Here is a 574,139-nt window from a genome sequence, read left to right as displayed (position 1 = left end):
CTGGGAACTGAATCTGGAGCTTCTGCAGGAGCAGGTGCTCTTAAATGATGAGCTATTTCTTCAGCTCTGAGCATAAGGACTTAATTTTAAAAAATTTTAATTGTATGTTTGTGTGTGTGTTGTGTGGATGTGTGCATTATGTGTGCAGGTGCCCATGGAGGCCAGAGGAGTTGGATCCCTTAGAGCTGGTTTCTGCTCGGATGGAAGGATATCCTGGGACTCAGATGCCCAGGAACCACATAACTCTGAGGTGGGACAGTGTCCCACAGGAAGGGCATCCTGAGACACCAGAGCTTAGGAACCTCACAGCTCTGAGATCGCCTCCTCAGCAGAGGTGTTGCAGCTCCCAGGGGAGGGGATCCCCAGCTGAGCTCAGGAGCCTTAGCCCTGCTCCTTCTTTTCTTTGTTTCTTTTTTTTCTCAGCTCCCTCAGAAGCTGAGTGTCACTCCAGGCAGTAAATCTCATAAAGGAGGTTTATTGAAGGGAAGAGTTGAGGAGGAGGAAGAAGAGGAGAAAAAGGAGGAAGAGGAGGAGGAAGAGGAGGAGGAGGAAGAAAAGGAGGAAGAGGAGGAGGATGAGGAAGAAAAGGAGGAAGAGGAGGAGGAGGAGGAAGAAAAGGAGGAAGAGAAAGAGAAGGAGGAAGAAGAAGAGGAGGAGGAGGAGGAGGAGGAAGAGGAGGGAGAAATCCAGGGATGGCTGCCCTCTGCTCCAGGAGTGGACAGCAGAAACTAGACAAAGGGGCAGTGCTTATATAGGATTTCTGAGGTGGCAGACCGTCTCAGGGCAGAGATTTCCAGAGGATTGGTGGAATTTCAAGTCCTGAGCTTGGGGGAACTCAGGGCTTTTTTTTTTTTTTTTTTTTTTTTTTTTTTTTTTTTTTTTTTTTTTTTTTTTTTTGTGGGACGCTCAGGGATTAATGGCCTTTTTTTCCACCCCTTTTCCCCTGCATCAGGCCCAAGGGTTAGGGTGTGAAGTTTTTCCCGGCTGCAGCTAGCTTTTGCTGAGGTAGCATCTCTGTAGGGCTGTTGGTGGTGGTTGGGCTATAGAGAAGGTGCTGCCACTGTGGACTGTGGACAGCTCCTCTGGTACAGGAATTCCTGCAGTGGTGTTTCACAAAAGCTGTAGTCTGAGGCAGGAAAGGGACCGTGGACAGCTCCTGAAGCTCTGGTGACAGCTGTAGGCTGAGGAGATGCCGTAGAGCCACCATTTTGACAGGAGCCACCATTTTGGACAGCTCCTGTGGGACAATTTACTGCGGTGCCTGTGGGCTGGGGTGGGAAGCAGGGGCCTGCCACTACTTTGACAGCGTTTTTAGTGCAGCAGCTTGTGTGACGCACCACTCAGGGACAACAGCTGGAGTTACAGGGAAGCTGATGGGGATTGAACTCTGGTCCTCTGGAAGAGCAATATGCATTCTCATAATCACCGAACCATCTCTTCAGCCCCCTGCCTAAGATATTTATAGTTTTTTTTAAAACTTCAGTTATAATTTTCATTTTAGGAAAGTGATCTACTTCTGTGCTACACCCTCAGCCCACATTTTCTTTTTTCTTTTTTTTTCTTTTTTTCTTTTTTTGGTTTTTTGAGACAGGGTTTCTCTGTGTAGCCCTGGCTGTCCTGGAACTCACTCTGTAGATCAGGCTGGCCTCGAACTCAGAAATCCGCCTGCCTCTGCCTCCCAAGTGCTGAGATTAAAGGCATGCGCCACCACTGCCCGGCCAGCCCACATTTTCAATAGCTACATTAACCGGTGGTTACGGCAATGGATAGCATGTGCCTAGGGGGCCCTGAAGTTGATGGCCTGAGCACAGGGTTTCTTGTACAGACCTAGTCTAGTTCATGAGGATGTTCACCTGAGTTGCTCCAGATAAAGCTGCAGAGTCCCCCAGGGCAGTGAACCTTAGTATTCCTCCATGAACTGTGCTCTGTTCCACCCCTCAGATCTTTCATGAGATGTTACTTCATGTCCTTGACACTCAGTGTTCACCCAATAAATCTGAATAGGAACAACACCCTGAAGGGCAGGAGGTTCTAGTAACCAGTTCCTGGTGATAGGGGGAGGCCACAAGGGGAGAATCTTGGATCCATCATGGACATGAGGGCTGGTCACCCTTGTCAGACACCATCAGAGACTCAGTGTGGTGTGATGCCTTAGTTTGAGCTCCTGCCTGGGAAAGAACACGTCTATTAGTCACTTGCCTTGATGCTGTGACAAAGCGCTTAACAAAAGCAGCTTGAAGGAGGAAGCAAAGGAATGAAAGGAAGAAAGGAAGGAAGGGAGAAAGGGAGGGAGGAATGGAAAGAAGGATGGAAGAAGGGAGAGAGGGAGGGAGGCAGGCAGGAAGGTGGGCAGGAAGGTGGGTTTATTTTGACCCAGTTTGGAAGCAGTCCATCATGGCAGGAAAGTATGGCAGCAGGAGCTTGAAGCAAGCTGGTCACATTGCATCCATAGTCAGTGTAAGTAGTTACCTTTTTTTTTTTTTTTTTTTTTTTTTAATGATGTGATAAAACACTATGACTAAGGCAATTTATAACAAGAGGGTTTATCTGGGTGGTGGTGATGCACGTCTTTAATTCCAGCAGATCTCTGTGAGTTCGAGGCCAGCCTGCTCTACATAACAAGTTCCAGGCTAGTAAGGACTGCATAGTGAGATCCTTTTTCATAATACAAAAACCCGAAGCCAATCAATCAATCAATCAAACAAACAAAAATCCATTTCCAGCTGCTTATGATGATGTTTGTGACCTTAGCACAACCTTGGCTAGCATACATGAAGGCAGAGTTCAAGGCACTGGACACACACATACACATATGTGCCACATCCCCACCCATACAAAAGGCCTTCAGACAGTGGCAGCTCCCGTTACTATCGCTCTAGGCGAGTTGTATCATCCACCCACTGTGCTATGAGAAAGCTCAGGCAACCCTTGTAGAGAAACTGGAATTGATGGTTCTCAGCCTGAGCGCCCTGCTCCCATCAGTCTACCAGTTATCAGTGATTCTGAGACAGCCTGGTCTACAGAGTAAGTTCCAGGACAGCCAAGGCTACACAGAGAAATCTTATCTCAAAAAAATAAAACAAAAGTATCTTCAAAACCAAGGCTAGCTGGGAGCTGGAGAGATGGCTCAGAGGTTAAGAACACTGACTGCTCTTCCATAGGTCTTGAGTTCAATTCCCAGCAACCACATGGTGGCTTCACATATATTAAATAAATAAACAAAAAACAAACAAACAAAGAAATAAATAAAAACAAAAGTTGGCTATTTTGGTGGTTTGAATATGCTTGGCCCAGGGAGTAGTACTATTAGGAGGTGTGGCCTTGTGGAAGGGAGTGTGTCACTGTACGAGTGGGCTATAAGACCCTCATCCTAGCTACCTGGAAGCCAGTCTTCTCCTGTTTGCCTTCAGACAAGATGTTAAACTCTCAGTTCTTCCTGTACCATGCCTGCCATGTTCCTTCCTTGTTCATAGACTGAACCTCTGAACCTGTAAGCCAGCCTCAATTAAATGCTGTCCTTAAAAGAGTTGCCTTGGTCATGGTGTCTGTTCACAGCAGTAAAACCCTAACTAAGACAACTATGATTAGAACTTTGGTGATTTTAGTGCTGGGGACAAAAGCAAGCTACTGAAATAACCTAGGCAAGAGGGTAAAGCTACTGCAGTGTCAGTGGACGGTAGTGTGGGGATGTGCGTCTAACGGTATCAGAAGAGAGGTCTGGGATGTTTTGGAGGTAATAACTAAGATTTTCAGGGTGGAGTAGCATACACCTGTGATCCTGGCACCAGGGATACCAAGGCAAAGTGAAAACTAATCAAGACAGTGGCTCTTGACCTTAATATTGCTGTGACCCTTCAATACAGTTCTGCATATGTGGTGACCCCAAACTATATTTTTGCTGCTGAGGTGTGTCTGGTTCTCAGAGAGGAACTCTAAACTTAAAGTTTAGAGTGATACTAAGTAATCAGCCGTTGTATAGCTCTGACTTAGCACAGTAGCTCTCAACCCTCCTAATGCCATGACCTTTAATAATTCCTTATGTTGTGGTGACCCTCAAAATGAAATGATTTTTTCTGCTACTTCATAACTTTAATTTTGCTACTATTATGAATCATAATATATTTGATATACAGGATATCTGATTTATGGCCCACAAAGGGGTTGTGACCTACAGGTTGAGAATCACTGCACTAGGTGTTTGCTCTAGGAGTTCTGGGGTAGGTGTCATTTGTTCTCTGACCCAGCCCACCTGCAAGTTCTCAGACTGCTGAATTCTCACATGCATGTTGGTCCAAGAAGGAGAGGTAACAAGTTGGACTATGTAAATAGTAAACACCATCAATGGTAGTTTTAACCTAAAACTTTGTTAAGTATGGGTTACATGGAGCAAAGCCAGGACAGAGCTGAGTGACACTGATGGTTTCTGATGCTAACTCTAGTCTTGATCTAGATGGGCTGTGGTATGCTGCCATTGCTGTCTGACGGAATCCTTAACGGAAGTGACTGGATTCAGTTAAAGCTGCACCCTTCTTTCCCCCACAGGCACACGCTGTGGGCCACTCCTCTCTGCTGTCCCCAACCCCTGCCACCATCTCTATACTGACTTTTTCAGTGAAGAGAACTAAGGACTAGGCTGCTCCTAGCTACTTGGCTTCAGGTTGTCACGTTGTTTTTATACGGTTATTTCAGAACAGGAACTGATCTTATCAATAGGTTCTTTTGTAAACATGTTTTAACTCTTATAACAAATAAGCTGTCCAACTTAAGTTTTTTTTTTAAATAAAATAATGATTTCTTAAGATTAGATCTATTTCTTATACTATGAGTTACAAAATGATTGAGATAATTTCAAATGCTTTGTTCACATTCTTGTTTTATAATTAAAATTTATATTCATTGTGTTTGAGTTTTTCATTGTTGCTGATTTTTTTTTTCTTTTTTAAAATTTGAGCTTTTGCTGGGTGATGGTGGCACATGCCTTCAATCTCTGTTACAGGTGACTGTGAGCCACCCAATGTGAGTGCTAGGAACCCAAACTGAGTGAGACCTTTGGAAGAACAGGATATACTCTTAACTGCTGAACCATCTCTCCAACTCGCCCAAACCTCTTTTAAAGAATTGCTATAATGTAAGGTGGTAGTAAATGCCTTTAATCCCAGTACTCAGAGGGCAGAGGCAGAGGGATTTCTGAGTTGAAGACCAGCCTGATCTACAAAATGAGTTCCAGGATAGCCAAAGCTACACAGAGAAACCCTCCCTCAAAAAAAACAAACAAAAAATACTCGTGGAATGATGTTACTGTGCTCTGTGTAAAGCTTATATTTGTGTTATTCAAATGCTGACTTCTGTGCACCCCTATCTGGTTGCAAAACATCGCTCCCCAATTGTTCCCTGATTAGTCAATAAAGAAGTTGACCAGCCAGTGACTGAGCAGGGGAGAGAATGGGGTTGGACTTCCTCCTAGCCAGGGGAGGGGGAAGGAGAGGAAGTGGGGACTCACTTCGTGGAAAGGGTCCAGGAGACACCATGTGAAACACCTGGAGCCCAGAGAGCCACACCAATACTAAAATGCAAGTATCGCTGGGATTTTGACTGAGAGGTAGCCAGATTAGCTTAGAGGGTTAAAACAGAGCAATATTGCTCAGTTGTTAGTTGTTGTGCCCTTAAAGTTGTTAAATAAATATAATAGTCCAGATTTAATTATTTGGAACCTAGCTGGGTTAAGGAAAACCACAACAAACATTTATAAACAGTCAATAACAGTTACTATAAAAGCCAGGCATAGTGGCTCACAACTATAATCCCAGTACTCGAGAGTCAGGTGGATCTCTGTGAGTTCGAGGCCAGCCTACACAAAGAAACCCTGTCTCAAGAAACCAGTAAGTAAGTAAGTAAATAAATTGAATTCTATTTTGTTTTCACTGTTAATGTAAAAGTGTTGTTATTTGAAATTGTTTCTTGCTGAAATTATATATCTATATCTATATATATGATATATATATATATGTATATATATATCATAAAATACTTAAAAAACAAAACAAAAAACCAAAAACCCCACTTGCTCTGTTGCAGAGAACCCAGGTTCTGTTTACATCACCCTCATGATGGCTCACAACTGACTCCCTTTTCTGGCCTCCAAGGGCACTACATGGCGTATAGATATACATGCAGGTAAAACACCCATGTACATAAAAAAAAAAAAAAGGTATAAATCTTTAAAAAAAAAAACCTTAGCCAGGTGGTGGTGGTGTGAGTTTTTAATTCCAGCACTCAGGAGGCAGAGGCAGAACTGTGTCTTGAAACAAAACAAAATAAACAGTTGTAGAATTCATGCCGTCGGTATTATGTGCCGTTCTAAACACAAACTATTCCACAGTAACAACTGTGTCCAAATGGCTCCAAGCATGGGTAGTATCTGAGGACAGCAGGCAATGGCTGAGCAATGAGGAGCCCTAAAGTCGCATTTTGTATGTAAAATCATTTAATGTTCACTTTGTTAAAATACTCCAGATGCCATGGGTCAGGTGACCAAATTTTTCAGCATTTTCCACTGCCGACTAATTTCACACGTGTCATTCCTGACTCTGGTCACAGAACACTCCCTTCTCCATCTCTGAAAACCGAGTGTGATGCAAATGTACTCAGGATATAACAGTTACTTGATACTGCATGAGGTATCAACAGTACAGGCCCAAACGTTAAGATATATGTATAGTAACTTGGCCCTTTCCCAAAATAACTCTATTAGGGCACCAGTGACACCTTAAGTGAATACAGATTCAGTGCCAGCTCCTGTGAGGGGCAGTACATGCAGACAATGGGTTGGCTGTGAGGGCCAGCTTCAACAGGAACCTGCTGGGATTCCCAAGGTGCCTCTGACAGCACCAGCTCTGAGGCGTGCAGCCTGCGGATCCGGGCTCCAGCAGGCTTGGCATCCTCTGTCATTTCTAACAGGTCCCATGAGCATGCCTGGCAATGCTACTTTCTTACCGGTCACTTCTCCCAAGCTGAGAGGCCTGGAGCCGATCAAGGAAGTGGAGAGGTTTTTCTGACTTGAGCGATGAACAAGTTCCTTCAAGCTCTACTGTTCCTTAGCAGAAGGATTTTCTGTCTCCCTGTCACTAAAGAAAGCTCCTCACATGAATGGCAGCTTCTATTCCTGTGTGAGCCTCACTCCCATCAGTCTCCATTCGGTGGTCTCAAGCTGTGGGCCACACCACAGCAAGAACAGCCGCAGAAAAGAGCTTTCACTGCCAGGAAATCTCCCAAAAGATGTAGGCAAGAGAACAAAGCTTATTTTACCAATACACAGACAAAATATCTAAATTTTAAGCAAGGAATTAAGAGTTTAACATTATTCTAGATAGTGCCAAATTATCCTTCAACTGAAGCAAGGAAAGGAGATGAGTACTGTAGTCTACAGTAATAAATAAAACAGTGCCACCCGGCCATAAGAACAGACAATAGGTGTGACAGTTAACGCTGTTAGTGTTGCCTCTGGTTATCACCTCACAGATAACTCATCAGAGCCAGGAAATCCACACAACTAGTAAAGGTCCTCTAGGAGGGGCGTTACCCTGTCAGGCAAGTTTCCTGACAGTTCATTTTCTAGCAGAGGCTGGGGCTGGGAAAGGAAAGCTTTCATGTCAAGGAACTTTCCATGAGTTTGTTTCATTCAGGGGAAAATTGTATAATGTATGTTTTGAGACAGGGTTTCACTATGAACTTTCTATGTAGAGCAGGCTGGTCTTGAACTTACAGTATTCTGTCTGCCTCTGCATTCTGAGTGCTGAATTTAAAGCTATGTGCCACCATACCTGGCACATTTTACAAAATAAATTCACTCCTGATCATAAGTTAAAGAGATTCTCAAAAAATTGGGAAGATAAATCTGGGGATGTAGCTTGGTAGGCTGGCATGCATGAAGCCTTGGGTTCATTCTTCAGCACCACATAAACTAGGACTGATTCTGGCATTCAGGAGGCAGAGGCAGGAGGATCAGAAGTTCTAAGTCTCAGAAAGTGGTGGCACATCCCTTGAATCCAGATAATCAGTACTCAGGAGGCAGAGGCAGGAAGATCTGTGAGTTCAAGACCAGCCTGATTTACAAAGTGAGTTCCAGGACAACCCGGGCTACACAGAAAAACCCTGTTTCAAAAAACAAACAAACAAGGCCAGGCATGGTGGTGCACGCCTTTGATCCTAGCACTCAGGAAGCAGAGGCAGGCAGATCTCTGAGTTCAATGTTAGCCTGGTCTATAGCGTGAGTTCCAGGACAGCCAGTGCAACATTAAAAATAAAACAACCAACCAACCCCCAAACAAAACAAAACTGTCTTAGAACCACCCCCTCTCCTTAAAAAAAAAAAAAAAAAAAAAAAAAAAAGTTAAAGGTTTTTGACTGTGTATAAACTTTGGGGCCAGCCTGAGCTACATGAGACCCTACCTAAAAAGAAACAGAAAAGAAAAAAGGACACAGACTATAACCCAATTACCTGTTTCTCCTTTTAAATTCAGTCTCATGATAATCTGGGCAGCTCAGGAACTCTAGTCCGACTCCACCCTCCACAGGAAGGCCCAACCACACAGCCTAGGCAACTAATCACTTAGCTCTAGAAAGAGCTGCTTTTTCTGCCTCTAAAGGATTTGTATCAAGTGTCCTGCTTTTTAAAAATGTATGTGGGTGTTCTTCCTGCTTGTGTGTCCAGTGTATCTGTGCACCCGGTGCATGCAGTGCCTATAGAGGCCAGAGGAGAGTCAGGTCCTCTGGAACTGAAATTACAGAATGTTGGGAACTGCAATGTGGGTGTGGAATTGAACCTGAGTCCTCTGGAAGAGCAGCCAGCGCTCTTCTAACTGCTGAGCCATCTCTCCAGCCCTGGGCCTGCATCTAAAAGCCCAGCAGGGAAGCAGTCCTTGGGGGGACTCAGGACTGCCATGGGAAGGATGTGGAGGTGTCCTGAAGGAGGGGGAATCTCTGCTTTGCCAACCTGGCTAGAATCAGCGGAGGAATGGGATGATCTCTCACACATTGTGTTTCCTCACTGAGTCATATGACCTAGGCTGACCGCGACTGTTCATCCTCTATGGCCAAAGTTCTGATTCATAAAAGGACTAATGTGCCAGCCCCACAAATTGTTAGGAGGAATAAGTAAAAAAAATGCAACAGAACACCATGTGAGTGAAAGGGCTTGCTTTGTAGTAGGCACTCCATAAACATTGAACAGATGAAAGGTCACATCACTATCTCATACTAAAATGCGCAGGGCGCTCGGTTACACGAAATGGCTGCTGGCTAACATGAGCCCCTCAGGCCACAGCGACAGGCTCTTCCCTTTGTGTCTCTCTGCTTGAGCCACAGCCCGGCTGTCTTAGATTTCACCTTCTCCCTTAGCCCTGCTTCCTGCTGCTGAACTGTTCACTGAACTCTTTCACAGCTTTCACAGCTCAACAGGGTGCTTGTTTGCTTGTTTGTTTTTTTGAGGGTTATTTTTTTGAGGCAAGATCTCATTATGTAATTTTGGCTAGTCTGGACTCAATATGTAATCCAGGCTGGCCTTGAACTCAGAAAGAATGGCCTGCCTCTGCCTCCAGAGTGCTAAAATGAAAGATGTATGTCACCATACCCAGCCTGCTCAACAGGTTTTACTTCTTAGATATCTGACAGAGAAGACTAAGAAAATCAAGGAGCCTCAGTGGCTATGGTGGCTCACAGCTGAAATCCCAGCTCTGCAAGAGGCTGAGGCAGGAGAATCACTGCAGACTTAAGGCCAGCATGGACTATGTAGTGAGTTCCAGGCTAGTCTGGGCTTCAGAGTAAGCCAGCCCTTCTCTCAAAAAAGAAAGAAAAGAAACCTCAAATCAGGCAGCTTTGTTTACGCTCCTGACTCAACAGAGATTTGGATAACACTGAACTATTGGCTAAATCGTTCAATTTCTCTATACTGCCCTTAGGGTGTGGAAAGCTCAAAATCGGGAGATGTGAGTCTACAGAAGGAGAGGTATAACTCTCAGCAGACACCACCAATACTCTGAAGTGCACTGGCTATGCCTAGACATGCCTAGGTAGTAAGTGGGCTCTTGCTGCAGACAGGATGAAGGAAGAAACATGGGTGGTCTCTGGGATGCCCTGACCTACACTCACAGAGGAGCTGGGTCCAAACTTTACCATTCGTGTGACTAAGACAAACTGTTTCTGCCCTGGGAGCCAGGCCTGGGGAAGGACTGGAGGGAAACAAGTCTCCATCCGCTGCAGCTCTCTGTCCAACAAAGTTAGCAGATAGTAGAGTGCTCATATTTCCTAACTTGTATTATAAAATGGGATTTGCAATGTAATAGTAACGGGTAAGAACCCCCCCACCCCCAGAGGGTCACCGGCCCTCAGCCGGCCCTTCGAAGGCCGATGAGCTTGGAAAGTTTGGCGCAGTTTTCGAGTTTCAGTGACTCTGCTTTCTGCCGCAGTCGCTCATCTCTGTATAACCCCGCCAGATTGGTCAGCTCCGACTCTGAAAGACACAACAGGTGAGGGTCGTTAAGGCGGGGCGCTTGGTTCACTACAGCCTTTCTAGATTCCAACAACTTTATTCTATTCCATCGGGCAAGCATACCCTAGAGCACCGATTGGGCACTGCACCAGGTTCTGAGGGAGGGTTAAGGCTATCTGTGACCTGACAGCCCTGTGGTTTCTGTGCTATATAAAAGCACTAGGCTTAGTTCTTATCAACAAAACACTTGGCACAGGCTTAGGACGCTCGCACATGTGCAGAAAGAGGAGACTGCCACAGCCTGGCCACCAGTGGTGATCAGATGGCCGTTGGAGGGCCTGGAGCCCAACTGCCTATTCCTGTCATCTGAACAAAGACAGCTGCTGCATTCTTCCCTCAGCACTGCAGACTCCTAGGTGACACGTGGCACAGGCTGCTCTGGCAGGTGACCATCTATAGAAGGCCAGGCTGGCAGCTTTCTTCGTTCCCTCACCACATATGGAGGTTACAAACACAAATCGCTCTTCCAAAAGTCACCTGGCCCACTCGCCTCTTGTTTCCTTGACTAAATTTCATTTTCTCCTCATGATAGAGAAGGCCGTTCTATTTTTAACTGGAATATAATCTCTGCTGTGTTTCCCAACTCCATGGTGGTTGCTCTAAGTTTTGATTCTCCTGGAAGCCCCTCCTCCTTAGTGGGAGCTCTGGAAATGCACCTTCAGGGACGTGTCATATATGCCACATATTAATAGGATGGCATGCTTGCATGAGCTCTGTGGCTTCTTGAAGTCTCCAACAGCAGGCAGCTTTTAAAAAAACAGTGCTTCTGAAAATGCTATTTTAATCATTTTGAAATATGCCTTCCATTCTTATCACCTTGCTGACAGGTTTTGTTTTTCTTTGTGGAACAAGAGCACCTGTCTGATTAATCAATAAAGTACGAGGACACAGGAAATAGCACTCAGCCAGGAGGAACACTGGGCATGGACTACTGAGTAAGTTTCTATCAACACAAAACACTGCCTGGCATCTCTGCTCACAATGATTCTATTTACACCGAGGCAGGCCCAAAGTGCAGAGGAGTGCAGGACAATGAGACTACAGGGCCTGGACTCTGGCCAGCGGCCGTGGCTTGGCAGGCAGTGGGTCTCCCAGTCTGCAGAACAATGTGCTCTCACTCACCCTTGGTACAGGTGCCCACAGGGCCTCCTAGGCAGGGCCTGCCTTGGCACAGCCACCTTGCAGGTGATGGGGCTTTTCGGAGGACTGTGCTGCACTCAAGTGTTCTGTTTTTGGCCCCTGCGCCCCACTGGGAGTTCAGCACTCCTTTCTAGGGCTTCTCTGGCAGGTGGGAGGGTTCTGCAGGAGCCGTCCGTCTGTGGAATGTCTGCCCTTTGCTCCTTCAGAGTCACAGCTACACCAGTGCCCCTGAACAGACCGGCTCTCTTCACTAGAACAATCTCCTTCTGCTGGGTTTTGTCTTTTGTTTTTCAAAACAGGTTTCTCTGTGTGACCCGGGCTGTCCTGGAACTTAGACTGTAGACCAGGCTCACCTTAAAAGTCATCCTACACAAGTGCTGGGGACTGAACCAGAGTCCTCTGAAGAACAGCCAGTTCTCTTAACCACTGAGCCATCTCTCCAGTCCCAGTACTTAATAACTTATAAGTAAAATGAAAGAAAAAACTCTTTGGGAGGAGCAGGACCAAGAAATACCTTTTCCCCTGACAAAATGAAGAAATGTCTCCTTCAATTTTAACTAGCCAGGGCCCGATCCCATAGAACACAGCACTTCAGTCTACTGCCCGAGGCTGTTCAAGCTGGGGTCTCACCAGGAATTGGGCATTCACTGTGTGCCAGGCACTGTGCTGAGCTACAGCCATGTCATACAGCCTCCCCGGAGGGAACGAATACTCCCCCCACTTCAAAGCCTAGGATTCTGCCCACTCTGTTATCCTGCTCAAGGTCATGCAAAGTAGTGTTCACTCAAGGCAAAGATGGCCCAGCCTCAGCTCTGCTGGACCAGGCCAGGAGGCAGTTCTTGCCTGTTACTTGTATCCTGCCCAGTGCAGTGGCATGGCTACTTTCCCTGGCAGTTCATATAATGTGCAGACATAGCCATGACAGAGCAAACAGGCCAGTTCTTATCCACAGTAGAGGATTACTCATAGATGATCACCCATATCAGTCTTTCTAAGGAAAAGCAAATAAAAGGAATAATAAAGATTTTAAAAGACAATGGCTAGCCTTGATAAAGTTTCCATTTGGTATTTTGCCATGAGTGAACTTTGTTCTCAAGTGAGTTTATTTTTACAACCTCAAAGTGCTAAATTTAACCTTCCTGGCCGCACTTGCTGCTGGATTCAGAGGGCAGATGCTGCCTGCTCTCAAATGGCACTCAGGCGGTGTGGAGGCTCCAGAGAACCATTGTGTTTCAATGCCAGGAATAGGGTTTTACAGGGGGATGTGCTGACGACCTCCATTCAGAACTGGTGACTTGCACACATCAGGCTCATTGGATGGATTTGTGTTCTCTCTCTCTCTCTCTCTCTCTGTCTCTCTCTGTCTCTGGGGTGTGTGTGTTTGTGTGTGCGCGCGAGTGTGTTTGTTTTACCTGAAGACAGATCCTAGGACTTCACATATCCTAGGCATGAGTTATACCACTGAGCCATACCTTCAGTTCTTCTTCTTTTTTTTTTTTTTTTTAAACATTTTGATATAGGGCTTACTAAATTGCCCAGGCTAGCCTTGAACTCATTCTGTGGTGGGGGCATGCCCTGAATTTGTGATCTTCTTATCTTAGTTTCCCAAGAGATTTCAGGATAAGATTTACAGGCTTGTTCTACCAGGTCTAGCTCTCATGGAATTTTCACTTGTCCCTGAAGAAGGCCACAGTTGTGAACAAGGCTCATGTGGACGGAAATAAAAGCTCAGACGCCACTTCATCCTAACGCCAGAGTAGAATGTGGTCTGTGGGCATGCATGTAAGTGTGTGGTACGTGTATATATGTGCTTGTGTGTGTGAAACATGCAAAACACAGATTTTCATGTAGTTCTTGCAGAAAGCAATAGATTCAAATCATTCCAGTGCCCAGCACCAAGAGGACACTTAGGATATATTACTTTGCCTTTCCCCTAATTTAGATCCACAGATTCTTGCTCTTTCCCTGTACTGGGGAACACTTTTAAGCCAACACTTGGAGGCAGAGGCATCTTTGTGAGGTTGAGGCCAGCCTGGTCTATACACCAATTTCCTCTTTCTTTTTATTTCCTTTTGTTTTTTTTTTTTTTTTTTTTTTTTTTTTTTTTTTTTTTTTGAGGCAGGGTTTCTCTGTGTAGCCCTGGCTGCCCTGGAACTCACTCTGTAGACCAGGTTGGCCTCGAACTCAAGAGATCTGTCTCTGCCTCCCAAGTGCTGGGATTAAAGACAATGGACACCACTGCCTTGCTTTTTTTTTTTTTTTTTTTTTAATTCCCTGTGGTGTGTGTGTGTTCGAGTACCCTTTTGCATATACCATAGCATACATGTGGTGGTCAGAGAACAACTTTTAGGAGTGAGCTCTTTCTACTTCTAGATCCTGGATAGAACTTAGGTGTAAGCTGCCTTTACCCACTGATCCATCTGACCAGCCTGATTTTTCCCCCTAAGACAGAGTCTTACTATGTAGCTCAGTCAGACCTTAAACTCTAAATCTTCCTATCTGTGCCTCCCACTTACTGGAATTACAGGCCTATACCACCACACCCAGCTCTTCCCTAATTGTAAAAAGAAAAAACCTAATTTAAACAAGCCTGTTTCCATAGTGAGATCCAGGACAGCCAGAGCTACATAGTGAGACCCTGTCTCAAAACAAAACAAACTAATTTAACAATGAGGTAGGTAAAAGTAACAGCTTCCTGAGACAAGGTCCCTGAGGGAAAGGGACAGGACAGTAACACTCATCATCAGTTCACTGCTTTCCAGTACGAGACTCTTCTCTAATGACCCATGCTGAGCCACGGCTGCCCGCCCGCAGCCCAAGACACAGAGTTAGTAAGATACAGTCTGCTCGCAGTCCTGCCAAGGGAACTGATATGAGTCACGCACCACTAAAGTTTAGTACTTCGCTAGAGGCAAGAGTAAAGAGCCTGAGGAACACACCAGAGGGCCAGCTTAACTCGGTGCTGGTGTGGGGGTACATGAATGGTCAGCAAGGGGACAAGCACCTTGACCAAAGAACAAACTGCATCAGTAGACACTTAAGGACATCCAAAATAAAGTTTAAAAGATGAGTTATAGTTTGCTTTGAAAAAAAATCAACCAAGTTTTTTTTTTCAGTTTGCAAAGCCAAGATGCAGTTACTCTGTGTATGTGTGTGAGGGGGTGGGGGGCTGAGTGGGATTAAAAAATGAAGTTACTGGCTGGGACAGGACCACTAGTCCTCCCAGACTTCCTCAGTAACAACTGGAGCTGTAAGCCGAGTGGCAGACACTGTCACCCCACTGACCTCTGTCAGGGAAAAGGTAGATAGATATGTTCACATTCGTCCTACTGAAAAGCCAGACCCAGGAGGCCACGTTTCTTCAATGTACCCACAAACAACAAGAGATAAGGGGACAAGAGACCCCATGCCACAACTGCAGCAACTATTACTACTTTGCCTTTTCCTCTCCTTCTTGCTCTTTTTCTTCTTACCTTCTCCTCCTTCTCCTTCTTTGTTTTTTTAAGACAGATTTTCTCTGTGTAGCCCTGGATGTCCTAGAACTCACTCTGTAGACCAGGCTGGCCTCGAACTCAAGAGATCTACCTGCCTCTGCCTCCCAAGTGCTGGGATTTAAGGCATGCACCACAACTTCTATACTTCTGACTTGACTTAGAAAGCTAGGCTGGTTCAATCATATTCTTCTTAATTTATGAACTGTGAAGGAAATCAGATAGCACTGAGAACTTCAGGAGGAAGCTTGGGATGCAAAATAGGGTCATCAGTGGCTAGTGAGGCTGGGACCTCAAGGCAGTGACAAGAGCAACCATCATAACGCACAGTACCCCATGAGGCATCTCTGAGTGCCAGCCATACTCTGTGGCGTGTGCACACACTCTTGTAAAAATAAATAATTTTTTAAAAGAAAAAAAAGGCAGTAAGATGGGAAAGCTCATGTACACCTGTAATCTTAAATCCTCAGGAGGAACGGAAATTCAGACCTATAGAGCGGCAGCCTAGAGGCAGAGGCAGGCAGATCCAGCCTGGTCCATGCAGTGAGTTCTAAGTCAGCTAGGGCTATGTAGTAAGCCCCCAACCCCACACATCCCTACCCTGAGGGGAAAAGGGAAATACAATAGGTAAGTAGGTAAAGACAAAAACGCCTGGGTTTTTACGTTTTCCAATCCCAGTCACATGTCAATAACTTTTACGTCTTTGCTGTAGTATCTGAGTAGGTGCCTGTCCTCTGTCTCTGTTGACATAAATATGTGATCCAAACCAGTAGAATAGAGTGGTCAGGATGCTGGGGAGACCTCATGATATTAGGTCACAGCCACCGGTGAGGCCTGTGTGGCCTGACTTACTTTGCTGTTTCTCCTTCCAACAACTCGTCTGGATGTAATCAATATAATCTTTCTCTATTGTTTTCTCCAGGTCACGAAGAGAAGCCCCTCGGTAGGCCTTGTCAAAGTTTTTATCCACGAAGTAAGGCACCTGCAGGTTCTGTGTTTCTCTAGAAATGGTATAGCCCAAGGTTCTGAAACAGAAAGTATCTCACATCAGCTTGTAACAGCTGGCAATCTTACTCCTGTAACAGCTGGCAATCTTACTCCTGGCCCTGGCCTCTAAATACGACTGCCATCATCTCTATGTCCTTATGGGTAATAAATGTCGCTTCTTGCAATTTTTAAAAAATTAGTATTAATTTTCTGTGTCTTAGTATTTTGCCTACAAGTACATCTGTGAACCATTTGCATGCAGAGACCAGAAGAGGGTGATGGTTATGCCTCACCATGTGAGCGCTGGGAATCAAGCCCAGCCCTCTGCAAGGGCAGCCAGTGCTCTTGACCTTTGAGCTGTCTCTCCAGCTCCTCCTTGGAATTAAAACATATTTTAAGAGATCACTAGATCCCAGTGACTGTGGATTATTCCAGACCCATGAATCACAATCTGCCCTCCCTCCTTCCCTCTCCCCCTCTGCCCTCTCTCTTTTCTGTCTCTCTCTCTCACTGTAGCTCATGGCAATCTTTTGTCCCTGCCTCCTCAGTGCTGGACCAAAGGTATGAGCCCTCACTCCTGCCTCCACTGGGGTCCTCTCTAACTCCACCATGGTGAGAAAGAAAGATTAACTGTGAATCTCAAATTATGGCGCTGATCCTTCTAGACCAATTCTGATTGTTTTGCAGTTGACCAGAGGGTGTCGCTGTGTGACAGAATAGTCCCTCTCCTAAGGCAGAGGCAGCTGCTACCCAGCAGCCACATTGTTAGCGCTGGGCTGTTCCTTTCTATTTAGGTTAGTTGTTTTCAAGTAAGTAAATTTAGTATTTCTCACCTCCACAGAAAAGACTAGAGGAACTCTGGATGGCTATTCCCTGAAACATAAGGCCAGCATTTTCCACAGGAAGGTGAGATGAAATGTCAGCATGAATCAGCAAAACCTTAAGTCTTTTGTCTTTCAGACTGTTGCTAAGGGAAAATTAGAAACGTTGCACTTACGGTTTATAGAATAGACTATATGGGGGATTAGCAGCCAGCAGCTGAGTAATGACAGAAATAGTCACAATCACCAGGACTGGAAGCAGCTGAACAAATGCGGAATATGGAGTCTGTAAAAGAGCAGAGAAGTGCCTGAGAGGAGGAGACATCCCAAAGGAAATGCAGATTATTAACACACAGGGCAGGAATGTCCACAAAGCCAAGCATTGCCACAAAGGCTGCATCTCAGCTTAGAAGCAAACAAAATATTTTTTTCTCTGCTGATAGGCTAAAGAAAGCCCTTCCAATCTGCACTGTCAATAATCCCTCAGTCCCTTATGCCTCTAGGTAATTCTGCCAGATGGACTGGGCTCCAGGAGTGGCTATCGCTAAGCAACTGTTACTTGACCACGGCTGTCCAAAGTAGATGACTTTGTCATCTCTAACCCTGTCAGAGATGATCACATTCTTCCTTGACAATGTAGGGTCAAGGTTCATCCCTCTCCTTTATTAACTACAGTTCTGAGAAGGACACATTCTTTCAGATACTGTGAGCCAGCCAGAGGCGCGCGATCTGTCATTTTTAAATGTGTACATGAGTATGAGGCCACCAAGATAGCTCAGCAGTCGAGGTGCTTGCTGCCAGCCGTACAGCCTGGCTCAACCCTAGCAGTGCTTCCTGCCTTTGAGCTTCCTGAGGTACCTCTGGTTTCTCACTCTGTACCCTACTTTTAGCTCTAATTTTTTTTTTTTTTTTTTTTTTTTTTTTTTGGTTTTGGTTTTTGTTATGTTTTGTTTTAAGACAGGGCCTCTCTGTGTAGCCTTGGCTGTCCTGGAACTCACTGTTTAGACCAGGCTGGCTTCAAATTCAGAGATCCACCTGCCTCTGCCTCCAAAGTGCTAGGATCAAAGGTGTATGCCACCAGCCTGGCTAGTTCTGAGTATCTTTAAAGAGATTCTTATTTTATATAGTAAAATCTTATTTTATGTAGTTCAATCAGGACAGCTTCACAAGCTGGGCTTGGTGACTCACATGGTGGTCGCAGCACTTTGGAGGCAGAGGCAGGTGGATATCACTGAGTTCAAGGTCAGCCTGGTCTACACAGTGGGCTCTACGACAAGCAGAGTTACATAGAGAGAACCTGTCTCAAAATCAAAAAGTATTGGGGGGCGGGGAGGAGAGGGGGACAGAGAGGAGAGGGAAACTGGGATGATAGGATACACAGAAGGAACCAGAATGGAGGATTACCAACACCTACCCAGCTCATCTTACCAGCATTGCTCAGTTGTGAGTCTAGCACTGATTATACCACAGGAGCAGGCACAGAAGGCCCTGCAGGAGCAGTCTCCTCACCCGCACAGAAGCAGCTATGGGTATGATTGCCGCTCCCCACACACCTGAGATTTGTCTTCTTCTCTCTTATGTGTCTGTGTCCTCTCGTGGCGGTGCCGCCTGCGATAATAGTGACTGTCATCTGTCACATTTGAGAACATGTGAATATTTCCTGGAAAAGAGACATGATTAGAGAGAGGGTGGTGGGGCCAAGAATGGGAGAGAGAACATTCATGAGACAGCAATTCCTTTTCTGTCTGTTTCTTGTTCCAAACCAGGCTAAAGACAGAGCACCGCCTGTCTGACCCAGCAGAAAAACAATGTGAGCCAAGAGGCCAGCTGGACACGGGTGCACAAGACTCCCTGACTTCATGGAGACAGTCCTTTGCAAGGACTGTGAGAGGAAATTCCACAAGGCCAGAAGAGAGAAAACACTTTGGCCATAAATCCTACCTGACATACTTATGTTTGCTTCTGTGCCCAGTATTACTAAGTGGCATCTTTAATAGTCACTCATAAAAATCGTTTCTAGGCCTGAGGAGTAGCTCAGCACGGGGCGCACGCCTAGCATGTTGGAGGGTCAAGGCTGCATCCCTAGCAACACAAAAAATTCAAGTTGTTTTCTTGGCATTGAATTTTCTCAACTTCCAGATTTCTATGATACACTTTCTAGGTTTTTGTATTATTGCACATATTGATTGTTTAAAAAAAAAAAAAAGGGCAGGGGGCTCACTGTGATTTTTTTTAAAAAGAGTTATTTTTATGGGTATTTATTTGTGGTGTTTGAATGAGAATGGATCCCACAGGCTCACACATTTGAATAGTTGGGCTCCAGCTAGTGGAACTGTTTGAGGATTAGGCCGTGTGGCCTTGTGGAAGGATCTGTGGCCTTGTTGGAGGAAGTATATCAATGGGGGCGGGCTTTGAGATTTCAAAAGCCCACACTAGTATCAGTCTCTCTCCCTCTCTCTCTCTCTGCCTGCTGCTTGTACATCAGGATGTAAAGCTCTCCATTCTAGCACCATCCTTGACTCTCACCACTATGATGATGATAGACTAACCATCCAAAATTGTGAGCAAGCTCTAATTAAATGCTTTCTTTTATATGAGTTGCCTTGGTCTTTGTGTCTTTTTACAGCAATAGAACAGTAACTAAGACAGGATGATTTGCCTGCATTTTTGACTATATACTATATGCATGCAGTGCCCATGGCAGCCAGAAGAGGGCATCATCTCCACCTGGAAATGGAGTTTCAGATGGTGTGAGCAGCTGGAACTAGAACCCAGGTCTTCTACAAGAACAAGCACTCTTAACTGCTGAGCCATTTTTACGAGGTTTTATTTGTTCATTCAAACATCTATTTTATGTTGCTAGGTGTGTTTTTTACACACCTATAATCCCAGCACTCAAGGCAGATACAGGCAGATCTCTATGAGTTTGAGTTCCAGGACAGCCAGGCCTACATAGAGAGACCCTGTCTCAAAAAAACAACAAATATTTATTTACGTGTTTGAGTAGGGTTTTTTTTTTTTTTTTAAGATTTATTTATTTATTTGTTTAATGTATATGAGTGCTCTATCTGCATGCCAGAAGAGGACATCAGATCACATTACAGATAGTTACGAGCCACCACATGGTTGTTGGGAATTGAACTCAGGACTTCTGGAAGAGCAGGCAGTGCTCTTAACTGCTGAGCCATCTCTCCAATTTTTAAGTATTTGATCTACATGTATTTATGTCTACCAGAGGCATGCCTGCAAAGGTCAGTCCCTTGAAAGTGAAGCAGCAGATGTTTGTGAGTCACTGTGTGAGTACTGGAAATCCAGCCTGTATCTGAGGGAACAACACAAGCCCCAGCTCCCCTTTAAGTTCTGTTTTGTTTGAGACAGAGACTCAGGAAGTCCACTGGTCTCCAACTTGCTATGTATTTAAGGATGACCTTGAACTCCTGATGCTCTTGCTCCCCATCCCCCATCAAGTGATGGAATTATAAGTAGTTATATTCCCAGTGATTCATTGTGACATTTAAATTTTAATTAATTAATTTTATGTGTCTGGGTGTTTGCAAGTATGTATGTGCACCATGTGCATGCAATGCCCACAGAAGCCAGAAGATGGCGTGAGGTCTCCTGGGACCAGAGGTACAGATGGTTGTGACCCATGTGGGTGCTGGGAATTAAACCTTGGGTCTCTACAAGTACAGCCAGTGCTTCTTAACCACAGAGCCAACTCCCTAGCCCCTAAAAAACTTTTTAAAGTATTACATTTATTCATTTATTTATTATGTGTATGTGTTTGTGTATGTGTGTACATGCATGTGTGCACCTGTGTACAGGCATGCAAAGCACATGCATGGAGGTCAAAGGACAACTTTCAGGAATTGTTTCTCTCCTACCATGTGGGACCCATGACAGCAAATGCCAGACTGTCTTGGGCTACATAAGAGGCTAAAAACCAGCCAAAGCAGCTATTTAAACTGTCTTAGAATCTGCGAGCCCCGGGCTCAATATATAGTGCTGCAATAATATGGCATGTGATATAAATATAAAAGATATATATTTCAAGGCAACCCTGAAATATCAGTCCCATTTTGCAGGCAGGTGACTATGGTGAAAGACATGAATGACATGGCCGATGTCATGCACAGGTGGAGGCTAGAGACTTCCTCCAACTCCCTGCAGCCCACTCCAAATTCTTGCTGTTTCTCCAGCACCAATGTTCTTCTATTTAGATCTTCAAACTAGAGTCTGCTAAGATCCGTAAATAAATGATATAAAGAATCATAATTTTAAGATACTAACCTCAGGCTGGAGAAATGGCTCAGTAGCTAAGAGCACTGACTGCTTTTCCAGAGGACCCAGTACCCATTCACAGATGTAACTCCAGTTCCAGTACCTTCTTGTGACCTCCTCTGTCACCAGCCATGCATAAGGTACACAGACATACTTGCAGGCAAAACTTAAAAAAAAAAAAAAAAAATACCAACCTGAAGGGAAATGTCCTCCGAAGAACACATTAAATAGTTCTTCTGGAGAGATGTCAGCTTCAAAATCTCTGTAATAATGATAAGATCTGGCTCGAGGTACAGTGAAAGTCACCTGCTCATCTCCATATTCATCATAGCGGAGTCTCTTGTCTGGATTGCTCAGGACTGCAAAGGCATTTCCTATCGCTGCAACCAACAAGAAGCAACATCAACATGACCTTGGCTGTGGCCAAGGGTGACCGCAGTAGCAGCAGCAGCAGCAACAAGAAGCCCAGAGTTGGTGCTGGACAGCCTCACAGGGTTACAAACAGAGGTAACTTAGGCCTACAGAGTTCCCCCAAAGTACTTGCTCCAGAGATTGTTCATAGTTTTGATAAACCAAGAACAATACTAGAATCCAACAACTGGAAACTCTATTGAAGACAACATGAACCCATAAGAGTTCTTGAAACATCTCAGCTGTACTGAAGTCAGGACCCTGTCCCTAGTTCATGCTGCCAATAAATTCAGAAACGTTGGAGAAATGCCTTGTGTTCCTGTCATTCCAAAGTGACACTTGTGAGGCTGGAGAGATGGCTCAGAGGTTAAGAGCACTTACTGCTCTTATACAAAACCAAGGTTCAGTTCTTAACATCATAATTGGTGACACACAACTGCCTGTAACTCTAGTTTCTTGATACTCTGTTCTGGCCTCTCTGGACACCTGTACGTGCAGAGTATACACACAAACAAACAAGCACACACATAGGCATAAATTAAAAAGTGTTTCAAAGTATGTTTTAGGGGATGGAGCTGTAGCTCAGAGTTAAGGAGCATGCTTACCATATGAGCCTCAGGATCTGATAAACATGCACATGTACACACACACACACACACACACACACACGCATCGGTGTTCTTATTTCACTTAAGAGCAGCAGTTTATTGAAACAGTTCACAGTACTATTAAGCTGAAGTAAAAAACAATCTCCTAAATAAAATAATCTGCAAAACTCATCCTTCTTGGATAAGAACAAAGGGCTCTCATTGGTTTGTGAGAAGACTTCCATATGAATACAGAGAATGTGGAGGTTGGAAAGATGGCTCAGCCACTAAAGGCTGGGCTCATAACTGAAATGTGAGAAGGAGAAAGTGGGTTATCTACATGCTCCCTTAGTGATGCTGCGAGAACCAGATTCACAACAGAAAAGCTGTCCTCGGGATAAACAGGGACTTTTTTTTTTTTTTTTTTTTAAGATTTATTTTTAGCTAGGCATGATAGCATATACCTTAATCCCAGCAGTCAGGAGGCAGAGACATGCAGATCTCTGTGAATTAAAAGCCAGACTGGTTTATATAGTGAGTTCCAGGTCAGCCAGGGCTACACAGAGAGACATTTTCTCAAGCAAATAAAAACTGTATTTCCTTTTATGTGTATGGGCATTTTGCCTGAATATATATGTACCACATGTGTACAGTTCCCACAGAGGCTTGCAGAGGGTGTTGAATCTCCTGGAGCTGGAGTTAGAGACAATTGTGAGCCACTGTGTGAGTGCTGGGAATTGAACCTAGTCCTCTGCAAGAATAGCCAGTGCTCTTCACCACTGAGCTATCTCTCCAGCCTCAAGAATAACTTAAAAGTTTCTCAGGCACCTACAAGGTGACTCAGTGGGTAAAGGCACTTGCCACCTGGCCTGAAGACCTGAGCTCAATCCTGGGAACCCACATGGTAGGAGAAAACCAGTTCCTGCAAGTTGTTCTTTGGCCTTTCTATACCCCCCACTCCACACAAATAAATGGACAAGATTTTCAAGTCTTTTCATTTTCAAAATATCAAACATACATAAAGGTTTGTGAGTCTGTTTTGTTTTTTTTCTCTTTCTCCTTTCTTCTTCCTTCCTTCCTTCCTTCCTTTCTTTCTTCCTTAACAATAAAGATATATAAACTGGACCTGGTAGTACACAATTATAATCCTGGCATCCAGGAGACTGAGATGGGAGATTTTGGAACTCAGGGTAGCCTCGGATAGATAATTAGACATTATCTCAACAATCACAACCTAGGAATAGAGCCTGCTCAGCAATACAGAGCACTTTGGCTCCCCCGGAAGTAGAGTTACAGGGTATGGTAAGCAAAACTGGTTCTGGGCACCAAGCTGCCATCCTTTGCGAGAGCAGCAAGTCTATCAACCACTGAGCTCCAAGCCCTAGACATAATTTAAGATTTATTTATTTTATTACTTTATGTGTATGAATGTTTTGCCTGTGTGTAAGCATATGTGCCATGTGCTCATCTGACTCCTCTGAGACTAGAAGAGGGCATTGGATCCCCTTATGAACCACACTGTAGGTGCTAGGAATGGAACCCAGGTCCTCTGCGTGAGCAACAAATGCTCTCAATTGCTAAGATAACTCTCTAGCCCCCCAAATCAAAATGTTTTTATAAATAAAATACCCTTCCCCCCTTCCCCCCCAAAAAAGGATCAGGGCATGGTAGTACTTGCCCTTCATCCCACTACCCAGGAGGCAGAGGCAGGTGGATCTCTGAGTTCAAGGCCAGCATGATCTACAGAGTGAGTTCCAGGACAGTCAGGTGTTGAGGTTCTGTTGCTATGTATTGTAATGCTAAATTCTGTAACTGAAGATCTAAGCCTATGAGTGAATTATCATATTTACAAGCTTTTGTTGTATAAATCTTGTTCCTTAATTTTAAAACGATTGGGAGGGAACGGGAGGGCAGGGGAGCTGGACCGTGAGCACATGGCTAGGAGAAACAGCAAGTATTTGGGGGTACACTGCTGGAGAGGTAGCCAGGCATGCAGTTAGAAAAGTAGATTGGGGGTTACCTCTTAGTAATTGTCAAAGCCAAATAAAATAACCATAGTCTGAGTCTCATATATTTGTAAGCTAGTTGAGGATAAGCTTAAACTACATTTTGGCGCGCCTTATTGTTGAACATAGAACCAAAGTATCTGAGACAAGTTACCAGGTAGAGAGGCAAAGCTCTCCCCAAAACGCAGCTTTGAAGCTACCACACAACAAAATTCAGACACTGCTTGGGACCAGCTAACTGCAGCACTCTGGAATGTGCGGCTCTCCGGAAGGCTGCATCAGAGCCCCACACTACAAAGCTTCAGGGAGGCTCCTTCCCAGCACAAGGCACAAAGGTGTGCTGGGACAACCCAAATCACAGGGGCTGGATATCCAATACGCATTTCTTTCTTTTTTTTTTTTCCTAATATATGAGTGGTTTTATTAATATCAGAAAATATAAGAACGAAAGGTAATATGTCACCAGGAAAAATGGTGTAACTAATAGTTAAAATAAGTCATCAGGAAACATAAAAGTGTTAAATATGTATGAATCCAACATAAGCTGCAAAATGCATGAAGCAAAACTAATAGAAGCAAATAAATCCATCCTGATAGTTGAGGATTTAAAGACCACTGTCTCCTAATGGGTAGGAAACTTGGTAAAACCTGTAAGATAAAGATGCTATAGTTAACATTACTGTATATTGTGTATGAAGCGTCTTGCTTATTTTTTTCTTTTTTTTATTGGATATTTTATTTACATCTCAGATGCCATCCCCTTTCCCCATTTCCCCTTCCTAGAAAACCCCTATCCCATGCCTCCTTTTCCTTTTTGCTTTTATACAATTTTTTTAAAATGTTAATCAAAGGCTTTATAAGTTTCGTAATGCTCAATCAGAAGTGTAACCCAATACCCGACCTAGATATATAAACTATCTCTGACTGGTGGAGACACGTGAACATCTACCTTCATGCCCCCCCTCTCTTTCTCTTTCTCTCTCTCATCACCTAGCTTCTCTTCTCCATCATCTTCTCCTCTCCTTACTCCATCTCTTCCTCTCGGTACTCCTTCCCCCTTAGCTCCTCCTACATATCACCCTTCCTGTTAAAATAAAACTTTTCTCTCAAAATACAATTAAAGCATAATTATGCCTATTTGTACTAGTGAGGTACAAGATAGTCAGTCCTAATACCCAGTCCATCATTTTGTTGACTAACCAGAACCTCTGTCATCTCTCCTAACTAAAACACTTAGTTTTGAACCTGGCTTTTTTCTTGGCTTTAGAATGAATGTCAGCTGAAAACCATCCACTCAGATCTTTTCTCTCAAAGTAAATAGCCAGGATTGGCTCTGAGACTATAGGTCTTCAACCCCGTCAGAAATCCAGAATGACTGAGGTTAACTGAAATTATGGGAAGCACTAAGCATAGCTTCTAAAACTTAGCCAATTTATAAAGACCGCTGAACACCTGGACAGTCCCTATACTACCAAACGTTGGAGCATCAAATCTTCAGCCTTCTGGCCCAGAATCATCTGACAGACCTTAGTGATGCAGAATTATTAAGGGCTGATTACTCTGTCTAGGCAGATGTAATCAGTCGACTATTCTGCAAGTGTGTCCTTTTCTGTACAGTGATTTGTCTGTAGATGAAAAGAGGCAATTCTTGCCTAGTGGCTGTCTCACCAGAACTGGAGTAACTCCAAAGACGCTCAATTTCTTCTTAGAATCCAAGACAGGAAGCTGTCAGGAGCAGACAGGTCTCTAATCAAAATAAACATTAATATAGAAATGTTTGTAATGTCAATTCTATGGACTTCTGACGTTTTGAAAACCAACTATCCATGTAAGGCAATCTGGACTGTTGTCTGTTAACTCCTCTCAGCTATTTCTAAATAAAATATAGAAAACACCCTAACAATAAACTCAAAGCCATGAATTTGCTATAGTCCCTTAACTCACAGGCTAACCATCTCAAATCAGTTTAAAAAGTTAAAGAAGGACTGGGTCTAAGCCTTGTATTCCTAAATGTCCAACACGCATTTTTGTGATAGTCACCTGATACGAGCATCTCTCTAGCTCAGGCCTCTGGCTGTGTCAGGCAGGCCACTCGGTAGCCAAGCCTCACTCTCCCAGCCACGCCCACCAAGGCAGCTGAAGCCTAGAACTAGTACACAACCTGAGCCAGCCACACCAGGGACTCAGAGATGAACTCACACCATTTTTTCCAGCAAAAAAAGAGGCCAGAATAGGTTACAAATAGGAGACAGAGGACACCACCAGCTTGGAAGCACAAAAGCCACAGTTTTTTTTTTTTTCTATAATCAACCCCTCCCTATGAATAAAAAATAAAATAAAATAAAATAAAATAAAATAAAATAAAATAAACACTGTAGAGTCCTACACCAAAGGGAGACCAAGGCACAGAAAATTCCAGATCAGGTAATAAGGTTGGAAGCTGGTATTTGGGAAAAAAAAAATAAGACACATAAAGATGATACAAGAAAGATCTTTTGGACTTTAAGTAAGACTATTTTGAACAGGGAAACTGACACCTTGCCAGTTGTAATGACTGTGTTGTTAAACCTCACTCCTATCCTAATAAGCATTTCAGTTGCTATGTCTTTTCAAAAAACAGGGCCTTAGAAAAGGAATTAAAGGAGTTTATAAAACAAAATGAAAACAACGTCAAAGCATTAGAGGGGAGAATACTAAAAACTATAAATCTGACTGCGAGACTGTCATGACTGAGGGAAAGGAAAAGGACATACATGGAGGCAGATGTTAGGAAAAGTAGACACTTATGAACAAAACTGAGGAGGATGCTGAAATAATAAAGAGAAAAACAAACATTAGAGGAAAATTTAGAGAAACTTATAAGCAAAATTGAGGGGGAGATTAAGATAATAAAGATATAAAAAAAGGAAAATAATAAAAATTGGATAGAAGTCTTAGCAGAAAATTTACAAAAGATTATAGGTAAAATGGAAGTATGTACTGAGATAAGGTCAGAGGAAGGAAGGCCAGAACACAGCATCACCCTGTAATGAGACAACAAAATGGCCATCTATTTCTGTTAAAAACCTAAAATGATTTTCTCAGCCTTGATAAAGGAATTGAAAGGAAATGGAAGAAAATTCACATGATTATTGAGATTTCGAATGGCAATCCCATGGCACAGCATTTTAAAAGGCTTAAGGAGGCAATAAGCTATGGCTTACATTCACCATATGTCAATAACTGGGCCACAGGAATCACATAATTCCCAAAGACTGTCGAGATTTGATGACAGCCATCCTAGAGCCTGGCCCTCAGTTATGAGGGCTGATGGTAGAAAGATGAGGAACAAGGAAAGAGGAACAGAGGCATTGACATTGTCAAGGATCAGGTACTAGGCAAAGGCCCATATTCTGAATTAGGAGTACAGCTTGCTCTTGAAGATGTTGTCTAAGAATGATGTCACACAACAGCTCTAAAGGCTTGAGACAAGGCTGAACAACAGGGATGAACTGAATCATTTACAAAGATAACCACAGCTGTAAATACAGCAATATCAGATCCAAATGCCAGAGAAATCTCACTGGAATCTTTTGCTTTGAAAATGCTAACAATGGATGCAAAAAGGCAATTAGACCATCAGCAGTAAGATCTACACCTCTTTATGAATGGATTAAAATGACTGCAGACATAGAAGCAAATGCTCACAATCCAATTGAGGCTGGACAAAAAAATTACAGAAAAGAAAAACAAGATATACATTGCAGTGGCTGTCAAAGATCCAGTCATTCCCTAAGCGATGGTAACCAAACAGTTCTGCAGATAATTCCTTCTCTAATTCTGGGAGAATTTCCTGTGAGATGCAGACGATGTGGAAGGAACATGGCTCATGAATGTAGCTCATCCAGAGATAGACAAGGCGCTTTCTTAATTTTGGAAAACTAACTAAGGAGCTTCGCTCAAGGACTGACAAAAACCAACATGAGCCACTCGTTTCCTGTTCACTATGGAAAGATATTTCTGAAAAACAATGTAAAAATTCAAGGTCTGATAGGACAAACAGAGCTGCTTAAAACTCAATTAAGCCACTTAACAAAAATCAAGTGGCCCCTAAAGATAAAACAAGAGATTCAAAGGATACGGAAAAACATACTTTGGCAGACTACTCTAAATCATAAGAGACCATAGTTAAAATTACAGTTAGATGGAATTGAGACTGAAGGACTTGAGGAAACTGGTGCAGATGTAACCTTAACATCACAAGATGCCTGGAATCCAGCTTGGCCATTTAAAGGGTATCTTCTCAGCTCCTAGAGATTGGGACATTGTCTCAGGTACAACGAAGTCTTAAATGGATTAAATGTATAGGACCAGAAGGGTCAAATAGGAAGGTTAAGACTGCATGTGGCAGATATAGCCATGAATTTATGGGGACCAGATTTATGGCAACAATGGAGATTAGCATCCCTCCAAATTCAGAGACAGGCCATAAGGGAGGAGGTAAAAAATTAAAAGGATGTTATCAGGGACAGTTGCAGACAGTCTAGGCTACCCACAGACAGAGTACAGCCTTCAATCTTGGTTGAGGGAGCCCTGCTGATGAAACACCAACAGCCTTACCACTAAGGTGGTTGACTGGCCAACCTGTTTGGATTGAGCAATGGCCTAAGACAAAGGAAAAATTAGAACACACAGAAGAGTCCACCAGCCCTTGGAACTCTCCTGTATTTGTTATTTAAAAGAAATCTGACAAATGGAGGATATTGACAGATCTGAGAGCAATCAATAAAATTATTCAGCCAATGGGCTCTTTACAGCCTGGAATCCCATTACCTTCCTTGTTACCTAAGAAATGACCCATCATAGTGACTGATCTAAAGGACTGCTTCCACAACCCTTCTACAAGAACAACATAGGGAAAGATTTCCCTTCAGGTGCCCACATTTAACCACTCAATGCCAACAAAAGGTACCAATGGCAAGTCCTGCCACAAGGACTATGTCTCAAAAATAAAAAAAAAAAAAGGTCTCTGAACTGATTCTAAAAGGAAAATCGATACTTCATCAATTAGCTGAAATAGATCCATCTGAGATTGTGGTGCCTTTTCCTAATGTTGAGATTGCCTCATTATGGCAGAAAATAAATATTGGCAAAGACCTTGCAGTAATTTTTTGGGAGAAATTGGCAATAAATACCCCCAAAGCAAGCAACTTTTATAAAAACAACAAATTTATAAAAGTTGTTTATAAAAACAACTAATTGCATTCTTCTTTGTAAAAGGGGGAACAATTTCTGGAGCCCCTACATTTTTACTGATGCAAATAAATCAGGAAAGGCAGAATATAAGTTAGAAAACTTAAGTAAGTGAGAGTCCTTATAATTCAGTTAAAAAATCAGAGTTACATGCAATTCTTATTAGATTTTCAAGAATCTCTTACTATATTAACTGACTTTCAATATGCAGAAAGAGTAGTTTTGCACATAGAAACTATTGAACTTATTCAGGATGATTCTGAACTAAATTCACTGTTTATCCAACCACAACAAATGATCAGAAATAGAAATCATCCATTATATATACATATATCAGATTGCATATGGGTCTACCAGGCCCTCTAGCACAAGGTAATGATGAAATTGAACAGCTATTGATAGGAAGTGTGCTAGAGGCTTCATAAAAATTACCATGTTAACAACAAAGGTTTAAAAAAAATTTCTACCACTTACTTGGCAACAAGCCTAGGAAATTGTAAAGACATGCCCTACTTGTTCTGTATATAACCAAACTCCATTATCTACAGGGAGTAACCCTAAAGACATTCATGGAAATGGAATTTGGCAAATGGATATGTTTCATTTTACAGAGTCTGGTAAACTGAAATGTGTGCACCATACTATAGACACATATTCAGGATTTCAATGGGCAACTGCACTAACTTCTGAAAAGGCTGATTCTGTAATTACACATTTACTAGAAGTTATGTTCATTATGGGAATACATAGACAAATTATGACAATGGTCTAGCATATGTCTGTAATAAAATGATCTTCACATATTATGATGTAAAACGTATTACAGGTATACCACACAATCCTACAGGACCAACCAACAATCATATAGAGATCCAACTGTACTTAAACGAGATGCTTAACAAGCAAAAAGGAATAACCAAGACCCCCAGAGACAGACATACAAACCTCACAAGCAATATAGTTCTATAAAGACATTTGTATGGAATGTGCAGCATGCACAGATCAATTAAGAATGATTTCCTGCTCTTGTTTGAGCAGGTGAAAGACAACTGTCTTTCTTCAGAAGTTACTTTGATCATATAATCGAATCACAATAGAAATCTCCATTCATGTGATATGAAAGGCTGGTGTGTAATAATAAGTATGAGAATTTTGTAACCAACAAGGGCTTATTGGCCACATAAGTTGAAGTTCTGGCTGGAGACCTATCTATGTCCCACTCAGCTTTAGAGTAGTTTTAGCATTGTACATTACTGGTTTGTTTGATCCTTTGATTTTCTTCTTGTCTGTAGTTGAGATCTTCGGGAGGTCTTCCTCTGCCATGTCCGATTTTATCAATTTGGAAGGAACCCATACCTTTTCTTTTTTTGTGGAAATATAGGCATAATCTCTCCCCCAGCATAACACATTTCCCGTTTTCCATTCTGAGGTTAAGACATCTTTAAAATAAACAGGCTAGTTTAATTCAGCTGTTTCCCCCCCATATTCCAGCGTCTCTTAGCAGCTGTAGGTTTTTACTTGCTAGCATTCATAAAATTCAAAGTTAACAGAGCACTATGCAGTCTGTCTCTGGGGGTCTTGGTTACTCCCTTTTGCTTGTTAAGCATCTCGTTTAAGTACAGTTGGATCTCTATATGACTGTTGGTCCTGTAGGATTGTGTGGTATACCTGTAAGAGAAAGAGGGCAGTCTTGACAGAATTCATCCTTGAGGATGCTGAGTGATGCTCCCTGCTGGATCCTGCCTCAACTGCACAGAAGCTGTTTCCTGTAAAGACTTGCTCTTGAAACATTTTCAGAACAGCCAGCACACTTGGTCCAGCCTTTCAGACTGTTCCAATGGGGTCTTCATTTAAGCCTGCGTTTTCTCAGCTTAAAGAGAATGGACAACAAATGCTACTGCTAGCTTTATTAAGACTAACCATTTTTTAATTTTCTTGCCCCCCCCAAAGGAATTCTTTGCCCCAGTTCAGCAGGAAGAAATTATAATAAGGCTGTCATCATCCTAGCCCCTTAAGTTGTGGTGAATGGTTTTGGTTATTTTATGAATAGCATGTTGCCAATTTATACGACGATTATGAATAATTATAGTCTTGAGTGGGGAGGGAACAAAATAGGAAATGTAGATTTATAGATTTCTATTCTATTTCCTTTCCTTTTCTCTATCCTTCTTTCTTCCTGAAGTAAGAGAAAGGGGGTAGAAAAGAGAGGATATAGAAATATTATAAGAAATTAGACAATCAGAGGTAGATTATTAAATCTACTCTTAAAATACATTTTATAGCTATAATATTACATTGGTAGAGAATTTTGTATATTGATACAAAAAGGTTAAATTTTGCTCCATTGGTACAGATTTTGTATATTGAGACAGGTTTAAGGTTTTCATTGGTATAAATCTTTGTATGTTGACACAAAATTTAAGATTAATTTTGTTACATATATATATATATATATATATGTATATATATATATATATATATATACATATATATATATATATAATGTTTCAACTCTTAGACAGGCATTATACCTATGCAACTCATTGAAAAGTACAAGGTTTAGTCCCAGTTCTCTTAATAGCTGCTACTACAAACTGTTTAGGATAATTAAGTAATGCAAGTTAATAATCAATCAAATGCATGGTCTTGTCAGATACTAGTCTGGATTATTACAAAAATATACATCCTAGGTTGAACAGATAATAGGTAGCTGGAGACAGGCAATGTTAGCTTGTTCAGATATGCTATAAATATGCTATAAATAGATGGTCTTCAAAAATCTCAAAGACTCACAGAAAAAGATGTTAAAGATGTTTTTACTAATGTAAGGCTTTTATGACGTTGAGACACGTCGTCAGCTCCTGACAGCACCCCGTTCAACTGGGAAGAAGATGATGAGCATCAGTGACCTCCATACGGAGTTGCTTCAATTGTGGCTAGCTAGCCACGGACAAAGAAAACAACCTAACTTCATCTGCAGACAGAGTGCTGTCCAGAAAGGACAAACAGATGCATGCAAGCCAACTGCCAAGCTCTGTCAAGACAGGGTAAGTTAAGTCAGTCCTTCATAATTCCTGCTTCACAAAAGGTCTGCCAGCGTTATACAGAATATTAAGGACTGTCCAGGTGGTCTGCTGTCTCTGCCATTTCTATAATTTTTGGATGCTGCGTCCTTGTGCTTTCTGAACTCAGGTAATATTTCCTTCCCAGGTCTCTGATGGGGATGAATACTAAACGGTTATAGTCTTTCTATAGCTTTCGTTGTTTAGGATTTAAAAAGAAGGTAATTTTAGGATGGTAATTCAAGTAATAATAGAAATTGATTTAGGTACAAAACTCTAAACAAACCAGGATAGGATAGATAATAGAATACTTTCTCCTGAGTTGCCAGACATGAACAGACTGGATTTTTAAATCTAACTCTTACTTAATAATTTTCATAATAATTTCATAATTGTTCCTGCTGCATATTATTTATTATTATAAGAGAAAGAGCCTTTTATTTTAGATAAAAAGGGAATTGTTGGGGTGTGGTCTGTTGCTATGTATTGTAATGTTAAATTCTGTACCAGAAGGTCTAGGTCTATGAGTGAATCCTCATATTTACAGGCTTTTGTTGTGCAACCTTGTTCCTTAATTTAAAACCTATTGGTTAAATAAGATTGGCTATAGCCAATTACTGGAGGGATTAGAGGTAGGTGGGACCTAGTGGGGGCTGGAGGTATGAGAGAGAGAAAGAGAGAGACAGGCAGACAGACAGAGACAGAGAGAGAGAGACAGAGAGGGAGGGAGAAAGGGAGGGAAAGGGAAAGGGAAAAGGAGAGAGACCATGAAGAATGGAAGGAGGAAGAATGAGAGAAGAAAGCCACCATGAGGAGAGATGGATGAAGAGCACATGGCCAGGAGAAACAGCAAGTACCTGGGGTACACTGCTGGGGAGGTACCCAGGACAGCAATTAGAAAAGTAGATTAGGGGTTATCTCCCACTAATGATCAAGGCCAAATAAAACAACCATAGTCTGAGTTTCATTTATTTGTAAGTTAGTTGGGGATAAGTTTGAACTATAGCTAGAGCAATATAATGAGACCCTGTCTCAAAAGAAAGAGAGAGGTGGAGGGAGTCAGGAGTCATGCAAGCATGACCTGAGCCAGGCTCTTGGAGGCATACACTTATAACCCAGCCTGGTAATGCAGATGCTGTGGGGTTTGATGACCAGCCAAAACCTACTTGAAGGACAGTGAGAGACCCTGTCTCAAAACAAAGGTGGATGGCATCTGAGCGCCTGAGTCTATCTTCTGGCCTCTAAATACATGTGGACATGTTCATAAGCACAACACACACAAACACACACACACACACACACACACACACACGAGTGTTTAAAAATCTAGGCTTGGTGGTGCACATCTGTATTCCCATCATTTGAAAGGCAGAAGCAGGAGGATTGCCCAGACAGGGATACATAAATAGTAAGATTCTGTCTCAAACAAAACAAAGCAAAAATGTGTGTCAAGGAAAAATAACTTGCTTATGACCTGAGAAGCCATCTGCAGAGAAGACTAAAATCAGTGTGCTCCTGGGCTCAGAGGGTAGATGATGTTGGCTGTTAAGTCTGATGACCTTGAGCTTGAGTCCTGGGACCCACAGAGTAGAAGAAAACTGATTCTCAAAGGCTATTCTCTATGCATGTGCCCACTACTAAGATAAATAAATATAATTTTAAAAATTTGAAACAAATTTGCTACCACCAACATTACAAGGGCAGATGGGCATGGGTTCAAGGTCAAACCTTTGAAGGCGTCTGTTGCTCCAGGAGCACAATTCTTGTCAGGGTGAAACTTCAGGGCGAGCTTCTTGTATGCTTTCTTAAGCTCTTCATCGCTGGCATTGTGAGAAACACCCAGAATGTCATAGTAATTTCTGCACTTCTTGATTCTTAAAAGAAAAAAATTTTAATATGTATTTTTTTAAATACAGAGGCTCTATTTGTACAATTAACAGCCAGACAATATATCCATCCAACCTGAAAGCACCAAAGCAAATCCAAGAGGAATTAGTGAACCAATTATGAAACATTCAAATCTCCTCCCCAGACCTTAGGGCTTTGTACAGCTCCTCCTGGTGAACTCTTCTCTCCCTCCTATTTTCATAGAAGGGGGCAAAAAAAAAATCATGTTAACCTTGATGTCAAAGTTCAGGCTAAGATCCCGAAACTTAATTGAAAAACAGCAAAGCTAGAAGAACCAGTTAGCTATCTTACTTATTTTGTTTTCTTGTGACAGCATCTCAAGCAGCCTAGGCTAGTCTTGAGCTCACTATGTAGCTAAGGCTAGCCTTTAAGTCTTAATCCTCCCTTTCCCACAGGTTGATATTATGGGTTGCATGCTCTCAAGTCTGCCCTTATGGGTATCTTTCAAAGTTGTGTGTACAGTTTCTCTTTGGGGAAATGGGATGTGGAATGGTCCTATTCCCCAGTTGGCTCTTGATCTACCAATAAAGTCATAAGCCAATTGTTGGGCAGAAGATACAGGTGGGACTTCCTGGTCCCTGGAGAAGAAGGGATACACAAGGAAGGAGAGGGAGAATTTTGTCATGCTTTTGATGGAGAAGAGTTGATGAGCCATGTGAGATCTCAAAATGGAGTGGCCACACAGGTTGCTCCTACAGGTAGGTGGTCAGAGCCATCTAGCAGGGGCTAGATGGGACTAGCCACTAAAGTTTAGGGCAGGTGGGAGATTCAAAGCTAAGAGTAATGATAAGGGAATGTCTTTCCAGGTGGGCAATAGTAGTGCCCAGCAATTGTGCTAAGAAGGCAAGTTGAAAACAACTGTGTGTATGTGTCTTTTATACAGGGATTTAAGGGAAGCTGGGTAGGGGCTTGTACTGCAGCCCATTCCTGGAGCATAAGTGGGGCAGCAAAAAGCTACATGCAACCACAGGAAGGAGCTTTGTTTTGAAACAGGGTCTCTTTATGTATTTCTGGCTGTTTTGAAACTTTCTATGTAGACCAGTCTGGCCTCCAACTCACGAAGATCAGCCTACTTCTGTCTCCTTCCCAAATTCTGGGATTACAGGCATGTGCCACTATGCTTGGTCTTTTTTTTTTTTTTTTTAGATAGAATCTCATGTAGTCCAAGTTGGGTTCCAACTTTCCAAGTAGCAGAGAATGACTTCCTCTCTCTGTGTGTGTGTGTGTGTGTATGTCTGCATGTTTGTATATATATGTTTGTATGTATATATACATGCATGTATGTATATTTGTATGCATGTGTTTGTATGTATATATGTATTTTGTATGCATGCATGTATGTGTTCGTATGTATGTGTTTATATGTATATATGTTTGCATGTATGTATGCATGTATGTTTATATGTGCATGCATGTATGTTTGTATGTGTGTATACATGTTTGTATGTATATATTCATACATGTATGTGTGTATGTTTGTATGCATGTGTGTTATGTATATATGGATGTATGTATCAAGACTAGAGACCAACATCAGATGTTTTCCTCCCAGTCTTTTTTTTTTTTTTAATTACATTTTCTTTCTTTCTCTCACTTTTTTTATCTCTTTTTGAGCCCTAGCTGTCTTGGAACTCACAGAGATCCACCCACCCCTGCCTCCTGAGGGTTAGATAAGCATCACTCCCCACACTGCCTTGAGTGGATTGTGTATGTCCATGAGGTCCAGGTTTGTATGTCCAGGTTCATCCTTCTTCTGTGAGCATCCTGTTGTCTAGTCGACATTTGCAGGGGACTGCTCTTTCCTCCATTAAAATGTTTAGGCACTTCATCAACAATTAATGGACTAGGCCCAGGCTTGGTGGATCGTCCCACCTAGCACTGCTAGTGTTTGATAGGCAAGAGATCCACTGAGAGTTTGGAACTTACAGAATTAAACCTTGTCTAAAAACAACAACAAAACCCAAGGGTCCATAAACATAAGCGCTATTCCTCAGCCTAGTCCACTGACCTACAAGTCCATCTTTAAATTTGTCTGATAGTCTTCATTATTACGGTTTTGAACTCTAAGTTTAAAGTTTAAGCCAGGTGGTGGTGAAACACACCTTTAATCCCAGCACCCAGGAGGCAGAGGGATCTTTCTGAGTCCATCCTGATCTACAGAGCTACCCAGGATACCCAGGTTTACACAGAGAAAACATGTCTCAAAAAAAAAAAAAATTAAAGCACTACTTCTCTTTTAAAAACTGTTTGTGCCATTCTGGGTCCCTCCCATCTCCAGGTGATTTTCCTGTCTTCCATTTATTTATTTGTTTGCTTTTGGAACAGACATTCCCCAGGCATGGTGGTGTATACCTTTAATCCCAGCATACAGAATGACCCTGTCTCACCCACATCAGGTGGGTCACAGGTATCTATAACTCCATCTCCAGGGGATCTGACATCCTCTTCAAGTCTCTGTGGGCACCTGCACTCATGTGTTCACACCCACAGATACATAAAAATAAAATTAATAATGACAACAACAATAATAGAGTTGTGCCCTCCTCTCTTTTCAGCCCTGATTTTGCATAGGTCTGTGTGTTGAAAAGCACATAGACCTCACTGTATAGCTCTGGCTAACCTGGAAGTTGCTGATTCTCCCTGCTCCCGAGTGCTGGGATTACAGATTTTCACAACAAATGCCTTCATCACTGGAGTATATTTTTATTCTCTTGGGCAGTACAGTTAAAAGCTTATCAATTGTGTTATTGTTTTAAGGATTCAACTTACGATTGTATTGCTTTTTCTCTATGGTTTTCCTATCTTCTATTGCATTTATATGTACTCATGTTATTTCCTTTATCCTTCTTATATAAGGGTTTTTGTTGTTTGTTTTTTATCAAGGGTTTCAAATCTCAGATGTTCCTGCTTCAACTTAAGTTGAATATGCCACCATACCCACCTTCTAGTTTCTTTTTCTGTTTTCTTTTCCTGTTTTGGTTTTAGTGTTGGTTTTTCTAGACAGGGTTTCCTCTGTGTGCCCTTCCAAAGGACCCGGTTTGATTCCTAGCACCCAGATGAAGACTCAAAACTGCCTGCCTGTAACTAGTTTCAGTGTCCAAAGCCACCTCTCCCAGCCTCTGAGAGCACTGCACACACATGGTACACAGACACATACACACACAGGGAAAACATCCACACATAAAATAATAAATCAACCTAAAGAAAAATGGTGAAGACCCAGGTCAGTAGTTAGACAGCCCATCCTGAGGCAGACCTTCTTCTGAACACTTTATGTAAAATCCCTTATTTATCCTACTACGGCTTACCTTTGTACCCCACGTAGCTGTTCCTCTGTGTAAGTGGCGTTCCCCTCTCCCTGCCGAGTCTGATTCCACTCGTTCTCAGACTTTTTTTCCTTTTGAGCCTTCATGCAGTTACAGCAACCACAAGGATCATGGCTGTCAGGTTGCTTGTCTTCTGGGTATTTGTTTCTTCTAATTGCATCAATGTAAGCTGCAAAGCAATCCTCAAATCAACCTCCAGTTCAAATTAACTTTAGACTTTTGTTTGCTTGAGACAAAGCTCCACTATGTACCTTTGGCTGGCCTCAAATTCACGAACCTTCTGCCGCTGCTCCTCCAGTGTTGGAATTACAAGCATATGCACTCTCCACAGTTTTGCTATTTGCCCGAACTCTCTGGGAGGCAGCTTGTAGGTAAGAGCAAGGCTGTCTTTTGATGACTAAAGACATCATGGGGAACCTCAAAATCTCCACTCAAAATGCCACAAACATCTTCCCTGGGACACTATTCAGATAATATGGGATGTACCCAAGAAAAAAATTTAAATGCCAGAAACATAAAGCCCAAATTTTATTTTATCATACTTACAATGCCCATTCAACAAAGTCTCTTCACTTAAAGAAATGGGCCTTGTGAGGCGTCTCTACCCTTGAGTGCAGGCAGAGAGGCCCATTTCTTTGTGCTCCTTGGTCAGCCTCCTACTTTTAAATGTTAAAGCATAGACAGACCCTGTCTCAAAAGCCAAAAAGAATGGAGTCGTTCAGTTCTTTTAAAACTAGCATTTGGAGGGGCTGGAGAGATGGCTCAGCAGTTAAGTTGACTGACGGCTGCTCTTGTAAGAAGCTGAATTTGGTTTCCAGCACCCACATGGCAGCTCAAACCTCTTGTAACTCCAGCTTCAGGTGGATTTGATGCCTCTGGCCTCTGAAGGCACCTGAACTCACATACACACACAATTAAAGATAAAATAATTGTTTAATTAAATAAACCAACACATGTAGAACTATTATGAACCAAGAAAATGGGCAAGACATATCAGGCGCTGTACGGGTGAGACCAACTCCTGCCCCACAAAAGGTTTAACACAAGAGGAGTCAATAAGTCCTAATACCCACAGAATGGATGGAGCAAGCCATCGAGGACAGGACACTCCTGTCTCCTCAGAAGACCTGAAAAGACTTTAAGAACATCTTTCTCCCCTATTCAAGATCCTTCTGTGATACTCCCTCGACATCCTTCCTTAAGGCAGTCTGACTAACTCCAAGGCGTCCTTCATGGCTTTATGTGTAACGTTTTCTCCACGAAGCTTCTCTTGACACTCAGCCTGTGTGTGGATACCTTGTCGGTGTGCAACCCAAACCCCCAACCTTGCTGTGGTAACCCAGAACTTACTGGCCGTGTTTTGTAAAAGGCTGTTAACCGGTCAAACTCTCTCAGTGGACTGACAGTTCTGTGAGCTCAGGGACCCGCGTCTGTCAAATTCCCCCTGCAGAATCAGCATAATGCAGGACACATGATAGGTATTGTGATCAAAACTTTTTGCCTGACCGTAGGATGGAAAAGGACAGACAGCCTAATGACCCCGATGAGGCCTGGAGGGACAGGATCAAACCGGGACTGAGGGTCAGGTAGCTAACCTGAAGGAATCATCCATAAGGGGCAGGTAAGCTACAGAACTCAGCATCCTAAACGCCCTGGAGTCATTCACAGGAGGTCAACACTGGCCGAGCAGCCCCGGCCTCTGGACAGAGCAAGACCGAGACAGGGTTGGGGGTCCGGAGGCAACTAGTCGTAGCCGGTGACTGAGCTCAGGGGCACAGTCTCCGCTGGAGCTAGCGTTTCCCGGCCTCTACCCTGGGCCGTCCTCCACCGCTACGCGAACCCTATCCAGGCTTAGCATCTTCCCATAAGCCTCCATCTAGCCCAGGATCTCTGCCTTAAGCTCCGAGGAGCCGCATCCCTGATCTTTCCAGAACGCTGCTTTATCCCACCCTCCAGTCCGGGACCTAGTACCTTGGGTCCAGCGCTCTCCGCTGCCCAGAGTGGCCGCCATATCGGTTTTCTGACAGCAGGTCGGCCGAGCCTCTCAACTCCGGGAGGCTGAAAGAGAAGGGGCGCAGAGCGCGGGGCACCCTGGTCATTGTAGTTTAGTACGTGTGGGCTGCGCTTCTACGCGACTACAAGTCCCGGCGGGATGCGCGCGACACACTGTGAGCCGCCAATATGTGGAGAGGGTGGACCCCCAAAACGAGGATTTAGTTGGCTGATTTCTGCGCACCTACTGGCTCTGATTGAGACGCATCTGTAGCTGAGGATCGTGACTTCTTGTCCTGCCTGATCCTGAGAATATACAAAAGTCCTATGGGGCAACGGCTTGCACACTGTAGGACAACCGGTGACCGTTTACATCCACAAGAATGTCCCTCTTAAAAGTCCACTAGTGCCTATTCTGTGAAAACTCTATGCTAGGCCTTGAAGATAGAAAAATGGTCTGGGAAAAGCTTAACTCAACTCTGGGAAGTTTAATGGGGGGGGGGGGAGAGAGAGAGAGAGTGAGAGAGAGAGAGAGAGAGAGAGAGAACGAGAGAGAGAGAAAGAGGGGTGAATTTAATGTAGTTAGACAGTAGCTTGGGTATCCCCCCCCCCCCTTGAAGCTCCTCAGGCATCGGAGGAACCATAATGGGGAGAGTGGGAGGGCAAGTTTGGGAGCTACCATCGGAGCTTTGCCGTTCCTTGTTCTTAATTTATCCACATCTACTCATGAGCCTCTGAGGCATTTCTTTTTCTCAGCCCAGTCCTTTCTCTGGTCCGTTTTCTTTTCTAAGAATTTTGGAAAGAGGAAATGAAGGATTATTCCTACTGATCCTCACTCACACTGTTTTCCGTGGAGTCTAGCAAAGAATCAAAGCGACTCTTTCCCAGGATTCAAAGGGGAGCCATTGGCCTCCTCACACCCTCCTCATCGACAGAGGACCACCAAAATCCAATCTAACCACCAAGCTAAAGATCGGGTCTATAAAAGGGCAAAATGATCATGATTTCAGAAAATTATTTAGAGAAACAAAGTACCTGGAATTCACTTAGGTTTTATTCAAGAAAACCAAATCAATTATGCTGCCAAACACCACCTACTTAGACTGTTGGGAAACCAGGGTGAACACTAAACCCAAATAGAAGGGTAAGAGCCCCAGATGACAAGCGTGGCTGTAGCACTTCCCTAATACTGACTTCATGACTTCGTGGAATGCTAGGGGAACAAGGACTCTCAGTGGAAAAAGCTCAGAGTCAGATACAGACTTTAGTTGGGGGGGGGGGGTTGCCCCAAGCTACTCCTTTCTCCTGCTTTGATCTCAGTCTTCTATAAGCTGAGAAGGTTAGAGCTGGTTGGTAATTACTAAGTTGAAGTATCCTTAAGGCTCTGGGACTTTCTGTGAGGAGCTGGAAGGGGGAAGGGAGACACAGCAGGGATTTTCTAATCAAAACAGTTCTGTTTTATATTTATATTTTGTAACTTAAAAAAGCATGTATTTGAGGGCTGGAGAGATGGCTCAGCATTTAAGGGTACTGGCTGCTTTTCCAGAGGTCCTGAGTTCAATTCCAGGACACCACCTGGTGACTCACAACCACTTGTAATGGGATATGGGATCTGATTCCTGTTTCTGTTTGATGCCCTCTTCTGCCACACAGGCATACATGCAAATAGAGCACTCATATACATAAATATATAAATAAACAAATCTTTAAAAAAAATTTAAAAGGCTGGGCGGTGGTGGTGCATGCCTTTAATCCCAGCACTTGGGAGGCAGAGGCAGGCGGATTTCTGAGTTCGAGGCCAGCCTGGTCTACAGAGTGAGTTCCAGGACAGCCAGGGCTACACAGAGAAACCCTGTCTCGAAAAACCAAAAAAAAAAAAAAAAAAGTAAAAAACAAAAAAAATTAAAAAGCTGAGCTGTAGTGGTACGTACCCTTAATCCCAGGACTCAGGAGGCAGAGGCAGTTGGATTTCTGTGAGGCCAGCCTTGAACAAGAGAAATATGAGAGCAAGTTCCAGGACAGTCTTGGCTATTCAGAGAAACCATATCTACAAAACAAAGCAAAGCAAAACAAAAACTACCAAATCAACTGACCCTGAAAGGCTTGTGTCATTTGTAATATCAATTGCAAACAGAGCACCTAACAATGACATTGTGCCCTAAACCCTAATCTATAACTATAAAGAAGATGGCAAGTGCGTAGATATTTGATCATTGTCATCTGATTTAAGAGGGGAACAACATAATGGGTAAGAGATTAGCCTAGCATTGCTGACTTATAAAGTATTTAACACTTTGTCTGATATTAAACAAATACTAGCCAGCACTACAGACTATCATGGCAGAACAAAAGCTATTCTTTTGTGATGTGACATTGTAAATTAGTAGTAAATAGTCTGTATTAGGTATGTCATAAAGTCTTCAATATGTCTAACCAGATCTGCATGCCTGTATATTTAGCAATCATTATTACTACAAATAGTCGAAAAAGAATAACAAAATAAAAGAGATAGGAAGCTGATTTCCCCTTTGTCCCACATCTCCAGCTATTAAAACTAATGATCTTTCCCACTCCTGACTTCAGAAAGTTCAAAGGATAAAGCCAGGCATAGTGATATACGCCCGAATCTTAGTACTAGAGAGGAAATGGAAGAATCAGGAGCTCAAGGCAAGTCTGGTAGACAAGAGACCTTGCCTCAAAAATGAAAATAATACCAGATGTGGAGGTACTTATCAGTAGTACCAGAGGGGCTGGAGGATCCTAGTTTGAGGGTAGCCTGAAATATAGAATGAGACCTTTGTCTCAAAAGTGTATGGCAAAGTGAATTGGTGTGGGAAGGACTGTGCATCATGACTAGGTGGGTTATGTTATACTCTTAAACTTGAAAGACAAGCATCCAAACCATGAGATAAGCTGAAGACCAGCTCTGACCCTGGGCCTATGACCAGCTCATATAGTTCAGGTGACAGTGTGCTAATAAAAGACAGGATGTGGTCAGGAGAGATGGCTCAGTGGTTAGGAAGACAGAAGCATGGGTCCTGAAGGATCCGCTAGCGCTCTGTGGCCTCATCAGGAGCGTGCATTACATGCTTGTACAGAATAAAAGGTTTTCTGCGTGGGGATTGTAGAAACTAGCAACCTGAGATAAAGTACAGCCTTTGGTTCCCAGGGCAGGGGGTTGAAGTCTGCAGGTAGTCACAGATGTCTGAGCACCATCAACTCAGAAGTATCCGGCTGAGAGTGGCAGTGCTAGACAGAGAAGTACCGTGCATTATTCAATTACTGTGATCAGAGTCCAGGTTTGAGTGTGTTGGGCAAAACTGAAAAACTGAGGTTTCCCAAGGAGCAATCTCTCCCCATTCTCTGCAACCTTCCAGAAAAAGAAAAAAGTGGGCGGTGGTGGCATTGTACCCTTCTCAGGTAATTGCATGAAAATGTGCCCATTGGCTTCTTTATGCCCTCACTGACATTTCTGGATTTCTCTGCATCGCTTAGGCAAACTTAGGGTTCCAAACCCCAACACAGAACACTTCTGTGCCAGTTGCTCTTTATATGCACCAACTAACAGAAATCATTACTGTCCATCAACATCTGTGTTTGTGTGAAGTGGATGAGCCAAGGGAAAGCAAGCAGCAGCAAGGACAGAGGTTGTCCGGGAGGTGGGGCTGCAGAAGTGTCTCTGTACCCAAAAGCATGGACTGTCACTCCTATAGGGTCAGTTCCCAGAGCCATGTCAGATGGCTCACAACTACAGGCATCCCCACATCCTCTTCTGGGCTTCACAGGCACCTGCATTCACACACGCAACTGCTTACACACACATGCACATATCCATATAACTAAAAAATAAAAATAGCTGAACTTCTTGGAGGGAATACAGGAGGAGAATTGGGATCTCCAAGCCAGTTGTCAGGAAGGCAATGTGTGCAAAAGTTGCAGGAAAAGGACAGATCCACAAATCCAGGAAAAATTTCACACACACAAAAGGAAAAATACCCACAAATCCAGGTGACTGGCAATCAAAAGCACAAGGTTTTGGGCAGGTTTACATAGAATTTAGTGGGACTAGTCTGGCTTTGAGAAATTATGTGTCAGAGTTAAGAGCAAGGAAGCCTGCGGCCAGTATTTTATCAGTTTTATCCACGACAAAAATATTTGTTGGTGGAAATATTGATGTGAGGTTTGCTCCATCCGTGCCTGAAAAAAGAAAGATACTGGGTACATTTTCCTTGTTTTAGTTGGGGCCTGTGTACCTGAGCTAGTGCTGTGTTTCTTGCTTTCCCATAGGCTGAGCAAAGAAATATGAGGATATTCTATAACCACACACACACACACACGCATACACACACACACAGCCAACTTCCTGCTTTAGGACTGTGTAGTATTGTATAAGAAAAGGGAGGAAGTTGTCTTGCAAATGGTCACCATCCTGTTGTCTAGACTTCAAGGAAGAGATGCAGGCTCAGGGAAGCTCCAGAGCAGCAGAGAGCTGCACTCGGATTTCCTGACAGAGATGGACTCTTGTATTTACATACAAAGTAGGAACCTACCAAAGACCCCCCTCAACATAGTTTGCAGAGCACAGAGTCTAGCATTAAATGAGATCATCCTAGACCCATCCCCAGAGTATTGTTACTTAGCAATACTGATGTAATACTGCAGTGTCAGCAGCAGGATGGGAGAGAGCCTTGCTGTCTCAAAGATATTAATACCAGTTTGTTCCTCCACCTCCCATATATAAATACCTTATGACTAACAGCTCACATTTGCAGTACATTGTCCAGAGTCAGGGGAAAATGTGTGGCTTTGTGCTGAAGAAGTCATATGAGTTAACAAGAGTGAAATCCACCCATGTCCTTGACCTGATTAGTTCAGTACACTAAGCATCTGAACCAAGTTCCATGGCAGAACGATAACAATTCTCACAGAATTCAAGACTTCTAAACATTGTTATGTCACATGGAAAGTTCCATGCCAATGACAGCTTTTTGTACTGTAATGGATATAATAAATCATGCTTTTGGAAGTATGGTTTAAATAAAATATATCTAAAGTAGGAAAAATGCTGTCATACGGGGCATAGATGACTCAGTGGCTAAAAAGTACTTGCCACATAAGATTGAGGATGAATTTGGGGATCCCTTGCACCCATATAAAATCTGAGGAGGCTTGCCTGTGATCCCAGTGGAAGGAGATTGGTGTCTTCCTGGGGTGACCTGCATAGCTAAACTAATCAGACCAAGAAACTGGGTTCAAGTGAGAGACCATGCCTGAATGCATGGGGGGAGAGTGGTAAAGAAGACGTGGTCTGTCAATTTCTGGCCTCCACATGCAAATGCACACATGTGTGTTCCCACTTACCAACACATGTGTGCCCACACCCATGTAAATGCACATACACATGTATGAGAAAGAACAGCACTGTACATCAGGACTAGGAGCAGGAGTCATTTGGCCATATGTTTAACACACATGGATGCCTTCGTTTGATCCCCAGCACCGAATAAAACTGGGTGTGGTAGTAAAAATCTACACTTGAGAGGTGAAGGCAAGAAGATAAGAAGTTCAAGGTTATCTTGTCTACATTGTGAGTTTCAGGCTAGCCTGGGATAAAGGAGATCCTGTCGCAAAATTCAGTAAGCCTTAGAGTATTGCTGTATGGGCTGAATACTCCAGGAAATGGACCTGAGACGGAGATTGCATGCCAAGGATTATTATAACAAGTAAGGGAACACAATTATGAAGAAGACAACCATATGTAGAAGTCACCGCCACCAGCCAACCATTAGGCACCATGTGTCCTCAGTAGCCCACAGCTTGGGAACAAATGCGGTGACTCTGAGGGGAGGTCTGGGTGGTAGTGCCTCAAGTTGTCTGCTACAATGGCCGACTGCTCTCACTGCTCAAGTTCCTTCCCCTTCCTCCTGCCCAGTAGAGTGTGAGGTGAACAAGACGAGGTACGGCTCCTTCTCCGAATACACAAAGAGCAGGAAGTCTACAGAACACTCACAGGCCTGCAACTGCCTGCAGCTGCCGTTGGCTCCCACTCTTCCTTTAAACATAGAATTATTTTTAGACAGGATCTCGCTGTTCAGCCTGGCTGGGCAGAACTTGCTAACTTTGAACTTACACAGGCCCTTCTGACTCTGACTCTGACTCTGGAGTACTAGGATTAAAGATATATGCTGTCTTTAATTTTTTAAGATTAATTTTGTGTGGTATGTGTGGGTATGTACACACGTGTGTGCTCTCAGAGGTCAGAAGACGGGCAGATCCCTGGAGCTGGAGTTAGAGATGTTGTGACCTTTGTGCTGGAAATGTAACTCGAATCCTCTGGAAGAGCAACAATTCTTCTTAACTGATGAACCATTTCTTCTGCCCCTCTTTTCTTTTAGATATATCTTACAGTGTAGCTCCGGGCTAACCTCCATCTCAAAATTTTCCTGTCCAAGCCTCCTAGAGTACTAAGATTATGTGTGTAAACACCACACTTGATCTTCAGCCTCATCATCATCACCATCACCATCATCATCATCATCCATAAGGTCTCTAAGATATAGCCCCGGCTAGCCTTAAACTAGCTATGTAGAGCAAACTGGCCTTAAACTCAGAGATCTGCCTACCTCTGCTCCCAAAATCTGGGATGAAAAGCACCCAATCTCATCAAACTTTCGTTTTAATATAGTTTTGAGGAGGTGGGGGTGGAGAGCTGGCTCAGTGGCTAAAAGGACTGCTGCTCTTCCAGAGGATCCAGGTTTGAGTCCCAGCACACAACTGAAACTCTAGTTCCAGGGGATCTGACTCCCTCTTCTGGTCTCTGTGGACACTGCATATGGTGCAGACACACATGCAGACAGCACATCCATACAACTAAAAGAATATACTTTTAAAGCAAGGGTTTATTTCTTTTTTTTCTTTTCTCTTCCTTCCTTTCTTCCTTCCTTTCTTCCTTTCTTTCCTTTCTTTCAAGATTTTTTTGTTTTTTGTGTTTTTTTTTGTTTTTTTTTGAGACAGGGTTTCTCTGTGTAGCCCTGGCTGTCCTGGAACTCACTCTGTAGACCAGGCTGGCCTCGAACTCAGAAATCCGCCTGCCTCTGCCTCCCAAGTGCTGAGATTAAAGGCGTGTGCCACCACTGCCCGGCTTCTTTCAAGATTTATTTATTTTATGTATACAAGTGCTCTATCTGCATGTACACTTTCATGCCAGAAGAGGGCATCAGACAGAACTCATTACAGATGGTTATGAGCCACCATGTGGTTTCTGGGAATTGAACTCAGGACCTCTGGAAGAGCAGGTGGTGCTCTTAACTGCTGACTCATCTCTCCGGCCCCCTATAAATACATTTTTTTTAAAAGAGAAAAAATAATTTTCATTTGCTCTTCATGAGAAGGGAGGTGGGAATGAGATTTTTCCTTCTTCCTCTCTTTTCTCATCTTGTGAAGTTTAAACCAGAAGAAAATGGCATACTGTTTCTGCAGAGTTAGTAAGCAATATTCTCTCTGTGTTCTAAAAGCACTGCAGAAGCACACAACAGCTGTTTCCTCTACTGTTCCCAAACTAACATCTAGAAGCAAACACCTATTACTAAGAAAACAGTTCCTTTTTCTTTTTTTCTTTTCTTCTTTTTTTTTTTTTTTTTTTCAAGGTTTCTTTGTGCAGCCCTGTCTGTCCTGGAACTTGAGGCTGGCCTTGAACTCAGAGATCCACCGACTACTGTCTTCCAAGTGCTGGGATTAAAGGTGTGCACCATCATGCCCAGCTGAAGATTTCTTATTTTAGAGCTGAGGAAGTACAATACCAACAAATGTGCTAATGTGAAAGAGAGAGGGAGCCTCAGGAACCCCACCCCTACACAGAGAACTGCAAGCAGCTGAGGGATGCCACAAGTGGGAGAAACAACCTTCCCCAGGGATGAGCCTTCTAATTAGTGATCTGATACCCACTGGATATATCTTGCCCAGCCCTGCCTGGAATCATATACATACTAGCAACACTACATGGACTCAACAGGTTGTATTTACACAATAAGAATTTTTAGATATCGGCAATAACAATTAGAGAATAAAAAGCTGAGATTTTGTGCACGTGTACACTCATGTGCATGTGTGTATGTGTGTAGTTTATGGGGGAGACTGGAGGAAGGAAACAGAAGGGGAAATAATTATGTAATCACATTTAAATATTTATTTATTTATTTATTTATTTATTTATTTATTTATTTATTTTGGTTTTTAAGACAGGGCCTCAGACAGGTAGCTTTTGGTTTTTAAGACAGGGCCTCAGACAGGCTGACCTAGAACTAGCTTTGTAGGGCAGGCTGGCCTCAAACTCACAGAGATTCACCTGCCTCTATTTCTCAAGTGCTGAGATAAAGGCATGTGCCATCACACACAGCCTAAATTTTAATTTTTCTGTAATTTACTTTTATTTTGTGTACCTTAGTGTTTTGCCTGCATGTGTGTCTATGAGTCTATGCAAGGGTGTCAGATTCCCTGGAACTGGAGTTGCAGACAGTTGTGAGCTGCCATGTGGGTGCTAGGAATTGAACTCAGGACCTCTGGAAGAGCAGCCAGTGCTCTCAGCCACTGAGCCATCTCTCCAGCCCCTTAAATTCTAATTGTTTTTGAAAATAAACTCTTGCTTGTTTGTTTGGTGTGCCTATGTTTGTATGTGTGGGTACTTGTGGAAGGCAGAGAAAAGCCTGCAGGGGTTGGGTCTCTGCCTTGTGGAAATGCTGAGGTCATCAATCTTGATGCCAGGCTTCCCCACCCATGGAGCCATCTTGATAGCCTGATTGCATTTGTTATTGATGACAACTGGTCACCAATTACAGCCTGTTGCTTCTGTTGAGGTGGTTACTCACCCAATAAAGTGGTTACCTTACCTAATAAGACAAGCAAACCTGGGGCGCGGTTGCACAGGTTTGTAACCCTAGATACTTAAGAGGTTAAGGCAGGGGGATTGTTAAATTCAATGCCTACTAAACTGCAGAATAAGTTCAAGGCTAGTCTGGACAACTTAGTGAGAAGGTCTCAAAATAGAATGCTTACCTGAGATTTTTAAAAAATGTATATGAGTACACTGTTGCTGTCTTCAGACACACCAGAAGACACACCAGAAGAGGGCAACAGATCTCATTACTGATGGTTGTGAGCCACCATGTGGTTGCTGAGAATTGAACTCAGGACGTCTGAAAGAGCAGTCAGTGCTCTTAAGCTCTGAACCATCCATCTCTCCAGCCCACTAATCTGAGTTTTAATCCCCACTACCACTCACACAAGAAAATTATTAAATTATTAAACAAAAGACAGGCAACAGGCAAATCTAGCAAAAATTCCTCACCCACACAAGACTTCCTAGGTACCCACAGAGGTAGAAAGATGAAGGCATGTCTGTCTGGCCTAGAAAAGAAAACACCAAAGTTGCTAGAGTGCTACTAAGAGATGTATATAGGGGGTGAAGGAGAGGGAGAGAGAGAGAGAGAGAGAGAGAGAGAGAGAGAGAGAGAGAGAGAGTGTTCAGCAGTTAAGAGCTCTCAGAGAAGATCCAGGTTCAATTCCCACTACCTACAGAGCAGCTCACAACAATCCAATCTGTAACTCCAGTTGCAGGGGATCCATGCCCTCTGTGAGTTTCTGCATACACACAGACACAGTACACACACACACACACACACACACACACACACATTAAAGAAAGAAAGAAAGAAAGAAAGAAAGAAAGAAAGAAAGAAAGAAAGGAAGAGAGAAAGAAAGAAAGAAAGAGAGAGGTAGGTCAATAGATAGATGGGAACATAGACCTTAAAAGAAACTGGATTCCAGGCCAGAAAATAATTTTAATTTTAGAATGGACAGTCTACCTCATTATTTCCTTAAGTCTTGCTCTAGTGACTCCTCATTCCTGAGTTTCTGAGGAGGAGGAAGAGCAAGCCGAATGTCTAGCATGGTTTCCAAGTGAGAAGGAGTCTCTCAGGTGGTAGGTTGCTTCTGGATCTAGAGGAATTTCATATCCTTAAGAGCTGGGAGCAGGCATGAAATAAAATAACTTATGCGTGGTCTGCCGCCTTCACCAATCTTGTCTCCTCTCTTCTTCCTCATGGCCACTGGACAGCCACATCACACGTGGACCCATGGCGACTCAAGGTCACTTTTAAAGAATCTGAAATGCATATATGCAATGAGGAAGGGTGAACTTGGGAGGGGTCATGTTGGAAAGCAGGGGAGGAAGAGCCTGGGTCAGCAGCCATGACCTTAGCCTTTCTGGCTAAGGAACCAGACGGAGCCTGAAAATAAAACTGAGGGGTGGCAGGCGAGGTGAGGGGTGGAATGGGTAAATTTGGGGAAGGAAAGGAAATTTAAAGTGTACCTTTTCTGCTGAAGGGCAGCCTTTGCTGTTGTTCATGTTGATATTCTTCATGGAGATGAGCGTGATGCTTTCTTTCTCTCCGTTGGCCGTGGAGCAGCTGGGATGGGAAGAAGCCAGGGTTAGAGCGAGGTGTGGGTGGGGCACCGGGAAGTAAAGAGGCTGCAGGACACTGTGCCTTCAGTCTCCATGCCAGAAAACTCTACTTAGGGATGGATCATAAGAAAATGAGAATGTGCTTTGAAACCCATGAGATTTGTGTTTAAACCTAGTCTTTTTCTGTTCTTTTTCAAGCTGAGTTGGTTGTTAGTGTACATGTGTAACAGCACTTGGTAGGTAAGAGTTAGGAAAATGTCATGTTCCAGGTTCCAAAGCATGCTTCATGCTTCCAGAAAAAGAAAAAAAATACTGTAAGTATCTGAAATAATATCACAACTTGTATGTCATTGTGTATGGTACATAATAGGTTTCTGTTTTAATTTCCCAAGGCAGGGTTTCTCTGTGTAGTCCTGGCTGTCCTGGAACTGACTCTGTAGACCAGGCTGACCTTGAACTCAGAGATCCGACTGCCTCTGCCTCCTGAGTGCGGGGATTAAAAGCATGCATCACCACCATACCTGACTTCAGAGTAGGTTTTCAACAAGTTTCTTCAGCTTAGAGAGAATATATCTTATATCAGAATCTGCATTTTCATGAAGAGGCAACAGAAGCTGAGCCCTGGTGCTGAAGAACCTCACTTACCTCTGATGAGCCTGCCAGCCTGCCACAGCTTCAGTGAAGACTGCAGAATTGTGGGACACATGTCTTCAAGTGGTGGGAATATGTGTGGGGTGGGGAAGTGTGCATTTCTGTATTCTCTCTCTCTCTCTCTCTCTCTCTCTCTCTCTCTCTCTGTGTGTGTGTGTGTGTGTGTGTGTGTGTGTGTGTGTGTGTGTGTGTGTGTGTGTGTATGTGTGTGCGTGCACGTGCGTACAGAAGGCAGAGAGAGTTGTTTTCCTCTTGGAGTAAAGGGATTTGGAATCAGAAGATTCCTCTCATAAGCTTCTAAAATCTTACCTTTCAGATAGCCCTGAACTCCCTGGTTTCTGTGGATCTGTAAAATCCCAAGGGCACAGATTAGGGTCCTACACTGTAACTCAGATGTCCACTTCCCCTCAGAGCCCACCCAAACCCACCTCCCCAATTCATCAAATGCTGCTTCTGTACTATTCCTTCCCATGGCCCAGCTGCCATCAGCCTGAGCCCCCTGCTTAGGCTCCTGCAACACAAGGGTCAAGGGAGCCCAGGTCAAGACAATTACCTTCAGACTCCTTGTTCTTCCGACACTTAAACCTTAGACTGACCACACTAACCAGGATGATCACTACAACCACCAGGATGACAATGAAGCTGATGACACCTGAGCAGGGAAGAGATGGGAGCAGGAGAAAGAGGTGGGACAATAAGGATGAGTCTGGAGTTCCCTGCCCAGGTAGGGGTGTGTGTGTGTGTGTGTGTGTGTGTGTGTGTGTGTGTGTGTGTGTTTCTTTTGGAAAAATGAGTAATCTATTAGCTGGTACCCTTAACTATGGTGTACTATACTTGGCCCAGCTACATCATCTATAAGAACATGGAACCCAAGAGAGCCAAGACTTCTTTCCATCAGGGCCTTGCTTCTCAGCAAGTCCACCCCAGAATGAATGGGTGAGATTTGAACTTGTGTCTTAACCAGAGTCTATATCAGTCCTGAGGTGGAGTCCCCTCTCATGCCCCATCTTCTCTACCATCTCACCAAAGGCAGCCACAGTTAGCACTGACTCTGATGTGGGGGTAGGCAGGATGGTCACCTCTTCTGTCCGAAGGCTGGTGGTTACTGGACTGGGAGTAGCATCCAGAGACGCTTCTGAAACAGAGTGGGTGTTGGTGCATCAGTGAAGGGGACTGCCAAGACCTGGCAAAGAGAATCAGCTTCTCTCCTGGTGCCCTGAGGTAAGAGCCTGCAGAGAGCTAACAGCCCACAGAAAAGGACTCAGTCCAGCTACAGCCAGACCCCTGAAGACCAACAATGCAGACCTCACACCTCTACATGAGTAGCTGGCCAGTTGCTCACATTACTGTTTTTAGAAGATTCCAGAAAGATTAAGATGCTTCCCATCACCACATGGTGCCCAGAAGAAAGGATTTATGCTGCAGAAACAGGGAAGCCATACTGGGCAACGTGGAGCCATCTATGTTCTGCCAACAGTTGAAGATGGGAGGAAAGAAGACATTGGCCTAAAGGGCCAGGGTGAAAGGCAAGGGGCATAGGTTTCTGGCCCTCTTAAAATGATATTGGGCTAGCTAAATGGCTCAACAGGTCAAGGTGCTTGCCACCAAGGCTGGTGGCCTGAGTTCAATCCCTATGACCTACGTGTTTGAAGAATAGGACCAGTGTCACGTTTTTCTTCCCTTGCACAAGTCAAGTACCCTCAGACCTATTTTCTACCCTTATTTGTGCTGACTTCCTGAATAAGCCTGAGAGTGTACAATGTCTAAGGACCAAAAGATGATTTGAAAGAAAGGGTTATAGACATGTCTCACTGTTCTCTGCTGGGAACACACACTGGATATACCTCCTCTGCTGCCACCGCCGCCGCCGCTGCCGCTGCCGCTGCCGCTGCTGCTGCTGCTGCTGCTGCTGCTTTCTGGGGCCCCTGTGCCTGCACCGGAAGGAAATGGCCAAGATGGAGGGTCCCATCCCTCCCAACATACCCTGAGAAGCCCTTTCCCAACCTTTCCCATTTCCCTTCCTCATCCATTCTTTTCTCAATCCCAAATTCAGGCATGTTTAACCCTTACTGTGACCAGACCTGACTCCCTGTTTCTACTTCTTCCCAGTGCTTTCTTGTAATGTCCCAAACCAGGGCACCACTGGTGTAGTTTCTAGACTTAAGAGACTACACTCCCTCACTGAGAGCACCTGACTAAAGGAAGAAGGAACCCATCCAGACATACCCAGGGTCCATCACCTCCTGCCCGCCTGCCCTGGGTACTCACTAGGTCCCAGTGTGTGCTTCTGTAGCTGGAATGACTTCAAGTCAGGCAAGGAAAGGGAGTGTTTATCCATGGTGCTTGACTTTGGCGTCACAGGTTGACTGGATACCAAGGAGGCCTGAGATGACTTCTGTAGAATTTCTGTGGATGGGGGAGTACATATGGCCAGCTATAATATGCACAGAGAGGGTTCCTTAGTCCAAAATATCCTTTCCTTCTGATCCTTTTCTTGTGTGTGGTGCTGGTGATTGAACGCAAGATGTCTTTTATAATAGGCAAGCACTGTGCCCGGGAGCTACAGCCCCAGCCCTCCTTTGTCACCACCTTCAATTCCAGAAGGAGCTATTCTCTGGCTCATCTCTCTGAGCCTTGCTCTTTGCAGTCTGCTCTGCTTAGAAAGCATCTCCCCACCCCCCACCCCCGAACCAACCCCACAGTTTCCACTTTTTCATCTCATTCCTTTGCTGGCTCAGTTCTCCAGGCCACTGCCCATGGGAAGGACCCCAGAGCTGGAGTCTGCAGAGGCTGACATCTGGGTGGGTCCGGTGACACCCACTTCTGCTCCCTTGCTTTGGAAACACCAGTGTGAGGCCCTGTTTGCTTGTCCCTTCTGCCACAGGCTCTGCATCCTCCTGCAGAGCCCAAACTGTATCCTGCTCCACTGGGGCCTTCGCTGGCCACCATTTTCAGTCTCAATAGTCGAGTACCTGGGGTAATGGTGCTAAGCCGAAGCCCCAAGCTGCCAGGCTCTGAGGAAGATCGGTCCCCTGCAAGGACAGAAGCAGATGGAGAGAGCATATGGGGCAGAACTGCTGGCTCCATACCCCCTGCCCATCTGAACCCCTAGGCTCAAGTCGGTCTGAATGGCTGGGTGGGCATGGGAGGGAAGAGGTGAGCTTCTCCACAGCCACACGCATTCACTCACCTGAACTGACAGAAACTGGCTGGGGGCTCAGACTCCTGAAAATCCCTGAAACACAGCATTTGAGGGGTCTGCTACCTCTATCTTCCAACAGTTCTGTGCCCTTCTCTTTGTCTCTGAAGCTAGATTTGTTGTTGTTTGTATGTTTGTTTTCCTCTTTCCCTCCCCTCCTCTACCTCTGACTGTTCATCTCTTCCCTCTCCAGGCATGTTAGATTAGGCCAGTTGAATGAGCCCCCCGAGACCTTTGGCCCAAGCTCCCATCACCTGCTTTCAGTGAAAAAGAGAGACCTGAGCCCCGCTCCTGTAATACCTTCCTAAACTCTTAGGCACAAATGCTGGAGTAGGCCACAGATCTTACCCTGAGAGGTCTGAGCTGGTGTAGGCTGAGAGCTGTAGCCTGTGAGAGAAAGCAAAGATGCACAGACCGTGACTGGGCATGGTGGCGCATGCCTTCAATCCCAGAACTCAGGAGGCAGAGGTAGGCATGTCTCTTTGAGTTCAAGGCCAGCTTGGTCTACACATTGAGTTCCAGGACAGCCAGGGCTACATAGAGAGACCCTGTCTCAAAAAACCAAACCAAAACAAAATATAGACTGCTTCGGTAACTCTGCCAAGCAGAGCCCATGACAGAAACTAGGGCTTTCGGCTAGTTCTAACACCCATGCTAGAAGTCAGGCATGCTTGGCAGAGGATTAAAGGATAAGGGCTTGTCACCATCAGCTCTTGGTTCAGAGTCCTAGAGCCTTCTACTGTGTCTTCAGTCCTCAATAGTTATATCACCGCCCTGACACAAGTCTAGAGGACAGTTATTTAAACTAGCGACACATCTGGTCACACACACAGAACTCTGGATCTCTGCACTCCTGGCCTTCCTTGTTTCCTCCTGTGAAACCTGTCACTGTGGCTCCAGTCTAAAGGAAGGGGAGGGGAAGGTAAATGAAATTGGGTAACGTTTAGGGTTTATGCCTGCTCTCTCTCTCTCTCTCTCTCTCTCTCTCTCTCTCTCTCTCTCTCTCTCCTCCCTCCCTCCTCTCCCCTCCCCTCCCCTCCCCTCCCCTCCCCTTTCCTCCTCTCCCCAACCGGAGGTAATGGCCTGCCCAGGAAACAAGTTCTGAGGTATATCCCACAGGAGAGGAAGCGCTGGACGGAGGGACTGGTTCCCTCTCACAGGCAGAGGTGAGTTAAAACATGGTTGTTCTAGTCCAAACCCAGGGAGGAGGTTACCCGCAGTAGTAGTTGGAGCTCTTGTTAGCTATTCTGTTTGTACACACGTGTGTTTATAGTCCTCTGCGTTGATATGTGTATGCTTTTATGTGTGCGTGGAGGGGGGACCCAGAAGGCCAGGTTATGTTTGCTCACTTTCCACAATGAAATCATTCTTGAAACCTATGAACAATGTGCAAGAAAAACACAGGAACAGAACCGCCCATCTGGAGCCACGCCCTCCATGCAGGCTGGGATCGAGGTGGCCACTCTGCTCCTAGTGTTTCCTCGACTTTTCTTCATTAGGGAAGCATCAGACCCAGACCCCGGCAGAACTGAGGCAGCTGAATTCCAAGGACCCAACCCAGGCGGTAGCAGCCTGCTGGTCTGTTTATTTTCCTTAAGGCTTTACCAGTTCTTCCAAGGAGCCATCCACACTATCCACATGGAGCAACCCACGCTTAGATACTGTGGAATTGTTTGCAAACCAACGCTTATTTAGCCCTGAGATGTGTTTCTCCAGGTCAAGGTCTCTCACATCCCTGCTCCTTTGTGGGTAGAGGTTCCAGAAAGAAGTAAATATTACAAGAATCCCAGGCTAGGAAGAATCCTTTCCAGCGCGGGATGAGCCTGGGCTGACCCTTTCCATTCAAAACCTCTGAAGACAATTGCTTCCTGTTCAAGCGCTACATACATTTTATATTAGTTCTGGGAGGACTTGAAGTCCGAGTGCACCTGCCTTTCTAAATATATCTAGAAGATGATCTATAAGGTTTTAAGGAGTTCCCAGGGCACAAACATCAAGCCATAAAGGCCTGTACTCTGTCTCTTACCTGACTCCTCCCAACTTGTTATCTGTAAAAATTCTTGGGTGAGCAGAGGATGGACTTCAGAAATGTGTGCTTCTGTAGGCCTGGTGCCTCTGACCAGGGGACACACAGACACCCAAAGAGCTGTGGCCACAAGAATTCCTAACTTTCCTGACCTGCTTCCTGATCCCTACCTGCTTCATTTCCTTCCAGTCTAACCCTGCCCACACCCCTGTTTTCCTCAGCAGCATAGTTTAGTGCTGAAAAGCATTTGGGGGATGTACCTCAGTGGTGGAGCATTTACCTAGCATGTATGAGCTTGTGTGAGACCCTAGGATCAATCCCCAGCACCACAAGAGAGAAAAAAAGCAGGATATTTGAGTTCTGGCTTCACTCACTGCCTGCAAGCCTCTCTACCTAAGCCTTACTTGGATTCTCAGCATCACACCATAGGGATGGGGTTGGGGAGAGTCTCCTAAGCTGTTGAGGGGAAAAGAAAATACATATAAAGCACACAGCCCCTGATAACACTTGCTCAATCAGTGCTAGACATTTATATTTGTGCTCCATTCTCTTGATTTCTCCAAATCTAAAGACCAGCTGACTCTCTCTACAGTCCAGCCCCTGTGTTGGCTTGAATTTGCTCCAGAAAATTCCTCAGCCATCAAAATGATGCTGACAACTGCTGTGAGCTCCTGGATGAAGAGGTTGGACAAGCTGGGTACCAGTGGGTTAGACCAAGTCTAGGCTGACATTAGGAGATGCTGTGCATTTGGAAGGCCTGCAGAATCCCTCATAAGTCCCTCACATTACTTCTGACTCTCCCCTGTGGGAATTAATGGGCAAGAAAGGGTGTAAGTGTTGACCCCAGCCTGTCTTGCAGCATTTTCTGGAACACAGACCCTTTCTCCTAAGCACTCTGGCCCATTTTCCCATTGCTTGGTACACAGCCTCAGATGTCCTCCACAAAGAACCAGGGGTGGTGGCTGGGGCGGGGTGACAAAGGGAAGTTGCTGCCCTGTGAATCAGAGTGTCCTGGACTTCTTTCTCATGGTTCCCAGCAAAGGCTTCCTAACTAGAGGATCCTGCCTCAAGACCCCACTCATGACTGCCAACGACGTCTGAGAGGTGTTTCAGTCATCTCAACCAGCCCCTGTGCTGTGTGTGTATCTTCCTTGGCAAAGAGTTCTTTGTGTCTAACCAAAAACCCTCTTGATGTGACTTGAGATTAAAGTCAGCATTTGAAATTCAGAGCTTGTAGTTCTTCACAGGTAAGAACAAAAGAGAAGGCCACCGTGGAGCCCAAGGTGCAGACCATTTTGTCCTAGAACTTTCCATAGAGTGACCATGGTGCCTGTATCAGTAGAGTATTGACAGGGCAGCCACAAACTTCTGCTTGTATACTCCTTGGAAAGAACTTTCAGGTTCTGTCATTCATCAAGCCACCCACTCCCCACCTTTTGGGGGCCCAGACTCTATGAGGGAGCCCTAGAAAATATCATAACAGTCGAACAGAGTCTGTTTGACCAGAGTGGTAATTCCTATCCTCCAGGCCAGCCGATCCCCTTAATGGAAATGTTCTGGAATTTCCCTTCTACAAGCAGAGCTCTGGATGGGAACATGTGGGGAGGAGGAGTGAGGAGGAGGACGGGGAGGGGGAGGGGAGGCTTGGAGAAAAGTGGCAATCGCATCTTACCTTGGAGCAGGAGTAAACCTAGGATTGCCGAACCCAGCCTCATGGCTCCGTTGGTCCCCAGATCAGCTGGGTGTGTAGCAGGCTCCTCAGTGTATTCTCTGTCCATAGTAGAGAAGAGAGAGGGAGTGCTGGGGTATGATGGGGCGGGGGTGAGGGCGGGGGCGGGGGCTGGCTCTCCAGGAGCTTCCTGTCAAAGAATAGAAGGAAACAGATTGGGACTGGCTCCAGGGGCCCCAGTTCAACACACAGCCCAGATGAGGATGTGAGCCGGAGCAGAGGTTGTGAGGACTGCCTCTCTGGGTTCTGTGCATACTGACCAGTGGTGACAGTCCCCCAACACTACCTTCCTCTCAGAGGGATCCTTCCGGTCCTTCCCTGCAGCACCTGTGTTTCCCCCCAAGCCTACTGTTGCAGACACATTATCTCCAAGGACCCAGCTCTAAGGTCGACCTACCAGCTGCGCGTGCTCAGTAGACTATGAATTCTCCACATTCCTCTCCCCACTCAGGACTGTCAGTCCAGATGGGACTTCCAGCATGGTTCAGGGAGGCCTTACAAGCAAGCTTGTTCTTCCTAGTAGAAAAACAAGAGGTGGGCTGGTCAAAGAGCTCAGTGGGTAAAGAACTAGCCTCACAAGCGTGAGAACCTGAATTCTACCCAAACAGCCTCATAAAAAGTCAAGCAAAGTGTCTGACCTGTAATCCCATTACAGGGGGAGTCAGAGACAGGGGAATCCTGGGGCTCACTGGCCCTCTAGCCTAATTGGTGAGCTCCAGGTTCCTGTGAAAGACCCTGTCTCAAACAACAAACAGACAAGTAGACCACTCCTGAGGAACAATACTTGAGGATGACTTCTGGGCTTTTTACAGACACTTGCACTGGCACACGTGTACACACACACACACACATCACATGACAGGCATACCTCCTTGCCTCCCTAGTCCTCTCAGATTAGGTGTTTGTTCCCTGTCTTTACCCTCCATAGCACGCCCCAGGTTCTCACTTTCTTACTGCAGGTCAGTAGTGTTCTTACATAAAACTCACCATACAGAAAGGCCCCAGCACATACTAACTGAAGTAAATCTAAAACATTTAAGAGTATGAGAAAAAAATGAAGAACATAGCTATCTGAATATACTACTTCTGTTTGTTTGTTCATTTGTTTATGGTTTTCTAGCCCGGGTTTTTCTCTGTGTAGCCCTGACTGTCCTGGAACTCACTCTGTAGACCAAGATGAAATCTGCCTCCATTCAGATCCGCTGGCCTCTGCCTCCCTAGGATTAAAGGTTTTCAACATCATGCCCTCCTGACCTAGTGACTAATGGTTAGGCAGGGCCTGGTAGAATGCAGGCTTCTCTGTCACTCACTATGAACAAAACGAAGCCCATTAGTTCCTAACCCTCCTGTCTCCATTTCCCAAGCTGAGATTACATGTGTCGGTCACATTAATTTATGTATGTATTTATTTCATGATGTTGGATGTTTGGAGCCATGATCAACAGAGGCAAACACAGTTCCACTGAACTACATCCTAGATTTTGTTTGAGAGAATTTTCTTTTCTCTCTTTTCCTTTCTTTTCTTTTCCTTTTTTTCTTCCTTTTCTCTCTTTCTCTCTCTTTCTTTCTTTCTTTCTTTCTTTCTTTCTTTCTTTCTTTCTTTCTTTCTTTCTTTCAAGACAGGGTTTCCCTGTGTAGCCCTGGCTGTCCTGGAACTCACTCCATAGACCAGGCTGACCTTGAACTCAGTAATTAATACCACTGCCTCTGCCCTTCTGAGTTGCCCGGCTCTTAAGATTTTCTTTCTTTCTTTCTTTCTTTCTTTCTTTCTTTCTTTCTTTTTTTTGTTTTTTTTGTTTTTTTGTTTTTTTTTTTTTTTGTTTTTTTTTTTGTTTTTCGAGACAGGGTTTCTCTGTGTAGCCCTGACTGTCCTGGAACTAACTCTGTAGACCAGGCTGGCCTCGAACTCAGAAATCCGCCTGCCTCTGCCTCCCAAGTGCTGGGATTAAAGGCATGTGCCACCACCGCCCGGCCGAGATTTTCTATTTAGAGTTGTTTGTTTGTTTGTTTGTTTTGTTTTTGTTTTTGAGACAGGATTTCTGTATTATGCAACTTTAGCTGCCCTGGAACTTAGTATGTAGATCAAGCTGGCCTCAGACTTACAGGTACCCACTGGCTCTGCCTTCCGAGTGCTCTTTAGAGCCTGGAAAGATGACTCAATGGCTAAGAGCACTGATTTTTTTTTTTTTTTTCAGAAGGCCCAGATTCAATTCTCAGCATCCATGTGGCAGCTCACAACTATCTCTAACTCCAGTTCTGGGCATCCAATGCCCTCTTCTAGCCTTCTGGATACTAGTTATGCATACGATACAGAGATATACTAGCAGGCAAACACCCATCACATAAAATTAAATTTAAGGAGGTAAGTGGGATTGTGGTACATGATGCAAAATTCACAAAGAATCATTAAACAGTTTTTAAAAATTGAAATCAAATTTTAAAAAATAAAGATTTTTTTTTGTTTTTTTTTTTGTTGTTGTTGTTTTTTTGTTTGTTTGTTTGAGACAGGGTTTTTCTGTGTAGCCCTGGTTGTCCTAGAACTCTCTCTATAGACCAGGCTGGCCTCGAACTCAGAAATCCGCCTGCCTCTGCCTCCCAAGTGCTGGGATTAAAGGCGTGCACCACCACTGCCCGGCTAAGGTTTTATTTTTATTGATGTGTGTCTATGTAAGTGTATGCCACATGTATATGAGTGTCCATGGGGGCCAGTAAAAGGTGTCATCCTCCCTGGAGTTGGAGTCATAGGTAATTGAGAGCCACCTGATGTGAACCAAACTCGGATCCTCTGGAACGGCAGCAAGCGCTCTTGATGAATGAGCCTTCTCTCAAATCTCTGGGTTTTGTTCTGTTCGTTATTTAAATTTTACTTTTTTCCTCTTAAAAATGGATATGTACTTTTAATGTTAAAGGTGTTTTGCCTGAATGTATAGTCTGTGTACCACATGCATGCAGTGCACTCACAGGCCAGAAGAGGGTGTCAGAGGCTAGCTGGCATGTAGCTTCTGGGCATCGAACATGGATCCTTTGAAAGAGCAACAAGTGCTTTTAACTGCTGAGCCATCTTCCGAAAACTTGGGTTTTGGTTTGTTTGTTTGTTTGTTTGTTTGTTTGTTTTTGAGAATTTTATACATAAGTTTGTTTCCAACATTCCCATTCCTTCCTCTCCCTCTTAGCTTCTTCTGTGTTCCCCCCACTCCTCAAATTCATGACCTCTTTTCTAATTATTATTGTTAGTTTATATGCAGTTGTGGGTTTGTTGATTTTATTTTTATGGTTGTTTTGAGACAGACTCTTACCCTGTAGCCCAGGATGGCTTCAAACTCCCTGTCTGTTTACAATGTTAGGAACAGGTAGACTGGGAGATAGCTCAGGGGGGGACCTGGGTTTAAAACCCCAGAACCCATATAAAGCTGGGTGTGATTCTATAATCCTCATGCTCCTAGGTGAGATGGGAGGCAGAGACAGGAGCGTCCCTTGGAACTTTCAACCAACTAGCCTGGCATACGCAGCAGCTAACAACGGAGATGACCTCGAATAAAGTGGGAAGTGAAATGGACATCTGAGGTTGTCCTCTGTGGCCACACACATGCCATGTCACAGCATGCCCACACTCAAATGCATGAACATGTATATACACACATCATATGCATACAGATACACAAAGAAAAACAAATGTTAGTAACAGGTACTAATGCACTTTACAGAGCTTAAGGGAACATGGGGGCTATTCCAGTCTCAGGAGCTGAAGAGTACATTCCAGTAAGGGGTGACACTGAAACTAGTGAGTAACTAAGGGTCAGACAACAAAGAAGGGGGGCAGCTGTAATGCTGAGTGTGGACATGGGAAAGTGACAGAGAGGCCTGGGGCCACACTTTGGTTCCAGAAAGTTCTCGAAACTCTTGACTTGGAGAAGAGTCTGGATCTGCACTGGCTAAGATCTAAGATGACCAGAGTGGGAGGTGGTAGATAGCTAGAACCTTCCATTGCATGGTGAAATGATCAATAGGGGACTCCATGACCCACCAGCAAGAGGCCTCGGGTGATTCGAGGGTCAGGTCAATAGCCTTGGACTTCGTGGAAGTGACAAGGTACGAGCAGCTTGGCTAAACAAGAAGCTAAAAAGCTACTGATACTCATTTTTTCAATTCACTAGGAGAGGGGTCTTCTGGGAGTCCACCAGTCTCCACGTGAGTAAAGAGAGCTCAGTGTACATCCAGGGAAGGATGAGGAATGGCTGGTTATAGGCAACTAATTGAGACCAAAAGTTATCTTGGGAAAAATAGACCAGGAAGAGTAGTACAAACCTATAATTGCAGGACTCATGAGACTGAGGCAGGAGAATATTGAGTTTGAGGTTAACCTCAAGCTACATAAACACAGATAACTGGTCATGTGGTATATACCTACCATTCTACACTCAGAGGTTGGGAGCAGGCAGATTGGGAGGATAAGGTCATTCTTAGCCACATAGTGAGTTTAGGACCAACCTAATTTACATGAGACCCTATCTCAAAAACAAATCAGTTAAAGAACCCAAAGGGGAGTCAGATGTAGTGGCACACACCTGTAATCCCAGCACTTGGGAGGCAGAGGCAGTGTGACTTCTGAGTTCAAGGCCAGCCTTGGTCTACAGAGCAAGTTTCAGGACAGCCAGAGCCACGGCTACACAGAGAAACCCTGTCTCAAAACAAAAAAATCCCAAAACTAAACAACCAAGAAAGAAAATGATGCCTTGCATAGGGGTATAAATCAGAGTTCTATAGGTGAGGTAAGGAAGTGAGGATTTCATATGCATGTGTGTATATATATTACATATTTTAAAACTTATTTATTATGGGTGTATACTGGGAAGGGGTGTATTCTGCTGTGTGTAGATCCTGGAGACCAAACTCTGGTTATCAGCAAATGCCTTTACCAGATGAGCCACCTTGTCAGCCCAGGATTCCTACTTTCCTGGTAACATTTAGGTCCTTGTTCTCAGCACAGGGAAAGGATGAATCTTCACAGTGAAGTGTAGAAATTTTTTAGGATTTGTCTAGCAGGTTTTGTAGCTTATACCAGAAAAGCCCCCACCTAACCCAACTACCTCCACCCCCACTCTTACAAACAAACAAACAAAAGGCCTGAAGTGATAGTTATACTAACTACCCTCAGCTGATGTTTATACATCTGTACAGTGCATTAAAACATGACACTAGCTGGCCACAGTGGCTTCTACCTATAATCTCAGCTCTGTGGCAGCAGAGGCAGGAGGATCATGAGTTCCAGGCCAGCCAGATCTATGCAGCAAGACCCTATCTCAAAGGAGAAGGAGGGGGCAGCTACATTATGTCCCATATGTATATACAATGACTATGTGTCAGTTAAAAATAGGTGTTGGAGCCAGGGGGTGGGGGCACATGCCTTTAATGCCAGCACTTGGAAGGCAGAGGCAGGTGGATATCTGTGAGTTCAACGTCATCCTGGTCTATGAAGCAAGTTCCAGGACAGCCAGAGCTACACAGAGAAGCCCTGTCTGAAAAGCAAAAACAAACAATCAAACAAAGGATAGTGACTGGAGAGATGAATCAGTGGTTTAGAGCTGAGGACGTGAGTTCCATTCCCAGCACCCATGTGGTGGCTCACAACCACAACTCCAGTTCTGGGGACCTGGTGCTCCATGATCTCCTAAGGCACCAGACATGCATGTAGTTCACAGACATACATGCAGGTGAAAAACTTACATGCATAAAAATAAATACATCTAAATTAAATGAAACTCTATGCGATGCATTATGTGAAAATAAATAAATTAAATAAAAATAGATAGCTTTGTGGGTGATGGTGGCTCACGCCTTTAATCCCAGCACTAGGGAGGCTGAGGCAGATGGATGTCTGTGAGTTTGAGGCTAACTTGGTCTACAGAGCAAGTTCCAGGACAGCCAGAGCTACATAAATAAATCCTGTCAATAATAATAATAACAACATCAATAACAACAATATCAACAATAATAATGATACATAGATGTCTTAGCAAGTAAAGGTACTTACTGTCCTATGCAAGCCCGGGGACCTGAGTTTGATTCTCAGAATAAACATATAGTGGAAAGAAAGAACCAACTCCACAAGGTTGTCCACTGCCTTGACACAATGTCTTGACACAGTGCCTGCATACACATCTTCATATATACATACACACTTACACGATGAAAAATCAAATGTTTACATTTAAAATAAGAATAAATTTAGAAAACTAGTTTAGTTCTTAATATTTCAGAGATAAATGTGGTAAGGCAAAAATGGATGGACAGAGCTGTTGAGCTGTAGAGATTTAGAGAGATTGTATTCAATATATTCTGTAGAGTATGATCTATACTCTTGTGGTGCTTGAGCTATTACCTACAACAAGGAAAGAGTAAAGGACGTTAGCTTCAGGAAATGGGAGGGAGGAGGAGAGTGGGCACGTCCTAGGGAGGGGTAGGTGTCTAGAATCTGCAGGGAGAGGAAGTGGGCAGGGCAACCTGGGCTTCTAAGTAGCAGAGGTATCAAAGGAAGTGCCTGGAGGATCAAGGTGCTGTCAGAGTGGAAGGTTGGCCCAGGGTAGCCTAGATGTTCCCGGAACTACAGGTGCGGGAAAGTACAGCGAGGGTGTGTGCAGAGGGTGTGTGCCCAGGAACCCCACAGACGTGGCAGCTCTGGGTAGGGACTGAACTAGGGCAGTGAGCTCTCTTCCTTTGCTGGTATCCAGTCCCAAGAGAACTCTGCGCCAGCCCTGGACAATGCACCAGGTAGACTTTTTGCTCACCCCTTCCTGACTCACTATGGGGGCTCCATACCTTTCCCAAACTAAGCTTCCTTCTCTCTTTGTATACCCAGAGTTGCCCTCTGGCCCCATGGAAATCCCATGACAACCCCCACCCACCCACACAGCAGCTCAGCCCTGCATGGGAAGCAGTATTGAAATGGGATCTGGGCACACTATGTCTAATGGACTAGAGGGAAAGGTTTAGCCTTATCAGCCCCTCTTTGGCTCCCACTGCCTTCCACAGTGTGGGCCAAGCTGAGTGGTCAGAGTTAGAGAGGCCCCCAACTCCCAAGGTCCTCCAGAATAATGGCTGGAGGGAGGGAGGCCACCTCACTGTGAGCTTACCTTCCTTCACTGAGATCCCCTCATCCCTACTCAACATCTAGCAGGGCAGGGACATACTAATATCATGAGTTATGTCCTCAGCTTTCAGTAGAAAAATGCAGAAATCCTGGCAAGGGTAGACTGGTGCACAATCTCCTCAACCCATCCTGGGCATAGCCAGGAAGCTACACCAGACACCAGCCCTCCCTATCTAGAACTTGGCCCCAAGATCTGGGGGGAATGGGGAAAACTTACAGGATGAAGTATGGGCATACATACCAGCTCATACCAAGGTTCATGTCCCTCTTCCTAACCTTCCAAGTGTATCACCTTTCTGCTTTCCAGTGACTTAGAGTAGGGGAACCTCTGAGACCAGACAATGACCCCTTTTCCCAGAACACCTCAGAGCAGCTACTGCTTGCTGCCCACTGCCTAGCATGTGGGGCAGCAGCCCAGAGACTACTCCGATTTCCAATAGAACACAGGATTTATTTGTGACTCTTGCTGGAGACCTGGAAAGGGGGAGCGATGAGAAAAGACACTGGGGACAAATTGCTTTATTCCAGGCTACAATAAAGCTCCTCCCTTTGCCCTTCCTGAGTGATTTTTAACTCCTTATCTTCCAGGGGTTGGTTTGTATTTCTGTTAGTGTCTCCATCTTCATTTCTGTTTTTATTGCTCTTCCCTCCACCCCCACAGCTCCCCTGTCTTTGTCTTTCAGTTATATTTCACAAGTGTGTTTAACCTTCCTCTCTCTCTCTCCCCACTCTATTACTGTCTCTGGGGTTTTCTGTCTCTCAGATCTCTCCCTCTCCTTTGGGTTTTCTTTGTATGTTCCTGCCTACGTCAACTTTGTCTCTCATCTCACCTTTCCCCACAGGATGGCTACTACCTTCAGCCTTCTCCACTTGTGAATGGTTCGTTGGATCAGGAGCCTCAAAGGCAGCTCCCAGCTATGCCCCCTCGAGGTGGCGACGGGCTGCCACTGCTTGCTGCCATTATCTCAGCCTTTGTCCTGCTGGCGATCTGCATTGTGCTTGTAGTTCACTTTGGGCCTACGCTGCACCAGGGCCACGCTACCCTCCTCACAGAGCCTCCAGCCCTAAAGCCAGAGAACGGCATTTACCTCATTCGCTGGCGGCTGCTAAGCTTACAGGATAGTCACAGAGAAGGCCACCAGGGACTTCATATTCCTCATTCTGGCCCTGCCCTAGACAGGCACAGGCCCAGCATCGATGAAGTCACGTATCTGTAGGAGGGCGATGTGGACTTAGGCTGGCTGGTCTCAGAACAAGAAAGTGGACTAGAGGGTGAACTGGGAGCCAGGGTGTCAGAGCTATAGACTACCGCTGGACTCATCGGGAGCTGTCCTCGTATTTAACAAGAAAGCTTGTTGGTAACAAAGCCATTTGAGGATCTTGCCTAGTGACATGGTACCAAGGCCACCCTTACAAGATTTCCCCTCAGGGACCTCAGAACCCTCTCAGAGTGCCATTCCCTTCTTGCCCCTCTGATCTCCATCCCTCTTGAAGTAAAGTGAAGATTCCATCCCTGAGCAAGAATGTCAGAGGTCTACAGAGAAGGCCCTGCCTTCACACACTGCTGATCCGGGAGAGCTAAGGCAAGGAACCTGGGGCTCCTTCTCTGAGACACAGGGTGCTTGGGAAAGGAGGCAACTCTGCTGCCTTTCTGCCTTTGGAGGGCACCTTTGGCAGCTAGGCCTTGTTGATAACCTCCAGAGGCCCTGGAATCCCTAATCCCCACTTAGAGTTCCACAGTGGGCTGTGAATGTCCCCTAACCTTGTCTTGCCATCCTAGGATGTGAGGGGGGAATCTGGAGACTCTAATTACCTCATTTTCTGAGTGAGGGTGGGCCCGCTGGAAGAAGCCTAAAACTTAATACAAACCACTTCCACATCCAGAACTTTCCAGCTATTGGGTAAACAGGAAAAGAAAAAGATTGTTATGGAACTTGTTTGGGGAAGGAGGGAGCATGGAGGGGTCCATCCCTGTGGGGAAGCAGCATAGTTCAGCCTGTGGTCAGGAAAATACAGGCCAGGGCCAGGAGAGCAAAGCTGGGCCTCCTGGTGGCTCTCTGGAGAGGCACACCTTTCTCCGGTACCTCAGAAGTTCATCCATATGTAGTCAAGAAACCTACAGACATAAATTACTTATAAACTGGTACTATAAACAGCACAGTGGTATTGTCTTTTTTTTTTTTTTTTTTTGAGACAGGGTTTCTCTGTGTAGCCCGGGCTGTCCTAGAACTCACTCTGTAGACCAGGCTGGCCTCGAACTCAGAAATTTGCCTGCCTCTGCCTCCCAAGTGCTGGGATTAAAAGTGTGGGCCACCACAGCCCGGCATGGTACTGTGTTTTAATCTTAGCCCTTGAGAAATAAAGGCAGGAAAATCAGAAGTTCAGGGTTATCCTTGATGACACTGAAAGTTTGAGGGCCAGCCTAGACTACAAGACACCTGTTTATTAAGAAAAGGGGGAGGAGCCAGGCGGTGGTGGCAAACGCTTTTAATCCCAGCACTTGGGAGGCAGAGGCAGGCAGTTTTTTGAGTTCGAGGACAGCCTGGTCTACAAAGTGAATTCCAGGACAGCCAGGACTACACAGAGAAACCCTGTCTCGAAAAACAAAAACAAAAACAAAGAATGTCAATAAAAAAAAGAAAAAAAGAAAAAAAAAGAGAAAAAAAAAGAAAAAAGAAAGAAAGAAAGAAAGAAAAGAAAAGAAAAAGGGGAGGCCTCCCATGCCACTAGCTACCTGTGGCAGTCAAGAAAGCTGGGTAGAGGTCGTGAAATAACTCAGAAAAGCAAGCCCTGCACCTCACAGTAAGTAGAGTTGGTCTTGATTGAGAGTGAGCAGGTTAGCTGGCCCCATGGGCGTGATCTTAGGAGAGCTAGCCCCACCACTCATCTGCTGTGAGGTGGAGAGGGCCGCTGATGATGCCCTTACCCCTCCTCCCTCCCCACCTGCAGCTGCCCCTCCCATCCTCCCATCCTCCCATCCTCCCATCCTCCCATCCTCCCATCCTCCCATCCTCCCATCCTCCCATCCTCCCATCCTCCCATCCTCCCATCCTCCCATCCTCCCATCCTCCCATCCTCCCATCCTCCCATCCTCCCATCCTCCCATCCTCCCATCCTCCGATCCCTGTGATGAAAGAGAAGAAGTATCCCAGCCTCTCACTGGCTATAGCACTCTGGAAAGTAGGCCCTGCACCTGCTTCGGCAACACAGGGAAGCTGGCCCTGAGAATGAAGAGTCTGGTGCGCCAGCCCCGAGGGTGAGTGGATCCTGCGTCTTGATTGAACAGTAGAGCAAAGCTGGCACTGAAGGCGTGGGTGCGGGTGAGCCTGCACGAGGGAGGGCATGAGAGCGGAAGAGCTGACCCTGCTTCCTGCCGAGGGCAGCATTGGGTGGCTTAACCAGACCAGTGCTAGAGAGCGCACCTTAGTGGTATGAATAAGGAAGAGCTGGCAGGCTGACCCGCTCAGCTTCTACCCAGATCCAGGGCTTTGAGTTGGCCCACCCCAACACCTACATCATCTGTGAACTGTTGGGACACATGAAAGGGCCAGACCTGCTGTTCCAAAGCTACAGCATCTCCATGACACAGGGCAACAACAGGATAACCGGGAGGAGTCTCGGTGAGGATCCAGTATTGATGTTGTCACAGAAGCCAGAGATCTCAAACCAGACCAATGACTCATTGCCATAAACATTCGCAAGTGAAGATGTGTGGACAGAGGGGCACACTGTGGGACACACTACAGCTTCCACAACGGGATGTTTTCTATGCTTTGTTTGTTTGTTTGTTTGAGTGTTTATTATTTGGGGTAGGAAGTTGCAAGGGCAGAGGGCAAATACAAGGTGACAGAAAATACAAGGTGGTCTGGGGTACAAGATGTGGTACTCACAAAGAATCAATAAAAAGCTACAAAAGAAAAGAAGAAAGAGGGAGGGTTGGATATGCTGGTGCACACCTTTAACCCCAGCACTCAGGCAGAGGCAGAGGCAGAGGCAGAGGCAGAGGCAGAGGCAGAGGCAGAGGCAGAGGCAGAGGCAGAGGCAGAGGGGCAGAGGCAGAGGGGCAGAGGCAGAGGGGCAGAGGCAGAGGGGCAGAGGCAGAGGGGCAGAGGCAGAGGGGCAGAGGCAGAGGGGCAGAGGCAGAGGGGCAGAGGCAGAGGGGCAGAGGCAGAGGGGCAGAGGCAGAGGGGCAGAGGCAGAGAGGCAGAGGCAGAGAGGCAGAGAGGCAGAGGCAGAGGCAGAGGCAGAGGCATCTTTGAGTTCAAGGCCAATTGGTTTTTTTTTTTTTTTTTTTTTTTTTTTTTTTTTTTGTAGTGAGTTCTAGGCTAGCCTGGGCTACATAGTAAGGCTCTTTCTTTTCTCTCTCTCTCTCTCTCTCTCTCTCTCTCTCTCTCTCTCTCTCTCTTTTGTTTTTTTTTTTTTGTTTTTTTTTTTTTTTTTTTTTTCGAGACAGGGTTTCTCTGTATGGCCTTGGCTGTCCTGGAACTCACTCTGTAGACCAGGCTGGCCTCGAACACAGAAATCCTCCTGCCTCTGCCTCCCAAGTGCTGGGATTAAAGGCGTGCGCCACCACCGCCCGGCGGCTCTTTCTTTAAAAAAAAAAAAAAAAAAAAAATTTTATATTTGACTCTTGGGGAACTCCTAAGGATGAGTCATCCTTAAAGTCCTGGACTCCTGCAGAATGGGGTAAAAATGTGTGCAGAGAATGAACCCATCTCCTGTGACTGCTTAAGAGGCACCTGTGAGCCAGGCGATGGTGGTGCATGTTTTTAATCCCAGCATTTGAGAGGCAGGGGCAGGCAGATCTCTGTGAGTTCAAGACCAGCCTGGTCTACAGAGTGAGTTCCAGGACAGCTAGGGCTACACAGAGAAACCCTGTCTCGAAAACCAAAGCCAAAAAAACAAACAAAAACAAAAAAGGCATCAGCTGGAATTGCTCGATGCTGCTTCTTCTCAGCAGGCAGCTGTTCGCCTGTATGCGGGGACACTGGGCCTGTCAGCCTCATCCGCTCTTCACATGGCAGAGATGCCATGCAATCCCCACTTCACACTTTGAGCCTGAATTTCAGTAGCTGCCCAGCCTGGGAACCGTCCTGGGGACTGGTGGGTTGAACATAATCAACCTGGAGAGGCCCCTTATTCTAGGCTGGTTGCTGAAGGAGTGTTGGGCGTGAGAGAGGCTCCTCCGTGTTGTGGCAAGATGGCTGTGACAGTCAGAGAGAAAAGAGACTTTCCCACACTTGATTCCCACGGCTCTGCTATCCTTAGAATGACTGGCTTTCTCTGATCCAAGTGTGTGTGTGTGTGTGTGTGTGTGTGTTCTCCAAAGTGACATGTTGCGAGTAGTTTTGCTTGGCCGCGCTGCCAGCCCCCATCCAGCTTCCCTTTTGCTCTACCTGCCCTTGCTCCAGGAAGTGGGCAAACGCTACCAGCTCCCATCTGGCTTTTCTTGAATCCTCAGACAAAAGACACACAGAGAGTTTGTTCCTTTACAGTTTGCCTTCTTGACACAATTGCTGGGTGCTGATATCTCCTGCCTGGAAAAGCGTGTCCTTACCAATTTCTTATCTCTGCCTCTCCCACTTGCCCTAAACTTCAGTTGCTAAACTCCCCTGACCACATTCTACAGAAGCAGCCTGTGTGGTCACTCCATTTTGAGATCTCACATGGCTCTTAGTTCTTTTCTCTCCAAAACAAGGTGAGCCTGTTGTCCTCCAGGGACCCGGAAGTCTGTACATTCCACCCAGCAATTGGCCATGGCTTTCTTTACAGACAGATCAAGAACCAATTGGAGAACAGGACTTTAGCATCAGAACCTCCCCCTACAGTGACACCGTATTCAGAAACACATAATGAGAACTGGGGCCACAGCTCAGTGGTAGAATGTTTGCCTACGTGAACAAGACCATGAAATGGATCATCAGTACTGGAGAAGACACACACACATAAAACAAGGGGAAGTTCAAAGTGAAACACTGAGCCCTTGTAATGAGACACAGAGGTAGAGGGAGGACACATGTCAAGTCTGGGTAAAGCTGATAGGAACGACTGTCTGCCCTCCTAGCTGGGGGTGACAGTGCCACCACAATATTGTTACAAGGGCATAAGGTAGGCGTGGTGGCTGACTGTTCCCAAGGAATGTCCTGTCTCCTCACATATGCCTCCTTCCTGGTCCTTTCACAGATTGAGAGCATTTGTTCAGTGGCTCCTGCTTCTTTGAATGGTCCCTTCCCTGGACACAGCTATGTACCACTTATGGCATCTGTGTGCTACCTCCACTCATCCCCGGCTCCTGATCCTTCAGCCTGCCACTGGAGGCAGGGACACTGAAAGTAAGGTGGGGTGTGCCCTCAGCGTGAATGGTGGGCTCTGTCTGGATTGAATGGCACCCATTGCCCACGCCTTGTAGCAGAATGAGGAGTACAGGGAGTGCTGTATATGCCCTCAGACATGGGTGTCAGGGGTGATGTGTTCCAGTTCCTCATAGCTATCTCATCCTAGCAGAAAAAGATGTGTGCTCTTACTGGGTAATTTGAGGAGTGTCTTTAGAAGGACCATGTACAAGGACATGATAGGAAGAGACCAGGCAGTAAGTACACCAGTGTCACACAAATACCAGTGCTAGGGGCAAGAAGAAGAGGCCATTCTAGAAACCTGGGAATAAATATGTTTACTGAGAAGACAGCCTGGCAGGGCAGCCCACTGTAACTGCATACAGCTACAGAACAGATGTTCCTTTTCCCTCTCTCCATCTACTGAAGTTCCATTAAACATACATGACCAGAAGCTGGAGGGTTGGAGTCTGCTGGTACCATCCACACAGGTCAATGGAGAGCAAAGAATATCTGGAGCATCCATGGGAGATACTTGGCCTTTCTCTCAAGTTTACCAGGCATTGACACCAAACATCTACATGTATAATCTTCACAAACCCTATGAGTGGACAGGGAATGCAGTATGACCTCCTTCAATAGTGGGCTTCAATAGTATGACCTCCTTCAATAGTCGGCTGAGGCTCAAAGAGGTGAAATGGCTTGCCCGGGGATGTGGAACTCATCTGGAGATGTGACGTCTCCATGATGCACCCAGCCATTGAAGGAAGGCTCAGTCAGGAGGCTGAAGGATCAGCAGAGCCCAGGCAAGGCTGTCCCATGCCTCAGATGAGGTCAGTGCGGAGAGGGAGCGGCTGATCCATACCACTGATGAGGAGTCTCGGCTCTTGAGACAGTACGGAGGAACGAGGTGCCACTGAGGTCGGGGGAGCACTCATGGTAACCTCCTCCTTTTCTTCCTGACGAATGTGCCGGAGCACCTCCTGAGACAGCGAGAAACTGTTTCCCTCTGTGGGTTCTGGAACAAGGATGTAGGGTGGTGGGGTCAACAGGATGCATGCACCCTTAGGAGCTGCTGGGATGATCCTTGAACCTCCTTCCCCTCTTCCCACCTACACACAGCCTCTGAGAGGATCCCAGATACAGAAATAGTTATCAAGGTCACGGAAGTCCACCCTCCTGCTTTTGAGATGATGTTCAGAAAAGGGCAAAGACCTGCCTAAGGTCACACAGCCAAGGAGAGGCAGAATCAAGACTGGCCACATACTGGTGACAGGAAGGCATCTTTCAGTGGAGGAGAGGGCAGGGCATAAGCCCTCTGACCACTTAGGAAAGCCCAGAAAAGGCTGCTTCCTTGCTCTCTGGCTCCTCAGTGAGATGCTGGGATTCCTGATTCCTGCCCTCCAGCTGTATCAGTCTCTTACCTTGGTAGACAATGAGACGGCAGTTGTTTGGAGACTCAGGGACATCTGCCAGGATTTCCTCAAGTGTCCGGCAGAAGAGTTTGGCCTGCTCAAGCCGATCCTCCCGACTGAAGCCAGCTTTGCTATCCTGTGACATGGCAAATAGGGTCTGCAAAGGGGTGGCATACTCCAGGATACAGGTGCCTGCCTGGTGGGGGGAGAACAGGGTTAGACTGAGCCACAACCCTGACAGGTGAGTTGTGGACTCTGATGTCATGGGTGGAGGCCCTACTCCCTCGGTCTGCAGAAAGAGAGGCCTGGGATATGACTGCCCTGCTAGGGCCTCTGATGCCTGCTTCCTAACTGTAGCCCTGGGCTGGGCTAAATCCTTCAGAGATCCTTCTCCTGTGATCCAGGAGCATGGCATTCTGACTGGAAATGGAGTCTTGGGAGGGTTCTAGAATTTTGCATTGCTTGGGGCTTTTCAACACCCACACCAAATTCCTCAAGTGCTCTCAAAGCCTTCATTATCGTGTCCCTGAGTCTCACTTTTCTCCATTGTAGAATAGGGACCATGCCTGTCTCACAGATTGGTGGTAAGGTTTAATGAAGTGGCCTTATGGTATACATAGAATAGCTTCTGCTCCATAAATGTTACTCCTCAGTGTCGTTTGGAACTGAATCTTGCCTTGTCCTGGGACCAGCTGTGCAAACAGGCTCAGAGACAACATTAATTCTTGTCAGCCTGTGGCTAGAGATCCAGGGTTCTTGGGAGATGGGCCCTTTTCCCCAAGCCAAGCTCTGTACACTCACCGGCTGCCCATTCTCCAGAAGCTCATAGACACTGTTGGAATAAACACGATTCTTGATGCCAGCACGGTCTATGTTTGTCTGGGGCAACATATCTCGGAATCGAATGTTGGGGTCAGCCACACTCAGATCATCAGGCACCCCACAGTCCAACGGAAAAAGGATATACAGTCTTCGGCTCCCTGCACCCGAGAGCATGTTATTATGTAGCTGATTGAACTTTCGGATCCGGGCCTGGAGCCCTGCAATAGGGAAGCCCAAGGAATCATCTTATTACTTTCTCTCCTACTAAATCTAGAACTAACACCTAGCTCATTAGCCTCCTCAGGATGTGGCCACAAGAGACTTGGGTGGTCTGATGTCTCTCATTGTACAAGAAAGTGATTTGGGGGAAGGAGGAAATATTCAGGGATCTCCTCTTTCCACCCCTTATTCTGTTTTCGTGTGTGTGTGTGTGTGTGTGTGTGTGTGTGTGTGTGTGTGTGTGTATGTAGCCCTAGTTGTCCTAGAATTCCCTCTATTAGGCAAAGCAGAGCATGAACACACTGAGATCTGCCTTCCACTGCCACCCAAGTGATGGAATAAGCCACCATTCCATGCCACTGAGTTTCTGTGTTGGTCCCTACCACCACTACCACAGTAGTCGGCCCTGAGAAATTGTCAGAGCCCTGGTTAGTGACATTCTCATTCTCTGAGAGAGTTTCAGACAGACATCTAGCTCTAAAGCCTTCCCGGCATCCAAGAGATTCAGGAGAGCCACAGCCTGGGATTGAAAATCTGGGCAGCCCGGATTCCAAACCTATCTCCTCACTTACTCATGACTAGGTAGGTTGCTTCTCTCTCAGAGCCACAGTTTTCTTATCTAACATGACTGACAGGGGCTAGACAGACAGCACAGTGGGCAAGAGCACCTGCTGCTCTGCCAGAGGAACTGAGTTCAGTTCCCAGAAGCAACATCGGATGGCTCACAACCACCAGCTCCAGAGGAGCTGACACCCTCTTCTGGCTTCCATGTTCACCTGTACTCAGGCGTGCATATCTACAGACAGACAGACAGACAGACAAACAGACAGACATGCATACACATAAAGAAAAAATAAATCTTTGGTGGCGCATGCTTTCAGTCCCAGCACTCGGGAGGCAGAAATAAATGATTCTCTTGAGTTTGAGGTCAGCCTGATCTACATAGAGAGTTCTAGGTTAGTTAGGGTTACAGAACGAAACCCTGTCTCAAAAAGGGGTATGGGCTGGAGAGATGGCTCAGTGGTTAAGAGCACTGGCTGCTCTTCCAGAGGAGCTGGGTTCAATTTCCAACATCCATATGGTAGCCACCCATCTACAACTCTAGTTCCAAGGATTTGATGCCCTCTTCTGGCTTCCATGGTTACTAGGCACATGCAAGCTCAGATAAGCATGCAGTCAAAACACCCATATACATAAAAATAAAATTCAATAAAAGTAAAAATTATATTAAATACAAAAATCTTTTTAAAAATGAGATTAAAATAAACTATGAATGATAATGACTTCACATAGTCATATAAGTTTAAAAAGAAAGGGCACATTAGCAAGATCTAGCATATAATAAATATTTTTCAAGCCAGGTGGTAGTGGTGCATGCCTTTAGTCCCACTCAGGAGGCAGAGGCAAGCAGTTCTCTGTAAGTCTGAGACCAGCATGATCTACAGAGTGACAGGACAGCCAAGGCTACACAGAAAAAAACTTGTCTAAAACAAAAGACAAAAATAAATAAATACGTTTCAAAAGCACTTGTTGGGGCTGGAGAGATGGCTCAGCAGTTGAGAGCACCTGCTGCTTTTCTAGAGGACTTGGGTTCATGGTGGCTAATCTTCTGTTACTCCAGTTCCCAGGGGATCCAAAGCCTTTTCCTGGTCTCTGCAAGCACTAGGCACTCACAGGGTACACAGACATACATGCATGCATGCAAAACACCTATATAAGCAAATTAAAAAAAAAAAGAGAGAGATTCATGAAAAGCCAGGTGTGGTGGCACATTCTACAATTCCAGTCAGAAGAACCACAAATTCAAGGCCAGCCTGGCTAACATATGAATTCCATGTCAGCCAGGGCTGCCTAGTGAGTTCCTTTTTCAAAAGACAAAAGAGAATGGACAGGACTCATATGAGGAATGCAGAGACATACACCTGTAACCTAGCTTTTAGAAGACCAAGGCAAGTGGAGAATTAGGAGTCTGAGGACAAACACACAGCACACACAATTCACACAGGGGGACACTCACAGACTTCAGTTACAACAACCAGATAAATCTTTTTTAAAAAGAGGATAACCAGGATAACAGAGGATAACAGCTGACACTGTGAACTTGATTCTCAGAACCCATATAAAAGGCCTGAAAGCAGGGGGGTGCATCGTAATCCCAGCATTCCAATTCAGAGGTCCGAGGTGATAACAGGGAATTGGCTCTGCAGCAGCAGAAATAAGACCCTGCCTCAAAAAAGTGGAAGGAGAGAACTGACTCTGTGCACAGACCCACGCGCATACACACACACACACACAATAAAACCTGAAGGGAGAGGAGACAAAGGCAAGCATTCATAGATGAATCTTGGGCCAAGAACACCAGCCATCGTCCCATCTACCCACACCATCCGCCTCTTCTGTGTCATACCTGAAGGTCCAGGAGCATAGGGACTTTGAGAGGACCAGGAGGTCAAGTACCCAGCTGAGGTGCAGTTCAGTAGGATTTGAGAGGAACCGATAGACAGTAGGAACAGGGCCATACAGCTCTTACCACGGTTTTATTGTAAACCGAGTGTAATAGTCCTGTCCTTGAGCTGGTAAGGCAGCTCAGGTAGCTGGCTGCTTACTAGATGTGTGTAAGGCCCCAGAGTCAGTCCTCAAGACAACAAATGAGTTAATTACAAAACAACAACAATAACAAGACAAGTGTGGTGGTTCACACCTGAAATCTCAGGGCGTGTGAGGTAGATGAAAGAGGGTCAGAAATTCAAGGTCACCCTCAAATAAATAGGGTGATTTAATGCACCCTGGGTTTATGAGCTCCTGTCTCAAACATCACACTCAAACTCTCTAACACCCTTTACACTGACAGGGATGCTTTAGGAATTTAATTATATGGCCGTCATGGAAATACTTTGAAAAGCACAGCAAAAAAAAAAAAAAAAAAAAAAAAAGTATAGCAAAAGCTGTGTGTTTTGTTGTCCAGCAATGAACCTGCAGAGGTGGCCTACCTGGCAAGATCAGCCGCAGGTACCCAATGTAGTATGACCAGGCCAGCCCGTGGGCGACATTCAAGTTCTTTTTTTCACAGACCGCAGAGACTTCCGCTGGGGCCAAGCTCTGTAGACAGCAGAAGGGCCTGAGGGACTTTCCAGGGAGACCTCCAAAGCCCGTCTCTTGCAGAAAACTTTCCCAACCAGCTGTACACTTGCTCTCATCATTGCTATTAAGCCCACCATCCCAAGCCTTCATAGCTCCACACCCAGATCTCCCACCTTTTAAATTAGTCTCAGTCTCAGCACTGAACTCAGCACGTCAACATTAGCCATCGTCCCATCTACCCACTACCTATACCATCCACCTCTTCTGTGTCATACCTGAAGGTCCAGGAGCATGCATAGGGACTTTGAGAGGACCAGGAGGCCAAGTACCCAGCTGAGGTGCAGTTCAGTAGGATTTAAGGGGAAGCAGTAGAAATAAGACGACAGTAGGAACAAGGCCATACTGCGGTTGGGGCAGCCCAGGCAGGCGCGCATAGCCTTCCAGTAGCTGCCGTGGTACCTGCAGGGGACAATCTAGCCTCAGATCCCAGCTCAACTCAGCTGATGATGTTCAGGGAAGGCCAATGTTAGGAGTCAGGGGTATGATACTTGCTGGATATCTAGTCTCCATGGAGACCGAAGAAGGTTACCTGGACTGAACATGGCGCAGCTCTTCAGCCAGACAGCAGAGTTTTTTCAGCAGCAGTCCAAGTTGCTCCGAGGCTAGGTAATGTACTAGATGCTGCACAGTGTGAATTGGATCCCCTGCCACCCAAAGGAACATCAGGCTGGCCACCAGCAAGACCAAGGCTGCTTGTTTGGAGCGGTGACCTCTGGGCCGTGGGATGGCTGGATGCAGGTTGGAATACGGCATCTGTGGGCATCAAGAAATCCATAGCTATGCTCCTGGGTCTCTCCTGACTACTCATTTCCTTGGGTCTCCCATCCCAGCTCGTCCCAGGGGCTGCTCTTGGATACACCTCTCTAGGAGATGTCCTGGGCACAGAGCATCCTACAGCACCTGTCTAGGAGAGGTTCCTAGTAAACAGCGCATACATGTGAGCCCCCACTGAGCTCACTGGTGTGATAAAGAAGGAAGAAACTGAGTCCAAGACCTAGACCTTAGAGTGTTCTATGCTGACCTGCCAGCCCAGGGTTTCTCCCACCATGGAGTACCAGGACAATACTGCCCCGTTTCTAAGCCTACCTTCTGCTTCCTAGACGGAGGTGTTCCTGGAACAGGAGAGACAGCGAAGCAGTTCCGTAGCTACTAGCAAGTGGCCTCTCAATGGGTAGACTGAAAACGAAATGTTAAAAACTGCAGCTTCCTCAGGAAAACCACAGCACTGGCCCCTTGCCAGATCACAGTTTTCAGTGCTCTGGGAAGACGCTTGTTTTCTGCCAAAGCGCCCCCACCCCACCCTGCCAGGCTAAACGAGGTCTGAGTATAGCAGGGGGAAGTGAGGCTTGAGATAACCCCACCTCCCTAGCCCTTTCCTTACCACAAGCTGAAGGTGTTCAGAAAGTCACTCACCAGCAGCCACAGCCCCGCCACACTTTAGATTCCTCTAAAGGTCCCGGGATGTAACACACTCTAGTGGACACCCGGCAGGACTCCACACAAGGACCAAAAGAAGGGTCCCACAGAATTTCCGGATGCCTCAAAATCTTCTATTATCGATCCCCGGGACATCAGACGGGAGGCGGGGGATGGACAGGAGAGATTGAGAGGTTAAACAGCACACTTTACTTCCGTAAAGAATTTAGTAGAAAAAACTTAGGAGAGGAGGGGCGCCCTTTTCGGGGAAATGACGCCTCTCATTTAGCTAGCTCAGAATGGCTGAGTGGGAGGGTACTAGAACTAAGTAAAAGGTGCCAGGTGCAGATAGCCAAAGGCTTCTAACACTGAATCCTGTTTTGCTCAGTTCCGTTCTCCCAGCGCCCCTGTTTTTCTGGTTTTTTTTTTTTTTTTTTTTACAATTACAGTTGTTTGATTTTGGTTGGAGGAGGATGCGGGACAACTTATGAGTCATTCTCTCCTTTCACCCTGTGGGTACCAGGGATCCAAAACAGATCCTTAGGCTTAGCCACAAGCCATCTGGCCAGCTCTTTATCCTTCTTTTACACGAAGATGATCTGAGCCCAGAGAGGTACAGTAACTTTACCCAAGTCAGTGAGGTCGCGAAGCCTGAGGAGTCGCTCAGAAGTCAGTTGGCTCCATGCCTTGTTCTAGAAGCAGATGGAAGATGCCTGGCACAAGGAGAAGCTGGCTGCTGCGGCCCAGGACAGGAGCACTTCATCCCTTTTAGGCAAGAACCTGAACCCTCCCCATATCACAAGCAGAGACAGGAAAATCCCGACATTCAGAGACTCCCCTTAACTCCCGGGAGTATTCTGGCTTCCGGGAAAATCTCTGGATTTTTAAAAACAATTTAAAACAGCAGGGAACTCCCTATACTTTCTCTTCCTCATAGTTGCTTCACATAAAAGAGTTAACTGGGTAGATGGCAACATGAGAAAGGATGACTCCTTGCAGTAGGAATCTGGGCGATTTTTATTCCGTTTTCCCTTCCTTCACTACATGGAACAAAAATCATTTGTATGATGTATATGGTATACGGTAGAACAGAAGGATGGATAGGAGGACACATACCTGTAATTCGAGCACTGGGGAGGCTGAGGCAGGAGGAATGGGCTGAGTTTCAGGAAAACCTGATCTATATAGTGAGCAATAACAAAGTATTCAGAAAGGAGGGGATGGGAAAATGGATCAGAGGTTAAGAGCCTTGGCTGCCCTTCCAGGATCTAAGTTAGTTTCCCAGCACCTATATGGTTGTTCACAATCTAACTCCATCTTCAGGGCTCTGATGCTTCTTCTGGTCTCTTCCAGTACCAGGCATGCAAGTGGTACAGGCAAGACATTATATACACTAAATAAGTAAATAAGTTAATTAATTAATTAATTAATATGTTATTTATGAGAACATCCAGGAGAGACATCAATACTCTCCAAGGCTGCTATAATTAAGTGTCATAAAACAACATAAATGTATTCTCTCAGTCAGGTGGTGGTGGCTCATTCCTTTGATCCCAGCACTCAAGAGGCAGAAGCAGGTGGATCTCTAAGTTTGAGGCCAGCCTGGTCTAAAATGGGAGTTCCAGGACAGCCAGGGCTACACTGATAAACCCTCTCAAAAAAAAAAAAAAAAAAAAAAAGCAAAACAAATGAACAACACAATTTTATTCTCTCTAAAGCTTGGTAGCCAGGGACCAAGGTATCTGAAGGCTCGAAAAGAGTCTCCTTGCTTCCTTCACCGCTAGCAGGCCTTGGTTGGCAGGAGCTGAATGTCTGTCTCCGTTCTCACCTGTGGCGCTGCTGGGCATCTGTCTTTATCTGGCATTTCTTTTTCTATGGACTCAGTTAGATGGCAGTAGTGCTCCACCCAGTGAGCTTGCTTTGCCTCTGTTACATTCAAAGACGTCCAAAAAATGTCCCATGATCTGAATGTCACATCCATGGTCTGAATATGGTTTCCCTTTCCAGGGATGGGTACTTAGTCCCACCATGGTTCTCAAAGATGACGGGGGACTGGGGTTAAAGAAGGTCATTAGGGTGGAGCATCTGTTATCCAATACTGGCGGATTTGTAAGAAGAACAGAGCAGTGGAGATACACACTAATGCCTCAACCGTGAACAGTGGTTTGCTCCTGTACTTCCAGCACTTGGAAAGTGGAAGCAGAAGGTTCAAGGTCATTCGTGGATAAATAGTGAGTTCTAGAACAGCCCAGACTGAATAAGAACTTGTCTCAGAAATCATAAATAAATAAATAAATAAATAAATAAATAAATAAATGCATGTGTCTTGTCTTCGGCCACATGATGCCCTCCCTTGGTGTTTTGCCAGCAAGACAGTTAGAATGAGGTCCTTTGGCACCAGAATTACAAACTGAAATAAAGCTGCTTTCTTTGTAGCCCATCCAGGTTGTACTGTCCTTTTAGCAACAGAAGACAGACACAGACACAATACTAGAGGACAGGGCTTCAGCATATTGGGGATACGATCAAATCTCTGGTCAGTGACACAAGAGGTTTGAGGAGCTGACTAGAACCCTGAGGCCAGGCCTGGGAAAACCTGTGTAACAGAGCTTGCCTGAGACTGTCCTCCACCTATAGACAGACCAGCTTTACAGACAGGCAAGGAGTGTATTTGTCTGTGATCAACTCTCATCAGCCGAAGAGAAGACCAAAGGCCACAGAGGCAAGCTAGCTTCAAGTTGCTGTCTGGCATACAGACTGTTACTCTCACGTCCTTCTTGTAGTTGCTTCTTCTGTCCAGAAACTCACAAGTGCTAGTCTGAACAGGTTCTTATTTCTATTTCTAGGCCAGTTCTATCTTCTCCAGCACTCATCACTGATGCTTTTGGAAGATATCTCTTATTTACCCACTCAAAGGAAGCTTCATCCTGACAAAGCGTGAATGGGTCTGGTAGCCTCTGGCCCACACAATCTCATCATGACTAAATCCTAGTAGGAAATCAACATTGGGGAAGTTTTACTCTCAGTGACCTCAGTGGACCTGTGACTCAGTCTAACTTCTGTCTTTCTAGCAGTGTGACTTTTGCCAGGTGTAATTATGTATTCCATGACTGTAACATTTAGAAGGCCGAATACAGCAATACAGTGAGACTACTTTACAAAGCATAATCAAGTAGCAGAGATTATTCTTGATCTTAGCCACAAGACCAGGAAGTGAGCCACAGAATTGATGTGTGTGACTGAGCTGCCACCACTCTTCATAGCTGTTCCACCTCCCCAAACAGAAACCCTGCACCCTTTGAGCAACCGTCTCTGTCCCTTTCTCCTTACAGCTATGCTCTAACCTCTACCTTCCACCTTTTTCTAGAGTTTCTTTTTGAGACAATATAGAGTTTTGATTTTTTGAGTTACCATTCAAGATGTCTGGTTTTGTAACAGACCCCTAAACCTTAGCACAACTGACTTCATGACAGAAGGACCATTTAGACCATAAAACTCAAGGCGTAGATGGTACCACCAGCAAAATAAAAACAAAGACCAAACCCATCCATAGTCCATAGTTCTGGGAAAGTCTCTAAATATACTAGTCTTGTTTTCAGACTTCTGTAGTACCAATCCTGGCTAACTATTCTTGATGACTGAAGAACATCAGCTAAGGATAGAGTTGTGCTTGAAAGCTCTGTTGGGGGTTGGTCTGTTGCTATGAGTATAAATGCTGACCTTTGTGTACAGATCCTCAATTCCAAGATCTTGTTACCATCCAGATGAGTGCATTCTCATGTATACCAGCCTTTGTTGTATAAACCTTACTCCCCAATTTAAAGCTATTGGATACTAAAAGGTTAGAGCCTGTGAGTAGGCAGGAGAGAGAGGAAGGCGGGACCTGAGTGAGGGATCTCCGGAGAGACAGCAGAGAAGAAGGCAGAGGAAGAGAAAGCAGGAGGCTGTCATCAGAGGAGTTAGGTCATGATCATGTGGCCAAGAGAAGTGCATCTGGAGGCCAGGCTGGTGAAGCAGAAGCAGCCTGGGTGAGCCTCAAACAGCAACTAACAAGGGGCGTATGGTTTGGATACGGGTGAGAATAGCTTAGAACCTACCCAGTCTAAGCTTAGAGCTTGTAAATAAAATACCAGTTTCTGTGTCTGTTATACTGGCTCGCTAGATTAAGTAATTCATTGACAAAGCTCACCTGGGAAAGGTTTGAGGTGACACTGGGATCCCAAACATCCAGTGTAGTTGCCAGCTGGCTAATAGCGACTTTCTATTGGCTTAAACGTGTGTCTGCGTGGTCTCCTCCGGTACATGCCTCACATCAGGTTTCACGATGCAAACAAAGTGTGTTTAGCAGATTCTCTGCCTCCCTACCTCCCCCTCCCTCCCTCCTCCTGCCCTTTCCCGTAACTGCCCTGCACACTGGGCTACTTTCACTTCACACTTCACAAGACTCTTTTTGCCCTCCTCCTACCTCCTCAGCTCCTCTGCCCTCTCTTTGTCTCTTTGGTTTTTGTTTTTTTTTGTTTGTTTGTTTGGTTGGTTTTTTTTTTTTTTGTTTTGTTTTATAATGGTTTTACTCACATTTACATGAATTTATATAATGCATGTATACATTACAAGCCAGGATTAGAAGTTTAAGGTCATCCTTGCACTTCTTGGCTACTTGGCAAGTTTCAGAAAAGCCATGGACGAGAACGGGAGGCTCAGTGCTGGAGAAGGCAGAAAGAAGGCTTGGTACAGGACTAAGCCTGACAACCTGAGTCCTGAATTTGCTCCCAGATCCTACATGTTGGAAGGCAAGCACTGACCCACAAAAGCTATCCTTTGACCTCCACACCTGTGTGCATACACATACACTAATAAATAAATAAGTGTAATTGCTAAATTTAATTTTAAAAATCTCCAAGCAGGGAGGTGTTAGCACACACCTTTAATCCCAGCACTAGGGAAGCAGAGGCAGGCAGATCTCTGAGTTCAAGGGCAGCCTGGTCTACAGAGCAAGTTTCAGGATGGCCAGGGTCATACAGAAGAAACCTTCTATAAACAAACAAACAAACAATCTCCAAGAGGTAGAAAACAGCTAAGCATATATTCCAGGCACAGACCCATAATTCCAGCTACTTGGAAGGCTAAAGCAGGAGAATCTCAAGATCCAGGTCAGTCAGAACTACAGCTTGAGCAACATAGGGAGACTCTCTGAAAATCAGAAGTAAAAAAAAAAAAAAAAAAAAAAAAAAAGGCTGGGTACCTAGCTCAGTGGTAGTATTATTGGGTAATCGCCTCAGGTTATGAGGAACTGAGTCAGGGTATACTGGGCAATAGTCCCTAGCCATAAATCATGGCTTAACCCCAGCCTGACTGTTCGCTCCACCTGCACAAACATATGCCCGGTAGCAAAAACAACCCACCCTGCTTCTGGTGAAGCCACAAAAAAATAGCTGTAACTTCCTGGTAGCTACTCATGTATGCGTGTATGTATTTACACTGACCCTTAGCACCTCTACATGAGCTCGTTTTCATCTCTCAGGAATGTTGAGGCCCCTCACTGTTCCAATAAAGCAGACTGTTGAGATGGAGTGTGTCTGCCTCATTTTCTCAACAACAATAACAACAAACTTTCCATGATCTATTCACCGAGAGACCTCACTAAGAAGCTACCTCAGGCCTACATCTTAAGTGCTGGGATAACGGGCTTGTATCACCACACCCCACTCTCTCTCTCTCTCTCTCTCTCTCTCTCTCTCTCTCTCTCTCTCTGTGTGTGTGTGTGTGTGTGTGTGTGTGTGTGTTATATGTACATGTGAATAAGCCTGTGTATAAAGTCCAAACAAGGGCATCTGGTGTCCTCTATAATTCTCTGACTTATTCCTCCAAAGAAAGGTCTCTTCCTGAACTCACAGCTTGCGGTTTCAGTTAATCTGGCAGACAGAAAGCTCCCCCAGATTCTCCTGTCTTCATGCCCCAAGCATTGGTATTACAGGCATGTAAGAGACCATGCCTAACTAGTTATATGAGTGCTAATATTTAACCCAGGTTCTTGTGGTTGTACAACAATACTCTTAACAACTGGACATCTCTTCAACTCCCTTTTGGGGTTCTGTTCTGTTTCGATGTGGCTTTTGGTTTTGTTTTGAGATTTTACTGTTAAGTTCTGGCTGCCATTGAACTCACAAAGATCTCCCCATGTCTGCTGTTGTAATGCTAGGATTATGGGGCACTCTAGCCTATTTTGTTATTTTTAGACACTTTCCATGTAACCCAGGCTGGACTCAAATTCAGTATATAACCCAGTCAATTCCTTATTCTGCTGCCTCAGCCTCCTGTATTCTTGTATTACAGGTATGACCCATCAGACCAGGCTTGCTTGCTTGCTTGCTTTCTTTCTTTCTTTCTTTCTTTCTTTCTTTCTTTCTTTCTTTCTCTCTCTCTCTCTCTCTCTCTCTCTTTCTTTCTTTCTTTCTTTCTTTTTTGTTTGTGGTTTGTTTGTTTTGTTTTGTTCGGATCCAAGTTTATTGTGGCTTTTTTTTTTTAATACAAAGCAGTTCTATTTTTTGGGATATTATTAAAATATTGGATATTTTATTTACATTTCAGATGCCATCCCCTTTCCTCCTTTTTGCTTTTATACAAATTTTTTAAATGTTGATCAAAGGCTTTTTAAGTTTGGTAATGCTCAATAACAAGATGCCCATACAATCAGAAGTGTAACCCAATACCCAACCTAGATATATCAACTTTCTTTGACTGATGGAGACACGTGAACATCCTCTCTCTCTCTCTCTCTCTCTCTCTCTCTCTCTCTCTCTCTCTCTCTCTCTCTCTTACTCTCTCCTCTCCTGGCTCCTCCTTCTCTCCTTACTCCTCCTTTTCCTCTCCTTACTCCTCCCACCTTAGCTCCTCCTACATATCACCCTTCCTGTTAAAATAAAACTTTTCTCTCAAAATACAATTAGAGAATAACTATACCAATTTGTGTCAGTAAGGTACAAGATAGACCTAATACCCAGTCCATCATTTTGTTGACTAACCAGAACCTCTGTCATCTCTCCTAACTAAAACACTTAGTTCTGAACCTGGCTTTTTTCTTGGCTTTCGAATGAATGTCAACTGAAAACCATCCTCTCAAATCTTTTCTCTCAAAGTAAATAGCCAGGATTGGCTATGAGACTATAAGTCTTCAACCCCGTCAGAAATCCAGGATAACTGAGTTAACTGAAATTATGGGAAGCACAAAGCATAGCTTCTAAAATTTAGCCAATTTATAGAGATCATTGAACACCTGGACAGTCCCTATACTACAAAACATTGGAGCATGTGATCTTCAGCCTTCTGGCCCAGGATCATCTGACAGACTTAATGATGCAGAACTATTAAGGGCTGATTACTCTGTCTTGGCAGATACAGTCAGTTGACCATTCCACAAGTGTGTTCTTTTCTGGATAATAATTTGTCTGCAGATGAAAAGAGGCAATTCTTGCCTAGTGGCTGTCTCACCACAACTGGAGTAACTCCAAAGATGCTCAATTTCTTCTTAGAATCCAAGACAGGAAGCTGTCAGGAGCAGACAGGTCTCTAATCAAAATGAACATTACTACAGAAATGTTTGTATCGTCAATTCTGTGGACTTCTGAAGTTTTGAAAACCAACTATTCATGTAAGGCAATCTGGACTGTTGTCTGTTAACTCCTCTCAGCTATTTCTAAATAAAATATAGAAAACACCCTAACAATAAACTCAGAGCCATGAATTTGCTATAGTTCCTTAGCTCACAAGCTAACCATCTCAAATCAGTTAAAAAAGTTAAAGAAGAACTGGGTCTAAACCTTGTATTCTTAAATGTGTTATATAGGCACAATGCCTATGAGAGTAGCAATATTAATCTCACTTTTATATCAATAAGAAACATGTACCAATGAAACCTTAAAATTGAAATCAAAGTAAATTTTGTACTATTTGAGAAATTATAACTTCATCTTAATAATAATTATACAATTTTCTACCAATAGGTTATGGCTATGCAATAAATCTTAGCTATTCCTCCCTGTTTCAACAAAACCACTACTTTTCTCTAGAAAGACAGCCCAATATTAACCACCTCAGTCCCCAAGCCCAGGGAATAGGAGTACCGACTCTTCATTAACTTCTTCAAGCTGATTATGGGCATTGAGATATTAGAAGAGGGTCAGGGGGGAGAGTAAATTGATAAGCTTCTGATGCTGTGTCTTTACTGCATCCAGCTGGAATTCCAGGACATCAGAGGTTCGAGCAGGTCTGCTCAGCTTGCTCAATGAGTAGTTACACCAAGGCTGTGTATTCTGCAATATACAATTCTCAAAACAAATTTTGGTATCAAGATAAATTTTTGTTTGAATTCTGGAATCTAGTCTTCTGGCGGCCTGCCTCTGTCATGTCTAATCCATATAATTCTGGGAGTTTCTATGAGGGTGTGCTCCCACCATCCTCCCATTCCCGCCTCTCTGCTCTTGAATTTCCCAACACTAGGGAATCCAAACTTTCAGGCACCAAGGCCGCCCACTTCCACTGATGCCTGGCAAGACCACCCTCAACTACCTATACAGGTGGAGCCATTAGTCCCTCCCTTTGTGTTCTCTGGCTGGAGATTTTAGAATGGCTACTCCAGCTCGTTTCTTAGGACCATTTGCTTGAAAAATTGTTTTCCAGCCTTTTACTATAAGGTAGAGTCTGTCTTTGTCACTGAGGTGGGTTTCCTGTATGCAGCAAAATGCTGGGTCCTGCTATGTATCCAGTCCGTTAGCCTATGTCTTTTAATTGAGGAATTGAGTCCACTGATGTTAAGAGATATTAAGGAACAGTGATTGTTGCTTCCTGTTATTTTTGTTATTAGAGGTGGAATTATCTTTGTGTGGCTATCTTCTTTTGGATTTATTGGAAGAGGATTACTTTCTTGTTCTTTCTAGGGTATAATTTCCCTCCTTGTATTGAAGCTTTCCCGCTATTATCTTTTGTAATTTTGGGTTTGTGGAGAGATATTGTATAAATTTGGTTTTGTCGTGGAATATCTTGGTTTCTCCATCTATGGTAATTGAGAGTTTTGCTGGGTATAGTAGCCTAGGCTGGCATTTGTGTTCTCTTAGGGTCTGTATGACATCTGTCCAGTATCTTCTAGCTTTTATAATATCTGGTGAGAAGTCTGGTGTAATTCTGATAGGTCTGCCTTTATATGCTACTTGGCCTTTCTCCCTTACTGCATTTAATATTCTTTCTTTGTTTTGTGCACTTGGTGTTTTGATTATTATGTGACGGGAAGTATTTCTTTTCTGGTCTAGTCTATTTGGCGTTCTATAGGCTTCTTGTATGTTTATGGGCATCTCGTTCTTTAGGTTAGGGAAGTTTTCTTCTATAATTTTGTTGAAGATATTTATTAGCCCTTTAAGTTGGGAATCGTCACTCTCATCTATACCTATTATCCTTAGGTTTGGTCTCCTCATTGTGTGCTGGATTTCCTTGATATTTTGTGTTAAGAACTTTTTGCATTTTGTGTTTTCTTTGACAGTTGTGTCAATATTTTCTATGGTATTTCCCACACCTGAGATTCTCTCTTCTAGCTCTTGTATTCTGTTGGTGATGCTTGTGTCTATGACTCCTGATTTCTTTCCTAAGTTTTCTATCTCCAGGGTAGTCTGCCTTTGTGATTTCTTTATTGTTTCTACTTCCATTTTTATGTCCTGGATGGTTTTGTTCAATTCCTTCACCTGTTTGATTGTGGGGTTTTTTTTTTTTTTTAATTCTTTAAGGGATTTTTGTGTTTCCTCTTTAAGGGATTCTACCTGTTTACCTGCGTTCTCCTCAAATTCTTTGAGAGTATTATTTATGTCCTTCTTAAAGTCTTCTAACATCATCATTAGAAGTGATTTTAAATCTGAATCTTGCTTTCCTAGTGATATGGGGAATTTAGGACTTTCTTGTGTGGGAGAACTAGGTTCTAATGATGCCAAGAACCCTGGGTTGATGATGCTTATGTTCTTGCGCTTGCCTTTTGCCATCTGGATCTCCTTAGTGCTACCTGCCCTGTCTCTGACTGGAGCCTAGCTTTCCTATTATCTTGGTTGTATCAGAACCGTGTGGGGTGGGTGTTACTACTGGGGTTAGAGCTGGGGCCCAAGATCTGCTCAATGCTCAGGCACAGACCAGAAGTAAACAGTGCTCCTGGCCAAGAGTGAATTCCTGGGTTCTAGTGGGTCCCAGTTACTTCCTGTTTGGGGTGGGTGTTGCTGTCTCCTTACCTAAGATACTGTCTGGGTTAGAGCTCCTAGGAAGCCCACTTCCTCTAGGTTCTGTGAGATTGGGGGCAGAGCTGCTTGCCCAGAATCTGCTCAGTGCTCAGACTGAAAGGCTTGTTTGTATTTTTGAGACAAGGTTTCTATATATAGACTTGGCTGTCCTGGAACTTGCTCTGTAGACCAGGCTGGGTTGGAACTCAGAATTTCTTACCTCTCCCTCATGAGTGCTGGAATTAAAGATGTGCACCATCAAGGCCAGAACAGCAGACTTTTTTTTTTCAAGATTTATTTTTATTTTAAATTATGTGTAGATGTTTGTGGATATGTGCACATGAATGCAGGTGTCTGAGGAGGCCACAACACTGAATCATTTCTCCAGCCCCTGTTTGTTTGGTTTTAGGCAGGGTCTCACTAAGTAGCCCAGGATGGCATCAAATCTATTCTTCCAGCTTCAACCTCTTAAATGCTGAGATTACAAGTATAGCTCACCATGCCCACTGGCCATTGGCTTTTTGGATAGACTATAAGCCATAGGAGGACAGAACTTAACCTCGTTCAACCTCTTATGTGGCCCCAAGGCCAACACAAGTAAATCCAAAGGACCCAGCAATCTCTCCGGAGGTTGAAAGAGTAGCCAGGCTTCTCCTTTGACTATAGACAGCATATGTAAGAGAAGCTAAAGTGAGTGTCAACTTTGGTAATTAGGAAGTGCTTTCTACCTATGCTGCCTTCGGTGAGAGGGAAATGGGTTTGCAAAAAGCCTGGTGAGCTCTGGGAGGCACAAGCTACAGAAAGATTTCAAACTGACCCGAGGATCTGCATCCCCAAGTCCCAGGCTAGCTGGGCTGTTAAGGATGTCACAAAGATATCTTTGTAGTGTAGGGGTGGTTATTTTTCCACTGAAGGAACTTGCTTCGGATTCAGACTGGTGGAACAGAGCTGACGAGATTCAAATCACATTTCCTCTTAGCCTACCTCTTCTCGGCCTTGGGAGATGCCATGTGACTGGCTCTAGTGACACCTGGTGGCCAGTTAAACTAAAAGTCTATTAGGTTCAGGTTTGTTCCTCCGGGCCTAGTACAATGTCTGGCTTGGGAAAAACCTTCTCTTTTGAGAGGTAAAAGGATGACTGAGCACAGACTGTAGAGATGAAAAGGGGGATGCTATGTCTGCGGACAATTCACCTGCTCAGGCATGTGCACATAGGGGAGCTTCTGGTGGTTCTCCAGTCCCTCTCCTGTGCCTGTACTGTGTGCCAGGGACACCTGTGAGGCAGGCAAAGAGCTATTTGAAGAAAGGACAAGTTAATTAAAGCTGCACATGCACCTGGGCTCCATCGTGCTCAGGAGTTATGAATAGAGACCAGTGGGTTGCTGGTAGTGCCGGAGCAACACTCCTTTCAGAAAGAGGATTCTGGTATGGAGTTTGTAGTAGGGTATGCACTCAGACTGCATGGGCCCTCACCAAAGGAAGGGAGGGTATGAGGGAGAGAGAAGGGAGGAAGAGAGAAGGAACTTAACTTTCCACAGCCAGACTGCCTCAGACCTAGCACTCTCAATCCTAGCTCCTTGGGTCATAGCAGTTGACTCCCTAAGACAGAAACACAGACAAAAGGAGCCCAGAGGAAGAAGCAAGGCCCTTAGCCTGTCAGGTAGCTGTTACATCTACTCTGGACTCTGAAGCCTACCAATGCCCTCTAACCAAAACCCTATTGTCTGTTCTAAACTGAGTATGCATCCCCCAACTCAAGCCACGGACATCCCTTCCCCACCCATTCTGTTTTGTGCACACTCTCCAAGGGTGTGGACGGCCTTGCCCTCTGGGAATAAGAATTTTTGGAAATGTGAAAGAAACTAAATGCCAAGTGCATTTAGATCTAATATGATCTGCAAGCACCCAGAACTTGAAAAGCTGAGGTAAGAGAATTGTCATAAGCTCAAGGACAGCCTGGGCTATACAGTGAGCTCCAGGATGGCCTGGGCTGGGCTAGAGTGAGACCCTGTCTCAAAATATTCAAATGGGGGTGAGGAAGGCTGGGGAGTTATTGCAGCTGGTAGAGTTCTCTCCTAGCATGCATGAAGCCCTGGGTTCCATCATCAGGGTGTAGCAGTACAACACTGTAATACCAGAGCTTGAGAAGTAGAGATAGGAGGATCAGAAGTTCAAGATCACCCTTGGCTATATAGTAAAGTCAAGGCCAGCCTGGGCTACAGGAGACCTTTCATATAAAACATGAAAACCACCACCACTGGCATCGGCTATCTATGGCCCAATTCTAATCTTGCCCACAATCCTCCAGTGGCAAGATCTTTAAAGGCAGAGATGGAGGAAGGCTTAGGACATAGCCGTAGTCTGTGTTATCTTCACACTGCATCTACCAGCTTGTTTCTTTTGGCATCAGACCCATGGGCTGGACAGAGTCTGGCGCTTACCTACACCTGGCTTTTGGCTTTCATTCCTCCAGACTATAGAGTGAATATTTATCTGAACTAGGCTTGGTTTTAGTCTGATAGATCAACCAGAGACAAGGCACTGCTGGAGTACAAAGACACTATCTCCAGTTGCCCTGGCTGAAACGATGGGACTTAAAACCCCTAGCACAGGAGGATAAAGCCTTGATGCCATAGAGCAGAAGAAAGCTGAATTGTGGACCTGGGCTGTCCTATGCATCCTTGGAAGGAAGTGTGTCCCCAAACTAGACCTCTGTGAGGGATTCCACTACTCCAAATCTCTGGGATTGTGTTCCCCTCGCCCTTGATGCCAGGTCCTCATATGTATTGCCCTGAGCTTAAAATATGCCCAGACAGTCAATCATTCCATCCTCAACAAGTATTTACTGAATCCAATCTCTGCGGCAGGCACCTCACTATGTGAACAAGACCATCCTAGTACTGCCATTAGGAGCGTACATTTCAGTTAGGCGGAAAAGAAGCATGGATTCACAGCTGAGGGAAAGATAGGATGTAGGTTCCAAGGGCCTGGTGGTGAAAGGGTGGCAGGTCTAATGCAGAAGTTTAATCGATCACAGGAAAAGTCCCAGAGCGTTGTTCCTAAGAAGAAAAGAATTTTTAGGAGGATCTCTCCTCCAATTGCTGGACAAGAAATCGTGAAGAGGACCCGATGCTGGCTGGTGTAGCTGTTGGAATGAATTAGGAGAGGCAGGCAGAACAGAATAGTAACTAGGCATGGAGGAACAGGACACCTCCACCTCCAGTGTGATGGCCTTGAAATGTAAGGGCTGAGATGCAACACAAGAATAGCGTGGTGAGTGGGAGCTGTGTGCGGAGGGGAGAAGGGATCTGTTGTGGAATCTGAGGAGTCTGACCGAGATCCATCACAATGACCTGGGCAGTTGCCAGAGGACAGCGGACGATGAGGACACGGCAACGCTCTTGGTAATATCCTGTCTAGCGTCCAAGACCCCGATTCAGGATGCCCTATACTTGATGTGGTCCGAGTTCCCCAAAAAGCCAGATAAATGGAGTCCCCAAAGGTATTTATCCCTCCCTTTGCGCTTTGGTAAATCGTGATCATGGCTCGCCTTCCCGGCATGCCTCCTGGCAGTGACATCATCGGCTCGGTGCTAAGTCCTAGGCTTCGCTAGATGGCGCTGTTCTCAGCTGAGAGCCACGGCGGCAGTAGCTAATGAGCACCTGCCAGGCAGGTCCTGCCTGCCAGGGTCATCACACCACACCGCCTGGGCTGAGATCCCTGCTGATTGCTTCTGGCTCACGTCTCTACTTTTCCAGGTTTCCCTCAGGCCTCCAAGTCAGGAGCCTGCGCTTCCTTCATGCCGCATTCTTGGGAGCACTTATTCTCAAATGGACAAGCAGGCCGACAAAAATGTGGATTCTGTTGTCCCGTTTCACAATAGTCTTAGAAAAGACTGTCTTCCAATGCCTTAGTTTACCTTAAAATGAGATGGAAATAAAACTATCTTATAATATTCTTAACAGTGGTAGGTCGTGGGGCTGCCCCACACAACGGCCTGAGTTGTTCTCTCTCTGTCTCTCTCTTCTTCTGTGTGTGTGTGTGTGTGTGTGTATGTGAGAAAGGGGGAGGGGAGGGGAGAGGGAGGGGAGGGGGAGAGGGAGAGGGAGAGGGAGAGGGAGAGGGAGATGCTTGTGGGTGCACTGCTTACCTGTGTGTGCACATATAGAAGCCAGAGGTCAACTTCGGGTGTCTTCTAATAATCTTCATCTTACTTAGTATGTGCACATGGACATTCAGTGGTCTCCCTAAAGTTACAGTTACAATTCTGAGCCACCAACTTGGGTGCTGGGAAACAAACTCTGGCTCTTCGAAATAGCAACTTGTGTTCTTAACCACTGAACAATCCTCCAGCTTCTCACCTTAATAGAGATGAAGATGTCTCATTTCATCCAAAATTTGGCATTGCAGATGGCCTAGGGGGACATCCAGCCTTACTGGCATCTGCTTTTCTCTGCCCTGCTGCCCCAATGTTACTGGGTACTGAGGATCCAAACCCAGGTCCTCATGGTGGCTCAGCAAGCACTTTACCCCTGCCTGTCAATTCAGAGACCTCCACTCTAGGATGTTTGTTTCTTTTTGTTTGTTTGTTTGTTTTGTTTTGTGTTTTAAGAAAAAGAGTCTCACAGTATAACTCTGGGTCTCACTGGTTAACTCTGGCTGTTCTGAAACTCAGAGACATGCCTGATTCTGCCTCCCAAGTGTTAGGATTAAAGATGTGCTGCCCTTCCCCCCCCACTCCACCCGTGTGTGTGTGTGTGTGTGTGTGTGTGTGTGTGTGTGTGTGTGTACACCACCTGTGGCCAGGATCCTAAGTATCTCAAAAGGTATTGAACACTGTGGAGGCGGGCTCAGGCTTCAGTGAGCTGCATCATCTAAGTGCTGAGAACAAAACTTCAGTCCTCTGGGAAAGAAATAAATTCCACTGAGACACCATCTCAAGCCCCAGAAGCCAGAATTCCTTTTTGTTTTCTTTAAGGCTTATTTATTTTTATTTTGTATGTTTATGGGTGTTTTGCTTGTGCTTTTGTCTGTGTACCAGTTGAAATGCCTGGTACTCTTGGAGGCCAGAAGACAGCATTGGATCCCCTGGAACTGGAATTACAAATAGTTGTGAGTCCACCAAGTAGCTGCTGGAGACTCATGCATGCTGGGTGTGGTGGTTTGAATATGCTTGGCCCAGGGTGTGGCACTATTAGGAGGTGTGGCCTTGTTGGAGTAGGTGTGGCCTTGTTGGAGGAAGTGTGTCACTTTGGAAGTGGGCTTTGCAACCCTCCTCCTAGCTGCCTGGAAGTCAGTTTTCTCCTGTTTGCCTTTGGGACAAGATGTAGAACTCTGAGCTCCTCCAGAGCTATGCCTGCCTGGACACTGCCATGCTTCCTGCCATGATGATGATGGACTGAACCTCAGGACCTGTAAGCCAGCCCTAGTCACATGTTGTCCTTTATAAGAGTTGCCTTGGTCATGGTGTGTGTTCACAACAATGGAAACCCTAACTAAGATAGTAGTTAACCACTCTACCAACTGAGCTACAGCCCCACCTCCCAAGCTAGAATTCTTAACACCACTGCCAAAAAGAATTTCAGAATGAGCTACTATGAATTAGTAGTGCAATTTATTAAGAGAATTTTAATATACATGTAGGCGTGGCTTTAGTAGAAAGAGGAATGGCTGGGGAAAGAATAAAGTACCACCTGGATATGGCTTCTTGGGGGATAATTCTGTACATGTGGCTCACAGTGGCCTCTGCTCTGCCTCCTGAGTGCAGATTAAAAATGACCCAGTCTGAGGTCATTTTTGAGGATATTTGTAGTTGTTTCTTTTCTCCCTGGATACAGAAACCTCTGGTGTTATCTGCTAGCCAGTCAGATTCGGAGAAAGGGACAGGATTACATTTTCACCTGGCCCTTCACACCTAACCTTGCTTCCCTCCCCACTTCAGGAGCCAGGGGCTGGCTTTGTCTGGAAAGGGACCTTGCCTTGAGTGCCCTAGGGGGCCTATTTGGGGCTTAACAATCATCACAAAGGCCTCCTGGAGGTTTGTTCAAGGCTTCCTCCTCTCGGACCTTCTTTGATCCCTCCACTCGCACTGAGGCTGGGTTTAACAAAGGTTCATTCCGATTACATTTTAAGCACTTCCAGCTAACAATGGCTAACCCTAGCAGCTTGAGCAGGAAGATACAGTTAAAAGGAAAGCAGCCTGCAGGTCCTTAACTGCTTCAAGTAACCAAGCAGCACCGCAGCTCCTGTGAACTCTCCTTCCTACCTACACCTCCCCTGCTCCACGCACCCCAGTTCCCTCAGCCAGGGTTCTTCCTTTATCTCATCTACTGCTCAATACCTTTCGTGATCAACCGTTGTCCCTCTCATTATTCAGGACACCCCACCTGTTTTCTTATTCCCTCTCAGTGTGGCCAGCTCTCCGTCTTCTCGGGTACTTCTGTTAGCCAACTCCTGGAAGGTCAAAGGTCACTATTGCAGCGAACGGGCTCTAGCAACTCTTTCTTAGCCCTGGCCAGAGAATTGGCCTATTCTGAAGATTCAAGTCCGCTCTTGTTAAGTTCTCCCTTCCAGAATCCTCTGGTCTGGATCTGACGCAAACACCCCAGGCAAGTAGAGTTGGGGTGGGCACAAACGACAACTTCACAAGTACGGCTTGGGACCAAAAAGAGGTTGGTCCCACCTTTTGCAAGCTGTTTGACTAAGACAAAATCACTTGCCTGTCTTCTGTCTGTCTCCTCATCCATAGCTGGAAATAAAGAAAGTGCCTGTATCCTGTATCGATGCAGTCATGGGGAGAACAGAAGTTGGTAGTGGCGTCCATGCCTAAAGTCAGAGCCGGGAGGAAGAATGGAGACAGTGTGAACACCTCACTCCTTGGGGGAACATTTCTCTGTCCCACTGATGAATCCCCTGGGAGGCCTTCGGTGCCAGTGCCAGTCAGCGTTCAGGGAAACCTGGTTGCATGGCTGACTGACCCCATATTTATTTTCTAGTTCCCTATCCCCAGGCACCCTAGGAAGAAAGCTCAGGATGGCCAGTTCCTGCTCACCCACCTCTGCCTCCCGGGGGTTTTTTGTTTTGGTTTGGTTTTTTGGTTGGTTGGTTGCTTGCTTGCTTTTTCAAGACAGGGTTTCTCTTTGTCTTGGCTGTCCTGGAACTTGCTCTGTAGACCAGGTTGGTCTCTTAACTCACAGAGATCCCCCTGCCTCTGGCTCCCAAGTACTGGGATTAAAGGCATGCACCACCACTGCCCCTCTCCAACTGGTTTTATCTCCTCCCTAACACAAACTTTCTTTCTTTCTTTCTCTTTCTTTCTTTCTTTCTTTTTTTAAATGAGTACACCATTGCTCTCTTTGGACACACCAGAAGAGGGAATGAGACCCCATTACGGATAGTTGTGAGCCACCATGTGGCTGCTGGGAATTGAACTCAGGACCTCTGGAAGAACAGTCAGTGCTCTTAACTGCTGAGCCATCTCTCCAGCCCAACACAAACTTTCAAGAGGGCCATCTGTGTTTTCTTCTCCCAGCATTAAATTCCAGGGCAAATTCCAATATCCTGGGGACTATTGTTTCAATAATCTGATAGTCAAAGAAACACAAGTGTCTCTTTAGAATATCTTTAGTCCTCCCTGATGGGGACAATGTCACATCTTGTTCTCATGGTTTACTTATCCCCTCTGCTAGACTGTGAGGAAGAAAACCATGATATGTTCTATCTGGCCATCTGGGGGCATTGCTCTGCCCACGTCTGGCTGTGGCTCACATGTTGCTGAGTACTGAGGAGGGGCTGAGATATTGAGAAGGACTTGTACCTTCTGTGACCCTGGCCTCTCCTGATTTAGCCTGTCATTAGGGCCCTCCTAGGACAAAGGGAAGGTATCATGGTATCTGTGTGTGTTTGTGTAACTGTCAGACCATGTAACTCAGACCGCCCAATTAGAATGGATGTTACCAAGGAAGGGGGGGGGGGGCTACAGTGTAGAGGGTAAATACAAAGGTTACATGAGGCAATACACCCATGCACCCTATGATAGGGGATTAGCCTTTGGATGTGAATTTGCTAAGCTAATGTAGACATGAATAAACACTGCATCCTGGCAGAAAGCCTTGGTGTACCATTATTTCTCTGTAATGAGAATTTGAAAACAAGCCTAGGGGAGTGGAGACTTTGATGATCTGTAAGGACACTGGGTATGGATGGCATAGTAGATTACTTATAGGTAATTACTTATGGGGTCTTTGTTTGGTCCTTGTGGGATCCATCACATGCTCCATGAGCCTGCACTGCTTATATCTGCCTGGCCTGACATTAGTCTTCCTCTGGCTTCCAGGGCTCCAGATACTAGAAGACAGAGGACTCACTAGCACCCATTTCCACAACTGGACGTGCTTGTCAAGTGAGTTTGCAGCAGTTGCCTTACAGAGCCTCTAGATTAGTTTTCCCAGGATACAGACTCAGTCCCACCCGAACACCTTAGGGAAGTATGTGCTCCTTTTCTCCTTCATTCTTTCCCAATACCCAGATAACTCACCTCTCCAACCACCTTCCACTGACCCACCCTACCCAGAAGTAGGACTAACTTTAATCCCTAAAAGCTGCACCAGCTCCATGACACAGCACATACTTAGGATGTAATAGGTCCTGGGTTTACTCCCAATTACACATACGAACACAGAATGTAAAAATAGCAATGAACCATACTTGACCCTAAGTATATTTGGCCTTTTCCCTTCCCAACTATAAACCTTCAGGCTTTCTTTGTTTGTTTGGCATGGGGGATGGAGGTGGAGTGGGGGGTTGAGACAGATCTCTCCTGGAACCAGGTTGGTCTTGAACTTATAGAGATCCATTTGCCTCTGTCTCCTGAGTGTTGGGATTGAAGGTGTGTGCTACTACAGTTTTCTAAGACTCCCACAAGAAATCCCATTTATAGGAAATGACAGTTCTTAACCACTTGTGCAGCCCCTGTGACCCTTGGTTTTATCTTATCAGACTATAGCTCTGTCCAAGGCGTCAGCAAAGCCACCTATAATCTCACTTATTGAAAAAGCAGAAGATATTTATTGAAAAAGAAAGATTTTTAACAGTCCTTAAATTGTACATTTAAGTACAATTTAAGGTACTTAATATTAATATTTAAGTATGTGTGTTCAAGGCCAACCTGGTCTACATACTGAGTTCCAGGCCAGCCTTCATAAAGAGACCTTGCTTCAAACAAACAACAAACAACCAACCAAAAAACAAACAGTATAACAAAAGAAGACTCCCCTTCCCTACAGAAATGTATGAACTGATGCCCCACTGAGAGGAACGGAAATTGATTTGCAAGCAAGATGAGATTTACTTCCTCAACTGACAATGATCCAGGTGTGACTTGTACCAAGTCTCTGACTGGTCTTTTGTTGAAGTTCTATAAGAATAACATGAAGTATTATTCAACCAAAAAGAAGAAACAAATCATGTTTTTGGAAGAATAGTTGATGAAACTGGAGGTCACTGTGTTAAAGGAAATAAGCCAGACTCTGGAAGAGAAAAGAAGTTTCACCTTCTCTCAAATGTGGAGTCTCAGAAATCAGAAAACCTTGTTAAAGTAGAGAGGAGGCTGTCAGAGTCAGGGAAGGGCTCAGGCTGAGAAGTTAGTGGGGAGGTGACTATGGTCATGTGACACAGTACGCTGTATGTTTGCGCGGAAATTCAACAGAGCTGTGCATTGTTTTGTACAATATATGCTAATGAAACATGGGAAGAGGAAGAACAATAGCAACACAACTGTCCCCACCACTGTCACCACTGTCACCACAGCCACCACTGCCACCACTGTCACCACAGCCACCACTGCCCCCACTGTCACCACAGCCACCACTGTCACCACAGCCACCACTGTCACCACAGCCACCACTGTCACCACAGCCACCACTGCCACCACTGTCACCATAGCCACCACAGCCACCACTGCCACTACTGCCAGTGCTATCACCACTGTCACCACAGCCACCACTGTCACCACAGCCACCACTGCCACCACTGTCACCACAGCCACCACTGTCACCACAGGCACCACAATTACCACTGTCACCACAGCCACCACAGCCACCACTGTCACCACTGCCACCACTGTCACCACTGCCACTGCTATCATCACTGTCACCACATCCTCCACCAGCATCTCCACCAATGCCCTGTGTGGTAGAGCTCACCCATACTCACATCATTCTGGAAACTGGCACGAGAAGACCATGAATTGGAAGACCCACCTGGGCTACAGAAGGAATCTGAAACAGAGACTTCTGTTACACAGCAAGTTTTACCCTGACTACTCAAGGGGAAGGGGCTGACAGATAAGGTGGCAATCTCCCATAATTTTGGGAGGAGTGTCTGGAGTTTGAGGCAAGTCTGGACCACACGGTGGTGTTACAATTGAATTGGAGGCCCAAAAGGAGAGCTCTTTCCTCCTGTCAAAAAATGGAATTCTTGGCTTGCCTGGAGACCCAACATTCCAGTTAGGCTAAATAATCACTTGCCTAAGGGACTGCCCTTAGGAAGGTAGGTTTTCTCTAAGCCAGGCTAAAGAGATAGGAAGAATAATTATACCTTCAGGGAGGTAATGTACTTTTCCTTCCCAGAAAACACAGCCCTAATGAGGTCATTTGCAGAGCCACAGACGCGCAGGTGTCTCCTCTCTGAGCAGTCTTTCCCTATCAGTGGCTTTGCTGTTCTCCACAGCACCCCTCGCTCTGTGGCTGACTTCAGAGCTGCCTTAACCCATTGCCACAGACCTCCCTTTCTCTTTAGTCTTCCCTGGTATCTGCTGAAGTTTAATACCCTGCCTGCCCTGGGGATTTTGTTTCAAACTCTAATAAGATTGTTCTCAAACTTTCTTCTGAGTCCCTTATTAAATTAAATTAAATGAGACCGGAGAGATGGCTCAGTAGCCTAGAGCACTTGATGCTCTCACAGAGGACTGGGTTCAAGTCTCAGAGCAACTCACAACCGCCCATAACTGCATTTCCAGGGGATCTGATGTCCTCACACAGATAAAATAATTTTAAAAAGAAGAAATAATAATAAATAATTTTAAAATAAATAATTTTAAAAAGAAGAAAACCAGGGCTGCGGCCATCGTTCAGTGGGTAAGTGTACTTGCTGTAGAGTATGATGAGATTTGAGTTCAGAGCCTCACACGTGTGTAAAGGTTGGGCTTACGGCTGGAGAGATGGCTCAGTGATTAAGAGCACTTGTTGTTTTGGCAGAGAACTTTACAACTCTGTTCCCAGCACCCACATGGTGGCTCAAAACATTTGTAACTCCAGGTCTTGACACCCTCTTCTGGCCTCCAGGCATCAGGCACAGAAGTGGTGCACAAACATACATGCAAGGCAAAATACCAATACACCTAAAATAAAAAATAATAATAAAACTTTTAAAACGAGGCTTATAAAAGTTCGATATGAGCACTTTGGCCTGTAACTCCAGTACTGGTAGAGTGGGCAAGCCAGTCCCTTGGGCTTTGTCTAGCCAGTCAAAATATGGGGAGCAGCAGGTTCATTGAGAGGCCTTGTCACAACAAAGTAAGGTACATAGGGATTCCTGATGTTCTTCTCTGGCCTTTGTATACACACACACACCACACCACATATATATACACACACACACCACATATACACCTCACACACACCACATACTACCATACACATACACATCCCATATACAAACACACCACACACCACACACACACACACACACACACACACACACACACACACACAATTAAAGATAAAAATAAGCCAGGCATGGTAGCACAAGCTTTTATTCCCAGTACTTGGGTGGCAGAGGCAGTCAGATCTTGAGTTCGAGGCCACCCTAGTCTACAGAGCAATTCCAGGACAGCCAGGGTTATACAGAGAAACCCTGTCTTGAATAAATAAATAAATCTTTTTAAAAAAAAAGAAAAGAAAAGAAAAACAAAAAATAAGCAAAAACAAAACTTAAAAAAAAGAAAAGAAGAGTAGTTGGGTGTGGTGGCATATACTTTTAATTCCAGCATTCTGAGTTCAAGGCCAGCCTAGTCTTCATAGTCAGTTCCAGGTCATCCAGGGCTACAGAGTGAGATGATGTTTTGAGAATAAAAATCAATATGTAAGTAAAATAAGGTAGAGAAATGACTTCCTAGTTTAAAAAACTGGCTGTTCTTCCAGATGATTCAATCCAATTCCCAGAATCCACATGGCAACTGACAACCATCTGGAACTCCAATTCCAGGGGATTAGACACCCTATTCTGGCCTCCGTGGACATTAGGCATACTCATAGTACACAGATATACATTCAGGCAAAACATCCGTATCCATAAAATAAGATAAAATAATTTTTAAAAATTAACTGAGTGAAAAAATTAACTGGTTGTGGTGGCTTATGCTTTAATCCCAGCACTTGGAAACAGAAACAGGTGAATCTCTGGGAGTTTGAGGCCAGCCTGGTCTACATAGTGAGTACCAGGACAGCCAAGGCTATGTAGAGAGAGCCTGTCTCAAGTAACAACAATAAAAAATTAACTCAAATTAATTAATTATTTAAATTAGATAAGATACATGTACAACAGATATGTAATATGTTAAAAATTAAGTATAAAAAATCAAAATGGCTGGAAAAACCTAAAAAACAAAAACAAAAACAAAAAACCCTAAATCAAAATAGGCCAGAGGTAGAGTGGCAAGATGGCTGAGCAGAAAGAACACTTGCTGCAGGACAAGCCTGCTGCCCTGAGTTAAACTATGGGACCCTCGTGAAGGTGGAAGGAGATGATAATTTCTCTTCTGATAGCCACAGGTGCAGCACACACAAGCCACAGACATGAAACACAATAACATAGTGGGGGTGGGCAGGGCTCAGAGACATCTCAGCCCTGGGTTAATGCCCAGCTCTGTGAGAAACTGTGTTGGTGGGAGCTGGGCATGTCTGTCTTCCCCTCTTGGGAGTTAGAGGCAGGAGGAGCAAAAGTTCAAGGTCTTCCTGTACAGAGAGTTTGGCCTTCATTAAACCTTGTCTCAAAAGAAAGAAAGAAACAAAAAAAAAAAAAAAAAGAGTTCAAGGTCACCATCTCCAGGATCCAAACTGAATCCAAGGTCAGCCTGAGCCACAGAAGACCCTGTTTCAAAATAACCAAATCAAAAAATACATACATTTCTTTAACCTTTCCCTTTGGATAACATCAAGTAGTGATGACTAAATTGTCAGTAGCGACTAATATGATGAGAAACACACGCACAGCCTTTGCTGTCTGGCAGCTCCCAACTCCTCTTCAGCATACAGAGAAAGGGTGGAGCATTGTCCGTTTCCAACAAGAATCCTGAAGATTGTTGCTGCACGGAGTGCAGACTGAACCTGCAGGAAGAGATTCATCCACTTCTGATGTACTCTCATTGACACAACATTCATAAGGAAGAAAAGAACTGTCCACCCAGAGGAGAGGGCAAGGCCCTGAGGACCTGGAGACCCTCAGTTTCCCAGCACCTGGGCTTAAAGAGCTCCCTTGTCTGCAAGGCATTGCTTGGGATTACCCATTTACAATCCCACTCCTTTCCTTCCCATCTTCCCCTCTCCCTTGACTGAGACTTTCTCTCTGTGCTGAGAACCAAACTCAGACCCTGGGGTTGCAAGACAGCACTGTAGGGTCCCTGCTGTATCTCCAGTTTTTGGTGTTGGGGATGGGACTGAGGGTCTTGGGCATGCTAGACAGGCATTGTACCAATGGATGGGGCAACATTCTGGGGTCTAGTTTGTTTTAGAGACAAGCTATGGGTTTAAGCTTGTCAGGAATTATATAGCCCAGGCTTGCTCCTAACATCTAGTAATTCCTGCCTCAGCCTCTCATGTTGCAGTTACAGGTGTGAGCCACCACACACACACCTGTCCTAGACCAGGCTGGCTTTGAATTTACAAAGCATGAGCACTAACTCTTTCCTCAGACCAGAATTGTTATTTAACTTCACAATCCTATGAACATGCTGACATTATCAGTGTTTTAGTGATAAGTAAAACAACAACAATGACAATAATAAATAGGGGCTGGAAAGGTGGCTCAGTGGGTAAGAACACCTGAGTTTAGTTCCCAGCACCACCTGGTAGTTCACACATATGTGTTTCTTGTTTGTTTGTTTTGTTTTGTTTTGAGACAGGGTTTCTCTGTGTAGCCCTGGCTGTCTTGGAACTCACCCGGTAGACCAGGCTGGGCTTAGACTCAGAGATCTGCCTGCCTCTGCCTCCCAAGTGCTGGGATTAAAGGCCTGCACTGGCATGCCCAGGTTCACACAATATATATGTATGGTGTTTTGCCTGAATGTATGTCTACATACCACATGCATGCCTATTGCCCATGGAGGTCAGAAGAATGTGGAACTGGAGTTACAGATGGTTGGGAGCTGATGTGTGGGTGCTGGGACTTGAATCCAAATCCTCTGCAGGAATAAGTGCTTTTAAACCACAGAAGCATTTCTGCTGCCCCTCCTGGTCCCCTGGCTTCCTGCTCCACTAGTGTGTAAGGATTATAGGTGTGCACTATGCCTGGTCCCCTTTTCTCTTTGCATTCACTACCAACACCTGGCACTTAAAAAAAAAGAAAGAAAGAAAGAAAGAAAGAAAGAAAGAAAGAAAGAAAGAAAGAAAAAGAAAAGAAAGCCACATATAACCATCCTGACAGAAATGAAATGGTCCAAAGAGATATGTACTGAAACAATGCAAAGCACCTTTAATACCAGCGTTTGAGAGGCAGAGTCAGCCAGATCTCTGAGTGTTTAAGGCCAGCCTTAAAAGGTCCAGGCTAGCCAGAGATATATAGTGATATCCTGTCTCAAAGGAAGAAAGAAAGAAAGAAAGAAAGAAAGAAAGAAAGAAAGAAAGAAAGAAAGAAAGGAAGGAAGAAAGAGAGAGAGAAAAAAGAAACAATATGTTTTAAGTAATTGTAACTACTCCAGAAAATCTCCTGCTAGAAGGAAAAGGGACTTACTTATTTGTTCTACCCAGAAGCGAAATCCAATTCCTGGGAAGAGATTTCTCAGGTCTGACATACCTGTCAGACTGCTGTATAAGAGAGACTGGCATTGAGACAGCGATGGGTCAGTCGGTACTGGGTGGGAGGCATCTCTTGACTAGAACTGCTTAGTCATGCACACCTCTTGCCTTCTGTTTAAACCTAAATCTCAAGTCAAAACTCTGAAGATGATCTTAGGGGGAACAGTTACTGGACCACTTATTTGTTCCTTGAATAAATTTGATACCATGAATTACATCTCTTTCTGCTTTTCATTATTGTCTGTTTTGGCCTGTTGAGGACAGTCACTGAATCTAGTTTATTAGAATTCCCAGAGTCGCCGGGCGGTGGTGGCGCACGCCTTTAATCCCAGCACTCGGGAGGCAGAGGCAGGAGGATTTCTGAGTTCGAGGCCAGCCTGGTCTACAGAGTGAGTTCCAGGACAGCCAGGGCTACACAGAAAAACCAGGCTCAGACTCTTAAAAACCCTGGCAGTAGGAAGTCTCACCACATAGGTGTAATAGTCAGGGCATTTCTAATGCAACAGAATTAATAAGAATTATGTACATATATATCATATATTTTATTATTTATTAGAATGACTTAGCAGATTCTAGGATGTTGTCTGAGTAATCTAACAATAGCTGTCTTAGGACAGAAAGGCCAAGAATCTAAGAACCTGTCGTTCAGTTTTCAAGACTGGATGTCCCAGCATTCCTAGTGTGCTGCTGGAGTCTTGGGGGATTCCTAGAGAGCTTTAGTCTGCATTGGAATCTTGAAGAAGTAGGTTCTGATTACCAGCAAAGCAATGCCTCAGCAGCAGGATAGATAAACAGGCCAGTGAGAGTAAGGAGAAGCAGGCAAAAAGCAAAAGCTTCCTTTGTCCATGCCCTTTTATGTGGGCTGCCAGCAGTTAGTGTGGCCCAGGTTTAGGGTGAGTCTTCCTACTTCAAATGATCCAATCAAGAAAATCTCTTAAAGGCATGCCCAACTGCTTGAGTTTCAGTTGATTCCAGATGTAGTCTAATTGACAACCAAGATTACCATCACAACAACTCTCTGAGATCCTCTTGCTTCAGCATCCTGCCAAAGATTATAGGTGTATATCACACCTGACTTTCTTGGTGTCTCAGTTTAAGACAGCCTAGAACTGGCTGGGCTGGCCTAGAACTATAGATATTCCTGCATGTGCCTGTGGAGTGCTGGGATTATAACATACATGCACCACCATGCTTAGGTTTGCATACCTTTCTGATACAGCAACATCATGTCTAGTTTATGCTAAGGAAGCACTATTAGAGCTGTATGAGGATTAACTACCGACGACCTATTATGCCATTATTACGCCACTATCAATGCTTTTCCCCCCAGACATCCCATATATATATCTGGCTGGCTTTGAACTTACTATGTAGCCCAGGATGACCTGGAGCTTCTGAGTCTTCTGCCTCTACCTCCTGAGGACCAGAAGTAAAAATGTATGCGACCTTTCTTTCTTTCTTTCTTTCTTTCTTTCTTTCTTTCTTTCTTTCTTCCTTCCTTCCTTCCTTCCTTCCTTAAAAATATTTATTTATTTATTTATTTATTTATTTATTTATTTAATGTACACTGTAGCTGTCTTCAGACACACCAGAAGAGGGCATTGGATCCCATTACAGATGGTTGTGAGCCACCATGTGGTTGCTGGGAATTGAACTCAGGATCTCTAGAAAAGCAGTCAGTGCTCTTAACCGTTGAGCCATCTCTCCAGCCCAATATACCATCTTTCTTGTAGGTAGTGCTACCGATCATACCCAGGGTTTCATGCACGGTAGGAAGTATTCTACTAACTGAGTACATTCCCTATAGCAGCCATTACCATTTATTTATTTTAGGTTAACAGAAGCTTTCTTGGGAAAACAAAGAAAACATTCTATCTTTTACTTCCATATTAGCTACTTTTAAGGTTTTATTAGTTCTTTGAAAATTGTATACAATGTTTTTGTTTTGTTTTGAAAGAGGGTCTCCTTTTGTAGTTCTGGCTGTCCTGGAACTCTCTAGTAGATCAGGCCATCCTTAAACTCACAGAGATTTATCTACCAGCCTCTGCCTCTGGAGCGCTGGGTTTAAAGGGGCACACCACCATAACTACCACACCAGGCCAAGCAATGTGTTTAGAATATATTCCCACCTGCTCCCCAAAACTCTTCCCAGATGTACTCTCCTTTCACCTTTTATCCAATTTTCTGTCTTTTCTTTCCCCATCAAATCCAATTTGTACTGCCCAAATATCCTTGGGTGTATGACGTCATGTTCCACTGGAGAGCGGCTGCCTTACCAGTGGCTACTATCTCCTATCAGCTAACAATTGTCAATAGCTCCACACTAAGGGTGGAATTTAGTGGCCAATTCCTCTTTATGCTAAGATTTGATCTGTTTGGGCTTGCCCAGGTATTGCAAATGCTGTCGTAGACACTCTGAGATCATATGTGCAGCTCCTGTTGTATCCAGAAGACACTGTTTTCTTTGTAGTCATTTACTGCCTCTGCCTCTTACACTTTTCCTGCCTCCTCTTCTGTAATGAGCCCTGAGCCTGAGCCTTGGGAGGAGGGGATGGGGTATATATGTTTCATTTTGAGGTGAGCACTCCCAAGTCTCTTACTATCTGTACCTTGGCCAGTTGTGGGTCTCTGCATTAATTACCTTCTTCTGCAAATAGAAGCTTCTCTGACAGGAGTTGAGAGAGGCATTAATTTATGAGAATAACCTAACCCATTGGGAGTTAGATTAATACTGTGTCCTTAAGACAAAATGGGTATTTTGCTCCATAGTAGCAAAATAATAATAGTAGCTTCTCCCCTAGGGCCTAGACTAGGGTGTGAGACAAAGGGGATAGATCGCACATACCTGGAATCCCGCACACAGTTGGTAGAGCCAAGATAATAAAGAATTCAAGGGCACTCCCAGGTACATAGTTTGAAGCTAGATTGAGACCCTGATTAAATGTCAATAGCAATTTCCTAAGTTCATTAAGATCCAGAGAATTTTTTTAAGACACAGGGAATTCTAAAGGAAAGTGTTTTAAAGCCCAGAAAGCAGCCAGGTGTGGTGGTGCACACCTGTAATTCAGCACTCAGGAGGCAGACACAGGTAGATCTTTGTGAGTTTGAGGTCAGCCTAGTCCTAGAACTAGCAAGTTCTAGAACAGCCAGGGCTACACAGTGAGGCCCTGCCTTCAAACCAACCAACCAACCAACCAACCAAAAAACAACTTGGAGAGCAAACACCCCAGGAAGTTCCGGAAACTGACCAGATACACATGGCTGCCCCCACCCTAAGGTTACATAAGGACTTAGAAGACACAGACTAGCTGGAAGGGGAACACCAGCCAAGATACCAAAGAAGCAAACTAGTGAGCTTCCTAGGAGAAATTCTTACTTGTGAAGCTGCCTGCAAGTCATACAGTGAGCTTCAGGGCTCCAGAGCTTCTGCTTTCCAGAGCTGTCACCTGTGTTGGGATGGGCTTTCAGAAATGCAGCTGCCTCTGAGTCACCTCTGCTCCTGTAAGTGACCCAGTGACCCCCTTACCCATACCCTTGTAAGTAACCCCGAGGAAACGCATTGGTTCACCAAGTTGAACTTTGTCAAGTGTCCTTTCTTTGGTCTGTAGTCAGTTCCTTACCTAAAGTGAATCAAATGTCCATTAAATATCTCCTACCCACACACCCTTATTTTTAATAAGCTAGAAACAGCATACCCCTCCCCCCTTTTGTAACCAGCTTTTGAAAACAACTATTTTTGGGGGGTTTTTGTTTTTTTTTTCCGAGACAGGGTTTCTCTGTGTAGTCCTGGCTATCCTGGAACTCACTCTGTAGACCAGGCTGGCCTCGAACTCAGAAATCCGCCTGCCTCTGCCTCCCAAGTGCTGGGATTAAAGGCGTGTGCCACCACTGCCCAGCAACTATTTTATTTTTGTGTATGCATCTCTCTGGGTAAAGGGTGTGTGCGCATGCGTACAGGAGCCAAAGATATTGGATCCCCTAGAGCTGGAGTCACAGGTAATTGTGATTCTGAGGTGGGTGTTGGGAACCAAACTCTTGTCCTCTGCAAGAGCAATGTATACCATTAACCATTGGACAATCTCTCCAGCACCTAGAAACAGCTTTTTAAATGTTTCCCAAAATGAGATCAGTAAAATACTTTATTTTCTTTTTGGAAGTTCCATTTGTGTGGGTAAGTATGTGCCTGTGTGTATACCTGTGCTTGGGTGAGATAGTCACAGGATAACTTGGAATAGGTTCTCCCCTTTCCTCAAGTCCATCTCAGGGATTCAATTCGGGTCATCAGGCTTGGCAACAAGCCATCACCCACAGCTCCTACATTGCTTTTTAAGTATAAGAATGTTATCATTAAGACAAAATTAAAAATCTGACCTGAAGGCATTTTTGTGCCTTTTTCATCACATTTCAGAACCCGGACCTACAGACTGTTCCTCCTCATACAAGACCTCTAACGTACAGATTCTGTGTGACTGGCAAAGATTTTTGTCTTTGTCCTCTTTCTACAAGGAGTGATGATCAACTTTGTTATTTGCTGTGAAACCTTGCTAAAAATCCTTTCCGTATTTTCTCATTCTACACGGCAGATGTCCTAATGCTAACAAGCCAGTGGCTGCAGATAGAACACTCGAGTCTGAGGTCTTTGTTGGGTCGGGCAGTCTCCGGGCTCCCTGTGCATGCTCGCTCTAGGACCCTCTCTTTTGGGTGGTGGTGAGGCTGAAGAGTTGCGTGACCTTGGAAAAGTCCATTTCTTTTTCAGGAAAGTGACAGTCGGATTCGTTACTTCCGAGTCTGATGGTGATTAAAGAAAACCTGGGCCTTTAAGCGTTTATTGATCTTCGAAGGCGCAGGCACACAGGGTACCAGAGCCCGATTTCAGGCCTTGGCGGAGGAGCATCTAGAACCCGCGCCTAAACTCTCGCGAGACCTCCTCTCACTGCCTCGCGACGTCATCCCCTCTGCGGCTGTGCCTGCGCCGGCGCACGCCGGCGCGTAGGGTACTCGCAGGGGCGGCCCGTATCCCTCCGCCGCCGGCGCGGCCCGGCCCTCCCTCCCAGGCCCGCCAATCCCGGAGCCTCCCGACCTGCCCCTCGGCCTGGGCCCACCCCGCGCTCTGGCGGCCCCACCCCGGCGGCGCCGCCCGCCCGCGCGTCCCTTAGTCCACCTGCACCAGGCAGGAAAGCAGGCTTCCCCGGCTCCGCCACCGTAAGGCGCTCGGCGAGCCCGGAGCTTGGGGCTCTTCCTCCCAGGCGGAGGGATCCACGGTGGCCGAGGAGGCGGCGCTGAGCCTACGAGGAAGAGGCAGCTACGGCGGCGGCGGCTGTGGCAGCAGCGCATAAAGGGGCCGCCGCCGGGTGATGCGGTGACCGCTGCGGCAGGCCCATAAGCTGAGTGGGCCTCGGCCCTCAGCTCGTCGGATCCGCGCTCCGGAGCTCCCCGTCTTCTCCGGTCGACTCGCGACCGCCAGGGCGGTCTCAAGCCCCCTCGCCCCTTCCCCGTCCCTCCCCCGTCCCCGTCCCCGCCCCGGGGGCCGTCGCCACCGTTTCCCACCATGGCTCTGAAGAGAATCCACAAGGTAGGCGGCCAGGCGTTTGCTGTGGGAATGGGCCTGGGCGGGCCCGCTGAGTAGGCTGCGGCCTGCACTTCCCGCGGTCGCCTCCACTGGGCTCGCGGCGTCTGGTTCCTTCTGCCGGCGCCGGCCCCAGGGGGCGGCCTTCACACCCCACTCCCAGAGATGGCGCCCAGGAAGGCCCGGGCGCGGGGCCCTAGCTTAGGCCGAAGTTGCTCTTGTTTTCGCAGCCCTCATCCCCGACGCCTTTCCAGGCCTCCCTCCAGCCTGAGACTTGATGCTCTCTAGGGCTATTGTCCGGCCGAGAAAGGGACTTGGGGTGGCGTGGGGGGTGGGGTGGGGGTAGGGGTGGAGCGGCTGGTAGTTGGGCGGCCCTGTGATCTGAGGTCGATAGGGCTGCTCGCCCAGTCTGTCCCCCTACTCTGGCGCCCTTCACCGAGCTGCCTGAGATCGAGGACATAGGCCGACCAGAGGGCCCATTTGCTCGATCCACGACTGTTTTCCTGAGTTCACTTAACTCTGAGGCAGCTAGCTGCTCACCAAAGTCCACCTTGCTGGTATAGAAAGTGGAGTAGGAAGTCAGAGGTAAGAAAATGCCACTCCGGAGGGAGGAGGGAATTAAGTGGAGAAACGTTTCATTCCTTGGGGTTGGTGTATGTCATCAGAAACTAAACCTTAAGCTTTGCAGGATTGGATCTAGTGGAACAACTGGTAGAGAGTAGAAGCCATTCAGTTCAGAAAACCGAACGTTGAAAACCGTCGGAGAAATTCCTTTCAGAGACTTATTCCAAAATGATTTTAACGCTGAAATTAGATGTTATGTTCGTGAAAACTCCCAATTTAGAAGATATTTTACTCTTATTTTTTTGTTAGAAATAATTTAATTCTTTTAAATGAAAGGTTACCCGTTTATTTAATAAGATTTAACACTATGGAGAGCATTGGTTTCGATTAAAACTTAGCCCCCCACCGCCCAATATTGTTAACACTGATGAGTTTTGTTAGGTGTTTTATTTGGCTCCTCAGATGGTTTATATTAAATATTTATCGTATTAGTAAGTGGCTGTACCTGGGATTACCCATAAGGACTGATGGGATAGGAATACAGAAGAGTGGAAAATGAAGTCAGATGCAGAATGAAGGTTGGAGCACAGTTCAGCAATTGGCCCTCATTTATTCTTTATTCAAGACTTTGTGGAATTCTATTCCTTAACTGTGAATTAGCATCTTACCAGCTTTTGTTTTCTTCATTTCTTAGAACTCAAAGGATAGACTTTAGGTAGTAAATTTTGTACTAAAATGAAGCAGGGTCTTTGTTCAAAGAAGTTTAAACTTTAACAAAAGAAAAACAATGTAAGGGATAAGAACAAAGTAAGAGATAAACATCCAAGCAACATGTATATATATTTCTAAGACTGTAGGAGTCTTTATGGAGTCTAATGGAAAGTTATCAGTTTGAAATGATGTTTAGTTAGACCTGTAAAGATTTTCCCCAAAGCTGGGAAAGGGGAGTTTGGTTTGTGATAATTTGTAGAGATACTTCTTATTATTTTTTAAAGGTAGTCTCTTTAGTGTTTGTATTAATATCTGTGCTCTACAGACTTCTTCAGAGAGAGAGATGACACTGACTCAAAGCATACATTGAAATCTTAAGTATCATTTGCCCTCCCAGTATAGTTCCTGTGGCTGTGGGTTTTGTTTGTTTTGTTTTCTCTATGTAACAGCTTTGGCTGTGTGCTGGTCTTGAACTCTCAGATCTGCCTTTCCCGGTGCCAGGAGTAAATGTGTGTGCCACCACAGCCTGCTCCTTTTGCTGTTTTTCAGTTTGGCTGTCACTGCTGGTATTGATTCTGAGTGCTAGGGTTCAGGCATGTACCACCACACCTGTCTTCACTAAATCTTTTTATATATACTAGGGATTGGATCCAAGATCTTTGCATGAGAAGGCAAACACTCTACTACTGTACTACATTCTTTAGTTCTTATTAAATCTTTTTAAAAATCATGTTTAGAAATGATCATTTGACCTTAAAAGTCTGTGTGTGTTTCAACCACAGCCCTCATGGGTCCACTTGGGTTATCAGGTTTGCCTTTACCAACTGAGCCATCTATCTATCTGATCTAAGCTTTTAATAAAATCTTAGATTTATGCATTTCACTTGATGAATGTTTTGCCTTTATACGTGTATGTGCTCATTGTACATGCCTGCAGCTAGTGTTAGAGATGGTTGTGAGCCACCATATGGGAAGCTGGGAATCTAACCTGGGTCATCAGCAAGAGCAACAAATGTTCTTAACAGTCAGCTGCCTCTCTAGCTCCCAAACTGTTTTCCTGATACAGGGTTGTATGTATGCCAGACTGCCCTGAAGTATGGGCACATGACCTTGATCAGTGTTCCTTCAGCCCCTACCTCCTGAATACTAACTAGGGTTATAAGCATGTGCCACCCTGTCAGATATTAAGTGGCTCTGAGAATCAAACCAGGAGTTTCTTACTTATTAGGCAAGAACTCTGCCACCTGATCTGCATTCTTTTGTTTTTCAGGACCTGGTTTCTCTTTGTTCTGGATGTCCTGGAATTTACTCTGTAGACCAGGCTGGCCTCTAAACTCACAGTGCCTCATGGTGCCACCACCTGGCTAAACTGTGTTCTTAGCTCAGTAGCTTGAAATAGACTGTGTGTGTGTTTGTATTCCTACATCCCCATTTATTTATTTTTTTTAAAGATAAGATTTCTTTATGTAGCCCTGGCAATCCTAGAACTCGATCTGTAGACAAAACTGACCTCAAACTCAAAGAGATCCACCTACCTCTGCCTCCATGTGTTGGGATGGAAAGCATGTGCTACTGCTGCCTGGTCCTAGAACCTTTCTTGAGGTCAAATATGGCTTGATTTGTCTTAGACTGCCAGAGACTAGAAAAAACTCACTTTATTTTTGTCAAAATTATTGTGAAAATAAAAAGAGAAGTCAGTTTTTTTTTCAAACTTTGTATGGCATATAGTTTGCATTAAATAATAAGCTTAATGGATATAGATAAGACTATTCCTGTCTTATCCTCAATTCAGTGTATCTGCACTGGAATCCCTAGAGTTGCTTGGTCTATATAATCAGCCAGTCTTAGTCTTGAGCCTTTCCTATTGTCAATTCTCTGAAAAGAACAAAATTACTGGAATAACCCTTTAATTTCAGCTGTCATGAGAATTCATAAAATTTTACCGTATTTGACAGAAAGTATAATCTTCTTTGCTTTTATATATAGATTTGTGTTTTAGAAAACACATCCGGACTGCATGCCTGCCTTGCTGCTGGGCTGCTGGAGCACAGATGCTCAAGAGAGAAAGGACATTCCCGGACTGAAAGGTTCCCAGGGGCTCTGGCCTGGCCACTTGCCCCACATTTATTTACTACTTTATTTTTTTGAGACAGGATCTCTGTGTAGCCTTGACTGTCCTAGAACTAGCTCTGTTGATTGGGTTAGTCTCAAACTCACAGAAATTTGTCCGCCTCTGCCTCCTAAGTGCTGAGATTAAAGGTGTGCACCACCAAGTACCCATCGAAAAATACATTTTTTTTTTTTTTTTTAAGTTTTTTCAAGACGGGGGTTTCTCTGTGTAGCCCTGGCTGTCCTGGAACTCACTCTGTAGACCAGGCTGGCCTTGAACTCAGAAATCCGCCTGCCTCTGCCTCCCAAGTGCTGGGATTAAAGGCATGCGCCATCACTGCCTGGCAAAAAATACATTTTTTATTATTTGAATTTCATACATGCATAGTCTATCTTGGCCATGTTTATAGCATTTTAAAATTTTTATTCTTGAACATTGAACCAAAGACCTTGTATATTCTCAACAGAAACCCTACTACTGAGCTATAAGACCCCAAACCATGGAAAAATCTTTTAATGGGCATTATATGTATATCTTAAGAGATTCCTGAGCTGCACTTCAGGCAAAAGTTGTCAGAGACACATAAACAGTATAGTTCTGGCAGGGACTTTAATTCTGTGTGTGCGTGTCTGTCTGATTGTCTACACCAAACGACCTTGGTCTGCTATGTTTGAGGTTTTCTGCTGACTTTATAGGTCTTTTGCTTTGGTTTTGATGCTTTGAGTGTTTGCCTCTTCTAGCACCACCCCCAGCCCTTTTCCAGTTGGCTGCATCTCATCTGTTGTGGGCTAAGAAACCAGATCACGGAGCTTATTAAAATTGTGTCTAAAATAAGATCCAGTAGGCTCTGAGTGAAGAGGGCTTCGTGTGTTCTGTTAACTGTATGAGGCTTTTTGACTGATCAAAGACCTTTTTTACTTCCTGTTTTTCCTTTTACCTTTAGTTGTAAGGATGCAGGTGCCCTAGTTGAAATATAGGCTTAATCTCTCTGTTTTTGAGATAAGTAACAAGTTAAATGTCTTGATTCCTTGAGGAGTTCAAGATTGGCAAAAGATGATAGAGCTGGGTGTGAAGCTCAGTAGATAGAGTGCTTGACAGTGTGCAAAGTCCTGATTTGATCCCTAGCCTCTTGTAGGGTTCTTCTGTAATCCCAGGACTGAGAAGATGGAGACAGGATGAAGAAGTTCAAGGTCAACTACATATTAAATTTGAGACTAGCCTGGGATACATAAGATTCTTATTAAATAAATGAGCAAGCTGGGATACTTTTTAAAACCCCAATAATGCCTTGCATATCTTAGTTATGTCTTGCTGGTTATAGTTTAAGGTTTGTGTTCATAGCTTTGAAGCAAAATAATGTCACCATATATCTATATCTAAGGCAAGGTTCTAAGGAGCCAAAACAAAGTTTTCAGTTAAATAACAGTTTTGAACTAAAGGTCAGACAGGTAACTAAAGTGAGCAAGGAGAAGGCCACTTGCTACCTTTTTCCCTTTAAATGTTGCCTTTGTCAAGATCTGTGGATCTACCTGTTTGCAGATAATCGTGTGTGTTTGTGTATGTGGAGGGGTCTTGGAATATATCCTTTCTTGGTAGGGTCTTACTGTATATCTTTGGCTGGCTTGGAACTTAACAGAAATTTGCTTGCCTCTGCTGGGATTAAAGGTGTGGGTAGCACTAATATTACTAAATTTTAAAATAGTACTTAAAAATAATATTGTCTATAGAAGAATAATAGGAATAACTCAAGGTAAAATATTTGCCACTCTGCTTAATCATTTGCATCAGAAAATAAAAACAGTATTCTAGAAATGTGTGCTATGTGTTACATTAATGTTATTAGAGGTAAAGATTCAGTAATTTTTGTTAAAATGATGAAACAGATTAGCAATTTTTCCTGTGGAATACTGGATGCTAGCGTAAGTGGTTGGTTTCCTGCTTTAGAAAGCAGACATAGCTTATTCTGAAAGATAAACTTCATGATACAGTTTTCTACAGAGTCTCCTCCCCTCATAAAAATCAAGGATTTTTAGATGGGTGTAGGCACAGCTAAATTAAGAGATTGAGGCAGGAGGATTATTTGAGTTCAGGAGTCGAGGACCAGTGTGGGAAATATTACAAACATTAAAAGCCCATTCTTTAACTATATTAATAAGAAATAAGGAGTATTGGAAGAATACTTCTTTTACTAAAATGAATTCTGTGTGTGTTTGTCTGTCTGTCTGTGTGTCTCTGTGTCTGTGTGTCTTTGAGTGATAAGGGATAGTTTTGATAGCTTGCAATTCTGGATATTATAATCAAGAGATGGCTGATGAAATATGCTAGGTAGTTCCCAATACAGGAATTCCTAACAGATGCCTGCTGCTGACAGAACTATTATAGCTTTCATTTTGGAAATGAAAGTGTATACTTGTTTTTCTATAAAAAATAGTTTTGATGTTTATAATGTAAGGAAATAAAGCACCATTTCTTCTGTCTACAGAGTTAAGTGAGATACTGTATAATAGATTTTTTGTTTGTTTGTTTGTTTGTTTATAGACAGGGTTTCTCTGTGTAGCCCTGGCTGTCCTGGAACTCACTCTGTAGACCAGGCTGGCCTCGAACTCAGAATCCACCTGCCTTTGCCTCCCAAGTGCTGGGATTAAAGGCGTGCGCCACCACTGCCCAACCATCTTTCAAGGTTCTACTTGACAAGGCCATGTGACTTGATTAGTAAGCTGAGGGGCTGGAGAAATGACTGAGTTGAAAGCACTGACTTCCAGAAAACCAGGGTTCGATTCCCAGTAGCTTATATTATCTATTACTCCAGTCTCAGGCACATACATGGTTTCCTTTTTGATTTTTTTATTACTTTATATTAGTGTTTTGCCTGCACTTATGACTGTATAGTATACCACATACATATAGTACTTGTGGAAGCCAGAATGGTGTCTGATACCCTGTAACTAGTTACTTAGTGGGAATTAGGAATATAATCATAGAACAACAGCCAGTGAGTCCATTTGAATGCTGAGCCACCTCTCCAGCTCCCTGAAGATACTTTAAAATTTTCCTTTGAAACAGCAGTAGTGGTACATGACTTTAATCCCAGGATTTGGGAGGTAGAGGTAGGCTATCCTGGTCTACAGAGCAAGTTCCAGGACAGCCAGGGCTACACAGAAACTCCATCTTGGATAGATAAATAAATTAATTAATTTCTTTCGAATTGAATCAAATCTTTATTTTCCTTTTGGAAGGGTAATATCAGGAATTGAATCCAGGGTTTCAGGCATAGGAGGCATTCCCTTTGCCACTGACCTACAGCCCTGGCCCTGATAGTGAATTCTATATTTGCTTTTTTGTAGCTCAGTCTGGCCTTTAACTCTCAAGCTTCCTAAGTGCTAGGATATAGGCATGAGACATTATGCCTAGCTTACTTGAATTTTTTTTTTTTTTTTTTTTTTTTTTTTTTTTTTTTTTTTAGAGTTTAATTTTTGGGCTGGTTCTGGTGGTGTATGCCTTAATCCCAGTATTTGGGAGGGAGCAAGAGACAGGTGGATCTCTGAGTTTGAGGTCAGCTTGGTCTACATACTAAGTTCCAGGACAGCTGGGAGGACAACATAGAGCGACTCTGTCTCAGAAGAAATCCATCCTTCTTTCCCTTCTGTAACCATAGGTCTTTTTTTTTTTTTTAACATTTATTTTATTTACATGAGTCCACTATAGCTGTCTTCAGACACACCAGAAGAGGGAATTGGATTCCATTACAGATGGTTGTGAGCCACCATGTTGTTGCTGGGAATTAAACTCAGGACTCCTGGAAAAGTAGCCAGTGGTCTTAACTGCTGAGCCATCTCTCCAGCTCCCTTCCCCAGCTCTTAATAACAACACAGACATTCATTCATGCTTTTGGCTTTAAGCTAGGCTTGCTCTCAACTAGCTTGTAACTCAGTTAACTTGTTTATATTTTATGTCTTTCATGTGGCTGTTTAACTCTCAGTTTCATACATCTGACTTCCTCCAAGTCTCAGTGGCAAATCCCTGAGCCTGTTTCCCAGAGTCTTCTCTCTACTAGATGTCCCACCTTTCTAGTCTACCTTTTGCTATACATCTTTTATTTTAATCATTGAAAAAGTATCTTAGGCATGCAAGGAAGGGCACAGTCACATCATAGTTCATATAAACATTATACCCACTCACCCGCACACTTTTCTTTTTGTCTCTCTATGTAATAGTTCTGGCCTCAGACTCACAGAGATGATGTACTGTCCTCTGCTTCCTGAGTGCTGGGATTAAAGCCGTATGTCCCACTATGCCAACCTATCTATTTTAATATAGGGTTTCATGTAGCCCATATTGACTTCATATTCAACTATGTAGCCCAGAGTTCCTGGTTCTCCTGCTTCCAACTATGCTGGGCTTATTGGTCTGTACCACCACACTGACAACTTTACTAGTTTTTTTTTTTTTTTTTTAATATTATTTTTTCTTATCTTCTTGAGGATAAATGCCACACACACACAGTCCTTAAAGATTTTTTTTTTTAATTAAAAAGGTGGTTGTCTTAAAAAAAATTTTTTTTTAAAGATTTATTTATTTTATGTGTGCCTCTCTTTTCAGATACACCACAAGAGAGCATCAGATCCCATTATAGATGGTTGTGAGCCACCATGTTGTTGCTGGGAATTAAACTCAGGATCTCTGGAAGAGCAGTCAGTGCTCTTGACTGCTGATCCATCTCTCCAGCCCCATGTTTTGTTTGATGCAGGATCTCAGTATGCTGTTCAGGCTGGTCTAAGACTCCCTATGTAGACCAAGGGCCTGTGACAGCCATCTGCCCACCTCTGCCTCTTGAGTGCCAGAGCTAAAGGTGTGCATCTTGTGCATGTCTGGTGCCCCCAGAGGCTAGAAGAGGGCATCAGATCCCCTAAAATCTGGACTTAGAGTTGTGAGCCTCCATTTTGGTGCTGGAATCTAAATCCAGGTTCTCTGGAAAATCAGCTAGTGCTCTTAACTGCTGAGCCATCTCTCCAGCTCCTGTTTTTGTTACTATGTTTTGCTTTTTAGACAGTCTCACCATGTGGCCTTGGCCGACCTGGAACTTAGAGGTCTTTCTACTTTGGCCTCTTGAGTGCTGGTATTAAAGGTGTGGGCCATCATGCTGGCTTTATTTATTTTTTATTATTCTTAATTATGTGTTTGTGTCCATCTAGGTTTATGCATGTGAGTGCACGTGCCCAAGGAGGTCAGAGGTGTTGGAATCCCTGGAGCTGGAGTTACAGTCAGTTTTCTCACACCTAACATGGGTGCTGGGAACCAAATAGGGCCCAGTCTCTCCAGGCCCTCAGTAATACACCATTTAATATCCACAGTTTAATAAAGTAACTGCCTGGTCAGCCCTTGGACTTTTTCATTTGTTAAATTTTTATGAAAATTTAAAACAAACTCAGACCTACAAAAAATTGCAAATCTAGTACAAATAGTTTTTGTTTTGGGGGAGTTTGTTTATTTGTTCTGTTTCTAAGAAGTCTGCTTGGTTGATGCCCTGCCAATACCTAGTTTTTTTATTTTCTGAAGTAGGGTTTTATTACCTGCGCTGGAGTCTGGGCTTGGCTCTGTTGCAGAGGATGACCTCAAATTTGTGTCTATACCTTCTGAGTGCTGGAGTTAGAGGAGTGTGCATGTCTCCTTTAGTTTAGGCTTTTTAATGTTTTCATGTGTGAGGTTTAAATTGTTTGTCTTTGAAGTGTGTATCCCTGCACCTTATTAGGTGGTAGATGATTTGTAAAGTTGACTGCTTTTCAGTAAGAGTGCTTTCTCTTAAATGTAGGAGGTCCTGAGTTTAGTCACCATCTTCAGAAAAAAGTTATGCTAAAGCATTGATTTTTGTATGGACTTACTCATTTCTCTTGTTTACATACAAAGCAATGGACTCTTAATTGGACAGTTGTTTATAGTCCTGCCAGCTATTATGAGGGTTTTGGTGTCTACATTGTCACCATTGCTCATTATCAAAATGCAAATCACAATGACCATAGGATACACTTGATTTGTTAGTTGCATTTTATTTAGTAGATGCTACTTTTGTTAAACGTAGAGTGCTGGAAGAAGTAATTAGTAACTGTCTTTGAAGAATATATAATGTAGGAGCAGGGAAAATGGCTCAGTGGTTAAGAACAAGTACTGCTGCTACTCCAGTGGCCCTGGGTTTGTTTCATAGCACCAACATGGCAGCTCACAAATGTCTGTAACTCCAGTTCTAGAGGATCTGACATCCTCTTCCAACTACTACATGTAAAACACTCACAGATACAAATATATACATGTATATATACACACATAATGTAAATTGCTATCTTAATGTCTTATTTTTTGGTTACTTATGTGTCATAATTTATATGATGACACATAAGTATATTTTTTTATTTTTGTTATATATTTTTAAAAATTTTTGTTTTTTATCTTTTTATTTCTCTGTAGTACTGCCTGTCCTGAAACTCTGTTGACTGGCCTCAAACTCACAGAGATCCACTTGCCTCTGTTTCCTGAGTGCTAGGATTAAAGGCGTGCACCACTACTGCCCCGCTATTTAAAAAAAATTGGGGGCCAGTGTTTCGAAACTGAGGGGGGGGGGGACGGGGTTGTAGCCTTGGCTGTCCTGGAACTCTGTAGCCCAGGCTGGCCTTGAACTCACAGAGATCTGCTTGCCTCTGCCTACAATTGTTTAGAATTAGAGGCATGCACCACCAGCACCCAACTGTTTCACACTTCTGTTATACTACAGAACACCTCTGTTTGCGACCTTTTCTGCATTAATCCTAAACATACTTTCAGAATCCACAAATAGTGCTGTATGGTTTTTAAACATTCCTTGAAGGAAGTGTGTCACTGGTGGTGGACTTGGAGGTTTCAGAAGCCTATGCCAGTCTCAGCCTTGCTATTTTCTTTCTGCCTGTAGATAAGGATGTAGCCTTTAGCTGCATCTCCAGCACTATGCCTGACATGCCCCCTGCCATGATAATAATGGTCTGTGAAACCGTGAGCAAGCCATAAATTAAATGTTTTCTCTTGTAAGAGTTGCTGTGCTTATGGTGCTTCTCTATAGCAATTGAATAGTGTCTAAGACACTTGGTCAGACCTACTATAGTAACATTGCTGTACAGAATACATGAAGACATGCATGTGTTTATCCCTATTTGACTATGATCGCGTAAATTTGTAAAGATTTTTTAAAAATCTGTTTCATTTACTATTTCTCAGTTTAAATCTATGATGGGTACAATACCACATGGATGCAGTGTCCAATGGCCTTTGCAGGAATGTTGATTTGGAATTTGGAGTGAACCATGTCACTGTTTGCATAGGCCTGAGCAATCTAGTTTTGTTCAGTTTACCTCCAAGGGTCACTCATTGTTTTTTCCTTTATACACATGAGCACATTTCTTGCCTAGGTAGAATTCAGTTTCATCTTGGGCATAAATATCATAAAGATCTTCAATTTTAAGAAGAGCCAAATGTTCTCTTTGGTTCCAGAGATCTCACTTAGCCAGCAAAAATGGCCTTGAACCACAACCTTTTAGACATACTTGCTTTTCCTAGCAGATGTCCCCAGGTACCAAGATTGTGGAAGTTGATTTCTTTTAATAAGGTGTGTAAGTTTTACCTGCATGTATGTATGTGCATCTTGGTTTGTTGCCAGAGAAAGTACATTGGATTTCCTAGGACTGGGGTTTGGGAACTGCTATGTCTATGCTGGGAATTCAACCTAGGTTCTCTGCAAGAGCAGCTCTTAACCTGCTGAGCCAACTCTACATCCCTTGGAACTGGAGTTATAGATGGTTGTAAGCTGCCATGTGGGTACTTGGAATTAAACCAGGGTCTTCCACAAGAGCAGTAAGTACTCTTTTTTTTTTTTTAATTTATTTATTTATTATATGTATATGAGTACACTGTCACTATCTTCAGACACACCAGAAGAGGGCATCAGATCCCATTACAGATGGTTGTGAGCCACCATGTGGTTGCTGGGAATTGAACTCAGGACCTCTACAAGAGCCATCAGTGCTCTTAACCACTGAGCCATCTCTCCAGCCCGCAGTAAGTACTCTTAACTGCTGAGCCTCTCAACTATGTGTTGAACAGATATTTCCTGAGTGGTCCCCATCACTTTCAATGTGCAAAAAGCTAGAGGTCAGATTCCTTTCTAATTTTTACTGGTTTAAGAGAAATACTATATAACCACAGAGAAATTTGAACTATATTTAGAAAAGCAACTTGAGATTTTTCATAGTATTTAACCACAGATAAATGGAGAGTCAGGAGTTAGCTAAGGCAGCAGTTAAGTGAAACCTAAAGTTACATGGAGGAAGGATAAAAGGAGAGTGGGAATGGCAAGGCCATTCTAGGCAGCATTCCCAGAGGTCTAGATTGGTTGAGATTTAAAGCCAGGGGGTTTAAAAGTTCTGGAGCTGTTCATGATGCCACATACCTAAAATCTCAACACTTTAGAACCTGAGGCAGGAAGATCACAAATTTGTTGTCATCCTTGATACATAGAAAAAATTCTGTATGCTTTAGGTTACTACTGCTCAACCTTAAAAAGAAAATCCTATTATTTGAAATAATATATTTGTTTTCATATATTCTAGAAAAATATTCATATATTCTGGGAAACTTACTGTCTAGTTGCAGACAGACCATAATATGAACTCACTTGTATGTGGAACCTAAAATTTAAACTCATTTAAGTAGAGTAGAATGATAATTTCAAAGGGCTTGAGTGGGGAAAGAAGTTGGTCAAAGTTGTTTGTTGTTGATAAGCTCTTACAAAATTTATGTGTGAGTGTATGTCTGTGTACCATGTATGTGCAAGCATCCATGGAGGCCAGAAAAGAGATCTTTAGGAGCTAGCGTTACAAATGGTTGTAAGCTGCTGTGTGGGTGCTGGGAATCAAAACCCAAGTCCTAGAAAAGCAGCTAGTGATGTTAACCCGAGCCATCTGTCTAACCGCTGGCCAAAGTTTGTGTTAGATTGGAGGAATAAATACAATAAATCTGTTGAGAATGGTGGGTAAAAGGTGATTGTCATGCAAGTCTGGTGAGATGCAAGTTTGATCTCTGGAACCCATGAGAGAGTGGAAGGAGAGAATGGATTCCATGGAGTTCTCCACCTGTGTGTGGTTGCAGGTGCACCTGCCAGCCCACCTCATACTCCTACACATACATAGTAATAATAAATACTGTTTTTAAAAAGCACATACAACATGTTAACTATAGTTAATAATGTATTCTCATATTTTGTGGTATTTGGGAAATAAGTATGTAATATGTTATTGAAAATTGCTAGAGTAGATTTTAAGCGTTCGTGTTACAAAATACTAAATGTTACGTGATAAATTAACCAGTGAGCCACTTCACAATCTATATTTAAAGTCATCATGCTGTATCATTTACATCTATACATAACTTACATAAACACATGTGTTTGCGTGCACCATATACATCTATACATAACTTATATAACACATTTGCTTGTGTACTTTGCTATATCTCCAAGGTACAGTTCCAGTGCTGACAAAGTTATAAGGCTTTGCTTTTCTCTCACCTTTCTTTCTCCCCCCCCCGTTTACTTTCTCTCTTCTTCCTTCCCCCTCTTGCTCACTTACCTACATAGGGAGCTTCTTGTTCCCTATGAAGTAGGTGATCTTATATCTTGATCACAGTCTTTTGCTACTGTGTCTGGCTTATAAAATGCTAGGGATAGACTATGGCACAGCTTTGTCCATGATAGGTTAGCACCTTACCAACTGACACACATCCCAGCTCTTATGTTTCTTTGAAACAAGGTGTTTTGGTTTTGTGTATTTTGGGCTTTTTGTTTGGCTGGCTGGCTGGTTGGTTGGTTGGTTGGTTGGTTGGTTGGTTGGTTGGTTTTGAGACAGGATTTCTATGTAGTTCTGCGTATTCTGGAACTTGTTATGAACTCACAGAGATACCCCTGTGTCAGCTTCCTGGATGTTGATTTTACAGTTGTGAGTTACTGCACCCACCTATGAAGGATTTTTTGTTCCTAAATGAGGAACAAAGGAAAGCCTAGATTTTTATAGTTCTAGATATTTAGGAGGCTAATGTTAAAAAAGTATCAGTTGAAAACAGGAGCTATGGATGAGTCTAGCTGAGTGCGTAGTGGGATCTTAAAATAACAGACACAAAGTAATGAATATTTTCTTTACTTATGGCAGGACACCCATGAATGTTTCCTGCTGAAGTGCTTCTACAAATTCCTTGTCCTTAGTCAATCGTGGTGCCTGGGCTGCAGTATGAGATCCTGTCTAAAAAGCAAGCAAGAAATTCCTTATTCTCTAGTATTATATTGGCTTAGCCCAAAATACATTAGTTTCAGATATAGTAATTAAATCCTTTTTTATGTATTTTAGACAGAATCTTTACCCAGGAAGGTTCAAACTCCCGTGTATAGCTCAGGCTGGCCTTAAATTGGGGTTCTTCTGTCTTAGCTGCCTGAGTGCTGGGATTGCAAGTATGTGCCACTACTACTCTGGGCTATGTATATTTTGCTTACCACTGAAAATTGTCAACAATGTTACATACGTTTTTAAAGGATTTCCTAGATCCTAAGAAAATACTTGGGGGGGGGGGGGGGAAGAAGGCCCTGCCTTTGAAAAGTAATTTATTAATTGCATCTGAAAAGCTACTAAAGCAGGAGCTTTGTCTTGCTGTATAGTAGACATTCAGAGCTGGGCATGGTGCTACATAGTTGTGATCCCTGCACTAGGAATGCCAAAGCAGGAGCATTACCTCTGGCTCAAGGATAGCCTGTACTGGACAGAGAGATCCTGTCTAGAAAGGAAAAGGGGGGAAGAACAGAAATAAGTAAATGAATTAAATTAAAATAATTCCAAGTAGTTCATAATGTAGAACTGATAGTTGAGAAATGACTGCATGCTGAGTGGTGGTGGTTCACGCCTTTAATTGAAGCACTCTGGAGGCAGAGGCAGGTGGATCTCTGCATTCAAGGACAGCTAGGGCTACACAAAGGAAGCCAGGTTAGCACCTTACCAACTGACACACATCCCAGCTCTTATGTTTCTTTGAAACAAGGGGGGGGGGGCGGGTATTTTTTACGATTAAAAATGTTTTCTTGGTTCTTACAGCCTCACAGGCAGTAGATATATCTGTTATGTGTATGAGTGTTTTGCCTGTGTGTATGTATGTGTACCATGTGCATGCCTAGGGAAGTAAGATCTGCTGGAACTGGAGTTATTGATGCTGGGAATCAAATCTAGCCAGTTCCTTTGCAAAATTAAATGCTCTTAACAATTAAGCTCTTCTCTCCAGCCAAAACTTTTATTTTATGCAGGACTTCTTTAGAAAATTGATTATTCTAATATATATGAATGTAGAGTGGGCCAGCCAAATGGCTCAAGGAATTTAACCCCCCAAGCCTGATAAGCCAAGTTTTAGTTTTTTTTAATTTATTTATATTATATGTAAATATACTGTAGCTGTCTTCAGACACCCCATAAGAGGACATCATACCTCATTACGGATGGTTGTGAGTCACCATGTGGTTGCTGGGATTTGAACTCATGACCTCCTGAAGAGTAGTCAGTGCTCTTAGCCACTGAGCCATCTCTTCAGCCCGTAATTTTTATTTTTTTCAAGACAGGGTTTCTCTGTATAGGCCAATTTGTCTTGGAACTTGCTTTGTAGACAAGGCAGGCCTCTAACTCAGAGGTTTACCTTGCCTCTGCATCCTGAGTGCTGGTATTAAAGGCATGTACCACCACAACTAGCTGATCAGCTAATTTTTTTTTTTTTTTGAGACAGGATCTCTCTATGTATCCTTGGCTATCCTGGAACTCACAGAGGTCCTCCTACCCCTGGCTCTTGAGTGCTGGGATTAAAGGCGTGTACCACCATGCCTGACACATGACCCAAGTGATACTTGGGACCCACATGAAAAGAATGAAGCAACTCCAGTAAGTTGTCTTGACTCCATGTGTACTGGGCAGGTGTACACATGCACATACACAGAATACAATATGAAAACTGATCTCAAGAGGTCAAATAACTGATTGGTATAAAGTTTCTTAAGAGCATAATGGGGAGAACATCAATGAGTATGTGTTCAGAAAGCCTTCATTTTGCCTGTTGGCCTTCATACAATAGATTTTTAAAATTACACATTAAAGGCAAAGCATTTCTAATTAATTTTAAGGGTTACTTTGAGGGATATTGGAAAATGTTTATTATAATCTTGGGGCTTCAGTGGCCACCAGTCATTGGAGCACTTTGAGGGAGAACTTACCTAAGCCCATGGCCTTTTGAAGACTTTGGCCTAAATTTTAAGTATTTATTATTTATAAGTGTATATATATACATATTTATATGTGTGTATATGTATGAGCTTCTATATATACATATAGAGCAGTATATCATTTATTTTTTATATATAAGTAGTTAACACATACATGGTTTTTACTAAACCATCACAATAACAGTAAATAATCCCTGTCCATCAGGTAGAGGGCTCTGTAGTGGTTTATGTACAGAGTAGGAAAGTAGGCAGTAATAGGGAAAATAAAACATTGAAAATTACTTAAGCATTTTGAAGAGAAAAGTCAAAATAGAAGGATATAAGGTGGCAAATGCCTGTATCATTTGGAAGAAAGATCAAGATTTCAGTGTCAGCCTTGCTTACATAAGTTTGAGGCCAGACTAGGCTACTCGTGAGACCCTGCTCCAGTCTAAGTATGTTTTATTTTGTAAACATGTTAGATTTTGGGGCTGGAGAGATGGCTCAGCAGATAAGAGCATGGACTACTCTTCCAAAGCAAGCTTCTAATCCATAATCTGTATGGTGGTTTGTAATTATCTATAATGTCAGTTCCAGGGGTTCCTGACACTCTGTAATCTCAGCAGGCATTTATACATACATGGTACACATACATATATGCAGACAAAACTCACATAAAATAAAACCTTTTTAATGTTAGAATTTATTATTTCTACTGATGTACTTTTGAAGTGTGTCCTAAAACTAGCCCTTCCTAACAGTCTCTTGATCTCTAAAACTAAGCCAAAGGCTGTAGTTACAGTTGTACCACAGTTGCCTATCATGAGCCAGGCTGTGAGTTATTCTGCATCACTGTAAAAGAAAACAGAAAAATCAAGCTGAGGAGAAAGAAAATAGAGTGGTTTCCTTTGTCCAGTTTTTCAAGTATCATTATTCATTTCCAGGCTCCAGGTTTGTGTTAAAATAACTGAAGAGCTGATATTTGGTTGTGGAGCAGTACTGTAGGTAAATCAGCCTCTGAGTGCTTCAGTCAGCCTTTATAATATATCCTCTTTTGGGGAATTCTGGGGACTGAACCAGGACTAACATGATATTCAGTTACTCTATAATAGACTTATATCTCTAGCTCTTTGTTTGTTTGTTTCCTTAACTTTGACTAAATTACTCAGACCAGCCTTGAACTTTCTTGTGGTTCGGGCAGCCTGGATATTGCCCTTTTGTTCTGATATCCAGTAGCTGAGATTATATATTTGTACCATCTGACTGGAATGCACCATATTCTTTTAAAGGTTTTTTGTTTAGTACACTGGTGGTAAGACACAGCTGAAAACATAGCAACTTTTTATCAGATGGTCTAGTATAGTTTCAGAACCTTTTTATGATTTTAAGGGCTTGTTCTAATAACAACAATTTTATGATTTAAAATTGGCATTGGGATGGGCATGGTGGCATACAACTTTAATCTCAGCAGAGAGAGGAGGCGGAGTTAAGTGCCTCTCTGTGATTTCAAGGCCAGCCTGGTCTATAGAGTAAATTCTAGGCCATATTAAGACTACACAGACTGAAACAAAACAAAATTTGCATTGAGTCCTCCCCTTCACTCCTCTCAAATAATTGAGAGCCAGGCATGGTGGTATAAGTGGTTTGAACCAACCCAAGCTATTTCAGTGGGAGTGGGGAGCTGCGCCTAATGGTGCACACATGTAATTCCAACACTCTTTATTCTCAGTCAGGTAGATCACAAATTTGAAGCCAGGCCTGGGCTACAGAGTGAGAATTTTTCAAAAAGCTAAAGGGAGGAAGAAAGAAAGGATAAAAGAAAAATAATGGCTCCCCCCCCCCTTTTAAAATAGGTTAAGGGGTAGCATTCAGAGGCTGAAGCAAAAGGTTTGCCATAAAGTTCGTGGTGAAATTAAAAAAGAAAAACTTTGCAGCCATTTGTGTAAGAGTTTGTGTAAGACTTAAGACCAGGAGTCAGACTGAACAAGAGTCTATTAGACATGACTACTTGAGGAGGATAAAGCAGGAGTGGATGGGCAGCACAGTTAGCTTGTATTTAAAATTAGCTCCATGAGCTAAAGAAATGGCTGAGCCATTAAGAGCACTTGTTGCTCTTCCAGAGGACTAGAATTATGCTCTAACATCCATGTGGTGGCTCACAGCCATCCAAATGATCCAGTCTAGGGGAATCTAATAACTGATATCTTCTGATATACATACATACAGGCAAAAACACTTGTAAGAGACAATAAATACTTTTTAAAGAAAGAAAGGAAGAAAGAAAGGAAGAAAGAAAAACATAAAACTAGCTTTGCAGAATGTGATATAGTACATACTTTAATCCCAGCACTGGTGAGGCAGAGGCAGGTGTATCTCTCAAGGCCAGCCAGGTCTATATAGTGGGACCTTGTCATTGTCCCAAGTTCCCCTACCTCACCCCCAAAATATTCAATACCTCCAAGATTCACTATGTGCTCCTCTGAGTGGAGAATAATCCTAAAAGCTTCCCTAGTAAGGCAGAGAGAATGCTGTTAAGGTAAGTTTAGTAACTCTGTAAAGTTAATTTCTTTTTTGCTTTTTCTTAAGGAATTGAATGACCTGGCTCGAGATCCTCCAGCACAGTGTTCAGCAGGTCCTGTTGGAGATGATAGTAAGTATCTAAGTGGAGTTAAGAGTAAAGCAGCATAGCAGTGCTTTTGCTAGAGAGCTTGTATTTCTTGAGGTTATTTATTTTTTTTTTTTTTTAAGTGTGTGTATATTCTATTGGTCAAGTTTGGCAAAGTTATGATCTGCTAAGAGGTATTTGCTATAGGGAAAGGGGAGACAATGCTTAATTTCCTATGACAGAACCTGTTTTAAGTTCACCCAATCATCTTAGACTTTGAGATTCTTCTGTCAGCATTACTTTTGTGGTTGCTCTGGTCTCTTTCTACCTATCCTTTCTTTTGGCTGTTTTCCTGACGTAAAAGAACAGTTACTATACCTGGCTATTTTGCTCTTAAAGGATGACATGGTATAGGTGTGCTTGTATTTGACTATATTCTACTGGCTCATATGTAGGAAAGCAGGTATAATTATTTGTATTCACGGTACTGAGGGTTGAACCCAGTGCCTTGTGTATGCTAAGCAATCACTCTTACTACTGAGAAGCATCCCTAGCTAGACCAACTTAAAATTTATATTTGTTTGTATGTTTATTTTGTCTTAGGATTCCTCCTTCTAACATTTGAGTCCCAGGGATTTAACTTAGGCTGTCAGGCTTCAACAGGTGCCTTTATCTACTCACTGGCCCTACCAACATTTTAATACTAGTTTAATACTGCAATACTAAATTTAATATTAACAAAAAAGTCTCCTATAGTTCATGTAGTCCTTCTGTCCCAACTTCCCCAATGCTAGGATTGAAGTGGGAGCCATTAAGCCCAGGTGATTGGGAATTTTTGGTTTTTTTTTTCTTCCAATTTTGGGACACACTCCCCTGCTGCCACTTTCTTCTCCCATTGTGTCTTTCTGGCTACTCTGAACTCTGTGTGTAGACCAGCCTGCCTTGAGTTAGCAGAGATCTGTCTTAGCATCTGAGTGCTAAGATGAAAGGTGTGTGCAACCAGACCTGGTGAGAGGTTCGGTGTTTGTGTGTGTGTGTGTGTGTGTGTGTGTGTGTGTGTGTGTGTGTGTGTGTGTGTGTGTGTTGTTTTTTTCTTTTTTTTTTTTTCCTTAACAGGGTTTTTTCTTATGTAATAGCCTTTGCTGTTCTGGACTTGATTTGTACACCAGGTTGGCTTCAAATTCAGAGATCCTCCTGCCTCTGCCTTCTGAGTGCTGGGATTTAAGGCCACCATGCCTGGCCTTGGTGGGAAGTTTTAAGTGTGCCAGAACATTAATTTTTGCTTTACTGCTTGCTATTGCAGTGTGCATTGTTAAATTTTTTTCTTAGAGCAGAAATTGCTGTCCTGCAAAGTTAAGAACAAACTATCTTATTTATTGTTTTAGTTTTTCAAGGCAGGGTTTCTCAGTGTAGTCCTGGCTATCCTGAAAACTCACTCTGTAGACCAGGCTATCCTCGAACTGATTACCTGTCTCTTGCCTCCCAAGCACTGGGATTAAAGGTATTTGAGACCACTACCAAATATTTTTTAAATGTAGGTTACTTGGACTTCATTTAAAAAAAAAAAAAAAAAAAAACCAACTTAATTTACTACAAATGATAATACTGAGAAAAAAAAATATATCAAATATAGTGACAAATGTCTTTGACTCCAGAATCTTAGTAGGTTTAGACAGGAGAGTTATGAGTCCAAGATGAGTCTGTTCTATATAGTGGGACTCTCAAGAAACAAAACTATCATAAGATGCCACTAGAGGTTTTTTGGGTTTGTTTGTTTGTTTGTTTGTTTGTTTTTGTTTTAATGTTGAGAAAGGCTGGGGGATGGCTCTGCAGTTAAGGATGCTTGCTTCTTTATGAGAAGATATGCGTTCAGATCCAAGCACCCAGGAATAGCTCAAAACAACCTATAACTCCAGTTCCAGAGGTTTCAGCACCCTCTCCTGGCCTCCCTAAGCATCTGCACATACACATAAACTAAAAATCTTTTTTTTTTTTTTAAAGAAAAAAGCCAGCTGTCACAGTGCCCTCCTATAATCCCAGTAATTGAAAGGCAGAGGCTACGGGGACAGGTGGTTTTTTCATTTTTGAGACAAAGTTTCTCTGTGTAACAGCCCTGCTTGTCCTGTAGAGCAGACTAAGCTCTAAGAACTCGGAGGTCTGCCTATCTTTTTCTATCAAGTGCTGGGATTAAAGTTGAGATTTGAGAGAGAAGAAAATGGTAGAAGCTGGGTGTGGCAGCACAGATTTATAATCCTAGCACTTGAGAAGTTGAAATAAGAGGATCTCAGACAGCCTAGGCTAATTAATAATCAGAGCAACAAAATGAATAAGGTTGGGGCTGGAGACATGGCTCACTAGCAACATTTACTATGCAAACCTAAGGACCTGAGTTTGTTTGCATGCCAGCACCCATGTAATAAGTCAGATGTGGTCCCATCATTATGGAATGCTAAGACAAGATAGCTGGCGTTACTGGCTTCCCATTCTAGCTGAAAAACATAAGATACAGACTTAAGGAGAGAGGCTGCTTCAAAATAGAAAGCTATACAAAGGGAATTATCTGATACTGTCCTCTGGCCTGTGCAGTGGAACATACATACACAGAGAGAGGGTCAGGAGGAAGAAGAGAGAGATATGATGTAATCAGGAGTGTGGAGGTGGTCTCAGTATATAGCTCTGGATGGTCCCATCACTCACTGTCTAGACCTTTGTATAGAGTCCTTGAACTTGCAGAGATCACTTGTCTTTCTGTCTTCCCAGTGTTACAACCAAAGATAATGTGTCACTACATACAGTGCTTTTACTTTATTCAAATTTTAATGTTGTTCTATTTTTTCCCCTTTTCTGCAATGAGCTGATAAGGAGGAAAGAGGAGTACTTCCCCCTTGAAGTAAGCTGAAGATATTTAATCTACTTGATTTTGGTTTGAACTTGGTGAAATGATCCTTTTGGGATCTGTATGTTCAGACATACATCGATGGAGATTTAATTTCAATCTAACAAATATTCTTACTATCCCTTTTAACTTTAAGGCATCATCTGTAATTTGGTTTGACAACATCAAATCAAGTTGTAATAGTTATTTTTATTGTTCAAATTGCTTTCAGGGCTGAGTGTGGAGCTCAGTGATAGAGTGCTTATCTAGCATGCCGGAAGCCATGGCTCAGTACTTAGCCAGCACCACACAGCAGGGTGAAACCCATTTCAAACAACTTCTCAAAAGCTCCTTAACTATTTTTTGTAAAATGTGATATTTTATGCTTATGGAATGGGTTCATATTTTGATCAATAACTATTTCTAGAGTTCCTTTTACTTGAAGCCTCTAGGAATTTCTCAAACTGTTAAAAAGCCTTTGTCATTTGAATCAGGGTTAGATATTTACATCTCTGTTGTTTCTCTGTGTACCTAAAGAGAACAAGGAGTATAATAAGGCTCCAGAGGAAAACCTGTTAATGATTCCAGTAGGTATTCTTACTGCTGTTGGTAGGACCAGTAAGATGCTTACTGGGTAAAAGAAAGCACTTAACTAGCTTGATCTCTAAACCTGTGGTTTGTAGGTGTGAACTAACTCTGAAAGTTATACTCTGACCACCATTTTTCCATACACTTGGGCACATACACACTATACCCACATTTCAATTTTTTTTTTAATTTATTTTATTATATGAGTCTACTATACACCAGAAGAGGGCATTCGATCCCATTACAGATGGTTGCGAGCCACCATGTGAGTTACTGGGAATTGAACTCAGGACCTCTGAAAGAGCAGTCAGTGCTCTTGACTGCTGAGCCATCTCTCCAGCCCCACATTTTATAATTTTAAGTTCTCAAAAGTATAATCCTTCTCAGGTACAATACATTGTCTTTTTAGACAATGTCCCTTACTCTGTAGCCCAGGTTGGGCCTGAACTCTTGAGTAATCTTTCTGCTTCAGCTTCTCCCTCCTGCTGAAATCATTCTGATGGTGTGAACTGTTTTCTCTCCCCTTCTTCCTTCCTTCCCTTCCTTTTCTCCCTTCCTTTCTGTGTGTGCAATAGTAGAAATTGAGCCTATAACTTCACATCAGTCAAACCAGTGCTCTACCATTAAGCCACAGCATCATCCTCTTAATTTCTTCTTAAAATCTTCTTAATATTTTTAGCAAGAATAAGGAAGGATTGCTGTCAGAAGACTAGGAACAAAGAATTAGTACTTAGCTACTAGAAAATTTTATACTTAAAACATCAATATTTTGAAATTATTTAAGTGCCTTTTTATCTGAGTTTTAGAAAATTACATGAAGTACAATATACAGATTTAAATTACATAAAAGAATTAGGTTGAAGGGCAAGACTTAAAAGAGATCTAGTTGCCCATTTGATCATTACTACCCAGTAGAGGCTCTAGCCTTATTGGTATTGGAGTTTTGTTTGTTCCAATTTATTTGTTTGTTTGTTTATGTGTTTGTTTATCTAGGTTTTTGGTTTGAGGCAGGGTCTCAACTGTATGTGTAGATCAGGTTGGACTCCAGCTCACAGAACTCTCTCAACCTCTTCCTCTGTAGTGCTGAGAACAAAGGCATATACTACAATGGGCAGCTGACTCTTACTTTAACCAGGACTTTAAGAGTCTTTTATGGGACATGGGTGAGGATAGTAGGACCAGGACAAGTATATAGCTCAAAACGATTTTCTTAATCAGTTGAATAATTGATTGTTCAAAAATATGAAGAACTTAATTACAAGGAAGATACATTCAAAGGATAAATACTTCAACAAAACATGCCAGGAATTTGAAAACATTTGAGAAACTGGTAGGTTTTATTTTCATTTATTGAAACAAAATTAGCCGGGCGGTGGTGGTGCACGCCTTTAATCCCAGCACTTGGGAGGCAGAGGCAGGTGGATTTCTGAGTTCGAGGACAGCCAGGGCTACACAGAGAAACCCTGTCTCGAAAAACAAAAACAAACAGAAAAAGAAACAAAATTAAAAACAGTTTAATTCCTGGGCCAGCAAAATGGCTCTACAGGTGAGGTGCTGCCAACCCTGACTACTTGAGCTCAGTCCCTGGGACCCAGCCAACTTAACCACAGTTTCTTCTGACCTGAAATCACACACAAAATAATATAAATACTTAATTCATGTGTTGTATAAGAGTGGAGAAGGCTAACAACATACCCCTTGACAAGGATAGAAGAGACTACTAAACTTTACCTCATACCTAGAGGCATTTCTACTTACCTTGTGGTATCTAACCACTGTTTTTGTTTAATGCCTTTTAAAATGTGTTTGGTGACTCTGAACTCTAAATAGGTTTTTCTGATAAATGAGCTGCTAGTGGTGAGTTTGAGGCCTTATATAAGAAACAAACCATAGACAATTACATATTGAGGAAGTCTGAAGGACCTTTAGGATTTAGACATCCCAATGAATTTTGATGAGCTGCTTAGTCTTCAAGTTGTATCTTGTGTGAGAGGAGTTAGCTGGGTTGGGTGGTCTAGATAAAATCACATTGGCAATGTCTCTCTCAGATTCTAGTGTAGATATTAATGGTTAAGTATTCCTTACAAACTTTTTTGTTCTTTGTATTGAGTAAGTCCACTTTAGAAATGAGACAAGTATTATTTTCTGCTTTTATGGGAAGTTACCCTATTGACTACTTTGAAATTATCTCTATAGTTTATAATCAAACTTGTGCTTTGTGTCCTTGTATTTTAAAATAGGGTTGAGGATCCAGCCCAGAGTTATTGATGCTAGGCAGATGCTTCATGTCCTCCCAGCTCTGTATTGAAGAATATGCTGGAATCCCTTAAAAACCTACACGAGATTATATTTATTTTTATTACTTATTGGAGGCAGAGTTTCACTTTGCAGCCTCACTGTGTAGATCAGGCAGGCCTCAAAGTCAAGGAGATTCTCCCACTTAAGTACTAAGATTAGATGTAAATCCCACAGTGTCTTGCCTACCTGTTTGTTTGTTTTCCCTTTATTGTTAAAACCAATCTTTGGGGCTGGAAATGTAGCTCAGTTAGTAAAGTTCTTATTTTATGCACAAGCCCTTAAGTTTGAACTTCAATCAGTACTATATAAACTGGCTGTGGTGTCACATTGCCATCAGCTGAAATGAAAAGGTCATCTGTCCTTTGCTATACAACCATTTTTGAGCCAGTCTGCCATAAATGAGACCCTATCTAAAAACTTTAAATATCTTGGGGCTGGAGAAATGGTTTAGCAGTTAAGAGCACTGACTGCTCTTTCTGAAATTCATTCCCTTTTGTTGGCTCACAACTGTGTGGAACTCCAATTTCAGGGTATCTTGTCTTGCCTCCTGTCCTCTTATGCACTGCACACATGGATTGCACACAAATACATTGAAACAAAACACCATTGCCACATCTTTGCAGGGCTCCAGGGATTGAACTTGCCTGGGGTGCTGAATGAAGAAAATACAGACATGGACACAGAAAGGAAAGTCAAGATTGGGTGACTTGGGCTTTCTGGTAGTGAAACCATATCACCCAAGAAGCTCAGTGTGTTCATTGTATAGAGTTAAATAGAAAAATGGGGTTATTGCATATAGCCGAAGAAGGCGGCCAAATTATTAACATATAGACAAACAGGAAGGCAAGTTTAGCTAATTTCTGTAGGATCAGTTGTTGTAGGGGTGTAGTCTTTGAGCTGTAAACATCTAGGGGAGAAAGTTATGGTGGGTATTTTTCTGTTCACACTATAAGCTCTTGCACACTGAGCAGAAGTCTCTGCCCTTCCTCTGATCTTCATGCTTGAGGAGAGAAGGCTTTGCCACTTTACCATGTGGTTGAGGCTGTGGACTCAATGACATGGTTTTGCCTATGTCAACAAGACACATTGACTCAGAAAGTTGACTCATTCAGGACTTTCTCTGTTCTGCACTATAAAACAAAAGGAAAACCAAAAAGATATCAACTTTTCTGAGCTGAGAAGATGGCCCAGTAGGTAAAGTGTTTGCTATGGAAAATGTAAACAAACCTGGGTTAATATGCCAACATCAATAGAAAAAGGTAGGTGTGTGGCAGTGTACATGAAACCAGTTCTGGAAATACGGAAACAAGTGGATTGGGACTCAGTGGCCAGCCATTCATTGTAGCTAAAAAGGCCAGCTTCAAGTTCAGTGAGAAACCCTGTCTGTAGTGAAAGCAAAGTAGAGAATAATAAAGAAAATATTTAATTGGTATTAGTTTCAAAGGTTTAGTCCATTATCATCATAGGGGGAAGCATGGCAGCCTGCAGGGAGACATGGGAGCAAGAGCTGAGAATTCTACAACTTGATCCAAAGGCAGCAGAAGGAGACTGTATCTCGATGAGCATAGTTTGAACACAGTATAACCTCAAAGCCTGCCTCCACAGTGACATAATTTCACCAGCAAGGCTATACCTCCTAATGGTACCACACTCCCTTTGGGCCAAGCTTTCAAACACATGAGATGGGGGGGGGGGGGGCGCATTGCTGTTCAAACCACCATGATAGCCAGGGTCAACTTACTGTCTCTCTGTCTCTGTATTTCTCTGTCTCTGTATCTATCTCTCTCTCTCTCTCTCTCTCTCTCTCTCTCTCTCTCTCTCTCTGTGTGTGTGTGTGTGTGTGTGTGTGTGTGTGTGTGTATTCATACATACATGCATATGAACACATAAACACTCAAAAATAAATTATTCTTCAAGTATGTGGACCCTTTCTGCCATATGTCAGCATTATTATTAAGGAGTATATTTTATGCAATTGTATTAAGGAATGATTAAATCATGGAGGTATGCTGGCAGTGGTGCTAGACATCTTTTATCCCAGCACTCCAGAGGCAGATCTCTCAGAGTTTTGTGGGGGTGGGGGAGGAGGTTGTTTGTTGTTTTTTGTTTGTTTGTTTGTTTTTGTTTTTTGTTTTTAAGATTTATTTAATATATATGAGGGCTCCATCTGCATGAATGCCAACAAATCAGAAGAAGGAATCAAATTCCATCATATATGGTTGTGAAATGTCATGTAGTTACTGAGAATGGGACTTGGGACCTCAGAAAGAACAGCCAGTGCTTGTAACTATAAAACACCTGTCTAGTCTGGATCTCTGTGAGTTTAAGGCCAGCCTGGTCTACATTCTTGGAGGCAAAGAAATAATTTCTAGTAGTATTTAGGGCCTTCCTATGGGCTTTGTCAACAAATCCATCTCCCAGGCATGACTTTGAGACAAGTTTTTGTTGGTTAGTTAGTAGGCTGGTTTTGTGACAGAATCACTATGTAGCCATGGATCAGCTGAAACTCACTATGTAGACCAAGTTGACCTCACACCCTTTACTTAGCCAGAGAAAATTTAAATTTAGCATTGTGCCTCAGCTTTGTCAACATTGTTGTAGGCTTTCTATACCACCATGCTGAGTTCCAAATACTTTATATTTACTTTGTGTGTGTGTGTGCGTGCTCGCGAGCGCACGCATGGGTACATGCTATGAAACATGGTTGGAGGCCAGAGAACAGCTTGGGAGGTCAGCTTGGGAGGTGGTTTTCTTCTGTGTGAATCCTGGGAATCAAACATGTCAGGCTTGATAGCAAAGCTTTTCTTATCGAGACACCTTGTTGGCCTCAAGAAAAATGTCTTGGGTCTTTAGTTTTGTTGGTGGTTTTGGTGGTAGTGATGTGTATAACATGTGTAAGCACATGAGTTGGAATGTTTGGAGACCAGGAGAGGGCATCAGAGTCTCTGGAGCTAGAATTACAGGTGGTTACGAGCTACCTGCTTCAGGTGCTAGGAAATGAACTCTGGTCTGCAAGAAGAGTGTGCATGCTTAACTGCCAAGCTGTTGTTCTAGCCCCTCCAAATATATTAAGACCAACTGCCCTTTTTTTGTTTGTTTTGTATTTTTGGGTCTTTTTTGTTGTTGTTGTTGGGTTTTTTGTTTGTTTGTTTGTTTTGGTGTTGGTGGTTGTTTGGGGGCTTGAGGCTGGTTTTCTCTGTAACTAGAACTCTGGCTGCAGTTGAGAGATCTGCCTGCCTCTGCCTCCCTCCCGAGTGCTGGGATTAAAGGTAGGCACTGCCACACCCTGCTCACTTGTCTGTCTGTCTTTCTCTCTCTGTTTCCCTCCCTCCCTCCCTCCCTCCCTTCCTTAGTGGTTTGGACTCAATTGGCTTAGTCTTCATCTGGCCCATAGAAACTAGTCATTATCATATTATTTATAAATAAAAATTGATTAGGTACAGGGAATGATAGGTTTCTGCTTTGTAGGTGTAATGTGAATATTGCTAATTAACACGGTGACTTTTTTCTTTTCTTTTTTTTTTTCAGTGTTTCATTGGCAGGCTACAATAATGGGGCCAGTAAGTATTCACTATTATTCCTTAATAATTGTTTTATGTAATTTATTCATTTTTAATCTTGCTTTCTTATCATTAACAGAATGACAGCCCCTATCAGGGTGGAGTATTTTTCTTGACAATTCATTTCCCAACAGATTACCCCTTCAAACCGCCCAAGGTAATTGGTATATGATCATTGCTCTTAAGATGCTCTGTACAGTACTGGTAAACCAATCACAAAGATTTCTTTTTCTTTAGGTTGCATTTACAACAAGAATTTATCATCCAAATATTAACAGTAATGGCAGCATTTGTCTTGATATTCTACGGTCACAGTGGTCTCCAGCACTAACTATTTCAAAAGGTAATAGAATAGTTGTTTGATATCAAGGTGAAATAACTAATTTTTGTGTGGGGTGTGGAGGTGCGCACCTTTAATACCAGCACTGGGGAGGCAGAGGCCTATATAATGAGACCCTGTCTCAAAGGGAGAAAAGTAACTGCTTAATGTTACTGTTCTCTGTTGGTTTCTCTTTTTAAGATTATCTGTTTTTCAAATTAATTATTTTGTGTGTGAGTGTTTTGCCTGCATGTATGTCTTTGCACCATGTGTGTATCTGGTGCCCCCAGAGGCCAGAAGATAGAGTGAGCTTGCATGTAAGTACTGGAACTGAACGGGGGTCTTCTGAGCAGCCAATATAACTGCTTAACTTTCCAGTCCTGGCTGCTTTTTTTTTTTTTTTTTAATATATATATATATATATATATATATATATATATATATATATATATCTCCTGTTTTAAAAAATGACCAGTCTCCCTTAGTTTGTAATAGTATTTGCATTTGTTTTATTCAATGGAAAAGAGTTGAATTTTGAACAATTGATCCATAGTAGTAAGATGCCAGGTTTTTGATTGATAACTCAAGAGCAGGTAGAAAGCTGCTGTAGTGTATACACTGTAATCCTAATACTTGGAAAGTGGGAGGAGAATGACTAGTAGTTCAAAGTTATACTTCATTGTATAGGAGGTTTGAAGCTAGCATGATACAAGAGTTAGGTCCTGCCTTAAAGTGTAAGTAAACTAGCTTCCACCAAGAAAGTGAATGATGATGTGATTGTTTGATTTTATTTGTTTATTATTGTGCCTGTATGTTATCTCCTGCCTTACATGGGTTCCAGGAATCAAATTCAGCTTGGCTGACTGTTCAGCAAGTGTTTAACTTGCTGAGCCATTTCACTGGAGTCCTGTTTATTTTTGTTGATGGTCGGGGTTTTTTTGTTTGTTTGTTTGTTTGTATTTGTTTTAAGACAGGGTCTTATTCTGTAGTTAAGGCTGGCCTTAGCTTCTACAATGCTGGGATTACAGCTGTGAGCTACTGTACCTGATTAAATTTTATTTCATTTTTGAGACAGTCTCCTAGATTTCAGATTATCCTTGAAGTTTCTGTGTGATTTATTGTGTCAGACAACTACTCTTGCCTGTTGTTGGAAATTTGACAGTTGATGTTCTCTGAATGTAAGCTTCTAAAAATTGAGGTTCACTAGTACTGACAAGTATTCTCAATCTAGGATTTAGAAGAGCTGTTTTTGTTCTGCTAATAACTGAACTCAGAGCAGAACCTAATGGACATTATGCAAACTTTCCACCACTAAGCTGCGTGCATTCACAATTCTATGTTCTCAACATTGTTGGCATCTCAGGTTGGGTTTTTTATGGTGGTTTGTTTTTCCCTTGGAAACAGGTCTTACTGTGCTACTGTGGTTGGCCTTGAATTCAGAGATCCACCTTTCACCTACCTCTGCCTCCTGAGTGCTTCGATTAAAGACCATGTCCAGCCTCTGATGTTTAAGCCTTTTGCTTTGGTCTTCTACTAACCTACACTTTTTTTTTTTTTTTTTTTTTTTTTAAATATCCCAGTACTTTTGTCCATCTGTTCTCTGTTGTGTGATCCCAATCCAGATGATCCTTTAGTGCCTGAGATTGCTCGGATCTACAAAACAGATAGAGAAAAGTAAGTATCACCTCCAGATGGAAAACTGTCAGGCATGGGGTAGAGCTGCCTTACAACTTCTTACTTATAGAGTTGAATATACACCAAATGTTTAAGATAAACCTCTAAGAAGGGGTACATGAAACAGGTTTCTATACCAAATATTATAACCAGATGATATTAATCTTCTATATAATTGATGTAACTTCTACTAGAAACCTTTCTTACAGTACTTTGTGTCTTGTTTGGTTTAAGAATTATGAATCATTATGCATTTAGCTCCCATTTATTTATTTTACATATAGTTTGGTAAATTAATGGGAACTTTACTACCATTTGGCATAAAGGTGCCAAGTCTTTGGGTGGGGGTGGCGGGTGTTTTGGTTTGGTTTGTTTGGTTTGGTTTGCTTTTGGTTTTTTTGAGACAGGGTTTCTCTGTAGCCCTTGCTGTCCTAGAACTCACTCTGTATACCTCGAACTCAGAAATCCACCTGCCTTTGCCTCCCAGGTGCTGGGATTAAAGGCGTGCGCCACCACTGCCTGGTGCCAAATCTTTTAAAAACAAATTTTGATGCAGAATTAAGTATTTTAGGACTGTATGACTTATTCAAGAATGATCAGGGTATCCAAAGTGACTTAAAGAGTTCTACCCATTTTTGCTTCTGTGTCTTACTCAGTGAGATTAAGATAGGATGGGGGGGTGCCTTTTTTTTTTTTTTTTAAGATTTATTTACTTTATATGAGTACATTGTAGCTATTTTCAGAGATACCAGAAGAGGGCATTGGATCCTATTACAGATGGTTGTGAGCTACCATGTGGTTATTGGGAATTGAACTCAGGACCTCTGGAAGAGCAGTCAGAGCTCTTAACCAATGAGCCATCTCCAGCCCTGCTGTTTTGAGACAGCATTTCTTGTGTAGCCCAGGCTGGCCTGAAACTCAAAAGATCCTCCTGCCTCTGCCTCTCAGTGCTAGGATTAAAGGCACATGCTGGTGGTGGCACAGGCCTTTAATCTCAGCATTCAGGAGGAAGAAAGCAGATTCCTGAGTTCAAGGCTAGCCAGGGCTATGTGGAGGAACCCTGTCTTGAACACCTCCCACCCCCAAAAATGGGCACATGCCACTATACCTTTCCCACTACACGTAGCTAGCTTTTGAGTTAAAAACATAAAAGACTACCTTTGATCCCAGCTCTTGTGAAGCAGAGACAGATTAAGACCCTATCTCTCAATTAATTTAAAAAAAAAATGCTACACAAAATTACTTAAAATCTGTTGTATTATAGTCATAGATACAAGCTGGGCTGTTGTGGTGTACATCTTTATCTTTAATTCCAGTGTCTGGGAGGCAGAGGCAGGCAGATCTCGATGAGTTCAAGGCCAACCTGGTGTACAAAGTGAGGTCCGGGAAAGACAAGACTATATAGAAAAACCCTGTCTCAATGGGAAAGAAAAAGAAGAAAAAGTCATATATATGATGTGTGTGTGTGTGTGCATATGTGTGCATATGCATGCATGCAGAGTATTAAAGCAGGAGGAATGTGAATTTGAGATCACCTTGAACAACACAACAGAATGATACCTGTCTCAAAAGACCCAAAATCAGAAACAATAGAAAAGTTAAGTTCTGTTGTTGATGTTAGTGTTTAAAGAAGCTACACCAGTAATAGAGAATACTGGCACTAATTCTTAGCCTAGTTTTGTTTTGTTTATGTCTGAGTACCATTAATAATCATGTGTTTCTGGCTGAATTAAAATGTCTCTAATATTATGTGTTTTGTGTTTGCCTGCGTGTTTGTGCAGAGGGCACAGATTGCCTAGAGTTAGCTTTAGATGGACATGAAGTACCATGTTACTGCTGGGATTTGAACCAGAGTCCTCTAGAAGAGCAGCTGGTTCTCTTAACTGCTAACCATCTGTCTCTTATTTCTTCAGACCCTGAAGCTTTACTTAATTATTTACTTAAATTTATTGAGGCAGGGTTTTACTAAAAAGCCTTGCCTGGCCTAGAACTCACATAAATCTACCTGCCTCTGCCTCCCAAATATTAGGGTTAAAAGTATATGTTCCCAAACCTTAGCTGCATTTTTTTTGCTTAGTTATACATGACTGACTATTTTGATTAGAAACCATTTTGTCTAATATCTAGAACTGTGGCTATGAATGCTTCTCAGAAAGGTATCCTAAGTCATCATAGTACTAATGTTCAGCTGAATACTTATTTAAAAAAAAATAAAATAAAATTTATTGCCTGGAGGTACAGGCAGGCGGATCTCTTGATTTTGAGGCCAGTCTGGTCTACAAAGGGAGTTCCAGAACAGCCAGGGCTACACAGAGAAACCCTGTCTGATGGTGCATTCCTGCTTTTATTTTATTTTTATTTATTTTTATATCATGTACATTAATTCTTTGCCTGCATGTATGTCTGTATGGGAGTGTCAGATTCCCTGGAATAGGAGTTACAGATACTTGTGAGCTGCTATGTGGGTGCTGGGAATTGAACTAGGGTCCTCTGGGAAAGCAGCCAGTCCAAGTCATCTCCAGCCCACACTCCTGGTCATTGTTCTTTTTTTTTTTCTTTTTGGTTTGTTTTGAGATGGTCTTATGGTCTTATGTAGCTGAGGCTGGCCTCCTAATTCACTGTGTAACTTTGGGTGATCTTGAACCTCCTGTCTTACCCCTTAAATGCTGTGATTACAAGTGTGTTCTCCTAGACTTAGGACAGGTTTTCTCTGTTATTTGGTTACTGGAATGTTTTATAAATTAAACCCTACCAGAATGAGTTATTTTATTAATATAAAGGAGATATTGTGTCATTTTATTTCTTTGTAGGGTTTTGTTTGTTTTTTGTTCTGTTTGAAGACAGTATCTCACCATGTAGGCTTGCTGCAGCTGGATGTGTATACCAAACTCGCCTTCAATTCACAGATACCTACTTGCCTGTGCCTTCTAAGTGCTAGGACTAAAGAAGTGCACCACCATGTTCAACTAACTCCTTGTAGTTTTTTTATATTTATGTGTATGACTAGGTGAGAGTTCTGTTTATGTATATGTACCACATGGGTGCCTGGTACCCACAACAAAGTCCATGAGAGGGAGTTGGATCTCCAGAACTGGAGTTGTAGGTGTTTGTGACCTGCCTGTCATGTAGGTACTAGGAACTGAATGAGGTCCTCCTTGACAGCAGCAGCTCCTTGACAGCAGCAGCTCCTGCTGAGCTGTCAGTAGCTCCCCTGTTGTATTTTTGTGAGACAAGACTTTTTTGTGTAATACAGGCTGGTCTCATTCTTTTTTGTGTTTGAGACAATTTCTGGAATCTCATGCTTCAGTCTCCTCACTTAGCTCATTATGCTGTTTAAATAGCTGTTTTGTTTTTAATATTTTATGTATATGAGTACACTGTCACTGTCTTCAGATACATATGCCTAGCATATATTATATGAGGCCTTTGATTCTCAGCATTGAAAATTAGCAGGGATGCAGAGATGGCTCAATGGTTGAAAACACTTGCTGTTCTTGCGATAACCTGTGTTCAGTTCCCATCAGCCACATGGCTGCTTACAATGGCCTGTAACTCCAGTTCAGAGCATCCAGTGCTATTGATGCCCAAGAGCATGAGATGCACACACATGGTACACATGCATGCAGGCAGGCAAAACACTCATACACATGACATAAAAACCAATCAACCTGTTTTGTTTTGTTTTGTTAAGATTTATTTTATGTATATGAGTGCACTGTAGCTTCTTCAGACACACCAGTAGAGGGCATTGGATCCCATTACAGATGGTTGTGAGCCACTATGTGGTTGCTGGGAATTGAACTCAGGACCTCTGGAAGAGCAGTCAGTGCTCTTAACTGCTGAGCCATCTCTCTAGCTCTAAATCACTATTGTATGATTTTAAGAACTATATAATATTAAAAATTACATAGTCACAAAATTCTTACATAATCAGGTGTGTTGGCACATGCCTATAACCCTCCAAAGCTGGGAAGACTCTGTGGGTTTAAGGTTAACTTTGGCTACATATTGAAACTATCTAAAATAAATTTTAAAAAATGAAAGTCAGCCAAAACATAAGATGGCCAGGGGTGGTAGTGGCACACCCCTTTAATCCCAGAATTCAGGAGACAGAGGCAGGCAGATCTCTGTGAGTTCTAGGCCAGCCTAGTCTACAAATTGAGGCCATCCTAGTTTTAGATAGTTTATGGTCAGCTGTGGCTTTGAAGTGAGGGCAGGGATGGGGGGGGGGGTGTAGGGAGCAAATGGGGGAGGGAGGGAGTATGTGAAAGAAATTAGAGGATGAAAAGTGATTTTGTTTGAACATTATCAGTTATTGCCTTAAAATTACTAGTTGGGATAATGAATGAAATATGTTGCTTATTGACTCCTTACCTATGTTAAGCCAAGTTCTCTTTGTGTGTACAGGTACAACAGAATAGCTCGGGAATGGACTCAGAAGTATGCGATGTAATTAAAGAAATTATTGGATAACCTCTACAAATAAAGCTAGGGGAACTCTGAGAGAGAAAGTCCTTTTGATTTCCATTTGACTGCTTTCTATGAGCCCACGCCTCATCTCCCCTGTGCACATGTTTACCTGACACAGCAGTGCTGCGTGTTGTACATACTTGGAACAACAAACTAGAAATACTGTACTTCTGTACCAACATTGCCTCCTAGCAGAGAAGTGTGTGTGTGAGAAGCCAGTTCTCCGGGCGTAACCTAGGTGTGAGACTAAAAGCTTTCCTTTTTGACTTAACTTTGGATAATGGCAAGATGTGAGGGGTAGTGGGTACACAGTGTGTGCTTGAATGGGAGGAAAAAGCTCCAGTGACCCATAAGAGATTGTCCTTAAGTGGAATCCATCTAATCTCAGTCATAAAAAGCAAGGTGAAGAACGTGAAGCTGTTTCTGTATTCATTTCATCCTGAAGGACCTACAAGTTAGGTGAAAGTTATGACCAAACAGATTAAACTACATGCTGTATTTTAAGGTCTAAGTTTAACTGATCAACATTTGAATGGACTGGAGCTGTTAGTACATAAAGTGTGATGGGCTTTATTCCCAACACTTTCACATCTCCCGGCCCTTTCAGCCTTCCTCCTTTTAGTCCCTTTCCATAATATTTGGTTTGTATGTGGTTTCTCAGTTAATACATAGCTAATAGCTCTTATTTTTCTTATGTTTTTAACTGCTTTAGGCCTATTTCGATGTAAGGGTGAAAATTTATTTGATGGAAATACTTGTGTATATTTAAAGACCCAGTTGCTCCTCTGGAGCTTGTACGTTCAAGAATGATTAATCTGTGTAATAAACTGATTACTACAGTCATTACATACAATTTTGTGTGAATAGGCTTTTTGATTTAAAACTTGGTCTAGCTAAGATTAGTGGTGGATTTTTCCTCACCCCTGAAATGTTCATTTGTATTTGTTGCATTTCAAAATCATGAAACAATTCCAGTTTACATACTAAAAACAATATGAGAGTAATTTTATTAAACAAGATACAGGCATAAGCTTAAAGGCATTTTCATGAAACTTTATGTGCACCATTCCAGGAACATGACTGTTAAACTAAATAAATTTGCTTTGTTAATGAAACTGAGCAGCATTTCACCAAAACCTTGTGACAGTCTCTTGGTACATAGGACATAGAACACAAAGGTGTTGCTGTTTGATAAGTTAATTGATTGTAATTATAAGCGCAACTGACCAAACCTGGGAAACATGAGCACAATCTTGTATTGGAGAGTCTACGTTATTACTTTGCACTAACATTTGCAGGATGTCCATTGGTTTTAAATTGTACTGTATGTGGCTTTTTGAAGTCTTCCCTTGACTCTAGTAAAATGTAGTTTGAAATTTGTAAACAACTGTTAATCCAGAAACATTTATGTGAACTAGGCAAGTTCCCTCCCCTTGTCCCTTTTCCTAACCTAAATGTAAGCCAGGCCAGCTTGAAGCCACGGCTGATGCTCTCTAGTCATCAGGTTCTTTGAAACGCATCTTTACACTCTTGCACAGAAATTGAGGAATAAATGACCACTGCTTTTGGTTTTAAACTTGTTCACCTGTCTCATCTCTCAGTGTCAGTGTTCTTCCATCTCAACCTATCAGCTAAAAGCCTCTTAATTAGCAGCTGACTGCTTACATGAATTTCAGGAATGCTAATATAGCAATCTCCTTGGCCTTGCAGGTAATAGCTTTAACCAGTTGTGAAAGAAAAATTCAGAATTGAACTCTAAACAGAAATTACCATGTATCATTAGTGTTAGACATAGACAGATGGAAGTTCACTTTTGAGTTCTCTGTCTGTCTGTCTGTCTGTCTGTCTGTCTGTTTCAGTGGGCCCCAGTCCTTGTAGATGATAATCAAGTACTCTGCTATTGACTGTATCACTGCTGAACTCTGTGTTCTTACTATTAACTCTTGTACTTACTTTGGGTTCTATTGCATAGCTCTCATTTGCCCGTTCTGACTTGCCTTTCATCTCAGAACTGCTAGCCTATTACCATTTTTTAAGTTATAGTGTGGGCGTTTTGTTTTATTTTGCTTTGTTTTTTTTTTTTTTTTTTTTTTTTTAACAAGAGTGATCTTAGTATTTTTGTGCTGAATAAAAGCTTTTTGTTTTGTTTTGTTTTGTTTTTCCGAGTCAGGGTTTCTCTGTATATCCCTAGATGTCCTGGAACTCACTCTGTAGACCATGCTGTCCTCGAACTCAGAAATCCGCCTGCCTCTGCCTCCCAAGGGCTGGGATTAAAGGCATGTGCCACCACTGCCCAGCAAATAAAAGCTTAATATGCAAGTTTGGATGATCACAGACAATTTGAGGCTGGGAAGTGCAGTTTTGAGGATGAAGCACTTTGGGTCCACTTGTTTTCCCTCATCACAGTAAGAAAACAGATGTCACTCAGCCTGAGTCTCACAGACTCACACAAAGTTTCTCTGATGTCTAATGGCTAGTTTGAACCAACCTTGTTTTATTCTGGTGATAAGGCTATTACAAAAGAATGAAAGTTACGGGGTTGGGTTTGTTGCTGCTGTTGTTGTTTGCTTAAGTTACTACTTTAGACAATTTTGTCAAATTACATTCAGAGCAATCTTTTGGTAAAATCAAAGCATTTCAGATATTAGCATCACTGGCTAATAATCAAAGGCATCATTGTCCTAACTTTGTCTAGAACAAAGATATAGTAGAACCATAATGGTGGTTGAAGAGATAAGAAGGTTTATGGAAAAAAAGGAAAATGTGACTGGTGACTGATGCTTTTTGTGCACCGACCTAATGGTAGAAACATTTCTACTTCCAATCCTACTTTTTATATTGAGCCTTAGATTGTTAGGAGAAATTACTTATTTCTAAATTATAGTCAGAATGCCCATATATTGTCCCTTGTCTCCAGTTAAGGACAAACTCTGGCTTTGTCTTAGAATATAGGACCCTTAACACTTGTGTTGAGGTTTCAGTAGAATTGTCTTTTGTTTCTGGTCTTTTGGATTGTGGATATACTTCCTCTCACCCCATGCCTTTCACCATTGGAGCTGTGGAATACATTCCTGGTGCGGGTCCCTGTTTCCCTGTGTTGTGTGTGTGCACTTAGGTAAATACTGGCTTTCTCCAAGTTCTCTTTTCTTAAAGCCTTTTCCTAAGTATAGTGGCTCACAGGTTATCCACTTCTTTGGAAGTATGGGCTTAAAGATAGAGAGTCTGGAGTAGACGAGATCCTGTCTAAGTAAAAGAAGAAAAAAACCTTTTTCTTGGCACTGTAGCCTTACTTAAAGCAATTATATTCTAGATCATTCCTGAATCAATTCTTTGCTGTATTTTACCTTAGTCAGTGTGAATTTTAAACTTAGTTTGAAAGCCTTTACGGCCTTTGGCCTCAAGACTGTGTAATAGAGTTAGCATCCAGCTTTGTTATCTCAGGGACTTCATTTTTGCTAGTTGAGGCAAAGTTAGACATTTTGACTAGTGACTAGGGATCACTTCTCATCTTTGAATTATTCATAGTGTTACCTTTTATCAGATGCAAATCTGTTAATGGGACTGGGAATGTAACTCTGGGTGCTTTTGTGTAGAATGCACAAGGATTTGGATTGATCCTGTTACTTCACACCTAAAAGAATACCTTGGTACAAGTACAACAGCTTAACAGTTTTTGGGTTTTTTTCATTGTTTGATTTTAACCTATGTAAATTGTTGTTTGTAGAATGTCCTATATTAAAAGCAAATGGTTGATCACTTGTAGGAAGGAAAGCAAGAAGCCACTAAATACCCAAGCTAGCCTCTTAAGATACGGTACAGAGAGAAATAAATAGCAGGAGCCCTGATAATGAATTGAGTTCCCCTTAAACCTTGTGAGGGTATAGCTTCCTCAGGTACATAACCACCTTCCATATCTACCTAATCTTAAAATTCTCTGATTCGAATTCCTTTTTTTTTGTTTGTTTGGTTTTTTTTGTTTGGTTGGTTGGTTGGTTTTCAAAAACTTAAAAAAAAAAAAAAAAAAAAAAAAAAAAATACAGGGTATCTCTGTGTAGCCCTGGCTGTCCTTGAACTCAGAAATGCGCCTGTCTCTGCCTCCCAAAGGCCAGAATTAAAGGCATGTGCCACCACGCCCACCCACTAATAAGGTATTACTCATTGCTTTTACTCATCAGGAAGGACACTTCAGTCCTCCAAGCTAAAGTTACAGCCATTTTTGAAGATGTAGCTAAGGGAAAAACAAAAACAAAAAAAGGAATTCGAATCAGAGAATTTTAAGAATAGGTAGATATGGAAGATGGTTATGTAATCCTTTAATCCTGGCCCTTGGGAGGCAGAGGCAGGCGTGTTTCTGAGTTTGAGGACAGCCAGGGATATACAGAGAAACCCTGTCTCGAAAAACAAAACAAACAAAAGGTAGAAAGAGGATCTGGTGGATTGTTGAGTTCTGCAAATGTGAGTGTGTGCAACTTCTGAGCTGCTGTGAAGTTCAGTGTTTGTTTATATTTGGGATGGGAGTCAGACAGAATTGCCCTAACATCGTTTTTCTTCCTTAATTTTTATGTATTCTGGCCACTGTTAACTCTTGGTTCAACAGACAGCAAGCTAACTGGGGTTCTATTTTCAGTGTCTACTGGTAAAGGAGGTTCTGTGTGGGTGCTAGTTTCTCTGTAGCCAGCAGAGGGCAATGATGACCTGTAGCTTTTAAAACTACAAGGTGTGTGAGGTCAGAGAATGTGCATGGACAGAACCTAAGAGGAGCTTTTGTTTTGAGTAAGGAGGCTTCTTTTGAGGTTGGCTTTTCGTTGGTGTATTTTGAAGCAGATGGACCAGTGCTTTGTTCAGTCAGGTACTCAAAAAGGTTTACTGTAAGAGAACAGGTTATAGTGACTTATGTTCTGTTCCTAGGTCTACCAAAAATACCAAAGTACTGGGTCATCTTTACCTGATGCTCTTGTAGTTAGTCATCTCTGTATTACATAAACAACTTCAACATCAGCTGTGCACACTTGGTTGTGTTCGTTGTTTAAGTGAACAAGAGGATCCGAGTTTCTGGTGCCCACTGTTGCTTTTTCAAAAGTAGGTGGTCATTCCCTGTGCCCTCAACAACAAGTCCAGTCTGACTTGTTTGCTTATATCAGCTGGGCAGCCATGACATAATTCTTTTATTCCCAAAGATGGAGGTTCAGAAAAAAATGGTAGAGCACTAGTGGTAAGGCCTGGGAAATACTCTTTTTCCATCTATCTTGTGATTCTAGGCCCAAGGCTTTCTAGTGTTCCAGTGCAACAGCTGTGGGCCTCCAGGGCCACCATCGGGAAGCCAGCTGCCTCTTCATTGGGAATTCTTTGAAATTGTAGGCTTGGCCATCTGGGTATGCAAATAACTTTAGATTTGCTGAAGTCACCAAGTAGCTGCAACCCAGGCAGAGCTATGAGAACTAATACTACCCTCAGATTAGGAAAGTATCTAGGGGCTGTTAGTGCCTGGAGGTCAGGCTTTTGGTTGTATACCTTTACAGAGGGAGGTCTAAAGGACTCCCTAAGTTCTGCTGTAGCTTAAACTTTGGACTTAGGAAAGACCCTTTAATACAGACAGATGTCTTGATTCTATCAGGATATGACTTTGCTGAAGGAAAGGTTGACTTGCTGTTAACACAGGCAATAGAACTGAATCTTAGGCAGCCCTGACAAGGGCTAGCAGATTGGTCCTCCAGATCTCCCTCCTGCTGCCCCCAGGGTGTGTTTGTGGGGGTTGGGGGTGATTATCAGGCAGTAGCAGGAGGAATTTGTGCTCTGGTGGGGAAGGGTAGGCGGTTCAGGATCAGGGTGTCTGTAGACTTCCTGTCTTCCCTGTCCCTGTTGAAAAGAATGGAGCCATGGAGAATGTGGCTGACAGACTCCAGACAAGGGAGAGCATAGACCAGCTTCTGTATGTGCAGGAGGGCTGTCTATGTTGTTAGGAACTTTTGAGAAGATTGTGAGCGTGGACATTCCTTAGTGTTTATGCATATGGGTGTGAACCTAAATCAGAGCCTTTACAGAAGAGAAATTAGATCTAGGTTTGAAATCATATGCTTTTTGGTCATATAATTCAGGGCTAATAATGTTATGTGTCCTTTGAACTTTCTCATAGAAGATGAACACTTGGTCTTTTAACAAGTCTCTAGGTGAGACTTGGTGGAAAATGATCTTACCAATTAAAGAATTGTAAGCCAGGCTCGAGGAAGTAGCTATGGACATATACGTACGTCCATACCCTGCTTTTTTGGTTTTGGTTTTAATGGCAAACCTTTAAGGCCAGCTTTTGGGACTTGCATACTTCTTCAGCAAGGCCCATGAGTGTGGTAGGCACATGGATTAGGTACACGAGTCTTGCCAACCACCTGTGACTGGTGGATATAAAGCCTGGAGGGAAAGGCATAATGTTAGAATTTGCCTTCGCCTGGGGGTTGGCTGAGGCATGATCACAGCAGGTAAGATCTCTTGCTCCACGTGTTGTACTAGAAAGGGAAGGGAAAGGAACTGGTGAATGGGTGATTGTAACACCCACTATGATCAGATCCTTGCTGTCCTCATCCTAGATCACAACAGTCTACCTTCCCTAGTCAAGGAAGGCCTCTATGTTATGAGAAATCTTGGGTCAGTGTGTGAGACTCGAGAGTCACAAAGTTTGAGAACCAAAGTGTCACACAGGTAAAACTGGGAGCGTTATGAGTCACTGCAGGCATAACCTTTAGGGGGAGCTCTTTTGCTAATAGATTCCTGGAAGTCCCTGGGTGGGCCTGCACATGAAGTTAGGGCTGCACCCCAGCTGACCTGCATTAGCTCACAGCATAGGGTGTTCTGTAGGACTGAAGATCTTGGTCCTGCTCCCATGAACATGCTTCCTCGGAATGGGAGTGGTGATACTGCTAAGATCTATGGCCAGCTTTGTTTTGCTGCATTACACTTGGAATGGTGAGAATCTTTCTGGGGATTTTTTGTTGATTTTGGAGGCAGGGTTTCTCTGTAGCTCTGGCTGTCTATCCAGGTGCTCACTCTAAATCATGCTGGCCTCTGATTTACCTGCCTCTGCCTCCAGAAAGGTGTGTGCAACCACACGTGGCTTTCTAGGACGTTTAACTAGTACTTCTATTTCTCTTGGATAAAATAAAGGGATAGAGAGTGAGTTTAAGTAGGGATAGTCCTTAGGAAATTTGGGAGACTCTGGATAGGTAGCTTTGAGAGAAAAATGTTTTGTCTTCTAAAGCTCGTGGAGGTAACCAGAAATAAGATCAGCAGCTGTATTTGAGTCTTATCTGGAATGAAGTTGGGGGTGGGTGTCCCACTAAGGTCCTATAGCCAGAGTGATATGATAGCTACTTGGGCTCACCTTGCTGCTAGAATGTGTCCAGCTAGGTGGGGTTAAGAATGTGGCTTCTTTGTGGGTGAAAACCATGTGAGTTGAGTTTGTGACATTTGAGTAGTGTTTTCCAGATGTAATGACAGTAGTTTTGATGCTGAGGTGTGTCGGGTTCCCAGAGAGAGAACTCAAAAGTTTAGAGTGATGCTAAGTAATCAGCTGCTGTATAGCTCTGACTTATTAGCACAGTGGCTCTCAACCCTCCTAATGCCATGACCTTTTAATACAGTTCTTTATGTGACCTCCAAAATAAAATTACTTTTGTTGCTATTTCATAACTAATTTTGCTGTTATGAATCATAATGTGAATATCTGTCTTTTCCACTGGTTTTAGGTGACCCTGTAAAGGGGTAGGTAGGTCGACCCCTAAAGGAGTTTCGACCCACAGACTGAAAACTGCGGTCTAGCACATAGCCATTAATAGTGACTCCTGTGTTAAGTTTATCTCCTGCCTGGGCTTCACCTGCTCCTGAGCTTTCACTTGGTAGTACTGTCAGAACTTCTAGAGAAAGCTAGTTTGCCTGTCTCTGGTGTTTTGGGGGGGGGGGGGGGACGGGGATGCCACATGATGAAGAGTTGTTGCATTCATGGTGGGAGCTATGAAGAAATGGGTGGCTCACTTGTATTCCACTTGGGCTCTTGGGTCCATTGTGGCACTTAATAGACCCACTTAACAATATTCTTTGAGGTTGTGTGACATACAATATGGCTATCTGACTTTTTTGCCTTGTGCATCCAGACTTACTAACTCTCCCATTTTTTTTTTTTTTTTCTAGTTGAGAGCAGTCAGTGTAATTTTATACCCTGCCAAGTGTGGTGGGTGAATGTAGGGTTAGAGCATCCGTTGTGATGCTCTGGGCTGTGTGTGTGGTGGATCTGGTTGTGTGGTAGTGTGATACACTATATCATGGTGCAGTTTACATGTGGCTGATTCCATCGTGAGTCCATGCAGACCAAACATTTAACCGTGTTGTGACTTGTGTCAGAGACTAACTAGTGTGGTGAGTCTGCTTTCTTTGTAATGCCTTTCTGTATAGTTGTGTATCCATGCGACCCAACTATGCCCTTTTGCAGTCTGTTTTTTGACCTCAGCCATGGGTGCCCCTACCCCTTGCTGGCCGCGCTGCCCCTCCCCCCCAACGTCCCCCCCCCCCCCGCGTGCGCGCTGGCCGCCTGCGCCGCGCAGCGATCGATCGCCATTGATTGTCCCTGACGAGCTGCTCCACTTTCCAGCCAATGTCAGGAGGGGGGGGGGATCTCCGCCGCCCTGGCGGTGTCATTTCCACACACTCCCTGGGCTGCCGCCAGCACGGGCATCTCCAAGAACCGGCCTGGATTACCCAGAGTGCGGAGTGAACCTCCTACTTCGCAAAGGAAGCCCCCACCCCTAACAACACAAGCACTGTCCTCTGCTTGCTGGCTGGGACACCCCTCTCCCAAGTTCGGTGGACAAATAGAAGTCGTCCTCACCCGACTTAGATCCAGGTGGGCTTGTGAACCCACTGGGCTGCGTTGTAGCCTCCGGCTCGTGTAGGCAGAGGCGCCTGCGGGACAACTTTGCTGGCCCAAATAGATGCTAATGATTTTCCGGGAGGCGCTGGTTATCTCTGGCCCCAGCCGGCCAGTTGTAGAGCTGGGCCATCCGTACACCTCCATATTCTGTTTTCCCACCTCTGGGATCCCCACCAGATGACCATACGGCCCCAAGTAGGTCATGAGGGTCGCAGACTGTCCGGGTGTCCCTGGAACTAAGTCTGTGCTGCGTGGGAATATATGCTGTATCCCTTCTGGATGCTACTAATATCCTTGCCAAAGGGCCCCCACTACATACCCACCTAAGCTGGGTTAAACTGGGTCTTGTAAAAGACCGAGGTCATATACCCCCATTCCTGCTCAGCTGAGTGGGGTTACCCCTCTGAAAAGCCATGGGGGTGGGGGGGTGGAAGACCGCAATCCTCCTCCTCCTTCCTTCTCAGGGGCCAGAGCCAGTTTCCAGACTCCCTGGTGGAAGTGCTGACGTGGCTCTGGGCAGCTGTCTGGGGCCGGGAAGCGGGGCAGATGTCACGCAGCCCAGGGGAGGAGGCGGCTCCCTGGGAGGGCGGGCAGGGCTTCTGGCCAGGCACGACTACCTCCTCCCCCTTCGACCTGGCTCCGTCGGTCTGGAGCTGGGCGCAACCACTGAGCCCAGCTGACTCGCGTCAGAGACTGCTCCAGTTCCTGTGTGTGTGACTGACAGCCGCAGGCTCTCTGATTCCTTCTCTCCTCTTGCTCGAGAATAAAGCACACCTGCATTGCACGGGCAGTTCCTCAGGTGAAAGCAAGGGGTGTGAAGCCCCATCCCAGTGCCAGGCACATTGTTACTGTTCAATAAATGTTAGTTGCTGTTGTTGTCTTACAAGTGGGAACTTGGTGTGTCCAGAGGCAAAACTGAGTCCTAAGGGTGCCAGCTGGCTTCAGAGATCATTGCAGCCAGCCTGCTGCCGCACTGCCCCTGTCTACATTTCTCATGCTTGTCCCTTCTCTCTGCAGTGTCAGCCCCTCTTGGCTCTTCCTGCTGCCAAGCTGCCCCCCCCCCCTCTGCCTCTTCGTGTAGTTCCCTCCTATCTGGCGGCCACATTGGGTCCCTCGAGCAACACAGCCCCTTGGGAACAGCAATCGATGGGGCGGAACAGCCTCCCTGACAGATGGACCCACGGAGGCTGGGCTGTTTCTCCACAGCTCCCTAGGAAACCGGAGACAAGAGCTAAGCCACCATGGCCGCCTCCTAAATAGAAGGGGCGGGGGTTGGGGGGCAGAGCTTCCTGCCAGCCACAGACGGGTAACTTAAAAAGAGAGAGATGGGCTTGGAAGGGCAGAGCAGTTATATGTCCACCTTCCAGCTCACCCAGCCTTTTCTTTAGGCCCAGAATCTTCTTTGGGTCAAGCAGCATAGGGTTTGCCTGGCATTGGGATGAGTGAATCTCTTCCTGGGCACTGGAGGTTGGTGTGTGGGTAGGTGAGCAGGCAGCCAATTAACATCCCTGCGGGCTGGGGGTGGGGGGTTGGGGGGGGACTCTGAAGCTGGTGTGTCAGCTTTCCCTGCCTATGTTGGTGAAATGATGAACTGTAGCCCCTATGCATGTGGTGGTAGGGGCTGGAAAATACCCCTGCCTCCTGCCAGGCTGTCTCACAGCCTCAACACGATGACATTTGAGGACTTAGTCCTAATTCTTTATCCATATCAATAATCTCTACTTATTAGATGCCAGTAACAACAGTGTAGACAAGCCGGGCGTGGTGGCGCACGCCTTTAATCCCAGCACTTGGGAGGCAGAGGCAGGCAGATTTCTGAGTTCGAGGCCAGCCTGGTCTACAGAGTGAGCTCCAGGACAGCCAGGGCTACACAGAGAAACCCTGTCTCGAAAAACCAAAAAAAAAAAAAAAAAAAAACAGTGTAGACAAAAGTATAGTCAGGGGCTACATATGGGAGCATTCATTCACCTGTAGTTTCAGCACCTGGAAGGCAGAAGACTCGATCACACCATGAGTTTGAGAGCCAGCCTGGTCTATATATTCAGTTTTAGGTCAGCCGGGGCTAGAATGAGGCTAGACCCTGCCTCAATAACAACAAAGTCTCCAAGGGCAAGAGATACAACTTGGTGTTAGAGCACTTGCCAAGCACTGGGGATCGGTGGGAGTGGGTCCCCAGGAATTGCCAAATAGCCATAATCTAACCTCAACACCAAACACCTGGAGGTGATAAAATACTGTAGGGTTGCTAGAGGTCTGCAGTAATGAAAGTGATCTCCCAAACAGCCCTGTCCCCAGGCTTACCGGAAATGTCCCCTCTGCCCATACCTCCCACTACTAGCTTGCAATAAACTGCTTGAGATGGCAGAGTTTCTGGCATTCTTGCTTATCCTTCTCAGGCTTGGTGCCAATACCTCACTGCACTGCCGAAGCTCCCAGTCTTGGAGGCCGGGGAATAGATGAGGTCATGGGGCCAGTACTGATGATCAGCTCCCTTCCCATGGTGTGGTGTCCTGGATGCTTCCCCCAAGGTCACTGTTGGCTAAGGATGGTGCTGGCAGAACTCTGCTCTCTATTGCTGGGGATATAAGAGGGATTGCGAACACAGTCGGATCCAGTGGGCCCAGACAGCTGACAGCTGGGCCACCTGAACACTGAGCTGTTCCAGAAGGCAGAAGGGAAGAAGGCAGTGCAGATTAAAAGGCACCAATCCACAGCCTTTAAAGCAGAGAACTGAAATGGGGATGCCGTCTGGAGTCACCTCTTGTACAGGCAGTCAGAGCGGGGACAGCTTAGTGCCGTCTTACTCTTGAGAAGTACCTGACCACCTAGACCATTTCCTAAATCACTCCTATCCTGGCCTGCATTCTGGCCCCAGAATTGCGGTTCTCTGGCTGAGTTGTGACCTTATCCCTAGGGAAGAGGGCTCTTCTGAGGGGCAAATATCAGGACACAGGTCAACAGGTGCCTCTGTAGCTGGAGGGATAAGACTGTGTGAGTGGACAAGGCTGTCATTGAGATTGGCATTGACAAGAGATTAAGGCAAATTGGGGTGAAGCGATGGCTCAGTGGTTAAGAACACTTGGCTGAGGGCCTGGGTTTGATTCTCCCATGGTGGCTCATAGCCATCTGTAACTCCAGTGTATCTGCTGCCTTCTTGACTTCTGCAGGCACTGCAGTTCCTAACCTCCAGGTCAGATGGCTCATAACCGAACCACCTGGAACTCCAAATGGGAGGAATCCAAGAGCAAACACACATTACACATAATGAAAAATAAAAATCGTGCCTTGTGCTGGGCAGTGGTGGCGCACGCCTTTAATACCAGTACTTGGGAGGCAGAGGCCAGCCTGGTTTACAGAGTGAGTTCCAGGACAGCCAGTGCTACACAGAGATACCCTGTCTCGAAAAAACAAAACAAAACAAAAATTGTGCCTTGTGCTTATGGATGGAGATGTGAGCTCTCAGCTCCTGCTCCAGAACCATGCCTGCTGCCATGATCCCTGCCATAATGGTCATGGACTCTAACCCTCTTAAATGGTTCTCAGGGAAAGTTTCCTGACTTTGTTTTAGCTAATAGAAGGGAACAGAAACCATACTACCCTTGGTCAGGAACCATGAAAAAGCAAGGTAGCTAGAGGGGACACATGGCAGAAAGAGCCAGTGGGCCTCCGGAACACAAGTTAAGGGTGCTGGGAAGAAGACAGAGACAAATGTAGGTGATCCTCCCAACAGTGTCTGCGGTAAAAGCAACTAGAAGAACATCCCTTAAGTGGCACCATTGCTAAAGAGGAGGCCATCAAGGCAGTCAAAGACAGTCACTACTGGATGGGCTAACGGGTAGTTACAAGCAGAACAGGATGTCTCTGGGCAAGTCATACGGGAGTCATTTTCTCTGGAAAATTCATAAACAACAGTAAAACAACATTTAAAAATAAAATTAAGCCGGGCAGTGGTGGCTCACATCTTTAAGCCCAGCACTTGGGAGGCAGGGGCAGGCAGATTTCTGAGTTTGAGGCCAGCCTGGTCTACAGAGTGAGTTCCAGGACAGCCAGGGCTACACAGACATACTCTGTCTTGAAAAAACAAAACAAAAAATTAAATAAATAAAATTAACATCTTTCTTGTCCAGATGGTGCACATCTTTAATCCTGGCACTCGGGAAACAGAGGCAGGAGGATGTTTGTAAGTTCGAGGCCAACCTGGTCTACAGAGTGAGTTCCAGAACAGCCAGGACTACACAGAGAAACCTTGTCTGAGGGAAAAAAAAAAGAGTAAACAAAATTTAAATCTTTGTTAAAAACAAGACACACAATTTACAACCACCTGAAACTCCAGCTCCAGAGTATCTGGTGCCCTCTACAGATGCCTGCATATAGAGACAGGCATAAATAAATAATAAAATAAGCCTTTAATAAAAAGTCCAGGGCCTGCACTAGAAAGATGCCCCAGGGGTTAGGAGCACTAGCTAACCACTAGTTAGGCTGGATTCCCAACACCCACATAACAGCTCACAACAATCTACAACTCAAGTTCTAAGAGATCTGATGTGTCTTCTAGCTTCCTCAGGTACCAGGTATACACATAAAATTTAAAAACTTAAAAAAAAAAAATCCAGAGATCCCGAAATACAGGGTCCCAGGGTAAGGAAGAGGATGAAGAGAATACGTGGGAGGTGGGCGGTAGCTTTGTAATCAGATGGGCATAGTAAGCCTACAAGATAAGGCAGCAGGCAGCTTGAGGCTGAGTTCTAAAACTGCCTCTGCGTGGCCTGGGTGGAGTCCAGGTCACCCACAAGGTATGGTAACCAACACCATCTAATCTACCTATGATTTCTTGCCTTTACTGATGATTAGGCAGTGAAGGGGCAGTGGGCCTTAGCCATTGCAATCCCCTGACCAGTTACTGGCCCACTGGCCTCTCTTGTCATCCCCTGCGCGACATGAGATTTCAGCCATAACAGGTGCCATTCCTCCTCTAAGAAACATTTGTATCAACTGGAGGCCAGACCTGGAGGGAGATGGAGATATGTGAAGCCTCATGTTAGTCCTGTGGAGAAAGTAAAGTCCAGAAACATGCTCACAGACCACAGAAAAGACCCCAGTAACCAGAGACAGAGAGAGAGACAGAGAGAGAGCAGGAAGGGGACTGCAGTGGGAGAAGAGGGGTCTTAAAAGCTGTTTGTCTCAGAGCTTGCCCCAGAAGGTTCCCATCCTGTTTGACCTGGAGAAGAACAAAGACAGTGACCTCTCCCTCAGTCTCACTATGCAGACCTAGACCTCAGGTGCAGCTTCAGGACTGTATTTTGGAGCCAGGTGTGGTAGTGTGCATGTTTAATCCCAGCACTGGGGAGGTAGAGGCCTGCAGAACTTTGTCTACATAGAAAATTCCAAGTCACTATAGCTACATAAGGAGACCTTGCCTTTTAAAACCAGTAGAGTGTGAGTGGGGCTGGAGAGATGGTTCATTTTCTGCTCTTGCAGAGGACCCAGGTTCAATTGCCAGCACTCAGCTGAATCACCTCCTCTGGCCTCTGCAGGTATCTGTATGCACACAACAGATGTGTACACATGACACATGCATAGAAATATACTAGGCCCACATACATAGATAAACAAGCTTTTTACTTTTATTTCATATGCATTGATGTTTTGCCTGCATGTATGTCTGTGTGAGGGTGTCAGATCCCCTGAAACGAGTTACAGACAGGTGTGAGCTGCCATGTGGGTGTAGGGAATTAGACCTGGGTCCTCTGGAAGAGAAGAAGCCAGTGCTCTTAACAGCTAAGCCATCTCATCCAGCCCCTAAATTAGCCTTTACAAAAATAACTTAGTTCTCGTCCCACTTCCTTGGGGTGACCTGAGGAAAAGGGGCATGAAAAGTGGACCCCCTCTTTAGGTTGTTTTTGTTTATTTTTGAGGCAGGGTCCCACAATGTAGTCCTTGCTGGCCTGGAACTCATTATATAGGCCAGGCTGGCCACAAACTCAAGAGATTCTCCTGTCTCTGCTTCCTGAGTGCAGGGATTAAAGGCTCTGTGTGTGTCTGTCCATGGAGCCCAGAAGAGAATGTCAGATGCCATGGAATTGGAGTTACAGAAAGTTGTGAGTCACCGTGTGAGTGCTGGGAATCATTTTTTTTCTTTTTAAAGTGTTTTTGTTTTATGTATATGAGTACACTACAGCTGCCTTCAGACACATCAGAAGAGGGCATCAGACCCCATTACAGATGGTTGTGAGCCACCATGTGGTTGCTGGGAATTGAACTCAGGACCTATGGAAGAGCAGCCAGTGCTCTTAACCACTGAGGCATCTTACCTGCCCTTTGTTTTGTTTTGTTTTTTTAAGATAGGGTCTCACTATATGACCTTGGCTGTCAAGGAACACAGAAATCTGCCTGCCTCGGTCTCCTGAATGCTGGGGTTAAAGGTGTGCCACCACACTTGGGCCTTCTTCAATGTTTGACAAGCAAAGCAGTTACCCTGCAGCTTCCTATTACACTACTGGAGAGAAAACAGTTTCCAACAATAGAATGGTCTATTTCCTGTTTTGCTTTCTCTTGCTAGAATTTCTGGGTCCCTGGGCAATGGCCTTTGGTGCCAATCAGGTAGGGGTTCTTTCTCTCCCTAGCTCTGGATTGGAGCCAAGGCAGCCCAGAAACAGATGCTTTCTCTAGTTGAAGTAGTGGCCAGCCTTTCTGACAGAGTCATGTAGATCATTGTGTGTATTTTAATGGCTTCTCAACAGCCCCTGATTGAAGTGTGCCCAATTTAGCCATGCCGTAAGTAACTTTTTATATTTCCTTAGGGAATCATTTCAGTTATGAATCTTTTCTGAATCTGCAATCTCGATTAAAAGTTGATGTTGGTTTTTTTTTTTTCTTTCTTTCTTTCTGTCTCCTTAGCTTCTAAGACACCTCCCTATCAAAAAAGGGTGGCAACACCATTAATCCTCCCATGTTGGCTTGTCTGGAAAAGGCTGCTTGGGGATGAAGGTAGCACTTGAGGCCATGCTAGGGAGGAGGATGTTGATGGAATTTTGCCTAGATAGGTCCCCTATATATTCCCACATCACAAACTTCCAACGGAACTATTACTGAGATAAAGGGCTATTGTATCTTCTCACCTAGAGCTTCAGAAATGAAATGACGTAGACCCCCTGTAGGGTCGAAATCCAAGTTCTGTGATGCTGGAGAGATAGATTAAGAGTGCATGCTTCCTGTTCCTTCAGAGGCCCTGCAGTTTCTACACCCACATCAAGAGGCTGCTGACCATTGGCCACCTGTCATCCAGCTCCAGAGGATATGATGCCCTCTTCTGGCCTCTGCAGGCACTGGCATATTTAGACACCCACATAAATAAATAATAATTGCTGGAGAGATGGCTCAGAGCTTAAGCACACCTGCCCTTGCAGAGGACCTGGGTTCACAACCAACCATAACTCCAGTCTCAGGGGATCTGACGTCCTCTTCTGACCTCTGGAGGATCCAGGCACACACATGGTACACAGACAAGCATGCAGGCATAGCATTCATATATATAAACAAATCTAAAAATAATAATAATAAATTATGCTGGGTCTAGAGGCACATGCTAAAAGATTACCTACCATCTTTAATCCCAGCACACTGGCTGCAAAGGCAGGTGGCGCTCTCTGTGTTCTGGGGCAGTCCACATAGTGAGTTCCACACCAGCCAGACTCTGTCTCCAATCAATCAATCAAACCTACTAAACAGGTTAAGTTTCCTTAAATGCCTCAAAAAAGGCAGCCATTATTGTTCTCCGTGGGACTGGAATGATGCTTAAGTGGCTTATCTCAATCCAGAGCTTTCAGAGCAGAGCATTATCTGCAGGTTTTCCCCATCCTATTCATTATCTAGCCTTGGACACTCCTTTGAGTAGGTGGGACTGGAATAATTATCTTGGGCTGGTGGGGCCAGGACTTGCCCCGGGGTTGTCTTGAGGCCCACCCAGAGTTCCTCAGAGACAAAGGTCAGGGCCACAACAGGAAGACTAGAGGGCAAAACAGAGTGATAGCTTTCAGAATTTAAAGGAAAGGGCTATCCCTAAAGAAACACCCCCTCCCACTGAGAGTTAGGGGAGGGACTTGCCTAGGTGCTGTGACCTCTAGCCCTGACCTCTGACTTCTGGCCTGTGGGTGAGCACTCAGGGCCAGAGTCATGACTGGGAGTGGGGCCCAAGGGACCCAGCGGTGGCTCTGGGAGTTAACGATTTACAAGTGGCCCCTTCCTGAGGCCTCTCTCCTTGGCCCAGCAGGCAACCCGTGACTGCCCAGGTGGCTAGACACAAAACCAGTCCCACCAGTTCAAAGAGCAGTTCATCCAGACCCCACCCCAGGAGCGAACCAAGCACCCCATTCTCTGGAGTCTGAAGAGGAAGACAGTGCAGGGGGTGGTAGATGGGGTCTTTGAGCCCCTTTGAGAGGCTGGGTAGTTTTCAGAAACCTCAACATGGAACGAAGCCAACATTCTGCTTTATCCTCTGGGGCCCTGTCTGAGAGAAGTCCCACCCTATCACCTGCAGCAGGTTTCCCCTTTTCTACTCCACCCTAGCCTGTAGGCCTTAGGCAGAACTCTTACAAGCCAGACGGCTTCTCACTGCCCAAGGCATCCTCCCCCTGGCATCGGACTCTGCCCTCCTCCACCTCCCCTAGGCCTCTCCTTCAGTTACTCCTTCCTGGCCCCGGAGCCCAGGAAACAGTTTGGCCTCTGTGAGGACTCTGTCCTATTCCTACTGGACAGATAGTTGACCCATGACTGTACAGGGATACAGGCTATCAGGAGCATGATAGTCATCAGACCTTCCGGTCTCCCTTCCCCCCCCCCCTACATACTACATATATATACACTCAACTCCCAGTTCCTGGTAGGGGTGTAGAATTGTGTCTGCTTATTTACACATGTGTGAAACTGTGTGTATGGCTGTGGGGTACTGGCTAGACTGTCCCCAGAGCTGTTCTGTTCTGGGGCTGGAGTCTCCCCGCCCCAAATTCTCTTCTTCTGTTTTTGTAGACCAGGACCAGAGTGAGCCACCAGACTAATTTTAAAGTAGTAAGCCCAGGCCACGTGGGAGACAGGCCTGTCTTGTTTGACATTTTCCTTTGGTTTTATAGCACTCTTATTGTCAGTTGTCATAGGGTGGGGGTGACAGAGGTGACACAGACCAGAGGTCAGTGTGATGGTTGGGACCACAAAAGCCTGAGTCCACGAATGGCTTTTAAAGTCTTCCCTTCCGCAGCACACTGGGATCTCGATCTTGGCTGCCATCAGAATCCAGAGTGACTTCCATTAAAATGTATTCTACTTGAGTAGGCAAGTTCGCAAACACCCTTACCCCCATCCTTTGTGATACTGGTAAAGGACGTAGGCCCTAGAGGAGTTGACATTAGGCAAAGTTTGAGTGGAGCATCTTTATTGGAGACGCCCTCCTACACTCTTCTGTCCAGACATTTCCAGCTATTTGGTTAATGATAGGCATGTTCAGTTGTGGGAATTGCCTCAGAAAAGGTTGGGCTGAGAACTTGGTTGGCTGCTTTGTCAACTTGGTAAGTGTCCTTCAGAACCTGTGGATTAATTATGCACAGAAAACAGTTAGCTTGTGCCTAATTTATAGTAAGTACTCACTTAGGAAGATGGAGACTTTAGGAGTAGGGGCGGTGGGAGCCACTTTCTTACCTTCAAAGACTTTCCATGGCTGGTAGATGAATAAATAAATCTATTTCTGGGACTGGGGATGCAACTCAGTGGTTGAATACTTGCCTAATAGGAGCAAATTTCACCCCCAGCCCAGCCGAAAGAGAAAAAACCCACTTGTATGTGATGTGATCTCAGTTGCCTTATGAGAAAAGAGATGACCTGCACAAAGCCAGGCCATACTATGGGTGTACAGTACATACATACCTCAAAAAGGGTACCTAGTGGGGCTGGAGAGATGGCTCAGCAGTTAAGAGCACTGCTTGCTCTTCCAGAAGACTTGGGTTCCATTCTCAGCACTTAATTGGTGGCTCACAACCATCCAGCTGTAACTCCAGTTTCACAGACTCTGACACCCTCTTCTGGCCTCTTGTGCACATGGTATATAAACACACATGAAGATAAAACAGCCATAGGTATAAAAGAATTTTCTTTTTCAAAACAAGGTTTCTCTATGTAGCCCTGGCTGTCCTGGAACGTGATGTCAGCCTCTGTCTCCTAAGTGCGAGGATTAGGTATGTACCACCACTGCACTGCAAAAACAAAAATGACAAAGTAAATAAAGGTTAAATATTTGAGACGAAGGAGAAGGAGGGAGGGAGAGAGGGAGGCTAAGAGAGAGAGAGCACACGCAAGCATGAGCACCTAGTACAGTCTGCACAGACTCCCAAAGGGGCACCTTTTCCAAATATCACCAACACTGCTGGCCTTGTAGGTATGGCCCAAACTCAGGCTAGGAGTGACCCCTACACAGGGTTCTCAGTGGAGTTATACTGGGTATTAAACAGGGCCTTTTATGACAAGCTTGAATCAATCCTTCTACACAGAAGAAAGCATAGGCAAAGTCCTGGACGGCAGCTGACCCTATGGTTGTAGGGAACCCCTGCAGGGCAGAAGCATATGAGCCCCACAAGGAGGCTGTGAGGATGAAGTCTCAAAACAGTGAGGCCGGGGTTAGACAACTTGGGCGCCAACCATTCAGTTTCTTCAGCTGAGAAATGGGGACGATATTGAGAAAAAAAAAAAAAAGATAGGCAAGGGCTTTGGAGTGGGAATCAAGAGGGCGTGGTCAGGAGGTCTGAGAGGAGGAGGAGGAAGAGAGAGGGAGGGAAAGGAGTCACAGATACACACAGGGTGGGGCGAGAGTGGACACAGTAATTGAGGGTCCTAGACTGCTACATTCCCCTCTGGAAGGGAATGGTGGATATTGGGGTGGGAGGCTGTCCATCACACAGGTGCTGGAGACTTGAAGGCTGATTGGTTGGTTGAAAACTCAGAAGAATCTTCAATAAACAAGGTAAACAAAAATAACTTTTGGAGGGTAGAACCAAGGTGACTTCCCTCCATCTTCAGAGTGGGTGGTCTTTCTGCCCCGCCCTGCCTCTATTTCTCTTTTTTGTTGTTGTTTTTGTTTTTTGTTTTTCGAGACAGGGTTTCTCTGTGTAGCCTTGGCTATCCTGGAACTCACTCTGTAGACCAGGCTGGCCTCAAACTCAGAAATCCGCCTGCCTCTGCCTCCCAAGTGCTGGGATTAAAGGTGTGTGCCACCACTGCCGGGCTCCATTTCCCTTCTTAAGTTCACACTCACAGGATAGTATTGCAACTAGCTAGCTTGATTGCGACAATTACTGTTCATATTGTATTTTCCATGAGAACAATATTCTCTCTGGTTCCACAGTTGGTAGGACAGGTGAGGATCTGGATCTTCCAGTTGCCTAGGTATAAAATGGGAAGACTCTGAGATCAAAGGAGGCCAGGCACAGTATCATTTCCTCCCTGAGGAAGTCAAGCCCATTGGGATTCCTGGCTCCCTTCATTACAGAACCTTTGGCCTTGGGCTTCTTGAGTTTGCTGGGAGGTAGGGAGTCTCAAAGAAAAATGCTTAATAGCAATTTCTTGAGCCAAATAGTGCCAGGCAAGTCGAAGACTAGATAGACCCTGGTTTAGAGTTTTCTTTTAAATGCATATGGATGTATGCATGGAGGTCAGAGGTTTGGGTGCACAGCAGCCTGTGAACTAGAGGACAACCTGAGGGGTCACAAAATGCTCTCCAGCTTCTCGCTGAAGCTCACTGACTAGAATAGCTGGCTTGTAAGCCCTAGGATTCTTCTGTCTCTGCCTCTTCAATGTTGGGTTTAAACTCACGTCTTCCTACTGGTAAGTAAAGCATTTTTATTTACTGAGTGACCCTGACCCTCTACCCCAAGACATCCCAGCACAGAGCTTTTTCCCAGTGTTCAGGGCTTGATTCTGTACTGGCTGTAGGCCTCAGGATGGACAGGTCCTTTTACTTCCTGGGTCAGGATCTCATGCTTGTTGTTCAGCCCCAGGGAGCAGGTCCCTCCTCACAGTCAGTGTCCTGGCTTCCCCAGATACAGTGAGGAGGGGTAAGTGTTGGAACATCCTAGAACATACATACCAGGATTCTGCCTCCCTTTTCCTTGTAAGGTCTGTGCCAAAACAGCACCTGGCAAGGTGAGGACCAGAATCTCTAAGCAGTTTGGGGTTTAGAATAGCACAGTGTGTCTACTGTCTTAGGACTGTTTTCATATAGGGTGTGTGACATACACCTTTAGTCCCAGCACTTAGGAGGCAGAGGCAGGTGGATCTCTCTGGATTCATGGCCAGCCTGGTCTGTGTAGTGAGTTTCAGACCAGCCAGGACTACAAAATGAGGCTCTGTCACAAGAGGAGAAAGACAAACAGAACTGTCTACATTGCAAGCACTTTTTTTCTTGGCTGACAGGCTTATTTGGAGTGACCATGAAGAAACCAGCTAGGGGTTAAGGGGAGACACTCTTTGACAGTAGGTAGGAACTGGTTAGGAGTCACCTTGTGGTTTGGGATGTCAGGAGTGGGAGGCAGGTAACCCAACCCAGGTGAGCTCTGCCCTTCCACCACCCTACTCCAACTTACTCGGGTAGTAAGTCCATACACAGATGGCTTGAAGGGCGGCTCTAGGGAGACCCACAACCAGAGAGGAAGCAGCTGTGGGAGGTGATTTCACTTCTCCCAGAGAGGCCAGAGTCTGTGGCTGGCGGCACCCAGGTCACTGCAGTTAACTCTGTGTTATCTGGACTCCAACTGATATTAGATGGTAATACTTAGCACCAAGCTGATGCCCCCAGCATCACTGCCCCTTCCCCATGGGCTGTTTTCTCTGGTCTGAAGTTCTGACTGCTGCAACCCCGACCTCCCGCTCTAATCCCTCTAGACTGCATACCTATTACTCCAAGAAGATAGGGGCTCAGAGCTCATTCTATGGCTCTTTGAGAAGACATCAGATGTAGGTAGGATTAGCCCAAGCTGGGCAGATAAGGGAGGGGACGTTGTCAATGGGCAGAGGCACAGATGGAATAGGTGCAAAGAAATGCTGTCTCAAATCTGCTGGGTTCCCATCGGGAACAAACTCTTGCTCACGGCCGAGATTTAGTTCTTTCTTAGTTATCTACTGAATGTTGCTTGATTCCAGGTACTATTACAGGCTCCCGGTTCTTAGGCCACAGCTCTAGGGCACCAGTGCACATGCTTTAGCCCCGGGATTGTAGTTGGGTAGGAGCCTGCCTCCTAAAAAAACCCAAAATGTCCTCTTTCTGATTAGTTTCTTCATCTGTGAAATGGGAACAGGACTCTGCCTCTTTTTCTTCCGGCGGAATTAGTGTCTACTGAATGCAGGAAAATGTTTTTTGGGAAGGGTGCGGTCTTTGAACTGAGAGTCTGGCAGACCGATCAGCACCTGAGCTGGGGGGCGGTGGGTGAGCAACCAAACCTTCCTTCTCAATCCCTGTAGCTTGCTGCCCCACTGAACAGTTGAGCAGAGAGCAGAAGGTCTATTTTCCACGGAAGGTGCGTCTCGAAGCCCAGGCATCTCTTACAAAGGGGTTGTGTGGTATTTATTTATTTACTTATGTATTTGTAAAGTTGTATGGGAAAAAAGGTAAAGCTTGACGTGCGGGGGAGCTCAACCTGGGAGGACCTCGCCAGGACGCGGGGATTTTGAGGCGCAGCGGCTGCGACTCCAGCTTCAGAGCCTGTGGCGTCCAAGTGGCCAAAGCTGATCTGGGAGGGAGGCCGCGGAGGAGGGAGGGAATCCGAGGTGGAGAGGGGGGGGTGAGGGAGCCGCTAGTCCGGTCCGGGTTTTGCCGGCAGCCCCCGGGCAGCGTTCGGAGCTCCTGCCCGGGCGGGCGCGCGGCGCGGCGGCAGAGGCGGCGGAGCCTGAGCTGGGATGTAGAGGCGGCGGCGAGAGCAGGCGTCCGAGCAGAGCCAGAAGAGGAGAGCCTCACCCCCGACAGCCCGGCCCCGTGTCCCAGCCTGCGCCTAGCCATGCGCGCCGCCTGCTGAGTCCGGGCGCCGCACGCCGAGTCCTTCGCCCGCCGCGCCGCGAGGCGCTGCGCTCCGGGGTGATTAGTTGCTTTTTGTTGTTTTTTAATTTGGGCCGCGGGGAGGGGGAGGAGGGGCAGGTGCTGCAGGCTCCCCCCCCTCCCCGCCTCGGGCCAGCCGCGGCGGCGCGACTCCGGCTCTGGCCCCGGGCGCGGCGGGCGACTGGAGCGGAGCGCACCGCGGCGGTGCCCAGAGCGGAGCGCAGCTCCCCGCCCCGCCCCTCCCCCTCGGCCTCGCGGCGACCGTGGCGGCTCGGACGACTCGCGGAGCCGGTAGGTGTCGGGCCCTCCCCCGCCCCCCCGGGAGGCCAGCCCCCCTCCCCTTCCCCGCCTCCCTCCCTCTCCTCCCCCGGGGCTCCGTGCGCGGCCGGGGCCGGAGTTCGCCGCAAGTCCGCGGAAAGTTTGGCGGCGCGGGTTCCCCCGAAGTTCAGGTGCGGAGAGCCAGGGATGGGGAAGGAGGGGTCGGTGTTTGGGAGGGGCGGGGGACGCCCGCAGCCGGAGCCGCGGGGCCTGGGAGACCTAGCTCCGGTGATCGCTCGGTGGCCGCTGCTATATCCAAGCCTTCCCAAGCCGCAGTATGCTTGGTCGCAGATCACTGAGTTCAGACAAAAAGAGGGGTTTTAGGGTCGAGGACGGCGGGCTGGGAGCGGAGAAGCGGCGCCCGGGCTCTCCCTGCGGGGAACGCTACCTTCCCCAGTCACTGTAGCTTGCGGGCGCCGGGGGTCCTCACCTCGCAGTGCTGGGCGGGTGCTGCGCCTGCGGGGGCGGCTGCTTGCAGGTCTGCGACGCACACTCCCCGCATCAGACCCCACTCGCTTCCCTGTATCTGATCAGGGACAATCGTAACTGCCCCGAGCGCTCGGATCACGCGTGGCCTTGCCTCCCCTTAGACTTGGAAGAGGCGGCGGCTACTTCTGTTTTTCCCCTCGGGCTCCTCGCCCCCGCTGCCTGCAGGGTGCCTGGCGGGCTGATCAAGTTTGACCTTTTTTTTTTTTTTTTTTTCCGTCAAAGTATATCACCTCCACCTCCGCCGGCTAGGCGGCCTCTCTCCTGTCCTTTACGGCCTTGGGGAGTCTCGGACTGCCTCTCCGCGTGTGCCCAGCTGCGTGCAAAGCCGGGGACGCAGAAGGGGGGGGGGGTGTTCCTCAGCTGCAGGTCTGCAGGGGGCGGGCATCCCAGGCTCCTGCCACGCTGCTCTGGCCCTGAATTTACCCTCGAAGTCCCGCCCGAGCCCCCTCCCTTTTGCATCCTTGGAGCCGGGGCTGAACCGCCGCGAGAGGAATGTGTTAATTTTCTTACTGGGGGAAGTTGTCCTCGCCCGGAATGGGCTGTTTTCCGGCGGGGAACGCGGGGTGCGCTTGGCTTTGTTTATGAATAGGTCGTACCGAAAGTGAGGGACCCCGTTTTTTTAAAATAGGGGACCTGTCACAAGTGCTAGGGTGCACCGGAAAGAGCAAGCAAAATTTCTTTTTTTTTTTCCCTCCCTGGGGAATCGTAAGGGGTGCGCAGAGTTGGGTTGATGCCATGGGTTGCAAGGAGGTACCATTAGATTTGGGGGGTTCTGTAGTGACTCATCTGGAAAGACTTGCTCCCCTAGTCTCCTGAAAAGTGGGGGGGGGGGAGGTTTGGCAGCCGCACCCTACTATGCTTTCCGGGACCCTGGGTGGTCTGAGAGTTGGGTCTTCCAGATGGGAATACCCCAAACGAGATGCGGATTAGGCCCTTGATCCTCGACTTTCCTTGTGTCCCCTTGCAGTTTGGAGCTTTTGGTTTTGTAGTGCGTCCCTCTCCTACTCCCCACCCCACCCCCCCCACCCCGCCGCGCGGGTTTGCCCAGGAAGCACTAGGGAAGGGGGCGTGTGATCGCTGGCCCCCGCCCCCGCCGGAGCCGCCCCAGGGCCGCCGGCAAACAGAGTCCCTTTCAAGTTTTCCGCTGGGGCCGCCTGGCGGGGGCTGCGAGCGCGGTCGCTGCGGACTTGTTTGGAGTGTGGTTTGAACGCCCAGCGCCACCTCAGTTGCCCCTATCCGGGGGATTTGGGGTGTACGGGCCTAGCGGTGGAGATCATTTAATGAGATGGGTAGGGGGCGCCTATTGGCCTAAGCTTGACCCTCTCCTGAAAGACTACGGTGCCTTGAGTTCTTGGTGGAAACCCTTCTCATCTCCTTTTTGAGAGTAGTACAAGGAGACTGTCCTCGCCTATGACTGTAACTGCTTGGTGTTGATTTAGCAGTTCCTTAGATGAGAGTCAAGCTGGAGCTTGTTGGGGGTGGGGGGGACGGGTAGCGGCGCGCTGTGCAGCTGTCGCCCCCCCCAACGGAAATTGTCCTCCCTAGGGAGGAGGGAGGGGGCGACAGTTTTTTTTTTTTTTTATTTTTTATTTATTTAATTTTTTTTTGCTTCGGGGAGGGATGGGAACAGCTGAGGGATGTTGGCCTCTAGGTTACCAGTCAGTCCTGGTATCTCTGTAGGTGCCTCCCCTTCATTCTGGCAGGAGCTGTATTCTTTAGGGGAAGCCCCTAGCTAAGGTTAAGTCGTCTTCCCACACCCACCTTTCAAGTTGCAGCAGAGGGTCCTCTGCAGAAGCTAGGCCCTTGGCTGCCTGGCTGGTTAGTGCCTTATTTATGTGTGTGTTTGGGCCGGGTTTCCCAGCTCAGCAGGTGACCCTGGCCTGGGCCTCCTATCTCTCCTGTTGACTTACCGGAGGGCCAATGGCCTCCCCTTTATCACGTGAGGCCTGGAATGTCCACCAGGCTGGGCTGAGCTGGACTGCCTGGGGGAAGGGAAGGGGGGAGGGCTCTGAATCCAGGGCTCAAGCCCCTCACAGGCTTATGTGCCCAAGGGCGCCCATGTGATTCTTCAGTTTTGTTCCTTTTTTGGTACCCAGGTGGCAAGTGTGAAATTGAGGCCCATAGGAATGTGAGAGCCTACTTGTCTCAGTAGGTCCTACCTTCTTTAGGTCCCCACCTATGGGAGCCTGCAATGCTTCTTCCCAAGAAGAGGGAGAGAGCTTTGGACTGAGCTAAAGCCGGTTGAGTTCCTCGGGTGCGTGTTGAGGTAGAAGAAATAGGGGGATATACTTAGGACAGACTTGGTCCTGCTCTTAAGTCTGTGGGATGCTGTAATCATTTTAGTCACAGGTAATTCTTCAGGATTTGCCTTCAGTGGTCATGGATGGAGCAGGTTTACCTTCTGTCATTTTAGGGTACTGAGCACCTCGCCATTCTGGAGTGCACATTCTGGTTCCGGTCTGGAGGGGTGGCCGAGTGGAGGATCTTCCAGCCCCTACTCTCTTACCCCTACCATTCTAAAGGGGTGTGTGTGGCTGTGTATGAGTGTGTGTGACTCTGTGTGTGTGTGGTGTGTCCTTGATTAAGTATATTAATAGTTAAACTCTCACTCATAGCTGGAACTCACCAGACCACAAAAAAGCCTCCCATGTTACTCACGCGCTACTGCCCAACAAGAATATCCCACTAAAGTTTTTTTCTGCATTCTCTTACTTCCCCCTTGCTCTGTCTGTTCTCAGTGCTGAGCCCACCTTCCCAAGCTGCTGGCAGTGAGAAAGGACTGCCCTCTCAGAGACCCAGAAAGCTCCAAGCCTTCCTCTATCTGCCCCCAAAATCCAGAGGCAGTATCAGCTGGCAAAGATGGGGTTGTGTGGCACTGTGTCTGTTGATCTGTGTGACAGCCTGGATGGTATCTCTCTGTCTTCAAGTCTGTGCTTAGAATATGTTGTCTGAAGATATGGAAGTCTAAGACGTATGATTTTATATAAATGAGTGGCTATGTATCTGTATTATGTATATTGCATATTATAATACTATATATGCGTTTCATGCACTTACTTCTGAAATTGTATGTCTGTAGGTTGGCTACTGTAAGTTTTGAGTACCTAGAATTTTGTAGGGTTTGTGTTGTGTATGTGTTTGTTTTGAGACAGGGTCTTACTGTATAGCCCTGGCTGACCAGGAACTTACTATATAAACCAGGTTAGTCTTGAACTCACAAATACCTGTCTGCCTCAGCCTCCCAAATTCTGGGATTAAAGATGTGCCCTACCACTCCTGGATCCTAGCATGCATCATATGTATACATGGGCACGGGGGAGAGGAGTGTGAGTGTCCACTCCTTTAGCGGTATGTGTCTGGGCTGAGTATTGAGTAAACCTAGAAGTGGGTGTGTTTGAGCTGGATGGGCAGTTGTCAGTGGCTAGTGGCTTTGTGTTTTTGTCGCTTTCTATAATCCCTTTGCCATTCTGACTTTCTGAGTCCCTTCCACCCTGTTTGTGAAGCCTAGAGAGTCAAAACCTTTTCCACTCAGTTTCCCTCCCTTCCCCCCCCCCCCAGTAGTAGTAACTGGGCAGCCTCTTGGTCTTCCTGCCTCTGGGAGTTTTGGAAGCTGTGGCAGGAGACAGGCTGGGGCCCGGGGTGACAGCGCGTATCCACGGAGATGGCAGCCTGTGATTATAAGAATAAAAGGATTTTAAGGTCCTGGGTGTTTCTTATGTTTCTCCCCTTTGCTGGAGCTGGAGGCAGCAGAGGTCCTGCAGTGTGTCTGAAGGTTGGGGTATGTCCCTATGCAGGTGAACAGCAGTGTGTGTGCCTTTCCTGAGAGCATAATCACGTATGTCCATGCGTGAGCAGAACCTGTGACAGTCCATGGGCTTGTCCTGGAGAAAGGGGATGGGGAGTGATTCCCAGTTAAACTTTCTGCTGCTGGGCAACCCCGCAGAGCTGGAACTCTTGACAGTTTTCTAAGGGAGAGTGGTCTAACCTCAAGCCTTGCTTACTTATGTCATCTCCTCTAGTTGAATCCTTCTGGCTTTGAGACTAGCTGGGCCCAGTCACCTGGACAAGGCCACATCTTGGGGTGTCAGTGCCTGCCCCTGGCCCAGCTCCAGCCTCTGTAATTGCATTCTGCGGCCTAATCCCCCGCCAGCTCAATTAGATTGCAAATTCTTCTTCATTTCCTGCCTCTTGATGCTGGCCTCCCTCTGGGTTTGCGGGGATTGGGGGTGGTGGGCAATCCCAACTTCCCTTCTACTGGCCCTAGGGAATCTGGGAGGGTGATTAGTTCCTAGTACACCAGCCTGAAGTCAGAACCCTGGGGACCAGCAAGACAGGGTTCCAGGAGCCCTTTGAGCCAATCACAGAATCCCTCTGTCTAGAAACAGGATCTCTTTTAGCTGGTACAGGGCTACCTATGGGATAGGAAGATCCCTTTAGCTAGGTTCCTAGGCTGTGCCTTGTCTGTGGCTTCTGTGGACTGTGCCCACCACCTGCTCCCACAGCAGTTCCAATTTACCTAGCACAGCAGTTGGGATTTACTGTGTGGCTCAGGCCAGCCTGACGCTTGCAGAGACCGTTCGATCTCTGCCTTCCCAAGTGCAGGGACTTACAGGCTTGTCCAGCTCTTCAGTACCTTCGTTTTCACCCTTTTCTGATGTCTGTTCCCAGCCATAATACTTTTAGGGACCCGGGGGCCCACCAAGGCTTTCTTCTGGCTCCCCCTAATAGCCATCCCCGGACTCAACACAGACGAATGCACATGCAGGACTCAAGAGTTTATCAGACCTGGTTGTGAATCCTGACCACATACGAACAAGTTTTACCTCTACCAACCTCTTTCCTTATGTCTGAGATGAGTCAGTAAGTGGTGAACTACCTCGGGAGGCCAGTCTGAGATTGAATGCAAGGATTAAGCATGAGGAGAGGGCCTAGATGTATCCACTCGGCAATCAACAGAAGTTGACCCTTTTTTTGATCTTCCTAAGACAGGGTCTCTCTACATGGCCTTGGCTATCCTGGAAGTTGCTATGTAGACTGTCCAGGCTGGCCTCAAACTCGCTAAGATCTGCCTCCCTCTGCTGGGATTGAAGTCTTGGAAGTGGGCATTTATAGTGTTAAAAACTATTTCCAGTGAATTGCAGCGGGGAGGACAACCTATATCTCTAATAGCCAGGTATGTGACCTTGGCCGCCTTACTCCACACTGGAGTTTATCTTCCCCGTCTGCAAAGTGGACGGATGGGACCAGCCTGGGCACCCGAAGGCGTGCAGGACTGCCGGATGCTCAGCCCCACGGGTCCCCACGTGTTATTTGCTCTCTCCTTTCTTTCTTCACATTAAGCCTGCTGTGGGTAGAGCTACACAGACACAGAGGGCAAGGGGCTGGCCAAGGTCACGAGGCTGGTAATGGGGCCAGGGAATGGCCTGCTGGCTCAGCGGGCCTATGAGGCACAGCCTTCCCTCCCTGTTGGTCACTGAAAAGTGGTAGCTTGCCTGTTTTTTGTTTTTGTTTCTTCTGTCTTTTTTTTTTTTTTCTGGGAAGGGGAGTCCACTCCCTCTTGCCCCAGGAGGCACCCATGACAGCCACTGAGCTGACAGGCCTCTGGGCTTTAATATTGGGGTGGCTGGAAGCTCTGGAAAGCTGGCTGTGCCCAGCTCAGCCTGAGGGGAGGGGGAACTATAAAGTTCTCCTTCCTAACATCAGTCCCCATGGCCCTGCCCGCCCTCTGCGTGTCCTCTGTTGGACAGACTGTGACAGAGGTGGGGGCTACTTTCAGCCTCAGGCTGCCCTATCACTTACTGGCTAGTCTTCTGAATTCCGTGACCTTTGTCACTTACTGGCCTGGGCTCTTTAATATTTCATAGCCATTCAAGTCGACCCCCTGCCCCACAGCCCACAGGGCCCCCTTTGTCTGCTCTCCACCCCCCCATCTCTGTCACTGAGTTACTGACTCAGGCTGTCTCTACCTTCTGGCACTGTGACTGCCCCTGTTGCCTTCCCTATCTTTCTTGACCTTCCTACTCTACACCTCCACAGATCGCGGGCACGCACGAACACACAAACACACACACACACTCCTATCTGATCTCTTCCCTCACATCTCTGTCTCATCTGCTTTTCCTCCATTTTCCTCTTTTGTTGGGCTTCCCCTTCCCAGTGGAACAGAAACCGTGGCAACTGGTCTGTCTGCCTGTCCTTGCGCCCTCCGCCCCTTCCTGCCCCCTTCTCCAGCCGGTCTGGCTGGCTGGCTGGCTAGCTGGCGTGAGAGCTGGTTTTATTTATTTTTCTGTTTGTTTGGGAAGAGGGCAGTGGCAGCCTTAGGCCTGGCTGCTGCGCGCTGCGCTCTGCTTAGAGCAGTGGGCAGGCAGCCCTGCTGGCCTCCCAGGAATGTGGCTGGGACGCCCTGCGCTGTATTTACTCCCCTCCAGCTGCTGGGCTCAACAGGGCAAAGCCAGGCCTGCCCAGTGGCCCCTGGGGAGCCTTGGACTCACTCTGTCCTGTCTGGCAGACCCCACGTGGCTTTTGGGGGGACCAATCCCTCCCTTGCCTCTGACCTCCTCTGACCTCATCAGGCTCTCCAGCAGGAATACTTATTTGTCATGCTGGAGGGAGCCTACAGTGAGGGTACTGGAGGCCTGGTACCCAACAGCCACCCTGTCTCCCACCCAGGGGTTCTAGCCTAGGCCTGTAGTCTCTTGGGCAGAACTATGCAAAACATCACTCCAGGCCACTCTCGTTGGGTTTAGTGTCTGTGCTTGGCACTGGCACCATCCCTCAGCTCTGCCCAGATCATGGGCAGGGGTGAGTGAGGAAGCTGCAGAGCCAGCGTAGTTGGGTCCCTCACTGCCCTCACCCCATGAGCACACATCTGAGTGGGTATACACATACGCATGAACTGTAAGACCTGCTTAGTCACAAGCATCACTAGGTTGTACTTCTGCCGTTAACTCCCTCATTCATCAGATGCTTACAAGGGTTTTGAGCCCGCTCGGTGCCAGCCTTGCAAATGGGATGTGGCAGTGGCTTCACTGTGTACCCCAGTGCCTGGCACCATGTAAGAAAGATTTTAGCTATTGCTGTCGTCGGGCGCTGCCCCCAAATGGACATGAGAAAGCCTAGCCCACCCTAAGCCCCTAAGTGATGCTACTATGCCAATATCTTTCTGGCCTTTCTCTGCTGTTAATCCCCACCTTAGACTTTCGAGTTGTTTGTTGTTTGTGCCTAGCTGTATACAAATGAAGCAAGTGAAATGTAGGGAAGCCAGAGAAGCTGTGACTTGACACTGGCAGGTGAGGAATCCCAGGCTTCGAGGGCCCTAAAGACAGCTGGAGTTGGTCAGTGTGTGATTTTTTTTTTTTTTTCTTTGCACCTTCCACTCTGCCTGAATGTTTACCAAACACGGGCTTACGTCCTCTCCATCACCCCAGGTCCATCATTCCAGCAGGGATCTTGATGTGAGGCAGGAAAGACGCTTGACTAGTTGGCTAAATGAATGAATGATTGGTCCGGCAGTATGAGTGAACTCTCTCACAGTACACTGGGGTGGGGGTGGGGGGATATGGGGCGGGAATGTGGACACCTCCTGGCTCAGTGAAGCGTAGTGGGAAGTGAGGTGCTGAGTGGCCAGGACTGAGAGAAGTGACCAAAGACCTTCTGGGCAGAAACTGGTGGGCAAGTCGTATCTTCTCCTTGGACCTCAGTGTTTCGATCTGTCAATTGGGCTCCAATTTGGAGGTTTTTTTGGCTGACTCCCAGCTGGCCTAGGCTGGGGCCAGCCTGGGAGGTGAAGGGACTGTGGTGGGAAGCAGGAAGCAGTGGGTGGTGAAGACAGGAAGATAAAGCTGAGAGAGCTTGGCTTGGAACCTGAGAAGCAGGGAGACCAGTACTGACCTGATGTGGGCTTGGCCCTCCCTTTGGGGGCAAGCACAGGCTCACCCCCCCACCCCCAGCTACCACCTCTTGCTCCAGCGCCAGCTCATTTCCTGACATCTGTGCAGTTAGTGGCCCTGTGTGCCAGGAGGAGGTGGCCTGTCCCCTGGGGTCAGACTGGCTCCTCCCCCAGCCCATAGTATACCCCAGCTTTATGTCATTTCCTGTTGACCCTAATGGAAGAAACCCAGCCTCTCTCCTGCCCAGCCCTCTTCCCCAAAGCTTGGTGGGAGATTGGTAGGAGATGGAGGTGGGTGGGCACAGCTGCCCCTTCCCCAAGTTGTAGGAAATTTTCAGTCCAGAGTTTTAGTGACAGGAGTCTAGAATTATAGACTGTTAGCAATGAAAAGATGTTTTAAGTTGGGATTCTTGTCCCAGGTTGCGATTCTGGAATCACCAAAGAGTAGGTTTTCCTGTGGGAAGGAAACACGAATGGCCATGCTTCAATCGTCTTGGAGAGTCGGCCTGGGATTGGGGGCTTTCCTGAGGTTGCAGAGCCAGGAGAGCTCAAGGGACATGAACCCATTCCAGGGACTGAAAGGCCAGTTCTACATGTAGCGTGTGGGCTCTGGGCCCAGTCAGGCAGCAAGGGGCTGTGGCTGGCCTGCAGACACAGGAGGGGTCCTCCCTGTGGCAGCCTGCTGCCTGCTGCCCACGCTTCCCGAGGCACCAGTGTGAGGAGGAAATGCAGGCTGTTGCTTCCAGCGACAGCAGGCAGGGCCGGGCAGCTTCCCAGCTCCCCCTCTGACTCATGGCTGCCTGCAGCTCCCCTCCCCTGGGGTCCTCAGCAACCCCATCTGTGCAATGGGGAGAAGAGGCTTTGTCCCACAGTATGTGGTTCACTGCAACAGTAAGGCTAGGAATCTTCCCAGGACCACTGTTAGCCTGTGGGGAGTGACAGAATGGTCCAGGAGATGCTGGGACATTGGTTTTCCGCCAGCCACTGAGTCCTCTCCTCTGTTCTCCCCATTAGTCTCCGCCAGGGGTGGCTGGATTCCTGAGCAAAAGATGTAGGTTTATGGGGTTGATAAGAAAGAACCAGCCAGTTTTAAGACAAGATTGGATAGGAAGCCTGCCCCTCCTCTCCAGGGGACTCCTTCATGACTTCAGTGTTCCCATCTGTAAAATGGAGCATGTTATCCCTCAAGTCAGTGACTTCAACTGGATCTGGGCTGGGGACTCTAGTCAAGTGGCACATCTCCCAGGGAGAGGGGAGTCCTTGGCTGCAGAAATGGGGAAGGGGATCTGATTGGGTCACAGGGGTGATTCATAGAAGGAGTGGCCCAAGGAAAATCCCAGCTGCTCTCCTAGGAAGACCTGACAGGCTGGACAGGAAGCAGTAAGAAGCAGACTTGGCCCCCTCAGGCCTACGTGGAGTCATCTTAGCCTGGCAGCTGGGTGGGTGTGCCCCTCACTGCAGGAGAGCTGGAACGCACCCCCTTCATGCTCTGTTAAGGGGGGCCTATGACTGCCAAGAGGGGTTGGGCCCTCATCCAGATTTCAAAGCCTTCTGATGCCCTCAGCTCTGTTCTAAGTTACTACCTGGGGTGGGGGGTAGCACAGCAACAGAGTGACAGGTGTTGTTTCATTTGCCCAGGAGAATGGGAAACCCCTAGAAAGGCCTCCTGAGAGGGTGAGAGAGCAGAAGGGATGTAGGCAGCAGCCACCCAGACAAGACTGGGTTACTCACAGCAGCCTCCCCTGTCCCCCATGGTCAGGGCCAGGGATGGGGGATAGTGTTGTATGAATTGAAACTGGTTTCTCAGGCCCTTTTCCCCCAACTGTCCGCCAGACTCTGGGCTCTGGTCCCTTCCCATCCCTGGCTGCGTCTGCAGAACCCCCTGGGAAGATGGGGAGGAGGCTCAGAACAGCGGGCGCCGCTCAGCCAAGTATTTTGCACGAGCTGTCAGAGACAGACAGGCACGTGGGGAATTCGGTGCATGTGGGGCTGGGGGAAGCAGCGGGTGGGCAGGAGGGAAGCTGTGGCTGCCTCCTGGCCTGCTGAACCCTGTGGAGATGACTGACCCTCCCCACCCACCCAGTCCCAGCTATACCACAGCCGTGTGGGTTTGGAGATGTACTGATCTTCTCCAGGGTCCAAGTTGGAAGAAGCTCCTCTGCTGAGGTTAGGGTCCAGACAGGAATTCTGGCCCTACTCGACTGTAGCCTCCAGGAAATAGCAGCTGTCACGTGCGCATAAACACACGCACACGCACACACGCTCTCAAACACACTCCCAGCCTGGCACAACTTGTCTCCTGGCCAGAGTCTGGTTTGGTAGATTGGAGAAGCTTGGTTTTGCCCAGTCTGAGCAAGGGAAAGGCAGGAGGGAGGAAGCTGTGTTTATAAGCTAAAGTTGACACCGTGGGAAAGGAAAGGAACCTCTCAGCTTTTGTACCACTAGGCAAAGACCCCAACTTAGTTGCTTTTGTGGATTATCTTTAATAAATCCTGCTAAGCAGGACAGAGCCCAGACTTTAGTAATACTTGATTTTTTTTTTTTTCCTACAACTAAGACCCAGAGAGGTATTCCCTGGCCCAAGGTGACAGTAGACTATCCATCCTTCCCTTTATCCCCATGTGGAGCCAGTATGAAGAGGTGAGCTTTGGGGTTTGCTGGGGAGTGGGGTGGGGCTAAATTTAGTCATTACTGCGTAGCTGAGGACTCTGGGAGCAGCTGTTGGTGCGCAGACAGAGGCCTAAAGCTGCATTTAGTCTGGACAGAAATATCCTGCCACCCACCCACCCACTGCTTGGGCAGCCAGGCTGTGGGCTTGTTCCCTGAGGGGCAGCTTGCTGGGTCGCCAGGACAGGCAAGATGACCCGATAGGCTTTTCCCAGATCAGGTTTCTATGAAACAGGAACCGCAGTCGAAGACTGGGCCTTGGGGGCCAGGGGCAGTCAGAGCCCGGGGGCCAAGGACGCCCTTCTAGCCTCCCTCTCCTGCTCTTTGCTGATGCAGCCTCCCCATCGCAGCGCAGCGGCCTGGGGAAGCAGCAGGTTATTTATCAAGCCAGCCTCCCCGCCGAGCGTCTGCCCGAGCGCCTCCTCCCCACCTCTTGTGCTGGAGGCCATGAGCCCAGCAGAGCAGGGTGAGCTGGGCAGGCGGGTGGCGAGATTAGCTCAGGAGCTGTGAGTCACCCCATCCAGAGCAGCAGGCAGAGCACAGAGTCGCTGCAATCGCACTCTCAACACAGGGTCATAGAGGCTCTACCCAGCTTCACACACCTAATTCCACATGCCTCAGCAGAACCCACTGCCTGAGTGCTCCAGACTCACTCACATATGTGTGGGGACCTCAGAAACACCTGGTACATGTACATGTACATGCTGGCACGGATTCGGCAACCAGGCATGCCCGGTCTCTGTCAGGCATAGGTAGGAAGCCACACTCACCCTCACAGGCCTTGCATACCTCCCCATGCAGGCTCAAGCAGTGGTCTTATAGGCCATGGTTCGCACCTCTCTGAGGCTGCAGTGTTAGGCCTTGAAGATACACAACGCTCGTGTGGTCCGACTGCTTATCTCTGTTGAGGCTTACACAAAAGAGGCCTCCCCTCGGTCATCTTGTCTTCTGATTCTGAGGTAGGAGTGGGAGAGTGCTTTCTCTGTTATTAGGCTACTGTCAGACCCATTTGGGGACCTGTTTGCCGTTACATAGGGAATTATAGCTCAAGCAGAGTATATTCAAGGATAGGCCAGGGAAAGAGGCAGCCGAGCTGGGAGGAGGAGAGGATGGTGAAGGAATGCTGTGGAAAATCCATCTTCCCAGAAGTGGCCCTTTCTCTCTCCATTCAAGGTGGGGTCTGTGAGAGATTGGAGCATGCTAGGGGCTGCGGAAGGAAGGGCACCTCTTCTGTCAAAGTGAGCTGTGTCCAAGGAGTCTGTGCCGTTTAGCCTGGCATTCATTTTTCTCTGTCCCCTTGTTCCCCTCCACCCTGAGACTTGGGATTTGGCCACACCTCTTAGTCTGCATGGCGCTGGTCTGACAAGAGGGCCTGGGCTGTGAGGTTGGCAGGGTGCCTGCAGTGGTGTCTAAGCCTTAGCTCCACTGGGGCTAGGGCTTGCCTGCCCTCCTACACAGAATAGAGACATACATAGAAGTGAGTGGGTGGGCATGGCCTTGTAATGAGGAGGGGTATTGACACCACTGTTCAGCATCTCTGTTATGGATCATTTGGGGTGCAGCAGGCTCTCACATCCTGGTCTCCTCTGTGTAAGATGATCAGGGGAAGGAGAGGGTTCCAGAAAGGCTCAGACAGTCAGAAAACTAGGCTTCCCCCTGAGCTGGGGACCCTGATTTTGGCTATTACCTGCTATGTCATGCCCAAGCTTTGGTTTGGTTTAGTTTGGTTTGGTTAATGTGGTTTGGTTTTATTGAGACAGAGTCTCACTGTATGTATAGCCTTGGCTGCCTGGAACCCAGTTATGTAGACCAGGCAGGATCCAAACTCATAGAGATCAGTCTGCCTCTCAGATACCGGGATCAGAGATGTGCTCCACCATTCCCTACCTGCCAGGTTTTCTGTCATCATTTTTGTTTATAAAAAGAACCAAGTGCCATCTTGGTATTACAGCTACATGACCAAAAGTAAGTGATGAGGGCTGAGGGTGGGGCTCGCAGGCAGGGCTCATGTCTGGCTTGTGTGAACCTCTGGGTTTAGTCCCCATTAAGCCTTGCAGGGGCTAATACTGAGCCCCTGTCTGCCCTACCAAAGCTAGATTTTTTTTTTCTCCTGGGGCCAGCATCCTCAAGAAGCATCCTTAATTAGATTGTCATGGCCTTGGCCAATGCTTTTCCCAGATGCGTGCAGACGTGAGGGAGCTCAGCTGAGTGGCAGGAGACCAGGGGGTTGATGGGTTAGCTTCAGAATAGAGGAACTTGATGCCTCACAACCTAGAACCAGCCATGATGGTTCCAGAGCTACTGACACAGCAGTGCCAACACAGGGTGGGCATGGAAAGGGTAGCCATAAGTGTAGGTGGGCTCTTCCTGTGGTCAGAAGAGGCACGGGCCTGTCCAGCTGGCACTGCCTTCCTAGCAACCTCAGACCCAAACACACACCCATCTCCTGGGGTCTGCAGGGCAGAGAGCAGGGCCTGCTGTGTGTGGGGATGGGAGGAGCCGACGATGGGAACAGGGGAGTTGGCAGCTCACAGGGATACTAGGGCCTTGGTCATTGAGTATCCATGGCCTGAGCAAGTGGTGACTAAAAATAACAAGCCAGCCCTGTATCAAGAGCTTCAGGTGTGTGGCCTGCAGAACCCAATGAATTGGGGGTTGTTACTTGCAGTGATCCAGACTAGGCTTTGAGCTCAGCAAGCTTCAGCACCTTGTCTGGGATCCCCTAGACTCCCAGACTAGATCTCCTAGGCAGAACATGGACAGGACCTGACTCCAAAGCCCAAGTGTACCGTTTAGCCGTCCGAGCCTGTGCCTCCCGTGGGAGGTGCGCTTCCCACTAACAGAATCACAGGTAATGAATGAGTAATGGTTGCTGTGAGACTGGTGGTCCTTTGGACCTGAGGAGAGTTAGCACCCACGAGGATGCCACAAGGATGTGGAAAGCTCTGAGAAATTTCATTGCCGGGCTAGAACCACCTAGGCACCTGCTGAGAGGATCTTCCACTTCTCCCAGTTCTGCCTGTTGCCTCTCTTTTCTATGAGAAACTTCTTCAGAGAGTGGTTGGGAGGTCCCTTAAGCAAACATTTTCTTTTGGGTACACAGCTGGCAGTCATAAAAACATGCCCCTGTCCCCCATCACCTGGTTGGTTTGCCACTTAACCAATCAGACCCGGTCCCTCCTGGTTCCATGTGGCTGCTGGTGATCACTAAAGCTTCTCTAAGTTAGGGCGACTTGGCTGCAGGTTGGTCCTCACCTCAGGTCACTTCCTCTTTTTGGTCAGAGTCTCTCTGTGAAATGGCTGCCTCCTGCCCCTTTGACGCAGAAGCTAGTGTTCAGCTGCTGCTGTCCCTGTGCTATCATGGAGACATGGGGCAGCAGCGTGGGCTGTAGAGTCAGATGAACCAACCTTTAGAAAAGCCTTACCTTTGCTGCCCATGCTTGAGTGACCTTGGCCAGTCACTGCCCTTGTCTGGGCCTCAACATCCTTATCTATAAGGTGGGAGAATCATGCTGCCCTTGTCTTTGGGTAGCTATGAACATGAAGATGAAACAAGACAGTGTGAACAGTACCTAGCTAGACTTTCATAGATAATGGTAACGGTAAACCCCTCCCCCAACCCTGGCCTCCTGGTTTCTGTCCTTCCAGCCTTCATCATGAGGATTCTGGGAAGGAGATGGTGCCAGTCTGCTAGCTCAGCCGGCTTGGCCACTGACCTTCAGAGCACCCAGGCTGTCAAGGCCGCCTGACTGCCTGCTGGTCGGGTGGCGGGGAGCGCCAGGCAGCTCCTCGCCTGACGCCACCCGCCCCTGCTCCCACTCTACTCTCTCCCTCTCTGCGCCTGTGTGTGAGCTAATTAATCTCAGACCCTTTGGGAAATTAGACCGCAGCCGTGTTCTCAGCCTCATGGAGCCTGCGCTGCTCCTGGGCCAAGACCTGCTATGTTTGAGGGCACTGAGGTGTGTGTGTTGGTGGGGTACAAAAGCAGCAGCAAGATGAGCTCAGCAGGACACAGATATCTCTGAGACCCCTTCACTTTTGAGCCGAGGGGCTCTGGTCTTAGTTTGTCCCTCCTCAAAACCGTCTCCAAAAGGACACTAGGCAAACTCCCAGTTATAATGAAACCAAACCTCCTGTGTCCTTTTCAACTCCCAGGTTGTGATAGTCATCCCTCACCGTGTACTACCTCAATGTGGGGTCATCCTCTTGCTTGCCCAGCTAGGAGGCTGATGGAGACAGATGTAATTATGGAATTTTGCTTGGGAAATTAATTTGAAAAAGTTAATTAATTGGCGGTTCCGGAGGTGGCAGGCTCCACGCCCGACTGGCCTTGCTGACGTCAGTACTGACCCACTGGAGACATGCAGCTTCCTGGGCAAGCTGGGAAGAGGGGCCCCAGTGACCCCACTATACAGCTCTGCAACAGGTGGATGGGAGCAGAGGGGCATTTGTGTCTTGGTCCATGTTGGATACCTGGGCAGCAGGGTTTGTTAGCTAGGTCTACTGAGGATGACACTTGGGATCCTAAGAACTGGCCACTTGTCTGTATGTTAATGGCCATAGTCAGCTTCCATAGTATACTGATCTCAGTGCCACAAATGTCCAGTTCTTCAAAGAACAGATCTTTTGAGTGTCCACTTCCTCCAAGAGTGACATGGTTCTACTGTTAAGCAACCCGGGTTGGTAAGCTAGGACTCCATCAACATGGGGCAGAGAATCGCTGAGTCTTCCTCCCAAAGGGTGAGCTGAGCCCTGGAACCCTGCAGGCACTTACTGTCCTAGGTGAGGGTAAGCAGTCCATGGATCATAGTCACCACCCTCCAGCCTGCTACCCTGGTGCCATTTTACCCTCTCCTACCATCCCAGCTTCTTGTCAAAAGACCTAGCTGGGAGCCCTGTGCACACCACAGTAATAGAAATCTCTGTCCAACCTCAGGTCTTCTGTGAGGCCATTGACCACGGGCTGGGCTAAGTTCTAATGTCTGAGGAAATGTGGGTAACTCTTGGTTTTAAAGGATGATCAGGGCTCGGGCAAAAGTTCCTAGGCTCAGGAGAGTTGAGGTTACTCGTTGCCCGGACCCATCACTGGGATACAGGACATGGGCTCTATCAACTGTTAAACCTGTGTGTTGGGGAATCCCCTTCTCTTCCCCAAGCCTCATTTTCTTCATCTGGGAAGTATAGGTGGTTACATTCTGAAGGCTGTGGAAGGGTCTGGGCAGCTATAGCCAACCTGCACTGTTTACTCTGCCTGACGGATGATGGGTGAGCAGCTCTGGGGCTCTGCTGCCCCAGCAGTGTTTTGGAGGAATACCTGGTATACACTGCACAAGAGATGTTTGTGAGGCATTCAAGACCAAGCATCTAGCTAGCAGGCCTGGACCCGGGGCAATCAGTCTATGGTTTACTACTTCATCCTTAGAATTTCTAGGGGCCTAACAGGCCCTACTGTGAATTTAGTATGGAGGGGTGGCAAAGTGGAGGCACATTTGCTGTTCTTCCAGAGACCTGGGTTCCATTCGCAGGGCCCTAATCTGGTAGCTAACAACCACCATAGATAACTCCAGTTCCAAGGGATCCGAAGTTTTTGAGCTCATCGGGTGTGTTTGTGCGCACCCATGCACACAGACATACACACAATCTTTAAAAACGTTACACACATCAGGTATACTGCTTTAATCCCAGCACTTGGGAGGAAGAGGCAAGCAGCTCTCAGGTCTGCATTTAAAAAAAAAAAAAAAACCAAAAAACTGTATTTTGTAGCAATTTGCATCTCAGTATCAGTTTGGTGTAACTTGTAGGTCTAAGTTTCTTGGAGATCTGACCTGGGGCTTGGGTTAAGCGGACCACATCCCCTCCCTGAGCATCCCGTGGGCTAGCCAGAGGGATGGAGACCCTCAGCATATACCTTGCTTGCTTCGAGACCTGCTATTACCCAACGTTAGCTTTGGGATGTGTTCATGTGTTCTCTGGATGTTCTGTTACGTGTGTGTGACCCTGAGACCAGGAGCTCTCAAAGGGTCGCGTCCATAGCATCTCTCAGTGTCTGGCTTGGCACAGAGTTATCACTCCATTAGGGACTTGGGCTTCTCTGTTCCCATTTTACAGGTAGGCCAAGGCCCCACGAAGACAAGATCTCTTGAGCCCTGAGAGCTTTGGGGGGGGGGGCGCTCAGAAGGTGGGCTTCAGTTTCTTTGAAAGCAGTGATCTTCAGTACTTCTTCACCCTGTGGTGCTGGGGCAGCGAGTGGTTAAAAGAGCCTCTGCCGGTTTCCAGTTAAAAGCGTTCTTAAGTGTTCATGGTTATTACCATTGATGCTGTAGGTTGTTATCTTGGCGTTATTCATGCTTCCTGGGTCCCAGCAGCTGCTGAGGCTGTGCCTAGACTCAGAGCCTGAGCCTGTCCACTGAAAAGACGTTGCAGCTCCTAATTAAACTCCAAAGAGACGTCCTAGGTGTTGAAATTTTGCTACAGGGTCCCACCCGCCAAGTGCTTCCTCCAGTCCCTCTCCACTGCAGAGGGTTCAGAGTTCTCTACCAGTCTCAGGTAGAGGGACTGGCCCCAGGCAAAAGCCTCCCCAAATTTCCCCTGCCACTCCCTCCGCCTCTCAGACCTCTGGGGCCATGAATCATTTATGAGGCAAAAATGAAACCAATTAAGGACAAACTTTGAAAGCCTCTAATTGCCGCGCCTGGTGGCATAGAGGAGTGAGGGGCGGCAGTCCTGCTCGCTGCCGAGTCTCCTTGGCCCCAGCCCTCCTTCCCAGGCTTCCTGCCCGCTGCGTCTCGGGTGCGTCTCCGGGCGCCACCACCTCCTGGCCGCTCTCGGACGTGCCTGCGCTGCTCTGGGCAGCCGCCTGGCGCCCGCCCCGTCCTCCCAGGCCGACTAATTAGACCCGGCTCCCTCCTGCGCTGCCCGCTCCAGGCCCGAGGTGATGGCGGCTCAGCCTGCCCTTCTGGGGCATGTGCCCCAAAGCTGGCCGCCTTTCCCAGGCTGAATGGCTGCCTGCCTGGCTTAACCCAGACAAGCCCAGGGCCCTTGTGTCCTTGGAGCCTGGGGTCCACACAGCCAGCTGAAGGGCTGGGCAGAGCCTAATGAAAGGCAAGCTGGGGACAGGGAAGAGGCTGGCTGTGGAGCTTCTGGGATGTTGCATTAGTGAGCAGGACCACCCAATGCCTGTCAGCTTTGCCATGACTGACAGAGATGACCTTATGCAGATTCTTGCCTTTGGAGATTCCAGCAGGTGGAGGTCAGAATCTGAACCCAGCAGGACCTGCCTCACTGCAGTGAACCAGAGGCGCCAGCCTTAACTCCTACTAGCTGTGCTGGGGGCCCATGCAAGCCCTGGGCACTCAGGCACACTGTTTGCTGAAACAGAATTTCCGTGCTTGTGTTTTTCCATAATTATATTAGCAGGTGGGATTTTTCCTCGGGGAAGCACTTTGAGGGGGAGCGCTGTGGCTGTGTCCCCGCCTGCTCCAAGCGTGAGCTCACACTCAGCTCTGCCCGCCTGCCTGCCGTAATGATTTTTTAATTATGCAGCTAGTGCTCGGAATTGCTAATCCACCTCTAGCCCAGCGTCCCCTGCTGCAGCTCACACCCCAGCCCCTTGCTGCCAACCCCCCAAGGGGCAGTACCCAGCTATATACCCATCATGGCATGCTGAGGGACATGACTGCTACGGTGAAGGAGCATGGTCTAGAAAGGGTCATGGGGGAGGCAGCCCTGGTTCTCTTTGTCTCCCACTCCAGCCCCAGTCCCAACCTTGCTTGCATTGGTCCGCTGTGTCTCTGGAAGAGGTTAGGGGGAGTGATTGGTGCCCATCCCCGGGAATATGTCCACACCAACAGCAGGAATGTTAGTCAATCCGTCCTGCTTGTATGACCCCCAGGGACATAAGCATGCAGGTGCTATCATTGTTCCTGTCAGACTTGGACTTTGCTTCACTTCCACAGTCAGACACACAGCTGAGCTGCGGCACAATGGCCAACTCTGCTGCTCACATTTGGTCACACCTGAGGGCTGGGGTACCTTCAGGTGGCCCTGTGACTGGATTCCCTCCCAGTCACTTCCACACCCAGGGCTTTCTCCTTTCCCATCCCTGATGGGGGTCTGTCTGCCTGTGCCTGGCCTGTAAGAACCTCAATCGACCCTGGCCTGGGGGAGTCGGGGGGGGGGGGGGGGGGGGGGCGGCAGGCTGGAGCATAGAGGCAGCGGGTGGCTGGAGCGCCTCTCCAGGCACCCAGCTGTGGCATCTGTCAAGGTCAGATAGCGACTCCGGAACCAGCCAGCTTGGCCCCATGGCCCCTCTCGCCTCATTATTTTTGTGTTCCGGGGTTGCGACGACACCTCCCTCCCTCCTTCCTTCCCTCCCACCCCTTCAGTCTCCTGCGTCTTGCCTGCCTCCCCCCACGACTCTGCAGGGAGGGCCTGCGGTCTAGGGGCTTTTGTTTTCCAGTTTTTACCACGCTAAGGCCAGGCTGGCAGGCAAGGCAGGCAGGCGGGCAGGCGGGCAGGCGGGCAGGCGGGCGGCTAGATGCTGACCAGAGCTGTTAAGACCTTGAACAGCAGACAGGTGCCTTGCTCGGGGCTGAGATTCTCTGTTAAAAAGAGCGAATTGGTTTCTCAGTGGGACAAACTGAACCTGGGTGCAGCCCAGCCCCCGCCGCCGTGCCGCACCGAGCCGCAGGCACACCTGTGGGCAGCTTCCTGTTTCCATAAGGGCCCTAGCAGCTGGCACCAGTTCCCAACTGCACCATCCCCATCATACTCTGGGCCCCACCACTGCTCACACACTGTCTCCCAGCTAAGGCAGGTTAACCCACAGACCAGAAGAACCTGCAGACTCTCAGCCACCATAGTTAATGCTCTGCTTGCAAACAACACTGATGGCTGTGTGTGTCTGAGGTATGGAAAGCACACCCTTGCACACTGAGACCTTAGATTCCAAGTACCTCCACCGGTGTCAGAGCATAACCGTGGGTATAACAGTGCTATCGTCCACAGAGGTTGGCACCTTGGACTTGATTCACACCTGGTCATACCCACAGCCCACCAGATGCAGGCACCAAGCCTAAATGTCTGACATGCTTCCCCTGGTAGATACAGAGTCCTGGTACTCAGGATACCGTTCTACTTCATACATTCTTCTTCCCAGGTATCCTGTGTTTCTTAGTTACATACCCAAAGAGGCATTTGCTTGGTGTACCCTGTGTCCAGAGTGTGGGACAGGATGTTTTGGCAGTTGTGCTGTCTCACCCACCTGGCCCAAGAGCATCCTGGTGGAGTAGGGTGGGGGTGGTTCCAGGTGGGTCATGACGACTTAGGTGCCACAGTTTCTGGTTAGGGTATGTAAATATGGGGGATTGGGATGTGGGCCTGTTCCAGATTCCCTAGAGTCTCCAGGGCAGCCACAGCCATCCACTCACTTCCTCCTCCAGCTGTGGACTGCTGTGGTGGTTACTGGGAGGGGGAGAAGCTGGAGGCTTAGTGGTGGCTGGACACCCCCCCCCCCCCCAGGAAACTCAAAACCCTGGGCCAGCCGGGTGGCGGGTTGGGGCAGGCACAAAGAAGGCCTCTGTGCAGCCTGGCTGGGCTGCCCACAGGATTCTGGGGGAGGCAGCAAGAGCCGGTTTCCGTCCCCGTTGTGCTTCCTGTGGAGGCTGCCGGAATGCCCGGAGCTCTTGCCCAGCCAGGCCTGTCCGGCCCACCCGTAGCCCTGTCCCCTGTCTTTCCTTGGGCTTGGGGTACAGTTGCAGACTCAGCAGTAGTGCGTGATATGATGTCCCTGGAGCCTGAAAGCCACCAGAAGGACCCTGGGAGGAGCCTTGTTCTCCTAAGCCAAGGTTAGAAAGCCAGGCCTTGGAGTCTGGGTTCAAACTGTGACTCTGTCACCTACTGACCTGGTGACCTTAGGCAGATGGTTTCACATCTTTTAGTTAAAAGGGTGTAGAGAGTCCAGTACTAAGCTACAAGGCCTGGGTGTGGTGGCTCGTGCCTTTTCTTCCAGCCCCTGGGAAGCAGAGGCAGGCAATAGCTTGAGTTCCAGGAGAGACCCTATTTCAAAACAGCTACAACAAAAACAAAGTACAAGAAGAATGTTCAGCACAATGCCTGGCTTGCTGTCATGTCCCCTTAGGCAACCAGAGCTAGAGGACACCATATGTCTTCTTGCCCCTCAGTAAGTCACATTCCAGCCGTGGCTTGCCCAGAGGCTTCCTCATCTGCAAATCCTATGACTAGCTCTGCCTCCTCTCAGGCCACTAGGTCTCGACTGCTCTGGGTAGCTGGACGAGAAGTCACTTTCCCTAAATTTTTTTTTTTTTTTTATAAATCTGTCTTCTTTCCCTCTTTGAGCCCGGGAGCAGAGTCCTACAGTTTGGAGCGAGGATCAAGAAGCCATCTCCAGGGCTAGAGAGATGGCTCAGTAATTAAGAAGAGAACTAGCTGTTCTTGCAGTGGAAACCCCCCCCCCCCCCCCCCAGTACATACATGGCAGCTTTCAACTTCCTGTCACTCCGGTTCTAGGTGATACTGTGTTCTGGTCTCCTTGGTCACCAAAGACGCACACAGCGTATATACTTATGAAGGCGTTCATACATGTCAAAACAGTCTTTGGGCATTTCCTATTTTACAAATAGGAAACTGATGCTCTATGTAGAGAAAGAGCTGGTTCAAAGTCCATGGTGAGGGAAGGCCAGGACAGAGCCACAACACAGACCTCAAGACTCCAGGGCCTAGCTTTATTTTTTTGGCACAGTTTACCCCCTCTGGCTCCTTGACTCGAGTGTCTCTGAGCTAGCATTCACTGCCTGTCTGTGATGAAACCCATCAGGATAGGGGGGTGAGCAGGGATGCAAGCTATCATCTGCTTAGACAGCATCACTCTGGGAAGCAGCTAGTTCAAGATCCAGAGATCCCCCAGAGCAGAGTGTTAATCTGTCCATCCTAGCCACAGACCATTCTGCCTACTCTCAGTAGAACAATACAGGACGTACTCAGAAGGTGTCTATTGAGGAGTATATGGGCTGCAGCACACAGAAGAAAGGCTATGTCTGTGTTAGCTGTGGTCCATAGGGTCCCATACAACATGTCAAAAAAGAGCTCAAAGGTCATATGCCGAAGACACAAAACAAGGAAGGGCATTCCTGGACATTTGCTGCCTTTGTAGAATGAACCTAGCTTGGGAGATGCCAATAGAGTAAGTCTTTAACAGAGTGGTAGGCTCTGCATCTCACTGTCCAGTTGAAAGCACTCCTCTGGCCAGAGACTCAGTTGCCAGTCCAAGAAGGTCCTCAGAGATGGTTTGGGAACAAACAGAGGCCAGGGTTCGAAGCCTTGTGTCTGAAACAGGTTTAAGTCAGAGGGTGTGACTTTACAAGTATGACTGCCACAGACCCAGAATTTTGTTTTTAGTTTGTTTCTGGTAGAGAATCACGGTCTTACCACGTAGCCTTGGCTGCCATGCAACTCTCTGTAGACCAGGCTTGCCCCAAACTCATAGGGATCCATCTGTTTCTGTGTCCCAAGTGGTGGGGTTAAAGGTGTGCACTACCACACCTTGCCCCTTTTCTGTTGACTATCACTGGAGCATGTGGTTGGCTGCCTGCCAACTGTCTGTCTGTCTGTCTGACCGACCTCTTTACAGTGCTCATCAGCACTGCTCCCCCCCTATATCCCAGGTAAGTGAATATAAGGAGCTTTAAGCCAGAGTGTACACTGTAGAGCTAGCCCGCCCAAGCTATGCTGAATTCTACTTGGCAGTTGAACTTAGTTTGGGACGCCTCCTACCTTTCACAAGCAGGATAGACTTAGGAGATTGGTAGAGCCAGTGCAGCGGATGAGGCGTAATGCCCTGGGCAAACCTGTTCTTGGACATAATTCTAAAAACGCACTTAAAAATCATTGAACTAGGCCCAGTGTGGCCATGCGCACCTTTAATCCCAGTACTCTGAGACAGAGGCAAGTGATTCTCTGTGAGTTCAAGGACAGCCAGGGCTACCCAGGGAAACCCTGTCTTGAAAAGCCAAAAAAAAAAAAAAAAGAGAGAGAGAGAGAGACAGAAAGAGAGAGAGAGAAATTATGGGACTAGGGCCAGGGAGAGAGAGAGAGAGAGAGAGAGAGAGAGAGAGAGAGAGAGAAATAAATTATGGGACTAGGGCCAGGAATAGTAGCTAACGCTTAATAATCCGAGTATTTAGGAGCTAGAGTTGTTGCCTCTCCCCCCACCCCCCAACACACACACCTAAGAAAAAGCATTGAATTGTCCTGTAAATGTCCTGTCCTTGGCCTCAGGACTTTGGTTCTGACCCTGCAAAGGTCATCCATACCTGACCCAGTTTCAGCTGTGTGTCCTGGTAATACCTCCCTATCCTTTACTTGCCAACCTCTTCCTCCAAGAAGGCCTCTGGCCTCACTGTTGACCTTCCACCAGCCCGGCTTGTGCACTCCCGCAGGATGGCCCCTCCCTCCACACAGGCCATTGGTGGGGAAGGGAGTAGCACCACTAAACATTGAGATCTAGCTGTAGGCCTCTTAGGAACAGAACACCAGCCCCTCCCAGGACATAAGCTCCTCCCCCATGCAGTCAGGCTCTTCTGGGGCTGAGGGTGGGGTGAGGCCATCACCACTACCTCCGGTGACCTCATTGCCAGCTGGCATTATGATGTCACTGTCCTAGCATTCTGAGTTCCTGCATGTGTATCTTTAAGCCTCCAGGTGGGGCACTCCCCTGGGGGCCTGTGACAGCTCACCCCTGACCAGGAAGAAGTGACAGGCATGGTAACAATTTGGTGGCAGGGCAGTAGCATAACTGGGTCAGCTTGCCTTGGGCTATTCTGTCAGTTGCCCAAGCAGAACAAAGGCAGTCATAGGCAAGTGACCAATACTTAGCTCTGGGTTCAAGTTCCACCGCCGTTGACATTAGGCTGACAGCTTGAACTTTTGTGAATCTTAGTTAATTTATCTCTGAAACTGGTTAAAACTTCCTGTCTCTTGAGTACTATCTTAACATGTGAAGCATGCAAATACCACAGCTCAATAGGTGCTCAATAAATGTGAGTCCCTACGAAAGGGTTCTTAATTAAATGTTAGTTGAGGTACTGGTTTGAAGAGAGCAAAGTCTGCTTTCAGGGAGTAGAGGCTGAAGTAGCCCCCACTGCTGTCAGGTGGTCACATGACCCTCCCTCTTCCCAGCAGCCTGGGTTCCAAACAGTAGGCTTCTGAGGCTAGGGTCTGGAGCAAGAACTCTGTCCCCACCCCTCCATCCGTCTATTCTCCCCAAGCTTCTTTTAGATTCTCACTCTTGGGCTCCTCCCTCTGTGGACATCTCCTGCTGCTTTCTCCTGGCTGTCATTCCCATTCCTGGTCCACTGTGGTCCCTGTGTACCCTCTGACCTCTAACATGAGCTTGCTTCATCCCACCAGGTGTTGCTTCCTCTGACCCGCTCCTGAGTTCTGTGTCAACATTCTCTGTCCTTAACACCTGTCTCTCCCTCACCCCCCATCCCCACCACCCTCCACCCTCAGCTCTTTAGGACTGGCTCCTTCATCCCTAGGCCCTATCCCCACCCGTCAGCCCCTGGTCCCAGCTCCAGGCCGCCGGGCTCTTGCATGGACAAAGGGGTCCTTTGTGGGCTGACCGCGGCTGGCGGGGCGGCGGGGCGCTGGCTCCGCATTGCTGATGAAACGGAGCCCTTTGTTGTCCCTCCTCAGGCGCAGTATTTCTTTTTGGGGGCTGGATGCGTTCCTGGCAGGGCTGATGATGGATGCGCCCGCCGCTGCCGCCTGCCTGCCCGCCAGCTTTCCCTCCCGCTCATTCCCGCTCCGCTTCAACGCAGCCCAGCTCTTCCCCTGCTGCCTGGGTATTGCCAGGCCCTTCTTGGCCTTGGAGGGGTTGCAGTGTGCCCTGCCATAGAAGGCTGGGGCCTAGGAAAAGGTCACCTCTTTGTTCTCTCCTTCTGTGAACAGGTTAGATGGGACCTGTAGTTGGAAGGACCAGGGAGAGCATCAGCCTTTCCCTAGGTCTGAAGGGGATGGCACAGCCACACAAGCAGGTTTGGAAGAAGATTGGGAGCTAGACCTAGGCCATGAAGATTGGTTTTGCATATCTGCTTTCTGGGTTTGAGGATTGTTAGTTACCTCTGTGGCCAGTCCCTATGTGTATCCTGCCTTACCTTCCAGAGCTAACAACCCTCAGTGTTCTTCTGCAGCACCTGTTCAGTGACATATCACGTTCTCTATCCCAGGCTCAGTGTGCTTTAGGACTTGGGGACTGAGACCACGTAGTCCCCAGGAGAACCGAAGTGAGAGATGAGACAAATTCTAGGAGGGGACCAGAAATGACTAGAACACAAGGACTGTTCTCACATAGAGACTGGGATGCAGACAAAAGCAGGAGGTCAGCCTGAGCAAGTAAGCACAGCCCTGGACCACGCTGCTTGCAGCGTTGAAGAGAGCTGACTTCTAATTGACCTGCCGGCCCTGCGTGCAGAGCCGGCTCCTGGAGCTGGTGGAGAGGGGGGAGAGCGAGCTTGAGCAAGCAAGAGCAGCGTTAATGCGGCTATCGATTTCTGCCACCAGCCAGCAGGCCTTAGAGGCGGGGGACACATGGGCTTTTGCTCCTGTCGCTCCAGCCCTTCTTCCCTGTCTCTGAGGTTGGGGCTTCTGGGTTGTGGCCCTGGGCAAGGAAGTGGAGCTCAGTGAGCAGGGACCAGAAGGGGTGCTTGGTGTTCTCTGACCCTTGTCTCTTAGCACACACCCAGGGTCGCGGTGCCAAGAGGGGTCACTGGTCTCCAGGAAGAGGGTCTGGAAAGGTGGTCTAGGCTGGCATGTTGGAGGTGAGATAGTACAAAATCCTCAGACAGAATGGTCCCCTTCCTGTTATGGCCCTGACCTCAGACCCCCAGCCATGCCCTCCTAGGACTGTCCTAGTGGTTCCCATCATGCTTGGTTCTTCCTGGTCTAGGTGCCCTGGGTAGATGTAGAGCCATGGAGAGGTGAGAATGGCATGCTGAGTGAGGCTGTAGGTGGCCCCACCCCACCCCACCCCCTGAGCATTTCAGTTGGCTGGCTACACCAACTGCTTTCTGTCCTGGAGCAAAGGGGCTTTTATAGGTGATGGGTTTACCCCTTTGTAAATGCAGAGAGTTAGACTATATGACCTCTGGTACAGGCCGAGTATCCAGGGCAGCCTGGTGGGTGTGATGGGGTTGTCCAGGGACAGATATCTGATGTGTTCCTAACACTCAAGCCCAGGGCAGGGCGGGGTCCACCAGATGTTCCTCTGCCCCTTCAGCCACCAGCTGCTCAGGGGTTGGGCCTTGTGCTCTCTCTCACTCCTCTCCTTGGGGAGGCCAGACTGAAGCAGGCCCGCAAGGAAGGGATGCTAGAGAGCCAAGGCTGATGGGAAATTGCTACCCTGCTCTGTCTGGACCTGTAAGAAGGGGGCTGGTCACTCACATGCCCTGCTAATGCCTGTGTTTAGAAAGCTCCCTGTCCTGGGAAAGGCCCCAGGCCTCAGAACTATGGATGTGGCCTGAAGACAAGCTCTTGCTTGCCTCCCTCCTTTTTCCATCCCAGCCCTCTGGGTCTTCACTGTGACCTCTGCTCTCCACCCCTTGTCATGGCTGCACCCTCCTTCCATCTGAAAGCCAGGCTAGGGCACAGCAGAGACCACACTGAAACCAGAGCAGGATCTGAGATGATGACTGTGGTTTGGGAACTGACAGCGAAGTGTATATGGATACATGTATGTCTTCCCATTCTTGCAGGAGAAGCACTGCAGGCCGAGAGCCCCTGCTCACTTTATAAGAGGGTAGGTGCTCCCTAGAATGAGGGTGCTGTGTTCCATCAGACTTTGTATTAAACGAAGCAGCCTAATTCCCTTACCCACAGTCTCCAAACAAGCATCCAGGGCTACAGTTCAGGTGTTGTCTGTATCTTTTCTCTACCTAAATGGGTCGGACTAGAGAGGCTGTTAATCCACTGGGTTAGTTAGGCTCTCCACATCTCCTTCCTCAGCAAGGACAGCAGCCCCTTGGCCTCATTACTTAGGTCTTCTAGGTCTACACAGGGCAGATTTGGGCTGGGACCACCTGGCCTAAACCTCACTGTTCTCTCTGGCCATGTGTCTTTGAGCTAATAGCTCGTAATAAACCTTGTTCTCCCTGGCTAAGAAATAGAGAATTACCACCTACAGCTTCCTAAGGTTCTTCTGGGTCTTAAGTGAGATGGTACAAATAAATTCTTCACCAAGATAGGCTTGGCACTTAATGCCTCATCAGACTTCTGGTTGTTACCATGGCAATACGGGTGGTGATGCTGAAGGAGGAGGGTTTACTGACCTTGTCCCTACCTTTCCCAACAGAGTAAAGACTTTTCCACGTGGACACCTGACCATGTGCCTACCCTGAGTGAGGGCCTCCAGGCATCTCTGCTGTGGGCAGCCGGGCAACGTGCTCAACTCTGAGCCCCCAGCAATTTGCAGGCTCTCCCAGTGGCGGAGTCTGGGCCTCGGCCCCACCATGTCGAGCCTCGGCGGTGGCTCCCAGGACGCCGGTGGCAGTAGCAGCAGCAGTAACACCAACAGCAGCAGTGGCAGTGGCCAAAAGGCAGGAGGAACAGACAAAAGTACCGCCGTGGCTGCCACGGCACCGGCCTCAGTGGCAGATGATGCCCCGCCCCCTGAGCGGCGGAACAAGAGTGGTATCATCAGCGAACCCCTCAACAAGAGCCTGCGTCGTTCCCGCCCACTCTCCCACTACTCTTCCTTTGGTAGCAGTGGTGGCACCGGAAGCATGATGGGGGGGGAGTCTGCTGACAAGGCAGCCGCAGCCTCCCTATTGGCCAATGGTCATGACCTGGCTGCGGCCATGGCAGTGGACAAAAGCAACCCTACCTCAAAGCACAAAAGTGGTGCTGTGGCCAGCCTGCTGAGCAAGGCAGAGCGGGCCACAGAGCTGGCAGCCGAGGGACAGCTGACGCTGCAGCAGTTCGCACAGTCCACAGAGATGCTGAAGCGTGTGGTGCAGGAACACCTGCCACTGATGAGCGAGGCTGGGGCCGGCCTGCCTGACATGGAGGCTGTGGCCAGCGCCGAAGCCCTCAATGGCCAGTCCGACTTCCCCTATCTGGGCGCTTTCCCCATCAATCCAGGCCTCTTCATCATGACCCCAGCTGGCGTGTTCCTGGCCGAGAGTGCGCTGCACATGGCTGGCCTGGCCGAGTACCCCATGCAGGGAGAGCTGGCTTCTGCCATCAGCTCAGGCAAGAAGAAGCGGAAACGTTGCGGCATGTGTGCACCCTGCCGGCGGCGCATCAACTGCGAGCAGTGCAGCAGTTGTAGGAACCGAAAGACTGGCCATCAGATTTGCAAATTCAGAAAGTGTGAAGAACTCAAAAAGAAGCCTTCCGCTGCTCTGGAGGTAACAGCACCGTAGAGGGAGGTGTGCGGGCTCTCCCATCTGTCTGGCGGTCCATACCTACCCCTGAGTCCTGGAGCCCACCTTTCCTGTCTGCAAGTGTGGGGGATACCCAGCCCCTAGGGCCTGGAGGTCTGGCTGCAAGATACCAGTTCACTGCCCTAATAATCAGAGCCACATCCTGAGATGCCAGCCAGCCATGGTTTGCAGGTAGGGGCCTGGCGTTCCCAGTGAGGCCCTGGGACTCTGATGCCCCTCCTAGGGCTTGTGTCAGATATTTCCACATAGGTACCAAGTTTCTATCTTGTAGACATGTCCTAAAGCGTCTAGTCTGTAACCTAAGACTGGTTCTGTCCCTAGCCCCATCTGAGGGGCTTTGTCTGTGGACCCTGTGGCCTTGAGAAGAGTCATGTGTTGTTAAACTCCTAACCCACTCCCACCTCCACCCAAAGCTCCCCCAAGATAGAACAGTCCTAGTGCTGGCTGCTCTGCCTGCAGGTGGGAAGAGGCAGCTCATGCATAACTGTGAGCTTGGTATTACCTGCAGGGATCTGTCTACTCTTGTAGCAGAGCCTGGCTCTCTGTCCCAGGTGGGGTAAACCAGCCGAGTTCAAAAGCAGCTTTGCAGTTTGCCACCCCTGCCCGCTAGTCTCCACTCCTCTTACAAGTAGGCTTGACTCCTTAATGGTTGGGAAGGCGTCCTAGTCACGGCCTTTTGGCCACCTTTCTGACCACAGTCTCTCATGTGTCTTGCTTACCAGCACACCCAGGCACTCCCTCCACTGTGGACCTCTGCCCTGTGGGCATCCTCATCATAGACATGTACACAGCAGTGCTTACACTTGCCAGAACGCAGCTGTGGCCCCAAGTATACTATGGCCACCTGGTGCTAGGTGCCTTTGGGCACCTGAGTGGCTCAGGAGGCCTCTGGGTGCTCTAGGCCTTTGGGTAGCCCAGCGGGTCATGGCTCCTTCTTTGGCCAACCTGGCCTGGCCAAGATGACCGGAACTCTTCGGGGTAACTGCCCGTTCGTTCTCCATGCCCGTCCCTCCGTCATTGAGCCGGCCACGGGGAGCATCTTGCACCAGGCCCACCGGGACCCTGACTGAACTCTCTCCTTGTTTTTGTCTCCCGCCCCGCCAGAAGGTGATGCTTCCGTCGGGAGCTGCCTTCCGGTGGTTTCAGTGATTTCAGTGACGGCCGGGAACCCAAAGCTGCCCTCTCCGTGCAATGTCACTGCCCGCGTGGTCTCCGGCAAGGGATTCGGGCGAAGACAAACGGATGCACCCGTCTTTAGAACCAAAAATATTCTCTCACAGATTTCATTCCTGTTTTTATATATATATATTTTTTGTTGTCGTTTTAACATCTCCACGTCCCTAGTATAAAAAAAAGAAAAAGGAAAAAAAATTTACCTGCTTTTTCAGAAGAACATCAACAACAACAAGAGAGGTAAAGACGAAACTATAAAGAGGAAACTATAAAGTACCGAGAGACTTCCTGGGCAAAGAATGGACAATCAGTCTCCTTCCTGTGTCAATGTCAGTGTTGTCTGTGCGGGAGATGCTGTTTTTGTGTAGAGAATGTACATTTTCTGTAACCTTTTGCAATCTAGTTACTAATAAGCACTACTGTAATTTAGCACTGTTTTAACTCCACTCTCATTTTAAATTCCTTTGATTCTTTCCAACCATGAAATAGTGCATAGTTTGCCTGGAGAATCCACTCACGTTTATAAAGGAAATGTTGATGGCACCGTGTAGAAGCCCCTCTGTATCCATCCACGTGTGCAGAGCGGCCAGAGCCCACTGGTACTGGGAGTTCCTGACCCAGGCCCGACCATGTTGCACCCATTGTCCCCTGACTGGGATTCCCCCACCCCAACAGTGACGGATTTTGGAGAGATGAAAATTCTATTCATTCGTTGATCCACTGAGATCTGGGGAGCCCACATCTCAGTATTTCTGATCCTGGCTACTTCCCCCTAGAGAAAATAAGCCCTCTTTTTTTTTCAGCCTTGCTCACAGCAGCAGAAGAAAGGGCTTCTCTGCTTGGTCCCCTGCTGGTAGGGGTGGGTGCCCAGGGGGCCCCCTGCCCGTGGCCAGCTCCCTGCTGAAGAACATGCTGTTTGTATTGTTTTAGGAGACCAGGCTGTTTTGTGAATAAAACTGAATGCATGTTTGTGTCATGATAACACTATTGGCTTCTTGCTCTTGGGTTTTGGAGGGCTGGCTTGGGGCTGTGGCTGGGCTGGGGATAGCTAGACTCTCTTGGAAAGGAGAAGCCTTTGGGCCCAGGAGGTAGGCTGAGAACAGGAACAAGCATCCTGGAAATAGCACACAACCATGTTTCTATGGAAGGGTTAGTGTGTCCCAGGCTCCCCTAGGTCTTGAGCCTGACCATTTCCAGGCAACCTGTCCTATTGGGGTGGGCCTGGGCTACTTGGGTCTTTTTGCGTGGCAGCAGTCTTCCACATACCCAGCCACCCACACAGTTCCTCCGGAAGCAGTTTTCTCCTGGGTTTCTGAACTGCAGCTGTATGTCCTGGTCTTGGATCCCTTCCACTCCAGCCTGCTCTGACCTCCAGAGGGTTTGTTGGTAAGCGGTGGTCTAGAACCTCAGAAGCTAGCTGTCTGGGGAAATCTTTACAAAGCCCCATGCCATGGTCTAGGCCAGGGTGATTTTAACATACAGGTGTGTGATTCAGATGCTGCTTTTCACAAATCCTGGAGGCCAACTTGAAAGATAAGGCCTAGCCAACCACTGGAGGAATGCTCTTCCCCATCCTCTCATCTGCTCTGAGCCCGGTAGAGATGGAAGCTAGACTTGCAGAAGAACTTCCTGACAAGGTTTCAGGTGGGTGAGGGCTTTCAGAACAAAGGAAGGTGGGGCTTCTGAAGCTGAGTGGGTGGTGAGGTGGGGAGAGATGGGCTGTGTGCTATTGTTCCTGGAAGGGGAAAGCAGGGAGGAGGATCCTGACCCCAGCCCTTTCCCTGTGTCACAGGCTCCCTTGGAGCACCAAGGGCTCAGCAGCCTGGCCTGGCACAGCAGGGGGAGGCAGGGGCGGGGGAGGTAGCTTTCAACTCCATCCCTGCCTGGGAAAATTCCCTTTCATGTGGCTGCCTGTGATCTCTCCAGGCGGCTTTGCAAAAAGGGGGTGTCCAGCAGGGAGTAGGGGGAGGTGTTACAGCTGGGGGCACCCTCACTCCAGCACAAGGCAAACTGCAGCACCTCCAGATCTCCAGATCCTGGGGGGGGGGGGGGTTAGGGAGGGCTTAGGAGGGAGTGGGGAGCCTGGCCAGCAGGGGGCACTGGGCTAGAGGCCGGTGCTGGCAGCACACAGACTGCAGATGGCCTAGGCCAGTCCTCTGGCACATCTCCAGGTGTGGGGTGGGTGGCTCTGGTGCCAGCGTAAATGGGAGGGTATGTCGTGACTCAGCTGGCCTGAGCCCACCCCACAGTGCAGAAACCTAAGGTTCTAAGCCCCTCACTTCGAGTTCCTGCCTCTTGTACCCAGGGGCACTGTGGAAGTGGACACGAGCTAGAGTGTTTCTGAGGGAAGCAAAGGTAAAAAATCCCTTTGAAGCCGCGCCTTGCCCTGGGAAGTGATATTCTTCCAGAAAATTGCCAAGGAGGAACCCCCATCAAGAAGGCGGGGCTTGGTGTCTACTGAGCAGTGGTCAATGGCAATGCTGTTTTAAAACTATTCACAGGGCTGGAGAGGTGATGCCCTGGCTAAGAGTACTTGCTCTTGCAGAGGACTAGAGTTTGTGTCCCAGCATGTGATGCTCACAATGACCTGTGGCTCCAGCTCTGGGAATCTAACACCCTCTCTGGCCTCCTCAGTCACCAGCACATAAACACACACATATATACATAGGTTAAAAAATACATGTATTTGGGCCAGCTCTGGTAGCACAGACCTGAAACCCCAGCTGTGAAGGCTGAGATGGGAGGACAGCACTGTCTGAAACACAAAACAACCTAATAAGGTGATTACATTCCTCTGATCCCAGAACTCATGGAACTGGGAAACCATGAGTTTTAGTTTTAGTGAGTGTGAAATTATCCTGAGCCAAGTCAGGCACTGGATAAAAAAAAAAAAAAAGTGTTGGTGGCATGTACCTTTAATTCCAGGACTCAAGAGGTAGAGGAAAACTGATCTTTTGTGAGCTTGAGGCCAGCCTGGTCTACACAGTTTCTGGACACCCATGGCTACATGGGAAGACCTTGTCCTAAAACAAGAGTTTTGTTTTGGATGTGTGCTTTCCCCCTTCCACAGCCCGCTCCTACTCTTGGGAGTGTCCATTGGCCTTTACTGTATATTTGTTTATGTGGTGTTATGCCTGAATGTCATCTGTGCTCCACTTGGGAGCCCAGTACCTGTAGAGGCCAAAGAGTGTCAAGTGCCATGGGACCACAGTCATAGACAGTTGGAAGCCAACTTATGGATGTTGAAAATTGAGCTCTGGTCCTCTAGAAGAGCAGTGTCTGTAACTGCCGAGCCACCTTCGCTAGCCCCACCCTGGAAATTTCTTTAAAATAAAATAATTCACCAAACCTCTCCAGAAGGCCTTTCTGGGTGGACCTGACCTTAACATTCTTCCTAAGACTTTTTCTGTCATGTAACTCACCTTTACAGTTCGGTCCTGACCCTGGATAGCCAGCCTATTGCCCTACTGTTAGGCTATCCGATTGAAAGGTCTCAAACTCCTGAAACCCAGTCTGTCTTTACACACCTTTGAGTCCTCGTGTTTTGTTCAGAGTCTTTCTCCTGTCCCTTTATCTCTGTTTTAGACCTCTCTTCTGTTGACAAAGGATACTCTTGGGGGAGTGGGGATGGTTCATTCCCTCCCTTGTCAGGATGGGAAGTGTGCCTCCTGGTGATTTAGGAGTCTTTATCCCAGCATCCTATATCCCAGGGGACAATCTACTGACTAGAACAAGCTTGGAGAGTGGCAAGGTATGAGGTGGAGGGGCTAGGCACACTCCTAGAGACAAGTCCATTAACACAAGGACTTTGTGTGTGTGTGTGTGTGTGTGTGTGTGTGTGTGTGTGTGTGTGTGTGTGTGTACACGTGCACATGCAAGAGAAGGAGAGGGAGACTGACTTGAAGCCTAGAAAACCTCATGAGGTCTAGAAACATGATTGTTTGTACCATTGAATGTGACATGACAGTGGGCTTGAAATGATGTGGAAGACATTTAAGATGTCATGCGGCCATGGATTCATATATGAATGGTGTCATTGGGATGTTCAGTGACACTGTTTGTGTGATTCTGTGACTGTGTACAGTCCTGTAGCAGACCCAGGGTGATATCAAGATGTACAACTGAATGTAACATTGTGTGGCTATGTTTGTGGTATTGAATATGCAATACTGTTTGTATATTATGTGACCATGGGATAACACTTCACAATACTAAGTGTCCATGTCTTATATATGTGGCCCTAAGACTGACATCAGAAGAGTGTGTGTGATGTACGTGATGACCGTGCAGTAACCCTACATGTTGCCTACATGATGCTGTGGATGTGCAGTATACATACATGTGTCAGTGTCCCCATAGATCCTGGGTACAGAATCGTTCATGTGTGTATACCCACAGCATTTCCTGCCTCCCGCCCCTGACAGCTGTACAACTCTGGAGAAAGCACAGGGTTCTCAGGGCAATTCATTCTCCACTGTGGGTCCAGAAGCCCAGGCTGCACTGGGTGCTGGTCTTGGAGAATGGGAGAACGGGAGGCTTTTTCCCACAGTTGAAATGTCCCTCTCCCAGAGCTTTCACTGCTGGCTTCAGCGCCACAGAATACCTTGGCAACTCTGACTCCTTTGTTCTCTGTGGCCGCCAAAGGCCTCCCATTTCAACCCCAGAATGCCCAGTGCCTGCCAGGCAGGAGACCCTTCTCCCATGGCAGCCAGCTTGGTATGACCTAGTCCCTACCCACTGAAGCTATTTCCACCACCACACACACACACACACACACACACACACACACACACACACACACACACACACACACACCAAGTCTGTCCCATGCTCCAGACTGGCCCTGAGCTGTTAGCCGTTAGCCTGGTGTGCAGGAAGGAAGAAATACCAGTTCCTCTGCTGTGCTGGATGACTGTGGGTCAGCACCTGGGTTCTGGAAGGGTACAACTTCCCCTTGGCACATGGCCAAGTTGGAAGCTCAGCCTTCAGTCCAGACTGAGTTCCGTTTTGAGGGGGGTCGATTTTTCTTTGGCTGAGGTAAACCATCAGGACTGGGCTTATGACCCATTTTATAGATGAGGGACATTGCATGACTCAGCAGAAGCAAGATGATGATCAGCACCCAGGCTTCTGTTCTCTTGGGAGGAGGACCAGCTGCCTCCAAAACAGTTGGCAAGGGGGCCAGGGAGTCTGGACATGTGGGTTCCTTCCCATGTACTGGTCCTGATGTGTCACAGCCACCATGTTGTGTGTATTTCTTCTTGTTGGATGACCTTGGTTGTAGAAGTACCCTTGCCTTTGTTCTGTATTCTTAGGGAAGGGGCAGCATAGCCAGGGGTTGGAGAGTAGAGCACTTGACAAGGTCACCTCACAGTTAGTGCCAAGACCCATGGCAGGGACATGAGACTAGTGACCCTGGAGGTAGATTTGAGCTTAGAGGCCCAGCCTCCACTCTCAGCCCAACCTAGCTCACACTGCTACAAAGAAGGATGTGATATCGGCATGGCTCGGTTGTAGCAAGGCCATTTGGGTCTGACCTGATTGCACTACCAGCTCCCGCTCCCTCCCAGGTGCCAGAGATACACAGATGGAGGTCATTTGTACAGCCCTCCCTGGCCCCCCACTGCCTGCCTCACAGGCAAAAGCTGTAGAAAGAACAGGCAACAGTAAAAACATAGATCTCAACCCCGCCACTCTGTAGATGGGACCAGGCACAGAGAGCCTTGTTGTTCCCACAATCACGTAGCTCTGGTGTGTCTGTCCTATTGCTAAGGTCCCACATCTGCCTTGAGGTCTCTGCTTTTGGGGAAGGATAGAAAGGTTTCCTGAGACTGCTAGCCAGGGTACTGAGCAGACATGGTTTTTCTTCTTGAGACCTACCACCTTCCAGCAGCATTAAATCACTCTTCTGCCAGAGAACAAGAGCAGCTTCAGATTCCAGGCAGTGGGGGCCATAAAGAAGAGGTGGATCAGGTCCTCCCAGGCAGGTCTGGGTACCTGAGGATTTGATCTGAAGGTGGTAGTCACTAACCCCATCTCAGATGCCAGGCTCTAGGATACACACCTCTTTCCTGTTCCTTCTGACTAACACACACACACACACACACACACACACACACACACACACACACACACACGCTCTCCTGACCCCCGGCTCAGGTGTCCATGTTTCCCCAGTCACAGTCCTAGCCAATCTGGTCACATGCTTCCAACCCTGTAGTCTTGAGGTCATGAAGGGCATCATTGGCACCTAGCACATGAAAGTGTGCTAAGAAACATCTGTGGATCCAGATGTGTGGAGCATGCCTCTAATTAGTACTGGGAAAGTGAAGGCAAGGGGATCAGGAGTTCAAGGACAGCCTGAGCTTCACGTCAAAGACACTGTCTCACAACAAACCTGTGAGCTAAATAAAAACCATCTTTCCTTCTTGGGTACTTCTTTTCTGTGTGTGTGTGTGTGTGTGTGTGTGTGTGTGTGTGTGTTTTATCATAATTGAGGTACTATCCATAAATGAAAACTTATTAAAAAGAACATCATTAGGCCAGCCTGGTCTACAGAGTGAGTTCCAGGACAGCCACGGCTACACAGAGAAACCCTGTCTCGAAAAACCAAAAAAAAAAAAAAAAAAAAAAAAAAAAAAAAAAAAAAAAAAAAAAAAAAAAAAAAGAACATCATTGTGCAGAGAGTATGGCTCAGTCTCTTAAAAAGCATGTACAATGCATTGGGTTCGGTCCCCAGCTTCCATAGAAATATTTCTTTCTCTGTAAGAAATACTGATGGTGGTGATGAGACCCTCCTGCCTCACAGGGCACCAAGCTTGTGACTGGTAAACCAAGCACTGGGCCAGTTCATTACATTCATATGCCCAGAATACCCTGAGAACAGCATTGATCGGTTATCCCTACTTTATAGATAACAAAATTAGACCCAGAGAGAGAGAGAGAGAGAGAGAGAGAGAGAGAGAGAGAGAGAGAGAGAGAGAGATATGCTAAGTCACCCAGCTGATCTTTTAATCACCTGGTTATGCTTCAGACTTTATCAGGAAACAAAGCTGACCTCCCCCCCCCCCCCAAAGGCCACTGCCCACTGGAGCCAGTCTGGGGATTTGTTTGTATAAAATAAGGTTTCATTATATAGCCTATGTGGGATCCCCCTGCCTCAGCCTCTGAGTGCTGGGATTATCCCTGCCTCAGCCTCTGAGTGCTGGGATTACTGGCATGTACTACCACACCCAGCCTATAAAATTCTTTAACCAAGTCTTTAAAAGTCTAGAAAGGTTTAGAAAGAAAATAAAAGTACTGTATAGGGAATCAGAGCATAACCTTAGAGAAGCAAGAGGAGAAATTCTGGAGGTGCAGACCAGGCATAGCCTGAGCCCACACAGCCTCTATCCTTCCTCACCCTGGAGGACCCATGGCCCCTCCTAGCCCCACCCCCCACAACAATAGGATTGACACGCAGCTGCTGGGGGCCCAGAAGAGTGGCTGCTGTGAGGGTGAGGGCAAGGGCAGTGCCCGCGCTGCAGCCGTTGATAAGGCGACAGAGCCCTCGGGAGCCGGGACACAGTGAAGCCATGGAAACACGGCTGAAGTGTGAGGCTGGCTCAGCCGCTTCCCCAGGTGGCTGCCTCCCAGGCCTGGCAGGGGCCCAGCAAGACAGGTCCAGCCACAGGCTATGTCTCCTCCTGCCCTCCCAGGGGTCAGCCTGGGCTGGTAGCTGCAAGTCGCACTCCAGCCTGTTTTCCTAGGGTCAGACTTGGGTCAGTCAGCCTTTGGGCATTGGTATGGAAGACCGAGGACAGACAGGGTGCTCCGCCAATGCCTCCTTCCCCACTTAGCTATTTCCAGTCTGCTACCCACTCCTCTACTATAAATATGTGTGCATTATTTACCTTAAGCATTTTGATAAATCATAATAGCAGAGACATCTGCTGTCAAAACTGCAAACTGCATTTGGGGCAGAGCTTGTGGACGGTGTATGATACAGACCAGGGGTGCACAGGCTCTGATAATATGAAAGAAATGGTTTGGGTGTCCCATACCTTCCTCCAGGGCTAGGCCTTGAAGGGGACCCTAGCTCCATCTTTTGGGGTGACTCTTCACTGACTGCTAGTCAGAAAACCTTCCCAGGGAGGCTGTCCACACTTTCCATCCACACGCACCCAACTGTGTTTTTGCTTCCTGCCTTCCTCAGAATTGTTAATGCAGAGCCAGCCGCTGAAGAGTCCCCGGAGCAGAGATTAACTCCTGGGGCAGTGAGGGTGGGGTTGGCCCTGGGAAGCCGGGAGTAGGAGTAGGGGGGTTGACGGGGGTTGACGTTCAAGCCTCAGAAGATTAATCATCCTGCAGCTGGCCTCGTCACAAGGGCACCCAGCTTTCAACACCCCCCACCACCACGACCACCGCGCCCCCAGGAGGGGCTCTGCCTTCTCTGCCTTTCAAAGTCCCTACTGTGCCACTCGAACTTGTGGGAGGATTTGGGGAGCTGAAGCCAAGTTCCTTTTGCCTTTTCTGGTTTCTTCCTGGTGGCCTCAGGGACCCTAAGGACCCCAAGCAGCAATCTTGTGGTCTCCTTGGTTTTAGTCTAGCTCTGCAGCCCTGAGAGGAGGAGGTCTTGGTCTGCCTGCCTACTGCCAAGCAATACCCCCCAAAGTAGAGCTAGAGTGAGGCACCCCAGGACCTGTTCACACTGGGAATTCAAAGGAAGGTGTGGTGGATCTGATGTTACTCTCCTCACCCTGCCCCTCCCGCTTACCCTAAATGACCTAGAGATGTGGAGCAGGGCATGCTGGGTAGAAACAAGGCAAGCACCTGTTGGTAATACCCTAGGGTGAAGAACCAAAGTGCGAGCCTCTCAGCTAGTCACCGCACTTTAATCTTCAACACATTACAGTAGGTAGGACTCAGGTTAGATCAGGAACTAGGCTGAGTTGCCTTCTGCTTTCCTCTGCTTACCTTCCTCCATCCTAGAGTTCCATGGCCCCACAGAGACAACACTAGATGAATTAACTTGTATGCTTTGCTGGGCTTTCTGGGTAGAGCGCAGCAGAGTAGTAAGCAGGCAGGACTGGCCTCTGGTGAACGGCAGTTGCTAACGTTAGGGCAAAACCTATTAGGTCTGACCTTGAGGATTCCAACTTTGGTGCCATAAGCTGACGAGTTGGTGCAACAAAGGGAACCAAGAATCGACTCCAAGAAGACACAGGAGAAAAGCCTAGTTGGGCACACTTGGATCTGAACGTTGTATTGCCAGTGTAGGTTCTTTGATGGCCAAGAGGCTGCTTCCCCTCAGCCTCAGTTTACACATCAGCCGGTGACACCACGTCTCCAAGACACAAAGATAGAAGGAAGCTTGTGGGAAAAGTCCTGAGAACTCCCCCAATTAGCTGTGTGTGAGGATGCATGCCTATAAACCCAGTAAGGGGTTGCTGCAAGTTCGAGGTCAGGTTGGACTGCAGCATTGTATGACTTATGACTGTGTTGACAGAGTAACAGAGATAGAAAGAGCACTGTCCCTCACCCTCACACCACAAAGCACAACAGATAGGAGTGGATAGGCAGAGGCTAGAGCCAAAAACAAGGATGGCTTATGGAGATAAGCAAAGGATCAGGCTTCTTTTTTACTGGGAGTGATGTTTGCATGCATGCATATGCGTTTATATGAACCAGCACATGTGTGTTCATGTGGAAGGCAAAGGTCAAACTCAGGTGTCATTCCTTAGGATTTTGACGTTTTGAAATAGAATGATGAGGCTGGCCTTGAGCTTAGAGATCTGCCTGCCTTTGCCTCCCAAGTGCTGGGATCAAAGGCGTGTACCACTATATACAGCCATACTTTCATAAGAGCCTCAGAAACTCCTTAGGTTGTGAGACCATGCTAGTGGGAACCCAGGCAAGAATTAATATCAAGGGCCGGGCGGTGGTGGCGCACGCCTTTAATCCCAGCACTTGGGAGGCAGAGGCAGGCGGATTTCTGAGTTCGAGGCCAGCCTGATCTACAGAGTGAGTTCCAGGACAGCCAGGGCTACACAGAGAAACCCTGTCTCGAAAAAACCAAAAAAAGAAAAGAATTAATATCGAGTTTGAGGATAGAAGTTTTCCTTGGGACAGTGGGAGTCAGGGATGGTTCTCAAAGTTCAGCAATACTGTGGGATAACTAGAACACTCCATTCCACCTTAGAAGGTTAAGGTTCAGGAAGTGACCTGTCCTCTTAGGAAGAATCTCAGTGACAGATTAACCAGGCTAATTGGGAAGGCTTTAAGACTCTTCCTGGAGATGAAAGTAAAGAAATATCTGTGTCTCAAGAGATCCTAACCTAGAAGCAGCAGGATGGCAGGCTGGGTGGTAGGGTCTAGGATTTCCATCTGAGCCTTATCTCAGGCTGCTTTCATGATCTCAGACTAAGGCATAGCCAGCCTGCCCTTCCGGTCCCCAGCTCTCCTCACTGGTGTGGCAGACTACCATCCAGCAGCAGTCAGCCTGGGCTCTCGGCGTTTCCTGAGCGATCAAGGCTTGAGTAGGCATTAAATTTAGAGCTCTTCAACCTTTGCCTATCCTCATGTAGGCTACTTCTTCTGCTCTCCTATCCACACCCCTCTCACCTCTGACCTTGAGGCCCGCAGCCTCTACTGCTATCACCTGTTGTCATGGGAACTCCATACTTCTGACTTAGCATAGGCAAGAGCAGGCCTAGAGCTCATAGCAGGGAAAGCTGATGGCACTGGGGTGGGGAGTTGGGGTTTCTGTTCCTACCAGCTTGACTTTCTTTTTGGGAAGGAAGTATCAGAAAGGTGGATGACCTGAAGCCAGCAAAATGGTTCAGCAGGTAAGGGTGCTTGGCACTAAGCCTAACAGTTTGATCCCTAGGACCCAAATCCTGGAGAGAGAGAGAGAGAGAGGCAAGTCTGGCAAGTTCCCTAACCTCCACACAGGTGCTGTGGCATGCACCCCCACAAAACCAATAAATAAATCGAAAAAAAAAAAAAAAAAAAAAAAAAAAAAAAAAAAAAGAGTCAAGCAGTGCTGGTGGCATGTGCCTTTAATCCCAGTACCCAGGAGACAGAGGTAGGTTGATCTTTGTGAATTCGAGGCCAGCCTGGTCTACAGAACAAGTTCTAGGACAGCCAGGACTACAGAGAAACCCTGTCTGGAAAAACCAAAAAGGGAAAAAAAAAAAAGAAGAAGAAGAAGAAGGAAAAAAGATCTGAATAGGGATGGGTTACAGTGAAGACAGTCAGGGCTTAGGGTCCCTAGAGTCTTGTACTTTTACAGGCTCACTCACCCTCTCTTGACTCAGCTTTAGGTTGGTGATGACAGGGAAGGGTGGTGGGGACCTTCCTATTTCTCTCACTGCCAACAACAACCAGAGCTCAGAGCCCTGAGCTCAGCTCATTCTCAAGGCTAAAAATACCAAGAAGGCGTCGGCTGCAGCTCCCTAGACATCCCATCCAACCGCCCCTCACCCCCAGCAATTCGCGTGTGTGTGATCGCGTGTGTGCGTGCGCGCGCACACACACACACACACACACACACACACACACACACTGGACCTTACTCCGAGAAGCTGTCTAAACTTAACCATACAGTGCTCTGTCTGAGCTTTCCAAAGTCCTCATTCTGGGTGAAACCAAAATATGGATTCTATTTCTTCCTCTGACCCCAATTTGCTGTGTGATCTTGAAGTAGTCTTTTGGCTTCTCTGAGCTTTAGTTTCCCTTGATGAAATAAAGAAGCTGCATAGAAATGCAGAGGCTCAGGGATGGGAGGTCTAGGCCCTGGCTGTCATCTCTGAGGCCCTCCGAAGCTCCCATGCTCCATAAGCGGCTGTGCCCTGGGTCAGAGCATCCTTCTCTAACACCTCCTGAACTGCAAAGAGGGATTGCTGGCTTCCTCATACTGAAGAAGCAGAGGCAGGGGGATCTCTATGAGTCTGGTTTACATAGTAAAAACCCTGTCTTAAAAATTAGAATTTTTAAATTAGGGCGGTGGTGGCTTATGCCTTTAATCCCAGCACTTGGGAGCAGGCGGATATCTGAGTTCGAGGCCAGCCTGGTCTACAGAGTGAGTTCCAGGACAGCCAGGGCTACACAGAGAAACCCTGTCTCGAAAAACCAAAAAAAAAACCAAACAAAACAAAACACAAAAACAAACAAACAAAACAAAACAAAAACAGAAGAGGAGGAAGAGGAAAGAAAAAAGTAGGTACAAAGATTCAAGTCCCATAAACAGGGCAGCACGATCTAGATTTAGCGGGGAAGTGACATGTTTTGAAAGAATTCTGGGGGTATTTGTTCATCAATTATTCTAGGGTTAAGAACTGTTGGTTGTTGGATGCTGTGGTCCGATACCCCAGCTGGAATCCACTCTGAACTAGATCATTCTTCCAAGGCAACCAATGCCCAGTAGTTTTGTGAATGCATTTTTAGACCATGAAAGGGTGCTCTTAGGTAAAACATTAATAAACTGCATCACATTGGTGGGGAAGATTAAATGTAAATTAGATAATTAAAAATGAAGCCGATGCCTGCTGCTTGGTGCTATTACCTCTTATTAAAAGTTATGAGAGGTGGCCTTGGGTGGCGGCTGGTTGAGGGCTTCTGAGGAGGGTAACAGAGGCAAAGGCTGTACACTGGAACCCAGTTTGGTCTCACAGGTCCAGCAGATGGGGAAACAGGATACTCCTGCATCCAGTCTACAGAAAGAGGGCATGGCTGTTCACAGCCCTGAATATGAACCCAGGTTCTGCCTCTTCCTAGTGTTCCTGTAAACTTCTTCTGTGAAAGAGATGAGAGCAACATGGTCCCCAGGGCACTGGGGAGGAGGATCATGGGAACTCCAGCCCAGCCCATCTGAAAAGCAAAGCAAGGGACTTGAGAAGCTTCTCGGTTGGGAGAGTGCATGTTAGCAGTGACTGGGAAACCCTGCACTGAGTTCCCAATACTGAAAGCAACATGACTTAGTTCTCCCAACACTCCAGAGGTGGGGGCAAGAAGATCAAGAAATTCAAGGATATTCTCTGCTAGTTGCAGGCCAGCATGGGTTACAAGAGTCACTGAATCTACATACATGCATACATACATACATACTTGTCTTGAGCTAGCCAGGAGTAGGGCCACATAGTTTGTTAAATGGCCTTGATTACTTGCTGTATCACTCAAACCATCAAGATAGTTCTCAGCAGTTGGCTCTTAGCTGAGGCCTAAGGCCTTCCACCATAGGCTTTAGTTAGCTACAGGGAATGTCAAAGCTAGGCTAGAACAAGGGAGTTAGGGTCCATGGTCATGCTTTATCAGGTTGAGGTAGGTGGTCCTGGGACAGTCCTCCCACACAAAGGGCCTGTTTGCTGCCTCAAGATGTTGCACTGGCTCCTGGTTATTATTAATCTGCCCTGTGTTCTCGGCCTTGTGCTGAATGTGGGGAGCCCGAGGTGAATATTTCCGCAGTGAGAGAGGCAGCCCTGGGTAATAAGTCCCTAAGGGGGTGGCTATTCCGAGCAAGCCCAGAACAGGCAAGCCTGTGGAGGAGGAGGAGGAGGAGGCGTACGCATCCCAGGACGCCCTGGATGAACTTTGTGGCTCCTGACTTCCCGACCCTGGCCCAGTGGAAGCTGGGCAAGGCAGGTAGAGAGGGCCCCCAGCAGCCAAGGCAGGGAGGCTGAGCTCGCTGGCCAGGCTCTTGGTGGGCTGTTCAGGGTGCGCGCCGAGGGGGTGGGAACGCGGAGCGTGTGAGTCACCGTTTCTGGGCCAGGCAGGCGGCGACTGCGGAGCGGGGGGCGCATTCCTGGCTGGCAGGGCGGCCGGCACTAATGTCTTTCCCACATGGCCCCGAGTTCCCCGCTCGGCACGATCACACGAGCAAGACGCTCCTGCGGCCACCCCCGCCCCAGCTGCCTCCTTCCCACAGAACCGTGGAAGGGGAGGGCGGAGACGAGGCGAGCGCAACTGGGCCTCTCGAGGTGGCCGGGGCTCTCGCACGGTGCCGGGCGCACTGGGAGCCACTGAGGCCGGGACTCCCATGGATTCTTGGCTAGTCTCAGTCCACCCTTTCCCGGCCTGCACACAGCGGGGTGTCGGAGAAGCACTGGCGGCGAGATCCCCAGTAACTTCAGCCCCCTGGGACTGCCGCTGCAGTCACCTCCTCCTCTTCTTCCCGTCGTGTCCTCTGGGCCAAGCTCTAGGATAGGGCTGTACGAAGCTGCAACGCATCCGGAAGGGTCTGGGGAGGGTGGTTCCTGGAAGAGGCCACACCCAGTGCCTCATTCCTTGGGTTGGAGGACAGCCCTTGCCAAGGCTAAAGGGACTGTGAGCACTGCTTCCCACGCAGTTCTTGTCCCTGGGCCAGGCCCCTAGGGGGAAACTGAGGCTGCGAGGGCGGCCCACCCAGAGCTCTCTGTCTGTTGGGGGAAGTTGGCGGTTGTCCCTCCAGCTGGGCTCAGAAGCTCTAATGAGAGTTAAATGTAGGGCGTGAGTCACCTCGGAAAGGGGGATGGGACCACCCTCAGACGTGAAGGGTGAATAGCGTTTGCCATACCGCTCATCCGCATCCCTAATCCCCATTTCCCCTGCACCACATCCCTTAGCCCTTGGGAAGGTGATCCTGTCATCCTAGGTCAGCCTTCCCTAAAAGGCTGTCTTAGAAGTAGGGGCTATGGGGCCATAGAAAGACTCCACATCTAGCACCTGGGATCTCATGACTGTGAGTTCTGGGGTTCGGTCATGTGTTGGGATGGGGGCTGGGCAAAGAGCCCAGGCCACCCTGAAAATCCCCCTACTGGCTGCCTGTCCTTTCTCAGGCCGCCAGGCTCTGACCACACAGGGTGTCTCTCCTACACCCCCACACCCAGCTCTCTCCAGCCAGCACAGGGACTTCCGTCTGCAGTCCTCATGACATGGCAGTGTGTGCGTACAAACTTGCCTCTGTGACGGGGTTTGTCACTGTATGTGTGACTAAATGTGCACTTGAGTGTATTTATGTATGACTGTCAGTGTCCAAGTGGGCCTCAGGGTTGCAGGGCCTGGGGAGGGAATGTTTCCGCATGCTTGTCTCTGTTTTATTGGTGTGTCTTTCCGTATGACTGTGTGTGACTGTGTGAACCTCATCCAACCTACGAGGTCCCTTGCTTCTCCTTAGAGCACCCAGCTATAGCCAAGAGAAGTGGGGTTAGGGAGTGAGTCTGGAGGGAGCTGGAGGGGACAAAGTATTTCTGTTGCCTTCTGAATGACCAGGCTGGGTGGTCACCACTGGAGGTGGGAGGGTGGACAGTCAAAGGAAAGAGACCCCACCCCCAAAGAAGGGATCCCTGCTCAGCAGTCCCCTCCCTACTCCCTCTGCTCTCAGCCCAGCACCTCCTGGCAAGAGCTTATTTGCATGGTATTTACATTTCATTTGCATCGTGTTCAATTAAAAACCTGACCAGCTCCCGCCTGCCTGGCGCTGCCTGCCCAGCCTGGTGAAAATGTTGGTTGGGCACTGTCGCCTGCCCCCCCATGGACTGACCCATGTGGGAGGGGTCCTCCCTTCAGTGAGATCATCCTAGTCACCCACTCTATGTGTGTGAAAGCTGGAAGGACAAATGGAGAAACTGAGGTCCAGAAAGGGCCACCTAGAACTGCAAGCTGAGGGGTAGGCTCAGAGCTTGAAAAAATCATAGCAACAACTGCCTCTTTAAGGAGGAGTTGCTGCTGCAGGAGCATGGCCAGCACCTGCTGTACACTATCTTATCTCTGTGGCACTACTCTTTGAAGTCTGGCAGTCCTTGCATTATCCCTATTTCACAGATGGGAATGCCGAGGCTGGAGAGAGCAAGGCTTAAGTACACCCAGCTAATGCAGATTTTAAAAATCTGTCATTTTTTATTACAAGTACTTGATCCAAATGTTAAGGAAGAGCAGAATTGTAGAAAAGTCTCTGTTGTCCTGGTGAGCCAAGCTCAACATCGTAAGCTCTGGGTGGACCTGCAAGCTCATCCCCTAACCTGGAGCTGGCCCTAATTGCTTTGCTTTTTGTTTCCTAAAACTGACAGCCATACCTAACTCCTGGCTAAAAGATGGGGTGCACTTGACCATGGTCTTCTTCTTGGAAGACTGGCCTTCTTGGGCTCCAATCAGGGCTGGTAACGCTGTAAAATGCACAAGTGGAGAGGAAAGAATTGAACTAAGGCTGAAAGTGGATGAAACCATCAGGTGGGCCCATGGAGATATCCAAGGGCCCCTCACCACACTTTGTAACTGGGGAGCCTTCCTACAGCATCCTTTCATAGAGCTGGGCTATGGATATTATCTAGCAGCTAAGCTCTCAGAAGTAGTATGTTGTCCTCAGCTTGCTGGTGGAGGACTCCTGCTAGGTCCAGGGTCTGGCCATGAGATTGAGGTAGGGAGGGTGTCATTGACAGGCACCAAATGCCTCCATATGTGTGTATATAATCATACGGGTACATATCATACATACGTCCATGCATGCATACGTACATATACACACATACACACAGACATACATACACACCCATATAGACTGAGACTGCTGGTGTACCCATACCCAGCTCTCACTTATGAATGTCATCACTCTTGGGGGAGGAGAACACTGCCCATCTCATGTGGAATGTAATCCACTCTGGAACTATGAAGGGAAGTCCTAGAAAAGTGACTTTCCTCACCCCAGCTGCCTTGGGCTTTAGGGGGTTCTTTCTACCTCTGATCATGTTCCACAGTGATTGGATCTGAAGTAGATGTGTGACTTAGGTCTAGCCAATCAGGTTGTATCCCAAGGCTTTAGTTGAGGAAGTTCTCTGATGTAGCAGTTGGGGATTTGGGAACCACTGCCTTGACTTATTTTTTATTTTTTATTTTATTTTTTTTTACCAGACAGGATCTCATGCCACCCAGGCTGCCTTCAAACTTGGTACACAGCCAAGGATGTCCTTGAAATACTCATCCATTTGACTCCTCCCAACAAATGCTACCATTACAGGCCAACACCTCAGGATCCAGCTTCAGGACCTTGGGAGAGCGCTGTCCAACAAGCCAGTGAAGAAAACTGACCTTGGCCTAGTGTAGCTCAGTGGTAGCGTATTTGCATAAGGCTTTAGGGATTGGATCTGCAGTACCTTAAGAAATATTATTTAGCCTTGAAGTAAGCCAGTTGGTTGGCATTTTGTTTGAGCTATGTGTGTTATAGAGTTCTGCACTTGCAGTCTGAGCACTTGCAGTCTGAGGCTCTGCCAAGATAGTACAGGCCTTGCCCAGTTCTTTCTCCAAGTCTGTACCATGTATCTCTGCCTGGAAGTGGACTGCCTTTCTCTCATTCTCCACTGACCAGCCAGACATGGGTGTGGAAGGCCAGCTTGTCAACCCTTCTCCAGGAGGCTCACTGCCCTCTGTTCCTTGCTTCTCTCTGGGCTGCACTCTCTTGAGAGTTACCCGGGACTTCTCACACCAGCCTCACAGGCCGTGTCTATGCCTACAACCACTTTGCTGACTTTGCTCTCTGTTCCAGCACTCAGGAGAACTAGGAAGTTCACCCGTACAAGTTCCAGAGAAGAATGGGCTGTAGAGTAAGACCCTGTCCTCAAGATAAATAAATAAATATCCCTTTTTTGGGGCCTTCTACGTCAAAGTCCCATAGTTCAGATGCCTAAGTGTTGTGGGAGGCGCACTGTGCCCCAGTTAACACAACTGACAGCCCTCCATAGTCGGAAGCTCACTGGACGCATTGGGCAGTCTTGGTTCACACTGTAGTCCATGCAGAGGTCAGGGGACCACTTTGGGAAGTTGGTTCTTTCCTTCTACTTTTGGGTCATGGGAATCAAACTTAAGGTGTCAGGTTTGGCATCCTCTTTGTAGTCATAAGATCTCTGAAACTAGTCCCCGCCTCTAGTGTCCTATCCTTTACTATATCTTAAGAAAGGATATTCCTAACGTAGTCTAAGCTGGGCTTGAACTCACGATCTTCCTTACTCAGCCTCCTGAGAGCTGGCACTACTGGTCTTATCTGAAGATGTTAGAGATGGGCCTCGTGTTGCAGGCCTACCATCCAAGCTACTAGAAGATTCCTTGAAGCAGAAGATCCCTTGAGCACAGCATTTTAAAGTCAGCCCAGGCAACAGTGAGAACCCACACATAAAGATGAGCAAAGCCAGTCGGAGTCATGAATTCCTGTAATCCTAGCACTTGAAGTGGAGGTAGAATGATCAGGAATTCAAGGCCAGCATAAGCTACATAGTTTCGGGACAGATTTAGCTGTTTGATCCTGAGCACGGCCTGCCCCATACACACTTGATACATTTACAACTGAAAAAATGGAAAGCATTGGGCCTGAGGATGTAGCTCATTGGTAAGGAGCAGTTGCCTAGGTTACCCAAGGCCCTGGGTTCAAACCCCAACATCATATACCCCCAAACATGGTCAAATGTGGGTGTTAAAGAGGATCAGATGACCCAAGAGGTGGTGGCATACTAACCTTTAATCCCAGCACTTGGGAGGTAGAGGCAGGCAGATCTCTGTTAGTGTGAGGCCAGCCTGGTCTACATAGTTTTAGGATAGTCAGGCTACACAGAGAAGCTCTGTAGTGAACTGTGAACAACAACAACAAAAAGGATTAGATCAGTCTGCATTAAGAGTACTACGGACAATACATGGATTTTATTTTGTGCTGTTCTTTTGTTTGTTTGTTTGTTTGTTTGTTTGAAGTAGGATCTCATAGCCCAAGCTGGGTTGGGCTCAACCCCCCTATGTAGCCTGGGATAACCTTTAACCCCTGACCTTCCTGCCTACATTTCTCCAATGCTGGGATTACAGGTGTCACTCACCACACCCTGCTCAAAGCCCACAGATATTTATGGTGCATGGAGCTGAGGGCTCAGCTGTGAAACGTCAGGGTCCCCGCCCTGGGAGAAGAGCGAAATGGAAGTTGAGGCAGTGGTGGCTGCAGCTTGGAGCACCCAATCAGGAGAGTGGGGTGGCCCTCCCCAGCCTGCTCGAGGTCTTCTTAGAGGGCCGGATCTCCTTAGCCCACACCCCTTCCTTACAAAGCGCCCTTGTAGGGGGAGGCTTGGTCATTCCCTCCCCCTTCCTCCCTTCGCAGTCGTCCCTTGCAGCCGGCGCCTCTCTGAGTTAATCTCCTCGCCCGTCAGGGGGTGACAGGAGGTGTCTGTCATTCGGAGCCGAGGCAGTCAGCCTCGCTGGCTAATTGGGGCGCGGGCGCCCGGAGCACGGGAAATGGCCGGAGGGAAGGAGGGGGAAGGAGGGAAGAGAAGCCGTCCTCACCTCCTCGCAACCGGCTTGGGGCTGATCCACATGGCTCCTTAGGGGGAAAGGAAGGCAGAGAATGGGCTGTGGGACAGGACTCTGATCTTGGACAAATTGCTATTCCTCTCTAAGCTTCATATTAATAATGATAATACTAAGACTTTACAGAGCAGTTGCTGTGTAGATCAATACACTTATTGAAAACCTCCAATGTGGTTTTTAATAGTAATTAGAATTCAAGCCACACCATTCCCAAGGACCTGAACACCCCCTTGTACCTCTCTCTGCCATGCCTCTATCCTCCATATTCTCCCTGTTCCAGACCCTCCAGCTTTACTCCCACTAAATAGTTTCTGCCTCAGGGCCTTTGCACATACTCTTTCTGCCCTTTTTGGAGCATCTTCCTCTACCAGATCCTGGACCACATTATTCAAAATCATTTACTTCCAGTTACTATGTTACATTGTCCTGTTATATTAGCCCACTTCATACATTGACATCCATAATATGAAACCATTTACATATATGTCTGCGAATAATGCTGAAACCTTAATGCCTCAAACAAGGCTGGGCACATGGAGACTATAAATAGTGATTAAAGGAAATTAAGTCTTTCACCTTCTCACATAAAGCTAAAAATCTTGATAGTGCCCCAGTTTTTTTGCATTAAAAAGTAGGTTTATGTGCATGGGTATTTTGCTTGTATGAATGTGTACCACATTTACTGTGTGAGTGAGAATGTTTTACCTTGACTGTTTGTATGGGCAGCATCTTCGCACCTGATGCCCTTGGAGGTCAGAAGAGAACACCACAGCCCCTGGAACTGGAGCTATGGTTGTTTGTGAATCACCATTCGGGTGCTGGGAACTGAACCCAAGACCTCTGCGAGAGCAGCCAGTGAGTGTTCTAAACCACTTGGCCATCTCTCCATCATATGTCCCCAATTTGAGGTTTGGAAATAAAGGACTAATGAGATTATAAATTCAGGTAATTGGAAAAGACCCCCCTAGATTAGGGGGTCATGTGGGTTTCAGGACTGTGAGTTCCTGGCCACCTGGCCATTCCTTTGCACACGAGGGCGATGAGTGTACATGCCATGGACCTACACTAGTCTGGCAGGGCAGGTTTCCTGGGGGCTCCATTAGCTCCAGGGTTTGCTCTGGGCAAAGTGGGCAGATGAATTCTAAGTGGTTTCTCCCAGGCAGGAGGGGGGATATCATGGACGGGCCAGGCATTCCTTCATCTTCTTTACCTGTCCCTTTCTACCTGGCAGGGCACTGCCTCCGAGACCTGGCACCATTCAGCTCTTGATGCCTCTTTTGTTCCTCCCAGGATGTCCTTACCACACTAGAGGCTCCTGCCCACTGTGCCTAAGTCACTCACCCACCACTTTCTTTTCCCACCCTTTGAAGCCTAGCATCTATGCTGCCTCCTCTAGGAAGCTGCCCAGGCTAGTGTTGGTGTGGTGGCACCCTGCCAAGCAATCAAGTATTCTATGTCATCCACCACTCACTTGGCTGATGCAAAGTCACTTATGAAGTCGCCTGTCCATCCATGACTGCAGGTGAATGCTCTGTTCTGGGCCCATGGATCTCTAATTTCCTGACATCTACTAGGTGTCCAGGCCTAAAATCTCTACCTGGAGTGGGCAGCAAGATGGTCTCTGCCAGGCTCAGTCCATACCTGCTCATACCTTAAGGCCAATCAGACTCCAATCAGTCTACAAGACAAAGGGAACAAAGATCCTGGGTCCAGACAGGATAGGCTATTGGCTTCTGACAACCCACTGGGCTACAGCTCTACAGCCAATCACGTGGGTGCCTACTTCCACAGTTAACATTTGTCAGCGTGTTTTAGAGGACCCTACTGTCTCCCTTACCCCCAGAATTGCAGCCAGCTTCCTCCGTTCCTTTCTTTTTTTTTTTACTTTTTATTTGTATTTATTTATTTGTTGGTTTGTTTCCAGACATGGTTTTCTGTGTAGTCCTAGCTATCCTAGAACTCACTCTGTAGACCAGGATGACCTCGAACTCACAAACATCCACCTGCCTCTTCCTCCTGAGTCCTGGGATTAAAGGTGTATACCACCACCACCTGACCAGCCTCCTCCTTTCTAGGCTTTGCTACCTCTCACCCTATTACTTCCTGCCTTACCTCTTCTCCCAGGCCAGGCCAGCCTCTCAGAAGGTGCTATAGGTGGAAGGCTGGAAGGTAGAGAGAAGCTGACCCGTTCTGAGAGGACAGCTGAGACAGCAATGGTGAAACCTGCAGCAAATGCCTCTTGTTCCTTCTTACCCTTTGTCTGGGGCTGTAGACCCCAAACATTTCTCTTGCATGGCTGTGTGTGCACACTGTTGCAAGGATGCTTGCTCACTGGCTCCCTTATCTCTCTCACTGCCTCAAGATGGAATGGGGAGGGGGCAGTTGGTAGACTGGCAAGAGCCCTCTGTTCCCCCCTCACACAAGCCCAAAAATTCACAAGAACTCCTAGTTCATGCTGGGGATCGGCAGGTGGATGGGTAGGGAGGCCAAGAAGTCCGGTGCCAGGGCCTCTGTGCATTTTGATGTCATGTGAACAATACAAAAAGCATATACAAATATAATGCAAAATAGAAATTTCCTGTTCTAGTCAACAGCTCTGAGGTGTTCTGAGATGGGCTACAGGAGCTCCAGAATCAAGAGGAGATGTGGATGTGAGAGGCATCATGGAAGCTCTGTGGAGAGGATATCACATCCAGGTGGCACCCACTGCTATAGCCCCAGGCTCTGCTTCTGGAATGTAGGTGAATTGCCTGTCCTTGATTCAGGCTGCTCTACAAGTAGAGAGGGCAATGGGCTCCTGTCTATCTCCGGAGCCTTGAGGACCTTTCAGAGACATTTAGTGATGTGTGAAGTAGATTGCAGACTAGCTAAATTCTGTTCTGGCCTCTGCCAGACCTGGGTTTGGTTCCCAGCACCACCACTTAATCGTTGTGTCCTCCAGCAAGGCAAGTCACCATGTCGCCTCTGGAAGCTTCTGTTTATTTGCTCATACATTAAGAACAATAATTGGACAAAGTTCTTGTAGAGTGTAAGGACTCACTCAGTGACATATAAAGTATGGGTGGACCAGGGCACTTGCCTGAGTTCCACATGACAGCAAACATCTGTAGCTCCAGGTCCAGAGGATCTGACTCCCTTTTCCGACCTCTGTGGGCACCACTCCCCTCATGTGGAGGAGTGGTCATCTGCATGTATGTATGCATACACATACATGCAGATGAAACACTCATACACACCAATTAAATATATATATATTCATTCATTCTAAGGAAAAAAGGCACTAATTAATCTGATCTCTTGGGGCAGATTTGCAATCTCATTTATTCCAGAGGCCGAGGCAGGAAGATGGCAAATCCAAGGGGAACTTGTGCTACAGAATGAGTTCAAGGCTATCCTCAGTAACTTAGTCTTAAAAAGAGAAGGTTGGATATAAAGTGTGGTGGTAGAGTCTTTGCTTAGTGTGTGGAAGACCCTAGCTTTAATCCTTAGTACTGAGGGAATAGGGGGATATGTCTGAAGAAGCTACAGTGTACTCCTATACATAAAATAAATAAATCTTTAAAAAAAAAAAACATGATTGGTTTTTATATCATGTGTATGAATGTTTTGCCTGCCTGCATGCATGTGTACCATGTGTGTGCATCTCATGCTCTTGGGCATCAATAGCACTGGATGCTCTGAACTGGAGTTACAGGCCATTGTAAGCCGCCATGTGGCTGATGGGAACTGAACACAGGTAATCGCAAGAACAGCAAGTGTTTTCAACCACTGAGCCATCTCTGAAGTCCTGCTTATTTTCAATGCTGAGAACCAAACTTAAGAAAGACCTCCTATCACATATGGTAGGCAAGCATCTTACCTCTGAGCTATTATGTCTGTAAATATCAATGATAGCTGTAGTCTTCTTCTAGGGTACACGTGCATGGTGCGCACACGCACACGCGCGCACACACACACACACACACACACACACTCACCATTCTGCTTTTTTCCCTTGATCTTGTCCTTTTCTGGAAGCCCAGAGAACAAAATGTCACACCCAACCGTGGTGGCTGTTAAGTTCCAGGCTTCTGCCCAAGCATGGGTAGGGTCTGGGGTCACTTTCTTTATTCTCCCAGCTCTGCCGGAGAAAGGCTCACTCCTCACTTTTGGGAAGGGGGAATAAGCAAGGGCTCCTACAGAGATGATCCAGGAATTCTCTCTGTCTCAGAATAGTATCTTGCCTGCGGATCCTAGCAGACATATAGAACATGCTATATAGACTGGTCCCTTCTGTCTGACTTTCACCTTGCAAAGATGCAGGCAATGTCGACGGGAGAAGGAGTTACGGACTTTCTGCTTCCAAGCTAGTGAAAAAACGGGTCTCAGCAGTGTAGAGGAGGAGTCCGGCAGTGTACTAGGAAAATTCTGGTGCAGAGGCAGGTCTGTAGGGGTGGGTGAGACAACTCTTAGAAGACGAGCAAAAATTTATGAACATCTTGAGATTTTTGTTGTGTTTTTTGTTTTCTAGGATAAGATCTTATGTAGCCCAGGGTGACTTTAAACTCTCAAGGTACCTAAGGATAGCCTTGAACTCCTGATCCTTGTGTCCCAGCCTCCACAGGTTTCAAGAGTTCATTTGTAAATGTTGACCCATGTATGTTGCTTACTTTATGATCAGTTTTTTAATCTTTATTATTACTTCTATTATTTTATGTTTGGGGGTGTTTTTTTGCCTTCATGTATGTTCATGCACCAAGTAAATGGCTGATGCCCGAGGCCAGAAGAGGATATTAGCTCCCTTGGAAATGGAGTTATAGATGGTTGTGAGCTGCCAGGTGGATGCTGGGAATCAAACCTGGGTACTCAAGGGGGGAAAATAGTCAATGCTCTCAACTGCCGAGCCATCCCTCCAGCCATCTTTCCAGCCCCAAGAGCATCTTCTTGACTGTAGTAGTATTCCCCAGGCAGAAACATTCCATCCTATAAGGAAATTCACTAAGAGAGGAAGTAAGCAACTCAAAAAATCTCAGGAAGTTACTGAACCTGACCAGACTCACTAGGCTCTCCCCCTTTCCAAGAATATACAGTCAAACTTGCTTATTGTCACTCAGACAACCCAGCCACCAGAAGAAATACAAACACATCCATCTCCCAGAAGAGATTCTGACCAACTGAACAACCATGAAAGGACACTCTCTAAGCTGTTGAGGTGCTGATGGGTTGGTTTTTTGTTTGTTTGTTATTGTTTTTTCTTTTTGTTTTTCAAGACAGGGTCTCTGTGTATCTCTGAACTTACTTCGAAGACCAGGATGATCTCACACTCAGAGATTTGCCTGCCTCTGCCTCTAGAGCACTGGGATTCAAGGTGTGTGCCACCCCCACTAAATTGCCTACAGGTTGTATGATGTGCTCCAAGTTCCATGCCTTCATAATGTCTTACTCATGCTGGAGAGGCCTTTGGTGATCAGGCTGTCTTTTGAGTCATTTCCAGTCCTGTTAGTAACGCCAGTAAAACTAATTGTTTCACCAAATTGGACTTTTGTAGTATCCATACTTTGGTCTGTTGTCAGTTCCCTGTGTGGGGTGAGGAGGTGTGTGTGTGTGTGTGTGGTGCTGAGTCTCCTCAGGAAAAGGTTTACTAAACACTTTGAGTGTTGCATATTTATTACACCCAACAGTGACACTCTTGATGGCCGCTTCTTTTTTCCCCTCTGAGACAGTCTCCTGTAGGTCTGACTGGTTTTGTAGCTGAGGATGACCTTGAACTTGACCCTCCAGTCTCTAGCTCCTGTGTGCTGGGATTAACAAGTGTTGGGCATGTGCTACTGCGGCTCCTTAATACAGCTCTCTGTGCATCCTAGGCAAGCATTCTATTAACTGAACAACGTGCCAGATTTCCCTTTCTTTTTAAACCCTTGAGGAAACTGATTAAGATGCTAGCTCAGTCACATACTAGGAATGGAACCCTACTACTGTACCCTCAAGCTCTAATCTAAGAAGATTCTCCATCCTCCCCAGGGTTAGCCTACATTCTGTCCTGTTCAGTTTGCCTTACCTCGAATCCAGCTTACCTGTCAAATGACCACAAAGCCAGCAACCTCTCCCCTTCCTCCTCAGACTTCTCTATCCCTATCATCTCTGTTAGTCGTCCGAGTTAGAAGTCCAACCGAAGCTCAGAACAGACCACTCCAGACCACAGGGTTCTGGGGGGGGGGGAGGTTTATTCAGGAGATAGGGCAAAGGTGGGGAGAAGATGGAAGAGGAAGAAGAAGAGAGGAAGAAGAGAGGGAGAAGTAGAGGACGGCCATGACCACTTGGAGAGGGAAGAGAAGGGGAAGGGGGGAAGGGACAGTGAGGAGCTAGAGAGATCAAGAGAGTAAGAGAGAGAGAGGAGGGGGCAAGCAGCCCCTTTTACAGTGAGTGGGCCAGGCCTGCCTGGCTGTTGCCAGATAACTGGGGAGGAGCATACCTGGCTGTTGCCAGGTAACTGTGGAGGTGGAGTTTAGACAGAATACTAACAATCTCCCTTTCCTCTCTGCCAAACACGTTTACTTTTTTCTGATGAATATAGGTTCCAGAAGGACCTTTTAAAAATCTAAGCCAGTGAGTGCTAGGTGTGGTTGCACAGGCCTTTAATTCCAGGATTCTGGAGGCAGAAGCAGGAGGATCTCTATGAATTGAAGATCTGTCAGGAATCTGCTTTGGGCCTATGGCCATACATAAAGGCCTTCCCCTACCTTCCACAAAGCCAGTTCTTTCCCAGGCTTCAGGCCATTGCTTTAAAAAGAGTCTCCAACCAGAATGCTACACCCTCTCCTTTGCTAGACTGGCTTTTTTCCTGGTCTTTCATGCCTCAGGTCGGATGTAACATCCTCTGAGAGGCCTTCTCTGACTACAGCAGCAGTGTGTATGTACCTTCCCTGAAATCAGTCTACAGGACCTACGTTAAGGTCGTCTTGGCTCTTCAGTGATTTTGTTCAATGTTAGTTATTTGATTATGAATTTCTCCCTGAACTAGAATGGAAGTTTTGTGAAGCTGGTACAAGACGGTTCTCATGGGCACTTAAGTCCATGGAATTTAAACAGTGTCAGGCATTTAGTAGGTGCTCAATAAACACAAGATGGCGTGTGCTTGGTGTGTGTGCCATGGCTCAAGAAATCCCAACTGCAGGGGCCAGCGGTGGCGCACACCTTTAATCACAGCCCTCCGGAGGCAGAAGCAGGCAGATCTCTGGAAGTTGGAGGCCTGCCTCATCTACAAACTGAGTCCTAAGACAGCCAAGGCTACACAAAGAAACCCTGTGTCGAAAAGCCAACCAATCAACTAACCAACCCAAAAGTCCCAACCGCTTCTGTACATGTGTGCCTCAGTTTCTTTTTGTTGTTGGCCTTCGACTCATTCGCCCAGCCACACCAGAGAACCTCTGCATGAGATCAGAGATGGCAGAATGTTCCTTCCGGGGGAGAGAGGGCACAATGCCCAACTGGAGATGAGGTCAGCTGAGGAGGCAAGAGGAGCCGCAAAGATCATCTCGGCCAGAGTACTGACCTGGCCCGACCCAGGATCCCAGATCGGTCGGGGAGAGCGTGCAACCCTGCCTCGGGTGGGAAGCTTCTCCCAGCGGGGCCTCCTCTCCCCTCTCCTCCCCCGGGAGGCAGGTGGAGCTGCGTCCTCATCTTTGTTCCCATCTGGAGCGCGTTTGGCGCGGCGTGGCGGGGGCGGGGCTGCGCCCCCGCGGTGCCCAGAGAGACGGGCCCGCCCGCTTATCTGATCTGCAGCTAATTGAAACTCCCTGCTCGCGAAGGTCAGCTCGGTCCCCTGACAGCTGCCGAGCCGAGCCAGGCCGGATGGAAAACCCGGGCTGTGCAGGGCCGACGGGGCGCAGGGGGAGGGGTTGTGGGGGGGCTGCCTCTGCGGCAAAGTAGACAAAGGCGGCCCCTCCCTCCTCGTGCGCGCTGCTGGGGGTCGCCAGAGGTAGCGGCCTTCGCCCTCACCCTGCGGGGCGCTCCAGCCACAGTCACATGGCCTAGGGCTTCAGAGGAGGGGGCGCCCTTAATCCCTACGCGCCCGCCCAACCCGCTCCCACGCCGGGGCCCGTCTGGGGTCTCTGGGAGAGTCACCCCCAACTTCCTGCCCCCACCCCGCCTCCACGCCCCGGCTCTGAGACTTCCTGCCTCCCTGGCTGCGGGCAGCTTAAACTGTGGGAAGCTGGTGGGGCCGGGGTGACCCTGTCCCCTCCCCCTGTGCGCTCGACGGGGCGCAGGGGACCGGGAGGAAGTGTGCGCGGTGGGGGGCACCGCCCGGCTCCCGGCCGTCATCCGGTGGGGCAGGTGCGGCCACAGTCCTGCCACGGAGGGCAGGCCGGCCTGTTGCCATTGGTGCTAGAGCGAGTGGGCGGGAAAGGACGCCATGGGGGGGCGCGTTTCCAGGGTTCCCGGTGCGGATGTGGCGAGCGTTCACCGCTTGGTCTGGCTCGCCACGCCCCAGGCTGGCTGGAGTTTTGTGCTGCGGGTACTGATCCCCTCACCTGCCGCCTATGCGCCTAGGCAAGGGGTGTTGCAGAGCTCTCAGAATTCCCTCAGCTTTCAAGCTGAACGCGCTCTCCTAATCCGAACCATTGCCGTAGCTTTTCCAGTTTGTAAGATAAAAAGACCCCAACGACAGATTTTTTTCGGACCACTTGGCAAACCTGCGTTAAGCAATTAAACGTACTTCGAAAGTACTTAAACCTTATAAGTCCATTTTCCTGATGAGCAAGCTGAGGCACAGAAAGGCTGGGATCCTAAGTCAGCTAGGCAGGTCTAGGCTCTGGCGCTTGAACTGGCTCTTTTAGTTACCAGAGGTCTCATTTTTGGCCAGGCCTACAGAGTTGTGAACCAAATATAGGTCGATTGTCCCGGGCATCCGTTAAGTGCGGAGAGCCCCTCGGCAAGAGCGACACATGTTCCCTAGCTTGGTTATAGGCACGTGTTACATGGCGCAGTCCCGCGTGCCAAAGCGGGGGAGTGGGCGGCGCGGGGGGGGGCAGCATAGCTGAGCGCACTGGCGCCCAGGTGCGACATTCCCGGTTGGGACTCGGCAGAGTCCTGTGGAGGGGCCTGAGCTGTTGGCAGGGCGGAGCGGGGGCGGAGAGCTCGGAGCTGAGTCCACGCGGGCCACGGCGCCTGGGAGGCCGCAATCCCGGCGCCTGCAGCCGGCGAGGCGCGGGGTGACGCGCGGGGGCCCAGCTACCGTGACCTCCTCCGCGGTTGCCATGGTGACCGTGCACTATAAATAAAAAAAAAAAAAAAAGAGAGGAGGAATTTCAAACCCGTTTTCTACGGAGCTTGGCGGGAGGGGTGGGGGAGGTCTCTTTGAATCGAGTTTCCCATTTCACCTTCCCAGGCGGCAGGAGCGCTTCCCCCGCAGCCCAGCCGGGAAATTGCCGCCCCTCACGCCGCGTGGCGCCCCCGGAGGAAGCTAATTAGCGCAGCCCGGGGAGCTGGAGACAGGGGACCTGGCCCCGGGGGGCAGGGCCCGCCTTTTGTGGGGAGGGGAACGCGCCTACAAATTGCCCCCCTTCCATCTCTCTAAGGCGCGCGCTCAGCCCAGCGCGGGCCGGGGCACAGGGCGCAGGCGGGAGGTCGCATCTGCAGCTTTGGCGCAATGAATCAGGCACGGCCGCCGTCGCCGAGCGCGTCTGGCATCCGGAGTCTCCCGGGATCGAAAATAATTTGGGCAAAGCGGTGGGAGGTGTGTGCGCGCGCGTTCCGAGGGGAGGGCGGGGAAGCAGGCCGGGCGGGGTGTGCGGGGCGGGGGGAGGTGCCATCCGACAGCCCCGCTGTGGTGAGAACGGAGTTGACACTTCTTTCCTTTCCACTTACTGCGGCAAGTACCGTGAGGAAGCTTAACCCTGTCGCTGCTTGGAGTACGAGACGCTGTGAAAGCGCCCTCCCGAGGGCGGTGAGGGCTGGGGTCAGGTGTGCAGAGCCCTTTGGCATGGGTCACTGCGGCCTGCCAGGTCGGCTCTCAGTCTCCCCCGGCTGGTGCTCCCACCTGGACATTCCTCAGTGCTTTTTTCCCCCATGCTTAAGTTTTTCCTTTCCCAAGATCTGGCTAGTGTCAACACTGTGACCTCAGTTTCCCCACTTTTCCAAGATAGTCGGTGGTTAGGTGGACAGTTTTCTTGGCAGGAACCTTCGTTTGAAGATACTCTGCCTTGGGCTTTTGGTAGTGAAGAACCTGTGTAGTCAGAACCAACTCTGCCAGTCTCCCTCCAGCACTCTGGTGTCCCTCGTCAAAATGGCCGGGTTCTTGTTTTTGCCTCCGATGGCAGTAATGTCACGGCTGCTGCATTAAGTACGCTCGGAGGAAACTTGGTTTGGAGCAAGAAGCTGGCGCCCAGCCCTGTCAAACTGCTTGCTTCAGGCCTGGCCGAGGTGAGCCTTTGTCTTCACACCTTCTTGCCGGTCAGCCTGCCATTGCCCACTCTCTGAAAACCGTTCAGGTTGTTTCTACTCAAGTTTGGCTCAAGGGAGTGAGTTTTCATACTCTTGTGCCTTTTTGGTTCTGGGAGATGGGAGTAGAGGTGGGAAACGCTGTCTTTTCCTTCTTTTTGTTCTTTTTCGGTTTAGGACTACCGGTAGCCGAATTTCAAAGCACCTTCTGCTTTAAGGCCACAAGTCCCAGGTAGGGGTGTTGGGCCCGCCTTCAATCCCAGAATTCAGGAGACAGGCAGATGGGTCTCTTGAGTTCGAGGCCAGCCAGGGTTACAAAGAGAAATCCTGTCTTGACCCCTCCCCTCAAGACTCCCAGGCCTACCACACACCAGAAGGGCTCCTGGGATTGTTTTTTTGAGCTTCCTTCTTGAGAATTCTCAGACCATTGGGCTTGTCAGCCTGCAAGTATGGGTCGGCCCTCTTGGTGGCCCTAGTGCTCACCCTGAGAGGCATGCTGTGAGTACTCAAGAGGTCAAAGGTTACTGGATCAAGCACACCCTGCACAAATCAGACAACTGAGCAAACAGACTGTCCAGGATTTTTCCTTAAGATAAGGACTCAATGACTAAAAGTATGGGCTCAGGAGATGTTGAAGAAAATGGCCAAGGAGTATGGTGCCTTTTGGCCTCTGAGGCTTTGATCAAGCTGATCCCATGAAAACTGATCAGGGGCCTAACTAAAATTCCATTCCCTGTTGACACACAACAAAAACATGGAGGCCAAAGCTGATGAAGTTCACACTCTCAAGCTTCAGGTGGACCTAATGCAATTGTTGCTCTTCATCATGTGGGGAAGACAGATGATGAGCTAGTCTCCACCAGATCACCTGTGTTAGGATATATCCTAATAAATCCTAGTGCTCCCCAAAGAAAAAAAGGGTGTGTGCCCTCAGGGTCGGTGACAGATGGCTTAATATGAAAAATGCTTGTGGGACAAGAATGTTGGATCCCAGCACTGACGTAAAGAGCCAGGCTTAGGCCAGGTGTGTGGTCACGTGAACCTTTAATCCCCAAGCTTGGAAGCCTGGGGCTTACTTTTATAAATTCAAGGGCAGTCTGGTCTACATAGTGAGTTCTAGGCCAGCCAGGGCTACACAGTCAGGGAAAGGAAAAAAAAAAAAAAAAAAAAAAAAAAAAAAAAAAAAAAGAAGCAAGGCTTGGAGAGCTGTAGTGGAAGATACCAACATGGACATCTGATGTGCGTGTGCGCACGTGTGTGTGTGAGCGTGTGTGTGCACACACACAAGAGGTGATGGGGTCTGCAGAGATGTATCAGTGCTAAAGAGCACATAGTACTTTTCGTTTTCAGACCCAGATTTGGTGTGGGTTTTTCATTTGTTATCTGGTGTGTTTTTAAAGTGTGGGCTCTGGGACTGTTGGTGTAGCACAGTTAGAGTGCTTGTATACATAGAGCCCTGGATTTGAACCCCAGCAGCACACAGATGGGGTGTGGTGGCACACGTCTTTATGTGAGCAGTAAGGGTATAAGAATCAAAAATTCCATGTCATCCTTGGCTGCATAACAAATTTGAGGCCAGTTTGGAATAATGGGATATATGGGGGGTGGGGTGGAGTTTTGGATTTGGGCAGAACAAGCCTAAATCCTTGCCTGGCTACTAATTACTGGCACACTGAAAGGACATGTGACCTAAACTATCTCTACTTGATTTTCTCTGTTGAAAAATACAAATGACATCAATATTCACCAACCTCATGGAAATAATTCATGGTTTCAGTGGCTGCAGAACATGGAGAACTAGGAAACTCGGTCTTTGCCTGGCTAATTCAAGTGTTATTGTTTTATTGTTGTCTGCAGAGTTAGAACTCGGGTTCGTGCTTCAGACACTCTGGCCCCCTAGTCTGTCTCTTTAGGTCTTGCCAGGTCCTAGGCATCGGGGAATGGGTATGGAGAAAGGGTAAGCCAGCCCCTCAGGAGCAACTCCATCCCTGGTGTCCGCACCCCCCAAATCCTAGTTCCCAGGTAATTTTTCACCCTTGGGTTGATTATTACCCCTCATGACTCCAGCTTGGAGCTGCAAGGCCCCTGGTCTACTGGCCTGGTTAGTTCTTCAGGGCTTCCCCTCCTAGACCCATGCCGTCTTTGCTGCTTTGTTGAGTGTAAGACTCAATGTAATAGGAAAGAAGCCCAGGCTGCTCCCTGACCAAAGGTCAGGAAAGACCAGTGTTGATAGCAAGCATATGGGAGAAGGACACCCAAATTAGACAATCTGCTGGAAATTCGGTTTCTGCTGTCCTCCTTTGGGGGAGCAGCTTGAAGTTTGCTGGGTGGGGACTTAGGACCAATGTGTGGCTAGGAAACCAACCTGTGTATGGGGGACAACTGATTGCTGAAAGGTCACTCGGAATACAGTACAAATGCAGGAGGGTTTTCCCTAAAACCGTGGCTTTACTGGAGGTGGAGCCTTGGTCACAAGTACGTTTAAGTTGCATTTGGAAAAGGTGGCAGTCTAATTGGGTCTGATGGTTGTCTGAGATGACCTCTCAGCTCCTACTTGGGCAGCAGGCAGCAGAGGGCACTGACAAGCTCTGGCTCCTGCATTACCTATCATGCTTAGTCACATTTACCCAGGTTCACATAGGCCCATAAGTTCTCATGCTCCAACATGCAAGTCAGGTTACAACTTGCTATAACACACCTCTATATTTATTCATTCTTGTGTATATTACACACAAGTACACGTGTAGACACTCAGATACACACATCTAATATTTCCAGGTACATCAAAGATGCCTCACGTAGCCATATGCTTGTTAACACTGTGTACATAGTAACACATATGAACATACACATGTGTACAGATAAGCAGACATAGGCATCCACTCATTATCATATGTGTAGACTGTGTCCCATGAGGTAGGGTTATCCGTATTAATTGTCAGAGAGAGCAGAGGTTTGAGAGAGGTTTGAGTCAGGTATGGTGGTACTCGTCTGTGATCCTCAAAATTGGAAGGTGGAGGCAGCAGACAATTCCTGTTTAGGCCAATGTGAATTGAGGGTGTGAGAGACAACTTTTGGATGATGATGGTGGGGGACAATGTTTACTGACTGATTTCTGTGTCTGCTGTACAGTAATGAATGCAAACGTTTCTGTGGCGTATGCGTTGGTGTGGATGTGGGGTGTACTAACCATCTGCACCCTTTGGCTTTTTGAGAAAAGTCTTACCGTGTATCCCAAGTTGTCCCAAAGTTAGAAGGAATCCTCCTGCATCAGCCACCCAAGTGCTAATATTACAGGCAGGCATGCACTACTATGTAGGTTGCCCGTTACCCTTTTTTTTTTTTTTTTTTTTTTTTTTTTGGTTTTACACAAGGTTTCTCTGTGTAGCCCTGGCTGTCCTGGAACTCACTCTGTAGACCAGGCTGGCCTCGAACTCAGAAATCCACCTGCCTCTGCCTCCCAAGTGCTGGGATTAAAGGCGTGCGCCACCACTGCCCGGCGAGACTAGGTCTTAATACTTAGCCCTGACTCAGGTGCTTCGTATGTAATTTATTAGGGATGAGAAATGTCTTTTACCAAGAAGGTAAAACAGCCAGGCATGGTGGTACGTGTCTTTAATCCCAGCACTTGGGAAAGCAGAGGCCAGCCTGGTCTACCTAGAAAGTTCTAGCATAGACTGGGTTACATGGTGAGACACTGTTCATTTTATTCTTTTGGAGAGGTTTTTTTGGTTTTTGTTTTGTTTTTGAGGCAGGGCTTCACTGTGTAGTAGCATATGTTCCTTCCACTAAATAAATAAATATTTTAAAATGTTAAAATAAGTTGGGTGTGATAGTGCAGACCTTTAATTCCAGAGCTTAGGAGGCAGAGTCAGGTGGATGTTTGTGAGTTCAAGGCCAGCATGGTCTACATAGACCAGCCAGGGCTGTATACTGAGATTCTGACATTAAAAAAAAAAAAAAAGGAAGTTCAAATCCAGCCCCTACTCTCAGGCAAGTTCCAGCCAAGAAAGTCTGGTGACCTCAGCTTGATCCTGAGACCTTAAAGATAGGAGGAAGAAACCAAGCAGTGGTGGCACACACCTTTAATCCCAGCATGGGAGGCAGAGGTAGGTGGATGTCTGTGAATTCAAGGCTAGCCTGGTTTTCAAAGCAAGTTTCAGGACAGCTGGGGGTACACAGAGAAACCTTGTCTTGGAAATAAAGAAAAAAACAAAGATGAAAAATAGCAAGGTATGGTTGTGTACCCCTTTAATTTTAATTCCACTGCATGCCACGCAGAGGCAGGCAGACTTCTGGGAGTTCAAGGACAGTCTGGTCTCCATAGTGAGACACTCTCTCAAAAGGAAAACAATAAAGGTTGAGAGTAGAGAGGCAACTCCTCAGCGCTGTCCTCTGATCTCCACAGAGTGTGCTGTGGCTCACAAAGGCACAAATAAATAATAAAAATGGAAAGGGGCCTGGAGAGATGGCTCAGCAGGCGATGACTTGTGTCCTGTTCCTCCACACTCAGGTTTGGTGGCCCACACTCAAATTTGGTGGCCCACAAGCACTTACAACTCCAGCTTCAGGGGATCTGATGCTTTTGGCCTCGTTGGGCACCTGTACTCATATCATGGATACGTAAAATTAAAAATAGGGCTGCTGAGACGACCCAGTGGTTAAGAACACTGGCTGCTCTGGCAGGTCCAGTTACCAGTCTGGGCACGGCAGCTCACAAGCACCTGTAACTCTAGTTCTAGGAGAGTCTGCACTCTCTTTTGTCCCCAAAGGGCACCAGGCAAGCACTTGGTACACATACACACATGAAGGCAACATCCATACACATAAAATAAAATAAAAATATTTTAAAAGAAAAATCATAAAAATAGATCTTAGAACTAAGATTCTTAGTAACTTACAGTGGTACACACCTTTAATTCTTGTACTTAGGAGGGAAAGATAGGAGGAAGCAAGCAGCGGCTAAGGTAGCCCCCTGCAGAGGGCAAGCCCTTGCTCTCTGCTCTGTCTCTCCCGGTTCGAATTCCACTTTCCTGGTGTGACTCCGCCTGAGTTTAATGGAAAGATAGGAGGAATTTTTGTTTGTTTGTTTGTTTGTTTTCAAGATGGGGTCTCTGTATGTAGCTCTGGCTATTCAGGAACCCACTCTGTAGACCAGGCTGGCCTTGAACCCCAAGATATACCTCCCTCTGCCTCCTGAGTCCTGGGATGTAAAACATGATCCATCACCACCTGGCTGTTAGGTGGATTCCTAAAGCATTTAAGTCCAGCCAGTTCTATATAGTGAGTTCCAAGCTGAATATTGAGACCTTGTTTAAAATATGTTAATTAATTGATTAAAACAATTTTAATTATGTGCATATGGGCTGTGTGAGGCATGTATGTGTATATGTGTGTGCCCTTGGAGGCCAGAAGAGAGTGTTGAATCCTCTGAGCTAGAGTTAAAGGCAGTTGTAAGCTGCATAGCATAGTTTCTGGAACTGAACTCAGGTTCTCTGCAACAGCAGTAGTTGGTCTTCATCACTGAGCCATCTTCTACCGTCCCTGAAAATAAATCAAGTAAAGCAAAACAAACAACAAAACTCCACCTAAACTAACGAAAACAAAACAGCTGTGTGTGGGAAACAGTTCCTTAGACCAGACAAGGTGGGAAGCAGCCACCCTGGGGACCCTAAGGGCACTAGATGTGGCAGAGTGGAGCAATGGCCGAAGGGGCTATCCTTTAGGGTATTGTAGCCCCAAACTAAGACAGAGCTCAACCCTGGGACATGGGGCCAGATGAATCTAGCATTCCAGGCCTGACACTTTCCAAGACTGTGTCACATCTGTCAGGGACACCCAGAACCAGGGGAGCAAGGGCTACCATTTTTCAGGTAGAGAAACTGAGTCAGTGCTTATGTGGCTGGTGTCTTTTGCATGGCTGGTTTGAAGGGCTTTGTGGTCAACCTCAAAACTCTGGGGACAGTGTTGTGCCGTGCCAAAAGACAATCTCTGTGAATATTTTGGATGATGTTGCAAAAGCAGAGGCTTAGTCTGGAGTGGGGAAGCCCTAGAGGTGCAGGGAGAGAGTGATGACCCCCTAAAGGTCTGTGCTGGAGAAGACTGCTGGCGCCTCCCCTTGAGGTCCCCCTGCAGTCTCTCCGATGAGTCAGCCAGGATGAAGTCACCGGCTTCCTCGCAGCCTGCGCCCCCTGACCTGGAAGGCGCCTGCCAGGGGCACCAGTCGAGCCTGAGGAAGGCTGGGCAGCTGTCCAGGTCACTCTGTCACAGTTGATTTAGGGGGACTGGAGGTGTCCAGGGCCATCAGAAGCAGCTGCATGTGTGGGATCTCAAGGTCCGTGAGTAATGCCGTTCTCTGCACTGCTCTTCAAGAGGCCATCATAACTTCCTAGGGAGGGGACTATCAAAATCAGTTCATGCCAAAGGAAATAAATTTCCATCTCTCTGTGATGGATGTCAGGAAGGGAGAGCTTCTCCAGAGGCGGGGTGTGTGTGACAGTACTGTAGGGAAATCTTGGGGTGGGGGTCTGTGCAGTGACCACTGTGTCACTGGCCCTTGGGCAGGAAGCCTAAAGGGTCTGCTCAGGCTGGTGAAGGAGTCACTTGGATTTTAAAGACATGGGTTAAATATGGTGGTACACACCTATAACCCCAGCATTATAATCCTCAGAGTGAATCATGACAATTGAGTTAGACATTAGTCTGGGCTTAGGAACAAATTCTAGGCCAGAGAGACCTGTTTCAAGGCACATCCAAACCCAAACAAAAGTTGCTTCCTAGTGTTGGGGGACAGAACCCCAGGTCTTGCTGTTTAATTCTTTCTCCTCATTGCCTTTTTTCTCTTTCTACAAGTGTGTGTGTGTGTGTGTGTGTTTGTGTGTGTGTATGTGTATGTGACACAGTGGTGAATGAGTAATGGAGGAGTAGAAATTACCCAATCTGGAAGAGACCCAGGAGAAAACTAACCTAGGGTGACACACCCAGCTTCTCCAGTGAGGGCTGCAAGGATCCCCAAGGAAGAGCAGGGCAAGAGGACAGGAATTTCTGGAAGAGACCTCTTCAGTTATGAAACTCGTTTTTTAAAAAATCTAGCCACAACAGGGTGCAGCGGCCTGGGCAGAAGGAGGGTGTCTGTTTTGGATAGCAGCCCTCAGATGTGAAGGCTGGGGACTTTGGGCAGGACCCTTAGGAGGCTGACTGCCACCTGTGCCTCTCAGCCTGGGGCCTGGGTAGGTGGCATGATGGGGTTGCAGGCTGGGATAAATGACTCAACCTCCTGTAATATCTGTGTTATTAGGAGGAGACCAGTAATTCTACTCTTTTTTTTTTTTTTTTTTTTTTTTAGACAACTGTGGGTTGTTGACAAGACAAAATATATAATAGAAGGAACACTCATAAAATTCTTGGGTGGGACCATCCTGGGACCTGTTTTTGTTCTTTTTCTTTTTTAAATTCAAGGTCTATGTAGCTTAGGGTGGCTGGCCCCAAGCTTACTCTATAGAGGATCCAAACCACGACATTGTTTGTTGTTGTTGTTTGTTTTTTCAGAACAGGGTTTTTCTGCATAGCCCTGGTCGTCCTGGAACTCACTCTGTAGACCAGGCTGGCCTCAAACTCAGACGTTCAACTGCCTCTGCCTCCTAAGTACTGGGATTAAAGGTGTGCACCGCCAATGTCTGGTGTAAACCAGGTAAGAAATCACTCCACCAAATGAACTACCTACATCCTGTCCTCCCCCCCCCCAATACTCTGTCCTAGAACTGAAGGTCATTCTGCCGTAGCCTGGAATTGTAGGCAAGCACCTCCAAGCTCAGTTTAGTAACCAGATTTTTAAAAATACAGGCAGCAGGAGTAAGTTGTACACACAGCTTCAATCCAAACTGTGTCCCAGAGTTCCCTTCCAGACAGAAGCTGCCTGAATACAACTTTTGATGCTGTCCCTGCCAGCTACATGTGCACACACACAGCTACATGTGCACACACACAGCTACATGTGCACACACACAGGTACACATACATACACACCTACATGTGCACACATCCAGCTACATGTGCATACAGCTACATGTGCACACACCTACATGTGCACACACACAGCTACATGTGCACACATCCAGCTACATGTGCATACAGCTACATGTGCACACACACAGCTACATGTGCACACACAGCTATACGTGCATACACAGCTACATGCACACACAGCTACATGTGCACACACGCAGCTACATGTGCACACGCACACACACAGCTACATGCACACACAACTACATGTGCACACACAGAGCTACACGTGCACACACAGCTACACGTGCACACACAGCTACAGGTGCACACACGCAGCTACACATGCACACACACAGCTACATGTGCATACACACAGCTACATGTGCACACACGCAGCTACATGTGCACACTTACAGCTACATGTAAACACACATAGCTACATGTGTACACACACAGCTACATGGGCACACACGCAGCTACACATGCACACACACAGCTGCACAGCTACATGTGCACACACACAACTACATGTGCACACACACCTACATGTGCACACACAGCTACATGTGCACACACAGCTACACGTGCACACACGCAGCTACATGTGCACACATGCAGCTACATGTGCACACTTACAGCTACATGTGAACACACATAGCTACATGTGTACACACACAGCTACATGTGCACACACACAACTACATGTGCACACACACAGCTACATGTGCACACACAGCTACACGTGCATACACGCAGCTACACGAGCACACACGCAGCTACACATGCACACACACAGCTGCACAGCTACATGTGCACACACACAGCTACATGTGCATACACACAACTACATGTGCACACACACCTACATGTGCACACACAGCTACATGTGCACACACAGCTACACGTGCACACACGCAGCTACACGAGCACACATGCAGCTACATGTGCACACACGCAGCTACATGTGCACACGAAGCTACATGTGCACACACACAGCTACATGTGCACACTTACAGCTACATGTACACACACATAGCTACATGTGCACACACACAGCTACATGGGCACACACGCAGCTACATGTGCACACATGCAGCTACATGTGCACACACGCAGCTACATGTGCACACTTACAGCTACATGTGAACACACATAGCTACATGTGTACACACACAGCTACATGTGCACACACACAACTACATGTGCACACACACCTACATGTGCACACACAGCTACATGTGCACACACAGCTACACGTGCACACACGCAGCTACACGAGCACACATGCAGCTACATGTGCACACACGCAGCTACATGTGCACACTTACAGCTACATGTACACACACAGCTACATGCGCACCCACACAGCTACACGTGCCCACACGCAGCTACATGTGCACACACACAGCTACATGTGCACACACACAGCTACATGCGCACCCACACAGCTACACGTGCCCACACGCAGCTACATGTGCACACACACAGCTACATGTGCATACACACAGCTACATGTGCATACACATACCTACCTTCGTGCCATGGGGTGGGAGCCACTACTTCTTTGGAGGAGGATTTCCTTTCATTCCCTGTCACAAGGATACAGTTGAGTATGTTAGCGTAAAGATAAGCTGGCTCTGGAGAAACAGTCCTCAGAAGATCCTAGGGACCTTCACTCTGCATCCTCAAGCACCCCTTTGATGTTTTGGTTTGTTTTTTCTCAATTTTCTTATGCATTTGTTTATTAATGTTGGGGTTGGGGGAGGGGCACGCACGGGCTACAGCACATCCATGGAGGTCAGATGAGTTGCTTTTCTTTTTCTACCAAGTGAATCGGGGGATCCAACCCAGGTGGTCAGGCTTGGTAGCAAGTCTTCCCAGCCATCTCAGTGATCTTTATTTTAGTTCTCTGAGGCTTGGTCCTGTGTATGTAGTGCCTACAGATGCTCACGCCCCCAAGTGCTGAGATTACAGGTTCGTGGTGACACCAGCTCACTGAACCTTTGATATACTCTCCTAGCCAAGTGTGGGGGCCCCTGAGACCAGAGTGTGTCATACTAGAACTGTTAGTTCCTAGCGGTTCTGTGGGACTGACTTTTCTTAAGAAGTTTGAAGACAACCAATGGAAGACAGTGGCATGGTTATGTCTTCTTCTTAGACCATAGCTAATGGCCATGGAATTTATAGTGGAAGGGGTCTGTCCAAAAGCCCGTTTTAAGTGTGCGGGCAGTCTGGTCCCCTGACTGCAGATGCCAACAAACCCATCAAAACCGTCTCTACTGGTTGGGATCTGATCTGTGGTGTGGAGGCAATGGGCAGAAACCAGAGAAACTAACCAGAAAACTAAGTCAGAAAATTGGCTTTAAGGAGAAACAAAAAGGGGTGTATTAAAAAGCCTTATTATTTCAGCTCATTGTTCCTGAGGATTGAGACCTTTTACCAGGAATGACACAGTTGTTGGGCTTCCAGGCACCCACAGCCCCTTTCTCCCAGCTTCCCAGAGCCACAGGTACACAGAGACAACAGAAACTCTGCAACATGTGTAGAGAGGCAGGAACTCTCTGAGCCTCTCGGGCAGTTCTTGCCTCCTCCCCAGGGCAGAGGTGACTGGTGACTGTATTGTTCTGTATGTGACTTGTGCTGACAACCTTGGTGACTCCTATCCAAGCCTGTGGTATTATGATCCCATTCATCCCTTGACCTGAGATGTGCCTGACTCCTTAACCACATCTCCAGGGGGTTTTCTGGAGCTCCCAGTTGTTGGCCAAGCACACATATACAGAAGCCATTTGCTTGCTGGGGACCAGGACGGCTTTCCAAGGGATATGTCTTTAGATAAGGGCAAGAAGACCTCCAGGCAAGAAGAACTTTCTAAGCAGCTGGAAGAAGGGAAAGTAAGCCTATCTTAGAGAAAGCAGGGTCTAGGATTCTTCTGTGCCTGGAAGCCCACCTTTGACAAGTTTCATTAACAGGTTAGGGTGTCCCCCACCAAGCCTTCTAACACATCTGGCACTGGTCTAAGAGGTAAAAGTTCAGTCTTGCTCCAGGTCCAGCCTGGGAGCTAGGGATAGGGGTGCTGGTTGCTCAGGTCCCTCCCTCCCACTCCAGAGATGGGAGTGTTTGGCAAAGCAACAAGGCAGCCTTTGTGTCCTTCTGTGGGTCCGGGCACGTCTGGCCCAGCCTAGGCGGCTGCTGGTTTCAGTGCCCTGTGATCCCAGTCAGGAGGGGCTGGGTGGGGCATGCAGGGTGTTTGCCCTCTGTGTTCCCAAGATGGCTGTCTTTTGTTCCTTGCTCTCCATCAGGGCTCTGCAGGTGGTAAAGCCTGTGTTGGGGATCCAGCCAGTAGCAGAGGGTGAATGTTGACCCAGGGTGAAGGTGGAAACCTTGGCACTTGTCAGGCTCCTGTGTGCTGAGTAACACAGCCAGTGCTGAAGGCCTATTGCAGGGTGGGCCTGTATGTGCATTTGGGTGAATGTGTGATTCTGGGTGTGAGGGGTCTGGCCTGAGGCACATGAACAGCCCCTGCTCAGAACAGAACACCCCTGTCTTGATTAAGCCAACAACAAGGCCTCTTTCTCAGTACATAATGTCCCCTCTGTATTGTCTGCTGCACGGCCTTGATGACGATAATTTTAAGGTCCAAGTCCTTCTCATGGTTGGGGGTAGGGACTTTTCAGTTTCATGTGTGAGGAAGTCTGGCTTGTGTTTGGGGCCACCCCCACATACTTGCATCCTCATGGGGGCAGTAGAGGGAAGCAGGGACTCCCAGGACCCTTTGCCAGGAGCCTTATCTGAAAGTCTGTGACTCTCTCCTGCTTCTCTATCTCCTTATGAACCCTGACCACCCAGACTTCTGGGCTCTGGGGACCTCTTTAAAGAAAAATACTAGTAGCCCTCTTTGGGCCACTGTTGACTTCTTTGGATTCATACTTTTTCTATGTCCACTCCTGGCCTGGGTTTTCCTTCATGGATGCACAGAAGCGTTGATGTCAACTTCTTAACTCTTTTCTTTCTTTCCCTTCCCTTCCCTTCCCTTCCCTTCCCTTCCCTTCCCTTCCCTTCCCTTCCCTTCCCTTCCCTTCCCTTCCCTTCCCTTCCCTTCCCTTCCCTTCCCTTCCCTTCCCTTCCCTTCCCTTCCCTTCCCTTCTCCTTCCTTCCTTCCTTCCTTCCTTCCTTCTTTCCTTCTTTCTTTTCTTTTCCATTTGTTTATGGCTTGATATAGCAGACTAGTTCCTTGGGGCTGGGTCAGACTTCCTTCTGCTTTTACATTCACTCGGTTATGTGTGCATGTGACAACACACACATGCACATGTGATTATTGTTCTTGAAGTGTATGTGGCAAAACCCTGGCCTAATACAGGTTGACAGATGGAAAAGTAAGAATGTAGTGATATTTTTGAGAATTCTGGAGTATTTAAAAAGCATGGAAATATATTAAGAATGTGCTTTCATTTTAATTCCAGGATGCGGGGCTGCTTATGACTGTCCACAGCAGTTGACTATGATTTGTCTCAAGCTCAAACGGAAGTGTGAGCTCCTAGCTGCAGATATTTTCTGCAATTCTGTGATGTTTGGATTTCTGGAAACATTTCAGACAGTATATAAAGGCCCTGAGAGCCTGTTGGTGGTTGGTGGTTGTTTTAGGAGGTTGGTTGTGGTTTGTTAGTAGCCAAGGTCAAAGAAGAAACAAAAGGAAAGACATTAGATTCAGGTATTTTCCTGATTCCCCTCTCCCCTCTAAACTTGTTTCACTTCTATCTAGTGTTATGGGGTGAAGCCAGAGGGGATAAAGGGTGGGAAAAGAAGAGACCACAAAGTGGCAGAGACAGGCTAGGAGTGGTGCCAAATGTGAATCACAATAAAGGAAAAAGTGGAAAGTTTTATTTCAAATGCCATCGAAGAAATGGCAGGTGACAAAAGAAAGGATTTTTTTTTTTTTTTGAGATGCCAGCAAATAATGTATTGCAGCTGCAATCCCTGGGATATCCCCCCAGCCCCTTTTACTCCAATAGGCGATTTTATGTTTTTCCGTTTTCTTCTTCATATATTATGTTTCAAAAAGTTTGGGAGAATGGCTGAGCAGTTGGTAAATAGAGGGTGGAAATGGAGAGCTCTGAGCAACACAAAATGGCTGAAATGGGAAACAGAAGGGCTCACTCTGCTCCATTCTTTTCTGAAAGGGTTGAAGAGTTGGCTGTGCAACTGGAGATGTTGCGGGTTGGGGTGGAAACACTTGGGAAGCAAGAGCTCTGGAAAGAGAGAATAAAAAGGCTCAGTCCCAGCGACTGAGCAAGAGCGCAGGAGTTTCTCACAGGCACAAGAGGGAAATAAAGGGCTGGAGGGGAACCGGGCCAGAGAAAAGCTGAAAAAGCAGGAGGTCAGTCTAATGAAAACAGCCCATGCAGAAAGAAGGGCTTAATCTGGAACCAACTTCACCACCAGAGGTAGAGGAGCGACGACCTGGGGTTGCATGATGATCATCAGCTTTCCCAGTAGTCATACAGAATATGGCTACTAATGGTGTGGAACAAGGTTATGATGAGATAGGATGGCATCCTATAGAAATGATTGATCTAAGGCATTTTAAAGGTCCACGATTTCATATGGGATGCACTCGCCTTAAGTGAAACAAATTTTAAATAACTAGGATACTCAAACCAGGGTTATTATCCAAGAAGAAAAGTGAATGGTAACAGTTTTACTAGAGGCTGGTGCACAGTTGTAATGGTTAACATGGTGGATGGAAGAAACCATGAACACCGAACAGTGAAATAGAGCCTTTTTATTCTCTCTTTCCAGTGCTCTTGCTTCCCAAGTGTTTCCACCTTCACCTGCAACAACTCCAGTTGAACAGCCAAGTCTTCAACCTTTTCAGAAAAGAACGGAGCAGAGTGATCCCTTCTGTTTCCCATTTCAGTGAAACAGAACAAGCAGAATGAATATAGTAAAAGATCAGTTGCTGGACGAAGAGCAGTAGTTCACTGATAGAGAAGAACACTTTGATTTGATGATGCTACTATAGAACAATGTAGCTTAGTGGCTTTAAGAGCTTGGAACAAAGTTGAGGGTCCTGGGAAAAGGTCTACTTCATTAAAGCCTTCACTGGTTTTGTTGTTGTTTTATAAAGATTAGTTACAGCAGTGAACAAAGTCAAATCAGAACCTCATGAAAGGCAGCTGTTGATAGAGACCTTGGCATTTGAAAATGGTTATTAGGCATTAAAGATTCTAAGAGCACCTATGGATGAATGGATAAGAGATGTTACCAATATTGGTTCTAATGTGTATCAAGCTAATACAACAGGTCATACTATAGCTACAGGTCTTTGATATCAAAATGCCTGTTGTTTCATATGTGGGAAATATGGTCATTTGAAGAGACTATGACCGAGCTGCTAAAGGCCTTAGATCTCAAAATGCCCATAGCTTTAATTGTGGCAAATATGATATATGCAACAAAATTGTGAACAAGACATCTGTAGGGGCAATAGTTGTTCTAAATATAAACCAGAAAGAAGCCCTAGGCTTCCAGGGAGTGTGCAGGTGTTGTGAGATATGGCAAGGGTTGCCACTGGACTAAAGATTATAAGTCCTAAAGAGAGATCCAAGGTAATTTTTAAAAGATAGATTTATTTATTTAATGTATATGAGCACACTGTAGCTGTCTTCAGACACACCAGAAGAGTGCGTCATATCCCATTACAGATGGTTGTGAGCCACCATGTGGTTGCTGGGAATTGAACTCAGGACCTCTGGAAGAGCAGTTAGTGCTCTTAACAGCCGAGCCATCTCTCCAGCCCCTCAAAGTAATTTCTTACTGTTGGGAAACATCCTTGGTGACCTGGCTTGGAGCCCCACAGCAAAAATAATAAACTATTTTTGCCAAGGAGTAACATGCAGACGGAACAACCTCCACTTGGAGATTTAATGCACACTACCACAGGCAGTGTGGCTCTAGACACGGCTGCAGGTAAACATCTTACTCTGTCCTCCAAAACTCAATGCTGTAACATAGCTGCTGGAGTTTATGGTCCTTTGTCCTCAGGGACAGTAGGGATGGTGTTGGGAAGGAATGGATTGCCTTCCCAAGGATTCATTGTGCATCCAGGAATTTGTGCATCCAGAAAATCAAAAGTAAATGGTATTGAAATAGAAAATCAGGTGGATACAGGAGCTGATATAACTATTATTTCATAAAAAATTTTTTTGGAATTTGGAATGACCACTTCAAAAGGTTTATGCTCAGTTTCTAGGAATTGGAAAGTTATCTCAGATAAAACAAAGTGTGCAATGGGTAAAATATATGGGACTGGAAGGTGTAATAGGAAAATTAATGCCTTATGTGGCTGACACACCCAAAAATTAATGGGTAAGGGGTCTTTTACAACTGTGGGGTACTCAGATTATTATTCCTGCAATCCCAGAGATAGCCCATGATGCAATAGGGGGTGAAGTGGTAGCTGCTCTTGGGAAAAGTATTGATATATGTCATCAAATACTACCCCAGGCTGTGCCAATTGTCCAAACCAGATAAGCAGTTGTAGAAAGATCTGATCACATCTTAAAGAAAATACTTATAAAACAAAGAAAACAAAAACCAACAGAATCAATAGTGCTCTGCTAACTTCAAATTTTCTGAATATTAATGAGGAAGGAACAAAGTAGCTGAGAAACACTGGGTTACAGAAAAAACTGGAGTTAAATCAGCCTATATCTTATAAGGATGCGTTAACGTCAGAGCGGAAATCAGCAAAAGTTTTGTGTTGGAGACATGGATTTGTTTATATTTCCACAGGAAATGAAAAGCTGTGGACACCATCAAAACTGATAAAGATTAGAACTGAGGAGAAGAGGTATACTGAAAACCTTCGCCACTGACCCAAAAAGCACTTATTTCATTGAAAATGTCTCTGTAATCTACTGCTTTGCACAGCACACCTAATGGTTTAAAACAGAAGTGGAGAAATGCAGTGATATTTTTGAACATTCTGGAATTTTGCTTTAAAAAAAAAAACTCAGAAATTTTATAAGAATGTGGTTTAGTTTTCATCCCAGGTGTGGGACTATGGGGGCTGCTTCCGACTGTCTGCAGCAGCTGACTGTGATTTGTCTGGTGCTCTAGCAGAAGCATGGTTTTGCCAGCTGCAGACAGTTTCTGTAACTGTGTGATGTTCTGAATTCTGGGAACTTTTCAGAGGGTATATAAATTCGAGGACCCTGAGAGTTGGTTGGTCATTGTTGGTTGTTTAGGGAAGTTGGTTGCAGTTTGTTAGTAGCTGAGGTTAAAGAAGAAACAAAAGGAAAGGAATTAGATTCGGGGATTTTCATAATTTCTCTTTCCCCTCTAACCTAGTTTTTTCCTATCTACTTTTAGAGAGTGAAACAGGGTGGGGGCAAGATAAAGGGTCAGAAAAAGAAAAACCCACAAATAGCAAAGATTGGCTACATAAGATATTCTAAAAGCCTTTCAGATCATTTGTACTATACCCAGATCTATCCTATAAGTTAACTGTCATCTAGACTCTGAAACCCCACCAATGAACTTTATTATTTATTTATTTATCATTTTTGTCTGTTTGTTTGTTTTTTTTTAAATATGGGTTTCACACAGAGCCCTGGCTATCCTGGAACTCACTATGTATGCCTGGCTGAACTTGAGCTCAGGGATCCTCCTGCCTCTGTCTCTCAAGTGGCACACACCACCATGCCACGCCCAACTATGACTTTTATTTTTAATGAAAAAAAAATCTCATGTATAGCTTTTTTGTCTACATGCATGTCTGTGTACAGTGTGTGTGTCCAGTGTCCTCGGAGGCCAGAAGAGCATGAACGAGCTGTTTTGCTTTGCTTTGTTTTAAGACAGTCTCATGCAGTCCAGGCTGGCTTTGAAGTCCCTTTGTAGCTAATCCCTGAAAAACTGCCTCTGACTCCCACCTCATAGGATTGTAGTAGAAAATATTTAATATCCCAGCCTCGGATTTCTACCCCACCTTTGGTTATTGAGTTCCCAGATGAAAAACACACTCACAGCCTTTATATTTACAATATGCCCTAAGCAGCACAATAGCTGGGCAGCTGGCCACCCTCCATGCTGTCAGAATTCACCTTCCTATTGATAACCCCAAGTTATTACTTCCTATTTTATATGTTCCATCTGGGCTGCTCTTAACTCTGATCGGGCAGCCCTTAGGGCCATGTTTTTATGGCTCAGCTAACCCATGGCAATTTCTCCTTTCTCCTCCTCTGTAAGGATCATCGCCTATGCCACCACACCTTAGGCAGTTAGCTTACTTATTTGTTTTGTTTTTGGAGATGGGGCCTCACATAGCCCAGGCTACCTTTAAACACACTAGGTGCCCAAAGGTAATCTTGAACTCCTGATCCTCCTGCCTCTACCTCTCAAGTGTTGAGATCACAGCCATTTGCCATTGTTGCCCTGATCTTTAAGGTGCTGAAGAGAGAACCCAACATGCTAAACCCCGCCATCTGAGCTTCACCCACCCCAACTAACTCTATTTAAATTGTTTATTATTATTTAAAGATTTATTTCTGCCTTGATATGTCTGTGTTTGCCTGTGTGTATGTGTGTGCACTGCAGGTATGCATGAGCACCACATGTGTGCACTGCAGGTATGCATGAGCACACCACATGTGTGCACTGCAGGTATGCATGAGCACCACATGTGTGCACTGCATGCCCAGGAGGCCAGGAGAGGGTGTTGGATTCCTTGGAACTGGAGTTATGAGGTGGTTGTGATCTGCCATATGGGTGTTGGGAATTGAACATGGGTCCTCTGGAAGAACAGCCAGGGTTCTTACCTGCTGACCATCTCTTCAGCCCCTAAGTTATCACTATTATTGTGTGCACACATGTAGCTCCAGTGCCACAGTGTACTGAGGTCAGAGAACCGTGTTGTTTATTTGGTTCTCATCTTCCACCTATATATGGCTTCCAGGAAGCAAACTCAGGTCTCTGGGTTTACTTAGCCAGTGACTTCACCTACAGAGCCATCTCACTGCCCCTCAACTAGCTTTTTTGTTTGTTTTACATTTGTATGTGTGTGTGCATGTTTGTACTTTGTGGGCATATGTGTCTGTGTGTGCTCGCATGTAAGAGAGTGCAGGCCCAAGGTTGATGTTTACATACTCCTCCGTCTCTCTTCCACCTTATTCATTGAGGGAGAGTCTTTCAATCAAACTCAGAGCTCTGTAATATGGTTAGTCTGGATAGCCAGTTTGCTCTGGGATCCCCAATGAGACTGGAATTATAGGCAGGCAGGTACCTGGCATTTCCCTGGGTTCCAGGGACCCAAACTCAGGTCCTCTTGCTTGCATGGCAAGTAATTTTTTCCCCTGAGCTATCTCCCTAGCCTCTGGTGCTCTCTTTCTCTTTTAAAAACTGGAACTTTGTTTTAACTGGATAAGAAAGGCTTGCATCTGTCACTCCAGCTACTAAGAAAGCTGAGGAAGAAGCATGCCCTAAAGCCAGGTGTTAGAAGCCAACCTGAGCCACACTGTAAGACTCCATTTCAGAAAAGCACACATGAAAAAATATTTAAACCCCAAACCTCAGATTTTGATATTTGACAGCTGTCCTCTCAACAACAATGAAATGAGCAGTCATTTGAAGGAAACAACGGACAGTATTTGTTGGTGATGATGGCGTTCTGTTCTTTCTGTTGAAATTCAAATCCTGGAACATTGTACTTATACACATCACATAGGCTTGGCAGCTTCTTAAACATTTCTGATATAATATAGTGATATCAGTGAATAAGTTTCTTTAATACAGTATAACAAACTGTGTTGACATTAGAAAGATCTGCATAACCCCCAGTAAACAGACTGTCCATGGTTGTTATAAAGTCAGACATAAATGAGTATGGTGTTGCACCCCTTTATTCCTATCGGTCAGGGGGCAGAGGCGGGTGGATCTCTGAGAGTTCAAAGCCAGACTGATCTGTAAACTAAGTTTCTAGTCAGTAAGGGTACTCAATAACCTTACTACACAGAACTACACAGGTTACACAGTAAGACCCTGTTTTAAAACAAACATGATTTTAAAAAATGGTAGTTAGACAAATAGGCTAGAACTTACCAACTGGAATTCACTGGTGGGCTAGTAAGATGGCTTACTGTTTAAGAGCACAGGCTGCTATTGCAGAGGGCCCAACACCCACATACCAGCTCGCAACCATCTCATAGCTCCAGTTCCAAGGGATCCAATACCTTCTTCTGGCCTCCTGGGCATGCAGTGCATGCAACACATGTGGTGCTAACATATACATGAGTGCACACACATACACACAGGCAAACACTCATACATATCAAGGCAGAAATAAATCTGTAAATAATAATAATTTAAATAGAGCTAGTTGGGTGTGTGTAGCTCAGATGGTGGGGTCTAGCATGTTAGGTTCTCTCTTCAGCACCTTAAAGATCCGGGCACTATGCATGACTTAGATCTCAGCACTTGAGAGGTAGAGGCAGGAGGATCAGGAGTTCAAGATTACCTTTGGGCACCTAGTGTGTTTAAAGGTAGCCTGGGCTATGTGAGGCCCCATCTCCAGAAACAAAACAAATAAGTAAGCTAACTGCCTAAGGTGTGTTGCCATAGGCTGGGAGCCAGAGACAGGTTCTCAGGAGTTAACACAAAGAGAATTCAAGGCCAGCCTGGACTGCAGGAGTCTGTCTTAAAAACAAAGCAAAGTAAATCAATCGATTCAGCTCCTACCTCAAACAGTGACGCCAGGACGTTTCCGTGGGACAGGCATGGTACTTGGGCAGGTGTGAATTTTCCATATCATCTCATAAGGCCTTAAATAGATGTGTATTCAAGGACTGAGAGTTAGTACAATGTCAATCCTACTGCTTAGCTTCATTCTTAACCGATGCCAGCTTTTCAGGGATCCCTAGCAGACTCAGTTGTCATTGCCTTGATCTGTATAAGGCACAAGTTAACTAACAGTTGCTGGCACCAGCAGGGCCATTGTCAACAAATGAAGAGGTTGGATAATGCCTTGGTAACATCAATAACATAATTTTGACCTCACCTATTCCTAGTCCTTGGCCCCGCCCACATAATCTGCCCTGCTTATTGCATCTCCTGTGCTCTGAGTGACAAGGTGCTGGGTCTTAGATATGAGGGACCTCGTTTCTCCTTCCTGCACTCAATTGAGATTAGGGTTTTCTTGGTAGAGGTTTCTCTGGGGGACGACACTGATTTTGATGGATGGGCAGGATGTCAGAAGACAGAGACTGGGAACATATTCTTGGTGGAGGGAACAGCATTGTCAAAGTCCTAGAGAAAAGCACAGTTCGGCATAGAGGCTCCTGCCTGTAATTCCATCACTCAGGAGGCTGACTTAAAGAGGAGTGAGTTCTACAAAGGAAGACAAAAATAAGAACAGGACGGAGTCAGAGAATGGAGGGTCTCGGATGCCAGCCTGGGGAAGTAGGTACCACAGAGAGGTGCTGAGGACGGAAGTCACAGATCTTAGAGAGAGCCAGGGCTAGAGAAGAGAGGTCCTTCTCCAACAGCCCTCAAGCATTGTTCGGCTTCACAGCGCTGTGTCCTTGAGACCTGCTCTGGCACACAGAGGGACTTTTGCTTCTTGCCTGTGATTGGCAGAGTGTGGTTTCCTGCTCAGAACTCAGCCAAGCATGTCTCCACAGGTTTCTAAACTGATACTCACCTCTCTTCCTGTGGCTTTGTGGTGACAGTGAGTAGCCCCGTCCAGTTTGCTGTGCACCAGTGTGAGGGTGACCTTGGCAGGTGGCTAATGAGGAAAGAGATAGGTAGTAGCTACAAGTTCCTGTGCACCATTAGGTGAGAGGGTCCTCTTTTAAAAAGTATTAACTATTATTGTTTTTTGTTAAGCGTGTGTCTGTTTTTCCCGCATGTATGTATGTACCACGTGCATTCAGTACCTGAGAAGCCAGAAGATGATATCAGATCCTCTGGAACCTGGAGTAAGCTGTCATGAGGGTGTTGCAACTCGAACCTAGGCCCTCTGGAAGAACAGCCAGTTCTCTTAACTGCTGAGCCATCTCTCTGGCCCCTTTGATTGTTTCTTTGAGACTGGGTCTCACTATGCCTAGAACTCTCTATGTAGACCAGACTCAGTTCTGCCTCTGCCTCTAGAGTACTGAAATTAGTTTGCACCATTTCAGTTAGTTATGTTTTTTAGTTAATTAATTAATTAATTAATTAGTATACAGCAGACCAGAAGAGGGCACCAGATCTGATTATAGGTGGCTGCAAGCCATACCATGTGGTTGCTGGGAATTGAACTCAGGACCTCTGGAAAAACAGCCAGTCCTCTTAACCTCTGAGCCATCTCTCCAGTCCATTGGTTATGTTTTGTTTGCTTGTTTTGTTTTGTTTTGAGACAGGATCTCATGTAGGTCAGGGTGGCTTCAAACTCAGTATATAGCTGAGGACAACCTTAAACTGCAAATCCTCCTGCTTCTGCTTCACAAATGCTGGGATTACAGGCTTGTGCCATCACAGGGGTTTTTGTTTGCTCTAAAAAAATGATGTATTTAGTGCTATCTCAAGAACATACATGGCCAGCCTGGTCTACCGAGTGACAGCCAAGGCTATACAGAGAAACCCTATCTCAAAAAACCAAACCAAACCAAACCAAACCAAACCAAACCAAACCAAACCAAACCAAACAAAAACATACATGTGTGCATGAACCCTCCTCATCTCCCAGCCCCCAACCTGAGGGCCTGTATGTGGACAGAGATCAAAGGAGAACTTTCAGTTGTTGGGTAGGCAGGGTTGTTTTGTTTCTGGTAAATAGCATATTCCACGCTAACTGATACTGGAAATGCTTGCCACACCCATCTTTTTGTATGTCACTAGTTCGTTTGTTCTGTCTGTCTGTCTGTCTGTCTGTCTGTCATTTTTCTTTTTTCTTTTTTCTTTTTCCTGACATAGGGACTCTTGTAGCCCAGGGTGGCCTTGAACCTGTTAGGAAGCTAAGAATGATTTTGAACTCCCAGTTCTCTGGACTCTACCTCCTAAGTGATAAATTACAGGTGTGCACTGTGCCTGGCTTTGTGTTGTTTTAGGCAAGTTCAATACCTAGGCTCAGCCTCCCTGGTTCGAGGGTCATAAGCATGTGCCACCATGCCTATCAATTCTTCACCTTTGTTTTTGTTTTTCCAAGATGGGGCTTCTCTGTATAGCCCTGGCTGTCTTGGAACCCTCTATGTAGATCAGGCTGGTCTGGAACTCACAGAGGTCTACCTTGCCTCTGCCTCCTGAGTGCTGTGATTAAAGGTGTTTGCCAACACTCTCTGGCAACTTTCATGACTTTAAAAAAGATTTATTGTTTTGTGTTTGGGCGTTTTACCTACACTTATTATTTGCACTGTATGCATGCTATGTCCTAGGGGGCCAGAAGAGGGAATAAGATCCCCTGGACCGGAAGTTACAGATAGGTGTCAGCTACCATGTGGGTGCTGGGAATGGAACTCAGGTCTTCAGGAAGAGCAGTAAGTGGTCTTCATCCCTGTCAACTCTCCAGCCTAGTTCCTGGCTTTAAAAACAAGCAAGCAAACAAAGAAACAAACAAGTTAATTCTATTATTTTAATTGTGTGTATGTGGATGTAGGGTGGGGTATGGCACATGAATGCAATTGCCTATTGATATTAGAGGTGTGTGATTCTCCTGGAGATGGGGTTACAGGCAGTTGTAAGCTGTCTCATGTGGGTGCTGGGAATTGATCTCAGGTCCTCTGAAAGAGCAGTATGTGCTCTTAACCACTGATCTATCACTCCAGCCCCGAGTTCCTAACTTTTTAACTACAAAAGACCTGCCAGTTATTGGCCATGAAGACTAGGCTCTAGTCTCATGAAAGCAGGCCTTGTAGAGATGAACCTGACCTGGATCAGTCCTCCTCCAATGGCTCTGTCACCAATCCAGCTTGTCTCAGAGCTGCTGGGACCTACTTAGTTCCTGTCCAGGTTTGGTTGAAGAGAGACAATACTAGCTCCTCTGCCAGACAGACCCCACTCATCCTAATGTGCTCCCTGCTGTGTTCCCACGATGTGTACCTGGGCTGGGCTATTCCTGTGTTCATATTCTTGCTGAGTGACTGTATGGGAGGGGCCTCTGCTGCATATGTTTGTGATCATCATCTGTGGTGGGCTATGCAATACAAAGGTGCTTGCCAACTTAGTTCTTTGCCACAGACATTGAATTGTGTTCAGTTTTGCATATGTGTCTCCAGTAGAATGGTGTGGATTTGTGCATGAGCCTTCTGTATATCTCTGTAGGGTGTCAGAGTCACTGGGATGGATGGATTGGGTTTTTGTTTGTTCTTGCTTTGTTTTTGAGACCTGGCCTGGAACTCACAGAGATCCATCTGCCTCTGTGTCCTGAGTGCTAAGAATAAAAATGTGCCTCTCGACACCCAATTGGATCGGTGTTTTTGTGTGAGGAATTGTTAGTGTGTGTCTTGGCCAAGCCCCAAAGGAGGCCAGCTGAGGTAGTGGGTGAGGCCTGCGATGGAGATCGGGAACCTCCAAACAGGAGGCCTGACTAGGAATAAACATGTTCTCACCTGCCTAAGGAAGCACCCCAAACTCTCAAGGTCACCCCTACTCAGTCAAAGTCAGTGGCTGGGGAAACAAGCCTGGGCCTAAGACAACCTAAAGCAACCTAATGCCACCTTCCTATACCCTGTTGGCTTCAGCTTGTGCCCTGCCCTGGCTACCTACATATGGCTGAGGGTACTTTGCCTTGTGGTAGTTGGGCAGAGGCTGAGTTCAGCTTTTAGTGGACCACCAAGGTAAAGCCGAGACTCCAAAGAGAATCAGCCCAATTGAGCCATGCCTGATGTTAATTTCAGCACATCCATCATTTATTTTAGAAATATTTATTGGAGGTAGGCTAGGAATATTGCAGTCTCCTTACCTAATTAGGGGCAAAGGGGCAAACTACTGTTATGAATTTAATAGATGAAAGCAAAGAACTCCAGGAGTTGAGTGTACCCAGAGTACCAGAACAGCTGGGACCAGGCCTGTCCTCTGCCATGGCTCCCTCCGCCTGAACTTCTCCATCCTGCTTTTGATGTTCAGCCCCTCTGAGTCAGAACCAGGAGATGGACAGGTAGGGCTAGGCCAGCCTTGAGCCCCAGTGTGATACAGAGTGGGTACAGTAGCCCAGGTGAGATCTCAGGTGCTCCAAGGGAAGTGAAATGGCTAAGGTGACACCATCTTACTTTGTGACTGCCTAGACACTCCATACCACATCACCATCACCACCATCACTACCACCACCACCACCTGCTCCCCCCACCCCTCACCCCTAAGTAGCCACACCCACCTTGGCAAGACTTTTGGGACTGCCTGTGACCCTGAACAAGGGTTGCCTGGGGCCAGCATGGAGATGGGAGGTGAGGAAGAAATGCCTGTCTCCTCCTCTAATGGATGATTCATGTCCTGGGCCCCTGCTTCCTTCAGAACCCTTATTTTGTCATCTGTAAAGTGGGCACAAATGGCTGCCTATCCTAGTGCTCAATGTTCATGGTCTGGTCGAGGCCCAGAGGAGAGTGGGAGGGGGAAGGGGAGGAGTGAGATGGGCAGTCCTAGGGGCTCTCAACTAGGCCCTGGAATTGGGAAGGGTGCAGGGAAGAGGAGGCGCAGATGTGCGCTTGTCTCACACGAGCAGCCACATTTAGCCACTGAGTCGGGACTGAAATATTCCTGAGGGAGAAGAACCCTGAGGCTTCAGGGCGGCAACGGCTCGGGCTCTCGTCAGTGGGGAGCTGGGAAGGGATGTTGTTACCATCTGCCTCGTGTCTGTCTGTGACTAAAATAATACTGGGGTGAGACTCGCCGCAGGCACAGGCCCAGCCGCAAGGTTCCCCAGAAACGGGGGGGGGGGGGGGGGTTGCTGGAAACCTTGTGGGGAGCAGTTGAGGGGAGGGGTGTTTGGGGTAGCCCTAGTCTCTCGCTTCCCCAGGGACCACAAAAACCATGGGGGTGTATGGGTGTAGACACATTCAGGAGGGATTGGCCTCATGTGGGGTGGGGGGCGGATGACACCCCCCCACACACACACACTCCAAGACCTGCCAGGGTCAGCTCCAGGGAGAAAAGCATGTGCTGAGATCCCAGCTAAGCAGAAACAGCATTAGAACAAAGTCAGGGAGACAGACCAGTGCCTGATTCGGCTTTCACGAGCTTATCCAGAATACTGAAACCAGGAAACAGCGAGAAGCTATTTTAATTTCCGCCGACGTCTAAGCTTCGGGTCTGTGGCTTGCTGTGGCTTTTATTTTGAATCCAATATGGAGGATGTTCTGCAATCTCGGGGATAAGGCCCCTGAGGCTGAGTGCCTGCCTTTCTGGCACGTCAATCATGTACCACTTCCCTCCAACTGTTGGTACCACTGGACTTGGACAGATGACCCTTCAGGTCAGGGAACCTGATGTTTGGCCTTTGAGCAAAGCACTTACATTCTGATTGGTTTGTTTAAGTGGCCATGATCAGTTAGGCATTTTTATTTTGGTAGAGAGAACAGACCCATGATCTCAGTAGTTTATAGAGGCAGCCTTAACCATTCTACTGACACTGCACAGGGTGGTCAGTTCAGTGGTCAGTGCTTGAACACCTACTCTGTGCTAACTTTAGTGTGTAATGTAGGAAAGTCTATAAACATAAGGGATCAACCACCTGGGTGCAGGGACAGGCGTTGGAGTTGGGAGTGGGGTGACTTGGTAAGAGACCTCAGCTGTTGTCTTGAGGAGGTGCCAGATACACTGGGCTGGAGAGGAGACATCAGCAAAGGAGAGTCCTCTAGGCCCAGTACCCAAGCAAGGAAGGTATGTGCAGATTACTGGGAGGCTAGACTGTCTCTCTCCTGGCAAGATTATCCATGACACACTAATTTTTTAATTTAAAAATCATTTTATTTTATGTATATGGATATTTCTCCTGAATGTATGTATGTGTACAGATGTGCTTGGTACCTGCAGAGGCCAGCAGAGGGCACTGGATCCTCTGGAACTAGAGTTACAAAAAGTTGTGAGCAGCTATGAGGGTGCTGGGAATTGTGCGGGGTTCACTGGACCATCTCTTCAGCACCCATACCACACTTTTAGCTACGGTGTGGTGCAGAAGCTTTACAATGGAGAGTGCATGTCAGTGGTGTGATATATAGGCTACTGTCAGCTTTACTAACTCCCCATGAAGTCTGTGCCCTCAGCACCCATGTTACAGACGAGGAGGATGCTCAGAGAGATCTGGTAGGTTACATCAGAGGTAGAGGCATGACTTCAGATGATGCCTGCACTCATCAGGCAACACCCGTGGACCTATTACACTCAGGTGAAGAGCTAGAGGACTTCTTAGATTCTGGCCCCAGCAACACACTCTAGGTTCCCAGATGACAAACAAGCCTCTCAGATTATGTGTATGGAGAAAAAGGTGCTGGTGGGGTCTGGGGTTCCTACTTTGCAACCTTAAGCCTCGGTTTCCTCACCCGTAAAGTAATGCTAGAGAGAAGCCTTGTGTGGGAGATCCTGTGGAGTCTCATGAGCCTCCAAACTGGGCAGGCTTTCCATGCAGCCCTGGGAGGGATCTTTCCATTCTAACCCAGCCAGGACGTATCCCTGCAGCTGACAGGCCCTGCCACCACAGCAGTGACTGCCTTGAATTATTCAGGAGCCTCTAGGCCTCTTCCACATCTCTTCCTGTCTCTCTGCATACCAGACTGTCAGCGTAGGCCTCAGAGCCTCTGCCAGGGAGTTGCTGACCTCAGGGCCCTCGGAACTGTGGTCTGTTCAGCTGGGGTGACTGCAGTAGGATGGGGTGGTGGGAATGGAGCTGGAGTGAGGGAGGGAGAGCATGCCTGTGAGCGCGGCTGTGGGAATGTGGCTGAGCATGTGAAGCGTGACTGTGTCTATGGGAGAATGACTTGTGCGAGGGTGATTTGCGAATGGCATGCATGTAACTGTGAGTGACGGTGAGTGACAGTGTGTGAGCACTGGGCAGCTGAGTAGATGAGGTGTGTCTGTGACAAGTCCTGGAGTCCATGGCTCTGTGGGACTCAGACCATGCCCAAGGTGTGTCTCATCTCCTGCCCAAGGATCCCAAGAGAGATGATTCTGTTCCCATTTTCTTCCTGGGCCTAGAAAGGCTGAAGCCCAAAAGAGTATAAGGTATTCTCCATGATTGAGGCCATGAGGCAGCTCCCAAAGCCTTAGGGACCTGGGGAGGGAGTTTTCTCGGGAGGCAGGAAGGAGAGAAAGATTCCTATCTAGTAGATGTTTCTCTGCATATTTCTGCAGTGCTCAGATGGAGTTGCTGGGGCTTGTGGGTAGCATTAAAGAATTGGGGGCCCAAGGGTTTAGAGTTCAGGGGAGGACTGTGTTTGGTGTGAATGTTGAGGTCTTGTGAGGCTGAGTTAGCATTTGTATCTGTGAGACAGTGTTTCTAGGAACTGTATACAGGACGGTGAGTATAGACGCAGCTTGTAGTAAGAGTGTGTGTGTATGGAAACATGCTGTTTGTGTGAGAGGACAAAGGCAGGGAGGGGCAGATGGGGACCCACACAGCAACAATGCACTGTCTATCCTCAGGCCTGCTTGGCCCGTCCTAACATCTCTGACTGCGTTTTGGAATCACTCTGAGCCTGATCATCTGGCTTTAGCTAACAAAACCTCAGAGCCCATTGAGGGGCAGAGCCACAGGTTGGGGGTGGGTGTTGAGTCTGGGACAGAGACTTTATTATGAGGGGCAGTTACAGAGGCCTACCTAGAGATGTGCTCCTCCAGCTCCCCCTGCCCCACTTGCAATCTCTTCCCTCAGTGACCCTGCTTCCTGATCAGAAAAATAGGCCTGTACCTGCAGTCCTCCCCACCAAGTATCCCATGAGCCTCCCTTCTCTGTACTCTGGGAAGCTGACAGGAAGGCCTGTGTGCTGGTCTGCCTGGAGACTGTGGAAGAGTTAAGACTGATTTATCCTTCCTTGCCTGGACCAAGAGCTCTGACTTGTCTTCCTACACTCCTCCATTGGAGAGATGCATATACCCATAAAAGAGGGTGAGCTCACAGGTCACCCATCCATTGCACTGCATTCTGGGTGGGTCACTCCCAACCTCCAACCCACAGTCAGAAACAGGAGCAGTGTCCATCCTGACCAGCCCATCTCTGACTTTATTTTCTTCCTCTCTACTGTAGGGGTATTTTGGGATAGAAGGACCTTGATGTCTGGTCCTTGGAGTTAAGTCTGTCCCTCAGTGCTCCCCTGCACCCATCTGTGGAGCTGTGGCCTGGGCAGCTGTCCGGCTGAGCCGGTTAGCAACACAAGACAGATGGCAGGGGATTATCTCAGCTTCTCACAGTGCCACCGTGGCAGAGGCAGTGGGTGAGGGGAAGGCTCTCACACCCTCCCTGTGTATACAGATTCTCTCTCTCTCTCTCTCTCTCTCTCTCTCTCTCTCTCTCTCTCTCTCTCACACACACACACACACACACACACACACTCTATCCACCACCATCCCTGCTTTTTGTGAGGTGGGCAGGGAGGCAGGAAAAGGGATAAGATTTGTGAGTTTGTGAGAACCGTGGGATTTGGTGATCTTGTTGCCCCTCCCAGCTTCCAGGCTATAGGCTGAACCAGCTGGGCCTCCCAGGCTCCTCGTGTACCAATACTCTGCCTCTAGGGTTTCTTTGCAGCTGATTCCACTGAGACCGGTAGGTTCAGGAGAACACAGCCTTATAGAGGGCCCAGGGCCCAGAGATGTGTTGAAATGTGTCTAGAATCACACAGCAGGTTGGGCCATTAGGAGGTTGAGCTTTGGAGGGTAGAAGGTAATGGAATCTCTTAGGTGTTTGAACACTGGTCCATAGGACTGAAAACAAGGTGTGATTACCACAGAAGACTATGACCCCATGTCAGATGTATCATGGGGATACGCACACAGCGACCACAGGAACAACCTTCACAAATGCTGTCAGACTTTGGTGAAGTGGGGTCCCTCTTGAGCTTAGGTGGTCTGGAGTACACGAGAGCCGGTTCACCCACCTACACACCAGTTCAAATGATTGAAGGTTTTCTTCTTCAGCCTTAACCACAGCGCCACATCTCTCATAGCATTAACAGTTCTTCAGCCCCAGAGTCTTGAGACATCTAGGCCCTGGCAGAGGGTTGTGGGCCCTAAAGATGGGTGAGATTTGGGGAAGGCACCCTGCCCCCTTTCCTCAGCATGGGTGGAAGGGCCAACTCCGAGTAAGTGGAGGGTGGGAAGGTCCTGATGGAAATTGATTCTTCATGCTTAGCTGCCAATATCCCAGTTTCTTCCTCTTCCCAAGAGTGACTCGGGGTCTGCTGAACAGAGTCTGCACTGGATGCAGAAAGGGTACATTGATCAAGACCCTCTCTTATAGGCTCCAGAGGCTTTAGTCTGTCACTGGGCCCCATGGATTCATTCACGTCTTCCTGACTGGCTTGTAGGGGAAACTCGGATCTCCAGGTCAGACAGGCCTGAGGATAAGCCATAGAAGAACCCCGCCTACCTCTGAATCGGTAGTATTTGCAAGCTTGCAGTGTTCCTGTAGCAAACAAGAGGATTACTCATAGGGTCAGCCCCTTTAATGACTTTGGATGGCTTTTAACAGCCTGTCACAACCAAGACCCTCTTCTCAACACACGTCTCTTCAGCCCCCATTTGGAGGAGGAAGTGAGCACATTAATGAATGCCGGGTGCAACCTGTCTCCTGGGTTATGGCCAAGCTGTTCCTCTGTTCCTTTGGATCTCAAGTTAGTTATCCATGTCTGTGGGTTGACCAGCAACCATGGCTGGAGTTCTCCTGGGAGGGAGCACCCTACATAAAATTTGGAAGGGTGTGTCAGAGTCTCGCTCCTTCCTCATGGGTGGGACTTATGTTTTACTTAAGATTTCAAAGTAACATTCTAAAGAGTCACCATGAGAACCAATCCGAGAGTCCATGCAAATAACGGCCTGCTGATTGGCTGTCTCCTTCACGCCCTTAACAAAACTTCAACTTCATCAACTCTACGAAGATTTCTTTCTTTTTCTTTCTTTCTTTCTTTTTTTTTTTTTTCTCTTTTCTCCCTTTTGGCCTTCCGCATCCTAAAGGATTCAGGGCCTGGGATCACCCAGGCCATGTCTCAGACTGCCTGGCCTGCCTAGTGGGCTTGTACAGGGACCTGCAGGAGTCAGTTCTCCGCTCTGACCCTGACCCTCCCTGGTTCATTCTAGCACAGAATCTCTGCGGAGGCGTCCTGAAAAACCAGCCCTTCCTTCTTTGTAGGACCGCCGCACAGCGGGCTGCAGGCCGCGGGTATCGAGCTTGGCTGGGAAGGATCGATATCTGCCCGCTGGACTGATGTGTGGACGAGGCAGCTCGACTGGGCGGGCTCTGCGGCAGAGCGACAGCTGCGCAGCGCCCCCCCGCCCCCCCCCGCCCCAACCCCCTCACTCCAGGGGAAACCGAGGCCGGGAAATGACGCGGAGATCTAGGGCGCGGCCACGGGCAATGGCACTCCCAAGCTCCGGACCTCAGCCCTCAGAGTAGGGTTGGAGTAGCCCAGCGTCCTGCCCTGCTCCCCAGCCCCTGTACGTCCCCACCCTCCAGGGTCGCCCTCACTTCGAGCCCAGTGCAGCTTGCACCTCTATTTATATTTAGCCCCCTTGCTCCATACTTCTCCTCCCTCCCACTTCAATTGTGTGTTTCGGTCTAGATCCGAGGTTCTGCCATCCTTTCTCTCTGTGGGTGTCTCTGTGTCTAACCCTCCATCTCTATTTCTCTGCCTGTCTAGGTCCCTCGGTCTACGCTTTGGTCTCTCCTCGCCTCTCGCACATTTTTCGCTTCTTTGTCTGGCTTCCTCTCTCTCCCTCCTTTCAGCCCCCCTCCGCACACACACCTCACAGCCCTGTTTACGACATCCCCAGGGCTGGCAGGTGGGCGGGGCTGCAGCAAAGAGGGGGTGAGAGAGGGAGACGCAGCCTCCCCCCCAGCTGTTAACCTTCACGCTTCAGGCCTCTGCGGATGGCAGAGGAGGGGGAAAGCCCAGCTGCCAGCTTGGCGGAGGTGACTGGGCGGGCGCTGGGGGTGCACCTCCCTCTGGCTCGTCTCTCAGGAGCTCTTGGGCCGGAAGGAAGGTGATGGAGGGCGCCCTCGGTCAAGGGAGGTCCCAGGAGGATGGGTGGGTGGCTCCGGGGAGCCCACAGTTGGCGGGACCGGTACCCAAGGTGTGTGTGTGGGGGGGTGGGGGGAGACTCTGTGCGGCGCCGGCCCCTGCCCACAGCCGGGCCGGACGTGGGGGCCGGCGTGAGAATCCCGCCCATCTGTGAGCCGGCCTCACGCCGTCAGACCCAATTTATCTCGCCGCCAAAGTTTCACAGCCATCTGCTCGAGTGGAACGGCTTCCAGCGCTGGCCCCACCGGGCCCCCCAGCCAGCGCGGGGATGTTTTCCAATACGACGGCATCGCGACTCCCCACCACCATCCCAAAGCAAGGGGGTGGGGGAAGGCGGCAGAGCGCGCTGCGCGGGGCTGGCAGGCAGCCCTCTAACGCGAGCGAGCCGACCCTGAATTTTAAGCGATTGATCAGGAAGCGCAGGCCGTTCCCATCACTTTAGAGCAGCCAAATGCGGAGGCGCTGGGATTTCAAGGGGCCTTGCGGAGGCGGTAATGAGGTCACCGTCACCGCGCCCGCCCGCAGGCAGGAGGAGGCGAAGGTCTGCGGACACAAATGCACACGCGCCTTTGAGCACGTGTGTACGCCGTCTTTGAATACGTCCGCACCCCTGTCACGTGACCTCCGGGCCCCACTACTGACCCAGGCTCTGAGCTAATCACCCCTGGGGCCTGTTTGTTGGAGCACAAGCAGTCAGAGAATAAGCTAGAACCTTGCCTTGCCCCATCCATGGTTCTATCAGACGGTTGCTATTACAAAAGCTTCAACCGTCATCTCCTGACCTCTATGTACCTAAAATACATCCATTTGGTCACCTGTCCATCACACGTTTAAACAAGCCAGCAGTGGCAGCTGTGTCCAGGCCCTGGTAGGCAAACAGGTGTACACATCCCGATTGCACACCTGACAGCGGTGCTTCCACTGGTATACGCCATCGCTTTCCCCTTATACATACAAGCATGCACATCCAGCACGTGCCCCCATACGTCTCTCCCCGAGGCGCACGCGTGTGTACACTTGCTCTCCAGCCCCCGAGGTCGCTGCTGTGTCCGTGCGGCTGGGCGCATCCACTGTGGGCCAGCAGCACGGGTGCAGACCTCGAAGAGAACAAAGGCCGGGCGGGCGAGGGGGAAGGAGGGGGCTGAGCCCCGGTCTCATCCTCCTTGGCGATGCTCGTCTGTCTCGGCTCCGCGGCCACCGCATCGAGCGGCTCTGATTGCCGAGTAAATCACCAGGCTGATCTGAATAATTATCGTCTCCTGAAAAGGGGGGGGGGGAGTGTAAGGAATAAATAGAGGAGGAACAGCCACCTGACTTCTCCGAGCCGGATAGGGAAGCTAGGTGGGAGTGGGTGCCCCTGTGGGTCCTGGGAGCATGGACTGGGATGCAGTGTAGATGGGGCAGGGAGGTCCTCCGGGCAGAGTCCTGCCCTAGAAGGGGCCGTTAGGCTCCGCTGCATTCATCGCCCCAGTTAAGTCAGGTCCACTGGAGCTCTTCCCCTCCCCTGCTAGGCCTGGTGCCTTACACCAGTAGCTCCCCCCTCCTCACCAGCCCTGTAGGGCACCCTTCTGTCTCCAGGGCTTAGTTAAGCTTGTCTGCTCCCTGGAACACACTCTTCCCAGCCCACACTCTTATTTTGTCAGGCTCTCTCATGGCTGAAGGGCAGCCTCCCTGCTTCCTGTGGGAATTCATCCCTACTGTCCAGCCCTCTCCCATCTTGCCCTCCCCTCTGGGTCAATGTTTGCTCCCGCGTTCTATGACTGATGTCCTTGTGTTCTCCTGGACTCCACAGCTGAATGGCAGCTTTGGTGTTGATACAGCTTTTTGTTTATTTGTTTGTCTGTTTTATTTTTAAAGAAAATGTTGGTAGTAATGACAATAGCAGCAGTTGTTTCAGCCGGAACTTTACTTGGATGTGCTGGCCCTGTGTGGAAACATCACCTTCAAAATGTATTCCTTTTCTTTCTTTCTTTTCTTTTCTTTCTTTTTTAAACATTCATTTTATGTATATGAGAACACTGTAGCTGTCTTCAGACACACCAGAAGAGGGCATCAGATCCCACTACAGATGGTTGTGAGCCACCATGTGGTTGCTGGGAATTGAACTCAGGACCTCTGGAAGAGCAGTCAGTGCCCTTAACCACTGAGCCATCTCTCCAGAGCATGTATTTGTTTATATGTATGCATTTATGTATTGTGGTACATATATGAAGGTTATAAAATGACTTGGAGGAGTCAGTCCTCTCTTCACCTTGTGAACTCTTGTCAAGATTAGTGGCAAGTGTTTTTACCATTGACTATCTTACTGGCTTTTTAATTTTTTTTATTTTAATTTTTTTTGGGGGGGTTTTTTGAGACAGGGTTTCTCTGTATAGCCTTTGGCTGTCCTGGAACTCACTCGGTAGACCAGGCTGGCCTCGAACTCAGAAATCCGCCTGCCTCTGCCTCCCAAATGCTGGGATTAAAGGCTTGTGCCACCACCGCCCGGCTTAATTTTTGTTTTTTAAAGCCCACATCCCTCCAAGGATGGCCTGGACTCTTTCCTGATCTCCTGCCTCTGTCTCCCAATACTGGCCTCCCAAGTCATGAATTACCACACCCTACCTGGGAGCATTTTTTTGGAGCAAGTGTGGTGGCTCATATGTATAATCCTAGCACTCAAGAGACTCTGAGACAGGAGAATTGTCATGAGTTTGAATCTGCCCTGGACTACATAGTGAATTTCAAGCCTGCCTGGACTACACAGCAACATAGGAAGAACATTTCTTTACAAAACAAAACAAAGCTGGGTGTGGTAGCACATGCCTTTAGTCCTAGCACTGAAGAATCAGAGGCAGGTTGATCTCTGAGTTTGAGGCCAGCATAGTCTACGGTGTTCTAGGCCAGCCAGAGTTACACAGAGAAACCTTGCCTCAAAACCAAACCCACCTACCAAACAAAAATCTCTGTATGGATCTTCTCTATTTTAGTAACCGGGAACTGAGGCTTAGCAAGAGAAAACATGGATACCTTTCTTTCCCAGGGCAGTGTTGGCCACCTGCATCCTTCTGCATTTGCCTGTGTCTGCATGAGCTGGAGGCCCTGCCCCCAGCCCTGTCCCAGCCTGCTCCTTCCACTCCCCGTTTCCTAGCCTCAGGAGGGATGTCGTTCAAGCACTGTGACCTCCCTCCCACAGGGCATGACCTTTTTCCATAGCCCCAACATCAAAGGAGGGGCAGCTCCTCATTCTCTGCATCTCCTCCCTGAAATGGTTCCAGATGTGAGGCCTTGCCAGAGAGCAGGGTGAAGATGGTCTTCTCTCTGGAGGCTGCTCTGGAGCGAGGCCCAGGATCCCCATGGCCACCTCCCTGCAAGTGTTCCCTGTCTGGGAGCAGAACATGGTCACTGAGGGGATTGTGGTTAGTGAATAATTTCTGAAGAGACTGAGGAAGGAGAACCCCTTTCAGGCCTAAGTGTCTGGAACAGGAAAGATGGAGGCTATAGCTCTTGCTAGGTTTGCAGTTTACCCTGAATGGAGGACGGACTTCTGGAGCTGGGATGTAAGAACTACAGCTAAGGTTAGGTTTTGTTCTTTCTAAAAAGTATTAACATGCTTTTTCTTTTCTTATCTTTTCTTTCTTTCTTTCTTTCTTTCTTTCTTTCTTTCTTTCTTTCTTTCTTTCTTTCTTTCTTTCTTTTTTTTGAGACAAGGTTTCTCTGTGTAGCCCTGACTACCCTGTAACTCACTATGTAGACCAGGCTGGTCTGGAACTCACAGAGATCCCCTTGCCTCTGCCTCCCTAGTGCTGGGATTAAAGGTGTTCACCACCATTGTCTGGCCAGATTTTCTCTTTTTAATTGCTGTATGTATCTGTTTGTGTGTAGGTGTGTGTACATGCATGTGGGTACCTTAGAGGCTAGAGAGGGAGTCAGATTTCTTAACATAGGAGTCACTGGCTGTTGTAAGCTATCCAATGTGGGTGCTAGGAATGAATCTCATGGCTTCTTTAAAAGGTCCTCTGAACAATGCTCCTAACTACTGAGCCATCTCTAGCCTGTCTCTCAAAATTTTTTCTAAGATTTATTTTATCTACTTTTAAGATATTATTGGGTCAGGTGTGGTGCCGAATGCCTTTATAACTTAAAACAATATGTTCACTGGTGTTTTGCCTGCATATATGTGTGTGTGTGTGTGGATGTTAAATGTCTTGGGACTGAAGTTCAGAGACATGTAAGCTCATGTGTGGGTGCTGGGAGTTGAACCCAAGTCCTCTGGAAGAGCAGTCATCTCTCCTACCCCTAGGGAATACCTTTAATCCCAGCATTTCATAGGCAGAGACAGGCAGATCTTTGAGTTTGAGGCTAGCCTGGTCTATTGAGCCAGTTCTAGTTAATCCAGGACTACATACAGAAAATGTCTCTCAAAATAAACAAACAAAAAATATTTTATTCATTTTTATATTAACAGGTATTTTGTCTGTATGTTTCTATGTGTACCATTCTAGTGCCCAGTGTCCTCAGAGGCCACAGAGAGTGTCTAATCTCTTTAAATTAAAGTTATAGCCAGTTGTAAGCAGTCTTGTAGATCCTGAGAACTGAGCCCAGGTCCTCTCCAAGAGCAGCAAGTGCTGGTGACCACGAAATAGTTTCTCCAGATCTATTCTTACTTATATAAATGTGCATGAATATACATGTGTGTGCGCATGTGCCTGCCAAGGACAGAGGACAGACTTTATCTCATGGAGCTGGAGTTTCAAGTGCTGTGAGCCACCTGATGTGGGTGCTGTGAACCGAGCTAAATCTCCTGCAAGAACAGTAAGTGTTCGTAATGGCTGAGCCGTCTCTCCAGCTCAGAGTTGGGTTCTTGAGGCTGTACAAGGAGGCCAAGAACTAAGTAGTTCATATCCACCTTCCTGCGCCCCTTAAAGGAATACCATTGCAACGGGGAAACTGAGTCAAGGACCTCTAACGGGCTCCTAATGAATAATGCCTATGCAGATGTTGTCCACGTGGGAACCCTGCTTATCCAGATGTTGTCCACGTGGGAACCCTCCCTATCCAGATGTTGTCCATGTGGGAAACCTCCCTGTCCAGATGTTGTCCTTGTAGGAACCCTGCTCAGAGCCTCAGGCATTACTTAATGAATAGGAAGGTTTGAAAATCTTTTGTCTATGGCTTGAGTAGCAGTGGGACAGTTGAGACACAATGTAGGTCCAGAGGGATGGACATTCATATGTCTGAGTTGTGTGAAGTCTAGGCAGGGTCCATCCTGGATTCAAGAAAACCTCATCCTCAAGTTTTTCTGGGGCCCAGGGCAGCACCTCCTTCCTGGGAGGGGAGCAGTGGCTGCCATTATTCTTGGGGTGGTTAACAGGCCCCCAGTGCCTCTACTGGCAGATTCTTCCAACAAATAAATATTCCTTTGATACCTACAATGTGTTAGGTGACCACAGGAACTTGGGGAGCATATCCACTCACATATCATACTCCAGCAGTGTCCCCCAGGAATCTGAGAGAGTGGTAATGAGTGTGACAAGTTCTTTGGAATTAGACAGACCCTTGTTCAGACTCTGTCCCTACTAATTATTAGCTGAGAACAGGCGAGTGAGCCTCAGTCTCCATATCTGCAAAAGGGGAATTGGAGTGGCGCATACTTCCTAGTGGGACTGAGAGCAGTCAAGGGTCCTTCTTGGAGATGTAGTTGCTCAGCCCCATTGTGATTAGGGATGAAGTCCAAGGATGCTTCCTGGCCACGGCCCACCAAGGAAGGCAAGGCTGCTGTACAGCCTCTCCCTACCCAGAGGACAGAGGTAATTAGTCTCAGAAGGGCCTATAAACTGCCCCAACTCCCACTTGGGAAGGAGTAATTCCTCCATCTGTTTTAGTCTTTCCCTGTTAACCTTCATTGGCTGCTATTGTGTTATTATTATTATTATACTCAGAATTTCACCTATCTGTGTCTCTTTCCATTTCTGCCTCCCTCTAAATTCAGAGTGTCCCTCTCCCAAGAACAGCTCGTCTCTCTATTTCATACATTCAGTTTATATTACTAGCCAGGTATGGTGGCCCATACCTTTAATCCCAGGGCTCTGGAGGCAGAAGCAGGCACATTCCCAAGAATTTGAGGCCAGCCTGGTCTACATAGTGAGTTCCAGGATAGCCGGGGCTATCTAGAAAGACTCTATCTCAAACAGCCCCCAAAATCAACTTACTACCTGGCACAGATGCAGGCCCATGTATGTAAGTCTCAAATGCCCATACTTACATTTGACTGCCCATAGGTAGGATTCATGTATAGAGGCAAACTGGAAGAAATGACCACCTACATCCTCATACTCAGGTGCACACAGGCACAATGACAGGTAACTATCCTATAGATACATACACACACTGAGCAGTTAGGCGCAAATCAGTACAATAAAGACCCACCCTATGACAATCGCATAGGACATGTAAGCATATAACATATATGTGTAGGAGTCCACATGCATATATGTCACCCTACACATGTATTGAACAGACAGATGCAAGCCAGTAAATATACATGCCAACACATAGACAAGGACACACAAGCTTATTTGCACAGTACACACACAATCGCACATACACAGGCACACACTAACACTGCCCCCAACCCCCTCAGGGAGCTGGCTGCCCGCCAAGCATCGCTTTCTGCTGGGTGTGCACAACCTTTCACAGGCTCTAATTGAGTCCAGGGTGATTTATAACTCGGCAGCGGCCCTGCCTGCGTGGGCTGCCCCCTCCCTCTATAGCCTTGGCCAGAGTCTTGGGCCATGCCACTCCCTACTAACAGGGTCACACATACAAGTCCCTTGGAGGGAGCCTTTTCCTTTTATTCCCACCAGACCCTTTTTCATTCTCGACTTCCTCCAGAAGTTATGGCTCAATCCGCCCACACCACTACCACCATCAAACCCAGTGTCACACAGTCCAGCCATCTGAAGACCAATCACACAGCCTTTCTAACCCGCAATGGCTACGAATAAACAGGACTCTGACTGCAGAACCCCTGTGCTGCCTCAGCTGCCGCAGAGAAATTGGATTTAGACATGAGAAGGGGCTTCACCAGCGAGCTGGGAATGGAGTGTGGGCTTTGGCTAGTGAGGAATAGAAAAGCCTGAATTTGAAGGGGAAAGTCTCTAAGAACCTCATTTCCTGCCCTCCATCCTTTTGGGGAACTGAGAGCAGATTGTGACCTCCTCTTTCAGCTGTCCCCATGGCTAGTGTGACTGGGCTTGTGATTAACTGAATTAATTAGGTCCTAAGTTTAGGCTCATAAAGTCTCCTTATCCACCTTAAGAATTGCAGGGAGACTAGTGTCCTCTCTCTCTCTCTCTCTCTCTCTCTCTCTCTCTCTCTCTCTCTCTGTGCATCACCTGATATTTCACCTCTGATTCCAACATGGGCAAATATTATTAGCCATGGCTCCAGAGCTCAGCAGAAAGAAATTCCATGAAGCCTCTCCTGATAAAGCCTCTCCTGTTGGGTGCTGTTGTTGTTAATCCACTTGCCAGTGAAGGTAACCAAAGCTCAGATAGGCAAATCCTTGCCGAAGGGTAAACATCTGGTTCAGGGCAGTGCTGGGAGCTCAGTACTGTGTGCATACACGTCATCTCAGCACTCTCAAGCCTGAGGTAGGAGGGTCTTGAGTTAGAAGATAACCTGCTTTGCTACACAAAGAGACACTGGGGGAAAATAGACTTCCATAGTGTGAGCAGGAGGACCAGAGGAAGTTCAAGGTCATTCTTGCTTACATATCAAAATTTAGGCCATCATGAACTGGGTAAAACTGTCTCAAACAACAACAACAACAAAAGCAAAACAAACAAAAACAGGGGCTGAAGAGATGACCCAGCAGTTAAGAGCTCTGGCTGTTCTTCCAGAGGACCCAGGTTCAATTTTTAGCACCCACAGGGCAGCTCACATCTGTTTGTAACTCCAGTCCCAGGGGATCTGATGCTCTCCTCTAGCCTCTGAGGGCACTGCACATGAGAGGAACATAGACACCCATGTAGGCAAAATATTCATCCACTTAAAATAAAATGAAAATAAAAGTGGGGCTGAGGGGCTGCAGAGATGGCGTCTCTGTTAAAGAGTACATGCTGCTCTTGCAGAGGACCAGAATTCAGTTCCCAGCTCGCTCCTGCTTGCTCTCTCTCTCTCTCTCTCTCACACACACCTCACACACACACACACACACAAATAAAAATAAATGAATAAGCTTATGTATTGAGACAGTATTTTTTTTTTAGAATTATTTATTTATTTTTATGAGTACACTGTCTTCAGACACACCAGAAGAGGGCATCAGATCCCATTACAGATGGTTGTGAGCCACCGTGTGGTTGCTGGGAATTGAACTCAGGACCTCTGGAAGAACAACCAGTGCTCTTAACCACTGAGCCACCACCTCTCCAGCACCCCCCCCTTTTTTTTGACTTATTTATTGCATGTATATGAATATGCTATCGCTGTCTTCGGACACATCAGAAGAGGGCACTTATCCATTACAGATGGTTGTGAGCCTCCATGTGGTTGCTGGGAATTGAACTCAGGACCTCTGGAAGATCAATCAGTTCTCTTAACTGCTGAGCCATCTCTCCAGCGAGACAGGATCTTTCTGTGTAGCCTTGGCTGTACTGGAACTCACCATGAAGAGAGAGTTGGCCTTGAACTCCGAGTCTGACACCACAACAGAGCCCATCTTGCCTTCTCAGGGCCCTAGCTGTGTTTTGAAGCCAGGCCAAGTTCTCATCTCAGAGCAGGAACATCTAGAATACAGCATGAGGGACTCAGAGATCACTTTCTCTCAGTAAAGATGTTGGGAGCCAAGATCAATATGTGTATGACCATGAATGTGTTTATAGGCGCACATGTAGTATGAGTGTGTGTGTGTGTGTGTGTGTGTGTGTGTGTGTGTGTGTGTAGGGGGCTGAACTGAGCCTGTTGGAGTCTATCCATGTGATATTAATCAATGTTTCCTACCTGCTCGGGAGTCTCAGACTCATAGAGGGGAAATAGAATCCCATTTTACAGATGATTAGAACTGAGATTCTGACAATTTAAGTTGTCTGCCAGTCTCACAGATTAAAGGCAGCTCTCTTCTCATTGCCAAATGTAGAGAGTTAAAGACACTTTTTTTGTGCTATGCGGCCCAGGGGACACTGCTTCATCTCTATAGTGTTGTGGGCCACACTTGGACCTGTGAGAAGTTGTGAAATGAGTGACCTTGTCTCTATACATGGCTCCATGCTTGTGGTCATTTGCAGATTTCAATGTGCCCCTCGCTGCATGGCCTGTGTGACGTGGTGACGTGTGTGTGTGTGTGTGTGTGTGTGTGTGTGTGTGTGTGCCTTTGCCCTGCTTCTGAGATTGTCTCCATGTTAGCATCTATGCCTGGTTGGGGTTGCCTACATTTTGGAAGTGCCTTTAGGTGTGTGACATGTGGCCTGTGTATTTGTGACAGTGTATTTTCCCTATATATGTAACTATTAGTCACAATGACTAAATACATGGCAAATGCCTATAATTCTAGAATTTGGGACGTGGAGGTTGGAGGAACGAGTTCGAAGCCAACCTTGGGATGCTTCTGCTCTTGTATCAAAAAGAACAGAAAAGAAACGTGGTGTGTGTAGGATTTATCACCAGTAAGAAAAACACATAAGGCAAAACCGGTTGCAGGGCGCGGGCTGCCTGCGCGCCCGGTCTGCCGCAGGCTCCCACCCCGCCAGGTGAGCCTCCCCCGCTCCGGTCACGCTGCGCTACGCTGAGCCGCGGTAATTTCCGAGTCGGCGACCGCTTTGTGTGCACCGGTCGCGGTCCTGGGGGCGGGGATGGAGGGCGGGCTCTCTCTCCCCCCTCTTGCTTTTTATTGGGTCATTAACAACGGCCCGGACTGCCGCTGCGTACCCCCCTCTTTCATGTCTGCCGCGCCTCCCGCCATTATCTCCCTCCGCCGCGCGCCGTAATTCGATGCCAATCAGGTTTGCGGCTCAGAGGCCGCGGGATCAAAGCCGGGCCGCGGCGGGCGCTGGCGGGAGTGCGGCGGGGGGGGCGGGCAATGCTTCCCAGCTCCGGGCACCAGCAGTGCGTTCCGCTCCAGCCCCGGGAGGGGCTCAGACAGCCGCGAGGGGTGGCTGGACGGCGTGGTCTTGCAGACTTGCGGAGCATAGGGAATGCCGGAAGGAGAGACCCGGAGGGCGTTGCCTGGCATGGTTTTGATAACAAACATGAAGATAGCCCAGGCCAAGGTGCCAGCTTGGTCAAAAGGCTGGGAGGGAGGCAGAATCCGGTGGACTGTAGTTTAGAAACCGGGAAAAACTGGCTGGTTAGGTGTTTGGGCTGTGTTGGACTGGCAGGAAGCCATGGAAGGTTCTGGAAGGGGGTGGGGCTTAGAATCTCGGTTTTCAGGAGTGTTCATCTGGTGAGGTTCCTTGACTCAGTTTCCTCTGGAAGAGAGTGAAGCTGTGGGCTCCTGGAATCTCAGAGGTTAGCCAGCTTCATGAACATGATAAAAAAAGAAAACAAAACAACAACAACAACCGCAACAACGCTCCACAGCGGGAATGGTGGCCCATGTCTGTGATCACAACACACCTATGGCTAAGGCTCAGCTGTGAGAGGCCACCCAGGACCACATGACACCAGTCTTAAACAATGCAGTCGCATGCAGCTCGATGGGAAAGATGTGGGTATCATTTACCAAGGTTCTGCCTACGGCTCCACATCAGATGAGAAAACAGGCAAAGAGATAAAGTTGACTGGCCCAGCGATTCAGAGCCTGGATGGGACTCGAACCAGATCACTTCCCTCTCACACTCCTCTGGGTTTAGGGATAGGGGGATAAGGGGAGGTGTGAAGGTTTTGGAGCCACTTGTGTAGGGGATTCTTCATAGATTCGGCTTAGTGGAGAGCAAGCCTGGAATCATCTCCCCAGGCTCGCTGCCACCTTCACTGCTTCTAGACTTTGTCTTTGGACCCTGTCACCAGCTCAGCGTGCTGCCCATCTGTAAAATGGGGAGAGAGGGTTTCAACTGGCCCCAGATGTAGCACAGGGTGTCTTAAATGTTAAATGCAATCTTTAGAGTCTAGATGGAAGTGTTTATCACTGTCAGCCACACTCTGAGGGTAGTGTTGTCAGAGGCAGTCCCCAGAAAGGATGGAGATAGCCCCTTTCCTCTCCAGGAGAGTGCCAGTGTTGAGTCCTAATTATTTGGAAGAGGGATGTTCCCCACTACCATCTTTGAAAATAGATTTTCTCTCTCAAATAATGCTGGGACTTCAGAACTCTAAACATCTTAGACCCAAGAATTTCCGGGCAGCTACATTATACATAGTACATGGTTTCTGTTCTTATCTACAGAGCCTCTAGGCTTTGAGGACACGGCTGCCCACTAGGGGTCCCACCTCTCTCCTCCGCTCTGCCTTCAGTTCAGAGCTCTGGCAAGTGTGGTGGTGGACTAGGGAATGGAGATGATGCTCCAGCGCCTGCGGTCCCCTATGTAGTTCCCAGAGTACCCACTGACCATTGGCTGGGTGGGTTTTCAAGGGAAGGAATAGGTGAAGGTAGCAGGCTTGCCCGGAGCGCTGGATGTGGTAGGGGAGGCCCGGAGAGAGAGCATGGTTACTGTACAGGGTGATCTGTGAGCTCAGAGCACCTTCCCTTCTGTGGGATTAAAGGATCTGGACAGAGAAGTGTGAATAGAAGCTTGCTGGCTGGGGAATGGAAACACATTTCAGGATGTTTGCTGGAGGCCTAAAGAAGTGCACCGCTAGCGTTTCTGGACATAGAGGATAAGCAGGGGGCAGGGCAGCTATACCCCCTAGACCACAAAAGGACAGTGCCTCAAAGGAGATCAGAGGTAATCCTCAGTGTGCTGGGAAGCCAGGACAGGAGATCACCTTGCTTCAGCTGCATTTGCAGGGCAGCAGGCAGGACTTCCATCTCTAGGTTTCTCTCTACTCAGGGACCAAGGGTGGGCAGGGCTAGAGTGAGGGGAGGCTGCAGCCACAATCTATGCAGAAGGTAGAGGGCAATGGCCAAGCTGAGTTAGGATGCCTAATAGAGAGACATGGGGTCCTGGGCTCTGTCAGCATCTCTTGCTGGGAGGCATTCTTGCTTTTGGGGCACAGGTGGGGTGTTCTCCCTCCAAAGATCCCTTCTGACCGCTGGGGGGCTCTGCAGTGCCCAGCCTCAAGGCTTGTCAGGTTTGGCTGCCCACGCAGGAGCCTCCTCAGTCCAGCCTGAGCCTGCTCTGCTCACATTTCATGCTCCAGGTGGCACAGTCTACAGAGAGGAGGGAGGACAGGCAAAATTCTCTGCCCTGCTCAAGACTGGCTCTGTGTCGCCAATCTTTATGAAGGAGGTCCGATGCCTCTAATTCTCCATCCCTCCTAGGGAGTCTCTGCCTGCTGAAGCTGGGTGTCTGTGTGTTGGAAGTGGGAGGGGCGGGGGGGGGGAACGACTGACTGCATTGCACACCGCAGATCGCAGCTGCCTCTGGACGCTGAAAAATCCAATTTTCTTCCTAATTGCCACCGCCCGCGCGCTCTCCCCTCACAGCCTACTTGTGCTTGCCGGAGCTTCCCCCCACCTTTCCCCCACTCCTGCCTCCCGCTGCCTACCCCACGGCGGACGCCGCCCCCCCTCGCGGTCACCCGTGTCGGGACGCACCATATATCATGTCTGCAGCCGGGAGGGGCTGGGGAGCGGGCCGGCCCCCGCCCCGGGCTCCCTGACGAAATCGTCCTTTTCCAAGGCGGATGACAGGTTGTGGGAACAACAGCTTGAATTACGGAAAGAAGTTTCCCCACTGAGTTAATCTGCAGTGGCTGGAGGTGACCTTCTGGAGACGGCGATTAATCACGGGCCGTGGCGGGCGCCGCGCCACGTCGGGCCCTTTGGGGGAATACTAATTCCACTACAAGATAAATCATAATTTGACAATAATCATCTGCCCTAATCACTCCAATTCTTCCGTTTAATTATTTGTATACACCGTGTTTCTTCACGAGGACCCTGTGTGCCCATGGCTGGGGAGAGAGCAGCAGCGTGGGCACAGACCCCTCTTAGGACCCTAAGCTTGTCTCTTCTGTTGGTATCCCCAAGTATGCTCTATTCGGATCTGATAGGGAGGTGGTGGAGGTCAGAGTTTCCATAAGCAAGTCTTGGTAAACTGAGGCTCAGAAAGAGGCTCAGTCCGAGGCCACATAGCAAAACTCTGGGAAGCCAGGCTAAAGATCAAGGCTTCTGCTACGCAGCCCTGCCTGGAGACCCAGGGCTCCCTTCTGCTCTTCTGTAATACGGTGTTCTGTCCTTAACATCCTACCGTGCTGGCTTTCCTCTCAACCAGCCAGTGTGGACAGGCCTCTTGACTGCTTCCGTGCCTACTACTTAAACTGGTTCTGCCTATTCAATCAGTATGAGAACCAGGAACTAGGGGCGTCTAAGCAGGCATTGCCTGTACCTGCCAACTGGGGCATTGTGAGACCTCAGCCAACTGGTGAGACGTTTCCCAGTGCATAGCCTTTACCTGTAGTGGGATGGATTTCCTCTTTCACGCTGGGGGGGGGGGGGGGAAGAGGAGGGGAGGCCTGGCCAGATCACCTCGCCCTGCTTTCTCCCTGTTTAATCACCTCACTGGCCAGCCTACCAGCACTGACGCCTCCCCCCCCCGCCCCCCCCCCGCCCTAGTGTGTCTGCTGGTTCTGCTCTCAGCCCATGTTCAGCCTTGTGGATGGATGAATCCTGGATCTGCTGTGTGCCGTGGCCCCAGGAAAGGCTGGCTCAGCAGCCACAGGGTCTGACTCCCATGAGCAGACATCAGAATAACTTGGGAATTTTGTCACAGGTTACTCTATGCTGAGAGGCAGCCCAAGGGTGTACACAGGCTCTGCCGGATTCAATGTGGCACCCTTGGTAGGGCTCAGAATCGTCCTCTGTGGCACTGTGTAGGGGTGCCTCCCTCAAACAGGAGCTCAGAGCTTGGCTGGGTGTGTGATGGTGGTGCTACAGCCATATAGGACAAGGTGGGAATGTGGAAATAAGGATCTAGGCAGTGGCTGCTCAGTCCCCGTAGCAGAGGCCTGGGCTCAGCTCTGAGAGAGAAGACAGAATAGGAAAACCAGCTGCATGTGGTGGTGCATACCCATAATGCCAGCTAAAGAAGGAGGCTCTCTGTAAGTTTGAGGCCAGCATGGGCTGCATAGTGAAACCTATCTCAAAAAACAAAACAGAACTACCCAGTGGTTAAGAGCACTGGCTATTCTTCCAGAGAACCCAAGTTTAATTCCCAGTACCCACAGGGTGGCTCACAACAATTTGTAACTCTGGGTCTATCCTCCTGAAGTCTCGGAGGATAGATTGCCCTCTTCTGGTCCTTTTGGGTACTGCATGCACATGGTGCATTGGGGAACACTCATTCATATAAATTAAAAATAAATTAAAAAACTCAAAAAAAAAAAAAAATTGAGCCAGGCATGGTGATGCATGAATTTAATCCCAGGACTCTGGAGGCAGAGGCAGGAAGATCTCTGAGTTTGAAGCTATCCTGGTCTATAGAGCTATACAGAGAAAACTCTGTCTCAAATCCCTCCCCCATTTTTTCTTTCTTTCTTTCTTTCTTTCTTTCTTTCTTTCTTTCTTTCTTCCTTCCCCCCTCTCTCTCTTATTAAAATAAAAAGAACAAACAACAAGCAAGAGGGTAGGATGTAGCTCAGCTGGGAGAGGGCTTGTCCAGCATACACAAAGCCCAGGATTTGATCTCTAGCATGACATAAACCTGGCCTAGTGACAAACCCCCAAGGTCCTGAGTTTGTTCTCACACCTCTTAAGAGTGACATGTGATGTTCGCCCCATTTACAGATGGGGAAAACTGAGTCTTGTTAATAACAAAGTTGGGATCTGTACTTAACTCTCTGCTCTATTTTGTCCTCCTAGTAATCAGTTTACCAACATAGTCAAATTTCTGGTCAGAAACTTTGGGTGAGGTTGAACAGGTCTGACTACCTCTCAGGCTTTTAATCTTCCTGTTGAAGGGTCTTGGGCAGTGGTGCAACTGTAAAAAGGAAATTGCCTGTAAGTCCTCCTTGTGGTCTAATTTCCATCTTTTCTTCTGTTTTTGCCCCCTACTACCAATGGACATAGAACCACTCTCTGTGTCCTTGAGATCTGTGCCCCCATCGCTGCTCCTCAGTGACTCTTGCCTGGAGCAGGGCCATGGTGTGGCAGTGCCTGGTAACTCAGTGGCCTCTCTCTGACGCTGTTTCCTGACAATCCGAGGGCAGATGAAGTGGCAGGTGACCAGGGGACAGTGTGAGTTGGGTTTTGGTCAGGCACCCTGGTTGATCCTCAGCCCTCACTCCACTTAGCCTGCTTTCAGGACAGTTTTCCCGAATACCAGGCAAGGTTCTGGGAGGTGGTTCTGCAAGAGTCTCCTAGAACTGAGGGTCTGAGCAAGGCCGTTTGACCTTTTTTGACTGGGTTTCATCTCTACAAACCAAGGGCAATAATAATAATAATGGCTGGTTGTAAACACTCAGCGATAGTTACTTGTTGTTAGTATCAGTATCAGACTGCATGTTGAGGTTACAGAGAGGCAATAGTCCTCTTTCTCTGGCCCCAGGGTTTCTGGGGTGCTCAAGAAGGGAGTAGCATGTCTGGCAGATAGCGTTCCCTCTATTTCAAAAGGTCCCAGCCAGCCCCACTCTGTCCTGTCAAGGATTGAAAGGTGGGAGGCTGGGTAAGAGGTGACAGACCTGAGAAGGGAGGCAAAGATGGCCGAGTGGGGAGAGTCGGCCTGGGGGAGTTGCAGCTGAGTCGCAGGAGAGGGAGACAGGCTGCAGAGCTATAAATACCTCCCAGGTAACAGGACCCGTAAATGAAGGGAGGGAATTAGTCACATTCCGAGGCGCCTGGGAGAGAGGACGAGTACGTGGAGCAATGACCTGAATCCACGGAAGGGAAAAAAATAGGCTAACCTTGGGAGGAGGAACGCTGGGGCCCTGAGTGCTACGTCTCTTTCAGAGGGGTGCCCTGGCTAGGGTCTGCTGGACAGAGGCAGACGGAACTCATCAAGGCAGGAAAGGGCTGCAAGGAACTCGGTCCTGCTCTCTTGAGGAGATGAGAGACGCCATCCCTGTCTCTGATTCCCTAGTTCCATTCTCTTTGGAAGTCTTTTTAGTGGTCTAACCTAGTTATTTCCACATGTCCTTCTAGAGGATGTTTCTTGGTGTTGCCCTCACTTTCTCTGAGGCCTGGCACTCCCTGGGATCCCTGTACCTTGTACTTGAAGCTCTAGGGTGATTCCCTAAGTTCCTGAGTCAGACCGAAGGGTGTTTGGTTGGGAGAGCAAGAAGGCCGTATATTTCCTTCCTTTCTCATTGAAATTGGCTGGGGAGGATAGCTTGCTCTCTAGTCTCCTAGTCCCCTTCCTGCTTTGCCCCTTCCAGGTGGTTGCCAGAGCAACAGCCAGCGCATGCCCTCCCCTGCTCACACTCTCCAGCTCTGCTAGGAATGGAGTCTACTTTCCTTGGCCTGGGTATCAGGGGTCGCCCCGCCCCACTCCAGCCCCCCACCCCCGCCCAGCATGGATCAAATCGGAAACCTTGCAAAATGCTAGGTCAACGCCCTACCACTGAGCTACCCTTCAGGCTTGGTTTCCTAACTACGTCTGTCCTTGCTCTCCCTAACCTGCAGCCTGTTAGCTGCAATCCTTCACTGCTTTGCAAGAGCTGTGCTTTCAGTAGAGACTGCTTGTCTCCTGCTCGGCCTGGTAGGTTTCCATTTTCTCTAAGGCCCAAGGCTGAGTCGGGTCCTTTTCAGTTATGATCTGGAGAGACATCGGTGATAGTGCCCGGAAGTGGTTAAGGTTCAAATTAGAAGGCCTGTTCTGTTTCTGCTGTGTGGCCTCTGGAGAATAAACATGCCCTCTTGGGCCTTAGTTTCCTCATCTGGTAAAAAAAAAAGGGGTGGGGTGGGGGTGGGGGTGGGAGGTGAGGTGGGAGAGATTCTCACCGTGCTTCTCAATGGTTACGGAAAAATAAAAACCCTGCTCAACCCTTGCCAGAGATAGGTTTAGCACACAGTCGACTGTGGCTGCTGTTGGGGTCACAGTATTGATCGCAGTGTTTCTGTGTCTGCCTCCCCTGCGGGCTGTGAGATGGAGGCGGGGGCGGCGCGGCGTCCCGGTGTGACTCGTCGCTGCAGCCGCAGTGGCCAGCTCGCGCCTGGCACTGAGACGGTCGGCAAATGTTTGCTGAATTAATGAGTGGGGGCTGCAGGGAGGGCTTGGGCTGCAGTTCCGCCTGGGCTGTTGCAGCTGGGGCGCGCATGTACATGTGTGTGCCCCTGGGAGCGGGAGTGAGGGGTGTGTGTGGGGGGAGCCGGATTCGCGTCCCGGGGGTCTGGCGGCGCCGTGGGCAGCCTGGCGCGCCCGCTCCCTGGGGTCCCCGCCGAGCGCCTGCCTGGCTGCGGGACCCCGTTGCCAGGAGCAGTCAGGATGCGGCAGCGTCTCCATGGCAACGCGGCATCTCGAGCCTCGCGCCGCCCTCCCCCGGCGCCCCGCAGTGGGCAGGAGGCCGAGCCTGGCAGCCCCTCCCGGCCCAGCAGCCAGCAAGCTGGGCCAGGAGGCCAAAGCCTCGTGGGAGGGGCTGAGGAGGGGGCTCCTTATTTTTCTGGGAATGAAAGGCTGACCTGCCTTTACTTCCCTCTGTGTCTGCGGGAAGCAGAAAAAGGAGGCTGTCCTCTGTTCATATGCAGCGCCCTGTCCCCTTTGCTATCCTCCCCCACCCCAACATGCTAGGAAATCGTGGACAGGTTCTGGTTAGGGCCAGAACGTCTTGAGGGCTAGATGGGACCTAAATTCTGACTGAAAATGGTATAATGATGTAGGATGGAGGGGCTGTGGAGAGGGGGCATTGAAACAGTGGGAAGTACCATCCTGAACCAGTATCTGAATGAGAGTTCAGTGACTGCACTAGCCATTCAGTGTCCAGCACGATCCCCGCTGCCATAGATACTGCCTATGTCCCCAGCAGATGTTATGACCCTCTTTACCTCGTGGCCATATCCCTAAACCCATTTTGTGCTTCCTACTGTGAGTTTGGACCCCAGCTCTTATGAAGTATCTCTGAAAGGTGTTACTCAGTACGCCCCCGGGCAACTCTCCGTGCCTCCTTCCTTCTTTGGCTTAGTGCCTCTTAACAGTCTGCAGGGATCATGCACTGCTCCTCCCAGTACCTATCCCCAGTGTTCTTATTAAGTTGTTTAAGAACCTGAACATTCCGTGTAGTTCCCAGACCCTTCCTGTGTTCACTTCAAGTATTTAGCGATGACCGCTACAACCTCTTCAGTGTATTCCCATTAGGCACTTCCTGGCCCCACACTAGGTAAATTTTCTTTTGATTCTCTGTCCTCACTTCCACTCTCTAAGCCTGAGCATCGACAGGCCGTAGAGCTCACAAAGGCCAGGAGGGGGCGCACGAACAGTCGCCCGGAGGTCACAGCCCAGGGTGCGGCCAGAGTGGAAGGCCGAGGCGCGAAGTGCCGTTGTACTGAAGTTGACTCCACGCCTAGGGTGGGGTTGCATCTCAGGAGGATTCTTTCCGAAGTTGCTGCACCTTCTACGCCGCATCTTTTGCAGGCCCACTGAAGATGCCGTCGTGGTTTGAGCTCAGAGAGGGAACGCGCGCCCTCTGGTGGCCGCGACGCAGAAGGCTCCCCAGGTTGCTGGAGAAGGGACACTGTTGGGGTACCTACCTCTTTACCTGCTTTTTTCTTTTTCCAACTCCCAGAAGTCTTTGAAGGATCAAGTTCATCCACCCCTTCTCTTACAAAATGAGATTTCCTCCCCAAATGGGAGAAATGGACTCCTATCTGTGCATCTATCCAGTCATAGCAGGAGGGACCAGGTTAGATTTCTGCAGACTGTTGTGTTTGGGTGACTCACTAAGATTCTGGCTGGCATCATGGATAGTGATTGAGTCCCTTGAAATGTCTCCCCCATATGCTTTGTACGGCAGGGTGATAGACAGCCAAGCCTGTGAACCTGTGAAGTGTTCTCAGATCAGCAATAAAGATGGGGAGGCAGTGACGAAGGACACTGGTCTGGGTTTGAGCCTGAGCAATGTCCCCCTCTCCCCGCAAACTGGGTTTCTACATGTAGCCCAGGCTGTCCTACATGTAGACTCCTCTCAAGCACTGGAATTATAGGTGTGTCCCACCATCACCCTTTTCCTCCTTTTCCCTCATAATATCTGTCTCTGTCTGTCTGTCTGTCTGTCTGTCTGTCTGTCTGTGTCTCTCTGCCTCTCTGTCTCTGTCTGTCTCTGTCTCTGTCTCTGTCTCTCTGTCTGTCTCTGTCTCTCTCTGTCTCTCTGTCTCTCTCTCTCTCTCTCTCTCTCTCTCTCTCTCTCTCTCTCTGTATATGTATATGCCATGTGTGTGCAGGTGCCTGTAGAGGTCAGGAGAAAGTATCCAATCCCCTGCAACTATAATCACAGGTAGTTTGGCACTTGATGTATGTTCTTGGACTGACAGAACTGTGGTCCTCTGAAAGAGCACCAAGTGCTTTTTTTCTTTCTTTCTTTTTGTTTGTTCATTTGTTTTTGAGACTCTCACTGTGTAGCCCTGGCTGGCCAGAAATTCACTTTGTAGACCAGGCTGGCCTTAAACTCACATAGCTACAATGTACCAGCCTCTGGCTTCTGAGTAGCCCAGTTGGTAGAGTGCTTGCCTGGCATGCATGGGGCACTGGCTTGTACTCTCAGCACCACAAAAACATGGCAGGATGTTCAGAAGCTCAAGGTCGTCCATGTAATAATTTCAAGACCATTCTTGGCTACACAAGACCTTAATTCAACAATAAAATTAATAAAATAAAATGAATTAAATAAGGACAAAAACTTGCCCTGTTCCCCAGGTTCTTTGCAAAGGTTGAATCAGAGGAGAAGCAGCAGAAGCAGGAGGAGAAGGAAGAAGAGGAAGAGGAAGGGAGGAGGAGGGCAGAGGGAGGGCAGGAGGAGGAGCTTGGGGATAATAACAGCAGTGGTGGCAGTTAATCATGTGATTGCTGTCATGAAAAGTGGTTGAGCATTTAAGTTCCAAGAAGTGGTACTGCTCCCTCAAAAACCCTCCCTACTTTGGAGATTTTCCCCTCAAATTTTGTTTAATAAATCTATGTTCTCTCTGCACCTGTGAAAGAGATATAATTATACCAGGTGGACTTGGCAGAAAGTATGATTCAGAGGGTCTTCTGAAGAGGCTCTCTGCAAGGGTTTGCTGACAGGCCTTCAGCTTTAGGGGCCTCTAGCCCTACTAGGGTTGGGGGCAGATGGAGATGTGCAAGAGTGCTGTCCACTGCTCTGTGTTTCCATGGTGCCTTTGGCCTGGATCAGATCCTCCTTCTCCCCCCAAGTAGGGCAAGAGGACTGTTTGACAGAAAGTGTGTGTCTTAGTGTGGACAGTTGGACGGGGGGCTGAGATGGTTCCTGCAAGAGCAGGAAGGAAGTAGGGAGGTGGATGGACAGGGGAGGAAGGAAGGATGGGGCAGGCTCCAGCTGGGAGCTAGTTCTCCATTAGCCAAGAAAAGAGGCCATCTGGAGACTGGCTCAAAGGGCAATGGGATGGTCACCCTGGCTGGGGTTTGCCTGTCAGTGTGTGTGTGTGTGTGTATGTGTGTGTATGTGTGTGTGTGGTGTGTGTGTGTGGTGTGTGTGTGTGTGTGTGTGTGTGTGTGGTGTGTGTGTGGTGTGTGTGTGTGTGTGTGTATGTGTGTGTGGTGTGTGTGTGTGTGTGTGTGTGTGTGTGGTGTGTGTGTGTGTGTGTCTGTGTGGTGTGTCTGTGTGGTGTGTGTGTGTGTGTGTGTGTGGTGTGTGTGTGTGTGTGTGGTGTGTCTGTGTGGTGTGTGTGTGTGTGTGTGGTGTGTGTGGTATGTCTGTGTGTGTGTGTGTGGTGTGTGTGTGTGTGTATCTGTGTGTGTGTGTGTGTGTGCAAGCAGGGAGGGAACAAGAAAAGAGAAAAGAGGATATGAGTTTGTTCCTTCTTTTGGGGCTCTATGACAGTGCTCTTAGGAAGGGGAAGGACACTTGGGCCTGAACAGGGCGTGGCCTGCTCCTCTTTGTCCCTGTTTCCCAGTCTGCCTGACTGCAGCTGAGGCTCTCACAGAGTCCAGACTGTGCGCTGCCTGTGCCTCCCCCCCCCTTGTTGACAGCACACTGTGTGTTGCGTTAGGCTTAAGAATCTGACGGAGCCAGTCCCTGTACACACAAGTGTCTGTAGTGAGGGAGGAAGATGAATCGCTAGGCTGTGAATCTGAAGAAGCACTAGGCCTGGGGCAGCCCAGGGCAGATGCCTGACCCAGTCTAGAAGGTGAAGGAATGCTTCCTGGGAGAGGTGACGTTCATGCCAAGATGTGAAAGGACAGATAAACATTTGGCAGGACAAAGGGTGAGGTATGATGGAGGTTGCAGGGAAGGGTGGTTTCAAAGTACAAGACTGAGGGACTGCAGGCTTATGGTATCAGCTGCACCCGTGTGTAGCAGAGTGAGGAGGAGCGTGAGGAGGCTGGGCCTGTAGCTGTGTGTTTCCTCCAGAGAGCAAGGAGGAACAGCGAAGATTCCAGGCAGGTGGCAAGCTCACAGTGGCCTAAGGCTTAATGGAGGATATTCAGGGCTTCTCTGATGTGGTCTCACTGCCTGAGTCCCTCAGTGTCTCTCCAGGGGATGACCAGAGTGGAGCCCTTAGAGACTCCAGATAGCAATTCAGCCATGGCACCCCGACTCTGGAAAGGCTACTAAGCTATATGGCTTGTCCTTACCTCCCCCAAACCTCAGTGGCAGCAGAGGACTGTGGTAGCTTCTCATCTGTCTCTTCATCCAGCATGTCCCCAGCCCTTTGTTGATATGTTCTGGCTGTCACTCTGAAGGGCCCCACCTCCTGTCTGGACCTGGATGGGCTCACTAGCCAGCCAGCCTGTACATAAAAGCCTGGTGGTAAGGAGAGGGCTTGTGACTTGATTTGGGCCAGTCAGAATACTGGCTTGGAGTGATGCATGCTGGGAAACTTTACGGGTGCAGGTCACACAAACCCCAGCTAAGAAGGGTCGGCATGGCTGAGTGTTCTCCTGTCTTATTTTATTTTATTTTATTTTATTTCATTTCATGGCAGGTTTTCAGGTATCTCAGGTTAGCCTTGAACTTCATATGAAGTTGGGAACGGTCTTGAACTTCTGACCTTCCTGCTTCTACCTCTTGGGTACCAGAATTACAGGTGTGAGCCACAGCCTCTCCCCGTTTATGTGGTGCTGGGAATCACACTCCGGGCTTTGTGTATGTGAGGCAAAGTCCCTAACCACTGAGCCACACATCTGCAGCTTATGTGGTCCTACGTTTCATAGAATTGGGAACTGAACTTAAGGCCTTGACATGCTAGGCAAGTGGTATCCCAGGCTTCTTGAAAAAAAAAAAATTGTGTGTTTGTTTTTGAGACAGGTTTCTCTGTGTAGTCCTGGCTGTCCTGGAACTCACTCTGTAGACCAGCCTAGTCTCAAACTCACAGAGATTCCCTCTGCCTATGCCTCCCAAGTGCTGGGATTAAAGACATGTCCTACCACTGCCCTGCAAGGTTATTTATTTGTATTTTGTGTGCAAGGTCTTGCACACATATATGCAGGGATGCTCACTGCGAAGGCCATGTGTTATGTTTATTTTCTGTGTATGGTGTTTTGTCTGCATGTGTGTATGTCTCTCAACACGTGTGTGCCTGGGGCCGGTGGAAATCAGAAGATTACCTAGAACTGGAGTCATGGATGACTGTGAGCCACCATGTGGGTTCTGAAAATTGAACCTGGGTCTTCTGGAAAAATAGCAAGTGTTCTTAAGCTCCGAGCTTCGGACTTCTGTGGGTACCAAGTGCACATCCGTAAGTGCAGGCAGAACACTCACAGGAAATAAAACAAAACAAATATAAAATGTGTGTGTGTGTGTGTGCTTGTGTGTGTGCATGCATGTGTGTATGTGTGTGTTTATCCGCACCATGTGAAGGGCAGTTCTCTCCACTCTTGTGTGGGTCCTGTGGTCCAGTCTCTCCAGGGGTTGCTTCTCTCCAGGTGGACCACAGTTTAGGGCTGTGGCTGTGCAGGACTGGGCAGCTAGGATGGAGCCAGCCTCATCAGACTTGAAGATGCTGCTTCTGATGTTGGAGGCATCTTCATGGACCACCAGGTTGCTACCCAAGGGATTTCTGTTTGTCTCTCTTTGAGACTGGTCACCACAGAGCAAGGCCTGATGGGAAGCCTCAGAAACGGTAGGAGTGGAGCTAAGGAAGATGGCTCTCTTCCCTCCCTGAACCCAACAGCAGGCATATGGGTTAGAAACGTGTGTTTCCATCTTGTCTTACATCTGGGGACACTGAGAAGAGGGATTAGAGCCATCGGTAGCCCCCAGCCAACAGCAGTTAGGCCCTGAGCTTTAGGGAGTGAGAAACACGGCAGCTAGGCCTGAGAGAAAAACCACTTTAGATGGGGTCTTTGAGGGTAGCAAGGGGGTGGCTAAGGTTACCCTCTCTCATTCTTGGACAGATTCAAATCACAGACCTGTAGAAAATTAAGTTCCTCTCTACAGGCTAGGGTAATAGATTCTCACCTAGGGTGATAGTCTCACTTAGCGGTGGGGTCTCAGGAGCCCTCCCCCTCTCCTGCTAGAATGTTGACAAGCAGGCTCCATCTTCTGCAGGTGTTATGCAAAATATTCGCATTTGCTTGTTTGCTCAGGGTTTCTTCCCCCCCCCTTACCCCCCTTGGCCTAGACCATGAGCTTCTGTCTGGACCCTAGTCTGCCTTGTTCCCCATGTTTTCAGTGACTGGTCCCATAGGGTGAGTACCTCAGAGCAACTTGGCTCTGCTCTTATGGAGTTCATATCATAGCTAGGGCTGAACAAGTAAATGAACTTCTGTTCTTGTTTGTTGCCTTGAAGCTCAGGTAGGCCTCAAACCCACGATCCTCTGGCCTAAGTCCCCCCTCCCCACAAGTGATGGGTTTATAGGTGTGGATCGCCATGTCCAGCTGCCAGACTAACTTTATGATACACATTTAGAATTTGCTGTGTCGTCGTGGCACACGCCTTTAATCCCAGCACTCTGGAGGCAGAGGCAGGTGGATCTGAGTCCCACCTGGTTTACAGATCAAGTTCCAGGACAGCCAGGGCTACAGAGAGGAGCCCCACTCCCTACTGTATTTTTGTATCCATTTCTCTTTATTCACCTAATTTTTGCAGTAACCACTAGGTCCAATTAGTGCCGCCCATATGTGCATGGGTGTGGGGTCATCTTCTGCTACACTGGCAGCCTTTCAGGGTTCACACCTCTGAAGAAGAATGATTTTCCCTCTCCTAGCAGCGATCAAAATGCCCTTAGCCTCTCAATTAGAGTTAGGCTTTGAGAACTCCTCCCCCATCCTCTCTGGGGTTTTGATTGGCGTGACCTTGTGCAGGGCTTGAGCATGTAACTGAAGCCACTGTGGGCTCATGAGTGGAACAGTCTTGTTTGGTCCAGAAGACAGCGTTCCCCAGCACTCCCCGCACCCTCTGGCCTTACATCCTCCCACCCTCTGGCCTCTTGCCCTCCCACCCTCTGACCTCACATCCTCCCACCCTCTGGCCTCATGCCCTCCCACCCTCTGACCTCACATCCTCCCACCCTCTGGCCTCATGCCCTCTCACCCTCTGACCTCACATCCTCCCACCCTCTGACCTCACATCCTCCTTTTTGTCTCCTCTTCCTTTGTTCCCTGAGCCTTAGTGTAATGAATTGTCCCACTTACCTGGTTGTGATGTACACACCTTTAACTCTAGCCCTTGGGAGGCAGAGGTAGGTGAATTTCTATGAGTTTGAGACTAGCCTGGTCTACGTAAAGTTCCAGGACAGCCAAGGCTAAATAGTGAGACAGTGTCTTTAAAAAGGTCCCAATTATAGCCAAGCAATCACAGTTTGACCAGTTGAGATTCTGCGTTTTCTGCTGACATGGCAGGAGGAAGCTTTGCAAGGCTGGGAACAGCTCAGATCTATAGCCAAGAGCATATTAGAAAGCAGTTTGATAGATGGGTTGAGAGATGGCTGAGGTTTGACAGAGGTTAAGAGCACTGGCTGCTCTTCCAGAGGAACCTAGTTCAATTCCAGCTACCTACATTTGTAACAGCAATTCCAGGAGATCAGATGCCCTCTTCTTTGAGTACCAGGATACAAGTGGTGCGCGCGCACACACACACACACACACACACACACACACACACACACACACACACACACACAGAGCCTTTTTAGAAAACAGAAGCTTTGACATTATCTATCTATCTATCTATCTATCTATCTATCTATCTACTTACCTATCTATGTATTTTTGGCGTTTGGAGACATAGTTTCTCCTGTAGACCTGGCTGTCCTGGAGTTCACTCTGTAGACCAGGCTGGCCTGGAACCCAGAGATCTACTTGCCTGTGATTAAAGGCATAAAGATGTCTGACACCACTATATTTGCACACATGATTTACCCACTGAGCCATCCCTCCCGCCCTCAGACTTGGAAGTCACTGCTGGGAGACAATGTTTCCTCTTCTCTCTTCTGGCCTCGTTTTGTATTCTCATGGCGGAACTCATTCCTGCCACTCTTTCCACAGGGAGCTCTGTGAGGGAAGCTGGGACTTGAGACCCTTTGCAGAGGCTTCCTTGATACTGCAGTGAGCTCAGGTGTATCCATCACCATGGTAACCACACTGGGTGATAACATCCACGTTTCCTCCTGCCTGTATCTAGGCTGCCTGCTCGAGCCCTGCCATCTTTGCTGAGTCTCTTTGAGCATCGGGCCTGAGTCCCAGGGACCTTGAGCCAAGCTCCCCTAAAGTGTGCACAACCTCCCTTCCTCAAGTACGTGACTCACACTTTGTCTAGCCTTGGGGCAAAAGTTTCAGTGGAGATCAGTGTCCAGGGGGTTGGACCTGGGTGTTATCTAGGACAAGGCAGTGAGGCCTTGTCCATTTTTATCTAGAGAGAGTTAGATGACTCTAGAAAAGGGAGATAGAGGGACCAGGGACCCAACCTGTTTCAGGTAGCACTTCCTGGCCAGGTCCTCTGCTACCAAGATTACAAATGGCATCAGAATGCTCTTGCTACTTTCTGTCTTATCGGAGGCTCACCTTTCACCTTGAGCTGCTATGGTTTTAGTGTGTGTGTGTGTGTGTGTGTGTGTGTGTGTGTGTGTGTGTAGGGGAGCACTAGCATACACCTGTGGTAGCCAGAGGATAACATCAAGGGATGGGTTCTCTCTTACCTTTAAATGGGTCCAAGGACGGAGCCCAGGTCAGCAGGCTCTGAGGCCAGTGCCTGTACCTTCCCAGCCATCTTGCTGCCCACTGCAACCCCAACTGTTTATTTATTGAGTAGATTAGGTTGGCCCATGGGCATACCTATGAAGGGTTTTCCTTTCCCTTTCTCCCTTTCTCTCTCTCCCCCCCCCCTCTCTCTCTCCTTTTCTTGTTTTCTTTTTTTTTGTTTTTGTTTTTTGTTTTTTGTTTGAAGACAGGGTTTCTTTGTGTATCCCTGGCTGTCTTGGAAGTAGCTCCGAGATCTGAACTTACAGAGATCCTCCTGCCTTTGCCTCCCAAGTTCTTGGATCAAAGGTGTGTGCCACTACTGCCTGATCCAGCCCTATCTTTTAAGAAGGTTTTTGTTCTTGTGGTGTTTGTTTGTTTGTTTGCTTGCTTTCTCTCCGAGCCTCTTTCTGGGACTGCAGACGCTCTTGGTCCATTTTTCTGAACAACCTAGAAGTCTCTCTGTGAGCCCACTGGTGGTGGCTCGTGCTGTTTGCATACCCCCTGGAACAGAGCGCTCACTCCCTTGAAAATCAGCTTGTTCTGCTATAGGGCAGCTTTGAGGGAGATTGTAGTGGTTTCAGTTGTCAACTAGATGGGATTTAGGATCACCTAGGAGACTAGCCTGCAGGCTAGCCTGTGAAGAATTATCTAGAGCAGGTTAATTGAGATGTATTAATCAAGGTAATTGAGGGGCTGTGTGCAGCTCCGTTCTTTGTGTTGGTCCTGGGCTGGGTGAAAAGGAGAAATTCAGCTGAACAGCCATCTATACATCCCAACTGCAGAGGCAGTCTGACTGGCTGTCCTAGGCTCCCACTGTCATGCCCTTATTGCCATGACAGACTGTCCCGTTCATTAGAACGAATCCCTTTCTCTTAAGATGATTTGGGCAGGTATTTATCAAAGCAAGGGAAAAAGTCCATGCAGACCAAACTAGCTTTCTTGTGCTGCCCAGTGACATGCGTGGCTGATTCACCCTGTGGAGCAAAGAACAAGTGGCCTCTCTCTGTCCCACACAGGTCCCCGATGGTCCCCCAGTGTTCTTTGTCCCCTGTCCCTGTTCCAGCTTTCTTTCCAGCTCTGACTGTTTCTGATCCTTATGAGCAATCTTTCCAGGCCGTCTTCTCCTGAGCAGCGGTCCCCTGGGTGTGCTGTGGTTACAATAGACCCCTTCTGCAAGTGACTGTTTCCAACACATAAGAAAATATGTGTTGGTTACAGTAAAATTATAAATACACGAAGGGAAAAAACGTTCCCAATCCCACTACCCAAAGAGCTCCTTGGGGCCTCTTTCCCCAAACTGATGCCCATGTGTTAACTGAGAGGCCAGGGCAAGATTAGCTGCAGTTGGTGAGGGCGACCTCTCATGGTAGACACAGTAGACACAGCAGATGGGAGAGTTTGTTCCTGAAAGCCCGACAGGCCTCCTCAGGAACGCAGGCGCCAGGAGAATGGACCCCTAATAACAAGGAGAATCTCCTTCTCCAGTGACAATGCCGCAATTGCTCATGAGGATCAGATGATGGGGGGGGGGGCATCTTCCAGGGTGGTGCCTACCCCATTGTGTCCCCAACCTCTCTACTGGCACGCCTCCTTCCTCCTCTTAGAACCTGGGAGCAAGACACCCGAGTTCCCAGAGCAGGACCCTTGCAGCATGGAGGGAGGGAAGGCCTCAGTTCTGCTCCTCCAAAGGCCCCACAAGATCTGTTTTTTTCCCCCAGCACCCACCTCACTTCACACTTCCAGAAAGAGTGATCCCAGGCACCTGGTGTTTCTTCTCCACTCTCCTGTCCTGTTTTTTCTATTTTAGCTCCCCCCCTTTTTTTTCTTTTCTTTTTAAAAAAGGATCTTACTTGTTACTGTGTAGACCCGGCTTTGAATTCCCAGCAATTCTCCTGTCTCAGCTTCTGAGTGTTGGCTAGCACGGCCATGCTCAGCTTTTCCCATTGTTTTGATATGTGAGACAAGGTAATCCAGGCTGGCCTCTAAATCACTACAGAGCCTAGGACGACCTTACACTTTCTAATGATCTTCCAGCTTTTTGTTTGTTTTGTTTTGTTTGAGACAGGGTTTCTTTGTGTAGCGCTGGCGGTTGTAGAACTCCATCTGTGGACTAGGCTGGCCTTGAACTCACAGATGTCTGCCTGTTTCTGTCCCCCCTCAGCCCTCCCATGCTGGAACCAAAGCTGTGCACACCAAGCCTGGCTAAACTCCACCTCTTCAGTGTGAGGTTACAGGCATGCACCATGCCTGCTTTTAATTTTTGCTTTTTTCTTTATGTGTGTGTGCATGCATATGTGCTCACATTTTTGTGTATGTGAGTGTGTGCATGTTTGTGTGTCTGTGTGTGTACATGCTAGAGGACAACATCAGCTCTTTTCCCTCAGGTGCTACTTTTTTTTTTTTTTTCCTCTCTCAGACAGAGACTCTTAGTAGCCAGGAACTTGCCAAAAAGGATAGACTGGCTGGCCATTGAGCCCAGGACTCTCCTATTTCTAAGTGCTGTGTGGAACACCATGTCTTAGCATTTAAAAATTTTTTATTCATTTAATGTGTATGAATACACTGTAGCTGTCTTCAGACACACCAGAAGGTGGCATCAGATCCCATTACAGATGGTTGTGAGCCACCATGTGGTTGCTGGAAATTGAACTCAGGACCTTTGGAAGAGCAGTCAGTGCTTTTAACCACTGAGCCATCTCTCCAGCATTTATTTTTTAAAAAGGTTAACTTATTATTTTTAATTTTATTCCATTTATTTATTGTGTATGAATGTGTACATGTGTCACAGTGCATGGTGACTGAACTTAGGGCCTCAGGCTCGACAGCAAGTGTCCTTATCTCCTAAACCATCTCATTGGCCTTTTAGGGAAAAAAAAGATTTCCCGTGTGTGTGTGTGTGTGTGTGTGTGTGTGTGTGTGTGTGTCCCAGAGTAGAGCTTTAGGTGATTGTGAAACACCTAACACGGGGCATCTGGAAGAGCAGGGACCGTTCCTAACTTCTGAGCCATCTCTCCAGCTCTCATAGGCCAGCTTTGGTTGGCTTGTTTGTTTCTTGTTTTGCTTTGTTTTTTGAGAGTCTTAGTCTCACTGTGTAGCTCTGGCTGTCTTGGAACTCACTCTATAGACCTGGCTGGCTTTGAACTCACAGAGATCTCCCTCCCTGTTGTTGGGATTAAGGTGTGCACCACTATACCTGCTACATCCCAGGTTTATAATGCATTATTTTATTTTTAGGTGTGTGTATGCATGTGTGTGTGTGTGTGTCTGTGAGTGCATGCACATGCATGAACATGTACTCTGTACACATGAGTGAAGGAGCCAGGGGAGGCCAGAGGCACTGGGTCCCCCTGGAGTTGGAATTACAGGTGATCTGGAGCTGTCTGACACGAGTCCTGGGAACCAAACACTAGTCCTCTTGAAGAGCAGCACACTCCAGCTGCCGAGCCACTTCTCCAGCCCCACCTTCTCACACTTTTTTCTTTTATTTTTCAAAGATTTATTTATTTGATGTATGAGTGCTCTATTTATATATTCACCTCTATGCCACAAGAGGGCGCCAGATCCCATTACAGATGGTTGTGAGCCACCATGTGGTTGCTGGGAATTGAACTCAGGACCGCTGGAAGAGCAGCCAGTGCTCTTAACCTCTGAGTCATCTCTCCACCTTTCTGCTTTTTATGTGCATCTTACTTGCTAAATAAACCACCATCCTACTGGCCTTTGGACAATGCTTTGTGGACAATGTTTTTTTTCTTGAGTGCTTGCAAATAGAGTTGCTCAGTCACAGGTCAGCATATTTTATAAGACACAGCTTCTTCACACTGTGCTTGTACATCTTGTCCTGCTTTATTTTTAAGATGACCTCCATTGTGGTGATTCCCTCTCAAAGCACAATGGGGTCATCTACCTCAGCTCCCAGAGCCACTCTTTGTGGATACCCGGGTGTGACCAGAAGGTCACAGTAACTGGTTTGTCAGCAGCTGCCCTGGCAATCGACTGGGCCCTCAGGCTGCTTCTCAAGGGCAGGTACCCAGCTGGTTTTCCTGATCCCAAACTTGTATAATTGCTTTGTAGGAACTTAAATTCCAACTTTTCTACTTGTCATTCAGTCTCGTGGGTATTGAGTTAACCCTTCAACTGCCATGACAGCCAGAAGAGTGGCATATCCCAAACTCATCCCACTCACCCTGTTCTGCAGTCACTGACACCACTTCCATCTCAGAGAAGAGGAAATGGGAGCACAGAGAGGTTAAGTCACTTGCCCAGGTTTACCAGGAAATGGCAGAGCTGGAATGAGAATCTAGGAAGCTTGGAGCTGGGAAGAGAGCTTAGTTCTAAAAGCGTTTGTTTGATGCCCAGAACCAGCGTTACCATAAGACAAGCATGATGCTGCGCCCTCTAGCTCCAGTTTGTAATCCCAGCATTGGGAGGTAGAGGCTGGTGTGTCCCTAGCAGCCAGCTTAGCCTAGCCATCTGGCTAGGGAATTCTTTCTTACCATCTATATCCCATTTCTGTCTTCAGGCTCTCATGTAGCACAGGCTAGTCTCTAACTAGCTATGCATCTGAACTTCTGATCCTTCTCTCTCTCCGTCCTAAGTGCTGGTCGTCATGAGAGTCATCATGCTTGGTTTTATGCTGGAGTTCGGACCCAACTCTACTGCCAACTAGTACATCCTTAGCCCCAAGAAGGGTGAAGAGTTTTGTCTGCTTTGTTTCCTGATACAGGGCATCTGCAATTGCGATCAATATAAATGTCTTAAGCAGACAAGGGAATGTAGAATATATGATGATTTGGGACTCTTCAGTCTTAAAGTTAGTTTGAGTCCAATGTCTTGTATGGCAGTTTGGTGGCCATTTGAACGTCCTTTCTTGGTGGCTCTGGGCATTTGTCTCTAGATTTTCCCGGGCACACGGTTCCTTCCACCATCAGTACCTGTGGTGGAGGAGCCTGCCTTGTAAGGAAGCCATGCAGAAGTCTGGGGCTACATCGGGGGAGGACCTGCAGTGTAAGGATTAGATATTGGTAGGGATTGAGCCAGGTGAGAAGTGAGCCATGTGGATGTTTCATCACCAGGGCCCAAGGGAGGTGAGCGTGCATATAGACCTTTCTAGCTGTGCCCCGAGGCGCTCTCAGGCCAACAGAGTAGCCTTGGGCATCTCAATACCAGCATAGTTGCAAGTCAAGCTGGGGTGCATTCTGTCCAAGCTGAAATGGGAAGGGGGATCAGACTGGGAGCTCCCCAACCCCAGTTCAGGTGCCAGCACCCAGGAAGAGAGGCCTGTGTAGGTCACTTAACTGTCATGAGATGGGCCCAACCCCAGAACGCCCAAAAGAAAACAAAACGAAACAGAACTGTCAGCAAGCAACGGTGTCCTCAAAGGTGAAGTGGGATTAATAATGTTCACCTCGTTTGGAGAAAGTGAAATAGGCTGACCAGTGTGGTGACTTGGTTGGGGTGGCACATACCTGCAGACTCAGCACTTAGAAGACTTTAAGGACAGCGTCAGGTACATAGCTAGTTCGAGGCTAGCCTGTGTTATATGGAAGCCTACCTCATATTCTCATCTCTTGAAAGAACTTGGCAGGATCCCTGTGCAAGGGCAAAATAAAAGTTAGCGTTTGGCCGGGCAGTGGTGGCGCATGCCTTTAATCCCAGCACTTGGGAGGCAGAGGCAGGCAGATTTCTGAGTTTGAGGCCAGCCTGGTCTACAGAATGATTTCCAGGACAGCCAGAGCTACACAGAGAAACCCTGTCTCGAAAAACAAAACAAAACAAAACAAAAAACAAAACAAAACAAAAAACAAAACCCAACAACAACAACAACAAAAAGCGTTTGTTATCTTACCTGCTCTCTGGGGTCGGGCTTCTGCCAGGAGGGACAGGTGCAGTTTCTGTGTCTACCAGCAGGTGGCGGCACAACCCCAAAAGAGCACTTCATAATCAATTCCTTTTTCCGGAGCAGGGGAAGGTTGGACAGGACGGATCAGGGTGGTGACACTCCTACTTTCCCTGATGCATCAAGACTTAGGGCGAAGTGCAGACGGAAGAAGCGTCCTCCGTCACCATGCGACAGGAGAGTCTCCCTTTCCATCCATATTTGAGAAAGAGCATGGTTTTTGGATACATGCTGGATGAAGTTGAGGAAATACTCAGGTCGGACTAGATAAAGGACTTCCTGAAGGAGTGAGGATCTGGACTCCATGCTGGCGATAGACAGCAGTGGTTGGAGGTCTGGAGTGGCTGAGGCCAAGTGATGTCTTCTATGACTGTGTCTGCTCTCCTAGTGAGAGAATGTCCTTCCGCGTGGACCCTCGGTAAATGCTGGCTCGGTGACGTGATAACTGTAATTCAAGATACCACCAGCAGAGGGCAGCAGGAAGCCATCCGCTCCTGGCCCGCTCCCTCCAGCTCCCACTTGCTTTCCTGGGAATCTGAGGTCTGAATCTAGCCAGCCTGGGCAAGATCCAACTTGTCAGGTGTCCCTCCGCTTTGGAGAAAGCTTGCCCTACTCTCTTCTTGGGAGCACTGGGAGAGGGGAGGTTCAGCCTCAAGCCAGAAGCTGCCTGGCTCAGCCGAGGGCTCTTTCCCTGAAGTCAGGAGTGAATGACACCTGCTGGTCACTGTAGTCCGAGCTGCTCTGAGACCGGGTAGGGCAGATGGGGTGCTCTTCGAACCCCTTATTACTCAGGCTTGGGTGGCTCCCAAGAAGCAGTGGGTTCCCAGCCCAAACCAACATCTCCAGTTCCTGCCTTCTCCTGGACAGGCTCCCAGAGGCCCACAAAGGCCCTCAGATGGAGTTCTGGGCCATGCACTGCTGTGCCCTGGGCCCACGGCCTGCTGGCTCTAGGCACTACAAGTCCCTGGCCCTCCCCTGTAGGCCTTTGTCCACTCCTGGCTGGCAGCACGTTTGCCAAGGGAGGGGAGGGGCAGACCTGGGTCCTTTGCAGCCTCCCTTCCCCATGCCCCACTTTGTTTTCCCACCTCTCACTTGCTGGTCTTCCCAGACAGGGGCTGTCCAGTGAGAAGGGTCTTTCCTCTCCCTCACACAGGTTTTAGGTAGTATTCCTATTTCCAGACAACACTATGAGGTTCCAAGTTCTGTTGCCAGACTCTGTATCTCCCTGCCTAGGCCCCTCACATGAAGCTTCCCTCTGGCCATGTGGAGTCCTCGGCCTACGCAGGGACTGGTCCTTGGCCTTGTCTTTATTCTCTGGTTCAGCACTGTTTAGTTCCTATTGTATACTTTCTTGGCTCATGGTGGATCTGGGGACTCAGAAAAGAGAGATGGGACCTAACCAAGGAGCAGCTGTCCAAACAATATGGAGGTACAAGCTGTGATTGGGACGTCTTCAGAGCGTGGACGTGGGCCTCCCAGGTCTGGGGAAATCTCCTGAGAGGCCTTCCCCACAGCTAAAGTAGCTCCCACCCAAAGGTCAGGGCTCATCACACACCTGTTTTATTGTTTGTTTGTTTGTTTGTTTGTTTGGCATGCTTGTTTTTGTTTGAAAGCCCCTGCTGATGGTTTTATCACCCGAATGCCTGTGGTGTCAGGCGTCAGCCCAGCTCTCGGGGATATATATAGATGTAAGAGAACACAATTCATGGAGCCTATGGTCTAGGAGGTGGTGTTGGGAGAGACAGGTGACCAGAGTGAGTAAGTGACTGGAATGTGAACCCCTACATTGTGGAGGGAAAGAAAGCAGGGCGTTCGGAGGTGGAGGTGACAAATGGGAAGGGTCAGGGGCATCGTCAGCTGGAAGGAGAGCTGGGGGGATGTGCAGGTCTCTGGAGGAGGAGTGTTTTAGGAAGGAGACACGTCACAGGTCACAGACGAGGGCCCTGAGGTCAGATGTGCCTGGTACAAGAGAGGATGCTCATGCTGTTGGGGAAGAAGAGGTCAGAGAGGGGCTGGGAGAGGCAGTGGAGGACTCCGGAGGCCACGTGAAGATGGTGTGCTGGTGGCATCAAGCCACAGAGAGACAATGGATGAATTTGAGTAAGAGAGTGTGGGGTCTATCCATTTCATCTCCCCTATCGCTGCTGTTCTGGGGTGTGGGATGGGACCAGTTATGAGGCCACCGTCAGAGAAGGGAAGGTGGCTGGACTATACTGGCAGTGGGACTGGCCAGAAGCGGCCAACTTGGGACACAGGTGGGATACCTTAGACTTTATCTGGGGATTGGTTGTAGTGGAGTGGAGAGGAAGGCAGGGGTGGCTTCCAGAGTTTGACTTGGGTAGGTAAGAGCAGGAGAAGGGCTGGGGACGCCACTGGGCTGAGCTAAGGCAGGAGCCTCAGCCGGGACTGATCTAGGACTGACCTGGGGGTCATGTGTTGTCACTCATTGCATTTAGCTTGGCCTTGACAGTGCCCCAGAGAGCATAGAATGGGGAAGGCCACATACTGCATCAGAGAAAGCTGAGGGACCAGGAGGCATGGCTAAAGAAGTCTTGGAAGAAAAGCATGGACCCCAAGGACTAAGGACTCTGCCAAACACTACAGAGAATAAAGAAGTGTATGCATACATTGGATATGGGCTTGGCACTGTCACAAGGCCCAGGCTGCCGTCAGCCTCCAGCACCTTTGTGTGATTCGAGTGGGTCTGGTGACGTACCCAGTTCTATCTCATTTACTTCTGGGATGCAAAATCGCTGCCTTTCTCTGGCATATGTAGCCTTGTGCCAAGCTCATAGCACGGTGAGAGGAGTGGTGATCCCGGCTCCTTGAGGTGCCGACAAGCTCAGATGTCCCTGTGCCACACCTGCCCTGCCCACCTGTGCTCTGCAGCTGTGTCTGTGGTTCTGATGAATGGGGTCGTGGGCTGCATGAGGGCAGAAGAGATGGGCTAGACTCTGCTACTATGGCTGCCATCTTAACAGGGGCTAGACTCACCTAGGAGACAAATCTCTGGGAATGTCGGTAAGGGAGTTTCTAGCCTGGGTTAACTGAGGTGAGAAGACCCACCTTTAAATGTGGATAACACCATCTCACGGGCTGGTGTCCTGAACGAAAGCGGGGGGGGGGGGTGGTGGGGGGGAAGAGAAAGGAGAAAGAGAACAAAGTATCCCATTCATCTTTCTGTTTTCTGACTGTTGCAGGGCAACCAGCAGCCTCTGGCTCCTGCCAGCATGCCATCTCCCAAGGCTGTGAGCCCAAATCCCAACCCTTCCTCCCCCAAGTTGCTCTTGTCAGGTATTTGATCACAGCAAGGAGAAAGTAGCTCAGAGTGTTCTTCAAGAGAGAGGAATTGGAGACCACTGGCAGGGACATCTTGAAGGAGCTCCCGTGTTCCCTGGAGAGGAATGGGGACAGTGGCTGGAAAGCTGGCAGGGACTTGGGGGTGGATGGGTGAAGGGAGACTCCCCAGGCAGGGAGCGAACCCTGAAACCCTGAAAGCAAGGTGAGTTTGTAATGCTGGGGACTGTCCAAAGGGGAGGCTGGGCAGGGCAACTGGCGTCTTTATCTGCATGGGGCTGGAGTGGGCTGGGCTACAGGAAGGGTGCTCACTGCAGCACTTACAGAACACCCCGGGATTGCCTGGAGAATCCTCTGGAGCACAGCCTTCCCTGCCCAGGCCTCATTCTTCCTCTGGAAGAGGGAGGAGTGGTTGTTGTTGCAAGGCCTCACCTGACCCGAGACCCCCTCAGGTAAGGTGGGCAGAGAGGAAGAGGCGCCCAAACTGCTGCTTCTCATTTTGTACTGGATGTTGGGGAAGCTTGGTGCATTAGGCTGTTTTGTACGTAGGGCACTGTCCTGTCACCTTTCAAAGGGCAGGAGTAGCGGACTCAGGGTGGATGCTAGCTATGCCTCAGCATGTGCCCCTCCCTCCAAGCCATTCTTACCTGCTGTGTGTAGGAGCCGTGGATACTTGTGAGCAAGGCAAGCCTAATCTTACAGATCTCAGGCCATGGGAGACAAAAAGTCAAGCATCACTTCTATGAAGGTCTCATGCATCGTTGATGCTAGACAAACACTCTAACCACTGAGCTACATCTCCAGTCCTAGCAAGCCATCCTTACCAGTGGATTAGCCACGGTCCATTGAGGGCCACAAGTACACAGTTCTTCAGCTCCACCTGTCCCCACTCAGCCCCATGAGTCAAGGACTGCTGCCACCTGCATGAGGCAGATAAAGCTGACCTAGAACGGTGGTCTAGCTGAGACCCAGCAGAGTGAACAGTAAGAGATGGCTGGAGCCTCTACCTCCTCCTGAGGCCCAGCCATGGGCACCCTCCTCACCTCCAGGACAGCCATGGAGTCTTCCTCTCTGCTCCTCAAGAAGGTCTGAGGTTCCTGCACACAGCAGGCAGTGTCTGTGAGCTGGTGTTGGTGAAGGACTGTCTCAACTGCCCGCCTGTCTCCTGAAACCTGTGGCAAATGAGGTCTGCTCTTGGAGCATTAGGGACATTTTGAGTCAAATAAGACACAAAGAAAGCATCAGAGGAGACTGTGGCAGTCTATAGTAAAAGTGTCATGGTGGCTGATGAAACCTCAGGTCCAGCTTGATGAGGGGAAGCCAATCAGATCTTAAGAGGACACCAAGGTAAGTCAGGCATCTCCCAAGGGCTAGCAAATCCTTTCTTTGTCCCTGTAAGAATCCAAGTGTGTGTGTGTGTGTGTGTGTGTGTGTGTGTGTTTAGGAGTGGGGAGGGAGAGGGAGAAAGGGAAGAAGAAATGGAGAGAGGGAGAGGAAGGAGGGGGAGAGGTTGAGGGGGAGAGACAGAGGGAGGAAGAAAGAGAGAGAGGAGAGAGGGGAGGGAGACAGGGAGACAGACAGAGACATACATACATACATACATACATACATACATACATGCATACATACATATCAGGGGTGGCTTCATGGTAGAAGTCACATTTAAAAGCATGGGTTTGAGAGCTGACAGTGACCCGACCACTGCAGGCATAAGGTAGAACAGTTTCGGAGATGAGGAGATTTTGGTTTGGTGACAAGAACCTGGAAGCAGTGTGCAAAGTAGAGTTCTGTGGTAGCCCCTGATCCTCTTCTGTCCCCAGGACTGGTGTTCTGGTCCTTCCCTCTTTCTCTCATCCCGGGTGTCCTCAGACTCCAGGGTCCGGAGCCCGCTAGTGTCTCTCTGAGAAGTAGGATCTCTGTAGATTTACAGCCAAGGAGGCCTTAGTGTGTAGTCTAGCTAGAGTTGTCAAACTTCCTCCAGGAAGCCGAAGTGGGAGGGGAGGCTGGGGGCAGTGCGGGGGGCAACGTGAGGGGGCCGGGATGGAGTGGGGCGGCCTGCAAGGCCATGGTCAGCTAGAGGATAGGGCAAAAGCAGGTGCTTGGTTTCTGTATCCCAGAGAGATACCTGTCTTCATCCTGCCTAGGGGCCGGATCCTCACCTTCATCTCCAGCAGGGTCTCTCTTTTGTCCCCTCCTCTTCCAGCTCTGTCCTCAACTCCCCTTGTCACCCCAAGTCTGTACCTCTGGGTGCCTAACTCCCACTGTGACTCTGTACTTTGCCCTATAAACTCCAGGGTGGGCTCTCCCAGGATGAGAATGAGGATTCTGGGGTGGGGGCAAGCCCCGTTCCACCTTCACCTGGAGAATGGCCTGGTCCGCCAGGGACTGGGAGAGTTTGGACAGTGGACTTTCCCGAGGGACAGTGGTTGGTTCTGCCAGGGGTTCGAGGACAGAGGCAGGGCCGGGCTGGGGTGGGGGGCAGAACCTCTTGGAACTCCCCTCCCCCACTTTCTTAAAGGGTCCAGCTCATGCTGGAGCCGGTGGCCGTGCTCTGGTGGGTGGTCGCCCCTCACAAGGTCGGACGCTTGTGGCCAGGCGCCGCGGGTGGGCCCTCCTGGTGGCCACGGTCCCCTCCAGGCTGCGCGCGCGCCGGCAGTCTCCCCCCGCCCCCCTCCCGCCCTTCTCGTCCTTCCCGCTCCTCCCTCCCTCCTTCCCTGCTCTGCTCCCTCCTCCTGCAGTCCGTCCCCTCCTTCTCTGTCCAGCCTCTCCACAGCCGAGGCTCCAACACCTGAGGGGACAGAAGCGAACGCGGGGAGCTCCAACAGACGGCGGCACGGGACCGCGGGTCCAGGGGTGGCCTCCGCATGGCCCCACCGTGAGAGGGGACCCAGCGGCTGGGACACGAGCGGTGAGTAGGGCCGATGGCCAACTGTGTCCCCCCAGGCCTGCATGCTCACGGACCCCGCCCCTCTTCTCAGGAGGCCAGCTAGACACTGGGAGGGGGTTCAGGGTTGGGAGAGGAACACAGGCTGGGTGGCGGGAGCCGCCCTCCGCCCTTTTGCCCGCTAGGGTCTGCTAACAAAGCTACATTTCGAGATCAATTTCGTGGTGGCTGGAGCATCCAAAGGATGCGGTTGTCATGGAGATGGGACAGAGAGAGGAAGCCCGAGATGGTCAGGACTGGGCCAGGGAGTGGGGGCGCCGCCAAGAGCCCCAGACCGGCCTGTAGGGAGGACGGGGCTGCCGGCCCAATTGTCTCCCGGGCTCTGCCTCCCGGTCCCCTCCCCCTTTTGTATAATCAGTGTCAGTGTGTGTAGGGTACTAGTGTCAGTTTGGTGGTCTCTGGTTGGGGTGTTGTGTGCTGGGGTCTGCCAGAGCTACCTCCACAACGGAACATCTTTGAGGATTTATGTCTCTTTTCAGTTTCCCAACTTTGGCAGGCAGGCCTGGGGCCCAGGGCTCTCTCTGTCTCTGCAAGAGCAGGGGTTCGAATGGGGGCGTGGCAGGCAGTAGGCAAGGCCAGGCCTCACAGAAGCAGCCTTGATTGGAGGGGGTCCTTGAAACCGGGTGCTGGGGCTGGGTGGGGCCGGGAATCCAGATGTGGGGACCACCCTATCCAGGTGGCTCTCTCCTAGACTCTTGTCCCTGGAGGATCTGGGACTCTCTGAAATAAGATCCAGGGCATTGTTTCTACACAAGACCTTGGGCCCACTGCCCAATGCCCACCCCTTTGTCTTAGGTCCATCTTGCAGGGCCCGGACAGAGATCTGGGGGCAGATACAACTGTTGTGGTGCAAGAGGGCACAAGAGTCCTGGCAGCTCAGGACAAGTCTGGCTGAGGTGACAGAGACTAGGCGGCCTGCTCTGGTTTGGCTAGTGCAGGAGAGTGGGCCTGGGCTAATATTAGGTTTTCCTAGGTCTCTTCCAGAGTCAGAAGATGAGAGCTGCTTTATGAATAGCACTCAGCTTGAAAGATAGTAGGCAAGGATAGTAGCCAAGTCCTCCCCCACTCCCAGACAGATGCTCCCCTCTCCCAAGGAAGCTAGAAGTTCTGTGGCCTGGGATCTGTGAATCAAGACAATGGGACAGCCATTCTTCTTGTCCACTCAGGGATCTGGAGGAAAGAATTATTCGCTCAAAGCCCTCTCTCCTGCTGCATGGTACCAGGCAGTGGGTTTTGAGTAGGGCTCCTACAGTGTTTGGTAGCAGTGGAAACAGGAGGTCTATAGACCAGAGCCCTCGGGGGTCCCCACACATTGAGGTGAGAAGGCTGAGGGATGACAGAGTTGCTGGAAGGCCCCTTCCACTGGTGTCTCCTGCAGGACCGAGGTGTCAGTACCCAGGTCATTTGTTTCTGTAACTCTGAAATGCCCTGTGCTAGACTAAAAGGTCTCCTTTCTGTGTTCGGCCTTGTCCTGTCTGCTCATTATCAAGGAGAGAACACACATCCTAAGCAGATCCATGGTCACTTCTCTGGGGAGAGAGAAAAGCTGGAATGATTTTCTTCTCTCCCCAAGACTGAGGGACAGGGCCTGGGGATGCCGCTATGCCTTACTTCCATTGATGAAGCACAGCCGCTGTGTGGGGTACCCCAACACCTCTGAGCTTTTTGGGGGACACACCACTATTGCTCCCATTCTGATAGAGAGGCCCCTGTGCCCAGAGAACAATTGTCTGCTCCAAGTATCTTGTGGAGGGAGGTAGGACATACATCTAGCAGTACTTTCTGAGGCCCAGACCCATGTCCCCAGCTGTATGCACCCAGTCACCTCCTGTTCTCTCCTGGAACTCCAGCTTAGAACAGAGTTGGGCCTGAACACCTGCCTATCTGCACAGGAGTGACCTTGGAGGATACTGAAGTATTACACTGGGGTCTCCTGGGGAGGTGAGGTAAAGGCATTTTCCTTCTGGACAGCTTGCAGAGACCGAAGCTGCCTCTCTTAACAGACGATGCTCTAGACCTCCTTTGCCAGATGGTCTTTTCCAGGAAAATCTGTTTTGAGAAGCATCTTGTGTCTGGGGTTCCATATTTAGCCTGGCTCCTTATACGGGAGGATATACTCAGACTGTCACCCCTCAAGGAATGTTTGGGGGTGGAGAGGGTCTAGGGCTACACCTGGCTCCATGCCACAGCTTAGCCAAGATGGGGAGGTTCTGCCCTGGCTGTGATATGCCCTGCTGGTCTCTTTGGGGTCTGGCTATGTCCTGAGAGCTCCTGTTCTCCACTGAGCTTGGCTCACCACGGAGTCAGGTTCATTGGGGGTGGCGAGTCCTCCTGAGTTGTGCCTGCATGTTTGGGTGACTGGTATGCAGGCCACGACAAGGCCGTGGTCCAGCTTGCTTTAAGACTGTGGGCTGCTGCAAGCATCCTTTTCCTTGCCTCCTGCTCAGGAACTAGATTCGAAGCGATGTTCTTTGGGGCTTTTCCTGCATCACTTTCCTTCTGCCTCACTCCATCTGGTCCCACCCGCACCCCGTTCACCCAGAGACCCAGATTTGCCAGGGCTAACATCTAGCCATGCTTGCTCCTCCCCTTCTCTCTCTCTCCTGAAAGCTGCAGGCTTTATAACACATCACCTCAAACTATATCAACACATATTCCTCCAGTCAAGGATATTTTCGCCCTGCAACTATTATCACACCTGAGGAATTTAGCAATGATTCAGTTTGGTTTTGCATCCAAGTTTTTCTAGTGGTTCTAGTAAAAAATTTTGCAAGTATCTGTTATGGATGTTTGGCTTGGCTTTTGAGATGAGGTCTCTCTCTATAGCCCTGGCTGTTCTGGATCTTGCTATGTAGAGCAGAGTGGTTTTGAACTCACAGAGATCTGTCTGCCTCTGCCTCTTGAGTATGGTGGTGTGTACCACCATACCTGACTACAAATCTCATTTTGATCAAGGAACATATACTATATTTAGTTATTATATAGTACATTTAGTTATATTTTAGTTCTGGATTAATTTCTCTTTTTTTTCCTTCCATTTTAAGATAAGGGTCTTATGCAGTCCAGGTTGACCTCAAACTTACTGTGTAGCACTGAGGATGACCTTGAACTCCTGATCCTCTCCCTCTCCCTCTCCCTCCCTCCTATTCCCCCCATCTTCTAGACAGGGTTTCTCTGTGTAACAACCCTGGCTGTCCAGGAATTCAACTTGTAGACCAGGCCACAGACCAGATCTCCTGAACTCACAAAGATCTACCTGACCTTTGATTCCGTGTTCTAAGTATTGGGATTGCAAGCATGCTCCACCATGGTCAGCTAATAACCTTAAAAGGTTTTTTTTTTTTTTTAAATTTCTTATACTGTTTTATGACCTTATCAATTCTGAAGTTGCACAGAATCTCTCATGTTTTGGATTTGTCTTCTTGCTTGCTCCTGATGGGACTGATGTTAACATTTTTGGACAGATCCCATAGGTGGTGTCGTGTCCAGTGTCACCTCAGAGGGCACACCGTAAGTAGATAGTAGTATATGAGGTCATTTGGCTGAGGGTCCATTTGCTTCAGTTCTTCACTTGTTCTTGCTACGTCCAGAACTACATCTGATTGTGCACCCTGCAGCATCAAGGAGTATCAAAAAAGATCAAACCTGTATCAGATGAAGCCGGAGAGAGGATAACCAGCAGAGACTATTGCTCTCAGATTTACCACCTCTGGGTGGAGGCAGACTGTTTTGGGGAGAAGGGAGGCCTGAAAAAGGAGTGAAGGGTGTCAGAAATGTGGCAAGAAAAAGGGGCAAGAAGGAGAGAGAGAGAGAGAGAGAGAGAGAGAGACAGAGACAGAGACAGAGACAGAGACAGAGATCCAGAACAGCCTATGGAGAACCAGGGCTGAAGCTGGCTCTTTCCTCAGGATATGGGAATCCCTGAGAGATTTTACAGAGGTGAGTGATGCAGTCGTTTTGTGCACTGGAAGATTCTCTGAGGAGAAACAGGATTGGCTGGGCAGCGTGTTGGATGGATGCTTCTTTAGGAGGCTGTGATGTGCTCCAGCTGCTAAGGGGACTGGGGAAAGGGATGCACTAAGAGCCTGGACCCAGACGGACAGCCTCAGTGTCTGGCTAGAAGCAGAGGATGAATAGCAAGCCGTTGCCCGTGGCTTGGGAAGGGTGTTGGTGGAGAGAGGGCACCCAGCAGAGACTGACTGAGATCGGAGAGGCCTTTGGGTTGGCAGACTGGATGAGAGGACACCACTTCTCACGTGCTGACCCTTTCTGAAGCTTCTTTTGTGGTGAGGGCAACCTGCTGCAGGAGTGGGTGGTGAGCTTCCAGGAACCAGCTGAACTTGAACAGGTGAGGGACCAGCTTGTAGGCAGTTGCCTCTGTAGGAGTCAGGAGACCTCTCTCGATCCCAGAATTCTTCAATTCTTCCCCTCATTCCTGTTTATTAGACTCCATAAAAGTGCTTCCTGGTGAAACCGAGTGCTTGGTTTCCTGGAGTCCGAGGGAAACCACAATCTGACCCCACAGCTCACAGTAATTGCAACCCGCACATTCAGATGGGTCTGCATCTGGATGGGCCTGTCCCACATTCACATCGTGGCCCAGAACCACTGCCTTCTCTTCTGCTTGACCCTTCTTCTTTGGCCCTTGCTTAGCATAGCAGCTTAGTTTGGGTTTCTATTGCTGTGATGAAACACCATGAGCAAAAAGCAAGTTGGGAAGGAAAGGGTTTATTTGGCGTATACTTCCATATTGCTGTTTATTATCAAAGGAAATCAGGACAAGAACTCAAGCAGGGCTGGAACCTGGAGGCTGAGGCAGATACCACAGAGGAGTGCTGCTTACTGGCTTGCTCCTCATGGCTTGCTCAGCCTGCTTTCTTATAGAACCCAAGACCACAAGCCCAGGGATGGCCTACCCACAATGTGCTGAACCTTCCCCCATTAATCACTAATTAAGAAAATGCCTTTCAGCCAGATCTTAAAGGGGTATTTTCTCAATTGAGGCTCACTCCTCTATGATGACTCTAGCTTGTGTCAAGTTGACACTAAAAAACTACTCAACCCGTTTGGGCTCTGCCCACACCCCTTTCAGCTGAAAACCTTTGAGAAAACAGAAGCCTCAGCTTCCTTAGGTGCATAGACCAAGCTTACCCATCCTCCTGTTCTGCATCTCTGCCCTGCCTTCCTCCTGCTGTTGTGGGCCAGGGCCAGGTGTCCCTGTCCTGCCTAAGGACCCTCCGCCTGTGTCTCAGATCTTATGGCTTGTCTCTTGCTTGAAGACACTGTTCAGCAGCCCCCCTCTGCACTGTAGTCCTCTGTCTATTAGGTCACTTCATCAGAAAATGGCTTGCTGTTGCCTCTCCTGGAAAGGTTGTTCTTTTATTGTCTCTAGTCAGTCACTGGGTTACTCCTCTTTCTAGTAAAGGCTATCCAGTCTCAACACCCTCTCCTCATACTGTCTCCGACTTCAGTTACTCAGTCGTGAGCTCCCCTCTGTCCTCCCTGACTGCCTTTCTCAAGGTCACCAGTGACCTCCATATTGGTACAGCAGAGACAGCTTCTCATCCTTGTCTGCAACACCCCACACTCTAGCTTGGCTTCTAGGTCACACATCTCCCGTTTGCTTCCTATTTTGTGTGTTGCTCCTAGTCTTTGGATGCTGGCTTTCTTCTTCTCCTTTCAAATGTGAGCCCTCCAGGACTCAGCCCCTGCACAGCTGCCTGGCCAGGACTTTACACTGATTTCATCTAGTGCTGTCACTTTAAGTGCCACCCGTGCCTTGCTGGCCCCATGTTCACTGTGTTCTCATGGACCCAATCTCACCTTCCCCTGCAAGCTTCAGGTTCTTGCTTTACAATTCAGTTTTCATGTCTACCGGGTGCCTCTACTTTTCCTACAGGAAGCACCCATCTTCCTCCCAGACCTGAGCCACCAATCCCTCCCCTTCAGGGGTGGCATTTCCATCCTTCTGGCTGCTCAGGGTCTTGAATCCCTTGCTTTTCCCCTATTAAGGCACAAGGCTTTATAAGTCAAGGTGTTCTCTCTGTGGGTCCGGGAGGAGAGAAGAGGTGTAACTCCTCGCTTAGCCCTGGGTAACTTCTTTCTGCGGCATTGTGTTATTTTCTTTCTGGAGGTCACAAACCTTTGTCTGATCCAAGCTGAAACAGAGCCTTGACAGGTCAGAGCAGTGGAAGGAGGGTGGGGACTGGTAGGGAGGATTCAGAGGCATTAGGTAGTGAGGGTCTTGGGAAGGCGGGAAAGCCACATGGGGAGGTGATGGAAGGAGAGAGGGTTCCCTTGGTGCCACTGGGAAGCATGAGCATCCAGAGTGAGTAGAAAGGTTCACTTTCTTGGCTATCTAAGGAAACCAAGGGAGATGCCCAGACACTGTGCTCCCAAATGGTCAGGCTTCCTCTATGTACCCTGCAGCACAGAGCTAGCTGACAGGACCTCCACCCAGTCAGTCCTCTGTAGCTTTCAGGGTCTGATACAGCACACAGGCTATGGGTCAGATGTGGGATCTAGAAGCAGGGTGAGTCCCAGGTAACCTTCTGAAGTTTGAGGGAGGTGGAGCAGTTGTCAGGTGTTCATGGACTGCCAGAACCTGACAGCTTGGTTCTTTGTGATTCTAGATAGTGAAGGTCTTGCTCTTTAAGGAGGTCAGCTGGGGGGTCAAGTTCCTTGTTCCACGTGACTTGGAATTTGAAGGCAGACACTGTGGATTTCATTAATACTAAGGTTTCTCCAAAGAAGCATGCTGGTATATGCAAATGAGGGTGCCAGTTGTCTTGGGGCAGTGGAAGAGAAGAAAGCTAGGAGGTTTCAAGGAATGACCTTTGTGGAGTGGCCCCGAAAGTCCCAGTGGGCATGTGCAGATGGATGCAAACGGACACTCATCCCTAGGGTTATGAAGAGGCCTCCAAGACTTCCACAGCCCACAGGAGGCGGGCCTCCTAGCAGACAGAATGGGCAGGGCTTGTTAACAGCATCAAGCCATCACTACCTGAAAGGGACAGGCACTCAGGACTCAGATTTTTGGCTCTTACTTAACACCGTGTGTGTCAAGTGTCTTGAGACACATGAGCCAGTTAGGAGCCTGGCCCGGGGCAGGGAGTGTTGGTGTGGCTAAGACTTAAATGTGGGCCTAAGGTTAGGGGTTCCTTCTCTGTTCACTGCATTGGTCCCACAGGAGCCGGTCTCTGTCTCCTCCCTTACACTGGGCCTCTGAAGCCCCGGCCTTGGAACCTGCTCTGACAGTTGCCAAGGACAACGGTCTCCAAGGCTGGATGGATTGTGTGCTATGTACTGCTTTTCTGAGCACCTCTCTCAGGACATGGGTGGCCAGCTAGTTCCCCTGCAGACCTGGGAAGGTTCTGGAAGGAAGTAGATGAGGCACTTTCCTGGATGCAGCTCATGACCCATTTCCTTTCGTTACCCTGTGAAATAGGTGCTCTGAGATAGTCTCATTTTGTAGATGGTCCTGAGGCTTAGGAGAGTGAGTGGCCTTCCTGAGGTCAGAGATATTTCTGAGGCTCCTGGGTAGTCATGCTCCCCATGTTGCCCTGAGTTCCTCCTGCTGTAGGAGAGTGGGTTATTGATATACTTGTCCAACCTGGAGCCCGTCCTTCGGGCCTTGTGGAGAATGAGATGTGTGGTCTCAGGATACCGCCAAGAAGTCCCCTCACAAGTGCCTACTGCCCATGCTGTCAGGGGCATTGTAGACTCCTGTGGAGCTCTGGGGCAGTGAGGGGGGAGGGGCATAGCTGTCCAGAGTCTGCTCCCAGCATTTGCTACACACTAGCCAGCCTTTCACACTGTTTGTCATGTTTGCTGTGTGTGTGTGTGCGTGCGCATGTGAACCCAGCCATGTGATAACAATGATTATGGGTTAGAGAGCTCACTAGTGCAGGGGGATTTGAGGGGGCAAGGGCAGTGGGGCCAATGGGAGGCAGGGTGGGTTCCAGGGGCAGATAACAGGTTTACAAGAGTGAACATTCCTTCTTTCTTTGCTAGGAAACCCTGGTGGCGCTCTGTGCAGGCATCTGAAGTGGAAGGTTCTTGGGGACTGGACAGGTTGGGGCCCAAGCTGGCCTAGACCCAGCATTTTCAGAGGGCCACGGAAATCGACGGTGTCCCCTACAGCATGGGTAGTAGGTGACTTCCAAGGGAAACCTGTGGGTGGTTTGTGTGTGGACTTTAGTCATCTGTGAGCCTCCTAAACAGCTTCTGAATGTTTTGCATATGTGAGAGTCCATCTGGAGTGGGCTTGCAACCTCTATCAGGTGCTGAGCAAGACCCTCGGCTTGGGAATGCTCTGAATCTGATGCATCAGGGGAGGTGAGGCTCTCCAGAACACTGGAGACAGAGTGTGACAGCTCCCAGCTCTGACCCCTGGGACAGCTATGGTCTCAACACCTGTACACCAACCTTCTCAGACCTTTCTGCATTCCTGCCCTGGGTTCATCACCCCAGAGGCTTAGATTCTGCCTGCCCTGGGCAGTTCTTGGCACCCATTCTGGTTCTGCCTGATGCACTATTTCCATCAATTGGCTTATACACCTTCCACCAAGCCCTCTGCTGCCACTCTGTGTAGCTATGGTTGGAGAAGATGCCTGTCTTCTCCATTATCAACCCAGACTGAAGTTCTGTCCCTTTTCCAGTCCACAGATTCTTCATAGGTGGAAGGATTTCTACTGCTCTAGTTTCTGTGTCTAGTAATGTAGGTCTGTCTGTCCTTAACTTTGTCCTTAGTTTTGAGGGCTTCTCACTCCACCTTGACACCAGAGGAACTGTCTCCTTTCCTCTATGTGGCTGTGTAGTCCTGAGTAAGTATGCACACACGTATGAACCCACAGATGTCTGCTAGGCACAGTAAGCACACAAGGGTCTCACAGAGCAAGCCAGCCTGAAGCCTGCCTTCAGGAAACACCTCTGGCCCTGGTCTGGAGTGTCCCACAGCCCCTGTCTTGTATCCCAGCATGGAAAGGATCATGGATTTGTCCATCTCTGCAGTAGCCTTGCTCCGAAAATTTTCCTCAGTATTGCCTAGCCTCTGCCAAAACTGGGGACAGTAGTAATCCAAATTACTCAGCTAACAAATATTTATAAAGCATCCCTATATGCTGGGCATAGCACAGGCTCTGGACAGTTGTGTCCATGATAGGACCCTTCCCTCACAGGACACACACCCTCGTGTCAGGGAGGGTGGTCAGGAAATCAACAGAGGGTCTGGGAAGTTTCAGAAATGGCTGCCAGGGAAGTGCTTGATGATCGAGGCCGAGGACGCCACTTGGATCCCCATCATTGATATAAAAATTTAGGTGCAATGATACAGCTCTGGCGGTCCAGTGCTGGAAGGCAGAGACAGGAAGATCCCTGGGGCTCACCGGTCAGCTAGTCTAGCCAATTTGGTGAGCTTCAGGTTCTGTGAGAGACCCCTTCTCACAAAATATGATGGAGAGCAATTGAGAAGACACCCCATGTTGACCTTTGACCTCCATACATACATGCATGCATGCACATAAATCGCACATATGTGTACACATACAAGGAATATTCACACATATACCCTGACATTAATTAGTTAAAAAGAAGTGTCTCTGTTTTCCTTGACACTCTAAAAGCTCAGAGGGGTGTGACAAGAGGCAGGACTTCTATTGAGGATGGGGAGGCAGCTTTGGGGTTCAGCCTTGAACGGAAGAAAAGGCAATCACAGAATGATCCAGGGAAGCAACGTTCTAGGCCAAGGGTACAGCTGGTGCAAAGGCCCTGAGGTGGGAATGAGCTCGGGGAGCAGAAAGAGGCCAGTGTGGCAGGGAGGAGACAGCAGAGTGAGCTCAGGCGGGGCCTTTTTAGGCCGTGCTAGGGAGACCGGATTCTCATTTAAGGGAGATGGGGATTGCTGGAGGGTTAGGAAGGAGGGAGACACACAGCGTGGTTTGTTTTTGCAGTGTCCTCCGGCTGCTGTGGGGGAAGTGGGGAAGGGGACAGGGTTGTCTGTGGAGCAGTTGACACCCAGAAAGTGTATGGCTCACCAGTCACTCCTGGCCTAGGGTTTCTACTATCATTGTGGTACCCATCTCAGCTGGTAGTAAATGGAGGCCACTGAGAGGCCAAGGGCTGTGGGTCGTAAGAGGCTCCGGGAAAGGGGCTTGGATCAGCCTGAGGCCAGCCACAGGGGATCGTGAGTGCTGCCAGCCTGTCATTTGTCTCCTTGAGACAGATGCTCAGTGACCCAGCTCTTCTCTGCTCTGGCCAGCAGGGCTGGAGGCAGCAAAAGCCACTGCTTTGGACCGACCCCCTTGGTTGAGGTTTTGGGGCCTTGATCTCATGGGAGGCTTCAGCCTGCACCTTTAGTGTTTCCAGCTGCAGGTGAGGTCTGCCCCTGACCATGCAGTGGGATTTCAGACAAAGCCTTTCCCGGCTGTGTGCCTCTGTCTCCCCTGGGCTGGAGACTTGAGTTCCTCTAATGCTGTTCTGAGGACAGCCATTCCCTTACCATCTGTGACATTAGTGTTACTCACCCAATCTGGGGGAGGGAAGCGGAGGGAATACTTTATTCCATGGATGGATTCACACAGGCCAGGGAGGTGAGAGTGAGTCCTTGGTCACATCATGTGGAGGGCCATATGGGTGAGGACCTGGAAAACGTTTTCACACCTTTTGCCTTGAAATATCCCCTTTGTGCAACCCTCCCAAGGCTCAACTACTCTGGCCTCTATTGGCCCTCAGCCCAGGCAAGGACTCTGGGCCCCTTGCCTAGAGTAGAGTTCAATGCTGCCCCTTGTCTGTCTAGCCTCGGGAACTGAGGACACTGGCCAGTGCCCGGTACTGGCAGAAATTCAGTCCTGCTTGAAGCTTAAGGGGGACATAGCAGGGCAGATAGATCTAGGATAGCCTGAACCAGTTTCTAGAAGTTACAGAATGTCAGAAGGGTCACCCAAGAAACCCTTGATTTGTCAATAGTCTTAGCTTTGGTTTTTAGGTAGAGCCACTTATACACTTAAGTAGCTCCAGGAAGATCAGGCAGGACCTGCCTGCCAGGCTCCACTTCTGTGGGAGATATCCTAGCAGGATAGGGGGCTCAAGTCCTGTGGTTCCGAGTCAATACCCTGCTGGCCTGTGGTAGTGAGATAGCTGGAGGATTAGAACTCAGGCAGCAGGCTGCAAGCCTCCACTCCCTCTCTTCCTTTCTAGGTTCCCCTTGGGATCTCAGTTGAGGATGTGACCTCCTGCCTTCCTTTGGCTGTACCACTGAGGGAACCATTAGAAATAGTAACGGCAGCAGCAGGGATGTAGGGCAGATCAGAAAGGCTCCTTTACTCTGCGCTAAGCCCCGAGGGTTCCTGGTGTCCTAGCATCAGGGCCTGGTAGCTTAGAGCTTAGCGTAAAGATGTTTAAATCTATGGGCTGTGTGTGTGTGTGTGTGTGTGTGTGTGTGTGTGTGTGTGTGTGTGTATAATCTGAATTTAGTGAGTTTGTTAGAACTCTAGGTAGTCTATGTAGAGAGACCCAATCTCAAACAAACAAACAAACAAACAAACAAACCTTCTAGGTAGTAGTGATGGACTGGGCTGGGGCTACAGATCTTTCTTTCCAGCCATCTTCTACTCAGTGTTTGAACACACAGGGTTAAATGATTTTAACAGGTATATGGTAGCTCCAGTTAAAGGCTCAGGAGTCTCCAGAGAGCAGAACCTACTTTCCTTTCTGGGCTCACACAGGTGCAGAGTCTTTCTGGAATTCAAGTGTGTTTCCTGCGTGTCTGAGTCGGTGGCCTGGGGCATGCCTGGCAGGTACAGGGAGGGGTTCATGTCCTCATATCCACTCTCCAGTTCGTTCTGCTGGATCCCAGAAAGCTGGGCTATCTCTCTCTCTCTCTCTCTCTTCCTCCAGCCTCTCCTGAACCCAGATAGACCTATCAGGAAGAAATTAGGGTGTTGGAGGCCACCTTAGCTCACAGAGTAGAGCAAGGAAGTAACTCAAATCAGAAACAGAGGAAAAGCCCAGGCATCTGTCTCTCTGCAGTTTTCCAGGGTATTGGGGGGGGGGGGCAGGGCTGGCTTGTGTCCCTGCCAGAGGTCATTAGGGTAGCCTAGACTACAAGGGGCTGAGGCAGAGAGGAAAGAATGGACGAATAAGGCCACAGCCCATTGCACTTGTCTTCCGCCTTCCTACCCGGGACAACTTGGGCAGGAAGCCTGGAGATTCACCAGAGCCCAGTGTGGCTTCAATTTCCCCAGTGTGCTTCTTAGAGTCTTTCTTGAGTTCTTCCTTAAGACTGGGTGAACCCCTGTGAGGGCCATCAAGAAGAAGGGAGCCCTGGACCCCTTCTTCTTTATGGCATTGCCAGATACTTGTGTTGCAGGGGCAGCCTTAGTCTGTACAGCAACACACCGGCCCAGCACCCTGGACAGCGGCCCACGCTGGGCCCCCTGTGGCTGTCGGCTGTCTCCAGGCTTTCCTCTGGCATCTCTGGAATCAAGCTGCACTTCGGTTAACTTCCTTGATTTCTCTCTTAGAGACCCCTTTAAAAGCAACTCCTGGGTCAATTCCCTCTGCTAGTTACAAATTCTGGTTCCTCTCTGTTGTGCAGACCAGGCGGAGAATGTGTGGAGAGGTACATGGCCAGCCAAGACCAGCCTGGGTTTTGTCTTCATTTACTAGTAGAATACAGAGGGGCCTTCAAGAGCTTCTGGACACTTGCCAAGTTCCTCACTACCTGGGTCTTCCTCACAGGACTCTTGTGAATTTTAAAGGATAAATCAGAGACCCAAGAAGTAATAAGGAAGCCAGGGGCTGGGGTACAAGGGCCAAGCCAGGAGCCAGAGGACAGCTGACAGGGGCTGAAGTGAGAGTATCACAGCCTGAGCCTGTTTTCCAATGGAAAGTTACTAAAGATATAATTGTGGCCATTCCCCTGCCTCTGACAAGCTGCCCCTGTATTGGTTTCATAGGACTTTGGGCCTTTTGTCTCTTGTCCTGTCTGACTGACTGTCTTTCTCTCTCCCTCTTCTATCTAGCAGCCCTAGGGGCTGGCAGGGACAGGTGGAAACAGTGACTGCCATGGATGAAGAAAAGCTTCCATGTGAGCTGCACAAGGAAGGGGGTGCTACCCAAGACCACAGCATGGAGCCTGAAGAAGAGCCTGGGGTCCAGAATGGAACAGCAGCCAGTGAAGGCCTGAGCAGCCACATCAGTGGTCCAGACAGTGGGAAGACGGGCACCTTATTGGGCACCATGGAGCCTTTGAGAGACCCAGATGTAGCCCTGTCTGGTCTTAGCCTCTCTTTGACCAATGGCTTGGCTTTGGGACAAGATGGGAACATTCTGGAAGATTCCATAGAATCCAGGCCCTGGAGTAGTGGACCAGCAGAGGAGGAGGATGCCCCTAGGAGTTCTTATCCAGATGCTGAGGACCCTCAGCTGGGGTGAGTGGGTATCCTGGGACAGGGACTCACATACTTCTAGCTCTTTGATAATATAACCTGGGGCCACCCTCTTAGTCTCTCTAGAAGTCTGAGGTTTCCTGTCCCCATTTTCAGCTTCTGAGTGTTAACAGAACCCTACAGGGGAATTCAGAGGCAAGTAGGCTTGCTGTACCTCCAGCCCTTGGCCCCCACAAACCACAACGAGCAGTCTCTATGACAGACTGTACTCTGTCTCTACCAGTTGACATGAGAGCTTTGAGTCCACTCAAAATACGTAGATGTGACAGGTGGGTTTTCTGGCCCATTTTCCCCAAGATGGTCCCGGCTGGGCAAGCTTTGTGTTCTTGCCCCTCCCAGGAAATTTTCCTGAGATTTTGTAAGTTGTATCAGGAACTTAGTGTCTATCCTACTCAGTGGAGTTACAGTCTGTTTCTCAGCAGAAGGTAGAGAGATTGGTCTTGGGTACCACTGGACAAGGAGGGAACGGGTAGGGGGATGTCTAAAGGCCAGGGAGGGTGGGAAGGACATATGCAGAAGTCTTGAAGAGCATAGCTGTAGGCCTGTCTCGCCTGAATGGGCAAGTACACAGGGGTGTGTAAATGTGTATGGGGATACATGTGTGTGTGTCCTACCTTTACATTGGTATATGCACAGGGGTGTGTGAATATGTACGGGGGCATATGTGTGTGTCTGTGTGCATGTATATATTCCTAATCTGCATATTGGAATTTGCATAGGAAATATGTGAGAATGCATGAGGCTCATGTGTGTGGTGTGTGTGTGCGTGTGTGTGTGTTTATCTGTATGTGTCCAGCCAATACATTTAATTAGTGTATGCACAGGAATATATGAGTTTTCATGGGTCATTTGTATGTGTGTTCAGCTGCTAGCTAGAGACTGGTGGTGTGGTAGCTAGCCTTAGTGTCAGGGACATCTAAGTAGGATGGTGACTATGCCCTTGCATTCTATAGGCTGGATTGTCCTGGCGAACCAGATGTTCGGGATGGCTTCAGTGCCACTTTTGAGAAGATTCTGGAGTCGGAGCTACTGCGGGGCACCCAGTATAGCAGCCTGGACTCATTAGATGTGCTGAGTCTCACTGACGAGAGTGACAGCTGTGTCAGCTTCGAGGCCCCCCTTACACCTCTCATCCAGCAGCGGGCTCGAGACAGCCCTGAGCCTGGGGCTGGGCTGGGCATTGGGGACATGGGGCCTGAAGGGGATCTGGGGGCAGCTGGTGGTGGTGATGGGGAGCTGGGCAGTCCCCTGCGGCGGTCCATCTCCAGCAGCCGCTCAGAGAATGTCTTGAGCCACCTGTCACTCACATCGGTGCCCAATGGGTTCCATGAAGATGGGCCTGGGGGCTCAGGAGGGGATGATGAGGATGATGAGGACACGGACAAGTTGCTGAACTCTGCCAGGTGAGGAGGAGTGGAGTGGGGGAGGGGTTGGGCTGGGTTCTGGGGAGCCACAAGTGAGTAGGGGAAGTGAGAGCCAGAACAGGCAAAGCTTTCTGGATGACAGTGTCCAGGATCCACAAGTCCCCCCAGGGTCATCCTGTCTATACTCTGCACATTTCCCACTCAGCTCTTCCATCTTACTAACTCAAAGTGGGCCATATTTCTGGGCTGAGCACAACCATGCCTGATTCCGTTTGAGCTACTTTCTGGAGGTCTGACACTCCCCTGCTGCAGTGATGCCTCTAGGCTCAGAGTGGATTTTCAGAGGTCCCTTCTAGCCACACACAGGGCATCTGACTCCCTCCCTCTTTTTCATTTGCAGTGACACAAGCCTTAAGGATGGCCTGTCAGACTCGGACTCAGAGCTGAGCAGCTCTGAGGGGCTGGAGCCTGGTGGCACAGATCCACTGGCCAATGGGTGCCAGGGGGTCAGCGAAGCCGCTCGCAGGCTAGCCCGACGCCTCTACCACCTTGAGGGCTTCCAGCGCTGTGACGTAGCCCGGCAGCTGGGCAAAAAGTGAGTGCATCTCTCCAACTTCTATCCCAGGCAAAGCAGATCCTATCTATGCCATCCTCAGAGGAAAGGGATGTCAGTGACTTCTTTTATGGGTGGCTGGTGCCCAGGAGCTCCCACCAGGCCTTCAAGGACACCTCCTGGCACTGTCCCCATTCTTGACCTCGCCCTAAATCTGTTTCCTTTCTGGGCTACTTGGGGGAAGGTGGTTGCTGTCAGGGAGAGGGTGGTGACAGGCGGCTCCTCAGGGCTGGAGCAGGGTGGGGGATGTGGTTATAGTGTTACGAAAGGCAGTAGAAAGGACGGAATAACCCAACTGAAGCAGAGTTCTACCCAGCGGGGCTAGGTGGAGAGGAGGGCCTGTGAGTGATTTGGGGTAAATGTCTGGACCCTGGAGGTCAAAAAATGTGTCTGGCTTCATCAGACCTATCTATTGGGACCAGCTGAAAGGACTGCACATCTGAAAGCACAGGCATAACCTTCAGATTGCATGGAAAGGACACTAGCCATGTAGCAGTCCTGGTGAGCATTGGTGCCTGGAGTGTGTATGTGAGAGATGAGGATGACATATTCTGAGTATGTTTGAGCATACTCAGATGTGGGCCCCACATTGGCCCTTCTGTTCACAGGGACTCCACCACCCCAGGAAGGCTTAGAGGTGGGCGGAGCTGGCCAGCTTTCCATGCCACTCACAAAACTAAGGGAGACAGATCAGACCTGGGTCAGGCTGAGATGAGAGCTTTAGGTCTCAGGAGGCCTTCCTACACCCTCTGACCCTTCCTTGTGCCTTGGGCAGTGGGTTCCCAGGAGCCCTTCCTAAAAATTACAACCCATAGACTTCTTTGGCAAGCTGAACAGCTCCAGGTAGGTGGAACCTGAAAACAGCCTCCCTTCCTTGGGAGGATGGGTTCTTGCCATGTTTCCATGGTGCCCTCTGCAGGCTCCTTCAGTAATTGCTGCAGCTCGTTCATCCCATTCCCAAATCGGTGTGTTGGGGCGGTGGGGAGGAAATTCCCAATTCCTTATCTCCAGCTGTTAGGTTTTCTGCCCTGGGTAGCTTGTGTACTCTTCCTTTCTTTTCTTAGTTCCTCTAGATGGGTTCTTACTTTACTGCTTCTCCTTGAGAAACCTCTCTACCCATGCTTCCTTCAGTAGCACTGACGTACTGTCCACTCCTTTCTATTTCAAGTTTTTGTTATGAAACACACACACACACACACACACACACACACACACACACACACACCAGATAAACACCAAACTTTTCATACTCATTATGAAACTTCCAAGTGTTTTGAGGTATCACTATATAGCCCAAGCTGGCATTTCGTCACCACATCCAGACCTCAGCTTTGATGCCCTTCCACCATCATTGGAAGAATGATGTATTCTTCCACACCGAGCACACTGAACCTCAGCTTTTCTCCCCATTAGTTGGAAGTATATTCAGACACGTTGCTGTTTAACTCATAGTGCTTTACCCTATCTCTAGCCGGTAAGAATTTTTATGTAGTTCCATTTTAACACTTAACTATATTAACAAAAATTCCTCATTACCGCTCCCATTTGCTGTTTTTCCTTTTCTATGAGTCTATAAAAAACATTGATTTAGTCAGGCCTGGCATTGCAGACATGCTATCCCAGCTACTGGGAGCCTGAGGCAGAAGGGTCACAAGCTCAAGACTTGCCTGGGCTACAGTGAGTTCAAGAACACTCTGGGAAACTTAGACTCAGAAATATATAAAATAAATATAGAACTTGGCTGTAGCTCAGTGTAGAGCACTTGCCTTATGTGTGTGAGGCTCTGCGGTCAATCCTCCATACCTCTGCCAAAAGAAGAAGAAGAAGAGGAGGAGGAGGAAGAGAAAGAGGAGGAGGAAGAGGAGGAAGAAAGAAGAAGGAAGCAGAAGAGGATAAAGAGGAGGAAGAAGATGAAGGGGAGGAAGAAGATGAAGAGGAGGAGGAAGAAGGGAAAGAAGAAGAGGAAGAAGAGGTGGAGGACACAAAAAGAAAAAGAAGAAACTGAGTGTTCAGATCAGGTCTGGAATACTCTTCACACGATGTACCTGACTCTCTGTTTCACTAGTGCCATTCAATAGACAACCCCTCTTTTTCATTTCCCCTTTCTCTTCCTGGTTCTCCTAGTCTCTCTGTGTGTGGTGCATGCAGCATGTACATCTGCATACATGCATGCATATACATGTGGAGGCCAGAGGTTAATCTTGCTCATCTTACTTTATTACTATGTCTTAAATCAGGGTCTCCCATGGAATCTGGAACTCTCTGACCAGCTAGGCTGGCAAGCTGCTGCCATCCTCCTGTCTCAGCCTTCTCAGTGATGAGACTGCTTGTCTACACCACCACACCTGGCTTTTTATGTGGGTGCTAGGGATCAAAACTCAGATCTCTATGCAAGCATTTAAACACTGAGACCATCTTCTCAGGGCCCCTCTCTTTTTAAGTGCCATATATCGAAGAAACTGCCATTTTCCCTGAAGCATTTTCCACACTTTGGATGTGTATGTGGTTTATGTCACATATCCTTCTAGTTCCCATGATACGGGAAGTGTGAGGATTATTATTATTATTATTATTATTATTATCATTTTTTAAAGCTTCATGAAACACATTCTTCCTTGGCCTCCGGGAGGGCACAGACCTGCCCTCTGCTGTCACAAGGTCCTCTTCACTAGCTCTTTCCTTGGTCCAGATCTTTAATGGGGCTGCTTTCAGAGCTCTGCCCTGGGCTTGCACATTAGAAGAAAATATTTATATTTCCTGTGTATGGATGTATGTGTTGTGCGATTGTAAACAATGTATGTGCAGATGCCCAAGGAAGCCAGAAGAGGGCGACAGAGAGCCACTGTAGCTGGATTGCAGGCAGTTGTGAGATAGCTGACATAGGTTCTGCGAACCAAATCAAGCCTTTGGGAGAGCAGTGAGTGCTCTTACCCACAGAGTCATCGAGTCAACAGTCTGCCCTCAAGCTCAATATGACCTTGAACTCGGACACTATCATGCTGGGGATTGAATCCAGGACTTTGAGTGTGGTAGGCAAACACCCTGAGCTACATCCTCAGCCCATCTGTATGTTTAAAATTTTACTTACGTTTGAGACAGGGTCTCATGTAGGCAGGCTGGTCTCAAGCTCCCGGTCCTTCTACCTCACAGTGCTGAAGTGACAGGTACACATTGCCACATCAAGCTCCCCACACCTGATTCTCACAAGGGCTCAGATCTCAAAACACCATGCTGTCTCTTACAAGGTTACCGTCACAGCAATCCAGCCAGTTCTATCCTCATCCTGAGCTGTGACATCACCTTCTCAGTCATTTCCTTTCTGGTGACTTCAGAATCCTGAATGGTCTCATCTTAGCCCCCTTTTCTGGACCCATTCTTTGCGGTTCTCCACTCTGCAGGCATGGTGTTAGCTTTAAACTCTGCAGCCACGCCCTGATCCTTACTGTGACCTGAGGCTGGGCTCCTGCCTTACCTCTGTTGCTCTCCTGGTATCTTGATTTACATTTTGTCATCTCCTCTGCTGGGAACACTTATATCAGCCCAACTTGCTCCCTTCCCTGAACAGGCTCTTACTGAGCTGGCTGAGACATCATCTCTTGATGCCACAGAACAAGGATGATCTCTCTGAGGGAACAGAGGGAGCCAGCCCAGGATCTGGGTAGATGTGGGTGGTGGTTAAGGGGACTCTGGGGCCCACTTCCCCAGTACCTGATGTTCTGGGACTTGGGGCCTGCCTCTGACTGACATCTTGTTGTACTGTCTTGGCAGCAATGAGTTCAGCCGGCTGGTTGCTGGGGAGTACCTCAGTTTCTTCGACTTCTCAGGCCTCACCTTGGACAGAGCTCTCAGGTCAGTGGGGCTGGGCTGGACAGTGTCCACAGGTGTTGGAACAGCATGTCTGCCTTGTCATTCTAGCTACCTATTTTTGCAGCATAGACTATAATATCTATATTTCAGCAAGTCTATTATGACTTTTTATACAACCTTTTGCAAGTCTTGACCCCTCTGGTCAAGCTGTGGAGAGAAACTGTGGGTAGTTGTTGTCCAGAAACTCAGTGATTGCCAGCTAGTGTGATGGGTGATGGGGGATTCGGGTATAGTCATAGCTCTTCTGGAGGGGAAAGGAGGGCAATGGTTTCCCTGTATGGAGCACTTCCTGCTTGCCAGATACCATAGGTCTTTTTACTCATGGTCGATGTTTGTTTGTTTGTTTGTTTTTGTTTTTGTTTTTTTTTTTTTTGAGGCAGGGTTTCTCTGTGTAGCTCTGTCTGTCCTGGAAATTGCTCTGTAGATCAGGCTAGCCTCAAACTCACAGACATCCCTCTGTTTCTGCCTCTTGAGTGCAGGGATTAAAGGCGTGGGCCACTACCATCTGTCTATATCTGTCCTACTTTGATGGTAAAGGGGACTTTATTGAAGTTATTTCAGTGTCTGGGTCTCAGGAGGGTCAGGCATGAGCCTTGGGAACAGGAGAGGTGGGATGGGTGAATGGAGGCCGGTGTCATCAGAAAGAAGCTCAGCCAGGCCTGAGGAGGGAAGGGCAGCATCTCAGAGCTAAGGGTGATGTCTACAGATGCTAGCCCCACTTGCTGGATCTCAGATATCTCTTAATACTTTTTAACAATCAGTTTTTATTCTGTTCCTCTGTCTTGATTGAGATGTTTTCTGTTGTCTTTTAGTGTACTTGTCATTTTGTTATGTCCAATAGCAAATAAATGAAGCCAATAAAAACTATTGAGGGCCTGGAGAGATGGCTTGAGAGAGCGGCAAGTGTGAGGACCACAGTTTATACCCCTGGCATCTATGTAAATGCTAGGTGGGCATGGTATCTGTAACCCCAAAGCAAGCTGGCTTTCTTGGTTCAAATGAGAGACTCCACTTCAGTATACAAAGCAAAAAGCAATTGGGGAAAACAATCGATGTCAACCTCTGGTCTTTGTGTGCACAGGCATGCACATGCATGCACATGCATGCACATGTATGCACATGCATGGACATGTACTTACACAAATTTAAGCACACATACCCTCATGAATGTATACTACACATGCATACATACCCCCAAAGAAACATCATTAAGTTTTTATTCTCAGTTACATTTTTCATTTCTAGAATTTCCATCACCTTTAAACTTTAAAATAGATTCTAGTTCTCTATGGGATGCCCCATCTTTTCACTAACACATTTGAATCGTGTATATATTTTTTTTAGTGTATTCCTGATTCATTCTCTGTGTGTGTATGTGCATGTTTGCATGTGTGTGCCTATGTGTTTATGTGCCTGTACATATGTGTGTATGTGTGTGCACACTTGTTTGCATGTTTGTGTGGGTGCATGATATATGCATGTTTGCCTGTGTGTGCATGTTTGCATGTGTGTGAGCATGTTTTCATGCATGTGTGCATGTGTTGTATGCATGTTTGCGTGTGTGCATGTGTGTTTATGTGTCTTGTGTGTATGTATATGTGTGTGTGCATGTGTGTGTGTTTGTGCATGTGCACATATTTGCATGTGTGGGAACTCGTGTGTGGAGGCTGAGGTTGATGTCGGGAGTCTTTCTCTGTTGCTCTCCACCCTATTGTTTGAGGTCGAGTCACTCAGATGAATCCAGGGCTCACAGATATGACTGGTCTGGCGAGTCGGCTTGCTCCAGGAACACCCTATGCCTGCCTTCTGATCGCTGGGATCACAGGCGGCCACTGTGCCCACCTGCCAGTTACAGGTTTGGGGATCTGAACTCATTTCTCTAAACCTGACTCAGTGTCTGCTTCTGTTTTCTGGTTTTTCCTCTTGGTTTCCCAGAACCTATTGTTTTTCTTAGTTTTTCCTTTACAAGGCAACTGGAAAGGACCATGGGACACAGTCCTAACCCAGCCAAGGCTGGGCTGAGGAGAGGCAGCTGTGAAGAGGGACATCTCTCAGGGTTGGCTCTGACCTCGGCCTTGCATAGGGGCCATGTCACCGAAACTGTTCTGAATCCCCACTTTACTGCCTCTTTGTAGTAAACTGTCCTCATCCCCCTCCTCAGAAAAAAAAACCCTCCACCTCTGGGATTCACAGCTCCCTAACCTTCACACCTTCAGAGTCTGGCAACTGTGTGGCCATGTGCTTACAGGCCCTCAAGGCTCTGATGTGTTCTCTAGCCCCACAGAAGGATCCGGTGTACTGCCTCTTGCCCATGGGCTTTGTCTGTGATACACCTGGGTAAAAGGTGGCTGTCACATGTCAGCCTGCTTCTGTCCTATTCTCTCCATCCTTAGATCATGGGACTTGATTGCTTCACCTGTACCTTAAGGCAGTGTACTGCTGCACTGGGGGGTGGGGGATCTATATTGTTCTACTCCAAGCAGATCTATCTTGAGCTGAGCTTCTGGATTGTATCAAAATGAGGGAGATCAGAAAGATAGTGTTAAGTGGGTTTGGATCATTGTCATGGGTGCTGTGCTGAGGGCCTTATGTGTTGGGTCACTAGAGTGAAGCATGACTGTCTAGAACCTGGAGACCCACAGAAGGCACTGGGTGTAAACATCATATCCCTGCCTGAGGTCTTAGACTCCAGAGGCTATCTTGGAGGGCCAAGGTTCTGCCTGGGCCTGCAGGGGGTGTTTAGACCCTAGTTCAGGAACTAGCCTCATGTATATGTTTGTGTGTGGGAAATAAGTCTTCTATTCCAGTCAGAAAACTGTATCAGGGACTCTGTGATTCACTCAGCAACCTTGGATTACATTCTAGAACCTTCCTGAAGGCCTTCCCACTGATGGGGGAGACACAGGAACGAGAACGAGTCCTTACCCACTTCTCTCGTCGGTACTGCCAGTGTAACCCAGACGACAGCACATCCGAAGGTACAGTGTTCCCTGGTCACCTTCCATGAGACTCGTCTAGCTGAGACCTAGTCTTTTCCCACCCTGGCCCAGCTGCCACATTTGTCTTGCTTGCACGCAGGTCCAGGTGGGACATAAACTCTGGCAAATAGTAAGTTCTCAATTAAGATGGAATGAATACAATTAGGTGTCACCACAGCAGACTCATACCTGAAACCCCAGGGGTTGGCAGGATGAAGGCAGGACGATTTAAAGCTAGAGGTCAGCCTGAGCTACAGAGAGAGACACTGCCTCAAAAACCAAAACAATAAAATGCCCAGGGATTGTGGGATGGCCTCCTGGACAAGAGAGCCCAGATGTCTTGCTCATGGTCAGTCCATTCCCAATGCCTATACCTAGAAGCAGGCCTGACTTTTTGTCAGGAAGGGGATATTCCATGCAGGTCTCTTGCAGAGGCAGAACTTGCCAGATGGATGGACCTGGATCTTAGGAACTGACGGACTGAATCCCTTATTGCTACTGTAGGGACATAGCTTGGAGTCCAGAGCCTTTCCTCAGTCTAAGTAAGGTTCAAGGTGAATGTGTCTGCAAGAGGCAGACATCTGGGCTAGAGAATCACCCATCCTTGGCCCTGAAGTGCCTGGGAGCAGATGTCCACCTTTCTTTCTCTATATGGCTTCTGGCCTGGCTCTATGGGGAGGCAGGTGGGAGGCTTTGGGTGGGAATGAGTGGGTTCTCACACTGAGGATACTTTCATATTCTATGCAGATGGGATCCACACGCTCACCTGCGCCCTGATGCTGCTCAACACAGACCTGCATGGACATGTGAGTTGGGGGGTCTTTCAAGGGGACATATGCTCTCACTGGCTCCTGGTCATTGAGGGCCAGCCCTGTAGCCAGCTTTCTTGCTGAAACTCCTGATCAGGGTCAGTTTTTTTTTCTCCGTAACAGACCTGGGAGGTGGGCACCTTGCTTTTTCTATACTTGATCCTGTCCTGTTTTTTTCCACTAGCTCTGCTGCGGTTCTGGCTCCTAAGACGAACAGTGAGAGCAGTTGAGGCACATAGAATTCTTCGTTTTGATTTTCTGTGTAGCCCTGGCTGTACTGGAATTTGCTCTGTAGTCCAGGCTGACCCTGAATTCAGAGATCTGCTTGGCTCTGCCTCTCAAGTGCTGGGAATCAAGTCGTGTGCCACCACCTCCCAGCTGAGGCACTGGAAATTTAAGAAGTGGCAAATAGATGTGCCCTCAGGACAGGGTCATTTGATCTGTGGTAGCCTGTGCCTTTGTTCCACCAAGGGCTACATGCTCTTCCGTATCGTCTTTAAAAGCCCAGATGTGGCCTTTCTGTGATGCCATGCCCCAGACAGCTGGTCACTGCCAAATGACAGGTTACTCCTAAGGGGCCTCCTCCTCACCCCTCCAGTCCTGTCAGGCTAGTGAGTGGAAGGATGTGTGGGTGCCCAGGCCCCAGGCTGCCTCCAGGCTTCTCACGCTCACTAATTCCTTCTTCCTTCCTCTGTTGGCTACGGCTCTGGGCTTTCCTGCCCTCCCTGCCTCAGGTGGTAAGTTCTGCTGTTAGAGCATGCATGCTGTATGCTTAGACCTCCTCCTTCACCCCGTGTCCTCCCACACCATCTGCCCCACCCAACTGCTCTCTGGCCATCACTCACTCAGGGCTGGTCAGAGCCCTCCTGGGAGGTGGGTACGTTTCAGTGACTCAGTGACAGGTCAGTATGCCTAGTTCTAAGTAAACCAGAAAGCTCCAGGAGCTATGGGGTGCTAAAGACAAATCTGGGATAGACACGCTTCATGTCCATTCTTGCCTTCATGGGGTAGCTGGGTAATCCTGGGCAAGTCACTGCCCCTCTCTGAGTCTCAGGTTTGGCATCTTCTCGGAGCAGTGATGATTTCCTCCAGTGACTTGGTAGGGACTGGGAGTGGCCTGACCCTGGCAAGAGTTTTGCTGTGAACAATACTTCCACATACCCATGATAGGAACACCACACAGCAGTGTTGTCCATCGCTACTCTTAAAATTTGAGTGATGGATGACCTGTGGGTACAGCCTTGAGGCTGATGGTGTCTGGAGTGGCTGAGGGAGAGGAGGAGAAGCCAAGGCTGGGCTTGTGGGCACGTGGGGCACTGCCTGGGGGAGCCAGACTGTGATGACTTTGGCACAGCCTGAGTGTGGGATGGAGAGAAGACATGTGTCTGTATGATGTGTATTCCCCATGAGCAGAAGTGAAGTGAGCACCCTCACAAGCCAGCCTTTCCCGGGATTGCTCCCTCTGCTCACAATTGTGAGCTTTAGCCACTTGAAAAGGAGTGTGGAAGTCACCCCTCCATGCTGTGCCCACTCTCAGTGGAGACAGCCTCAGCATGGCCCCTTAACTGAGCTCCCTTGAAGGAGTGTTGGTTCAGTGAGCAGTGGGGAGACCTGGGTTAGGGTTCTCCAGTTCTCCGTGTTTGCCCACGGCAGAGCTGTATGGCCTCCAACAAACCTCCTAACTCACTAAGCTTCTATTTATTTTTCTATCTTGTGATTTCCCCTGTCTTTGAGTCTTTTAAAAACATGATTTATTTATGTATTTTAAAAAGTGTATGCATTGATGCTTTGCTTGCATGTCTGTGAGAGTGTCAGATCCCTTGGAGCTGGAGTTACAGACAGTTGTGAGTCACCATGTGGGTGTTGGGACTTAAACTTGGGTCCTCTAGAAGAGCAGTCAGTGCTCTTAACTACCGAGCCATCTCTCCAGCCCCTTGCCTATGAGTCTTAATGCAGACAGCCCAGAGAGCACTTTGCCAAGGCCTGCTGGTTAAAGTAACTGAGTTGTCAGAGGATTCAGTTACTCCTGTCCTTCAGCTCGTTGTCAGAGACAATAAGAGGCAAGTGGACCATAGGGGTCTTTGGAATGCCATCTCTGCTGGAGCCCCTAGAGAGTTCTAGTCAGAGAGGGAGGCTGACTGGCTTGTCAGAGGAGTGGGAGGCAGGAAGACTTCCTATAGGTATGTCTGAACTCTGGGGTCTGACTGGGATTAGAGGGCTGGATGCCAGGATGAAGAGGCAGAGGAGAAGGGTGGTGAGCTCCAGGAGAGCACAGACGGAAAGGAGAGCTGTTCTCGGCCGCAGGAGTGAAGCTGCCTGTGGATGGGTGGAAGACCCTTGGGACAGATGCAGGGATTTGATGCCTGGCTTTAAGACTTCCTTTCAGGTGAGCCATAAAACAAGCTAGGATTGTTCTTACCTCAGGGCCATGCCAGGCTCTCAGGAAAAGGCCCTAGGTCAAAAGTGATGGCCAAGTGTTGCTCTCTGGATAGCAGCGGGGTAGCACCTAACCACAGCTAGCCTCTACAGCAAGGACATAGGCTTAGGAAGATGGCCATCCTACCCTGAGAGAACCAGGGTCACAGCCATGAGATGGGGCTGTGGTCAGACTAGCTGCAGCTTGTTCATGCTAGAGGACAGAGGCTGTGGGAAAGAGAGCCCAGGGCCCAGGGCCCAAGGGAGGTCCTGCTGGTGAAAAGGGAGTCGGGAGAAGGAGACTGGGGCGTTCAGGGTTCTCAGTCACATCTACGTCCCCTGTCCCTGTTCATGTATTTTTGCTTGGCTGTCTATCAATATTTCATTTAAAGCAAATAACTTCATTGGTTTGTCTTCTTTTCTTTGTACCTTGCTCCTTGGCCCAGAGAGAGATGAACTTTAGTTAAGGGTTTAAGTGGGCTTGGAGTGACCACGATGTCCTCATATGTTAGTGAGGTTGTGGAAATCTCCTATACGCTCACTGATTAATTTCATTGTGGTAACATACAGCAGTGAGCTCTGACTATTTTAACCACTTAAAACCATGCGATGTGGCGGCATCGAGTGAGTGCATTCCCAGGGGTGTGCACCCAGCACTACTGACCCATTCCAAAACTTTTCATCGCTCTCAAAATAAGCCTCAACCCCCACCCAGTAGTCTCTCCTCCTCCCCTCCCCCAGCCCCTGTAATGCGGCTCTGCTCCCCACCTGTGTGAGCTGTCTGTTGTAGACACTTCATGTGAGCCGAGTCAGTCAGACAGCATCTGACCTGTGTCTGCCTTATTTCACTTGACGTCATGCGCTCAAGGACACTTCATGTTGTGGCATGTGTCAATACTTTATATTCTTGTTTTGGGGATAAATAGTGTCTCATTGCATGGACGTGCCACATAGGATGTATATGGATATGCATGTGGAGTCATGAAAATGTGTGTGTAAGTTTTAGTTTCTACAAATGTTCTCAAATTTTCTGTTTGAGATAGGCTCTCATGTTGCCCTGGCTGTCCCGGAACTTGCTATGTAGACCAGGCTGGGCTCAAACTTACTGTGTAGACCAGGCTGAACTCAAACTTAGAGAGCTATAAACTGCCTGTCTCTGTCTCCCAAGCATTGGGACTAGGGGTGTGTGCTGCTATACTTACCTCAATTTTTAAAAAACTTATCTTTAAAAAAACCACTTATTTTCTTGTGTGTGTGTGTGTTTGTGTGTGTGGTGCACATGTGGAGGTCAGAGTTCAACCCGTAGCAGTTGTTTCTCCTCTTCCTCTATGTGGCTCTCTGAGGGGTCAAAGGAAGATCAGCAGGTTTGTCAGCAGGGTTTGCCCACTTTATTTTATTTATACTCTTAGGCTCTAGCATAGGTTGGACATGAACTCTTAGCTGTCTTGGCTTAACTCTTTCAAGTGCCAGGTGATGGGCATGCACCACCAGGCCTGTCTCCTTTGTCCAATTTAAATGACTGTTTTGTGTTCTGTTGGCATTCAGTACTCAGGCCACTTTTCAGGCATGGGACCTGCAAATGTTTTCTCTCATCCAATTGGTTATTAATTTATTCTCTTTCTCTCTCTTGATAGAGTCTTGTGATGTAGAACAGTTTTTAAAATTTGAATGACATCCACATTTATCTTTTCTCTCTTTGTGTGTACCTCTCTCTCTCTCTCTCTCTCTCTCTCTCTCTCTCTCTCTCTGTGTGTGTGTGTGTGTGTGTGTGTGTGTGTGTAGGAGGGCAGAGGTCAATCTGGAGTGTGATTCCTCTGGAGCCATCCATCTCTTTTTCAGACAGGTTCTTACTCATTATGTTAGGATGGCTGCTCAGTGAGCCCAGGAAACCTTCCAGGGCCTTCTTCTCCAGTGCTGGGATTACAAGCATGCACTACCATGACAGCCTTCTTGTATGGGTGCTGGGGATCGAACATGGGTCCTCATGCTTGCCCAGTAGGTGAATTACTAATTGCTCTCTTCCTGTCCCTGTTGCTTGCTTGTTTCCTTCCTTCCTTCCTTCCTTCCTTCCTTCCTTCCTTCCTTCCTTCCTTCCTCTCTCTCTCTCTCTCTCTCTCTCTCTCTCTCTCTCTCTCTCTCTTCCTTCCTTCCTTCCTTCCTTCCTCGTCTGTCTGTCTTTCTTTCTTACTTTGTGTTTTGGACATCATGAATCAGAAACTGTTACCAGTGTGGAGGCTCACACCTTTGATTTCAGCACACAGGGGACAGAGGCAGATGGATCTTTGGGAGTTTGAGGTCAGTGTGGGTCAGATCTACATATTGAGTTCTAGGTCAGGTAGGGTTACAATGTAAGACTGGAACAAACAAGCAAACAAACATAAAGAAGAACCCATTACCAGATCCAAGGCCATGAAGGTTTACCCCTATTTTCTTCTGAGAGTTTTAGCTCCTCTACTCAGTCTTGAGTTTTTCATTTCGTTTTCTTCTGCACTGAAGATCGGACTCGGGGCCCCAGGTGTGCTAGGCAAGTACTCACCCACCCAACCTAGCTCTGGGTTTAATTCTGTTCTGAGTAATGAAATACACTGTTCTAACGTGCACCCCCGAGCCTAGCATCTGTGGGAGAGAAAGCACGAGACGCAGAGATCGGGTAGTTACTGCAAAACGAGGCTTTTTAATCTGTCTCACACACGTGGAAAAACGTGGAGAGGCGCGGAAGGGAAGAGCTGTGGAAGGGGCCTGGCTTAAGTACAGTCTAGAGTGACGTATTCACTTCTGATTGGCTGTTCGCTCACCACCCAACATTCAGTGACTTTGGCACGCCTTTCTGCCTAGCAGCTGCGCAGATAATTGTTTACATCTGGAGAAGACACGAGGCTAGCGCCAACTTGGGGTGGCAGATTATATTGCGGCTCCTTACACACTGTGAGGTACAGATTCAGCTTGAGTAATTTGCATTTGAATATCTAGTCCCAGTACCATTTATGCAGAAGAGTGTTTCCCCCATTAAACAGTCTTGGCAGACTTGTTAAGATCTAGTTGATTGGTAAGTGTGGTGTTACAGGTACCGGCACTCAACACTCAAGAAGTCGAGGCATGCCAAACAGGAGTTTGAGGCTGTTACACTGCAGTATATCCGATTGCAGATGACAACAGCAACAACATATGGATTGGTTGTAAATGACAGGGTTGACACTAGAGAGCTCAGCTGGTAGAACACTCGTCTGGCCTTCATGAGGCCCCTGTTCCATGCCCACTATTACACAAAACTGGACGTGGTCACATACTCCTATGATCCTACCACTGAGAAGGTGGGAGCAGGAGGACCAGAAGTTCAAGGCCACCCGTGTCTGTATAGGGTGTTTGAAGCCAGTCCAGGATATATGGAATCTTATCTCAGACAGAAAATACAGGTTTACTTTCTGACTTCTAATTGGTTTCTATTCACTGGCAGCTCTGATCTCATGTGATTGCCCAGTGCTTCCTACTGTGGCTTTCTAGTAAGTTCTCAGAGCGTTTAATAGGGTTTAATAGGTGAGGTCTGTTCTTCTTTGCTCAAGACTGAGTGGGGGAATCTCTTGCAAGCCCATACAAATGTAAGGATTGGCCTTTGCATTTCTGAAGAGAGAGGGGGATATAGAGATTTTGATGGCGATTACCTTGGGTATTCCAGGTCGGTGGGGGAGAATTAGCATCTTAGCAGTGCTAAGTCTTCCTAATCCACGAACAAAGGATGCCTTTTTGTGGATTTATACCTTCTTAATTCATTTTAGAACTCTTGTATAGTTTTGAGTATACAACCCTTTTATCTCTTTGGTTGAATTTTTTTTTTTTTTTTTTTTTTTTAACCAGAGTTTCATGCTGTAGCTCAGAACCTGGAACTCATTATGTAGCTCAGAGTGTCTCAAGCTCACAGTGAGTCTCCTGCCTTAGCTTCCTGAGTCCTGGAATTACAGATATGAGCCCCCATCCCCAATTTCTTTGGTGAAATCTGTTGTTAAGCATTGAATTATTTTTTATTTTTTACTTTTTTGAGACAGGATCTCATGTATCCCAGGCTGGTTTCGAAATCAATATGTAGTAGCCTGGGATGGTCTTAACCTCAGGATCCTCCCATCTCTGCCTTCCTTGTCCTGGAATTCTAGGAGCAAGCTTCTGTGCTTAGTTGATTTTATTTGTGCATGTGTGCATGCGTGTGAGTGTGTGTGCATGAGCATTCGGGTGTACATGTGCGCACATGTGTATGGAGGTCAGAGGTGGACAATGGGTGTCATTCTTTAGTCACTCTGCATCTTATTTTTTGAGACAATATCTCTTACTGAATTTGGAGCTCACTGGTTCAGACAGGCTAGGCTGCAAGCTTTAGGGAATCTCCTGTCTCTGTCTCCCCTAGTGTATAGGATTTTACATACATTATAGATATATGCTGGCTTTCATGTGGGTGCTAGGGATTGAACTCAGATCTTCATACTTGTCTGACAAGTTCCTTCTGGCTGAGCCATTTCTCCAACTCCCTCATTTTACTCTGATTGATGCCATTTCATTTTCTGATTGTCCACAACTACTGTTCACAAATACAACGTGAGCCAGAAAGATGGCTCAGTGGGTGAGGCCTCTTGATGTGCGCATCAAGACTGAGCCTGCTGTAGCTTGGTGACCCGAGTTTGATCCCTGGAACCCATGTAATGGTGGAAGGAAAGAACCAACTCTGCAAAGTTGCCCTCTGATTGCCCCCACCCCATATACCATGCACTTACACAAATAATAAATTTAAATTTTTTTAAATTAAAAAGTATTGAGTTTGACTGAAGCTCAGCAGATAAAAGTGTCTGCTGCTGTGTCTGATGACCCAGTCTGATAAAGGGACAGTATAACTCTTGCAAGTTGTCCTCTGACCTTCAGTATATGCTGGGGCACACACACACACACACACACACACACACACACACACTGTAATGTAATCTAAAAATTTTAAGTCCAGTGCCAGATATTGATTACCTATTTTTAAGTTGTTGGTCATAGGGTCCCCACCCATAGGCCTGCAAAACACTATAGGCTATTGCCATTGATCTTGGTTATCTTCCAGAATTTGATGGTAGACCCCTGTTGCTAAAGACACCCATTCTTAAGTCACAGAACATGGAGAAATTAAGCTACTACTGACCTGGAAGTCTTATCTCTGTTGGCTAGGTGTCATAACACTGGAGGGTGCTATGCACATTGTTGGGGGAGACTAGTCACCAACAATTTTACCCAACTGTGAACTCTGCACACTACATTATCAACTGGCCTGGAAAGACAGGCTTACTGATACAGTAGTGGCATCATCGTTATGGGAGTAACCCCTGGTTGGTTATGGAAGAAACCTACACTTTCTGCTTGGACTTAAGGCCTGCCCCACAAGACAGAATGCATGCCTTGTTCCTTTAACTATGCAAAGAATCAATTGCTAGGCAGGTCATAGGCCCTTGAGGAAAACCTACTGCGATCATTCTGCCACATGGACATAGTATTAAAACTCTCCAAGTACTTACTTTCATATCCACGGATTAGATAATCTTTCAGCTCTCATCAGAGAAGCTTCTTTTTATTATAGATGGTGACTCTTGCAGAGACCCACAAATGGTCAATGTTCAGAGAATGAAAGATTGTGGAGTTCTTAGCTTTAAACTGGTCATCAATAATATATCCCCTAGGCTCAGGGATTACAGTAGAAGACGGGACATAAAGACTGTAAGAGCCAGAGGTACTAACTGCATTGAAATAGTGTTTTCTAGACAAGAAAGGGCAGTTATACATAAGAACTCACAGCAGCCGTGACTGCATGCATAAGCATGCATGAGTACATATGATTGAGGTAGCTAAAAGCCCAGCATGGATGGGGGAGGGGCTCGAGAAATTTCACCCTTAGACAAGGAGATATTGGCAATTGATGGCTGCTGGGCAGGGGAGAGTCAGTTTGCCTCAGAGACACAACTCTTGAGAAGCTTCCCATGCTCCAGTGTGGCCCAACACCCAGTCACACATACATGCAGCAATGAAGTGAACTCAATGGATTTATGAAAAGAGCACATGAAGTAGGGAGAGGAAATCGGTGGTGTGGGTAGGAAAGCAGTTGGAGGGAAGGGCATGGGGTAGATTTGATCAAAACATATTATTTGGATATATGAAATTCTCAAACAATAAAAAATATACACTGTTTATGTAGCCTTGCCTAGAACTGGACTGGCCCAGAATCACTGAGCACTGCCCGCCTGTATCTCCCAGTGCTGGGATTGAAAGGATGCACTGCCTAGAACAAATTGTCTACAAATGAGCTACCACACCTTGTCTAACACAATGTTTGGAAAAATCTTGAAAAAAAGAAATACAACTGATTTTTATACATTGATCTTATATTTTGCAATTTCAATTAATGTGTTCATTAGTTTTAATGATTTTTCTGGATCTTTAGCATTTTCTTCATATAAAATCATGGCATCTGCAACTAGAGATAAAGAGCTCTTTCCTTTTTTTTAATTTAGATTTTTATTTGTTTTTCTTACCTAATCAATCACTCTGGCTAAGACTTTTTTTTTTTTTTTTTTTTTTTTTTTTTTTTTTTTTTTTTTTAGCAGGGTCCTCTACATAATCCTGGCTATCCTGGAACTCACTATGTAGACCTGGCTGGCCTCGAACTCATAGAAATCCTCCCACCTCTGCCTTCCAAATGCAGCAATTAAAGGCATATGTCATCATACCCTGCTAACTAGAACTCTTAATATAATACTGTATGGAAATGTTTCTGATCTTAGGGGGAAAGCTTCTAGTTTTTTACCACTGAGTATGTCAAATGTGGGCTTTTCATAAGTACCCTTCATCATTCAAAGATGGTCCATTCTATCCCTAGTTTGTTGGATATTTTTCCCATTTATTTACTTGGGAGGGGATAGTGGGCACACAGTGCATGTGTGGAGGTCAGAGAACAACTTGCAGGAGTCAGTTCTCTCCTTCCATTCTGTGAATTCTAGGGTTCTAACTCAGGTCATTAGGTTTGGTGATAGGCTGGAGGTCAAAGTGCCTTTACCTGGTGAGCCACCTTGTAGGACCTATGTAGTCCCTTTGAGATGCTGATGGATAGTATTTTGTTGAGGATTTTTGCATCTTTATTCTAAAGAATTACTTATCTGATGTTTTCTTTTCTTTTGCTAGGCACTGGTATGACCCACATTACAGAGTGAATTAGGATTGGTTAATTTGCTCTTTAAATGGTCTTTAAAACTCATCAGTGACATTATCTGGTCTTTGCTTTTCTTGTGAGGTTTCTGAATCCTGATCTAATTCTTCTACTTGTTATAAGTCTATTTAGCTTTTCTATTTCTTCTTGAGTCAGTTTTCATAGCATGTGTTCCCTAAGAGCATGTCCACTTCATCCAGGCTATCTAACGGCTTTGGCTCCTTCTTCTTTAGTAGTCTTATTTATTTACTTTTGTCTACTTGATCTTCTTATGAGTGAGTAGCCAGCAAGAATGAGGACATGACTGCTCCAAGGTGTGGTTGTCGATGTGAGGGAGAGTAGAACCAGAGGCATCTGGAAGGGTCCAGTCTGTACCTGGACATGAGAAGAGAGAGCTGGGAAGAGTGAGAAAGGAAGAGAGGAGAGAGAAGAGGAGAGAGGGCAAGGGGACCAAGAGAGGAGGTGTGGACGAAGAGCCTAGATGGAACCAGCCAGCAGCCAAGATAAAATAGAGAATGGTCAAAATGGCTGGATTATATAGGAAAGAGAAGCTGGGGGAAGATAGCCCAGGCCTTGGGCTGGAGAGGTTTAGGGTTGGTGGCAGGATGCAGAATGCTGGGAGAGGCCCAGGTACTGAGTAATTCTTGTTGTCTTAGGATTCCATTGCTGTGAACAGACACCATGACCAAGGCAACTCTTATAAATGACAACATTTAATTGGGACTGGCTTACAGGTTCAGAGGTTCAGTCTATGATCATTATGGCAGGAAGCATGGCAGCATCCAGGCAGGCATGGGGCTGTAGGAGCTGAGAGTACTACATATAGTTCCGAAGGTGAACAGGAAAAGACTGGCTTTCAGGCAGCTAGGAGGAAGGTCTCAAAGCCCACCCCTAATGTGACACACTTCCTCCAACAAGACCACACCTACTCCAACAAGGCTACACTTCCTAATAGTGCTGCTCCCTGGGCCAAGCGTATTCAAACCACCACACTTTCCTGGGTTTCTTTGGGACCTGACAAATAGTATTAAGATTTACAACCAAAACTGTGAATGTGTCATTTATTGGGTCTATCAAGTTTTGTGTCACATATGCTACTTGGTTTACATGGATTTACGATGATTATGTTTCCTGCTGGTATGATGCTTTCATCACTATGACAACATCATTCTCTATTTTAAGGCTTCCTAACTTCTTCTATGCCTCATACGCATTAGTGGATTTGCACTGGAGATGTCTTATTAGTTGTATGTTGCATCCTTTTCTAACTTTTGGCTTTCAATATGTCTGTTCATTTGTATTTAGGGTGTGACTCTTGCATTTTGTACTTTACAAATATTATCTCTGATAACTTCCTTTTAACTTGAACATTTAATGAGTTAGGATGTGTTTTAACTTAAATATACCAAGTTAATCTTGGTGTTTTGGTTTATGCCTTTAATCTTAGTACTTAAGAAACTGAAGCAAGAGAATCACTTAAAATTTGAGGTTATCCTGGTTCTTTTTTCTTTCCCTCTTTCTTTTTTGTTTTTGTTTCTGTTTTTTTTGGGTTTTCTTTGTAGACCTGGCTGTCCCAGAACTAGCTCTGTAGACCACGTTGGCCTTGAACTCACAGAGATCTACCTGCTTCTGGCTTGGAACGTTGGAATTAAATAGTCTCTGGCTACTTTTTCTTTTCTGTTCCATTCATTTATTCTTTTTCCCTCCTTTTTTGTATACTTTTGGATCATTTAGGTGCTTTTTAGATTTTTATTGTCCTCCTTTGTTAGTTTCTTAGTTGTGTATTCTTTAAGAATTCTTCTTAAAAAGTCTTTCTTTTGTGGTACTGGAGACTGAACCCAGGCCCTTGTACATGCTAGGCAAGTGCTTTACCCGTAAACTACATACCTAGCCCTCAGAATTCTTTTTCTGGTTCATGAGGTACATTTCTGACTTGTTAGAAGTGGGTTTATCACTTCTGGGGCCATGTGGCATCTAAAGACAGCTAAGCTCTCTCAGCTTTCTGTCTTTTCAAGTTTCCTGCTTTCCCATACTTCCTGTTTCCCATGCTTCCTGCTTCTCCATGCTTCCTGCTTGTCCACACTTCCTGTTTCCCCATGCTTCCTGCTTCTCCATGCTTTTATCTGGAATACTTTTCTTCCTGTCTGAAAAATTTATTACAGCATTTCGATTTTTTTTGTTTCAATTTTCATGTTGACATATAGCTGATGTATTTCCCAGGACCCCTTGGTCTTGGTGTGCTCTGAACCCCAGTGTTTGTTTTTAAGTTCAGTAGGTTACTTGGTTCCTCAGCCATTGGGCCATGGTTAGAGGAGGAACGTTTTCCAGTGCAGGGCTCTCTCTACATTCCCTGAGTGGCAGGAACTCAGCCTAGGTGTCTGCTTTGTATTTCTCTAGTGCTTTTACACAGGCGGTTCACTAATATTTCAACCAAAACTTCTCTCCAGTAATTTTTATTTAGGTGTATGTTATGTTCTTTTGTGCATGTGTGCCACATGTGTATCTAGAAGCTAGAAGAGGGCATTAGTTCCGGATGGTGCAGTTACAGAAGGTTGTGAGCTACCCATTGTGGCTGCTGAAACCAAATTTGGGTTGTTAAGAAAAGCAGTAAGTGCTCTTAACCTCCAAACCATCTCTTCAGACCCCTAACAGCTGTTTTTTATTGGAAAAGTATCCTTCATAACAAGGATATGCCATTGTTAAGATGAAAAGGCTATTATTATTATTTTAAAACAGAGTCTTATGTAGCCCAGGCTAGTCTCAAATTCACTGTACTACTGAGGATATTCTTGCATGTCTGATTCTTTTGCCTCCACTTTTCAAGTGCTGGGATTATAGGTATATACTAGTATGCCCAGGTGCTATAGATGAAACCTAATGCTCCATACCAAGTAGGCATTCTACCGACTGAGCTGCATCCCCTGGCCAATACGGAGCTGTTTTTTGACTTTGTTTTCTTAGTGACTGAGAAGATTCAGTGTGTGTGGAACTCAAAGACAGTATTTCCTCATGTGTTTGTATTCTTTTATTATAAATGACCATGACCAAAAAATGACCATGACATGATTATATGTTTATGTCTGTACACAGAAAATGTATACATAAAAATACAACACAGAAACAGACAAAAAATATAAAGGCACACACATAAGATCTTTTCTTTTTAAAGCTTTGAAAGAAGTTAAGAAAATTCTCATCAGCTATACATTAACCCTTACATTGTTTGGGTACAGGGCACATATATGTATCATTCCAATTCTGCTTCTAGTGTTATGATAAAAATGGTGACAAAAAGCAATTTGAGGAGAAAGGGGCTTATTTGTGTTACAATCTCTCATCAGGGGAAGCTAAGGCAGGAACTCAAGGTAGGAACTTGGGAGCAGGAACTGAAGCAGAGGCCATGGAAGAGTTTTTTCATTGGCTTGTTCAGCCTAGCTTTTCTTTTTTTGGGGGGAGGCAGGAGAGGGTCAACTCTAGCTGGTGTTGAGTTGACAAAAAACTAACCAGCACATTTACAATCCCAACATTTGGAAGGCTGTGACAGGAGAATCTCAAGGTTTTCTGAGGCCAGCCTAGGCTATATGGTGAGACCCCAGTGTCAAACAAAGAAGCAAAGAAGCAAGAAAACAAGGAATTGCCTTGTAGCAATGTTTCCCACGTTATTTCGGTGGCATATGATGTTACTAGAGGCTCTTTGTTAAAGTGATGCTAACATCAGGAAGTGTGGGACAGTGCACATGGAACTATGTCCTTGGAGAGTCCCAGCACACATGAACACGTTCAAAGTTCTGAACTGGGGCAATACATTTGCTGGACTCTGATATTCCTTTATTTATTTTAGGAAACCCATATTCCCATGTCATAGGGTGCTTAAATAAATAAATACAAGAAAACACTGCCTTATTTTGGCAAACTCCAGCTCACAAAACCACCAATAGCAAAGTGCCAGCTAGGACCTCCTCCAGAGGGGCTCCTCCAAGGAGACTCTGGAAGAGTAAATGCCAGATGGTGGGCTTGGGGTGCTTGAGCCCATCAACTAGTGAGTAGTTAACAAGAGATAAAATTTTGGGGTACAGCCATCCCTCCCCAGCTCTTTGCTTGTATCAAAGAGAACCTAAGCAGGTTCTTTTTGTGTCTTCCCTGCTCAATATGGATCACCCATGTGTGCTAGTGGTGATTGATTTTTAGTCGTCTCATAAGACCAATCTCTCCCTCAGTTGACCTACCTCTGGAGTTCTTCCTGTTCCACTGTGTGCAGGTGAGAGGGTAAAAAGATGAAGCCAAGAGGCCTGGGTTCAAGTCTTGATGCTCAGTGACCCTGGGGGGTCACAACAGCGGGTGAGAGTAAGGGCTCTGATGTCAGACACACTGGCCCCTCCTCTCTCTGATGTCAGACACACTGGCCCCTCCTCTCTCTGATGTCAGACACACTGGCCCCTCCTCCTTCTTCACGCATGAGTTCCTTTCTCATTCTTCAGGCTTCTCACCTTGTAGCAAGGAGATATGCTAATACACGTGAAGGTCAATGCCCAGCGCAGAGCAGGCGCCTGGCCAACTCACAATGCTTCACCTAACTCGGCTCCTGCATCGAAGAGAGCCTTTCATGTCGTTTGTGGATCAAATAAAACTTAGAATGCAAAAAAAAAAAAAAAAAAAAAAAAAAAAAAAAATTTTTTTAAATTCTTGGAGATGAAGGAGTATCCAGAGAGTTTTCTTCAGTACTGCCTCATCCTATCTGTCAGAGCAGGGTAGGGCAGGGCAGGGCAGGGCAGGGCAGGGCAGGGCAGGGCAGGGCAGGGCAGGGCAGGGCTGGGAAGGGCAGGGCAGGGTGTGTGGACCACACCAGCCTTCTTCCCTACTCTCAGGCAGAACCATTTCTCCATGACAGAACATTGGCAAGAAGATGTCCTGCCAGCAATTCATTGCCAACTTGGACCAGCTGAACGATGGCCAAGACTTTGCCAAAGACCTTTTGAAGGTATCATCTGCTAAGGGCTCTCATGCTCCCTTGTCCTACCCAGCATGAGTGGAGTGAAAGCTTGCTCCACTAAATCTTGACATTCTAGATCCATAGCTTTGGGACAGAGCTGGATTCTGCCTAGTTCCTCACCTGACTGTTGTGTATTCTCCAAGAAAGATAGACGGTGAGGCTCTGAGCACTCTGATTTTAGTACTTCAATGACCACCATTCTAGTAGTAACCATACTATCACCAAATGATAACCATCATTGTCACCAATTGTTATGGCTGCCACCCATGACTGTCTCTACCATCAACACCTCCCTTACCACCACCTCCTCCACCACCACCTCCTTCCCCCCATCTGCCCCCCCACCATCACCGACACCACCACCACCACCACCACCACCACCACCACCACCACCACCACCACCACCACCACCACCATAACCATAGGGAAAGGTCTACTCTACTCATTCTTTCATCACTGGCAATGAAAGAAATTAGTTTTCCTTTGAGGCTTCCCAAGGTGAAGCTTCGGCGTTGTATAAAAAAGAACAGATTTATTTTTGGGGTGTTTATAGATGATGAGTTAATTTTTAGATAGTCTTTTAATAGACTTATGGTGCTAGGAGGAGAGTTGAGTGGTAAACCTAAAGGAAGATATATACAATTATTACGTGCCAGTTACAGAAACTAAAAGAGAACATTGTCTCCTATTTTTTTTTTTTTTTTTTGCTACAATTATCTGCTTCACCATCAAGAAGGACCTGATGAAAATATACCTTTAAGCTCAAGCTGGGCATGGTGGCACAGATCTTTAATTCCAGCACTTGGGAGACAGAGGTGATAGATCTATGACTTTCAGACCAGACTGGTCTACAGAGAGTTCCATAATAGCCAGGGCTACACAGAGAAACCCTGTCTTTAAAAACAAAAAACTACCAAATCACCCACCCATTCATTTCTCACTATCTACTTCTCATCTTTTATCTCCTTCTCCGTCCATCACGTGTTTCTTCATGCATGGATACACCATCCGCCTATCTATGTAACCACTTACCTACCCATGTACCTACCCATTCACCCCTCACCCACAAGCTCTCATGTAGCCTAGGATGGCCTTCAGCTCACTGTGTAACTGAAGATAACCCTGAGTTATCCTCATGCCCCCACTTCCCATGTGCTGGGATTCCAGGCATGTGTCACCATGCTGGCTTTATGTGGTTCTGGGGATTAAATCCCAGCTTCACACACACTAGGTACACACTCTACCAAATGAGGTATGTCCCAGCCCTCCAAACAGTCCTTCATACACCAACCACTCATCCATTCTGACATCTATCCAGTTACTTCCCAACGTCCCATCCACCCACCTATCCTGTGACATTCTAAACGTTAGACATCATAAACCTTGGGAAGCTTACAACCTTCTGGCTAGACAGACAGTAGTGAGTGCATAACTAAAGATCATCCATCCAATACACCACTCACTTATGCATCATGTGACACCAAGCAAATATGAATGAAGCACCCACTTTATCCATTTAACTGCAAAGATGCTCCCTCACCATGGCCATGTTGCTGGAGAGATATGGGGGTTTCTCTGACTCTCCACCTGAACTTCTTTCTTCCTCCCCTTTCTCCTCCCTGATTCAGACGCTTTACAACTCCATCAAGAATGAAAAGCTGGAATGGGCCATGTGAGTAGATCAAGGGTATGAGACTGGTTATCAGGAGAGGGAGTGGCTGGGCATACAGACCACTCTCCATGGTGCTGATTTATTCTAGCCCAGGCCCCTGACAGTCCCTACCTAGCTGGCCAACACCCTATGGGTTCATTTTCTGACTTGATTACAAGTGTGCACTGTTTATATTGCTGTAGAATAGATTCTACCATGACTTTAGTTCTGGGAGTGTAGGTGACTAGTCTTTCTGTACTGAGGATATTGCCAAGTTCCCAATCAATGACAGCTTTTTCCCTTTTAGGAAGTAGGGCAGGAAGTACAGGTTCCCAACAATACTAGCAGTGAGAAGATGTTTGGGTGGTGACTGCTTCTGGTAATGGGAGGGACAAATGCCCTAATTTCTTCACCTGTGAAGGCTGTTCACACCCATTTGCAAAGAGGGTTGGAGATATTACTGGTTGATGAGGTTGGGAAAAGCTCTGAGGGGTTGGGGGCAAGCCCCATGGCTAAGCTCCCTAGGGAAGGTTGTGCCTTCGAGGATGTGTGGAGGGAGGCTCATAGCTCAGGGGCTGTAACTATGCTGGGAAGAGCTGCAGTCTTCTACCAGGCTCGGAAGGTAGGCCTGGACTTCAGGGTCTTGCCTTGTTGTTCTGTGATTTCCAGCACATTGGGACAGTTTGTGCAACAGCTTCAGTCCACAAAGGGGTGGTGCTCCTTGGGCTGGAGAGGTTTAGGAAGACTGAGGGAAGGAAACTTGAAGATAAAGAAGTCTCTAACTCTGTGTTAAAGGTGAAGATTAGTTTAGAGACTCTGAATCAAAGATCGGATATCAAAACTCAGAACTGAAGATGAAGGGGAGGGATCAGAGTGCTGGAACTGTATTTTGCAATCTTTTGTCTCCAACTTTGACGCCAGAAGGGTGGCTGGTGGGGAGGCTGTGGCAAGGGGTGGGGGTGGGCAAGGCCTCTCTGGAGGTGGCTCAGGCTTGGTACCTTCCTAGTGATGAGGATGAGCTGAGAAAATCCCTGTCTGAGCTGGTGGATGACAAGTTTGGGACGGGCACAAAGAAGGTGACTCGGATCTTGGACGGTGGCAATCCATTCCTGGATGTCCCGCAGGCTCTCAGCGCTACCACCTACAAGCACGGCGTGCTGACCCGGAAGACTCATGCTGACATGGACGGCAAGAGGAGTGGGTGTCAGGCTGGGGAAGGGGCCTGGGAGGGATGCTGGTGTAGGAGGGACCCATCCTTGGCCACTCCTTTGGGGACACACATACAGGTGGAGGTGCAGGGAATGGAAGGGTAGGAGTTAATGGTGCCCCCTCTCAGCACCCCGTGGGAGGCGCGGCTGGAAGAAATTCTACGCGGTGCTCAAAGGGACCATCCTGTACCTGCAGAAGGTGAGAGGGCGGTTTCAGAATCCTTATGTAGAAAGGGCCCACTCAGTCTCATCCAGCCCCTGCCTGTGATACTCAGCTCAGGGTCTTCTGGCCAGGACTGGGACCTAGAGAGGAGCTAGGGCTTTCTTCTATTAAGAGTCTTACCTGGACTCACTCAGGAGCTGTGAGGGTTTGGGGCAAGGGACTCTGAAATGCCAAGTGGATTATGCCTCGTGGCATTATGGGACAGACTGGGGTGTGAGGGGAGGGCATATACAGTGATTCTATGTTGGGGGAGGGTAAAGGCAATTCAGAGGAGGGAGGGAGGGAGGGAAATGACAATGGGCTGTGTGGGGGCAGTGAGCTACAGCCCAGAGTGACATAGCATACTCCACTCAGGATGAATACAGGCCTGACAAGGCCCTGTCCGAGGGGGACCTGAAGAATGCCATCCGTGTACATCATGCTCTGGCCACCAGGGCTTCTGACTACAGTAAGAAGTCCAATGTGCTCAAGCTCAAGACGGCAGACTGGAGGGTCTTTCTCTTCCAGGCACCGTAAGTAGGAGCAGAGACTCCCAGCCTGCAGCATCAGCCCCGCAAGCTCCACTCTCCAGGCCTCAGGATAGAAACCTGTGCCCATCAGCCACAGACTTGGTGTGTCTGCTTGCCACAGATCAGTGGCCGCTTCAGGTCTTCCAGAGCAGTGGCTCTCAATGTGGCCTTCTCTGTCACCTGGAGGCAGGATAGGGAGGCCACCTTACTGCACATGTCTTAGGCTCACAGAGTCAATACCTGACAATGTCTAATAAGCCTGCAGGGGCTGCAGGTGCACTCTGAAGTCCTGCAGGTCAGGCTGATAGACTGGGACTCACCCTTGACAAAGGTTAAGTGGGAAGGACTCCTTATACCGTTGACCTGTAAGGCCTCTGCTCTGCTGCACCCCATCCTCTGTGACTAGAGATGAGGTATTTTCACATGTCAGGCAAGTTTCCCATGAAGGAGATTAGTATGTGAGAACTGGGAGCCCAGTGGGAATCTGGGAAGGTGATGGGGCAGGACAGAGGCTTACTCACTGCAGCTGATCCCGGAGTTCACGGGCTCTAGGGACATCAGTCTAGGCTGGAGCAAGTTTATTTTGTGAGAGTCCAGATGGGAGTTCCCTATCGAGTTCTGACCAGGCTCATTCACCCACCTGCCCATCCCACCCTTCTTTCTCCTTCCTGTTCTTGCCTAGGTATTAGTGCCTTCTCTGCCAGACTTCATGCTGAGTACTGGGTGCCAGGTTGGGAGAAGGCTGGAGGTCCTACTATGAGAAGTAGAGCCCTTTATGTCCTCTTTTGTCCCCAGGAGCAAGGAAGAGATGCTCTCCTGGATCCTGAGGATCAACTTAGTAGCTGCCATCTTCTCAGCACCCGCCTTCCCTGCAGCTGTCAGCTCCATGAAGAAGTTTTGTCGACCCTTGCTGCCCTCCTGTACCACTCGCCTCTGCCAGGTACAAGCTCCTGGGGCTAGGCTGTTGGTTTCAGCTCAGCCCTTTCTCTGGGTCATGTAGTACTGGGCTGAGGGACACCAGGGAAGGAGAGATATTCTCCTTCATTCTACCATCGTAGGCCCACTCACAGGTGGGACAATGAAGACCCCCACATGCACAGCCCAGAAGCCTGTCAATTCTGTGATGGGTGACACGAGCTCCCTTCCCTGCCAGTGGCAGTGTAGCTATGTGGGTGTGATTGTGGGTCTGTGGCATGAATTTGAGAGGCTGTATGTGTCATAGAGACAGGTGAAACCTGCCTGACCTTTTACGCAGTGCTCTATTGGACTGTTTAAAGATTTATTTATTTTGCATGTGTGTGTGCATGTGTGTGTGTATGCATGTGGGTGCACATGTATGTATATGTTACCTACATAAAATGATATCTTTAGTTCTATCAATGTCTTTGTAAATGACATAGCTTCATTTTTATTTTTCAAAATTTATGTATATATGTGTGTGTGTTCATTGTGTAAGTTTATAAGTACCACATGTGTGCAGGTGCCCACAGAGGCCAGAAGAGGGCATCAGATTCTCCAGAGTAACAGGCAGTTGTGAGCCACCTGGTATGGGTGCTGGGATCCATAGTGAACCTGGCTCCTCTGGGAGAGCAGTGAGTGCTCTTCACTGCTGAGCCATCTCTTCAGCACACAGTTTCATTCTGTATGGATGAATAAAACCTCACTGTGTATATACACTATATTTTCTGTATCCATTTGTCTGTTGCTAGACACTCAGGCTGATTCTATCACTTGGCTATTGTGAACATTGTTGCAAGAAACAGGTGTGCAGGTATGGCTGTGGTGTGCTGGCTCAGATTCCTTTGGGTGTGTTCCCAGGACTGGCACAGTCGGAGCATATAGTAGTTTCATTTTAGAATTTATTTTATACATATATATATATATATATATATATATATATGTGTGTGTGTGTGTGTGTGTGTGTGTGTGTGTGTGATGTGTTGCGGGTGGGGCACACATGGCATAGCATATGTGGATGTCAGAGGACAACTTTGTGGAGTCTGTTCTCTCCTCTTTATGTGGTTTCAGGGATCTAATTCAGGCTTGTTTAGCAAGCACTTTATCTATTGCACCCTCTCTGTGGCCTCCTCTATTTTTAGTTTTTTAAAAAAAATTATTTATCTTTATTATTGTTATTTTTTATGCACATTGGAGTTTCGTCTGCATGAGTGTCTGTATGAGGGTGTCAGATCACCTGAAACTAGAGTTACAGACAGTTGTGAGCTGCCATGTGGGTGCTGGGAATTGAACTCAGGACCTCTGGGAGAACAGCTAGTGCTCTTAACTGCTGAGCCATTTCTCCAGCTCCCTATTTTTATTTTTTGATGAGCTCCCAGTAAATGTATTAATTTACAATCCCACCATGCTATAAAGGGTTTCCTTCCCCCAGGTTGCTTTACAAGCACTTATTTTTCACCTTTCTTTCTTTCTTTCTTTCTTTCTTTCTTTCTTTCTTTCTTTCTTTCTTTCTAAGATTTATTTATTATATGTATATGAGTACACTGTCACTCTCTTCAGACACACCAGAAGAGGGCATTAGATCCCATTACAGATGGTTGTAAGCCACCATGTGGTTGCTGGGAATTGAACTCAGGACCTCTGGAAGAGCAGTCAGTGCTCTTAACCGATGAGCCATCTCTCCAGTCCTTCACTTTTCTTATAAAACATTTTTTTTAAACTTTGTTTTTACTTTTTGTGTATGAACGTTTTGCCTGCATGTATGTTTGTGCACTAGGAATGTGCCTGGTACCTGCAGAGGCCAGATGAGGGAACAGGAGTCACAGACAGTTGTGAGCCACCATGTGGTTGTTGGGTTGAGGAACCCAGGTCCTCTGGGAGAGCAGTCAGTGCTCTTAACCACTGAGCTATCTCTCCAGTTCCTATTTTTCACTTTTTAGAAACAGTCCAGTGTTGGCGTTTGTCTTAGTCAGGAATATTTCTTGCTGCAGTGAAGCACCATGACCAAAAGCAACCTGGGGAGGAGAGGGTCTCTTTTACTCCAGCTCATCATCAAAAGCAGTGAGGACAGGACTCAGGCAGGGCAGGAGCCAGAGGCCATGGAGGGCGCTGCTTACTGGCTTACTCCCCATGGCTTGCTCAACCTTTTTTCTTATAGAATCCAGGAATGGCACTATCCAGAATGGGCTTGATCACTATTGGGCTTGATCAGAATGGGCTTGATCTTATGGAGACTTCCTTCCTTCCTTCCTTCCTTCCTTCTTCCTTCCTCCCTCCCTCCCTCCTCCCTCCCTCCCTCCCTCCCTCCCTCCCTTCCTTCCTTTCTTTCCTCCTCATCTTCCTCTTCCTCCTCTTCTTCCTCTTCCTCCTCTTCTTCCTCTTCCTCCTCTTCCTCCTCTTCCTCCTCTTCTTCCTCTTCCTCCTCCTTCTTTTTTGACAGGGTTTCTCTGTTTAGCCCTAGCTCTGTCCTGAAACTCATTCTGTAGACCAGCATGGTCTTGAACTCACAGACATACACCTGCTTCTGCCTCCTGAGTGCTGGGATTAAAGGCATGCGCCACGACCGGGCTATGGAGGCATTTTCCTAATTGAGGGTTCCTTTTCTCAGATGACTTTATCTTGAGTCAAATTGACATAAAACTATCCATAACAGCATTCCCTCTCTTTTTTAATCTTTAAATACTTTAGTTATATTTCTATGAAAACCCTATCTCACTAATACCACAGATTTTCAGAGTATTTTAGACAGGAAAGGAGAAACAATGGACCAGAACCTGAGAACAGAGGGCTGGCAAGCTTCAAACTTCCTTTCAGTCGTTAGTCCTTTCCTATTAAGGCTTTCATCTCTCCACAAAGCTTCAGGGCATTCACTGTTTGTGTGGAGCTTCTGTGAGTATGTGATGTGGTGTGTGTGTGTGTGTATGAACACAGACACACTATATACACATCACATCAGCACACATAATGTACATGTACACACCTGTATGCCTGCACCACGGTGGTATCCACACATCTACATGTGCAGATTGCTCAAAGGGGCCTCCTCACTGTGCTGAGTGGTTATGTGTGTGTGTGTGTCTGTGCACGCACACTGGCCTGTCAGTGACAAAGTCTCATCTACTTTTAGGTATGATGGTGAGAGGATGTATGTGCTATACGGAGATTGGAATAAGTGGGGCCAGGCTGACCCTTGTCCCAGCATGCTTCAGTGCACATGTGGGATTCTATGCAAGGGGTTGTGGTGGAGGTGTCTGCTCCACAGTATGTATACTCACATGCAAATGTAAAGCTGTCTTGTGGGCTGAGCCTGTTGGCTGATGTCCCTGGGAGAAAGGGGAGGAAAAAGCGTGGAAGGAGCCTTCATGTCTAGAGCCTAGCTCTGAACCTTTGACTTTGAGGACCTTGGTCAGCATTAGTTTCTCTTTGGTGAAGCGGCTTCCAGTGTGGATGGGATTAGGCCCATGTCTGTTGATGCCCCAAATGTCAGACCTCACAGACCCGGGCTTGTCTTTGCAGGAGGAGCAGCTGCGGTCTCATGAGAATAAGTTGAAGCAGGTGACTGCAGAGCTGGCTGAGCACAGGTGTCACCCACTAGAGAAAGGCCTCAAGTCTAAGGAAGTGGAGGAATACCGGCTGAAGGAACACTATCTCACATTTGAGGTAGGTCTTGGGAGTTGGGTAGCAGAGGTCAGAGCTGGGGCTCGAGGAGAAGGCCAGCTCCCACCCTCCACTTCTGCCATCAACAGCAACATTCCAGGGACTCTAGTTTGAGACTTCCCTACTGTGGGGCTCTCTGAGGCAGGTATAAGCCAGTGTCCTGCAATCAGTCTCTCACAGTCTGGCTGTCAAATGTTGACAGATTTCGCCTATGGCTGGATCTCTCCAGGAGTCCTTCACATCTACTCTGCAGTGTAAAGTAGAGATGACAAAAGCCACAGGGGACTTGCTTGGGGAGAGGCCTGGCTTCCTTTCGTGGGCTGAGTTCATGTTCGTTAAAACATTTCCGAAACTATCCCCATTTGACAGAAAGGTAAACTGAAACTCAGAGAAGCCAGAGCACTGGCCCAAGGTGACACAATTAGGAAAAGCAGAACGTAGGATCCTAAGCAGGTGATTGGCTTCAACTCTGGTGTCTGAGTTCTCTCTCTTACTTGGCTTGGTGTGGATGGGGAGGACATGAAGCCTCATAGGCAGAACTGGGGAGGGGGAGGAGTCCCCGAGGGTGGACAAGGCCTGAATCTGCTAGGTCTCCCTCTCAAATGTTAACAGCAGCTTTTAAATAACCATTCTAAGTGTTCATGAATGCAACCATTTGGAGATGTTTTAATCTTCATTGATCTCACAACTTAAACGATCATTTTTTTCATTACTTTTTAATTCAGGTTTCACATTTTAATAGAAAAGATTTATTTTGATTTATGTGTACTTGTGTGAATCTTCACACTTGTTTGTGAATGCTTGTAAAGGGTCAGATCCCCTAGAGCTAGAGTTACAGGCTATAGTGAGCTGCCTCATATGGACGCTGGGAACCGAACTCAGGTCTTCCGAGTGAGCAGCAAGCCCTCCTAACCGCCGAGCCATGCCTTCAGTCCTAAGTTTTTAAAATTTAAATTGTGGAAACACATGGTAAATTGTGCCATCTTGATCGATTTTCAGGGTGTGGCTCAGCAGCACTTGTTCACTGGTCTCCAGGTTTCTCTATCCTCCAAATCGAAGCTTTGCTCATTAAATCTGTAATTTCCTTATCCTTCAAAGCACAGAAGCTTTAAATATCAATGCAGTCCCACTTGTCCACGTCTGCTTTTATTGCCCATGTCTTTCATGTTGTACCTAAGAAATCTTTGATGTTATTTGGATTGTCAAGTTATGAGTGAGAAACTGGTCATGATTATAATCTCAGGACTCAGGAGGTTGAGGCAGGAGGATTGCTGCAAGTTCAAGGTCAGTCTGGTTTGCATAGTGAATTCCAGGGCTACATAGTGAGATGGTGTCTCAAGAAAATGATATGTGAGGTTGATGTGTATGTCTGCCTATTTTTGGGGGGGTGGCTTATTTACTTTTGTTGATTGCAAGAGCTGTTGATGCAGGGGTATGCCACAGAGGTTGGTGCTTTGTTACTAGGTTCTTAAGACAAATCTCCTATCTCCATTTTGTTGCATCTTGTTTGACTTTGCTTTTGTCTTTTGTCTTCTCTTTCCCCAGAAAAGTCGTTATGAGACCTATATCCACCTTCTGGCCGTGAAAATCAAAGTGGGCTCAGATGACCTGGAGCGGATTGAGGCTCGGCTGGCAACGCTAGAAGGGGATGACCCAGCTCTCCGGAAAACACACTCAAGCCCCGCCCTCAGCCTGGGCCATGGGCCCGTGACTGGCAGCAAAGCCACAAAGGATACCTCTGCATCTGATACCTAGCTGGTGTGGCTGTGCAGGCCCTAGAGGCAGGCAAATGGCCCCAGAGGGGTCAGTGAGCACAATTCCAGCCAGGGACTGCTTGAACCAAGCTCCAGGCAGTTAACCGGCAACCAGAGGGGTATGGAGAGCCCTGTGCCCAAGGAGACTCATGACACTGATCTTCTTGCATCCTGGGCCATCTCTGGCCTAGGCCCTCTCCTAGCTCTGCTGCCCTCCAGTCATGGGGCCTTGCTTTGCAGGCCAGACATGTTCTAGGGCCGAACAAGTCCATCACTGTTGCTTTACCAGGTTCCCTTCTCATCAGGTTCCTCCCTCATCTTGTGTTTGTGAGGGTGGGTCTGGACTCTGGGTCTCAGCTTGGCCACCCACCTTTTCTCCTCTTTCCTCTCAGTTGACCAGCAGCAGGTCTACGGACCACCAGCAACCTTTGCAACTGGCCCAGTTCTCCTGCCTCACATTGCAATAATCTGGGGCCTAACCTCCACTCAGTGCCAAGCTGATTCCATTCATGCGTGTGCCCCCTTTCTCCTTTTGTCCCCTGAGGCCTCTCCATCCTCTTTTACACACACACACACACACACACACACACACACACACACACACACACACACACTGTAAAGAACTCATTTAAAAAAGGGTTGGGAACTACTACCCATTAGAGGATGAAACCAGATGAAGAAAAAGGCCTGTCTTGGAGCTTGGCCTGCTATTGAGGAAGTCTGCAATGGGGCCCTCTGAGGGCTGCTCTGACACTCTGGATGGAAGGATGAAGACCCTCTCTGTTTTTGCCTTTGCCTTTTCCGGCTGACTTGTGACTCACAATCACTTTTCCAGTTGATGCTTTTGGACTGAACAGGATATGTGTGTGTGTCACCTCCTCTGTCCCAGGGGGTGTCCTGTGGGGTGAGTGCCTTGGTAGCACACCTCTGTTTGTTTTTTTTTTTTTTTTTTTTTTATCTTCCTGTTAATACTGCCAAGGCCTCCGAGCTCCAGTGGTGGCCTCTTCCCAGACCTACTGGCAGTAAGGAAGGACACTCTACCTTGCTGAGCGCCATCCTCCAGCAAGCGCAGGCCGGGCAGTAGAGTGGGGTTAAGGAAGCTGTTAGTTCTCAGTGGTGGTGGTGGTGGTGGGGAGAAGGTGGAGTGGCCGGGTTTGATTAGTGATAATCCTTTTCCTAGCAAATCAGAAAGGCTAAGCAAAGGGCCCAGTTGAGAGTAGAGATGCGTGTCTCTCACTGGTTGACATCCTTTAAACACTGCGTCACTTAGAGCAACAAGTGAGTCTCGGGGATAGCCCTCTTGACACAGCTACCACGAGCTGATCTTTCCTATTGTTTGGCCAACAGTTTGTAGTCTTGGGTGACATAAGCCTTGCACTAAGCGCTTAACACTTCAAGTCCACTCCCATCGGATGCAGGGAGCTGGGAGTTTGTGGAGAGGTGTAGTGGGTTGAAATCCAAATTGTTTAAATTGGATTAGCTGAAGTACGTTTTATAACCAAACCATCTGGCCCCTTTGTTTTGCTCAGGGGAAGCAAATGCTCGTTTGAATGAGATCAAAAAGGCAATTCAGGGGGCAGCAAAGAGATCTTGTTCTTTGTCCAGTTGCCTGAAGGTCCTTTGATTTTCCAGCCAGTGTCCCACTCTCTGTGTCATGGGGTGGGGGACAGCAGAGGTGCAAGTTCCTTAGCCTCTGACACGAGTGACTGCCCAAGCACTACTTGTGCCTCCCATCAGTAAAGACATTTTTTAGTTCGCTTCCTTAATTGTATAATTCTTTATTTGTAAATTATATACATGTACTACTGTACTAAAATATTATGTACATTATAAAACATACACAAAAATAGAAATTTAAAAAAGATGAGATGAAAATAAATCTAAATCAAAGTTCTAATATTTTTTTTCCTGCATTCTAATAGACCATCATGTTCCTCTTCTCTGTGACCCCTAACAAGCCCATAAGGACAGGTCAAATCCAGGGCCTGACAAGGTCCTGGGAGGTTTGCTCCAGGTCTAAGGAACTCCTGGTACCAAACTCTCAACAAACAGCTTTCATCCTCTTCAATGAGGGTCAACCATGTGCCATACACTGTTGCTGTGTGCTAGGGACAGTGGTAAAGAGGCCAGCTCTCTGTGTTTATGGGTCTTACCGTTATGAGGGAGACTAGGGGAGTGGTTACCATTGCCACTGAGGACTCTGAGAGGGACTGAGAAAAGACACTAAAAGTGATAACGCTAAGTAAAGAAAGAACTTGGGGTATGGGGAAGAGAATTTTGACCTAGGAAGCTGCCGGAATGTCCTGAGTGTTCCAGGGGACAGGGTGGTGGAAGGGAAGTTGCCTGAAGTGACTGCAGTGCTTCCTGAAAGGTCACACACTCAATCAACATCCCCAAGGCTAAAACCTGAGAGTCAGGGTGGTCAAGAGGGCTCTCTGGTCAAGTGTGCTCCCCGGTCCCAACCATACCTGTCCATTGAAGACTGGCTGATGCAAAAAGGGGAACGGTGAACAACGAGGTTAAGTTGTTGGACTCTTGGTGGGTTATCTTAGAATCCAGGGCAGATGATGAGGGAATGAAATGGGGTCATGTACAGGTCAGTGAGTTCACTGAGGGGTCACTCAAAGTTAACGGGGTCATTTGAGTCCTACCGGTGGTTTCTGGATGAAAACCTAGAAGGCAACAACTTAGAGCCCTCACAGAGTTTAAGTGAGGACACTAACCTAGATTGTAATGAGATCAGTGGACTCACCAAGAGGTCATAACAGTTAATCTGGGGTCTCATAGAGATCAGAGGTCACACATAAGGTTTACTGCCCTAAGAAAGCGAACAGACAGCAGAAGGCTCGAATGGGTCTTCTGGTGGGGCCTGGCCGTGATTTACAGGTTTGTGTAACATTCAGCCCAGTAAGTTTTCTTTCATTTTTCCCCCCTTCGTAATATGTGCCCCTCAGTACCCCTTAACGAATATAATGACTTTATAAGTTTAGACTTTTCTTAATCACCTCATTGAGTTTTTGCCACTTTGTGACTCACGGTTACAAGGCACAGGATTCTATCACTACTACCATCAAGACTAGATACTAATTAGGAATAGTGCCGGGTCCATCTGCATGTAACCTCCACAGCAGCTCGCTCAGGTAAACAATTGCTTCCTTATTTCTCACTAAGTGAACTAGCCATATAGCTAGTGAGGGTCAGCTGGCGCTCAGATTCAGAACCTGTTGCTGCTCTTCGCCTCTCTGTCCTGTTCCTGTCAGCGTCTTTCTAGATCCATGCTGGAACTTTCAAGACTGTGTATAAGCATACACACGTATACACATTCACCCCAGCTCTTTGGAGAGAAGGCTTCAGGTTCTGGCTGGAATCTTGGTTCCTGGCATTCTAAGGAGCTGACGAGAAAGACTCTTTCCCCTGGACTCTATCTGCCTCCTCCATGCCTGAGATCAGACCTTCGTCAGAGCTGCAGGTTTAGACAGGCCCTGGCTCTGAGGGGGGTATACAGTTGGGGCTCAGGAGCTGCAGCTGTTCTGGTCCTTCTGGCAATCAGGGTACCCATTATGTTGTCTTACATGTCCAGACTCTGCCTGTGACATGCCTGAAGCCCCAAGGGTCATCTTTGCCTCCGCTGCTCCAGTGCCAACCCCACAACCCTTCCCTCTTCACCCACCTGGGCAGAAGAAAACTCTTGCCCCAGTCCAGCTTCCTAGCTGTAGGGCAGGAACGGGGCTGGAGTTCTGAGGCTGAGTTTAAAGCAGAACGATTTGCGTCAGTCCCTTGGCTGGGTTCCTTAGCACCCAGGGGGACACCTTATAAATGATTTGGAAGGAAGACTTGGAGCAGGTCCTGGGAGCTGGGACCAGAGGGACTGGAGAGAGGGTCACTTCCGCTCAGGGACTACCTTGGCCCTATGCAATCTTCCAGTACCCACGTGCCTCATCCTAGGCCCTCCTATCTTCCCTCCTCACCTGGGGCTAGGTACACACAGTCAAACAGGAGTTATTTCTGATTTTATTTATAATATAAAAATGTTCAAGTGTCAACAGTCAGGTGTTTGGACATGTCAGGGTTCCCATTTGTTTCTGTTTGGGATTTTTGTTTGCTTTTTAGACAATTGCCTTTTTTTTTTTTTTTTTTTTTTTTTTTTTTTAAAAATTAGCATTGGATCCAGTTTTGAGGGCTGGCTGGGGAGGGCAGGACTGGAAGATGGAAGTCATAGGTGGGCCGGGAGCTGGACTGTGTGAAGGATATGGTGTTACTTTATTGCTAAAAGGGGAATCGAATACACTGTCGCAGTGGCTCTTCTGGGTCCCAGCGTGACCATGCATTCAATCTAAAGAATCTGAAATGCAAAGGACATGCAGGCGTAAAATAGAAAAGACGACCTGTAAACTTAGGTGCTGCAGAGGACACAGGATGTCCTGGAGGCCGCAGGGGAGGAGGAGCCGAGAAGGTTGGGCCCCTGGTAGAGCTGCCCCCTCCCTAGGCCGGGGGCTGGTGGGGAGACAGACTTCTCTGTCCTCTTTCCCTTAGCAACTGTGAGGGCTGGGGAGGACCCTTCCCCATTCTAGTTGCTGTAGTGGGGAGCCTGTGTCTCCCCCTGGAAATAACCCAACCTCAATTCCAGCTCTAAGGCTAGGATCCCTGCCCTCTCTGCTCAGGACTCCAGATCTGGACTGGGGAAGATAAAATTCCATCTTATCTTCATTTTCTTTCTCATTAGAACCTCACAGTCTCTTCTTTCCCTGCCTCTTCTCACCCCCCCCGCCCACCAGTTTGGGATCCTACAAGCGCCCATCCCCACACTGCACCCCAGACGGCTCTCCAGGAGCCCCAGATTAGCGTACAGCAAAAGGCACCACAATATAGGTTTCTATTAAAGAGTCAAAAAATTGGCCCATCTCTCTTTTTTTTTGTTGTTTCTTTTTTTTCCGAAGCTGTAAATCAGGATGTTACATATAAATAGTTTCCCTATAAAAACGTCTTTGCCGTTAGCTAGTATTATAAGACAATTTTTTTGCTAAAATGAAAATAAAACATTTTGTTATACTTTTTTCCTTTTATAGAAAATAAAAATATTTTTATTTCTTTGTTCGCTCCTTTTCCCTCTCCAGTCGGTGATCTCCGCTCTCCTTGGAGACGTGGGGCGGGCGAGGCGGGGGGCCTTAGAGGGGCCCCGAGTCCTGCTTGGCCCGCGTGGGCGGCCCCCGGCTGTGTCTGCTGCTGGCGCGCGTGCTGTGGCTGTCCAGGGAGTAGTAAGTCCTGCTGTCGGCCGCCGGGCACAGCGGCGGCGAGTCCGAGCGCAGCGCGTCGTGCGCCGCTCGCAGGCCGAGGAAAGGCGTGCTCTCGGCCGCCAGCGCCCCGTCCGCGTCGTCCGCGTCGTCGTCCGAGGCCGACGCCGAGCCGCAGCCCGAACCGCTGCTCAACGACAGCGAGTCCCGCGCCGCGCGTGCGCGCTGCGCCGCCAACCCGTTGAGGCGGGAGCGTCGCCAGCGCCGCGGCCCCGCCGACGTCCTGCGGGACGCGCCGCGCGTGCGCGGCCGCGGCGGCGGCGGGGGCGCGCACTCCTGCGTGGTCTCGTACTCGTCGTCCTCCGGGATGCGGAAGGGGCTGGCTGGCAGGCTGCCCAAGCTGCCTCCCAGCGCGCAGGCGCTGCGCCGTGGCCCGGGCCCCGCCGCCGGGTAGTAGTAGCTGTCGTAGCTGCGCTGCATGTCCGCTCCGGGCCCCGGTCCCGGGCCGGGCGGCGCCGGGTGCCGCAGGAGTGGCTGCTGCTCCGCCAGGCGGTAGCTGATGGGCGCGGCGGGCGGCAGCGACACAGCATGCGCAGAATTGGGCGACGTGATCTCGAAAGTCGGCACCTGCGTGGCCAGCGAGTAGTGGAAGTCCACGGGCGAGAGGCGCGCGGGCGTGGTCAGGGCTGACACGTACCTGCGGGAGAGACAGAGGCGTGGGTAGGGAATCTGGGTGCAGTGCCAGTTCACCAGAGATTCCAGCCAGAAAGGACTCTGTCCATAAGAGTGAGGGCCGTGGCTCTGACCACGTTTAGTGTCCACTATCCTCCCAGTCTGTTCTTATCTGTTAAGCATAGATGACTATAGTGTTTACTCCACTATGATGCTGGGCGATTTCAGAAATGTACTATGGGAGAACTGTAGGGATGCTCACAGTCTCCGGGGCACGCTCAGCATGGGGTGTTTCATGTGTGAACTCATCTATTCTGTAGCATCTGTGGGTGAGGGCTGTACTACATACAGGAAAAAAGGGGACACAGATTTTAAGTGCCAAGGACGGAATGACCAAAATGTGGTCTGTTCCATTCTTTCTGAATCAACTAACTCCTTCGGCCTGTCTTTCACTAAAACACCACTAGGTGTCTCTGCTTAGAGCCGATGATCGCCAGGTCCTTGAAGGCCTGTTTCTTGCTAATACCTCCCAATGTGAATCCTGGGTACCTGTCCCTGGGATTTGAATCCAGGCTAGGCAGAAACTAGTATGCTGAATTCCAGGAGCCACTAGCCACCATTCAGAGACTCCCTAGATTCGAGCTCACTGCTCTTGCAAGGACAGTTTATCTCCCGGCTTGGCTAAGTGAGGTAATCATGCCTTCTTGTATCCAAAGGCTGCCACAGGGAAGTGACACCGGGTAGGCACCTCAAGCCAGGGCTGAAAGATACCAAGATAACAACGGTCTCCACTCTCCTTACTTCCTATATCTTCTGATGACCCTTTTTGTTCCCCCACCCCAGGACCCTTTTTGTTCCCCAGGAGCCATCGGCATCTACCGTTCTCTACTTGAGGACCGGGATCACTCACCTCCTTGCCTTTCTTTCAGACTGCGATGTCAGGTGCTTGACTGCTCTCTGGGACTGGCTTAGAGTCTTTTCTTTCTTACTAAGTCAGGTCCCCTCCACCCTTCACTTTCTCACATGCAGATCAGGTTAACTACTGAGTCCTACCCACTCCCTGTCTCCTGAAGTACTCTCCAGCCTGGGCCAGATGTTCCCTCTGGCCATGCCACTACCTTGGAGTTTGTCTTTCACTCTAGGAGGTTCCCAGGGCAAACAAAACAAAGTACCCCCAACCCCCTTCCCAAACCAATCAACCAAACAACCAAAACAGTTCTGCTAGGGAAGACCTTCCTATTTATCCACCCAGGCTCTACCTCCCAAGCAAGCAGAAGCCAAGGGCTTGGCCCATCTCTGTGTCCCTAGCCTGCCCCCAGAGCCCATCCTGCTTCTCTTAAGCATGCTCAAGAATCTCTCCTAGAGAGCGTCTCTTCCCCATCTCCCTGCCTACTTCTTCCCACCGTCTAGTGCTGATGCCAACAGAAACAGGGATGAGTGAGGAAGAACTCTGTACATCATGCTGGGGCATTTTCCAGCCCCATGTGTAGCAGGAATTGTTTCCCTCTAGCTACACTGAAGGAACACATTTTGAAGTACCCACCCCAGATCATTCAGATAGTGGAGATGGACTCAGAGGGGAAAATCTTGGAGTTTGTATTTGGACCAGGTTTCTCTGCCCTAGTGTGGTGTCTATGCTTAGCACTTTTAAAAATTGCAGACTAAGTCAGAAGGGCCATCTCTGGCATGCTTGGTCAGCCCAGGCTTGGCATAGAGTCAGTTGAATCAGAAAGAGGTAGAATTTGCTCCTAGCTGTCCTGGAGCCTGTCCTGCCTGCGGTGTGCCTTCCTCTGCTTTCCTCTCACCAACCTGGCTTGCCTAACAGGCACTGTAAAGCTGATCAGGAAGGGGCCTAGCTCCTGGGATTCCTGGTGTGGAGTTACTGTGTGTATGTGTGACACACAGCATGTGGATGGAGGTCAGAGGACAACTTGTGGGAGTTGGCTCTCTCCTTCCACCATGTGGGTTCTAAGAATTAAATTTATGTCACCAGCCTTGGTGGGCAAGCTCATTCATTTGCCACAGCAATCTTGCCAGCCTTGGGGGTGGGGTGTGAGAATTTACTGGTTCTTCCTTTATCAACACCTTGGGATTCCAGCAATGCCTTGGGTACTAGGACCTGGCTGCTGATGCTGACAGGCCCTGGATCATTCTTAGCTCATGTCCTTACTGCTCAGGTCAGTGCCCTTGAAAATAACCCCTTTCCCTACCATCTAGTCCACTGGGTCTCCATATCTCTGTTTCTGTTGTAATTTAGGTAATGCTGAGAATAGGCCAACGTTGGGCCCTGGGTGTGTGCAACAGCCCTGATGCTCCAGTGTGGTTATTAATGTTCCCTAATGCAAACTGTGTGCTCACTCCAGCCAGGATCTGCGGAACCAGCTGCAATTCTAATCCCAAGAGACTATTTAACCTTTCTGGGACCTTGTTTGGGTTGGCAGTGCCAGCTTTCTAGCCAAGGTGGGGTCCAGTGAAGGGGTAGACACTGACCTCTCACTGTGTGGAGAGTCACGCAGCGAGTCTATGGAGTCGTGGTAGGGTGGCATGGCAGCCCTGCGCCGCTCCTCCTGGCTGTAGGCTGCTGCCCTCCGAGCTCGTGCCTCCACACATGCTGGGCTGTTGCACTTGCTGGTGCCCACTGATGAGAGCATGATGCCTGACTGGGAATCCGAGGTCAGGCTCTCCGACCGGTCCAGGCTCCATGTGTGGCTCTCATGTCTGTGAAAACCAGATAGGAGTGAGTTGATAGGCCGGGAAGGGTAGGCTGTCCTAGTGCAGGCATGTGGTCCCATGGCCACTCTGCCCTTGGTTCTTTGATCTGTGATTCCCTGAGCTTACTCTCCTCTCTACTCTGCATGGTTGTGGAGCATCATAGACATTCAACGCTGATAATGGGAGAACTGTGGTTGGTGAGCTGCCATGCGTACAGGCTCCTCCTGCCCCTGCCACCAAGGTCTCCCAGCTGTGACACTTTTGTCTCCATGTTCTTTAGCCATTTCTCAGGATCTCAGCCTCACTGGCCAATATGCAAGGGCTCTGATTATTGCATGGGCCTCTCCATGGAAGGAGGGATCAGCCCTGCTATTTTTTCAGCTATAGGAACGATTGTGCTTTTGTGGCCAGGTTGCCCGGGGACTGGAGAGTCAGATGGACTGTGGTCAGTATGCAAACACAAGAGATGAGCTAGCTGTGGATGATTGACAGTGTCAGGAATTAGCGGGGGTTCTATGGACCCTGGTGCTGCTCACCTGTGGCTGGAGGTGGGCGTAGCTGTGGGGCAGTGGTGAGAAGGTGAACAGGAGTGGCTCCCAGAGAATGTGCTCTCAGCTTCCCTCCGGATCACGTGGTCTGTAGCTGGCACGTTTTTGGAGATGTACTAGGACAGACAGGAAGTTGGGAGGAGTTAGTGATGAAGACTAGATAGTCTCCCTTTCCTGGTTGGGGGGGGGTGCAAGTGATAAGCATGGAGTTCTATCTAGTTATGGGGTGACCCACTGGATGAGATCAGTGGGTCAGAGATAGCCCCAGACACCCCCACCCTATTCTTCCTTATGGAAATGGGCAGAGTGAAGCCAGATCCTCAGTGAGGCAGTGCCTGGCACAAAGGACAGGACTGGCATCCACCCTGTCCTGTCTTTGCAGCCAGAGAAGGTGGCTGTCCAGTAAGATCTAGGAGGGGGCTGGTCTGGGAACACCACTCACATCTGCCATCTGGATCTCCTCAGGGTCCAGCCGAGGGTGGCTGGGCCCGTTGGCCAGGCTTCGGTTCTGGTGGGCGGGGCACATGTTCTGCCGGAGATGGTGATGCATCTGCCTCCTCTGTTTTCTGCGCAGGGGAAGAATAGGTGAGCCTAGCATGGCTACCCTAAAGGGTGGCACTCCCTGGCTATTCTTCCAGGGAGGCTGGGCAATGCATGGAATCACATTGCTCTGTACTGTATGACCTTGAGCAAGTTCTGGAAGTGCATGAAGATGTTTTACTTCCTCCATCTGTAGCATAGGACCCCTTACCACCCCAAAGGCCACTGACCATCAAAAGCCCATAAAGATCTCACACTGTGCTAGCCTCTCCCTCCCTCCCTCATTCGTTTAGCGTTTATTGGATTTTTTTTTTTTTTTTTACTGTGTTCCAGACACTTCTTTGGAACAGATGAGGTAAACATGGTCTGTGTCTCATGCAGCCTAGGGGCCAGTAAGGGAGGCAGAGAGTAAATACACAAATAAATGAGCTAGACACTTTCAGTAAAGTTTTCCAAAGAAAATAAAATAGAATGCTGTGGTTCAGGAGCCAGGCCTGTGGGACTTCTGTACACTGACACATAATAAATGCTCAGTAAATGATTTTATCATATACAACTGTAATTATATCACTCCTGTGACTCAAAGTCTTCCCTGGCCTTCAGTGCCCCATTTTTTTCCTCCCCAGGCTTGTTTCTTGCTCCCTCCCTCCACCCAGCTTGCTGCTTCCTGAGACAGCTTGTTTCTGATCCTACACAGTGTTCTGCCCTACACGCCCTCCTTTTCAGATCTTTTTCCCTTAGGACTGAGCCTGAATGCTGCTTCTGAGAGAGATCCCTTCTGCCCTCCAGCTGAGGATAGGTGCTTTAAAAATGCATCTTGGTGGCCCCATGTAGTGCAGGTAGGGAGGGCTCTGTGGATTCCAGGATAGTCATGGCTGTATAGTAAGACCCTGCATCAAACCAAAGCAAACAACAGCAAAAAGCCCCAAACCAAAAATGCTTTGGCACCACTTGCTTGGGGCACTGGTCATGTGCCTAGCCATGTTCTGGTCATAGGTGGGCCTGATGAAGACTGTTGCCTTCAGCAATGAGTAAGTGCCGTGGGCATCAGAACAGGTGGCTTCTTTGCTTAGTTCATGGACTCAACTTTCTTGGGCCCAGTCCCAACCCTCTCCTTACTTCCCAGCTTTTCTGGTTCTGGTCCCATCCAAGATGAGGTCAGCAGGACCTTAGATCCCATCTGTAGGGCAGCAGGAGTCCAGACCCAGAGACTCAGTCTCTGAAATGGTGGCTCTGCCTAGGCCCACTTCCTAGATCTGAACAAATACATTGCCATCCCAATCAGCAGCCTTCATTGGTCCTGTACTATCTGGAGCTTGGCATCAAGGTTTTATGGAGGCTTCTGAATCTCATGTCTTTAGCTTCTGCCCAGTCTTCTGGACCCTGGCTTTCTGCTCTGAGTGGTCTGGGTTGCCTTCTCTGGCTTGCCTTTGGTTTGCCCTGTTTACGACCTTCCCAGTTTTGCCCCTAACTGCTCTGAGATAGCCTAATCTCTTCTCCTCCATGCTCCTTGCAGTTCTTCCAGTGCAGGTGTGCACAGTACCATTGAGGCACCAATTTGTCCTGAGAATGCAGCCTTCCCTGCACATCTTCCCAGCATGGCCCAGGGCACCAGTATCCTCTATTCCATCCACTCTAGGAGCCTGCAAAGGGGAGCTGGGAGCTTCAGCGAGGCCAATGTAATGCTCCCTAGGCTCATGACCATAGGACTTGGAGAAGGTCCTCAATTTGCCCAAGGTCCTGCAGGTGCTGGCAGAATTAGATTCTAACTAAGACTTTTTCTATGTCTGTCCCTTGGTTCTACAGCTGCAGAGGCCCAGAGACTGTTGGGAACAGGAAGCTGTAGGCACTCATGCTGGGCATGGTGGGAACAGGGAGGAAGTATGTTCTCAGAGAAACATTGCGGGCCATCCCCCACTGGCTTGGCTTGCTCTCAGCTTGAGCATGTAACACTCACTTGGTCTTGCAGTAGGCGACCACACAGACGATGCCCACGACCAGCAGAGCCACACAGATACCAGTAATTGTCAGGACTCTCTTCTGGTACAGCTCCTCAGCCTCTGCAGGGGCAGAGCAGGAACAGAGCCCATGGAGATGCTTGTACACAACCTCCCTATTCCCCAGCCTTGGGCTACCTCAGCACAGGACCTATCCATCTCCTTCCACCCCTTCCCCTTGCCTGCTCGCAGACCGCCGTTGCCTCCCTTCAGACTTTGCTACACCTCCCCTAAAACCCATACCTGCCCAGTGCACATGAGTGGAAAATGGGGGGGGGGGGGGAGAGGGAGGGAGGGGATGGAGTAGGGGGTGAAGTTCCAAGGCCACAGTAGAGGGGAGGCAACACCTTGACCAGTACTTCTGCCCTGCTCCATGGTGGCCCTGCAGAGTGTTGTTTTCCAATGAACAGAGTCCTAAGGCAAAGGCCTCTCTCATGCATCCCAGCCTCCCTAAAAATGGCTGATGACAAGGTGTCAGATGCAGATTTAAGAGGGATGGTAGCTTGGCCAGGGGCAGGGACCCAGCAGACTGGACCTACAGCATGTGGGAAGAAAGGCCTTTCTCCATTCCCACAGCTTGGTCAGGGTAGTGCCTTGGCTCACTGTACCTTGTCTGCTGGTGAGAAGCCTACCAGTGACAGCACAGTCTGGCATTTAGGAGTGTCCCTGTGCACAAGTAACAGGCCCCATCTTTATTACAAGCTGGGAGAGGGTGGGCCCAACTGTCCTGTCCCCCTGTGCCTGGTATGGCCATCTCTGCCCCTCTAAAATAGAAAGCCAGGAAGAAGACAAGGAAAAGGTGACAGCATTTGCTACAGCCCACCTCACCCCCAGCTGCTGGCTGGCACTGATACCTTGCCCTGCTCCCAGCTCAGTGATAAGTAGAGGCAGACACTCTGTGATTGGCAGAGCACTGAGAAATATCCCCAAGCTCTCATATTTAGGTCACCTACTATGTACACCAGCAACCTCAGAACAACAAACCCTCTGGATGATCACACACCCAAAGCCATGTCTTCCAGAGTCACAGACATGCCTTTCACACAGACACTCATGCATGTATCATCTAGACAGATTTTCTGTCTATATACAGACTATATATGGACTATATACAGACTGTCTGTATGCATCCTCCATTTCCATCTCTTGCCCTGATTTCTCCCTGCTCTAAGGTCAATACCCATGAGCCATGGCCAGCCAAATTACCAGCTAGCCAGAGCTCTCTCCACACCTGCTTGCCCAAAGCATTAGTGAAGCTTCCTTCCTGTTACTCTGTCTCTCCTCACCTCCACTGTCCATCTGAAAGTCATCTCAACTCTGCTTTCCGAGTGAGTGGTGGATCTGACCACAGTGAGCATTTTCACTGCTGCCCCTGTAGTCCAGGAGGGGGCTCTCTCAACTAGAGATGGTCACCTTTTGACAGCCCTTTCTGTTCTGCTTCTCATAAGTCTGACTCATTCCCACTCTCCACAGATAACTAGTAACAATGCAGCTCATTCTAATCTGATGCTTCGAGACACACAATACAGCTAGCTCCTCATTGCAAGTATAAAAGCCAATGGCTTCCTGTATCTTCAAGGCCCCTGATTTGCCCAGCTTCACATTCCATTCGGATCACACATCTGGTGTGCCTGGAGCCAGCTGCAGCATCTCTGACCACCGGATAAGGCAAGCCTGTCTGTGCTGTGTCCCCTGCCTTCGACACTCTTTCTCAGTTGTTTGGGGGGCTGGCTACCAGATGCACTACGTGAGACAAACCTTTTCCTGGTCATTCGTCACAGTAGCTCTCTCCTGCAGCCAAGCCAAGCCCTGAGCTCACTGCCTTTTCCTCTGTATCACTTGTCAACAGTGTTTCTTATTTGTTGATGTCTCTTCTTGAATGCAGTTCCAGGAGGGTAGGGGTGCTAAGTGTTGCAAGTTCTGGTGTTGAGTGAATGTTTATTGGGTAGGCAAGTGTGTGCACTCCCCCCGCTCCCCCAGATAGACACACACCCACAGTCACCTCCCCATGCTGGCAGTTTCAATCCCAAATGCCCTGGGCTTAACACAAAGATATTCCATAGTCTTTCTGTATTCTTGAGTCCTGCCCTGAGACACCTGCTATCTAGGCATTCCCATCCTCCATCCACACATACCTGCAGATCATTCCTGTTACCACACCACAATCCCAGCCTCCACCCTCCTCCCCACTCAGTGGAGCCTGAGACCCAGACAGACACTCACATGCAGACTTTGAGCTTTGCCTTCTACTGAGAGCAACTGATAGGGACTAGGTGGTGGTGAGGGGGGGGCTAGGACCCCCTCAGGGCTGCCGTGAAAAAGCCTTTCCATATGTGTAGTCTCTGAACCATGTCTGGTGTTCCACACCACCCCAACCACAGCTCCCACCAATCCTGAGCCCTCCACATCTGTTGCTAAGACACATCTGGATACTTGGAGTCATCTTGCACCAAGCCAGAGAGCTTAAAACGCTAATCTTCAAAGTCCCTTCCAGACAGGTAGACAGGCTAAAGGGTCAGTGTTTGTGTCTCTGGTGGGGGTGGGGTGGGGTGGGATATGAGGGGAGTAGGAATCACATGTAAGTTTCTTGGGGGTAGGAGGAAGGGTAGGTACAGATTAGGCTCTTGGTGGCTTAGCCCACATACACATACAACATGCCACTGTAGGACAGATCATGGAAGGGGTGAAAGCCTCGATCGAGCAGATGGCAGAGTCTAGCAGACAGACACAATGCAGGGACAGAAGCAAATGGGGAGTTGTCAGCTTCCAGCCTAGTGCAGACTGTGAAGCAATGCACTTGGGAGGGAAAGAGGACCAAGGTGAGGGGAAAGAGTTGCCCATAGCTCCCCAAACCAGGCTTCTGCAGACACCAACCCCTTGGGGCAGCCATGTCTGCTTTAGGGACTGACTGGCAAGTCCCTACAGGCTCCTCCCCTGCAGGGGTGCTAACTGAGCACGGGGCACAGTGTGAACTGCCGGATACCCTGCTCTAAATCAACATCATCAATGCATCTTGATGAAGCCAGTGAAAATTTCAGAATCATCAACTTTCCCTTTGTGGGAAAGGGAAACCTGACATTCCTCAGTCCTGGTGTCAGAGGCTGGGGGGAGGGGGGGTCTGCAGATGATGCATAGGAAAACTCAGGTTCCGTACCCTTTAATTCAAATCCAAGGTGCTCTGGTAGTGCGGAAGGAAGGAGAGTGAGAGGGGCAGGGGGAGAGAATGAGAGAAGGGGCGGGCAGGAGAGAGAAAGAGAAAAAACGTTGGTCAGAACTCTTCGAACATGGGGCAGCCAGCCTGCGAGGTGAAAGCACGTTAGTAGTGACCCCTCCCAGCCTCCTGGGCTCCCTCCCTGATCCCCAGTACCTGAGAGCCCCAAGAACACAAGAGAGAGGCCATGTTAGAATTGGCAGGCAGGGAAGGAGCTTTAGAGATGAGCAGTGGAGTTAGTACCCAGTAAGAAGGCACAGGTGCAAGAGTCAGTTGGTGATGTCCCCAGGAGCAGAGGGTGAGTGAGGTAGGGTCCAAGGAGGAGAGCCTGATCCCCTCCTTCTGGTTCTACTTCCAACCCTCCATCTCCAGGCTCTCTTGAAATCAGTCTGCCCCCACTCCTAGCTTATTCATGGGGCGTCCTTTTCGTCTGTTCAGAATGAATGTGTCATGTCTCCAGACGGGCCCCATGTCACTGCCTTGTGCCACAAGCCTAGCTGGCCTGGCATATCTCCTGGCAGTCCGAGTGCAGAGCTTTGGTGTCTCAGAGGGGAACAGTGGGGAGAGGAAGTGACTCCAAACAACAAGTCATTGCTGTACTTGACATCCCATATACCCTGGGCTCCTAGGGTTGAGCTGTGGTACCCAAACCCATCTCACCACTTAGGAGAGCACCTACAACCCAGGGAGTAGGAAGAGTGCGTTCATTTGTGTAGCATGCACACTTCTTACACTGTGGATAAATTACGGTGTTGGAAGTGAGATTGTCACCTGAATGTGTGAGCTCAGGCCTTTGAAAGGTGGATGCTTACAACATTGACAGGTTAAAGGAGCCTTGGTCTAAGACTCAGCTCTGCCATTCTTTGTGACTCCAAGAGATGCCCAAGCCGTCTGGGTCTCAGTCCCTTAGCTGCAATGGTGGTGGAGCAGGCCTTGCTATGGGATCCTGGAGGTCTGAAAACCTGGCTGTGTTTCAGGACAATTCAGGCCAACGGGAGAAGGTCTGGGTGGGAGCCCAGAAATCTCAGTGGTGTTTTAAAGAGCTTGCCTTTCCTTTTAAGGCATGGCCAGTTCTGTTCCACAGACCCTGGGCTCTGTTTCATCCCTAACTTGTTGTGTGGATGTGGGTGATGCATGGCATCTGTTCTCTCAAAAGCACCTGTACACAGGCAGATGTGAGCTGGCCTGGCCAGCAGGAGGTGTGCCAGGGCTCCTGTTCACACCTGCCTGGGTACACTCCCTCAATGACTTTCATGTCAGCCAGGTCAGCTCCCTAGACCTGATGAGGGTGTGGCATTGGACTTGACTTCTCATCTGCTCTGGAGAAAGGGCATCCTGAGTATTATCTGGCCCATCTCTTTGTGCTTTCTGAAAGGGATTTCAGAGGAATATGTATTTAGAAAGAGCAAGAGAGTAGGTGGCTTTGAGCCAGGGACCAAGAAGGTCCTGACCCCAAGGATCTCGAGGAAGATCCTGGAGTTCTAACCTGTGCATAGCCCACATCAAGGATGTGTTCATCCCAGCACTGAAAACACAAGCCCTCTGCAATTCCTCCACTCTGAAGCTGGGGTGATGTTGAAAATTTGGCTTCTTTGCAGTCTGACTATGACTGTTTGAGGCCCTAAGTGCAGCTCTCTGGCTCAAAGGGTTAAAGGTCGTAGAGGGGTTCCTGAATAGTGCATTCTGGAGCCTAGGACTTTGACGCACTCAGGGGCATGTTTTTGATGTCCAGTCAGGCTCACTAGAGAGACAGCAGACCAGCTTCACAGGTTCTAAGTTCCGGTCCTAAGCGTCCTTTCAGATAAGGTTGTTAAAGTCTATCTACGGTGCCAGGGTACTTTCTCAAGGTGATGCAGGAAATTGGGAGGCAAAGTGGAGCCTGGAGGGATCATGGGGCTAAGCTATGGCCGATCCTGCTCAGGCTTGTCTGGCTATTCCTGAGGAGAGCGTGGCCACCTGCAGAAGCAGATTAGCCTCTCAAAGCCCTCTGAGGATTTCCTTCCAGGTCACTTCTCTGGGAACAAAACCATGTCAACAGCAGCTTTCAGGGGTCCTGGTTAGGGTGGGCCAGTGGTGGCTGGCATGCTTGGTGAGGTAATTGAGAGTTCAGCCAGTCACTTGGTAGGTGACTCTTCCTGGGAAGTCTGGGGACAGATGCTGAAGATCTACAGTTGTGTCTGTTGTAGTTAAGGGAGCAATCTCCTACTCATGTTTCTTGCATGGCACTCAGCCAGGATGGGAGTGGACCTGCTGAGTGAAATGTTCATATTGACCAGTAAATTGGATGTCAGATTTCCAGCAGGGCCGGGCTTTAGAACATTTATGCAAATTTATAGTCTTGGACATAACCAATTGCAGTCATAAAGTGCCTGGATGAGGGGGCAGTGTTGTATGTGCAGATGTAAGCATGCGCTCATGTGTGTGTGTGTGTGTGTGTGTGATGCAAGCACACATTCTGTGGTTGTGCATGTGTGTGAATGTAGTCATACACATGTGGGATACAGATGGGCGAGCTTTCCCTTTCAGGAGGGCAGGGCCTGTAGTGGGAGAAACTTCAAAGTGCTATTGGGGTCAAAGGCTGTTTTCTTAGTCTCTGAAAGATTGCCTGGTCTTGAGGTGGTCTGGGTAGGTGGCAGGGTCAGATGCTTTGCTCAGCAACACTGGGAGACATCCTCCAAGGACTAAGTCTCTTCCTGCTCTCCTCTTTGCTGTTTATAGCTGGGAGATACTGAGTTGCCCTCTCGTGATAAAGGCAGGCTCCCAGATGAGCTCTCGTGCATCACTTCATTTCATCCCTGCTGCTGCCTCCTAGGTAGAGCTGCCTCTATCCTCATCCTGCGGTGGAGAGAACAAACCCAGAGCACTTAAATAGCACCCAGGACTAGGGATCTAGGCACCTGGCATTTCTAAATGGGCAGCTGAGCACTTCAGGGGGCACAGGATGACATCTTTGTACTCATCATGTGCCGAGAACATGAACATCATAAAGGTTCTTGCGGAGCACACTTAAAGAATGGGAATTCTCCACATAAAGGCACCTGCATGGTGCTGATGACACAGGCAAGAGGGCTGGGAATGCCATCTGCAGGCTTTCTTTTGGGCTCGCAGCAGACACAGGCTGAAGGCTGATGTGCTCTCGCCAGCCAAGGGGCTTTGCATAGTAGTCCATGTTCTGGAGGTTCTATTGCGCTCTGACCTATTGCTCTGGCTGCCTGTCCAGAACAGCTTCCTATGCTGTGGAGGCTTTTGGCCCAGTGTGGAAAGGAACAGCCCCCACCTGATCTACCCTTGCCGGTCAGCTCTATCCTCTCCTGAGGCTCTCCATGCTCCAGAGTTCTCTACATAGGCTGGATCTGATTCTTTAGGACTGCATGTCTTGCTCACATATTCTGTCTTTATCCTCTCTTCCTCCATAGCCTGTGACTGAGAATAGAGGGGTCTGGAGAGAGTACTGCCTCTCATTTTGTCTACCAGCCCTCACCTGCTGGGGTCCAAATGCTCCCAAGGGCAGGGCTTCTGTGCATTGTCCTATGGTCTGAGGACAATTTGAAGATTCATTTCTCCATCCTGAGACCCGAACTCTAAAGCTGTTTTTCTGAATGTGCTATCTAATGGCCCCTGGGTTTCATCTTTGGTATTTTTATAGAGTTTTCCTTTCTAACATTCAATTACTATCCAGGTTTTATGGCTCCTTACTGCTCACAGGACCCAAATATCCTTCCCAAAAGGAGCAGGAAGCTGGTCTGCTCTGCAGGATGGGATAGGTGACATGGTTGAAGGCCAACACACCACTGGGTCCCAAACCAAGTCTGTGACTAGCCAGAGGCTTATTGCTTTGTTCCACCTCCACCTGGTGGTGCTTGAAGGAAGCTCTCTCAGGCCCTAATTACAACAATTTATTATTTTGCCAAATATTTGGGCTGCAAAGGGCTCATTCCCTCACTCAGAGTGGAGGAAAGAAAGGAGATGGAGTCCTGGATAGTGTTCAGACTAGAGGAGTCTTGGGAAGAGTCACCAGTTTCCACTTGAGTCTGTTAGCATCTGCCATTGCCCTCTGACCACCTCATCCTGTAGCCGTACACATGTCTCTGGAAAAATTCATGGAAACCATTGCCCTGGGGACCTGCTCTACTTCAATCTCCCCTCTGCCTTGGTTCTAGAACCCCTACACAAACCATTCTGGCCAGACCAGAAGGCAGACTCTTGAGACCCCTTCCCTTTTCTCAAACATACCCACAAAAATATGCACACGCTCACTGCCTGGCTTAGCAGCAGCCTGACACCTTCAGACAGTCTTCAGAAGCAGGGGAGGGCCCTGTAAGTGCCTCTTCCTACATTTGGCAGGTTGCCTGATTTCAGAAGAGGGGAGAGGCCTGGACATAGCCCTGCTGCTACAGAGAATTCCATATCACTATTCCTAGGCGATACAGGTGACTTACGGGGTGGGTGGAGAGACAGGGCTGTGTCGTCTCCTCTGCGGAGGTTACTGGTAAGCACTGAGGGCTGAGAGGATTTCAGGACACCCCTGTTCCCTCCAAGACTTGGTAAGTAAGACCCCCATCCCTCCCACATGAGGAGACTGCCAGTCACCAGGGAAGAAGAGAAATAGAAGAAAGAAACATACTGGAGAAGTTGACCATTGCGAACTGCTGACACCTGTCCCCGGTGTATCCCACAGGACACCTACCAAAAGAAAGAAAACCAGAAAGAGAGAGCCAGGATAGCAAGACACAGGCATTGCAACACCCCGGCACAGGCTCCTGCCAGCGCCAGCTAGGTTCCTCGCCACGGTTACCATTTGTACTGGCCTTGCCACTCTGCCCCTTACCTGTAGCCCTGAACTTTAAACCCAAGGATTAGGCCAAAAAAAATGAAAAAACAAAGCAAAACAAAAACAAAACAAAAGAACTAACAAACCAAAGTACAAAAAAGGAAAGAGAAACGAAACATAACAGCCAAAGATCAAAACAACCAACACCCCTGGCCCTACGCCCTACATTGGGGGACTGCACCCGGAAGCTTTCTAAGGAGCAGGGACTTGTGTTTGTATCTTCAAACATACTTTGCTTAGGATCTGGCATGTACAATCGCAAAGGCAGTTTCTCCAAACATCTCTGTCCGAAGAATCCGTTTGGACATCTGGAGAAGGAAAAGGGGAAAAATCACAGAACAAACTGGCATCATCCACGAGGCTAAGGTTAGAAATCAAAGTGCGCAGGGATGAATGAGAAAACCAAGTCAGGCGCTTGGGGTCACACTTGTAGCTGAAGGGGCTGGAGCCAGGGGCTGGGTGGAGGGCTCTGTCATCTCCTTACAGACGCTTTAATCCATGTGGCTCTGTGGGGGATGGGGCAGGCGAGGTGGGGCAGGGAGGATGAGTTAGGGAAGTCGGGTGGGGAAGGTGGGGGTTATTAAGACTAACTGTCCTATTGGTTAGGGGAGCTTTTTCTTCTTACCTGCCTGGTGCCCCCCAGGGAAGCCAGAATTGTAGCCTCCGGGTGCCAGGCAGGCAGACTTATTATGGGATACAAGTTCCTGGTGTCACTCCTCCAGGCTCTGTTGAAGGATTCTCTCCAGGACTCTGGGCAGGTTTCCTTCTCTATGGACTAGCTCCCAGAAAACTCAGAGTAGAATTCCGCTAGGCTGTTCTCACACTGTGTGCTCAGGACCAAAGAAAGGGACCTAGGGGGTATTTGATCTGTTCTCTCAGAGAGGGATCTGTGGCCCAGTATGTTTGGGACATCCATCCCCCAGGGCTCCTGTAGAGTGGCAGTCTCCATTAGCAGAGGAGACAATAACTGAACTATACAAACTTATTTGACTAGGGAGTTTTGTTTGTGTGTTCTGAGACAGGGTCTCATGCTATAGCTCTGGCTGGCTGGGAACAGAAGGCACTTTTTAGAGGAGCTACTTGGAGAAGGTTGCCTGCCCTAAGGAAGTAGAGTAGATTTGCAGAAAGCTGAGTGGGGAGCTGGGGACCTGGAGGAAAGGCAGAGTTGCTAGCGCCCCACAGCTGCCTTCCTGATACCTGGTTCAGGGGGAGGTTGGAACAGCCTAACTGGGGACCCTGTTCTGTACAGGAGCTGGCTGGAAGCCAGCCTTGGCCTGCCTGCCCTAGGACCTGTTCTTCCACTGTGGTCTGGCTTTGCCCTGGCTCTGGCCTGGATCTCCTCGAATCTCAATCTCCTCCCTTGCTGCTCAGAGGCACCACCTACTCACCCCCTTCTCCCTGAACCTGTCTTACCCTCAAGGTACACTTCCTTCTGTTCTCTGGCTGCCACCTCTCCCCTTAAGCAAGTCCCAGTTTCATAGATTTCTAGGAGACATGCCCAGTCCTGTGCTCTCTCCTGAACCCCAGAAAGGCTAGTCACCTAGGGAGAAGCGCACAGACACGGCAGAGCTGACCTTTATGCATGAATTTCTTCAAAAACAGGTCTCTGTGGCCCTGGCCTGCAGTTCCTTAGGAACTAATGAAGCCCCTCAGTATCAGGTTACTGTGCAACATTAGTCAACCTGAAATTCCTTAAGAGGTGAGAATTCTCTGCCTTAGCCTTCTACTGTACATAGCAAGAGCCCCTGACCTTATAGTTAGGCATTAATCATTGGCTATGATAATCACAAAACCCTATGGCCTCTAATCTAGAGGAATAGGGAACAGTAATGGCTTGTGGAGTTCTCGCTGAAGTTTATTTGGGCCTGTGGTATCTCTCTGGGTTGGGGAAGGAGGGAGCTGGACACTGTGGGGGTAGAGCATGGGTGCACATACATTTGGAGGTCTGGCTGGGAAGTACACTGTTGAGGGTGGGCAATGGCAATGCATGCTTACCCTACTGAATAGTGTGGCTTAGGGGATGAGCGCCTCAATCTCTCTGATCCCTGACCCTTGTCCCTAGTCACTTTAGCCTAGGAAGACGGAGGAAGTGGCCAAGGCTTCCCCACTGACTCCAGCCAGACTCAGCTCTTCTTCCTCTGCTTCTGGGCCCTGATGTGGAGGACTAGAAGTGGGTGAAGTGATTCTTTTTCAAACAGAAGCACCTTTGGGAATACAGGATAAAGACCCAGAAGTTGAAATGACTCTTGGATTTTACAACGTAAAAGGAAAGGAACAGGCTTGACTGTGTCCATTGACACTATCTGGGCTCTTAGAGTCAGGGAAGCCATGTATGCAAGTGTGTGTGTGTGTGTGTGTGTGTGTGTGTGTGTATGTGTAAGAGAGAACAGTCAAGTGGAGGGGCAAAAAGGGATAAAGAAACTTATTTGACATCAGGGCTGCTGTCCCATGAGTCTTGAAGATAGTGACAACTGTAAATAGACCCCTGTGTCCCTGTCCCACACTCAGCCTGAACTAGTCTGCCTGCCTGCTCAGGGATACTGACTTGCACAGTTGCAGGTGGTACTGACTGGTGCACAACACAAATGTGCTATGGTATTTGTGCAATGTTCTGGTGTTAGCCTTGCACCTGTCTGAGAGAGGGGCGCTCCTTCTCAATGGATAAAGAAAAGGCCTTGGGGGACAGGAGTGTCAGGGTGGGGAAGGACTGAGAGCCAGTGCTATCCTTTGGGGGCATTAGTTCCTTTAGGGGCTCCTGGATACTCCTAATCCTCTCTGTAGTCCTGTGTGTGGAGACTCAGGCTTCCTCAACGAAGGTTCTAGGTATAAGCAGGGCCTTTGGCCTTTCTGCCTTGGAGCCAGACCAGTGTAGAAGGAGCCAGATGTCTCCTTTTATCAACATGAAAGGAGTCTGCATTGGGTGTGGGTGGCTGGCTGGTGGCTGTGGCTCCCACTCAAACAGGATGACTCTCAGAAGTCTGGGGGAATAGGGATGGGTCGGAAGGGGCAGCAGGCTACAGCCTTCCTAGACCTTCCTATAGGCGTCACCTCTGACTCTGAGAAGGTCTGAACCTGGGGCTGGAGAAGAGCAGGGTGAGGAAGGGCAGAGAGGAGAGCCCACGGGCTACATCTGGGGTGGCAGAGAGGTCAGGACCTCTGCCGTCCCTGTTCCCCACCCACCTCCCGGGCCTCACTTTCTCCTTTTGGTAGCCTGGGGATAATGCCATGTGTGCTGCCCTCACCTGGAGAAGGAAGGATGAAGAATGAGGCTGTGGCCCAGGCACTGGAGGGAGCCAGGGTCTTGGAGCTCACAGGGCAGGTGGAGATGAGGATGAGCAGGCAGATGGGGTGGGATGGGGCGGGGGAAGCTGGGGATGAAGGAGATGAGCGGATGGGAGAGGGCGGCATGCCACTGGTATATGCACAGGGCTGGAAAGAGTCTTGTTCTGTCATCATCCCCTGAACCAGTCCCCAAGAGTCACGCACCAACCGTGCTCAACAAACACACGGAGAGAAGAGGAGAAAACGGCAAGAGGAGGCCCAGACAGGAGACAGTCACCTTGATTTGGACCCCCATTTTCAAGTCCCCTTAAGTTTTCTTTAAAAAAACAAAAAACAAAAACAAAATTCAGTATCAGTGACGCTTTCTTTTGGCACTGACTTCCAGAAAAACAAGAGGGTCACAGAGTGTGCCTGCCTGCTTTCCAACACTCCCTGGGGGCTCTGAACCAATACACAGCAACAAGTGTAAGAAAACCAGGAGGGAAAACTGAGTTTTATAGAAACTGGAATGAAACTGACCAGTGTAGTTTCATTATCCAAGCTAAGCGGAAATGCAAAAAAAATCAAAATAAAAAGAAACAAACAGCACAAATGGTAGACGTGAGTCCCGTTCCTAAGTCCTTTCCTTTTCACTCCATTCAGGTGTCGACAGGAACCCGAGAGGCCTGCCCCACCTCCCACCCCGCTTCCCACCCTCAGAATGGCCTCTGGGCTCTGCCCGGCCCCCTCCCCCCTGCCCTTCTCCAGCACAACTCCAAGGACTGCAGTCCCAGCCGGGATGTCCCTCTCCCTTGCATGTGACAAAGGGGTTCAGGGAAGCAGGTTAGGGAGCCTTGAATGGGGCTGTCCCAGGGGGGCAAAGATGGGGAAGTGGTGGCTCTGGGTACCAATTTCACGTTTGAAACCGAGTTGCCCTGGGTTGGGGGAGGAAACAGGGCACCCTCGTGTTCACAAGGGCTCAGGCCCCTCTTCCTGCTCCTTTCAAATGTAGCAGGGTGCATCCCCTAACTCCTAGGGACACAGTCATGCTGGCAGGTTCCCCTGGGAGCCATTGTCTTAACCTTCCCTTTCTTACACTGCAGTCCATCTTGGATCCTGGGCTCTGGGGACCTGCTTTGTTCTTGTACCTGTCTTGGGGAACAGAGTCTTCCTGCCTGTAACCAGGACTGACTTCAGTGATAATGCTGGATTCTTTGGGGTGGGAGTGGGGTTCAGGGGTCCAAGGGACTAGAGAAGAGGAGAAGCCTGGTGTGGCAGAGGGGAAGGAGAGTCAGGGCTAGGACATCTCTTTGAGGTGCTCTGGGATCTCTATTCCAAAGAGCTCAGAGCAGTTGCAAGGCTGTGATGTTTTCCAGAGCCTGAGCTGCTATTGTGGCTGTGTCTTAGAAGCTGAGGCCAGGCCTTGAATATCTCTTGAGTACCTGTTATTGCTCTTGGAACTTCCCTGAGGGGTTCAGGAAGGAGGAGTGGGGAAGGGGGTGACATCAGGTGAAGGGTGGGACCATGGAGGAAGCCATCGAAGAGGCCAGCTGGGGCCTGAGCCACAGTTCTGCCTGGCAGTGCCACCAAGCTCTCTTGTGGGTGAGTGGGAGGACACACTGACACTGGGACCCTATCGACTTGTGCAGGATTCTTTAAAAGCCCCAGTCTCCTCTGCAGGTTCACATGACTAGAAAGGCCAAGCCAGTGATAGGCATGCAAGATCTGACCTGGGGGAGAGGGGCAGAGGCAGGAAAGCCTGAGGTTCTTCTCCTAGGAGTTGGTTAAAACCCTCTTTCTGAACTAGCAACACCTTGTTGCCTTTGTCCAGATGTCATGGGAATGGGATGGCTCTGGCTCTGGTCTGGGGCCCTTGGCATGGGTTACTCTGAGAAATCCTAGTTGACTAGACCCCTTCCTATTCCTCCTTAAGGTCTGACCAGAGTTGGGCTTTTCAAGTTTGTGTCAACCTCCTGACACACATGCAGGAGGATTGCCCAGCAGACCTGCTGGGACTGAAAAAGCCCTTTCTGGTGGCCTCCTTCACACAGTCCTGAGTGCTGCAGTGTGGGCAGTTGAGTTCTGAGTGCCTTGGAGTTCGTGTTGGGGCCACCTCTCCCTCCTCCATTGGGCCTCTCCCATATGGTATCATTGCTGGAGTCCCCACCTTCCCTAGAGAGGGGCTGGGGTTAAAATGGCACAAGCAGTGTTTAGGGCAGGACTGGCTACTTTTGGTCACAGGGCAGGAAGAACCACCAGATCTAAGGCCAGCACTGGGCTCCAGGCCCCGTTTCCTAAGTTTTTTCCTCAGTTTCTAAACCCCTATTTTCCCTCTAGACAACAGGAATGGGACCATCAGGTGCTGAGGGCTCTGGAGCCTGTGTCCTGCGCTTCCAGGCTTATCACTACTGGAGAAGAATCAGCCAGGACATATTCACTAAGGACCAATTTGGAGAGTTGCTTAGAAATGGGGAAGAAAGACAAAATGGGGTGGGGGGGGATAGAGACAGAGAGAGACAGAGATAGAGAGAGAAAGGGTGAGAGAGAGAGAAGGTGAGAGAGAGAAAGAGAGAGAAAGAGAGAGAGAGAGAGAGAGATAGAGAGATAGAGAGAGAGAGAGAGAGAGAGAGACAGAGAAACACCCAGTGCCTTAGACTGGTATCTCCACCTCCCTGCAGTGTTGGTAAGAGATGGGCACCAGGAGACAGGGTGATAGGGGCCTAGCAAACCGGGTCCTATAGGAGTTCACATACCCCTTAGAGCTTACAAATCTTTAGAGTCCAGAAAAGACTAGAAAGTGGGCAAAGCACCCTGTCTGTGCCCCGTGGGGATCACTTCCAAGGAGCTTGAAGCTCATTTTTCTAGAGCCCTCCACTTCTGCCCCAGAATCTCTTCCCCTGCTCTTGGCCCCGCGCCCACACCCACCGGTCACTTACTTGCAGGAGAGCTGGTTGATGCCCTCGATGTAGTAGCACACGCCTCCATTCACACAGTAGGACTTGGCTGTCTCATTGCACTTCCGGGCGTGCCCCGACCAGGATGACAGAGTGGTGCTCACTGGAGGTATGAGAGACAGGCACTAGTGACCCACCGACACCACGTCTGGGCCCAGGGATCACTTCCTTTGTGTTCTTTCATGTTCCTATCTCCTAACTGGAAGGTCACCAGGATCTGCAGGAGTACCTGGGTAGGAAAGGGCTAGCGGGTATCTCTTGGTGGCAACAAGGTAAATGGCAAGCCACAACAGGCCCTCTGCCCAGTATGGTCCTGCATTCATTTGTACTCTTGGGAAACCTACAAAAGCCGGGGGTGGGGGTTTCCACTGTCTTGGAGGGATGGAAGAGACCAGAAAGAGCTTCCTCTACTGGAGGAAGGCCTGACCTCTGCTCCACTTCCATCTTCCTCCTAGGGGGGCTCCACTATACGACTAGATGTTGATGTGAGGAATGGATCGAGGCGGGGGGGGGGGCGGGGGGGGGAACCCCTGCATTTGTATTCACTGCTCAGGTTCTTACGGTGAACCAGGGGAATCGGTGAAAATGACACCTTTAGGATACTGTCATTTTCTGAGCTCTGGGAAAGTGTGTGTTGGGGTGGGGTCTTGGCTTCCACCCTCTTATTTCCAGGGCTAGCATGTTACAAAGGCTGCTATGTCCTGTCTCTAGAATTGTTCAGGGTCTCCTTCATGTCCCCACACCAGACAGTTCTCTCCTCGTTAGCTGTTGCTGGTGGAAAGAGCCTTCAGACCTTGGCCAGCCTAAGCTATAAATCATAACGTTCAGGAGAAGATTTAGCTAGGAGAAGGATGGGGGTGGGGGTGGGGTGGACGGGGTGGGGGGCAAGAACAGCTGGGATGTGAAAGCCGGGTGGGAGAAAGGCTGGTTGCTAACCCAGGCTGCACATCTGATTGATCAGGCTTGCCTGAAACAGTGAGACTAATGAGTGCTCTGCTCCCTTAGCAGGGGACAGTGTCCAGAAAGCTAACTTTAAATACAAAACCTTCTTTTGCAAGGCAATGACCCACAGTGGCATTCCAAGATGTTTTGTCAAGAAGGAGTCCCTTTTCCCTATTCCTGCTCTGGGGCTTTGAGGGTCTCTCACTCCTCACCAGCGGTGGCCTCTGATTGAAGTGTCCCACTCCACCTTGGCTACTCTTATCTCCCCTGGGGTGGCAGCCTCCACTGCTCCCATTGGCAGTAGGGAGGAGGCAAGAGGAGGAGGATGGAGCAGGCAGGCGCTTGGCACCCTCAATGTTTAGACATGTAGGGAGACAGATGGAGCGTGGAGGACTGGAGAGTACACACAGCACTGCCTCTGTATATGTCTGAGGAGCTCACAGATAAAGCTCGGCAGGCCAGCTCCCACCCTCCTCTCAGCCCCATGCCTGTTGCAGAGTTGGCATCTCAGGCCCCACCCCTGCTGAGGTCTCCTCTAGGGCTCCACCACAAACCCAGCTGGGACCCACATGCTGGCCAGGCAAAGGAAGCTTTTACTAGTGTTTGCTCCAATTCTGGGTCATAGAGACCCAGGAAACTAAGGAAGGGACAGAGAAGAGACAGGACTGCGGTGACCAAGTCTGCAAGTTATAAAGTCCAGCACTGGGCAGATCCTGGAGTATAGGGCTTAGAGGTTGTCTTGCCCTTTGGTTACACCTCGTAGGAGGGTTGAAGAAAGACAATGGCAGAGTGCCTGTCTAGAGCTGCAGTTGTGTATTCCTGCCAGATACCCTGTCCCTTGTGAAACAACATGTCAGCACCAAGGCTCGATGTGAGCAGATGAATGTGGACCACAGCTTGGGGCTTCCCAGGGGCCTTGGCTAAACCTAAGGAATCTTGGCCTGGACCTACCAGGCCCAGCATGGCTCCTCTGCAGCAATGGTGGCAGAGACCTCCTGCTGTCCCGTTTTCATTGTTATTCTGCTAGGTTGACTGAGCAGTGTTCAGCAGTGAGGATGCTGGGGTGTAAGGGATCATAGAAGAGAGATGGAGGCCACCTAGTTGTGGTACACTGAGTCTGGGTTGCCAATACTGTAGTATGGGGCTGATGCCAGCGCTCCAGAAAGGCAAAGGAGAGCAAAGCGGGGGAGGTAGTCACCGATGTCAGGGAAGCGTGGCCACAGGCTTCCCCACCACTTCTGACAGAGTAAGGCCTTCCCAAGCTACTTTAGACAGCTGTACAGGTGGTGAAGCCAACAGCACAGGGAGGTGTGTGCCCCACAGAAGGTGTCAGGCCATGGTGTCCTTACATGGTGTCTGGCCCTCACAGGTTCTTATTCCCCTGTGAACACATCTGTACTTTGCCACTGTTCTCTCACACTTGGAGAAGCAAAGGTGGGAGAATCCTGCTCTCTGGACCTCTCCACCAGGATGGTTGGCAGCTACCACAAATCCAGTATGTCCAAACTGGCCTCCCAGTTATCTGTCTCAACCTCTTCTCTAGTATTCCCTATGTGTGTGAGCCCCAAGGTCCTAGAGAGAATCTTTCATTTCTTCTTTATTCTTTACTGCCATATACACACCTCCAGGGACTGTCACTTCCATCACCTCCTGCTGCCCTCCCTGGTCCAATTCACTGCCACATCTTCCTCGAGTGACCTTACTTACTGGTCCTCCTGACTCACACTTGCCTTCACTCTTTCCTCGAAAGCTGCCATGGTGGTCTTTAAAATATGTAAATTGTGTCAACCCTTCCTATCCATGACAGCCCTTTAGTGGGGTCCCTTTGTAGTCAAAATAAAGCCCCCAGCTCCTCATCAGGTCTAATCTGGGTCTCATTACCTTTCTGTTATTTTTTTTATCCTGTTCTCTCAATGTATTTGACTACACTCATTTCAGGTGTAGTCAGGTACCCTGCTGGCCAGGACCTTTAGAATATCAGTGCCTCAGTACAGCCTCTCTGGGGCTTCTCAAGATGGCTAGCTACATCCCCCACGTTCTTTCTGCTAGTAGTATTTATTCTAAGCTGATTAAGGAACCAAGTGTGCTCCCACACTAGAACCCTAGCTCCCTGGGGCATGGCCACATCTGTTGTATTTCACGGAACCCCACCATCTAGACAAATGCTTGACACAGAATGGTCAAGTAAGGTAGGTGCTTAGCATTTGTTGACAGAGTGAATGAGCAAGCCCTTCTCTGATTCTTGGGACATGGCGCTCTGCTGCTTCCCTGAGTGTAGTCTCGTGTCCTTAGCCTGGACACGGATATCTTTTCTGAAAGACACTGTCTCCTCAAAGCCACAATGAAATACTACTTCACACCTACTAAGAATGGTGGAGTGGGAAAAGAAGTTTGCAGAGAGGATGTGGAGGCACAGAACCCTGGGGCAGGCACCGTGGGAGGGAAGGTACGGTGGGCTGGCTGCTTAGGCATCTAGTCAAGGAGTTCTGCAAAATAAAAAAATTAAAATTCTCAGAGTTACCATGTACTCAAGAAATTCCACTCTTGGGTGTATCCTCAAGACTGAAAAATGTGTGTGCTTACAAACACCTAAACATGAATGTCTGCGGAAGCGTTATTCATCAGCCCGCTGTGGAGAGGGTCCAAATGAGTCAACAATTCAAACCCGCTGAATGGGTGAATAAAATACAGTGCATTCACACACCAGAATATATCATTCTATCATAAAAGGAATACACTCATACATGCTATAACATGGATGGGCCTTAAAGTATGTGAAGGCCGGTTATAATTATATAAAATGTCTACTATAAGTTAATCTGCAGGGGCAGAGAGCAAGAGCCATGCTTGTGGCACTGGAGGGAGGAGCTCCTGGTGTGATGATGAAAATGTCCTAGAATTAGTGGGGGTGGGGATGGTTACATAAGTCAGTGACTATACTGAAAACCACTGAATCATACTTTAAAAGGGCAAATTTTATGGTATGAAAATTATATCTAAAAATTAATTAAAACCATGCCCAGAAGGGGAAAACTCTGGGAGCAGTTGCTATGAGTGTCTTGGTGCAAGCTGTCCCAGGCCTTCGGAGGAAGATGAAATGGCCAAGAGCGAACACTGAGTTCCTCCCTGCCATGCAGGCTGCAGCTGACTTCTCTTTGGAGCAAACTTCTTCCTCTCTGTAAGGTCCATTGCTTTGAGCTATCCAGCGCTCACCTTGCTGTGCAAATGGCTCCCTTCTAGGTGTCCATCCCCCCACCTCCACTTTGTTGGGAGAGGCACACGCTTTCAGACCCGGGGCTTTACCTTCCTGTCATCTGAGGTCCTGTGCTGGTTAACTGGGGTTGTGCCTCTCTGATCTTAGAGCAGGGCCACGCCGAATACAACTTGTGTGAAGGTATATACTCGTGTGTGCATGCATAGATGTGTTCCACCAGCTATCCCCTGACCAGAGGTCTCTACCACATGCCCACAGTCCTGTGACACCTCATGTCAAACCTGCCTGCCCTGTCCTCTGTATCCTGGGGCAGTCTCAAGTTCCCTTTCACTTGGGATGGGCTTCTGGCTTTGGTAAGGTGGAAGAGGATTGCACCATGCAGACGGTTTTGTTACAAGCTCTGCCCATGTCTGCACATTCCTTTTCCCTGTCAGCCCTAGAAACTCCTATGAGACCCAGAACTGTCACTTCTGGAGGGCCTGCTCTGATCTGGGAAGGACTATAGCTCCACCCTAATGGAGAGGTAGGTAGCCATCCAAGAGTGGGACGATGCCCTTCGATGCCCCATCCTGTGGCCCTGCTCCCCCCCCCCCTGGGGCTGGGCGGGCCATGCCAACCCACCTTGGGATGAGTCATTGGGGGCAGGTAGAGCTGCCCGCTTGCTGCCTGCCCTCCACCCCCTCCTCAGGGCGTGGTTGCTGCAGGTCTGCTGCATTTCACTGGTAAACAAGAAATCCATGCATCTCTGCTTGGGAAAATGGTCATGATAATTTCAGGAGTTTAGAAGAAGGTTAAGACCACATAGCTCAGGCTATGAGGGGAAAGCTGTGGGGCATAGAGCTGGGATCTCTGCAAATCTCCAAGCTCTTTCTATCTTCTGCTCTCATGCCAGGCTGCAGCCACAAGACACACTGAAGCCTGTGGGCAGCTGCGATTCCAGTTCTGCATGAAACCCTATGCTCAGTCCAAAGGTGCACTGTCTGCTTCCCAAGCATTCCTGTCAAAATACGGCATGCTGCAGGCTGAGACGGGTGTTTTCAGGTTGGGCTGGGACTTACTAGTGAGTAAGACCCTCAACACCCTGGCCCTGTGCATCAGAGAGGGCACAGCTGTGACGTTCTATGCGAGAACACTTCCCTGTTCTGTTTGCCTCACATTGTGAGATGGTGGTCCTACAGAGCCATTTCTCAGGGTGCTCTGCCTCTTTACAGTCTTACACACAGATAAGCCTGGTAAAGACGGTGCCCCACCCACCACAGTAACCAGGCCAAGTGTGCATGTGACCTCAACAGGATGAGTAAGAAGCCATTCTCGTGCCTGCCCCAGGAGAACATAGGGATGGGGGCTGGCTGGGTTAGAACTCTCTGAGGCAGGTGCCTTCTCTTTCTGCTCCACTCCCTCAATATGAGAAGTAGGAAACAAGGAACCAACCTATTTCCAGTGCTTGAACTCTGCTCCATTTGGAGCTAGATGACCTTTGGATTTCTTGGTTTCATGAGCCAATAAATGAACTCTCTAAGGTTGGCTTAGGTTAGATACTTGTCAATTCTAACCCAGAGAGTCTTCATTAATAAAATGGGAAACCCAGAGTCTAAGGTGGATCAGAGGCTGCCTGCTCACTAGGACAGAGATGGCAGATGCTCAGCCCAGGTACTCCTCCCACTTTGGAACAGCTCGAGGGTGGTCCCATCCAAGTACCCACCTCTGTCACCCTTCTCCAGCCAGGAAATAGGGGAGGCCACAAAGGCCTTGGGATAGCCCTCTCTTTTTTTAAATAAAAAAAAAATCATATTGAAATCTGGATATATCAGCACATGCCTTTAATCTCAACACTTGGGAGGCAGAGGCAGAGGCAAGTGGATCTCTGTGAGTTCAAGGCCAGTCTGGTCTGCACAGTGAGTTTCCAGACAGTCAGGGCTAAGGAGAGAGAGAGAGAGAGAGAGAGAGAGACCCTTTCTCAATAAACAAACAGGCAAACAAACAAAGAGAGTGAAATTCAGGCCTTGCACATGCTAGGCAAGAACTCTACCACTGAACTACATTCCTAACTGTAGGTTGTAATTTCTTTAATATAACATTTAGCAGTTACCTATTGTGAGGCAGGCATTGTGCTAGGCCCCTAAGGCCAGGGTAGTAATCAGGTCCATGGAGTGCTACGACTAAGTTCACTAATGACTTCCACACCGTAAGTGCTCTATTAGTAAAAAGCTGTTTGTGCAAAACATGCGACCGTTCTGGGCCTCTCCTAAAGAAGGGTCCATGAGAGAAAACAGAATCTGGCTCAGTAAATAGTAGATGTGACCAGAAGTCCCAGGGGACTGCATCAACCCTGTTCTCTGTGCTTTCCTGAGGCTCCTCCTTGTACTGGGTGGCCAGAGCACAGAGCAAATCCAGCCACAGTGTGGGGCTTAAGGCATTCAAGAGATGCCACCGGACCATGGTGGGTCAAGAGATAGCCTGGGATTGGGTTTGGATCCAGAGTGACACTGTAATGAGCAGAAGGTTAAAGGTCAAGGCTGCCTGTGGTTTGAAAGGATATGGGTGGGGTGGGGGCCAGAGGGGGGAGAGGAGAAAGTGCTTGTGCTGAGGACCCATGGGAAGGGTTTGGCTTCCAAAAGGCACTATAGAAGGCCACTTCGCTGACGCATGTGAGTGAGGGCAAAGTCTAAGCCATGGCTGCCTTTGAGGTAGGGATGAGACGGAAGAATGGGTGTGAGAAAGATCTAGACTTAGACCTCTGTGATACAGTGGGCATGAGAACCCAAGAAGCCTGAGGCTGGGGGATGAGATAGCTCTCATCAGCATAGGGCAGACAGGATCTGGGCTGACTGGGGGTCTAGGTAATGCTGCAGGTTTCTCTTTAGGTGCAGGCACTCGAGGCTGGGCAATGTAACTGGGGCAACAAATACAGGGTCAGGTCCGGGGACAGGACTTGAACAGCAAACCTTACATGGTAGGCTCAGTCTGTGGATGCCCAGCTCAGGCAGGGAGGAAAAGTGACTTTCTAGGTCCCAAACCAGGGCCAACCCAGCAGAAAGGTGTTCTCTATTCTGATACTGCATCAGACACTGTGAGCTAGTAAGACAAACAATCCTGAGGCCCTCCTTTGTGGGTCTTAAAAGCAGGAGTAGAGTCTGTGAGACAGGTCTGTTATTCCCTAAATGGAGGCTGCCCACAGGCCTCAGCACTCAAGCCTCCCACCCTCCAAGTCTGGCTCAGGTGTTGAACAATGCAGCTGGCAACAGGCAGGCAGCTCACACCCACCCCAGGCCTGTCTCTCCCCCAGCCTCGCTCCAACAGCCCGGCCTCTCATAATTGCCTTCTAAAAATATCCTTCCCCAACCCCTACCTCTTGATTTCAAAATATTTAGTTTTCAGGGTATTTAAAGTGAGAGCTGGCGGCTCTTCCAGGCCCAGATAACAAAACTAAACATTTATGCTTTGACTGCATTTCTCTGATTCAGCTGAGATCTTGGGTTTGATATGCAGCAACGGGAGGGAGGGGAGGTTGAGTACAAGATCGCGTGCTTGTCTCCTGAGGGCCAAGGGGCAGCTGATCCACTATGCCAAGTCCCCCAGGACCCTTTTCTTTCTTGGGGGAACACCTACCGCTGTTGACGTGGAGCCGGCCCCGCACAGTGTCCTTCCCGAGGACGTTCTCAGCCTCACAGACGTACTCCCCAGCATCCTCCACCTTCACTTTGTTGAACTGTAGCCGTGAGTTCTTTCTGGTTTGGGAGAGGAAAGAGGGAGAAAGGTGTGAGCCGAGGCTGCCAGAGCTTATCAGTGGTCACAGAGTGATCACTTTAAAGAACCACCAATGCGTGTGCAAGCTGGGTGAGAAGACGGTCCCTCAGGCCAGTCTTTTCTGGAGTGCAGGTGGTACGATGGATGACCCCTGGATATGGGCGGAGATTTGAACTGTCAAGGCAACACAGACAGGGTGCATACAGCCACAGTACACATGTTCTAACTCTGTGACACACAACTATGGCTGGGTTTCTTTGTATCTTTTTTTCTTGGGGAAGTGTGCCAGGCCCCTTAGGAAGTCACATGGCCACGTCTCTCATTCTCGACTGCCTCTGCTGTCCATAAAAGTGGCAGACTGTCACTGTTTCAAGTTATGGTTTGAATGTGTCTCCCAAAGTCCACTGGTCCCCACCTCCCCACTGCAATGGTGCTAGCAGGTCATGAGGACACATGGCATTGAAAAAGCCCTGAGACCCTTGATCTTGGAGTTGCCAGCCTCTACGACTGGCCAAATACATCCCCACTGTTTATAAGTGAGCCCATCTGGGGACCCCACTAGAACAGCAGTGTGAACTCCAACCTCAGGTACCTGGGAGAGCGCCTGCCTGGTGGCTTCAGTGTGCCAGGGTACCAGTCTAAATCTGTGGCTCTTTCCTACCGTCCACTCAACCTTGCCACTAAGGGGCCCTTTGTAGCCTCTCCAAGAGACTTTTGTTTAGTCCCTTCCACAAATGTATGCCAAGTACCTCCCATGTGCTGGAGACATGTACTCCAGGGCATGGAGCCTCAGGGCCAATCTGGGTGTTCCCTTCTTACATATGGGGAGACTAAGTCTTCGAGGGCTCGACAAGGTTCTGTTCACAGCTCCCAATTCTTCCTGCATCTGATGTTTTCTGGGGCTCAGAAAGTGCTCTGGATAAAGCCATGGACTTACACACATGCTTTACATGTCACAGTGTCTTTACATGCTGTGATCTCCTCTACTTTTTAGGGACAGATTAAAAGACCAGATTCCTTGCATATGCACACTTGGGTGGACTAATGGTAGGCATAGCCAAGCTGCCATTGCTCTGCCTGTGCCCCAAGGATGTAAAGGAGAGCCAGGACACTGTTGGAATAAGGACTGGGAAGGGGAACAGGAGATAGGGGACAGGAAGGGAATGGGAGAAGAGATGAGCAGAAGGCTCCCCCTTTTAGCTTTGCCCCTGCCTCTGGAAGTTGGCCTCTTCCCAAACATCTCCCCCCACATTCCCTCGACAGACCTTACTGCGTTGATGATGGCCCCACCAATGCGGTGAGAATGGCCTGCCTGTCTATTCCACCCTTCCTGGATAGGTCTTTCTCCTTGGACTTGTGCCTGCCCACAGCTCTCCTCTATCAACTAGTTTCCTTCATTAAGCAGAGCCCTGGAGGCCCCTCTGCCTAAGTGAGCATCTCCTCATTGCAGCCTAATTAGATGCTACAGATTTCCACTTCCCTAGGCCAAAGTTTCTCTCACTTTCTTGCACACTGGATAGGCAGGGAAGGGGGTGTGTCCACAGAGGGTGAAAGAGTTCATGCTTAGGAGGCCCAGAGCCAGCCAACTCCTCATGGTCACCCACACTGTGATGTTATTTGTAGCAGGACAAGGTAGAGAATTCAAGGAGCAGCAATGAGACTTGGAGGAAGGTCTCCCACCCAAGGGTGCACGAGACCAGGATCAAGTGTGGGGGGCGGGTCTTGGCAAAGGACACCTTTTGGCATAAGAAAGAGGTAATAATAATCCTCAGATGTGGCAGGTAGAGGCATCTTGGTTCACTGGGGTCTCAGAGGTCTCAGGAAAGTGGGATCCAGAGCTACACCTGAGGCTGGACCCTGAGGGTCTCTCAGGCCCTAATGTTGCTGGGACTCTGCACTCTCCTTATCCTTAGATCCATCTGGAGTCCCTGGGCTCCAGGGTTCTCTCCTTGTCTTCCTGGCAGGCAGGCAGGATGTACACTCCTGCTGCTTCATCACTGTGCTGACCCAGGTCTGCCCCTGTAAGGGTGCTGTCCCACCCTCCCTAGCCGGTTCTCTGCTGGCAGGGACAGGATCCGGGCAGTCCCACACTTTTCTCAGTGCCTGGCTCCCCTGCCTGCCTGAGGGGCCTGTCCCAGCCTGCCTCTCATAAATAAGGGAACATGCGGTTCTGCAGGGGAGGGCCTGTGCCCTGGGCTTAGGGGGCAAGTTTTCTCCTGGCTCAGGAAGGCTTGGGTGACACTGCAATTTGCCGGGCACAGAGACAGACAGTCAGCCCCTGTTGGGAAGGCGGTCTCTGCCAGCAGATAGAGATGCCAAGGCTAAATGTAGCCTGGGCAGGCAGAGCATGGGGAACTCGTGGAGGAAAGGCAGAGAGAGGCTCGTCAGAGAGGAAGCTCCTTGCTCTGTGCTCTGCCACCTGTGCAGGTGAGGTGTGTGCAGTGGGAGACTCGGGAGTATGGAGAGGTGACAGCTCTCTTGGAGTCACATTGAGAGGACCTTGGTCACAGAAAATCAGAAGTTCCCTATCATGGCCTATTCCTTTACAGCTAACAATTTACTGCTGGGAGCCCAGGGGACAGGTGGGACAAAGGAAGGCAGCACATGGGGGTGTCATAGCATACTTTAGATCCAAGGCTCTACCACCTAGGGAAAGACCTGACTAGACCTTGTCTCTGGATTAGGTTGCCCATGTGTCAATGAATCTGAAGCTTAATCAGAAAGTAAGTTGTTTAGAAGTTTGGACTATCCATAGTGTCCCCTGCTCATCCTCTTGAAGGATGACCTCAAACCCAAGAGAGGAGGGGCCAGCTCTGGGAGTCTTGTCAGCTCCACAGTGAAAATGAATCTCCGCTTCCAGGCCTGCAGAGGAGCATGAGAATGAGGGGTTTGGGGCTTAGCTGGCAACACAGCATAGAATTTGGGTGAAACCGCCACCAAGGTGGAGGCCTGGGGTCTCAGAGATGTAAAGCCCTAGAAGGGTGGCGTCACCCACTGCTGGGGAGGGAGAGAGCAGGGAAGCCTAAGGGGTAGCCCAGTACCACCGGGATCTCCGAGAGAGATCTACCTCACAGAAGGGCCAGTGGAGAACCACAGGGACAGGCAAAAGCTGTCACTGTACCAAGTGCTGCTGGGCTTGGGACCCCAGAGGTCATGGGGTGGAGGGGCTGAGGTAGTCTGAACTGGCTGCCTTGGGACGACAGTGTGGACTGAGGATGAAAGGTGTGGATGAAGGGCTGAGGTGGTGAAAGAAACAACAGCAGACGCAGGGAGGACACAGCAGTCTGGGAAAGCGTTCTGGAAGAGGGATGGACAGGATGAAGTTCGATGGGAGGAAAAGGGAAAGAGGCTAAAGTTACCAAAGAAAGGCAGGAACTGGTGGTGCCTCAGCAGTGTGTGTGTGTGTGTGTGTGGTGTGTATGGTATGTGTGTGTGTGTGGTGTGTGTGTGTGGTGTGTGGTGTGTGTGTGATGTATGTCTGTGTGTGTGGTGTGTGTGTGTGTGTGTGGTGTGTGTGGTGTGTGTGTGGTGTGTGTGGTGTGTGTGGTGTGTGTGGTGTGTGTGTGTGTGTGGTGTGTGTAGTGTGTGTGTGGTGTGTGTGGTGTGTGTGGTGTGTGTGTGTGTGTGGTGTGTGTGTGATGTATGTCTGTGTGTGTGGTGTGTGTGTGTGTGTGTGTGTGTGTGGTGTGTGTGTGGTGTGTGTGGTGTGTATGTGGTGTGTGTGTGGTGTGTGTGGTGTGTGTGTGGTGTGTGTGTGTGGTATGTGTGTGTGGTATGTGTGTGGTGTGTGGTGGTTTGTATGTGGTGTGTGTGTGTGGTGTGTGTGTGTGGTGTGTGTGTGGTGTGTGTGTGTGTGTGTGTGTGTGTGGTGTGTGGTGAGTGTGTGTGGTGAGTGTGTGTGTGTGTGTGTGTGTGAGAACAGAAGACAAGGGCCAGTACTTTGGAGTTCAGACCCCTGAAAATGATGGAGAACTGTCTACTTTTTTTCTAAGCTGGTACCAAGACTATATCAGGGTGGTAGGGAGGACTTGGGGATATGGGGCTGGGTAGTTAGACTGAGTTTCTTGTCAATATTATAGACAAAGGATCTATACCTCAAATCTCCCTACCTCTCCAATTACCATAACTCCCTCAGGAATCAGCCTTCTTATACCCACAGGCCTGCCATCTAAAGCCTTCCCTCATGACTTTTTGAGGAGCCTGCTTTCTTTGGTTCAAGTCTTGGAAGGAAAGTGAAGCAGAAAATGAGGTCCTGACCCTCATTTCTCTTTGTAGGCTGTAGGCCTCCAAGGTGAGGTGGGGTAGTCTGAGCCTGGATATTCATCTAACAGTTTCTATTGTGGGGTAGGCTGATGATCTCAAAAAACAAAAAGCAAAGAAACCCACCTTTGTTTTTATTTTGTGTGTGTGTGATGGGGGTAGAAGAAAAATGGTATCTCCAAAGGGGGTGGTTGCAGGCTACTTTGGGGGTGAGGGCAGAAAAGGTTGAGGAGCTCCTAACAGTAGAGTATCTACCTAGACCCCAGAGCCCACAGAGAGGTTGGGTAGAAGTGTGTTTATGGCAGACAGAGAGGAGATGCCTTTGACTCCCGGCTGTCCTGGCACCTCCTGCCCCTTGCTGGCTGGCTGGGTATCTTCCCCATCCAGCTGATGGCTGGATGAGGCTTCAGGGAATGTGTATGCCATGCTCCTGAGATATTTACTCAGGACTAAAGACTCACTCTTCATGCAGTGGGGAGGTATCAGCAGCGGAACCCCAAAGTCAGTTGTTTTCTTCTTACTAAACTCTCATGCAAATGGCAGCTTGACACATCAGGAGACCAAGCCTTTGTCTTATGTGACTTCCCAAAGACTTTTTGGAGACAGGGTCTTTCACTTCAGATTGCCAGGTTTGGGGTCTCTCAGATGCTATGCTAGGGTTTTTTTGTTTTTGTTTTGTTTATTTTTTGTGTGTTTTTTTTTTTGTTGTTGTTTTTTTGTTTTTTGTTTTTTTTTTTTTTTTGACAAGTACGGTTTCTGCTGCTAAAGACAGCTTGGGAGTCAAATGGCCTCTAGCCTTCAAGCACATAAATGGCTTCATTCATTCTTTTTTTTTTTTTTTTTAAGACAGGGTCGAATGCAGCCCAAACTGGCTTCAACTTGCCATGTAGCCGAGGATGACCTTCAACTTCTGATCTACTTGACTCCACCTCCCAAGTGCTGAGATCAAAGGCATGTGGCACCACACCTGGTTTTATGTGGTGCTGGGTTTGAACCCAAGGCTTTGTGTGTGCTAAGCAAGCACTTTATCTACTAAGGTACATCCAGCCCTGGGAATTGCTTAACTCCAAGGTCTGCAATCGCAGGGCAGGCCTGGCACAAGGGACTCAGCAGTCAGGGGAGCACTGGGGTGTGGCAAGGAAGGGATGCACGGAGGGAGACCTGGCTGGTTCCATGGTTGAGGATACTGTTTTGGTCCTTCCTTCTAGGACTGCAGCTGGGGAGATGGAGGGAAGACTCACCGGCCATTGCCATACTTGATGCGAATGTCACGACTCCTGTTGAGCTCCTTGCCATCCTTGAACCAACGATAGGAGGGCTGGGGGTTCCCCGCCGCTGCCTCGCACTTCAGCGACTGCTTCTCACCCACCTCTCCTGTCTGGCTCTTCATCTTCTTCAGCTTGGGCCGGGTGGCTGTGGGGTACAAGGCAGGTAAGTGAGTGTCGGGGAGGTGGGAACAGTGCCAGGCAGGAGCAGTAAGAGCCTCCAGATTGAAGCTGGAGCTGGGGAGACCAGAAGCCACCTCTCCTGGCATTTTTCTTTAGTCCAACTCAGCCCACATTTAGAGTCTGCAGTGGGAACAAGGTCCTGCTACTTCTGGACACTCCTCTGGCCTTGGGATGGTACCAAGAGCTTCACATTCCCTTGTAAAACCTTCAGAACAACTTCCATGACTTCACCACAGTGTTTAAACCCATTTATAGACAGGGAAACTGAGGCTTAGAAGAGTGAAGTCACTTCCCTGAGGGTCAGTAATGGACCTGAGGTTCAAATGCAGATCATGACCTCAGGACTTCATGATCTAACTCCCGTCTCCACCCTCCTTTACCCCCCCTCCCCCACCAGGCTTATGCTGGGCCCAGAAAACACAGGAAGACAAGATGGTAGACTCAGCTATCACTCTCAGAAAGGTTAGCCTGGCAAGGGCACTGTAACCTGGCATTGTCATTGCAACAGGACACATGGCATTAAGGATGGTAGAGCCCAGAGGGGCAATCATAGTCTTAACCCTGGACCAGGGCTCAAGCAGCTAAGAGCCAAAGGATGGGATTTGGAGGAAAGTGAAGAGGTGAGCCAGCCTGAGATAGCTCTGGGCTGAAAGAGTGTGAGCTAGGGCAGTAGGCTGTCAAAGGGTGATGCTGGGCAGATACCCTGGTGGGCACAGGCTAAGCTTCAAGCTTTTCCTGTTTCCTGAAACCCCAGGCTGTTCCCACACATCCTAGACTCCCATATGCCACCTCCTTGTGCCACTTGCTGTCACCTTAACACACACACACACACACACACACACACACACACACACACACACACACCACAGGGGGAGAAAGTACTTAGTCCCCAGGAAGGTGAGGGCATACCAGGCTCCCTGCTGGGTCACATAATTTGCCTTGAGATGGTCCTTCCTAGAACACGAGGCTTCCCATGCACACTCTCTGTGATTCCTGTCGCACTCTAGTGTAGATGGAGTTAACTCAGAGGTTCAGAAACTTAACCAAGGTCACACAGCCAGGCAGCCACAGAGCTGAGGCCAAAGCCTGGGTGTTTCAATTTGGAGAATGCAGGGCAGGTGGCAGGCTAGTGTCTACTTTTGAAGTCTTATCTCTCAATGAGGTAGCAGAGCCTAGGTTTGAGTCCTTCCATTAGTAGAAGGGGTGGTCTAGCAGGGTCAGGTGCTGTCTGGAAACCTGCTGGCCCTATCTATGTCACCAATCACCAGGCCTTTCTTTTTCTGTCAGAGCCCCACAGTGGAGTAGAGGCAGCTCTGGAAGAAGGCAGAAGGGGCTTATTAGAGGCGGAGTTTCTTTCCTAACTTATCCCCAGGCCTCCTTACAAGTAGGAGAGAATGGGTTGGGAGCTAGCTCAGAGACCAAAGGAAAGTGCCAGAAAGCTTTCTTTGAAAATGCTTTATTGGGCTAGGTGCAAGCACAGACACCTGTGGAAGTCATTTGGTTCAGTTTAGAACACACACACACACACACACACACACACACACACACTTAACAAAATGGGACCAGTGCCAGGAACATGATCCTTTTATTTAAAGAAACAATGTAACCTTTCACCTTGGTGTTCAGTACCACCACCAACATTCTCAAAACCTAACTTGGAAATGTCCTGAGAGATGAAGACAGATCAATGTTCAAGAAAAGGGTTCCACAGTGAAGCTGGTTTGGGGACCGTATGGATGGATGCAGTCCTTCCTTCATTCACCCTGGTCTGACTGCATATGGGCTTTCAAACATGTTTTTTGAAATCCTTTATTCTGGGAAATAAAGTTCTATATCATAACTTACAGGTGTATATGTGTAAAATCTGTATAACTTACAGATATATATTTTAATATATAATGTAGTCACATGATTCGAATATAAGTATATATTTTATAAAACAAACCTCCCTCTAGCTTCTCAGAATAGCCAGTGGGTAACTAATTTTATCAGTTTCTTTGCTATCCTTTTAGAGATCTTTTATGCATACAAAAAAAGCTTCCCTGGCAGGCACACACATATTTTTCTACAGAATCACTTTTCACACTTGCATAATATTCCTGTGTGGGCATATCATAATTTATGTAACTTCTTGCTGTTGGGAGTCACTTAGCATGCTCTCCCCACGCTCCCATTACAAATCAACCCCTGAGGGCCATCTCCGTGGCTTGGTTCCTGCACACATCCAGGGGACTCAAGACTGTCTGACTTCTAGTCTAAGTCTGGCCACTTAGCTTTGTGTCCTGAGGCCATTGACCTAATTCTTATCTACTTCAGTGCTTCTCATCTGTAAACTGCGTACCTTTCGAGATGCCTGTGAGGGTCATATGACTGAACGCATGTAGAGCCTGGCATGAAGCAGCTCTTACTAAAGGTCATTATCACTATGTACAACTATTTCCTAAAGCAATCTTCCTAAAAGTGAGATTGCTGCGTCAAAGGCTGCGAAAACTTCCTCTGCAATGACTCCCATGAAAGTAATTTTGTTCTGCCAAATTGACCCCCTGGAAAGGCTACACCAATCCACACTCCTTCTCTGAAAGACAGGACCTGTTTTTTTCCCACACCCTCACCATCCTGTGGCATTATCTCGCCTTTAATCTCTATCAATTAGCTAGGCAACAGATAACGTCTCTTTGTTGTTGTAATTTGCATTTATTTGATGGCTGCTGAGGCTGAACGGTTCTTGTAAGTGTATCAGCCCATTGTGTTTCTTTGGAATTGCTCGGTCATGTCTGCAGCCTGTTTGTCAACTGAACACTCATCTTATGGATTTGCAAGAGTGCTCCAAAATATTAAGGCCATAAACCTTCCGATACAATGTTTCTCCTAGGTTATTTGCTTCTTACATTTTAAAATGCATGGCTGGCAGGACTGCCTATGCCTCCCTCCCTTCCTCCATCATTTGTACCAAGAGAAGTCTGTGCATCAGAGTGGAGCCTTCTGCAACTTCATGACTAAGTAGGAGGCCTGCCCAGCATCTTTCTTCTCCTCATGCCCCATACTTTTTCATATGCTCCAGAGTATATGAGGTGCCATACCTCATAGTTCTAAACTCTGGAAGCCAACAGGAACCACCTGGGCAGGGGTCTGGGTACAGTTGGGACATTGAGAAAGAGGGCCAGGAAAGGCATCCAGTTGTGTGGGTTCCCTGGCTCCTTTGTATCTTTCACACATGCTGGAGTGTGTCAATCTGTGCATATCCCAGTGCTGGCCACACCCACAGCACATCTGCACACCTGGCTTCATTATAAAGTTAACAGATGTCATCTAACCTTGGTCTGCTGCTGACCTCTAGCTAGTCTAAGAGATTTGCCATCTTGTGACTGGGACACAGCTCTTTGTGGGTTCTAAAGTGCCCACTTTCCCTAATGGAATGTGTCAACTTCCCTGCAGTTCTGACACCAGGGAAATCTTGTCCCCTGGCACCATAGGCCACTTTGCTCCCAGCCTGACTCCAGCCAGGAGTGGGAGTGACATGGTGGAAGGAAGCCATGATGACTCTGCCACCTTGTTTCTTGACTTGAGTTCCAGCCAGAGGAGGTACAGTGAGTCAGGGGGGCATGGCTTCATGTGTGGGCGATCGGCTTGGAGTGAGCCAGACAGAGGCAGCCAGCAGGCAGGACCAGAGGGTCCAAGGAACTGAGCTCCAAAGTCTTCATTAAAACACAGGCTATTATCTCAGATCCCAAATGTCCCTCTCCATCCTGTGGAAACTCACGTGCCTTACTAGCCACTTCTTGAACAACCCCGCCTAGTTCACTCACTCCACATTCATTCATTCACTCACTCACTCACTCACTCACTCACTCACTCACTCCCTCAATTCATTTTCAGTGAATGATTCAAGCTGCTACATGGCTGACCACTGTTCATTCACTGGGGAGTGAGCTGGACAGTCTGAACTTGGGGAGCCCAACTTCTGTCAGTGACCAATAGGAAGCATGAGGTAGTGACAGCAAGCTTGTGAATTCATCGGCCTTAACAGCCTATGTAGCTGAAGAGGGCAGGCCCAGGTGTCAGGGCTATAAAGTCAGGATGGGAAGCCTGGGTTGGGCTTACATTGTTCTTGTTTTAACTTCTTTGGTGTAAGCCAGGCAATTCTGAGCGACATATTTGGGCTAGATCATGCTTGCGTTAGGCAGCACTGGTCTAAGGTGCATCATGAGAACAACAGCACGTTTGAAGCAGGCCATGCTCTCGAAAGTTTTCTCTTCTAGCTTTTGGAAGTTCCTCACAAGAATCTCCTGAAAGGGGAGGCTGGGCATATTCACTAGGCTCAGCTTCCTGCATCTGGAAAGTTCCTTGGTGGATTTATTACAGCAGCTGGATTGTAGAAAAGAAGAGTGCATACCGATGGCCCTTGGAACAGTGCTGAGGGCACCTCTGCAGCCGCACTTCTGGGCCCAGAACCTATGGCAGGGACTGGGGACCCCATGATAACCCTGGATTTGTTCCGATGGTGTCAGAGGAAAGCGTGAGAGACTCGAGAACTGGGAATGACTGGCAGTGGTGTTTGTGTTTTAAACTCTTTGTTCATCCGAGCAGAGACTACTTCTCCCTTTGTGGCTTCCAGACATCAGATCCAGTACCAATACTCTAGGCTCTCCTGGAACAAGGCTCAGAGGTTGTTCACTCAGCAGACCTCAGACACCTATAGACACAGCCCTCAAAGGGTTTCAGACATGACTGCACTAACTCCAGCCCCCAGCCACAACACTCACCCCTTCTGAGCTCTATTTTATGCCATGCTAGTGTGTGGGCATGGAGACCATCACATTGGGTCCCAAGAGTGTCTTGAAGTCAGAGCTGAACCAAGCAGAGGACTAAGTCCCCGGGATGGAGGGGGTTCTGTTAAGACAAGAGCCGAAGCTGTCCCATGGGCTAGCATTCACATCTGTCCTGCTCCTGTCATCCACTGAGCATCTGTTATATGCCAGGTCTCTGGCTTTGATCTTAAACAGAAATGACTTAACTCTACGTGGAATGACCAATCCCCCTGAGTTTAGCATGTTCCCTCTGTCACTCTTCTGTTACATAAGAAATAGATTTTTCTGTAGAAAAATTACACAATCTACATAAGAAAAAGGAAAACAAATTAAAATCAATTCAATTATCTCCAGAGAGAAAACCCACTGTTCACATTTTCAAGTATCGCCTCCAAACCATTTTCCTCTAAAACGCCTTAGATCTCTTGTCAGTCAACACATTGGAAAACATTTATTTCCAATCAAGCAATATAGCCATAAATCATTTTAATGGATGCCTAATATTCCATTGTTCGGATGAATCTGTCAGGTCACAGCCAGTGTTCTTCTGATATTAACAACAGTGGGGTAAGGGTAGACTTTATCAGGTCAGCTTGTATCAGGCCAAATGGAGGAAGAACAGCACCCTGAGGGATGAGTATGTCTCCTCTCAAAGCAAGGAGACTTGCAAAAGCCCAGTGCTCAGGAGATGGGACAAATGACAGACACTGGATAAAAGGAATTGTGTGTAGAAGCAGAGGGTAATGTTCAAGTCTTCCTTCACCTCAACTCTACCATTTGACATCAGTGGCAAGTGGATGGTTTAGGGAGGCCCTTGATTACTGCGCAGTACTCCCCTCTGTTTCTTCTGGGCTGAAGCCCCACACTCCTTGGGCTGGAGTTGCTCAAGAGTCCCTCTCACCATCAGGGTCAGGGTGTCCTGATGGGTTCAGGAAGGTGTGGAGAGATAGCCTTTGGAAGCCTTCTAAGGACAAGAGGAAGGTCTCTCAAGGCCTACAACAAAAACTTTCCCTGGCTAATACATTCTAAAAATCATCAGGACACCTCTCATGTGGTATAAGTTGGGCCATGAGGTATCTGGTGGCTTCTGCTTCCTACCACCTAGTGCCAACCAGAGCATCTGGCCTGTGTCTTTGTGACAGGCTATCCCCAGAGAGCACCTCATTAAAGATAGCAACCCAGAACAACAGCCTGCTCCTTCCCCACATCCCAGCCTGGAGGCCAGGAGGTGCTGCTGCCAGCTGTTTGACCTCATTCCTCTCTGCAGTGGGCGGTGGGTGTGGAGCACAGAGATCTGAGAGTGAGACAGACAGGCCTTGGCCAGGAAACCCAGTTGGGGAGACCTGGCCCCACCTCCCTCCTTCCAGAACCAAGGGCAGGGACACTGGACTCTTAAAAGGGTTAATGACCCTCCCCTTATGACTAAGGCTCAGCACTCCCCTTTGCAGCTAACACCTGGAGACAGTGCGGCCAGCTTGCCTGGCATCAAAGTCTCCTTCTGCCCTGCTGCTGACAGGCTGCGGGCTGCGGGCTGGCCCCCTCCCCACCCCTCTCCCACCTACAAAGTGACTGCAACCTATTCAAGGTTAATTACAGACTCCAAGTTCAAATGAGAAAAGAAAAAAACAAAACAAAACAAAACAACCTTAAACTTAAAAACACAGTTGGTTCAAGTGGGCACCCGGGATCTTCTCTGTGAAATGGACACTTGAGTGTTCCTGTAGCCTGCTGAGGGGCTGTTTGATGCCCACAGGTTGGCCTCATAGAGAGATCAGATATGGCTTTTGGGGGTGGGGGGCATGTGTCCCTAGACAAGCAGGCTCAGCCTAGTACCTGGGCTAACTTTGCACTCTTTGTATCCAACTGTTTATAGCTAACAGGCCTATGTTGTGCCTGGAGCCATAAGGGAGACAGTTCAGGATGCCCCCCCCCCCCCCCCCCCCAGTGCTCAACCTCCTCCTTACGGTTTCCATGGGGGCTGGGCTGGAAAGGGTAAAAGCCGCTCTCCTTGCACCTGTGCAAGCCTGCTGGTGCCTAGCACCCCAGCGATAGGGCAGAGCAGAAGGCCAGGTTTGCAATGAATGCTGCTGAAGACAGGATGCAGAGCCCACCACATGGGGGAAGGTTTCGGGGAGCACAATGGCCAGCTGAGGTGATTCTGCCTTAGAACAGCCCCTGCCTAGCCAGAAGTGCCAACTTCACACATTCAGACAGCTGAGTGCTACACTCACCCCCCCAAGCCCCCATGCCGGTAGCCCAACATCCCAAGATTACCAGTGACCTCCCCAGGGCTTTACTGGGGAGAGTTTACATGGCAGGGCTTCTTAGCTCAGGCGGAGCCACAGGTCTGCGAGTGGCCGAGATGGGAGTCTGAGGGGAGCTGCTGTGGGTGGGAAGATGGCACAAATCTCCGGAACAGGCCACCAGCTGCAGAAACCCCACAGAGTCTCATGTGCTTTCTCAGACACCTAGTGACGGAGAAACAGATGAGGAATGGGAACCAGAGCTGGGAGAGTGGACTGAGGGCATCTCAGCTGGCTATGAGGGATGGAGGTCTGACTCAGCCTTCTGGGGAAAGAAAGCCACAAGGTTGTCACAGGGGCCAAGGTCCCACTCTCCCAGTTTTGCACTGAAGGCATTAGGTAGGCTGTCTAGTCTCCTGGAGCTTCAGGAGACTAATTTGTGGATCATTCTCTCTCTCTCTCTCTCTCTCTCTCTCTCTCTCTCTCTCTCTCTCTGTTTCCCTGGGAACAGAAGGAGATGTGCTCTGTACAGGAGCTTCTGGTCTCCCCACCTCTTTAATGGCTGGGAGCCGAGGTACGGGACAGAGCAGATATGACAGCCCTGGAAGCCATTACCATCTGCCCAAACCCTGTTTAAGCTGCCTGCTGGGGAAGGTTGGGCTTTAGACAAAGTCTTAGGCTCTGGTTCAGGACAAGCCAGTATGGAGACTGCCTGCTGTTGGAAGGGTGGTGACTTGGGTAACTCAGAGCAGAGGAAAGGACCCTCAAGCCTCTTTGGGATGGCTCTGTACCTCTGCCTCCTCAGTCTGGATCTTGGGGATTTCAGGGGTCACCTGACCACATACATGTTGCTGACTTCTCAATGGGGGAGCGGGGACCATCTCTTTCTGGAGGGTCTGCCTGGGTCATTACCAAGCAGATCAGTAGCTTTGTGTTGAAACAAGCAGCCATGTGCTGAGGGTTTCTAAGATAAAAGAAAACACAGAGGTGTGTGGAGCAGCATTGGGCTTCAGGGAATGGTCTCACCAGGCCTCCTGTTGGGAGGCAACACCCACGTGCTCAGGAGTCTCTCGATGCCCCTAAAGACACATACTAAGTGCTGGGGATAGGGCAAGGCTGGGAAACTGTAATGTGGTCCAGGCTAGTGTGAGCAAGGGGGCTGGAAGCAAATCACTCCAGGCACTAGCTCAGACATGACAAGTGGAGAGCCTACATCTCCAGCTCCTCCCCACTGGATGCCCTTTCGATGACCTTGGCATCTGTGACAACCTGTGCCTCTCTTGCCTTTCCCCAAAGTTTGAGTTCATTCAACTTGCACCAACCATCTTGCTTTTGTTACCCTCACCCATTGTCTACAGGGCCTGAAATAGGCTACATGGTCCCCCTACCCCAGGACACTGCACCAGCAGGGCCCCCTACCCCAGGACACTGCACCAGCAGGGCCCCCTATCCCAGGACACTGTGCTGGCAGGGCCCCCTACCCCAGGTCACTGCATCAGCAGGGCCCCCTATCCCAGGACACTGTGCTGGCAGGGCCCCCTACCCCAGGACACTGCACCAGCAGGGCCCCCTACCCCAGGACACTGTACCAGCAGGGCCCCCTACCCCAGGACACTGCACCGGCAGGGCCCCCTACCCCAGGACACTGTACCAGCAGGGCCCCCTACCCCAGGACACTGTGCTGGCAGGGCCTCCTACCCCAGGACACTGCACCAGTAGGGCCCTCCTACCCTAGGACACTGTGCTGGCAGGGTACCCCTGGCACACTTAACTCTATCTGCCTTGCTGACTTCCTCAGAAACCTCAGAAAAGAGGCTTCAGCCTTCCTCTGATGGCAGCTGGGTCCCTCAGGGGATGCTTTCTGGTTAGTCCATATTTTCCTAAATGCCCCCTTTCTCTTTTTCCTTAACACTTCCTTCCAGGAATCACACGTTACAGGCAAAACAAGTCACTAACGGTCATAGTCCGTCCTGTGTCCACACACCATTCTCTTCACAGGAAACAGAATGGCAGGATCCACCATACAGCTGAGACCAAAGAGGCCTCGGTGTGCGTGCTGGCTCTGGCCAGTGTCTTGTGTAACCAGTGTCTTGTGTAACTGCTCTGAGCCTTCATTTCCTTGTCTGAGACACAGTAACCATCCCATTCACCTCTAAGAGTAGAGGTGAGACATGTCAGGCACTTCTAGCAAGACCTAGAACAGAAATATCTTAGTACTTGGCAGCTCTTCTCAATCCTTCAAAATCTTAAATCTCAGTTGCCTCCTTCAATAATCCACCCGGCCGTCAGCAGCCTCTGTTCCAGTCAGACACCCTGAACCTTGTCTCTGCCCTTCTTGGGGCTTCTTAGCATGGAACATACTAGATTCTTACCTTCTAGACTTGGGGGTTTGAATGAGTGGATGTAATAGGGTTTCGTGATGTTCTAGGTGTGTGGCCAGAGGCAGTGTTTACTGCGGAGGGGCTGAACAAATGAATCAGTGATGTAAGGCTGGGCTGACTGATGGGCCCCTCAAGCATCCCAGATAGAGATGGCTACAAGCACTCTGGGCAGGGTGGGGCCCCCATGCTTAATCCCAGTGCCATTTCCCACCCAGCACTCCTCTCCAGCTCATTATTCAGCCCAAACAGGCCTATGCTCTACAACAGCAGAGTAGATGGTAAAATCAGGAGCCTTAATGAAAGACTGCTCTTTCTGGTCCCAATAGGGCCCTGCTTTGTAGGGTGGGACATCCAGCTGAAACTGTGGCTCTCAAACCGGAGCACAACCCCTAATCCACGACAGAACTAGCTAACACACACATTGCCAGCCCTTTCCCCACAGCTTCTGATTCAATAAATCAAGGGCAAGACTCAGAAGTTTGCATTTCTTTGAAAGACATATGTGTATTATATGCGTATGTACATGTTCACGTGCATGTATATACACACACACATATGTGTACATGTGAGTGTGGAGGCCAGAGATTGATGTCAGTCATCTTCCTCAATTGCTCTCAGATTTGTTTGTTTGTTTGTTTATTTATTTTTTAAGCCAGGGTCTCTCACTGAACCTAGAGCTCACCACCTTGGCAAGAATAACTGTCCACCAAGCTCCATGGACCCTCCTGTCACCACCTGTCCAATGCTAGGATTACAAGTGTATGCCACCACAGCTGGCTTTTTATGTGGGTAGCATGGATCTAAACTGGCCTTCTTGCTTGCATGGTGAGAGAGCACGTTACTACCAAGTTCCTAGGTCATGCCTTGACTCACTTTCTTATTTAAACATCTTCTGCACAAGGGACTTTCTTGAATCAGAAAACTTCCCACTATGATACTAGATCTGGCTGGACTCTGGATCCTTAGTTTGGTTTCTGGCCAGGCCATTCAACCATAATGACTTCCATTTTCCCAGGAACTACGTACTGCCTGTTGGTGCAGGCTCAAGGCCTCTGGCTGCCCTTCTGTATCAGTGTCCACAATTTCTGTTCATACTTGACTGCCACAGTCATGCTCCGAGCTCTTGGTGACGGCAGGGACTTACTGCTCATCTCTGAATTCCCGCCCCCACCCCCTGTGTCTCATCTCTGTAGAGTCCGTGTCGTCTAGCCTACTGGACGAGAAGGTTCACTCCCACAGATGGTCAGCAGGGCTCTTCTGGCTTTCACTGGTTTATCTTGAGGGGTACAGAATGCAGAAGAGCCTGGGGCTAAGTAGATGTGACTGGGGAAGGCAGGGGAGGGGCAGACGTCAGCTCAAGAGCCCGTCCTTCTACTAGCTCATGGCTGATCTCAAGGTGAGTTGTGAGTGTCCCTGTCTCATTTCCCTGCCTGTGAAGTGGGGGTGATAATGTAATGCATGACTTTGTGGACTCAGCTCTGGTAGGAAAGGTTCAGTCAGGCATGGGCATGACCACACTTCCTGTTCTTTCCCTGGTAAGTCCCTAGCCCCCATCTAGGCTGAGTTCAGGTGCCACCTTCTCCCCAGGGTCCTTCTGACTCTGTCCCAACATTGTACCTCTCTTCCCCATGCTTTGTCTGTTTATGGCTCTACGCCGTTCTGATCTTAGGGATCTATGAAGGATCTTTCTCTGAGCTTCCCCAGGACAGGATCTGAGGTTTACTCATCTAATAGAAGGTAAAATAATGCTCACAGTGTTGAATACAGAAAAGCAAATGGAAATGCTTTCAGTTTGTGTGGTTATCACATGGCCAGGGTAGAAGGGGACTAGTGAAGCCAAGTCTGAGGTTAGAGCTAGACCAGAGAGTGCCCCGCTGGCACCTTTCCTCTGCATGCTCCTAGCTTAGCCACTGCCCTAAGGCCTGGGCTGGTTGACTTGGCCTGGAAGCATCTGGTGCCCAGGCCTATGCTTCTTATCATGCACTGCTGCTTCAGAAGTTCCTGGAACCCTCCCTGGCACAAGTGCCCAGGTTGTACATGGAGGAAAAAATGATCTGGATTACATGGCTTTAAGGGAGACCATCTCTCCTCCATCTGCAGCCTGAAGCAGAAGCCCACAGTCCCAATTTTACTTCTGTCCCAGACTTCGTGGCCACTCCATCCCAGGTGACTCACTGCCTCATCCAGGCCCACTGCTGCCCTGATCCAGAAAGACCAGGCTCTGTCTCCTTTTCACCCCTGCTGAGGGCCTGGGACCGACACTGAGGAACGATGAGTCTTGGTCTGTAAACTGCTTTGAGCTCTCAGGATGAAAGGCTACTGGGAAGTACAAAGTCACTCCCTGCTTGTTGTTATTGTTCCTAAGAACCCCAAGGTGCCAGGGAGCTAGAGCAGAGCGTAAAGTGCAGGCTGCACCCCAGAGTGTCAGAAGGATTGCTCCAGGTGCCAAGCTCCACAGGGTCAGCCAGGGGCCGAGATGGGGGGAGGTGTGTGCCAACCCCTCGATGCCATTCAGACACGTGCACACAAGCACAACCACCTTGGATCCGGAAGACCAGAGTCGGTTCTAGAAATCTGAATGCTCACTTACCGATGGGCAGGCGAAAGGAAAGATGGGAAGACTGTGCAAAGATTTCTTTGTGTCCAGGGAATTCAAATGATATATAGTCAGAGCACGCTGCTAAGTATGCTGGTCCACCTTCATACCCTGGGACACCTGCTGGAGACCTAAGTCCTCCCAGTGTCTTCTATGGGAAGATGAAGATTCCCAGTTCACGGAGGAGCTTCAGCAGAAGTACATTTCCATTCAATCCTGACTGGTCTTTCTAAGGTCACACAGAAAACGCCAGTGGCTCCAAATCTGATCATGGAGTCTGTCTCTAAACCAGGACTGGCTCATGATTGTCTCTGTAGCCAGAGCCTCCTTCTGACTCCTGCCTCACAGTCCTTCTCCACCGGGGCTCTCAGGGTCACAAGACACAAAAGGTGAGACTCGGTCCCTTGCATGTAGAAGCTGAGTGCTGAGAGTAGAATACACTGCCAGATGTCCAGAGAGAGGGACACAATGCCCACGCCTTGCAGAGGCCCAGCAGGAGTGGGTTCCAAGTGCCTAGCTGCCAGCTGTAGTGTAGTATCCGCCACACCAAAGTGAACTTAGCCTAAGTCTTTACCCTGACTGCTGCCAAGGCTGGCGAGGCTATGCCTAGGAAGGAATATGGATCGCTAGGGGCAGCCCCAGAGGGGGTACCAGGAATTGGCCCCAAGAACTCTCTGTGAGTCATGAAATAGTGTTCACACCTGCAGCTCTGCCCCACCCGAGCCTCCTGTGCTGAGGCAGGGGAAATGCCCATTTCCCCACACCCCCTCTTGTTTGCTAAGGAGGAACTTGGGTGCTGCGGGGGGCACCAACTTGTCAGTATCTCTTCTGCATTATCCCTCTTGCTTTACAGAGTCCCTCCTCACATTTAAGAAGGTTCTAGAGAAGCACTTACTTTCCATGTCTGAATCTCTTAGTCTTTCCGTCAGATGTGGCCCAGTCCCAGCTTATGTCCCTCTGGAGTGGCCCTGTGCCTATGCTCTTTCCAGAGAGGCACTCACTGAGAATGCTATAAGGTCCTGGCAGCTACACACTCACTGGCCTGGAAAAGCATAGCAGCCTCTAGTTCTGAAGGCCACGGTCATCTTTTTTCTTTCCTTTTTCTCCCCCCACCTCCTGAGACAGGGCTTCTCTGGGTAGTCCTGGCTGTCCTGGAACTCATTCTGTAGATCAGGCTGGCCTCGAACACAAAGATCCACCTGCCTTTGCAGCCCAAGTGCTGAGATGAAAGGCCTGGGTCACCACTGCCCAGCTTGGCCATGGTCATCCTAACCACTCTTCCTATTAGGCTTGAGTCAGACTTTTTCAGTTATAAACCAGAGATTTAAGACTGTTGGTTCTCACTGCCATGGTACTTTCTCTTGATAAGGCATTGTGAAGAGCCAGATGGCCACTGGACAATAGGGAAGAAGAGAAAATGCAAGGAAAAAAAAAAGACAGGAAGAATGTTTACAGAGAGACATTAAGAGGACTTTTCACATTGGGTAGATGCTGGGACAGATAATTCTAAGGGCTGTGGTCCACCACTGCCTCTCAGTGAGCACTCCATCCTCGGCATCAGGATGCCCCCTTTCCAGGCTCAGGTGATTTCTAACAGCTGAAGCCTATCCAGGATCTACCAGGTTCGTTCCTGCATCTTGGACATCATGCCCAAGTCAGGATATACGTGATGGGAAGCAGGGGGAGGGAACCTTTGTCAGCAAAGGTTCACTGAGCGAAATCCATGCCTGTTTGACCCCTGCAAGAGAAAGCCTACTCCTTCAGGTCACAGGTCAGATGCCAGCCCCACGTGACAGGTATCTGTAAGGAAATGACTTACATCTACTGCTCAGCTGACCACAGTCCTCAGGAAGACCCCAAGACACCTGCCCCACAGAAATGGCCAAAGAGGCAGCTTGGCCTTTAAGTCCTAAACTGTTTCTCCTTGGAGAGCTGGAGATAACTATGAACTCTTAGGTTCTCCTCAGTAAACATACCTGAGTCTTGCCCCTTCACCGCTGTGTAGGAAAGAGATTGGGCTAGCTCTCAAGTCACAGTGCAAGTTTTCTAACCTTCAGGTGAGCACTAGTTGGACACTATTTTCATCGAACCTGGATGGGAACCCCAAGGTAGATGTGGACCAAGCAAGTGGGGCGCACTTGCCTAGAGAATGGCACTCGAAGTCTGAAGTCTCATCTCCGGAAAGTACTTTTTGACTTTACCCTCAGAAACCCTCCTTTACTTCCTCTGAAGAATGCAGATACAACCACCTGTAGCCCAGCGTTCTCATGGGGGAGTTGGAGATGGGGCATTTGAACTTGTCTAGCCTGCTGACTAGTACAAAGGAGACTTTTTTTTTTTTTTTTTTACAAATTAGGCAAGGAAAACCTTGACCAAGGAATAAAAATGAAGTGAGAAGGCAGAGCTTCCCCAAAGGGGGGGGCCCAAGATGTGCATATCATAGGCTCTGGGCTGGGAAGTCTAAGACCAGCATACCCCTTTACCCTGCAGCTGCCCAGGGTCAGCATCAATTTGGGTCCTTGTCAAAGGCTCTGCTTCATCAAAGGGAAGGGTGCAGAACTTAAAAGCCCAAGGGAATCACCAAGAAGACCAAGGTGGGACAATCATTCCATGCCTAGTAACCCTCTGGGGGACAAATGTGTCACAGAAGCAGCAGTACCCCCACTGCCTGGGGATCGCTTCCAGGGCAGGGCATCCCCTTCATCTCTAGAAGTGGCGGGCGTGCTGCCCAAGCTCCAATGGCGGAGCAGAACGGGTGGAGGTGTGGCACAGGGGTGGGGGAAGTCGGAGAGCCCAGCTGGCTGAGGATCCCGGCAAAGAGAAGGCAGTGACAGCTCCCCAAACACGGAAGGCTAGGCCTGGGGTGTGCTTGACCGCAGACTCCGTCCATGTCCCCGATACATGCTGCCCACTTGCTGGGGGGGCACAGCTCGGTCTCCGCCGCCCAGGGAGACGCGCGCGCTGCCACTGCCGGGCTCTGGGCGCTTATCCCTCGCTTGCCCTGCCCCTGCCGCGCGGACACGCTGGAACCGAGCGCAAGCGAGCGCACCCCGGCTGCTGTCACCCCAGCGCTAATCCCTGCGCCCCAGACTCACCCGCGCGGCGACTGGGGCGGGTGAGCGGGCGGCAGGTTTCTCTTAGCAAAACGGGGTTTCTGGGCGCGCCGAGGTGCCCTACCTTTTTCCCCGGGATCAGGCTCTCGCTCCCGCTTTCTTCCCTCTCGGTGTTTCTTGCCGCGGCCGCGGCCCCTCCTCCTGGGCTCCGACATGCTGCCCCGGGTCCTAGGCGGAGGGACGCCCTAGGCTCTCCGCTGCCGCGCTGCGCCCCCGCCGCCTGCAGCCCCAGTGCTGGAGCGCGGCGCCTTTCTTATAGGCGGTCACACCCTCCGGGGGAGGGGAGCGGCGAGCCTTAACTCTTCCCCTCCCGCGCCAGCCGCCCTCCGCCCACCTCCCACCCACCCAGGCCCCGTGTGTGTGGGGGGGGGAAAGGCGGGGGGCGTGCGAGATGGCTCTGGGTCCTGCGCCCCCTCCCTGGACCCACCAAGGCAACCAGGACGTGCGCCCAAGAAGAGTGCCTCAGACCTACTCACCAGAGAAGGGGTTCGAGCTGAGCTGAGGGGAGCAGGACTAAGGGGAAGAGGAGATGGGATTCCCCCAGTGAGGGCCAGGCTAAGGACAGTGTGGGGGTGGAGAGACAGCTAGAAATGGGCCCAGGAAAGGACCAAAAGGAAGCCCACCGGCTGGCTCTGAGGGAAGGAAGCACCCTTGCCTCCTGAAGTTGTTCTCCACAATTTGCCTGACACTTACTTGTCTTGGGTCTCCTCATTCCCAAGGGGCTGATCTCAGCCTCACTGAGAGACCCCCATCTAGGGCATACCTTTACACACTCCCACTTGGGACTGGCTGAAGGAGCCTCTCCCAGCCAATATGGGTTGCAGCCGACTTGAGGGGCTCCGGTGCTCCAGGTGGCTTGGCGCCCCCTCCCACACACATGAACTGCAAACCTCAGACCAGGCAAGCAGGCAGCTCCAGCTGGCTCCTTTCTGGGAGGCCAGCGAGGTGAACTCAGAGGCGGCTGCACCGCCCCCTGCCCTAAGCACACATACCACAAAACGCTGGTTGAGGGCTGTCGGCAAGGACACCGACTCCTGCCTCCTGTCTGGGTGTGGTGCTGAAAGGGTTACACAGCAAAGACTCTCCCTCTCCTGGCTCCCAGAAAGCCTGAGCCTGCGGTTTGCCTGCCTAGCTCTGCCTGAGGTGTCCCCTTACAGCTATCCTTACTAGAATCCCAGTCAAAGATCATCCTGGCCAGTCCTCTGTCTCCTTAGCAGAGGGTCCCAGTGCTTCTCAGGACAGAGGCCTCCTTAGGATAGTCTGCAGGAGGCAAGGACTCTGGGTCAAGGCCAGGAATCCTGGGGCTCAAGGGCTGCCTTGGGAGGGGGCTGCCTGCCCCCAACTGTAGGCCAAACTTGGTAGGGGGAGCACAGAAAGAGATGATGTCCACGTAGCGAGCTGATCTCTGGTGCTCCCGGGGCCTCAAGTGAGTCTTATCAGGGGCCACTTCAGGGGAGGCTAAGTCTGAGAAAGGGCCAGCCCCTCTCTCTCCACCACAGTAAGGCACAGTGAGTACTCACCCTGCTTTATGTAGCTTTGCTCTGTGAAGTGATGATAAGGGGTCCCGAGAAGACTTCTCTAAGCCCTTGTTCCTGCAGCTTCCAAAATGTCATTTGTATGATATGGTCTCTCCTTTCTGACTGGACATCACTTCAGTTCACTCCTCCTCTCCCCTGACTTTGGTCTCTCTGCCTGAAGTGTCGCTTCTTCAGCCTGAACACCCCCAAGTCCACCAAAGTAAGCTTTCTAAGACCCACACCTAATCCCTGCATGCACCCGTTACTACCCACTAAACCTGGACTCTTCCCAGGCAGCTGAATCCTATCCTGCCGGGCCCCAGTTCATAGCTCATAGCTCCAAGTCTGTGTCTGCCATACAAACCTGCAGGCCACACACTTGCTCTCCTACCCATACCCTAGCATACTCCAGACCAACATTCCTGCTCAGGAGACATTCTCCCTTCTTGGCCTGACCCGCTGCTTAGTTTGTCTACTTGGTGAAGACATGGGAAGGCTCCCTGTGTTTCAGGCACATTGCTAGGTGTGAGCAATGTGCCTATGGCTCAGACAGACCTGCACTGACCTTACCACCAAGGTTACAGCCTTGGTGAGGATGGACAAACAGCTGATTACACAAATAATGGATTAAGTCCGTGCTACATATTAAGAAGATCCGTTCATTCAGCATACATGTATGTATGTTGATCTATGAGTGCATGGAGGAAACAAGCTGTATCAAGGGAGAGGACTTTATAGAAAACATTTATTCTGGGATCTGTGGAGCGAGCAAGACTCAAAACAGACAAAAGGCGGCAATAGTGTGTGCAACAGCCCTGAGGCAGGAAACTTTTGTGGTTTTGCAAAATCAAAAGACAGTCAGCGTGCCAAGGTGTGTGTGTGTGTGTGTGCATTTATGTATGAGGGTGGAGAATGGCACACATGCTCTGAGAAAATCCAGGAGAGAAGGTAAGCAGCAGTCAAATTAGCCAGGACACTGCAAGCCCAGTGAAGGCCCTAGGCTTTATTTAAGAGCTGTGAGCTGCTTCTAAATGTGCTGTGGGGGAGAGGAGGGAAAGGGCATGTTCTAGAAGAGCCTGCGTGTCCCAGATGCCTCTTCAGTGTCCACAAAAGCAGCTCTACTTTCTATCTGTGGCTCGCAGCTCCACCTCCCCATTAGCGCAGATCTCTTTAAGGCTGACTCTAGTACCTGGCACACCAAGGGTTGTTGAGACTTGCCATTCGGACAGCTAAGTGACTCTCCCACTACAGGAGAGTGGCTGAAGATAGCAGTGGAGGCAGCAGAAGACAGTCTTTCCTGGCTCAGTTCTCCTGGCAGTCCATGACACAAGTCAGACATGCCGTGATTCCAGGGGTGCAAGCTCTCTCCAGGGGGATAGAGCATTCGGGCACAGCCCTGAGGTAGGGGGCAGGTCATGAAGAAAATCTGAAAAGATGGGTGGGATTTCAGTGGGAGGGGAGCAGGTGAGAGGTTTTGGCTGAGAAACAGAAGCTGGGAGAGGAGTTAACTTTGGATCAACCGAGTTCTCCCTGGAAAGGAGGCCTGCAATCATTGCATTTTGCAGCCGAGGACAGCACAGAGTAATGAAGTCACCGGTCTGAGCCAGTGAAAGGTTTAGTGGCAGGACAGAGCTAGGAACCCAAACAGCTGGGCACTCTTAGCCTCTGCTAATGGTCACAATGGCTTGGCTGGAGAAGATAGGAAAGACTGGGTATGGGATGGATCCCTACCTTGTGCCCCAGTCACTGGAAGTGGCACCTCTGTCACTAGAAGGTAGAGAGAGGCCCAGTGGTGCTGGGAGCATATCAGCAGTATCTTTTCCTTCCACTCACTATGCAAAACTTCTCCAGGGAAGGTGGGACTGTGGGGGCAGGGAGGTGATACACTCATGCTCCCCTCACTGCATGTGCACCCGAGCTCCTGCTGAGAGCTTGAAAATGACCAGTGAGCAGGCCTGTGGCCACAGGCCTTTCTCTCATCTCAGGCTGCTTAGTGAGGGAGCCTGGGGACAGTGAGGAGAGATCGCCCTGCAAAGCCTGTTTTACAATGGGATTCTAAAAGCAACACAAGTCAGTTAAGTTCCTGTGGGGAACAACAACACAATGCTTAACTGGCTTACAAACTTCCACACCCCCCCTTTCCCCTTTTTAACATCTTCCCTTCCACTTTGAGGCTGTGCCATGAGCAAACTTTGAAGTTTAGGAAAGTTTAGACTTGTTTGAGTCATGTGCACAAATACCTTTGAGTAAAGAGAGGAAGGAGAAAAAAAAAAATAAACAACAAAACCCAACAATAAGCTCATACTACCTTTCTTCCTCCCTGAGACTCTAGGGCTCCAAGATTCTTACTGTAAAAGTCTCCCGAGGTCTTAGGGACTGAGCGAGGCTTTGCTCCTTCATCTTAGATTTGCTATTCCATGGGAATTCTTTTTTTTAAAAAGCATTGCAGTTTTACATATTTGTTTTGTGTGTCTGTGTGTGGAGGTCAGAGCAGCTTGTGGTAGCTGTTCTCCTCTTTCACCACACAGGTTCCCGAGGTCCAAATTCAGGCTGTCAGCTTGGTGGCAAGCGCCTTTTCTGCTAAGCCATTCCACCCGCAGCCCCGTCCACGGGAATTTTGAGATGCCTCAGTGGCTTCAAATGAAGGGTAGCTTTAATTGGTCTTTTTAGAGGCCCCCTCACCAGAAGATGCTCCCCCCCTGGCCCCCAAGCCATCACCGATCCACAAGCTCTTCCAAAGAGAGTTGAAAAGTTCTCAGAAAAGATGAGGCTGGCCTTACCCTCAGTCGCCCCCATTTAACCCCTCCAAGTCATGAGCCTCCTGTTCTCTCTTCTGCTTCCTACCCTGTGAGGCCACCAAAGGGGAACAGAGCTAAAGGTCACTCCCTGAAGGACCACAGAAATTCCCACGCACCCCAGAGCTTCCATGAAGTTCTGAGAAACTCACTCTTCCAGAGCCCCAGAATGTAGGGGCTCCTGGCTGCTACTACTTGCACCCCAAGGAGCATGTAGAGTCCAGTCCTGGCCCATCCCAGACAGGGACGACCCAGGCTCTAACAAAGAGGCTAAAAGAGGTCTCTCCTCCCCCCAGATTTATACCCTGGCCTGCAGCTTCAGCACCAGTAAATGACAGACAGTCTCTTGTGTCACTCAGAGGTATTCTACCATCTATCTCCCTTACTCAGAGGACTCGTGGTTTTGAGGGAAAGGACTGTGGCAGACGCTTAGACATCTGGGCTTGGGCTCAGTTTGCCCTAACATTTGGTTTGTTTTCCCTACTAGGGACCCAGGTCACATAGCAGGGAGATGTGTCCTGGAGTCCTTGGCCTAGGAATGTGAGTGGCTGGAATGACTTGGGTGGGGTTGGGGGACACTTGAGATCCTGGAAGGAAAGCTTGAGGCTTAGTGAGCTTGCTTCTATAGTCACACCCTAGATTATCACTCTGAGGTTTCACACACACACACACACACACACACACACACACACTCTCTCTGCACAGTCTTCTGGCATCAGTAGGGGGCTAGAGTTAGTTCTCTGAGGCTCCAGACCCAGCCCTTGGCAGCCCATGATGCTCTGAACAACATTTGGTTCACTTAAAATATGGATCTCCAGGACTATATTACTGAATGGCTGAGGAAATTCACCTATGATCTCTGGGAATCAAGGGCACTTGAGAAGGGTTTCTGGTGCTCAGATCTCAGGCCCATAGAGGGAAAGTATAAAGCCTCACCTCTGGCCTTCCCCTTTGACCCCATTCCCTTCCCTTTGACCCCAAAGAGCACAAGTCGGTGGGCTCTTGGTTATAGGCGCTACTGTGGGTGAACATCACTGTCTCGACCTTCCGAGGCTCCTGGGGTTCAGCCCATCCAATCATAGACCAAGAAGATAACTCATGCTCTTTGTTTAGGAGTTTAGTGTCTTTTCTTCATTTTTGACCCTCTTTGGAGAAAGAAGAAGGCAATGGAAAGGGGCAGGGCCATCAGCAGAGGATCCCCAGGAGCTAGCATAGGAGAGGAAAAGCACTGGCCAAAGCCAGTGGGGAGCCTCCCTTGGCTCCAGGGGCCGGGAGAAGAAAAGCCAGGCAGCAAGGGGAGAGCACAGGAGGGGAGAGGTGAGGCTACAGGCAGGCCTGGGCAGGGCTGCAGGCAGGACTGAGAGGAAGTGAGAAACTGGAGCAGTCCCAGTGATGTGTGTGTGTGTGTGTGTGTGTGTGTGTGTGTAAACACGCGTCTGTGGTGTGTATGTGTCTGTGTACATGTGCATGTGTGGGGTGTGTGCCTATGTGTGTGTGTGTTTTGTGTACACATGCGTCTGTGGTGTGTGTGTGTGTCTCTGTGTGTACATGTGCATGTGTGGGGTGTGTGCCTCTGTGTGTGTAAACATATGTCTGTGGTGTGTGTACATGTGCATGTGTGGGGTGTGTGCCTCTGTGTGTGTGTGCACACGCAAGAGGACAAAGGACAGAGTAGAGCAGAGGTCAGGGAGGCAAGAGCCAGGCCAGGCTTTACTTCCAGAGTCTCCAAAGCCTGCTGTGTCTGCTTGGACAAGTCACTTTCTCTCTCTGGCCTGCTTCCCTACCTGGAGAAGTAAGGTTGGGGTACTAGATTATCTTGGGTTCCTTCTATCTGAGGAATCTAGGGTTTGTGCCCATATGCTCTTCTCTCAGAGCCATGCTCCCTCATAGCCTCTTGTGTGGCTTCTTGGCCTGGCAGCAGCCCTTCCTTGTCAGTTCAAGGAGACAGTCAGGGCCTGGCTGAACGCCTGCAGTGGGGAACCAGGTCTGCTTCAGGTGAGTAAGCACCAGAACCTACTGCCAGGGTGTAGCCTTGGGGCTTGTTGCCTGAACTGTATGGAGACTCCGCAAGCCTCTAGCACCTCATGTGCTGTAGTTCTGGGTCACCGGTTCTCACTGAGGTGAGGGGTGGGAGCCAGCTGTCTTCCCCAGGATGGGGGTGATTTAGTCCTTCTGCCTGCCTCCCTCTTCAAGCTAAGTGCATAATTACATAGCAATAATACTAACCGGTACCTATACCCCAACTCCAGTGTAAGAACATAATTTATTTATGTAACAACATAATGACTTCTTTGTTGGCCTGGGGGCCAGGGGGACCATTTGTAAGTGCTTAGCTACTACCTGCCTCACCCTGGGGACACATGAGTGTGTGGATCAGCAACCTTGAGAACCTTACTTCCCAGCAGCAACTGTCTACTGCCCTGCTGTTTACACCCTGGTCTAGCGGAGGTCATGAGGAGCCAGCTTCTCCGAGTGTCTGCTTATATATTTCCATCAGCTCTGGGAGGTCAGGCTGGAGGAGCCAGCATCATATCCCAGAGAGGACAGCAGAGGCTCCTCCAGAAGAGGCAGAAGGACACACTTCAAGCCAGGCTGGCACACTGGGAGAAACTCCTGGTCACCACCCAAGGAAACAAGAAGCCTTGCCCAATATAGGCATTTGGGAGCCTGGAGGCCAAAATTTCTCTTCTCTTTCTCAGCCCTGCCCAGCTTAGCCCTACCCAGCCCAGCCCTGTCACCCCAGGCTCAGCTTCTCCTGGGACCACAGCCCAACTTCCTAAGCCTGGTCTGGGTGCGGGCACCCATGCCATCTTTGGCTTCTTGGGGAATTCCCAAAGGACAGCTTCACAACTTCATAGTAGCTGTAGCAGGTCTCAAAGACTGTCCTGTTCCTACTACCCAAATCTCCTCCCACCCCAGGAACACCCAGAGCACATATTTGCATCATAGGAAAGTGCCAACACTAATCACAATGGGCACACCACTAGAGGCCTGAAGCAAGGGCTCCCAAACTGCCTGCAGCTTCCGTGAAGACCAGGCCAATACATACAGAAGTGAGCAGAAAACCCACATTCCCTTTGCAGTTCAGCCAGGCTACCCTGGAAGACATATTTTTCTTTTAGGCCCCAGTAATGATTTCCCTGTGAACCCAGAACCCAGCAGGATCATTCCAGCAATCAGCCATCAAAGAAGAGCTCAGAGTCTCAGGTATGTCCCCAGCTATGGAAACTTTGTCCCTTGTCATTGCCATCCCAGCCAACCCTCTAGCAGTCCTCTTTTTGTCTCTGGCAGGTTGCCCACTAGTTCTCTGGAAACTTCTACTTTTCCAAGTCTTGCTAATGGGTGTCTGTAGGGCTGTCCACAGGGAGCAGCAAGTATGTACGGCTCCAGGAGTTCCTAGCTTCTGCACTGGGCCACTGCATGCTTTAGAAATTCTTGCAACAACATTGAATCAATATGACCACCATCATGACAAGGAGATGATGGAGCTGGCTTCAGTGTTTCTCAAAATCTATTCTCTCTACCTTACTTCTGCCACCCAAGCTCCTGGTAAGGGTGGTCCCCTCTGTGCCAATCTGGAGCAGCAGTCTTTGTGTGGCTATCACAAGCCTTTGTCTAATTGGTTGCACGGTTTTGGGGTTCTGACTGATGTGCAGATGAGTCATTCTGACATACTTTATACACAGCTCTCCCCTCTAAATGATTCTGCAACCCCAGTGCCACCAGCCCAGTCGCTGGGCCCAAGGCACCTCCAGGTAGTCTTCCTTAGGTTTTGCAGTATGCAGGGTACATGAGTCATTTTCCTCTCCCCTGCCATGCCTTCTGCTGCCTCTGTGTCCAGTGTCAGTGTAACAGTGCTTGCTCAGCAGCCGCCTCATGACTGGTCTAGTCAGTGCAGGGGACTGCAGGATACAAAAGGGCCTGTCTTCAAGGATGGAAGGCAGACCACACTTACACCGGGAAGCACAGGTCTGTTGGGAATAGGGTATTGTCCAAGTTGCTGCTCCTGGGAAGCATGACCTGGTAAGGGCATGGGGACTGTGAGCTTCCTGTGGAAGGATAGGGAAGAACCTGTCAGAAAGGGATGGACTCAGGCTGTGAGTCAGGGAGGAGAATATGGAAGTCTAAGAGAGGCGTGCTAAGTTATAAGAGACACTATGGCACCTCAAACTCCACTCCTCTGCCTTTCCCTATCTCTTCCACCTCAGGACTAAGAAAGCCACACATTGGCAAGGATCTTAAGGCCATTCCACAAATGGAGTATAGTGCTGCCTTCCTCTAACGGCTTTTCAGAGTCCCACAAGGAAAACTGCATCTCCACAGGCTCAGCCACTCCCCAGCAATGGCTTCATAACCAGCTGTGGCCAGATTCCCCTGGTCCGTCCCACCACTTTTGCAGTCTCTTTCACCCATTCATTCAAAGCCTCTACACCGTGCGGCCTCATCCCTCCTCTCATAGCCCTCCCACCCATTACATAACTTTGTTTGGGATTATTTTTGCCCAAAGGTATGAACCGCATTTCTGCATATTTAAACCATCCTTGATTCATTCCTGTTTCTTAGCTCTGTTTGCCCAGGTGCCTGCCCCACCCACTGGCTCTGAGGCCCCTGGGAACATGCCCACATTGGGCTCAGCTTGCCCCACAGCTATCAACCACTCCACTCCAGGACCAAAGGAATGGACACAGGGCTGCACTGGGTCCCTGCTGGGGGGGAGGGGGCATGGGCCTTAGGCCACAATAGACCTCAGGGCTGGCCCACCATCACAACTGTGGGACTTTTTTTTTTTTTTCTGCTCTTCACACTCCTCTCCAGTAAGCCCTATGGAGCTCCCAGTCTTCCAGAGTGCACCCCAGCTCTCTGGCTTCAGGGTGTGGCTTCCATAATCCAAGGGCTTGGGGGTGGGGATGGGGGAGGAGGGGGCAGTGGGAGGGAAAACATAACACTAATTAATGGTTTGTTTCCTGTTAGCCTCTTACAAATAGAATAGCTTAATGTAATTACTGAAGTAGTTGCAAGGGGCTCTGGTTGCATTGTAAAATAGTTATCTGACAATCATCATTTAATTTTTAAGAGCTCATTAACAAATAGGCTGTGAATGGCTTTCTCGCCTCCTCTCCTGCTGTGGAGACAGGGTGATTTAGTGAGAGAGGACAATGAGCTGGCCAAGGCCTTTCTGTCCGGGGTCACCAGTTGGAATAAGGGTTCAGCTCAGCAGTCGCAGCCTCCAAGAAGAGCTGGCGCCAGTGGCACTGTCAGGACATGACAAGCTCAGTGGTGGCCAGGGCCCCCTAGGTCTTGCCCACATTCCAGTACCATCTGATGTAGGCCTCAGAGAGGACACTGACCTCCTTGGAAGAAACTGACTGCCACCCTGTACCCTTTGTACTGAAGGCCCCGTTGAAGTGTGACCCACCCATTCAATTACTGCACACTAAACAAGTGCCGGGGTAGACCACCTCACTCACAGGCACGCTCTCCTAACACTTCTGAAAGGCTTGTATGGTCAACTCTAGATAACGGGCTGGTTAAAATGAAAGAATGGTGGGGAGATTTGCTTCACAAAAACTGAGATGGGGTGCTATAGGGGGCTTTCTCCAGGGGCATGGGACAGTCTAGCAAGAGTGGGAACTAAAGGCTACTAAGTTCAGACAATAAAGAAGATTTTTATCTTGATTGACATAAAAGACATGTGAAGGGCCCCATGGAGATGAGGCTGTGAGACATGGGTGTGTGTGTGTGGCCATCTGTGAAGAGGTTGGAAACTCATGATAAGAAAGCAGGGGGACTGTGTCATCAGGGGGACTGAGTTGCAGTCATAAGCTACTGCCTTACCTGGAATGCTTGCTGTAAAGGTAAAATATTGACCACATCCAGAAAGTTCTGAATTACAGCCTCTTGGGTGAGATTGGAGCGTGGTATTTATTACTACTGATGCAGATAGCATATGAAACATACTGGCCTTAGCAGTGAGCCGGATGCAAAGTGAGTAAGTAAATTAATTAACTAATTCATTAATTAAAAAAGAACTGGCCCTAGAGAATCCAGTGGTCACAGCTCAGATCGGCATTTAAAGCTAGAACACGCCCCATCAACAAATGCTCCTCGTATTACTACATTTTAAATTAATTGTGGTACAATTCATATACCATACAAATGTTCCACTTAAAGTGTATAATTCAAAAATTCTTGCCTATTTATAGAATTGTGTAGTCATCACTCCATAAATCTTCAGACAGTTTCTTCACCCCTAAAGGAAACAAACATTACATACTGCAGCGTCTGCCCCAGGCGGTTAGTGATCAACCTTCCATGCGTTTGCTCTATTCGGGATAATTTATAAAAATAAAAAAAAACCCAAAAATCACATTCCCTCCTTCGGTTCACATCTTCCACCTGGTGTGATGCTTCCAGGGCTCGTCTGCGGTGTGGTACACATCAGCACTTCATTCTTTTTACTGCTAAGTAGTATCCCACGCATGGATACACAATATATCAATATACACTGGCGTTGGCAGTATTGCACGCAATGCTTCTGTAAACGCTTGTGCCCCATTTTTGCGTGGCATGTGTTTTTATTCTGAAATCCACCTGGCAGTGTGATTGCTGGCTCTGTGGTAACTCTGTTTACCTGGCTGAGGGTCTGCCAGCCTGCGAGCTTCCAACAGCAGTCACAACGTTTACATTCTCATAAGTTTTCTGATTTCCCCACATCATTGATTTGCTATTACCTGATAGCTTTATTTTGTTATCCTTGGGGATATAATGTTATATGTATGTATGTACATTATTTTACTTCCATGTGTAAAATTTAAAAGATTTATCATGCCAAAACTCAGATACCATACAAATGCCAGTTCTTTTTCAAAGGATGTTTCATATGCTATCTGTATCAGTAGCAATAAAAACCATGTTCCAATCTCACCCAAGAGACTGTAATTCATAACTTTCTGGATGGATTAATGAATCCATTTACAGTTTTACAGTTAAACATTTTTGGAGACTATTTAGTCGCTTCATTGTGATTTTGATGGTTAATTTCCTAGATCGTTAATGATGTAGATCATCTTCTTTGGTCACATATCGGTAGATCTCTTTTGGAGGAATGTCTGTTCAGGTCCTTGGCTTACTTTGTTTCTTAGCTTTACTGAAATCCATTCAATATACAAAAAATTGTACATGCCCATTTTAAAACTGAGCCATTTATATTTTTATGATCAAACTGGAAGAGTTCCAACTCATGGTATGAAGATCTACAGCTTATTTTTTTTCCCTGAGAGCTTTGCAGTTTGAAGCTCTGTCAGGTCTTTGAGTCACCTAGAGTCAGCTTTGTAAATAGTGCAAGGTGTTCTTTTGTAGAGGATATTAGCTAAGCCCTACCGCTAAAGTGATTATAATTACAAAACGTAATGGCCTCCAAGTAATTACCATGGGGACTGTGTTCTAGGAACCCCTGAGCTAGAGAAGAGATGGGTAGGCTGTGTCATTGTGAAGGGTTAAACTCTGTTGATTGCTGGGTGTGGTGGTGCAGTACTCGGGAGGCAAAAGCAGGTGGATTTTTGTGAATCGGAGGCAGCCTGGTCTACAAAATGAGCTCCAGGTCAGCCAGAGGTAGATAGTGAGACCCTGTACCAAACACAAACAAACACTCCAGTGGCCACTTCAAGAGACACAGCAATGAAGGAAATGGTACCAGGTGATGGAGTTGATGTGGTAACCCCTAAAAAGCTGAAGATGATGCTGAAGAAGATGCTGAAGACGCTGAAGATGGTGAAGACGCTGTGCTATCCAATGATTGCAACTGTTCTTTCTGTATCACCTTACAATGAAAGCATGTGTCCACATGCCTTGTTCTGTTCAGGGCTCCTAGGAAATTAGAGAAGGCAGTGCTGGTTTTATAGAACAGGAGGAAACTGAGGGTCCAACATGTGCCTGGGAAGCATCCCAAAAAAGCCTGCAATTCTCAGCATCTGTGACTGGACACTGACAGGAGCCGGGCAAACAAGGAAAACTGCCTGGATACTGAGAGGTTGGGATGAGCTGCCAGCTGGATATGTCGAGCAGGCACCAGAACATGTAGCCTGAGAGGTCAGAGTTGAAGGCAGAGTTTTCAGAGGGCACCATTAACACCACCAGGGCAGAAAAAACAGACAGCCAGTGCAAAAGGACACAGAGGAAAGCAAAGCAGAGAAGCTTGGGAAGATGCCCATATTTAGAAATCAGGAAGGAGCCAAACTGTAGATGTGAAAAAGCCAAGGAGGGGCATTTCCTGAGACTAAGATGGGTCGGTGAGTAACAAGGGCTGGATAAACAGCCAGGAGAGTGGAAAAGTCTGAATGGAGGGGGTGGGGGGCTGGGATGGAGAGGTAGGGTGGGGAAGGGAACCAGTGGCAGGGATTTAGGTGTGTGTGTGTGTGTGTGTGTGTGTGTGTGTGTGTGTGTGTGTGTGTGTTGCAGATCTGAAGAGTTACCAACTGGGGTTGGACTTCAGCGGCTGAAGGGAAGGACACTTGGAAGCAAACTTTGCTTAGTAAAATAGAGTGGCAAATAGCCACTCTATCCTGACAGAGAATTTTTGCACAGGTTTCATGCAGATACAACTGTTCTTCCTGTGGAAGTGGGCCCAAGATGTTTCTGAAATTAGTAGCCTCCCAGGGCAAGGGAGTGAGGCAGCTTTCTTCAGTCTGAGTACAGGTCAAATAGGCAATGCTGTCAGATTGGTCTCTCTCTCTCTCTCTCTCTCTCTCTCTCTCTCTCTCTCTCTCTCTCCTTATATACACTTTTATTTCTTATGTCCCTCTCTACCTCTTTCATATATATCCTCCTCTTCCTCCTCTTCCTCCTCCTCTTCCTCCTCCTCCTCCTCCCCCTCCTCTTCTTCCTCCTCCTTCTTCTTCTGGATCTCACGTAGCCTAGGCTGCCCTCTAATTTCTTATATAGCCACAGATGGCCTTGAGCTTTTGATCCTCCTGCATTCCCCTCTCAAGGGCAGGATTGCAGGTGTGTACCACAACAGCAGATTAATTATATGCTGGGGATCAAAATTAGGTCTCTGTGAATGCTAGGTGGGCACTCTCTCCATTGCATACAGCCTTAGCCCTCAGAGCTTTGAGGCTGAGCTTACAGTCAAAACAGCAAGTATTGTGTTACTAGCCCTCCCACTTCCATCGCTTGGGCCTCCAAAGCAGGAAGTACTTGCCAGGGACCCCCATCCCATGTTTCTCCTGTGTGCATTGGCAGCAGGAGAGAATGACCTGCGGAGTTCCTTGGAGCACTGCAGTAAATGGTCCTCTGGAGAGAGGCGGGGCCTTGGAGGTGACAGGATGAGAGATGCAGCGTTAGACTGATAAGCATCTCTGGAGAAAGCTGCCGAGCCCTCCCCTTCCATGTCCTAGGTCCTAAGGTTTGGTTTGTATTAGAGTGGAGGTGGGGAGAGAGTCACAGGCTAAGCATAGTGCGATAGTATGAGTCCACTGAGCAGGGCTCTAACATGCAAGCTAGGGGTATAGAAAAACTGTTCTGTTGAAGGCAGTCCCCACCCCAAGGAGCTCACAGCTGCCAGACTAAAAGGCCAGACATATGGTCTCTTACTTGTATTTGGCACACAAATATTTGGGAAAACAAAATTGAATTAGAAAACCAACACAAGGCTCTAAAAGAGAAACAGTGGATATTACCCACGAGATCCTAGGTAACCACTCCAGGGACAAACACGTCACTGACGTCACTGTATCCAGTGCAAATAAAACGCAATAGCTGGACACGGCAGGGATTGTATGAGAAACAGCCAAGCAAGACTGTCACGAAAACCCAGAGATGCTGGAAAGTGGCAAGGCTTGGGGTTCCTGAAGCTTCCTTTTTATAGACTTGCTTAGGTTCACGTTGAAGTGGTGTGGGAGGAGTCATAGTGGAGGAACGAGACCCCCAGGAGGGCATTCCAAACAGGGAGGACAGCACAGGTGAGGGTCAGAGGCATAAATGTGTGTTCTGTATTGAGGCCCAGTGAGGACTGCAGCTGAATAGCGGGGAGCCTTAGATCTATTCCCGTGTGCGGGCTTAGAGGCCAACCTAGGTGTCTGCATCTTGTTTTATATGTCGAGGGGAGTTTAGGGCAGGGATTCTCATTCCTGTTCACATCTGTGTGGATTAAACGAATTAATCCAGGTTAATTTCTTGGAACAAAGCTCAGTGTTTATTATTATAGCTGTGGTTTGTCTCCCAAAGGAGCCGAAAGGGTCTCGAGGACAGACAGGATGACATCTTCCAGAGAAGCAGGGACATGGATGTGTTCAGCTAACCCAGACTTCTAGGGTCACAGAAGGTTCCCCAAAGTAAACCATGACCTCTCTGAGTCCTTGAAGATTAATCAGGTGGGAAGAAGGGGATATCTGGAGTGGAGGCTGAAAGGAAGAAAGAAAGTTCCAGACAAAGGCAAAAGCATATAGTAAAGCTGTAAAGAAACAGTGTCGCGAGGGGTGTCTGTTTTGAAAGCAAATGGCAAAGTGATTATAGCAGCCACACAGCAAGGTTGTTCCATACAAGATCAATCGGCAAAGTTAATATAACCTTTACATATGTATCAGTAATGAACAAGTAAAATTGGGACTAGAAACACATTTTCAGGGGCTGAGAAAATGGCTCAGAAGGTAAAGGGCTTGCCACGTAAGCCCGAGGATCTGAGTTCTATCCCTAGCACACACATTAAAAACAAAGCTGTCTGCAGTGGCACATGTAATCCCAGTGCTGGGAGGCAGACAGGAGGGCCCTAGAACTGCCTGACCAGCCATGTTAGCTAAACTGGAGAGCGACAGATTGAGTAAGAGATCCTGTTTCAACAAATAAGATGGAAAATACTCAAGGAAGACATGGGATATTGATGTCTGGCCTCTACACCCGCACACATGCAGATGTGTGTTCACCACCCACCCTGAAGTGTGTATTAGCATCCCCCAAAATGAACTACTTAGGTATAAGTGCAACAAATGATGTGCAAGATCTGTATTAGTAAAACTATAAAATCAAAGAACTCAATAAAGAAAGCTATACCGTGTTCAAGCATAGGTAGGTTCCTGATTGTCAATATTTTGGTCTTTATAACTTGATGTATACAGATTCAATGGGATCTCAATAAAAAAATCTCAGGAAGTTAATTCTGTGTATATAAACAAATTGATTCTGAGGTTTATATAGAGAATATATCTATATCTATATCTATATCTATATCTATATCTATATCTATATCTATATCTATATCTATATCTATATCTCCTAGGATAGCTATCCCATATTGAGTACCTAGGATAGCTGAGTAGAAAACCAAAGACGGAGGATTGACCAGTCTGATTTCAAGACTTACTGAGCAATGACGGAGACCAAGGCCCTGCAGCAATGGTGTGAGAACAGATCAGTGGAACAGAATAGAGACCCAGATACAGTCATTTGACTATCAGCAAAGGAGCAGAGAGGGTCTTCAGTAAACCATGTTGGGACAAGTTCACAGCCACCTCCAAAATCTAACTGACTTCACACAAATTCACTTAAAATGAACTACAGACTTAAACATAAAATTAAATGCTATACAGCTACCAGAAGGCAACACAGGAGAAAATAAAGACGACTTGAGGTTTAGCAATGACCTTCTAGCTATAACACTATAAGCATGACCTAGGAAGAAATGATTGAGAAGCCAGGCTTCATTGAACATTCGCTCTTTAAAAGACCTCGAGAGGAAATGGAGAGATAGCTCAGTCGTTAAGAGCACTGACAGTTCTCCAGAGGTCCTGAGTTCAATTCCCAGCAACCACATGGTGGCTCACAATCATCGGGAATGGAATCCAATGCCCTCTTCTGGTGTGTCTGAAGAAAGCTGCAGTACTCATATATACATAAAATAAATACATAAATCTTTAAAAGACCACGAGGAAATAATCTGTACACAAGGGGGGTGTTTGCAAATCATAGCCAGTAAAAGAATTGATAACCAAAATAAATAACAACAAAAAACCTCTAAAATTTCAACAATGAAAAAAAAATAAACCAATTAATCTGCTAATGGGTGAGCTACCTCATGAAAGAAGACATGCAGACCACAAAGAAATATCTGAAAAGATGATCCAGAACCCAAGACATAGCTCAGCTCAGTTCTAGGCTTAGAATTTGCATAGCATATACTGGATTTGACCCACAAAACTGTGGGAGGGAGAGGGAGAGGAAGGGAGAAGGAGAGAGCAAGAAAGAGAGAGAACCACATATCATGAGGCAATTGCAAATTCAAATGATAATGAGATATCACTACACATCTATCAGAATGGCCAATATCCAAAATTCTGACACCACCAAATGTTGGCAAGAATATGGAGCAATAGAAAATCTCATTCATACTCCCCCCTTATACCCAGAAATTATATTCACTTCCTTGTTATTTATTCAAATGAGTCAAAAACATATCCACATAGAAACTGTACACAGATGTTTGTAACAGCTTCCTGTATCACAAGACTCGGAAGCTCTCGCTTTTCAGTGTGTGTATAAATAAAGTATGGCTCACCCAGATAATGGAATTATCTGAATGAATTATCTATCATTCAGGGCTAAAAATGAACTATCAAGCTGGATGGTGGTGGCACATGCCTTTAATCCCAGCACTCAAGAGGCAGAGGCAGACAGATCTCTGTGAGGTTGAGGCCAGCCCGGTTTATGGAGTGAGTTTTAGGATAGCAGAACTACACAGAGAAATCTTCTCTCAAAAAATCCAGAAGGGCAGCTATCAAACCATGAAAAGGTCACTCACATTGCATGTTATGAAGTGAAAGAAGTACAGTATGATGCTAACACATGGTATTTTGAAGACAGTAACAAGTTCAACAGTTGTCAGAGGTTGTGAAGAGGGTAATATCTGGGACACAGGAGACTTTTGGAGTACCAAAACTGTTGCACATGGTATGATGGAGATCATATGTCATTAAACATTTGTTATAACTTACAGAATACATGGCAAAAAGGGACTGTAATGCAAACTCTGGCCTTTGGATGACAGTATGTGAGTTGTCACAAAAGCAACACTGTGGTGTGAAATGCTGGAAGAGAAAGAAGTCACACATGTATGGGGGCAGAGAGTGCATAGAAGCTTTCTTATTTTTCTGTTATTGCCATAAAAGTAGTATTAAAATATTTATTTTGTGTATATGAGTGTTTTGCCTGCATCTGTGTACCTGGTGAGAGTGCAATGCATACAGAGGCCAGAAGAGGGTGCTGGATCCCATAGAACTAGAGTCGCAGATGGTTGTGAGCTGCCACGTAAATGCTAGAAATTGAATTCAGGTCCTCTGAAAGAGCAGCAAGTGCTCTTAGCCACTGAGTCCTCTATCCATTCCTCCCCCAAATACAGCTTTTAAATGAAAGAAAACAGGCAATTGATGATTATGGAGCCATGGCTGCCACATAGACTCCAAGCCTTACTGAAGTGCGGCCCAGGGTCACCAATGTGTCTAGGATGTCTATGGCTAGACAACCTGGAAACACAGAGACTGAGCACGCTAAGCTGGAGCAGAAATAGGCTAGAAGGCTTGATACACTGCTTGGTTGTTAGTTAGCCCTGCAGCCTCAGGCAGGTGATAGTTTCCCCTCTGTCTGACTCTAGGGTCTATGTTCCTCATGCCCACGAATGGCTTGGAGGCCTTATGTCCTCAGCAAGCTACCGACCTGGCAGCGCTTGTCTCCGGACCTGTGCTCTGGGACCCAGAACTTGGAAACTCTGGCTCTCTGGTACCCAAACTTGACAAGTAACCACTGAAGACCACATGGGCAAACTCAGTTCTTATAATTCATAAGGTCCAGCAGACAGTAAAATCCTAATTGCTGATGGAATCCCCATGGCTGGCTGGGGACTGTCATCCTTGGGACCCTTTGGCTCTCTAAGGGAGCTGCAGCTCAGATATGTAAGCTCAGCCCAAGAGAGTGGGTGCTGTGCCCTGCGGTCAGGTGGCTTGGTGGGACAGAAGTCTGGATGGTCATTTGCTAGTGGCTAACAGATAGCTGCAGGGTCCAGCATTCCAGAGGGACACTACAAGGCTGAGTGAAGTCTCGTCTGTCCTACCCTCTGTTACCAGCTCCCATAATGCTGTGGGCTGAGTGCCCAGTGGATCTTGGAGGGCCCCCATCCTGGGAAAGGGAGCCACTCTGGCTGTCTCTGCTCAGGAGTCTCTAGTGGGTTTCCCTTTCTTCAGATCAGGGTTGGACAAGCTTTAGCAAAACATCTTGGTGCTGACTAAATCAATTAGATTCTGACAAGAATAAATCTTTTTGGTTTGTGAAGACAATATCAAAAGTGCAGAATTTCTGGTAAACGAGAAAAAAGGAAAAACCCTGAGTATTTTTCTTAAGGGCAATGAATTATGCTCTCCTTGTTGTGTTCTACAGACGAATTACTCAACCAGCTTGCTGTTTTAATTAACCCAGCTAATAACTTCCCTGCTGGATTCCCTTGTTCATAACTTCTTGGTTTCACATAATAACGTGTTTGTTTCTTCCTTTGTGCCCTAATGAAATGATAATAACCTTCCCTGGCATCCATTTCATCCGTAATATCCGGAGATTTCATTAATATAAACCCTCTTTCCATCTGCTCTCATTCCTTTTAAAGGAAACATTTCTGTGTTCTCTTTCCCTGTCTTCTTTAAGGAGGCTCAGCTAATCTCCCTTCTCCAGGAAGAATCCTTCTGTGTGGCTTCCCCAGGCTGACAAGGCTTGGCACAGGCTCCCTGGGGAACACAAGGGCCTGGAGTTGCTAACGTCTTTTGGGGTAGGGGTTGAGGTAGAAGACTTCAGGATGTTGAGAAGAGCTTTTTGCCCAGGTTTTAAGAGAGTGGGAACCAGTTAATACCAGAAGCAGTGTACAAGAAGGGTAGGAGGGGTAGGAGCAGAAGTGGCTCTGAGATCAAGGAAGACGTGTAGTTAGGGAAGATATTCAGAGAAAGTATGGCTGGCAGAGTCCATTAGTGCTCAAAGTGCCACTGTACTGAAGACCTATTGTGTGACTGTGTGACCTGCAAACTTGGTCCTTCTGATCCTTTGCTATATAGGTGTCACCTGGATACCCACATGGCTAGGGACCCTAGTTCTGCCCCTGAAGAGTCCCACACTGGAGATACCACCCAAAGCACCGACAAACCCAGACCCTAAGGATATATGTTGACCATGTCTATCCTGAATGTCACAGGGAGGGGAACTTGCAGCTAAGTGGCAGGCAAAGGCACTCCTCCCCTGTGAACATGCTTTTTGCTACCAGCTAACCTAGAAGCCCTCCAGGGGTAGTTGAGTCTCCTGGCGGTTGTGTCTTAGAACAGCTCAAGCCTTTGAACCAACCAAGCTGAAGGAAAAGCAGAGACCTAAAAACCCAATCAACCAAGAGAAATCTACCTGAGGTAGCAGGGGTGTCAGGCAGGGACCTGTACAGCTCCTGGGGTATGAAAGCTCTGTAGAGCTCTAAAGCTTGTGGGAAGATGGCTGGGCCCAGCTCTAGCCTGTCTTCTGGCTACTGCCTCCTTGGCACAGCACACCAGCATGCCTGCTTACTTAAAGGGTCTTCCTAGAAGCCCATGTTTGGAAACAGGCTAGGGCAGCCTCACCTTGTTTCTTTCCATCTCACCCAGCCACGTATGCCCAGTAGGCAGAGCTACTATGGCTGTCGCAGCCCCTCGGTTGCCTCTCTGTCCCTCCATGCTAGCAGGATGTGGACACTGCCAATACCATCCTCTGATAAGGGGAGGGAGCAGGAGGACCTTTGTCACCCAAAGCAGCTTCTCTTCTTTAGGTCCCTAAGAATAAGGGGCCATGCCCTTATTAAGCATGCTGTGCCTGTTCTGCCAGGCTCGCTGTGCCATCTTGATGTCCCGAGTTAATATTTGATGTGTGAGTGCTCACCAGTGACCGTGACACTGTGGAAGCTGCAAGGAGGAAGTGTCATGGCGAGAGCCCTGGGACACATATGCTCAGTTACATACGGTCTCAATGGGGTGCCACGGTGGCCAGTCCTTGATTCTCACCAGTGCAGTGAGTTGCAGTGTATTGTTGATGGCTTCAGTGGCCTTGACTCTGGCTCCATAGTCAGCCCAAAGGACATAGACAAGGCTGCCATCAACTGCAGGTGGAAGTGAGCAGGTGCTTGTTTGCACTCTGACAAACTGGGCTTCTTTGCTTCATTAGGATCACATGTTGGGCTTCAGGCTCAATGCTCAGGAGACCAACCCTAGCCCAAGGGGGCCATGAATGCCCAGGAAACCTCTCCAGGGACAGAATCCCCATGATATCTCCTTTGGGAAATTTGACAGATTCTTACAATTCTCTTTTAATTCATAAGAAGGTGTGGTAGGCCCCATCCAGAGGGGGTGACCTCTGAACTTACCTACCAAGCCCATTCCAACCAGACGATCTGCCAGGCAGTTAACACACATATTCTGTGACCATGAGAGGAAGAAAAGCCACCTGGCTCCAGAGGGATCGGAGCCCAGGGCTTTGTGCCAACCACCTACTATCAAGACTCAACTGGTAAGCTGTCACTACTGCAACCCAGCCTTCGTTCCCTGCAGTCAGGATTCTCATACGCTCTTGAGGCCAAAAAAAGCCAAGTGAAAGGATGTGGCACCTGGCAAAGGCCACAGCTGCCTCGAATGTCTGCTGTGTTATACTTAGTACGCTCTGGGCCCAGATACCTCACCCCTGCCCTATTGCCCCATCCTGGAACCTCCTCCAGGCAGCTCCTTAATCCCACCCTTCCTCTCTTCACCCTTCTCCCTATGTAGCCTCTGCCCTACTCTACTTCCCTGCTCAAGGGTTAAGGGGTAGCCCCAGTCAGGCTTTACGTGGGTTGTACATTTGACAGGATTTAGAAATCACCTTGGAGACTATTCTCTGGGCATGTCTGCAAGATTAGGTTAGCTGAGGTGAGAAGACCCACCTCACTGCTGAATTAAAAGGAGAAAACAAGGGTTGGAGAGATGGCTCAGTGGTTAAGAACCCTGACTGCTCTTCCAGAGGTCCTGAGTTCAATTCCCAGTGATCACATGGTGGCTTGCAACCATCTGTAATGGGGTCCGGTGCCCTCTTCTGGTGTGTCTGAAGACAGCTAGCTATGGTGTAGCCATATACATAAAATAAATAAATGAACCACACACACACACACACACATACACACACACACACACACTGAACTCCACATTCATCTCTCTGGTTCTTGGCTGCAGATGCAGTGTGGCCAGCTGGCTCAAGCTCCCACCCCCATGTCTTCCCCACCATGATTGGGAATGGACTGTACCTTTGAACTGCCAGTCCAAAAAACAAACAAAACAAAACAAAAAACCCAAAACCTTCCTTCCAGCTGTCAGGTGTTTTGTCATAGCAACAAGACAAGTTACTAATATCCACTCAAAGAACACATAGACAGGAAGAGTAGGAAGTCTAGACAGGAGGTTGGTCCACCTGCAGATCGGGCTTTGAACACCCTCAGGTTCTATTCCCTATTCTCTCTGTCATCCACTTCTCAAGGAAGACCTCTCCTCATCCCAGACTGCTGGGATTGGATGTGATAGCCAGACTCTCATAGCTTTGTCACTCTATCTTCGGAGGCCAAGATGTCATCTTCAGCTGGGTTACTTTACTATGTCCTTTGTTACAGAAAAAAAAAAAAAGCCTCTGTTTTCAAAAACACAATACTCACCCCACTCTCCACATTCCCATCCCAGTCCTGAGTTTGTATTTACAGCCCTCAAACACAGGCAGAAGGCAAGACACAAAAAGAAAGTCCCTTGCTACCAGCTACTCCCTTCTTATCAGATATTCCCTTACTACCAACTATTCTATTGCTATCAGATACTCACCTTGCTGCCAGCTATTCCTCTGCTATCTGATACTCCCTTTTCATCAGCTATACACACACTACCAGATACTCCCCTGTTACCAGCTATTCCATTACTATAATATACACCCTTTTAAATCATATACCTCATGTCCTTTCTGATCAATGCCTTATGACCATGATGGCAAAGCAAGGAAGAAAACAAATGAACCAAATGCCTACGGACCAAGTCCATCACTTGGGACCCACCGAGTTGAGAACAACATAGCTGGCCATCTTGATGGTCCCTTGGGTGCTCTAAGAGGACTCTCAAACACTACAGGTAGAACTTATCTTCCTCTGAGCTTGTTCATGACTTTTGACTTCTATTGTTAGCTTTAATGTTTTTGTTTATTTGTTTGTTTTGGTTTGGGTTTTGTTGTTTTATTTTTTTTTTGAGACTTGCCTTTGATATGCAGGGTGGCATCCATTTGGGTGTGGTTTTGTCTGATACATCTCTTTTCCTCATCTTTATTCTCATCCCTAACATCACAAGGAAGCCGGCTAGACTTCCCAGCTATTTTAACACCTTCCTTAAAGCCCCGCATAAAGCTTCAGGATTAAGCTCCTACAACAGCTTTTATCTTGCCACTCTTCTGCTCAAATCCTTGTTGATCCCTCTATCAGTTCTCAGAGTGTTTGAACTTCCTGGCTTGACTTTCAAGGCATACGTATTGTGGGTCTGGTCATACGTCTACCTCACATGTCTATTTTCCAGACACATGATTTCCAAACATACTTCTCAACATTGCTCGTTTTGGCCATCAGTCCCTTTCTTTGGGGACACATAGGCATTGATAGGGCATAGCCATGGTTTCTTTCTTTCTTTCTTTTTTTTCCCCTTCCCTTCTCCCTCTCGCTTGGCCCTGCTCACACTGGCCCAAAGGTTTGTTTGTTTATTTGTCTACTTGTTTATTTATTTAATGTAAGTACACTGTAGCTGTCTTCAGACACCCCATAAGAGGGCAGCAGATCTCATTACAGATGGTTGTGAGCCACCATGTGGTTGCTGGGATTTGAACTCATGACACCCAGAAGAGCAGTCAGTGCTCTTAACTACTGAGCCATCTCACCAGCCCCATAGCCATGGTTTCCAAAGAACTTTCTACAGAACAGAGCCAGATGTTGCTTCCCTCCAGTGACAGCTTCAATAATCACACCACATCTTCTACTGAAATGATTTCTCTGGCTTCACTGACCCTCACTAGACTGTACAATTAACTGATGGCAGCTTTCTCCATCTGCTTCCTAGCACTTAGTGGGTGTCCATAGTGCTTGTCAGGTGAATGAAAGCGTCTGAAGGCAAGAGAACAGATGAGAGCAGTGGGACACATGTCTCCCAGCCTGTGAACCACAGTTCTGTTAGCGCCACTCCAGCGCTGACCCCCAACCCCGCCAGCTGGCTACCAGTAGGCTTTTCTCTAAAAGCTTTTACAACAGGGTGATTTCTGTCCTTGCTCAAAAGTCTGGATACAACCTGAGCAACACAGGAAAGTACTTCTGAAACAAGCAAGCAAGCAAATGAATTAAAATGAACCAAAGGACAAGGCGCTCCACTTGGAGGCTCACCTCTGCAATCCCTGCGCTTCAGAGGTAGAAGCCAGAAGGTTATGAGTTCAAGGCCAACTTGGGCTGCATAGTGAGATTTTTGTCTCAAAAAAAAAAAAAAAAAAAAAAAAAACAAACCAAAAGAAGCAAATACCACTGCCAACTAAGGGCTGGGAACACTCCTTGAGTATTCAAGACCACAACAAACAACAAAACAATCAAGAACTGTCCAACAGTGGCTTTTCTACTTGGTACCACCCAGGTTCCCCACGAAGGCCATCCTCCCATCGACTGTTGTGTCACCCTGTCAGTGAGAGGAATCATCTTGCTATTTCAATCAATTTTCACTCTGCCTTGGATAAAAAAATGGGGGAGGGGGAGGGAATCACCAAATAGGATAGCTTCCCTCAAACAGAGTGAATTTGTCTGAATTCATAATGATATTCATTAGTATGAGCCATTTCAACACAATTCTTAACCCAGGACATTCCTTTCAGCTTTAGAGAAGGCTTCTGAACCAATAATTCAGCATGGTGGTTTGTGGGTTTGTGGGACAAACCAGGATTAGAGTGTTTTTCCGTAGCACTCTCTCTCTTCCCTCCCACTCTTAGAGAGGACTGGGTTGACCCCCTCTAAGACCTAAGCAAAGAAGCAGCCTGACAGAGAACTCCTTTCCACACATTTCTCTGAGGTAATGAAAGTGAACAAATGATACATCACAACACAAAGGCAAGAGGGGTTCTGTTCCTGTCTGTAGACGCTGGGGTAACCGTAGTCATCGGCTAGACACCGGAAGCCAGAGATGTCCTAAAGAATGGCCACACAGGGTAGTGTGTTTATATTGTATTAGTTATGAGCAGGTATGTTTGTAAAATGAGAGAGAGAGAGAGAGAGAGAGAGAGAGAGAGAGAGAGAGAGAGAGAGAGAGAGACTTTGGGTTGTGCCTCTCCAGGCAGGAGGTCTGCTTTCCATGTCTGCCTCTGAGGATGAGACTCAAACTCATTGGCTTGCAGCTCCTCATTGCTTTTCTCCCTGCTCATGGCCACAGCTGGCAGACGGGGCTGGGGAAAATCACCAGAGGGAAAACAAAGGCCAAGTGAGCTGCCAAGGAGGTGTTCCGGGATCAGAGACCGGGTGCCGGTCTAGCCATTATCTCTTTAGATGGTAACTTTAGAATCCCTCTCTGATTGTTGAAAGGTGATGCCGCACACCTTTGGTCCCAGCACTGGGGAGACCGAGGCAGGAGGATCTCTGAGCTTGAAGCCAGCATGGTCTATAGAGAGAGTTCCAGGACAGCCAGGACTACTCAGAGAAACCCTGTCTCTCTCAAAAAAATTACTCTTTGATCATCCTGAATCCTTAGTTTGTCCACATATAAAATGAACACTAGATCTACCTTATAAGCTGTCACTAAGGACTAAATAAAATGCCTCAAAGTGCTCAGTAGAAAAACTGTCATACTGAAGGAACTCAGCTTACGACATTCCAGAGGATAAACATTTCTCAAACCCTGATGGCACTAATTATATACTTAGGAATATGAATTATATAAAAATTAGCAAGCAACAGGACATAATTCAGCACAAGATTGTGGGATATGAGTGGAAGTCCCTAAGAAGGATGTGAAGAGAAGAGACAGGGAAAGGCCTCTGTCTGTAGACCAGTGGACGGTGCTGGGGCCATGCTGAAAGTGTGGCGTTCAAAGGCCAAGTGTAAACCTGGTCTTGTTTCATTTTACTTTTCTTTTACTGTCCTGTTTCTATGACAATGTAACAATGCCTTAGTTATCCTCTGATGCTGGGGTAAGACACTATGACCAAGTCAACTTATAAAAAGAAAGTCCACATATCCTTCTAATTTCTTGAAAACATATAAGAATATTTAAAGCAAAAAGCATAATGCCAATGTTTTTTATTGGATATTTTATTTTACATTTCAGTTGTTATCCCTGTTCCTCATCCCTCCCATAACCCCCCTATCTCATCCCTCCTTTTTCTTTTTGCTTTTATACTATTTTAATTACATGCAAGTATTAAGGTCAGTTCTAGGTTGAGGAACTAGCAATATAATAGATGCAAATAGTCAAAGAACAAGCAAGGCAGTAAACGAAGTCCCATGATCAATCTCGTGATCACTATTTCTAAGGGCTTATCAGAATGACCAAAATATCTGAGCCTACTTCCCTGTCCTAGCCCAAAGTTTTTTTTTTTTTTTTTTTTTGGTTTTTCGAGACAGGGTTTCTCTGTGTAGTCCTGGCTGTCCTGGAACTCACTCTGTAGACCAGGCTAGCCTCGAACTCAGAAATCCGCCTGCCTCTGCCTCCCAAGTGCTGGGATTAAAGGCGTGCGCCACCACTGCCCGGCCCAAAGTTATTTTCATGCCTGAAGCCTACTTCTTTGTTGTAGTCTAAGATTTAGATCCCTGCCTGAAACTACTTCCTTGTTAATGGTTTTAATGGTTGTAGATGACATATGTCTGACTACAGCCTGGAGGGCTGTTTAGCAGCAGATGGGCATGTATACTTTTATTAGGATTCTATGTCTTACATGAAGTAGTCCTAGTACTTTGAAAGAGACTGAGTTGGACTTTAATAAAAGCAACATAGGGCTGGGAAGATAGCTCAGTGGGCAGGAGAATTTGCTTGCAAGCATGAGGATCTGAGTGTGAATCCCAGAACCCATGCCAAAAGCTTGGCAAGCTGTACATGCCTGTAATCCTAACATTATGGAACAAAGACAGTTAGCCTAGCCAAAATGGTGAGCTTTCAGTCCAGAGAGACATCATACCTCAAGGTAATAAAACAGAGAGCTATATAAAAGAAGTAATTTGCTCTGTTCTCTGAATGTATATGCAAGAGCATGCCTACACATTGACATGTATGCACAACACACGTGGACCACACACACATACACAGACACAGAGAGAGAAGAGAGCAAGAAATTAAAAACAAAGAGTGATACTTAATTGTGAAGAAATTACATACACATATATCAAAATATATGATGCAATTAATTAAAGATCTAAATGAAAAAGTAGAAAAATCCACAATAGCTAGAGATACTAATGTGTTTCTACAGACAACCAATATCCACTCAGAAAGGATATGAAAGGAATGAATGTCAGTTACGAACTGCCTTAAGCTGTTATGCTTACAAAGGGTATATGCAAAAAATATAAAAACTATGCAAGGAATGTTCAATATGGACAACATATTCATCCACAGAGTAAGATCAATAGGATATATTGCATTATATAGAAATTAAATGTATTTCTATGTACTGAGGACATGAGGCAATTTTAGGATAATGATTAGATTACATTATGACCAAAAGCTAAGTAAATTTAGTAGCATCAAAATTAGGAAAAACCTAGGGAAAATTTTAACAGAAAAATGTGTAAAAGTACATGCTGGTAAGTATGAGGAGAGTGATCTAAAGAAATAGAGTAATATTGTGTATTCATTCACCCAAATAATAAAATGAAATTCTTTCTAAACTGGTCTATGGATTGAATGAAATACAGTCACAATCCCAGCAGGCTGGCTTAGTAAAACACAACAAGCTGATTCTAAAATGCATATGGACATGCAATGGATCCAAAGTGGCCAAAGAAATTTTGGGAAGAAGAAAAACGTTGGAGTGTCTGTTGTCTGGTTTAAGACATCCTACGAAGCTATGGTGAGCAAGGATGTGGTGAGCAGGAAACAGTCAGCTGGTCCTGATGAAGACCCTAAAGCAATGCAAGGCAGCTCTGTTCAACACAGTTCTGGAACAACTGTATCACCATACTTAAAAAAGAAGGAAGAGAGGGAGGAAAGAGGGAAGGAGTGAGGAAGAGAGGAAAAAAGGAAGGAAGGAAGGAAGAGAGGAAGGAAGAAAGAAGGAACAAACAAACTTTGGCCTTTCAGACACACCATATACAAGTAACTCAGAATGGGCTGACTGCTGGAAGGGTCAGGGAGATGGCTCAGCTCATAGAGTGCTTGCTGAACAATTATGAGGACCTGAGTTTGGTCCCTAATAACCGAGCCCTGTGCAGTGGTGCACTCATGCAACCTCATCCCTGGGAAGGCTGCCATAAGTGGTTCCCTGGGGTTTCTGGCCAGTCAGCTTAGGTGAATCAGGGAGTCCGAGGGAGTGAGAGACCCTGTCTAAAAAACAGGACAAGATAGATGGCATCCTGAGAAAGGACCCCAATGTTGTACTTTAGTTTCTGTGTATGTATGTACACCGTCTTCCTGCCCTCCAAAAAGCACGCTCACATTAAATGGATCCTAGACTGAAATACAAGAACTGAAACTACAAGACCTTTGGGGACTAAGTAGAAGAATTCTTGATGATCTTGGGTTTGGCAATGATTTCTTCAATAGGGCTCCAAATGTATGCAATATTAAAGAAATAAAAAAATTAGCCTCCACAATGAAAAACTTCTGTTCTTCAAACAACAGTGCTATGAAACTGAAAACCGCAGGTTTGAGAGAAATGTACAAGACAGATCTGAAAGAGGAATTATGTCTGAAATACATAGAGCACTCATAACTCAGCAATATGAAGACCAACAAGGCAATCAAAAGTGGGCAAAGATATAAACACACATTTCACAAAAGAAAAAAGAAAAAGAAATATTAATGGTCAATAAACACATGGAGAGAAGCATGGCAGCATTCGTCATCAGGGAAATGCAAATGAAAACCACAGGACTCACCATGCACAACCACCAGAGCCAGTGCAATGAGAGGCATCGTGATGGTTAGGAGGGATGCAGAGTGCTGGGAAGGCGAGCTGCTGCCGGGAGAGCTGAATGCTGAGTTCGAAAGCTTGCTAAGCTGTAAAGCACAGAGCCACATTGTGCAGCTGCTCCGTTCATAATCTCTCCTCGAAGAGAAATAATATGTCCACACAAAATGCTGCCCGCAAATGTCCATAAAAGCCTTATCCCCCAGCGCGTAGCATAGGCAAGCACTGTACCCCAGTGGAAATAATCCAAATGCCGATCAATCAAATGGAGATGATAGATGAATGACTAGATGACAGACAGAGAGACAAATAGACACATAGGGGAGTACCGTTTAGCAATAAAGAAAGGGGAACTATTGATTCGTGTAATAATGAGGCATATCAGAAATATGTTTAGCAACATAAATAAAACACACTTGAGTATGTGCTGTGTAGTCTTATTTAAATGAAATTCTAGAAAGGCAGAGTGGAAATAAATTAGTGATTGCTTAGAACATGAGGGTTTGGGGGTGGGTAATAGAAGCGCTTTACGACTTGGTTGTGGACATTTGACTAAACTCACTGAATTACTTTTTTAAAATTGATGAAGTGTATTGTGTTGATTCTGTGACAATAAGAAAAGGAACATGAGGCTGCTCTGTAAGGTGCGTATGAAGTGAAGCCCAAAGGTTTTCAGTAAAAAAGAAAGACAGTCCTACACACAGGACTCAGAATGGACTGCAGTAGTTCCCTTATCAGTGGTTTTAATTTCCACGATTTTATTACTCATGGTCAACTGTAGTCCAAAAATATCAAATGAAAGATTTCAGAAACAGTTAAGTTTTAAATTAAAGACAGTTCTCAGTAGTATACTAAAATCCTTGCAGCGCCCCACTCTGTCAGCCAGTATTCACAGTGTCTACACTACCTTGTTAGTTCTCAGATAGCCAGGTCAGTTATCGGACCAGCTGTCATGACTTGTCATGACCCTTACCATGGCAACATTACCATGCCTCTGTCGCTCATGGCACTTCCCTTCATATAGGTCCTGCATTACTATGCATTGCTGCAAAAGGAAGTATATATACAGAGAAATAAGAAATTTCAAGAAACCACATCCATATAACTTTTATTAGAATATGCTGTTAATAGTACTCACTTAAAACATACCAATTCACTAATGCTTCTTAATCTCTTACTATGCCAAAAGGAAAAATAGTATACTTATGCCATATATAATACGATGTATGTATTGTATGGTACTCTATATATCATATATAGGTATACACACACATATGATTTGGTAATGTCTAGGCTTTGTGGTACTCACTGGGACGAATCCCCACAGATCAGAGAGGACTCTTGCATGCTTATTTGTTTCTCTAGGAAGACACAATCAGTGTCTCTGGTCCTCAGATAGCTGGAGGACTATTTCTATCATGTTCCTTAGAGGTAAGTACATTTAAAAAAATAACTGATTGAAAAGTACTGATAAAGAAGTCAGGAGTGTTGTGGAAGTTCACACAAGAGTGCTCTCTCTCACAGTAGTGGGAAATGTCAGCAAATACTTATGGAAGAAGTTGTCTCAACCAAGATGGAACAATAAGGAGTCAGCCAGGGGAAGGGAGGAGGGAAAGGAGGGCGTTACACGTGAGAGGAGGAATACGAGCAAAGATCCCACAGAGGGAGGAAGGCTGTGACACAGGCACTGCAGGGCTTCTGTAGGGTTGGAACAAGGATCTAGACAGATGGGCTCTGGGAATGCATGGGGCTAGGCTTCCATTCTGTAAGCTGGGAGCTGGTGGCTTTTTTTGTGAATGGCCAGTGGAAAGACACTAGATTTTGAGTTAAGAGACAAAATTAGCTTTTTGGTTGTTTTGTTGGCAGGTATTTACATTAAAAAAAAAAGTAAGAGTCTAACACTTCCATTGACAAAGTTTAAAATATTATAATTTTCTGCAATATAAATTAATGAGAATCATGGAATTTTTTTTGAGAATAGCATTTTGCCTAGTTGGGGTGTAATGTTAGTGGTTTTATTACCAAAAATCAATAATATACTCTCATACTCTCATCTGTTAATTCTGCTCTGCACTGAGAGACTAAGTATTTTTTCATAAAAGTTGAGAGCTTCTAGCTATTGATATCAACCTTTGAGCACATGATTCAATTAAGCCTATTCATCACAGGGAGGTCTTTACAGACTTATCTGATTTTTCTCTTGGAATTTGCATCCTTACGCTGCAGATAAATCAGTTCCCACTGAAGGTTGGGAGACTCTTGGAATGCTGTTAAATAAGTTTTGAAAGATGAAAGTTTCCCTCACATTTGGATCAGCACCTGAAGAAAACATGGCTGGAACATAGTTTGAGCCCAGAGACTATATTCCTAGGAGCCAGTGTGTGAGTGGGGCTCGTGGCAGCTGCTTCAGCCCGTGTTGGCATGATTAAGACAGAAGGAATCTTGGTGTGAGTCACTAGTATAGTCAAACTAAATAGTCAAACTGAATGTCACAAGCAAGCGTTCTTCTGTTTCATTAAGAAATAACAAGTCAGGACTGGAAAGATGACAGCTCAGGGGTTAAGAGCACTTTCTGTTCTTTTAGGATTGGACTTCAATTCCCAGCACTCATATTGTGTGGCTCACAACTGCCTGTGGCTCTGTGGGGACCCCATATCTCTGGCCTATTCAGGCACCAGCATTCATGTGTGTGTATGCACACACGTGCACATACACAGAGACACATATATCACACACAATTAAAAATAAAAAGAAATTTTAAAAAGAAAATATCAAGTCTACAGCAAAGAAGAGCAAATTTACAAAGCTGTTTTTCTTTTTCTTTTCTTTTCTTTTTTTTTTTTAATAAATCAGTGATTAAGGGCCATTTTTTCTCATTCAGGAAAAATGTCATCTCATCTCTGAGCAAAAAAAAAAAAAAAATCACAATAAAAATTGACTACTGTTAAGCCAGTGAAGTGCTACATAGATCGACATGCTAATGTTTTAGATCTTATTTCTAAAAAAAAGTCACAGGACAGTCAACTGTTAGGCTCCCAAAAGTGAAAGATGATTTCAGCACCATGCAACGGATTGAAACACTTTCCCCAACATCTCTGCAGATGAATAACACAAGGAATAACCATGGGTGTGAAATCTCTTCCATCTTTTCCACATTTTGTAGATTATCCCAACTAACCCTTTTAGTCTGTTCTACCTTTTTTTTTTTTTTTCCATCACGTGCTAGCAGGGTCGGCTCAGGAAGCACTGAGTGAATGTCCTCTCACCTGTGTGAGTCTCCTCACCCGTGGTAACTCTGGGTGAGACCACGTGAGCTCCGTGTGGGACCCCGTGGGGACTCCGTGGGAGACCCCACGCGCTCCGGGTGGGACCCCGTGGAGGCTCCATGTGGGACCCCTAGTGGAGACCAGGTCTTTATTCACTTCAAATTTGCCATCGCTTCCTCAAATGCTTAAAAACTGACCAATATTATTAACAGCTGTTGGCTCATTCAAAGCCAAGGAAAAGCAGTTGGAATCATCTGTCTTGTCTTTCAGTGTACTATTTATGTTGTTCTCGATGTCCTCAGCCCTTTGAACAACCATTCTTGGTGAAAGGCTAATAATCTTAAGTGAGTTGATTTTTCTCAGGGTGAATTCTTCAGCTGCTGCAGTCAAACACGATTTAATTAACTTACCACTTATAAACAGCTTTCTTTGCTCTGCTAACAAAAAAGCCTATTGGAAAGTTACTTTGGTTGCCGCCTGATTTTCTTTCCATATACTTTCTTTCTTTTCTTTCCTTTTTTTTGGGAGGGGTGAAGAAATTATGCTTCAATGAAATATTAAATTTTAAATTTTCTAGCTTTTCCAATTATTCCTTTTCTGTGAATTGGGACTATTGTGATGAATTTTTAATTTGGTAACTATTGATATATTCTGAGTTCTACTAGTATAGTTATGTCATCATGTAATAAATATAATTGTCACCCTATTCAATAACAAAATGATCTACAGCCCATTATACTTCAAAAGTGCGACACTGGAAGTCTATTCTTTTCTTCTTCTGTGGTTTTGACATTGGCCAGGGAACTGTGCCAGCACATTGGTGCATGTCTCATGAGATGTGAATGCCACTAACAGCGCTGCCAGGTAGATTGTTATTCGCTGTGCAGAGCATAATAAGTGGTCTTTATAGTAGCCACCCACCATGCTGCTGTAGTACAAAGCCAGGCTCAGAAAAGCACTGAATGAATGGCTAGGCTAGGCTAGGCCAGTAAAACTTGATCTATAGACACAAATTTTGCATTTTATAAATTTTTTTTTACATTACAAATATTCTTTTCTTTTTCACTGTTTAACCTATATAGGCAGCAGAAGTTAAATAACAGGTATGCATGTGGGTATGCTCACAATTCACAGATGACATGATCATCTGTATGGATTCAGGGTTCTTCCAAGGACACTACAAAGTTGGGTGTGGCAACACGTATTTGTAATCCCAGCACTTAGGAGGCTGAGGCAGGAGGATAGAAAGCTAGATGCCAAGAGAAATGTCCAGAAAAAGAGAGAAGGGTGAGCCAGGGTGGATTTCACTGGTGGAATACTTGTCTGAAACGAGGTTCTCACTTTGATTCTCAGCAACACACACACACACACACACACACACACACACAACTCGGAGGGGTGGGGAAGTAAAAGAAATGAACTCGTGTCTATAATATACAAAGACTGTACAACTCTACTACAACAACAATGAGTCTGGCTTACAAGATCTATTTAGGGGCTGCAGAGATGACTCAGTGGCTAAGATTGATTGCACCTCTTCCATCAGACACAAGCTTGGTTCTCATTTCCCAGATTAGGTGATTCACAACCACCTGTAACTCCAGCTCTGGGGGCTGTAACACCCTCTTCTGGCCTTCACAGGCACCTGCACATATGTGGCACGTACACACACACACACAAATTTTAAAAATAGTAAACAAAAAGTAGGTTTAAATTATTCTTTAAAGGATTTGAAACTGCCTTTCTCCAAAGAAGACACGGCCAATACACACATAGAAAAAGTTCATCAGCATTGATCATGAGGAGTTGTGAATGAAAATTCTAACAAGAGGCTATTCACACCTAGCACAATACTGGCTATTATTTTTAAAAGGCAGAGAACAACTAACCTGGCTGTTCCACTCTGGGTACACATCAAAAGGATCTTAATAGAAAGTCTTAAAGAGGTGCAACATTCTTCACAACAAAGGGTGAAAAATAACAAAAATGTTCACTAACAAACAAAGAAAATATGGCGTACACATTCAGTGGAATACTACTCAGCCCTGAAAAGGTACAAAATTTTGTTATGTTTTAAAATACTGATGAACTTTGAGAATATTGTACAAACTGAAGTAATATGGTTAAAAGTGTTGAATGATTACATTGGTATTCTTTATCTAAAGTAGTCAAGTTTATAGAGACTGGAAATAGATTGGTGGTTGCAAGTGTTGGGTAAGGAAGACAAAGTTTTTAAAGATTAAAAAGCATTCAGGAGATGTGTGATGGTGACAGTTATACAACATGTATATTTTCGATGCCAATTGGCTATATTCTAAAAACAATGACAGTGATGAGTTTTATGGCATGTATATTTGACTATGATAAATATTGGGGGGAGAAAATGGGTATTGGATTTGATAGCTATTTCTTCAAAGAAGTTACACATATGGCCAGAAAGCACATGAAAAGATGCCCAACATCAGTAGTCATTTACAGTGAGAAGTCCCTTCACAGCCACTAGTTTGGCTGGAATAGAAAAGAAACATAGTTACCAGAGGCTGAAGAGGTAGGAGAAACCGGAACCCTCACACACCACTGATGGAAAATGTAAGACGGCACAGTTGCTTTAGGAAACAGCCTGGCAGTTCCCTAAAAGATTAAACAGTCACCTGACAATGTGACACTACTCCCAAATGCTTCCATACCTAAGAGAAACCAAAACCTATGTCCTTACCAAATCTTGCACACAAATACTCATACAGCCATTGTGCATAATAGCTAAATAGAAGGAACCTTAAACTGATGACTCAGCAAATGAAATCTGGCACATCTGGTCCCTGGCACATAATCTGGCACTAGACAGACATGCAGCAGTGATGGGTGCCACAAGACGGATGGGCCTGAAAACCGTGCTAAGTGAAAGAAATCAGATGGGAAAGACCACACACATTCTGTAACTCCACGAATATGTCATGTCCAGAAAAGGTAAGCCTATAGGGGCAGAGAGTTGATTAGTCACTGTATAGTGTCTCCCACCCCCAGTAGGTCTTCCTAGGTGGCCCAGGTTGGCCTCTGTCTCCTGAGTGCTAGAATTGTAGACAACGCCTCTATGCCCAATGGGCTTTCTTTTTAGGTAGATTTCTTTAGGTAGAAATGTTGTCAAAGTTCTCAAATTGGCTGTGATGGTTGATTTATATGTTCTGTTTGCATCTATATGTTATTTATACGTTCTGTGTGAATATACTAAAAATCTGTGGGGGCATACCCTATATATGTGTGAATTATATGTGAATATATCTCAACAAAACCCCATAACAGAAAAATGTATTTCTATGGACCATACCATCTGCAGATAGAGAATGCTTTTATCCCAAGTGTTAGCTATTGGAAGCTAACAAACGGTTTCAAGCATATCTGTCCAACGTTAAGGTCATATTTTCACACTAAAGGTTTCTTCTGATGTCAGTGTGGAGCATGGAAGGAGGATGGCATTGGAGAGGCCAGGTAACAGGCTTGAGGGCATCCTGCTGAACATGAGGCCGGTGGAAACTAGTCTGATCTGAGAGATGTTTAGGTGGGGCAGGTCATGTGATTGATTTCAGATTGGACACTGGGGCCAGGGTAGAAAGTGATGTCTAGATTTCCTCAGCACAAGAAGGTCCAGGCATCACAGACAGCAGCCTCTCAATCACTGGGGAGGCCTTTGAGTCTAGGAGGTCCTGAAGCCCCCAGATCATTCAAATCCCTGTCTAGAGATCCATAATGTAGCCATTTTGGTTGAGGGCACAGCTAACAAGACAAAAATGACTGCAGAAACTCCTCTTCTGCTTTAAGGAAGAAAGAAGCCATATTAAAGGATTCCCAGGGACCTAGTGTTTCCTCCATTTGTATAGATTTCCATTTTCTCATAAGCCCCTGCAGCCTGTCAGTTAACCCCACACCCTGAGTGGTTCTGCTGGATAGATAATTTGACCCCACTGTTCTGGGTGAAGGGCTCATAGCCCATCTTCTTTCCTCTATCAGTCTGCCGGGGAAGATTGGGAACTAATTTTTGCTGAGAGACAAAGGAATGGTGTGCTAATGTGTGATCGTTCTGTGAAGGGAACTTAAATTAATGTATTTTCCTTATTTCAAAATCAACTCACAAGTAAGAACAAGTAAGAAATAAAAGTCATTAGAACATCCGCTACCTGAAGATATTCATTAAAAGTATGCTGGGGCAGGTGAAATGGATCAACAGGGGTGGGGGTGGGGGCTGAGGGCTGGGGGCGGCATTGCCACCAAGCCTGATGACTGAGTTCAATTTTCAGAAGCCACTGTTGCAGAAGGAGAGAATGGACTCTGAACGTTGTCCGCTGACCTCTTCATGTGTATACAAACACTGGAGAATGTCCTTGCACGTGTGCCTACGTACATACACACATACATACATATACATACACACTCACATACACTAAATGAATATTAAAAAAAATTTAAGCCACTCACGTTCTGGTCCATCTTACCTAAATGTCATTTTTCCTTCTCTGCTTCTATTTCAATAACAGATGACTTACGCATGACATCTCTGCTAAGGAATGGACCCAAATGGATGCTGTGCAACATGGAGACCATACCTCCGCCCAAAGTCACACTTGGCTGAGCCTGATGGCTCAGGTCTTAACGGAAAGCTAAGACAGAAGGACCACAAGTTCAAGGCCTGCCTGGGAAATTCCATCTTAAAGTTAAAAGCAGAAATAAAAATTAAAAAAGGGCTAGGGATATAGTTCATTGGTAAAGTAATTGTCTGACATGCTTGAGGTCCTGGGCTGCCCATTCTCTCTCTTCTCTCTCTCTCTCTCTCTCTCTCTCTCTCTCTCTCTCTCTCTCTCTCTCTCTCTTACACACACACACACACACACACACACACACACACACACACACACACTTATGGCCCATAAGTCAGATCCTGCAGGGTATCTGAACACAGTCAAGTGTTCACAGGCTCCGGCTTCCATCACACCAGCTCTGCTCATGCGGGTTTTAGAGCATAAGATGCAGGAAGTTACACAAGCCCTTGAGGCCTGGACTAGGGACTGCTCAAGAAACGAGGTCACCCCATGGGCAGCTAGAATTGCTACATTTGTTCATGGCTCCTGTCTCTTGTCTAAGGAACAGTAAGCAGCTGGGAGCAAAGTGTCTGTAAGGAAGAGACAGGAAAATTTGTTGAGAGAGTGGTGTTCCAGACTCTTCCTAAGGGAATCTGACTAAAAAGAACTACTTCAAAGAGTCATTAGTAGATTAGGAGAAACAGAATGTTGGGCTCCCTCGGGTAGAGCGGCATTGGAGCCAGGCTTGATTTCAACACTTCCAATATATCTCCTGAAAGGTCAGCTGGAGTGAGCCATACACCAGAACAAACTCCCAACATCAGGGAACACAGACAGCCAACGCTGGCTTTTTCCTTGGCAGATCCGCTTAAATGCACCCCAGTAAAGTGTTAGAGGGTCTGCCAGTCTCGGGGAGCGGCCATGAGATGCTGGGTATTCACACTCAGGAGTATGGTAAGCTGTGCTTTGTGTGCGTGAGGACATTGCCGGGGACAGAACACACTGTCTCAGGCTAAGCAAGAACTCTATCTACCCAGATGCATCCCAGCCCTAGCTTCTCACAGAGCAGAAGCCTCCCAGGTGCTGGGAATCTAAGGAGCATCTTTCTGTATCCCTCATGAACTAGGGAGACAGCTCAGTGGCTAAAGCATGAAGAACAGGTCTCAGGTTCTCAGAAACCACATGAAATTCCAGGTGGGGGTGGCATCGTGTCTGTAATTCCAGCTTCAGGAGGAGACAGAAAGACAATTCTGAGAAAAAAAAACTCATCAGGAAGATTAGGGGTATCTGGGAACTCTGGTTTGAGTGAGAAACCGTGCCTCCATGAGTAAAATAAGGTAGAAGAGCTATAGAGAATAGTTCTTGACACTAAACTCAGGCCTACCTCACATGCATGCACATGTACACATATATGTCAGGCCCTGCTGGGTATCATAACACAAAATGGGGGGAAAGATAGGCCTTGTGACCCAATTTTTCTCAGGGGACCATCCCTGTGTGATCATTCCCTTCTGCAGATTCTTGTACCCGCAGTTGCCTCCTTCCTGGGGAAAACCGTCTCCATGTGCCAGAGCTGACTGTGGCTCACACAGTCTCATTGCCTCTGACATGTGGTCATATCCCACTTCAGGGTTTCTGATGTCAACTCTTCTCAGCAGTGGGAGAGAAGTTCAGCTCTGGACTTCCAGATGCACCTAACCTGGACAGAATATTCTCACCTCCGGAATGCCTCCTCCACAGGTAATTGTGACATTATTTTGGTTATCATTATCACTGTTCCGACCTACTTCCAGGTCCTTTTCCTAGCCACCAGGCCAGCCAGCATCCTGCCCACTGTTGCCATGGCAGCTCACATGGTTGAGTACACTCCACTGTCTCTAGTCTTCATGGCCAACCCGTAAGTTCTTGAAGAGAAGAGCATGGCTCCAAGGTGATGCCACACTGCAGGGGCAGAGCTGGCTTTCAGCCTAGCCGAGCTGACTCCCAGGTCTATGCTGTGCCTCCTGTCGCCTTCCTGGTCTGTGCTAAGCTCTGGGTGCAGAAGAAGAAGACAGATTCCTGCTAAGTTTTGTGGCACTGGGAAAGTCTTGTGTTTGCATGTTGTCTCTAAGAGAACAGCTTTGATTGAGACAGACAGACACACACCAGTGTTTGTGTGGCTGTGGGGAAGGTATTAGCATGGATCTGGGTGTGTCTGTGTGTCTGTGTGCATCTGGGCTCTGTAACTGCAGCTGAGGGTAAGGCTCTTCTTGGTCCTTTTCTCCGAAGCAGCCACATTCTAGAGCCGCCACGAGGACCTGGCCAGTCATGGCCAGGCCGGAGGGTGCCTTTCTACCCCCCACTGCCTCTCTGGGGGTACCACATTCTATGGTCAGAAGAGAGACCCTTAGAGGATCCTTGGAATGTCCCATCTGCTGGGAGCCACTTGGAGGGCTGATGACAAGATAAGGGAACAATAGCAACTGGGCTCTGTGCTGCCTTCTTCCCTTCCTAATGAGGTTCCTTGTGTCCCAGAGCCATGGAAAACTCCCAAGTTCCCCACAGATTGCCTCCAGGGCCCAGCTGCCTGCCTTTCACCGAAGTCTCACTGCTTTCTCAACTCCTAATGTATTTCTGCAGCTTCAGTCCCCAGGCCATCCAAACAGCCATGCGGGAAACTCAGTTGGGTACAGTACTGCAACTCTTGCTATTCCTTGCCTACCAGCTTGGACTTTGCCAGGCAGGCCTTCCCTGCCCGGCCTGAAGCGGCAAGACAAAGCTCACAGCCAGTGGCTCGGAAAGAGGACCTAAAGGGTGGCTTTTAGTAGTCATCAGGAGAGGTGGCATATCACCAGAGCATGACAGTTGGAGTGAAGTAAACTGCGTTTGAGATGCTGGTCCTGCCCCCTCCTAACCATGTGACCCTAGGGCGACCATGCTGAGCCACACTTGTGGCGTGCATAAAACAAAGAGAATAATATCTACTTTGCAGGGTGGTCCAAGGATTAACCAAGATAATATATTTAAAGCACCTTGCTCAGTGCTTGACACATAGTTGGCACCCAATAAATATGGCTTCCTTTTCCTCCTCCGCACTCCCTGCCCAGCTTCTTGCCAGCACAAATGGGCAAACAAACTTGGCAGATTATGTCTCAATTATTTGAAGGTCCAGAGCCCAGGCTCCATACTGTATGGTCTTTAAACCACACAACCCCATGGAAGGTGGGCAAAGGGAGAGGAGAAAATGAGGCAGCTGGGGAAGCGCGGGGGTGGGGTGGGGGGGGGAAGCTGGTTGTAAGAGAAGGAAGGTTGCAGAGAGGGGCTCAGCATGAGGTGGGAGAGCTGGGGGTGGCCCAGGGCCTCAAAGCATCCCCCAACTGAGTATACAAGGAATTTGCTGATTCCTGCAGCTGGCCCCTGGATGAGGTAGGGACAGACTCCAGATTTGGAGCCTGGTTTCAAGCAAGTCCTTCCCACTAGCCTGTCTGGGCTGGAAGCAGGGAACCTGATATTTACATACCTCCGCAGAAGTGTCCCAACAGCCTGCTTGCTCTACCATGGTGGAGGAGGAATAATGCATCAAGGCCAAGCTTGCTTCTCTCCCCTCCCCCTAAATGACCCAGTGCTTCAGTGCTCCAGTGGAGTTCTGTGTGTGTGTGTGTGTGTGTGCGCGCGCGCGCGCGTGTCCCCCCCCCCACACACATACGTGTGCCTATGTGTGCATGTGTGTGCACGCAGCTCTGGTCTCTAGCAGAAGAGGCTGCAAGCCTGGGTTCAGAGGGATGCAACATCTGGACAGCTGTGAGCCTGATCCAGATGTGTACTGGCCAGATGGAGGGCAAGCTCCCCTGGGTGAGGGCTGCACAGGAGGGAGTCATAACCCCATTGTGTGACCTAATCCCAAACATATTACTCTGGAGTATGTGCACCATCAACATTGTCATTTTAAAAAAAGCCTCAATGTGGAGAGAAGAAAACAACCCCCCATGAGTTTGTCAGTGGGCCTCTGACTGACATGCTTTCTGGAATAGGGGTGGCCTGAGGAGGGGAGTCTGGTCTAGCACTCGGTGGTGGGCGCCAGAAGCCTATGTGCTCCTGAGGAGTCAGGGTTTAACTGGGAGTATAGCCCCTGCCTGCACTGGGAAGCAAGCTCCTCAAGGCTCCAAGCCAACCAGGTACTCTGGATGCTTCCAGCTGGGGAAGCATTAGACTGTTCCTTCTCTTCCAAGCTATTTCCACCCCCATCTGGAGACAACCAGCCAGAGAAACTCCAGAGGACCTCGGGGGTTGTCTGTCTTACTGCCTGAGGACAGTGGATGTGTGTATGTTGGGGGGGGGGTCAAGCCAGCCTTTTCAGCAACACTGATGAGATAGGGTTGTCACAGCAGGCCTCCTGGAGGATGTCCAGTCTCAAAAGATGGGCAAGAGTTTGCCTAGATAGAGAAAAGGAAGGGCAATGAAGTTCTGTTCAGCGTGAGAACGTCCCTGGTCCCTGAAAGGCTGAGGCTGAGAGGAATTTGTGAGAGAGACCGAGTGAGAGAGAAAGACAGAGACAAGGAAAGGCAGAGAGACAGAGAGAGGCAGAGAGAAAGAGACAAGGAAAGGCAGAGAGACAGAGAGAGGCAGAGAGAAAGATAGAGGGACACAGAGTCAGAGATAGAAATTGTGATAGAAAGGGAGACAGAAACAGAGAGACAGACAGAGAGAGACAGAGACATCACATGGGGACCTCAAGTACCTGAAAGCACATACGGTCCAAGAGTCTCTCATCTGCTAGCATAAAGTGAGTGAGAGGCTGTGCAAAGGAGCCCAGCCAGAGGCATTGAGGCGCCTGCGACCCCATCCCTACCCAGGCAGCTTCTCTGCTCTAAAAGCCCACAGAGCCAGGAAGAATCCGTCAGGATGGTTAACCAGGAGGGAAGATGGGGGACCTGGGAACTGAGGGTGAGAGAGACCCAGAGAGGGATGAGAGATGCAGACAGGGCCAGGGGCTCCACTGATCTCCTCCCCTCCCCTCTTACAAGTTCGTGGCAAATACAACTGCTTTTCATTAAAGTGGCCGAGGAGGAGAAATCCAGCCCAGCCCAGGTCATGGTCACAGCCATGAGCAGCCATCCTCAGCCAAGCCAGAAAGGAGCAGCTGAGGCCCCAGGAGACCTGCAGTTGCTGTCCAGCTCTGGGGTCCCAAGGTCACCCATGTCGACACCCATGGAAGGCATCAGTGAAAGAGAAGAATTCAAATGGCCTGAGGACTAGTGGGGGCAGGGAGACGATGCCCACACCCTCCTGGCAGTTCTGCCTGCTCTCTCTCCTAATTCATCTATCACACCATGGCTGGATTCCATCCTACCAGCTTCCTGCTCAGAAACCGGCCATGGCTTTTCCACATGTCAATTGAGTTGCACTTCTGGGCCCAGCATGGTCCTCTGTGGTTTAGCAAGCTGGACATCATCACATTCTCCTCCCATGGTTCTCTAACCCAAGCCATCCCCACATCCAACGACTCTCCCCACAGATATCCTGCCAAGTCCTTCCACATCATTGCTCATGAACTTTAAAAAACAAAAAAACAAAAAACCCAGAATGCCTTTTGTCTCTCTCAACTCATTGTGATTTTTCTCTTATGTTTCACTCACCTGTAAAACTGGACAGGAATAATGCCTGCCATGTAAGATTTTTGTAAGGATAAAATTAGAAGTGCTTGGAACGGAGCCTGGAACACCATGGACCTGAGATCTTGGGGTTGTTACTGTTCTATTCCCTACCCTTCCAGGCGGAGTCAAGCTTTACCTGCTGCCCATCACGAGTGTCGAGTGTCCTCGCACACTGCCCTCCTGCCTGCACTTGCCAGCTTGTCTCACTTTGACTCCAATGGTCTCTGTCAGGTACCCACATAATGCCAGGCACTCTGCTAGGCAGCAGGGGATAGATGAGGAGGGAAGGGTGTTCCCTCAGAGGGATGGAGATGCAATTGAAGATGGCTGCCAGAGGGGTTTTTCAAGTGTTGATCTTAAAGTACAGAGATAAGTCCACACTGAAGGGCAAGGGAGAGTTCTTGGAAGAGGTGACCGACAAGTGGGGACCTAGAGGCTGAGGAAGAGAGAACAAGGCAGGGGTGGGGTGGGAGAGCAGCATGAGCCAAGGTCCAGATGGAAGGGCAGGGTTTGGATGTGTGAACCCCAACAAGACCAAGCAGCTTAGGAATAGACTGTAAGAGGAAGAGGGGAGCGTGGGCAGCCTTGGAAGGACCCCCATTGGAAAGGCTTTGTAATTTGGATCAAGACATTGAGCTGGATAGTAGGGAGTCATGAGGATCCATGGCACTCACGATGACCTGTACTATGCACACCTTGGGTCACTAACTTTCACGCCGTCCGCCTAGACTTGCAGGAAATGGTAACCCTGTGCCTTTTTCATGCCTCTTTCGGCGAGGTAGAAGGTAAATGAACAGCGGACTACCTGTCTGATGTCCCGGGAGGGTAGACACTGCATACATCTGTGATGAGGACAGAGACGGAGGGGCTTTGAGGTATCAGAAGAGTTCTCTGCACTGTGTGGAGCATGGGAACCTGGCCATCTTCCAGTCACACACAGCGGGAATGAACTACTCACGGGCCTTGCTCTCTAGAGAAATGATGGTGTGGCCTGTCTCCTACCTACATCGCTGGAGCTGCCTTGCCAATGAAGAGAAAGGCAGGACCCATAAGAACTGGCTCTGGGAGCTGGTAAAGGGCTCTCTAAGCAGAAAGAAAGGGACGTGTGGGGCTCGCAGCAGTACCCTGGCTCCATCCACTCACACCCAGCCTCTCTCTACTGTGTGGGAAGCTCTGTTGGCAGCCTGTGATAGCCAGCCCTGGGAGGGACACATTGTATACTATGGGCACCAAAGCAGTTTAGGAGGCTTCAGGCCCCTCCTGTCCTGTCTAGGGAGCATCTCTCCAGGGGAAATGCCCTCGAGTCCTGGCTGTAGCCTCTCTTTTCTCTGACATTGTACTTCCAGACATACTACTCATGAGGTGTATGACTTTGATGTCTTCTCAGGCATCCTCAGACCCTCAAGCCTCTCCTGGCCTCACATGCAGGCTGCTGCCTCTCCAGCATCCTTCATGGCCGCCAGCACATCTTCCCCTAGGCTTTGGGTTGCTGGTTCCATCTGCTGTGAGGTGTGATGTGGGCTTGTCAACCCATAAGATAGAACGTATCTGATTCTTAGCAATGGAAAGTGGGAGAAGAATGGCCTCTCTTGATATACTATCTCAGATTCACCAGCCCAGGGCTTAGGCCAGGAACAGGGGCTGCATGGCCATCAGATGCAATGACTATGGCATCTGGACAGCAAGTGCTACAATCCCAGCAGACCATGCAAGTTCCAGGACAGGAGGGGAGGCCAGCCACTGATCAGCAAGAACTGCAACTAGATCACAGCTTCTAGAGCCTGACAAAGGGTCTGGACAAGGCGTCCCTCCAACCAGCTGCCCTCCAGCTCTCTCCAGCCTCCTGTACAGTGGGTGTGCCCAGAGAGGGAAGCTGGAAATCGGGCCACCATCTGGAGAAGATGATGGGCCTGGAAGACAATGTCACCAAACGGATTTCTCCTTGAGGCAATCAGGGCATGGCCTCATCAGCACTTTGAAATAAGCATCCTGGTTGTTTCCAGATGTGGAACCAGATGTGAGAAAATGACATCTTGGCATTGCCTAGTGGACAAGCCTGGGGTCCATCCTCGGCCCTCTTAGTTGGCAGGGTCTTGTCTGTATCTTTCTGTTGGTCTCCTTGCTTGCACACCTCTCTCTGGCTACACAGCTCCAGGCTGCTGGACTCTTGATGTTGGCTAAATGTTTTCTTATGCCTGGTTTTGATCCACCTCACAATCAGTGTATTTTCTTGTTCAGTGGATATGGGAATGAGCAGGTCCCCAATCCTCCCCCTACCCCGGTCAAATATCTAGAGTGAATGTTTGTGTGGGTTTGTATGTATGTGTGCACCTATACATGCACAAGGTTCTGAGAGCCGAAGGCAAGTCAGATCCCTGGCCTTGCTATACAGGCAGCCCAGGAGAGGTCTTCCAGGGCTGTGGTGGAAGGATCCTGTACCTTTAACATAGCTATTATGCAGCAGGGCTCTAGTGTTGTAACCATGCAGAATACTCTCTCTAGTCCAGTGGTTCTCAACCTTCCTAATGCTGTGACCTTTTAATACAGTTCCTCATGTTGTGGTGACCCCCTCACCATAAAATTATTTTTGTTGCTACTTCATCACTGTAATTTTACTACAGCTATGAATCATAATGTAAATATCTGATATGTAGCATATCTGATATGCGACCCCTAAAAGGGTCATTGGCCCCCCTAAAGGGGTCACAACCCACAGGTTGAGCACCAATGCGCTATCCCATTCCAACTCCCTCACACCTTGCCAAAGCTACTCCAGTCAACCCTGACTTGAGATGCTGAGTGAAGAGGCCTCTTTTCTAGGCTGAAAGCAGAAGAGCAATGGAGAGATGACCCATTCTCCTCAGAGGCCTCCTGGGGAAAGCAGGTAAAATACCATCAAAGAAATAATCCAAGAATGGCTTGTGAGGGTTAGACAACAGAAGAGGGCAGGACTGGTCTGATAGATGGAGCCCTTCTACACTCTATACACAAAGTGCAGTTTAATTCACCTTAGACATACCAAGCCTGACTCCATCTTTGGCTAGCCTTGGCCTCCCTCTGAGGATCAAGCAGAGTACTCTAGAGTTGGGAGGGAAAGGCAGAGCAGGTCTGCACCTTTGTGGTCACCTTTCTCTCAAATTATTCTGGACAGAAAAGGGTGGGTCAGCTTCAACGTCCTCAGGGTAGGGGCTGCTAGGGGCTGTAGCCTGAGTTTTTTTTTCATGCATCAGTAAGTTTTTGAATTTGAAACCTTTTAATTCACAAAGTGCAGAGCACACACTGTCCAGCCTTCTTCATTAAGAACTAATTACTAGCCAAGTTTGAAGTCTTTGGAGTTGCTTGGGAGTCATTTGAGCTGAAAAAGAAAACATAACTATGTTGTTGTTTCTTCTAACTGGAAAGGATTGTGTGTGTGTGTGTGTGGGGGGGGGGTTGTAGCACTTACAAACAGCTGAAGGGATTTTTGTCTCTATCTTTACAAAACTCATTGCTCTAGGCCACAACCAAATATGGAAAAAATGACCAAAAATAATAATCTCCAAACCATGAACTTTGCTGAAAGTTACAAATAGCTGAAATATGTAACAGAAATGGCCGTTGACCCTGTTCTGATCGGTTTGCACTATTTGAACCACCTGCCCCCCTTTCTGTTCACAATGTACCTTGGCATCTTTCAGAAGATGCTTCGTTCAGGAATCCAGGGTCCAGGACCGAGCACAAAGCTGAGCACCAGAGATGTCAGTGATGGATTTGCACTCTCATCTTGCACAAGGGGAAACAGACTAACCTGTGGCCTAGATGACTTCCCCTGGGTCCTGCAACAAGCTTCAGCACAACCAGATCCCTGACCTGGCTCCTAGCAGGCTGTCATCTCCAACTCTGGTGTATCTGGGTAGGGCAGGGTCTCTGGGCACCGTGGGAGAGGAGATGTGGACTCATACCGCAACAAAACAGACCACAGAGGCCTCAGCCCTGTCTCAGCAGAAGAGGTAGCAGTCTCTCAGCAAGAAACACATTTGCCATCCTAACCCTGTTCCCGGGTCCTCCAGAGAACACTCTTGGGCTGTTGCTGTGGAGTGCTTAGGTGCTTAGGGTTGGATGTTGTACCCTGGCTCAGAGTCCCAGTCTTGGAAGCACCAGAAACTGTCTCATGAATCTGCCATGATGACCAAGGTTAGGACTATGACTTCTGGGACCTTATTCCTCAGATCAACTCCTACAAGGGAGAGGGACAAGGAATCAGGGGAGTTGTGTCTACAGTACAAGGAGTCTGTACTGGGTTTGGTTCAGAATAGTAATATAACTACACCACTAGTCAGACACAGTATGAGTGCCTTAATCTCAGTACTCAGAAAGCTGAGGCAGGGGGAATGTGAGTTGAGGCTAGCCTGGAGTACATAGTAAGGCCCTGTCTCAAGACAGAACAAATTATGATATCAGACTTCTGGTTTTGAATCTGGACTCTCTCACCATCTCAGTTCCTTCATTGGTAAGTGAAATAGTATAGTCCATGTCTCTGGACCCATAGTACATATTGCATATTTTGTAGCAGGGGTTATTGCTGTTAAGTGTTTGGTACTGGTAACTTAAGGGAGAAAGACTAAGCAAATGGCCACCTAAAAGCTCAGGCCTGACCTGAGCTGGATAGAACTTCCCAACACCAGTTCTGGGCTAGATGCTCTCCTTGCAAGTAGCATGGTCAGAGACACAGGAGAGTCCAAGGAGCCCCAGACCCTGTGACATGTTTATTCCAAGCCTTCTGTTGCCTCCTCTGTGAGCCCTGAAAAAGTTGCCAAGCTCGTCTGGGGCTTGATTTCTCCATTAGTAATAGGAAGATAATAGAACCCTGGCTGCTCCTTTAAGCTCTTTGAGGGGCCTGGATGAAAGGTACCAGCAGCCAGACTAGATGCTGCTATTAGCAGTGACGACAGAAGGAGCACGCTTGTAAGCTCTCCCTAGCTCTGACTCAGGCTGTTTACAGTCCTAGGCCCTGGTCTGGGGAGTGAGGGTGCTGAATGGGTTTGTGGTCAAGGGAGAAGGGGCCCGTGGTGCCCTCATCTGCCCTGTGACCACTCACGAGTGCCTCTACTGTGGCCTAGGCTTCAGCAACTTTCTTCTTCCTGTGAGGACTTCCTACTGCCCAACATCCATGGGAAGTTCTATACCTCTTGCTCCATGCATGCCTTCCTGTTAGGATTCAGACTCCAGACCTGCCATGTGACACACCACTCTGGAGGACAATCAAGCCTGTTACAAACATGTAGCAGCCATGGTCTTAGAACAGAGGAATAACACCTCTCCCCCCACCCCCCAACAAGCCAGGCCCTCCCTCTGTCTCAGCCTAAGGACAGCAACCAAAAAGAGCTGGCCAGCATGGGGCTGGACCCCTCTATGACCTCCACATCTGGTCAGAGGCTTCAGGTCTCTCCTCCCCGGGGAGCTTCTAATGGGAGGCTGACCAGAGAAGGGAGGATTTTGCAAATAAGCCCTACTCCAGAAGGGCCTGCTGGGCCATCCCTGCTGTGCACAACAAGAAGTGCAGAGGCCCCTGTGCCCTGATGGGAACAGGAGGCAGAGGAGCTGACAAAGCAAAGTGTACTTGATACCAGTCTGTTCCCAGGCTGCAGGAGAAGAGCTCTTCCCTTGGCAGCTCAGGCCAGATCGGACCTGCAATGGTGTCTGTCCTGACCTTGGCATTGGCTTAGGGACACACAAATTAATCCATCTTAGATCCCAGCATGACACAAGCCAAGGCAGTCCTAGTCAAATGCCCCCTGGCTTCTCAAAGTGCTCTTGTTTTCCTGACTAGTACAAAGAACAGGCCATGGGGTAAGGAGGAGAGCTGGGTGGTAAGATGCATGGCAGATCTCCGTCTCATCCATAGCCTCGGATACACTAAGCTAGGCACACTCCATCACTGAATCCTTAGCGTTGACTTTTTGAACTAGCCCTTGACCCTACCATGTTTCTTCCCTAACCCCCAGCTTCCCAAACCCAGCCTCTATCGCTCCTTCCACCAGTGTTGTTAACCCCCTGTGGCAGAACCTGTGGAAGATACTGAGTGCTTAAACTAAGGAACTGGGTATAGTAAAGAGACACATATAAAGTAGAGACTAGTCTGAGAGACAGACACTGGATGATGCGAAAGGAAGGAGGAAAAAAAAAAATCAAAACTCCAGGCAGAGAGAGGCTGCTCAGAAGACATCATGGTTCCCTTGGAGAAACCCGGAGAGAACTCTAGAAAGAGAGATGATAGGAACAAGAAAATGGAGGAAGTGAGAGCTTGGCATCGCAGAGATCCGCTCCCACGGAGTGTTAGACGTTGGGAGCAATGGAGGCTGATGCCAGGCTGGGCTTAGAGACCCTGAGCAAAGGAGGACACACCCAGCAGGAGTGGAGGTGAAGCCCAGAAGTCAGCAACATCCCCAGGAGCTCCCTGAGGTTAAAGGATGTAAGCAACTCTGTTTAACAGAGAGGGAAACTGAGGCTCATTAGTGCTTAGTCATCTGCCCAAGGCCTTAGAGAGAGTCAGCAGCCAAGCCAGTGGAGTATTGCAGACGCCAGGCGTGGAGGGGTCCCTGTGAGGTCATCTGCTCCACCTCTGGCCTGATGGGTTCTGACTATGTCCAATCAAGGCAGGAAGCTCCCTGCCATGGTCTCTCTCTTGTCTTTTCTTATTTTAGTTTCTCTCTCTTCCTCCTTCTCTCCCTCCTTCCTTCCTGCTGTCTACTAATGCCAAGTATTTATGATTCTGATCTAGCCAGAATCCCTCCTTCTGTGGTGTAAGTCTTCCGAGTTCTTAAGAAGCTCGTGTCCTTGGAACACCCTCGCTGTACCTTGAGGTCACTTTGGCTGGCTGATCTGATTCCTCTCCTACAGGACCATTCTCACCAGTTTCTTTCTCTCCAGGTCCCAGTCCTCCAGAGTAGGAGTGGTAATACCTACTAGGTATTCCATACGTGGCAGATGAAAAACCAAACGTGTGGTTTTTAGACACACAATCACTGGCCTCTGCAAAACAGATCCCACAGAAACCTTTAACACCACTAACTTCGTTTAGCCAAGCAGACATGGTAGTAGCCACTGTCTAGCTCAGTCTGAGATATTCTTAAGCCAAATTCTTACTTTAAAAACATAGGTCTTGAGCCGGGCAGCAGCAGCTCACCCGCTTAATCCCAGCACTTGGGAGGCAAAGACAATTGGAGATTTGCGAGTTTGAGGCTAGCCTGGTCTATAGAGTGAGTTCCTGGTCAGCCAGGGCTACACAGAGAAACTGCCTCAAACAAACAAACAAACAAACAAACAAACAAACAAACAGTCTCTTCTTTCCTTGGGTAACCTTCCACACACAAAATTTACATCTACACAAAGCACACATAAATTGCAGGCATCGGGGAGCCCCTGTTAACCGGACTGGCATTGCTGCTGGGTTCTCTGGTAAAGAAGGAGGATTCTGCAGACAGCTAAGGCTCATCCCCCAACCCCCGGAATTCCTGCTTATCATCATCCTATGTTCCACACACAGGAAAAGACCCGAGCCCTGCCCACTTAGGCATCATTTCTGCACACTGTGTGCCAGGCACCGAGCCAATGCTTCGTATACATTTTTTCCGTACCTGGTCCTTACAACCACCCTGTAGGTTCCAGGGAGGAGAGCGAACCCTCCAAGAGGTGTAGTCTGGCTGGTAAATACCACAAACAGGTGTGGACTCTGCCTGCACTGGCTCACTGTAGAGCCTACCCTCCTATCTGCTCTTACTACAACCATTGCCTTCTTCTTAGGCCTGGTGGCCTTGAATTTCCCACTGTGCCCCACCCCCAACATGGCGCCTCTCCACATCTAGTTGAGGACACTTGATGGCCCCGGGGTGAGGGTATAGGACGGTTGTCCAGTCCAGCAGCTTGTCTTTGTTCAAACCGGTCACTTTTCTGGCTGTTTTCTTTTCTCCTAATCTCAGATTGAAGGCCTATTATTTCCAAGCCAGGACAGAGAGAACGAGGAATAAAGAGGCCCTGCTCCAGGAGCTGGCCTGTCTGTGTTCCGCCCAGGTGATCGCTTCCCTGACAAGCCTGGTCATGCCCATCCCCCAAATGTGGTAGGATCATTGGTCACAAAGCCTTGTTAGGGGCTTCTTTTCTCCATGCACCTCCAGGTCTAGGTTAGGTTGAGGGAAGGAGGAAGAGTGAGAGGAAGAGTAGCTGAAAGGAGGTGCCTGGGAGGTGATAGGAGACTCCCCTAACCCAGCCTCTGGTCTGCTCTTCCTCTCCATACAGAGGTAGCTCTGGAGAGAGTAGTCACATGCAGAAACACAGCCGGACACACACACAGGTACCCACATCAGCACCGCAGCATCAGTAGGCCCACATTGCAGCCTGCCAGCACTCACAGAGACCTCCAGGACACAAACTCCCTGAAGCTCAGACACATAATCACAAGCACATGGACTCAAATCACACATTTCCAAAAAGGGCCGTAAACATGCCCTTTCCCCTAGGCACAAACATTATCACATGCACACTTGTGGGGGTGGGGTGGGGCACTAGGGATCTGGGAAAAAGCATCTATGAACAGTCCCAGGGAACAAAGGATGCTGGTATTACAATCCTGAATCAGAGGGTCTCCAGGCTCACGTGGCTGGGGTGCGGGGGGAGCAACTTCTGGGCCCCCAGCTCCACCCTCCTTCTGGCACTAATGAATTGGCGAGTCCCGTCTAGTCCACGAGCTCAGGGAGTCCTTTCTCAACTCTTCCTGTGGACTTTGTTCTGAAGCTCAGCCCATTTAGCCCTGAGTCAAAAGAAGCCACACTGTGCCAAAAGGGATGGTTTGTGTCAACTGTCAGGAGACACCACTGGGTTACCCTGGGAAAGGAGCCTTTAACCTGCTGCTGGTATCCTGTCCCAGCTGAAAGGGGGAACAAAGGTGCCTTGATGCTCTGGTACTGGGATAGCTGGTGGCAGTAGACACACCAGCACTGCCCTAGCACAGAACCTTGCCATCACCATATGAACCTCTCATGGTCAGGCTGGCCCTCTAAACTTCCCACCTGGAGCCACCAAACCTCCCCATGCCCTGGGCACAGGCTAGCATAAGCCCCCCTTTAGCCCACCAAGAGCCCGCGTAAGTGCTGGAGGGACACTGTGCCAGGGTTGGGAGAAAACAGGTAGCTGGTCCAGGCAGTCACGGATGAGAACCCCTGCGTAAGTTTACCCAACACCAGCTCCCTCCACGTCATGGCCTCCTAACAGTAGCCACAGATTTTCCATGAAGATCACGGCTGGTGGGAATAGAAGGCAGAACTGCCTGTACAGGTGGAAGCTGGCATTCTCCAGCCTCAGACCAGGCCAAAGGGCAGAGTGTCCCAGTTGTACTTGACAGTGGTGGCAGTGACAGCTCCAGGAAGCTTGCAGGCCCTTTCATAGTAGAACTGCTGGGGCCCATCTGTGTAAGCAGGGGCTGAAAATTCACATAGCCAGGATCCCAGACAGAAGGACTGTGATGTACCTGTGGATGTCTCCTGGCCCTGTTGAAGGTCTTCATTGATACAGAGAAGCAAGGAACTGTCTCCATCCAGGCTTCCCCTGACCAGGTAGGAGAGCCCCTTGCCTCAGCAGCACGCAGTGCCATTATAAGCAAAGGCTCAGGGTACCACTTTTGCTGAGGTCAGAACGAGAAGGAGATAAAGACATTGGAGATGTGAATGTAGGGGCTGAAGGCCCATGCAGGGAAAGAGGTGAGCCAGCCACCAGCAGAGAGGAACATCGGGTCAGCTGACGATCTCTCTGCAGAAGCTCACTCTCTTCCTCTCTGGGGCACATAACATAAAGCATAAGACATTGCTTTCAGATTTGCTTATTTATTTCAACGGTTAGCCTGGAAGCACCATGAATTTAGGGATCAAGTCTTTCTTATTTACCCCGGGGTCCCCTCGCATTTGGTATGTATGAATGACTCAGTAACTTATGCTTGTTGAGAAATGAGTGGGCCCTCACCACAGAACCTATACAGCTCCGAAAACACAGGAGGAGTGATGGACCTGAAGACACAGATGACCCAGATGACAGAGGGCAGGAAGTCTTCAAGAGAAGCCTCCGGACATACCTTCTTCTCACCCTACAACCTGCAAGTCTCCTGGCACCCAGTTATATTACAGGGAACTGGAGATGCTACCCTCAAATAAGCTGTGCGTTGGCCCCTTCCTTCAAGATGTCCCTTTGAGAAGGGACCTAGCTGAGCAGAAGACCTAGCTGGACTTAGGGAGTGAGAACCCTTCCCAGAAGAGGGATCCTCTCCCAAGACGAGCCCTGAGGGAGAGTATGATTTAGCCAGCCAAGATAGGGGGAGAAAAGAGGGTTCTGTAAAAAAGGAAGCAGGTTTCAGAAGTAAGATAATGCGTGTCTTAACTGAGTACAGAAGGAGCACCCACAGTGCCCAGAGTGCCAGGGACTGGAGAAGACGTGGAGGACCAGGGGAGGCTAGAACGCTGCTCTGGGTTCTTGAAGGTCTTCTAGTTGGAAAGTAAAGGGACTATGTTTGTAAGCCAGAACTTCCCTTATTGCTAAAAGAAGTCAGAGCACTCTGCTTGGGTGGATGGTGATGAGTCTTTCTTCCATACCTCGCATAGAGGAAGAACATGGGCACTACCCCAAAAAGTGGGGTAGAGCCACTGGTGGAGCCAGGCAGACCCCTAGCCTGTCCTAGTGGGTTCAGTCAACAGATGGCTGCCCACACTTTGCCTTTAAGCACACCCAGGGGGTGAGAGAGACCTGGAATGACAGTCATTTGCAAGCCCCAGAGCACAGCCATAGAGGTCCTGTCAGTGGGAGTGCCCCAGAGGAGACAATAGTGTTGCTGGGCCAAAGAATATGGATGCTAACCTCTTTCCTGGGTTCTCAGTACCTTCACTCCAGGGACACTCTCTATCTCATTCTCTATGTTGCTCAGACCTGGGCTCCTCCTGGGCAGAGGAATGGAGAGGCTCCACAGGTGCCCTCAGTATACACATATGCTGTCCCCTAAGAGTCACTGTAATGTAGAACAGAGCTTACTTTTCTCTCTCCACTCTTCTGCAGCCTACAGATGGCCACAGGTAAGCAAAGGTCTCTTCCTGTTAGGTCATACAGCAAAAGCTGTGGCAGATACTGCTGCACTGTGGGACCAGAGGAGAGCAGCTGGTGTCCAGGTGGGATGAGAGGCAGAGACACTTAGAATGCAAGGCTGGTCACCAGAGACATGGAGACACATTTAACTCACATCTGTGTGCTGACCAACTGAGCAGCTTTGAGAATTCCTTCAATCTGGGCTTGGATTTCTCCTTGACTCCCACCCCGAAACCAAAATGAATGGGACCCCAGAATTGCTCAGGCCCCTTCCAGGGCTTTGCCCCAGTGGAAGAGGCTTTGTTAACCTTGAGGCCCCACAAGGAATGACTTCTGTCTTGCTAGTAAGCATTCAAGCCTAGTCTGCTCACTTTTTGCTAACTGGGACATCTGAAGGGCCCAAGTCTGGCTCCAGAATCATATATCTGTCAGATTAGAAGGAAGGATGTGAATAGCTAACGTAGATTATAGAAAGAAAGGGGTCATTGCACAAAGGAGGTCCTCAACACTAAAATGAGGAAGAGACAGACAGACGCTGGCTCTCGGAGTGGGGCTCTGAGTTGAGAAAACCTTGTGTGGAATGGTGCAGAATTTGAACATCATCCCCACTGAGAAGAGGCTGGAGGAATTAGAACTTTGTCCTCCTCTGCCAGCCTTCCCTGAACTGGCTTGATCCCACAAAGGGATCCCGGCTGAAGGGGGGTCAGCAGAAGAGGTAGCAACAGTTGGGTTTGGAAATGCAGGACCCTGGAAGGGCAAGAGGGCTGCGCGCCTCAAGTCAGCCATCAGCACTGGGAGGCCTCCACAGCCTGCTGTTCTCAGGCTGTCTGTATACCACTCTCAAGAGCTACAGTGCAATTATCTACACAGACCACAGCCCGCAGGGCCACCAAGAACCAAGCTCTGTCACTGGGCAGCTGAGGCACAAAGTGCTCTTAGTTGAGGGAAACTGGACCACCTCTAGAAACTCCTAGAACTGAAGGGGCTTTCCTTTCATCGTTAGCCAGGAGGGCCTGTCTTTAGGGGCGGGGGTGGTGGGGGGTGCGTGAAGGGGCCTTTGAGCAGGATCTGAAATTCAGCTTGCAGCGCCACCTGGTGGAAGAAGAGTGAAGGTGCAAGAGGTGCTCTCAGAGACAAGTAGGTGATATCCTGCCACCTGGTGGAAATTTGAGGAAGCGGATTTTGTAGTTCTTGAGTAGCGAGTGAGGAACCTCTAGGAGGCTTCCTACTCTAGATTGTAGTAGGAAGGTTGTAATGTGCTAGTATGTGACTCTAGTCTACGAGAATGCACATTTTTTTTTTTAGGAGAAAAACAAAGACTATTCGTGTGATACAGTGTGCATTCTAAGTCATAGGGTAACCCACTCAATGTCCTTGCCTCCATCCAACCAAATATTCAGAAACACTTGCTAAGCAAGGCGTGTGCGCGCGCGTACACACACACACACACACACACACACACACACACACACACACACACACACTTTACCAAATCATCCATGTATGTCATCTCCTTTAGCCTTTACATAACCCAGAGAGATACATGTTATTCCTCTTGCCTTGCACATGAAAACATTCAGAAGTGAAATTACTTGCCCAAAGCCTGCTAGGTGAGACAGCCAAAATAAGAATGAGAAACGACCCTTTCCCAAGGATTACCCCCCGTCTGTTGAGTGACAGACAAGAACACCAATAATTACACAGGGGGTCATAGGAGAGCTGAGGCAGAAGTTTCTATAAAAGTCTTTATAGCAGGAGTAAGCACAGATTCGATTCTAATACTGGTAATATTTGCAATGATAGCTAATATTTATTGTTTATTACATGTGAATGCTTATATGAGACATCTAATTTAATCCCTTCAAGGGTAGGAAGGAAATGGAATTAGATTTTAACTGGCAGGGCTAAGATATAAATGCCAGTGGACAAGCTCCAAGCTAGACCCTTGAACACTATGCTACACTCCTCAAAGACAGAAGCAAGTGACTGGGCATCCTGGGACCTAGGAATGGGTCACTGCTGGACTGGCTGGCACTGAGAAGTGGGAAAGACTGGTGCAGAGGTTCAGAGACCGTGCCATCTTATTGTGGTCCAAGAAGTACACTTTGCTCTTAAGCCATTCTGGGAAAGGCTGGCTCTCATTTACACCGTCCAAGATTAGCGCCAACACAGAGAATCTTACTAACCTGTTTGGGTCCTGACAACATTTTCTATAGTGTTTCAGAAGCAAATTCTGGCTTTGGCAGGAGGTAGAAGGGCGTGCCAGGGATCTTAAAGATCCGAGGGCTGTCTTGGATCATTTTGTGTTGTTATTACAGAAGGACAGAAGTGGGTGATTTATAAAGAACAGGTGCTGATTTCCTGTAGTTTTGGAACACAGACAACCCAAGACTAGGGGTCCTGAGTGCTGCCAGTGCCCATACTGCCTTTCATCCCATGGCAGAGGCAGAAGTATGGAAGAACGTCTGAGGTGAGAGGAGACAGAACTTGCTTGGTAACACATCGGTGAGACTGTTAGCCTGTGGTGGTTGGTACTCTTATATCAGGGGTAAGTTGTTAACACATGAACATGGGGGATGGGTGCACTTCAACTCTGGAGGCTGTGTATGAAAGGACTAAATTCAGTATGCACGGCTGAAAGGGAACAGAACACTGACAGAAGACTGAAGTGACCGGAGGGAAAGAACTTCTGTCTCTGTGGAAAGAGCCTCCTACTCAGAGCCTCTGTCAGTTTTTGAAAGGAGCCGGCTGTCAGCACCAGGTGCATCTTGGGAAGGTCACTGGTAGGTCACTGGTTAGCAGAGAGATGCTATAGAGTCAACATCCACACAAGGACCCATGTCCCATCCAATGCTGAGATGCCACAAAAGCATACTTATTTTTACAAACAGCGATTCAATCAACCCTATGGTAGGTAGGCAACTAGATGCTTTGGAGGTAAGCAAGATACGACCCTCACCCTCAAAGCTTTCAGAGGTTAGTAGTTCATCTCCAGCCCCTGGCCCATCCCAGATAACCTTGAATTTAGGTTGCACGTTCTCTCAAACAAGAAGAGCAAAGTGAGTTTTGTATGCCTTTTTTTACCCTTTTTTGAACAATTCTATACCTCAACTCAACATTTGATGTTAAATGAGATTGCAGTGTATGCATGCTACCACGACCAAGGAATAAAAATATAAATAACAGTGGTTAAGAGAACAACAAGCCCTTTTTACTATGTGCCAGGTACAGTACCCCTCACTTTTACAAGTATTATTTTTAACCTAATTGTGCTGGCAAAAGTTCAAAGGCAATCTTAATACCTTTCAACTTCCTGAAGGGTTACACCAAAAGAGGTGTCTTACTGTTCTCAACAACCGCCAGCTCATGCCAGAAGATAATGGCTTTATATTGCAAGAAGAGTAGGCCAGCTATAAAATAGGATGCTCTGGGAACATGATGGTCCAAAACACAGGAACAAAACACCAAGCAAAGCTGGAGCGTTTTCTTCTACGGAAGACTTCAAAGACAGAGGGGATGTCCATTTGGTTTAGTGATGAAAAGGAGGGAACCGTGGAAATCCATGGGTGTGGACACCGGGTAAAGCCTGGGCACATGGCCGGCCCTTTGAAGCCATATCAATAAAACTCCAGGAGGTGACCTTCATGTGACCAGCAAGCCCAGAGCAGTGCCCCAACTGCCACAGGACGGGCAGCAGAGCCAGGCACTACAGCATGCAGGTGAGGTTCACCTGCCTCGTATTCCTCTAGCCCAGCTAGCCTAGCATCCCGTGTCCATTCTTCCATCCACCCATGCCTTTTCCTAACTATTTGAATCCTGTCTGTTGGCATGCAGATTCTCTCCTCTGGGGCTATCTGCTTTCAAGCACGGAGGCTGCACATGAAAGATCAGAAAGCCAAGCAGGGAGATGGTGCTGTCACAGAGAGCACTGGGGAGAAGAGAAGGGGAGAGGGTGTTCATGCTCTGGACATCCCCCAGGGCTGGAGCTCAGTGACAAGTGGTAGCCCCAATCGTTACACTCAGCCAAAGTCAAATGCATAAGCCTGATGGTGATTTCTACTTCACATTACCCATAAGGCCTTGCCAAAGGTGCACCTGCTTTAGACTTAATATCGAGTCCAGTCCCCATAAGCAATGTTTCTTCCTTTCTTTTTGTTTCTCCTGTAAGCTTTGAAAATTAATCAACCGCCCTTCTTTTAGAAGAGGCCACCGACCAGGATTCTGTTTCCTCAACTTCTGTTTCTTTTCCATGGGAGAGGGGAGTTATTTAGTCCTGCCTACAAAACCAACCCAGAGACCACCCTGGTGGATTTTAAGCCCTTTAAGCACTCCCTTAAGGCTCCTTTTAGTAATGAGGTTCATCTGAAGGCCCGACCTCCTCTGTTATAACCCTGCCTGCCTTGTGTACCTGTTTTCACAAGGCGGTGGGTCCCTCCCCTGTTACCTAAGCAGCAGGGCTTGAGGTATGGAACTAGGTTTGATCCACATCATGTCTGTCCTCCAGAAGCAGCTGACAAGGAGCTGGCTGAGGTGTCATTCTTTCTCCAACCTCCTTGTTACAATGACAAGCAATGATGGGGAGGAGCCATGGCCCAGACCCAGAAGAAAATTGAACGGCCTCAAATTAGGTCAAACATGCCTTTGGCACAAACCACAGAAGAAGAAGAAGAAGAAGAAAAAAAAAAAAAAACCAGAAGACAGCATTTTGCTCTTGGGTTACAAAATGAAACATAATGTCCCCAAAGCTGTCATATATGTGAACAACAGACAATAAGAAGTAATGAAAACACAGTGACTATTAATACTATCAATAGAAACAGAAGTGTAGAAATAAAGTCAGTATAAAATACGTAGGCACTACCATTAGAAGATTATGCATTCAATATGTAAGAAGAAACAAAGAGAAAGACATGAGTGGCTAAGACAGCAAGGCAGCACGGACAGTAAAGGCTTTGTCCTCAGGACCCACATGGTTGTAGGAGAGAACTGACTGAAGCCACATGCACACACACACACAGACAGACAATACAATAAATAAGTAAATAAATAAAATAAATAAATGTAAGAAGGATCATGAATGAATAGAAAGCTGTGCTAAGAAAAACCTCTTTAAAAAAAAAAAAAAACAACAACCAAAAAACAAATATAAAAACCACAAGAGTCACTAAGTCTCACAGTCATCTGGAAGAGTAGATTTAAAGAAATAGCCAAGAAAAATAGTGATGAAGAAACGCTTCAGACAAAGGTATCTTGGAGCTCAGTGGGAGAGCACTTGCCCAGTATGTACAAGGAAGGCCTTGGGTTCCAGTCACAGTGATGCCAAAATAGAAAACAAAATCTAATAGTCCTAGATATGTGAGAGACTGGGGAAGGGGGTACGTAATGAGACCATTTGACCGGAGCAGTACAAGAGCACCACATTAAAAACAAAGTGTGCAGCTGGCGGGGGAGTAAATGTACGGGTGGAATATAACACAGAACCAAGAGACAACTGAAATGTTTAACAGAAGGCTCACTCAGGGCTCCAGAACCCTCAGCAATGTCACCTACTGCACACACACAAGGTGTCACCTACTGCGCACACACAGGATGTCAAGTGACATTTCACATTAAGGAAAAAATGAGTGTCCAACAGCTGCACAGAAATAACAGGTAATGTTTGAGACACTATACCTATGGAGTAATAAATGAACCGTGGGTGTTAGAAGACTTAAATGTTAAATAAAGTGCCAGAACATTTTGTTGAAATGTTTGCATAACATAAGAATAGAAAAGTCTTTCTAAATACAGATCAAAAGGAAAACCAAAAGGAGACACTGAACTGTTTACTACATGAAATTTATACAGATCCTCGCTGTTACGGGATGTCACAAACTGAGTACAAACAATGTGCTGAGATTACACTTGATGTTCTTCAAAATAAAGGTTAATGGCCCTGGCATATTAGGGAATTTGCCAAATGACAACGAGACAAAGAGATCCTTCAATAACAAAATGGGCAGAGACTAGACAGAAACGCAAAGTGCTAAGGAGAAAGCCCGTGAGGATGCTCAACCTGAGAAATAATCAAAGAGAATTTAAAAGGACCACATTTGTGCAACCAACTTGTAAAAGGGAAATTAGCACTCACAGACCAGCAGGAAAGCCTAAATCCACAGGTTTTCTCAAGTGTGGCTGAGCAGCAGGTGTCAAAGCTTAGAATGTGCTTGTCTTTAGTGTCTTCAGTCCCACCCTAGAAGTCACCCTATAGGTACAATATGTGCTAAGAGCTGTATCTAGGAGCAAAACCAGCACAACACAAGCCAGAAAAACAAATTTCTAATAACAAACCATTAAGATGTTACACCTGTGTTCAGTGAACCACCATGTGGCCCTTGAAATGATGGCATAAAGACACAGCTATTGTAATAGAAAGTGTTTCCCATAAATACTTTTGAAAAATTATTTTCTAATTTTTATTGTATGTGTAGGAGTGTCTCGCCTGTGTGTATGTCATTGCACCATGTGTGTGCAATACCTGTGAGAGCCAGAAGAGGGTGACACATCCCCAAAACTAGAGTTACAATTGGTTGTGAGCAGCTCTTAACCACCCAGTCATCTCTCTCTGCAGCCCATATTTCTATCTATTCTATATTAAGTATTTTTGTGTAATTAAAATTCTTTTTAAAAATCTTTTTAGAAAAAGTATAGCTAGGTGGTGACATGCCCCTTTAGTCTCGGTGTTTGAGAGGAGAGATGGATTTCTTGGGTTCGAGGTTAGCCTTGACAAGTTCCAGGACAGCTCGGGCTAAACAGAGATACCCTCTCTCAGTGTTGGGGTGAGCCGGGAGAGAAAGTAAGACGCTTTGTTCTGGCGGATAAAGGGACTAGAAATAATCTTTAAGGACAAATGGTTTAGACAGACAGACAGACAGACAGACAGACAGACAGACACACACACACACACACACACACACCTCTCCAAATAGTCTCACTTCAATTTCTTACTTGGTTTCTTGTCCTCACCAACAATAATCATCTGAAAATCATTAACAGTTCTAACATCCCTTTTTTGTTTCTCTCTCTCTCTCTCTCTCTCTCTCTCTCTCTCTCTCTCTCTCTCTCTTTCTCTCCCTCCCTCCCTCCCTCCTTCCCTTCCTCCCTCCCTCCCTCCTTCCCTCCCTCTCTCTTCCCAAGGAAAGCATCTCTACCTGGCAAGAGGGGAAAGTTGTGCCTTGAGAGCAGAGAACAGAGTGTCCCCCAAAAGTCTGTGTGTGGAAACCTTGGTCTGCAATGTAATAGTGGAGTGGTGGGACTCGGTGCGGCAGCTGGGGGTGGGGACAGCTGGGGGTGGGGACAGCTGGGGGTGGGAACAGCTGGGGGCATGAGGTTGCTGAGGATCTTGCTGTTAGAAACCCTTCTCAAGAGGCTTTTATTAGTTCCTGAGAGAAAAATTTAGGAAAGTTCAGGACCGGCTTCACCTCACGCCTGGCTTCCTGTTTCAACAGCTGATATCTCTGTCTTGCGTATGATCTGACCATGAGGTCACTTGCTGTACTGTGCCAGCCTGAAGGCTTTCACCAGAGCCAAGGAGATGCTGGTGCTATGTTCATGGACATCTCAAGCTGAGGTTAATAAACCTCTTTTCTTTATAGGGTATCCAGCCTCAGGTTATTTTGTTATGGCAATGAAATAAAATTCTCTCAGCTTGGGATATCTAGATCCTGCAAATAGCTCCTAGATTTTGCTTTTGAACACTTTAAGAATTACACAAGAAGTACTTATGGTGCAAAACAAATGGGCCACTTCAAGTTAGGAGAAGTGGAGAAGCTACTAGACCAGCAAAGATGAAAATTTAAATAAGTTACCCACACATGAATATATCATCAACTGCCATATGGGCCATTAAATGGTAGGGAGCCCCTGAACTGAGAGTAGAAAAAAGATAGAGGCTCAACTACAGTCAAAATTATATTTTTTAATACAAGTTTACTTGCCTACCTATTTAATTAATTTATTTATATGTGAGTATGTGTGCACACACATGCATGATATGTGTGCACAGTGCATGTGTGGAGGGGGTGTGGATGATATGTCATGCACATGGAGGTCACAGAACAACCTTGTAGAGTGGGATTCCTCCTTCCACCTTTATGTGGGTTTCAGAGATCAATCTCGGGATACCAGAGTTAACCATTGACCCATCTCACTGGTCCCTAAATTGCATGTTTTTATTTATTTATTCTATTGTTGTTTGAGACAGGCTATGTAACAGCCCTGGCTCTCCTGGAACTCATTGTGTAGAACAGGCTGGCCTTAAACTCACAGAGATCTGCCTGCCCCTGCCTTTTGAGTGCTGGAAATAAAGGCATGCACCACCACTGCCCAGCTTTAAAAAACTAAACTAAACTAAACTAAACTAAACTAAACTATTTGTTTGTTTGAGACAGGGTTTCTAGCATATTTTAATAGTAAGACTGTATAAGTTATTTTCCTACAGGTCAGACTTAATTTATTAAATCTTCAGCATCCTGACCTCCTCTAGCTGCCAGGTCCTGATTCTCCTCTTCACACGAAATGCAGACCTCAGAAACCGTGCATTCCTGCATCCTGACCTCAGTACCAACTGTTCTCAGCACCAGGGTTAGGGACAGCAGCTTTCTAACGTGGCTTGTGCAATGCACTCCTACTTTAGGGACCTCTGTTTCCAGTCTCAGATGCAGACTACTTCCCTAAACCCACAGGAGGAAGCCCACAGAATGGCTCTTCAGATGCCACCAATGTTCCCTGGATGTGGAAAACCCATTTCCTGGCCTGTATGTGGGCTTACAGCCAGCCCACCTCTGGAAAAGAGGGTTCTTGAACACAAGCGGCTCCTGTCTCTGTGCATGTGTGCCTGTGTTCATGTGTGTGTGTGTGTGTGTGTGTGTGTGTGTGTGTGTGTGCGGGGGGGGGGGCACGTGTGCACTCTCTCACTCACATGTGTGTTGTAAATGTCTGTCATAGATATGAATGCCCATGTCACCCCCAGTCATGTCACGTCCTTGCACCTCCTTATTCTTAAATCTCTGGGAATCACTTGGTCAATTAAAACTTTACCAGCAAAAGATTTGGAACCCAAATCAAATCCTGTTCCTCTGATGCTGTACCTTTTAGTGGGAACAAGGGTAAGTGAATCAAAAAAAGAGAAAGACCCAGGGAATACCCTGACAGGCATTGAGGGTGGCATCATGAGAAGCCTGGACTTCCCATCCCCATACTCTTCCTTTTTATGGAGGGGCAGGTTCTATCTCTGGTGTCCAGGACCCCAGGCATACTGGGTATGGTGCTGTGCTGGTCACCTCTGCCCAATGCTCTGGACAATTGCCTGAGATCTCCGAAGCCTTGTTACCACTTTATAGAAGGAAACAACCACCTGGTTTCCTCAAAGAGGAAAAAACAAAAAAACCCAAACCAAACCAACCAAATAATTAGAAACAACAAAAACTCAATCATTGTTTGGAGCCTTTTCCAGAGACTTTGGTCCTAAAGTATTTGAACCACTTAAGACTGGGGTTCTTGGAGTCCAAAGTCTTGGGGTGCTTAGCCTGATGGGCACTCCAATGATTGATCTGTTCCTTTCCCTGCCACAGCAGCTAGCTGCCAAATGGCTCAGGAGGATCATTCCCAGGGCCAATGGCTCCCTGTGCTCAGGGAAAGAGACCTCTCTTCTCACTTTCCCCAGAACAGCCCCTGAGCCTCTGGATAGGGCTGCAGAACAGACAGGAGACAGAGTCAGGAGAGACCCAAGGTCATCAGTCCAATAGTGCAGCTTCTCTGAGAAGCGTGAGGCTGAAGGAGGAGGAAGCGCAAAGCCACAATTGGCGTAGTGCTTGTGTGCACACCTCTCCACCACAAGCCGGACTCAGAGCGGAAGAGAGAAGGCTGAATGGTTCAGAGAGCTGCCTGGGGCACAGGTCACTCACTTTGCTTCTGTGCAGCTCTGTGATCTTGATAAGTTACTTGACCTCTCTCTGCCTCACTCTCCTCTTCTGTAAAAGGGAGATGCTAATAACGCCAACCCGAAGAACTGAGCCGTTTGTTGTTGTTTTTTAAATACAATATATTTTGATCATATTATTTTCCCTCCTTAAGTCCTCCATGTCCTCCCCACCTCCCTCAAGTCCTCCCAGATTCTCCCCACCTCCCTCAAGTCCTCAAGATCCTCCCCACCTCCCTCAAATCCTCCCAGATCCTCTTCACCTCCCTATCCACCCAACTTCAAGTTCTTTCTCTGTCAAACAAAATAAAAAAAGTAACAACAACAACAAGCACATCAAACAACATGGAGTCCATTTTTGGTTTGTTTTTACACAAGACTAATAGGGAAATCTAACTAGAGAGTAGGCTTCCATTCCTAGCAACACAAATATTGATTTAATTGTAACAAATGGACCACACTCTGGTAAAGTGCTCACATCAGAGAAAAGTAGGTTGAGATAGATGAAAACTCTTAGAATTATTTTTGCAATTTATCTGTAAACTTGAAACTTTTAAAATAAACTTCTCTGGGCATGGTAGTACACACCTTTGATCTCTGTACTTGGGAAGAAGAGGCAGATGGATCTGTATGAGTTCAAGGCCAGCCTGGACTACATAGGAAATGCCAGGCTAGCTAGGGCTACACAGTGAGATCTTACCTCAAAATAAAGAAACAAAACAAACAAGCAAACAAAACTAGACAAACCAAAAAAACTAAGTAAGCAAATAAATACATGAAATGAGAAGTTTATTTAAAAACAAGTGAAAAGACCAGGCACTGTGGCATACACCTATAATCCCAGCGTTTGGGAAGTGGAGGCAGGAGGATCAAGAGTTCAAGGTCACCCTTGGCTGCATAGAGGATCAGAGGCCAGCCTGGACCCCAAACTATGATAATAAATTGGTCCTTGTCATACGCAGGAATTCTAAGCCTTGTTCCTGGAGATCTGGAAACATCCAGAAAGCATCTCACAGCCAGTCGGCCTGCATCAAAGCTCCTGAGCTGCAAGTTAGCAAAAGCTTCCAAACTCAAATATCAATGGACGACAGGTTAGATTGCAGGGAGACGTCTCGCACCGCACCGTGGTCTGCTCCGGGGTCCTGGGCTCAGCCCCTCGCCTTTCTACAGCTCCTTTTCCCTTTAACTATCATGTGCCACTGCCTCCCCAAGGAAATTTGGTCCTCAGAATTGTGATGTTAAGAGGTCTACCTCCTGTCTCCTCTTGTGTTCTTCCGTCTTCTCCACACGATTCTGCCATGATGCCTCCAACTCATCATGTTGGAACGCTGCCAGGAAGTCAGAACTGGCACTTTGCTAATTTTTATGCTTGGCTCTTAAACTGTGAACTAAATAAATAAACCTCATTGTTTTATAGCGCACTTAGTCTCAGGTATTTTGCTATAGTAATGGAAAACAATACACTTGTATAGAATCTTCCAGCCTAGAGCACAGATTATGGTGAAGCCAAAGTGTGCAGCCTCTAAAATAAGCTGTGATAATCTATGTTCTTGTGTAATCGCCTCCTCTTGAGCATGGGCTGATGGGATGTCATGTGTAAAGTTTGGATGGACAAGCCAATAGGCCTCCATCTTGGAGTGGTTGTCCCAGGAAAGCTAGTCATTATGCTGCAAGAAAGGTCTGTGAAGAGGCTCCCGGGAATAATCCTGGAAGCCGATCTGAGGTTTGCCAACAATGCATGGATGCTCTGGAAAACAGTGCCTTCAGCCCAGAGGACAGCATTCCCAGGTGACAGAGTGACTGTGTCCACAGTGACCCTGGAGCTAAAGCACTCAGCTAAGTTGTACCTGCATTCCGGATGCACCGAGAATGCGAGAGAGTGAAGGTTTAAGTCACTAGACTGAGGTAATTTTTATGCAGTAGTATATAATGGACTATGAAATATTTTGTGGGAAACTTAAGAAAATTGGGAAAGCCAGAAACAAAGCAAAACAAATCCTGGCCCTTGAGATTCCATAGAAAGCCCACCACATAGCCAAGTCCCCTGACATTTCTGTTCTTGATGCCTCTCTCTTCCTTAAACTCTTCATCATCTGCAGGAAGATGGGTTTAGTGATGACAGCCACAGCATTGTCTCCCACCTGAAGGCCATGCAAGCTGTGGGGGCTAGGGACACTCAAATGGGGCACTCCCTGACTGCTCTGGTTCCTGTCAGCACAGGTGGCCTGCTTCTGATTAAAACAGCTTCCAGGCCTAGCTCTTTGGGGACTTGGTCCTAGTCCCAGGGATGTTTGCTGCATCAGCAGAGACATCTGCTCTGCACCCTGCGCTGTTCCTTCTGAGGCTGACCTTAGGATGGGAGAGCTTCTTGTAATTGGACCTCAAATCTTGACATTTAGAATGGGCTCAGTGCCAGGTCTGGTTTGTGTGTTCCCCCTACCCCCAGGACAGACACTCTACCCCACACTCACTAGTCCCTAGAGAGGGAGTACCATAAAGGCAAGAAGAGAATCAACCCGTGACTCACCACACAGCATCTCCAAGTCCACCAAGCCCTGGACAAAAGAATAGAATAAAAATGTCTGTCCAGACAAGCTAGACCCCCACCAGAACAGCAACACTGTTCTCTACAGTTTGACCCCAACATGGAATGTTCCACTCAGTTTCTTTCCCTGTTCCTTCTATCATTAGTCCCCAATTCCCACTTCTCTGCACTCACTCAGCAGTTCCTTTGCCCTGGAGACTCTCTCCACTTCCCAGTCCCAAATAGTTAAAACCCCAGCTTCTTTTGACTTTAGCATCTCATACAGAGAGCCTAGCTGGGTAGAGAAGGGTTTCTGCTGTTCCTGGGAGGGGAAGGCGGCAAGTGGCAAGCGGTGGAGACGCTAAGCCTGGGCTCCTGGGGTGCAGTGTAGCTGTGAAGAGCTGGAAAGAGCATTCACAGTAGCAACAGCTCCTCGGGAAGGGCTTCCCGTGGTGTGACTGATGCAGAACACAGTCAGCAGGAGTCAGGCTGAACTGAGCAAGCAGGCTTTGGAGCCATGGATAGAGCTGCTGCTGAGATCCACAGACCAAGAGGACTGCTTCCCCAAACTGGGTGCTCCCACCACGCCATCTCTGATCCTGCAGAACCCTTCCTCACAGATGCAGCTTAGACCTAAAGCTAGAAATCAGAACAGAGCCTGCTCACTCTCACAGCCATGTGGGAGGAGGGGCTTTCCCAGTTGCCCTCCCTGCCTCCATCTCTCCCATGGAGCTGCTGTTAGAATCTGTAACCCCTGGTCTTCTGGCTTCTGCCTTTCTCCTTATCTTCATGGGAGGGGGCCGGGAATGAGGGAGGAGCGGTGTTAAGCTTTGGAGCGTCCAGCTGGCTGTGAATAACATGGCTGAAGTTCTGCTTCTATCCTAGACACAAACACCTGGATTCCCTCCAGAATAAGGAAGTGTGGGATGGTGAGATGGCTCTGCAGATAGAGCCACTTGCCATCAAGCCTGACAACCTGAGTTTGAGTCATAGGACCCACATAGTGGAAGGGAAGAACCAGCTCCTGCAGGCTGTTCTCTGATCTACACACACACACACACACACACACACACACACACACACACACACACACACACACACACAAGCACACATGCACATTTAATTTTAAAAGAAGAGAGAGTCAAGGTACAGGTCCCAGAACCTCAGGCTTCCACTTAGAGCTCCAAATGATTGGGAGACACCCCTCCCCCACCCCTGTACAGTGTTGAGGGTGCAGGCTGCTAGGCAAAGCGTTGTTTGACCTGTTTAGCATGCACCCTTTAAACTGTCTCTTCCAGGCTGTGAGCTGGAGTCTTGTTTGTCCCAGCGTCCAGCAGGAAGCAAGCTCCCACTGTCTGTAGGCCTGGTCTTCCTAGCCTGTTAACCTAAATGGGGAGGGGTGTGTAAAAATGTTTCTGGAGAACGACCAGTTGACAGCAACCCTAAGGCTGCATATGCCCCAGAGTTTGCTGGGACCCTACAGCTCAGCTCTCAGCTGAGGCTTAAGGAGGTTTCATTGAGAGCAGAAGGAAAGAATTCAGAATCCAGTTAGAGTTGCCAAGGAAGCCTGCTCCTCAGACTTCCCCACACCTCGGCTGCTTCCAAAGCCCTTCGTTCCAGTCAGGACTAACCTCCTCTGCTCAGAACAGAAGGCAGGCTCCAGTTTGTCTGCCTTCCCTCTGTGTCTTGGTTCAGCCACACACGATGTTTCCATTTACTGAAGGTAGAATGCTTCCTTCCACTCCTTCCTGCTTCCTAGGATACATCTGAGTCTCCAGGGGTTCGGGGCCAGTCCATTGTCTGCTGCATTCATTCAGCCCACACCAACCTATGTCTTTTCTTAGTTTCCCAGCAGCCTGGCCTGTACCACACCACCCAGCTTGCCTGGAGCAGCTCGTGCTGTTCACTGGGCACATTATTAAGTCTCATCAACCAGAACATAAATGCTTAGGCAGCCCCAAAGGTACCAGGAAGTCCCATATTGTGAATCTCAGTGCTTGGAGAACTAGGACCATATTGGAGTCATTTCTGTTCTGGCACAGGGAGAGCTCATAAAATGTCAGTAATTCTTTATTTTTTTCCAAGTAATTACTGCTTTACAACTTCCCGGGTAGTTCTATACTTCCATTTCCACCCCTTGATGTGCTTTGCAGTTCCTTGGTCCCAGGGGCAAATGCTAGTCTCTGAAGACCAGACTTTCACATAGTCCATAGTCGATGTAATCATAGCTGGCAAAGGAGGAATCTTGCCTAGGGCCAGAGAATAATTTTTCTCCAAAAGACACTGACCCCACAGAGGTGTGTGCCCTTCTCAGTGCTCCCACACTGACCCCACAGGGGTGCGTACCCTTCCCAGTGCTCCCACTCTTGCCTTTCTCACATCATCTGGCTTTAGCAAGTTGGCTCCCATTGCTGCCAGGCCAAGCCCAGTTTGCTAGGGGATTAGCTCTCCCTGGCAGCTCAGTAGCACACTCTGTTTATGACACTGGGTATCTGTCACAGAGGGCTAGGGTGTGCTGCACATTCATGTAGATAGGGAGGAGCCATTCATAAAGGCATTCCTTCTCGAGTCTGATGTTGGTCACACCCTTGGGGGCAAGCACATGGTTCTAAAGAGTCTCTGCCCCATTCCCACAGCCCTGGAGCTGGCTCAGATTTGGAAGAAAAGGTGTATGTGAGGATAGGTCCCAAGGCACCCAATACCACTCTTGTGTACATATGTGTGTGTATGTGTGTGCATGTATATGTATAAATATGTGTAAATATGCCTGTGTATATGTATGGACATGTGTGAATATGTATGCATGTATATAAGCACTAAATAAGATTTTGAATATTTTTTGGAGAGTGGAGCCTGAAGAACTTGTCAACTTACAAATGAGCCACTTTCCCCCTCTAATATTTATTTATATATTTGGTGCTTTGTCTGCAAATACATCTGTACACCAGAAGATGGCAGAAGACCCCATTGTAGATGGTTGTGAGCCACTATGTGAGTGCTGGGAATCAGACTCAGGACCTACCTCTTTTAGAGCAGTCACTGCTCTTAATCACTGAAGCATCTTTCTAGCCCCATATACGTGTGTGTGTGCACATATATGTATATATGTGTATATATGCATGTGTATATGTATGTACATGTATATGCATGTGTATGTACATGTATGTGTATATGCATGTATGTGTGTATATGTATGTGTGCATATGTGTGTATATGTATACATGTATATATATATGTGTGTATATATATATATATATATATATATATATATATATGTGTGTATGTGTATATGTGTATTAGCTCCATGAGTACGTGTGACTGAGTGATACATGACAGGAAAATAAAACAATAAGAATGTCAAGGTGTATCAGAAAGAACAAAGAGGCATTGAGGAGTGATCTGGAAGGAAAGTTATAAAAATGAAAAGAGACTAAACTTAGGCATGGTGAAACTGTAAATGATTTCCCCCTGTTTTCCTACAAAGAGGACTTATTAACTTTAAAACACACAGTTGGGCATGATGGCACACAGCTTTAATCCCAGCACTCAAAAGTCAGGGGCAGGAGGATCGATGTGAGTTTTAGGCCAACCTGGTCTACATAGAGAGTTTCAGGCCAGCTAGACTACATAGAAAGACTGTGTCTCAAGACAAAACAAAACAAAAAATGCATGCAAATTTTGTGAATTTTATGCTTATTTCTCACAATAGCCACTGTTAGAATTTAGGGAAGATCCACTTTATAGATAATACAATAAGCACCGAGCAGTTAAGTGACAACCAAGTATTCTGAGATCCGGCCTATAAGCATATAGACACATGGTCTGTGTGCTTTCATATAGCATCCATGGATAACAGTTCCCCTTTGCTTTAGTCATGATCCCTTTGATCCTGGAGACTTGGACCAGACCAGACATGGTACCTGCACACCCACCTCACGTTCCAGGTGTACCACACTGACACCAACCTCACATAGCTAAAGGAGCAGATTTGGGGCCAAGTGATGAGAAGCATGCATGAGGCAGAAAGCATTTCACCTCAGCCTCCAGGGCCTGAGAGCGCTGGGCAATGGTGGAGGTTTATTAACAGGTGCTGGCAGGGCCCTCACTCTAGAACTTCTGGCTTCCAGAGGATGCTTCAAGCATTCTTTGCCTTCAGAAACAGGAATAGCTCCCCTTTCCCTCAGATCCCAAAGGACCAAAGAATTAAAACTTCAGATGCAGCGATTCAGAAGTTTTGGGGATAACTACACTCCCCAGAGTGTGGTGACAGCTTTGACCCTCTCCAGAAAGCTGCCTGCAAGCTCCCACAGTGCAGAATTCCAAAGGTTCCCCAGGCCATGGCAAAGCAAGTCCCTCCTAAGAAGTCCTTTGTCCTTTCAGCTCACACCTCTGCCTCAGTGAGCCCTTTTTAGCTCCTTTTTGAGAGGTGACTCAGGACCATTATCCTCCTTCTACTTCTGATGACCCATTGGGAGGAGAAGGGAAGTGACTTTCAGGGACTCAACCCATGAGTCACTGTACAAGCCAAGACTGGAACGGAGGCATTTGTGGCTTCCGACACCATTATTTAAGTCACTGTCGAGAGCGGCTTCTCACAGCAGGGTCTGGACCCAGGCAGGATAAAAAACATAGGAGGTTGCTGGCCCCAGATCAAGTTAGCAGAGAGAAAACAGAATCCAGAGTTTTGACACATGTGTGCATCTTCTCATTGAAAACATAAAGACAAAAAGAATTGCTTAACCTTAGGCTACACAAGAAGAAACAGGCCATGGGAAGGCACTAAAGATAGAGAATTTGAGCATCTCACTGTAGGTCAACATTCTTCCTTGGGACCATTGCTAACCCAGGCAAAGCCTCCCACTGTGTGCCCGTAGGGTGTACAAGTCATGGTCCCTCTGCTGAACAGAGCATAGGGGGGAAGCTGCAGTGGCCAACGTTGAACAGTGATATAATGGTCAGACTTCTCCATTTAAACATCTACATACCTCTCATGGCCCGAGTCCACTGCTCAAGACCAGAGATGACGAGATAAGAGAACTGAACTTAGTGTCTGGAAGGGAAAATTTTAAAAGTCACAAAGACAGATCCCAGTAACACCCCCACTCCCTTCCCCCCCACCCCCCCCCCCCCGCTCCTGAGCCTTGCTAGCCATTTCAATCCCACAGCTAAGAGGAGTTGTTGAATAGCCCAAATTCTGCCATGCTGTCCCCAAAACGTTCCCGTGATGATGAATGAAAATGTCCTATTAGGATTGTTCAAAAGCATTCAAAATGCACTGACATAACCGAGGAACTGTTTGGTTGTATTTATTTTATTTTACACACATGGACACATCCATGGTGTGCATGTAGAGGTCAGAGGACAACTTGTGGGAGTCAGTTCTGTCCTTCTGCCACATGGGTCCCAGAGATCAAACTCAGGTCTATCAGGCTTGGCAGCAAAGTGCCTTTCCCCTCGGAGCCATCTTCACAGCCCTTAGTTTCACTTGTTCTTGATGAACGTAAACGTTTCCCATCCAAGGCTGGTGGCTATTATACCAGAGGCTCTGGGAAGACATAAGCTTGATCCATGGTGAACGGATAATGAAACCATGGAGCAGTTGGACCGTGGCATGGCCTCCGGTGCTTAAATGACATGAAAGCAGAGGCAGGAAAAATCACGACAAGTTCAAGTTCAAGGCTATCCTGATCTATATAGTGAGTTCCAGGCCATCAAGAGCTACATAGCATGACTGTTAAAAAAAAACAAAATAGGGAAAACCAAACACACATTAGTTCCTAAGTAAAAGAAGCTGATCTGGAAAGGTTGCACACTATAATTCCAACTCTGTGGCAGCCGGGAAGGCAACCTGTAGAGACAAGGGCTGGAGAAAGAGGTGATCAATGGAGCCATGCAATCGATCATATGAGGCTGTACCCGACACAAGTGCTGGACTTAATCTGTAGATGTTAAACACGTGAAGCTGGACGTGAACTATGGGCTTGGGTCAGTGTGGGTTCATCTGTGTAATAAACACTCAGCAGTGCTGGTGAGGGGTTGAAAAAGGGGAGAGTCTACAGAAGGGTAGAGACGGGTAAGGGTATAGGCCAGGTCTCTGCACCTTCCTCGTACCTTAGAGTTAGCTATAAACCTGAACCTTCTCTAAAGCATCTCTCTCTCTCTCTCTCTCTCTCTCTCTCTCTCTCTCTCTCTCTCTCTCTCTCTCTCTCTCTCACACACACACACACACACACACACACACACACACACACACACACAAAGTAAAATAAAATAGAATAAAAAACCCAAATTCATACCACAAAGCAGGAGAGAAATTAATTCAGGCGGCATGAAGATTAAGCTGCAGGAATGTTCATTTTAGACCTTTTTATGGAGTAGAGAATATTGTAAACAATCTGGATATACAATTGGAGCATATTGTTAAATAAATTCTGGCAGCTTCACAAAATAGAACATTTCTTACCTCCCACATGTAAGCATCAGAACAAGTTCTCTACTGCCTCCAGCACACATCCTGACTCCGTCCATTACTCTTCCCTCAGCTGCCACCCTCTGGGTATGAGGCACCACCCCCTCCCCTGGATTACTGAACAACCTCCTGACTGCTCAACCTGCTTCGGTTTTTACACCTTCCATCCATCTTCCCCATAGCAGCCAGAACTGACTACTTAGCTGGCTGGTGAGGCTAGCTAGCTGCTTGTTTTAAATGTATAAGCAGCCACAAGCTCACCAGCTACAGAAAGGGCTAGCTCTCAGCCATCACCTACACCTAACCTTTTAGTCTCCTTACTTCCGCCCATGGCTGACCACCATCATCCAGACCATTGATTTCCTTTAAATGCAAATATTGGGTCTACACAAATTCCAAAGTATTCCTATTTTGTTTATTTTGTTTAAGTTGTCTGCATATGATGAGAGTACAATGTGTTGTGGAGTATTTTTGAACTTAGTATTTACTAAGATGCATGAATGTCATTGCATAAAACCATACTTCACTTAAACTGCCATTATAGCTCAGGCACTATAGAGATAGGTGTCTCAGGTTAAGAGCACTGGCTGCTCTTCCAGCAGACCCAGGTTTAATTCCCAGTACCCACACGACAGTCCACAGCTGTCTGTAACTCCAGTTCCGGGGGATCTGATACCTTCACACCAATGCACATAAAATAAAATAAACAAGAACTGCCATAATGTCCCATTGTTCTTGTCACATTCCATGCCATGATATTGTGCTGCAGACCTAATCCAGTCAGCAGCTCTCACATATGGTTAGGGGGATGAGGCATGACCGTGTGTGCTCCTCACACAGGAATGGAGGTGGTTTATGTTGTACATGTTCAACCTTGTTTCCGATCGCTCCCAGTTTGTAGCTCTTTCAGCAGCTCTGAAGAGTTCCGATTTCTTACAAACACTTCTTTTTTATTGAGCTGTTTTCAGTTCTGCCACTCAAACAGGTACTGAAAGTCTCACTAACTGTGATTCTTGCTAGCTAGAAATGTGGTGCTGAACACCTCTTAATAGTTTATTATTTTTTAATGTTAAAAGCCTTCTTATTTTATTTCATGCTTACTATAGGTTAGGCGTGTGAACGCCAGAGACAGCTTTTGGGAGTTTTCTCCTTCTGCTCTGTGGATCCCAGAGGATTAAATCAGGTCAGCGAGTTTGGTGGCAGCCCCTTCACACACTGCTTTTAAAAATTGATCTCTCCGGGCGCGGTGGTGGCGCACTTTAATCCCAGCACTTGGGAGGCAGAGGCAGGTAGATTTCTGAGTTCGAGGCCAGCCTGGTCTACAGAGTGAGTTCCAGGACAGCCAAGACTGTACAGAGAAACCCTGTCTCGAAAAACCAAAAAAAAAAAAAAAAAAATGATCTCAAATATTTCCTGTTTTCTTAGAGACTCATTTTTTTTCAATTAAATTGTTCATGCTTTTCTTATTAATTTGCCAAAGTTGTTTCTTACATATTTTTTTTAACTGAAAATAGGTTTTTGACACGATATATTCTGATTACGGTTTCCCTCCCCCAACTCCTAGTTCCTCCTCCCCTCCCAAAGAGAAAACTCAAAGAGAAAACAGGAGAAATACACATAGATGCAGAGACACATGTTCACACTCATAGGAATCCTTTAAAAATACCAAACCGGAAGCTGTAATAGGATCTTCATACTATTTTTTGCTGATTGTAAAGCTTTTGTCCTAGTCTGTAGGTAATCTCTCCTCTCTCTCTCTTTCTCTGTTTTGAAATGGAGTCTTTCTATGTGGCTCTGGTTGTCCTTGAACTCACAGAGAGCTTCCTGCCCCTCCTTCCAGAGTGCTGGAGTTAAGGCATGTGCCACGGCTGTCCAGCTTCTTTTTACTTTCTGCAAAGGTGTCTTTGGATAGTAGAAGCTCTTACTCTTAATGTGGCCAAACTTGTCAGCCTTTTTTATTTTTGTAGTTAATATTTCTGAATCTTATTTTTAAAAAGCTCCCTCTCAAATTCTTGGAAGATAATATCATATTTTCTATTAGCGAGTTTCAAAGTTGTGGGATTAAAAAAAATATTTGAATACTTAAGCCATCTGGGGTTAATATTCCAGACAGAACATACGCAGGCAACCAATTTTGCATTTATTGCATGTAACTTTCCCAGTTCCATTCATCATCTCCTTGCTGGTTTGACATACCGATTGTATCACCTACTGTAGTCTCTTGTCCTCCAGGCTAACAGTAAGCCCTCATGTTCAGTAAGCAAGGCCTGTCGCTCTATGGTTTTTGTCCCTCCCCCCCACCCCCAGAACTTTAGAAATTCCAATCAAGTAACACAAAACACTAGATCAGTAGAAACTCTATGTTTAAAAAGGCCAATTATAGATTGTATATTCATTTGCGAACTAAAATGTTCTTCCTCTTAATGAATTGTCTCTTTCCATTTCTTACTTTAAAAAACAAAAATCTCCTAATGAACTTACAGCTTTTTTGCATAAAAGACAAATGCTTATATTGTTGGGTTTATTCTCAAATATTTGATTTCCTCAATATTTTGCATGAGCCTTTCTTTAAATTCTTTTGTAACACCCCCATTTTAGAGAAACCACTAGCAACAGGTATATAGAATGAAAATTCTTTTTAAAATGCCCATGTTATTTCAAGTTAAGTAGCTAGAGTCTCCTTTTATTTTGAATAATTTTGTGTTGTTTGTGGTTTTTCTGTGAAAATGTAGTCATTCTTTCTATCTGTGGGGGCTTGTTCCAAGAGCCCCAGCAGGTGCCTAAAACCACAAATAGCAGTACCCAGCCATATATATATTTATTTTATAAATAAAATATACATATATGCATGCACAGTCTGTGTTTTCTCCCATGCATATACATTCCTAATGTTTAAGTTATAAACTAGGCACTGAAAAGTAACTAAGAATAAAATGGAATGATTATAACAGTACACAGAGAGTAATCTAAAAATTAGATATTCACTTCTGGAACTCTCCCTTTAATATTTTTACATGACTATTGACTGAGTAGCTGAGGCTATGGAAGTAAAACTTCAGATGGAGGGAAGTGGGCAGGTCCAATGACCTGGGACTGAAGCGGATGACAGGCACCCCCATCTGAGAAGATCTCACCCAGTGGGTTTTGTTCATTGTTTTTGTGATGCCGAGAAAGAAACCTAGGGTTTTCCACAGGCTAGGCAAGGGATCTCCCACCGAGCTAACTCCAGCCCAGCTCTGGTATTTTACAGTCATTCTTACTTGGTTAAGAACTTCTTATTTGCTCTGCTTTGTCATAAACGGCTGTTGAGTTTTTAAACTTTTTCACAAACCAAATGACAGAAATATAGAAAACAACGTAATTTTTGTAAAGTTGTTATCCTGATGCTAGCAGCCACAAAAGGAGATAAAGTCAGCCAGAAAGCAGCCTACCTCCACCCCTCCTTTCCCCATGCGTAGTCCATGCTCACTAGACTTCCTGGCTTTGCTTTGGTAGCTCAAGCATAAACCTCTAAACACTGTGACCCAACTTAGCCAAAGTCTTCATATACGTTTTTGATCTTTTGCTCTATTGTCAGCACCACCAACCTCCGTCTTTCCTCCTCTGGCAATCTGGTTCATGAAACCCTGCGATATTTTCCTTGTTAGGGTATTGTATTAGTCGGGTTCTCTATAGGAACAGAACCGATGACTCTCTCTCTCTCTCTCTCTCTCTCTCTCTCTCTCTCTCTCATATATATATATATATATATATATATATATATATATATATATATATATATGTTTGTTAAAGTAGCTGACAGATTCTCATCCAGCTCACCCAACTACAACTGTCTTCCAGTGGAAAATTCAAGAATCTGCTAGTTGTTCAGTCCACGAGGCTAGATGTCTCAGTATGTGTCGGAATCCCAACATATGGTTTTAGTATAGGTCATAATCCCAAAGAAGTATGCTCTAATACCAGTAAAGGAGTGAACTGGCCATTGAGATGAAGGGTAAGCAAGCAAAGAGCAAAGGCATTTTTCTCCCATGTCCTTATATAGGCAGCCAGCAGCATGTGTGGCCCCAATTTAGGGTGAGTCTTCTGACCTCAAATGATCCAATTAACTAAAAAAGCATCCTGCACAGGTGTGCCCAGCCACTTGGGTTTTAGTTAATTCCAGATGTAGTCAAGTTGACAACCAAGAATAGCCATCATCACAGGTGTTGACTTTCTTTTAAAACTAATGAGGTGATTATGTGCAAGGGGGTATGTCCCTTGTTAGTGGTATAAATTTCTTAGTGCTATAAATTACATTTATGAAGGATAATTTCCCTAAAACATACCAGATCATGCCATTCCCCTCCAGTGTCTTCTCACAGACTTAGGATAAAACTCCCAGGCTTTAGGTGCCCAAGAATCAATGGGGGTGACCTTAGCTGTAACTCACTGCATTGGGGATATAGAACCTGAAGAGGCCACTTCTTAGAGCCAAAAAGAAACCCCAGTGAAGCAATAGAGAGACACCAACCTACCCACAGAACTTTCAACCCAAAATTAATCCTGTCTACAAGAAATACAGGCACAGATTATGGAGCAGAGACCGAGGGAATGATCAACCAGCCCAACTTGAGACCTATCTCATGGACAAGCACCTAGCACTATTAATGATACCCTGTTATGCTTGCAGATAGGATCATGTTGTCCTCTGAGAGACTCTACCCAGCATCTGACTCAGACAGATACAGACACCTACAGCCAAACAGTGGATGAAGTTTGGGGACTCTTATAGAAGAATAGGAGGAAGGATTGTTGGCCCCAAAGGAGATAGAAACTCCACAGGAAGACCAACAGAGTCAGCTAACCCTTGAGGCTCTCAGAGTCTGAACCACCAACCAAAGTACATACACGGGCTGGACCTAGGCCTCCCCATATATATGTAGCAGATGTGCAGCTTGGTCTTCATGTAGGTTCTGAACAACTGGAACGGGGCTATCCCAAAAGCTGTGCATGGGATATGGTCTTCTAGTTGGGCTACCTTGTCTGGCTTCAATGGGAGAGGAAGAGCCTAGACTCGCAGAGATTTTAAGTGCCATGGTGGGGGGATACCCAGCAGGTACCCACCCACTCAGGAGAAGAGGATCGGGAAGAATTGTGGGAGAGGGTGACCAGGAGGAGGGCAGTGAGAGGGATGTAAAGTGAATAAATTAAAAAATAAAATAAAATAAGACCTCCCAAGCTTTGAACATTATTGCCAAAGGACTCCATCAAAGGTTCAACCTCCACGCTCCTTCCTGATGGCTTCAGATGAGCTTCCCTTTTTTTTCTGTCTTAGCCCTAGTGGCTGTCTTATTTTCTCAATCTTGTCAAGCTTGTGTGCAAGCTCTGGTCAGTGCAGCCACCATTGGCTGCCTCCTGCTGGAATGTCTGTCCCTCTGATCTTTCTCCTGTCATTAAGGCCTCAGGTCAAATTTTTCTTCCTTAGCAGAGTTTGGTGGTACACATCAAGAATCCTGGCACTTGAGAGGTGGAAACAGGATAATTGCAAGTTTGAGGCCAGCCTGGCTTACCACAGTAAGACTGTGTCTCAAAAATATAAAAACAAACAAAAAGTTTCTGTCCTCAAACAGAACTTCTAAAATGTACCCTAGTTAGTCTCCTATCATCTGTTTTTAATAACCCTTATCAGGAGTCTTTATATTTATTTATTATCTTACCCAAATCCATAAGTATTATGCAAGTCTTTTTCATTGATTTATGCTCCATACTGAAATTGGTGCCTGGCACAATCACATCCCTTGATAAATATTTGTTCTCTCAAAATGATATTATAGGAATATCTCTATTGATAAGTAAATATAGTCAAGTCATAGTAACTCAATAAAATAAGTGTACATCCATGGTATGATTGTATTTTTAAAAACATATCTGTATTGCCTCTTTGGAGGCTGCTTCAGGAGGGTCAGGAGTTGAAGCAGGCCAGCCTGGACTATATATATCAAGTTCAGACCCAACCTAGGCTACAAAGCAAGACCCTGACTCAAAATAAAGCAAAACAAATAAAAAACAGAACAAACAACTCTAATAGGCATTGTCTTCTATGCCTTTAATTCCAGCACTCTGGAAGCAGAGACAGGCAGGTCTCTGTGAGCTGAGGCCAGCTTGGTCTACATAGAAGAGTTTTAGGCTAAAACTGGTACCTCTGTTTGGTCTTTTCTGTTTTCTGCTTTGGTTTGCTACATATATTTCCTTCTTGATCAGACACATGCTGTATTGTAAGAAAAGGGAATTAACCTTATCATGGTGAAAAGTTGGTCTTCCCTTTTTTAAAGGTGTGATCTAGTTGAAAGAACTCAGACTCCCCAAATAGCCAAGGGCTCATTTACAATAGCACATGCAATTACTCAGCAGCGCGCAGGGAGCGTGCTCCTCCCTAGCTGGTATAACCGGGAAACCAAGGTCTAAATCTGCCTGTACACAGTCACTTTATTCTGCCTAGTTCCAAAAAAGAGGGATTGTGGTTCCTAAGAAAGTCATCGTTATGTCATCTATGTAGGGACATAAGACATACACAAATAAAAAGGGCTCACTGGGAGAAGGGGTATTTGGAGATTCAATATTTTGAGATATGGTCTTGCCCAGGCTGGTATTCAGTTCATGAACCTCCTATCTCAGCCCTCAAGTGATGGGATTACAGGCACATATCACCACACCCAGATGAAAAGAAACACCCTCACTGATAACAATTATCACTTGTTTGGGGGCTTTCTTCATACTCCCCAGGATCTACCGACAACCTCCCCATGACACTGGGGCTCACTGAATGCTGACTGTATAGAACAGTTCAACCCAAATAATATCACAACACAATCCCTGACAAAACACCTAATAAAGCAAAACAGAGAGCTATGAACTCAAGGGTCCAGAGCACCATTTTCACAAGATGAGAGTCCTGGAGACGTAGTGTCTAACCAGTGCATAGACTGAACACTACTGAATGATACCTGAAAGTGGTTCTTGGTCAATATTATACAGAAACAATATTTTTGGTGTGTGTGTATGTATGGCATATACGTGTGTTCCTCTGTGTGTGTGTGTGTGTGTGTGTGTGTGTGTGTGTGTGTGTGTGTATCTGTGTCATCTACAGTTGTTCTCTTCTTTATGTCTTCCTCTCATTGAACCTGGAGCTCACAAATTCAGCTTGGTTGGCTGGCTGTGAGATCCAGGGAACTCTGCCTGTCTCTGTGCCCTCTAGTACTAATTAACATTGCTGTACCCCACCCTACATTGGTGCTGGGGATCCAAACTTGGGCCCTTGTGATAATGCAGTAAACACTACATCAAATGAGCCAACCCTCTATACCCCCATCATTTTTAAATGCAAAATTAAAGTCTAGATGGAACAGATGGTAGTCTATAGAGGCTGACCCCTCTGAGATCTCTGGGGAAAAAAGAGGTTTGGAGAACCCTGGGAGAAAAGACTCCAGCCGGCCAGGAGAGGTGAGAGCAACTGGCTTTCACACAGGGAATATAGGCAGTTTGGGGGTGGCTGGAGGGGTGCCCAGGCATCAGGAGGCAGATGTTTTTGGGGAGCAGTAAGCCTAGTGGGTTGGCATGAGTGAGCTGCAGGAGGCAAGTGTCTGAACAGGGTGGGAAAGGGGCCATCCGAAAGTGAACAGCCTCAGACGCAGGCTGTCTGGACATGAGCCTAGAAGCAATGAGGAGAGACGAGCGGTTTTAGATTTTGGAAATGTGTGATAAAGGGGGTAGTCTAAAAATACTAATGAGTATTCAAATTAGAACATAGTACACATTAATCTCAGCCCTGCTGAAAGGGACAGAAAAGGAAGCACCCAAATGTCCTGATATGACATTCAGATGACAGTGGCTCTGAGGCAGACACAGAGTCTAGACCAAGTGGTCATCTGAGAGCTTCTCAGGGGACAGAGAGCCTGCCTTCACTATGTGGAAGATGGACGCCGTCACTCTCCTAACCTTCCAGAGAGGCTCAGGCTAGATAGACAGTGGGCAGCAGTGAGTTCCCGACTGAAATGGAAAATATCAAGAAGTGGGGCTTTCCTTGTGTAGACAGGACATTCCACCCCCTCTGCCATTGCCTAGGATGTGTGCAGCATCTGGCAATGAGGAATGTTCTCTCAGAAGCTGCCCACAGCATGGTCCTCAGATGAGGTGTGAACAGACTGCCCAGTATCCCCATCACCAAAGATGGGGATGAGTAACGAGTCCTGTGTTTCCACTGGAGTGTTCCACTAAATCATTCGAATCCCTTTTATTAGAAAGAAGAGAAAACATCAAAAGTCAATAACTTACAAGTTAGTGAAATGCAGCAAAAATCAGAAAATGGAAAGGCAAAAATATTAAAGTAATTGTTTAGAGTTATTTATTCCACATTATATATCCAAGTGTTTTGTCCACGTGGATGTGTGTATGGCAAGTGCATGCCAATGACAGAAGGAGGAGCAGACCCCCTAGAGCTGAAGTTATAGATATTTATGAGCTGCCATGTGAGTGCTGAGGACTAAAGCCGGGTCCTCTGCAAGAGCAACAAGTGCTCTTAACGGATGTGCATCTCTCCAGCCCAGAACTCAGCACGTGACTGCGTTAACAAATACAAACACACTCAGATGGTACGTACTGGTTTTGAAGCCTGATTTTTTTTTCTAATGAACAATTTCTTATGACTATTTTCAGATGTCATGAAAGTGGTGTGTGGTGGCTGCATGCCATTCCACAATGAGAGGACAGCAGAGAGCCACAGTCTAGCTGATCAGTGTCCCAACACTGCTATTTGGACATTCATGGCAGCATGATGAACACTAAGTGCCAAATAACCCTGTCCCCAGCATCCTAATAGCCCTGTCCCCAGCACCCTAATAGCCCTGTCCCCAGCACCCTAATAACCCTGTCCCCAGCACCCTAACAACCCTGTCCCCAGCACTCTAATAACCCTGTCCCTAGCACCATAATACTCTTGCTATTAGCATGTCTTCATTAATGTCTCACTCGGTGGCGGCAACCTGTGGCACCTACCATGAGGAAAGTTCACATCCCCGCAGGGGCCTGGCTGATGTACCATTTCTTTTCCGAAGCTTTTCTAGACCAGACTTATCCAATGTGTGTACCCTCGAGCCCAGATACACTGACATCCTGATTGGTAAAAGGTGGGCCTCCCTCTAGTGCTTAAACTTTCCCTCCCCATCAACAGCCCCTTCCTCTCCAGCCATACCTAAGATACTCTATGGTAGAGAACACCTTGGGTTTTATAGCACATTTGATTAGCACTCAACAAATAGCCTAAATGATTTCATTTAAAAGCTTAATGGGGAGTTTCTGGTGGTGGTGGGGAGTCTCTAACTTTAGTTAGGGTTTAAGGATAGTCTCTGTGACTAAAGAAAAGGGACACAACAACCTTCCTTTGCCTGTCCCATGGCGTTACTAGAAGAGCCCAGCACTCTGCCTTTGTCCTGGCCTTGTCTCCTTGGTTGAAACCATGAAAGCTGTGAGTAATACTAAGAGAGCAGCAGGAGTGAAGAGTTGATCTTATGAAGACATCTGACACATGTCTGCCAACGCAGGCTCTATCTAAGGCTTGCGGTAAGCTGCCTTCGTCTCCAAACAGTAGTTCACATGCTTTTTCACGAAAGGGGAAGAGAGAACAAAGGTCAACAAAACAGGCCTCCCTGGCAGGTGAAGGGAAGATACCATTGCCTGATGCCAAGCTAAGACAGACATGGCAGGGCTGACTCTGCCATATGGGGCATCATCTGCCAAAGCACAGAAATAGATAGAAGCGTCCCCCAGAGCCGAAGCTCAGGAGTCAGTGAAGACACCCTCATGTAGAACCTCGCCAGGCCAGTGGGCAGCATATTCCCAGGAGAAGGAGCACAAGAGCCTGGCTTAGCCAGGTTCCCAAGCCTCCTGCCCCAGGCTGTGGACTCAGAACAGATGTATCCCTCGCTCAGTGGTTCCTGGGCTCCACCAGGAGAGAGGGACAAGGTCAGTCCTCAGTGGTCATGAGGATTGTCCCTCTGGGTAAAGCATGAGTCTGTGAGCCACAAGCTCCCTTTGACACAGAGAGAAACAGCAGGATGACATTCCCTCCACAGAACCTTCATCTGGCCATCCATCCCAGGTTGGGGCAGAGCAAGGAACACGCTCTGTTTCTGTCGTGTGAGCCGGGAGAAAGTGTGGGGTCACAAGAACCCTAATCTGAAGTGAGAAGGCCTAGAGTCTTACTCTCTGTCCCCAGTGAAAGATGGCGTGCATTGGGTAAAGCATCCGACTTCTCTAGAAAACTGAGAGACCCGGGTTCACTACTGCCTACAGAAGAGCTACAAGGTCAGAACATGACTCTGGAAATGCCAGAGGGCTAGGAAAATGCCCCAGTTGTGGTAAACACTTACCCTGTCCACAGCAAGGTCAAAGCCTGAGAACTGGCCATCTGACTGACTTGGGAAACCTGCATCAGGGTGTTCTGACGAGCAAACACAACCCAGAGCCACAGTATCTGTTTTATCTCCAAACTAAAGACTATTCCAGCAGCCTGCCTCACTCCTGTCTCTCAGCCTCTCTGACTCTACAAGTCTGGCTTCTACTGCTGATATGGCCAGAGATGGAGGACTTGGATTTAACTGAGGGAGAGACTCTCAGCCCAAGGGGGTTCAGGACTGACTCCTGACAAGGCGAGCAAAAGCGTTGTGAGCTAAGAATTGTGTTGGAGTTTTAGATTTGGTGGGAACCACAGACCACCTGCCTGCCATCCGGAGGCAGATAAGAGACTGCTATGTAAAACATGGCTAAGACCAGTGAGATACAGGAACAGGGAATAAAGAGGAACAACCGAGACAATGACAACAGCTTGCTCAAGCCAGTAAAGGCAAGGAAGGGTTCAGAAGATCTAAGAGCAGGACTCCCTGACCTCAGCCACACACCCTCTGGTCCATCGTCTCCTCCAGCACAGTTGTCTGTGTGAGTGCAGACTCAGCTCCTGTTTGAGGGTCACACATACCCAGCCCAGTCCCTCTAGGCATCTGTGACATTGCAGGACAGTGTGCAGTCTGAATGAGATCCATCTAGCCTGCATTCAGGGTGAGAGGCAGACAATGCCACCCAGCCTGCCACATGACTTCCAGAAGTTCTGAGAGAATACAGTGCAGAGTAGGAAGCTTACAAGGGTGCACACTACTCCCTCATCCTTCTTCCTGGACTTTCCCCATAAACAAACTCCACCTCAAACACTGTGTCAATCTTGCTTTTCAGCCAAACTCAAACCAAACCATCAATAAAGACTCTGTCGCTTAGACACTGGCCAGAGAACTTGATGGTGACTTGGCATTTTTTTTCCCCCAATGGATACCAAGTTGCTTTGAAAAGTTCTGTGCATAATGAATGCCTTTGACTCTCCAGGTTACTACCTGGCTCTTTACTCAAGTCAGTGGCAAACCTCACCCATGTTTCCCTACCAGCAGTGACTAAAAATGCCCCCCACTCTCCATCTCTCTCCCCCTTCCCCTCTCTCCCTCCCCATGCACAGCTCCTCATGAATTCTGGGAAAGCACTCTCCCACTGAACCACACCCCTGGTTCTGTAAACTCTTTGCTAGCCCTCTGCTGCTTTTCTGAAGCCATAGTCTAGGAGGGAAAAGCATCCAGGCCATGGTACCCACCCCACACTGACCTTCTCCCAGCATCAGGCCCTCCTAGAAGAGACAACAGGCTTCACAGGAGCGTGATCCCCTCTTGAAACAGGAGGAGGAGGGCACTGGGGAACAATCACTCAGGCTTCATGGTGCGAGCACATCTGTGCTGTGCTTTGAGAGCTATACACATCCCAAGGGAACCCGGGAAAGCTGGTCTGTGTACAACCCGCATAAATGTATATGAGCCTAAAAAAATACACATTCCCAAAAAGGGGAAAAGAAAGTGGGGAGAAAAGTGAAACCACCAGCCAGAGTTCTCACCAAGCGATGGGACTATGGACCCTTTTTCATTTTTTTTTTTCCTTGTGCTCTCTCGTATTGTCTAAAAATGAATGCATGATGATCTTAAGTTTTTAATTAGAAGAGAATGGCGTTTGTTTCTCGAATGCTATGATATCTACAGAGCTTTAAACATGACCTAGAAATGCCCAATGATCAAGTGAACAGGGTAATCTGGGACAAGATCGTGAGCCTGGAGGTTCTTAGACAAGAGATGTGGAAACACAACATATTATCATATCAAGTATTTTCTCCCTCGGTAGCTTCGTCTTTCTGGGGAAGTGAAGCACAGAAATCCGAGTCAATTGCCCACACACCTCTGCGCCCGAACTCTGACATTCGCTGTCCGCAACCCCTCTGTCTCTGCTGTTGAGCTCCTCCTTCCGGCAGAAGAGCCCAAGAACACTTAAGGAGCAAACTTCCTATTCTGGCTACCCAGGGACGTGGGCATCCTGCTGAACAGCAAGGGGGGCTGAAGGGCAGCAATCAGTGAGCTGGGGAGCCCCTGAACCAAGCCAGTTGTTAAGTAGGCGTGAGAATCCATCAGCTGGAAACACCGAAGGCGGGCAGGCAGGCGGAATGATTCTGGGTGAAGGAACATTGTAAATGTTGTCACCCAAAATAGAGCTGAGCTGAACTTGGCTCCCAGGCACTGCAAGCCTCCTTCCTGCTCTCTGCTGGCTCTCTTCCGAGCCCTGGAGGTCCTCCTCAGGTGCCACACCTCCTCCTGCTGCCACCAGGATTGGCTTTGTCTGTAGAAGCTGAGGGCACTAGGGAGAAGCTAGACTGGAACACCAGAACAGTAAGCCCCAAGGACAGACTCAGCCACTGACAGCCTAGCAGCCTCACAAACAATACAGACCCAATACAGGGAACTCAGAGTTCAAAGGCAGAATGATCATACAGCTTCCTCATCCTTACTGTGCTTGGCGCCCTTCATCCCACGGCTCCTGTCATCCCAAAACCTGCCCTCTCCTTCCTATGCCCTGAGAACCACCCAGTCACCAAAGTCAGAAACCTCAGTATGGTACTTGAACAAGCATCCTTCTTACTCCACAGGCAGTGAGACAGTCTGCTACTCCTCCTTATAGGTTCTGTTGGACTTCAGATTCCCATTGCCTTCCTCCTGGATGCCTACAGGCTTGTCCTAACGCTCTCCATACCTTATTCCTTCCTGAGTCACCACCAGAATTGAGCTTGATCACTTTAGCCACTCAACGGCATCTTTGGATACTGTTCAACTGCTCGTCACTACCAACACAGTGAGGTCCAAACTCCAATGTGGCCCTCAAAGTCCTTCACCGTCTTTCAGGGACCTCCTTTGCTCATCCCCTGCCTTCTCACGTCTCATATTCTAATTACACCACACCTCTCAGATGCCCCAGTTTCAATGTGACCTTGGACAGGACACTGAAGCTGCCATCCCTGCTGACGATCCGGTCACTAGGTCGCCTGTCAGCAACTGCATCACCTATGTGGCATTTCGTTCAGCCATTCAGGTCTTCTGCTTTCCTCTGTGTTATCCCAACTAGCTTAAAAGAGCTTAGAATTAAAAAACGGTGTCTATAAATTATTTGTTCCTAATGTCTACCTCTCTTCTCAACATTTTATACTCTTTATAACATAGTTATGATGCTATTAGTAATCACCACACACACAAGGATGTATTATTCCAGTCAAAAATTAAACAACTTGAAGATATAGGTCATGTCCAGAGTTTCGTTTTATCTACCTAAATACATAGCATATGGCATTGAGCACGTGATTGTGTCTCAGGAAGCAATGGGCAATGCATTTTTCAATTATGAAGGCAGATACTGTGGAGCATCTGCTAGATTCAAATAGTGGAGCTGTGACAGGGGAAACATCTTTGCCCTTTTGGAGCCTATAATTCTGGGAAAAGGAGATAGAGATTTATAAGGCACATGATATGTTGCTATTTTATGGTGATAAGAGCTCATATGTAACTGAAGCAGAGGGAGAAGACATGACACAGGGCTGCAGTTCCAGACAGGATGACCTGGAATTTCTCACCCATGTGGAGGCAATGGAAAAGGTAAAGGAAAGAGAAGGAAGCCATACAGATTTCTAGGTCAAGTATTTTCTGAGAGTGAACAGTCAAGAAAAAGGTCCTGAGATAAGAATGTGTCTGGCTGATCCAGAAAATAACAAGGATGGTCACAGAGATGAAGTAGGAGATTCGGGAGAGAGGAGTGTATCTGGGAGCAGAGAGGAAACAGACTAGAAGACGCCAGTGAGCCTTCAGTCATCCCACTCTGTGAGAGAGAAAGCCACGTGAGGCTCGGAGCAGAAGGATCCACAGCTCATTTATTTTTGATTGTTCGGTCAGTCTGGCTGCTGCATTCAGAATAGACCACAGAATCCCAGAAACCAATCTGATGCTGTTAAAGGAAGGCGAGCAATCTCAGTGCCATGGGCACAGTGGGGGAGCTGGTGAGAAGTGCTCCGATTCTGGAGGGAGCGCTCTGAGGATTTGGGAGTGGACTGTACATGGACTAAGAGAAGAGTGATGTTTGTCCAGAATGGCTCTGACAGGTTTATTTGAACTATTGGTCTTGCTTTTTTTTGAGTTGGGGCAGATGACAGGAGACACCAGGCAGCTTTGCTATGAACTGGCAAACTCCCCTTTCTAGCTAGAGAGTGTGGCAACATAAGAGGTGGTAAATGTGCCTCTTCATAAATGAACAGATGCCACTGCTGGGCAGAAGCCCATGCTCAAGACACACGGCTACTTCATGGTAGCCTGACTTGAGAAATGCAGTCAAAGCAAAATTCAGTGGTATAAGGGATAAGAAGAGACACAGAATTCAGTAGAGTAAACCAGACCAGAAGGAACCAGTGAAGTCTGAGTCCTAATTCTCAGGACCTCTTGAGTAGTTTACCTACCAGACAAAAAGGATTTTGCACATGTGATTAAATTAAGATCTTAGATTATCTGAGTGGGCCTACTATGATTACACTGGCCCTAATAAGGAAGGAAGGAAGGAAAGAAGGAAGGAAGGAAGAAAGGAAGGAAGGAAGGAAGGAAGGAAGGAAGGGAGGGAGGGAGGGAGGGAGGGAAGAAGGAAGGAAGGAAAAAAGGAAGGGCTGGAAAGTCAGCTCAGCCCATAAAGTGTTTGCCAAAAGCTTGAGGACCTGAGTTTGATCTTTAAGACCCAGAGAAGAAGCCCAGCGTGGTAGCATACACCTGTGATTCTAGCACTGAAAAGACAGAGACAGGCAGTCTATCCTAACTGGTGAGTCATAGGTCCCCAACATGTGACTCTGTCAAAAAAAACCCAAACACACAAACAAGAAACAACAACAAAAACAACAAGGTAGAAATATCTTGAGGAATGATGCCCAAGGTTGACCTCTGACCTCCATACACATATGCTCACTTATGCACGCGCATGCACACATGCACATGTACGTGCACGCGCGCGCACACACATACACACACACACACACACACACACACACACACAGAGAGAGAGAGAGACAGCTAATGAATTAAGCCTTGATCAAGAAAGGAATAATGCCCTCAGAAGATGAGATCCTCTGCTTGGCTTCACAGCTAAGCGCACACAGCATTCTACAATGAATACACGTGGAAGGCCCATGGCAATAAAAGATCACAATCAGGCAGACACAGAAAACAACTCCTGCAGACAGGATTCACCAGTGGATGCTAAAATTAGTGGCTTGAAGTCAGAAGATAAAAAGGATTTTCAGTTTTAAAGTATGTCCTCCAAGATATTTTTAACAATAAAGGGATAGTCACTTTACTGTGCAGACATGCAGCAGACACTGATTGACCACGTGACCAAGGTTGTCATCAAGGTTGTACAATATCCCAAGAAGCCCAACATCATTTCTGTTAATCTTTTAAAGAGGCATAACCATTAAGAAATCCTACAACAGAGGTACCTATTTCCAAATAGCTGATCAACTGTCTTCCGGAAGGGCAAGATCACGGAAAACAAAGCAAGACCAACATACAAAGGAGACCCAGGAAGAGCAATGGCTGTGTGTAAAGACACTCATGCTTAGTTAATAGTTTTGCGTCCATGGTAATGCTTTTGAGTAGTGATTCTCAACCTATGGCTTGTGACCCCCTTTGGGGATTGACTAAAGCCATCAGAATATACAGATATTTACATTGCAATTTAGAAGAATAGCAAAATTACAGTTATGACCTAACAACAACATAATTTTATGGTGGGGGGGGGTCACCACAACATGAGGAACTGTATTAAAGGGTCACAGTATTAGGAAGATTCAGAACCACTGGCTTAGAGCTTTGATAAGTGTACTATGGGTGTGAAAGGTATTAATACTAGGAAATGTAGGTGGGGGTGTGTGCAAGAACTCTCTGTACTATTTTTTAACCTTCCTGTGAGTCTAAAATTAGTTCAAAATGGAAAGTTGAAAAGAAACTGTCCAGATCTACTATCCACCAAGCATCCCTCTGCAACTCCAGGTAGCTTTCCCTCGGCTTTAACTGCAAAACACAGTGTCCCCAGCATCCTCTCAGGAGATGTGGAACTCGGTGGACTCCCCCATGCCCCCAGAAATAACACTGATCAGGTCTTGACTTCCTGAAGCTTTGAAAGCACAGACCCTAAAGTGCTAAATAGCTCTTTCTCTCAGCTGGGAGCATCAAAGGACCCAAGAACCCAATGATAGATCTGAAATTGCCACTGATGATACCACGTAGCTCCCCTAAGGCTCACTGGCCAGAGAAAGGTGCTGAGCGTTAGAAGCTAGTGGTCCTCCCAATATTGTCCCCTGTCACTGTCATGGCATGGCAACCCCCATTCTCCTGCCAGCACTGTGAGGGTAGGTTGCTCTGGCATCCATTTTTAGAACTATCTTTCATCTGGCATTGGCACTGTTGACAAGAAGGCAGTGAGCTTCTGGTCTCAGAACCCGCCTCTCTAGCTGCATCCTTACCTGCCTTGTAAGTCTCCTGGTGACCACATGCTTCAGAGACAGCCATGTGAGGAGTTTGCCAAGTATTCTCTGGATGGACATCAAAGGCATGCCTATACCTGCACAGGCACAGCGTCTCTAGTATCACACACCCACTCCACTGCCCAGGGTATGCCACAGGCATCCAAACTCAGGACACAGGAGAGACACAACGACTTGGATGCAAATGCAGCCTTCTTAGTCTTCGGTTGAGCCACTAGAGTCCTACTGTGGGTAACTAGATACCTAAGATGTCTAGGTCAAAGATTCTCAAAAATCAGTGGTCCCTCCAGAAGACCAGATAGAGAAAGGCAGTTAGCATACCTTATCCAGTCTACACCAGAGAGAGCAAGCCAACAGGAAAGGGCTGTCACATCCTATGACCTCATAGATGTCTTCATCTTTGGGTTCTTCCCTCACTGATGCTGAAATGTGGATGAGGAGTATGGATCAGTGGTAGAAAATCTGCCCAGCATGGGAAGCGCTGGTATCCACCCCAGGTACCACAATCAACTGATAAAATAATACTAAAACACGTTGGCTACTCCTTTTCTCCATCAGTACACTCTGGACTCATCTGTACCATGAGAGCCAACCACCTGGCTTTGTAGGGCTCCTGTGCAGTGTTACAAATAATGTGGAGATTGTTCGGCATCTGCAGAAGTGTTCACTCTCAAAGAAAGCTTTGAAGTACAGATTGCCCCGCTCTGGCTCGAATTCACCGCGGGTGGCAAATGGCACAACCATTCTGAAAGGCAGCTTGAAAATGTGTCAGATACCTTGAAAATGGTCCAATCCTTAGACCCCGCAATTTTGTTTCTCTAGGATTATACCAATAAGATCAGAGTTGTATACAAAAATTACTTTACCACGTGTCAGCCCAATTTGTTTTTAGAAGAGCTTGCAAGAATTTCTGAACTGACACTGAGTGACTAAACAATGCACAGTAGAATTCTTAGATGGCCTAATAGTCTCCATTAATTAAAAAAAAAAAAAAAGCATATTTTCCAAGGGTCAGGACTGTAGATCAATAGTGTGACTGCCTCGTATATGGATGGCCCTGGGTTCTAACCCCAGCACTGAAAACATAAAATAAAATTACATTCTCCAAGAGTGCTTTGTCATTTGGTAAGATATAGCCTTGGGTTATCATACGTGTGTATGGTGGTAGAAGAGACATGTAAGTAAAAGATTTAGGAAGAAAGTCCACTATTGTGATCATTTCCAGGTCATTGAGAAATTGAGAGACCTTTTACATGCTTGTTTTTTATTTTTCTGTTGCTTGTAAAGTTTTTCCAAACAACCATATGCTATTTTCTAATATGGAAAACCAACATTGAGGGTCCCCTACCCCCAGTTACAGAGAGTCCCAGTGACATGCCCTAGGGTATTGTGAATCAGAAATAAAGACAAAAGCAAATGCCATTGTCATAAAAAAGACTCTCTTAGCTCACAAGCTGCCTGTGTATGAAGGGGCAGCTCCTGGGTAGTGGTTCTTAACTGGGGTGATGCTGTCCCCAGGGACACTTGGTACCTCTTGAGACACTTGTCAATTGTGGTAACTGGGGTAGGAAGAGGCTGCTGGCATCTGGGAGAAGTCAGGAATGCTGATAAACCCTCACTGCCTAAACAGAGCCCCACAGTGAGGACTGGGAAGACTAGTTAGCTCCACATGCAGGAGTAGCAGCATAGATAGCTCCCGCTCTAAGGAGTGAGAGCCATGAATCCCACTCCGACCCCTGGACCATCACAAAGCTCAAGCAATTGAAGGCCTATCAGGAAGCTCCAAGCTATCTCACATCCTGAGCCAGCTACAGCATCTTCTGCTTCAGACAGGATCTGACTTGACAGTTAATGGGCCCCAGGGTGGAGAGCGCTGAGGACTTTATTGCTTACATTAAGCAACCTTCCGCTTCCAACTGGAGGAAAATAAACTGCTCGTTTTGCTTAAGAGCAACAAACAGCACAGAAAGAACAGGACTCAGGACTGAAGGCTTTGGCGGAAAGAGCTGTAGATGGGCCTGCAGTGAGCAGGAAGCCTGTTTGCATGGTTTTTTTCTTCTGTATCCTCACTCTCAAGCTTCCTGGGTGTGGATGCTAGATTTTGCTTCCAGGTATCTCTAGGATAACACAAAAGGAAGATGCCTACTGCAGCTTGAGAATGACTTTCTCTTTTCTGAAATGCCACCATCAAAAGGCCCTACCTGGACTTATCTGGGGGCAAAGAGAGTGATTCTAGTACTTCCCTTTGTGACCTTGGGACAAACTTAGCAACTTGTAGGACTCCTGAGCTGGAAAGAACCTTGACCCACATCCCTTCCCTTTACAGATCATGAGATTGAGTACCAGAGAAGCTAAGAATCTGTTCTGTGCTACACAGTTCTGGCAGAGCCAGTATCTGAACCCAGATCTTCTGTTCTGGCTATTCTTCAATGGCACCTCTGTCACAAGGGAGTCCAGTTCTGTGAGACCCCAACCCTCCGGGTCTGTCAGAGGTACTGGTTACTCTTTAGTGACATTTCACAAGAACGGATGTACAGGACCATCCAGGAATATGTGCACATGGATACACTGATGTTTGTACAGTCCTTTGGCCACAACCATTGAGGAAGAACTCTGAGTCACAGCAGGGGGCACCTTAGGGACTTGGGGTGGTGACACCTAGCTCACAAACATGGAACCCTAGGGGTGGCTACTGCCATGTCATTCTAGTGTCTAGCAAACTTCTATCAGCCAAACAAAAGGCTTGTTTGGGCCTCATTTACTGAATAGTAGACCATACAATTGCTTGCTTCGTTGATTCAACAAATATTTATTTAAAAAAAAAAAACAGTTATGTGGTGAAAACTGAGCCTTACAAAGGCCATTTGAGTGTGATCTGGCCACCCTACTGTTCAGCCCTGTTACAAACCCTCTGCTTGGATTGCTTCGAAATCCCTCTTTCCTTTCTATTCTGTTTCATTGTTGTGGATTCATCTTTATCTGAACTACCTTGGGAGACTGTAAAGTTGGCTTGTGATCAAAAGAACAGAAGAAGAAGAAGAGGGAGAAGGAGAAGGAGGAGGAGAAAGAGAAGAAAAAGAAGAAAGAACATAAGTCAAACCAAATGAAATGTGTGTGTATATATATATGTATGTATGTATACATATATATACACATACATACTCGTATATATATAAATTACATTGAATTCCAGATGGGTCAGCATGAAATGTGAAGTTAAAAACTAGAAAGAGATTGGCCTATTTACCTTGCAGTAGAAGGGAAACAACCTTTCTGACAACTGGCATAATCAGAGACAATGCTGACAGATTAAAATAATAATAATGTTAACAAAATACTAGTAATAATAAAAGCATGAGCACACAGGATTATGATTATAATGTGGACTTCAAGGTCTGTCTCTGCCTTTTACTAACTGTGTGGCCTGAGGCACATTCTTATATGAAATGGGATAACAGCAGGTACCAACCTTCCAGAGTTGTTACATGGCCTGAATGAAGTAGCTGAGGCAAGACTGTCGCACTGTGTGCGTGCACGTGTGTGTGTGTGTGTGTGTGTATGTGTGTGTGTGCACGCGCTCATGCATATGCGTGCATGCATGTGTGTGTGTGTGCGCACGCATGTGTGTGTGTGTGTGTGTGTGTGTGTGTGTGTGTTCAGTACCCATTCTGGCACTTAGGAGCCAGTTAAGTTCTCACCCTTCCATCTGACCTTACCCTTCCCCAGAACACCAAGACTAATGGCACCACAGACTTCCTTGGGCTGTATGGTTCATTGCATGAGATCCACTCTGCTGTATCCTTTGCAGACTCTCAGGCACAAAGACACCCCTCCTCCACCCCCGCCCTAGACTAGTGCAGCTTGGAGCCCCCAAACCCACCTGAGGTAACATTAATTCTAGAAGACTGTGTGAAATATGTAAGGACAAGTAGAAGGAGAATATGAGTGTTCTCTGAAGATTTACTACTCTTCAAAGCCATGAGGGGAACCACTGGCCTCCAAGATTACAGCAGCTGCAGAGCTGGGCCTCAAGGAGTCTCTTCACCTTTGTCTCAGAACAAAAGTGTTCTTGGTCTTAGAACTACATCTCTTCCTGGTCAGAACTAAGCTGAAAACTCTTCAAGGGTTGGCTTTGTGCTTACGTTCTCCAAAGCATTCGGAGTGGTATCTACCTATAGAAGACACGTTAAACAAGGCTGCCTCAGATACTCCACTGAAGGTTTTATGTGGACATAAGCTTTTAGTTCCTTTGGGTAAATACCAAAGACTACAATTGCTGAACTGTAGGGTCAAAGTCATTAGTTTTATAAGATATCATCAAGCTGTCTCATCTTCCAAAGTGTCAGTGCCATTTTATATTCCTACAGGCAGTGAATGAGAGTCCTGGTCCTGCCTTCCCATCCCCGGCAGCATTTGGTGCTATCAGTGTTTATCCACCATTGCCAAAAACTTGGAAACAAGTGATAAGCCATTCAGTTGAGTTAGTAAGTTGTGGTGCATCTGAACAAGGAGATACTTATTATTCAACACTAAAAAGAAGTAGGTCTCAAGCAAGAAAATATCATTATGGCTTAGATATGGTTTAAATGACCTCCAGGATTGTCTTGGTACCCATGGTACATTCAGCCTTCAGTCTGAAGTGTTAAGCTATTTAGAGATGGGAATTTGGAGAAGTGGTTAAGGTTAGGTAAGATCTGTAGGAGAGTTACCGTGACTGAATCTTGGTGGCTTTACAAGCAGAGGTTGGGAGAAAAGGGAGAGAAACCAAGTGGAGGGCACACATACCTGCAGGCTCTCTCTGCCTCTTGCCACCTTGGAACTTTGTCAACAAGAAGGCCACATCAAATGTGGCCCATAGACAACCCCCCCCACCCCTGTAAAACCGTGAGTCACAAACTTCTTTATAAAGTATCTTGCCTCAAGTATGTCATTATAAAACAACAATGAAAATAACAACAAAAACAATCTAGAAAAGGACATACCAGAAAGGCAGTAAAAAGATGAATGGTTGCCAGGGTTTAGTACTGAGTGGGAGGGGAGGGGAGAACAGGTCAGGGGAGGGGCAGGGAGAGCGGGAGGGGGGGAAGGATAATGGAAGGCGGGGAGGGAAAGGGAAGAGAAGAGGTAAAATGTAGGACAAAGAGGATTTTTTAGAGCAGCAAAAATAATCTTTGGGTAGCAATGAAAGCACGTCTGGCTGTGTATTTTCCAGTATGTTGTACAGCAGGGATTGTTCACTATGTAACCTTTTAGGATTGGCTTAGTTCACTTCATTGCGTTTACTTGGACTTGTCTAAATCCACCGAATGTACACCACCAGACTGAACAATGTTTTGAGGTAGGTTTATCTATTATAACAAATGCACTTTGGTGAGATTTGTTAATTGGAAGGCTTTACAGTGTGAGAACAAGGGTTATATGGGATATTTTGCCCCTTCTCTCAGGTTTGCTGTGAGCCTAAAACTGCTCTTAAGGATAAAGTTTGGCTGGTTGTCATGGCTTGCTGTATAAGGGTACTTGCTAGCCTGAGGAGCTGAGTTCAGTCCCAGAGGTCATTCTCTGCTGTCCACATGCACCCTGTAGCACACACACATCACACATATATGGTGTATGCATATATGCATCACTTGAGACATGTGCATGTATGTATGCATACACACATGTGTATATGTATGTGTGTACGTGTGTGCACGTATGTGTGTTTGTATGTTTGTGCGTGTATGCACATGTGTAAAACTAGTCTAAGTGGTGGCATATGTTTATTATGTCTGCAGTCAGGAGGACTGTGAGTCTGAGGCCAGTCTGGTTTACATTGATTTTTGAAAAACAATAATGACAACAATAAAGTCTTTTTAAAAAACACAGAAAAAATTGCAACTTCTTTCTTCAACAAAGAGAAACTTCTTTCTTGTCAGCAACCAGACCTAGGAACATGTGCCTTGAATTCACACTCACATATATGTGACTTTTCTTCCCATCCATGGGGGCAAGGTCTTATCCATGCTGTGTTAGGTGCCCTTCAGTGTTCGCCCAAGCACCCAGCCATCCCAGGCCTTTGGAAGCGTGGAGTTTCTCCATCATCCCTTTGCACATTCTGTCTCCATGGTTTGGGATATTTCCTCCTTTTCTTAAATCTCACTAACCTGCATTTCTTCTTCAAAGTGCCAACTTAAATCTCTTTTCTACTAGAACCCAGTTCCCTAGGTTGGATTGAGGGGTCCTTCATTGGCCCCTCTCCTTGTAGTATCCTAAATGTAGCATTGTCCATGTTATACTACAAATCCTTTTTATCTCCTGACTTAGACTATACATCTGAGCACAGAGCATACTTGTCATTCAGATATCTAAACAAACTAATTCTTCCCTAGGTTACAAATGGTTAATTGTGCTCATCCCATGAACCCCTTCTCTCCAGAGTCCATCAAAGTCTCTTATAACTAAACTGTATCTTTGCAATCCCCAAGTGCACTCACCCTCTGTAACACTCTGTATTACGCTTCTTTGTTTCTCTAGCTTACCCCTTGAGATTGAACTCCAGAAGGACTTTCATCCAGACAGGATCTGGTCCTCCAACAGTACATCTTTTTGCTAGTTCTCACAGTGAATGCAATGTCATCTTAGGCTATCAGCTATTCTTCCTAATTTATAAGCATGACTAATCTTTAAAATCATCTCCTGTCTTAGCTAGACACAGTGGCCCATGCCTGTAATCCTAGCTTCTAGGGGGATCATGATTTAAAAAAAAAAAAAAAAGGTTTGAGGCTTGCCTGGCCAACATAGCAAGACCCAGAATTTTAGAACAAATTTTTTAAAAATTCTCTTTTTTCATTTAGGACAATGAGAATCTTAGTTAAAGCAGTTAAGTAGAGATGTGAACAAAGCACCCAGGTAAGCAGTAGACTGTTCTTACATTAAATTAATGACCATGAGCCAAGATGAGCCATCAGTGGACCTGATAATAATTCTGTCCTCCCTAGTGTATTTGCCCACCTACTCTCCAGGGTGACTTTTCTCACACCCTCCTTCTCCTCCAAGTAAAAACAATGCCTCCTCCATATTTTCACCGGTGACCTTGTTGCCTACTTCAGTGAGAAACTGCCACAGTCAGAAGAGAATTTCGACAGACTTCCGCCACAATGGTCACCTGGCACCATCCATTCAGTCCGCCACCCTCCTGTAATTGAGATGAATGGTCCACAATCCATGAGCCAGGGTTTGCCCTCCCTCAGCGAGGGAAAGCATCGCAGCGCCTCCCCCCCCCACTCTCCCCCACATCATTAATGTCTTCCTCTCCGATGGGTCATTCCCACCAGGCTATCAGCTATTCCCTCTCCCACAAGGGAAAAGAATAATCAGAGTTTCAGATTAGAAAGATGAAACCGTCCTGGGGTTGAATGGCTGTGAGCGCTGTACCATAAGGTGAGCACAAGGAAGGTTCCTGAGCTCTCCACATAAAGCGGCCGCAATGGCTAATCTCGCTAGCCACCTTGACACACTTGGAAATGAGGAACCTCAGTTGAGGAATTACCTCCATTAGATTGGCCTGTGGCACATCAGTAGGGCGTTTTCTTGATTGTTAATTGGCATTGAAGGGCCCAGCCCACTGTGGAAAGTACCATTCCTAACGAAGTGAGTCTGTGCTAGATGTGAAAGCCAGCAGAGAGAACCTGATAGAGCAAGCCAGTAGGCAATCTTTCCCCACAGTCTCTTCTTCAGTTCCTGCCTTGATTTCCCTCCATGATGGACTATAGTGGAATATTTCCCCCCACTACATTTTACAATAAAATTTGGTAATCTGGGAGGAGCTAATGTGGGAGGAGAGGAGAGAAAGGGGAGAAGGAAGAGGAGGAGCTAGGATGAGGAGGAGGACCGGAGAGAGAGGAAGATGGAGGAGGATGTACGCATGTCTCTAGCAGTCTAAGGTAGTTGGAATATTAAGGTTAGATATTGGGAAACACCTCTAATTGTGTGGGAATCTTGTTACTTGAGCATTACCAAATATATAAAGCTATTGGATAATCTTTAAACATTAGAGTCTCATTTCTACGGGTACCACGGGGATGGCGGGATGGTCTGGGCTCAGCCAAGCATTGTGGAGACAGCGTGGGAGATGGCTCTAGCCCTCCTGAGCTGGTGGCCTGAGCTGACAGCGGCATGATCCCCCGCTGTTCATGGCCCCAGGCCTTGTCTAGTGGAGGCAAAGCTAAGCAGAGCCGCTGCCACTTAGAGAGTCGGCCCAAGAAATAGCCTTTATTAAATATTAACAGTAACAATGGACTATAATGTTTAAGCTAAATAAACCCTTTTCTCCCCAAGTTGCTTCTGGTCAATGTTTTGTCTCAGCAACAGAGAAGCAAGCTAAGAGTATGGTTAAAAAGGAAATTTGGTTAGTTAAATGGGGAATTTGGTATTGTGTGCACTTTACTACACTAAAATGTAATAAAGTTTCCCAGTTCTACCTCCCCTTTACAACAGAATTTCCATACATTTCTTTTCTTTTCTCTTTTCTTTTCTTTTCTTTTTTTCTTTTCTACTAAACTCACTCACGTAAGGCTCAACTAACACCACCATCTTGCAGCTCCTCCTATCAGATCTCCAGAGACATTGCCCAGCCAGTGGTTAGTGAGGCTGATGTTATCTTCCTGGGCTCTTCCGCAGCCCTGGGGCTGTCCACCTCTCCCTCCCTTTCAGGGCTTATTCTTCACTTGGCTTCAGCTTACCACACTCTTGGTTTTCACCTGGTCTCACCTGCCAAGTCTTGTCTTTTCGCTGGCCCTCTACTCCCCTACCCTCTCAGCCCCTACCCTACCCTCTCAACATCCCCCAAACCCCCTCAGCTCCTCCCCTGCCCTCTCAACCCCTCCCGAACCCTCTCCAGGTTCTCAGCACTCATTCTTAGTTCCTGCGCGTGTTTCGGCTTCTACCAACTACACTCACTGATTGGTTGATCTCATCAACCTACACTCACTGATTGGTTGGGTTCATCAACCTACACTCACTGATTGGTTGGGTTCATCAACCTACACTCACTGATTGGTTGATCAACCTGGCAGTTTTCCAAGCTTTCAAAGTGCTTACAAGCCACTTGTTCTCCACTCAACATAACCACCCTCCTCAAAGACAAGTCCTTACCCATCCTCAGTATTTATCCATCTTCAGCCACCTCAGAGTTTCCAGTTGTTCGGGTCATTTTTTTACTCACGATGCTGCATCTTATAGACCAAGAAATATTTAGACTCTCTCTCTTTTCTTTCTTTTTTCTTTTTTCTTTTTTTTGTTTTTTTGTTTTGTTTTTTGTTTTTTTGAGACAGGGTTTCTCTGTGTAGCTCTGGCTGTCCTGGAACTCACTCTGTAGACCAGGCTGGCCTCGAACTCAGAAATCTGACTGCCTCTGCTCCCAAGTGCTGGGATTAAAGGCGTGCGCCACCACTGCCCGACGACTCTCTCTTTTAAAGACAGCCCAAATCCAATCTCTTCTGTTTTCTCAGTCAATCTCTCTCACCTCTGTTTCTGAAGTCTTCTCGTCTGGCCTCCCTCTCTAAAGACTAGTCTCAAAAAAATCACATTTTTATGTTCCCTGTCAAATGAGCCAGAGTATGCTCCTCGGAGACTCAAAACCCTACTGGATCTTTCTCTTCTACTAAATGTAAAAGCTAAATCCTCGAGGTGACTCTCTCTCTTTAGATTGCTTCTCCAATCTCAGCGTGTTCCACGTCAGCCAAAGGGGCATTTTTGCTGTGACCCCAACATGCCAAGCATATTTCCACCTTGAGAATTCCCCTGCCAGAAATTCCTTTCACTAAGATATCGACATGCCTAAGACCTCACCTCCTTCCGGCCTCTGCTGTAATCTGTATCAACAGGTGCACCAAGACCACTCTATTGAAAATCAAAGCCCTTCACACTTCCAATAGCTTCCTTCTGGCCCTTATTTCCCCCTCATAACCTTTATAGCTTTCCAAACAACACCTAATTTATGTATTTATTATGATTTTTCTATGTCATTGGTCTCCTCTCACCAGAAAGTAAATTTCCACGAGGCACAGTCTGTTCATAAGTCTAAACATCTGGACGTATATTCTAAGAGAAACTCAAACATTGCTGAAGGGATAAATGCCTAGCATATCCAACATCTCCCAAGTGTTTTATAAATGAGTGAGTGAATTAAAGGAGGGGTCTAGGCTTTGAGGGTCTCACAGGCAGGGGTGTGGCTTACTCATTTTCATAATCCCAATACCAAGGACATCAATTGGGATTCAATAAATGTTAGCTAAATTGAGAAAGACTGAGAGACTAGAATAGAAACATGAGGTGCCAGAACCCTGAGGTTCCTGTACAGGCATCTCTGACTCTTTCAGGATGTAAGTCTTAAGTATTGGCATGAAGAGGACAGGTGAGTGCAATAGAGGAGGATTACCTCCTGAAGAAGGGCTTCCTGGGCTCCCTGGCCAACCTCGGCCAAGGGCCAAGGCTCCACCTTCAGACTGCACAGGGAGAGGGTTTCCAGGAGCAAGGACACCAGGATCTCAGAAGAAATGGGTGCGGAGCCAGGTGATTTTCATGTCAGATTTCCAGGCCCCAAATTTTGATAACCCAGAAACTAGAAAATCAAGTTACTTCAACAAACATAGCCCTTGTTTTTCTCTCTTCAAGGATTCATGTCTCAATAGGTAAGGCTCAGACGGTTTTACAGCCTGTCACTCATCCCACCGTGGGGGAGGGGAGTTCAATAGGTCCTTAGGCTGCTCCTGTAGGACAGGCTAGTTCCTACTTAGCGGGCACACCCCCAAGTCAGGAAGAGAGCATCAGTCTTTTGGCTCCAGGGTTTTGCTTTCAACTGGGAACACAGACCTGTTACCTGAAGGACAGGCAGGGACAGCTGAGCAGAGCAGGCAGCTTGTGTGAGACCTGGACCTCCAGTGAGAGGACTTTACAAGCTTCTTCTTTGGCATTCTGCAACCTTGGGCAGGTGATTTGCCACTCAACAGCTCTTAGTTTCTCATATTTAAAATTAAATTTTTGGTTCTATGCGTGGAGGTATGGCCTGTAATCATGGTACTTCAAAGTCTTAAGCAACAGGATTGTGAGTTTAAAGCTAGCCTGGACTACATAGTAAGACTCTGTCCATAAATAAATAAATAAATAAATAAATAAATAAATAAATAAAAATTGTGGATGAGATAATGCAACTGAATGATTCTTATAGAACTGAACTATTACTGATTTCTTTTTTTTATTTTTATTATTTTGTTTGTTTAATTATTTGCTTGAGATAAAGTCTTACTGTCCTGAAACTTACTATGAAGAGCAGGCTAGCTGCAAACTCACAGAGACCTGCCTCTGCTTCTGCTGTGCTGAAATTAAAGGCATGTTCCACCACACCCAGCAATTTTTTATTATTTTAAACCATGTTAGCGTTGTGTCTGTGTGTGGGTGTGCGCACATGAGTGTAGGTGCCCTGAGAGGCCAGAAGCATTAGATCCCTGGAGGTAGAGTTACAGGTGGTTGTGAGCCTCTTGATGTGGGTGCTGGAAACTGAACTCAGATCCTCTAGAAGAGCAGCAAGTGCTCTTAATTGTTGAGTCCCAGCCCTATTACTGACTTCTTTAAAGTCAGTTCAAGTACAGCACTGAGCTGGGCAGTGGTGGCGCACACCTTAGTCCCAGCACTTGGGAGGCAGAGGCAGGCAGATCTCTGTGAGTTCGAGGCCAGCCTTGTCTACAGAGTGAGTTCCAGGACATTTACACAGAGAAAGCTTGTCTGGGAGCAGGGGTTGGGGATGGGGGATATATAGCATCATCTCCATATACCTTCTTGCAAATTTATCTTGACTGCCTCCTCCAGAGCTCAGCAGCCAGTCATTCATAAAATTAAACCTATTCTATGCCAACTGTGTGCCAGACATCGTGCAAACAAACAGCAGGTGTATATAACGGATGCATCCTCTGTTCTTGGGAGCGCATCATCTACCAGGAAGTAGGTAATTACATCAAACATGCTAGAAGGATGTTGGGATCATGGCCCTGTTGCAGAACTAGTGCCTACTCTGGGATCCCAAAAACCGTTCCTTAAAGAACTGAGCTCAGGACAGACAATAGTTCTGCAGATGAGGGAAAGTACCAGTATTTCAGGGAAAGCTCAGTGTGAATTCAGTGTTCTCAGACCATATCAAGCTTAGAAGGAACAGAGAGTGCGGCTGCTGGACTGCCCAGGGCCTTGGAGGTTGTGAGAGGAGTTTTGACCTCATATAAATAAGGAGCCTGGAACAGAGCAGGGATAACAGAGTACAGAGTGTTTGGGTTTCTGTTTTTAAAAGTGTTCAGTGTGGAGAATGAGGCAGCAGCCAGCTTTAGATGAACAGGTAAAAGACCATGTTTAGCATGGATGATTTCAGCAGATTAGCAAGTAGACTCAAGACAGATGTGAGGAGTACCCATGGTAAGGCCTGGTGGGGTAGGTAAGAAAAAGACCCTAAGAAAGTGAACCTAAGTGGTTAGCGAACGCTTTTGGGAGAGCAACTGGGAGAGGAGCCGTATTAGTTTAGTTTGTGATCTGTGTGAGCTTCAAGAGATCCATAAACAATCAAGTAGAAATGAGCAAGAAAGTGAGTCTGAATCTGAGCTCAAAAGTCTCAAAAGAAGAGTGGGAGCAAGCAGAGCATTTCACACCTGACTTCACTGGCTGGTCCCAGGCCAAACACAGGAGTGCCAAGACTGTACAGGAACTCAGTGGCTCCGTGCTATATTCCCAGCACCCAAATGGTGGCTCACAACCCTCTGTCCTAGGGAACCCAACACAGTCATCAGGCCTTTGTGGTCACCAGGCATGCACAGACATACATGAGGACAAAACACTCTAGCATATAAAATAAATAAACTTTCCAGAGCATACATAGTGACATACCTTTAATCCCAGCATTTGATATACGTGTGTATGTATATAATATATATATATATATATAATATATATGTAAAATAGATACATATATAATTTTAAGTCTATACAATTTATATAAAATATAAAGCATTTCTGGTCTCAAGCATTTTGAATAATGGACACTGATAATGAACTTGCAGGGACAGACTGAGAGTGTGCAAAATGGAAATCAAAGGGCGAATACATTTTTCAAAAGCTGGAATAGTCAACAGCCCCAATGTGCTGGACAGTGAAGCAGATCGGATAGAACGTGTCCATTGGATTAGGGTCTGGGAGGTCATTTAGGGAGGCCAATATCCATGAAGCTGGAGCTGGGAAGAAGGGACCAGGCATATGTGCTGTTCTTTCAAGAAGGTTGTTAAGGAGAGGGAAAAAAAATAGGTGTCAACTCGAGGGGTAGGCATGAGCAGGTTGAAAGGGACTGGACAGAAATAAAGAAAGGGACATGACAACAGAGAGAGAGGAAGCCAATGATGTCAGATGTTGAGGAGAAAGGAAGGGAGAAACTGGCTTCAGGAGAGGGATGAAGACCTGACCTCAGAGAAGGGCTACTGTAAGGGGGGGGGGGTTGTAGTGAGAATTCTGGAATTTTGGTTTCTTTAAAAAAAAAAAAAAGCACAGAAATATAATAATATGTTTTAATCCCAGGTGTGGAATTATGGGGCTGCTTCCCAGCAGCTGACTATGGTTTGCCCTGTGCTCTAGAACAGGCATAATTTTGCCAGATATAGATAGTTTCTGTGATTGTGTGATGTTTGGAATTCTGGGAACTTTCCAGAGGGTATGTAAGTGCTAGGGTTGTTGGTCATTCCGGGGTGTTGCTTGCTGTTTGTTAGTAGTCATGCTCAAAGAGGAAATAAGAAGGAAGAAATTAGATTCAGAGATCTCAGTCCCTCTATCTTCCCTCTACCCGCCTATCTAGTGATAGAGAGTGAAAGCAGGGGTGGGAGAAATATGAAGGGTATGGGACAAGACAAAACCACAAAGTAGCAAAGACCAGATACAGGGGGATGTCTTAGTTCCATTTCTATTTCTGTGAACAGATACCATGACCAAGGCAATTTATGGAAGAATTTATTGAGGCTTACAGTTCCAGAGGGTGAGTCTATGATCATCTGGTGGGGAGGATGGCAGCAGGCAGGTAGGCATAATGCTGGGGCAGCAGCTGAAAGTGCACATCCTTTTTTTTTATTATTATTATTAGATATTTTATTTACATTTCAGATGTTATCCCCTTACCCCATTTTCCCCCACACCCAGGAACTTCCTATCCCATCCCCCCTCCTCCTGCTTCTATGAGGATGTGCCCCCACCTACCCCCCCACTCCCACCTCCCCATCCTCAAATTCCTGCACACTCGGCATCTAGCCTTCATGGGACCAAGGATCTCCTCTCCCACCTATACCGGACAAGGCCATCCTCCCCTACATATACAGCTGGAGCCATGGATCCCTCCCTATGTGCTCCCAGGCTGGTGGTTTAGACCCTGGGAGCTCTGGTTGGTTGGTATTGTTGCTCTCCTCACGGGGCTGCAAACCCTTTCAGCTCCTTTAGTCTTCTCTCTAACTTCTTCATTGGGAACCCCTTGATCAGTTCAATGGTTAGCTGTGAGCATCTGCCTCTGAATATGTCAGACTCTGGCAGACGTCTAAGGAGACAGCTATATGAGGCTCCTGTCAGCATGCACTTCCTGACATCCACATCAGCGGCTACCTTTGGTAGACTGCACATGGGGTGGATACCCAGGTCTATGGCCCTAACACCCTGAACACACCTGATCTCATCTGATCTTGGAAGCTAAGCAGGGTAGGGCCTGGTTAGTACTTGGATGAGAGTGCACATTCTTATCCAAAAGGAGGAGGCAGAGAGAGCTAACTGGAAATGTTTAGGCTTTTGAAAACCCAAAGTCTATCCCTAGTGACATCCCTCCTCCAACAAAACCACACCTCCTAATCCTTCCAAACAGCTCCACCAACTGGGGACCAAGCATTCACATATATGAGCCTGTGGGTGTCGTTCTCCTTCAAACCTCCACAGTGAAGGAAAGGACGCTACATTCATCTTGAGAAACAGAGAAGGTAACCCCTCTGTTATGTTTTCCAGAGCACATCTCAAAATCTACAGGTCCCAGCATTCTTGGTGAGCAGTGGGGTCTAGGGAAGTAAACAACCTTCCCCAGGTCCATCTCAACCCTAGTTCAAGATGGCACTCTCTTCTCTGCATTGCTCCTGAATCAGCCAAGCTCTCTCCATGGGGGCGCCACAGGATCTCTGGGAGGAGGATCTGGTATAACCGGGTCAAAGAGAGAAAGTAGTTGAAATGTCATTTAAGTGGGAGGCACAAAGCACTGACATGAAGCAGAGACAACTGTGTTAATGGGAAGAACAGCCTTGATTCTTCTCATGGTGACATTAAGGGAGGACAGACAGACAGAGGCTGTCTAACAGAAGGAAGTGACAGCCTGCCACTGCCCAGCTCCCTACCCCACAGTTCCCAATGACTGGAATCTAGGGCTACATCTTCAACTGGCTGTCTCATAGACAGTGACTCTTGGACCAGACTCCATAAGTATCTCCTAGCCTGACCTGCAAAAACAGCCCTTGTATATAAAGATTTAAGAGGGACAAGTACATGCCAAGGTGACAGGAAGCAGAGCATCAGAACACAAAGCCTGCCAAGTCCAGGCGCTTGACTCCTGCAGATCCAGACCAATATCTCTGCTCATTTCAGGCCCTCTCTTCCTTGTCTGATCTCTTTCCCATCCCCCAGGAAAGAGGCACTCCTTCCTCAGCCCACGGAGGAACAATTCTCTCACTCATAGGACCAGCATTCCTAACAAAGTCTCATTCTGCAGGGACTATCAGCAGAGAAGCTGAATTCCAAATGAAGAAGGGAGAAGGAGCCCGTGGAGAATGAACACTGCCTCCCAGGTTCCTATCCTCCAAAATCCCCAAAGCATCAGGGAAGACAGAAGGAGAGGGAAGGGCAGGGCACCACAGGGAGGAGATAAGCAACACTTAGCAGGCTGCCTATAATAAGCAAATGACATAATAGAAATAAACAGAGCTCTGGGGAGAGGTGCTGCCAACACTGCCCTCGCAGGCTCAGGGGCTCAAGGGAGTCACGCTGGGCTAGAAACCCCGTTATTTCTAGGGCACCATGCTGCATCTGACCTGAATCAGGAGCCACTAGAAGGCCCAGAGTCTGCAAAACACAGCATAGCTCCAGCAGCCATCGGGTTCCCAGACTTGGACAGTGCAAAGAAAGAAGCCATAGAACCCTTCAGAAAACTATATCCAGTCATCCATGTTATAGCAGAAAGAGCTAATAGTTCATTTACAATGTCTCTGTTTTCACACTCTCCATAGAAAGTGGGGCTTCAGAACCTCTCCATCACTTGTAAAGTGGGTGCATGTACAATACTTGATAGTGCCCCTTTGAGCAACACCAGATGACCTGAGGGCTCATGACCACTTTGACTGGGAGGAGCTTCTGAGACAGAGTCTCACCATGTATCCCTGGCTACCCTGAAACTTGTTTGGGGCAGGGCAGGTGTATTTACAGGGAGCCATGTTGCATGGAGATCAAAAGGCAACTTGCTGGAGTCCTTTCATTCCTTCTACCATGTGGTTTCTTGTATAAGTCACCAGGCTTGGTGGCAAGTGCCTTTACTCACTGAACCATCTCCTAGTCCTAGAACTCACTTTGTGGTCCATGCTGGCTTGGAATTTGCAATAATCCTCTTGTCTCTGCCTTCTGAATAAATCCTGGGATTCAGGAGTGTGCTGCCACACTGGACATGGCTTAACATTCTTAATTATAAATTCTTTGTCTATGTTTCCTGGATAGTAACAAGAAAACCAGAAGACATGCAAGTGGGCACTGGCAAGCCATCTGGAATGGGAAGTCTACACCCAAACAGTCACTGGGAAACCTAGCCTGTAAGAACTGGTCCCCTGTAGAAGGCTTTGAATGACTGACATCTGAGAGCTTTTAAGAGGAAAAAATCAAAACACAAGAACAGAATTCTTCTTTAAAATAAGCTGTGTGGATGGCTAGCTGTCGGGGTGCAGGACTGGGTAAGGGATCTAGTTCCCTAATTACACCCAGAGCTTCAAATTGTCAAACTCAGGGTAATAAAGTTACCTGTACATCAAAATGCATTATGCCCTCCATTTCTAGAAGGGCAGAGATGACACTAACGTTGCCAATAGAGATGGTAAAAATCAATAAACAGAATATGTCCCTCAATCAGGACATGTGATGTACAAGCCAACATTCTGTTGCCAGCTCAGTGCAAAAGGGTGACTGTGACTGTGACATATTGCAAGACACTCAAAGGCAGACTGAGCTCCACCAGAACAAGGCCCGCAGAAGCCTCCCAATGCATTTCTTTAGTGAGATTTCTGCTTGCTAAGTGTGAAGTAAAATAGCTTCCAGTGATGGAAAGGAAGAAAGAAAATTTTCCACGTATAGACCATTGCCTCCCAGAACAAAAGCATCTTAGTCCTTCTTATGTCCTCACTGCCATCAAAAGGCACAGACTTTGGAGATGCCAACTTGTGGGGGAGAAGGGCTTGAGTTTATGAAACAAGGAAATATTATTCTGCCCTATGCCTCAAACCCCTGCTCTATGACCATGCCCTTAAAGGTCTTGGCAGAGGGGTTTGAGCAGGATATGCAAAAGACACTCCCAAGAGTGCTCACCTGTGAGAGTGAGCACCTGGGCAGTTGCTGTTTGCAATTGCTCCTTCACTGCCATTACCTCCTCTGATCCTCCCAAGCTCCCTGTTAGGAAAACAAAGCAAATATTGTTAGACCTATTATACAGTTAGGAAAACGGGCTCAGGAAAGACAGTCAACAGACTCTGAACCAACAGCATGAGCTGGTGTTTTGTCAAGTCCTTCTTGAGTCTAGACAGAAGGGCACCAGGATTCCTAAATATAGAAGCAGCAAGGTCAATAAGAGCTTTATGTACCCCCAGAAAGCTGGAGACCCCTGAAAAGGAAAAGTTGAGAGGCACAAGTGGCCTCTAAGTATGGTAGGTGACCAAACGTCAACCCAGAAGCCACAGGCCTTATTTTAGGGACAGCGGGTTCATGGTGACTAAGAATAGTACTGCTATATATTTGCATGCAAAAAAAATGGGAAGGCTCATCCTTGCCCCTCTTGGCTTTCCTTGCTCTGTCCCTCCAGGAGTCCTCTACCCTGACATTATCAAGAACCTCTTCTTGTTTCTCTGAATCCTTTGTGTCCAGTCAAACTCCTTCACTAGGGCTCCTGCGTCTCCATCAAGGGGGTCTCAGCCCTCCTTCTTCTGTGTCTCCTCCTTCTGCATCTCCTTCTTCTGCATCTCCAACTCACACTTCTTGCTGCAGCCTAACTAAAACCAAGTCCCATCCTAGTTCACACCAACAGAGCAGAGCGCTGAGCCGGGTGCTATGCTAAGCTCTAGTCTCAAAATACGTTTTGAACTCCCACACACACCATGATTTTATTCAGGATTTTGTATCTACTAGGAAAGCTCTTCCTCTACCATCAACTATCCAAATTCACCTGGACCCATCTATCGGGGCTTATTTCTAACCGTTCTCCCTCTTTAAGCTTTCTCTGATAACGCAAGCTGGATCTGGTCTGCCCTCCCGTCTTTCAACTGCTTCTCTCTTCAGGACACAACTCAGTATGTTTGAGCAGGAAGTGACAAATGCCATTCTGTTCACGTCCTGCGAAGGGCTGTGCATAGAGGAAACATTCAGGTAACGACTATAGCCTTTCATGGATTTCTTCTTCCATCTAAGTCTCCCATCAAACGGAGGGAGCCTATCGTAGATGGCTCGGCTTCAGAATCCTGCCTGTGCCAGTGTACACTGGTCTCGGAAAATTACTAACATCTCTATACTTGAGTTTCTACCTTTGTAATGAAGAAGATAATGACACTATTTATTCCTTATGGTTATTATGAGAACTAAATGAGTTATCATTTATAACGTGATTTGAATGGTACCAAGAACATAACAAATGTCACATAAGTATTTATTAAGTAAATAAAGTCACTGCCAGACTCATCACTTTCCTCATAAAATTACCTTTCCCTATAACTATTCCATTTCTGTTAATGGCACTATTATTACTTCCAGCTTTCCAAAATCAAAACTTTGACCTTTTTATCGCCTTACTGCCTACTGTTCAAGCTCAAATCTCCCAGGTTCTGGAAAGGAAATGTCTTCCAAAAATGGTAATGTGTGCTTTTAATGGTGGTACTCAGAAGGCAGAGACAGGCAGATTTCTGTACGGCTGAGGCCAACCTGGTCTACATAGGGAATTTTAGGACAGCCAGGGCTACATACAAAGATCCTGTCTTTATAAACAAACAAACAAGTAGGAAAGAAAGAAAATATCTAATTTACCCATCTCTTCCTCAGGGCTTCAAGAACTTTACAACTTACTGTTTAACCTCTAGAACACAGCTGCAATCTGCTCAGAATTGTATGTACAATGCATCACCAAACATTACTTTCTCTGTATCATACCTGTATATTACCTACGACAGTACCCTGTCACCTTCAGAGCTGGGTCTAAATCCCTTTGTCTGCCCCTAAAGACCTTCTTTAATCTGGTCCCACTCCACTTTCTTGATCTTCTCTCCCTGTACCTTTACAGCAAGTATATTAATCTCCTTGTGGTCCTGTAAGGTATCTTGCTTGTTTCCATTTCTGTTCTTACTGGTTTTTTTTTCTTCTTCTTCAGCCTAGCAGTGTCTTTACTCTATCCTCTGAACCTCCAATCCAATCTGTTCATTCTCCAAGGCTAGCCCCCTGTCCTAAGGCTAACCCCCAGTCCTAACTCCATCCTACAGACTTTGCAGCTGTATTTGTGTGTCAGCATCCCCAGATCCTAGAGTTGATTTTGGCTTCATGTCACTACTGTACCTGGTGTTTTTGTGTTACTTTATTAGTCTGATATCCCCACGTGGACTTTAAACCTCTCAAAACCGAAAAATGCACATTCTATACCACCACCTCCCGGGTATCCTTCAAGGAAACAACAATCAAGGAGAAAAACAAAACAAAAAACCCTCTTCTGTTAAGCAGTATTTGATTTAAAACTTGTCTCTCCATTCCCTTTAGAGGCAGGAAGTAGATGAGAGCGGAACCTACCTAGCTGTTTCTATATGCTGTGACCACAGATGGCATAGCACCTCTACCTGGGGGGGATTCGCTATAGCCAAAACGCCTGTTCTTTCTGTGACAAGCGCCAACAGTCTCTGCAATCTAGCTGCCATATGGTTCGCTCAGCCCTGTAGCAAAAATCAGTTTCTCAGGAACATCGGAGAGATGAAGCAGGCTAACTCTCCTGTCTACAGAGTACAAGGAGGTCACCTTGAGCTGGCCCTCAAAAAACCACAATCTCCAAGGATGAGCCAGAGGCCAACCAGATGCACATCCAACCGCCTCTGAAACATGTGTCCCCAGAATCTACCTCTTCTCTAAAATCTAGTCTCCTGCATCCAGCGAATGCCCTCCCTTCCACACTCTTGAGACTCCCCAAGATGATCCACAGCAGGCAAGGACAGAGAGGGGTACAATACCCTCACTATGTGGCGAGAGAGAGCTGCCAAAGTCAGAGTTTAATTTCTGTTTTCATAGTGCCTGGTCCTGAGGGCTGCAAACAGTAAAACAGTTTCATCCTGGAGCAGGCTGCCCCAATTTAGGAGGGACTGTCCCCACTTTTTGATCAACTATTCATCATTTCCCCGTTCTCCCTCAGTGGATTTTGAAGGCAGGAGGAGGTCAGGCCCCCATCATCTTCCTAAATTGCCCCAACCCCTCCCATCCAATTATCACAATCACAGTCTCACAGTCTCTGTGTTTGATACTCAGAATGGAACAAGGGGAAGCCTGGAATCAAGAAGAAATGCAGCATTCCAGCTATGCAGGGTATCTCCCAGCCTAGGATTTTGCTAAAAATTTCAAAGAAAAACAATAAGCCCATGTGGGCTCTATTTTGGTACCATGCCACTTACCTAATTGGCTTAAAACACTCTCTTCCCCAGTTCTCACAGCTGAAGAAGGAACCACGATTTGTCTGCTGAAAACAAAGCCTGGAATGTTGAGTACAACCTGCACTAGGTCACACGGAATGAGGTGGCTGAGACTGGGCCGGGGAGGCAGATGTCCAGGAAGGACTGTCACCGCTTGAAAACAACCCCAAACAACTGTGGGGGCCTGAGGAGTCTCCTATTCCCTCAACTCAGGACCCATAGCCGAGCACCCTAAAGTAAGGGGCCGCCACTCCTGATGGCCTGATCCAGATTGCAGATCCACCATCCATTTGCTACCAACCCCTGACCACACACATCCCCCACCTCTGGAGTGAAGCAGGAAGTGCAGAGTCTCAAGAGGACCCTGGATAAATCACTTGTGCTGAATGAGCTCTCTCTCACCTTGGACTGATAGCACTGTTCTCTCTCTCCTTCCTCCACCTGCAAGGTCTCCGATGTATTGCTCTCCCTAGCCTCACGCAATCTTCCCGTTCAGTGCCCTGAGTAGCTGGGACTGCAGGGATTGCCAGGTACCCAGCCGTGCTGATCTGAAACAGCTTTCTTGGCTGTGTTCCTTGGGTGGGAAATGCAGGTGCCTCATAGTGGCACAAAAGGAAAGAAACCTGTTCTTCCTCCATTTTCACCTCAAGTCACACTTAATGAGCTCCGGCACATAGCATCACCATGAAGATGCTAGGGACACAGTGACATACAAAACCAGAAAGTTATCATTGCCCCTGGATAAAGCTAAGATGCTGCCCAGAGAAGTGAATAGGAAAGAACCTAAAACATCTATCAGAGACATAGTGTTTAGTAATAATATAAAGAGCAGCTACAACAATGGAAAAAGAAAATCCAGTGTAGCATTGTATAGCTAACTCCTGGCCTTCATCTGAAGTCACTATCTCAAATGACATAGATTCACTAACACCACACATCACTCTATGTCCATTTCCTTCTACATGCAGGAGGCATATCCCCGATGGCCAGTTCTAATCCTAAGGTAAAGTTATAAGGTGACTCTTCAAGTTACCAATTAGTTGTTAAGACATCTTAAGGTCTTAACACACACACATGCACACGCACACGCACACGCACACGCACACACACACACAAAGCAAAAAGCAGTGCACCCATAGCTGCAGCTCCATCCTGCACCTAAGATGCCCATTGCAAAGAGAGGTCTAAGCTGGGCATGGGTGTGAAAGCTAGGAACTGACTGGACAGGGAAAGTTGAACCAAGTCACACAAACAGAGCAGAAGCACCAAATCCAGAGAGAGAGAGAGAGAGAGAGAGAGAGAAACCAATGTGTGACTTGGAATTCTCAAGCAGTACATTTTGGCTCTAACAGAGCAAAGGTGAAGAATGAGCTAAGGTTTTGGGAGGGAGGAGCTGAATCATGGAGGCCCCACATGCCCTATAGAGAAGATTTACTTATTTCAAAGGTAGTGTGAGGAGGTTATTTAAGATTTCTGGGTTGGAAAGAGAGATTTTATTTTAGAAAGCAAGTTCTAACAATAGGTAGTAGATGAGAGAGGAAAGAGACAAGCCACTCTGCTTGCAGCTCTAGTGGCAGTCTGGGTGAGCTATGATACCCGACTAGAGCATCATGAACTGTACTTAGGGGACATCACAGCACTAAAAACTGTCATGAGTTGTCAATGGGTTGCATTTGGGGGATGGATGTGAAAAAGAAGCCACAGATGCCAGGCAGTGGTGCACACCTTTAATCTCATCACTTGGGAAGCAGAGGCAGCTGGATCTCTGTGAGTTCAAGGCCACCCTGAACTACAAATCAAGTTTCAGGACAGCCAGGGCTGTTATACAAAAACAAACAAAACAACAACAAAAAAAAAAATCTCAAAAAAAGCCAAAACAACAACAAAAAACAAAAACTAAAAAAAACAAAAACTAAAAAAACAAAAACAAAACAAAAACAAGCCACAGATGATTCTGATAGTTGTAGTAGCTTAAGGAGCTTGAAGAGAGTACCCTAAACATAACAGGATGTGATAAGAAAGCACTAGACTCAACTGAAGACCCAAGAAAGATCAAGGGCAGTGTCCCCAGGACTCTAGAGAAAGACACAAAGCCCCATCTAGATGTTTAAGATGTGTTTCACTTCTTCCCAGAATAGGAATCCCAGTAATCTGAAAAGCATTGCTCATCCCACCCCACCCCGGCCACCCAGCAGCCTCCCCGGGTACTCAACGTAGGAAACAGTTTACCTTAGTAAGGCTTGTGGTTATGGGTTTTCTCTGATACAGTGATCCATAGTGGAAAAGAAGCAGCAGAAAGGCACACATATTAGGAAAGAATTATACCAGCAGGGATGACACCACCACTCAGCCAGGACTGAAATGGGGCAGACTGATGAAATGACTTAGTGGCAAATACAAGTTACATCTATGGAGAAATCAAGGTAAGGACAGAACCAGGAGCCCATGGGATAGAACCAAAACACCGGGAATCATTCTGGAAGGTATTACTGTGCTCAGGTGCCAACTGCACGTCAGAGCTGCTCTGGACTAAAGACAGACACTCCTTCCTACCCTAGAAAAGGTAAAGCCATGGCCACTGCAGGTGATGTGGGGACTAAATTGGAACCTGAACAATTGTCAATCAGAATGAACCCCACAGGTTAGTTAACAGTATTGTATTGGTACTGCAACCTCTTGGTACGATCATTTTACACCTTGTATAATTTTGGGAAGCCGGGCAAAGTATATTTGTGGATATTCTACTGTGTTTGCAACTTTCTTATAAGTCTGAAATTACTTCAAAGCTTAGAATGGCAAAGGAAGATTTTTAGAGCTGAGAACGGTGGTGTACACCTGTAATCTCAGCATTTGGCAAGCTGAGACAGGAGGATACCTACCGAGGAAGAAGGACTTGGAAACACAGGCATTGCTCTTTGGTTTTAGAGAGTCGTGAACTACGGTTATCTTCCGCCTATCTGAATGCTATACTTGGGTACAGAACTCAGATTTGTCTTTTTACTTCCAAGCCTTCAGACTGAGAAAGGCAGGACTAAATTTAGTCACCAAAGCGGAGGAGCCACATTAGAGGAACCCCATCTACACTAAGACTGTCTTTGTATAATGAGACCTGCACTCAGAGAATAAATGAGACCATGATGGGGAGGATCTTAGGTGGAGGTGACAATTTTCAGGCATTCCTGGTATGTCACCTGTGCCTGATGGTAAGCTATAATGGCCACACATCCTTTGAAACTCCTTCTGTCTAGAGAGAGTATATGCCTCCTACCCTTGAATCCAGAGGAGGTTTGTAACCCTTTTCGAATAAGCTGGATCGTGTGGGTGTGATATGTGAGTGACCACACAGCTCTGCTTGCTTGTGCAGTTAGGAAACAGAGGCAAGGTCCCTCCTAATAGAGCTCCTCGCGTTCCAGAACTGAGTGACAGTATCTATAACCGATAACTGGTGTGGGTTTAGTCACTGCAGTGACAGACTACCTAAGCAGTAGTCAGGAATAGTTATAACTGGAGTCAAACAATATGAAGAGACTTCCCCTGCGCTGGGCATTGCCTTTGAGCAGGTGTTCACTTAAATACTTCCCATGGAGCCTATCACAAATCCTTGAGATAGCTGCTATTATTGGCTCTATTTTACAATGAAGGGACCTGAGGTTAATCAATATGCCCCAGGTGATAGAGCTATGGAATCACAGAATAGAATGCACTGTGAATAGTCAGCTGTAAAGCAAGCAGTTCATCCATAGTAGGGATAGGAGAGACCCTCAAAACAGGTGATATACATGGAGCAGAGAAGTAAGGACAGCCCCTTAGGAAGCCGGTGATCTTTTACAAGGCGGACAACGATGGAAGGAGAGCCCATGATTGGGATGATCTGAGAAGGCAGGAGAGGGAGAAAAAGCATGAAAACATCCGAGAAACCAAAAGCTAAACCTATGTGATTACTGAGAATGCTCACAGCAGGATCCACAAACTAACTTCAACTTTTAAGGGCATCCAAATCAACTGTAAGCCAGCATGGAACACCGCCCCCAAACTTATGATTGTGAGTAGTGGACCATTTGCAAGATAAGTCATCTCTGGACCATAGGCTCAGAGTCAGGTCTATTGGTCACCCTCTGTAACCCCATCCCCTCTCTACCTTCCTCTTGCAACCACCAGGCTCACCTCTTCTCAGGAATGATCCTGTTTGACTTCACAGATGGAAAAAAAAAAAAAGCTGCCTCCCTTCCCTCCCCCCTTTGTGGTGTTTTCTTGTTTATTTAGATTGTTTGTTTGTTTTCACACAGAGTCTCACTATGTAGCTCTGGCTGGCCTGGAGCTATGTATAACAGGATGGCCTCAAATTCAGAGATCCACCTGCCTCTGCCTCTCAAGTGCTGGGATTAAAGGTGATCACCACCATGCCACAGGGATTGAACCCACAGCCTCAGTGATGGTAGACAAGCACTCTAGCCACCGAGCACATCCCCAGCTAAAATTCTCTTACTTAAGAATGTGGTTCATGAACCTTGGTTGGCTCCGTGAGCGCTGAACTCAATGGAGCTCTTCCAAACCAGATGTTTTCCTTTACAAGAAGCTCCTCAGCGCGCACTGAAGTTTTAAGTGACTCCTCCACAGAGTGTCTCTAAAACCAATGCTTTCAATGTTTACTTCTGTCTAACAGGCTCGGTCTTTAAAGATCATTTACCGGAGACCGACCTCCCAGCCCCATGCTATCACCCAGAAGAAACAGAGAGGGAACAAAGATGCAAGCAGGAATGATGTTGGCTGAGGTGGAAGTGGTATTCCCTCTCCCCACAATTCCCATCCACCCTACTCTGCTGAGTACATGCATGGTGGGAACGACTCAGGTCATTTACAAGAATGGAGACTGCACCACCTTCTCCACCTGGGGTCACTTGTGTACCTCCTCCAACAAGCAACAAGGGGTGATATCTCGTTCTACCCTTAGTAAAAGCAGGAAGCACAGCCTCTAGATCAGCATGCAATCCTCTCAGGTGCGGCTAGCCTGGATGGCATGTGAGGCTCCTCCAAGAATGTCTCCCTCATACTTCTCTAGATTGACAAAGGAGGGAAGTGGAGTTCCTGGCAAACAGTCATCCTTAAGCCCTGAGCTTGCAAGGGAAAAAGACATCGGCTTTAGAGTATCTCAGTAAAGAGGTCATTTAAAGCTTTAATGACCAAGGTGTGCTCAGATCCACAGCTTAGGGTCTTCTCAGTGTTGGTCTGAACCACCTAGGCTCCACCCTGGGGCCACCTGGAAGGGATCAATGTCAGGATCTGGCCAAGACAATTTAAAATGCATGCTACTAAGAGTTGGATGAACCTCACCAGAGATGCTGGCAGACCTGTTACAGTTCCACGTTCCTCCTATCCCAGGTCTTACTCCTGAATATAATAGAAACTATAAGATCTAAAGTCCAAGGAAGAATTGGGGATTTCATCATAGAAATTTCTGGAAAATTTTTTTTCTGATGTTTAGGATAATGGGGCTGCTTCCTTTAGGTTAAGAGTGAGCAAATTGGAGAGACTGAGCAGGAAGGACGGTGATGAAAGAAGCATCAGGTAAGGCAGTCAGTAAAGTCTGTGAGAAGAGGGTGTATATAGGAAAGCAGCTCACAAACTGTGATTCAACTGGTGGGCCATGGTGGTAAGACTGACAATTCTAGACTTGTTTAAGCTACTTAGGAAGATGGGGTCTCAAAAGCAGACAGACAGACCAAAAAGACACCCAAAACTAAAAAGTAGTTAGTTAATTAATTAATTAAATGAGAGAGAGAGACAGAGAGACCAACTATGTAACAGCCTCACAGGCTGCCTTCTATAGAAATATTCTGTACCCTTTCACAGAAAAATCTTCATTTATGAGCCTTGAGTTCATTCTGACTAATAGAGCTTGTCTTGGTCTGTGACTTTCCCCTCCCTCTTAAAAAAAAAAAAAAAAAAAAAAAAGCAACTCTTTACATTATCTTTTCCCTTCAGATGCATCAACCAACAACAGAGTTGAGAGAGCCACTCCATGCCTTACTGTTTTCTCTTTCAGGGAGAGATTTAGACAGGATGATCACCTACTTAATCTGCTGGTGTAAGCAAGCATGGGAAACCACACAAGGAGACTATGCTCACAGCTCCAGGCACCAGAGAAAGAGACTTATGGTTCAAAGGAGGGTGAATGTCAGAACCTCCTGTGAGGCTATGACCAGTGGCCCTCAGGACTTGGTGCTAGGCTGGAAAAGAGTTAGTTACTTCTGGAGAAACCACACCAATATCCATATTTCTCACTCAAGACTTCAACCAAACAGACACAAAAAAAATGCCTAATTCTTAGCAAATGGAGGACTAGTGTAAAAAGAATCTCTTAGAAGCATCACCTGTCAATAAAAAAGCTGATGGCCAATGAGCTGAGGCAGGAAATAGGTGGGACACTGGCAGGAAGAGAGGATTCTGGGAAATAGTGAGAGGATAAAAGAGAGATTCACCCAGGGAACTTAGAGGAGATAGACGGTGCAAACCAGAAGTAGTTGAAAGAGAGTTGCTGGGAAATTCAGACATTCAGGGGAAACGCTGGATGCTAAGAAAGAAGTGGGACCAGCCTGAAGAGAGGTGACTAACCAAGTGGTAGACAGGCAGCAGTTTGAATGGGTTAATGTATCCCTCTTTGAAAGATGGCTGTAAGTAACTATGCTGCCAGAAGTCCCCAATCTGCCGACTACAGTAAATGCTGAACTTAGGCTCTTAGCTTACTACAAAAATGGTACCTGGCCCATGCCTCTTGAGGCACTCGTCCTGACACATGAGCAAGTGAGGTAAACAAGTACCACTTGACACTCCTGTGGGAGTCAGAATGGAGAATATTTGGAAAGCTCAGGTGGCAGGAAAAAGTGCTAGATACCTCAGAATGCCAACTAACCAAGTCAGAAAGGAAAGTCATGCCAAAATATTGCCATATGTGAAGAAAACTGCCAACAGAGAATTCTAAAGTTCAGGAAAAGAGGGGAGCTGCTTGCAGCAATATGGAGGACACTACCCCAGGCATGGTGGTTGCACGCCTGCCATCCCAGCACTTGGGAGGCAGGAGAGTTGATGCAAATATGAGGCTAGCCTGGTACCTATAATGAGTCCCAGGCTAGACAGGGCTACACACCGTGAAAACCTGCAGCAAACAAACAATAATGGTGATGACTCTGTGAAAAGACCATGGGGCTTCCAGAAAAACACTGAACTGCAGCTTGCCTGAGGACTAAGTGTAGCCCTTATTGAATAGCTGGAGATGCTTACCAAAGCAGTCCTGGCCCCTTGGCCTGGGCCATCATCTGAGTGATTTCAAAATGTGTCTAAACCAAAAAGTAAATGGGCAGAGACGTGTCAGCCAGTGACAAATACTAAGATTGCCAGAATAAAACCCAAATAATTCTTCAGAATATATGGCCAGCCAAGGATATACAGGTTAATGGTACCCACAGAAAGAACCCAAAGCAAGAAGTCTTGTTCTATAAGCATCTAAGCAGCAAAGTATTTCTATCAGATTCTACACAGCAATCAACAAATTAATTGGAATAAAATTAAATGCACAAACTCTAAAATTGCCACATGTGACATGACCCCATTACTTCTCTGACTATGGGCCACTATCAGATCTGTCCCAATTTAGGCATAAAGGAGCCCACCCCTAGATCTGGAAACCCCAAATCAAATCGGTGAATCGAGGAGCCTGCTTTGAAAATACAGAAGCTTTCAGCTGAGTCCCGGGATCTTTCAGCAACTCCCCCTGACAGCTGTAAAATGTAAGCTACAATCCGTTGAAGTCAGAGCAGAGACCCAGCAGGACTGCAACAGTTCATTCACCCCGTGAGCGTAATGCGATGTTTGAAGAAACACTGACAAGTCTGGACCTTAGACTTCATGTTTGTGAAAATGAGAAAACAGTATTTACCACAGATGTCCCCCCAAAGTGACCACAACATATTCACAAGCCCATCAAGATCTGAAGCATATTTGGGCCCCCCACAAGGTCAGCATCCAGGCCCAGGGACTCCCATGGGCTATCCTGAAATAAGACTGCTCTTACACAACCCATCTTCCTCTCACTACCCATCCCCCACACAAACCCAATCCAGTAACTCTCAGACTCAGCTTAGTAGAAACATCTGGGTGAAAAGGATAGCTCTGTGTATGCTTTTCTGTACTCAGTACACTCCTACTCGACACTTTTATTTACCCATTCTTTCTGCTTACATTGGTCTAGGTTGATAAGAAGAAACAGTTGGTCAGGCTTAGTCGCACATGCCTTTAATCCCAGTACTTGAATGTCAGAGGTAGACTGATCTCTGTGAGTTCAAAGCCAACTTGGTCTATATAGGGAAGTCTTAGCTAGCCAGGGTCACATGTGAGACCCAGTGAAGAAGAGAAGGGGAGTGATAAGTTCCATTTTATACTGCTATATTCATAGCAATCCTATGAAGTAACTGCCATTCCCATTTTATGGGAAACTAAGACACAGAAAGTAATTTACCCATTAATTCCCATCCAGAAAACACAAAAGATGATCTCTAAGGCCAAGCCCACCTGACCAGAAGATTGAAGCCCTTGGTCATTACACTTGTATTTAGTAGGATTTTTTTGTGTTTTACAGCAAGGGCATATTTTCAGAAACCTCATCTAACATCATAATTAATAATGAAAGTCTGGATGTTTTCCTCCATGACTAGAACAAGGCTGGCTGCTCTCAGCACTGCTATTCAACATTGTACTTGGCAGCCCTAGCCGGAGCAATAAGGAAAGAAAGAAAAAAAAAAAACAAAAAGAAATGGCAAACAGAAAGGAAAAAATTGAACTTTTTTGCTGACAACATAATCATGTGCATAGAAAGTCCCAACAAATCCAAAAGGGAAAAGCGTTACTGGCACCAAAAAAGTGAATTTATTAGGGTCACAGAATATAAAATCAACATTAAAAATGGAAGGGTGGGGGTTACAGTTCAGCTTGGTTAGTATCACGAAGACATGATCTTTAATCTCCATCACCACCCTCAAAAAGAATTGCTTTAATATTGTCAGCCTTCTGTATGTGTGGTTTATATGTGTGGTTTGTGCATCAGCAGACTGTGTACTGTACAGCTGTGCCTGTGATAGGTACTTCTGTGCATATGGGCTTTCATCTTGCCATTGTCTCCTAAGCAAAGCATGTCGATAACAATAAAGCGTTGACCTCACATGAGGTATTATACATAATCTAGAAACAACTCTAGGAGGATGTGTAGGTTATATATGGACACTGTAGCATCCATAAGGGATTTGAGCACCTACAGATTTGGATATTAATGGAGGGTCATGGAGCTGGTGTCCCTTGGATACTGAGAGACAACTGTATCAGCAATGAGAAACTGAAAAATGAAATCAAGTTAATAATAACATATACAATACCATCCCAAACAAAGAAACACCTTAAAACTGACAAACTACATACAAGCCACATTCATGGATAACCAAATATTACCAAGATGCTTTTTGTTTCTTTGTTTTAGACAGAGTCTCTCTACATATCCCAGTATATCCTGGATTTCATTATACAGGCCAGGCTGGGTTTGAACTCACAGAGATCTGCTTGCCTTTGCCCTCAAAGAGCTAGGATTAAAGGCATGAACCACCATGACTGGCTTTGTTTTTTTTTTGTTTTTTTTTTTTTTTTTTTTTTTTTTTTTTTTTTTTTTTTTTTTTTTTTTGTCTTATTAATTTGTGTGTATTGATGAATGTTTTGCCTGTATGTTTGTCTGTGCACCACTTGTGTGTGCCTGGTGCCCATGTCAGCCAGAAGAGGGAGTCACAATCCCTGGAATTTGAGTTATAGTGGGTAGTGAGCCACCATGTAGGTCCTGGGAATCGAACCTGTCTCCTGTGGAAGAGCAGCCAGTTCTCTTAGTAGCTGAGCCATCCATCTAACCCAGCAAACTATTTTTTTTTTTTAAACTGAGACTTCAAATGCTGCTTACACAGGTAAGAACAAACTTATCAGCCTAGCGTTCAGACGAAAGGTACTCTCACCCTAGCTCGTGACCTGTTTCCTATTTCTCACTTTCTTGTCTGTTTGTCAACCACAGACATGGCCTTCTACTTCTGAGACAGCTGCTCTCTGCATGGAATCAATTTGTTTTGTTTTTGTTTTTCAAGACAGGATTTCTCTGTGTATCCCTGGCTGTCCTGGAACTCAGAGATCCACTTGCCTCTGCCTCCTAAGTGCTGGGATTAAAGGCGTGTACCACCAGGTCCAACGAATTGATTTTAATTCATGGATTTGTCTCTCTTTATCCTTGAACTATTCTCACCCCATCCATTTCTTATTGGAATCACATCTCAAAACTGCTCCAAGAAGTTTCTTAAACTCTCCAACAGATATGGCTGCCATTCCCTTCATGATACCCTTGCACACTTCCCTCAAGCACTGTGTTGTCATAACTTACGACATTTCATATAGTCTAAGTTGCACTGCTGTTATATCTGTGTATTTCAGAATTGTAAATTCACTGATAATGGGATCTATAGCCAATCTGTTGAAATAAACATCTAAAGGATAAACAATTTAAAAATCCCTTTAAATAACAAAACCTTTAGGATACAGATCAAAACAGAATTAATGCTACCCTGAGTGTTGAACCGTCTGGGTTAGGTATTCAGCCATGTGGTAACTTTCCTTTCATACAACTCTGAGTTAGTTCATTTTGGTTTTTGTTAGATGGACCAATATCAAGATCGAGGCCAAGTAAAACATCTCAGCCTAATGGACAAGGACAGTCCATTCTCAGTCTTCATAAAGCAGACAAAGAGGAAAGGGGTGGGGAGCCAATGTTCTTAGAACAGGGTAGGGAACCCATGAATGAGTTTTTTTTAAAAGACATAAAGGAGTCTGCATCCAGAAAAAGCATAACTTGACTGTCATATCTTGACAGGGGTCTTAGACACAGAAACTATGAGGATACCTGTGCCTCTGCCCTTCTGGAAACATCTGCAAGGGGAAGTGAAATGTCAACCTCTGGTTGAAAATATTTAATCCCAACCCGGAGTTTCTACCCCACCTTTGACCATTTCATTCCCGGACAAAAGACACACACGACCTTTATATTCATAATAAGCCTTTATTAACACTAATGCTGGGCAGAGATCTACCCTCTATGCTATTAAAATCTATTTCCTATCAATAACCCTGAGTTATTACTTACTATGTTTCATCTGGGCTGCTCTTAACTCCAATTGGCCAGCCCTCAGGGCCATGCTTTCTTGACTCCTAACCTATGGTGTCTTTCTCCTCTGTCCACCCTCTTCTCTCTCCCCTCATGGTCTCCTCAGACCCCAAACCTGGGAACCCCAAGCCCTGCCTATCTCAATTCTGCCCAGCTATAGGCTATAGACATCTTTATTCACCAATCAGAAATAACTTGGGTGCAGGTCACATAGCATCACTTGATGCTAAGTGAGGATGACTCTCTTGTCTCTGGAAAACTAAGCCTTGCCCCCACCCCTGAACTTATCGCTACAGTACAGAGTGACAGACCAAGCCTCAACATCAACCACTTTTACCCACCCCAGGAGGCTAGCAGCATATCCATGTGTTGAACAGAGGCTCACAGAAGTACTGGCTTTGGAGGCGCTCTACCTCTGTCCCAGGAAAGGTCTCTGGAGAGGTGTTTGGCTCTCGCTGCATAAACAAAGTGGGAGGGAATGTGACTGTAGATTGAGCTCATATGCCACACTCTCCTTGAATCAACGAGCTGGAGAAAGAGTCCTGGATTCAACTTAATTTCATAATTACCAGAAGCATCACAGCTGATTGGCAGCAACTAAGTTCAATCAGTATAATTTGTCTTTTGACCCCAGATTGGCAAAAGCTTCCTAGATCGTTGCCTGGGTTCTAGCATGTCTTCCTCATGTCATCCGAATGCCCTCTGCTTGTCCTCCATGTCTGCCCAGTTTCTTACAGCCTTGCACGGCACTCTGGCTCAGCACGATTCATGTGTGTGCATTTTTCTCTTTTACATTTATTTATTTATTTATTTATTTATTTATTTATTTATTCATTCATTGGTGTGTGTGTGTGTGTGTGTGTGTGTGTGTGTGTGTGTGTGTGTGTGTGCGCGCGCGCGCGCGCGCGCGCACCTGCTACTATGTGTATGGAAGTCGGAGGACAATTTGTAGATGTCAGTTCTCTTCTTCCACAGTGTAGATCCTAGAGATCTAACCCAGGTGGTCAGCCTTGACAGTGAGCATCTTCATTCTCTCCTGCCATTTTGCTGGCTAGGCCCGTGTACTGTTAAGAGTCTACTTTAATTTCACAAAAAGGCTAAACATTTCAGCAAAGAGTGGGTTTGAGATGTTTGGGTGGATTAACTGGGCATTTTGACAACGTGGCTTCTCCTTTAGCATGCTTAATTATGATGTTTAACAGACATCCTTACAGTTTGAGATGACACTTTCAAAACAAAATTCTCTCCCAGTAATAACTTGGACTCTGCCACTCAAGGGGAAAAAAATCAGCAGATCGTGTAAGAATTTTATTTGAAATTGGCATTCTCTTTTGTAATCTTATTTTTTTCCCTCACTGGAAAGGAAAAAAGGTGATGTTCGGTTTTAAATTTTAAGTGTTTCAGTTGCGTTGTCACAAAAACTAATTGTAAAGACAAAAAAGAAACATTTTCAGCCTTGTCGTGAGTTTGCTCTTTCACAGTCAACTCAGCCTCATTGCTCTGGAGTTGCGGACCTCGTCCATTAAAACTCAGATGTATTTCTGTGTGCAAATTCTAAAATGTCAATGGGCTGAGAGTCTTAACCCACTAGGAATGGTAGAAAGTAATACCCATTTCACATCCAAATTCAAAACTGGGTGGGAGCATATCTTTAGTAAAATTTATACTAACACCATTTCAACCTTTGAAAAGAAAAACCCAAGAATATGTTGTTTAAAACTGCACAGGGTTCCGGGAATGTAACCAGGGTTACATAGTAAGACCATGACTCACAGAAAGAAAGAAAGAAAGAAAGAAAGAAAGAAAGACAGAAAGAAAGAAAGAAAGAAATTTTAAAAAGAAAGAAAGAAAAGATGGTGCAGACTGATATTAATATCACCGGTCCCTTTCCCAACTCAATATTTAAAGCACTGAATGCCACTAAGCCAACTGAGGGGGTGAAGAGTCACACTGTTTAGATATTTCATATTTATTTTCTCCTCTACTTACCCAAAAAGCACTTCCCTGATTCTCTCACATACTCTAATCACTTACCTCTGTGTGTGTATGTATATATATGCATGTGTAATATGTGTATGTGTATATATATACATATATATACACATACATATATACATATATACATATATATACATATATATACATATATATGTATATATATACACATACACACATATCCATACACACACACACACACACACACACACTACTGGATGGTTTCACCAGGTAGCCCCTGAATTGCTGGAACTCACTGTGCTGGGATTGAAGGTGTGCACCACCATATGTGGCCATGGAATATGTTTCAATGGCACAGCATCCAAAAACTTAGATTTTAGATTAGAATCTTAGGGTTGTATTTGTGAGGTAAAATGTGGGTGAAGTGGAAAAGAAAGGCTTTGACTAGATAACTAGACACAGAAAAGGACTCAGAAGTAACAGAACCCAAGTAGTCAAGACCTTGGATTGTAAAGTGAAAAAGTTACTATAGAATTATCTTAATGCAAAAGTTGACATACTCCATCCAAAATAAAATAAAATTAAAATTAAAACACTACTTTGAGGAAAATGCATTTTAGAAAAAGACATTTCAAAACTAAACAATTTTACAGTTGTTTTAGAGCAGGTAGCTGAGGGCAGACAAGAGAAAACCATGCAGTCTATATGTTGATGGGCTTGCTGAATTTTGGGCATTAGCAATGTGTTTCTTACATAAAAACACAAGTGCAGTTTCATTTAAAAAAAATAAGCTGTTATCAGAGAATAAAATTTAAAAGCTCTGGATAATAAAGGATGGAAGAATACAAACGCCTTGATTAGGAGCTAAGAGGAAGTTAGTCATTTAGACTGTTAACCAGGCTCCCAGAGATCCCAAAACATTTTTAATCGAATTAATAGTTCCTTTCTTTGCATTTAAAATTGGGGGTGGTAACCTACCTCCTCCCACCTTCACCCTGAGAAAGCATCCCCTCCAGCAAAAACCCTTCCTCCTACCCCTCAGATCACATAAGCAACCAATCATCACACTGATGAAGCATATCGTGGTCAAGTACTCTAACTGATAAGAGCTCATTGGGGGTTGGGGGTGGAAATGGGTTCCCATAGTGATAAGTAAAGGCTATCATCAGACTCAGTCTCCCACACACAGACACACACACAGAGCAGCCCCACCCCCCAGCACAAACCCCATGTCACAGATCAGGAAGTTGAGTGTGTTTCAACATGAATTTAGAAGCTCCTTTTTTGAACTTCACCTGACTTCATCCACTCAAAAGAGTGTCTCATCTAGACACAATACCAAACAGTGCCAGGGGCAAGGATGAGGACAGAAAGGATCTTAGAGATAAGGTGTTATTTCTGTCCCACAAACTCCATTCTGCAGAGGAAGCAGCCACCCAAGAAATAATGGCATAGGATGGCAATTGAGCCCCTGAACCTATAACCAAGCCCCTGGGCCAGACCAGTTTCTAATCTGGTTTCTGCTCTCCCATCTTCAAACTGCAGCACAGCTGGCTTCCCAGCTGGCTGGGGAAGAAAAGATTCTGCAAATAAACAGCGTTTTAAAAATATTTGGCCACTTTTGCTATACTAAGTTCTGTGAACCACCTTCCTCTAATATGACAATCTTGGTGGCAGATTGATTTCAAAGTCCACATCATACACTGGAGAACCACAAGCCAGCAAGTCCCAAAAGAAGACACGGTCTTCTTTCCTGCTGTCTCCCGCATCTATTTAATTAGGAAATGTTTTAAGAACACGTATCTGAGAATGCAACAAGATGAGGTGCAGTTACACCAAACATGTGTGAGCACCTCTTACGAGTGACCACTGTGGAAAGAACATGTGCAGGCTGGTACAGAGTTACACGGCCCTTCTAAGGCCTTTGTAACTCTACCTCTCCTTCCCACAGAAAGCTCAGAAAACATCTCCATATATGCAAATTGCTTAGAAATGCAAAGATTTTACTCTTTACCACTAGAGGTAGTCATTTTGATTAAATGCTATACATTGGATCTATAAAATATGACCCTTTGGTTAGGCATTGCTCTTCCAGAAAGAGCCCTGGCTATCACTCCTGGGCCACACTTCACAGCTGCAATGAGCCTTTATGAGGACCTTTTGGAAGGGGTCCAGAATGATCCTTGGTTTGGTATGACTAAGGCATGTGCTTTAGATACAATACATCGCTTCACATGGCACATTACCTCTAAGTCCCCTTCCCAAACCTTGCTTGTAGAAGACCTCCCCAGGAACCACACCTCTCAAGCCCAGACAGCTCAGACCTGAAACTGGCTGAACAAAGTAACAATTCAACCCCAGTTGCTCAATATAACGGCTACAATGACAGTTTCCAAGTGCCAGCTTCCCTATTTTGCAATGGGCAGATCTGCTCCAAGGAGAGAATGTTCCCAATGACCCTGTGGCCCACAGGGCTTTCTTTAGAATAGAAAACAGAAAATGAATGTGTTCGCTATTTCCTGCTGAACACAAGGAAGGTGTTGTGGTTAGTTAGGCCGAGTTTGTTTCCTCATTTAATATGCCATTACAGCACATGTTTTCTTTAGCCACATAGTAGAAAATAAGAAAATATAATTTATATTCTTCTGTCATATTATCTCCAATTCCATAAGTCTCCTCTCACAGAACCGCCCTTTAGTTTCTAATCCTCTTATGTAAAGCTTCTCTGATTTCTATCTCTACACTATCATCCTTTTTTTCTTTATTCCAAAGTATTTACTGCCATACACATTTCTGCTCCTCGATAATTTATGATGTGTGAGGGCCTTCCCTTTATAAGTGATTGCAATCCTAAATTTATCTCTGCAAGAACTATACTACACATAAATAATACGAGATGCCCAGAGTCTAAAAGCAGAGTATATCTATGACCTCAAATCTTTCCCGAGCTCAGCATTCAACTGTTGAAACTATTAAATGTGAAGGGAAAACAACCAAGGTGCAAGGAAGGAGACACTGCAGGGGACAAAGGGCAGGGATGCCTGCTCAGATAGTGGCTGACTGACAATAGCTATCAGTCCTCAGTGACCCTGAGGAGGGATCATGTGGAGACATGTACTGTGCATATTCAGGAGTGATTCTCCAACAACCCAAACAGAAACTGTCCTTGGACAAGGTTCAATACATGTTTTTACCATCTACTTCCCCCTGCACAAAGCAGTTAGTTCCACAATCTCCCCCCCCCCCAAGGGATCTCAGATAAAATACTTAATAGAATAAAAAAGAAAAGGGAAGAGAGAAATTCTTAGCTAGTCTCAACTTGTCAACATAAAACAGTTCAGAGCATAAAACCCACATTAAAAAAAGCAGGCAACAATATTGCTTAGAATAATATCCAAACCATAAACTGCTGTCATTCCATAAGTTTTTTTTTCTCCATGGTAAGATTCTTCCAAGATTCTTCTCATTAAAGTGATGGGGGGGGGGGGGCACGGGGGTATAGTACAGTGCTTAGATACACTCCCACAACTAACTGCCTAAAATTTGCCTCCTAAAGGAGTGGAGGGTGGGGAGGGAGGGAGGGAGGGAGGGAGAGGGAAGCTTCCTAAAGTCAAAGGCAATGATCGCTCTAAAACAATGAAAGCAGGAAAATTTCCAACTAGCTGTTACACATTATGTTTGCTACTCAAGCCTTCCTACACTACCCAGGTTTAGTCAATAAACTGGTAAATACAACACCCACTTCTATGAGAGTTCAGGACATCTATCCCAGTCCAGGATTCAACAGTCCAGGTTACACTAAACGCCACAGATTTAGCCTTTTTTTTTTTTTTTTAACCATCTTATTGAGAAATCAGTGGGACTCAGAGACAAGAAGAAAAGGCTGTTTTAAGTGCCATTTCTTTAACTTCTGTACGGGAGACCTTCACTCTGGGGCCGCGCAGATATACAGGCTATCATCGTTTTGTTTACAATCCCCTGCATTCCTGTGCAGCATCCAACATTGTGAGGATAGATGCAGATGCGGTCAACGCATCCGGTCAGGAAGATGTTAGAGTTGAACTTCAAACATTCAGCAAAAGCAAGTTACTCTCACCACCACCACCAAGACCAGGCGAGATACTTCACAAACTGCTAAAAGAGTGTCTGTCTGCTCACTAGTTCTGGTTGTTAAGGAGGGAAGGCTAGGCTACTTGCTAAGCAAAGACGGGCAAAGCACAACGGAGGAAAAACAGCCCAGAGCCACATGGAGAACGGGAAACAGTAGCAGAAAAAGTCCAACTCTGCCTGCGCCAGTGGTGTGGATGAGCAGAGCAACGGAGCGGGGAGAGGAAGGAGGGGGCGGGGGCGATCATTCCCTAGGAGAACTTGTAAGCGGAGGCCTTCACAGCCTGGGAGTCTGCCCAAGCTGCTCCTGTAGACCCTGGCAGCCTGGGCAAGGCAGGCCCCCGGGAGCTGAACGGGCGAGGCCTCCGAGGGTCACTCCTGACTCACTGAGCCTCAGGCCAGCGCCTCCCGGACCTCACCGTCTTCCCTTCCGCTACTGGGCTATGATGGCAGCTTTCCAGCCCCACATGCCATACATCAGCCGCAGATCTCTGTTGGCACAGGCCAGCGCCTCCCCACCAGCTCTCGCCCCTAGCACACACTTTGAGCCCGATTCTCCTTCTCCCCAAGCCTACACCCTCGCCCACCCGCGACCGGCGCCCTGTTCAGGGGCGGCCCCACCCCCCGGTGGCCGTGCACTGCCAGGCCTGGGCACCTGCGGCACCTCTCCGCCCCACCCCCATCCTCCACCACCTCCCTCCTCCCCCCTCCCTTTCTCCAGCAGAAGGAGGGGGCGACTCACCGCAGTCAGTGCACAGGATCTTGCCCACCTCTTTCTTGATGTTTTTGCCGTTAGGGTCGACTGGGGCAAAGGCTGTCTTAAAAACTAAGGGCTGCTCGGTGGGCTCCAGGAAAAAGATGTAGCGCTGGTTCCTTTCGAGCGGCGCACAGGAGCCCACGCTGATCACCTGCTCGCGCTGCAGCCCCCCGCTCCGGAGCGGCCACTTGTCCAGCACCTTCACCAGCGCCACCCGACCCGAGGCGGGCGGCTCTCGGGTGCTGTTAGAGCTGGAACCGCCTGCCGGGGCCAGTCCCTGTACCTTGCCCTCTACCACCACGGGTGCCTTGTACGCCTGGTCCTGCACCGACTTGAGGCTGGGCGAGTAGCAGGCGAGTGACACACCGAAGAGCAGCATCGAGAAGCCGGGGGCCGGGTCGCGCCTCATGCCGCCGGCGGCTGCGGCTCGCGAGCGGGCGGCGGCTCTCCGGGCTGCGGGGCTGCGGGGCTGCGGCTGCGGCTGTGGCCGCGGCTCTGGGGGCGCAGCGGGACGGAAGATGCTGCTGCTGCCGCTGTTGCTGCCGCTGCTCTCGCTGCTGCTGCTGATGGTGGTGGTGCTGCTGCTGTTGCTGCTGCTGCTTCTGCTGCTGGTGGTGCTGCTGCTGCTGTTGCTGCTGCTGCTGCTGCTGCTGTCGCTGTAGCTGTAGCTGTAGCTGTAGCTGTAGCTGCTGCACCGAGCCTTCTCCAGTGGCGGCGGCAGCGCTGAGCAGCAAACCTGCCGCATCTGGCCAGGCCATTTGGGGGGCTCCGCCGCTCAGCCGCCGCCGCCTTGGGAGGGGAAACAGAGCCCTCTGGAAAACCGGAAACAGCGTAACGTTAGCGCCTCGAAGCCCTCCACCGGCAGCCCGGGGAGGTGGCCCAGCCAGGGCAGGGGACTGGCGGCAAGTGGGCCGCGATGCGCAGCCCGGGCGCAGCGCAGCGCTCCCTCCCTGTGCGCCAGGACTTGGAGGAGGATGCGGAGGATGGGACGCCCGCCCACTTGCTCTCTCGCGCCCCCTCTATCCCCGGACCTAGTCAGGAGCGTGGCTTCTGCAGGGGAAGCTTGGAACTGCACTGTTTTAGTGCCCGCCTTCAGCCCGCAGGGGCGCGGGAGAAATCGTGCCACCCTTTGCTCTTGGGATTCATAGGCATGACAATGGTGTTTAGTGCCGCGAGGTGAGGGTAGTTTCTGATAGCATCCTAAGAACAGAGGAGTAGGACACAGGGCGTGCCTCTCTCTGCCTTAAGCCCTAGGCTATAAGTATCAGAGAGGGAGACAGGGCCAGGATGGAGCTTCTGCTTCTTGCCTCTTCTTCCCTAAGAGGACACTGAACACCCCCCCCCCCCCCAAGAGTCCACCTGCTCGACCCTGCCACCGCCTGGTGACCGCTGAGTATTCGAGCTGAGAAAGATGATCCCAGTCCCATCATTTTTAAAGGAGACAATGAGTCTTGTCTGAGAGGTAATGATTGGAAGCGGGTCCAGCCTCCCAAACTCAGGGTTTTCTCCAGTTGTCAAGGGGAACGAGGCTGCACGTTATACAACCCCATTTCCTTTTTAAAAACCAGCTCCCTAAGGGGGGGGGGGTGGGGGGAGCGCTCTGGGAGCCAGCTTAGAGCCAGAGCCTGTCAAGGCCAGAGAAGACTCCATGGAAATGGTTTCTTTGTAATCTGGCGCTTGCAAAAGCCAGTGTCTGATACAAACATGTATTCCACAACCCATGCTTTTATCAGTGAGAGCCCAGGAAGTTTTCCACATCCTACTGTTACCCTTAATAGATCTCAAGCTCAGGAATGCTAGTGAAGCTCTCTGAGAGTTTGATTCCTGAGGTGGGCCCCCCAGGGAAATTAATCGGAGGAAAACTAACTGACTTGAGCTGGTACAGCTCTTCCGGGAAAGGAAAGTAGGTGCTGAGCCTTCCTTGCCTCCTGGGTCTCTTAAGTGACACTTCAAATGGATTATCCAAAGTCAACAGCAGTATCTCTCTCACCTGACTCCAAATTCCCTCTATTTCTTAATGGTAATGTTTTATACCTAGGCATGCAACCCGTTCTCTAGTCTTACTTCTTAACCGCCATCAGCCGCTCACTCACCAAGTCCTGTAGTTCCACCTTCAAAAATCGCCCATCCGTTTCCTTCCTCTCCACCTGCTGCAAACACCTTATGCCCAAGTCCTCATTGTGGATCTGAACACTGCAGAGATCCCAGTGGTAGTCACACTTTTTGCGTCCGCACATGGTGCCAGTGAGACCACAGCCAGTGCTCTGTCTAAAACCAATGCAAGGTTGCGGTCATACCCAAGAGTAAAGGCCATATTCTCCAGCAAAACTTCTCAGGCCTCCTTCTGCTTAGCATCTTGGTAGCTGAGGCCTCCCTCTAACAACCCGTGATGTCATTGCTCTTTCTGTGTGTCCAGGAAGCCTCACCTTTAGCTTCTCCATCTGCAGAACTATTCTTTCCTCAAGGCCCAGGTCAGCTTTATCACACACACACACACACACACACACACACACACACACACACACACACACACATTCATCACCACCCTGATCAGCATGTATGCCCTCCTCTGAGTTATTATGTCCATTGCATATCTCAGTGTTACACCATTGACTTTACAGTACTTTCAAGCCACGATCTATGTATGTTCTGTGAGTCTTTGGATCCCTATTACATCCAACACATAAGACATAATCAGCAAATCTTCAGTGAAGGAAAGAGAAAAGAGAAGGGAAGGGGAAGGGCTGAGGATCAGTGTTCTTTTTTTTGTTTTAATTTTACTGTTTTTAAAATTACATGTATGTATGTATGTATGTATGTATGTATGTATATGTACATACACATAAGTGCAGGTGCCCCAGGAGGTTAGAGGCCCTAATGTGATGTTGAGAATCGAACCTGTGGTCTCCACAAGAGCAGTGCACACTCTCAACGGCTGAGCCACCTCCCCAAGCTCAGTACTCTCAAAGGCCTCAAGCCGGTCCTCACAGCCCCTTCATTGATGTTTCTCAGGGAAAGATACCATAAATCACAGACCATTGCTATATCGAGGGTGGCTAACCCCACCCCTCATTTTTCAATGAAAAGGAGCACTCCAGAGAGGCAAAGATACTTAAGAGCACACACAGCAGCACAAGTCCAGTCTTTTGTTTCTGGGGCCAGTGTAGTAAAGAGCTTGTACTCTGGGGTCAAGGAGAGCTGGATTTTTTAACCTGTTTTTATAAATTGCTAGCTTTGATATGAGTTCATTTTACTCTCTAGCCCCCAGTTTCTTCATTGGAGTAATGGAGAAAAATTACAGGATATACTTTATGACACTGTTTTACATTCTTATTTAATAGATACTCAATTCACCATGCCTACGTGCCAAACAGCAGGCCACTGCCCTAGTTCCTGGATATACTGAGAATAGCCAAATCAACAAAGTCCCGTGTTCTCAAAGTCTTGGTCTGGCTGGAGGGACAGCGACAAACAAGTAGTCAAATCGGTAACTAATTGCTTACAGTGCTCTGTGCTCTGAAGGAAATAAAGCCGATGAAATGATAGAGAATAATAGGAGGGCGGAGACAAGGTCAACCTGGATAAAGGAGGGCTTCTTTGGGGAGATAACATTTAAAACCAGAGTAGGAGGGTGTGGCTGATATGAGATGCTGTGTCCAAGGCACTTAGAACAATGCCTAGCAAAGTAAGGGCAAAATGTATGTTGAATGAGATTGATAATTGGTGACTCACGCTAGTGATTCCCAGGCAAAGAGATCAGAGACACTATGTGGTAAGAAATTATTGCATGTTAGGATTTTCTGTATGGTTAAAAAAAAAAAAGAATTTCTGAGTTCGAGGCCAGCCTGGTCTACAGAGTGAGTTCCAGGACAGCCAGGGCTATACAGAGAAACCCTGTCTCAAAAAACCAAAAAAAAAAAAAAAAAAAAAGGAAGAAGAAGAAAAGAAAAAAGAAATGAGCTGGCAAGAGGATCAGCAGGTAAAAGTGCTTGTCACCAAGACTGAGGACTTGAGTTTAGTCCCTGGGACCCATATGGTAAAAGGGTAGAGCCAACGCCCACAGACTGTCCTCTGACTGCAGAGACGCACACTCCCACACACCATTTTCTAGGCCAGCCAGGGATGCATAGTGAGATACTGTTTCAAAATAAACAAACAAGCTTAAAAGGAAAATCCAGCTTAAAACAAACAAACAAACAAACAAACAAACAAAAAATGGTGGCTGTGGTAGTGGTGTGGACTGGGACTGGAGAGATAGAGGTTAACAACACTGGTTGCTCTTGCAAAGGAACAAGGTTCAGTTCCCAGAAACCACATGGCAGCTCACAGCCACCCATAGTAATACTGGCTCCGGTGGATCTGATGTCTTCTGACCTCTAGGGATTCTGAGCCTACATACATACATGCATGCAGGCAAAACACTCACACACACAAAGTTAAATGAACAAATCAATCTAAAGAAAAAAAAAAAAAACTAGTGCAGGGCTGGAGATGTGGCGAAGTTAGTACGACACTTGCCTAGCATATGCAAGGTCCTGGATTTGAACCACAGTATAAATACATGCCATCAGATATATGTGGCTGGAGATGTAGTTCAAGGCAAGAGTGCCTACCTAGCATGTATGCAGCCATGGGTTTGGCCCTCTGCACTGCATAAACTCAATGTGGTGGCATATGCCTATAATCCTAACACTTGGGGGTGGGCAGAAGAAATGTGTTTGAATTCAGTCAGTCATCCTTGGCTATATGACCAGTTGAAGGCCAGCCCAAGATACAGGAGACCCAATGTCAAAAAATAAAATCTATTGTTACTTAGTACTAGAAGTTATTTCCTGGAACAACATCCATCTCAGAGCCTTCAAATGGAAAGGTAAGTTCTTATGTCCTAGCAGTAACCAAATTCCTGTAGCCACAGAAGATGCAGACTCAGGCAGGGTGTCCAAAGAGAAAAGAGATGATTGTCCCACTTTCCTCGAAGTGTGGTGTGTATGAGAATAACTGCAGAATTAGCCTCTGTTGAGTATAGAAGGCCAGGGTATGTAACATCTCCAGGTAGCTCATTTCTATATAAGCCTTTCCTAGAATTCAAAGTGAATTAGTCCCCTGTCTTAGACAATTAGGCTTGGGATGCTGAACCTCCAACTCTGCATCATGATTTAATAATTGATAACTACAGTGGTGGTTTCCATTTATTGGGGGTATTTTGTGTCAACTGCCTCATGTCCAGTATGTACATGCTTCAACAATCTTGCACTTTACAAACTCTAAAAACTTATAAAAATGAAATAGCCTAATGACAAGACTCTAAGGATGGTCCATTGCCAAAGCAGTGGCATCACACGCACTCCCTCCAGGCTCTCTGGGTGAGAGGCATTCTCAAAGCCTTCCTTTTATTATCACAGAGACTCATTTACCCAAATGATTTCTGTGAACATTATGCTATTTGGTATCATGTAAGCAACATTTTACAAAAACATGAGGGAAATAGAAAAATGAGAATATAACTAATTTTCTTCTTTCTTTCTTTTTCTCTCTCTTTCTTTTTTTCAAACTTAGTCTCTTATCATAACCCTGGCCACCCTTAATACTCTTTAGACCAGGCTGGCCTTGAACTCACAGAGATCCACTGCCTCTGCTACCCAAGGGCTGAGATTAAAGTATGTGCCAACAAACTTGATTCATAAATTATTTTCATTGCCAAGACTTACCATAAATTCAAAACTAGGCTTAAATTAATTTCTTTCTTTCTTTCTTTCTTTCTTTCTTTCTTTCTTTCTTTCTTTCTTTCTTTCTTTAATTTTTGTGTGTGTGTCCTGATTTCTTTCTTTCCTTATTTAATTTGTGTGTGTGTGTGTGTGTGTGTGTTTGTGTGTGTGTGTGTGTGTCCTGAAGCTCAAACTCAGGTTGTATGGCTTGATCGCAGGTGTCCTTACCAGCCGAGGCATGTTATCACCTCAAATTAATGCTTTTGAACAAGAACTACACAGAGGCATGAATACTAGCCTCGCTAGCATTCTCATAGCTCACCATAAGGTTGTGGGAGAAAAAAAACTGGTTCATGTTAGCAGTGGGTTGTGTCACTATGTAAAAGTCACTAAGAACAAAACCAGAGGTAAAGAGAATGATACAAACATTCTGAATTCAAGATAGAACACCCACATGAAAACCCTGGCAATTCTTTCAGGGCCCTCCCACACAAGATGAACTTCTTTCAGCTCAGGCTGGTCCATGGGCAGAAAAGACCCCTGACCTAAGTCACATGACTTGTTGCAGCCAGGAGAACTATCCGGGCAGGGGGAGAAGTGTGACCTGCATCTGGTCACTGAGACACAAATGGAGTGAAACCCTTTGACAGTCTCACTTTCTAAATAAAGACATTTTTGTAAACTTCTTTTTTTTTTTTTTTTTCTCCTTTTGAGATCTGTTTTCTAAATTTGGCTGCCAGAGTCACTTTCAGGTTCTGTGTGGTTCATTTCTTTTCCTCCAAGGATTTCAAACAAGGGACTAAATAGAAAGCAGTTACCGAGCAGCAGCATTTCGCAGTGGGCAGACATTAGCACCAGTGTCCCTCAGCACATTCCCCTTTACAAGGAAGAATTGAGGCCGCGAACCCTACTGACAGACTCAAACAGTCCTAAGGCTCTGCCTCCTTGCCTACTGCTCTTTTGTATGCTTTTAAAACTAAGCTTCATGCGAGCTCAGATAAATTACTTTGCCTTTGTAAACCTTTATTGGGAGGACAATCGATCCACCTCCTAGGATTTGGTGAATGAACTCTTAATTTGTACAGATTCTCACACAAGGATAGAGGCTGTCTCTCCATAGTAGAATGCTTGCTTCGTATGAGCAGCGCCTCAGGTTCAAACCCCAGTACTGCCAGGATGCCTTACAAGGTGCCTGAGACAGAGTGACCCACTAACCGTGAGGGCTGCAGCATCAAGCTGCCTCCATCTGAGCTTGGTTCTGCTTCCTGTCTTTCACACATTCTCTGCAACTGCAAAACAGGTGACAAAATAGCTCCTGTCTCATCCTGTCTGATGTGGATCTTAAATAATATCATTATCTACGCAGTACATTGATCTATTCATTTTCTTATTTTAAATAGCTGCACAACCCCAAATTCAGAAGTTTTAGGAGCATTTATTTTCATATTTGTGGCATATGCTAAAATACTAAAGCCTGATAGTCTACTTAATTTAAGAGGAAAAACCCTCATTATTAATAGTCTAGCCCTCCATCAGGAGAGGCCACGATGCAGTAATTTATAGTAAGAGGGCTGTGTTCCGAGCCCAGGGCTCCTTCTCTCCAACCTGCTGACAGAGCAGCAGCCCCTCTGTCGGACAGGCTCCATCTGGGATAATAATACTTATTTCTTTCTGCAGTGCTTTAAGTCCTTTGGATGAAAACTGCTATGTGAGCACAAATTATTATCTCTTTTCCAGATACCACTTTTAGATTAGAATCCAGAAGATTCCTAAAATAGACTGAAGCAGAAGCATCTCATGGACAGAGGTACCTGTCTGTGTGATGTGGCAACTGGATGATGCCTCCGTGCATAAAGCCAGCTTTATTTTTAATTACAGATTGATGTGTTGGAGTGTATGGACTTGCTAGAATGGGGGGAAAGTGAGATTTCCTCCATGGGATGTTTTTTGCTATTTAACTTCAAAAATTTTTGTGCAGGTTGCATGCAAACACATGGGATGTACATGCATGATCACACATACATTCTCTCTCTCTCTCTCTCTCTCTCTCTCTCTCTCTCACACACACACACACACACACACACACACACACACACACACACATCACACGTGCAGGCACATACATATCTTCTTCCTTTTATACCATCCCTTTCCTCTGCCTCTTAAGGGTTGATATTCCAAGTCTAAAGGCAGACACAGACACAGTGAGCCTCTATTTGCTGATAGAACAAAGCAATAGTAAATGTTAATACTCTGTTACAGCCAGGATGACTCTTTAAATCAGGCCTAAGTGTATAAGGTATCCCTTATTAAATATTCTAATACATATGTTTCTTTCAAAAGTATTTTTACTTATTCTTTCTTTTAAAAAGTCCATTTGGGGCTACGACGAATACAGCTCAGTGGAAGAACATTGGCCTAGAATGTTCAAGGATCTGAGTTTGATTCTCAAAAGTACTTAAAAAAAAATAAAGACGTAAATTGATTAACTGATCACTCAAAAATGCTTTCACACTGCTCTGACCCAAAGTTTATCCTAGATGCTGAGAACAGAGTGTCAAAAGAGAAATGTAATACTCTTGTCCTTGCTGGGCAGTGGTGGCACACGCCTTTAATCCCAGCACTTGGGAGGCAGAGGCAGGCGGATTTCTGAGTTCGAGGCCAGCCTGGTCTACAGGTCTACAGAGTGAGTTCCAGGACAGCCAGGGCTACACAGAGAAACCCTGTCTCGAAAAACCAAAAAAAAAAAAAAAAAAAAAAAAAACCAAACAAACAAACAAACAAAAAACCAAAAAACTCTTGTCCTTGAAGATTTTTTTATCCATAAAGATACAGTCAGCAGTGAGGGAGTGAGGGAGCAGACAACATTTTCAGAAGCAGAGATGGGGAATTGGGTTGAAACTTATTAGAAGATACTCCTTGCAGTGATGACCTCTAAGGAGACAATGTTTGAACTGAAGAAGAAAAAGGAGACCTCCTTGCCAATAATGCTGGCATCAGAGCATTTGAGGCAAAGGAGGGACTGTCATACAAGGGCTCACAGCAGTCTGCCGTGGTAGACACACACAAGGAGGGGAAAGAGGGAGGTGTGTGATACGTTAGGAGAGTCATGCACTTCTCAGACTCATGCTCTACCTTTTGAGCTGTGTCCTGTTTGATATTTGAAGTAAGTGGGGGTTCACAGGAGGGGATCCATAAAGAAATACCATAATGTGACTTATAAATAAAAAACACAGCTTTGAGCAGGAAAAAAGTTCATGATGGGCAAACAGGAAACTCAGAGACCTGTCAGGAAGCTGCTTATGGCCTAGGTGACAGGTGAGCATGGCTTACACATGGGTGAGTGTGTAGGTTAAATTTTTAAAAGTGATGGAATTCAAGATGTAACATGAGGGGAGAAGTGACAGGGCACAGTGGAAAGTGGGACAAAGAGAAGGACTCCCATTCAAGCCATGAAAGAGCCCAACATCTCTGACCCATGTAGCAGAGTCCAGTGTGGTCATGCTCAAGAGTCTTGTGTACCTCACCCATGTTATAAATAAACTAATGAGAACTCATAATCCAATCTGTGGGCCAATCTACCTAAGACCTATTTAATACTGCAGATATCTAGAAGTTTGGGGCCTCTCTCATGCCTTTAAAACATTTGAGAGCACTAGAGGAATAGGCTCCTAAGTAGAAAGTAGCATTACACTCTAGTTTGTTAAAAGTTGTTTGTTAAAGGCACTGTGTACAAAGATGGCAGCAGAGTTGAGGGAGCAAGAGGAACAGAGAGGCTTTACAGGATTTCCATTCCATGCATGTGTGGTCTGCCCAGGCCATGGAGGCTGGACGATGGACAGCTACCGCTGAATGAAGCACTGCAACTGGAAGTGGAGGGAGAGGTTTCTCCTACTCCCTTTCTTCCTCCTACTCTCATATCAATCATCTGCTAAGCCCAAGGGAAGCCAGGGACACAGGACCTGCTGGTGTTGCCACAGAAGTCAGAAGAGCAGAGAAAGACAGTAAATCCACGGAGCAGAGGAGTTTAGGACATAGTTTAACCAGCACAGATAAGATAGCCATTCAGGAAACAATTCAAGAAGAAGGTAAAGACCACTGTCAACTATGGCCTATCAATGGAGCATTAAGCACTTGATAGAGACAAGAAATGGAGATGGAGAGCTAAGTCATAGTAAGACACAGTAACTCAGCTTCCATTCATCGTCTCAACGGGAAAGAGATTTACAGAAAGATATTGATCATGTTGTGTGGCTTTGGGTTTAAGGATGCTGGAGTGGCAAATGCCTGTGATCCCAGCACACGGAACTGAGGGAAGAAGGTCTTGCATTTGCAGCCAGCTTAGACAGCAGAGAAAGACCCTGAAGGAAGAAAAGAAAGAAGGAAAGAGGAAGGAAGGAAGAAAGAAAGAAAGAAAGAAAGAAAGAGAGAGAGAGAGAGAGAAAGAAAGAAAGAGAGAGAGAGGAAAGTGAGGGTGAGACAGAGAGAAAGAGAGTAAGAGAAAAATAGAGGGAGAGAGAGATCTCACTTCTCTTTTGTAATTAGGCAGCAACCTCCCTGGTTATAGAGATATTTGCTTGACATTCTGAGAAAAAGACTCAGATTCCCCTCACCCGTAAGCCTCTGGACTTTTACCCCCACTTTCCTTGAACATCAGAAAGGGGCTAATCCCACCCCCAATCCCATCCCTAACCCCACCCCCAGGAGATGCTGGTTTATTGAAGCTTAAATTTAGACAAAAGCTAGAGACAGACATTTGAGGTCAGTAAGCTTGTGTCACCATATGGTCACGATCAAATAGAAAGCAACACAGCACCATGGTCAAGGAGGCCAGTTCTGGTGTCAGAGTGCGGGGGCTTAAATGCCTGCTTTACCACCTAATAACCGTAAGACCTTGAGGGAGTGGCTCCTGTAACATGGGGGCAAAAAACAGTTCTCCATGGGGCTAGTTCACACAAAGACTTGAAGACACCACCCAGCAGGTAGGAAATGTTGAAGACAGCTAATTCTTATTCTGAAATATTATGCAGCCCATTTTCTCTCTAAACTTGGTCTTAGTTTCTTCCCTGTACCCCACCCCAAGCACATGCAGACACCCACAGATAAATGTAACTTAAAAAAAAAAAACCACCTTGTAATTCAGAAAAGCCCATAAATGTCTGTTTAATGAGTAACATGATTATATTTAATTATTATTATTTTATTTCATGAGTATTGGTGTTTTGCCTGCATGCATATCTACCTATCACATATGTGCCTGTTCACACAGAAACCAGAAGAGGGTGTCAGATCTTCTAGAACTGGAGTTGCATATGGTTGTGAGTTGTCACAGAGATGTTAGGAACGGAACCTGGGTCCTGTAGAAGAGCAGCCAGAGGCCTTAACCACTGAGCCACCTCTCCAACCGCCAGCATATAAACTTTGGTTAAATTACTACAGATAAAGACTATTTTAAAGCTGAGCATGGTGCCACATGCCTGCAATCCCAGCACTCAGGAGGCTGACTGTGAGTTCCAACCAAGCTTGGGGAACATAGTGAGACCTTGTCTGAAAACAAAGTAAAACGGGAGAGGAATAAAAGCAAGACACAATGATGAACTTGCCTGAAAAGGTTACCATAAAACCTATAATGTTGTACATTCATTAAAATTTTAATTCAAAAGCAAAATCATATGGTAGGGCACACTCATGAATATATTATAATATCAAAACTCAGATTTTTCAACTTCTAGGGAAAAAAAGTGGACAAGCAGAATTCTGTGAGCTTCAAGTAAAACTGGGGGGGGGGGGTGGGGGCTGTACTGTCTGGTGAGGCAGCCACTAGCTACTTTGTAGTTGTTAAGTAATTAAAACCAACTCTCAAGGTTGGTGTGTAAAACTCTGCTCCCATTTTCATTTGCCATATTTCAAGTGTTCAGACATGCCCTGAGACCAATACCTAGTGTGAAGATAAAAATAAAAAAATAACGTAATCGTTGTAGAGAGGCCTCCTGGGCAGTCCTTCGGGGGTACTTCGGCTGTGAAAGACATCCCCATGACTTGGAAAGGGGAAGGAAGGTGTTATAAATATAAAAACCAGAGCAAAGATAAAGGTTGTTTGTCTGTTTGTTTTTGAGGCAGGGTCTTGCTATGTAGCCCAGGCTAGCCTTGGATGCGCATCTCCCTGCCTCGGCTTCCTGGGTGCTATGATTATTGGCATGCACCACCACACCTGGCACAACTTTTCCAACTTAGAATCCTAAGTTTTAGTAGTCACAAGGTTACCCAGAACAAAACACTGTCATATAGAGGTGTTCTTTTACTGGTCCTTTATTCACCCAAAATGCACTACCACTCCCATCACCCACACCCACACCCACCCCAGGGAAATTTATGTTCAATTCCAGATGTTTTTGTAGTGTGTTGTTTTGTGGTGTAAGTCAAGGCAAAAGCAAAAACAGATTTTACCTGGTGGTACTCTCCTAGAAATGGAAAACTGGGTGCCTTTGTGCCCAGTGGCTTTTCTCAAAAGCTGTATTTTTTTTTTTATAATTGATCATTATCTCATGTTTCTGACTCCACCCCTTCTCTCTCTGGAGTGTGCCACTTTCCCAGGCTCCTTTATCTCTGCTCTTGCAAGAAGGCAAGGCTGGAGTGTAATTTCACAGACCATGCTTATAAGGAGCGCGTTCCGATTCCCCGGTGGGCACTCATTCCTTCAATGCCTCCTTTTTATGGTATTTGACAGTGCACCAGAAAAATGCCACCGCTAGAATAGGGAGAAAATGGAATTTGTAAATTTTGTACCCAGGATAAATCTGCCATGTGCACACAAAATAAGCAGACTTTTGGTGATAGATAACAGTATTCCACCTGGAAAAGAGAGACTCAAGTTTCTACAGGGGAAATGAAGCTTCGCTTATTTTCTAGGTCTCAGCAAAAATCACAGCTACATTGTTGCTGCTGTTAAGAATTCTTATTAGGTGGGGGTGGGGGGTGTTGAAGGACCGGAAGGGGGATGGGACTCCACAAGAAGACCCACAGAGTCAACTAACCTGGAACCTTGGGCTCCCAGAGACTGAACCACCAACCAAAGAGCCCCCCCCACCCCCACCACAAATATGTAGCAGATGTGCAGCTTGGTCTTCATGCCGGTCCCCTGACAACTGGAGCAGGGACTGTCCTTGAATCTGTTGCCTGCCTGTGGATCACATTCTACTAACTGGGCTGCTTGTCTAGTCTCAGTGGGAGAGGATGCACCTAGTCCTGTAGTGACTTGATGTGCCAGTGTGGGGCGATATCCAGGGGGGGGCTCTCCCCATTAAAGGAAAAGAAAAGGGATTTGGGGAGCGGCAATGTGAGGGGGGCTGAAGGGGGGCTTAGATAGGGATGATAAATAAATAAATAAATAAATAAGGATGAAAAAAGAGTTAGTTTTTTTTTTAAGATTTATTTATTTATTTATTTATTTATTTATTTATTTATTTATTGTATATGAGTACAATGTCTTCAGATACACCAGATCCCATTACAGATGGTTGTGAGCCACCATTTGGTTGCCGGGAATTGAACTCAGGACCTCTGGAAGAACAGTCAGTGCTCTTAACTGTTGAGCCATCTCTCTAGCCCAAAAAAAGAGTTCTTATGAGAGCTGGTGAAATGGTTCAGCAGGTAAGAGAGCTTGATACCCTGACAGACAACCTGAGTTTTATCTCCAAATCCGATATGGTACAATGAGAGAACCCTTAAATTGTCCTCTGACCTCTAAACAAACACTATGTGGTATGTGCGCCCCCTGATATGCCCATATTAAATGAGAACACTGTGGTATGTCCACACTGATATGCACATACTAAATTAGTATGTGTAATAAAATTTTAAAGAGTTCTCATTGGGCAGTTTTAATTAGCAAGATAAATAAAGACATGGCTTCTGGATTGAGATGGGTGAGTTTTTAAAACAGAGTCCCAAAAGGTGAAACTAACCCAGCATTGAATCTATTATAAACCCAACTGACCAATGCATAAGAATCCCTTCTCCATGGGATCCTCAAGTAGTGAGGAAACCATCCATCAAAAAAGACTGTTGTGGAGGAAGACCTAAGGCATGGTTCACAGCCCACTGAGGCCCCCACAGGCAGCCAGTACCAGCTGCTGGCTTGAGAGTGAGGCTGCCGTTCTCAGCACCCAGCAACAACCTGACAAGCAGTCAATCTACAAAAGGACAAGAAACAGTAAGCTTAAAGCTGCTAAATTTGGAAGTAACTTGTTAAGTAATAACAGGTAGCAGACAGATGCCTGCACTGAGGCTGTACAGACCGGACAGACAGAAAAACAGACCTGCACTGAGGCTGTACAGACCGGCTTGCCTCATCTGTGAGCTTCACACATGTTCCAGGCATGAGCTTTGTCTGGAGGAACTTAATTACATTGTAGCAGACTTTGAAAAAACAGGCATGGTGGTGCACACCTTTAATCCCAGTACTGGGGAGGCAGAGGCAAGTGGTTCTCAATGAGGTCAAGGCCAGCTTAGTCTATATGAAGAGTTCAGGTAAGCCAGAGGTACATAGTAAGACCCTGCCTCAAAAAAACAAAAAGAGCTGGGCAGCGGTAGTGCACGCCTTTAATCCCAGCACTTGGGAGGCAGAGGCAGACAGATTTCTGAGTGTGAGGCCAGCCTGAGCCAGGGCTATACAGAGAAACCCTGTCTCAAAAGAACAAACAAACAACAAAAACAAAAACAAAACAAAAACAAAAAACTAAAACAAAACAAAAAACAAACAAACAAACAAAAAAACCCGAAACCAAAAAGAAACAAACAAAAAGTTTTGTTTCAAACTTAATATTTTCAAGAAATCATTTAATTATCACTTCCTTTTGCTTCATCATCAAATTTTCCACCGGGTGATTTAATGCCATTAGTAGATAAACACTAATGTGTGTGTGTGTGTGTGTGTGTGTGTGTGTGTGTGTGTGTGTGTGTGGTGTCTCTCTCTCTCTCTCTCTCTCTCTCTCTCTCTCTCTCTCTCTCTCTCTGTGTGTGTGTGTGTGTGTGTGTGTGTGTGTAAGAGAGAGAGGGGAAGGGAGGAATGGAGGGAGGAAAGGAAGGAGAGAACAATGTGCAGGAATCAACTCTCTCCTTCCACCTTGTTGTTTCGGGGAATGGAACTCAGGTTGTCAGTCTTGGTGGCAAGCACCTTCGCTTGCTGAGCCACCTAGCCTGCCCCACATACTGCTCTTAACATTCTCCAATCCATTTTCTATGTAAGAGCTTTTTAAAAAAGGTGTGCTTGCTTGCTGACTCTTTCCTGATCAAAGTTCTCTGAGATTTGCTATCGTGCTTAGACTAAAACAAGTTCTTTGCCTGACATTAAGTTCTAACATTGACTGGCTTCTGCTTCCTTTCTCAACCCTATCTCCCGCCCCTTGCTTGGGAGTTGAGCCTGATTCCAGCTGTGCACAACAGCACACCAGGCTGTACACTCAGAGCCCCGTTGGTGGTCACTCCACAATGCCATCCCCCCGTGGATTTTTTTTTGAGTCCTTCAGGCTTGAATGCAGATCTTAAATGATGTCCACTTAAGGAGTGTCCCTCAGTCGCCACCGCATGCTATTTTCATTACAGCTGTTCTCATTCACTGTTATTTGTTTATATATTAATTTTTGTTTGTTATCTGATTTTTCTCCACTAGGGTATAAGTTCCATGTTAAGAGACCTTTTGGTTTTATTTAATACCTTATTCCAAGAACTCAAGAAGATTGACAAGCCAAAAGGCCCGAGTGAGGATGCCTCAATCCCACTTTGAAGGGAGAAGAAAGCAATCAGGGTAGGGGGCAGAGGGAAGGAGGGACCTGGATGGGAAAGGAGACATGGAGGGGAAAAGGAGAACATGACCAGGTATTGGGAGAAGGAACAGGACTGAAGCCCTGAAAGCCAGCAGAAAGAATGGAAACAGGCAGCCCCAGGAGGTAGGAGGTAGGGGAACTTCTAGAAGGTACCAGAAACCTGGGAGGTGAAAGATGCTTAAGACTCAAAGGGAGGGACCTTAGATGAAATGACCTACAATGGGGAGAGGGAACTTGTAAAGCCCACTTCCAACAGAAAGACAGGGCATTAAGTGAGGGATGGGATTGCCATCCCACAGTCAAAAACTTGACCCAGAATTGTTCCTGTCTAAAAGTACTGCAGGGACAAAAATGGAGAAGAGACTGGGGGAAAGGAGGTCCAGTGACAGGCCCAATTTGGGACCCATCTCAAGAGGAAACTCCAAGGCCTGACACTATTACTGATGCTATTATATGCTTACAGGCAGGAGCCTAGCATTGTGTCTCTGCAAGAGGCCCAACAAATAGCTGAGTCAGATGCAGATATTTACACCCAACCAATGGACAGAAGTTGGGGACCCCTGTGGTTGAATTAGGGAAAGGCTGGAAGAAGCTGAGGAGGAGGGTGACTCCATAGGAAGACCAGAAGTCTCAACTAACCTTGACCCCTGATAGCTCTCAGACACTGAACCACCAACCAGGCAGCATACACTAGCTGATATGAGGCCCTCAAGACACATACAGCAGAGAACTGCCTGGTCTGGCCTCAGTGAGAGAAGATGTACCTAACCCTCAAAAAAAAACTTTATTCCAGGAGGCTGAAAGAATGGCTTGTCCCTGCCTTGAAGCTACTTAAAGTGTGAGTTTGATGGATAGTGCTAAATAAGATTAATACTTATATATGGAGTTATTAAAGAACAAATTTAACTATTAAAGAAAAAAATTATTATGATCATTCATTCCTTGGGGCTGTGGGCATAGTTCAGTGGTAGATTATTAGCCTAACATGGGCAAGACCCAGGGTTCAATTCCTGGCACAATTAATAATAATAATAATAATAATAATAATAATAATAATAATAATAATAATAAATGATGATGATGATGATGACATCATTTATTAATCTTATGTCTGTTGAAGAACTTTGTATACCTCACTATGGCATACACCAGTTTATGCCTATAAGTCACACACCCAAAGAGCAGAAGTATCAGGATCACGAGTTACTTCAAGGCCAGTCTGGGTGACTCTGGGAGACATCGTTTCAATTGAAGAAAACAAAAACGTCATCTTAATATGGTTGGTGCTCTAAATATTTCCTATGCAATGCTCACAATTGTCTATGATAATGTCTGTATAGTATGTGTTACTTAGCCGTGACTGCTGGATCACAGCCTTCCTAAGAGAAGGATTTACATCCTACCCAATTTTGTGTACTGAGATCCTCTGTGCTAGCTGACCTACATGCTCTCAAAGGCTTATATACTATCCATCGAGTTTTCTCCCCCTCCTCCCCCTGCTTCTCCTCCTCTCCCTCTTTCTTCTATTCCACATGAGGGATAAAACTGGAGACCTTCTAAATGCTTCTAAACTCCCCTGAGTTGTATCCTTAATCCTCTTCTTTTAAAAACTTGGAAGCAGTACCACACTGTGTTGCCCAGGCTACCCTTAGACTCACTCTGTGGCCCAGCAAGCCCAAACCTTGCCATCTTCCTGTTGTCCCTTCCTAAGTAGCTGGGATCATAGTACTGCACGACCAGGCCCAGTGTCAGTCAAGACCTTAATATCATCTTTGAGTTTAACTAGTGGAGTTGATATAAAAATATATAATAAGAACAACCCTACAAAGGATTTGAAATCTAAAATGAGGGGTCGTTGGGTAAAGTTAAGACAGTAAATGATAAAACCTTTTATTTCTAGGAGTGCTTGAACAGTTGAAGGATAATATCTTTATAAACAGAACTAATATCCTTTCTTTCTTTTGAGACAGAGTCTCCCTATATAGCCCAGGCTGGCCTCCAGCCCCTCATCCTCTTGTCTCTGTCTCTCAAGAGTTGCTATTATAAGTGAACACCACCATACCCAGCAAGTTGATGACTTTTGATAATGATGTTGTGGATAATAATATTACCACATTTAATTTTTCTAGTTGTCATTATAATGCTATTTGTGTAATAAATACAATTTATAAGGATTCTGGTACCCCCCTCAGTTTTACTCATTACAAATTTTATAGGGTAGAAAGATTTGATAAATTAATTTTCCCAAAGATTCATAAAAAAGTAGTGACCCATTCACCGTTGACCCTATTAATGTTTCTTCCAGGCTGATATTCCTGGAACCCCCAAATTCCACTACCAGGCCAATGAGACATCAGCTTAATGATTATATAACCAACAGGCTAGCAGGCTACTAGACGAAACATATCTGTAAATATGTAAATGCAATGCATAATAAATGCAGCAACAGAAGTGTGTGCAAGGCACAGACACACTAATGAGGACTAATTCACTGTGTCAAGAAGCAAACACAAGACTGAAGAGATGTCTCAGCAGTTAAGAATACTGTCTGCTCTTCCAGAGAATGGAAGTTCAATTTCCAGCACCCACATCTATAACTCCAGTTCCAGAGTATCCCATGCCCTCTTCTGGCTTCCAGGGGCATTGCACACATGTGGCGTACAGACATCTATAGGAAAAACACCTACACGCATAAAATCACAATAAAAATAAGTCTCAAAAAAAAAAAAAAACTGTCTTAGCTAAGGTCATTGCTATAAAGAGATACCATGACCAAGACAACCCTAATAAAAGAAAACATTTCATTGGGTCTGGATTACAGTTTCAGAGGTTCAGTCCTTTATCATCATGGCAGAAAGCACACAGCCTGCAGATAGACATGGTGCTGGAGGAGCCGAGAGTTCTACATCTTGATTCAAAAGCAGCCAAAAGGAGACCATCCTCTATCAGCAGCCAGGAGAAGACTAGATTACACAGTGGGCAGATCCCGGGCATAGGAGACCTCAAAGCCTGCCCACCATGGTAACACAGTTCCTCCAACAAGGCCATACCTAATAGTGCCACTGCCTGTGGCCAAGCATTTAAACACATGAATCCATGGGGGCCAAACCTATTCAAACAACCACAGAAACATGTCACAAAGAAGATAATGATTTGTAAGATTGCTAAATGATGAACTAAAACTCATTAAGGTAAAGAAGAGTGACAAATATAAAGGAAAAAAAAACCCTTTAGATGACATTCCAATGGGGATACAGTTCTTGGGATAAATCACATGGTATGTCCACCTCCATAAAATGTTTTGTGGATAATAATCACTTTTGAAAAACACAACACAAGGGTAGTAGTGGCACAAGGGTGGTGGTGGTGCACGCCTTTAATCCCAGCACTTGGGAGGCAGAAGCAGATGGCTCTCTGTGAGTTCAAGGCCAGCCTGGTCTACAGAGTGAGTTCCAGGACAGCCAGGGATACACATGGAAATCCTGTCTTTAAAAAAAAAAAGGAAGGAAGGAAGGAAGGAAGGAAGGGAGGGAAAGGAAAGAAAAAAATACAATGCAAAGGTTTGAAAATAGATATAAACAAAACATAAACATCTAATTTGATGTTATGGATTGTGTATAAAATATTCCCAATTCACCTCCCAAAGGGCTTATACGTTGAACATTTGGTCACCAGCTAGTAAATCTAATCATTCAGAGATGACTAGACCTTGAAAGCACCAATTTTAACAATGTGATAACCCATTCATGATTTCACACGGAATGGACTCTTGGTGGTAGGTCCTGGTTGTAGAAAGCAAAGCATGTCTTTAAAGGATGTGATCTTACCCTGATTGTATATATATATGAATGAATCTCTCTTTATATCTATAATGCTAATTTGTTAGAATTTCTTAAAGACAGTGGTCCAGCTAGTCCAACAATGGCTGTGTACCATCAGAAGTTTCGAGAATCCAGTAGTAGTTCAGTCTGTGAGGCTAGATGTCTCAGCTGATCCTCAGTATCTGTCAGAATCCTGAAGAAGTAGGCTCTAATGCCAGTGAAGAAGTGGCTTGCCAGCAAGAGGAACAAGCAGGCAAAGACCAAAAGCTTCCTTTCTGCATGTCCTTGTATAGGATTCCAGCAGAAAGCGTGGCCTGGATTCAAGGTAGATCTTCCCACCTGTAAGGATCTGAATTAAAGGTGTATCTTCTCACTTCCAAGGAATCGAGCTTATAGATGGGTCTTCCTAATTCAAATAATTATAATTTAAAAAGTCCTCCACAAAGCATACCCAGCGACTTGAGGTTTAGTTATTTCCATACGTAGTCAAACTGACAACCAGTAATACCCACCAGAGCATCATTGTGTTGCACCATTAAATACAACGAACTATTCCAGCATAAGTGAAAAACTGATTACAATATGTACTCAAGGGAATAATCCTCAAATTCCATCTATGACGTCTGTGTGCGGTCATGGGATATACAATCACTTAATTAATCAGTAACTTTGAGCACAAGATACTGACATATAACTGAGAAGAGAATTCTACATTTAAAGCAACAGCTTAAGAAAGTATGAATGAAGCACAAAGCTCCAGCATGAGTTAAGGAGATGCCATCAGCAGCTCTGGAGGTCACACCACTAATGAGACTCAAAACATTTAGAACACCAGTGTCCTTGTCATAACAATTTCTTAAAAAAAAAAAAAAAAAAAAAAAAAAAAAAAAAAAAAAAGAATCGCTGAAGAAAGTTCAGAGATAGCAAAAGTGTAAAAACAAAGTTGCCTATGTGAAATCATTACCTTCTAGTGTTTTCTAATGTGAAATTCATTTGAAAAAAAAAAAAAGAGTTAGACTTATCCTTCACACCACACACAAGAATACATCTAAAGGGGTTACAATTTAAATATACAAGTTCTGGAAGGGGGCTTTGGAGAGCTCCCCTTTGTGCGCCTGGAAAGAAAACTTTGCTACTAAGATTCAAAGTACAAAAGCAAGAAATAGAAAAGACTGATAAATTTGGCTATGTAAAAAGCTTCACATGACAGGACACTGAAAAGCAAAAACAAACATGTGGGTTATGATGTTCAAAATACATATCACAGCCGGGCGGTGGTGGCGCACGCCTTTAATCCCAGCACTTGGGAGGCAGAGGCAGGCGGATTTCTGAGTTCGAGGCCAGCCTGGTCTATAGAGTGAGTTCCAGGACAGCCAGGGCTACACAGAGAAACCCTGTCTCGAAACAAAACAAAACAAAACAAAACAAAACAAAACAAAACAAAACAAACAATATATATCACTTCTTCCTCCCCACTCCACTCCAACCACCCCACACTCCTCTCCCTCCTTCTTTTCCCCACCCCAGCCTTCCCATCCCCCCACCCCACTCTCCTCATCTCCCACCCCACCCTCCTCATCCCCCACCTCACTCTTTTCACCCCACACCCTACCCTCCTCTCCCCACCCCATCTTCCTCTCCCCCGACCCCTCCCCACCCCACCTTACCCTCCACTTCCTCCACCCCACCCTCCACTTCCCCCACCCACCATCTTCATCCCTCGCCCCACCTTCTTCATCCCCCACCCTCCTCTCCCCACCTTTCTCTCCCCCACCCCACCCCAGTCATCCTCATCCCCCTACCCTTCTCATCCCCCATCCCACCCCTACCCCCCGCCCCCTTTTTGAGACAGGTCTCTCTGTGTAGCCCTGGTTGGCCTAGACCTCACTATGTAGACCAGGTTGCCTCCTCTGCCCTGAGTTTCCTTCTTTCCTTTAAAGTTCTTCTTCTTCTTCCTCCTCCGCCTCCTCCTCCTTCTTTTTCTTTCAGTTGTTATTTGTTTTGTTTCAGGGTGTGTGTGTGTGTGCCCCACGTCGTGCCACAATTGCCAGAAGAGGGTATCAGCTCCCTTGGAACTGAAGTTACAGGAAGCCTCTCAGTGGGTATTGAGAACCAAACAGAAATCCTTGCAAAAGCAAGAAGTGATTTTTGTTTTCTTTCTTTCTTTTTTTTTTTCTTTTGGTGTTTGGATACAAGGTTTCTCTGTGTAGCCCTAACTGTCCTCAAACTTGCTTTGTAGACCAGGCTGGCCTCAAACTCTCACAGATCCACCTGCCCCTGCTTCCGGAGTGCTGGGATTAAAGGTGCACGCCAGTACCGCCAGGCAAAAAGTGCTCCAAGGGCTCCACTGTCTCTCTAGCGCCATTTGTATCTCTTCTTAAAGGTCCCTTAGAATGTACATAAAACTGGCCAAAAATTCTATCAAAACATGCAAATAACTAGGAGAATACCAAGGTCTTCAGCACAGAAAGTACAAATATCTGAGAAAATGGAAATTTCTAATTATCCTGATTTGGGCGTTATCCCATGTATACATATACGTAATCATCATAGTGCATCCCATAAACAAAAAGTATAACAAAACATTCATGATAAAAACAGAAAGAACGGCATAAATGCCTGAGTGGATAATTCACAAAGGTATATGTTAAAATACTTTTTAAACATATAAAGAGATGTTCAATTTCACTTATAATAAAAGAAATGCACATTACTAAGACTATGTTAAAGCATCACTTCTCACTTGTCAGATTGGCCGACAGGTGAAAGCCTTATCAGAACTGACTGAATCTCAATGTCCCTCCAGTCGCAGGCTTCAATCCTAAACCTAGTAACAGTAAGAAGAGGTGGGTCCTGTGGGAGGTAATCCGATTGAGGGCATCACCGTAAAGTCCTTTAGAAAGACCACACTGACGTGACGTTTATCGCGGGACTTAACTGTGCCAGCTCTGCTTTGTTAATAACTACTCACATTAGTTCCTTACTCTACCTAATTTGTCTTTTTTCCCTTTTATTGGAAACAGATTTTTTTCCCTCACATAACATATACTGTTATATGAGTTTCCCCTCCCTCTTCTCCTCCCAGTTCCTCCCCTCCTCCCCTCTCATCTGGATCTCCTCCCTTTCTGTCTCTCATTAGAAAACAAGCTGTCTCTGAGGGAATATAATATAACATAATAAAATACATAATGATAAAACAAAATCTAACACATTGGAGTTGGACATGACAAACTTTTGGTCTCTCTCACACTCCGGAGGTCTTAGAATATTCTCCACAGAGAGAGAAGATTGAGTACAAATTTGCTCTTCAACATATTAATCCCACTTATATAAATTTAGCCTGCAGGTATACCTTTGTCTTGGGGTTTCTACTGCTGTGAAGAGACACTATGACCACAGAAACTCTTATAAAGAAAAACATTTAATTGGCGCTGGCTTACAGTTCAGAGGTTTAGTCCATTGTCATCCTGGACAGAAGCACAGCAGCGCACAGGCAGACATGTTGTTGGAGAAATAGCTGAGAGTTCTACATCTGGATCTGAAGGCATCAGGAAGAGAGTGACACTCAAGCTGGATTGAACATATGAAACCTCAAAGCACCCCAGTGATACTTCCCTCCAACAAGGCCACACCTTCTAATAGTGCAACTCTCTCTGGGCCTGTAGGGACCATTTTTATTCAAACCAGCACAACTTCCAATAACACAACAAGTACATACGCAGCATTACCTTAAGTTCGTAATATTGAAAAATATTTAAATATCCAAGCAAAAAGATTAGTTGAATAACAATACAATGAATATATTATAGTATAGATATATATTATACACACACACACACACACACACACACACACACTATGTCGCTGTAAAGAAGAATATAAATGATGAACTGACTTGAATGGAATGGTACTCAAGACAGTTAACTGAAAACAAAGTGGCCAGGCATGGTGGTACCCACCTGGGAAAGGCAGTGCAGAAGCATCACATCAGGGGCTGAGACAGCTAGGGCCACATAGGGAGATAATGTAAAAAGCATATATAACAAACACGCCATAAGAAATAAGATGACACAAGAAAACACACATTAACATTGGGAAAGAAACGGGATGAATCACAGAACAGAGAAATCAGCAAGAAACAAAGGTCAGGGCTGATGGGGACTGGCTCTTCTCTGAGCACACCTTTTAACGTGGTTTTTATTGTTTGTTTATGCAGCTGATTCTTCATGCCACGCACAAAGATAAGCTCTAAAAGGGTCAAAATTTAAAGGCCAAAACAAAACAACTATATGAATTATTGAAAAAAATGTGGGTGAATTTCTCATTGACTTCTATGTAGGGAAAGCTTTGTCACTAAAATTTGAAACACAGAGGCCAGAACCTCACGTATGCTAAGTACAAGTTCTGCCACTGAACTACACTTCCAGTCCTAATTTTTTAATCTTTTTGAAAACATACTGAACATTCAAGAATAAGTTAAAGCAATAAAAATGAGAAGGAGAAAAACAAATCTAAGGCTAAAAGCCCGATGAAAACTAAAAATCAATTAATTCATTTTCAGTGATTTTCATGTGGAACAGGGAAATGCTTTTTTTAAAAAAAAAAACTAATGCAAGAAATTTATAAACACATTAGGTCCTCAGCACTGGTGAGTGTGGGAAGGGGAAAAAAAGCACAGAACCCCAAGTTCTTTTTAGTAGGTGTTAATTGTAATAGTGAGACTACTTAAATGTGAGGCAGGATTGAGCCAATGAGAAGTAATGTTGATAAAATCCAGGATTCTCTGCTGGCAGTGATGGAGAGAAATAGAGAGAGAGAGAGAGAGAGAGAGAGAGAGAGAGAGAGAGAGAGAGAGAGAGAGAGAGGCAGAGAGAAACAGACAGATGGAGACAGACAGAAACAGAGACACACAGAGAAGAGACACACAGAGAGACAGAAAGAGAGAGAGAAAGAGAGATTCAGGATCCCCACCATGGAAGAAGACAGATGTAAGTATGGAAGGAAAGAAGACATAAACAGAAATTGGGGACACTGGAATTGGTATCATGGTTGTAGAAATATGAATATATATACACGTTTACAAATTTGTATAGGCAAGCATGCATGTGTGTGTGTGTGTGTGTGAATATGTATGTACATGTCTTAATTTTCCTATCTTTGTTGAAAGGTCCAAGAAGCAAACATGGTCCAGTGACAATGAGAGTCCCTAGGGCTCCCATATCATTTTCTACTGGTTCTCACTAAGGGAACCTGGCCTCCTTCAACATGGCCTGTTCCAGGTCTGGGCAGTGTAGGTGCACTGGAACCTTGAACAGCTTGGTTGAGCCAGAAAATAAGGAAGTATTAAAATTACAAAATTAAAAAATACACTGTTTTAGAAACAGCTTTAACAGGACCCTTAAAAACAAATCTGATACAACTTAAGCACTGAAATAAGTAACTACAGTAATTAAACTATAAACTGTTGAAAAACTAGCAATTCATGAGACCACCTCAATGACAGAGACAAAATGATACCTACATATATATACATAGATTATAGATAGATACATTCATAATTACATAATTGTTATATACATAATATACAAATGCATGCATAGATGACCGACTCACATACATGTATAGATACATATATATACACATACATATATAATTAATAAATGGTGATATACCTATACATAAATGATTAATACATACATACTGTTTTAGTTACAGTTTCTATTACTGTGATGAAACATCATGGCCAAAGCAAATTGGGAAGGAAAGGGTTTATTTGGCTTACACTTCCACATCACTGTTCATCACTGAAAAAAGTCAGGACAGGAACTCAAACAGGGCAGGAACCTGGAGACTGATGCAGATACCATGGAGGGGTGCTGCTTACCAGCTTGCTTCCCATGGCTTGCTCAGTCTGCTTTTTTTATAAAATAAAACCCAGGACCACCAGCCCAGTATGGAACCACCCACAATGGGCTGGACCCTTCTCCACCAATCACTAATTAAGAAAATGCCCTGTAGGCTTGCCACAGCCTGATCTTATGGAGGCATTTTCTTATGGAGGCTCCCTCCTCTTGGATGACTTTAGCTTGTGTCAAGTTGACATAAAACTATCTAGTACACACAGATGGGCATAGAAAGATAGATTTATTGGTAAATAGCTAATAGGATATACACCTCCACTTTCGGATTCCAGGCAGGTGTCTCTATGCGTGTCACTGTCTGATACTTTAAAGGAGCCTTGAAATATGTTTATATTACAGTTTAAAAAAAAGAAATCAGGGGGAAATATAATAACAATATATCTCTTTTGAGTTATATTTGTGTTTAAGCTAATGTAGTCATAAGCATAATCCTAAAATTCTGTGTTTGGAGGAAGATGCCCATGAAGGTGCCTGTGGCCCATGACGGTCATAATATAGCCCCAAGAAGGATGAATGTGAGCGTGGACAGTGGGCAGAAGCTAGAATGTCATTTGCAATCATACAGTAAAGATCAGATCAAGCAAGAATCAACAGAAGTCAAACAGAAGGAAAAACTTGGTGAAGAATGGGGTACTTGCAGTCTAGCCAGGTACACCCCAACACTTTGGAGGTCAGACAGGAGGGTCAAGAATGAGGCCATTGCTGGGCATTTTAGCGCGTATCCTTAATCCCAGCACTCAGAAGGCAGAGATCTTTATGAGTCCCTGACCAGCCTAGGTCTCAAAAGCTAGCAGAGGCTGGAGAGATGGCTCAGCAGTTAAAAAACACTGTTGCTTTTGCAAAAGACCTGCCTTTAGTTCCCAGCAGCCACATCTGGAAGCTCACAAATGCCTGTAATTCAAGTTGGAGGCAGAATCCTACGCCCTCTTCTGACTACCTCAGGAATTCCATGCACATAGTACACACACACACACACACACACACACACACACACACGAAACAAGCAAATATGTCCTTCATAGACCTCTTACTAATTACAAGAAAGAGTGTTAATAAAGTGGAAAACTGAGGTACTGCCTTGACTGAGTGATCAAAATTGCCATTACCCATGAGGAACAGATAGATACCGTGTGTCCTGCTTGCTGATATGGCTCAGTCTGATTATAAGGAAACATCAGACAAACAAAAGATGAAGTGTTCCTCTTTGCTTTTAAGTGGGAGAATTGTATTCTTCAAAGAAGTCAATATCACTGGGCTCAGGGGGGACAGATATGGAAATGGTCTATATTGAAGGAAGATATTGAAGAGTGACCGCTAAAGGCAATAATTGACCCCCAAATTGAACCTGGGCTGAGGAAAAAAAACTATAAAAAGCATTATTACATTCTAGAAAATTAGAATATGGACAGGAGATTAGATAAAGCACCATGTTAATGTAAATCAATGGAGTTTACAGGAAAAAAACTTATTTTTGAGAAATGCATGCATAAGTGTTTTAAGGGTAAAGAGGCGCGACACACAACTCAAGGGGTTCAGATGGGAAAGTGTGTGTGTGTGTGTGTGTGTGTGTGATGTGTGTGTGATGAATGAGAGAATAAATGATGAAACAATATATAAACTATCAGCAACAATTGAATACTTGTAAACAATAAATAAATATATTTTTTATATTTTTGCAACTTCTTATACATTCGAAGTGATTTTTCAAATATGTTTTGACAGCCTAAAAATAAAGATTTACAGTGGCACATCTAAGTGTCTGCTTCACAGTGCACCAAGAGCCTTTCTTACGCCAGGACACCGTCCTCTGTGAGCCTTCCCAGTGCTAGGACTACAAGCTTGTGCCACCTTTAAATTGCTGTGATTTAAAAAATAATCGTCAGGAATTCATTTATACCTCACTTGCTATTTTAGAATGTGCCACTAGGTGGCAACGTGACCAATTTAATTGTCACCGTTAATACAAATAGTGGGTTTTTTTTTTTTTTTTTTTCAAACTTCTATTTACAAAATCCCAAAATAGAAAAAATAATTACTTGAAGAAAAGTGTGGTCACAGCAGACACACAACCCCGTGGATAGTGAATCCATTGAGGTATTTCTATCCCACGACCTCACTCATTCTTTGGCTAGACTTCTCTGAATAGCTTCTTCGTCTGTCTCTTGGCCCCATTTCCTACCCAGCTTAGAAAAACATCTCCTCTTTCATTTCTTTCCAACTCAGAAAGTGGCATTAGTACACTACTTCTTCTCTGCTGCTCAGGTCAGAAACTAAAAGCCACTCTGTCATAAAGTGGAGGGCTTTGTGCTGTTAGTCCATATTTTTGTTATATTATTAGTTCAGTGTTTTGCTTTGTTTTTAAAGAATGTGGTTGTATAGTTGGGTGTGATAGAACACACATTTAATCTCAGTGGTGGAGAGGCAGAGACAGGAAGATCTCTGAGTTCAAGGCCAGCCTGATCTACAGAGTGAGTTCTGGGACAGCCAAGGTTACACAAAGAAACCCTGTCCTGAAACAAACAAGCAAGCAAACAAATGAAGGAAAGAAAGAAAAGAAAGGAAAGGAAAAGAAAAGGAGAATTAGCTGGGCAGTGGTGGCGCACGCCTTTAATCCCAGCACTTGGGAGGCAGAGGCAGGCGGATTTCTGAGTTTGAGACTAGCCTGGTCTACAGAGTGAGTTCCAGGACAGCCAAGGCTATACAGAGAAACCCTGTCTCAAAACACCAGAGAGAGAGAGAGAGAGAGAGAGAGAGAGAGAGAGAGAGAGAGAGAGAGAGAGAGAGAGAGAATGAGAGAGAATGAGAGAGAGAGAGAGAGAGAATATTATATCAACTGTATATTTCTTGATAACTATCTGCCTCTGTGGGAGATTGTATGTTTTCCCTGTGTCCTTAAGAAGAACATGCTGGGCCTGTAGACATGCCGGGCACATGGCTCAGTGGTAGAATGCTTGCCTAGGATAAATGAGTTATAGGTTCAATTTCCATGGAACAGGAGGCAGTGGAGGGAGAAGAGGAAGTAGCAGTTCTGTTGTGTGAAGTATTGTTACTCTAATCAAGTGCTCTGGATGGTTCTTGTACCTTCTGTAATTTCCTAATGTTTTGTCAGCCTTTTCTGTTTCTGGCGAAAACACAGTGAGGAAGAACTGTGTTCTTGGTAGTTTCCTACAGTCCCATTAGTGACATTTTGTTTTATATATCATGAGGGGAGTTGAACACTCATGTTCAAAATGGCTGGTTCTTCTGTGGTATTTTAATTGAGAATGGTCCCATAGCCTCATTTGTTTGAATGCCTATTCCCGGGATGGTAAAACTATTTGGGAAGGATTAGGAGGTGTGGCCTTGTTGGAGGAGGTGTGTTGAGAGGGTACGCTCATTCTCTATCCACTCTCTCTGTGTCCTACTTAAAGGATTCTTTTTTTTTTTTTTTTTCGAGACAGGGTTTCTCTGTGTAGCCCTGGCTGTCCTGGAACTCACTCTATAGACCAGGCTGGCCTCGAACTCAGAAATCCACCTGCCTCTGCCTCCCAAGTGCTGGGATTAAAGGCGTGTGCCACTACTGCCTGGCCTGAAGGATTCAAGTAGGATTCTCACGTACTGTTTTAGTCTCATGCCTGCTGCCATGCTCCCCACCATGATGGTCATGGACTCTAACCCTCTGCAGCCATGAGACCCAAATTAAATTCTTCCTTAAGCTGCCTTGGTTATGGTGTTTGTCACAGCAATAGGAAAGTGACTTGGGCACATCCCTTTACTGTTTGGCAATGAGGATCACCACTAACTGTTGTTTTGCTTAGTCTGGCATTGCTATTAAGACTGGCTTCTCTCAGCTTCTGATTGAATTGCTCTGCTTGATCTCATATTAACTCTGGCAATCTGTTCTAATCTTTGAGTTCTTTCTCATTCTCTGGCTTGTTCTGTCTTCACCTGCAGCCTGTCTCTATAAAATTGTCCCAGTAAAACTGCTTTCTCTTCTGCTTCTTCCTCTTCCTCTTCCTCTTCTTCCTCCTCCTCCTCCTCTTCCACCTCCTTCTCCTCTTCTTCCTTTTCCCCCTCCTCCTTCTCTTCTTCCTTTTCCCCTCCTCATCCTCCTCCTTCTCTCTCTCTCTCTCCTCTCTCTCTGCACCGCTCACTTAAGTCACCTCTCTTCCCTCTGTTCTCAAGAACACTGGGTGTACCCTATCTCTGACTCATTCTGTCAAATCTTTCTCTGATTCATCACTTTGTCTGCTCCTCAATTAGACATCATTTTCAAACATGGCTGCTTCCTTCTACAAACCAAAATCACTTTGTTGTTTGGCTTTAAAAGTGTGTATTTGTATTCTAGCCAGAGAGATTAAAGTGTGTCTTTCCAGCCATACCACACAGACCTAGTGGTCTTTGGATATAATTCCTTGCCAGAGCAGCCATGTTGCTGTATTAAAATTCCTCTACATATCTTTGCATGTCAAAACCTGGATTAGAAATGGGTCTTCCCGCTTCAATATTTAATTAAGAAAAAAAAATACCATTGCCTATGTCAGCCAGGAAGAGGTCCACACTGACTAACTCAGCTGCTGTCTGCACCCAGATAAAGCACGTAAGGTTGGTCCACCTCAACATTTACTCCAATTACAAGCTGCTGAAGTCCATGGAGGATGCAGTCCTGAAGAACCAGATGTCATTACTGCATAGGGCCAGTCCTAGGCCTGCTGGCAAGCCCTGACATGGAGCCACTGTGTCTGTGTCTGTGTCTGTGCTATTTGTCCTGCTGGGAGAGCACAAGTACAGAGGTTGAGCTTAGCAAGCCTCAAGGGCAGCGGACATCATGGGTGGGGAAGTGTGTGGCAGCCTGGAGCTCATACAGAACTGGCCCCAGATGCCCTGCTTAGTTGTAAGATCACCCTGACTCTGGGCAACTGCAGGATACCCAAGATGAGTCTCAGCTATGTTCTAGTATTTATGGTATGTTAGAAATCAGAAACCTTGAACCAGACCAACTCATTACAATAAATATTTTCAGTTAAAGCTGTTTGGGCAAAAATATATACTGTGTGACAGACTGCAGTTTCTAATGCCACTGTGATGGATGAATATAAGGTAGAGAGGTGGGAAAGATGGAGGGATAGTGGAAAGAGGCAAAACTAGAGACCTGAGAGCAGTGACCGGTGTGAAAGAGAACTGGGGTCGGCTGGGGAACATGTTGCTGCCTAGTAGGGTTGGCAGGGTGGTGTGCAGCAGCTTGGAGCTTTTGCAGACTCAGCGCCCAACATGCTGCCCAGTCACGTGATCAAACAACGATGGGATGTCTGAGGTGACGATGCTTCATTTTCTGAATTGGACCACTTTGAAAGATGTCCGTGGTTGTGTTACCCATCCCACCCCCACCCCACCCCCAGGTTATGTTGGTATTTGTGGTCCATGCTGTGGCCTCAGGCCATATTGAAACATGAGGTTCATGTGGATGTCTGTGGACTGGGCTGCCGCTGGAAGGTACGTTCATGTCCAAGGCCCACGTAGCCCTGGCTGTCCAGGTCTTGAACTCAGAGAGCTTGCTTGCCTCTGCCTCCCAAGTGCTGAGGTTGAAGGCATCTACCACCATATCCAGCAATGAAGGTATAATTTATATATAGTAAAATTCATCATTTTAAGTTGTAAAGTTCTATGACCTTTTAAAAACATAATCAAGATAGCTTTATCTCTAACACCCTAAAGAGTAAACTTGTACCTTTTCATAGCTGTTGACCTCCATACTCATTCAGTCACTGAAAATACTGTTGAAATTTTTTCCCTTTTCTTTGGTTGTTTATTTATATGTCACAAAATCTTATTAGGTAGCCCAAGTTGGCCTTAAACTAGCAATCCTCCTCATAAGCATAAGGATTGTGCCTCCCACCATACCCGACAGCATGATGCTTTCAAGAGTCACTAATGCAACAGCATATCAGTAGTCTCTTCTTTTTTATTACTAAATAGCATCTCATTGAATACTGACGTACCACAAGTTGTTTTATCAGCTGATGGACATTTGGCTTGTGTCCATTTGGAGAAAAATACAAAATTGCAATAAATATCCCATGTAGGTTTTGTTGGTTTGTTTGAGGTGTATAGAAATATATTATCATTTCTCTGGTGCAGACTCAGGAGTAGGACTTTTAGGTTATAGAGTAAAATTATGTTTATGGAAAATTACTCATCTCTTAACCAGTGTGGCTGCACCTCTTTGCTTTCCCACCAGCAATGTATGGGAGGGTCTGTTGCTCTGATGTCTTTTTAAAAATCTGGATATTCTAATAGCTGTGTAGATGTAAAAGCATCTCACTTTTTTAAATTCACATTTTCTTGATGACTAATGATGTTGAATATGATTTTGTGTCCTTTCTGTCCTCTCTATGTCTTCTTTTGTGGCCCATCTATTCAAATCTTTTGCCTATTTTCTCATTTAGTAGGCTGCTTGTTTTTGCTGTTGGCCTTAGACATTCATATTACAAATACTTTTCCATACACATGCTTGAAAGTGTCTCTTCCCAGAGTGCAGCTCATCTTCTCACTTCCTTACCTATATTTCAAGAAGACAGTATTTGCAAAGTGCCAGTTTTTAATATCGTTTCTTCTCTATCCAGCCTTTTGACACCATTCGGCCATTTCCCAGCGCCGCTGTCTCTTCATCTTCAGGCGTATAGAATCCTCTCACTTTGTGCAAAAGTCTTCACTTGTATTTATTGTCACTGCTCGGTTCATTACTGTCCTTTGTCTCCTTCATTTCTCTGGTGAATATTTGAATGACTAGGTTCTGGGACCATGACTTCTCGGGAGTTCCATTGCTATATCATTCCTTAGGTCCTTGAAAGCTTGCTCCCATTCATACCACACTACCAAAACTAACCTCTTGATGTCACCAAAAAACCTCTTACACATTGATTCCAGTAACATTTCTAGATCATGAGTTTTCTCCCCTCCTTCCTTTCGGCATTTACAATAGCTGATGTATTTTCTTCTAAAAAATTGTCTCTCAACACTTTGAACATTCCCCAAGAGCCGATTTAAAGTTGGATATTATTTTCTTCAGAATCAATTCAATTGCTACTTAATGCCATACAAATAAGAGCTTCTTTGCTGAATAAATCCGGGCTTGTTGTTCTGCATTCAGACAGAAGCAATGAATATTTTAAAAAGTGGTTAACTTACATGTCAACTTATAGGACCTGAAAGCACCATTTGTTTGTTCAATGGTGCCATTGTATTTTAAATCCTATATTCCCAGTGACAGAAATTTCAATGCAACCTATGTCCAATATGTGCTATAAATTCTGCATTTTTAGCGTCCAAATGAATGAAATTTCAGTCTAATTTTTTTCATTATGATATTATAACATTCATTATATAGTTGGAAGAAACATAAACTTGTAAAAAAATCTCTTAAGACAGGGAGAGAATTATAAATTATAGCATCACAGGCTTTTTTTTTTTTTTTTTTGAAACTGGGTCATGCTATGTCGCTCTGGCTGGCCCAATCCTTCTGCCTCAGCCTCCTGAATACTAGATTACAGGTGTGTGCCTCCATACCCAGCTAGAAAGTTTGTTAGAGCTGGAAACTGTGATGCACACCTGTAATCTCAGCACTCAGGAGGTGAATACAGGAAGACCAGGAGTTCAAGGTTATCCTCAACTACATAGCCAGTTTGGGGCCAGCCTGAGTTACATTAGATGGCTTAAAAAAAATAAGAACAACCAAAAAAAAAAAAAAAAACCCTACTCTTTATAAGATAAAGAAACTGAAATACAGTAAAATAGATAAAACCATCTCCTACCTCCAGCACAGATTAAAAGCAGCAGGCAGAGCATGGCACACACCTTTAATCCTAGCACTCAGGGAGCAGAGCCAGGAGGAGGTGCATCTATGTGAGTTCAAGGCCAGCCAAGGATACATAATGAGACCTACCCTATGTGGTTGTCTGAATGAGAACAACCCCAATAGATTCGTAAGTTTTAATGCTTGGTTCCCAGTTGGTGAAACTCTTTTTAGGAAAGATTAGGAGATGTGGCCTTGGTAGAGGAAGTGTGTCACTGGCGGGAATGTGGTGGAGGGTTGAGGTTTCAAAAACCCACACTGGGTTCAGTCTCTCTCTCTCTCTCTCTCTCTCTCTCTCTCTCTCTCTCTCACACACACACACACACACACACACACACACACACACACAAACACACACACAAACACACACATTCTCTCCCTCCCTCTCCCTCTCCTTCTCCCTCTCCTTTCTCCTCTTTCCTCTCTCCCTCCCTCCCTCTCCCTCTCCTCTTCCTCTCCCTCCCCCTCCCTCCCTCCCTTCCTCCCTCCCTCCCTTTCCCTCTCCCTCTCCTTTCTCCTCTTTCCTCTCTCCCTCCCTCCCTCCCTCTCCCTCTTCCTCTCCCTCTCCCTCCCTCTCCTTTCTCCTCTCTTCTCTCTTCTCTCTCCCTCCTTCCCTCCCTCCCTCCCTCCCTTCCTCCCTCCCTTCCTCCCTCCCTCCCTCTCCCTCTCCCTCTCCTTCTCCCTCTCCCTCTCCTTTCTCCTCTTTCCTCTCTCCCTCCCTCCCTCCCTCCCTCCCTCCCTCCCTCCCTCTCCCTCTTCCTCTCCCTCCTCCTCCCTCTCCTTTCTCCTCTCTTCTCTCTCCCTCCTTCCCTCCCTCCCTCCCCTCCCCTCCCTCTCCCTCTCCCTCTCCCTTTCCTCTTTCCTCTCTCCTTTCTCCTCTATCCCCTCTCTTTCCCTCCCTCCCTCTCCCTCTCCCTCTCCTCTTTCCTCTCTCCTCTCTCCTCCTCTCCCTCCCTCCCTCCCTCTCTCCCATGTGATTGTGGACCAGATGCCAAGTTCTCTGCTACTGCTCCAGCACCATGCCAGCCTGCTTCCTGCCATGATGATCACAGACTAACCCCCCGAAAATATAAGTAAGCCCACATTAAATGCTTTCTTTTATAAGTTGCCTTGGTCATGGTGTCTTTTCATAGCAATAGAAAACTATAACAAACTGTCTCAAAAAACCAAAACGTAATAGCTGCTTGACCAGGAAGTCAATAAGCATGTTTCCTGTCTGTGACAGAGATGACAGCATACCTACCTTAGAAGGAAATGTGGGAAAGAATCACATATTCAGTAAATACTCGATCTATTGTGGTTGGTCCCTTCCTTCTGCCACCAGCACTAATTTCTTTAGCTGAGAGACTCGCCCTTTCTTAGCATACTCATTCAGGGCTCAGCCCTTTCCATAAGACACACTGACACAGTGTGATATGGGGACACGGCCTCCTGAGTACATCTGTGTCTCAGCAAACACTGCCCGGGCAGGAATTTTTGGTACAGAAAAGCCAGTGGTGGTGGTGGTTCTTGTACTGTGTGCTAGCAATCCTGAAGCCCTGAGATGTATCATCAGAAGATCGTGGCTGCTTTCTGACGTTCAGACCCACCATGGCAATAGGTATCTCAGTCATCGGCATCTGACCCTTTGAGTAGAAAGAGCATATTCAATTCTGTAGTTAACACAGGAAATATGACCCACAAATATAGCTCAAAACACATCAGTTCTTCCAATGAGCTTTACATACATTGTTATGAAATAGATGGAAGTTTAGTTTTAAACTCCTTGTCAGATTAAAAATATCATATGCTCTTACTCAGCAACTGTACCTCTGGGAATCTCTCCTAAAATATACTCATAATAAACAAAATTATGTGTATACATATAAGCATATTTATTGAAGCTCATTTGTACTAACAAAATAAGAAATATTGATTAGCTAGTATAGAATAATCACATATTAGAATACTATAAACTCATTATATAATAAGCATTAAATAAGTAGCAACTATCCCCCCGCAACATTCTGCAAACTGCAGTTTTTATATGAATCAAATTCAAACTTTTTATAAAGTTTTATTGGAAACCAGCTACACTATTGGTTTATATGTTTCTGTGCCTGCTTCCCTGAAGCAGAGTTGAGTAATTACAGAGACTACTTGGCTCATAAAGCCAAAATATGTACTATACAGAAAGTTTGTCAACTCTTGTTCTAAGCAATAGCATATTAAAAAATAGTCTGGGAGCCTGCACAATGGCACATGCCTTGTTGTCTCAAATACAAGAGAAGCCAAGGAGGAAGAATTACCTGAGACTGAGAGTTTGGGCTAGCCTGGGAAATATGGGGTTCATCATCCCTTTAAAAAAATGTGACTTACTATGTAAGCATGATAGTTTAAAAACAAAGTCCAAATTGACTTATTTTTTTGACAATTATTATATCCAATTACTATTTATATGATTTGGGGGGAAATCTAATGATTTAAGCTTCTTTATATGCAGCCTTAAACTCGCTCTGTTACCAAAGCTGGCCTTTGAGCTCTTGATCGCCCAAGTTCTGCAGGCAGGTGCCACTGTGCCTACCTAAGCTTTTTTGTTTGTTTGTTTGTTTGTATGTATGTTTTGTTTTGCAAATGTTAACAGAGAACTTGGTATGAATCAGGAACTATCATGTGCCCTGGAAAAGAAGAAGCAAAAATGATATATACTATATTACAATAGACATATTCAAGCTATAAATAGCCATTAGTCCAATATAGCACATATATCCATAAATTGTAGTTTCTTTCCCTGACATTGTAATAAAATATCCCAATAAGAGCAACTTCAGATACCATTTATTTTAGCTCACAGTTCCAGATTATATAGTCCATTGTGGCAGGAAAATGAAGGCAACAGGGGCTGGGCGGGGAAGTCACATTCTGGCATTCGTAATCAGGAAGAGAAAGACAATGAATGCAGGCTCCTCTCCACTCCCCTCCACTGATGCAGTCCTTGATCCCAAGCAAGGAATGGTGCTGCCCACAGTGGGCGTATCTTTCTGCTTTAATTAGTGTAATTAAAATAATTCCCCACAGGCATGCTCAGAGGCCCTTCTCCCAGGTGAATCTCAGACACTGACTATCACATGTCCTATGTGAGCTGTGTCACAATGATGACAGTGTTAAGGATAATTTTGCTGTGACTATTCAGCATTTATTCTGAAGTAGACATTTTATATAAATGAGCTTGATAAATACTCATCAAACTGGGCTGGACTTATATCTTAGGAGTAGATCACGTGGTTAGCGTGTTCAGGGCCCTGAATTCAATTCCTAACACCAAACACAGGTACAGAGTCATATCTTCAATTTACGTATTGGTAGAAAAAATTATCAAATTTTCATTTAAAAGAAAACACCCTCACAAATAGTAAAAAAAAAAACAAAAACAAAAACAAAAAAAAACAAGAGTAACAATGAGTCTTCCTTATAGTCCTTAGAAGTTAGTAATTGTTCAGGGATCTAAGCCTCCTAAATACATCGTTATGTGTTATATGTTTACTAAGCTTACAACTAAAGAGGATCAGAAATTGAAGGTCATTCTCAGGTATATAAGACCCTGTTACAAAATAATAATAGTAATAATAATATAAACAAAATAAAACACTAAGAGACCAAATCGTTTGGGTTCAGACTCCATCTTAGAGAACCTGACCTAAGGTTGAACTCAAGTTAACTAGCAGGCCTGTACCTAGCACCAGTTTCCAGGTAATTCCCCAACAAATCTGCACCTTCAGGTTACGAGCCTGCTTCTGACACTTCACTTCCTAACAACCATTAATCAGGAGAAAAGCAGAAGTTAAGTTTATGGTTTGACTCTCAGTGCCAGCCAATTATGTTAAAGGCCATAATGGTCCCCCAATCAAATGCATGCCAGGCTAGTAGTAGAAGCAAGTAGCTACCCGCTTCTTGCCTCTATAAATGCTCGCCTGAAACTGAGCTTGGGGTTGCACCCTCCCATTCTACTGTGTTAGAGACCGTGATACGGCCCAAGCTTGAGCTTGTAAATAAAGACCCTAGTCTGACTGCACTGGAGTCGATGCCTTAATAGACTTTGGGGCTTGCAAACAGACACAACATCACCATCACGATCACATATCACTATACAGCCAAGAAGCATCTGAGGGGCAGGGCAATCTTTAAACCAACATTTAAGACAAAAAGTAGATGTAGACAAGTCACCCTAAAATTCCTTTCAGTTGCCCAAAAAGTTCAATTCTATATACCCAGGGTTGTGAGAAGTGGTAGATCCATAACTTTTAAAGTTTGCTCTGGCACGTATCCTAATTTGGAGAAGGGTCTGGGATTCACCATCAAAATGTAAACCCTCTCTCCTTCTACTTCCTGTTCTCGCTGAGTAGAAAAGAACAATGAAAAGGAGCTGGAGCTCCTCATTGTGGTTAAAACCTATGACCCCAGTGTTTGGGATGCTGAGGCAGGAGGATTATGAGCTACATATCAAATCCCTGTTGCAAATAACTGAGAGACAATGGGGGTGGGGGGCAGTGAGGGTGAGAGAGACAGACAGAGACAGAGACAGAGACAGAGACAGAGACAGAGACAGAGAGGAAGGCAGCACAAATTCTAACATGTCCTGTATATTTCCTTATCTTATTAAGACAAATCCAAAGACTTATTCACAAGCAAAATCCTCATAAGTTATTAAAGGTTTTTAAATTTTTATTTCTCTCTCTCTCTCTCTCTCTCTCTCTCTCTCTCTCTCTCTCTCTCTGTGTGTGTGTGTGTGTGTGTGTGTGTGTGTGTGTGTGAGATGGCTATCTTGGTTGCCAACTTGACTAAAACTAGAGTTAATTAAAGTTCAAGAAGCTGGTTACACCTTGAGGAACATTTTTTTTAACTTTCTATTGATATTTCTGAATTTTACATCACTCACCACAATTCCACTCATCTCCTTGTTTCTTCATACCCGCCCTCCACCCTTGCAAACTCCCCCCACAAAATAAAAACAAAATAAAATAAAACAAAATCTCATTCTGAAAGCTCACACTGTGTCCCACAGTATATCCCTCTGTCAGAACATCTTTACTTGCAAATGTTCATTGCAATGAATCATTGGTCTAGTTCGAGGCCTCTGGCTTCTGCACACCATCAATACTGGATCCCCAGCAGGACTCCTCTTGCATATCTTGTTGTGGCCCTGTGTCACAGAGATCCTGCAGCTTGGGATCTGCAGAACTGGCCCCTTTATACACTTCAACAGTTCATAGATGAGGTAGATATTGGGGTGGGTTAACTCAAAGCCCTGGATCTCCCCCAGCACCCACACCACCAGGAAAACCTCTCTAGCACTGCCCCCACTACTAGCTCATCCATTGTTGAAACCTGCAAGAGATGGAACCAATTCTCCCACTTCCCTGCCTTTGAGGGGGTTGGGGGAGGGCATCTCTCCTGCACTCATGTCATGGAAAGACAGACCAGTCGCAAGGCTAAATCTCCCAAGCTCATGCCCTCAGGGCTGCTCACCCATGCCCAGGCCACCAGAGTCAGCTCTATATGCTGCCCAGGTAAAGGGCAGGCCCACTCTCCTGAGTGCTACAGACTGTGAGGGGCAGGCCCACTCTCCTGAGTGCTATAGACTGTGAGGGGCAGGCCTCGCTCAACTCTCTTGCTTGCCATAAGAGAGGGGCATTTCTCCTGAAGAAGAATTTTTTCTTAATAAAATCATTTTAAGATCATTTTAAGTGGGAATATATACTTTCAATCCCTATCTTTTGAAGTGGGGGGATACATCTTTAAAATCCAGATCTTTTGAGGTGGGAAGATAGACCTTTAACCTGAGCCACACCTTCTGCTGGCATTCTATATAAAGGACATGGGAGAAGGAAGCTTTTGCTCTGAGCCTGATTGCTCTGGCTCTCACTGGCAAGTCCGTCCCTTTACTGGCATTAGAGTCTAATTCTAATTCTTCAGGGTTCTGGCAGATACTGAAGACCAGCTGAGGCATCCAGCCTCTCGGACTGAGCAATTGTTGGATTCTTGACCCTTCCATTGGTAAACAGCCATTGTTGAAGTTGCTGGACCACAGCCCACAAGCCAGGCTAATAAATCTATTTTTTGATAATAATAATAATAACAATAATATATTCATTCTATACATTCTTTTCTTCTAGAATCTAGAGAACCGTCACAGGCTTTGGTATCAGAAATGACTCTAGAGACCAGAGGTATAAAGATAAATTTTAAAAGTATCTGGAATAGGCTTTCCAATTTGCTAACAGTAACTGAACAGTAACAGCAAACCTACAGTTACTGAAACCTCTCTTAGAATCTTGGGAGTACTGAAAGCTCGTGATGTGAACTATCTTACAAACTTAGGGAGGGAAACCGCATTTGATTGTCCTGACTCTGCCAACTGTGAGAGGCAACATATTTGATGAATCTATATATAAGATTTGACAATTTGTGGGAAAATTAGGAAAATGGTGATACTGATTAGTTGCTCCTGGAAGCTCTGGGTATATTAACAAAAGGAAAAGAAGGCACTCTGTGGTCAAATTATCCAATTTCTAGCATCTCAGAATTTGGTGAAGGACAACAATGAACTTAGTGATAAATTGACCGGCTCCAGATGCACATGAACAGTGCAAAGGTTTCTAAGTGTGCCCTGGAAGAGAATCTTCTCTCCAGCAGTCACAGAGCTCAAATTGCAGAAAATCAATCAGAAGCCCTCATTATAAAGTTGGCTGAATTACAACAAAAATTCAAGTCCCAGCCTTCGAGGGTGTCGGTGTTTATGATTAAAGGGCACTCACGTTTTAGAGTGGGATCTTGTAACTTGGGATGGATGTGTGAGAAGACCCTATTGAGGCTGAGCACTTTAAACCCTCAGATTCTCAAGGGTTTATCTCACTTGAGGAAGTAGTCTTTCCACTCTCAGCAGAAGATACACTCCCACCCACATCCCCTGAAATATTGCCTTTTCCACCTTTGACTGAGGAAATGAATCCTTCATTGTCTGCTAAACCAGCAGTGACTTTCTCTAAAGGAAATGCCAAGCAAGACAACACTGATGCACTTCAGAACACACTAATAGTTGTCTTTAGACCTATAACCAGACTAACGTCCAAGCAGGCTCCTAGAGGGGAGAAAGTGTAGTCCCAAGGATGTGAGCTATAATATGAAAGAGGTTAATGAGTTTGCTAATTCATTCAAGCAGAGGTCTGCGAACTGTGTGTGAGAATGGACTTCAAGGGTGTGAAATAATGGTGGAAGGAACATAAAACAGGATCTGAGTTTCTTGATATGGGACACCTTAGTGGAGACTCTAGGTTTAATGTGGAAGCTTGGACAGTTGAAGAAAAAAAAAAAAAAAGGTGTCAAGGGTTTGTTTGAGGGCTGGAGAGATGGCTCAGTGATTAAGAGCACTGACTGCTCTTCCAGAGGTCCTGAGTTCAATTCCCAGCAACCACATGGTGGCTCACAACCATCTGTAATGGAATCCAATTCCCTCTTCTGGTGTGTCTGAAGACAGCTACAGTGTACTCATATACATAAAATAAATAAAACAAATCTTTTTAAAAAAAAGTTGTTTGAATGTTCGGTTGGCATTTGTCAAAAGATGGCCTCCTGAAAAGGAGTTGGAGATGCCTGATCCGGAATGCCTGGAGATGCCTGGTCTTAGTGTTGATGTAGGGACTTTAAGGCTCAGGGAAATTGCAGTGCTAGAGTGGATGCGCTGTGGAAAACCTAATCCTCCACAATAGGAGGGCCCAGAAGGGCCTATAACTAACCCTATAAGATAAGAAATTCGTTGTTGCCCTTTCCTTGTGCCAGACCATAGGGTGGAGGTGCTGCTGCTCAGCTGGATGAACTAAATGCAATGGGTTTAACTGGGCATAGAGGTAGCAGGGGCCAGGTGGCAGCACTGAATCACCAAAGGTAAGGTGGTTGTAGTTAGCATTATCATAATGGACAGCACAGATAAAGCAGTGTCCATGATGGCCTACCCCATAATATGGTCAGCACAGGCAAAGTGATTTTATGGTAGCAAGACTCATATGGACCTTTGGTGCTGGCTAATCAATCAGGATGTTTCCAAGTACATAAGAAGCCCACAGCATTTTTATTTGATCTGTATAAGCAGGAAAATCCTCAAACAAATGAAGGAAAGTTCACATTGAATCATAGCAAAAGGGAATCTTGGCTCATGAACCAATTTCAACTTGAGCCAGTTTGCAGACCCAGAACCCCTTGAAAGAAGTGACAGCCAGGTTCGCCTGTGGAAGGACCTTGATAAAATACCTAAGAGTTTTACTGTTAGCCTTTCCCCAGAAGGACCTGTGGCCTTTTACAAGGGTAACTGTACAGTGAGGGAAAGGAAACAGTCAGCATTTCCAGGATGTATTGAAAATGAATTGTGAATTGACCCTGATTCCAGGAGACCCCAAGACACATGGCTCTCCAACCAAAGTAAGGGCTTATGGAGGTCAGGTGATTAATGGGTTTTTACCTTAAGTCTGAAGGTCCAGTGGGTCCCCAAATTGATTCTGTGGTTATCTCCCCAGTCCCAGAGGGTATAATTGGCATAAATATACTTACAAGTTGGCAGAATTCTCACATTGGTTCCCTGACCTGTGGAATGAGGGCTATTATGGTTGGAAAGGCTAAATGGAAGCCTTTAGAATTGCCTCTGCCAGGGAAAATAGTGAATCAAAAACAGTATTGCATCCCTGGAGGAGCTGCGGAAATTAATTTCGACATCAAAGACTTGAAGGTTGTAGGGTGAGGATGGCTCCCACCACATCTCCCTTTAACTCTCCTATCTGACCAGTGCAGAAGACAGCTGGAGAATGACACTTGATTATTGAAAACTCAGTCAAGTAGTGATCCAATTGCAGCTGCTACTCCAGATGTGGTGTCCTTACTTGAGCAGATGAACACATCTCCTGATACATGATATGCAGCTACTGACCTAGCAAATGCCTTTCTCAGTACCTGTCCATAAGGACCACCAGAAGCAATGTGCTTTCAGTTGGCAAGGCCAGCAGTATACCTTTACAGTTTTGCCCCAAGGATATATTAACTCTCTGGTCCTGTGTCATAACTTGGTTCAAAGGGATCTTGGTGAGATGTCCCTTCCACAAAAATACCACATTGGTCCACTATATTGATGATGTTATGATGTGTAGACCAAGTGAGCAGGAGATACCAACCACTTTGGACTTGTTGCTATCACATATATACATTAGAAGTTGAGAAATAAATTCAACCGAAATTCAAGGGCCTTTTACCTCAGTGAACTTCTTAGAAGTCCAGTGATGTAGGGCATGCAGAGAGAGATACTTTTTCTATGGTGAAGGATAAGTCATTGCACCTGGCCCTTCCCAACACCAAGAGAGCACAACATTTGTAGGGTCTATTTGGATTCTGGAGATAGCACATTCCTCACTTGGGTGTGTTACTCCAGCCCATATACCAAATATCTTGGTAAGTTGCTAGCTTTGTGTGGGGCCTGGAACAGGAACGGGCTCTTCAAGAGGTCTAGGCTTCTGTGAGGGCTGCTTTACCACTTGGACCATAGGATCCAGCAGACCCAATGGTACTTGAGGTGTCAGTGGCAGATGGGGATGATGTTTGGAGCTTCTGGCAGGTTCTATTGGGCCTTAGTGGAAACTGGAAGTTTGACAATGGGCCACCAAGTTCCCATGTGACCTGAGCTGCCCATCATAAAGTGAGTGTTGTCTGACCCACCAAGCTATGAAGTAGGATGTACACAGCAGTGGTCTATTATCTAATAGAAGTGGAAAATACATAATTGAGCCTAAGCAAGTCCTGAAGACACAAATGACATAAGGGAGTTGCCCAAATGCCTATGGTCTCTACTCCCCTTACAATGCCATCTGCTGACAATCATGCATCTATCACCTCATGGGGCATCTTTCTCAGTTGACTAGTTGGCTAGGGCTGGTTTCCTGATGGCTCTGCACATTTGCAGGCACCATCCAGAAGTGGACAGCTGCAGCACTGCAGCTCCTTTCTGGGACAACCCTGAAAGATACTGGCAAAGGGAAATCATCCCGGGGTGGGGGACAGAACTTTGGGTATTACACAAGGCCATACATTTTGTTTGGAAGGAGAAATGGCCATATGTGTGCCTGTTCCCTGACTCTTGGCCTGTAACCAATGGGTTGGCTAAAAGGTCAGGGCCTTGGAAAGTGAGTGATTGGAAAACTGGTAAGACATCTTGGAGAGCAGTATGCGGATACGTGTCTTCAAATGGGCAAAAGATGTAAAGATACTTGTGTCCCATGTAAATGCTCATCAAAAGGTGACTTCAGCAGAGGAGAAGTTCAATAATCAAGTAGATAGGATGAGCTAGTCTGTGGATATTCAGCCTCTTTCCCCAGCCCTCCCTGTCATTGCCCAATGGGTCCATAAACAACGTGGCCATGATGACAGAGATAGGAGTTATGCAGGGACTCTACACATGGACTGCCACTTACTAAGGCTGACCAGGCTACATCTACTACTGAGCACCAGATATGCCAACAGCAGAGACCAACACTGAGCTCCAGGCATGGTACCATTTCCTGGAGTGACCAGAGTGACCAGTAGTTTATCTGGGAGCCGGTTGACTACGTTGGCCCACTTCCTTCATGGAAACGACAATGCTTTATCCTTGTTGGAGTAGAGTCTTTTGTTTTGTTTTGTTCTTTTTCAGATAGGGTTTCTCTGTGTAGCCCTGGATATTCTGGAACTCACTCTGCAGAACCAGGCTGGCCCCAAACTTAGAGATCTGCCTGGTTTTGCCTCCCAAGTGCCGGAATTAAAGGTGTGCACCACCACCTCCTGGCCTGGAGTAGATTTTTTTACTGTGCTTATAGATTTGCCTTTCCTGCACCTAATGCTTCTGCTGAAGCTCATACATGGACTTACAGATTGCCTTGTCCACCATCATAGTATTCCATACAGTATTGCTTCAGATCAAGGACCTCACTTTATAGCCAGAGAGATGTAACAGTGGACCTATGATCATGGAATCCACTTCTCTTACCACATGCCCTGCTATCCTGAAGCTAGCCTTATAGAAATGTGAAATTGCCTTTTGAAGATAGTTATAGTGACAGTTAGGTAGCAGCAACCGGGAGGCCTGAGGCAGCACTCTCTTGGAGGCAGTATATGCTTTGAATCAGCATCCAATATCAGGTACTGTTTCTTCCATAGGCAGGACACACAGTTCCAGGAATCAAGGGGTGGAAAAGGAAATAGTTCCACTCACTGTCACCCCTAGTGATCCACTAGGAAAAAATTTGCTTCCTGTTCCTGGGACCTTAAGTTCTGCTGACCTAGAAGTTTTGTTTCCAAAGGGAGGAATACTCTTGCCTGGAGCTACAACAAACATTCCATTGAACTGAAAGCTCAGACTTCCCCTTGGCCTCTGAGCTTTTGATAGCCTGAAGCTAATAGCCTAAGAAAGGGATAACAGTGTTAGGAAGGGTGATCAATCCAGATTACGAAGGGGAAATTGGGTTGCTCCTCCACAATGGAGGTAAGAGAAATGTCTGGAGTGCAGAGATCCTTTAGGGCATCTCTTGGTACTACCATATCCTGTGATTAAAGTCAATGGGAAACTACTACAACCCGATCCAGGCAGAATGACAAAGGGCACAGATTTTTCAGGAATGAAGGTATAGGTTATAGGTCACTCCTCCTGAAGCCTAGACCAGATAAGGCCACAGAAATGAGGATTATAATTGATATGTGTTCCTTTACTACTTTGTGAAGAATTTATTTGTACAGATATTTATGTTTTCTTCCGCCAATTTCTTTATCATGTAATGTAACATTAATTAAGAGAATATCAGTGGTTATCATATTTAAGTTTGAGATGCTTAAAAATTGTTCCTCAAGAGACATTGCCACCTATTCTAAATTTATAATGCATTAGTGGTTGTATGAGTAGTTATATCATGCTAGGCATAATTATGGCCTGGTTATTATTTTCATTTGGAAATTAAGTGTGATATAAGGAGATGTGATTGTGTGTCAAGTTGACAAGGGGTGGACTTGTGAATGGCTATTTTTGGTTGTCCACCTGACTACATCTGGAATGAACTAAAACCCAAATGGCTGGGCACATCTGTGTGGGATATATGTATATTTTTAATGAAATCGTTCAGAATAGGAAGGCCCACTTCTAGTCTGGATCTTTGAAGTGGGAAGATACACCTTTAATATGGCCCATATCTTCTCTAAAGCCTATATAAAGGACATGGAAGAAGGAAGCTTCTGCTCTCTCCACTTACTTGCTCTGCTCTGCCTCTCACTGGTAAGCTCACTCCTTCCCTGGCATTAGAGCCTCCATCTTCAGGATTCTGGCAGATACTGAAGACCAGCTGAGACATCCAGCCTCATGGACTGAACAACTACTGAATTCTTGGACCTTCCATTGATAGACAGCCAGTTTTTGACTAGCTGGACCAACAGCCTGTAAGCTGTTTTCATTAAATACCCTTCCCATATATATGGGGAGAGAGATGGGAGAGGGAGAGGAAGGAGAGACAGAGACAGAGATTCATTCTGTAAGTTCTGTTCCCTTGACTCACAGTGTCTGTGCCTATGAGAGTTTATTCAGGTAGCCCTGGAGCCCAGAAGAGGGCATTGGATCTCTTAGAGCTGGAGTTACAGCTCTTTACTGAGCCAGTGATGTGGGTGTTGGGATCTGAATTCCAGTCTTAGAATTGAGCAGCAAGTGTTCTTAATCGCTGATCCATCTTTCCAACCCCTAAAAGAAAAGTGTTTTAATAGAAAGGTCTGACATGAGCCCAAGGCTAGCATGTGTGAAATGAACAAAGCACTCACTTCAGGAATCAAATTAAAGGAAGATTTAAAGAAAAAAAAAAAGGGAACTCAGTCACCGAGATAAATAATATTTTAAAGCAATATCTTAATGAATCAGTTGGCAAACCACAGATGTCTAGCTGCTCTCTGCAATTTGGAGCTAGAATCAGTCTTAGGGATGAGGCCCCAGAGACAGGGATAAACCCTGTCTTTAGTTCAGATGTTTAGATTCTATTCATTGTGGGTTTTGTTTTATTTTTAACTAGTGGTGAATTTAAAACAACAAAAAAAAAATACAAAAAAAACCCAAAAACAAACAAACAAACAAAAAAACAACCTCACAGCTCTCTTTAAATTCTGTGTCTTTCCCCATTTGCTGTAGATCTGGTCTGGCCAGAAGAACAGAGGAAAAGAAGAAAATCAGTGGTTTAAAGATTGGGGAATGGGGTCAAGACTTCCAGCAGAAAAGTTGGAGGTTCTGTTTTATCCTGCTGCGCGCGCACTGTGCCCTGGGAGCCCTCGTGCCAGTGAAGGCTGCTCTTTCATTGAGCGCCTTCCCTTGCTTGGCAGCTGTGCTCACTTTCATATGCAGGTTCTGGAATGCTGGGAGCTGTGCGGCAGCCAAACCCTTTCCTCTCCCTTCTCAAATGTGACGTTCTCTGTAATTCAGCCACAGACACCTCTTTCCTCAGCCTTCTCACCCAGGGAGCCCAAGCAAGAAGGAATCTAAGAGCTGAGCCTCATTTGCCTTCTCTGAGTATGCAAGTGAATTTGCATAGATCTTGTGTCCAATTGCATTCCCCTCACATGGGCCATTTAGAATAAAAACAACATTCATGAATCAAAATGAAGCCGGTTCCATTCTTTCTCTGTCAAAGTATAGAGTAAGTAAAAGATACCACTGTGAGAACGGCAATGATATTTGCCAGGGCTGTGTTTAGTTTTAAAAGCAGCCCGATTGGATGGCATTTACTACCTTAGAACTGGCACTTAATATTTACAGCTTTAACCCTGAAGAACACAGTCACTCAGAACTGAAAGAGCCACCCCTTCCCCTACCATTCTGGAGAAATTTGAGCCAAGAGCCCCTAAAGGCTGAAACTTTCCTCTTTTGTTCCTATAGGTCGCTCACTCCTCAAGCCTGGAAGGCCCTGATGGTTTAGATGGCTGCTTTCTCTGCTGAAGACAACATGGCTGAAGAACTAGTTAAAAGAGAAAAGAGGATTTAACTGCTCTCGACCCCCACACCTCCACTCCCTTTGTAGAGTGAAAAATTATAAAGGCCATTTTATGAAATATGTGTAGATTTTTCGCCTTACAGAACTCGGAACTGAAAATAAGATTTCAGGCCTTCACATTCCAGGTGAAGGACACTTGCTGGATTACATTCCCCAAGCCTCGCCCAAGGCAGGAAGGCATTCCTGATTACAGATAAAGATGCTACCACCTAGGTGGGGCTATAACCCTATAGCTGGAAAAAGTAAAGATAGTTATCTGAAATGGCAGGATAGGACACAATAGCATGGTGAAAACCACATTTTTGAGAAGAATGAGTGTGCAGAGTGACCTCACATGACTCTAGATCATTTGGGCTAGATTCTCTGAAATGTTCCACTGTTCTTGGTTACCCCTCCCTTGGTCTTCCCAGTGCTATGTTCAAAATTTGTAAAACAACCAATCATGTGTAAGTGCGCGAAAATGCAACCATTCATGTATAAGCGCGCGAAAATGCCTTCCTCCCCCCACCCCATGCTATAAAAGACCCTTTAACCCACCACTCTAGGCCAAAAACCCTGCTCTTGGAGCTAAAGAGCTTGTCGTTTTTGACCGCCGGCTCCTCCCCTAATAAACCTCTGCTGATTGCATCCAGGTATGGTTTCTTGTGATCTTTGGGTGGTCGCGATTTCCGGAGGCTTGAGGAAGGGTCTTCCGAGTATGGGGTCTTCACCTTCACCTTTAGGAGCTGGGAGAACCAGGACAGGAAAGGAATAGCTTATGGCCCTCACTATCCTGGATTTCATTCAGAGAAAAACCACCCAGTGAACAGGGCATACTTGGAATTCTAAAGTGAGCTAGAGCCCATGTCAAAAACAAACAAAAATCTAAAAAATAAAAAACAAAGAAACAAACAAAGAAACAAACAAACAAAAAACCAGTATTATAAATAACGAGAGCCAAGCAGCATA

The 574,139-nt window shown here is 47.0% G+C and overlaps 8 protein-coding genes, 1 long non-coding RNA gene and 2 other non-coding genes across 25 annotated transcripts; 6 read left to right on the top strand and 5 right to left on the bottom strand.

The window, feature by feature from the left end:
• Positions 1 to 9,180: 9,180 nt before the first annotated feature.
• Dnajc18 (DnaJ heat shock protein family (Hsp40) member C18) lies at positions 9,181 to 39,949 on the bottom strand. Of its 2 annotated transcripts, XM_034518614.2 has the most exons (9): positions 39,770 to 39,907; positions 39,149 to 39,242; positions 37,781 to 37,967; positions 34,293 to 34,438; positions 21,461 to 21,646; positions 18,539 to 18,645; positions 17,162 to 17,271; positions 16,030 to 16,202; positions 9,181 to 10,507 (listed from the first exon to the last, which is right to left on the bottom strand). In XM_034518614.2, the coding sequence occupies exons 3-9, from the start codon at positions 37,882 to 37,884 to the stop codon at positions 10,383 to 10,385; spliced, it is 951 nt and encodes a 316-aa protein (XP_034374505.1). In that variant the 5' UTR covers positions 37,885 to 37,967; positions 39,149 to 39,242; positions 39,770 to 39,907; the 3' UTR covers positions 9,181 to 10,382. The 2 variants fall into 2 exon arrangements, with proteins under 2 accessions (XP_034374505.1, XP_034374504.1); XM_034518613.2 differs by lacking the exon at positions 39,149 to 39,242 and having other exon boundaries at positions 39,770 to 39,949.
• Positions 39,950 to 49,606: 9,657 nt separating this feature from the next.
• Positions 49,607 to 57,949, bottom strand: Ecscr (endothelial cell surface expressed chemotaxis and apoptosis regulator). 4 transcript variants are annotated; one of them, XM_076912810.1, is made up of 11 exons: positions 57,798 to 57,949; positions 54,448 to 54,486; positions 54,091 to 54,135; positions 53,873 to 53,932; positions 53,169 to 53,306; positions 52,745 to 52,831; positions 51,925 to 52,035; positions 51,454 to 51,552; positions 51,210 to 51,246; positions 50,157 to 50,253; positions 49,607 to 49,949 (listed from the first exon to the last, which is right to left on the bottom strand). In XM_076912810.1, exons 1-11 carry the CDS (start codon positions 57,901 to 57,903, stop codon positions 49,941 to 49,943), a joined length of 828 nt encoding a protein of 275 aa, XP_076768925.1. In that variant the 5' UTR covers positions 57,904 to 57,949; the 3' UTR covers positions 49,607 to 49,940. The 4 variants fall into 4 exon arrangements, with proteins under 4 accessions (XP_076768925.1, XP_076768926.1, XP_076768927.1 ...); XM_076912811.1 differs by lacking the exon at positions 54,091 to 54,135; XM_076912812.1 differs by lacking the exons at positions 54,091 to 54,135; positions 54,448 to 54,486.
• Positions 57,950 to 62,864: 4,915 nt separating this feature from the next.
• LOC117720279 (U7 small nuclear RNA) lies at positions 62,865 to 62,926 on the top strand. Its single transcript, XR_004608294.1, has one exon. It is a non-coding gene; the product is annotated as a U7 small nuclear RNA (small nuclear RNA).
• Positions 62,927 to 64,396: 1,470 nt separating this feature from the next.
• Positions 64,397 to 67,156, top strand: Smim33 (small integral membrane protein 33). Its single transcript, XM_034517765.2, has 2 exons — positions 64,397 to 64,622; positions 65,844 to 67,156. The coding sequence occupies exons 1-2, from the start codon at positions 64,614 to 64,616 to the stop codon at positions 66,216 to 66,218; spliced, it is 384 nt and encodes a 127-aa protein (XP_034373656.1). The 5' UTR covers positions 64,397 to 64,613; the 3' UTR covers positions 66,219 to 67,156.
• A 4,500-nt stretch (positions 67,157 to 71,656) lies between these two features.
• Sting1 (stimulator of interferon response cGAMP interactor 1) lies at positions 71,657 to 82,667 on the bottom strand. 2 transcript variants are annotated; one of them, XM_034517733.2, is made up of 10 exons: positions 82,536 to 82,667; positions 78,975 to 79,526; positions 78,344 to 78,480; positions 78,017 to 78,106; positions 77,460 to 77,683; positions 77,146 to 77,329; positions 76,780 to 76,888; positions 73,550 to 73,788; positions 72,758 to 72,944; positions 71,657 to 72,351 (listed from the first exon to the last, which is right to left on the bottom strand). In XM_034517733.2, exons 5-10 carry the CDS (start codon positions 77,681 to 77,683, stop codon positions 72,158 to 72,160), a joined length of 1,137 nt encoding a protein of 378 aa, XP_034373624.1. In that variant the 5' UTR covers positions 78,017 to 78,106; positions 78,344 to 78,480; positions 78,975 to 79,526; positions 82,536 to 82,667; the 3' UTR covers positions 71,657 to 72,157. The 2 variants fall into 2 exon arrangements, with proteins under 2 accessions (XP_034373624.1, XP_076768924.1); XM_076912809.1 differs by lacking the exons at positions 78,975 to 79,526; positions 82,536 to 82,667 and having other exon boundaries at positions 78,344 to 78,754.
• A 25,965-nt stretch (positions 82,668 to 108,632) lies between these two features.
• Positions 108,633 to 144,875, top strand: Ube2d2 (ubiquitin conjugating enzyme E2 D2). 3 transcript variants are annotated; one of them, XM_076912807.1, is made up of 8 exons: positions 108,753 to 109,236; positions 124,442 to 124,593; positions 127,497 to 127,560; positions 136,805 to 136,836; positions 136,916 to 136,993; positions 137,074 to 137,179; positions 138,736 to 138,829; positions 143,237 to 144,875. In XM_076912807.1, coding segments are annotated over exons 3-8 (357 nt in total). In that variant the 5' UTR covers positions 108,753 to 109,236; positions 124,442 to 124,593; positions 127,497 to 127,559; the 3' UTR covers positions 143,283 to 144,875. The 3 variants fall into 3 exon arrangements, with proteins under 3 accessions (XP_034374016.1, XP_076768922.1, XP_076768923.1); XM_034518125.2 differs by lacking the exon at positions 124,442 to 124,593 and having other exon boundaries at positions 108,633 to 109,236; XM_076912808.1 differs by lacking the exons at positions 108,753 to 109,236; positions 124,442 to 124,593 and adding an exon at positions 109,794 to 109,815.
• LOC117720260 (U6atac minor spliceosomal RNA) lies at positions 132,639 to 132,762 on the top strand. Its single transcript, XR_004608281.1, has one exon. It is a non-coding gene; the product is annotated as a U6atac minor spliceosomal RNA (small nuclear RNA).
• A 16,745-nt stretch (positions 144,876 to 161,620) lies between the features above and the next one.
• Positions 161,621 to 167,527, bottom strand: LOC143434347 (uncharacterized). 2 transcript variants are annotated; one of them, XR_013103787.1, is made up of 3 exons: positions 167,027 to 167,527; positions 162,126 to 162,451; positions 161,621 to 161,788 (listed from the first exon to the last, which is right to left on the bottom strand). It is a non-coding gene; the product is annotated as an uncharacterized LOC143434347 (long non-coding RNA). The 2 variants fall into 2 exon arrangements; XR_013103788.1 differs by lacking the exon at positions 167,027 to 167,527 and adding an exon at positions 164,834 to 166,082.
• Positions 166,112 to 197,254, top strand: Cxxc5 (CXXC finger protein 5). 5 transcript variants are annotated; one of them, XM_076912805.1, is made up of 4 exons: positions 166,112 to 166,317; positions 193,411 to 193,454; positions 194,007 to 195,063; positions 196,204 to 197,254. In XM_076912805.1, the coding sequence occupies exons 3-4, from the start codon at positions 194,164 to 194,166 to the stop codon at positions 196,246 to 196,248; spliced, it is 945 nt and encodes a 314-aa protein (XP_076768920.1). In that variant the 5' UTR covers positions 166,112 to 166,317; positions 193,411 to 193,454; positions 194,007 to 194,163; the 3' UTR covers positions 196,249 to 197,254. The 5 variants fall into 5 exon arrangements, with proteins under 5 accessions (XP_076768920.1, XP_034373869.1, XP_034373870.1 ...); XM_034517978.2 differs by having other exon boundaries at positions 166,112 to 166,569; XM_034517979.2 differs by lacking the exon at positions 193,411 to 193,454.
• A 96,112-nt stretch (positions 197,255 to 293,366) lies between these two features.
• Psd2 (pleckstrin and Sec7 domain containing 2) lies at positions 293,367 to 345,226 on the top strand. The gene is made up of 16 exons (XM_076912804.1): positions 293,367 to 294,075; positions 295,491 to 295,636; positions 308,695 to 309,102; positions 310,074 to 310,523; positions 310,885 to 311,079; positions 314,866 to 314,946; positions 317,830 to 317,942; positions 318,690 to 318,748; positions 333,271 to 333,360; positions 335,001 to 335,044; positions 336,030 to 336,220; positions 336,360 to 336,430; positions 336,809 to 336,966; positions 337,759 to 337,903; positions 341,437 to 341,580; positions 343,123 to 345,226. Exons 3-16 carry the CDS (start codon positions 308,738 to 308,740, stop codon positions 343,330 to 343,332), a joined length of 2,316 nt encoding a protein of 771 aa, XP_076768919.1. The 5' UTR covers positions 293,367 to 294,075; positions 295,491 to 295,636; positions 308,695 to 308,737; the 3' UTR covers positions 343,333 to 345,226.
• A 2,974-nt stretch (positions 345,227 to 348,200) lies between these two features.
• Nrg2 (neuregulin 2) lies at positions 348,201 to 527,050 on the bottom strand. 3 transcript variants are annotated; one of them, XM_076912800.1, is made up of 11 exons: positions 526,015 to 527,049; positions 382,693 to 382,864; positions 377,054 to 377,172; positions 369,271 to 369,391; positions 362,867 to 362,925; positions 358,186 to 358,209; positions 354,992 to 355,094; positions 352,937 to 353,060; positions 352,483 to 352,610; positions 351,725 to 351,952; positions 348,201 to 349,259 (listed from the first exon to the last, which is right to left on the bottom strand). In XM_076912800.1, exons 1-11 carry the CDS (start codon positions 526,772 to 526,774, stop codon positions 348,497 to 348,499), a joined length of 2,601 nt encoding a protein of 866 aa, XP_076768915.1. In that variant the 5' UTR covers positions 526,775 to 527,049; the 3' UTR covers positions 348,201 to 348,496. The 3 variants fall into 3 exon arrangements, with proteins under 3 accessions (XP_076768915.1, XP_076768918.1, XP_076768916.1); XM_076912803.1 differs by lacking the exon at positions 358,186 to 358,209 and having other exon boundaries at positions 526,015 to 527,050; XM_076912801.1 differs by lacking the exons at positions 358,186 to 358,209; positions 362,867 to 362,925 and adding an exon at positions 363,305 to 363,381 and having other exon boundaries at positions 526,015 to 527,044.
• Between the last annotated feature and the right edge of the window lie 47,089 nt (positions 527,051 to 574,139).

This window comes from Arvicanthis niloticus, chromosome 14, assembly GCF_011762505.2.
Source record: "Arvicanthis niloticus isolate mArvNil1 chromosome 14, mArvNil1.pat.X, whole genome shotgun sequence".
In the NCBI taxonomy this organism is placed as follows: domain Eukaryota; kingdom Metazoa; phylum Chordata; class Mammalia; order Rodentia; family Muridae; genus Arvicanthis; species Arvicanthis niloticus.
The sequence above is the reverse complement of the archived record's forward strand: the minus strand, read 5'-3'. Positions and strand labels throughout refer to the sequence as shown.

Bases quoted from the DNA above. Each gene is read 5' to 3' on its own strand.
- Ube2d2 (XM_034518125.2), top strand. From the start codon at position 109,213: ATGGCTCTGAAGAGAATCCACAAG. The intron at 136,837-136,915 runs GTAAGTATTCAC...TATCATTAACAG, and splicing joins AGGCTACAATAATGGGGCCA to AATGACAGCCCCTATCAGGG. The intron at 138,830-143,236 runs GTAAGTATCACC...TTGTGTGTACAG, and splicing joins TACAAAACAGATAGAGAAAA to GTACAACAGAATAGCTCGGG.
- Ecscr (XM_076912810.1), bottom strand. From the start codon at position 57,903: ATGGACAGAGAATACACTGAGGAGCCTGCTACACACCCAGCTGATCTG. The intron at 54,487-57,797 runs GTAAGATGCGAT...TTTCTCTCACAG, and splicing joins AGGTTTACTCCTGCTCCAAG to GCTACAGCTCTCAGCCTACA. The intron at 51,553-51,924 runs GTGAGATGGTAG...TTCCCTGCTCAG, and splicing joins GCTAACTGTGGCTGCCTTTG to GTGTCATCAGCTTCATTGTC.
- Cxxc5 (XM_034517979.2), top strand. From the start codon at position 194,164: ATGTCGAGCCTCGGCGGTGGCTCCCAGGACGCCGGTGGCAGTAGCAGC. The intron at 195,064-196,203 runs GTAACAGCACCG...CCGCCCCGCCAG, and splicing joins AGCCTTCCGCTGCTCTGGAG to AAGGTGATGCTTCCGTCGGG.
- Psd2 (XM_076912804.1), top strand. From the start codon at position 308,738: ATGGATGAAGAAAAGCTTCCATGTGAGCTGCACAAGGAAGGGGGTGCT. The intron at 311,080-314,865 runs GTGAGTGCATCT...CTGTCTTGGCAG, and splicing joins GCCCGGCAGCTGGGCAAAAA to CAATGAGTTCAGCCGGCTGG. The intron at 336,221-336,359 runs GTGGGTGTCAGG...GCCCCCTCTCAG, and splicing joins TGACATGGACGGCAAGAGGA to CACCCCGTGGGAGGCGCGGC.
- Dnajc18 (XM_034518613.2), bottom strand. From the start codon at position 39,809: ATGGCGGCCACTCTGGGCAGCGGAGAGCGCTGGACCCAAG. The intron at 34,439-37,780 runs GTAAGCCGTAGT...TTTTCTTTTAAG, and splicing joins CAGCTACGTGGGGTACAAAG to AATCAAGAAGTGCAGAAATT. The intron at 16,203-17,161 runs GTAAGTGCAACG...TTTCTGTTTCAG, and splicing joins TATAGTCTATTCTATAAACC to AACCTTGGGCTATACCATTT.
- Sting1 (XM_034517733.2), bottom strand. From the start codon at position 77,683: ATGCCGTATTCCAACCTGCATCCAGCCATCCCACGGCCCAGAGGTCAC. The intron at 76,889-77,145 runs GTATGACACAGA...TGCTGTCTACAG, and splicing joins GCATGCTCCTGGACCTTCAG to AGCTTGGCCCCAGCGGAAGT. The intron at 72,352-72,757 runs GTAAGAGACTGA...TCCTTGTTCCAG, and splicing joins CCGTCTCATTGTCTACCAAG to AACCCACAGAGGGAAACAGT.
- Nrg2 (XM_076912800.1), bottom strand. From the start codon at position 526,774: ATGCGGCAGGTTTGCTGCTCAGCGCTGCCGCCGCCACTGGAGAAGGCT. The intron at 355,095-358,185 runs GTACGGAACCTG...CTGCCCCTGCAG, and splicing joins CCTTGGATTTGAATTAAAGG to AGGCTGAGGAGCTGTACCAG. The intron at 352,611-352,936 runs GTGAGTGGTGTT...TGTCTGTCCTAG, and splicing joins AGGAGATCCAGATGGCAGAT to TACATCTCCAAAAACGTGCC.